Source organism: Rattus norvegicus, chromosome 20 (assembly GCF_036323735.1).
Source record: "Rattus norvegicus strain BN/NHsdMcwi chromosome 20, GRCr8, whole genome shotgun sequence".
NCBI lineage: Eukaryota > Metazoa > Chordata > Mammalia > Rodentia > Muridae > Rattus > Rattus norvegicus.
This window is the reverse complement of record NC_086038.1, coordinates 33282844-33739219: the sequence shown is the minus strand read 5'-3', so window position 1 is coordinate 33739219 and position 456376 is coordinate 33282844. Positions and strand designations below refer to the sequence as shown.

Genomic DNA, 456376 nt, shown 5'->3' with positions numbered 1-456376 from the left:
GCTCAAAGGACCAGTAAATATCTTCAACAAAATCATAGAAGAAAGCTTCCCTAACCTAAAGAAAGAGATGCCCATAAACATACAAGAAGGCTACAGAACTCCAAATAGATTGGAGCAGAAAAGAAACTCCTCCTGTCACATAATAGTCAAAACACCAAATGCACAAAATAAAAAAAGAATATTAAAAGCAGTAAGGGAAAAAGGTCAAGTAACATATAAAGGCAGACCTACCAGAATCACACCAGACTTCTCACCAGAGACTATGAAAGCCAGAAGATCCTGGACAGATGTTATACAGAGCCTAAGAGAACACAAATGCCAGCCCAGGTTACTGTATCCTGCAAAACTCTCAATTAATGTAGATGGAGAAACCAAGATATTCCATGACAAAACCAAATTTACACAATATCTTTCTACAAATCGAGCGCTACAAAGGATAATAAATGGTAAAGCCCAACACAAGGAGGCAAGCTACACCCTAGAAAAAGCAAGAAACTAATCGTCTTGGCAACAAAACAAAGAGAATGAAAGCACACAAACATAACCTCACATACAAATATGAATATAACAGGAAGCAATAATCACTATTCTTTAATATCTCTCAACATCAATGGTCTCAACTGCCCAATAAAAAGACATAGATTAACAAACTGGATACGCAATGAGGACCCTGCCTTCTGTTGCCTACAGGAAACACACCTCAGAGACAAAGACAGACACTACCTCAGAGTGAAAGGCTGGAAAACAACTTTCCAAGCAAATGGTCAGAAGAGGCAAGCTGGAGTAGCCATTCTAATATCAAATAAAATTGATTTTCAACAAAAGTCATCAAAAAAGATAAGGAAGAACACTTCATATTCATCAAAGGAAAAATCCAGGAAGATGAACTCTCAATCCTAAATACTACGCTCCAAATACAAGGGCATCTACATACATAAAAGAAACCTTACTAAAGCTCAAAGCACACATTGCACCTCACACAATAATAGTAGGAGATTTCAACACCCCATTCCCATCAATGGACAGATCATGGAAACAGAAATTAAACAGAGACATAGACAGACTAAGAGAAGTCATGAACCAAATGGACTTAACAGATATTTATAGAACATTCTATCCTAAAGCAAAAGGATATACATTCTTCTCAGCTCCTCATGGTACTTTCTCCAAAATTGACCATATAATTGGTCATAAAACAGGCCTCAACAGATACAGAAAGATAGAAATAATCCCATGCATCCTTTCAGACCACCGCGGGCTAAAGCTGGTCTTCAATAACAATAAGGGAAGAACGCTAACATATACATGGAAGTTGAACAATGCTCAATGATAACCTGGTCAAGGAAGTAATAAAGAACGAAATTAAAGACTTCTTAGAATTTAATGAAAAAGAAGGTACAACATACCCAAACTTTTGGGAAACAATGAAAGCTATGCTAAGAGGAAAACTCATAGCACTGAGTGCCTGTAGAAAGAAACAGGAAAGAGCACATGTCAGCAGCTTGACAGCACACCTAAAAGCTCTAGAACAAAAAGAAGCAAATACACCCAGGAGGAGTAGAAGGCAGGAAATAATCAAACTCAGAGCTGAAATCAACCAAGTAGAAACAAAAAGGACCATAGAAAGAATCAACAGAACCAAAAGTTGGTTCTTTGAGAAAATCAACAAGATAGATAAACCCTTAGCCGGACAAACGAGAGGACACGGAGAGTGTGTCCAAATTAACAAAGTCAGAAATGAAAATGGAGACATAACTACAGATTCAGAGGAAATTCAAAAAATCATCAGATCCTACTACAAAAGCCTATATTCAACAAAACTTGAAAATCTGCAGGAAATGGACAATTTCCTAGACAGATACCAGGTACCAAAGTTAAATCAGGAACAGATAAACCATTTAAACAACCCCATAACTCCTAACGAAATAGAAGCAGTCATTAAAGTTCTCCCAACAAAAAGAGCCCAGGTCCAGATGGGTTCAGTACAGAATTCTATCAGACCTTCGTAGAAGACCTCATACCAATATTATCCAAACTATTCCACAAAATAGAAACAGATGGAGCGCTACCGAATTCCTTCTATGAAGCCACAATTAATCTTATACAAAAATCACACAAAGAGCCAACAAAGAAAAAGAACTTCAGACCAATTTCCCTTATGAATATCTATGCAAAAATACTCAATAAAATTCTGGCAAACCGAATCCAAGAGCACATCAAAACAATCATCCATCATGATCAAGTAGGCATCATCCCAGGCATGCAGGGATGGTTTAATATACGGAAAACCAACAATGTGATCCATTATATAAACAAACTGAAAGAACAAGACCACATGATCATTTCATTAGAGGCTGGGAAAGCATTTGACAAAATTCAACACCCTTTCATGATAAAAGTCCTGGAAACAATAGGAATTCAAGGCCCATACCTAAACATAGTAAAAGCTATATACAGCAAACCAATCGCTAACATTAAACTAAATGGAGAGAAACTTGAAGCAATCCCACTAAAATCAGGGACTAGACAAGGCTGCCCACTCTCTCCCTACTTATTCAACATAGTTCTTGAAGTTCTAGCCAGAGCAATCAGACAACAAAAGGAGGTCAAGGGGATACAGATCGGAAAAGAAGAAGTCAAAATATCACTATTTGCAGATGATATGATAGTTTTTTTAAGTGATCCCAAAAGTTCCACCAGAGAACTACTAAACCTGATAAACAACTTCAGCAAAGTGGCTGGGTATAAAATTAACTCAAATAAATCCGTAGCCTTCCTCTACACAAAAGAGAAACAAGCCGAGAAAGAAATTAGGGAAACGACACCCTTCATAATAGACCCAAATAATATAAAGTACCTAGGTGTGACTTTAACCAAGCAAGTAAAAGATCTGTACAATAAGAACTTCAAGACACTGAAGAAAGAAATTGAAGAAGACCTCAGAAGATGGAAAGATCTCCCATGCTCATGGATTGGCAGGATTAATATAGTAAAAATGGCCATTTTACCAAAAGCGATCTACAGATTCAATGCAATCCCCATCAAAATACCAATCCAATTCTTCAAAGAGCTAGACAGAACAATTTGCAAATTCATCTGGAATAACAAAAAACCCAGGATAGCTAAAACTATCCTCAACAATAAAAGGACTTCCGGGGGAATCACTAGCCCTGAACTCAAGCAGTATTACAGAGCAATAGTGATAAAAAATGCATGGTATTGGTACAGAGACAGACAGATAGACCAGTGGAATAGAATTGAAGACCCAGAAATGAACCCACACACCTATGGTCACTTGATTTTTGACAAAGGAGCAAAACCATCGAATGGAAAAAAGATAGCACTTTCAGCAAATGGTGCTGGTTCAACTGGAGGGCAACATGTAGAAGAATGCAGATCGATCCATGCTTATCACCCTGTACAAAGCTTAAGTTCAAGTGGATCAAGGACCTCCACACCAAACCAGATACACTCAAACTAATAGAAGAAAATTTGGGGAAGCATCTCGAACACATGGGCACTGGAGAAAATTTCCTGAACAAAACACCAATGGCTTTTGCTCTAAGATCAAGAATCGACAAATGGGATCTCATGAAACTGCAAAGCTTCTGTAAGGCAAAGGACACTGTTGTTAGGACGAAACGGCAATCAACAGATTGGGAAAAGATCTTTACCAGTCCTACAACTGATAGAGGGGTTATATCCAAAATATACAAAGAACTCAAGAAGTTAGACCGCAGGGAGACAAATAACCCTATTAAAAATGGGGTTCAGAGCTAAACAAAGAATTCACAGCTGAGGAATGCCAAATGGCTGAGAAACACCTAAAGAAATGTTCAACATCTTTAGTCATAAGGGAAATGCAAATCAAAACAACCCTGAGATTTCACCTCACACCAGTGAGAATGGCTAAGATCAAAAACTCAGGGGACAACAGATGCTGGCGAGGATGTGGAGAAAGAGGAACACTCTTCCATTGTTGGTGGGGTTGCAGACTGGTACAACGATTCTGGAAATCAGTCTGCAGGTTCCTCAGAAAATTGGACATTGCACTACCTGAGGACCCAGCTATACCTCTCTTGGGCATATACCCAAAAGATGCCCCAACATATAAAAAAGACACGTGCTCCACTATGTTCATAGCAGCCCTATTTATAATAGCCAGAAGCTGGAAAGAACCCAGATGCCCTTCAACAGAGGAATGGATACAGAAAATGTGGTACATCTACACGATGGAATATTACTCAGCTATCAAAAATAATGTCTTCATGAAATTCGTAGGCAAATGGATGGAACTGGAAAATATCATCCTGAGTGAGGTAACCAAATCACAGAAAAACACACATAGTATGCATTCATTGATAAGTGGATATTAGCCCAAATGCTTGAATTACTCTAGATGCACAGAACACATGAAACTCAAGAAGGATGACCAAAATGCGAATGCTTCACCCCTTCTTTAAAAGGGGAACAAGAATACCCTTGGGAGGGAATAGGGAGGCAAAGTTTAGAACAGAAGCAGAAGGAACACCCATTCAGAGCCTGCCCCACATGTGGTCCATGCATATACAGCCACCCAATTAGACAAGATGGATGAAGCAAAGAAGTGCAGGCCGACAGGAACTGGATATAGATCTCTTCTGCGAGACACAGCCAGAATATAGCAAATACATAGCTGAATGCCAGCAGCAAACTACTGAACTGAGAACGGGACTCCCATTTAAGGAATCAGAGAAAGGACTCAAAGTACTTGAAGGGGCTTGAGACCCCATATGTACAACAATGCCAACCAACCAGAGCTTCCAGGGACTAAGCCACTACCTAAAGATTATACATGGACTGACCCTGGACTCTGACCTCATAGGTAGCAATGAATATCCTAGTAAGAGCACCAGTGGAAGGGGAAGCCCTGGGTCCTGCCAAGACTGAACCCCCAGTGAACATGATTGTTGGGGGGAGGGCGGCAATGGGGGGAGGATGGGGAGGGGAAGCTGATATAGAAGGGGAAGGGGAGGGGTTAGGGGGATCTTGGCCTGGAAACCAGGAAAGGGAATAACAATCGAAATGTAAATAAGAAATACTTAAGTTAATAAAGATTAAAAAAAAGTCAAGAAACTGATAATGAATGAAGCCTCTAATTGGTCACCCAATAGAACATGATCAAAACTGAAGTCATATGCACAAAAACAGGCTCATCGTGTTGTATTTATACATTTATGCACTCACATACATAAATGTAATGATAATAATCAAAGAAAAAGATGGTGCCTGTTTGATAGTGTGGGCACATGGAAGGAGGTGGAGAGAGGGGGCTCAGATGAGGGTGGAGGGAAAAAAAGGAAAGGGAGAAAGAAGATGTAATTATATTTTAATCTAAAATGTATATAAAATGAACCTATGTATTGGGGTGGCAGATAAGATTTCAAGTCAAGTGCCCTTTTATGAAGGGAAAGAAGGAGTGTATGGGGAGCGCAAAGGATGTGGGGGAGGCCTGGGAGGGAAGAGAGAGGAGAAACTGCAGTCAGTAATATACGAGAGAGGAATAAAAAAAGATTTCAAGTCAAGAAGCATAGGACACAGATGCCGAGAAGGAGAGAGGGGGAATAATGGAGCAGGAAGATTTAAATGGAGGGCAGAATTGGAGGCAGACCAAGGAGTAGAGTATGCGGAGGGATAACTGACATTGAAGACCTTTTTAGATACATAAAAACTTACTACTGCAGAAGTTTCCTGAAATATACACATATCTAAAAGGAGTCTAAATGAAGTTAGTATTTAAAGAAGGTAACGCCTTTCCTAACACAGGAGGCATCCGATGAGGGCTATCTCTTTTCAATTTGTTGGTCAGTGTCACCCCACAGACAGCCCAAGTGCTACAGGCTATTGCCAATGCTCTGGTTGCCCTCCAAAACTTGACAGTAAAATGCTGTTGCCGATAACACCATATACTTGTGTCACAGGACTTGGAGAAAGCAAACCGGTAACAACCGGGAAGCTTCATCCCTACTGGGTAGCTTTCAGAGTGCTAAAAGATTTAAGGCGCTAGATTCTATGCACCCCAAGACTTTAAGGTGGCCCAAATTGAGGGGGTCTATAAAAAGGAACTCAGGATGCTTATGTCTCTATCCCATGCCACATGGGTAAGTTGAAATTTCATTGGTGGGAAACAAACTGCAATCTATCGGGTCCCAGAGAGAGGGAAGAGGCCTAAGAGAAGGCAGTGCATGGCAAACAGTCATGGAACTTTGGGGTAACCTGAGGGAAAGGGAATGGGGACAGAATCTCAGAGAGTCTACTGTGTCGCCTTTATAAGTTCACACTGTGCACCATTCTCAGTTGTATAACGTAGTCTTGCGTGGCCCAGCTCCGTCTGTATTTAGGACTTGGTACTTAACAGCTGTCCTTCCAGGTAGCTGCTACTGTATTCATGTTTTGTTCTTCATGTAGGAGGCCCCGTGGTGATTTAAAGAGTGAGAAAATTGTCGTGAAATACAAAGAAACTCCCAATCTTTTGTCCAAAACACAAGCATAATCTTCGTCTAAACTGTCCCTACAATAGTACACGGCTCTATCAAGTATCTACTAGGGCACTGTTTCAGGCTGAAATATTGAATAAAGTTATGTTTCCCTTAACTATAAGATACCTAATTGTAAGTTGTTGTTGGAGGAAAAATTCATTAACTTACACAAAAATAGGACAGTTTTCCCCCTCTTTTTGTGTACTCCACGCATAGCAGCTGTTATGGGGAAGACCTCCAGGATTCCAAGCTGTATTAATTACCCTGTTGTAATTGAGCATGGACGCCACATCGTTGCGAGCTCTCGTCAGACACACGCTACTCCACTGGAGTCTAGCTTGCTTATTGATTGCTCAATCATTTTACCAATGACCGAGACTGCGACTAGCTGTGCCTGGTGTGGAGGACTCAAAGGACAACATCAATGACATAAATAGCCAATGTCTTCTATAAAGCGATTGCAACCTTTTTGTAATCCTCCCTGGTAATGAGACAAAGAATCCCAGCAATGATGGAAAGCCATTAATAATTACGTTGTTACATTTTTTTTCAAATAAGTTCAACTTCCTTTTCCCAAGCCAGCCTTTCTTCAGCCATTCTAACTGGTGACACAAATGAATTATTACAATTTCCCCCTAAGCCACCTTATCTTCTTGTCACCAACCTCTGGAGCAGGTGCTAATATAAATGGCTACAGAACAAAAAAGGAGGGGAAAAAAACAAGGATTTGGGAGGTATTAATCAGTCCCTACAGAAATCTGAAAGTGACTTTTGTCACTATTATAAATCAATATACAGAATTTCTTTAAACACCACATAAAAACAGTAGAGTATGTCAAAATCATGATTAAAAGGTAGATAGTCATAATGAATTTTAACAAGGTCATCAATTTCTTTGGCTGCTTGAAGAATGTGGTATAGATCACTTTCTTCTCCCTGGTCCCCTTCATACAATGATGCTCGCATTAAGAGAGGTTTCAAACTTTCCACATTGTATATTTAGGCTTTTAACCTCTCCCAGAGATCAGATAAAACCCACAAAACCAAAAAGCATTCTTGGCTCACGTACTCAGCTCATTCTTTAAAGAGGAGAAGCTTCGGCGTGTTCAGGCAAGAGCCACGATGTCTTCACCGGTTTCGTGTATTGATTAACGGTAGAGGGCATTCTGTTTGAAACGAAACTTGAATGCCTGTTAAAGTAAATGTTTTGTTCTACGTTGAAGTAAAGGGCATGAAGGGAAAGGGAACCACACCCGCCCCTCCCCCGCCCTGGAAATACAATTAGGTTATGTTTCCACCCATGAGGTGGAAGCAACACGTGGCGGGAGTGGGGAAGGGGGTTATGACAGCGATGAGCTGTGTGGGGTTTTTTCTCCTGAAATAAAATACCAAAACCAAATGCCAATTCCCACTGCCCTCAGCAAAAGTCACTAAATGGCTCCCTGGTGACTTTTTTGTAAAATACTCATGGGCCTTATAACTAAAGAGAAAGGCATTTTCGAAACCTTTGTTTCTCCTGTGATGACAAATGCATTAAGATTCCTCGATAGAAATTGGGTGCACAGCGAGAGGATTAGCAGGAAGTGGGAATCCTCTGGTGTTATTTCTTTCATTACCTTTGTAAGGTCTCACAAGAGAGCCTGAGGTTACTCAATCTCAAAAGCCAAACGAACGAACAAACAAACAAAAATGTTTTTTTAAAAAAGTACAAACAACACCTAACCCACGGGATTATCCACAGACTGCAGAGGGACAGGACTGAGAGGCTACACGGTAGAATGGGATAACAATTCAAAAGTCATCAAGCAGAAGCTGAAGGATGCAGGCAGAAGCTGTCTTGCTACGCATCGGATATAAAAGTCAAAACGTGTGTTAGATTTCTAGTGGCCAACTTCCCAGCAGGACAGCCATCATACAGAAAAGAAATGGCAGAACAAGGCTGAATCCATGAAGAAAATACAGTAAGTAGAGGGAAAAGACATGAGAGCCTCTCCCTCTCCTCTGCCCTGATATCTACCAGGACCTTCCATTGTCAATACTACCTGGAGGTCGCAACAGGGAGGCTGGAAAATGTAGTTCCTGCCTTGTGTAGCCACTCTAAGGAATGAGAGGAAACAAATACCTGGCAAAATGTACAAAGTTAGCAAGTTTTTCCATTTAGGTCTTCTACTTACCTTGAGCAAGATAAACAAGCGTCGAGCCCTCAGCGGCTGGAAACTGATAGACTGAGCAATTTTATTTCTGTGATCTATGAGTCCTTTCTGCTCTGTAAAAAAAAAAAAAAAAAAAAAAAAACACCAGATACTGTTGAGCCAGTATCTTCCGCATCTCGCCGCTCAGCTTAACAGTTAGAAGGTACATTCACGCCTCTAGGAGAGTTCAAAAAGGGATATTTAACAACTGCTTTCAAGGAATAGGCTTCAGAGAAGGAAATTTACGAGCCCATAAAGCACTTGTTCTGAAGTTAGAAGGACAGATGGACGTAAAATAAAGCCCGTAGCTAGCCTGGCCATCAAAATGACCATCTTCAATACCCATGATAAAACTTCGACCACTCCTGCTCTGAATCGCAACTGACCCTAACTCCCAATTTTCTCCTGAGTGATGGGAGTACTTTGCTAAGTCTTCCTCTGCCAGACCAGAGAGCTGAACTTTTACGTTCTACTAAATTGAGCATGAAAATGACAAACTGGAAATAATCGTGCCAGAGAGTTTATATCGCTAGGATGCTGACCTTACTAGGTTGATACTATTCAGAAATGTGCATCCCTGCATCTTTGTTTTTATCTCATTATTTTTCTAAGAGGCATTTGGAATACGGGTTCCTTATTCCTAAATGGGCTTCAATGGCAAGGCGTAACCTTTCAGTTGTTGCCTTAGAAGCTTCCTCTGCATCCCTCCCTTCCGCTCCTGTCTAAGTATTTACAAATGGATTAGTACATGATATTGCGTTACTAATTACTGGTCTCTCTCTCCCCCTACCGAAGAGAGAATGGCAACCAAAACAAGTCGTCAAAAGCGATTTAACTTTCCAAATTGGAAAACCATAGGTCAGTATCAGTGAAAAGTCACTATTGATAAGCTTATTAATGTGATTGCAGAATGGGGCCATTTAATGATACTTTTAGAGTACTGAATTTAAGTACTTTTGTCCTTTTACAAAAAAAAATATAATTGGGGCATTTTCTATTTTATTTTGTTGTTCCTTTTTTTTTAGATACAGATAAATAACAACTGAGATGCCTAACTTAGGACAATGGTTGAAACTGTTCAGGAAAGAAATTAGAACAGCTTTAAAATGGAAAAGTGAGTAGCTGGAAAATAATATGTAAGTTATGGTTTCCTTTTATAGAAAAATAATTATGCCTATTCGTCTTCAACTTTACTTAGATCAAACACAGGATATGCAAACCAGTAAGAATGTAACTTTTTGACGTTTCCTCTTATTACTCTGTATCAATAGATAGCTCCCAGTATTTTAAGCATTCTATATATGTGTCTCTATAGCCAGGGGTCTTTATCAATACCTTTAGGTTCTAGATCAGTTGTCTTCAACTTTCCTAATGCTGCAACCCTTTAATGCAGTTCCTTATGTTGTGATGACCCCAACCATAAAATTATTTTGTTGCTAGTTCATAACTATAATTTGCCACTGTTATGAATCATAGTGTAAATATCTGATATGCAATATCAGATTCAGCTCACCTTATATGTGGTTGTGAGTCACCATATGGTTGCTGGGAATTGAATTCAGAACCTCTGGAAGAGCAGTCCTCCAGCCCACACATGCCATTTTTTTTCTCCATCTTTATTAACTTGGGTATTTCTTATTTACATTTCGATTGTTATTCCCTTGCCCGATTTCTGGGCCAACATCACCCTAACCCTTCCCCCTCCCCTTCTCTATCAGCTTCCCCTCCCCATCCTCCCTCCCATTACCGCCCTCCCCACCAACAATCACGTTCACTGGGGTTTCAGTCTTGGCAGGACCAAGAGCTTCCACTTCCACTGGTGCTCTTACTAGGCTATTCATTGCTACCTATGAAGTTGGAGACCAGAGTCAGTCCATGTATAGTCTTTGGGTAGTGGCTTAGTCCCTGGAAGCTCTGGTTGGTTGGCGTTGTTGTTCATATGGGGTCTCGAGCCCCTTCAAGCTCTTCCAGTTCTTTCTCTGATTCCTTCAATGGGGTCCCATTCTCAGTTCAGTGGTTTGCTGCTGGCATTCGCCTATGTATTTGCTGTATTCTGGCTGTGTCTCTCAGGAGAGATCTACATCCAGTTCCTGTCAGCCTGCACTTCTTTGCTTCATCCATCTTATCTAGTTTGGTGGCTATATATGTATGGGCCACATGTGGGCCATTTTTCATTGTGGGGCCTCCAAGATTCCTATCTGCTTCTTCCATTTTCCTTCTATTTCCTTTCAAGCATTCTGCATGAGTCTCATGGTGGATAAACCTGATGACAATACAGTTATCACTTCATAATTATTTTCTGAGCAACTCTAAGAATTTCACTTGGACAACTTTCTTGAGTAGGTACATGCTTCCAAAGCTTTGTAACAGACATCCTTTCTAGCCCCTTCCCCCAAAGCATTAGCTGGTTATTTCCAGGATATGCTGCAGGAGATGTGAAACCTAATTTAGTATATAATGAACATTAATGGTCTGTAATCAGTTTATAATAAGAAATCAGCAAAACAAACAAGTACTTGGCTTGCTTAACATTTAATTAATAAAATTATTAATTCTGGACTGAGTGTAATTAATTCTGACAAGACCTTGGTTGCATTAATAGGAACAAGTTGCTCAGAGTCATGGGGAAGAATGTCTTCTCTCACGTGATGCAAAGGGCCTCATACAAATATAATACATATATATCAACAGTATCTTTCCTGAGAAAAGTCAATGATGTAATGCTTTGTTTGGCTGGAACAAACAGTAAGAAGGTATTTGGGGATTATCATCATATCCTCATACAATGAGTTATAGGCTGCAACACCACCCAGAGCTCAGTGTCCAATTTTTTAAGGTTTATTTTTTATTATTTTTAATGCGTGTGTATCTGTGTGTGTCTGTGTCTGTGTGTGTCTGTGTCTGTGTGTTTGTCTGTGTGTGTGCATGTGTGTGTGCGTGTGTGTGTGCGTGTGTCTGTGTGTGTGTCTGTTTATGTGTGTGTGTCTATGTGTGTGTGTATCTGTGTGTGTATGTGTGTGTCTGTGTGTGTGTATGTCTGTGTGTGTGTCTGTGTGTGTGTGTCTGTGTGTCTGTGTATGTGTGTATGTGTGTGTCTGTGTGTGTATGTGTGTATGTCTGTTTGTGTATGTGTGTGTATGTCTGTGTGTGTCTGTGTGTGCATGTGTGTGTATGTCTGTGTGTATATGTCTGTGTGTGTGTGTCTGTCTGTGTGTGTGTGTGTTTATGAGGCTAAGAACTAGCAAACATGAGTTACTCTACATTCATGGCATGAGCTGTGGGCAGCGCTTTGATGAAGAAATATGTGATGGGGAGATGGAAAAGACAGAAAACCGGAGCAGGATGTGTAGAGTGGAGAGAAGCAGAACTGGGGTATAACTGAGAGCTTTACCGCCTGTGCATAAGTTACCCCAAAACAATGACTCTGAGCCTTATATATGAATAAATTCTTAGGCTAATAGGTTTGGCGTATTCCCTGACTTGCCTATAATTTATAAGACATGCCATGTTACCTGATCCTCAGACGTCTATGACAATTCTCCTCCATGTCTGGGGCATATCTCTAATACCTATTTTCCCAGATTTTCTCTCCTCCCTCCTCCCTTGCTCCCTCCCTTCCTTCTCCTCCTCCTTCTCCTCTTCCTCCTCCTCCTTCCTCTCTCTCTCTCTCTCTCTCTCTCTCTCTCTCTCTCTCTCTCTCTCACCCTCTGTCTGCCCAATGTCCCATCTTCTATTCCTGCCTCAGTTCACTGGCCAACATGTCTTTATTGACAGGTGAATGTTTCCACACATTGCACAAAAGATTCCCTCTGCAGTAGAGACACGAGTCGGGACCAGACTGATGTGATTGGCCTGCACTGTCACCTGAAGCCATGATGATGCGTGGATACAGGCTGCCCCCAAAGGCCATGTCTGGGACTGAGGTCCTACTGCAACAGGGACTGTGTTGATGCCAGTAGCCCATTTTAGCCACCGAAGGTCATGCAGATGTCTGTGATCTACACAGCCTCTGATGTCATCTTGATATCCATGGGCTATGCCATCACAGAGGGTCTGCCCTGCCACTTGAGGCCATGATGATATCCAGGCCCCTGCTGCCCCATAATTGGAACAGTGGCCCTACCACAACTCGGGTGTATGTTGATGTCTGTGGCCTGTGTTGCCACTAAAGGTCACATGGATATCTGTGATCTGTGCAGCAGCCCAAAGCCACGCTGATTCTATAAGCCATACTGCCACTGGGGACCATACTGGTGTGAGTAGCCTGAGGCCATGGCCATGTCCATGGTCCAGGTTGCTTCAAGAGTCTTGTCTGGGTCCATGGGCCTACTGCAGCTGGGGGCCATGATCGTGGTCTGGGCTGTCACCAGAAACAAAATGGAAAGCCCACCATCCATGCTTCTGCTGACTGTAAAGTGTAAGGAAGCTGGTTTTCAGTGATACTGCAGATGCATAGTTGAGATAGCGGGACATAGAAGGCTTCTGGGACAACTCTTCTCTCCAGCCCCACCTCCCACCCCACCCCCCCCCAAAAATAGCAGCCCAAACAGAAAGCCACTGAAGAGAACTTTTTTAAAAACTGTTATGAGGATGCTGAAGTGTAGCTCTCCACAACAGTGGCTTCTGGTGAGTGTGCGGAAGGGAGTGATAACTCCGTTAGGTTCTATGCGTCAGGTCATCGAGAGTTTGACTAAGCTCCAACGAGTATATAGCTAACACAAACTGGACTGGGGGGGATTGTTACATTTTTTGAGGGGGGGAGATCACAAGGTTTGGGGGTGGACATAGAAGGACTAGGAAATGAGTGTGATCGATGTGAAACTCCCCAAAAAAAATCAATAAAAATATTATGCTCTCCTAAAAAGCGGCAAGCACTCTTAGCCACTGAGCCGTCACCTGAGCGCCTGATGTTTCACTTTTAAATGTCAGTGAAAATAACGATATCAACACTCATGCTTGACTTTTTACGACACGTCTTCACACACGTTAGTTCATTCATTTATCTCAATGGATTATATATCATGTGTGTGTGTGTGTGTGTGTGTGTGTGTGTGTGCGCGCGCGCGTGCGTGTGTGTGATGTCTGTATGTTTGGAAATAAGCACTGATTACAGTGTACAATGATTATGGTATACTTCTGAGGTACACCACAAAGAATTTAGAAGGACCACACATTGCTGCCACAGTATTACTTCCTCATTGAAGTGAAAAAAAATACCCTAATAAAGGCAGTTTGAGACAGAAAAGGTTTGTCTTGGCTTTAAGTTCTAGAGAGATACAATACACCTTGGTGGAGAAGAGAAAAAGAAGTAGACTGGAAAGACACCGTGGCAGGAGCCTGAGCCTGGCTTGTCACATTGTAACCATGCTCAGGAAACAGCATCAACAGAAAGTAGGGCCAGTCTATTAAACCTTGGGCTCATAACTAGTAACCCGCTCCTCCCCATGATCCTCCACCTCCAAGGGTTCCAAAATCTTCCTGAATGTCGCCACCAACTGGGGACCAAGAATTCAAATGAACCCAAGGGACTCATTTCAAAGTCAAAATACAACCCCAGTGTGGGATGAGGGATTATAACCGAGATCTGTGGATGGAGTCTCTGAAAGGGAGGCTGCGTAAGAATAAGGAAGCAAAACTTGAAGCAGACTCTTTAAAAGAGGAAACTGCTACCAGAAAAGGATGGAACAACATTGTTGAAAGGAAATGTTCCCTTTAAGAAGGAAATGCACTCCCCAGCAGCCCAGGGGTCCCCTGTGTGGAACCTGGCTTCACTGTTGAGATCTGCAGAATTTGGCTACCATGGCTGATTTTTCTCTCATGCTTTCAGTTCCCATTCAGGGAGCACTGCGAGCCTCCTTTTAAGAGCTTTTCCTGCAAACAGGAAGTAAGAGGTAGACTTATGAAAAAGGGAGGTGCACACCCAATGAATGCTCTGCTAATTCAGGCGAGTTTATCAATATAGGCCAGGGACTGTAAACTGGCTAATCCATATTCAAAACACACCTTAGGATTGGCTCACTCTATCAATATTTGCCTTTATAGTGTCACACACACACACACACACACACACACACACACACACACTATTCATACAGCAGGAACAACACTCTGAATTTAGGGATTTTGATCCTTTCCTGGGTAGTACTGTGTAGCATGACACTCTCACATGCCAAAGAAAGGCTGCAGAAGCTTTATCTCCCAGTCAGCCACACAATCCCTCTACTGACCTCCGTTTAGAGTGGACTAACACAGTGTGGCTAGACCATTATGTTCATCAGGTAGGGTGGTGTAAAATACATTTTCATGACATATGACGGTTTTTGGAGGCCCCGGTCCCAGCATAATTTAAAGTGCATATAAATATTTTCTTGTCCTACCCTGGTTCCCTGCACATTTTAGAGAACCAAAAAGTACAATTTACATCTGGACACATCTTAAGATCTTTCATTACAAAGCAATTCGTGGAGGGACGATGTCTATGCAAGAGATTCATCTACAATTAACTGAAATAACGCCACCCTCATTGCAAGCACTGAGACATTTAAAGACATCAACTACTTTTGGTGGGAAATGATATTGAAAGCATCTGTTATCATTAGGTCCATTTTCAGAGCACCATTTACAAGAACATATATTGGTTTCCTGTTTGTCATCAGCCCAGGCCTGATTTGTGCTTGTGTTCTGATTTTTCTCATCATAATATTCCCCCAAATACTTTGCTTTATAGTTATATGTGCCATCGATCTTCATACGGAGATTTATGTCCAAATAGATGCCACAAGCTAGGAAACGCTAAATTAATCCCATTACTCTCTTTTGTGGGAACGAAATGCTTGTGGTTGACTGAGTACCAGCCTAACTGGCTGCCCACTCACTGGGTTAATATGTTCCAGAATGCTATTCCTGGGTATTTGGACTCTTCATAACAACATTAATTCCCACACTATCCTAGAAACTAAACATGATCCAGGAAGTATGAGAATAAATTGGGTATTCTCGCCTAGCAACCAAACAATGGGTAACATTTTCATTATCAAGCTATTGAGATTACAATGAAAATTGTTCTTAATGCTAACATAAGTGAGGGCAGCTAATAACAAGCACAGAAGCAAGAAGCAAGCAGAAACCAGAACCACAAGCAAGACAAGAAAGGATAAGATGATTATAGTTCAGGAGAGGCAGGGAAACTGAACTAGAGATGAACAGCTAAGTACCGACATTATTATATGTGGTTAACCCCAGCAATTGGTCCAGTTCTCCCTTCATAGCTTTGGATTCCTTTATAACAAATCTCTTGTGTCCAACAGTCCAATCAAAACAAAGCAGGGAAACTGGGGCTAAAGAGATTTCTCAGCAGTTGCTTTGCACAGGACCCCAGTTCAGTTCTCTGCACCCGCATCACAGATGCCTCGCAACCACGTGTGACTTCCATTTTCGGGGAAATCTGACATCTATGGCCTCCAAAGTCATCTACACTCATACTTACACACACACACACACACACACACACACACACACACACACACTTTCAAAATTAAATCGTAAATAAATAGGTAACAGTAAACAACAACAACAACAAAAAAAAAACAACAGCAACAACAAAGACACTACAGTATCCAAGCCCCACATCAATGCATTTCTACTTTCCCAGGAGAAGTGCCACCCGGGGACATATGGGTTGTTTTCCCTGCTGGCCTTTCCTTTTTCTTCCTAGCTCTGTCAGCTTTGTCCCCACCAATTTATATCTAACAATCCCCAGCTATTTCCTTCCCTCATTTCCTAGAGCCCAAGTCATTGGAACTAAGTCCAGGAGCCAATTCTGCATTTGACAGTTATCTGACTTGGGAGAGTGTATATCATGAGACTGGAGCATCCTGTATGAACCTGATATCTATTTACTGATCTCAGAAAGGGCTTGCTTGGGTCACTATAGGGCTTGATGCCCTATAACTAGGAACATGTCGCCTTTTAGAGTATCACGATGTGGACAGTGAGAAGGCCCGTGGAGCAAACCAGTTGCCCAAGAAAGAACAAGCTAAAAAGTCTGATGAAGAACAACCAATGGAATGCTTCCTGTATGGCCAGGTCATGGATTCTGTGGTGAGAAGACAAGCTGTGTAGTCTAAGTCCAACTCTGCCTCTTACGAGGTCAAATAGTGATGTTTCATTCTTTGGGTTGGCTCGTCAGCTGTTATTTCAGTGCCTATCACACCCCAGCCCCTGTTCCCATGCTTGGAAAAACATGAGTGGATAAAAGAGAACAAGGCCTCTGCTCCTCAGAGCCTTACATTCTAGAAGACAACTTTAATGAGTATGTGTTGAGAGTTCGCAAGAATAAGAAGGAAAGATAATCAAGAATCCCAGGAATGTGGGCAGTGCACCAGTTAGAGGATTAAAATTGAGCGATCCAGGCAGATCCCATTGGGAATGTGAGATTGGAGGAAGGGCTTGAAGGACATGAAGAAGTAGCCACGTGGTTATTCAAAATACCCAGAAAAGAGTGTCGTAAGCAGAGGTGATGTCTAGATAGGATGAGATGGGAAATAAAGAAGCAACAAGGACAGGGCAGCAGAAGACTGAGAAAGGGCATAAAAATGAGAGTGGGGAGTGGGGATAAGAAGTCCACTATTGGGGTCAAGCATCTCCATCTTGCTCCTACCTCCTCTTAGTGTGAGAAGCTGGTGGGGTGAAGGGTTAGTGTAACACACAGTTAGGACTCCAAAAGTGTTAGTGCTTTTCCTCCACCTCTTTCCCCAGAAATTATAATCAGTTCGAGTGATCCCAAAATCCAAGCTAAATGAGAGTAGAGCAGAGTGCAAACATTATCTAATAACATGCTTAAAGACTTCTTTCAACAAATTTGAGGGGAGGAGGAGGATCTCATGTGTACATTCAGATACCAAAGATGAACCTTGAGTGTTGTTCCTCCAGAGCCATTCTCTGTTTTTTGAGACAGGACCTCCCATTGGGCCTGAGCCTCACCAATTAGCTAAGTGAGACTCATCTGCCCATCTCTGCCTCCCTCCCCAGCTTTAGTACTGCAGGTACACAATCTATCCCTTTCTGTGGGCACTCCATGTTGAACTCATGACCTCGTGGTCTGCAGTAATCACGCCACCGACAAAGCTTATTCCTTTCCTTGTTCCACACTCCTACCTCCAGCCAGAGGTCTGCATTCAAGGCAGCAGTATTTCCCTTCCATGAATAGGTAGATGGGGCAGCTCAGAGAACCAAGATCAAAGAGGGAGTCCAGATGGAGAAACAGTGGTTCAAAAGTGATTCCCCTTTCCACCTCTCCCGTTACCACTTGACCATCCAACCTCCATGGAAGCTCATTCATCCTGCAGCATAGGGTTCATTGTATGGTGCTGCATCATGAAAGGCTATTGTGTGCCAGGGAGAGCTCTACTCACTCTTTTAAGGAGGAAAGCAAGTGTGAGTCAGCACATTTTTGGAAAACAGTAACAGCATAGCCAAGCAGAAGAAGGGAACAGATAAGAAGCTTCCCCGTCAGAGTGATACGGAGGGACCTGAAGTCCTGTCACTCTCCAGGCTTCGTGGGGGAAAGGAAGCTATTGTGGCCTTCATCTCTTCTATTTCTGAAAGAGGAAGGAGCACAAGGAAGCAACACCTCACCACCTTGGGGAAAATGCACGCCATTCTTGGACAGGAGCCTACTCAAAATCAGAATTGCTAGGAGAAATACCCCTCTTCACACCACTCATATCCCAAGACAGTCCCACACAGAACACAGAGAAATGTTGTCAACTCTTTCCCAGAGGCACAGTGGGCTACGGTGTTCTTTCCAGCCTGATCTGGGGACAAAGTGAAGCCATAAATCAGGCCTCAAAGGCGAAGGAAGGCCATGGAAGGAGAGGAACCCTGTTATCTATCCGAGAGCCAGCGGTACCTGTCTGTAGATTAGTTCTTGGAATTCTCTGTCCTTCCTGTTGCCAGCCAGCTGCTGCTCTGTTTCCCTTCCTCTTGGAAGAATTAGCTGCCTTGTCTCTCTCCACTGAAAGCAGGTCGCAGCTAAGAGCCTATGTCTCCCACCTAGGCATTCCCTTCCCAGGGAAAGCTCCACCCTTTGTATGGCTTTGTTGTTGTTTACATTGTTGTTTTGTTTTTTCTTGCCCTGGCTTTATGTAATCTATATAACTACATTTTTAACCATTAGAAACCCCCATGACTCCACCATGCTGAGGAGTGCCAGAACACAGTCCTTCTACTTGACCATGTGTGGGTGCCTGTTCTCTGACTTTTCTATGTGCTCCACATGACCCTCCTGGGCCTCTGGGAACCATTCTTCATGTCTACAAAATGGAACTTTTAGCTTCCATAAATGTGGGGAGTCATCAAATATTTATGCTTCGATGCCTGGCTTATTTTCTATTAATCTGATAACCTCTAGCTCCGTGTGTGCTGCTACAAATAACAGTGATTTCTCCTTCTTTGTGAATGAGTAATATTCTGTTGTATAGATGAACCAAAGTATCTTTATTTACTCATTCCTCGATGGCCACTTTAGATGACTCCCATATCAGTGGATACTGTAAACAGTGCTATAACTAACACGAAGGTGTCAATATGTTTTTGACACCCTGCTGTTTCTTACCTGTATTTACTAAGAAAGAAATTAGGGAGAATAGGCACCATGACTTCAACCACGACTTTAAGGCTGGGGAAAACAAAGCCATCATGAAAAGCAGCGTGAACTTCAGGGAGAGGCAGGCATGTGTCTGCTTTCTACCGACCATCCTAAGGGAGGAGAACGGGGAGACCTAGAAGAATCTTTGGAAGACGAGGTCATTAGGGGCCACCAGAGGAGGGGCTGTTGAGGACAAGTGGAAAACAACTTGCATAAGCAGGGTGGGGCCAGGCTGAGCACTGTGTCAAAAGCTAGAGGAACTTGAGAATTCTCCATCTAAGAAACCAGTCATTAAGAAACTCGGGGTCACTGGAGGTTCCGTGTGCTGTGCTGATTTCGATGGTGAAATAACAGCTGTACAGCTCTCTCCACTCCACATCACACGCAGGGCCAAGGGGACCCACCCAGCTCATCACCAGGAGCAAGGGCAGCCAGGATCCCGCTGAGTGAGCTGCCACAGAGAATGGGCTTCTTGAGTGGATCAGATCTCAGGGGAGCCTTCGAAGTCAGTCAAGGAAAAGAGATGCCAACTCATTGGAAGTCATTGGGAGTTTTGCATATGAAAGTAATGTCAGAGCTGGAGGGGAGGTTGGAAGAAGATTACTATGGAAAAATCACATATGGCATGCACAAGCTGCTCTGCTTGGCACCTTATAGCCTTGTGCTTTTTTTTTTTTTTTTTTGCTTGTCCACAGTGACCTGGGAAACCTCTTTGCTGGACAGCTGGGGTGGATGGGAGGGGGGGTATCCGAAGTATCAAAAGGACAGCATCTAGAGGCCATTGCCTACCCCTCCTGTAGGCAACTACCTGACACTCAGTGCCACCCCTTTTCTTCTACATCATCTCCTCCTTTATTTTCACCCACCCCACAGAGGAAGGAAGAAATATTCTCCTTCCTATTTATTCTTTCTATTAACACCCACTCTTTATTGAGTCACCCTCTTCCTTCTCTACCAGCGTGGCATGGTTTTGTCTCAATAAGTAAGTCAAAGCAAAAGCCAAATGGAGGGAGATTAAATAAACAGTAAATGCATCTCTGTTCTGTTAGCCATTACATTATTTTATCCATGATGCATCCCTTTGGAGGGTAGATGTTAGGGTGGTGTCTTAGGGTTTATTGCTGAGAAGAGACACCATAGCAACAGTTCTCATAAACAACATTTAATTGAGGCTGGCTTACTATGTTAGAGGTTAAGTTCATTATCATCATGGTGAGGAGCACGGCAGCTTGCGGGTAGACATGGTTTTAGAGATGGAGCTGAGAGTTCTATTGTTTGTCAGGCAACAAGGAGGAGACTGTGTACCATGCTAGACATAGCTTGAGCATATATGACCGCAAAGCCCACCTCCACAGTGACACACTTCCTCCAACAAGGCTATACCTACTCCAACAAGGCTAGACTTCCTAATAGTGTCATTCCCTATAGGTCAAGCATTCAAATACATGAAACTATGGGGGCCATATATATTCAAACTACCACAGGTGGAAAGGAAGTTTACTGCTGTAGAAAAAAATACTGATCCACAAGGTAGCGTGCGAAATGTCTTTGCTTCTCTTACAATGTTCTTGGCAGTAGATGTCAGTAGTTACTTTTTAAGTAAATTGTTATCATGTTCGCATTCTATGATTACACGATTATCTTTATGACCACTGAAGTTGCTGTACCGCAGTAACTTTCAATGCCTCTACCCATCACCCTTTCACCCATCTCCCTTACCAGCGCAGAATAGCGTGTTCTATTTCAAGTCCTTGTATAAGCTGTGGAAAAAGCCATTTGGAAAGAACTCATCACCCGACAATACGAACTCTGCTCAGGGTTTGCTTTCTATTCAAGTCTCAGCCAAATTCCCAACCTTCAGCATCTCCAAATGTGAACTAAAGCACTGTTTTACTAACTATGCAATTTGGCTGAATGCCATGGAATTAAGGAGGCTACAGTCAGTAGGAAGTCTCCCTGGGAGAGGCAGGAAGCAGTGCTGGCCAGAATAGTATCCATCAGGGCAGGTAGCGGGCCTGGTATGGCCATGGATGCAGTGAGCATTTGGTGAAAGCTGGATGCAAGTGCTGTGAGGAGGTTGACGCTCTCAAGGAGATCTGCTCCAGGCCCTGGCAAACTCACTTCCTGACTGTGCTGAGCTTGCTTCTTAGGGAGAAAAAAGTCATTGGCATCGACTAAGGCAAAGGTTAGGCTGAAGAAGTTCCCAACTGTACTTCTGAAATATATTCTTCGGGTTTTAAAGACCAAGCCCTCAGGTCCTGGCTTCTCTGATTCCCAGTCAGCCTAAGTCTATTTCCACAAGATGCCAGAGGTACAGATGGGATACCTTCGGCATGAAGGAGCTGGCTTTTACTGGCATTGCAGATCTTCCCCATACATACACGAGCTGTGAGGATCGTTCCCCTGATATCTTTAGTCTTTCACAAAAACATGATGTTGTGCTATGTACCACAATATTCCACAGCAATTTGGCTCAACATCACAGAGCGTTGGCAGTATTTAACAGCCTTGTAAAAATATATTGGCAAAGATTGTTGGCTATGTGATTATTATTTTTAAAGCATAGTATTTGGGCTTCAGTTAAGTGGGTGTATCACTTATTTTAAGTTTGTGCCATTAATTAATAAATGCCTGATCTAATTCTACCTGTCATCTATTTCCAAATAATTTTTTTTATTGTCAAAGAAAAATATCTCTGAGCAGCAAAACAAACCAGTTGGCTATGAACTTGTGCACGTTAGCCATTACTGTAACGCTTCCCCTCCCTTGTCTCTGCTCATCCCGCATGTGGGGTGGAAACCTTCAGCATGTCACTGTGGTTTCCCCTGATTCTGCTGGGCCAGCCAGTCTCTCAGGGAACTCCGACATCATCCGTGGAAACATCGTCAATGGAAAGGTGAGAGCTTTGCATTCAGATTCTCTTGACTGTCTTGCAAGCTCAAGACCGTCTTGAAGTCCATCCTGTACCATGAGACGTGCCTCTATATTGCCACTCACTTCTATTCTGATGTCAACTGGGCCAATAGGAGAGGGATTTTCACAGGCGTCGGTGCATAACCCATAACCAGTTTCGAGCTTTCAATCCACGGCAATGTCTCTCTGCATAAGTTAAAAATCTAGGGCCATGTTAATTGTAGCTGGGAACGGACTATTTTCAGCCTAACAACGTTCCTCCTATTTTGGAAGTTCGAGTAACCTATTGGGCAAAGATGTGTCCATCATGTCCTCCCGTGGGCTATTTTAGATAGCAAGAGGGAGAATGAGCTACTGCCCCGCACTTTGTTTATATAATCAACTTGTCCTTGAGTCGCTTAAACTCAAGTGGAAACTCTTAGAGGAGAATATGAAGTCCTCTTGAGGGGGTTTCCAGGACATAAACCCAGGGAGTCGGTTAGGTCAATAGGTGTTTAGGGTGACTGAAAGCTCTCGTAAAAATCCACTTACCTTTTATCCTCTCCACCTAAAGAGCAGACTCCTGTTTGGAGCCCATCAATCTCAGCTTTTTCAGAGCCTCTCTGGGGGCTGTCATAGAAATGTCCAGAGCGCCGGACTTTGCAGAGGGAGAGGGCATGGGTATTTTAAACCTAGCTGAAATAAAGATGCAACTCCTCTGAAGGTGGCCTTAGGCTACAGAAGTAGAATTTGTTGGGTCATTGCATTAAAAAAGGAGCAATCCAGATATTAATAGTTAGAAACAGTGCTTAGCTTTATCCAGGGTTACTAATGGCAGGCACAAAATAGCAATCTTTCACTCAGATAAGCTGACCTTAACAGGCTGAAGGAAAAAAAAGAAGACTTTCAGAAATCTAAGTATGCAATCGGACATAAAATTTAGGTTCAAAATTCTCACCTCAATATTACTTATAATAGTAAAGTTTTTACAATCCTATCAATAAGAAATTAAAATCATACCACATTGTCAATAAGCCAGTGGTTAATAGCTGGAATATGTGATTAATATAAAATCTGAATGCCAAAAATAATCTGTTTTTTAATCCTAAAGAACAAAATATATATTTCTTGCAAATTCCACACGTGGTGAAGTATGTGAAATAAATTGGTCTCACTAATCATTAGGGAAGTGCAAACCAAAATGCAATGGCTTATCCCAGCCAGAAAGGCTATCATCAAAAAAGCAAAAAATAACAAGTGTTGCCAAGAATGCAGAGAAGAGAGAAGTCTTTCATGCTGCTGCTGGGATTGTAAATTAGTGCAGTCTTAATGAAAGTGCTAAGGAGTTTCCTCAAATAATTAAAAATAGAACCACCACATGATCCAGTAATTCTGCTGCTGGGTATATAGCCAAGGAAAATGGAACTCATAACAAGAAAAGAATTTGCACTCCCATGTTTACTGCAGCACTATTCATTAAAATAATAAATCAGTAGATTTGACCATTGATGGATGAATATGAGGGTGTGTGTGTGTGTGCACACGCGCGTGTGTGCATGTTTACATGCACGCACACGCATGCCTGTGCATGCACATAATGGAATATTATTCAATGGCATAAAAAGGTGTTGTCTTTTCCAGTAACCGGAATGGAGTCAGAGGTAATGATATTTAAGTGAAATAAAAAAGACACAGAAAGACAAATACCTTAAGTTTACACTCCTTAGTGGAAACTAGAAAATCAGTCTCAGGCAACGAGGGCAACAGTTTATTAGAACCATCTCTACTCTATTTCAAAAATGACTATTAAAAAATGGGGGACAGATCTAAACAAAGAATTCTCAACTGAAGAATATTTAATGGCGGAGAAGCACCTAAAGAAATGTTCAACATCCTTAGTCATCAGGGAAATGCAAATCAAAACAACCCTGAGATTCCACCTCACACCAATCAGAATGGCTAAGATAAAAAATTCAGATGACAACAGATGCTGGCAAGGATGTGGAGAAAGAGGAACACTCCTCCATTGTTAGTGGGATTGCAAACTGGTACAACCATTCTGGAAATCAGTCTGGAGGTTCCTCAGAAAATTGGACATGGTACTACCTGAGGACCCAACTAAACCACTCCTGGGCATATACCCAAAAGATGTTCCAAAATATGACAAGAATGCATGCTCCACTATGTTCATAGCAGCCTTATTTATAATAGCCAGAAGCTGGAAAGAACCCAAATGTCCCTCAACAGAGGAATGGATACAGAAAACGTGGTACATCTACACAATGGAGTACTATTCAGCTATTAAAAACAATGACTTCATGAAATTCTTACGCAAATGAATGGAACTGGAAAATATCATCTTGAGTAAAGTAACCCAATCTCAAAAGAACACACCTGGTATGCACTCACTGATATGTGGATATTAGCCCAAAAGCTAGGGACACCCAAGATGCAATCCATAGAACACATGAAGCTCAAGAAGGTGGAAGACCAAAGAATGGATGCTCCAGTCCTTCTTAGAAGGGAGAACAAAATATTCACAGGAGGAAATACAGAGACAAAGTATGGAGCAGAGACTGCAGGAAGGGTCATTCAGAGATGGTCCCACCCGGGGATCCATCCCATATACTGTCACCAAATCCAGACAATATTGTGGATGCCAAGAAGTGCATGCTGACTGGAGCCTGATATAGCTGTCTCCTGAGAGGCTTTGCCAGAGCATGACAAATACAGAGGCAGATGCTTGAAGCCAACCACTGAACTGAGAATGGGGTCCCCTATGGAGGAGTTAGAAAAAGGAGAAGGAGCTGAAGGGGTTTTCAACCCCATAGGAAGAACAACAATACCAACAAGCTAGACCCCCCAGAGCTCCCACCAACCAAAGAGTACACATGGAGGAACCTATGGCTCCGGCCACATGTGTAGCAGAGAATGGTTTTATTGGGCATAAATGAGAGAAGAGACCCTTGGCCCCATGAAGGCTCAATGCCCCCCTGTAGGGGAAAGCCAAGGCAGGGATTTGTGAAGGAGTGGGTGGGTGATGGGGGAACACTCTCGTAGAGGGAGGGGGAGGGGAGAAGGGAAAGGGACACTCTAGAGGAGAAATTTGGAAAGGGGATAAGATTTGAAAAATAAGTAAAAAAAACCATAAAAAAGACTAGTAAAACATGCCAACAGCACACAATAATTAATATTGAAGAAATAGACATGTTTATGGTTCTGATTTTATTGTCACATATTATACATGTTGGTAAAATTACTATAAATTACCTCCTAGTGATATATAGTTGTCGATAAATCTTTCCTAAGTCAGAGTATTGAATGGATTGGGAAGGATGTCAGAGGGTAGAGGGAGAGTAGAACACACATGATGAAAGGAGAGGAAGGAATGCTAAAGGTGGTGAGTTTGAAATGTAGGCAGAGGCAGAGGATGACAGAGAGGGAGGTTGGAGCAATGCAGAGGAAGAAGAAAGGAGAAGGAGGGAGTGTTAACCCAAACTGACAATGTTTCGAAAGTCTTATAGAAACCACTACCATGTAAGCTCATTTTTAAATGTAATTTCAAAGACAAGGAGTTTACCTGAAGGTACCTGCATGGATAGATAATACTGATACCAAAGCCATGGTTACTAAATGAAAGTTCTAGAGCAGGCATGGGGTTACCTCCCTATGAGTTATTGGTCAGGGTGATCCCAGAATTCCTCAAAACAATGTAAGTGACACTTTGGTTTCCCACCAAAACCAGATGGAAAGCTCCTTGGCTGAAGACTTTGTGCATTGTGGTTATAGAACATAGAGAAACCAAGCTGGAACTAACCCAGAAGGTTTTCACTGCTGCCAAGCTTTCGTGATGCTGGGGGATGCTCTGTAGACCACAGGAATGAAAAGCCCTCGGTCTTAAGCCAGCACTGAATCCTACGCTATCTTGACCTGCCAGGAAAGAGGTACCCACTGATGCAATGATGCATGAATGTTATAGGGATAATGAATCACTTTCTAATTGGATTCTTGGCCCACTCTGTGGGAAAGAATTTACACATGATACTGTAAATCTGGTCAAAAGGCCATGACTAGAGAAGAGATATATAAGTGTTTAGCAGGGAAAACCACTGCTGAGGTTCTGTTAAATGAACATGTTGTCAAATTGTCTTCTACCTATTTATGCTTATGCGTGTATATTGGTACTGCTGTCAAGCTTGGTCATGGAAGCTGCTTTTGGAAGTAGACAACGGTCACTTCAGAGACTCACAACCAGTCAAAGTGTTAAGAATAAGTATCTACTTAATACTAAACTCTAAATGAGATATCTACTTCAGCCCCTAGAGCAAGGCTCAGAGAACGTTGTGGAAGAGTAGACTGAAAGAATGGAAGAACTGGAGGTGGGAAGGACGCTGTCTTCAGGGCATGGCGTGGTGGTTATGTTCAGGAGCTCATAGAAGCTATGGTCGCTTCCATGAGCTCTTTATGAGACTGAGCCAATCAACATTCTAGCATGGACAAGGAGGGGCCCATGACGCCCCGGTCTTAGCTGAAGAGGAGGAGAGTCCTTTTCATTCAGGATATTGCCACTGTTAAATCGCCCACAACCCAAACTCCACATCCATGAACATAAACTAAGTTCATTAAAACAAGGGAAAAAAGAATGAATGAATGAATGAATGAATGAATGAATGAATGAAGCAAATGAGCTAGGAAGAGTAAAAGAAGGCTCCAGAGTGAGTGAGAAGTGGGTAAGAAGGATAAGTAAGGATGAAAATGGTTGAGCTTTATTTTATTTGTGTATGAAATTACTGATACATGTGCTAAATAACTCCTGGAGATTGAGCCAGAGGGACAGAAAATTCAAATAGCCGTCCTACCCTCTTGGTGCAAGAATCTATTGGGAACAGGTGATCAAAAATAAAAGGCATACACACACACACACACACACACACACACACACACACACACACACACACACATGCATTCACGTCAACCAGAAAAAGTGGCAGATGAACTAACAAAAATAAAAACAAAAAAAGGAAGGAAAAAACAAAGGAAAGAGAGAGAGGGAGAGGGGGTAAGAGAGAGAGGAAGAGGGAGAAAAAAGGGAGAAGGAGAAGGAAAAGGAGAGCGAAAGAGGGAGAGGGAGAGACCAAAGAGCCAGTGCTCAGCTTAAGGAAGTTTGGGAAATGGTCTCAGGAGAGCTACAAAACAACGAGAGAAGAGGGGGAAAGGAACTGCTGGGCAGAGGCTCACCCTGGGCCAGTGCTGGCCACCTCCTTAGAGTTTCTTTCTTTCGGCTCGTGCTGTTTCACTATTGATCCTATCCAAAAACTTTCAGCTGCTTCCAAAATAGGTAAGTTCAGAAGGACTCTGTTTCCCATTGAAAACAGAAAAGATTGAGTTTTCCCTGATGGAACTCACCCAACTCAGAGGCAGGAGAACACTGGTGAATCCTGGCTTCACATAAGCACAGGGAAAGAAAACCACAAGAAACAAACATCAAACCCCACCTGGACTCCCTGATGACATCAGTATTGTGTCTCCTCCACCTCCTTCTGCCTCCTACATGAATGCTGTGTCTTAAGTGATGCATGGGTAAAAATCCTTTGCCTAAAGGACTTAGCATAGCACAGTTTTGGCCGGAAAGAACCTGGAAAGTCTGGTGGGCCTACCAACTTGACTTTGTATTATTATGGGTCAAGGCAACTCATCCTCTACCTATATCTGCTTGCATGGATTGGCAGCTGGTGGAAAGCACTCTTGCCTGGTGACCGCCATTGCTGCGGCGGCTGGTTTTCTCTTGACTGAAAGAAATAGTGTACATGAGTTCATTTCTCATTGCTGTGCAAGACGTCTGACAGGAAGTAAATTAAGGGAGGAAGGGTTGGTTGGGTAAGTCCATCATCACAGAGAAGGCAGAGCTGCAGGCAGCTGCACGCTCACAGCCAGGCAGACCAAGTTGCAGACAGAGACGGATGCTGGTTCTCAGCCAACTTCATGCTTTGCCCTTTCTATCCAGCCGGTGAGCTCCACCCACGGGATAGCATGGCCTACGTTCCTGGTGGGTCTTCCTTCCTCGGTTTCCATTCTGCGAGCACGTTCACAGAAACACCCCACACTTTGCCTCCTTAAAGGACATTTTTCAATTCAGTCAAAGTGGCAGTCAAAATTAGCCATCATGTATGGAGACGGAGAATCTGGAGACGGAGTAGAAAATGAAGAAAAAGAGTCTAAGATTGACAAGTCATAGATCACATCCCAGATGGCTCAGCCTTTCTTTCTGATCATAACGCCGTAATTTAACTATTGACCTTTGAAATTTCACAACTCTCAGAGTCATGCTTAAAGCCGAATTATGAAGACCCTCCTCCAACCTCTGAATGTATTTTTCTGATCATTTTTTTTACTTTCTAGGCACTGTTAACAGTTATGTATAATTTCCCGATCTTTGACTTTTTTTTTTATCGTGCATGGAACCTGTGATCAATTGGTCAAAAGCCTGTTTGATGGGAAGCTGGGTATCAAGAAATACATTAAATGTTGTACTTAAAAGCTAGAGGTTGTGTGATAGGTTTCTCCTGGGAAGACAAAAAAAACACATGGATACTCACCACATGAAGGAAACCAATGACTAATCAAATTAACCATCACACCAAAGTGCAACTTGGGAAACCTATGGGTATTTATTGTAGTTACTAATAGGTCTGTGACTTAATGGTTGCCTATGGGAGCAGTGATGGGAAAAACCAAACAGCTGCATCACTGAAAAGCCCATCTAAGCACAGAGGGATTGTTCAAAAGGATACCTCAGTGATAACTCAGGAAAGTCGCCAACCTTAGAGATGACCTCTCACAGCTCTGCCAGTCCATCTCCCTTTCTCGACACTAAAAGTTGTTTCCCACTTTAATGAAGCTCCAGAGAAACCTTCTAGACTCTCAGGGTCATGCTTAAAGCTGAATTATGAAGACCCTCCTCCAACCTCTGAATGTATTTTTCTGATATAATAACAAGTTTCCTCTTACCAGATAGGAGACATTTTGTTTGACCCATGAGTTTCCCCCCTCTCACCTGGAGAGACTTTTATATCACACTAACCCATGTTGTGTCTCAAACTTTCCAGTGGTAATTTGGGTAGAGTTATGTTCTTAAGTGTTAGAAAGACAGTGGTGTTCGCCAAGACAAGACAGGTCAGGGAATCCCTGACATCCACCCACATTTAAAAAAGACCTTTCCTTTTTCCCCATACACCCATAATGCTGGATTAGTCAAACCAAATTCTTTTTCCTAAAACACTGTCTGTGCCAGGTCAAGTGATTAAATGGTGGGAAAGTTGTCAGGTGTTAGAGATGGTACAGTTTAGTTCCCTTGGGCAGGAAAAGGACACTGGTAGAGCTCAGTGTCTAGAGAAAAGGGGAAAGGAGACACTGAATGGTTCCAAATGAGAAATTAATTTTCAAATCTAATTTAAAGCAAGCTAAGGCAGCAGCTGGGAAGGGAGATGAAACTCCTCCTTGGGTTGTATCTCCTAAGGTTCCCTGTACTTTCACTTAGCCCACGCACCATCCTATTTATATCAACTAGCAAAACTGGATTAATTAAGAAATAAAGGACTCCAGACAGTTCATTCCTGGGGATTGTTTGTACACAGTGTGTGTGAGAAACAGCTACAACTTTCCTCTTCACAGAAAGACCAGCAAAGCTTCCTGTGCCAATCTTAAAGGCCTACTTTTCCTGTGAGACTACCCTAAAGATCTCTATGCCCCCGAATTAAGTAGATTAAAATACATATTTATTTTTACAGCATGTATTCTTACAACAAATAACTCATTGATCTTTGGGTGAGCGCTTTTAGGGATTCTAAAGATGTAGAGACTGTTGGGACATCAAGATACAAACCCAATTAGCCAAATCAGTTCCTCACAAAACTTCTGTGCTGTCGTCAGTGAAGCAGTTTATATGAAGACCTGAGGGAACAAAATTGCCCCCTTCGTGCTGCCACAGAACAAGTATGAGAACTGTAGCCTTGCAGCAGCCCGACTATGTACACAGTGATTTTCTTCTTGTATGTTTTTTTAGTTAAAATGTAATTATATCATTTTCCCTTCCCTTTACTCACTCCAACTTCCCTCCATTGTGCTCTTTCTCAAAATTATGGGCTCTTTTTTTTTTCTGAGTGCGTACACACACCCTGTTCAGTCTATTTGATTTCAGGGCTGACCACTTGGTATTGGATAACCTCATATCTTGATTATCAACAACATTTCTCCAATTAGTGCTCTTTTGTAAATGTTATTCCCCACTCCCTGGAGATATAAGCAGCCAGTCAGGATGCTCTGTCCATCCCAACCCTGCTGGTTTGTTTTATGGGCCAGCAACTACCAAACCTTGCGATTTAAACATAGTAGTGCCTGGTTGATCCTGCGGCTTATATATAACCACACCTCACACACCAGGCTTTCTCTTTAATGATCTCTGTTCAAGTTTCAATTTTGTAAACAACAGCATGATTGAAATTTGCTCCTGTATATTCCTCTCTGCATGTGTGTGAGCATCACAAGGAAAAGCAAGAGACGTTGGGTGGAAATATTTCTGTGGGAAGGAGTTGATGTCAGAAAAAAAAATGAACAAGATCGGCAAACTAATCATGGCCATCTGTCATTTGAGGACTTGCTGGGGAATTTCAGGGTGCTGTGCCCTCAATAACTACACCCATGAGAAATTTCTTACCCTAGTTTTGGGAGACTAGAAGTCTAATACAGGTTGTCCTGCTTTCTGGTAAGACCACTGGTGGCTTCCTGGGCAGTTTCCCAGATCCAACAGCCTCTACTCATAAGCACTCCTTTTCCACTGTCACAGTCCCCACTCCTTTGCCTGGATCAGGGTACCAGGTACAGGAATTCACTGGAGTCCAAGCAGATCAGGAAGAAGATAGGGCTTGGCTCTAGTTAAGAATTCAGAATAGAGGGGTTGGGGATTTAGCTCAGTGGTAGAGCACTTGCCTAGCAAGCACAAGGCCCTGGGTTCGGTCCCCAGCTCTGAAAAAAAGAAAAAAAAAAAAGAAAGAATTCAGAATAGAGGAAATTCATTTGTTTGTTTTATTTTTTGACATAATATAATTGTATCATTTCCCCCTCCCTAGCCTCCCTTCAAACCTTCTCATACACCCCTCCTTACTCTCTTTCAAATTCATTATCTCTTTATTAATTGTTGCTACATCCATAAATGTGTGTTAAATGCATTCCTCTCAGTCTGTATAATGTGATTTATGTGTATGTTTTTAGGGTTGACCATTTGGTGTTGCATAACCAATTGGTATGCTCTTCCCTGGGGAGGACTGTAGTTATTTGTGTAGGGCTGAGGCCTCCTGGGCTTTCCCCGTCTACTTTAGTATGTCTACTGTTACTGTCCTTGTGAAGCTCATGTTTAGGCAGCCATTTTGGTGAGACCTCATGGATGCAGCTTCTGATATGACGAGGACACAAAGCTCACAGCAGCTCCCGGATCCTCTGGCTCCCACAGTCCTTCGGCTCCCTCTTCTGCGATGTTCCCTTAGGTGCTGGAGTTGTTTTGCAGATATGTCTGTTGAGACTGGGCTCCAGAGCCCTGCATTTTGATTAGCTGTGGTGTTCTGACTATTTCAAAGAGAAGTTCCCTTGATGAGCAGTCAGGATTACACTTACCTATTAGTATAGGGACCAATATTTAGAGGGTTTAGGAAGGTGGCAGCTGTGGGTTCTCCCCCAAGATCCATGACCTTGCTAGCCATGGTAGTTGGGTAGCTTTTTAGAAGTAGACATGATTTCCTTCTTGTTCACCAAGGGTTAAGTCCAATTTGACAGCTACTGATCAAGACTATACTACTGGGCTTGGGCTCCTAAATAAGAGAGACAGTTCCTCCTGAGCTGTGAGCTGTTCTCTCCTGGGAGGGGAGTTGTTTGTTTGTTTGTTTGTTCATTTGCATGTATGTCTCTGGCCACTGTGGCTCACAAAGAAGTCCTCCTTTCTGTCCCTTCGTCTTTACAGTTCTCTTCATTCAGATGTCTTTACTGGTTCAATTTTTTTCTGTTTGGGAAGGACTCAGGCCATCATCTCAGACATTGATCTCACTGAGCACCTCAGGCAGGATCTTGACTAGAAGCTGAGACACTGAGGTTTTGAAAGCAGTGCTCCCCTTGTCAAATCAGTGGCGAAAACTGTCTCTCCAGGTTTGGGCTACAAATTCAAACTGTCTTATTTGCCACCCTGTATTTCGAAAAAGCCCGAGGACTTTCCATTGCTGAGCCATACTCTGGTCATGCACATTACTCACAGAACTAGATATCCGTCTCTAAACTCCTATTGGGCTTATTATCTCATTTAATCACCCAAACAACTCAGAAGAGCAACACATTTTATCTAGACTCACAGAAAAGCAAATCAAGGGATAAAGAAATGAAGAACCTGTTGGTCAAGGTCACAAGTATGGATTGAAACAGAATTTAAATTGCCCTCTCATATATACACCTCTACTTGACCCTGAAGATCTATTATTCCCACTGCGCTAAGCCGCCTATCATGAAGAGCCTGGGGACTTTCAGGCTATCATGAGGTTACATTAGGAAATAAAGAGTGCAGACAAATTCCCCCAGTGCTCTGTTCCTAAAAGCATACAGAAAACAAACCTCGAACCTAAAGACTTTTGCACCAGCCAAGAGATGGAAGGAATTATCAAATGCTTATATGATTACCTGGGCAACCTTGCCAGCACTCTAAGTGCACAGTGATCAGCCAGGGCGGTGGAGGGAGTTTTTTTAGATCTAGGCATTTTTCATTTGACCCTGTGATTTCCTCAGCTTGGTATGTGGAGAGGGAAATGGCTGTTGTCTACTTGGCATAACGGTGGACCAGAAAAAAATGAAACCATCTCGCTCATCCTCAAGTACGACACGTTAAACCTTCTTCAATCTAGGTGTATCTATTTCTGTGTTTGTAGCACTCGAGAGAATAGGACAGGAATTCTCATGTGCTGAGAGCAGAGTGGAGATCTGTGTTAGGCAGTAGGATGATCCCGAGGAGGTAGAGTTAATGTTTGACAAATGTCAAACACAAATGGCTATTGATTAGCAAGAGGGATCGTTGGCAAGACGAAATTAAGACTTTCAGGGGACTGCTGACTATGACCAGTTTTCACTTTTATGATATTTGAGGGGAAAGCAAAGGCAGATCTTGGTTCCCCACGGTTGGGCAGCTTGACGCCTTCTAAGGGCATCTGTAGTTTTCTAGTGCCATCATGTGGTCGCTTTGCAATTTGTTCAAAAACCCTGCCAGAGCCTGACCTGGTAGAGAAAAGCTACCTGATTCGCACAGCAGCCTGTTAAGGTGGCTTAACACTTAACAAGCTGGTGGCACATCTGATATTCAGTGACTGTGTGCATTCACTGGAGAGGAGTTATGAAAGGAATTCCTGAGGAGCTCCCGGGAAACGGAGTGGGTGGCACCGGGAGAATGCAGGCCTTAGGACTTGATCATGTAGTCAGGAAGTAGGCTGAGAAAAAAATGTATCCACTGAGATCAGGGCCCCACCGATGGGCCTGAGCTCAAGCACAGTTTTAATCCCTGAAAAGGAAGATTCGATAAAATTATGCATGAGTTACAACCATCATATCATGGAAGGAACCTGAGAGAAAATCCAGTTATGTAGCCAGGTCAGTGGCTTTTAAGAGAGCCTGTTGTCCCTTATACTCCTTCAAGAGAATACCTGAGCCATCAGAGCCCTTCCTGAATGCTCATCTAGGGAAAGGTTCCTGTTGGCATTTCCTACTGTGCCTTTTACTTCCAAAAGGGGACAGAATCCTTACACTAGAGACAATGAGGTCTGGAGTTGAATCTTCTTGGGGCCCTAACACAGATTGTGAAGGTGGATAAGCAGGTCCATGCAGACAAACAAAGCCAAAGCAAACAAGAAAAGTAAGACTGTATTTTGAGGCTGCTACACGGAAGAAGTCATCCATTGTCCCTTGTGTGTTGGCAGACATCCGGATGAAGGTTTGAGTTGCTTCGTGGTAGGAGAGATGGAAACTCCTGATGTCCTGACATGAACGTGGTGAGAGGAAGCTTCCATAGAAGAGGCTAGAAGTGGAGCACTCTACGTGATTGGTCAGGAAATGAGAGGATGTTTGCCCTCTGTGGCTGTGATATTTCCTCAGTTGGAAGTGAGGAGCAAACTCAGAGAATAGGGCTCTTCAAGCCCTCACCATGTGGGACCAATTGTAGAAGTTTTGCACACTTCCTGATTGTCAAGAGCGATAGATCCTTGGCTTCCTACAAGTCTGATTTTACAGAGGGGCTAGTCCATTTTTTATAGTCAGCTTTTAATTCCTAGAGACTACAACTCAGTAATCTGCCTAAAAGCAAGTAGTAAGTGTTGGGAGACCTCTTTTTTTTTTTTTTTTGAGTCATTGAGGAAATTGCTACAAGACTCCAATTCTCTTCGTGGCCATCGCTGCAACAAACTGCCTGACACAGAAACTTACAAAAAGGGAAATGTACTTTAGCTCACATTTTAGACAATGATCAGCTAGATTGCTTTAGGCCTGAGACGAGACACAATACCATGGCAGCAGGGTCTGCTCCCCTAAGGCAGGAAGGAAGAAGCCAGGGTAAGATCCAACCCCTTAGCACGTGCCTCTAGCCTCCTGTGAACTACATTGTCAGATGCCCTCCAAAACAGCACAGCTAACTGGAAACAAGTTTTTAACACAGGAGGCTGTGAAGACATTTAATGTTTGAACCACAGCATCATTTTATCCGATCTCTGGTCAGAATGAAGCCTCTGAGTGGACAGGACCATGATGAAGGCCACTGGTAAACATTGGTGTGAATCATGGTGCAAACCAATCGCTAAGATGAACTTCTGCTAAGCCCTTCCTGGCCACCAGTGTATGGCCAACCAGTGCGGTTATCTGCAGCCTCGGTCATGGAGAAATAAGAGATAAATATCAAGGAAGAAGAAAGTGCCACTGAGGTTGGTGAGAGCAGCATAAGAGCAGCCCATTGGGTGAACATCTGGGGAAGAGGAAAGACGGGAGATGAAGGGAAGTCACCAGTGATTTGTCAGTGTCTTTGTGCTAGCTGATCTGGGTAAGAAGCTCTTTTTGACTTTCTAGATAGGACGATAATCTGGGAAGAGCAGAGGAGCTTGAACACAAGTCCGGAGGTGCTCATTTCTGAGGGGAAATGTCTGGTTTCTTCTGCATCACTGGGGATCCAACGCCAGACCTTGCGAGTGGCATCTCTGGGAGGGAATGCCGCCAGTGCCCATATCATTTGCATACAGCTGAAAGCATCCTAGACTGTGCAGAAGCAAAGTTGTGGTGCTTTCCTCGCCTGTCAGCAATTTTTATTCCCGTTTTTATAGCGTTCTTCAACTAGAGGTAGTCCCGCACAATTCTCTTCTAACCCTGACATTTAGTTGTCAATTCTGTATAAATTGTGCAGTGGTACAGAAAACTCCAGTTGTAGCAAAATGTATTAGACCTATAAACTATCTCTGGAGATGGTCAAGATCGGGGGAGTTAACCAGAAAGGAATTAGGTCCCAGGTGGGAGTGTATTTGCTTTTAATTTTCAACAGTTTTTGAGTTGGCTCCTCGAGGGCTGATATGGAAAGATAAAACGTTTCCCCAAATCTTGTGCATAATTCAAGCTCTGTCTATTTTCAGCCTGAATAGTTCCTCAATGTTTCCCTTTAAGTTTATCTCACAGCTGTTATTAAACTGGTTTTGAGAAGGAAAGTATCGGTCCTGAAAATGGAATGTCAGTCCAGGGATAATGAATGTCTCACACCTGTAATCCCAACACTTGGGAGAATGAAGCAAGGAGATCATTGAGAGTTCCAAACCAGCCAGGGCTACACTGTACATCCAGGACAGCCTGGACTACAGAATAAGACCTTATCTCCAAAGTAAAACTAAGTGGAAATGGAAGTGCACAGTAATCACATTCTTCAGTCTAGGCAGTCCCCCCTGAAGCCTCCTTTTCTACCAGCAATACTCGGGGCACATTTACAGAATTGCCCAAGGAACAGTAAAGGCTCTGGCTCTCATGTCACAAGACCTGGCCCCAACGTTCAGCTGTAAATTATGAACAAATACATGGCCTCTATAAGCTCGAGTTTTTCATCTGTGAAGCCGAGTGTTTGCTTCACTGAGTTGTCTCAAGGATTCAGGAAGGGGCGTGCCCAAAAGACTTAGTAGCACACCTGGCACGTGTCATTCTCCTCTGGAGCCAACAGTGATGGAGCAGAGACAGCCACCCTCCATGAACAGGTTTTCCACCTCCCTGTTTCCTGAAGCGCCTCCTAGAAACCGAGGCCAGTTGTAATCTAACAGGCGAGGGAGTCAGGGGACACATCGCACTTAGAGGTCAGCAGAGTGGAACCAGAGCACCCATTCATCCAACATTATGTTTATAGATCTATGTGACACCCCTAAACCCCTTAAACTCTTAGTAGAATAATTTGTAAATGTCAAATAAATCAACCACAAGTGTGTTTGTGAGTGGGTGTGCAAACAAAATACCAGCTGCTCCTCGGTTGATGATGGGGTCATAAAACACTTCTCATTAAGTTGAAGATATTACAGGTAGAAAGCAGATTTAGAACCCCTAATTATTGGATGGTAACAGCTTGAATTACCTACTGTGATGTGCTTGGAACACTTAGCCTGCAATTGGTCATTGTGAAAGGTTATCTACCACGTATTTGCTAGCTTGGGGAAAAAAAAATCAACTGTCAAAATACAATTTGTCCCGAATGTATACCTCTTTCCCAGTAGAGTCATTTGAAATTAGGGCCATACAATGGCATATACCTACAATGTAGAATATGGAGACAGCACCCCCAACTGGCCAGAGGACACTTCACAAGAGCAACCCCCTCAACATTTAGTTCTCCTCAAGAAAACTATAGGAAAGCTTTGCCCCAGTTGCCCATGCAGCCAACAAGCAGAATAGTTCTGGAGGTAAAGGGGAAAGCCTTATGGCTCCCATCTTCACTTACAGGCGAGCATAATTAGGAAATAATGCATTTTAAATTACTTTCCTACTCACAAAGAAAACCCACAGCTTTTGTGAGAACAGAGGCCTGTCACGGGAGCAGGTGCGGAACACCTGAGCCAGCCTCCCCCCACGACAGTTTAGAGTGATGGCGGCAGATGTACATGTATGAAGGAAAAGCCATCATTTGTCCGTACCAGGAGCATCCAAAGCCCAGTGGTGTGGGGCAGACAACCCCTCCCTCATTTGAGCGCCGCCATCCAGAAGAGTTCCAAGCAGGCTGGAACAGTTCATTTGAGTGCAGAAAGCAGTTTGTCTGTCTTGCTACTCTCTTACAGCAAGGCCAAGGTGACAATCCCGTTATCAGAGCAAGCCCTGTCTATACCTCTCTCAAGCTCATTCTTCGTGGTGGTAAAATGCTCATAAAATGCACCATCTTCATCATTTTAAGTGTACAGTTGAGTCGTGTTAAGTGCGTTCTCATTGTTGTAAAACCAACCTCCAGAACTCTTTTCATCACATCAGTGTGAGAATGGACATTCTAACACTCATTAAGCAATTTCCATTTCCATCTGGCTCTGACTTCTCTATACCACTCACGGAAATGGTGTTATATGTTATCTTTGCGAGCGGTTCATCTTACTTAGCAAAGTGTTCCAGTGGGTCATTGAAGTTGTTGCAGGTGTCTCAATTTTGTTCTCTTTTAAGGATTGAACCGTATGTCATTGTATTGTCACATCTTGTTTAATCTGTTCACTACTCAGGTAGTTTCTGCTTCTTGGCTATCAGTCATGGCGTGTGACCATATATACAAATATAAAAATACAACGTCTTGCCAAAAGACTCTGCTGTCGGTTCCTTTGAGTATGCTCACAAACTGAATCGCTATTGTATGAGCCTTTTCTTCACTGCCATTCTTATGAATTCTGGAGCTTTAGATTACTTGGTTTTTCTGAGCAGGACAATGTGGGCTCCTTCTGTGTTCCATAAAATAGGGTTATAAGAAGGGAAGAGTCTGACACTTGGCATCACAGCCTCAGAGTTTCAGTTGTCATTTTAGGTCTGGGAATACATGTTAGTGGTGCGACATTTGCCTAGCATGTGCTGGATAATTCCAAGTGCAACCGAAGGAGAAGGCAGGGGGCTGGTGGTGGAGAAGAGTAAAGCAAGCCATCTTAACTCTGTAAAGGCTATGTATTCTTGGTTATGCTCGTTAATGTCCCAGAAGCCTGTGTTTCCTCCCATGAGTAGACACCTCGGTTGATAAGTCTCCTATGTGTGGCCTAGAAAGCAACAACTGTGTGTGGTGGGCCCTTGGAATGCAATGTACTTTTCCACTAATCTGGATACCAAAATCCCTAATCAAGCTGTCAGTGAGACTGGTTTTGTTGTTGTTGCTGTTGTTGTTTTTGTTGTGTTTTTCCTTGTTTGCTTGTTTTGTTTTGTTTTGTTGGAGAACTCGGAGGGGAAATATCTATGTCACACTTTGTTCTCCCTGCCTCCTGTAGCTGCCTGTGGAAGTCTTTGGTGTCCTTGGAATGCAGTTTTATGGCTCTAAATTCTGTGCTCTTCCTCTCGCGTGCCTGAGGCATTCTCTTTCTAGGGGGTGCCTAAATTCCCTCATTTTATAAGGACAGCAGTAATTGAATTGAAAGCCATACTATGATAAAAGTTCTAGAGAGAGATAAGGAATACAAGGGACATAATTCAACATAATAAAGGCAATTTACAGAAAGCCTATAGCCAACATCAACTTAAATGGAGAGAAACTCAAAACAATTCCAATAAAATCAAGACAAGATTGTCTTCTTTCTGCACAGTTATTGTTCTTGAAGTCACAATGAGAGCAATAAGACAACTGAAGGAAACCAAGGGGATATATAATCGGAAAGGGAGAAGTCAAAGTATCTTTATTTGCAGATTATATGATAATATACATAAGTGACCCTACAAATTCAACCAGAAAACTCCTACAGCTGATAAACCCTTTCAGCAAGCACCTGGATATAAAATTTACTCATAAAAAATCAATAACCATCCTATATACAACTGGCGAATGTGCTGAGAAAAAAATCAGAATAACAACACTTTTTACAATACTCCCGAATAATATAAAATATCTTGGGGTAACTCTAACCAAGCAAGTGAAAGACTTGTACAATAAAAACTTTAAGTCACTAAAGAAAGAAATTGAAGAAAATATCATAAGGTTAAAAAACTCTCCCATGAAGCCCTGGGTCCTGCTAAGACTGAACCCCCAGGGAACTAGTCTATGGGGGGAGGGCGGCAATGGGGGGAGGGTTGGGAGGGGAACACCCATAAGGAAGGGGAGGGGGGAGGGGGATGTTTGCCCGGAAACCGGGAAAGGGAATAACACTCGAAATGTATATAAGAAATACTCAAGTTAATAAAAAAATAAAAAAATAAAAAAAATAAAAAAAAAAACTCTCCCATGTTCATGGGTCAATAGCATTAGTATAATAAAAGTGACCATCCTACCAAAAAGCAATCTATAGATTCAATATAATTCCAATTAAAATTCCAACACAATTCTTCCAAGAACTTAACAGGACAGTTCTTAGTTTCATATGGAAACAAAAAATTCAGGATAACTAAAACAATTGTGAATAGTAAAAGAACTGCCAGAGGTATCACTATCCTGATTTCAAGGTATACAACAAAGCTATAGTAATAAAAACAGCATGGCATGGGCACAATAAAATAGACACATGGAATTAAAATGAAGACCAAGACATAAATTCACACACATCCGAACACATGATTTTTGATTAAGTGGTCAGAAATACAGCAGGGGGAAAAGACTTCATATTCAACAAATGATTCTAGTCAAACTAGATGGCTGTATGTAGAAGAAATAGCTTTTCATTTATCAACCCACACAAAACTGAACTTCAAATGAATCAAAGAGGTCAGCATAAATTTAAATGCATTGAACCTGGTCAAAGAGAAAGTGAACTCACTGGCACAGGAAAATACTTTCTGAACAGAAGAACAGCATTAGCACAGACACCAACATCAAAAATTAATAAATGGGACCTCAAGAAACTGAAAAGCTTTGTCACAGCGAAGGCTAAAGCAGCCTACAGAATGGGAAAAGTGTGTGTGTGTGAGTGTGTGTGTGTATGTGTGTGTGTGTGTGTGTGTGTGTGTGTGTGTGTGTGTGTGTGTATCCAGTCAAAAGACTGGTTATGAAGAAAACAAATTACCCAACTTTGAAATGAAGAATAGATCTAAACAGAGAATTCTCAAAGAGGAAACTCAAGTGGCTGAGAAACACTTAAATGTTGAACATCCTGAGTCATCAGGGAACTGCAAGTCAGAACTACTTTGTGATTTCAGCTTACACCCATCAAAAGAGCTGAGATCAAGAAAACAAGTGACAGTTCATATGTGGGTCTGGCTGGTGGGAGTACAAACTTGTACAGATACTACAGTAGTCAATTTCTCAGGGATATAGGATCCATACTCCTACTCTGGGGTATATACCCAAAGGGCACTTTATTCTATCAAAGGACATTCAACCATGTTTATTGCTGCTTTATTCATAATAGCCAGACAATGGAAACATCCTAAATGTCCCCCAGCAGAAGAAAAGACAAAGAAAATGTGGTTCAGTTACACAAGGGAGTATTACTCAGCCATTTAAAAAAGTGAAATCACAAAATTCACAGATAAATGGGTTAGACCCAAAAGAAAAAAAAAAACAACAAAAAAACATCTTGAGTGAGGTAATTCAAACCAAGAAAGATAAACATGGTATGTATTTACTTCTACATTGAAGGTTGATGTCATTATGCAGGTGAAGGCAGGTACAGGATAGAATGAGGCCTGTCATTGGAGGAAAAGGAAGAATGGGCGAGAGAAAAGGTTTAGAGAGGCAGAGCAAGAGACAGGGAGCAGAGAGAACATGGCGGCGGATGTTAAGATTCCTCTGTGCACATATTACAGGTTGTTATGACTCTTCTTAAGGGATGGGTGCATACAGGATTTTGTGCTATATGGATAGGCAAATTATATCTTATCAATTGGATCAGAGGATATTGTGTGATGTGTTCTTTCATGTGGTGACTTAATTGAGTTCCAGGTAGTGTGTGGTGACAGGACACAACAGTCCCGCCATGGAACTGGGATGTGTATGCCTGGTGTGGTGGAAACCAGCCAAGAGAGATGTGAGTGAGGGCAGGGCGGCCTGACAGGGTGCTGCGTTGGAATGATTTGCCGACAGTGGGTCAGAAAGTATTTAACTGTAGTGGGGGGGGGGGCACTGAGATAAATTCGTGCTTGTTTCAACGGCCTAGTGGAGCCTGCTGGAGCCAGAACTAGTGAGAGAACCAGACTGCCAGGGTGTGTGCAGGAACCAGTTCTGCCCATTTTTTATTTTTACCACAATACATGAGCGTTAGCCATTGAGTAATGATAGCCATTCTACAATATGCAGAATCACAGAGGTTATGTATAAAGTAAAGAACTAGAGGGAGAAATATAGATGTCTCTAGGATAGGGTAGTGAGATAGTTACAGATGCATAAGGGTAGTAGACTGGAGCATGAGGATTGACTGGAGAAGGGGCGGGAAAAGAGAGGTGAGGGAGGAAATATGTAAAGAGACAGCCAAAATTTAAGGTCATCTGAAGGACAGCGAATGCAAGCTTAATATAATATAAGCCGTCTAATATTATATATTATCATTAGCTGTATATTATACATATATGTGTGTGTGTATGTATGTATGTGTGTGTATGTATGTATATGTGTATGTGTGTATGTATTATGTATATGTAAATCACCAAATGATGGGACAAACTGAGCCCAGAACAGCTATCTTTTGTCACTAAATGAAGCTTCCAATGCTGGGATTGAGTTACATCTAATTAAGTTGTTGGCCAAATGGGTCCCATGGGAACCCCCAAAACAACCCAGGCATTGCCAAGACCATAGGTTGCTCTGCATAAACTGGCAACAGGACCCCATTGCTGAAGCCATCAAGTACACATCTCATTGACTATAAGTTGTGCCTGGTGTCTGCTTGAGCCTTCATACCTGTGGACTGGCATCTTTGGTACAGGTAGGTACTCTACATGCTATCAAGAGGGAAATGTGAACAACTCAGCCACGAACCCTTTGATAGTCTGTGGGAGTAACCAACCAATATCTGATTTGATTTAAGGCCTACTACAAGAGATGAGACTGTTACTGGATAGATACTGCTTGGGTGACCAAGGACCTCAGACTAGACGGTCCTAAAGTAAAACCAAGTATTACAGTGCAGAGAGAGAGAGAAAGAGAGAGAGAGAGAGACAGAGACAGAGACAGAGACACAGAGAGACAGAGACAGAGAGACAGAGAGAGAGACAGGAGAGAGAGAGACAGAGAGACAGAGACAGAGAGACAGAGACAGAGAGACAGAGACAGGAAAACAGAGAGGCAGAGAGATTTTTAAAGACAACAATAAAACAACACCTAATCACTTCCAACTATAATCATAAATCAATACCTTGCTCAACCATCGCCAGAAAAGCTTCCTCCTGCAGCAGATGGCAACAATATGCAGAGAGTAAGAGACCTCTGAACATTCATCCCTAAATGGGATGGTCTATCAAATCCCTTACCCCAGGACTCAGGAAACCCTGCAGAAGAGTATCAGAGCCAGAGAGGGCAGAGGACGTGACAAAACTAAGGACTCTGAGTCAACATGATCAATGCATATCTGACCTCACAGTAAACGAGGCAGCATGCACAGGGCCTGCCCAGATCCATGTCAGCTGAGGTCCTAGAGCTGAAAGGAGAAGTGGACACATGTCCCCATTCCTAACCCAGAAGCTAGCTCCAACTGATAACCACTTGCAAATGAAAATTTCATTTTCTCCAAGGGAGTCTTGCTGGAGAAACAAGCTGCTCTTAAAGATAGGCCATATGGAAAATGAACTCATTGATTCCTTTGAAGGTTCCTGGTCTCATAATGCTATGTCAAAACACTTCCTTTTTTAAAATTTTATCTTATTATTTTGATTATATTTATTTTTTCTCTATTACCCTATAGGACTTTTCACATATATTCTGGCTTCCAGTTTAGTGTGCTTACAGGGTTCCTGGATGTGTTACTGCGTTGGAATGTGATTCTTGTGCCTTCTGTTGTACTCTTCCTCCTGTTTGATACTTTTGTCCAATTCCGACATGTTAGCTTTGTTTTACCTTACTCTATTGTATTTTATATTATGTTATATTAAGAGTATTATAACTCCAGATAAGTCTGTTTGCTTTCTTTTTCCATTTTTCATTAGATATTTTCTTTATTTACATTATTTTAGATATTTTCACTTACACTTCAAATGATATCCCTTTTCCTGGTTTCCTGTCCATAAACCCCCTGTTCCCATCCTCCCTCCCCCTTCTTCTATGAGAGTGTTCTCCCATCCATACACCCACCCCCTTCCTGCCTCCCTGCCCTGACATTCCCCTACACTGGGGGTGTCCAGTGGTAGAACAAAAGCTTCTCTTCCCATTGGTGCCCAATAAGGCCATCCTCTGCTACATATGCCCCTGGAGCCATGGGTCTGTCTATGTGTTCTCTTTGGATGATGGTTTAGTCTCTAGGAGCTCTGGTTGGTTGGTATTGTTGTTCTTATGAGGTTGCAAACCCCTTCAGCTCCTTCAATCCTTTCTCTAACTCCTCCAATGGTCATGCTGCTCTCAGTTAAATGGTTGGATGCAAGCCTCCACTTCTGTATCTGTCATGCTCTGTCAGAGCCTCTCAGGAGACAGCTGTATCAGGCTCCCGTCAGCATGCACTTCTTGGCATCAGAAATATTGTCTGGTTTTAGTGTCTATATGTATATGGGCTGGATTCCCAGGTGAGACAGTCTCTGGATGGCCTTTCCTTCAGTCTCTTCTCTGAACTTTGACTCCGTATTTCCTCCTATAAATATGTATGTTCCCCTTCTAATAAACATCTGCACTTTGATCGCCCTTCTTGAGCTTCATGGGGTCTGTGGATTCTATCTTCCATAATTCAAGTTGTGGGGCTAATATCCACTTAAGTGATACATACCATAAGTCTACTTTGTGATTGGGCTACCATGATATTTTCTAGTTCCATCCATTTGCCTATGAATTTAATGAAATCATCATTTTTAATAGCTGAGTAGTACTCCATTGTGTAAATGTACATTTTTCTGCATCCTCCTCTGTTGAGGGACATCTGGGTTCTTTCCAGCTTCTAGCTATAATAAACAAGACTGCTATGAACATAGTGGAGCATGTGTCCTTCTTATATGTTGGAGCACCATTTGGGTGTATGCCTAGGAGTGGTATAGCTGGGTTCTTAGGTAGTGGAATGTCCAATTTTCTGAGGAACCTTCAGACTGATTTCCAGAGTGGTTGTACTATTTTGCAATCCCACCAACAATGGAGGAGTGTTCCTCTTTCTCTGCAATCCCACCAACAATGGAGGGGTGTTCTTCTTTCTCCACATCCTCACCAGCAGCTGCTTTCAACTGATTTTTTTTTATCTTAGCCATTCTGACTGGTGTGAGGTGGAATCTCAGGGCTGTTTTGATTTGCATTTCCCTGATGACTAAGGATGTTGAACATATCTTTAGGTGCTTCTCAGCCATTCAATATTCCCCACTTGAGAATTCTTTGTTTTGCTCTGTACCCCATTTTTAATAGGGTTATTTGATTCTCTGGAGTCTAACTTCTTGAGTTCTTTGTATATATTGGGTATTAGCCATCTATTGGATGTGGGATTGGTAAAGATCTTTTCCCAACATGTAGGTTGCCATTTTGTCCTAATGACAATGTCTTTTGCCTTACATAAGCTTTGTAATTTTATGAGGTCCCATTTGTTGATTCTTGATCTTAGAGCATAAGCCATTGGTGTTCTGTTAAGGAAATTTTCTCCAGTGCCCATGCATTCAAGACTCTGTCCCACTTTTTCTTCTATTAGGTTGAGTGTATCTGGTTTTATGTGGAGGTCCTTGATCCGCTTGGATCATTCTTCTACATGCTGACCTCCAGTTGAACCAGAACCATTTGTTGAAAATGCTGTTTTTTCCCACTGGATGGTTTTACCTTCCTTGTCAAAGATCAAGTGACCATAGGTGTGTGGGTTCATTTCTGGGTCTTCAATTCCATTCCATTGATCTATCTGCCTCTGTACCAATGCCATACAGTTTTTTGTCACTATTGCTCTATAATACAGCTTGAAGTCAGGGATGGTGATTCCCCGAGAAGTTCTTTTATTGTTGAGAATAGTTTTCACTATCCTAGGTTTTTTGTTATTCCAAATGAATTTGTAAATTGCTCTTTCTAACTCCATGAAGAATTGAGTTGGAATTTTGATGGGGATTGCACTGGATCTGTAGATTGCTTTTGGCAAAATAGCCATTTTTACACTATTAATCCTGCCAATCCATGAGCATGGGAGATTTTTCCATCTTCTGAGATCTTCTTCATTTTCCTTCTTCAGAGACTTGAAGTCTTGTCATACAGATCTTTTGCTTGCTTGGTTAGAGTAACTCCAAGATATTTTATATTATTTGTGGCTAGTGTGAAGAGTGTCACTTCCCCCATTTCTTTCTCAGCCTGTTTAACCCTTTGAGTAGTGGAAGGTTACTGATTTGTTTGAATTAATTTTATATCCAGCCATTTTGCTGAAGTTGTTTATCAGCTATAGGAGTTCTCTGGTGGAACTTTTGGGGTCACTTAAGTATAGTATCATATTATCTGCAGATAGTGATGTTTTGATGTCTTCCTTTCCAATTTGTATCCCTCTGACCTCCTTTCGTTGTCTGATTGCTCTGGCTAGGATGTTGAGTACTATATTGAATAGGTAGGGAGAGAGTGGGCAGCCTTATTTAGTCCCTGATTTTAATGGGATTGCTTCAAGTTTCTCTCCATTTAGTTTTATGATGGGTACTGGTTTGCTGTATATTGCTTTTACTATGTTTAGATATGAGCCTTGAATTCCCGATATTACCAATACTTTTAACATGAAGGGGTATTGAATTTTGTCAATGCTGTCTCAGCATCTAATGAGATGATCATGTGTTGTATTTTCTTTGAGTTTGTTTATATAGTGGATTACATTGATGGATTTCCGTATATTGAACCATCCCTGCATCCCTGAGATGAAGTCTACTTGATCATGATGGATGATCTTTTTGATATGTTCTTGGATTCAGTTTGCAAGAATTTTACTGAATATATTTGCATCAATATTCATAAGGGAAATTGATCTGAAGCTCTTTTTCTTTATTGGGTCGTTGTGTGGTTTAGATATAAGCATCACTGTGGCTTCATAGAAGGAATTGGATAGTGTTCTTTCTGTTTCTATTTTGTGGAATAGTTTGGATAGTATTGGTATTAGGTCTTCTATGAAGGTTTTATAGAATTCTGTATTAAACCCATCTGGTCCTGTTTTTTTTCCTTTGGGAGACTTTTAATAACTGCTTCTATTTCTTTAGGAGTTATAGGACTATTTACATGTTTTATCTGCTCCTGATTTAACTTTGGTACCTGGTATCTGTCTAGAAAATTGTCCATCTCATCCATATTTTCCAATTTTGTTGAGTATCGGCTTTTGTAGTAGGATCTTATATATTTTTTTAATTTCCTCAGTTTTTGTTTTCATGTCTCCCATTTCATTTCTGATTTTGTTAATTTGGAAATTGTCTCTGTGTCCTCGGTTAGTCTGGCTAAGGGTTTATCTATCTTGTTGATTTTCTCAAATCCCAGCTCCTGATTTTGTTTATTCTTTGTATAGTTCTTTTAATTTCTACTTAGTTAATTTCAGCCCTGAGTTTGACTATTTCCTGCAATCTCCTTCTTTTGGGTATATTTGCTTCTTTTTTTTCTAGAGCTTTTAGATGTGCTGTCAAGCTGCTAGTGTATGTTCTTTCCAGTTTCTTTTTGTAGGCACTCAGAGCTATGAGTTTTCCTCTTATCACTGCTTTCATTTTGTCCCATAACTTTGGGTATGTTGTGCCTTCATTTTCATTAAATTCTAAAAAATTTTACTCTCTGTCTTTGTTTCTTCCTTAACCAAGTTATCATTGAGTAGTGCATTGTTCAGCTTCTATATGTATGTGGGGTTTCTGTCGTTTTTGTTGTTATTGAAGACCATCCTTAGTCCATGTTGATCTGATAAAATGCATGGGATTATTTCAATCTTCTTGTATCTATTGAGATCTATTTTGTGACCAGTTATATGATCAATTTTGGAGAAGGTACCATGAGGTGAAGGGAAGAAGGTATATTCTATTGTTTTAGGATGAAATGTTCTACAGATATCTGTTAGATTCATTTGGTTCATAACTTCTGTTAGTTTCTCTATGTCTCTATTTAATCTCTGTTTCCAGGATCTATCCATTGCTGAGAGTAAGAGTCTCCCACTATTACTGTGTGTGGTGCAATGAGAGTTCATCTTGGTGGATTTTTCCTTTGATGAATATGAAGTGTCCTTCCTTATCTTTCTTGATAACTTTTGGTTGAAAGTCAATTTTATTTGATATTAGTATGGTTATTCCAGCTTGTTTCTTGGGATCATTTGCTTGGAAAGTTGTTTTCTAGCCTTCTACTCTGAGGTAGTGTCTGTCTTTGTCACTGAGGTGTGTTTCCTGTATGCTGCAAAATGCTGGGTCTTCTTAATGTATCCAGTCTGTTAGTCTATGTTTTTAATATTCTTTCTTTGTTTTGCGGCATTTGGTGGTTTAACTATATTGTGACAAGAAGAATTTCTTTTCTGCTCCAATCTGGAGTTCTGTAGGCTTCTTTTATGCTTATGGGCATCTTTTTCTTTAGGTTAGGGAACTTTTCTTCTATAATTTTGTTGAAGATATTTACTGGCCCTTTAAGTTGGGAATCTTTGGTCTCTTCTATACCTATTATTATTAGGTTTGATCTTCTCATTGTGTCTTTGATTTCCTAGATGTTTCGAGTTAGGAGCTTTTTCTGTTTTACATTTTCTTTGATAGTTGTGTCAGTTTTCTATGGTATCTTCTGCCCCTGAGATTCTCCCTTCTATCTCTTGTATTCTGTTGATAATACTTGTGTCTAGGACTCCTGATCTCTTTCCTGGGTTTTCTTCTCCAGGGTTTTCTCCCTTTGTGATTTCTTTGTTGTTTCTATTTCCATTTTTAGATCCTGGATAGTTTTGTTCAATTCCTTCACCTGTTTGGTTGTGTTTTCCTCTAATTTTTAAGGTATTTTTGTGTTTCCTCTTTAAGGGCTTCTACCTGCTTACCTGTGTTGTCCTGTATTTCTTTTAGGGACTTATTTATGTCCTTCTTAAAGACCTCTTAATATCATCATCAGTTGTGATTTTAAATCAAAGTTTTGCTTTTCCATTGTGTTGGGGTATCCAAGGCTTGCTATGGTGGGGAAACTGGGTTCTGATGATGCCAAGTGGCCTTGGTTTTTGTTGCTTTGGTTCTTGCCCTTGCCTCTTGCCATCTGCTTATCTCTGATGTTAGCTGATCTTGCTGTCTCTGGCAGTGGCATGACCCTCCTGTAAGCCTTTCTGTCAGCTCTCCTGGAAAATGGCTTTCTTTCGGCAGGATCTGGGTACAGAGAACTTTGTCACAGGGTCAGCTCTGGGCCCAAGGGGGAACCGGAAGGATCCTGTCCCAGACTACTCCTTGGTTCCTGTGTCCAGACAGCTATTGGTGGGTTCTTCTTGGGCCAGGAATGTGAGCAGAAGCGGTGCTCTCACCTGTGCTCTCAGGATTGTCCGCACTTCTGAGGATCCAGCTCTCTCCCCACGGTATCTAAGTACAGAGAGCTGTGGCACAGGGTCAGCTCTGAGTGCAGGTGGAAACCCAGAAGCCTTTATTTACATTTCAAATGTTGTCCCCTTTTCTGGTTTCCCCTCCAGAAATTCCTTATCCCATACCTCCTCCCGCTACCTCCATAAGCCTGCTCCCCTACCCACCTACCCACTTCCTCCTGACTCCCAGCCCTGGCATTCATTCCTCTAATGAGAAACAGAAAGGGGTGGATCCAGATGGGAGCTGACATGGCGATGAGCTTGGAGGAAGGAGGGAAAAGCATAACCAGGATACGAGGGGAGGGGGAAAATTTGTTTTCAATAAAAGGAAAAAAAGAGAATATATACAGCTTTTTAAAAATCTTCCAGTGGCTTTAATTTTCAGTGATGAAATTGAGTATTATTCACAATTATTCAGACTTATAGGTTACCCAAGAATTACTTGTGACCATTGAAATTTATAACTTATTGTCAATTTGTGTAAATATGTAATAGATTATTTAATATTAATATTTAACCAAAGTACCAAAGAAAAGAAGTCAATTTGTGTAAATATGTAATAGATTATTTAATATTAATATTTTAATCAAAGTACCAAAGAAAAGAAAGAAACAAAGAAGGAATGAGACAAAGAAAGAGAAAAGGAGCCATCCTAATCTAGTATGAGTTCATCTTAGTTTGGCTGTACCTGCAAAGACTGTATTTTGAACTAAAATCACATTCATACATACTAAGGCTAATTTTCACCATATTCATTTGGGGGTAATGACTAAAACTGCAATTCTCACCCATCCAAAATTTCTACAGGTATTTCATGACCTTCTACATGCTCTAGCATCATACTGGACGGGAGACATGGTCACAGCTCATGTGACATTTAGTTTGAGTATCTTCTGGATGCAGGAACTCCCTTCCCCTACACTGGCTGTGGAGCAGTCTGTCCATTCCTGTTGACTGAGTGCCATTTGACTCCCACTGGGACTGCGCTAACTGTGAGCTGCTGAATATTGAATGCCCTTTTCATCCCTGGGAAATGGTAAAACGTCGAGTGTGGACTTTGGGGATCAAGTGTGGCCCTTAAGCTTATAGTAGTTCATTAGTCTCTGGAGAACACACTACTCCTGCTTTGTATCCTTCACTTGTCCTGGAAGACAGACACAGTGTCCCAAAGATTGAGACCAAAGATCTGCATGGTCATTATGTCCTTCTCCTGCATGTTCAACAGTGATCACATCCAGAAAAACCACACACCAGAGGAGTACAGGCTGCCTAACTGATATATTGCCTTCAGATGTTCTCCCACATCCGGTGTAATGTTTTGCAAGCTGGGAGACACAAAACAGATTTACTAGGAATGGAAGTAAAAGTGATTAACTCCAAACATTTTAGCCATGTTGCCAATAAATGACCTCTTTGCCTGTGAGCTCTGTGTACTAGAGGATAATCATTTCCTGACACATGGCATCCAGCATTTCCAGACGAGATAGAAGTAGGCAATGATTGTGCCCACAAAGCATTTATTATTTAATTCCTTTAAGGTGACGGTATAGCCACAATAATAACAATTTAAGGTTTCATTTACAAATTTCCTGAGTTGTATCTATTGATAAAGGTGTAGCTGAACGCCACTTGGCTCGTTTTCGGAAAACGTGACCCTAGGGCTGTGAGATGAACTTCTAATAGAACTCAGCGGGGTCCTTCCACTGTTCTCCATGATTCAGCGTCTCAGCTGCCATGCAACATGGCTTCCCTGGTAATGCCAAACCTACACTGATGATGCAGGCGAGTAGAAGGGATAAGTCACAAACTCAACATCACAGACTTCTCAGAGCCTGGACAAGTTCACCTGGTGATCTGTTTACAGAGGCAGCTTTTTCAAAACATATTTTTTATATTAAAGGCAATAGGACTAGGCAGGTTTCTGAACTTTAAGGCAATGTCAGAGTACTATTGCTCTAGCTTTATGCCTGCTATCTAGTTGATTGTTATGAGCGATTGTGCCTTTGCTTTCTTGACTTTTAGAAAGAAAAAGAGCAAAGTTTATTGAAATTTCAAGCTACATCTGAAAAATCAAAATAAAAGTCCTGGAGACATACAGCAAGATAAGGTGTCAGAAAGGGGAATGTGTTCATTGTCACAGAACCTTCTTACACACGCTTCCTGGGTGCATTTTCCCGGCCTCAAAGGGATCAAAGCTATTTGGTCTTCTTGTCTACTTCATCCTTTGATTAACCCTAAAGTTCCCACAATAACTTAAAAAAGGAAAAATGAAAACAAACTTTAAAAAAAAAACAAAACTTAAAGAAAAACGTGAAGTCCAAATTGATCTTCTCTCAAGCCCATTCTATGTAGTCAGCACCAATGAATGGTGGGCTTGGCATTCAAAAGATGTATACATGTACACCTACATGGTGACGGGCCTAACCAGCTTTGGGAGTACTGTCTGGCCTCTTATCTCTCAAAGCCAAATTTTTGACTGTGCTAATTTATCAAATTGATCTAGTCTGTCCTTTAGATTAAATAAGACTCGAAATATAAGGGAAGGAGAGTGAGACCAGCCTCACCATGCAGTCACAGATGCCTTGCTGCTTCAGCGCTCCCCAATCTGTTCACTGAGGATGTGAAGTCTTCTCTTGGATGGCTTAGTTTTCTAGTAAAAGAATAGAAGAGTCATTCTATGTATGCAGACACATATGTGTGTGGGCATAATGTGTTTGTGTGTGTGTGTGTGTGTGTGTGTGTGTGCATTCTTGTGTGAGTATGAACATGGACTTGCTATCATGTGCATGTATAAGTCAGAGGTCAATCATTTACTACCTAATGAATCAATTCTGGCTTTAACAGATAATAGGTTCTTTGTAGTCTATACTGCAATGCACAAGAAAGAGGCATGTGTAAGTCCTAGCACTACCTCGATGCCAGGGTTCTGAAAGGGAAAGAGAGACTCTTGCTCACCTCTCTCTTACCCATTTTTCTTTTAGCATGTGGGAAAGGAGACTCAACACTTCTAGCAGAAATGCCCTCTCTTCTTCTCCTGGAAACCTCGAGACTTGAGCCAGCAAGGCTGAGAGGGAAAGGAGAAAGCCAAGCTGTGTGCATTGTTGACAGTGTCCAAACAGTTCGGATGAGATGATGCTGATTACAAGGACTGAAAGAAAGTGGAGAGCCAGGATCTGGGGGTGGCTGAGAAAAGGAGAAACAAATGCCTTGTGAAAGTTCCAGAAAGCAGATATTGCCTGCTGGGTATCTTACATCTGCCCTTCAAGGAGTGCCTTATCCTACCTGAGGTTAGCCTCTCACGGGGCTCACTGATGAGCAGGGAAAATGGAGAGTCTTTAGGAGGGAGGAAAATCTCATTTAGAGGAAATGACCCACTTCCTCTAAAGACACTTGGACAAACATACCCTTTCGTGTGAACACCCTCTACTTTCCTGGCAGACACAACTCAAAAGTGCAGATTTCCCATTCACCTTATCTTCTTGAACATTTTAGTCCATTTCACCTTTCTCCCAAGCCCCTTTTCCCATGAAAACATTTTTAGTCTTACATTTTAGTCTTACATTAAGTCCAGTGCTTAAGCCCTCTACCGCCCAGAGCCTTGTGCTCCAAATAGACCTGGTCAATTTATTTCAAATACAGCTGTCAGAACTAAGAAGCCAGCACCCAAATTCACAGCTACCTCTAACTGCATCTCACACAACTGAGCAGAGCATCTAAGAAGCTCATTTTTCACTTGCTGGGACTCAGCCACAGGGCTTGCATTGACCCGAGAAGCCCTTATCATCTACTTAAAGGAAAGGGGAGGGCCTAGACAACAGCCCTCTGTTTCTTTTTCATAACTGCTTCCCTACAGGAGGTAGCAGAAGAAAGTTTTAAAACTGCAGCCCCCGGTGGTGAAATGACAGTCAATTTCATTTTAAATGGGTCACTGAATATCTCCAGTGGTGGTGAGTTTTTTTCATATCTTAAATATGCTGCATTATGAAAAAGCATAATTTATAAGTGAGAGTTTAGAATCTTTTCCCCCAGAAGGCAAAAAGTCTCATATTTCCTGTTACTCAACTGAACCTTTTTTCTCTGCTATAAACTGTGTCTGAGATATTTTTTTAAAGGGCCTGTCTTGTTTTCGCACCAGTACTCTGTAGGCAGGAATCTTGCTCCTCAGAGCAGTCATGGGTAAAGACTTCCAGATGCTGGCCAAAATACTCTGAGAACTGTTGTCAGCCATAATAACCTGAAATAACTTTCTGGGGCCATCTCCCCAGCAGCACTCGGATGTCTTGAAGACTTGAGATGTGACTCCTTAATGAACAGGAAGCTTGTGGAATCCCCTTGAAGCCTCTTGAGCACAAGAACAGAGACACTGATGGGTACAGCTTTCGTCACCTGTGCTTTGGTCACTTTGCTTCTCCACTCAACACTGTGGAGAAAATTGAAAGGATAAAAGAGAAGTCTTGCTTCTCTTTCATGATCTGAACATGCTCAACATGTGTGGAGTGAGCCGAGATGATATTGTGTTTTATACCCCACCCGGCCCTCCAGGGCCTATGACTGTCATCATATCTCTCAGGATAAAGGAGCTTAAGATGGGACAGAGTACTGTGTTTTCTAGGAGGACCCAACACAATCATCACACCTGTCTATGACTCCTCACCTGTGGGAAAGGAAAGACAATGGATATCATAGTAACTTATGTGCTTTATCATGCAGACTGTGAAGAAGGAAGATGGCCTAAGCCAAAAATACAGGCAACCATTAGAAGCTGGAAAAAGTTAAGAAATTGGACTTGCGACAGGAACCTCCAGAAGTTCTAAGCCAATGCTGGGATTTTAGCTCACTGAGGGCCAGTTTAGACTTCCGACCTTCAAATTTTAAAACAACGCATTTTAATAAAATTGGATATTTCAAACATTTGAAATTAAATTTATTTTTTGAAAAATTTAACATTATTTCTTATATATTTATACTTATACCTGTCAAACAAAACAAAAATTCGTGTTTTAACGAAAACAATGAAATAAAATAAAACTGAAATAGATTAATCCAAACTAAAAATCAATTCTTGGCAAATTACTGAAATGTGTGTCATGTTATATATAGGACAGAAATATCATAACACAATAATTGAACCATAGGAATTCTGAAATATAGGCGTGATGGAATTGGTGGTTTCTGCCTTTGTGTGTTACTGGCTCCCACTTTCATGAATAAAATTCTATGTAGGTGTATGTATTTTCTGTACCAGTATAATAAAACCCTTACTCCTTGAGATCATCTTCAATTAAAAAAAAAAACAATGAATTCATGTCCTTTTAAGCTTTATTGTAGGAAGTTGTTACAGTGGCAATAGAGAACGAGTTCATAGACATGGAAAATCCTGAGCTACAGACCCCAAAGTAAGCATTCACGCTGTGGGTGCTCAGCAACCATTAGCATAAACTACACTGCTAAAAAGGAAAAACTAAACCTCTCCATGGGCAGAGCCTTCATTTTTGTCCTAGGCACCTCTGTGCCCTCAGTACCTGCAAGCATATCTGGTATATGCTGATTGGTTAATACAAGTTGCTGATTACATTGGGCAGTAAAAAGCACTCAGCTAAGACAGTTGCAATACGATATTCACATGCAGTGACCTTTGTGAAACAGAGCTAGGTCACTTAGGAATCTCTCTGCTTCCAGTCCCATCCCCAAAGTGTCTTCTCTGGGCATTTCACTGAGCTGGCCACTGAGCCTGTCTCTATGCTTCTCCTGTACTCCTCTATATTCTAGTCTGAGTGATTTTCTTAAACCACACAATAGGCATATTCCTTGTTCCTTACACAGGAGTGAAGACCGAGAACAAATTGCAAGGCCTACCAGAGGCAAGCTATTACCCTTGCCTGCTCCATCACTGTTCCCAAACTCCTCCTGCCCAAGGCCTTTGTTCATGCCTTTCCCTCTCATGAATGAGTCACCTTTCTCTACTACTACTACTACTACTACTACTACTACTACTACTACTACTACTACTATTATTACCACCACCACCAACCATTTCTCCTGGGTGACTCTTGTTCATTGTTTATTTCCCTTCCAAGTGTTACTTCCTGAGTTGGGGGTATATCTCGGTGGTATCTGAAATGCACAGATCCATAAGTTTGATATCTCCCTCTCCCTCCCCCCCCCCCTGTGTGTGTGTGTGTGTGTGTGTTTGGGGTGGTTTTGATGCTTTGATTGGGAATCAGCATATGAACGCTGAAGGTTCTGTTCCCCAATTGGTTCTTGATGCTAGCCAATGAGTTGGGTCAAACAGGATGTTCAGTGTTTCACTGTCAGGCTAGCAGACACAAGGGAGGACAAATGGATTCGCCATGCTTCAAAAGGAGAAAGAGCCAACAACCATGTGAGATCTTGGGCGGAATGGCCATCAGCTGCTTCCCCGACTGGACCTGGGGTAGCAGGCAGGAGATTAGAAATGCAACTAAGCTGAGGACAGATTTAGAATGCTGAACTAGGGGTAAAGGAGTAAAAGAAGTTGAGGGCAGATTTAAGGTACAGAGCTAGAAGTGAAAAGAAGGGCATGATGGCCAATGAAGCCTTAGAAGAGCTCGGCCATTTAGGTAAAGCATATAAAAAATGTTTGTGTGCGTGTTGTGTGTTGTGTGTGTGTGTGTGTGTGTGTGTGTGTGTGTGTGTGTGTGTGTGTGTGTGTGTGTGTGTGTGTGCTTTCAGTTTGATGGAACATTCCAGATCCTTCTCATAAAGTTTTCATTTGAATTTGATCAAGGGCTAAAAACCAATCATAAATTCATTTTAATTTGGACACATCAAACTTGAACTTAGTGCCTTGCAACCAAAGAACTCTACAGGGCACAAGGGTCTTTCACATTTCTACTGCATCTTCATACACCAATGAAGTATGCAAAGTAGAATGAATATGCATTACTGAAAGCCATTTATGGTTTGGCCAGAATTTTACAGCATAAGTAGTTTAGTGATTGACTGATAATGATGTTGTCTGTCTGTCTGTTTTCTCCCGTATGCAGAAAACAGAGGCAGGGCGACTATAAGTTCAAGGACAGCTAGACTATGTACGGATACTCAAATACAATCTCAAATACAATCACACAAAAATCGACTTTAGTAACCAGTGTCTGTATTTAGTAACGAGTGTTTGATCAAAATACATGGTGTGAAATTTTCAAAGAGGAAAAAAATGAAAGTTTTTTTTTAAAGAAAACAAAAATGTGCTTTGTTTCTGGAGATATTCTTTCTGATGATGTTCCTTGGCAATGCAAAAAAAAAATTAATGTTTTGGCCCTCGTGGTTAATGAGAGAAACGATGTTATATCTATGCTAAAACACTTGAGGGGTTAGGGATTTAGCTCAGTGGTAGAGCGCTTGCCTAGCAAGTGCAAGGCCCTGGGTTCGGTCCCCAGCTCTGAAAAAAAGAAAAAAGAAAAAAAAAAACACTTGAATAATGATTAGGAGAGTAAAGACGGTGATGTGTGTTTTAAAATTAAAACTGTGGTGCTTCAGGCAAGCAAGATAGTGGAATCCACCTAGCAAATCAATGAACAGGGACTTATTTTCCTATTCTCAGTCTTTCTTTCTTTTTTTAGCTCTTCTTCCAAAAACCCACATCAGAGGGCTAGAGCCAGTGAGTGAGAGAGAGTACTGTGGGCAAATCACCAGGACTTCCGCAGAGTTGAGAGGACTCGGCTCTGTTTTCCAGGCAGAAAGTGTTTATACTTCTCTATTTTGACAGGGGATTGGAGACTGGAAGGGTGCTTGCTTGGTGTGTAATGCATATTTAAGGACAGTCCTTTGCTTACTGGAATAGGCCTGACATTTTAAACTCTGTATTTTTTTTAATGAACAATTAATTTTTGATGTCCTCTTATTTGTAAAGCCTATTATTTTTTTTATAAAATAATGGATTATATGAATGTGGCTGAGCATATAAGGAATACTGATAAGTTCTTTGTGGTGTTTGAGAAATAGGATATGAGCAGTTCCTTGGAGCTTTGTCTCTCTCGCTCTTCAATACGTCCTGATTTCGCTCTCAAAGAAATGACTACCATGCTGGACTTTTATGTTGATCATTCACTTACCTTCCAATGGAGTTTCATGGCTCTTAAGGAGTAGATTGTATGTAATCCTTAGTATCTTTAGTCTTCTGTTCACCGCTGCTTTTTAGATTACCTATAAATTGATCCTTGTGCCTGAAGTGTATTGATTTGGGCATAATTACATAGTGTTCTTACTTTCTAAGTGCACTTTATGATTCCAGTTAGCTTTACTACAATGAAATACCTGATGCAGCTAGCTTCATAAAAAGACAATTTTAGTATTTTTAAAGATTTATTTATTTTATGTATATGAGTACTCTATCTGCATGTACACTTGCATACAAGAAGAGGGCATCAGATTACATTATAGATGGTTGGGAGCCACCATGTTGCTGCTGGAAATTGAGCTTGGGACCTCTGGAAGAGCACACAATGCTCTTAACCTCTGAGCCATCTCTCCAAACAAGACAAGTCTTATTTAGTTGACTGTTCAGCAGGTGAAAGGTCATGGTGACTGTATCAAGTCAGTCCTTGGATGGTGTTGGATACCAATGGGAGTGATGTCAATAGCACAGAAAGTGATCACATCTGACCACATTTTGAGCAGGGGCTTGCTTCTTTAAAACATTCTGCCAGAAGCCCTCAAGGGACATATGAAAAACACGTCATGCCCACTAATGATCTAATAATATCCTGTGCTGCCTCACCTCCCAAAGATTCTGCTGCTTCCCTGTAGCTCTAACTCAGAGACCAAACCTTCAGTCATAATGGGTCCCTAAGGAGCTCAAGCCATGTTTAAACTATGACATATACCGCAGTTAGTCTAATTCTGATGGATCATTCTTTAATTTTGTGCTTGGACAGCCTTCTGTGAATACATTATCTATTGCATTTATGCAACAGTTTCTTTAAAGTACATGGTGAGTAGAATTTCTGAGTCACAAGTTAAGTACAAATCCCCTAGGAAGTACAAATATTATTTTTCAATATGGCTGTGATGGTTTCTATTGCCTCAAGTAGAAGATAACGTTCTAAAAATTCCATGTTTTCAGAACAAGGACAAACATGGCCTAATGGTCCTGGTACTTTCTTTCTCTCTCCAAAATGACAAAGGGCTGGAGAATCCATAGACCACAGTGATCCTTCTGCCTGTGAGCTGCTCTTGTGATCCTATCAAGTGTAATTGTGTTCCTTCTGTGGTGTGAAAAGAGGGGTTTCTTACTTAATCAGTTTGTTAGGTGTGGGGGGGGAGAGGGAGAGAGAGAGAGAGAGAGACCAGTACAAGATGGTCCTGTGCACTCGTGTACTAAAGAAAAATACACATCCAACATGAACACCGCTGACCTGTGCAAACAGTAAGATATTAAAGAAATTATAGATAATGGTTTCTTGGAAAGGCCAAAAAAGAACATCACATGCTTGCAAGCCTTTTTCTGGGATCATTTGCCGTGGAAGAATTCAGCTGCTGAATTGTCAAGGGAGTTCCTCTACATAGGAACAGCCAGCAGCCAATGTCAACTTGCTAGCCTTGTCCACGGGCCATCTCAGAAGCAGATTTTCTAGTCCCAGACAGCTTTCAAAGGACTATAGCACCGTGAACTTGTGTGTGTGTGTGTGTGTGTGTGTGTGTGTGTGTGTGTGTAGTTATAAATAGATAAATGGATAGATAGGTGGATGGATAGATAGACAGATAGCCAGCCTTACAGACAGATAATAGTTAATAAATGAAATTATCAATTAGAAACTAACACCATTTATGAAATAAGCTGGTTCCTCCCTGTTGATCTGTGCGAATAAGTTTCTGTATATTAATGGGCTTTTCTGAGCCCCTCTGTTCTGCCTCATTTCATTCTTGTTTATTTACTCTGATATCAGCATCGTGTTCTTTAATTACACAGTCTGGTGAGTTTTCATGTCCACTACTGCAACCTTCCCACCAATATTCTTCCTTTGTGATTCCTCTGCAAAGATCTTCAAGTCAGCTTGTCAAATTCTAAGGAAGAAAATACAGTACAGGTTTTAATTTTGATGGAATCTCATCAAATGTATAGGTCAACTTCAGATAATCTTTACAAAGTCATTCCTTCCCTAAGCACTATTTGTGTATTTATTTTACGTTCCAACATAAATATGTATGTTAGTTAGGGTTTTACTGCTGTGAACAGACACCATGACCAAGACAACTCTTCAAAAGAACAACGTTTAATTGGGGCTGGCTCGCAGGTTCAGAGGTTGAGTGCATTATCATCAAGATTGGAACATTGCAGCATCCAGGCAGGAGGAGCTGAGAGGTCTACATTTTTTATCTGAAGGCTGCTAGCAGAATACTGACTTCCAGGCAGTGAGGACCAGGATCTTAATCCCATGCCCACAGTGACACACCTACTCCAGCAAGGCCTCACCTCCTAATAGTGCCACTTCCTGAGCCAAGCATGTACAAACCAACACAATATGTATGTTTATATGTATATATGCAGTTTGTTTCCAACAGTTTTTGCAAATGTTTTCATTTCCATTATTCATAAGTTATCTTCTTCATAGACAATTGCATCTCCTAAAAATCATGATATTTCACGTCTTCCTTTCAGTTCTTAATTGTTTTTCCTCTCTTGACTAGTACATTGCTGAATTGACGTGATGGGGACAGACTTTTTTGTCTAATTTACAGATTTAGGAATAATTGAGCTCCCTTCTCTCTCCCCATTTTCTGGAAATGGAATTCTCCAAGCTGCTAAGAGTGCTGCTGGCAGCCTTCTTCAGCTGAAGAGATCTGCCTTGTCCATATCTCACATGCTTCCTGGTACAATGTGCCTCAGGTAACAGGTCAGCCAGGTATGGAGGCCAAATTCCAAAGTACCAGCAGCCTATTGGGTGATTCCGTGAGGGATTGGTTGACTAAGTAGTTCCCCCGGCTGCACCACAGCCCATCCTCTCCTGTCCCCACCCAATCCTATTTACTTCTCTTCCCTCTCATAGAACACAAACATCTGCACTGTGCTCCTGGTTTTAGTTCCCATGGCAGGGTCGTCAGAGAAACCCAAGTCATGACAGTGTCTGTCATCCATTTGCCAAGAACTTTTAATCTGGATGAATGCTCGGTTTTCCCAATTGGTTTTCTCCATAATTTGTAACAATCGTAAGTTTTTCTCTTCTAATTTCTTTACGTGGGAGCAAACAGGAATCACCCAAAATTGCACTGATGATCTGAACACAATTTGGTCTTGATGGAATAGACTGTGCTAGATTACAACCCTCATTACCGGGGTCACTTTGGGGCACATCCACAAGAGTAACCAGGCTTCTCTCTTCCTGTTTTCTTTATGTTTTGAAGTTTAATTAACACATAATAATTGGACATATCTATGAATAGAGTGCGATCATTTTTGATACATACACAACATATAATGATCAAAGCAGGGTACTATGATTTGGAGGTGCCTAGAGTTTGCCTCCCCTCCCCCAAAAAATCTATTTAATATGTGAAATTTAGGAAATGCTATGAGCTGATAAGAGACTGGAAAGTTAATTTGAGTTCATCTTCGCTTTTAGAGGTGAGGTCTTTGATTGGGATAAGCAAGATCACTAGCTGGAGACTCCATGACTGGATTCTATGGATGGGAGGGCACAGAGAAAAGGAGGGAGGGAAGGAGAGGAGAGAGAGGGGAGGAGAGAGAGAGAGCTGCGTAATCTCTGAATTCTGTCAGTGAAAAAGCCATTACTAGCATCCACAACTATGAGCTAAAGTGACACCTTTGGAAAAGACCTTAGAGTAGCCTGATATATACGACAGTTAACCTTGCCTTCTCTTTATGCTTGTCTTAGGGCGACCCTCAGAGCTGGGGGCGAGTCTTCAAACACTTCCCTTCCAGTTCTTTATAAAAATACACAGAGGAAATTGCTATAGAGGGTGCCATCCTCATCCTCCCATAACAGAAGGCTTAAGAGAACACTGAGACTTCGTTATGTACATTTATTTCATCTATATCATGGCCAGCTCTGTCCAGATTGCTTAAACAAAAAAATCAGAATGGCTAATAGAATTTTGGGGAACTCGCAATTCTGGACGCAGGAAAACCCGAAGTCAAAGCCACAGCATGGGATTTGTGTTTTTGGATCACAGGTGGAACTCTCCCTGTCTTCTCAGATGGTGAGTCTGAGTCACCATCTGAGACCTTTGTGTCTTCGTCATACGGACAATAGCTCATCAAAGAGGTCTCCACCTTCATAACCTATTCACTTCCCAAAAAGCCTCATCTCCATCCCACTACGTTAGAGTCAGGATTTCCATAAATCAATTTCGGGAAGACACAAGCACTGAGAAGTGGGAGAAAGTAATGATCCCTCCAAACAACTTAATATTTTTTCATTATGGAGCAATTGCTTATTTGACTTCCAAATTATGGAGGAGGATGTAGTTAGTGGTAGAGAACTTCAGTAAAATACATGAGGTCCTGGGTTCAATCTCAAGCACTACAAAAACACAAAATTTATATATTGCTTAATATTCTTTTAGCTGTACCAATGGGATATTAATTTTTATTCATATCTTTTTCCAAAGTTTTATGAAATTATAATTATCACTTTAAAATTATATGTCTGAGTATGTGTCTCTCTGTGTGTACATATATATATATGTATATATATTATAAATGGCATACCAGGTGAAATTTTAATATATGTATACATAGAGAAATGATTATATCAAGCATATTTCCTTACATACTATGTCTGTGTTAAAAACATTTAAGATCTACTGTTCTGGGTTACTATTTTTGAGATGGGTAGGTGGCCCCCATTCCTCAGCCAGGGGCCATGCCTAACCACTGTATATGTCCTCTACAGGTTTTCTCTCCCCTTGATGGGTATTTCAGCTAATGTCATCCCTGTTGGATCCTGAGAACCTCTTGCTTCCCTGGATTCTGGGACTTTCTAGTGGCTACCCCCCCCCCAGTTACCCATCTTCACTGCTACATACATCCATTCAATTTCCTGAACTTCTCCCCTGTCTCCTCCAACACCTAACCCTGCCCACCCCCCCTTTTCCTTCTCCCTCTTCTCTCCGTCCCAGGTGCCTCCCTCCCTCAACCTCCCGTGATTATTTTCTTCTCCCTTCTAAGTAGAACTGAAGCATCCACACTTTGGTCTCCCTTCTTCTTGAGCTCCATATGGTCTGTGAGTTGTATTATGGATATTCCGAACTTTTTTCCTGATATCCACTTATCAGTGAGTACATACCATGTGTGTTCTTTTGTGACTGAGTTACCTCACTCAGGATGATATTTTCTAGTTCCCTCCATTTGCCTGTGAGTTTCATGAAGTCATTGTTTTTAATAGCTGAGTAGTACTCCATTGTGTAAATGTACCACATTTTCTGTAGCCATTCCTCTTTTGAGGGACATCTGGGTTGTTTCCAGCTACCCATCTCAAAAATATTAACCCAGAATTGCTCCTGTCTAAAGGAAATGCAAGGACAAAGAGTGGAGCAGAGACTGAAGAAAAGGCCATCCAGAGTCTGCCCCACCTAGGGATCCATCCTATCTATAGACACCAAACCAAGACATTATTAATGATACTAAGAAGCACTTGCTGACAGGAACCTGGTATGGCTGTCCCCTGAGAGGCTGTGCCAGAGCCTGACCAATACAGATGTAGACACTCAAAGCCAAACATTGGATTGAGCATAGGGACCCCAATGGAGGAGCTAGGGGAAGGATTGAAGAAGCTGAAGATGTTTGCAATGTCATAGAAAGAACGATATCAACCAACCAGACCCCCAGAGCTCCCAGAAACTAAATCATCAACCAGAGTACACATGGAGGGACCGATGACTCATCTGTTTATGTAGCAGAGGATGACATTGTCTGCCATCAATGGAAGGGAAGCCTCTTGGTCCTGTGGAGGCTCAATGCCCCAGCATAGGGAAATGCTAAGGCAGTAAGGGGGAAGTAGGAGGGTGGGTGGGGAAGAACCCTCATAGAAGCAGAGGGTGTAGGAATGGGATGGGGGTTTTCTGGGGGGAAAGCTGGGAAGGGGGTTAACATTTGAAATATAAATAAATAAAATAACCAATAAAAAATCTACTCTTAACCATTAATTCCCTGATATACATGGTTGTTAGCAGTAGTCACATGCTGTACTATAGATCTCCTCCTGATTAGTTTCATAAAATTTAAACTTTCTACTCTTTAAACAATGTGTTTCCTGATTGGGGGCTTTTATTATTACCTTTATACCATTCTAGTCCTTTTTGATAAAGGAGAAATTGCATCCCTCTTGATTCTCAGTTTCACTCATGAAAGAATTTAAGGATGGACTAAAATGGAAACCTATAGAAAATTTTACTAGATTAAAAGAAAAAAGACTTCAGGGCAAAAAGCCTGTAAATCTCAGTGATTGCCCAGAGGAGAAGAAAGGAAACAGCCAGACAGTTTAAGCTGGCACGGAGGTCAGACACATATATACTATATTATGATCACCGTTTCCCCACCACACAGCCACCATCTCTTCCTAGAGACTCGAGTAGGTGCATAACAGCATCCTCCTGCCCTCTATTACCCTCTATCCATTCGCATCCTAAGCCCAGTAAAAGCTTCAGGTGCCCCTCCCCCACCTCAACTCCTCCCACACACACACCTCCCAAACTCAAGATCTTGGTTCAGACCCAAGGTCCCCTAGCCCTTTCAAACCTGTCTCCCCAGACAATTATTTGCCTTCCTACGATCGATCGATCTACTTATAGGATTCCCCTCTTCTCATTATGCCTCCAACTCTCCAGAGACCACACCTCTAGGAATCAACAGGATATCCTCAGCTCTTTCCTAAAGCCACTCTCAGCCTTTTCTCTCAGCACACTTCTATTTCTCTCTGCCAACCACCGTCCTGCAGAAGTGCTTTCTACCAGAAAGCCCACAGCTGTCACACATTTCTAAAATACAGCGCGAGCAATAAAGACCAAGGGAAAGAACTGATAGGTTATTTCTGCACCATCATGAAATGAGCCAATTTAAACTAGATTAGATTATATGAAAGGCAGGTTTACTGGGAAACTACACTCAGACGAGTTCACTGACCCCAAGGACCAAGGCCATGGTGTAGGGGGAGGGGCAAAGGAGGGAGAGAGAAGACTGAAAGAGGCGTGGACCCAGAGGAAAAGAGTGAGAGACCAAAATGCCTGGATTACTTAGAAAGGACCCTCTGGGGCAAAGGCAGCCCAGTCACTGGACTGGAAAGTTCAGGGATGGGAGTAGGATATGCTAGGTAGGAACTGAGGGATGCTGGGAAAACCTAGAAGCTAGGTCTGCTTTGGCTATATAAATATACACCTCAGTCTCTTGTCCCACGTCTGAAACCAAACCAAGAACATGTACCCAACAACTATGAGACAGACATTAACGTCTAAAATGGCCTCAATCATCCCGACCCCAGATACCCAGACACCAGCACAGAAATATAATCACTGTTTCCTTCAATGAGAGAAAGAATCCTGGACTTGAAAAGACGGGAGGTGGAGAAGATATGGGTAGAGATAAGGAAAGGAAAAGAAAACTTTTTTTTCAAGTTTTAAAAATGTGTAGAGTTTTACACACACACACACACACACACACACACACACACACACATACACACACCAGTTCCACGGATACCATCAAGAAGAGGCTGACAAGGACATCAAGGACCACTGCACCCTGTCTGCAAAGCTAGTGGCAGGTCAGTCATCCCCCTGTAGGCCAGACTTTCCTTAGCTGCCTCCAGTCCCTGCCTAGGGCATACTGCAAGCTGCCTCTTTCCTGTCTACACTGGAGGGGCTGAGGAGATCCCAGCACTGGGAGGGCAATTCTTTCACCCCAGGTGCCAAATATCTGCCCCACCCCCTGTATGGTCTTCTTGCCTCCATCTCTGAAGGGTCTGGCCTTTCCAAACTGCCCTCTCCTCTGGGGTTTAAACAGACCAAGTCCCTCTCCAAGCACCGAGTTCAGGGAGGCAGTCACTCTTTTAAATATCATCCCTACTTCTAACTTCTGCCAACTCCTAAGTGCAAAATGTCCCCAGTGTCCGTCGCCTTAGTTCTGTGTGTAAATGGGATGTTATAGAAAGGACCCTCCCTTTCTCCTTGATCTTGGCCAATCATGAATGAAGGAATGGTAAGGATTCTTCAAATAAATAAAAAAAAAATAGTGCAATGTGGTGGTTTTCTTGGTATTAGTGTGTGGAATCCGAGTGGCTTGCTTTCCCCACCCCACACCCACCCCTTAACATTTGTGCCTAAATGAGCAGAGCTTGTTTTGCTTTTCCTGTTCCTCTTCCTCACCTATTTTTACCACACAATTTCTCCCCTTTTAATGGCAATCTTTCAATGGCTATTTCAACATATTTTAAAAACTCCACATGACCAATGTCTTACTTCCTGTCTTAAATAAGAGAGTTAAAAAACATTTAACTTTTTGAACCAAAATCAGCACAAGACACCCCACAACCAAGTTCTCTCGGCACAAAGGAGATTTATTTGCTCCAGAGGGACAAAGGGCAGGGAATGAGAGACAAAGAGAGGAGATAGGGGACAGAGAGAGGGAAAAGGGGACAAGGGAAGGGATATTTGCCCTGGAGGGACAAGGAACTGCCTCTGGATAGAGAGGAGACAGAGGTGGCCCAAAGACAAATCGATATTTATAAAGGGAAAACAGGAAACACTGTTAAGATGAGGTGTTTAATTTACTTTGGCATGATAATTAGGTGAGCCAAAGGGGACTTTTGGTTGCTGGACTTGGGCCTTGGTGGTCAGTCTTAGGAGGAGAGACCATATAAGGGAATAGGCCTTGTGGCTAGCTTTAAAAAAGTAATCCAACTGGCTTTGTCCAGAATCAAATGGAGGAGAGGACCTTGGTTCTGTGAAAGCTTGATTTCCCAGTGTAGGGGAATGCCAGGGCAGGGAGGCAGGAGTCCGGGGGAGGACCCTCATAGAAGCAGAGGGAAAGGGGACAGGGTAGGGGGGTTTCCAGAGGGGAAACTGGAAAAGGGGATAACATTTGAAATATAAATAAATAAAATGTCCAATTAAAACAACACAGAAAGCAATCTAACCATTTAACAAGGCAGTCAAATGGGGAGGAAGGCAAGGCAAGGCCTGCCAGAAGCACCTTTGTCGTGTCCAGGCCTGTGAGAGCCCTTCACTCTGCAACCCACACATGCTATATAAACCGCATGGTACTTGATTTCACCTTAATTTTCTTCCTCAAATAAGATAGTGGTGGTTTATTCAAGTAGTTGGTCTATACATGCCCCACATGTAGCAGCATTTTGCTTTCTATACTCTGTATCACGGGCCTTCTGTTTGTGATCATTTTGCCTTGCTTCATAGTAAGTAGAGACTTGAAGGTTTCTCTTCATGAAAATGATTCAAGGAAAACTCTCTCCATTTTTATTTGTTTGAAGCCATATGTACCAGGCATCCAGGGGCACCAACAACCTGGGACCCCTTTTAATGATGTTTTACACACACACACACACACACACACAAACAAACACACACACACAAACACACACACACACACACACACACACACACACACACACACACACACACACGGGGTTTGAGCCACTTCGGTAGCATGAGTTCAGAATATCACTCAAAGAACCTCCCTCAAGGTCTTCGCTCCGTACTGGGTTTCTAGGCAGGAGTCTTGCTTCTTGTCGCCCGAGACTCAGAGTCCAATCCTTTGCAGTATCGTTTGGTGGAAACACCTCAGTTGGATTTATGTTCTAGCTTCGGCTTTTAGTTAAGTTTATGGAGCTTTCTGTCTCCTCACTCTCCTGTCTGAGAAGCCCTGCACTAGAAATGTGTTAAAGTAAAATATCCATAGGAGGGGATATGGAAGCCATGTTTAGAGCAGCGACTCAAGGAATGGCCATTCAGAGCCTGCCCCACATGTGATCCATATATATCCAGCCACCAAAACTAGGTAAGATTGATGAAGCTAAAAAAAAGTACATGCTGAAAGGGACCGGATATAGATCTCTCCTGAGAGACACCTCCAGAGCATGTCCAATACAGAAGTCAATGCTAGCAGCAAATCACTGAACTGAGAATAGGACCCCATTTAGGGGAATTAGAGGAAGGATTGAAAGAGCTGAAGGGGCTTGTAACCCCCTAAGAACAACAGTGCCAACCAACCAGAGCTTCAAAGGATTAAACCACTACCGAAAGACTATACATGGACTGACCCAGGGCTCCAACTGCATATGTAGCAGAGAATAGCTTTGTTGGGGCACCAAGGGAAGGGGAAGCCCTTGGTCCTGCCAAGTTTGGACCCCCAGTGCAGGGGAATATGGGGGAGGCAGTAGAGGGATGTATGGGGGGCAATGAGGGGGATGTATGGGGGGAAGACCCATATGGGGGAGGGGAGGGAATGGGGGCTTATGGACAGGAAACCGGGAAGGGGAATAATGTTTGAAATCTAAGTAAAGAAATATATCTCATAAAAAAATTTAAAAAAGAAAAAAGAAATGTGTTAAAGTAACTCCCCAGTGCCTCAGTGATGTAAGAAGGAAGGCTGCTGGGGGTGACTTCCCTACACTGTCACAGCTTCCATTTGTGAATTAATTAAGAAGATGACAAACTAGTAAAACAACGGAGAAGAGATAAACCTTAAAACAGCGGAGAAGAGATAAACCTTAAAACAACGGAGAAGTCACACCCGCGGATCCCGGCCCGCAGCAGCTCTCTGCTCCCAAACCCCGTGGGAGAGAGACCTCACCGCCTGATCAGGTGGGCACTCCTGAGGCTGCAGAGCGGAGGAGACCACCAACACTGCCCACCCCTGCCCACATCCCTGGCCCAAGAGGCAACTGTATAAGGCCTCTGGGTTCCCGTAGGGGAGGGCCCAGGAGCGGCAGGATCCCTGCACCTGAGACACCGCCGGAACCTGAAGGAAACAGACCGGATAAACAGTTCTCTGCACCCAAATCCCGTGGGAGGGAGAGCTAAACCTTCAGAGAGGCAGACACGCCTGGGAAACCAGAAGAGACTGCACTCTGTGCACATCCAGGCGCCAGAGGAAAACACCAAACGTCATCTGGAACCCTGGTGCACGGAGGCTCCCGGAAAGAGCGGCGCAGATCTTCCCGGTTGCTGCCGCCGTGGAGAGGACTTAGGCAGTACCCCACGAGCAAACTTGAGCCTTGGAACCACAGGTAGGACCAACTTTTCCCCTGCAAGAAACCTGCCTGGTGAACTCAAGACACAGGCCCACAGGAACAGCTGAAGACCTGTAGAGAGGAAAAACTACACGCCTGAAAGCAGAACACTCTGTCCCCATAACTGGCTGAAAGAAAACAGGAAAACAGGTCTACAGCACTCCTGACACACAGGCTTATAGGACAGTCTAGCCACGGTCAGAAATAGCAGAACAAAGTAACACTAGAGATAATCTGATGGCGAGAGGCAAGCGCAGGAACCCAAGCAACAGAAACCAAGACTACATGGCATCATCGGAGCCCAATTCTCCCACCAAAGCAAACACGGAATATCCAAACACACCAGAAAAGCAAGATCTAGTTTCAAAATCATATTTGATCATGATGCTGGAGGACTTCAAGAAAGACATAAAGAACTCCCTTAGAGAACAAGTAGAAGCCTACAGAGAGGAATCGCAAAAATCCCTGAAAGAATTCCAGGAAAACACAATCAAACAGTTGAAGGAATTAAAAATGGAAATAGAAGCAATCAAGAAAGAACACATGGAAACAACCCTGGACATAGAAAATCAAAAGAAAAGACAAGGAGCTGTAGATACAAGCTTCACCAACAGAATACAAGAGATGGAAGAGAGAATCTCGGGAGCAGAAGATTCCATAGAAATCATTGACTCAACTGTCAAAGATAATGTAAAGCGGAAAAAGCTACTGGTCCAAAACATACAGGAAATCCAGGACTCAATGAGAAGATCAAACCTAAGGATAATAGGTATAGAAGAGAGTGAAGACTCCCAGCTCAAAGGACCAGTAAATATCTTCAACAAAATCATAGAAGAAAACTTCCCTAACCTAAAAAAAGAGATACCCATAGGCATACAAGAAGCCTACAGAACTCCAAATAGATTGGACCAGAAAAGAAACACCTCCCGTCACATAATTGTCAAAACACCAAACGCACAAAATAAAGAAAGAATATTAAAAGCAGTAAGGGAAAAAGGTCAAGTAACATATAAAGGCAGACCTATCAGAATCACACCAGACTTTTCGCCAGAAACTATGAAGGCCAGAAGATCCTGGACAGATGTCATACAGACCCTAAGAGAACACAAATGCCAGCCCAGGTTACTGTATCCTGCAAAACTCTCAATTAACATAGATGGAGAAACCAAGATATTCCATGACAAAACCAAATTTACACAATATCTTTCTACAAATCCAGCACTACAAAGGATAATAAAGGGTAAAGCCCAACATAAGGAGGCAAGCTATACCCTAGAAGAAGCAAGAAACTAATCGTCTTGGCAACAAAACAAAGAGAATGAAAGCACACAAACATAACCTCACATCCAAATATGAATATAACAGGAAGCAATAATCACTATTCCTTAATATCTCTCAACATCAATGGCCTCAACTCCCCAATAAAAAGACATAGATTAACAAACTGGATACGCAATGAGGACCCTGCATTCTGTTGCCTACAGGAAACACACCTCAGAGACAAAGACAGACACTACCTCAGAGTGAAAGGCTGGAAAACAACTTTCCAAGCAAATGGTCAGAAGAAGCAAGCTGGAGTAGCCATTCTAATATCAAATAAAATCAATTTTCAATTAAAAGTCATCAAAAAAGATAAGGAAGGACACTTCATATTCATCAAAGGAAAAATCCACCAAGATGAACTCTCAATCCTCATCTTTGATTGGGTTATATACAAGTGTGCAATTTCTAGGCTTGAAAGTAAAATGATGCTATCTGGTGCTGGATAGAGGAGCCTTATTTTTTATTATGGCAGCTTGCTATTTTTGTAACATGGTGATTTGGTTGAACACAATAAAGTACAGTAGTAACTGAAAAAAAAACAAACAAACAAACAACGGAGAAGAGATAAACCTTACTTGAACAGGCAACGTGGGAATTGCACATAGGAGACAGTTGGCAATTACAAATTAACAAAGACTATTTGTAAGCCAAGTGCTTCACCAAGATTGTTTCTTATAAAGACACGACACCTCCAGGGAATTTACTAACCCTTGAACCTCTAACGAGACTATTACTCATTGGCCACCCAATGTATGCACAGTTGAGTACCAATGAGCAGAATCAAGAAAGATTTACTGTGCCCCAGTCTCTCAACTCAACAAGACATCTCGGGCCAGTAACGTTTAAGGGAGAATTTTGTCTTCGCTGTGTTTGCTTTGGTTACCCATCCCCTGGTGGCTTCAACTTCACTGACTTAGAAACAAAGGCAACATTCTATGAACATGTGCATCCCAGCTCAACTCAGTCCCTAAACTCCTCCTCGTCAAGCGAAAAATCCATCAAAGTCTAAGGTTTCCACCAAAGACATAATTTAAATCGAAGGTAATAAATAGATTTTTGCCCCTAGTGCTAACTTCCAATGAACTTCCATCAAATACTTAAGTCCATCGCTTAGAAGGATTACAGGATGTTACTAGCATTTATCTCTAACCAATCAGAAGTGTTCCTCACAGGTGGGATAGGCAGAGAGAAGGCAGGAAGTGGCAAACAGTGTAAGTAAACAGGAGGTTTTACTTTTCTCTTTTAAATTGAAGGCTGGGTGGACAGGAATTATTGAAACTGGGATCTAGGCATCTGCTGCAGCACCAGATGACAACAGTAATGGTCTCATGGAGTTGGGGCCACATCCCGACCTTAAACAAAAGCTCTTCCCGTCTAGCCAAGCCAGCTTAGTAGGAGTTAACTAGGTTTGCCCACGTGGCATTTCCAAACGTATTGCATGTGTGGCCACCAGCTAATAAGGGAGAAATATACCATCATGCTGGAGAGGATGGGTGACTGGGGTTATTTTTTGTTTTTTAGGAGCTGTTTAATGATGTACACTCAATGGCATATTCTGGCAATCAATGTCACTGAAATCTATGTAGAATTTAACATTTGTTATTTCAATGCAGAAAGAAATAGCTAAAATATTGGTGAGGACCGAATGGTAACTATTTTCATATTGATGAATGAGAGATTATGCAAGAAAAAGAAGCATCTTCAGGTTAGTCAGAAGTTTACTCACTTTTGGGGGTTCACTAGAAAGATTTAAGTGTACAAATAGCTATACTACTACTCTCCTTTCTAAATGCTAGCTTAATGAATTTAAAGAAGCTCATTATCCTTGTAACTGTTTGTCCTAATTTGTGTCCTGTGATAAAATAAAAATAAAAATAAAAAACTTACTGGCTAACACCTACTAGGGGAGGAAAGGATTTATTCCACTTGCTGGTGACAGAGCATCAAGTGAACCTGGAGGCAGTAACTGAAGCAGAAACTGTAGAGGAGCCCTACTTACTCGCTTGCTTCCCATGTCTTGCTCAGTTTGCTTTCTCATACAACCCAGGACCTCCTTCCAGGGATAGCACAGCCTACAGTGGGCTAAACCCTCGATGCATCAAGCACCATCAATGAAATGTCCCCACGGAATTGTATATGTTTATATCTATGGCTACCCTGGTGGAGAAAAGTCCTCAATTTCTTCTCCTCAGATGGCTCTAGTTTGTGTCAAATTGACAAACATTTTCCAGCACACTGTTCTTGCCTTGTATTTTAACATCCTTCCATTTTATCTACTAAAATGTATCCCAGCACCAAGTGAGGTACAGAATTGTATGTTATGACCAGGCATATCTATAAAAGAGCTCTTCACACATTGCAATCAAACCTTTGAAGAAACATTCGTGAAGGAAGAGTGGTGAGTTCTCTAAGCTGGCCAGCATTCCTCAGGCAAGAGCTTGAAGACCCTCACTTAGAAGGATCTGTTGACCCCTCTGGGCCTCACAGAATTTTTTAAATTATTATTTAATTTAATTAATTCAGAGTAATCTTTTGGAGAAATTCTTTAAGTCTAACTAGATCTGAACCTTTATATCATTCTTTACTGATGTAAGAGCACTATACATTCCCTTCCACCTTTGATTTACAAAATACCCTGGCATCGAGACATACCATTCTGAGCATGAGATTGTCCCACTTGACATGGACATGGACTCTGGAGAGGGAAGAGCATTGTCTTCTTTTGTTTATTTATTGTTTAAAAACTAAGAAAAATATCTATTACCTGCCGCAAATAGAGAAGGAATGGGAGTAGTTTCTAATGTCATCCTCAGATATAGCATGGTAGTTTAATCTGGGGAACATGTAAATATTCACATAGTTACCTTCCTCCTGATCTGCTCTTCCACCAATGCCAAATTGGTAGATTGCTCTGGAGTTCTACAGAAACCAGATTCAGACTGCCTGTCTCCAAGGAGGTCTGCCTGGGACACAAGTGAGATACCCACTCAAATACCCACACCAGCTGGGACACCCAAAGAGCCTATCTAGCATGAGACTTACCTTCCACTGCCTTGCCCAAGCTCCATCTTCCTTCCAGTCTTCTCAGGCCAGATCAGTGGAACACCCCCACTCCTGCTCCTGAGGTCTGCCCTTAAAAAGTAAACAAATAAATCCCTTAAAGAAACACAGGAAAATACAATCAAACAGGCAAAGAAATTGAACAAAACAGTCTAAGAATTAAAAATGTAAATAGAAACAATAAAGAAAACACAAATGGAGGCAACCCTGGATAACTTAGGAAAGAGATCAGGAACTACAGATGCAAGCATCACCAACAGAATACAAGAGACCAAAGAGGAAATCTCAGGCCTTAGAAGATACCATAGAAGATATCGACACAACAGTCGAAGAATATACAAAATGTAATCCAAAACATCCAGGCAATTCAGGACACAATGAAAAGACCAAACCTAAAAATAATAGGAATAGAAGATGGTAAAGATTCCCAGCTTGAAGACCAGAAAACATTTTCAACAAAATCATAGAAAAAACTTCCATAACGTAAAGAAAAAGATAGCCATAAATGTATAAGAAGCCTACAGAACACCGAACAGATTGGATCATAAAAGGAAATCTTCTTGTCACATAATAATCAAAACACTAAATGCATGAAACAAAGAAAGAATATTAGAAGCTATAAGAGGAAAATGCCAAGTAACATGGAAAGGTGGACCTATCAATATTGCCAGACTTGTCAACAGAGACTCTAAAAGCCAGAAAATCCTGGGTAGATGTCATACAAACCCTAAGAGAACACAAACCAGCCCAGGCTACTATAGCCAGCAAAACTCTCTATCACCATAGATGGAGAATCCAAAATTTACCATGACAAAACCAATTTCAAACAATATTATTGTGCTAAGTGACCCCAAAAATTCCACCAGAGAACTTCAAAAGCTGATAAACAACTTCAGCAAAGTGGTGGGATATAAAATTGACTCACATTAATCAGTATCCTTCCTTTATACAAATAAGCTGGCTGAGAAAGAAATCAGGGAAACAACGTCCTTCACAATAGCCACAAATAGTACAAAATATCTTGGTATAACTCTTACCAAGTAAGTGAAAGATCTGTATGACTGGAACTTCAAGTCCCTAAAGAAAGAAAACAAAGAAGACCTCAGAAGATGGAAAGATCCCCCATGCTCAAGGATTGGTGAGATTAGCATGTGAAAATGGCCATCTTACCAAAAAGCAATCTACAGTTTCAAAGCAATCCCCATCAAAATTCAAATACAATTCTTCACTGACAGAAAGATCAATACTTCATACTTCATATAGAAAAACAAAATCCCAGGATAGTGAAAACAATTCTCAATAATGTAAGCTTCTGGGAAAATCACCATCCCTGACCTCAAGCTGAAGTACAAAGCAATAGTGGTAAAGACTGCATGGTATTAGTACAGAGATAGGTCTATCAATGGACTAGAATCAAAGACCCAGAAATGAACCCACATGCCTACGAACACTTGATCTTTGACAAAGAAGCCAAAAACATACAGTGGAAAAAAGAAAGCATCTTCAATTAATTGTGCTGCTCTGCATATAGAAGAATAAAAATAGATCCATATTTATCACCTGGCACAAAGCTCACATCCAAGTGGATCAAGGATTTCCACATAAAACCAGATACACTGAATCTAACAGAAGAGAAAGTGGGAAGGAGCCTCAAACTCATTGTCACAGGAGGCAATTTCCTGAACAGAACCCCAATGGACAGGCTCTAAAATCAACAATTGATAAATGGGACTTCATGAAACTGAAAATGTGTAAGACAAAATACACCATCAATAGGACAAATCAAGAACCTACAGATTGGGAAAAAAAATCTTCACTAATCCTATGTCTGATACAGGGCTAATATCCAAAATATATAAAGAACTCAAAAGAGGTTAACCTCCATAAAACCAAATAACCCAACTAAAAAGTGGGCCACAGACCTAGACAAAGAATTAACAACAGAGGAATCTTGAATGGCCGGGAAGCATTTAAAGAAATATTCAAAGTCCTTAATCATCAGCGAAATGCAAATCAACACAACCCTAAGATTCCAAACCCTACTGTGTGTAGAAAAAGGAACACTCTCCCATTGCTGGTGGGATTGCAAACTGGTACAAGCACTCTGAAAATCAATCTGGCAATTCCCCAGAAAACTGAACATTGTTCTACCTAATGATCCAACAATACCACTCCTGGGCATATACCCCAAAAGATGCTCCACCATACCACAAGGACACGAGCTCCACTATCTTCATAGCAGCTTTATTTGTAATAGCCAGAAGTTGGAAACAAACCAGATGTCCCGCAACTGAAAAATGGATACAGAAAATGTGGTTCAAGCAAGTAAAAGATCTGTACAATAAGAACTTCAAGACTCTGAAGAAAGAAATTGAAGAAGACCTCAGAAGATGGAAAGATCTCCCATGCTCATGGATTGGCAGGATTAATAGAGTAAAAATGGCCATTCTACCAAAAGCGATCTACAGATTCAATCCCCATCAAAAATACCAATCCAATTCTTCAAAGAGTTAGACAGAACAATTTGCAAATTCATCTGGAATAACAAAACACCCAGGATAGCTAAAACTATCCTCTACAATAAAAGGACTTCAGGGGGAATCACTATCCCTGAACTCAAGCAGTATTACAGCTCAACAGTGATAAAAACTGCATGGTATTGGTACAGAGACAGACAGATAGACCAATGGAACAGAATTGAAGACCCAGAAATGAACCCACACACCTATGGGCACTTGATTTTTGACAAAGGAGTCAAAATCATCCAGTGGAAAAAAGATAGCATCTTCAGCAAATGGTGCTGGTTCAACTGGAGGTCAACATGTAGAAGAATGCAAATCGATCCATGCTTATCACCCTGTACAAAGCTTAAGTTCAAGTGGATCAAGGACCTCCACATCAAACCAGATACACTCAAACTAATAGAAGAAAAACTAGGGCAGCATCTCGAACACATGGGCACTGGAAAAAATTTCCTGAACAAAACACCAATGGCTTATGCTCTAAGATCAAGAATCGACAAATGGGATCTCATAAAACTGCAAAGCTTCTGTAAGGCAAAGGACACTGTGGTTAGGACAAAACAGCAACCAACAGATTGGGAAAAGATCTTTTCCAATTCTACAACAGATAGAGAGGCCTTATATCCAAAATATACAAAGAGCTTAAGAAGTTAAACTGCAGGGAGACAAAAAACCCTATTAAAAATGGGGTTCAGAGCTAAACAAAGAATTCACAGCTGAGGAATGCCGAATGGCTGAGAAACACCTAAAGAAATGTTCAACATCTTTAGTCATAAGGGAGATGCAAATCAAAACAACCCTGAGATTTCACCTCACACCAGTGAGAATGGCTAAGTTCAAAAACTCGGGTGACAGCAAATGCTGGCGAGGATGTGGAGAAAGAGGAACACTCCTCCATTGTTGGTGGGATTGCAGACTGGTACAACCATTCTGGAAATCAGTCTGGAGGTTCCTCAGAAAACTGGACATTGAACTACCTGAGGATCCAGCATATACCCAAAAGATGCCCCAACATATAAAAAAGACACATGCTCCACTATGTTCATCGCAGCCTTATTTATAATAGCCAGAAGCTGGAAAGAACCCAGATGCCCTTCAACAGAGGAATGGATACAGAAAATGTGGTACATCTACACAATGGAATATTACTCAGCTATCAAAAACAATGCCTTTATGAAATTCATAGACAAATGGTTGGAACTGGAAAATATCATCCTGAGTGAGGTAACCCAATCACAGAAAAACACACATGGTATGCACTCATTGATAAGTGGCTATTAGCCCAAATGCTTGAATTACCCTAGATGCCTAGAACACATGAAACTCAAGACGGATGATCAAAATGTGAATGCTTCACTCCTTCTTTAAAAGGGGAACAAGAATACCCTTGGCAGGGAATAGAGAGGCAAAGATTAAAACAGAGACTGAAGGAACTCCCATTCAGAGCCTGCCCCACATGTGGCCCATACATATACAGCCATCCAATTAGACAAGATGGATGAAGCAAAGAAGTGCAGACCGACAGGAGCCGGATGTAGATCGCTCCTGAGAGACACAGCCAGAATACAGCAAATACAGAGGCGAATGCCAGCAGCAAACCACTGAACTGAGAATAGGACCCCCATTGAAGGAATCAGAGAAAGAACTGGGAGAGCTTGAAGGGGCTCGAGACCCCATATGTACAACAATGCCAAGCAACTAGAGCTTCCAGGGACTAAGCCACTACCTAAAGACTATACATGGACTGACCCTGGACTCTGACCTCATAGGTAGCAATGAACATCTTAGTAAGAGCACCAGTGGAAGGGGAAGCCCTGGGTCCTGCTAAGACTGAACCCCCAGTGAACTAGATTGTTGGGGGGAGGGCGGCAATGGGGGGAGGGTTGGGAGGGGAACACCCATAAAGAAGGGGAGGGGGAGGGGTTAGGGGGATGTTTGCCCAGAAACCGGGAAAGGGAATAACACTCGAAATGTAAATAAGAAATACTCAAGTTAATAAAAAAAAAAAAGTAAAGGGAGCTTCATATTTTGGGGAAAATCTAAATGCTAATAATAATAATATCAAAATAAAATGTTTTTATAATATTTAAGGATTTAAATTTGAAAAACAAAAAAAATAAATATATGTTTACATAAAAAAAGAAAATGTGGTTCATTTACACAGTGGAATACTATTCAGCTATTAAAAATTAGGACGCCATGGATTTTGTAGGCAAATGAATGAAACAAGAAAATAGCATTCTGAGTGAGGTCCAAAGGACATGCATGGTATGAACTCACTGATAAGTGGATATTAGCCAAAAAGTGCAGAATACCCAGAATACAACGCACAAACCATAAGCGGTTAGCAAACAGGACGGCCCAAGTGAAGATGCTTCAACCCCACTTAGAAGGAGTGACAAAATTGTCATAGGAGGCAGAGGGAGGGAGGGATGTGGGGGGGGGGGATAGGGGAGGAAAGGGGAGAACAGGATAGGGTATGGCAGGAAACAGGAGAAAAGCCCTAAGGAAGCCCAGAGGACCAGGAGAATGAATGGAAATAAGCAACCTCTGGGGGTGGGAGTTGGGGGTACCCTGGGAGTTTAGAGACTCTAAGGACTCATTACTGGTGACCGTAGCCAAAACGTCCAACATTGGGGAGAGAGAATCTGAAGAGTCCACCTCCAGAAGACAGGCAGAGCCAGGGTGACTAACCCACAATCAGAATTTCTGACCAAAATTGTTCCTGTCTAAAAGAACTGCAGGGACGAAAAAAATGGAAAAGAAAAGGGAAAGGCTGTCCAATGACTGGCCCAACTTGGGATCCCTCTCATGTAGGGGCACCAAGGCCTGACACTATTATTAATGTTAATGTGTGCTTGCAGACAGCAGCTGTCCTCTGAGAGCCCCTACCAGCAGCTGACTAAGATAGTGCAGATACACCCAACCATTGGACTGGAGTCAACCCCATAGGAAGACCAACAGTGTCAACTAACCTGGACCCCTGGGAGCTCTCAGAGGCTGAGTCACCAACAAGGTACCATAGACAGGCTGGTCCGAAGCCTCTGACAGATATGTAGCAGTTGACTGCCTGGTCTGGCCTCAGTGGGAGAAGATGTACTTAATCAGTATGTGCAGGGTGGGCATGGTGGGGAGCACACTCTTGAAGCCAAGGGGAAGGGGGAATGGGATAAGGAACTGTGGGAGGGGGAACTGGGGAACAATGACTGGAATGTAAATAAAATAATTTTTAAAAATAAACAAATAAATGCTAACTATTTACAAAAAAAAGCACTTTTGGGGAAAGCACATATCTGAGCATGCTCAGTTAGAAACTATGTTCTTAAGCACATTCAGTTTAAGGCCATATTTCAGGAAAGAAGTCAGTTGCATTCTAAGACATGCTGAATCCAAGTCTATAGATCACGTGTCTGGTCCAACTTTATATATATCACAAACATGAACTCATGGATAGGTCCAGATCCCATCGTAGTGAAGACTAACTGTGGTGCTTTGAGCACCTCTAGGCCTGTTTAGCTTTCTCTAAGAATTTTTAGCTGCGTAAAGGAAAAGATGCATTAGCTGAAGGAGCCTGCCCTCAAAAATACCTGCATAGTTTAGGAGCTCTCAGATCCTGTCCTTCTAGCTTCGGGCAGGAGGCAGAAGTCACTAGCACTCCACGTCGCCCCAACCTCTGTTCACACAGCAATCCATTCCTGCACCTCTTAGAAAGAGTAGCTGATATCATATAGCTTTTGGTTATCTTTGGTGTTTGTTTAAACAAATAAACAAGTTCATAATTTTCTACACTGCTGCAAGTTTTATACACAGGGACCGCCCAATGTTTCTTAAACTAGAGAGAGGGAAAGAGAGAGTTTATTATCAAATAAACTTCTGCATAAGTCAGTATCTCCATTTTTTTCCCTGCCTTTTACAGGAATTGAATGTGTTAAGCTCTCCCTCGTGACAATCCTGTAGCCTCTTTTCTTCATGTAATTCCAGTTCTTGTCTCTGGGCCAGTTTGCCAGATGTGTCTGACAGGATGGAAACATCTGTGGTCCACGGCAGCTGGATTGAGGGCATTTATTTTTGTTCTGTGCCTGTATAGAATACCACAGAACTCACTGGATCTCCTGTAAAAATTCTTGTTTCAGAACCAACGCCCTGTTTTCTGACTTCGGGGCTCCCTGAATTTCGACTTGTAGAGCTGGAAGTCTTCCTCAAAAGATAGTTTTGGATTCTTCCTCTGAGTAAATCACATGGATTCTAAATAATAATCGGGGTTGTTCAATTGGAAAAACACATGACTCATATTCTAAAGCCTGACAGTCTCCAGGTGTCCGTGGTTACGCTCGCTGAACCTCTGTGAGCGTCTGTTCTTACGTCCTGCTTTACAGAGTTAAAATGTTCAGTTGCTTTGGTCCTTCTTGGCCTTCCCATTTACCTGGCAGAGTGGGTTTTTACCAAAACAAAATCTCCACTAAGGTTCATCCAGGCTTCATCCCCGGCGCCGTGGGTCTTATGGACTAGAATGCGGACCTAAAAATCTATGGGTTTTGTCTTTTTTTAAAAACAACACCTTTTATGTTTAAATTATTTCTATAAACACAAAAATTCTCTTAAAATAGTTAACCTTTAATGAGAATAAGTTATAAAACAAAAAGTATTCTCCCAGTGTTTCTGGAGGTCAGTCCACTTTGAGAACCCTTGGGAACTTCTCTGTTACTGACAACAAATTAATCTTGTTGGCTGCAATGTCTAGTTCCTCTGGTTCCCTCTAGTGGAGAAGAATAAAATACACTAAAATACACTCGAAACCATTAAGTGTGAAATTGGATTAAAGCACAAAGACACAGTACGCATTCCAAAACCAGCAATGCGCCTTCCAGATAAATCACTCCGGACCCAGAATTTGTGGGAACGTCTTTCCCTATCTGCTTTCTAGGTAGACGCTACGAATGAAAGCCGTGCGCAGAACTGGCCCCGATGTCCTCAGTAGATCGCTATCTGCCCAGCCTGAGTCGCATCAGTAATTGTACTTTCCAAGCAGGGAGCAAACGAGGTCTTAGAACACGTTCATTTTATGTTGAATCCATATCGTCGGCTGTACTCGGCTCATCTTCTACAGAGAGGAGAAATTGAAAGGAAATTGAATCGGGTTGAATATATCCTGTGTTCAGGTCAAAAGCTGTAAAAATTCTAGAGATAGCATGGTAGAGGGCCGGGTGTACGGGAATGGCTGTCTGCTTTCTTGCCTGATTTAACTCCAGGCCTGGAATAGCTCAGCTATCTTCTGTGTGAGAGCTTTGGTCAAAATCCCCATTAAACTCGGAGATCAGTGCCAACCCTTCTGTTACAGAGGCTAGCAGTTTGGGACTGCCCGAGGAGAAAGCAGCATTAGCTGAGGACCTCTGAATGTTTTCCATGGGCTGTGGAAGGTCAGCCTCAGAATCAGCCATTGGATTTCTAGCTTAAACCCTTCATGAGCAGAGAGGGAAACAAGACACTGGAAAAACAGATGTGTTTTGTTTGAGAAGTTTATTCCCAGTGGACGACGATTCCATCCCAAAGGAGCAAGCATTCTAGTGTGATCTTTTTGACAGACCTTGAGAATGGACAGGCAGCAAATAGCACAACGGGGCAGCTGCATATTCAAGATACAGCCACAGTCGGCACTGCACTACGTGTAACGGGAGACGTGCGCATTGCTGTTGGGACACGCCTTGAGTCCAGCCTCGACATCTCGTTTAAATCTGCCTTCTCTCCATGACCACAGGGGACACTCTGTCCCTGGGAAATAGTTTCTTGGACTGTGAAAGAAGTACGCTATTAACGATGTTTCTCAAACTATAGCAAGGGTAACAGTTTTCCTGTCGATTTCTTCAAGCCACTCAACCTTCAAACTTTTCAGGATAGCTCGCTCTTCGATAAATATAAGGAAATAAACACAAAGGAAAGGGTAATGTTTATGTGTTAATAATAGTAAATAATAAAACATTAATATTGCATGTAAACTGTTCTTGCTTTAAAAACAGTAACTATTAACATACCCGTGTTGGTGACTGATTAACAAACCTGGCCCAACATAGACTGCAGCCGTTAGAAAACATTTCTGAAGACATAGCATAAGCTATTCCTACAGATGCAGCTGCTTGGTATGAATTAAAATGTCTGAATGTCTTGATCCAAGAACATTTATAAAAGTAGTGTATGGGCTCAGAAAGTAACAGTTGGTAGAGCGTTCTCATGGCATTCATGAAGCCATAAGCTTGATCCCCAGCACTTCCTAACTAAGGACGGTGCACTCCCCTGCAGTCCTAGCCAGGAGATGCAGCCGGGAAGATCAGAAGCTCAAGGTCACCTTCAACTACATGGCAAGTTCAAGGCCAGACTTGGACTCAGAAGACCCTGTAATGTAAAATATTAAATGTAAAAAGAATGATTTGTAGACCTTTTTTTCAAAGCATAGGAAAATTGGCTTAATTATAGTAAATGGTTTAAGTTTTCTGTAACTAAGAGTTCTAAAGAGACGTGTATCCCTGGAACTTGATGTAGAATTAGTTGAATTCTACATAATTTAGTAGAATTTAGCAGAACTGGTGCCTTTTCCTAGGGCCACAAGCTTCTCATTTTCATCAGATTCACAACCTCAAGAAAGCCAAATCCAATTGTTATGCTATGAAGATTCTGTAGCTGTAACCATTTGGAACATACAAATCAATAATGGTTACCCAAAGTACATTTAAGACATGAAATAAAACATTAGGAGTATAGTTCTCTTGAGCTCTTAGTTGGACAATTAGCTTGTTCATTACTTAACATCTCGTCAAGTATTATTAGACTTACCAGATGAGGAAAAAGATGTCTGCTATGAGCATAACTTCTTTCTTCCAGCTGTCGTCATTTAGATGACCCTAGTAAGCAGTGAATTCAGCATGGCTCAGTTCACTTCCACATAAAGCCATCGCCATCTTAATAGAGGATGAGAAGCCTTTTATACCCTCAGGTAAAACTTTACAAATAAATGTAGATTTTTTTAAAATTATAATTATAAATGACAAAAAGTGAAAGCCAACAGGCTAGTTACAATCATTGACTATATAAGTAATATATATAGTCAATATATATATATATTACTTATATAGTCAATGATTGCCCATTAAAAGATCAAACCCATCATTTCCAAGGCCAGTGCCATGACTGGAAAGAAGAGATTGCATGAGCAGTCTTGGATGGTGCCTATGTAGTGGAATGTATAGATGAATTTTGACGCTGCTATACATCAGATCTTGGCAACCCTCAGGTCTCTGTGTTGAAGGCCTGGTCCCTAGTGTGGCACTATGGGGAGATGCTGCAGTCTTTAGGGGGTTAGGGTATAGAGGAGGCCTTTGGGAGGTTGGAAGCGTAACCCTAAAAGGCACTGTGTGGCTGTCTCCCTTCGCCTCTCCTTTTTGATATCTTAACCAAAAGATGAGAAGATTTTCGTTCTGTCTTGTGCTCCCTGAATGTATTGCCACGTGTCCAGAGGAATGGAGCCAACCTATTTCAGACATGATCTCCAAACAGTGATCAATTTTTCACACTCTACAATAATTTTCTCAAGGATCTCCGCATTAACAGAACGCTAACGCAGACTGAGAGGTACTTTGTAAATGTTGGTTTCTAGACATTTAGCTAAACCTAGTTAAAGCTGTGACGGTGACCCCACTGCAATCGTAAGCATGCGGATAATGAAGTGGGATCAAACGCGGAGAGTTGAAGCATACCGGAAGTCAGATCGCTTATCCAGCATTCGCGAGGCCCTAGAGTCCAGCTCAGAACCTCAACCAGAAGGATGTTGATGGCGTAAACGGTGTACACTGTCTCAACATCAGAGTTTTGGAAAGTGAGTTTACTCTCACTAACCGAACAGTAGTTGAACTCCCTGCAGCCATTTTGTGGAAGCCAGGTCACCGGAGTCTTCTCTGGCTTCTCTCTAGCCAACAAGACGGCAAGTTCAGGGGCTTGGAAGATTGTATCGCTTGTGGGTCTACAAAGATGGTGAGAATACACACAAACAACGACCGGACCCCAAGGAGATGGCGTATACGTTCACACTTAGAAAAGAGTTGTGCTAAGATGGGCAAGTAGTCTACTAGAAAAGCATTGTAAACGGAAGTAGATTTGCTGAGCTTTACCACTGTGAGCAAGGCAGGTCCAGCATTTCATTGGTAGCTGAGGTCTCTATGCCTCTGTGAAAAATCTCTTTGTCTTATTCTCAACCCACTTAGCCTTCCGATGCTTTTAAGCCATAGTTAGCTTACACTTACATGCTGGAGAACCACTTCACGGAAAGCAAATAGCTCACAGGCTTGCACTGGAACGTCGGAACTCTCAAAATGTTTATAAACATAGGCGGGCTACTCCAGATCTTCCCACCTCACGGAGTGTTCTTAAATTCTGGTGCGTGTGGTTTCGAGGACTCTTTCAAATAGTTGGACATGGCCTTCGATGTGAACTCGCGTGCTAGTCACGTGGCCTTGGTTATAATCTTTCTAGTCTCCTACCGAGACAATACTCAGTCACCTCCTACCTGTTCCCACTGGGTGACACCTTGTCCAATTTCCCTAGAGTCTCTAAGAACTGCATGACACTTCTAATAAGCAAAGGTGACCATCTCCTTGAGAATTTTCCATTTTCCAAGGGGGGGGGGTCTAAATATTTAGACTGAAATCCAGAACATTTCTGACCTTATCTAACCTCAACTTACCCTCCTGGAAACCCCATCTTCAAGGTAAGCACAGCTTCAACGTAAAGAGTCATCATCTACCCTTGAAGACACAAGAAGTTCACTCTCCTATCAGCAGCCTGTTTCTGCTCTGGGCAGTGAGAGGTGTGAACCACAACCCCAACAGGAGGCTGCAAAAAGGAACTTCTGGTTGAGACTACTGAGGTGCTCAGTGAGGGCGGGGGCCACATGCCTTTCTGCTTCTATTCTCTCAACCTGCTGGATCTTCTGATACAGGGACACACACCGAAAAGAGAAAAATGACTGTATAAACCATCTCAAAATGAAACAGTTTCATAGGCATCCAGAGAATCAAAGATTTTAGGGAGTTATGACTTGATAGGTTCTGGAGTCACCTCTGGGAAGGCCCGTAAGGAATTATCTATATTAAGCTAGCCTCTAGGCATGGCTGAGAGGGATATGTTCATTGGGTTGATAGCGGTAATAAGACTCGCCTTAAGTCCATGGGCTGGAGTAAAAGGGGAATGTGAAGTAAGCACAAAGACACTGCTTCCTGCCCGGGTATGTAATGTGACCAGTTGCCTCATGTCCCTACCCTTATGCCTCCCTCCCAGTGCCCCTCCCCAGCCCCACTACCCAGTCCCACACCGCGAGCTTTCAAACTGTGGACCAAAATAAGCTCTTCCTTCCAGAAGCTGCTTTTATCGGGCATTTAATCTTTGCAGCGCGAGACAGACGATTTATACACATAAATGTTGTTCTTATGGATGTTTCGTGGAAATAAACATTAAACAGAATATATAAAGCTTTATGAGAGCTGAGGAAGAAGGGAAGCCGGCATACAAAGCCCTAAAGAAAGGATGCTCCAGGCAGAGGAGACTACGAGAACAGAGGCAACGGGGCTGCATAAAGCTTAGTCCAAGGAACTCTTAGCAGCCACCAGGCTCCAGCACAAGGCCACATAGGAGAATAACTTCCCTAGGCTAAGGTAGAAAAGGTGGAGGATCCCTCCCTCATGGTCAGGGAAGACCTACAAAGCCAAGATCCTGTGTCCTTGACCCAGGTGGCTCAACATCCACAGCCTTGCCACACCTCTCAGCTTAAGCACCTACCCCATCCCACCGTTGTTCTTCGTCCAGGTCTGTGACCCAAGAAAAGCCTATTCCCTCACATCCAGATCACGCACGGCTCTTGGTTTCCCCTCCTCTGTCCCGATTGGCTCAGCACCCTCCTCCAGTTCCCGCAACCTCGCTTCTGTGTTTCTGCGACTCAGTCCCTCCTTAGTCAAACCTCCCGACCAGTCAGTCGATCAAGTCTGGATGCCTCCTTGTCTTCTCACTGGGCTGGAATTGGACGCTCTCCGGTTCACACTGCTTTCTCTGCAACCCTTTCGAGTGGACCATTTTCTCTCACAGCCCACAGACTGAGGTGTGGAACTGGAGCAGGGATCTTACTGCTATTTCCGGGCTACTTTTCTTCTTCACCTACAGGCACCTATACTTTGAGCCTCTTTATCATTAGCTCAGACCACCCACCAACAGTCGTGATAGTTGTCATTTACCAACCTCCCGCTCATCTACCTGGTTTTCCAAAGGTTTATAGATCCTTAATTCCTTCCCCACTTCCCTGCATCAGACTTTCCCGTCTCATCCAATGATAACTCTTGGCCTTATTCTTGTAGCTCACTTCGATCCACGCGCCTCAACCAATCCACCAAGAATGGCTATTACCACCACCCTCAGATGCAGTCCCTAGAATATGACCCTCTCTCCACTCCACAGTTGCCTTCCCTCTCTCCCTAGATTACCACAGCAGCCTCAGAATACATCTTCCTGCTTGAGTATTCGCTTCCTACGGGTCTCTTTTTAAAAGCTGTTACATTATAACTATCTCAAGAGCTGACATCTTGGCGAAAGCTTTCTTTCTATTTTACTGAGTGAAAAGGCTAAAGCCCCAGGGCTGGCCTACTTAACTTGAGACTTCCTGGCCCCAGGCTATTCACAGTAACAGTCATTAGGCTCCCTCCAGTACAGAGTCCCTTCTTGATTCTTGGAAACCAGATAGGAGTCTGCCTCGAGCACCTAGGCTGCCTGGAGGCTTTCCTCTCAGATCTTCCCACAGCGAATTCTCTCCTTTAAAGCATTAATCAAGTGTGCGCTCCTCCCAAACACAGTACAAAATTGAAACATTACTTCTCTCCTCCACATTCCCTGCAGCGGTTCCTACCTTGCTCTTTGTTTGTTCCACACCCCACTTTTGATCCTGTTATTAAATTTCTCGTTCATTTACTTCTGATATATTTCAGATCTAGAAAGCTCCCCCCCAAAGACCCATGTGCTGAATGTTTGGTCCCCAGGGTGATATTACTGAAAGATTATAGAACCTTCATTGGATGGGGAGTGGAAGAAAGGTTGGCCATTGGGGCTTGCTTGCTCTTGAAGGGGATGAGGGAACCCCAGCTCCTTATTCCTTCTCTGATCCCCAATTGCTCTGAGGTGAGTGGTCTTCCTCTGTCACATAATCCCATCATGAAACATGGCGGTTCCACAGGTCCAAAACAGCAGGGCAAAGTGATCATAGGTGGAAACCTCTGTGACTCTGAGCTAAGGTAAACACTTACTCTTGTTAAAGTATTTATTTCAGGTGTTTTGTTATAGCGACAAAAAGATGACTAAGACTATTTTCTTCTGGTACCAGGCTATAAATCCTGTGATGCAAATATTATTTTCTGTTCCGTTTGTTTCTGCTAACCCTTCCCATGTAAGATCCATGTCTTTGGAGTCACAGCACATGGTGAAGCATTGAGATTTCCCCGGGAGAAATTAAAGCCAACTGAAAATTTCAAGTAGGTTCTTTTTTTTTTAATTCTTTTTTTTCAAATATTTATTTATTTTTATTATGTATAATATACACTGCAGCTGTCTTCAGACACACCAAAAGAGGGCATCAGATCCCATTACAGATGGTTTGAGCCACCATGTGGTTGCTGGGATTTGAACTCAGGACCTCTGGAAGAGCTCTTAACCACTGAGCCATCGCTCCAGCCCTTAAGTAGGTTCTTGGTGAGATCCAATTAACTCTTTAAAGGGTGGCCTTAGTTCTTTTGTGGTGCCAGTTAAAGAATAAGCTCCCAGTGGACATGGAAAATAGATTCCATGCCTGCCTTGGAGCTGTTGCTGACAGAATATTACCGAGTGAGCACTCTGAAAGAATGGAGACACCCAAGAGGCCTAATTGGTGGTTTCAGGGTGACTGTTTCCATGACTTAAAGATTCCTTTAGAAACGTGGAAACTGAAATAGTACTAAGAGATAGAGTTTTAAATTAGCTCAAAACTCAGAAACAGGATCTGACTCAGGAGGACTGGTACAGACCTCACTGACCCTCCGGATATCACCGGACGGGGGTAAATGAGTGACGGGTTCTGTAATGCCCCTGTGATGTTTGTTCAAGCCCCCATTGTGCCCTACAGATAATGTTCCAGCCATTGTGTCCTGCAGAGAGTATTCCAGGAAACCCCCGGCCAAAGCCTAACCAGATGTGTTTCAGATGCAGATGCCTCGTCAACTCTGACAAACATTTAACCTAAAGGACCGGAATCAAGATCTGTTCTCAGAAGAATGAGGTCTTGACCTTTCCCCTGATTCAAACCCTACAGTCTTAAGAACAATCCTGTGACTTTGAGAGTTTCCCCTTGTGACATTTTTGGTATTTCCTTTTGACATCCCCTCATCTCCTGGGGCTTGTGACTTCTTCCTTTAAAAAGCCCTTCTCCCAGTCACTCAGGGTCAACACCTCTGTCTTCTGTGTGGGATACGTGTTGGCCCAGAGATCTCCTTAATAAACCTCGCCTTTGTGTATTACATCCAGATGGTGGCTCGTGTGTCTGGGGTCTGTGACTTCCCAAGACTTGAGTAAGGGTCTCCCTTCGGGGATCTTTCAGTACAATGAGCTATCGCAGTCCTGTGTGCCTTACCTCCACGGCTGCTGATACCTATCCTCCTCTGACTCTCCTACCACAGTCTGCCAATGAGATGACCAATGAGCCACACTACCAAGGGTTCCGGCTCCTCCTGTCATCTAGGTGATGGGAAACAGGAGCTATGAGGGACAGGGCAGACTGTGTATCTTCCCAGTCCTCCACGGGATAACTTCTTGGCATAATCTTCCACCAGGCTTCCCAAAGAGCTCCCCTGGGCTCGACCCTGGCTTCATTGCTTTTAGAAATCTGCCTGGACCTGAGGCATAATGAGAACATGACAGGGGAAACTGTGGCTCGGGACGTAGTTTGGCTTCCTTTAAAGCAGTGCAGAGGGAAGATAGTACGCATCTAAAGAAGTGTAGGGTGGGGTCAGGGTGAGGTGGGGGTCTTTCGAGAGGGAGTGGTTGTTAGAGAACCAGCATTTCAAAACCTCCCTTAAAGCACCTGAAAGGAAAAATGCAGGGCTGGGAAGGTGGATCAGTCAGTAAGGGAAGGTGCTGGCTAGGCAAGCTTGGGGGCCTGTGTTTAGATCCCTAGCACACAAGCAAATGTCAGGCACCGTGGCAGTGATCCAAGCCCATGGATTGGGGTGGGGCACAAAGACAGAACAATGGAGTTTGTTGTCCAGACAATCTGGTCAAAAGAGCAAGTTCCGGGTGCAGTGAGAGGACCCCTTTTTTTTCATCTTTATTAACTTGGGTATTTCTTATTTACATTTCGATTGTTATTTCCTTTCCCGGTTTCTGGGCCAACACCCCCCCTAACCCCTCCCCCTCCACTTCTCTATGGGTGTTCCCCTCCCCAACCTCCCCCCATTACCGACCTCCCCACAACAATCACGTACACTGGGGGTTCAGTCTTAGCAGGACCAAGGGCTTCCCCTTCCACTGGTGATCTTACTAGGATATTCATTGCTACCTATGAGGTCAGAGTCCAGGGTCAGTCCATGTATAGTCTTTAGGTAGTGGCTTCCCTGGAAGCTCTGGTTGCTTGGCATTGTTGTTCATATGGGGTCTCGAGCCCCTTCAAGCTCTTTCAGTTCTTTCTCTGATTCCTTCAACGGGGGTCCTATTCTCAGTTCAGTGGTTTGCTGCTGGCATTCACCTATATATTTGATGTATTCTGGGTGTGTCTCTCAGGAGAGATTTACATCCGGCTCCTGTCGGTCTGCACTTCTTTGCTTCATCCATCTTATCTAGTTTGGTGGCTGTATATGTATGGGCCACACGTGGGGCAGGCTCTGAATGGCTGTTCCTTCTGAGAGAGGCCCTTTCTTAAAAACTAAGATAGGAAGTGATGGAGAAAGGCCCCTGTCTTCAACTTCTGGCCTCTGTCTATACACGTATACACATGTATCCATACTTGCACATGTAGATACAAACATATACATACATATACTCACACTCGAGGCTCGAGTTTGCACACGCACATGCGTGCGCGTGCGCGCGCACACACACACACACACACACACACACACACACACACACACACGGGGGGGGGAAGCAAAAGTCAAATAAAATAAAGCAATACTGGGCATCTTATAGGCGATACCATTGTTAGCATTTTGTCTAAACTCTGCCCCACAGTTACCTGGCAACAGCCAGGTATGCCTGACTCACTACAAAAAGGGGGCTGCTTGGCCCCCACCCACCTCTTGCTCTCTTGTCTTGCCTTCCTGCTCCTGCTCTCTCCCCATTCCCTTCTCCCCTCTCTCTCCAAGTGCTTTGGCCAGCCTCTCTCTCTCTCTCTCTCTCTCTCTCTCTCTCTCTCTCTCTCTCTCCCTCCCTCCCTTTTTCTGTCTCTCCCTCCCTCCCTCCCTCCCTCCCTCCCTTTTTCTGTCCCTCCCTCCCTCCCTCCCTTTTTCTGTCTCTCCCTTCCTCCCTCCTCCCTTTTTCTGTCTCTCCCTCCCTCCTTCCCTCTCTCCCTCCCTTTCTCTGGAATCCTCTCAACTCCCCTCCCCATGCCCTGATTAAGCTGTATTCTATACTATACCATAGTGTGACTGGTCCCTCATGGGGAAGGGACGCTTCAGCATGGGCCTGCCAAGGGCCTCCCTTCCCCGATACCTCACCACACCTCCATAGAACATATCCCCACTCTCTATATCTTTATATAAACACATCAACCATGACAACAGTGCCTCCACATCCTAGGAATGGCTGGTACCAAAATCCTTGTCACACTGTCATTGGTAAAGCAGCCTTGGCACACTGTAGGTCCAGAGAGACCACAGTTCGCAGTCAACTATGTTTCCCTTGGTATTGTGAGGCAAGAAATATCACTTCTCTCTTTCCTCTCTTGCAGGACTCCACTTGGCATCCGGTAGGAGACTCCTTGTAAGGTCAGTGCCCTTGGACGGAAGCTGACAAGTTGTGCTGCCATACTGTGCAGAAACTTGTGTCCCACAGGCAGTTCTTCCATGGACGTCTCGGAGTCCGTGTCTGCCATTTTAGTTTCTAATCTTCCCTTTTGTTCTCTCTTTCCTTTTTTTCAACCGCTATGAGAAAGGATCTTCTGAAATACTGAAATTCAGTTTCTCCTTAGAGTGGCACGTCACCTGGATCCCTCTGCACTTCAGTAACACACAGCAGCTACCAACACCCACCTAGCCTACCCCAGTACAATGCCAGAGCGAAAGCCAATTAAAGTTTAAATGGAACGTAGGAAAAGAGAAAGGACTGCTTTCCTTGAAAACCTATTAAATTCTCAATGGCCAGAAAACTAAAAATATCACCCCAGGATTGTTCCTAAGAGGATTTGAACATATCTAGATTGAAGCCATTATCCACAAGGTGTTCAACGTGAAGGCAGATCATGCGGCAGCCCTGTGTGGTGGACCATCTCCTGGATGCAGACAGAGTCGTTGACTGCTTTCTTTCCAAAATAAATAAAAGGCATAGATCATAAAGTCTTAAACAGTTAAGATAATATATCCATATAAACGACCTTGTTATTTCACTCTGTTCTAAAACTACTAAGAGACCGTGGAAATTATTTCTTAAAGAATCTCTTCAGGGCTGTTAGACAATCCAAAACCTATTTCTTGGGATGAGAATATTCAGCTCCGTCTACCAAGAAATTGCTTTTATAGAGAGAAATGTTGAGTTGCCCAAATTCCCCTTATTTGCCTCTTTCCTGCACCTTCAAGTGGCACGTGTCATTTTTGTAGCACAATAAACTCTTGTATCCCTGTTACTGCCCAAAACTTTGCCATAGCAATTTAGACATGACAGTCTGGTCACCCGAGGCAGGAACTCACACTTCTGGAAGTTGGGAGACGCCAATTTATTAGCACGTGATAATCTAAGAGTACATCCGGCTTCTGTGCTCTACAGAGCCAGCTGAGTTCCTTGAACATTCAGTATGAGCTGTGTTTCCACTGAAGTAAACATGCAGGCCACAAGATTTACCACCTGGGCCACTATGAACTGTTCAGTTCTGTGACCCTGTGTTCAGTCTTGGTGTCACCAATGTCAACCTTCTCCGGATCCTTATCATCTTCCCCAAGGGAAACTCTGTAGAATTCAATACTAATTCTCTCCTATCTCCTGATGATCACAAGTCTACCTCCTGTCCTCTGAATATGAATGTTACAGGCACCTACCTCACAGAAGAGGACTCCTATGGTACTTGTCCTTTTATGCCTGGTGTATTGCATTTAGTAAGGTGCCTTCCAATTCATCTAACTGTAGAGTATGTCAATCATTTTGTAAGGTTTAATAATACCCTATTGTATGAGTACAGTAGAAGTATAGATCCAAGTATCAATGGATACTTCAGTAGCCTCCATATTCGGATTGCAGAAAACGATGCTGCACTGGGTGGGGACTCACAATAGAGAACTCAACTTCAAGAGAGTGAAAGGGGAAGGCTAGAGAAAGGACTCGGCAGTTCAGAGAACTTGCTATGCAATCATGGGGACCACAGTGCAGATCCCAGTAACAAACTAGACCACACACACACACACACACACACACACACACACACACACCCTCGACTCTGAGGCAGGTAGGACTCCTCCTTCACACAGGAGAATAACAAACACCACCTGCCCTTTCCACAGGCCCAGGCACATGCACCCTCTCCGACATGCTTACATAGGTGCATATACTTACATAGCTGTATGCACATACACATATAAATGTATATGTATGGATAAATAAGTAAATATTCTTTATCCTGAAAGGGAACAATTGTGAACATGCAAACCATTCTTCCTCTCCCTTTCTAGGTCATTTTGCTTCTTACAGCCACTGTCCAGAGTAATATCAAGTTTAAGCTGCAGGTGGCAGCAAATGTCCAAATCTTGGGCAAAGGAATTGCTGGTTTGGGGGGCTTTTTGTTTTGCTTTTTTGCTTTTGTCTTTTAAATTGTGCTTGATTCTGCCTCCTTAGGGCTGAGTAATCATTCAATTCCATGTTCCAGCTTTCTGATGTAATGTGGTGGTTTATGCATTTCTCACAAACGTTCAGTTAATTAAATTTTATCCTCATTGTGAGGTGTTTAAAGGGGTGGAGACAGGCCAGTGACTGTGTAGAGGCAGCTGTTTGGTATAAGGTCATTGGGAGGAAGCCCTGTGACCAACTACTGAGATTATATAAGGGAGAGAAGCACTGAAGACATGTTCCAAGACTTTATCATGTGAAGAACTACACTCAATTTTGGACTCTACCAGCCTTAGAATATCACCAGATAAAGGCCATTTGGTTCAGGGTCTCCAGCCTAGGAGTCAGTTGCTGTTGTTGTTGTTGTTGCTGCTGCTGTTGTTGTTGTTAGTTCTTGTTTGTGTTAAGCCAGGATTTCACTTCCACAGTGTAGCTCAACCTAGCCTGGAGCTCAGGACTCTTGTACCTTGGTTTTCTGGGTGTAGGAGTCACAGGGACTTGCCAGCACACCTCACTCTAAAATCTTGGTGCATTAAAGCAGACCCAGTGCATGATGTGCTATTAGCGCCAGGAAGACAACTGATACTGTCTCCTGTGTTCAGTGTACGGACTGCCCACACCTGAAGCTTTTATTTGGACTGAATCATTGGGATTTTAAAGGTCTGTCCATCAGAATTGGAGTCTGAGTGCCGACAGCTGAACTCAGGCTTTCCCCAACCACATTAAAACTTCCAGGGCAGCTTCAGGATTTTTGAACTCTGAAAGTAAGTGTTAGTGATTTGAATGGCTTTGCTTCTGGTGTTTCTGTGTGGCAGACCCTACTATCTGTCTAGCCAATATTGTTCTCACCTCTTTCCCTCCTAAGAAAAAGGCCCAATTACAGAGCCACCAGGCAACCATCTAAAATTAACTGCATTCCTTCATCTGCCATGAGTGAGCCGAAACCCACCCTGTTTCTTGTATGTTTTATTTGCTCTCTACCTAAAACGTAGATGACCAAAGGGAGGGGCCTCTCTATTGAAGCAGGGGGGATGCCAGTGATGTTGAAAACCACTTATCAACCATTGCAAAGGAAATGTGGAGCAGTAGTGTCAGGATGAGGTGCACGCCTCTGTCCCTGGGCCTCACTGCTAGCTGGGATCCTTACTCCTGAGTAGAACTTTCTAGTTTCTGCTTCATGAGATAATCACACTATAGATTCAGAGGCCAACACTTGAGTGTAAAGAACATCTCTGAGATGGGTACACAAATGGAAAATGTGTTTAAAGGAAGAACCAATAAATATACTAGGATTTAAAAAAAAACTGTGAATGGCACATAAAACAATGTAAAACGATACGGTTTTAAAATCAGACATGAGTCTATAAATGTGAAGGCAGACAGCCTATGTACATTATTTAAAGTAATAAGTTAGGAGAGTTTTAGATACATGGAGAAATGACATTTAGAAGTGGGGTAAGCAGACTAGGATAGACTCTTTGTCTTACTCATTACTTATAGATTATTTAGTCCATGCATGTGTACCTGTGTGGACTTAAATGCACCATGAGAGGATGATATTTTTTAGACAATAAAAATGGACCTACAGTTCCTACAATGTCTTGTAGAAATCCCCCTGAATAAGGAAGACCTTACTCACTAACAGGTTCAATTTGTCTGGGTTTACTACAACGCTCCAATGACTCACCTCTGAAAGGACACAGGTAAGATAACCCATAGCCTATGACATTTTATAAGAATGCTTGACCTTTAAAATTCCAATGGTTGAGTCCAAATGGTTGAATCAGGCAGGACTTTAAAGTTGCAGCCCTTTAATTCCAGCACTTGACAGGCAGAGACAGGTGGATCTCTGTTGGATGTAAAACCATGCCAAGAAGTTTGGTAAGGTAGAGCAGACCCAGAGACTCGGTGAGCACACATCTGGGGCTTAGGGGACTCCCAGCCTCCTGCCAGCCTCCTGCCAGCCTCCTGCCAGCCTCCTGCCAGCCTCCTGCCAGCCTCCTGCCAGCCTCCTGCCAGCCTCCTGCCAGCCTCCTGCCAGCCTTCTGGGGGGACACATGCCATATTTCTCACATAAAAGAAATGTGTCCCATGGTCACGTAGGCTCAAAGCAGAGTTCTCCATGCTAATGAGGTACGTAGAGGCCCAGAGGTCTTGGCTAATAAGCTTCCCTTCTCAGACATATTCCTCCCTACAAAAGGTATTTAATGTCCCACCCTGAGAAGTAAGATATGGCTTTATGCATTTATTTTCAAACTATTTAGAACCATGGACTGTCTGTTTTCATCAAGATCCACCGTGGTGAGCCATAAAGAAGGCCTTCACTAGGGTTGGGGATTTAGCTCAGTGGTAGAGCGCTTGTCTAGCAAGCACAAGGCCCTGGGTTCGGTCCCCAGCTCCGAAAAAAAGAAAAAAAAAAAAAAAAAGAAGGCCTTCACCTACAGAGCCAAAGCCCAATCTCATGAAGAAGGCCTCTCTACAATCCCAACCACAACCACCAAGCCTGCCTCTGCCAAGCCAAGGACAATCCCCGTGAGACAAGTCAGAGCTCCCCACCCCACTCCACCCCTGTGCTAGACACTGTCTCCAGCCCATGCGCGCGCACACGCGCGCGCGCGCGCGCGCACGCGCACACGCACACGCGCACACACACCCTTCTCTGCTCTTCTGAGACTCCCAATGGCACGTGAATGTCCAAGAGTCTGAGAACCCCGTGGCTCAGCCTTATCACAGGCCCGGGAACCCCTGCACCCTACAGCCCAGCACCTACCCTGGTGGTGGAATAAGTACAGTCAAACTCCCTGAGTTCCACCTCCTCACGTGGCTGTGCCCTGCAACAGAGCAGACATGGGTCTACAGATCTCTGAGTTCAAGGCCAGCCTTGACTACGAAGGGAGTTCCAGGACAGCCAGGGATACAGAGAGAAACCCTGTGTCAGACAAAAAACAAAAACAAAAACAAAAACAAAACAAAACAAAAAACCAACCAAATAAACAAATAAATAAAAATACGTTTGAAGGCCTATAAACACAGCTAAAATATTCACCTAGTCATTAGACTCTAGGGAAATGAACATGTGTCCACATGTGAGAGACAGGATGAGAGGAAAGAAGGGAGAAAGAGAGAGGTTAACCGATTCGAAGAAAGAAGTGAAAGAGTTGGAGAAATTGTTCAAGGATCAGCACCTAACCAAGCTGGGCAGGGGAAACGTGAGGTGAGGAAACTGAGGCTGATATGCTAAGCCCAAGTCTGAGCCTATGGCCCCAATTTCTCTTCTATACTTAGAGCAGGTCTCTCGCCACTTGTAAAGTGAGAGATGTGGAATGTCTCATGATGCTTATAATTTAGCAGCAGAATCAAAAACCAAGACACACTGGCACAAAGAAAAGAGTGTGCTGAAGCATATAATTAATGGCTAAATTATATGGTTTGGTTTGGAGAACTGCTACAGAAATTCAGAATACAGAGATAGCTGTAAGACCAGGAATAGTTGGGAAGGCTTTCGTGGAGGAGATGGGGACAGGGAAAATTCACACAGAAAAAAAGTAGGAAGGAATGAGTCAAGATTGGCTGAAGATTATTGGCTTGTTGGTGGAACGGATAGAAACACACTTTGGAAACTACTGGGAATAGATTTAGATATGTAGTGTTAGGTGGTTGTATCAAATAAAAAAAATTTTTTTTAAAAAGGGCACCATCCCGCACTATGCCAGGCACCGGCAGGCTACATGGCACTGATGGGCTGTTCTCATCTTGGCGGGCTCTCTGGCCAGGAGCTCCCAAAAACTCTCCACATGACTTGCTAAGTTCCCATGGTGCATCGTTACGACGCCAGCCAGCCCCACACATCCAAATTCCATGGCTGTCTGGGGTGCCCTGCTTCTTTTTCTGGAACTCAGTTGAGTCTGAGTGAAGGAAAACACCACACAAACTTAGGTTAGAATCAACAGGTAACTCAATCGCTGGGCGCAACTACTTACATCCTAATTAGTAAGCCATAGTAAGTGAAATCCTCCAGTGGTGGATCCTAGCGGATCCGCCATCTAACCAGGGGCCTCTGGTTCATTTCATCTTCTACCCCAAGCTCTCTCCGGGTCCAAAAAGGTGCAAGTACCTTTTTCCTCCTCTCTTTCCCCTTCCAACTCGGAAGTCCCACCTATTCCTCGCCCAGTGATTGGCCCCCTGAAATCTTTATTCATTGGGGGAAGGGCCTTGCCACATTAGGTTGGTTGGCCCATGGATGCTCTCAAAACCTTAAAGATATCTGAAAAAATGAGAAGTAAATCCTATTTCTCAGAGAATAGATAATTTACTATGAGATTCCCAAATGCATTCAAATCCTCGGCAGTCAGAGAACCCACTTACATCCCGAGGACCCAGTTTGCACTAGGTCTTAGGTCATAGGCCAGGAGCTCCCTTCGTTGTCTAGCACACTCCATTATTAAGGCCTAAAGATACCTTTCGAAACACTGAGAGAGTTTAACCTCCGCAGGAAATGGTCACTTCTAACTCTCAGAGGGGAAGCAGGAAACTGGCTGTTTCCCTGAGATGTAAAGATTACTACCCAGTGTGAAAGGAGAGATGGTAGGTCTTTTTAAAGGACAGCAGAAAGGAAAGCTGTCTAGAGTAGGAACCTGAGATAGGGATGTGTTATAATTGGAGGAATGTTTACCAAACACGAAGGAGTCCTGGTTTCCACCTCCAGCACCGCATAAGTCAGCCATAGTAGCTCAAACCTCAGGAAGTACAAGAAGACTCATGTTTGGGTACAACGTGAGTTTCAGCCCAATCCCTAATACTCAAGATGGGGGTGGGGGGTGTAGGGGAGAGAGAAGAGGAAGAGAGAGGGCAATGGGAGGGTGAGAGGAGGAAACGGATGGGTAGAGGAAAGGAGGGGAGGGGAAAAGGAGTAGAGAAAGGGAGGGGAGGGAGAGGAGAGGAGAGGAGAGGAGAGGGGAGGGGAGGGGAGGGGGAGAGGAGGGGAGAGGAGAGGAGAGGAGGGGAGAGGAGGGGAGAGAAGAGGAGAGGAGGGGAGAGGAGAGGAGAGGAGGGGAGAGGAGAGGAGGGGAGGGGAGGGGAGGGGGGGAGAGGAGGGGAGAGGAGAGGAGAGGAGAGAAGGGGAGAGGAGAGGGGAGGGGAGGGGAGGGGAGGGGGGAGAGGAGGGGAGAGGAGAGGAGAGGAGAGGAGAGGAGAGGAGAGGGGAGGGGAGGGGAGGGGGGAGAGGAGGGGAGAAAAGGGGAGAGGAGAGGAGGGGAGAGGAGAGGAGAGGAGGGGAGAGGAGAGGAGGGGAGGGGAGGGGAGGGGAGGGGAGGGGAGAGGAGAGGAGCTTAGCACATCACCACATCACGGAACTTCAGCAGAAGTAAACATAGCCCACCAGGGTTCTCTGCTTTCCAGAGCTACTAACCTGAAGCAAACTCTAGTCCACTGGAGCTTGGCATAGCTTGGTTGGGGTGGAGTGTGTTAAACTGATTTAGAACACAGATGAGCTCTAATTCTAAGACAGACAGAACCTCCACTCTGCCCTGGGAAAACTCTCAGCATCCTTTTATTTCCATAACCTCATTTAACACATTTGTAACTGTGGGTGGGAATGTCATAAGCAATTCACTTAGCTTATATAAAGGCATCCAAAAGTCTAAATGGATGGCACACATCAATCACAAACAAGAAGGAAAGGAACTTAGTGTCAACCACTAGAGAACCCTATCTACACAGCCTCAGAATCTAATCATGAGACTGGCATAGATCATTATGAAGCAGATTCTGGCCCTCATTCCCAGACATCATGATTCTGCTCTTTAAAACAACGCGATTAACCTTTTATTCCAGCCTGAAAGGCATTCATTAAGAATGTTACTATCTAGTTGGGCATGTATATAGGTGGTCTTCTTCATTGGATTGTTCTAGGTGAAAGCACCAGCGTAAATATGGGCCATACTTCTGCTGGCAGCACACATAAAAGATCATGAAAAAAAAAAAAAAAGGAACGTTTACTTTCTGCCTGTTTTCCTTCACTTTCCTTGGCAAGTTCGTTTATCCTACGGCTGTAGCTTTCTTTCCCTGCTAGGTTCTAACCTACTTCTTCAGGATTCCAACACAGACTCAGGACGAGCAGCTCTCTAGGAATTCCTTGGGATTCCAGCTCAGCTTGGGACTGCTGAGACATCCAGCCTTTTGGGCTGAATGACTATCAGACTCTTTGTCTTTAGAGACAGAGACAGTCACTATTCCATTACCCAAACTACTGCCTGAGAGCTACTCTAATAAATTAATATATATAATAATTATATATAAAAATACAAATATATAAATTATGAATCTATGTGTGTTTGTATATGTGTATATTTGTTCATTGTGTAAGTTCTGTTCTTGTAGAGAACCCCGACTAATATGTTAATATGTTCCTTAAAGTGAAAAAAGGAGAATTTTGCTATCTAATGAATGTCTTTAGAAAGTCAATGTCTATCAAAATAGACTCAATAGATTTTGAAAATTATTTCATAATCTTTCAATATATGACAGGTATTTTTAATTTTATTATTTTTTTTAGAATTTTATACATGAGTACTATAGTTACTATAGTCATATATTCCCATCTCCCTCCACCTCCCACTCCTTCTTACGGCCTCTTCTTTAATATAAAATTGTTGTACATACACGTACATACATGCATGCATACATATATACACATGTGCATATATACATACATACATACATACATACATACATACATACACACATACAAACATACATGCATACATATTGTGATGGTTTGAATATGCTTGTCCCAGGGAGGGGCACTCCTAGGAGTTGTGACTTTGTTGGAGAAAGTGTGTCACTGTGGGGTTGGGCAAAGAAACCCTCTTCCTAATCACATGGGAGCCAGTCTTTTCCTAATGGCCTTCAGATAAAGATGTAGAACTCAGCTCCTCCTGCACCATGCCTGCCTGGATGCTGCCATGTTCCCACCATGATGATAATGGACTGAACCTCTAAGCCTGTAAGCCAGCCCCAAATAATATGGTCCTTATAAGAGTTGCCTTGGTCATGATGTCTGTCCCCAGAAATAAAACCCTAACTAAGACACACACACACACACACAGACACACAGACACAGACACACACACACACACACACACACACACACACACACGTATACACACAAAGTCCATTCAGTGTTGCTTTTATTTATCTGTGTTTAACGTTGACCAACATGGGTTGTAGAACCTATAGGGACTAATCCCTGAAGAAAACTTATACTCTTTCTCTCAGCACCCATTAGTTGCCTACAGCCACCTAGGGGTGGGACCTTGTGAAATGTCCCCTGTTCACAATGGCAGATATGACATGGTTTTTAAGAATGTTATTTAGACCAGATGTACTAGAGCACATATTTAATTTTGGAACTTAGGAGACAATGGAAGGTACATCTCTATGAATTCAATGCTAGCCTGGTATACACAGCAAATTCCAGGCCACCGAGGGATACATAGGGAAACACTGTCAAAGAAAAATATTTCATATTTATCCCTGTAAACTGCAGGGATGGAGTGGCAATTACTTTTTATTTCAGCCCAATGCATTTGAAGTGATTTCAGTAACCATAAATGCTTTCTCTCCAGAAGGTATGTCTTTGCATTTCAAAGAATCCAGGACCTTCAACAACAACAAAGATTTCTATTTCTTTTATTTTTGAAATTTTATTTTTTGTTAGATATATTTCTTTATCTACATTTCAAATGTTATTCCCTTTCCCGGTTTCCTGCCCATAAGCCTCCATCCCCTCCCCTACTCCAATAAGGGTATTCCCCCCCATCAGCCCTCCTTAGCGCCCCCCCCAACATTTCCCTGCAATGAGTGTCCAACCTTGGCAGGAGCAAGGACTTCCCCTTCCACTGGTGCCCCAACAAGGCTATTCTCTGCTACATAAGCAGCTGGAGCCCTGGGTCAGTCCATGTATAGTCTTTGGGTAGTGGTTTAGTCCCTGGAAGCTCTGGTTGGTTGGCATTGATGCTCTTATGGGGTTGCAAGCCCCTTCAGCTCTTTCAATGCTTCCTCTAATTCCCCCAAAGAGGGTCCTGTTCTCAGTTCAGTGGTTTGCTGCTAGCATTGACCTCTGTATCGGACATGCTCTGGATGTGTCTCTCAGGAGAGATCTATATCCAGTCCCTTTCAGCATGCACTTTTTAGCTTCATCAAACTTGTCTAGTTTGGTGGCTGTATATATATAGGCCACATGTGGGGCAGGCTCTGAATGGCTGTTCCTTCAGTCTCTGCTCTAAACTTTGCCTCCATATCCCCTCCTATCAATATTTTTGTTCCCCCTTTTAAGAAGGGGTAGGAGCATCCGCATTTTGGTCATCCTTCTTCTTGAGCTTCCTGTGGTCTGTGGGTTGCATCTTGGGTAATTTGAGCTTTTGGGCTAATATCCACTTATTAATGAGTGCATACCAAGTGTGTCTTTCTGTGATTGGGTTACCTCACTCAGGATGATATTTTCCAGTTCCATCCATTTGCCTATGAAGTTCATAAAGTCATTGTTTTGATAGCTGAGTAATATTCCATTGTGTAGATGTACCACATTTTCTGTATCCATTCCTCTGTTGAAGGGCATCTGGGTTCTTTCTAGCTTCTGGCTATTATAAATAAGGCTGCTATGAACATAGTGGAGCACGTGTCTTTGTTATATGTTGGAGCCTCTTTTAGGTATATGCCCAGGAGTGATATAGCTGGGTCTTCAGGTAGTACTCTGTCCAATTTTCTAAGGAACCTCCAGATGATTTCTAGAGTGATTGTACCAGCTTGCAATCCCACCAACAATGGAGGAAGAGTGTTCCTCTTTCTCCACATTCTCACCAGCATCTGCTGTCACCTGAGTTTTTTATCTTAGCCATTCTGACTGGTGTGAGATAGAATCTCAGGGTTGTTTTGATTTGTATTTCCCTGATGACTAAGGATGCTGAACATTTCTTTAACATTCAATATTCCTCAGCTGAGAATGTTTGTTTAGCTCTGTACCCCATTTTTTGATCAGGTGATTTGGCTCTCTGAACTCTAACTTGTTGAGTTCTTTGTATATTTTGGATATTAGCCCTCTATCAGATGTAGGATTGGTAAAAATCTTTTCCCAATCTGTTGGTTGCCATTTTGTCCTAATGACAGTGTCTTTTACCTTACAGAAGCTTTGCAGTTTTATGAGATCCCATTTGTCGACTATTGATCTTAGAGCAAAAGCCACTGGTGTTTTGTTCAGGAAATTTTCCCCAGTGCCCATGTGTTCGAGACTCTTCCCCACTTTTTCTTCTATTAGTTTGAGTACATTTGGCTTGATGTGGAGGTCCTTGATCCACTTGGACTTGGGCTTTGTACACGGTGATAAGAATGGATCGATTTGAGGTTGGGGATTTAGCTCAGTGGTAGAGCGCTTGCCTAGGAAGCGCAAGGCCCTGGGTTCGGTCCCCAGCTCCGAAAAAAAGAACCAAAAAAAAAAAATAATGGATCGATTTGCATTCTTCTACATGCTGACCTCTAGTTGAACCAGCATCATTTGTTGAAAATTCTCTTTTTTCCACTAGATGGTTTTAGCTCCTTTGTCAAAGATCAAGTGACCGTAGGTATGTGGGTTCATTTCTGGGTCTTCAATTCTGTTCCACTGATCTATCTGCCTGTCTCTGTGCCAATACCATACAATTTTTATGACTATTGCTCTGTAATACTGCTTGAGGTCAGGGATGGTGATTCCCCTAGAAGTTCTTTTATTGTTGAATATAGTTTTCCCTGTCCTTGGTTTTTTGTTATTCCAAATGAATTTGAAAATTGCTCTATTTATAAAGAATTGAGTAGGAAATTTGATTGGGATTGCATTGAATCTGTAGATTGCTTTTGGCAAAATGTCCATCTTCACTATATTAATCCTGCCAATCCATGAGCATGGGAGATCTTTCCATCTTCTAAGATCTTCCTCAATTTCTTTCTTCAGAGACTTGAAGTTCTTGTCATACAGATCTTTCACTTGCTTGGTTAAAGTCAAACTAAGATATTTTATAGTATTTGGGACTAATGTGAAGGGTGTAATTTCCCTAATTTCTTTCTGAGCCTGTTTATTCTTTGTGTAGAGGAAGGCTACTGATTTGTTTGCGTTAACTTTATACCCCAACACTTTGCTGAAGTTGTTTATCAGGTTAAGTAGTTCTCTGGAGGAACTTTTGGGGTCACTAAAGTACACTATCATATCATCTGCAAATAGTGATATTTTTACTTCTTCCCTTCCAATTTGTATCCTTTTGACCTCCTTTCGCTGTCTGATTGCTCTGGCTAGGACTTTGAATAAGTAGGGAGAGAGTGGGCAGCCTTGTCTAGTCCCTGATTTTAGTGGGATTGCTTCAAGTTTCTCTCCATTTAGTTTAATGTTAACTACTGGTTTGCTGTATTTGGCTTTTACTATGTTTAGATATGGGCCTTGAATTCCTGATCTTTCCAGGACTTTTATCATGAAGGGGTGTTGAATTTTGTCAAATGCTTTCTCAGCATCTAATGAAATGATCATGTGGTTCTTATCTTTGAGTTTGTTTATATAGTGAATTACATTTATGGATTTCTGTATATTAAACCATCCCTGCATCCCTGAGATGAAGCCTATTTGATCATGGTGAATGAATGTTTTGATTAATACTTGGATTCAGTTTGCAAGAATTTTATTGAGGATTTTTGCGTCAATATTCATAAGGCAAATTGAAGTTCTCTTTCTTTGTTGGGTCTTTGTGTGATTTTGGTGTAAGAGTAGTTGTGGCTTCATAGAAGGAATTTGGTAGCGCTCCGTCTGTTTCTATTTTGTGGAATAGTTTGGACAGTATTGGTATGAGGTCTTCTATGAAGGTCTGATAGAATTCTGCACTAAATCTGAGCTCTTTTTGGCTGAGAGACTTTTAATAACTGCTTCTATTTCTTTAGGAGTTATGGGGTTGTTTAGATGATTTATTTGTTCCTGATATAACTTTGGTACCTGGTATATGTCTAGAAAATTGTACATTTCATCCAGATTTTCCAGTTTTGTTGAATATAGGCTTTAGTAGTAGGATCTGATGATTTTTTAAATTTCTTCAGATTCTGTTCTTATGTCTCCCTTTTCATTCCTGATTGTGTTAATTTGGATACACTCTCTGTGACCTCTGGTTAGTCTGGCTAAGGGATTAGCTCTCTTGTTGATTTTCTCAAAGAACCAGCTCCTGGTTTTGTCAATTCATTGTGTAGTCCTTTTTGTTTCTACTTGGTTGATTTCAGCTCTGAGTTTGATTTTTTTCCTGCCTTCTACTCCTTTTAGGTTTATTTATTTCATTTCGTTCTAGAGCTTTTAGGTGTGCTGTCAAGCTGCTGTCATATGCTCTCTCCTGTTTCTTTCTGCAGGCACTCAGAACTATGAGTTTTCCTCTTAGCACCTCTTTCATTGTGTCCCATAAGTTTGGGTATGTTTTATCTTTATTTTCATTAAATTCTAAGAAGTCTTTAATTTTTTCTTTATTTCTTCCTTGACCAAGTTGTTGTTGAGTAGATCACTGTTCAACTTCCATGTATATGTGGGCTTTCTGTTGTTATCGTTGTTATTGAAGAAGAGCCTTAGTCCATGGTGATCTGATAGGACATATGGGATTATTTCTATCTTCCTGTATCTGTTGAGGCCTGTTTTGTGACCAATTATATGGTCAATTTTGGAGAAGGTACCATAACAACAAAGATTTCTGTGCCCATCTCTCAGAAGAGAGCTGCTGTCTTTCCTATGAGAAAAGCCAGATGTGAATTCTCAAGTTTCTTTTCTTAACTTGAACCTGTAAAGGATGCCAATGTCCCAATGTATGGTTAAGAAGAAGGGGGAAATGAAGAAGTTACTTGCTTGTTACTTTGCTGTTTCCAAAACTGTTCTCCCTCAGGGCAAACATTTGAAAGTTGACTGAAGATCGAAAGCTATGGATTCCATTATAGCCTGGGAAAGGAAGTATAGATGGACTTGTGTATGCATAAGGAAAGTTGCTGGTTTTGGCAGGCTGAGGCCATGTAGAAATTATATCCAAAATATAATTTATGTACTTAATGTGGACTACTTCTACATGGTATTTTCTATTAATTAACAATTGCAAAAAATCACAATAATATACGACTCCTAATTTGCTATGTCCACAAAGTCTAGTAAAGCCACTGTCAACTACAGAAATATTTCACAAAGGGATTAGTTTTAATAAATTGTGACAAAAAAATCTCATTTTCTCAATTACCAAAGTCTCTTCTTATGAAATTTTCCCCATGCACCACAACTTTCCAAAGTCTGGGAAAAGAGTTTTTTTGTGTACATGCAGACACATGCATGTATGCCTGTGTGTAGAGGCCAGAGGTTGGCAGTGGCAGTCTTCCTTATTGCTTTCACCTTATTATCTATCTATCTATCTATCTATCTATCTATCTATCTATCTATCCATCCATCATCCATCCATCATATGTATCTATTTTTACACTGATCCATTGATGCTTTCTGGCCAGAACACTGCAAAGATCTGCCTGTTTCAACTCCCTCCCACAGTACTGGGTTTATAAGTATATGGCTTTTCTCGTGGGTGTTGGGGATCAAAACTCAGGTCATCAAGTTTGTACAGCAAGGCTTTATCAACAGAACCATTCCCCAGCCTCAGAGGTCCTTGACTTTTGGGTTTTGTTGTTTCAGACAATGTTGGTATTTTCACATACTCTTGAAACACACCTTATCTCCCCCCAAACCTTGCATATCTGCTGAGGCTTAAATGTGATTGGTCATCTCTGAAACTTGTGTAAGGATTGTGTGGTGGTATGGGATGAGGCCTTTAAGAGGTGACTAAGGTTCTCCAAAGTAGTGTTTTTCAACGTTTCTAATGCTGTGACCTTTTAATACAGTTCGTCCTGCTGTGGTGACTCCAACCATAAAATTATTTCATTACTATTTCATAACTGTAATTTTACTACTATTATTATGAATCACAATGTAAGTATGCGGGATATCTGATATGAGACCCCAATAAAAGGCTCATTCGACCCCTCAAAAGGGTCCCAACCCACAGCTTGAGAACCATTACTCTAGAGGGAGCTATTGTTGATCTATATAAGATGAAACCGTTCCTCACTAAGGCTCACTCTTGTCCTTCGTCTTTCCCATCATCTTATGACACCAATTGTCATCATTGTAACTTCTATGCTGTATCAGGTTATAGCAAGTCCTATTTAAAGATGAGAAAACTGAGACACAAAAAAGATACCAAGAGTCCGTGCAGTTGATTACTTTCAACACTGAACTATGAATGAAGCAGACAGTCATACTGAGGTTACTGTTAATAATCCCTATAACCTCAACTTTTTATAAATTAAATTAATGTCCTAAGGGAACAGTCAGTACTTGGCTTATTTTTTCAAAGTCAGACGACTTGAAAGCAGGTAGAAGGCCCATAAAAGCTAAGGTCCTACTTTCAATAATAGCTCTACAAATTATCATTGCATCTGTTCTCTTTCGAGAACTATCTGTGTGACTTTGTTATTGGCACCTCAATGGTATCCAAAATTAAAGACAAGCTGGGGATTTAAGTAATGGTATAATTTGCTTAAATATAGAACTGGTTGGCAACTTACTGACATTCAGGAGTTTGTGAGTAATGTCTTTAGTTATACTTAGCTAATTAATTCATTAAAATTAGTGTTTGCCAACCAACTCATTGCTTTGCAATAGATGTGGGTGTCAGAACACAGATTATAATTTATTTCTGTAATAAGCGTATGCTTTTACATATTTTTACTACTGAGAGAGCTGAGCCAAATTCGTAACAGTTGAAATTGTTAAAATAGTAAGAGACACATGTGAACCTTTTACCTGTGTCTGTTTTTACTATCACTGTTTTTGAAATAAATTTATTTTGATGGAATTAACCTTAGTTCCATAAAAAAATTATGAAGATAGTACAGAGGGTTGTTGTGGGTCCCCACATGGCTTCCTGTGTTATTAACAAGTATGGTATGGTATTATTCACTAAAAGACCATGTTTCCATTCAGTTTTGTTCTGTTGGTTTTTACCTAAAGTTCTTGTTCTTATCCTGGATCCCATCCAGGGTGCCACACCCACTTAGTTGTTGAGTTGCCTCAGGCTCTCCCTCACTGTGTTTATTAGACTTTCTCTGACTTGATGACCTTGGTCCTTTCAAGTCCTGGCCAGTATTAAAAAGAAGGCCTCTCTAAACTTAGATTTACCTTAACTGTTTAGGATGTGTTACGGGCTCGGGCACCCATCATAGGTAGAGACAAAGTGTCGTTTTCCCTGTATCGGATCAAAGATAAAGGCTATCAACATGGCTTCTTGCTTTTGAAATCAACTTTGATCACCTGACGGAGGGAGCGTTGAACAGTCTCCGTAATGTAAAGCTGCCACCATTCCTTTTTATTTCAACAGTCATCACTGGGCACACGCCAGCATCTCAGATACCCTTAGCAGGCAATGACCCAGGCAGGCAAGAGTGCTGTGAAGGAAATGCAAATAGCAACGTGGTAGGAGAGCCAGAGGTAATGAACCAGAACAGAGACAGTGTTAGTAAATTCAGAGAGCTCCTTTGGGTCTTTTTATGAGAGACCAGGAAAATAAATAAAGAGCAAATCTGTGTAGGAAACCAGGGCCTGCACTGCTTAAAGTTTTCCCAGAAGGCCGCTGGTTTAAATGCAGGTTTACAGTGCACATTGGTCCCCTTTTTGCTTCTCCTGAATGACGGTTTCAACATCTAGGCTTTCGCTGTAGCAACAGCCCTCTGCCTTCCTAATACACAGTGAAAGCTTATTTTTGCTGCAGCTCATTTTAGTTTGTAAGCCTGATTCTAAGTAGAGATTATTTTAGGCACAGGCTTCCTCCTTCCTCGTGCTTCTTGGTGTTTGATTTATGACAATTTAAGTAATCAAGGAGGGAAATTAAGAATTACAGTAAATATTGGCCTACTGCCAATCCTAAGAGGCCAGTTTCTTACATTTATAATCAGTTTCACTTTTTTTTTTGTTAAAAATCACTTTACCAATTAGAGAAGGAAAACATTTGGCTCATCCCCATGCCTCACCCAAACCCTGGCCCATGGTAAATACTTCTAAATTTCTGGTAGTTATGTCTTTATTTGTAATGAAACATAAATATCCTTTATTCTTTTGATTTTTTATTATTTTTTCTCTCTTTAGAAAACAGGCAAAGGTGTACTCTCCCTCCAAAGCCCACAGCCCACAGGTAGGACCCTGTTTTCTCTCTACTGATTGTTCAAAGAGAGAACCACCAGAAGTGCACAGGGCTCAGAAACCTGGGCCAAGACCCTTCCAGTCTCCATCTGTGCCCAGAGCTGGGGATGGATGCTTCACAGCCATAGGACACAGAACCTGCCTGCACAGAGCTGATCTGCCAAGAACAGTTACCCTCCTAAATTCACAGCACATAGGTTGGACCACACTTTCTCCCCATTGACTGTCCAAGGATATACACTCCAGGAACACACAGGACACAGGAGCCACCGGGCAGCCATGGATCCTTCCTGTCTCCATCTGTTCCCAGAACTGAGGCTGTCCCACAGCTCTCTGACCCAAAACCTGCCCTGAGAGAGCTGGTCTGTCAGGAGTGCTCTCACTCCTAAGATTACAGGCTCACAGGTTCATGGGCCCAAAGGAGTGACAAGATCCAGTCAGAGACAGCAAAACCAACTAACATTAGAGACAACCTGATGGCAAGAGACAAACACAAGAACCTAAGCAACAGAAACCTAGACTACTTGGCATCATCAGAACCCAGTTCTCTCAACACAGCAAATACCGGATATTCTGACACACCTGAAAAACAAGATTTGGATCACCTTTAATGATCATGATAGAGGACTTTAAGAAGGACATAAATAACTCCCTTAAAATAATACAGGAGAACACAGGTAAGCAAGTAGAAGCCGTATAGAGGAAACAAAAAAATCCCGTGAAAAATTACAGGAAAACACAACTAAACATGTGAAGAGATTGAACAAAACCATTCAGGATCTAAAAATGGAAATAGAAACAAAAAAGAAATCACAAAGGAAGACAACCTTGGAGATAGAAAACCTAGGAAAGAGATCAGGAGTCATAGATGAAAGCATCACTAACAGAATACAAGAGATAGAAGAGAGAATCTGAGGAGCAGAAGATACCATAGAAATCATTGACCCAATAGTTAAAGAAAAATGCAAAAAGCAAAAAGCTTCTAACCCAAAACATCCAGGAAATCCAGGACACACTGAGAAGAGAAAACCTAAGGATAATAGGTATGGAAGAGACCGAAGATTCCCAACTCAAAGCACCAGTAAATATCTTCAACAAAATTATAGAAGAAAACTTCCGTAACCTAAAGGAAGAGGTGCCCATGAAAATACAAGAAACCTACAGACTCCAAATAGATTGGACCAGAAAAGAAATTCCTCCTGTCACATAATAGTCAAAACACCAAATACACAAAGCAAAGAAAGAATATTAAAAGTAGTAAGGGGAAAGGGTCAAGTAACATATAAAGGCAGACCTATCAGAATCACACCAGTTTTCTCAACAAAGACTATGAAAGCCAGAGATCCTGGACAGATGTCATACAGCCCCTAAGAGAACACAAATGCCAGCCCAGACTACTATATCCAGCAAAACTCTCAATTAATATACATGGAGAAACCAAGATATTCCAAGACAAAACAAAATTTGCACAATATCTTTCTACAAATCCAGCCCTTCAAAGGATAATAGATGGAAAACTCCAACACAAGGAGGGAAATTACAACCTAGAAAAAGCAAGAAAGGGGTTGGGGATTTAGCTCAGCGGTAGAGCGCTTGCCTAGCAAGCTCAAGGCCCTGGGTTCGGTCCCCAGCTCCGAAAAAAGAAAAAGAAAAAAAGAAAAAGCAAGAAAGTATTCTCCTTGCAACAAAAAAAAAAAAAAAAGGAGAAACACAAAAACCACCTCTAACAACAAAAATAGCAGGAAAATACAATCACTAATCCTTAATATCTCTTAACATTAATGGTCTCAGTTCCCCAATAAAAATACATAGAGTAACTGACTGGATATGTCAAGAGAACGCAGTATTTTGCTGCATACAGGAAATATACCTGAGACACAAAGAGAGAAACTATCTCAGAGTAAAAAGCTAGTAAACAACTTTCCAAGTAAATGGTCCAAAGAAACAGGCCGGAGCAGCCATTCTAGTATCAAATAAAATCAATTTTCAACCAAAAGTTATCAAAAAAGATAAGGAAGGACACTTCATATTCATCAAAGGAAAAATACAGCAAGATGAACATTGAATCCTAAATATGTATGCTCCAAATGCAAGGACACCTACATTCATAAGAGAAAACTTACTAAAGCTCAAAACGCAATTAGCCCTCACACAATAATAGTAGGAGATTTCAACACCACTCTCTCATCAAATATTCATACTGAGGGCTGAAATCAACCAAGTAGAAACAAAAAGGACTATACAAAGAATCAGCAAAACCAGGAGCTGGTTCTTTGAGAAAATCAACATGATAGATAAACCCTTAGCCAGACTAACCAGAAGTCACAGAGAGAGTATCCAAATTAACAAAATCAGAAATGAAAAGGGATACATAACAACAGAATCTAGGGAAATTTAAAAAATCATCAGATCCTACTACAAAAGCCTATATTCAACAAAACTGGAAAATCTGGAGGAAATAGACAATTTTCTAGATAGATACCTATCTATCTAGAAAATCAGAAGTTAAATCAGAAACAGATAAACCATTTAATCAACCCCATAACTCCTAAAGAAATAGAAGCAGTTATTAAAAGTCTCCCAACCAAAAAGAGCCCAGGACAGATGGGCTTAGTGCAGAATTCTATCAGATCTTCAGAGAAGACCTCATACCAATACTCCATTAAACTAAATGGAGAGAAACCTGAAGCAATCCCACTAAAATCCGGGACTAGACAAGGCTGCCCACTCTCTCCCTATTTATTATAGTACTTGAAGTCCTATCCAGAACAATCAGACAACAAAAGGAGGTCAAAGTAATACAAATTGGAAATGAAGAAATTAAAATATCACTATTTACAGATGATACGATAGTATACTTATGTGACCCCAAAAGTTCCACCAGAGAACTACTAAGACTTATAAAAAACTTTAGCAAAGTGACTGGGAACAAAATTAACTCAAACAAAGGACAAAACAGGCTAAGAAAGAAATTCGGGAAATGACACCGTTCACAATAGTCACAAATAACATAAAGTACCTGGGTGTGACTTTAATATTGTAAAAATGGCCCTGAAAGCAATCTACAGATTCAATGCAAATCCCCAGCAAAATTCCAAATCAATTCTTTTTTTTTTTTTTTTTTATTAACTTGAGTATTTCTTATATACATTTCGAGTGTTATTCCCTTTCCCAGTTTCCGGGCAAACATCCCCCTCCCCCCTCCCTTTTCTTATCGGTGTTCCCCTCCCCACCCTCCCCCCATTGTCCCCCTCCCCCCAACAGTCTAGTTCACTGGGGGTTCAGTCTTAGCAGGACCCAGGGCTTTCCCTTCCACTGGTGCTCTTACTAGGATATTCATTGCTACCTATGAGGTCAGAGTCCAGGGTCAGTCCATGTATAGTCTTTAGGTAGTGGCTTAGTCCCTGGAAGCTCTGGTTGCTTGGCATTGTTGTACATATGGGGTCTCGAGCCCCTTCAAGCTCTTCCAGTTCTTTCTCTGATTCCTTCAACGGGGGTCCTATTCTCAGTTCAGTGGTTTGCTGCTGGCATTCGCCTCTGTATTTGCTGTATACTGGCTGTGTCTCTTAGGAGAGATCCACATCCAGCTCCTGTCGGCCTGCACTTCTTTGCTTCATCCATCTTGTCTAATTGGATGGCTGTATATGTATGGGCCACATGTGGGGCAGACTCTGAATGGGTGTTCCTTCAGTCTCTGTTTTAATCTTTGCCTCTCTCTTCCCTGCCAAGGGTATTCTTGTTCCCCTTTTAAAGAAGGAGTGAACCATTCACATTTTGATCATCTGTCTTGAGTTTCATTTGTTCTAGGCATTTAGGGTAATTCAAGCATTTGGGCTAATAGCCACTTATCAGTGAGTGCATACCATGTATGTCTTTCTGTGTTTGGGTTAGCTCACTCAGGATGATATTTTCCAGTTCCAGCCATTTGCCTAAAAATTTCATAAAGTCGTTTTTGATAGCTGAGTAATATTCCATTGTGTAGATGTACCACATTTTCTGTATCCATTCCTCTGTTGAAGGGCATCTGGGTTCTTTCCATTTTCTGGCTATTATAAATAAGGCTGCGATGAACATAGTGGAGCACGTGTCTCTTTTATATGTTGAGGCATCTTTTGGGTATATGCCCAAGAGAGGTATAGCTGGATCCTCAGGCAGTTCAATGTCCAATTTTCTGAGGAACCTCCAGACTGATTTCCAGAATGGTTGTACCAGTTTGCAATCCCACCAACAATGGAGGAGTGTTCCTCTTTCTCCACATCCTCGCCAGCATCTGTTGTCCCCTGAGTTTTTGATCTTAGCCATTCTCACTGGTGTGAGGTGAAATCTCAGGGTTGTTTTGATTTGCATCTCCCTTATGACTAAAGATGTTGAACATTTCTTTAGGTGTTTCTCAGCCATTTGGCATTCCTCAGCTGTGAATTCTTTGTTTAGCTCTGAGCCCCATTTTTTAATAGGGTTATTTGTTTCCCTGCGGTCTAACTTCTTGAGTTCTTTGTATATTTTGGATATAAGGCCTCTATCTGTTGTAGGATTGGAAAAGATCTTTTCCCAATCTGTTGGTTGTCGTTTTGTCCTAACCACAGTGTCCTCTGCCTTACAGAAGCTTTGCAGTTTTATGAGATCCCATTTGTCAATTCTTGATCTTAGAGCATAAGCCATTGGTGTTTTGTTCAGGAAATTTTTTCCAGTGCCCATGTGTTCCAGATGCTTCCCTAGTTTTTCTTCTATTAGTTTGAGTATGTCTGCTTTGATGTGGAGGTCCTTGATCCACTTGGACTTAAGTTTTGTACAGGGTGATAAGCAAGGATCGATCTGCATTCTTCTACATGTTGACCTCCAGTTGAACCAGCACCATTTGCTGAAAATGCTATCTTTTTTCCATTGGATGGTTTTGGCTCCTTTGTCAAAAATCAGGTGACCATATGTGTGTGGGTTCATTTCTGGGTCTTCAATTCTATTCCATTGGTCTATCTGTCTGTCTCTGTACCAATACCATGCAGTTTTTATCACTATTGCTCTGTAATACTGCTTGAGTTCAGGGATAGTGATTCCCCCTGAAGTCCTTTCATTGTTGAGGATAGCTTTAGCTATCCTGGGTTTTTTGTTATTCCAGATGAATTTGCAAATTGTTCTGCCTAACTCTTTGAAGAATTGGGTTGGTATTTTGATGGGGATTGCATTGAATCTGTAGATTGCTTTTGGTAAAATGGCCCTTTTTACTATATTAATCCTGCCAATCCATGAGCATGGGAGATCTTTCCATCTTCTGAGGTCTTCTTCAATTTCCTTCTTCAGTGTCTTGAAGTTCTTATTGTACAGATCTTTTACTTGCTTTGTTAAAGTCACTCCGAGGTACTTTATATTATTTGGGTCTATTATGAAGGGTGTCGTTTCCCTAATTTCTTTCTCGGCTTGTTTCTCTTTTGTATAGAGGAAGGCAACTGATTTATTTGAGTTAATTTTATACCCAGCCACTTTGCTGAAGTTGTTTATCAGCTTTAGTAGTTCTCTGGTGGAACTTTTGGGATCACTTAAATATACTATCATCTGCAAATAGTGATATTTTGACTTCTTCTTTTCCGATCTGTATCCCCTTGACATCCTTTTGTTGTCTGATTGCTCTGGCTAGAACTTCAAGAACTATATTGAATAAGTAGGGAGAGAGTGGGCAGCCTTCTCTAGTCCCTGATTTTAGTGGGATTGCTTCAAGTTTCTCTCCATTTAGTTTAATGTTAGCAACTGGTTTGCTGTATATGGCTTTTACCATGTTCAGGTATGGGCCTTGAATTCCTATTCTTTCCAGGACTTTTATCATGAAGGGGTGTTGAATTTTGTCAAATGCTTTCTCAGCATCTAATGAAATGATCATGTGGTTTTGTTCTTTCAGTTTGTTTATATAATGGATCACGTTGATGGTTTTCCGTATATTAAACCATCCCTGCATGCCTGGGATGAAGCCTACTTGATCATGGTGGATGATTGTTTTGATGTGCTCTTGGATTCGGTTTGCCAGAATTTTGTTGAGTATTTTTGCGTCGATATTCATAAGGGAAATTGGTCTGAAGTTCTCTTTCTTTGTTGTGTCTTTGTGTGGTTTAGGTATAAGAGTAATTGTGGCTTCGTAGAAGGTATTTGGTAGTGATCCATCTGTTTCAATTTTGTGGAATAGTTTGGATAATATTGGTATGAGGTCTTCTATGAAGGTTTGATAGAATTCTGCACTAAACCCGTCTGGACCTGGGCTCTTTTTGGTTGGGAGACCTTTAATGACTGCTTCTATTTCCTTAGGAGTTATGGGGTTGTTTAACTGGTTTATCTGTTCCTGATTTAACTTCGGTACCTGGTATCTGTCTAGGAAATTGTCCATTTCAAGATTTTCAAGTTTTGTTGAATATAGGTTTTTGTAGTAAGATCTGATGATTTTTTGAATTTCCTCTGAATCTGTAGTTATGTCTCCCTTTTCATTTCTGATTTTGTTAATTTGGACGCACTCTCTGTGTCCTCTCGTTAGTCTGGCTAAGGGTTTATCTATCTTGTTGATTTTCTCAAAGAACCAACTTTTGGTTCTGTTGATTCTTTCTATGGTCCTTTTTGTTTCTACTTGGTTGATTTCAGCTCTGAGTTTGATTATATCCTGCCTTCTACTCCTCCTGGGTGTATTTGCTTCTTTTTGTTCTAGAGCTTTTAGGTGTGCTGTCAAGCTGCTGACATATGCTCTTTCCTGTTTCTTTCTGCAGGCACTCAGCGCTATGAGTTTTCCTCTTAGCACAGCTTTCATTGTGTCCCATAAGTTTGGGTATGTTGTACCTTCATTTTCATTAAATTCTAAAAAGTTTTTAATTTCTTTCTTTATTTCTTCCTTGACCAGGTTATCATTGAGTAGAGCATTGTTCAATTTCCAAGTATATGTGGACATTCTTCCTTGATTGTTATTGAAGACCAGTTTTAGGCCGTGGTGGTCCGATAGCACGCATGGGATTATTTCTATCTTTCTGTACCTGTTGAGGCCCGTTTTTTGACCAATTATATGGTCAATTTTGGAGAAAGTACCATGAGGAGCTGAGAAGAAGGTATATCCTTTTGCTTTAGGATAGAATGTTCTATAAATATCCGTTAGGTCCATTTGGCTCATGACTTCTCTTAGTCTGTCTACATCTCCGTTTTATTTCTGTTTCCATGATCTGTCCATTGATGAGAGTGGGGTGTTGAAATCTCCCACTATTATTGTGTGAGGTCCAATGTGTGTTTTGAGCTTTAGTAAGGTTTCTTTTACATATGTAGGTGCCCTTGTATTTGGGGCATAGATATTTAGGATTGAGAGTTCATCTTGGTGGATTTTTCCTTTGATGAATATGAAGTGTCCTTCCTTATCTTTTTTGATGACTTTTAGTTGGAAATTGATTTTATTTGATATTAGAATAGCTACTCCAGCTTGCTTCTTCTGACCATTTGCTTGGAAAGTTGTTTTCCAGGCTTTCACTCTGAGGTAGTGTCTGTCTTTTTCCCTGAGGTGTGTTTCCTGTAGGCAGCAGAATGCAGGGTCCTCATTGCATATCCAGTTTGTTAATCTATGTCTTTTTATTGGGGAGTTGAGGCCATTGATGTTGAGAGATATTAAGGAATAGTGGTTATTGCTTCCCGTTATATTCATATTTGGATGTGAGGTTATGTTTGTGTGCTTTTCTTCTCTTTGTTTTGTTGCCAAGACGATTAGTTTCTTGCTTCTTCTAGGGTATAGCTTGCCTCCTTGTGTTGGGCTTTACCATTTATTATCCTTTGTAGTGCTGGATTTGTAGAAAGATATTGTGTAAATTTGGTTTTGTCATGGAATATCTTGGTTTCTCCATCTATGTTAATTGAGAGTTTTGCAGGATACAGTAACCTGGGCTGGCATTTGTGTTCTCTTAGGGTCTGTATGACATCAGTCCAGGATCTTCTGGCCTTCATAGTTTCTGGCGAGAAGTCTGGTGTGATTCTGATAGGTCTGCCTTTATATGTTACTTGACCTTTTTCCCTTACTGCTTTTAATATTCTTTCTTTATTTTGTGCATTTGGTGTTTTGACTATTATGTGACGGGAGGTGTTTCTATTCTGGTCCAATCTATTTGGAGTTCTGTAGGCATCTTGTATGCCTATGGGTATCTCTTTTTTTAGGTTAGGGAAGTTTTCTTCTATGATTTTGTTGAAGATATTTACTGGTCCTTTGAGCTGGGAGTCTTCACTCTCTTCTATACCTATTATCCTTAGGTTTGATCTTCTCATTGAGTCCTGGATTTCCTGTATGTTTTGGACCAGTAGCTTTTTCCGCTTTACATTATCTTTGACAGTTGAGTCAATGATTTCTATGGAATCTTCTGCTCCTGAGATTCTCTCTTCCATCTCTTGAATTCTGTTGGTGAGGCTTGTATCTACAGCTCCTTGTCTCTTCTTTTGGTTTTCTATATCCAGGGTTGTTTCCATGTGTTCTTTCTTGATTGCTTCTATTTCCATTTTTAATTCCTTCAACTGTTTGATTGTGTTTTCCTGGAATTCTTTCAGGGATTTTTGTGATTCCTCTCTGTAGGCTTCTACTTGTTTATTAATGTTTTCCTGTGTTTCCCTAAGTGTGTTCATGTCTTTCTTGAATTCCTCCAGCATCATGATCAAATATGATTTTGAAACTAGATCTTGCTTTTCTGGTGTGTTTGGATATTCTATGTTTGTTTTGGTGGGAGAATTGGGCTCCGATGATGGCATGTAGTCTTGGTTTCTGTTGCTTGGGTTCCTGCGCTTGCCTCTCGCCATCAGATTATCTCTAGTGTTACTTTGTTCTGCTATTTCTGACAGTGGCTAGACTGTCCTATAAGCCTGTGTGTCAGGAGTGCTGTAGACCTGTTTTCCTCTCTTTCAGTCAGTTATGGGGACAGAGTATTCTGCTTTCGGGCGTGTAGTTTTTCCTCTCTACAGGTCTTCAGCTGTTCCTGTGGGCCTGTGTCTTGAGTTCACCAGGCAGCTTTCTTGCAGCAGACAAGTTGGTCTTACCTGTGGTCCCGAGGCTCAAGTTTGCTCTCGGGGTGCTGCCCAAGGGCTCTCTGCGGTGGCAGCAACCAGGAAGACCTGTGCCGCCCCTTCCGGGAGCTTCAGTGCACCAGGGTTCCAGATGGCCTTTGGTGTTTTCCTCTGGCGTCCAAGATGTATGTACAGAGAGCAGTCTCTTCTGGTTTCCCAGGCTTGTCTGCCTCTCTGAAGGTTCTGCTCTCCCTCCCACGGGATTTGGGTGCAGAGAACTGTTTATCGGGTCTGTTTCCCTCAGGTTCCGGAGGTGTCTCAGGTAGGGGTCCTGCCGCTCCTGGGCCCTCCCCCACAGGAGCCCAGAGGCCTTATACAGTTTCCTCTTGGGCCAGGGATGTGGGCAGGGGTGAGCAGTGTTGGTGGTCTCTTCCGCTCTGCAGCCTCAGGAGTGCCCACCTGGCCAGGTGGTTGGGTCTCTTTCCCACAGGGTCTGGGAGCAGAGAGCTGCTGCAGGCCCGGGATCCGCGGGCGTGGGACCTCCGGCAAACACAGGACGTGCCCGGTCCTAGATGAACTCTGCCTCTGTGTGTCCCGATCTCACCAGGCAGCTCTCTTGCAGCAGACAAGTTGGTCTTACCTGTGGTCCCGAGGCTCAAGTTTGCTGGAGGGGTGCTGCCCAAGGGCTCTCGCATCTAGAATGGCTCCAGGGCAGGAAAGCGCTGCCTTATGCTGCTTTCCTCTCACGTCCACGGTTCACTCGGTTACGCTCTGGACCAGGCTGCTCTAGACGCCCAAATCAATTCTTAATAGAATTAGAGCAATTTGCAAATTCATTTGGAAAAGCAAAAAACCCAGGATAGTGAAAACTATTCTCAACAATAAAAGAATCACCATCCTTGACCTCAAGCTGTATTACAGAGCAATCAGGATTTAAAAAAAATGCATGGTATTGGCACAGAGACAGAAAGGTAGATCAGTGGAATAGAATTGAAGACCTAGAAATGAACCCACACACCTATAGTCACTTTATCTTTGACAAAGGAGCTAAAATTGTCCAGTGGAAAAAAAGACAGCATTTTCAACAAATGGTGCTGGTTCAACTGGATGTTAGCATGTAGAAGAATGCAAATTGACCCATTCTTATCTCCTTGTTCAAAGCTCAAGTCCAAGTGGATCAAAGACCTCCACATAGAATCAGATACCCTGAAACTAATAGAAGAGAAAGTTGGGAAGATCCTCGAACGCATAGGTACAGGGGAAATTTTCCTGAACAGAACACCAATGGCTTATGCTCTAAGATCAAGAAACAAGAAATGGGACCTCATAAAATTGCAAAGCCTGTGTAAGGCAAAAGACACTGTCAATAGGACAAAAGGGTCTTTACCAATTAGCCTCCAATAATGGGCTAGTATCTCATGTATACAAAGAACTCAAGAAGTTAGATTCCAGCTAATCAAATAATCCTATTAAAAACTGGGGCACAGAGCTAAACAATGAATTCTCAACTGAGGAATACTGAATGGCTGAGAAGCACCTAAAGAAATGTTCAACTTCGTTAGTCATCAGGGAAATGCAAGTCAAACAACCTTGAGATACCACCTCATTCATACCAGTCAGAATGGTTAAGACCAAAAACTCATGTGGTAGATGCTGGCGAGGATGTGGAGAAAGAGGAACACTCCTCCATTGTTGGTGGGATTGCAAGCTGGTACAACTGCTCTGAAAATCAGTCTGGCAGTTCCGCAGAAAATTGGTACTACCTGAGGACTCAGCTATACCACTCCTGGGCATACACCTAAAACATGCTCCAACATATAACAAAGACACATGCTCCACTATGTTCATAGCAGCCTTATTTATAATAGCCAGATGCTGGAAAGAACCCAGGTGTCCTTCAACAGAGGAATGGATTCAGAAAATGTGGTACATCTACACAATGGAATATTACTCAGGTATTAAAAACAGCAACTACATGAAATTCTTAGGCAAATGGATGGAATTAGGCAATATCATCCTGAGTGTGGTAACCCTGTCACAAAAGAACACACATGGTATACAGTCACTGATAAGTGGATATTAGCCCAAAAACTTGGAATACCTAAGAAAAAATTCACAGATCATATGAAGTCCAAGAAGAAGGAAGACCAAAATATGGATGCTTCAATCCTTCTTAGAAGGGAGAACAAAACACTCACTGGAGAAAATACAGGGACAAAGAGTGGAGCAGGGACTGAAGAAAAGGTCATCCAGAGACTTCGACACCTGGGGATCCATCCCATATACAGACACCAAACCCAGTCACTATTGCTGATGCCAAGAAGTGCTTGCTGACAGGAGCCAGATATGGGTGTCTCCTGAGAGGCTCTGCCAGTGGCCTACTGATACAGATGAGAATGCTTGTAGCTAACCACTGGACTGAACAAGGGGACCCCAATGGAGGAGTTAGAGGAAAAGACTGAAGGAGCTGAAGGGTTCACTACCCCATAGGAAGAACAATATCAACCAACCAGACCCCACCAGAGCTCCCAGGGACTAAACCTCTAACCCATAAGTACACATGGAGGGACCTGTGACTCCAGCCACCCATGTAGCAGAGGACGGCACTGTCCAGAATCAGTAGGGGGAAAACTCCTTGGTCCTGTGAAGGCTGATTTCCCCAGTGTAGGGGAATGCCAGGGCGTTGAGGTTGGAGTGGGTGGGTGGGAGTGGGAGCATCCTCATAGAAGCAGGGGGAGGGGGACGGTTATCAGAGAGGGGGGAAAGGGTTTAACATGTGAAATGTAAAAACATAAAATATCCAAGAAAAATAAAATTAAAAAAGAACAGGCAAAAAATAAATGGAAAACACTCATAACACACACACACGCACACACACACACACACACACACACACACACACACACACACACACACGCACACACAACACATCCCACACACTGAACTGGAAACCAAAACATAACAATAAAAAGCCCAAATGACAGAAACTTCCTAAACAAAGCAGTAATAGACAAAAAGTCTACAAAAAACTCACTGACTCTGTCTTGTGTTGTCTAATCACTATGTGGCATGGGGCCTCCCCTAGAGACTGGTTAATACCCCATCCCATCCCCCCACTCCCTCACCCCACCTCACCCCACCCCATGAGACTCCGTTGAAGAGAAATAATTTTTTCTTTGCAAGCCGATGTCAAGTGCGGGTAACTTCTTGGTGAAGAATGGGAGGGAGTTGGTGGCACATGTCCACCATCCCACCTCAGCACTGAGACCCCATCTATCTTGTACCTGTGCACACCCTGTGCATGCTGCCACAGTCTGTGTCAATTAATATGTGCGTCGGTCCTGTGCTGTCTGGAAGGCACTGCTTCCTCGGTGTCTTCCTTCCCTCTGTCTCTTACAGTCTTTCCTTCTCTTCTGCGTAGATCCCCAAGCCCTACAGTTTGGTGAAAACATCCCGTTCAGGACTGAATCTTCCAAAATCTCTCATTCTCTGCACACGGTCTAGCTGTGAGTCTCTGGTTAGTTCCCACTGACTACAAGAGGAATTTCTTTTTTTCTTTTCTGTTTTCAATAATCTAAAGGGAGGTTCTTGTTCTCCACTCTGTGTCCTCCATGCTAGAGATATGAGCATGGGCATATCGCATTATGAATTTTACCATGATTTGTACATAATATTTAAGCAGTATCAACATATTATACCACTTGATCATACTCTAAGCATGTACGCTAGTCTAGGAAGCAAAAGCACTAAAGTACCAAGATCAGAATCAAAGACCTAAGTTTAATTATTAACTTAATTAAAGTAATTAACCTTGCTGGTTGTGATGGTTTGCATATGGTTGGCCCAGAGTGTGGCACTATTAGGAGGTGTGGCCTTTTTGGAGTAGGTGTGTCACTGTGGGCGTGGGCTTTAATAGTCTGTCCTGCCCTAGCTGCCTGGAAGGAAGTCTGCTATCAGCCTTCAGAAGAAGACGTAGAACTCTCAGCTCCTCTTGCGTCATGCCGAACTGGATGCTGCCATGCTCTCTCCTTGACAATAAGGGACTGAACCTCTGAACCTGTAAGCCAGCCCCAATTAAATGTCATCCTTTATAAGACTTGCCTTGGGCATGGTGTCTGCTCACAGCAGTAAAATACTAAGAAGTTTTATGAAGGAATGTCTGGCTTATTTTGCCTACATTTGTTTCACAGTAAAGTATTTTTCTTAGCATAGGAAAATATCAAATGAATAAGGGAAATATTTTCAGAGTCTTAGGAAAAGCAAAACACAGAAAAATAATGCAAATAGATTTTTTAAAGGAGAATAAATGGCTTTATTCAGGCAATAATGTGCAACTAGTTGATGTCAGCTCTCAGTTTACATCCCCTCACCCAACCCTGCGTGTTAACTGATTGCACTTATACATTTGCTCACCCCCAATGGCTTTCCCCTTTGCATGCCTCCCTAAGGGCTCACGGGGAGTTAATTTTTCAGGAAGCAAATCTCAACATGTAAAGGACAGATATCAATAATTAGAAATCACCTGTGCTCCCTATTGCCTCGTTGAGACAAATTAAGAGGTGTCTTACACAGCCTCTCCCAGCATGTACAGTGACCCTGAACTCCAATCGCAATGGCAGTAACTGCCATGCAGACCGACATCGTGCTTCCTGGATCACCTCCTAGGGAGACTGCTAACATTCAAATCCTTATCTCAGAATCTTCTTTTGAGCAAGTCACAATGCTCAAAATGTAAGACATTGCATTTTAAAAAATATTTTGTTCTTAAAGATTTATTTTAATTTTGTATACCTGTGCCCACATGTGTGTTTACACACATGCACATGCACATGTAAATGCAGGTGCCCATAGAGTTCAGGAAAGGGTGGGATTCCCTGGAGCTGTCGTTACAAACAGGAGTTGCCTGATGTGGATGCTGGGAACTGAATTCCAGTCCTAGGCAAGAGTGCCATACCTGCCTAACCTCTGAGCCATCTCCCAATCCCCGTTTGGGTTGTTTGTTTGCTTGCTTGTTTTTGTTTTTGTTTTTTAAACTCTGTTGAGATGATCTGTAAGATTTGCTTTTCCAGCTGTATGTTCACCTTTTGTTTCAGCCTTTGCTTCCCTTTTTCTATTTTAAAATGTTTCCATTTGTAACAGATGAGAAACTAAAGAGGACAGGAAGAAGGGGAACAAGGAAGAGCTGGAAGCTTGGCTCTTTCACATAAGCCACTTGAATAAACATTTTTTTAAAGAAGGAAGTCACACTTTGAAACTGTGAATCAAGCCAGTCATGAGGCAGAGGTGAGAAAGAGTAGTGTGATCCACAAGACAGAAAGCATGGACTGACGTCATTCTCTGACCCCAATATGGCATTAGATACGTTAGTCCCCTAAATTTGGTGTCTTCTTTCTTTGGCCAAACTTTGTAGTCCCCTAATTCTTCTTTCTTAGTCCATGTCTTATAGTTCAAGGTGATAGATTGCCTCTTCAAGTGAGAAAAGAGGTGGCTTCAAGCAGGACTGTGCAAAGCACATCATCTTCTCTCTGCCCCCTGAATTTGGATGGGCTGACCAGCTGCATCCATCAGTGGCAGAGTCAGAACCAGATCTGAGTCAGATCTGAGTGGAATGGGTAGGCGGAAGGGGTAACTGGTGTTGGGAAGTTCAGAAAACGCATGCACAAGCATCCTGGGGTCACTTCCATACTGGATACCGTTGCCCTAGAGATGGGCAAAGGTACTAGTCATGTGCCTCATCGTCTCACTATCTTTCTTCTCTTCTTTCACCACTTCTCTTGCCACAACTTCCAAACCATACAAAAGACCACACACTGCAAAATCTACCCACTCCAGATGTGAATTGCTTGGATAGGGGGCAGGGAAGAAGACGGGGGTTGGGGGATGGAGGAGTAGCGGATGGTATTCACAGGACAGAAAGCAACCTGAGGAAGCAGCTGTTGCAAACCATTGGCTCAGAATACACAGTTGGTATCCTTGCCATCTGGCACCCTGTGGCACTACCTCAAAGGGCAATTTTTCAGTCTGCATTCTAATGAACTTGTTATCAAAGAGTTACTTGGAGGAGAAGTGTGTGACAAGATTTGTGGGACAGTGTAATGTCAGAGAAGAAAGCGTGATGACAAAGAAACCTGGAAGGTAAAACCAATACTACATACAGCATTCACCCCTGGACCCCAAAGGATGGAAGAAACTATACCATTTCTCATCTAAACGTTCTATTTTATTTTCTACCATGAAATCTGGAGCAAAAGCTTTATCTCCTGGACACCAGATTTGGGACCCAAGAGCAAGGGATTGTCAAGCTAATGTGAAGAAAAGCAAAATGAAACAAGAAACTGACCAGTGTCACCAACTCCTACTCTCAGGATAGTCCCCGAGTTCAGCACCAGCTTTGTAGGTAGACTGTTTCTTCTCTCATCTATTGCTTTCTGAAGAGACAAAGGTTATTCTGGTAAGAGTGCATAGGCCTTATTTATATGTTGGCATTCTTTGCAAAGAAGAGATCAGCATGATTGATCAAGACAGTGGTTTTCAACCTGTGTGTCTTGGCCCCTTCGGCACGCCTCTACTGCCGAAAATATTTACATTGTGATTCAAAACAGAAGCAAAATCACAGCTATGAAGTAGCAATAAAAATAGTTTCATAGTTAGGTATGGTGGAATTTTCCCTTAGAAAATAAACCTTACAAGAAACCAATCACTGGGCGAGAAGGAGGCAGAACTTCTGGTTCAGAGAGGAAGAGGGAACGCAGGGGAAAGAGACTTCCTTTTGGACTACAGAGCGCATAGAGGCACAATGTAGGGAGCCAGAGGCTGTCGGTTCAAGTGGCAGATCACCGGTCAATTACTAACAGAATAGTTTATAAAAGTAGGATGCTAGGTTCCTCGCCCAGCGAAGGTGTCATCTGTGATTCTAAACTAAGATTGTGTGGTGTTGAAAAAGCCAGAGTTGGGGTCAATCTAAGGCCAGTGGGAAAGTTCCACCTCAAACCTCCAAGCACAAAGCCCCTCCCTTCCAGGGAGTAGTTAGTTCCAGAGCAACTGCAAACCAAACTGTCAAACAAAGCTACCGGTGACTCCCAACCAACCTCCCCTTGACTCCCAACTGCCCCCCCCCCCCCGGAGAGACCAGAACGCTCCAGTGACTACAAGTCAGTTTGAAGGTTGCCTCGCCCCTGTCTAGTTACCAGTTGTTTACGTTACCAATTATTTGCATTTTGTCCCAATTGTTTGCAAGGTATATAAGGTATACAGAGTCTGCTCAGGGTTGCGCTTCCCCCACCGCCCCCTCCACTCCACGGAAAGAGTCAACCCTAATGCATCAATTGTTGCCTCCATGAGTCTCACTCGAGGGGTCCTGAACAGGGGTCCATTCGGACCTCATTGTTTTCTTTCCTGTGGCGACTCACTAAGTTCCAGAGAACCGTAACGACAGCAGGTCGTAGGTGTGCAAGAGTACACCCAAGCCAGCAGTGGGGTTTTGGAATCGTGGGGCGAGCAGGCAAGACAACAGCCAGCCGTGGGAACTTTGCGAGCCGGGTGGAAAGAGCGATTTCGGAGCTCTGAGTCAGAGAGTCTGCCGGGCAGAGAACAGGCCGGCTTAACTGCCTCTGCCTAGCAGGCTATAGAGAGGATTAGTTAGTGTGGGTTGAGACATATTTCACACTACAGTTAAGGGTCAGCATTAAGAAGGTTGAGAACCACTGGATTTAGGGAAACCAGAAGACTGTATTATCAGGAAACAAAGTTTGTAGCAACTTGTCCTGCTCCACCCCAGCTGACTTCTGACCTGTGCTGCAGCTGCAGGGGTCCAGGCCAAACATCGTTTCATTGTCCCACCATGCATGCCCATGCTAACTATCAGAGTTTCTGTTCAAAGGCTTCCTCTGAAGCAATGGGGACTTATAGAGGTATGTGCAAGGCAAGACCAAAGAGTAAGTTAGGATGTCTTCAGAGGAACGGCCAATCAAAGGGCCAGGGCAGCAGCAGGGACAAAGGCTTCAGCCTCCCACTCTCTCGGTAAGACACACTGACCCCACTCCAAGTGGTTCTTCAGAGGCCCCTCCAGAAGACCTGAGTGAGCCCAGTCACATTCTGTTTATTGGCTTTCCCAGCTTCTTTTTCTGAAATACAAACGAAAAAGCTTCCTTCTTCCTTCATTTCTTCTGTCGTCTTTGAAAATAAACACCTGAACCTGAGTCCTTATCTCAGACTCTGCCTTGAGGTGAGCCAAGCAAAACTATAATACTAAATGTGCCACAAGAAAGTAGACTCCCAAGAGAGGAACCTGAAAACGGTTTATGTCCTAGAGGGGTGGACCCAGAAGTCTATTCCATGTAGAGTCAATATCTCTGGCCTAAGTCCAGGCCATCTTTGCTCAATCAGATGTGAGTGAGGGAAGCGTTGCTTATCCAGTGTCTGATATCTGAATGAAAGGGAGCAATGTCGATTCTAAAAGCATACAGTTGACTGGCTTTCATGAAAGGCCTTCCTAGTCTTGAAGGCCTTGATGAGGAAGAAAGAAAGTGCTTCGGGGATTTCTGTGAAAGTCAAACTTACTCCCTGGGTACAATTAAAGAGATTCTGGGGAGAAGAAGAAAAGTCCTGGAAATCTGTGCTAAAATATTAGACTCAGAACTTAATTACAGAGGTGGTAGGAAGTAGGAGGAGAGACTGTGAAGTTCGCCTATGTCAAAGCTCTGTGTCTAAGACACGGCTCTGGTAAGAGTAAGCAGGAGCCGTTTACTTACAATAAAGACAACGAGGCTTCATTTATGTGAACAGGAGTGTGGCTGTGGATGAGGATGTAATCATGAATGTGGATCTAGACAAGGTTATGGATAATAAAGAAAGACCTTATATTCTGGATGATCTTGAAACTCAAAAACATAGAAGCAGGTCTCTCCCTCTTGCTAATGGGCTGCAGCCTTCTGTGGACTGAAATATAAGGAAAACCTCTCCTAATTGAGTATCTTGTAGAATGTCAATGTTCCTTGGGATCCTGTCCACTGGGATCCTGTGGGATCACCCACAGATTGGTAAGGTGCTAGCATCAAAGGTGTGTGTGTGTGTGGTGGTGGTGGTGGTGGTGGGGGGCATAGAATATCTATTGGAGACTAACTGAAAGAATTACAGAACAATTCTGACAGAAACAAGAAATGAGCTATGCAAGAAATTTGAAGATGTTAAACTAAGTAGATTGATGGAGATTTAAGACGGGATGGGTCAAGTTTACTGACTTAGAAACATTTCTCCAACAACCCAAGGCTTAACCCAAGGATACCTGGGATCTGTTCCAACATAATTGTTCTAAATGAACCCTAGGACAAAATGATAGCATAAAGATTCCCAAGCTGCCTTTGGATTTTAAGGAATGTGATGAAAGGTTCCAGGAGGTAGGAAGAGGGCTTTTAAGTGATATATGTTTGACTGTGTTTCCTAGCATCATCCTTCCCCAGGGAAATAAGAAATGCATTAGCATTTTCTAAAAGGTTCAGAAGAAAGTTTGGCCAGAGAATACAACTCCAGAGAACTTATGGAAAAATTTTAAAAACACGAGTTTAGAGTTCAGGTGGCTTGGACTTAAACATCAAAGGCCAGATAGGCATAATCAATACAACAGACAAGACCGACAGAGAGTAATCAGAGCTCTGGAGTCCTAGGGGCTTTGGGGTGATGACTAATAACCTTTGTATTCCTAGGTGTAGGCAGACAAGATTTCAACATTATTATTGACTTATGTCAACAACACTAAAACAAAAACAAAAACAAGTAAATATAGGTCCTAGACAAGGATCGCAACCATAATTGGAAAGTATAATCTGGGCGAGTTTCCAAGTCACAACCAGTTACCAGACCCAGAGCACAGTGGCTCAATAAGAAGCTTTCTCCAGTACATATATGCATACTAACATACCTGCTCTTCTGCTAAAGAAATATGTTTACCCAGACTTTGTTAAAGCTCAGGATCTGAGATGACACTAATAATAGGGGACCCCAACTCTCTCTTGGTATCATTAATAAGGTGCAGGATTAAAGAAACTGAGGCGACCATGTTGGTTTCTTAAGCCTGAGTGTGCTAACAGAGACAGATGCCCTGAATCACCAACTGCACACATCTAATGCTTTGAATCACAGCAAAAACTTGGTCTCTTTTCATCTTGAAGGCCACAACTCCCTATGGAAGGTGCTGTCCCAACCCGTTTATTGAATAACTTGGAATTTCGCTGGTGCTTCTTCAGACACAATACAAAAGAATACTGTAGCAGGTTCAAACAAAGAAACAATGTTTCCGGTTACTAAGGCTGCGTGGCCCAATAGACTCAAGGGTGCCAGAGGCAACCGTAGGGAAGTAACTCAGAGTTCTTGTCAATTTACCTAACTTCTTCAGCGAACCACTCTCTGCTTTAAAAAACAGTTTCTTCTATGTCCCAGGGGCCCACTAGAGACTGAACACCTCACGGTGAACCTCAAGAACCTGCAAATGGAGAAGCCCACCCAGAGCTGTATATTATCAAATTATCTAAGTTATATGTTTCCACAACCACCATGCACATTATGAGGAAAATTACATAGATAGGATCAGGTTTAACCAACTCCACAGTGCCAAGTCAGTTTGATGGGCTGGTACTCAGATTCCCTTGCCACCAAAATATGTTGCACTGTCTCAGACTTTGTATTCCCTGTGCCCAAATGACAAAGGAAAAACAATACAATTCTGTTTGTAAAATGAAGCAACTTTAAGAATGGATATGGCAGTGCACGCCAGAAATGTCAACACTTAGAAGGGCGACACAGGAAGTTCAAGGCCACTGTCAGCTACACAGTGGGTTGAATGCCAATCTGGGCTACATGAGACCCTGTATCATATATATGAAAATATGTATTCACGTATGTTATATGCATATTATATGTTTTATGTGATATATATTTACATATGATGGATATGTATATGTGAGGTTTTTACATATGATGTATATTGCATATCATATATTTACATGTAATACATATTTATGTGATATGTTTATATATCATATATGTTTTTATATGTGACATATATTTACATACCACAATATTTATATAGGATATATATTTTATATGATATACATTTTATATATGGAAATGGCTTAATATGTCGGCTTATGAGGTCTGGAGTGTGGCACAGAACGCTGTGTTAATATACAAAAAATGATGAAAGCTGTATAAAGGCTGCATTGTATGGAACCAAATTTAGTTGACTCAGTAGGACAATGTGACAAGAAAGATTATACTGCTAAGTGTAAAAAGTCACATGGACAGAGTCAAATGTGCACATCGTAATGTCTCACACTCTTGCCCACAGGATAGCGTTCATTAGCAAGGAGGCTGGTAGGTGGCATCCTGTCTAGTTCAGTGTCAGCTCGTCTCTGTTCTAGGTGCTCCAGTGTAATGAATGCATAAGCAGAGTGGCCTTTGTGACAGTTAGAGAGGCCATGCATAGTCCCAGTCACATTGATTCATCTCATTGAGCTGGCATAGCTACTACTTCTATTCAAGTGCTGTCCTGCCAGCAGCAAACCGGATGGCTAGCATTTGATAGAGTACCAACTCTTCAAAGACACAGCAAGACACTTAGTGATAAATTGTTTCCATCAGGTCTCTCTCACATATTCCCTCCTGAGAAAGGGGGAATGAGTCACCCTTACTGGAAGTGCCTTTGATGCAGCATATGTGTTCGGCTCTCCTGTCCATGAATGTCACTTCTAGGACTGTTGTTTGATGACTCACCGTGGGATTTATTATAGACACTGCATCCTAAATGCACGGAAGGCAACATGGAATCACTGTTTCTATCATATATCCCCGTTAGTCAAAAGAAGCCCCTTGGCTAGAATGCTAGAGTATATTATCAAAGGCTCGGTTCACATAGGGAAAAGGCTCTGTTTGGTTGGGACCTGCCATTCTTGGTGTGGTATGTGCCTTGAAAAAGTGGCAGAAATATGGTCCAAAAACTAGAACTGGGTCTGGAAAGCAAGATGAAGTAGGAATGGCTGTTCACACACCGTCCACTTCATTCACTTGCAGAATCTGTGCAGTTTGATTCCATCTACGTTTACACTCTGTTAGATTAAAGGCTTGCTAACTGTTGGGAAGAGGAAGACACTCACTGTTACAGAGGGTCACAAAATAGCTCCCCAGGACTCTCTGTATGGCTACCCTGCTCACTTGGGCTCTTCAAGCCAAAGGTCTAACAGACAAAGGCACTTTTGTGATTTTCTGATTGTCATGATGCCTACCATTGTTGCTAAATGACAGAAGTAGAAACAAATATTTCTAGATCTCAAAGGATTCACGTGATGGTCTTCTGTCGCTCTTCTGTTCATTCCTCTATCCTGATGAAAGACCTGGAAAATAAATCCAATATAGAGCAGGGTGTGTTTGGTGCACGCCTTTAATCCCAGCACTCAAGAGGCAGAGGTAAGGGGATCTCTGTGACTTTGAGGTCAGCAATGGTTCTTCCTCACCAAAGGTGAGGAAGTTCTAAAATAGACGTGAACATCTGGACTTGACAAATACCAGTCGTTTGAGGTAGTTCCACAACATGGTCTGTCTTGAGTCCTTTTGAGATTTGCAAATGACTTGGCATTAAAATTTTGAGAGGGGATAGATTTTTATGGAGGGTAAAATGGAGCTGTAAGGTCTGAGGGGTAGATTGTGGAAAGTATCTTTAGCGTCCTATACCGCTTCTTTTTTCTGATGGTCTTAGTTGACTAGTGTGAAAGGGTTGTTCAATTCCCAAATGGGTTGGGCCCCACAGGTTGAGAACCACCACAGAAGAGTTTTACTCTATAAGAGAAGAGAGTCAGTAGATTAGTGTAATCCTTTCAACAGTGTGTGTGTGGGGGGGGGGGTGGATTCTGAGATGCGTTCTACAGGGTTCTTCTGAGGACAGCTCCTAGAATGGAGTTCCAATGGACATAGCCAATTCAGTTATGCATTTTTTAGTGGCTTTTCCTTCCTCTATTTCTGCTTCACGTTCCCCCAAATCACCTACTATATACACGATCTACTTCTGTTCCTACTTTCAGAAGATCCCAAAAATAGATGGATAAACTAGTCAGCTGCTGGAAAAGGCTGGCTTTGTAAATAAAATGAAAGGTAGTAATAAGGAAGAGTGTGAGGTGAGCTGAACCAAGAGCAGACATTTGTTGAGTATTTATTACGTATTAAGCATTCAGAAAGTACTCAATACATCCATCTAGATCAAACGACATGCCTAAGGAGACCGCCTTTAGATCGCCTTCATTGTGCCAAGCTTTGGGCCATCATGTTAAAAAGCAGATGTGACATTAAGAAAATTATTGATGTGTGGTATTTCTAAATAGATTCTGCCCTAAAATGTAAGATAACTCCAAAGATAATCTGTGAGAAATATAAGAACCCCTCAATGTCTTTTTGTTCCGTTTCTTCATCACAGGCATGTAAAGATTCTGGTCTTTCCATACTCCCGAGATACTTATACGAAGAGAGGAGTTGCTGTTGGACAATATCTAGCCAAAAATACTCTGTGTACTCATGTGACGCCTAACAAAATGCACTATGCTTATTGATTCTGTTGAAGTCCAGTTGTGTACAGAGTCTCTATTGAGTTTGGGTCTGTGTGGTAAAGCCTGGGACTAAGTCCCATTTAAATACAGAATGTTCCTAAGAGGCAGAACACTGTGATGTTAAAGAGAATATCCCTGGGATATCACCTTGCTGGCCCCGAAGAGTTATGGTGGATATTCAGTGCCTCTCCAGTGCTATGAAGAGACGCCATGACCACGGCAACTCTTAAAAAGGAAAACATTTCATTGGGGCTGGCTTACAGTTTCAGAGGTTTAGTCCGTTATCATCAAGGTGGGAAGCATGGCAGCCACCAGGCCAACATGGCGCTGGATAAGGAGCCGAGCATTCTACATCTTGGTCTGCTTGGAAAAAAGAAGAAGACCGTGCTACACTGGGCAGAGCTGGAACATTGGAGACCCTCACAGTGACACACTTCCTCCAACTAGGCCACGCCTACTCCAACAAGGCCACGCCTACTCCAACACGGCCACGCCTACTGCAAAATGGCCATACCTCCTAATAGTGCTACTCTGTTGGTGTTTGTCTTGTGCATTGTGTATTCAGAAGCTGAGTGAGTTCTGTGCTCCTCACCAGACTGCAACACAGTCTTGGAGTGTTGTATTAACCTAGGTACTATAAAGACTGCTCTCCAATAATTCCTGAATGGTCAATAAATGGCTGGGGCTTATGGCTGGGCATAATGGATAGGAAAGTGAGACTTAGGATTGAGTAAAGGGGTCTTGAGAGAGACCATGAAAAGGAGAGAGAAGCCAGAGAGGAGGGGGCAGTCATTAGATGGGATGGACCATCAGGAACACATGGACAAGAGAAGTTTACTCTGAGGATAGGCAGATGGAGCAGAAGCAGCTCAGGAAACATTATATTTGCAAGTGACTGGCATTTGTGTGGGTTTTAACAAGTGGAAAAAAATTAGAATAGCTCAGTCAAAGGTGGGAAACAACCCCATCCCTTATAGGTATTTACGAGTAAAAAGGAGTGCAGCAATCCCTCAGAAAAATAAAATAATTCAATACCGCTCCCTATGGGCCAAACATTCAAACACACATGTCTATGGGTGCCATCACGACACTACCACAGCCCACACTTACGTCACTCTCTATGACTCTATGACTTCTCTATGGCTCAAATGGAAAGGATTTGGAAATATTTTCTCCACCTTTCTCTTCCTTCAAACCTTGTGTCCAAAGATCCTCATTCACTAACCAGAGCCTCAGGCAGGAAATGACTTCTGGAGTGGAGACTCCAGAAGCAGTCACTTAATGCCCTTGGCCTAGTCTCTGAAACAGATTCTCACAAGTAACAGCAGGATCTTTCCCTGAGGTAATATGACGACCAATATTAGCCATTTTAAGTTCATTCTCCATTACCATTTGTCCCTGAAACCTTGCCTTTGTCCCAGCTCCTCTCAATGAATCCCACTCCAGACTTTCCCTCTGTCCATCACAGTTCTGTCAGTCTCTATGAGCGTGGCCACTCATGCTGGTGGAATCACACTCTATTTGTATCTTTTGGACTAGCTTAACTCACTTAGCCTGTGCTCAGTACCCGGGTGTTTATCGTAAGCTACGGCTAGCTTCGTTCACTTAGCGCGTCATCAGTATTCATCGCCAGAGCCGGAAGCAGCCTCTTAGACACTGGCTAAGACCCCATTGTGTCTACCACATTCTGTTTACTTACTCATCTGTGCATAAACATTTGCTATGACAAGGAAAGTGCAGCTACAATTGCACTACACTGCTTTACAGACGTCTATGAGTCCTTGCTGTCAAGTTTTTCATATGTGCATTGGGATGAGGTTTGCCATTGTATATTGTGTGTCAGGGTCTTTTTTGGGGGAGGAGGGAACCATTATAGTTTTTCAGTGTATCATCATTTTATATCCTAACTAGTAGTGCACAAGTGTCTTAATTTCCCCCACATAATACTTACTACTTTCCATTTTCTTGTCATTTGGGTCAGTTTTAATAATAGCCATCCCAGTGGGTAAGAAGTGGCAGCCCACTGTGATGTATTCTAATTTCTCTGGTGGCTGGAGGGATTGGGCGCCTATCCCTGCACTTCCTTCCTGGTAATTTCTATACATTTTGGAAAAATAACATTTCAAGTTCTTGCCTCTCTTTAAAATTGGGCTCTTCATTTCTGGATTTAAGGGATTCTTTATGTGTTCTTGATATTGACCCATATTTACTTATGTGAGCTGCAAATGTTTCCTTCCATTGAAAGGATTTCCATTTCACTCTTGAGTGTCCCTGACTCTGCCAGCATTTTTTTTTTATAACAGGGAAAACCATTCACTAGCTTTATTTTCTCCTCTTTCACCAGAGAAGCTAAAATGCTTCCTACATGTAAATGTAACTGTGAAAATTTGGGAAAACATTCTGTTGTTGTAGAGATACATTAGTATTAGAAAGGACAATAAAGGCTTGGAGGCAAGACCCAAACATTAATAAAAGTTGTAGAGACAGAACGGACAGTAATTATTGTAGAGACAGGAGAGTGATACAAGAAACTATATTAAAGATTAGAAGTAATTCTGTACCTCAAGCTAAATAGTATCTAGAAAGGCAGACCATAAAACAACATAACAGACGTTATTTTACACGCATGACAAATGTCATGTTAAGAAAAAAAATACCTATCTTCTGAAGAGTCTTTCAGTGTGAAATTCCACTGTTTGTACATTGTTTACACGTAATTGTTTTTAAGTGAGGGTGACTCTTTCAATACCATATGCCATATAAATCGATTATATTTAAAAATAACGCTTATCTCTAGGATAGAACAGCTCCAATGTCTACAACCCAATGAGCTGAAAAAGGTTACAAAAAACCAAATTTACTAAGAGTTTCTCTTTGGAATTGAAAAACTGAACTTTTACCTAATACAGAATAATGTCATGTAATTCTGATAAAAAGAATGAAAATTGGTATGATTTGGTAAGTGCTTTTCAAAGAACTAAATGTGAAAGGGACAGTAAAATTAAGTAAAAATAGATACGTTAGTATATTTTAGTGTAAAAACATTGAACTTAATGTTACCTGAAAAACATTGTTAGGATTAATGTTCAAAGGTTCTTGTTAACACAGTCCAGAAGTTTCTTTGTTGTTCGTGTTACTTTTAGTACACACATGAACAGAAATGGAAGCTTTCTGTGAAATTGTATTTTAAGGCACACAATTAAAATTTTATTGGCTGTAATTTCTTCTTCCACTCCACAAACATTCATTAATCACTTACTATTTGCATATCAGTGTAGGAGTAAAAACGAAGTCAAATTAGTAGTTGAGAGTTAAGTCACGGGTCTTATTCTCAATGTATTTTATGGGATAGTGACGAAACACTAGAGTTTGTGGAAACAGCCATGCTCCTGTAACTGAATACAGTAAGAAATTAACAGCTATTGTGTCTATCTGACCTAGTATGCCTCGCATTGGTCACAAAGTTAAGGAAGTGAAAAACTGTGTTTCCTCTAAACACACACACACACACACACACACACACACACACACACACACACACACACACACCGAGAGAGAGAGAGAGAGAGAGAGAGAGAGAGAGACAGATGGACAGATGGACAGATGGACAGACCTCTGCCAGCATTTTTAATCTTGATGGCAACCAATTTGTCAATTTTCCAACTCATAGCCTTAGTTTTCATCTAGAATCATGGTCTTCTGTCTGTCTGCCTTCTCCCCCACCCCCTCCTCTGCCCTTCTCCCTGCCTCTCTGCCTCTCTAATCTCCATTACAAATCTCTTTGTCTCTGTTGGACTGGTCCTCCCTCCCTCTTCCTCCCTCTGCCCTCCTCATCATCTCCCCTCCTAGATCTTCTTTCCCTCCCTTTGCTTTTCTTTCTTTCTCTGCCTCGGTCTCTCTGATAAGGTTTTGCCATGTTATCCCGGTTTTCCTAATCGGGATCCCTCCTAGCTCCTGGAATGCACCAGCTGCACTGACTTTGGAGCTCGCATTTCAAACCTAATCTGTTTCTTCTGATTCTTAGTCAGATCTGTTATCGACTGCATTCCTGGCTGTGATTTTGATTCTGAAGTGCTGTAGTCTGGAGTTTATCTAGGTTTTTTGGGACTGAAATAAACATAATTTTGTAAGCTTAAGAAAATATTAAAATAGTTACTTTCACAGATCTCTCGTAAGTTTCATAACCATGCCATTTGTCACTAGGACCCTTCTTGACAAGCTTCATCATTAATGAGCTGTTGCAACTATGAACACATTTCTTCACTCCCCGACCAGCAATCATTGGGGACAGAGGGAGGGCAACAGGATCTCTCTGCATAGACTCCCTATGTAGATAGACCAGGCTGGCCTCAGACTGTCAGAAATCTGCTTGCCTCTGCCTCCCAAATACTGAGATTTAAGGGGTACACACCATGCCATTTAAAAATGATTCTTCATATATGAGACCAATTTTAAATCATTCTGAATATATACATACATCATGATTGAAATGTTAGCATAAAAAAGAACTGGCCTAAGATAGCTCTGGTGAAATAATATCAGAAAAAAGATCTACCTATAAATGACTTTCAACTGCTGTTCATTGAATCAGAAAAAAACTGCCAGGTGTGGTAGCATGTGTCCATAATATTAGTACAGAGGAAGCAGATGCAGAAGGGTCACGAGTTTGAGACCAGTCTAAACTAAATAGCAAATTTCAGGCATGGTGAGATCCTATTTCAGTAATATGCAGAAATTGAGGTTTAATATTGTTATGCTTTATAATGTGGTATAATGCAGCAGAACGGAGCACCTCAGCAGGCCATATCAAGATGTCCATCTGAGGAATTACACCATATGACAGGCCTAGTATAAAGTTTATTTGGAGAAAGGGAAGGGACTTGGAAAAATGATAGAGGCAGAGAAGAAAGCAGGGGCAGAAGAGGACAGAGAGAGGAGAGAGGAAGAGAGGAAAAGGCCGGCCAGGAACACGTGGGAATGGAAAGAGAAAGAAGATGGAGAGTGAAGGCAGGGAAAAGAGGGAGGTGTGGTAATGTGTGGTCATCTTATAGCCGGCCACACCTGGCTAGTAGTACCTGGGTACCTGGTGGCAGGTGATGATATAAGTTGTTGCTAGGTCACTGTTGCTAGGTTCCTGGGAAAAGCCTAGTGGAATTGTCTGTAAGCCAACAAATATGGGATATAATTCTAGCTCTCTTATTAGTTGATTTGAAAATTTGGGCAAATCTGGATTTCTGATCTTCAGTGGGTACAAAACTAAGAGATTAGGTGTAGGCTCAAATTTTCCTTTCACCTCTAATAGCTAACAATTCTTTTTATTTAATGTTTATTCCTCTACCTGCTTTCAGTTACTTCCTCTATACCAGTCTGTACCTGTGATGGACCAAGGTTCTGCATTAGTATGAACCTTGGGTTCTTGGGTAGTATTGGCATAATCCTGATGCTTTTACCTATTGTGTGAATGGGTGTGAATTCCTCCTCAGAGAGAAATTCTAGAATGTACCAGATTTCTAGAATGCACCAGATGATGACTTATCATTGTTCACCTTCCATCACTACATAAAACACTTGAGACAGTAGGTGGAGAGCAAGAGAGGAGGGAGGGAGGGAGAGAGAGGGAGAGAGGGGGGGAGGAAATGAGAGGGAGAGGGGAAAGGGGGAGGGAGAGGAGGGGGGAGGAGGAGAGGGAGAGGGAGAGGGAGAGGGGAGAGGGGAGAGGGAGAGGGAGAGGGAGAGGGAGAGGGAGAGGGAGAGGGAGAGGGAGAGGGAGAGGGGAAAGGGGGAGGGAGAGTAATCTCTTTTCACAGACAGTTTTGGGACCTCCAGTCTTAAGATCTGCAGACCCATTCGATGGTGGCTCTGGTACGCCTGGAAGACAGTGATGAGTGCAAGCAAGTGGCAGAGCAAACTCGCTCTTGTCAGGGCCACATGTGCATCGTGCAGACTTCACCATTCCTCCACTGTATCATTCTGGAGCCAAGCCCTTAAAATATGGATATTCGGGGGATGTTCATCCGAAATATAATACCCACCTACATTGATTCCAAACAGAGGCATGGCTTCTGGTATCCTCTTGAAGGCAACTGAATTTATTCTTCTATTCTGGGTATGGTTATTGTTCCTCTTCTACATTTAACTGGACTGAAGATCTCCATGGAGATATCCTACAGGCATCTCAAAGGTTATCATGTGTTAAACATATCTGTCCCTACAGTTCCTTTTCTGAAGTGATCTCTTTGACTGCCCTGTTTTCCCCAGCCTGCATGTGCTGTTTGCCCATTCCCACCCCTTTCTTTTTCTTAAATATCACTGACATATTTAAGGTGGTAATTCCTCATATCTTACCTACTAGGGACAATGGACTCCTCACCCTTGTAGGTGTCTCTGTGGTCCACTTTGCTCAGTCACAAGGGTTTTGGACCAGAAATGCAAATCCAATTATTTCATTTTGCTTGCTTAAGGCTTTTCAGGGGCTCATCCACATCATCAAAATAAGCTCCCAAAGTGTCATCGTCAAGGTGCCTAAGTCTTCCCACCCACCAGTCATCTTGACACCTGCTCTGACACACTAGTATCCTGACACCCCATTCGAACTTTGCTCTGGCCACATCGCACCACCTGATGTTTCCTAAATAGGCTGTGCTTCTCAACCCTGTCCCTAGTTAATCCCAGGGCTCATTTTTCCTTTCTCTCTCTGAAACATGTGTCCTTCAACAGGCTGTTTAAATACCACCTTTATCAAGTTGTGATGCCCTCTCAGGCACTCCAAGCCTAGCCGAAGTGCACCCCCCAAAAGTTCCTTTACAATGCCTTAGTGGCATTGTGTATTCTTTACCAGTCTGTCCTTTCCACTACACCGTTGCCACCCTCAGGACAGACACTGGTGCACACAGCCTCAAGACCAAGAACCCAATAGCACTTCGTGACAACTTTTGAATGAATATCTTATGACAGAAGCTGGCACTGTGCGAAGATTTGTCTAACTGGCACCCCTCCTTTTCCCTTGTGTTATACATACCTTCTTTAAAAGTGAGCTTCTGTGTGATGGGATCATAAGGGTGTTACTTTACACCACTAGGATGACTTAATAATAAACATAATTCTATGTAAAGTGGCCTATTTTCATTATTTATAGGGAAAATGTTAAATTAATAGAACACTGGATATCTTCTGAGCATAAAGTTTAGGGACGGGTGGATTCTCTTGGCTTAGAGTAGTGATGGCAGACACTTGTGTGCCACAACCTAACTTGTAAGTCAGAGACGGAGATACAGGAACTGTTTTCTTTGGAAGGAATTATGGAAAAGGAGAAGCTGCAGGGACTCAGTTGATACTACATATTGGCCTCTGTATTTCCTGTCCTATGTTCTTTCTACTGTGTTAAGGGACAGAACTCCCAAACACCTCTCCTGCCTAGGAAAGTATGATGTGGATACACAAATCTAGTGAACAATTTTTTTTCTTTCTTTGTTTTTTTGTTTGTTTTTGTTTTTTAAATGAGAAGGATAAAAGAGTGCTGACTCTTTTTTTCTCTGCCCCAAATGTATTTAAATAATACAACTTTGTCTCAGCCAGCATTCCTCAGACTTGTGAAACTGGTTCCTCTCTACCAAAAGGATACATTTCTCTTACCTCTGGCAGAAGGGACCTATGGCTTCCTGTGGCACCTATCAGCATATCAGAGCTCATGCTGACCTCCAGGACCTCTCAGTGTCACACATAAGTACCTGTTGCACATTCAAAATCCATGCTAGCATCTCAGCCCTTCTCTCTCCTCCCCTACCCTGAACTCCCTCCAGCTCACAGGCTTTCCTCCCCAGCCACCAGGTCTCTGTACAACCTTACTATTCTTGCTTTGTTGTCTCTCTCTCTCTCTCTCTCTCTCTCTCTCTCTCTCTCTCTCTCTCTCTCTCTCTCCTCTCCTCTCCTCGATTCCTGCTTCTTTCACTGTGTTCTCTCTATTCCCTATCCCTTGCTGGTCTCTCCTTTCTTGAAGATAGCCCTGGCCATAATCTACTGTGTCTGCCTGCTCAGGACTCTTCAAGATATCTCTGGCCGTTCTCTAATATCTATGCTGAAAACTTCCCTTAACCATATCATGGAGCTGTTGTCTCCCCAGTTTGTACGGTTTCTGATTCTCTTTATCTTAATTAGTGCTTAAGGGAGCAGAAAACGCACACACATTTCTCATTACCTGCCCCATTCAGAATGCTAGAACTAAATTCTATTTTTGAAAGGTTTACCACTGAAGTACTGAGTACCTTGCATCTGGCAAATATATATATATTTGCACATATATTTACTGGTTTTGATTTTCTTTCTGGAATTCTAACAGATCAGGAAATGTTTTTGGATCCCAGTCAACCTGCATTTTGTTTAGTTTTGGCCACATTCAGATTTTGCTAGTTCTGCCTCCGATTCAATTTGCTAGCACATTCAATTACATGTGACGGCTACTTGCATATTAAAGAGAAATCATATGAAGCGAAGGAGCTCGGTTCTGGAAAAAACTATGGAGAATGTATTTTTTCAAAAAACAGGTACAATCCTATAAAGTTTGTATTCACATTAACCTAACAGGACCCCACTTTAACACAGGATACCCAGTTTTTTTTTTTTTTTTGGTTCTTTTTTTCGGAGCTGGGGACCGAACCCAGGGCCTTGCGCTTCCTAGGCAAGCGCTCTGCCACTGAGCTAAATCCCCAACCCCAGGATACCCAGTTTTGTTTGTTACTTTTAAGTGTTTTAGCAGGGCAGAGATACTTAAAAAAAAAAAAAAAAAAAAAAAAGATGAGCATAAAGTAATATATTTAGCAAGGTGAAAAGGTGCGTGTAATGTCAAATCTTGATAGCACACCCCCAATCTTTAAGGGGTGTTCCCTTAAGGGAATCTCATTCCCTTGTTCGGTTCTCCCTTCTATATCCCAGTCCTAGTCTAATTTCTAGTCAATTATATTTCATATTTAATTGTTCCAGGCTTCATCCCACTGAGAAGTGTGGTGCAGCTGACTGTAGAGGTGTGCTCCTCCACACACAGTCACTTGGCATTACTTCACTCTAGACTGGCACACACCAGGTCAGTGGGACCCCGAAATGCTTGAGCCTGGGTGAGTTTGAGAAGACCAATCAAGTGTAGGATTAAGGATCTCCCTCTACTTCACCTCCGTCCTGAGTACACTGTTGCTGGGCCTGCACACAAAATGCACACGCAGAGAGTCTCTGTCACGCTTTCTGCTTGTTGCTTAAGCGAAGGTCACCATCAAATTTTTATCCCCTTTGGATGAATTTTTAAAAAACTAGATTGCACACTGAGACACAGGGGTCAGTCAAGGGGTGCAGACTGCCGGGAATGGGTGGGTTGTGGGTTAAGGAGCTGGCAGCTGTGAGTCTGCGTGGTGAAAGGGGGGGACAATGCTGTGGGAACCCCTAGGGTGCAGGGTTGTAAGGCCCTGTGCGACTGTGATCTGGAGGCTTCGGTGAGGCAGGGAGGTTTATTGCGGGGCTGCAGAGCTGTGATGCTATGAGAGTGCGGAGGACAAGTGCTGGCGGCTGCAGGGCCGAAGGGTGCGGGGCTGTAGGTCGCAGGGTCGCAGATTTGCGGGTTGCAGAGACGCGTTGCTATGAGCTGGAGGGTTGAGGGTCAGAGTTTGGCTGCAGGCTGGAGAGCTGCAGGTTGGAGGGTTGCAGGGTGGAAGGCAGCGGGGCGGAGTTTGGCTGCGGGCTGCGAGGCTGCAGACCGGAGGGCTGCGGGGCGGGGAGCTGCGGGGCGGAGCTTGGCTGCGGGGAAATGACGTGGCCACCCTCGCGCGCTCGCCGAGCCCCGAGCCGCGCGTCCTGGTAACGGCGCTCGGCGGCCCCCGCGTCCCCGGCCCCGCCTCCCGCCGCAGCAGCCCGCCCGGTCTCCGCCTCCCTCCGCAGCCCCCGCGGCGGCGGAGTCTCGGGGCCAGGTGGCCGCCGCTTGCGGGACGCTAGCCGCGACGTCGCCAAGCCGAGGCAGGGGGACGCGGCCGTCGCGGGCGGGCAGGGGGGAGCTGGCTGCCGGGACTGGAGGGCACGGGCCAGAGGGTCGGCAAGCGGTCGCCCGGGCTGTCGCCTGTCCCGTGTCGTCGCTGCGCCGGCCTCGCCCGGCGCACGGGGACAGGTGTCCCGGCCGGGGTCTGCCGGGAAGATGGCGACCCCGGGCATGAGCTGGCAGCATCACTATTACGGTGGCTCCTCGTCCGGGCCAGCCAAATTCACGACCTCCCCGGCTGCCGCGCAGCTGGCCGGGCACAACATGGACTACAGCCAGGACATGCACCTGAAAATGAGCAAGAAGATCGCCCAGCTCACCAAGGTATGGGGTGCTGGGGCTCGGGGTTCAGGAGGTGGTGGCTCCTAAGAGAAGCAACAGCCAGAGTTGCCTCCCGGCCCCGCCGAACTTGAGTGGAACACTGGCTACCTAACTTGAGCTAGACCGCACACCGCACCGCGGGATTTACAGGGCTTGCACCCCATTACCGACTAGGGGTAAACCTGCACACAGCACACGAGGGCTTACTTTCTGGGTTCCACCGCAGTAATGGACTTTTCCTGTTGCTCAAGTGTCTCTGCTAAGGGCTGCAGGCAGCACAGCGCTACAGTACCTGGTGAAGTACTGTACTGGTTTACCTAATATGACCCGGAATCCTCGGAGTTAATCGGTGTCTGCTACTGGTTACACAGTTAAGGAGAGAATAAACTTCCCGAGGTTATTCCGAGGACTGTAGGAGGGTAAAGCATACCTTGCGTGCCATTTTAGGGATTTAATGAGTCATTCCTTACTTACCCTCCCAGGATGTCAAGTAAGGTTTATTAGATGAATCACACTGTGTTGCATTTAGTAAAATCTTACCAGAAGACCGTTCTCAAGGAGCCCGCAGATTAATCACCTGCACAGTTTTCCAAGCATAGTTCAGGGTGATATGTCCGTTACTGAGTCCTTTTTCGAATTTAGTAAAGACTGATCAGAAGGGTTGCTTCTGTGTAGCTCTTAACCAGCAGTCTAACACTGTGTGGAACTGATTTGGGGTTTCTGGAAGTCACTCATGGTGACCGTGTTCCCTCGGACTGTTGCAGTGTTTAAGAGAGGAAGGTGGACTTGAGGGTCCCTGATTGATAATCTCTTGAGATCTGACTCAACCCCACCATACAATTTCACCCGAGTTTAAAGAGAGGAAAGGGCGCACTGGTGAAAAGGGACGAGATGGCGGAGGGGGGGACGGTTTCAGTAAAGAGATATGATTGGGAATCCAAAGATAACCCGAATGAATGAAGGGATGTATAGAAACACAAGACGACAACAACAAAAACCACGTGATCATGACTCAACCCACGCTAAGAGACACCACCATTCGTGGAGTTCCCTTCTTTGGATTGTCTGTCTTTGTTCTAAGCACCACCCTAAGAGATGCTGTACATGCAGTCGGGACTGTTTGCTTTTGTGAAGGGTCCCCAAACTCAGAATTAAAGGTGCAGGATATAACGGTGTGGCCACATGTTATCAGAGCATTCACATGGTTGAGGCTAAAACCCCAGACTCCAGGATAGTATTTCATCTTCACAATGCTGGTAACCACAGCGAGGCTCATGGAATTTTATTTCTTCTGGGTTTTTCTTGCACCGTGTCCACCACATCTGTGCTCGCATTTTAGATCATAACTCTCGGAGACTCCCGTGAATAACAAACACTCCAGAGGTTAGAAGTAGGACTCTGGAGTAGTTAATAAAAGCTGCTTTTCTTCAGGAAACTTCCCCCTTTCTATCCACACTTTTAATTTCCTGTCCATTTTTTTCCAGTAAAAGCAATCCAGCCCCACCGGCTTAGGTGGGATATTAAGGAGATGATGGTATCTCTCTCTCAAATGTAGTGAGCCAGGTGCTGCTGGCCCAGGGCTTTTGTTACTGCCCAGGGTTGCCCACACTTTGATTTCCTGTTTGTGGTTACCGTATCTAACCCCCTGCACAGCTCGGAAGGGCTGCAGACCTTTGATTAGTCCTCTGTTGGGCTTTCTCTGCCTAACACAGTTGACATTTTAGATTGGGTAGTTTCCTATTAGGGGACTGCCCTGTGTGGTACAGAGATGCCTTATAAACTGTGGGTACAAGGTGCCCATGGCTCTGCCCTGTACTTAGAGTGACACTAGACAACTCTACAGAAATCACCAAGGGTTCCTCCCTGGGCAGGAGACTGTAGGAGTCATGTTGGTGAGGGATGGTGCCATGGCTTGTGTTGAAATACCTAAGGCTTCTCCAGCCCTACCACGGGCCTTTCTATTTCTTAAGATAAAGCCTGGCAGTGAAGCAGTCTAATAACAAGTTTATTAGTCTGCTCCCTCATTTATCACCTTTGAAATTTATGATTATATTAAATTTATTAATTATTAATAAGTTTGTAATCACGTATACTTACTGTAAATAGTGTGCCCTAAACCTTACATCATGAGTGAGCGTACAAAAGGGTTGTTAGAAGTTAGACGTCCCATCGTATCTGCTGCCTGAGATTGTCATAAGGAGTTTACTAATGAGTCCCTATCAGTAGGAGGCAAATTAAATAGAAATATGACTGGAACCTGATTTTAGTTTCTGTTTCAAAAAAACATTGCAGAGATAACCACTGGACTAGGAACTTGGGACTAAAAGAAGAGCTCCGTCGATAAAGTGCTTGCCCGTGAAAACCTGGGGACCTGTGTTCGATCCCCAGAACCCACTTTAAAAAAAATCTGGGTGCTGCAGCATACATTTCAAATCCCAGAGCTTGGGCAGCAGGAAACACACACCACCACCACCAACAACAACAACAACAACCAAAGAGTCAAATGGACTCTCACCAGCATTAAAGAAGCAGCACGATTAGGAGCTTGCATTGTTGATCTCACATACTGTCTTGAGTTAGAAAGTTGTTGACCTGGATCAAGTCATTAACCCTGAGCCTTACTCACCCAGATGTGACAATAGGGATAACAATAGGATACATAGACAGTTGTAATGGCACCTGGCATTTCTTATAGTGTCACTGAAATACTTATTATATACCAACAAAGTATTAAGAAAAAATGGTCAGATACTCTTAAATTTTTTAAAGGAGTATTTTGTTTTAACTTATTTTTTTTTTAAGGCAGAATCTCACTTTGTAACTCAGATTAGCCTCAGAGTAACAGTGGCTCCTGAGTTCCAGGCTCTATTCTTCTGCATTTGATAACCTCACTGATACTGTATTTATTTAGAGAGTTTCCTACTCAGCTCTATTAAAATATGTACAACAGACCGCCTATTGAATGACAGTTTCACAGTTTCACATCCCCATTTGTCGGGTGGTTTTGGGAGGCGCATTCTAGAGATTTGACTAGCTCTGACAGGGTGAAGAGGGATGGTCACTACATTATAATGTACTTGTGACACTTCTTCCCTTTAGTGCCTGGGATCACATCCAGAGCCTTGTGAATGCCAAGGGAGCACTCTGCCCCTGAGTCATCACCCCAGCCCTTCAGCGTATCTTTAACTAATGAAAATACTCAGTGAGTGTTATTTGCCCAGAATCTGTTTCCTAAGAACCCAGGAGAGCAGACTGTTTTGTGGTGAGAATAGCAGTTCTCAGCCCCCTTTTAAATATACATGGGGTCTTTATCAAGGCAGAGAAAGAGAGCTAGAAAGAGGGACAGAGCAGTCTCTGCCTGCAAGTCAGGAGCATTTAGGTCGTCTCTGTCAAGTGTTGCAAATGACTGCTGAAAATTGGTTGTTGACTCCCAGGTTGTGTCACCTTCCTGAAATTGTTAAGGGCTGAGTTCAAAGCAAGGGATAGACCGAATGGATTCTGTTTTGATTTGTAAGACCCCAATTCTGTATGCGCCCCTGTGTGTCTGCTTAGAGTCTTCCAGTAAAAAGCAGAGCTTTGGAGATGCAACCACGAAGCAGCCTTGTTAAACAACACTTTTCCTTTGCCCACCCCCTCCAACCTTTTGTTCCTGTAAATTTACGTCTGAGGACTGGATCGTTTTCTGCTAGGAACAGACCTGATTTTTTTTTTCTAGCTATCCTTCGACAATATAGATTATTCTCAAGTTACTAGGTAACGGACGTCTCAAATTTGTCAATACACCCGGTGCAAACCATACCGTCTCCAGGGCAGATGTGCAGGTGAAGCTTTCTGCCCTCAGCTGACCCTCAGCCCTGCCTCTGGCAAGCGGGGGAAGGTAGGCAACTGGGGAAGGATTTCCTGGGCTCTTTTGCTTCTGGCCTGATTTCTCCTCCCCTTCCTCTGTCTCAGCAGCCCTGCTTTCAGACCCCTGTGAAGTGCTATGAGGAAGGACATAGAAGGGAGAGGGGCAGCTAAGAACTTCCATGGAGTCTTAACTCCAGTGCTTTCCTAGGCTTGGCTGGCGATTCCAGCTCAGATTTCACCCGTGGGTCCCCATCTCCTGCCTCAGTTGCCTGAGATTAGCACTTCACCGTCCCTCACAATTAAAAAGGCATCTAAGTTCAGACTAGTTGCTGATTCCCTGCTCCTGGGGCTGGCGGTACGTTTATCTTCGTTTTGTTATGGTCTGTTCAAGGTTCAGATAACCACCCTTGGCTGGACCCATGGGACTCTGTCCCAGCTTGCTGTGTCTCTTGCCTGTAGGACTCACATCTAGGAGGGGAGTGTGTGTGTGTGTGTCTACGTTTATTCTCTTCACAGAGTCTGGTAATAGGTCCAGGTCAGTCATCTCTCTCGGTCTCATGTTTCTCCGCCCAGCTTCTTCTCGTCCTGCCAAACAGGATGGATCCGGTGCCAGATCCGGTGTTCTTCACAGTGCATGAGGTGAAGCATCAAGCTCACCAAGCGTTCCCCTCAACGCTGTCTTCTCAGCTGTAGTGTGGGACAGGCCATCTTTCCGGAGACCCTTGTCTGTATCTTCCCTAAGGGATTCCAGAACCATCCTGGGATCTCCGCAATGCTGCTTGTTACAGCAGCTGGTATAGGGCTATATGCCTCAGCCCCATTTAACTTTTGCTCTCTTTCCTTTGGTCACCTGCTTTGGAATGTTGCTTTATTGTGGTTGGCTCTGAGTGGAAACCTCTGTTTTACTGCCTGCTATTTTAGCTCATGCCTCTTTAGGCAACTGAGCTCTCGTACACCTCATTCCACTTGTGGTTCTAACTTGGTAGAGTACGAGCTTGAGAAAAAGCTTTCTTTTTGTCTGGTCTTTAGCATCCTGCCTGTTCCTCTCAGTACCCAGCTTGGCTTTTGCACCTGGAGCTGCCCTGACCGGTCTGGTCCTTTCCGGACTTCTTTACTCTGAACGTTTATAGGATTTGTTACATTTATTTTTTATTTGATACTTAGCGGTGCAGATTTGTCACTAGTGGCCACTATGTTTAGGACGATACCCGTTCCCCTCTTTTGATTGTCGGCTGTTCAGATTTAGGAGCCATATCTTTTATTTCTTGTAGCTTTAACATGAAAACTTTTCACATATAAAATACGTGAAATATAATATATATAATAATATACATCTAATATATATACTATAAAAGTTACTGAATATTGGTTGGGAGGTGGTAATGTGAAAGGAATTTTACCGTGAAGTAGAAACCGTCATTATTTTTGAGAATTATATCCTCTGGTTTCCTGGGTTAGTCCAGTTAAAATATTCTCAATTGTTTAGATGAGCACTGACCGTTTATTAAAGTATTTATAAGAGCTATCCGAACTTAATTTTCATATAAGAATTAGATGTAAGCTCTTTGTCTAAAATATAACATTGTCATTTCAGAACGCAATCGATGTTCTGGTTTCATAGCAAGCCTTCTTTTTAAAAGTTTCAGGATCACTATATTCCAAACAAAAATTTATTTATGCAATATGAAAACTAGTAAACATTTCAAATAATCCCATCTTCTCTTCATAGGTAAGCTGATTTTAGTATTTATTTCTCAGATTATAGCGTAATTACGTCATTTCACTTTCCTCTCTCCAGCCCCTCCCATGGCCCTCTCTTTTCTGTGGTTAGATCAGTTCGGGCCCTCTTTCCTTGAGCAGTTTTCCTCTCACTTCCCTCATCCCTTAACTGTATGCAGTTCTTTGTCGAGGGCCCAGGCTTCCTGAGCTTCTCTGTTGTGTGTCATTGAAGTCACCCTTGTTTAGGTCATACTTAGGCAGTCATTGTTGGTGAGACTTCATGGCTGTAGCTTCTCTGACATTTGTAGCAAACACGATCTTCCCACCACAAACTTCCTAATCCTCTGCGGCTTACAATGTTTCCGCCTTCGGGTTGTACAGGAATGGTTTTATAGACCTATCAGGTAAGCCTGGGACCCTCAACTCTGCATTTTGATTGATTGGTTGTGGCTTCTGCATTTTGATTGGTTGTGGCTTCTGCATTTTGATTGGTTGTGGCTTCTGCATTTTGATTGGTTGTGGCTTCTGCATTTTGATTGGTTGTGGCTTCTGCATTTTGATTGGTTGTGGCTTCCAGTCGCGCTCTCTGTCGCAATGTAAAGTTTCCTTGATGAAGGACGAAGACTACACTTATCTGTGGGCATAAGGACAAATATTTAGACTGCAGCTAGGGATTGTGCTGGTTAAATAAAGTGGTTCTCCTCCAAGATCCGGGACTGCACTCGCACTGAGTCGTTGTCTAAGTTTTCAGGGTTAGGCATGATTTCCCTCGTGTTGAGTTAGTCTAAAGTCCAATTAGAGAGGTGTTGGTCCCCATCGAGGTAAGTGTGCCATTACAGGACCTTAAGGGTTATTGTGCCATTCTGCTCATTGTTGTGGCTCAAAGGCACCATAGCTGAGCGAGACTATTGGTTATTTCCCTCTTCGGGAAGGTTGTGCGGAATATTCTAGTACCATGAAAGATAATCCTCAGGGAAAGCTTTCAGGTCAAACCCAGCTCAGGTCCTCTCGGTGCTGTGTCCAAAGTACATGGTGTCTTCAGCAGTCGGGATGTACCTTCCACCTTTGGGAGGTAACTGAGGGTAACTGCAGTAGCCTGAAATGTTTGGGGAATCTCATATGCAACCCTGCTAATAAAGAAGGTTCCTCGTGCCCGGTGTTGGGGCTTTTGTTAGATTGTTAGATTGTCTCTGGCTCTTGCGGGGAAGCATTGTCAGCCTAGATGGGGAGATTTCATTTAAACTATATATGTACATATACATACATACATATATGCATGTATGTATACATGTATGTACAGACTTATATGCGTTATAGATATTTTTAGGTAGATACACAGTAATATGATTCCTTAGAACTTTTTCAAACATCCTTTCTGTTACGTTATCCTCTGTTCCTTCTGTATTTATCTCCCCCTCTAATTAAAGCCCCACCATTTTCCCATCCCCCGCCCCCGTCAGATCACTTGTACTTGCTTTTCCTCTTTCCACTGCCCCTCACCTGCACAATGGCCCCCTTTATTATCCTGTACTTTGCAGTTCCTCGGGTTATGATCTTACGCTCTCTGTTTTTAAGAATTAGATGCTGCTGCATGGTAAAGTCTGGTTGGGTTTCCAAGCTCCCGCCGTAAGTAGCCTCATAGCTAAACCTCTGGCTGTTTTAAGTTTAGCACGGGCCAAACACAGCCCCCTTCTCTCTCCCATGTTACAGCACAGCTCTGCCATTGTCTTGTGCAACAGCGGCCATAATGTTCTAGTCATAGCTCAGTGGGTTAATTTCTGTGATTTTACTAATATGCACAAAAGCATGACATCCAGATAGGTGTAGACTGGAGCCCTGTAACCCTAGCCAAGGCAGGAGGATCGTGATGAGTTTGAGGCCATCTTTAGTTACACAGTGAGTTCCAGGCTAGTCTGGGCTCTATACCAAGTCCCTGTTTCAAAAATCAAAACAAATGAAAAACCGCAATATTCTATAAATTGTCCAACCCTTGTCCCTCTTTTTAAGGAGGAGCATAGGAAAGATGGAGCTGCCTTTTATACTTAAGGAAACTGGACAAAATTTTAGACTCTAGCTAGCTTAAACCACTCATGTACAGACACAGAGACTGAGGATCCAAAATTATGGGACACTTTATATAAGTGACTGTCAGGACTTATATCCCTAGATGGTTCTGGGTGGGCAACTGAATTTACAAGTCTTTTTTTTCCCAGAGTTTTCCCTCTTTCCAGTTTTAGTTAAGAAGTCACATTTTTTTGTGTGTTTTAAAAAATTTATTTATTCACTTTACATCCCGCTCATTGCCCATCCTCCCAGTTACCCCCCCTCCCACAATCCTTCCTCCTACCCTCCCTTCTCTGAGAGGGTGGAAGCCTCCCCCCAACCCCCGCCATCCCCCATCCTGGCATATCAAGTCTCTGTGGGGTTAGGCAAATCCTCTCCCTCTGAGGTAAAGACAAGGCAGCCCAGTTAGAAGAACTGCCTTGCTTACAGGCAATACTTTTTGGGATAACCCTTGCTCCAGTTGAATAGCTCCACTCTGGGCGTTCGGGACATACATGAAGACCAAGCTGGGTATCTGCTACGTGCACGTGTGTGTGTGTGTGTGTGTGTGTGTGTGTGTGTGTGTGTGTGTGTGTTTTGGTTAGTGGTTCTGTCTCTGAGAGCCCCAAGATTCCAGGTTAGTTGACTGTTGGTCTTCCAGTGGAGTTCCTATCTCCTTCCTGGCCCAACTCTTCCATAAGAGTCCCCAAGCTCCATCCATTGTTTGGCTGTAGGTCTCTGCATCCCCTAAGTCAGCTGCTGCGTAGAGCCTCTCAGAGGACAGCAATGCTACACTCCTGTCTGCAAGCATAGCAGAGCATCATTAACAGTGTCAGGGATTGGTGCTTGCCCATGGGATGGGTCTCAAGCTGGGCTGCTTATTGGTTGGCCATTCCCTCAGTCTCTGCTCCATGTCCCCTGCCTGCATTTCTTGTAGACAGGATAGATTTTGGGTTGAAAGTTTTGTGGGTGGGTTGGTTTCCCTATTGCTCCACTGGGGTTCCTCCCTCGCTACAGGAGGCGGCCTCTTCAAGTTCCATATCCCCAGTGCTATGAGTCATAGCTAAGCTCGCCCTCCACCGATTCTTGGGTACCTTCCTTATCCCAGATCTCTGACATGTCCTGGAGATGCCCCCCAGCCCCACCTCTAGCTGCCCATCAGCAGAATCCCATTCATTCCCATCTGAGAGATCACAGTTCTCATGTCTGTTATTGGAGCAAGATTTTGCACACCATCCAAATCAACAGGTATTTGATGCTATTGAAACCAGTCCTCCTCTCACCACCCAGGAGTAGTTTTCTAGATTTAAGGCGGTGGAGATAGTTCAGTTGGTAAAGCACTTGCTATGCAAGCGTCATGCCTAGAACCCATGTTTAAAAAAAGCCAGGAGTGGTATTATATGCTTGTAATCCCGGAACCAGTGGGGCAGAGAGAGGTGGATAGGTGGATCCCAGCGGCTCACTGGCCAGTCAGACCAGCCTACCTGGTGGGTGCTAGGCCAAAGAGAGACCCTATCTCAGAAAACAAACAAAGAAAGAAACAAACAAAAAGATAAAAAGAAAAGAGAAAGGGCTGATGCCCAAGGAACAACCTGAAAACTCCTCCCTCACTCCCTTCCTCTATGTTAGGTAAACCCCATATTATTTTTGTGTTTTTATTGACAACGACTAGATTGCAAACGTATAACGTTAATTAAATTGGCTGAGAGATTATCTCGCTCTGTGTGGATATCACTACTGTAGTCATTTGAATGTTTTGGGGTTTTTTGTCTGGTTTTTGGATGCTCACTTAACTGTGTCGTTACTTAGACACAATTCCTTGAAAGCTATGCACCAGAAAACTTCTTGTTTTTAATGTGTTATTCCTTTGTTCTGTTTGCTTACAAAACCTTGCATCCGCCTCTTCCTACCAACACCTTGAGAAATGGGGTGAAGATCAAGATTCAGTTGTTTCATGTACATGTATGTGCATATGTTTCCTGCATTATAGTAATCACATGTATGTAATCACATGTATGCGTATGGTTCCTGCATTATCATAATCACATGTATGTGCATATGTTTCCTGCAGTATAGTAATCACATGTATGCAATCACATGTATGTGCATATGTTTCCTGCAGTATAGTAATCACATGTATGCAATCACATGTATGTGCATATGTTTCCTGCATTATAATAATCACATGTATGTAATCACATGTGTGTGCATATGTTTCATGCATTGTAGTAATCGGTTGAATTGAATTGAATAATGTCAGCTACTGGACCCTAAATTCTAAGATGATGAGCGTCTCTAGAAAGCGTGAATCTCTTCCCTGTGGCATGGGCATAAAGAACCTAGGTCTCCGATCCCTAGTTAGATGCTGGGTGGTGAAGGGGACCAACTGGTGAGACTCTGTCCCTTTCTTCTGCCAGCTGATCTTGTGAGATTTCAACAACAAAACAGGAAGCCCTCTTCTCAGGAGCATCCAGATGGTGTCAGTTTGATGCTGAGACTGATGCAAATTTCAAGAATTTACCCGCACCACTGGATTTTCACCATAGAAAATTCCTAGTCTACAGATCCTTTGTGACCATGAAGGACATTAAGTAACTGTCACAGTTGGTGCACATTAGGCCTTTTTGGAGCTAGACACCTGCAGGGAACATTTGCTGACTGAATTTAGCATTAAAAAATGGAAAACAATGTTATAAACAATAGCTTGGTAGAGGTGGAGTAGGCTACCACTTGGTTTATTCTCTGTTTTAAGCCTGTTTGAGCCACAGTGACTCTTAGATTACCTGGTAACCAAGTGGTTCTTTGAAATATTACACATCGAGGTTTTTATTTGGATGTGTTTGTGTATGTTTTACTGGCTGAACATTCCTAACTCAGGAAATGTAGGGCGCTCCAAACTTCAAAATGTTTGAGCTGCATTAAGAGTTGGGCACAAGGGGTTGGGGATTTTAGCTCAGTGGTAGAGCGCTAGGCCCTGGGTTCGGTCCTTAGCTCCGGGGAAAAAAAAAAGAGTAGGTCACAGCATTTGCCTGTCTGCTAAACTATGAGAGAAGGCTTAGCTAGAGGAGTGCTTGAGCTCATGAGTTCAGGAACAGCTTGGATAAGATTGAGACCTCTGTATGGGGAAGAATAAAAAAAGAAAAAAAAACTGCTGAGATCTGGGTATATTTCAGAATTCACTGTTCAGAAGATAAAGATTTTCATCTTGTCCTGGAAAATCCACAGCCAATCACTTCTTGTCTGACAGTGAATTTTGGAATTGCCAACCTTTGCCCGTGGGAGATTGCCAGCTGCAATCAGCGTTTTGGTATAATTAAAACATCTGAGATCAAAGCCAGTATTGTAAAAATATTTTCTCGGCTATTGCGAAACGGCATCAACAGACAGCTGTCATCCGTAGACCTTGAGCTGATGCCACTAAGGTTTTCATGCCTCCCACCAAAACTGGAACGAAAACAAATGAGAAGCCAAGTTAGATGCGTATGCGTGTGTCCTGCTCCTCCTGCTTCTCACACTGTGATGGATACCCGGAGTCTCAAAGCTCTGTAGTGCCCCGAGAAGATGGAGAAGCAAAGACCAGTGGCCAACCATGGCATGTAAGGTGGGGACTTCAGATTTAGATGTTTTGGAAAATTTAATGTCTCCATAAACACCAAGCTAAGCACTTTTAATTGCTTATTTCTGTTAATTTACTACCATATTTAGGATATATATATATATTAAATTTTTTATTTGATAGGGAAAATGAAATACTAATAACATATATCATAATATTTATGAATAAATTATGAGAATTCTACATATTCTACTATGGTACTATAGACGACTTTCTCTATTTGAGGTAAAAAGTTATATAAATGCTCTGGTCAGGCAAAGAAATTCTGTTTCTTAAATACTTTTTAATAAGGTTTTGGTGCCCTGACTTGTACATACCATTTGGTGGTTACAAATCTCCTTGGTGGATTTAGACAGGGAGTAGAAAGAAGGAATGGAGGGAGAGTTCAGGAAACCTGGGAGTTAGTGTATCTGTGTGGGGGCCAGAGAGGCTCCCCAGGAGAGCGGCAGCAGTGTTCACCAACCAATCAGAGGCCCCCGGGAGCTACAGTAATACAGCTCCAGCCAATCAGAGCCATGGCTTCCTTAGCTCCACATGAATATGACGTACAGCTTCCTCATGTGCTATCTTTCAGTAAATGTTTTCACCTCTCTGGAGCTCATGGTAAATTGACATTAACGGAGCCTACTGCGCGAAGTTATTGCAAAGGTCAGATGAGATCATTTATGGAGGCACGAGGTGGTCAATAAATGTCAAATCCTATGCGCTCCAGTGCCCTACCCCACCCCGGGCTTAGCCTCTGCCAACACTGTCTCCAACTCCAAGTGGTTTTTGTTTTGCCCGTGGTCTCTTGGATGAAGGATGCCTCCCATCGTTGGAAACCACAGCTAGAAGGAAAGACTGAGGAATAATGAAAATCCAGTCAGCTCTCATTATTCAAAGCAGGTCACATTCCCTGCTCAGAGTTCTCGGGCAAATTAGAACTCGGTTGGTGACAACCCCTGGTCTCTCATCTCCTCCGCAGGTCCGCACATAGACCCTTTAAGCACGTTTGCCTGGAACACGTTGCGTGTCGTTGCTTCATTAACACTGAGTTTGCTGTGTAATCCATGTCCAAGTGGGGCTTATCTAACACACTATGAGTTTTAGGTTTAGAGTTGGGTACACATTTTAACAGGTGGGTAAATTTCATAAATAGGTGTGAAAGACAGGCTGTATCTAAAACAGGCAGGCGTGTGCATCTCCTTAGCCCTGGCTCTGGCTTTCAGCTGTTGTGGGTCCGTGTAACTGTACTGCTTTCTTCTTACCATTCTGAACGCCCTCCTATTATCATGATTATGGTTCTTGTCGTTTCCCCCAAACACTTGGTGGTGAGAAGAGTAGACGGCTCCAGGAGGCAATAATATTCATGTTTTGTGTGAATTGCCAGTCACCTGCCCTGTGCTACAGTCAGAAATACGCTGCAAAATTCCATTCAGATTTGCTGCTTGCATGTTAATTGTATCTTGACTCTGTCACGTCGTCCTACTACAGAGAAAGGGACACGACATATAATTTATTTCCAAGCACAGAGTGAGGGTCAGAAAGATGGCTCAGAGGGCAGGAGCGCTTGCTGTCAAGGCTGACAACTGGAGTTTGATTCTAGACGCCACGTGGTTGAAGAAGAAAACCAAGTCGGTCCTGTGGGCTGGCCTCCGATCTGCACATGCGCACTGCGGCATGCGTCCTCACTACAGTGGCACACATGGATAAATAACTGTTGACATGAAAGACACACAGACCAGAAGCCTTACCACAGCTGTGTGGCCTTAGGAACTGTGTTGGGAAGGGAAGCTGTGGTGGTCTGAGTGAGAATGTCCCCCAGAGGCTCTGAGGCTTGAATACTTGGCCCCCAGTTGGTGGCACTGTTTTTTGAGTACGTTTCGGAGGTGTGGTTTGGTTGGAGACGTATGCCACTGGGGGCGGGCTCTGAGGATTCAAAGCCACATGCCATTCCTGGTTATCTTTCTCCGCTCGTGTTTCACGGGAGCTCTCAGCTGTTCCTGCCAGCATGTCTGCCACTTGCTGCCACTATTCTCAGTCATAATTGGACTCAACCCTCTGGAACCATAAAGCCAAATAAAGTCTTTCCTCTAGAATTTGCTTTGGCCATGGGATCTCATTATAGCAACTGCACAGTAACTAATTCAGAGGCTAACATTAAGCTAATAAAGTGTGTGTGTGTGTGTGTGTGTGTGTGTGTGTGTGTGTCTGTCTGTCTGTCTGTCTGTCTGTCCCTGTCTGTCTGTTGAAGGAACCATTGTGTTGCATGACAATAACCCCTGGAAAGTACTGGGATGAGGCACATTGAGTGATAAAGCGGTGTTAAATTGGACCCCATATTTACTTTGCCCTATGGGGTTGCTACTGGATTCCATGAGGAAGCTGGATATTAGAGCATTTCCATGACTTGCTCTGGGCCAGGCTTTGAATGGAGCCAGGCTCTGAGCCCATATTTGTCTCACTGCCATGTTGGCCTTGGAGAGGGCAGAAAGGTGAATGCCCACATAAGTCACTTGCAGATCCATGATGAGTAGGTGCAAGAGAGAACAACAGCTTGTGGTGAAGAGAGCCTGGGAGTTTGGCTGGAAGATGACCTCCAGTAAGGAGTGCTGCAGAAAGGGATTCTGAGTTTGTGCTTATTCAGTTTACTTTGTTCAAATGCTGCCTTGAATTCTAAAGAATAGAATAAGGTCAGGCTAGGATGACAGTCATGGGGATGGACACTGGAACTTACCTTATTCAACACATCGCACAATCATTTAGCTACATGCAGGAGAATGTATGGTCATGATTGCAAAGTCTTCGATAGTCAGGGTTTTTAAAAACAATGTTCCTTTACTGTTTTAATTATATATGTGCTGGGTGTCTGCTTTGCCTTGTAACCTTTCCTGCTAGACAAAAATTCCCGAAAAGGGGCCAATCTTCTTTTTAGAGACTTGTCTAATGGTGTGAACTGCGGTAGCCCTCAGAGATCAGAATCATTGGCTCTTCTGGAGCTGGGGTTGAGACAGTTGGAAACTACTTGGAAAGGCTCAGGTCCCTTCCAAATACTGTTTGTTCTGAGCAGCCATATATGCTCAGAATTCTCTGTTGGAGAACAGCTCAAAAATGATAGGTATTGAACAAATGCCAACAAAGCGAACTAAAGCTTTAAAGGAAGAGCATGGTGGATTTAACTGTTGGGTTCAGCACTGGGAAGCATAGCTGTGGTTAGCATTGGGAAGGCTGAAGAGGACTGCACTTTTGAGGCCAGCCCCTGGGCTGTATCATGAACATGGACAATCTTTTTATTTTCTGTTCCCCTCTTCCACGTCTTTCTTTGGTGTTTAAAGTTTTCGTCCTAGTGTTCTCTTATCTTTTTGTTTAAGTTTGTCCCTAGCCTTTTTAGAAGTATTGTAAATGAACTCGCTTTCTCGATTTCTTTCTCATTCTTCATGCACAAAAATGGCTACTGATTTTTGTGTGTTGATCTATATCTCCTCTCTCTTTAAAGTCTATTTATAAAAAGCTAATGGTCTTTTGCTGGCAGCCTTTAGAGCTTCGTAAGTAGGTTTATGTCACCTGCAAATGACTTCTCCCTGTGAGGGCTATCTTTATTGTCAACTTGAGCGTGATTTAGAATCATCCTGGCAACACCTCTCTGGGTGTGTCTACGAGGGCGTTTCCATCTCCGTTGAACAGGGCAGGAAAGATGCGGAGTGTGGGAGGCACTGTCTCATGGGTTGGGGTCCCAGATTGAATCAAAAGGAGAACACCAGTGGGCAGCAGCATTAATCTATCTCTCTCCCTCCTGAACATAGTGACTCTGTGACCATCTGTCTCATGCTCCTGCCGCCTGCCATGTCCCCCGTAATGTCATGAATTATACCCTCAAACCGTGCCAAAATGAACCCTTTGTTAAGATGTAAGTGGACATCTCACTGGAACTTATTTAGATGAAATAGTCATTTTCCAGTCAGTCCGAGGTTGCCCTTTGCTATGTTATGATCCACCAGGTCCTTGTTTCTTAAGGGAATTTGTTTCCTGAGGAATGGTGGGTTTCTGTGGAAGACCGTTTGCTCATCTACTGCTGTGATTATGTGATTTGTCCTTCCTTGCTTCTGTTTATGCCCAGGATTAGACTTATTGACTTGATTAGGTTGAGCCGGCTCTGCAGGCTAGCATCTCTCTAAGGCCGTTTAACCATTTTGTGTGGTCTCTTTCAATCTGTCGTGAATTTAGTTTGCAAGTGCTTCACTGGCGGATTTTGCATCTGTGTTCATCGGTGATACCTGTCTTTGGTTCTCCTTTTTTTTACTGAGTCCTCATGAGGTTTTGATGTGAGGCTAATGAATCATAGAATGAACCTGGAACATTGTTTCTGTTCTGTGATCTGGAGGACTGGAGGCGTATCAGTGCTTCACGCCTCATTGACCTGGTAAAGGTTAGCAGCGTACATCTGGCCCTGTGCTGTTGTTTTACTGGGAGATGTTTTATTATGCTGTCATTTTGCTTATTATAGATTCATCTAGGTTGTTCATCATATCTTGGTTTACCATACATGTTTTAAATCTCCATTTCTTCTATCTTCTCTATAGCCCCAGAGTATACATTCTCAAGGCAATACCTAATGATCCCCCCCCCCATCTCAGTGGTCTCTGCTGAAATGTCTTCATTCTTGTCTCTAATGTTATTAATCTGCGTTTCTCTCTGGTTTGTTTAGTAATAGTAATCTTGTTTATATCTTCAAAGAACTCAATTGTTTCAACAGTCTTTTGTACTAGTCTTTTACTCTTGGTTCATTAAATGGAGTTCTATCATTTAGTATTTCTTGTCTTCTATATTGATTTTGCGTTTTCTTTGTTCTTGCTTTTCTATGACTTTACAAACCATCATTAGGGTGTTTGTTTGAGACCTCCTGGTTTTTTTTAAATGAAGGAACTTACAGTTTGCATTACCCTCTTTCCTTTAGAACTGTCTTCACTGCATTCCACAGGGGTATGCTTTCATTTTTATTTCACTCTAGAAATTTAAAAATTTCCTCTTAGATACTTTAGTATCGCCTATTGAGCACTGAAAAGAAAATTACTCTTCTCTATCTGTACTCTTCTTTCCTTTTCATTTCACTGCGATACAGTGAATTTGTGAATTCTTTCTTTCACATTTGTTAAGACCTGCTTTATTGTCTAATACGTTTTATTCTGGAGAAGATTACATGAACCTGTGAGAAAAATGGTTCTCTTTTCATTTGTTGGACTCTGTAGAAGTCGTTTGGGCACATGTGACTCAGAGTATTGTTTAACACTGATGGCTCCTTGTTGATTTCCTGCCTTGGTCTGTCTGTTGGTGGAACATGCTTTATCAGGGCCTACGTGTCCCCATATGTCCAATGTTGTTCATTTTGTAGACTAAGACACACCTACATTCAGTGCATTATGCATAGAATCATCTCTTCTGAGTCGATTGGTCCCCTAATTACTATGTAGTGGCTTTAGTTGTCTCTTGTTAGTACTGTCAGGAGGTTTGCTTTGCTGTTTGCGGTTATATTTTATCCTTCTTGCTCTCAGAGCCTGTGCTTTGATATCATTTTCCTTCTTTCTGTTTTAGTTCATGCGTCACGGGTGAGGTGAATTCTTGTAGATATCAAGTAGTTGGCTTTCTCTTTTAATCCGTTCAGTCTGTTCATCTGTTGACCTCACAAGTAGTCTGCCCCACTTATGAGCTTCGTGCTCCTACAGGCCAGAAGAGGACATCCCACGCCCTAGAACTGGAGTTTCAGATGGTTGCAAGCAGGCATGTGGGTGCTGGGAATTCAAGCTGGGTCTCTCTGGACAAGCAGCCAGTGCTCTTAGCAACAGAGCCACCTCTCCAGGCCACCTGCTCTTTTTAATTGGAGAATTAAGAGCATTTACATTCAGCGTTAGTATTAACAGGAATTCTTAACTTTCGTCAATTTGTAGCTTTGAATACTTTGTCCTCCTCCTCCTCCTCTTCCTCTTCCTCCTCTTCCTCCTCCTCTTCCTCCTCTTCTTCCTCTTCTTCTCTCTCTCTCTCTCTCTCTCTCTCATTCATCTTAAAGTTGTGCTGGTTTAGTACATTAATCTTTACTTCTTTTCTAATGCTCATTTGCTTATCTCTTCTATGGAATTTATTGGCTTTTTTTGGGGGGGGGAGCTGAGATTTGAACCTCTCTCTCTTCATACATTCTACAGTGCTGACCTAGTGGCCCTGAATTCCTTTAGTTTATAGTTTATTCTTATCTTAGAATATCTTTATTACTTTACTGCTTCTGATGGATACCTCTTTTGTCCATCAGAACATGCACCAACATGTAAATATATAGAAAACATAGAAAAATGCTTACATACGGCGCTTGAAATCCAACATTCCACACCCTCTGGCCTTCAAGGTTTCTGTTGCGATCGGAACGGTTATTCTGGTGTGTTTGCCTTTCGGCTTGACATATACCTTCTTTGCGTGCAGTGCGGTCTGCCCGGTCTTGATCTTTCCTTCGTTGGAAGAATCTACTTCTGCGTTACAGACTCCACAGCTCTCTTTGGAGCAGTGCAGGTTGTTTATATCATCCTGGTTTCACTTGGGTAGATCATGAGTGTCCACTTCCGGATTCCCGAGGGCGCTGAGGAATGTTATGAAGTACTGAACTTCTGGATTCCAGTGGTGTGTGGTGCTCCTGGCACTTTTCCGTCTTCCATCGCATTGCTTCCCAGCCTCCCAACCCCTCTTGCTGCTTAGTGCTCCCCTCTCTCTTCTCCTCCTCAGAACACAGTTTGCCCTCTCTCCCACCCCCCCCAGCCCCAGAGCTGCATGAGGAGACATCTGAAATCTGGAGCCTTGTCCTGACTCAATTTCATCTTCTCGTTATAGCTTCTTAAAGCAGATATTTCTCTCCACCGGGCAGGAAAATCCCGAGATACAGAGATGCTTAAAATAACTCTCGACACTGTACACTTGTAAGTACAAGGCTGTGGTGCTGCCTCTCTGTTGCATTCAAATCCTGTGTAAATGCCACAGTTTTGTGTGCTCACCAAGGAGGACCGCGCTGTCTCTTGAAGGCGTCTAGTCTGCTCATTTCTGTTTCCTTCTGCCCTGGTCGGCCTAAGCTTCAGAGGCAAGGAGATGACTCCATACCTAGGCTCAGGCAGCTATGTCTTGTTCTAGCGGGACATTTACCATGTTTCCTTCAGTATCCATATGTAAGCATTTTTCTATATGTTTGTACTAACATTTATATTTTTGTCCATACAGTCGTTATAGATACCGGCCAGCCATTATTGAGGGAACTTACACACTTGCCACTCCTGCCCAGTATATAAGAATCCTATCAGGACTGGGTAATCCCTTCCTATGACTCTGATTTTGTGTCAGCAAATGTCTCTGCAGACACATCTGTTGGCTGACCACGCTTTAATTTGAAAGCACCCCTGACTTTCTCTCAGGGTACCATGTTCTCCTTGCACCAGCTACTGCTCGTCATACTTTTCTTCAGACGTTTGTGTCTTGTAGTAAAAACTCGTAACCTATAAACCTAACGTCCTTCACCATTTGTCAATACAATTCCTGGGCTTGAGTCCCGGGGTTGCCTTTACCCACACTCTGCTACACTGTCCCACACTACGGACTCTGAGAATTCCATCTTCCCTCATTTTCCTCTGCTTCTCAGACTACATTCACCACACCCAAGGGGTCGTGTGGGCCTTTGCTGACAGTGCAGGTGAGTTTTGTGCTGTTACTTTCCAGTTCCTTGTACTTGAAGTTCTGTGCTTTATGTAGCTCCCTCCGACTTTCTGTCGGAGCAGCCTTACTCCTCACCTCCTTTCTTCACCTCGTTCTTTTAATCTCTCCCCCTCTCATTCTAACTGTGAGGCAAGCAACAGTTGACGAAGTCCCTGCTGCAAAAGCGAATGAAACTCAGATTCCACCCTCCGCAGGCCAGCAGCCGTGGGTGTTTCAACTAAAGCATCATTGCCGTGGAGAAGGTTTGGGTTGGTGTAGAAATATAGACATTGGAATAGCTATATCAGTCAGATTTTCTGAGCTCAGTGACAAAATACAAGACAGGAAGGACTTATTTTGCCTCACAGATTTAGGGAGTTCAGCTGGAGTCCAGCATTATGGGATCTTACAGGAGTGAGGCCATGTGACAGATGCTGCTTATCTCACAGTCACAGAATAGTTTGCTTCACCTCTAGGCTGTTGACATTGTCACTTCATCCCTTGTCTTGCTGTTGACTCTCTCTTGCCTCTGACGTTGTTCTAGCACATAGCATGGAGAAAACACAGCAGAGCACTTTAAGATTCCAATGAAGAAGCCCTAATGATGAACTTTCTAGATGAACTTGCCTGATTTTAACTGACTGTCTTCTGACAGGTCTAAGCTGTACTCTAGTTGGCAACAGATTTAAGGGTCCCCCCACACCCACACCCACAGACCAAGTACTAACCAGATCTGACCTGCACAGTTTTTGAGACTCAGAGATATTGGGCACATTCAAGGAGGTATATGTTTTTAATGTTTATGGTTATGTGTGTGCTCGAGTTTATGTGTGTGCACTACATGTGTGCAGGAGCCCACAGAGATCAAAAGAAGGCATCAGATCCTTTGGGATCGGAATAACAGAGGGTTGTGAGCAGCCATGGGTGCTAGGAATTGAACCAGGGCCCCTCGGCAAGAGCAGGCCTAACCGCTGAGCCATCTCTCCAGTCTCCAAGCCTCATTCCTTACCTTATGATCTGTGAGTGAACAGCTTAGACAGGAGCAAGCGCAGTGTAGACTCCATTTATGTGTAGTGAGTTCACATTAAATTATATCTCAAATAACAGGACTTTGGAAGTATTACAATTGCTTTTCTGATAAAATGGCAAAAGGAGAGATGTGTGGATGAGAACGAGCAGTGAATATAGGAAATTCAGGGGAGTCAGCTCACACTACAACAGGAAGCATTAAAGTAATAAAGCGCTGAATAGCTCCTTTGCCCAGCACTGCCACCACTCGAGTTAGTCATGGTTGGGTGCATAGGATCTTTCTTAGGGTGTTCATGCCTTTAGCTGTTACCTAATTCAAACATAGATTGGATCAGAAGGGTGAAAAGACTAAAATAATTCTGGTAAGTACATAGGATGTAGAGAGTAAATCCCTTTTTTAACACAAATAAACTGAAATTTAAACTCTAGGAACTCAAAGGTAGGGAAACTCAGGGTGGATTTTTATTAATGGCAAAAATAATGAGGAATGAAAGTTCGTGTAAATTGAAATATGTGGATTATAGTTACTGGCAGCTTGCATCTTAGAGGGTAAGCTACACTATCCTCCGCATGAACTCTGCTCCCATAGGGCTTCAGTTACTGCCCAAGGAAAGCCACGGGCAAGATGTCCCCCCCCTCCCGTCCTCAGAACCGCAGCTCTGTGGGCTCAAACACGTTATATAAACAGCCCTCATTTGGTGGTAAGAGTTTCTGCCCCCTGTGGACATCAGAAGGCAGTGATGACAACTGCTCTCTCTGTTTTTCTTTGCCTTTCTGTCCCTGCTTTGAACCTTGAGATACCTTGGAATAAAAGATTCAGAGAAAGAGCTCCAGGCAACAGAACCTGGAGTCCCCTGGTTCTAGTGATTCTCCAGGTCTGCCTCAATTCTTCAGCACTGCTCACTGACAGTTACTAAGCCAAGGGACAGCCATTTATCTAACACATATTCAGTCAACTGTCATTGCTCTGTTTTTTTGTTTTGTTTTGTTTTTCTTGCTGTCTCTTACAGCACCTATATCTCTACCATTTTATTATCCCCACAAGTTCTTGGACCAGAAATTCAAAACAAGACAGTCATGTGGCTGTCTGTAATTTGACAAGTGGAGTTGAAACAGAATCCCTCTCTAGAGGGCTTGTTTCCACATCTGCCACTTAGACCATGATGAATTAAAGGCTGGGCTCAGCTGGAACAATTGACTAGAGGCCTACACTGTCCTGTATCTACACAGCCTCTTGTAGAATTTTCTCATTTTATCAACTGACTTCATTATATCACTGTATAAATGTAGGGCAGAGGTGAATGCCACGCTCTCATGTAATAAAGCTAATTTAAGCTCATCCCCCAATTAGCTTATAATCAAATGAGACTCTGACTATGGTTATTTTATTTGGCTTTGACCTTCACTGGGGGTCGGGGGTAATTGCTGGCTTGGCTACCTCCCCAGCAGTGTACCCCAGATACTTGCTGTCTCTCCTGGCCTTGTGCTCACGGTCCATCTCTCCTCACGGTAGCTCCCCTCTCTCTCTCTTTTTCTTCTTCCACTTCATCTTCTCTATCCCCCGCCAGTTCACTCCAAACCCACCTATCTTTAATCCCTCCAGTAATTGGCTACAGTCATTTTTATTTAACCAAATTATTTTAAATCAAGGGACAAGGTTTGCACAACAAAAGCTTCTACACAGGGGAAGTGACTCATAGGCCTAAACCTTCCGGTATAGAATTTAGCATTAAAATATAGAGCAACAGAGCAAACCTCCACACTCTGGTAGCCCTTCGGGAAGGAAGATCCTAGCAAAAGTTCCTAGTATATTATTGACCAGTGTTCCCTCTACCCCTTATTTCTTTTTAATGATGGAAACAAAAATAATTGACCTAAACCCTAAGCATCTGGAGCATCCTCTTGTTCTTGTACGTCTTGTCTGGCCTTAAACTTGATAGTTGCCCATCTGGCCTTTCATTTCTGAGCTGGATCTTTAAGGGCATCCTTGCAGATGACAATTTTGTTCAAGGGGATACCCACAGAGGACTTTGTGGGTATGAGGTTATTGAACTTATCCACCTTCTTGAAGCCTTGGTATTTGACTTGATGGCAGCTGTCACTCTTGGGGGAAAGCAACCAATGGCCAATAGTAAGACTATAGGGACTTTCATTTTTTTTTCATGATGATCATTTTGTGCCTGGGGTAGCATCCAGCTAGGACCAGACAGGACCAGAACTACTTTGTCAGGTTTCATGAACTTACCCATTTTCATATCAACCAGCAGGGACACAGCACAAAGGAAGGAAGGACACTCTAACTAGTGTTTGTCTATTTGATTGTAGTTGGCGTGGTAAGAACCATGAGTTAGCAGTCAGTTGATCTGGCGCCCAGTGCCAAGCGCTCGCTGCCCTTGGATTAAAGCAAGATCTCTCTTCTGGTGACTGTGAAATTTTGCTATTTGGTAGAACCACTAATTACCTTGGGGAAACTTCTTTCCATTTCATCCTTTAAGACTGTCATCTGCACTTGGGTGTCTGCCATGACCTCGGTTTCCCATCATATGTCTAAAACTGAATTAATCATCTCTGTCAGACACCACGCATAACAAAGCTAAAGACATGGGAGCTTCAATGCCTGGTCTTTCACGACTCCAGCATTTTCTGTCTAGCCCTGCTTTTAAATTTAGTCTTTAAGAGTAAAACTTTGGAATTAATTCTACCTCTTCTTTTCTGTCTTAGGTATTCTTTTTTCCTTCTAAATATCTTTTACATTTGGTCTCATTTTTATTTAGTTCTTTGATCCTATTCGTGCCCTCCTTCTACTCTTCCCAGACCTTTTGTCCCCTCCTTACTCATTCAACTCTGTGATCTCTTTTAAAAGAATAACATCAAGTGCAGTCTATGCTGCTGTATGTTCTTGGTTATGTGGAGCATGGCCAACCTACCAGAGCTTCCAAACTTAGTGGGAATAGACTTTCCCTCTCAGTCACTAACAGGTACGACCAGTAGCTCCTCAGCTGGAGGTGGGACTTACTGGCCTCTCCATGCTGGAGTGTTGTCTGCCTGAGCTTAGGTCTTGTGAATGCTGTCTCACCTGCTGTGAATTTGCATACACAGTTGCCTTGCTGTGGTCAGAAGTCTTTCTTGTACTCGTTTGCCATCTCTGGCTCTTAGTCTTCTCACGCTCTGTTCAGCAGTGATCGCCTGAGCCTTCTGGGGAGAGACTATGATTTAGATATTCCATTTAGGGCTGAGCATCCCACAGTCCTTATCCTCTGCACCTCGATCAGTTGTGGCTCTCTGTGTTAACCTTGTCTTTGTACAAAAGAGCTTCTCCAATGGGGGTTGACAGATGTGCTAATCTACAATTTTAGTGATAATTAGAAGTTGATTTAACACTATGGCCATTTAACAAAGAAATCATAGTAGGCTTTCCCCCAGAGCCTGTGACTTGTGCCAGGTAAGCGTTTCTTTCAATTTATGGAGTGGGCTGTAAATCCAACCAGAAGGTGTAGCTAGTGAGTGATTCCTATGACGTGTGTGTTACTTTTTTTTGCAGGAGTGCACATGTCTTGTCAGACTGGTCACTGTTGTAGTTCAAAGGTTCACAGCCAGGTAACAGTGGTCGTTACTTTTCTCCTCCAGTGGTGTGAACAGAACCACTTGACTTATGAAAGCTGGCCAATAAGGATGGAGCCTCTAGGTCCATACTCGTTTCTTTTCTCCATGCTCTATGACTCAAGTATATACTGTCTTCAGCTGTAGGCTTTCAGTTCTGGAGAATAGCCCAGAACATTGGCAGAAATTGTTTTATTTGATTCTTTTCTATTTCTTCCAATTATCCTGAGGAGGAATCCATGTTAGCCTTTGTCTTGAAACATATCTTGACTTTAATGTTCTTCTATTTTTGTTATCTTGCATAGTGCTGTGACTAGACCATCAATAATACAATATCTGACACAGTTCATTCCTTCCTTGTTTACTATTTCAAATATGAGCTTCTCTGAAGTATATATACATTATATATATGTAAATATATTTATGACCCAAATATATACATGGGATGGTTGAACGTGGGAGGTATACAGGGTGTCACTAAATTAAATGAGTCTTATTTTCCCTAAAGACTTTGAATGTTTACAACTTTAAGGTTCTTTTCTAGAACTTCATTATGCTTCTTCAAATTCTTTCATGATGCTATAGAGATTATCCCAGTAGGGAGAGCATCATAATATTCGTTTCATTAAACTATATGTAATTCCCGCTGAGAAGTAGATTGAGACCTAAAATGCTTATCACCTAGCAAACAACAGCAAGATGTATTTCAAGACACAGTGGCTTTCCTTGCTTGTTATGTTTCCCTCGTATTTCAAACTTTTTTGTTTTGTAAAAATTTGTTTCTTCTTTTTAAGAATTGAGTTTTCTTGCCCTTATCTTTGTGTTTTTAAAGCCGTGCGTGGCTCTTCACCTTTTTCCAGTTTCTTGCTGTGTGGTGGGTGTGACTGGCCGTCAGGATTGAGGTGGCGGGATAAATGTGTAATTTCTCAACAGGGTGACTTGATCCTTAAACTATGTCGTCCCTGCACCAGATCGAGTTCATCCTCCTTGACAATCAAAAGTTGCTAATGTGTGTGGATTATCTCCTTGGTTATTGGATTGAAACATTGGTAAAGCACACAGTTAGCCTTGGGCTCTCATGTAAAGACCTGCTTTGGAAGTGCCTATAGTTCTGGGAAGATAAACTGGAAGTCGGAAGTGGCAGAGTTATAGTCCAACTTGCTTTGTCTGAGGCAGGAGGTTACTGTCTGGAGAACAAGTGAGAAATCTCATCCTAAGTCCTCTGTAAAACAGAAGGAGTTTTAGTCCATTTTTATATTGCTGTAACAAAGTATTTGAGGTTGGGTATAGTCTAAGTTAAGAGATGTATTTTGCTAATGATTCTGATGTTGAGAAAGTCTAAACATGTGGCTAGTGTCATGGTGAGGCTCTATAGCATGGCGGTGAATAAGGAAAAATGCCCACAAACCAAAAATACCAAGCACATGGTATAGTTTCCTTTATAACAGCCAACTCTGTAAACAACTGCCAAATCCCTTTGAGACCTCCTCAGTGGAGCGTTCATGTATCTGTTTGAGGCTAGCTTTCCAACTCTGTAGACTAAGCTTGTTTGGCCCATGAACTTTGGTGGTCGAACAGCACTACAAACATAGACATCCTCAACTTGGTTAGCAGACGGAACATCTGGGACAGAAACATGTCTAGACTTTGGTTGACCTCGAATACTCTTCAGTTGAGACTCATACCTTTATCTCTCCCACCTCGCCTGCCTACACAGCCTGGACAGTGCTGACTTAGCCTAGTTAGAGCGGCTTCCCAGCCTGTTTCTGGTGAGCACTTTTCTTGGATCGTTTGACTCATTTGGTACAAGTGGCTTCAAGTTTAGGTGGAATTCAAGGGAGATTTCTAGGTCCTTCAAGACGAAAGCAGTAACCAGGGCTACTGGCTTTTGTTGTTCTGTACATGTTGACGGGAAGCTGTTGACAGGGTTGGGAGCAACAGGGCTGCATGGTTTCTGTTTCTGGGGCCACTTTGGTTTCTGAGTGAGGAGTAGCTCGTATCACAGCAGGGCAAGCACAGGGAGAAGTTAGGCACACGGTTCTTGCCTTAACCTTGATGCTGTGACTTGCACTGGTCTCACTGCAGTGAAAATGGAGGCAATAGCTGAGACTGACAGTGCATTTTGGAGGCCGAGCAGACAGAACCTAATAATGGTTTCCATGGGGAGGGGGAAGGGAGGGAAGATCCCCTAGGTAAAATCTTTATTGTTATTATTATTGGGTTTTTGTTTGTTTGTTTAATTCTTTCATGGCACTTTTGGGTGGGAATGTGGAAAATGGAAAAAAATTAGAAAATAAGTTTTTATACTCAAAGACAATAAAAAAAATTATATTCAGTCCCAGAACCATGCTGTGTTAATGATTAGACAGCTAATGTTAATGATTAGAAATAAAAAATACATGACTTGACAATATCATGCAGCAGCTGGTATAGTGGAAACTGCTGTCAACGAATGTGCTCAGCGGCTTCAGAGTAACCCAGAAAAAAGTCCCGAAGCTCTTAGTACAAGCCAGGAAGTCTGTATTTCACCTCAGGACTAGAATATCTGGCTAGATACTGCAACATGGGGACCTGGACCTCAGATGGATGTGGGTTTCAAAACTGTGGCTTTTGAGGATGGTGTCCAACCACATTCTGTAGTATTAATTTTACTGTCATTAATTTTATTCAGAAACCTGTGAATTTGAGTTTTATGATTAGACAAGGCCCTGTGGTTAAACACAACGCACATTATAACCTTCCCTCTCAGACCCATGCAGATGTTCTTACAGTGGTCTTCAGTCTGAGGATACTGTGAGGCACTGCATGAGGCATGTTGTGGCAGTTCTTCTTCAGGTCTGTCCTTGGGTCCTAGTCACTCAGAATCAAGGTATGTTAGAGTGGGGCGGGACCCGGCCTAACCTGTAGGGAAATGCCTGTCATGGTGGCTGTACTCAGCTGATGCATTTTGACAGTTGATTCCTCATGAGCATCCTTCATTCCACCTCCAGATTTGACCATGTAGACAGTCTCCTGTCTCCTTGACATAGAACTTCTTTTTTTTTTTTTTTTTCCGGAGCTGAGAACCGAACCCAGGGCCTTGCGCTTGCTAGGCAAGCGCTCTACCACTGAGCTAAATCCCCAACCCTGACATAGAACTTCTAAGGAGTTTCACAGTGTTGGGTGATGTTTCACTAAAATTGCCCAATATACATTTATTTATAAGTTGTCATATTTAGTTTATTATTGAAAGGAACCAAAATGCTCCAAATACAGAAAAAGACTAGCTGTGTATGAGACTAGAATGTGTTATGTTAAATAAAAACTGTGGAAGACATATTGTTGGTCCTGGAATGGCCTTGGTGGGGACACAGGGACATGGCTTCTGCCCCTGGGACAGGGCCCAATTCTGAGCCTCCATGAGTGTCAATGGCTGCTGTGGGTATAAGGCTTGTATAATAATGTGCATATTTTCTGGAACCAGTACTAGCAGTGGAGGACTCTTTCCTTGCGGGGAATGTCCTCCCTGTTAATGTTAGTGACTCCATGGTAATTAGAAACAGCATGAATCCGGGAGTCAAGGGTCTGTGGCTATGTCTCAGCAAAATGGTAAACACTGGGGCCTTCAGGACAGCTCTGAGGCTATGGAAAAGGACTCTAAAACCATGAGTTTAAAAATATATAATTTCTCAATTACGCAAAAATATAAAGATGCAATATGAGTCATATGAAGGGCTTTATGGATCTAAAGGAACAAAGGCAAATACAATATCAGCCAGCTTGTCAGAAATACAGGAAACCAGGCAGATTCCTGAGTTCAAGGTCATCCTGGGACACAGCAAATCGAGGCCCAGGTATTGTAGAAATGGTAATTTCAGTACGGAGTCCTACCCTGCTAGTTTATCATCCGTGCTTACAGAGGTAAAGAGATTTCTGAATTCTTTTGCAATGTTAAAAGGAAAATGTATGTTTGCTGTTTTCTAAGACTCAAAGAGCTGGGGTCATGGGATGCTGATTCATAGGGTTATCAAAAGGAAACTTGAAGTAAATGACTGAATTGATATGTAAATAAAAATGGGGTATTTATTCTGTATTAGATGAACTAGCAGACAGGGCTAGCAGTTTTGTTGTTGTTGTTGTTTTTGTTTTTTAGAATTTCTCTAGTGAGAGATGAGCTGTCTGGAGATGTTTGGAGAGCAGAAACAGCTCTTCAAGCAGGATTTCTGACTTGGTCGGAAGATCTAATAATTTTTTTATAATAGCTTTTCTGACTTCTACCCATAAGCTATCCAGATAGCTTTTACAATTTTTACTAACAGAGACAACTGTCTCAACCAGAGAGTTTTTAGAATAGCAAGGAAAAGCTGTCAAGAGCAGAGCAGAACACACACACACACACACACACACACACACACACACACACACACACACACACACACAGAGAGAGAGAGAGAGAGAGAGAGAGAGAGAGAGAGAGAGAGAGAGAGAGAGAAGTTTGGAAAGCCATCTCAGCAGAAACTAGGCTGCCAGCTTGGACCAACGATTTGACTTCAAGTCATTTCTTTTTGCAGCTCCCAAACACCCCTTTACCCCTTCTCTCAGGAACCCTCTCCAAGGCATGGTTGGTCCTTGGCAAGATATATTGAATGAAAATATTACAGGAACCCAAGAATTGTAGCTCTCCCTGGAGTTCAAACACTGTTCTGGAACAGACATGATGCTACAGTTGGTATTCAAATATTTCTACATGATTTTGCAGATGCAATTTTGACAATATTGTTCTGTATCATTATGTATTATGTCTCTCTCTGAATTTCCTTTGCAAAGAAAATAGAAATTGAGAATAGTGATGGTATTGACCAGAAATTAGATGGACATATGAAGAACTAAGTATATTTTGGGTCCATTTTACTTGGTCAGCATCCAGTCCCTGTATAATTGAGATGACATTAGCTTTCCAAAGTAAACGTTTCCCATCATGAAACTTAATTGTCCTTTCCTTTTCTCGGATTGTAAGGATTGTGATTTTCTTCATTCTTTCTAGTATGCTCCCATGATGTCTTATCTCTTAAATTCTTACAAATAAAAATGCAACCTTCTCTCCACTCCTCCCTTGCTTTCTAAACTTTCTACAACAGACAGATTAGAAATCAGGAAATATATAACATAGATAATTCCCCCAAGTATAGAGAGATTTCAGTAATTGGATAGGAGAAAAAGTAAGTGTTCCAGGGGAGCTGTAGTACTGGTAAAGACATAGAAAGAATAAAACATTGTCGATTTCAGAATATTTATAACTTCTCTATTCAATATTTTATGTATTTTTTTAAAAAAAATTAGCCTTACGGCATTTCAGAAGAACCAGGATGTGTCCATTACACAGTTTGCTGTCACACTAAGTTCATGGTAGCACACTGTGCTGCTTGTCCGAGGACAGATAGCAGGTAGCCTTTCCCTTCTTCACAGCCTAGTCTACAACCCCTTTCCACTACTGTTGTGCCTTTTCCAGTTCCAGCAGGAAGTTAGCATGATCTCCTGTTAAGGGGCCACACTGTTGTTTCCCTCTTTCTTTTTTTTTATTGAATATTTTTATTTTATGTATTTATATTTCAAATGTTGATTTCCCCTCTGGAACTGCACTATCTCATCCCCCCTCCTCCTGCTTCTATGAGGGTGCTCCTCCCAGCTACAGACTCCAACCTCATCACCCTGACACTACACTACACTGGGGAATTGAGCCTTCACAGGACCAAGGGCCTCTCCTCCCATTGATGCCAGACAATGCCATCCTCTGCTACATATGTGACTGGAGCCATAGGTCAGTCCTTGGGTACCCTTTGGTTGGTGGTTTAGTCCCTGGGAGCTCGGGAGGGGGGTGTCTGGTTGGTTGATATTGTTGTTCTTCCTGTGGGGTTGCAGTCCCCTTCAGCTCCTTCAGTCCTTTCTCTAACTCCTCCAATGGGGTCACCATGCTCGGTCGAATGGATGGCAGTGAGCATCTGTCTCTGTATGTGTCAGGGTCTGGCAGAGCCTCTCAGGAGACAGTTATGAAAGGCTCCGGTCAACAAGCACTTCTTCACATCTGCATTAGTGTCTGGGTTTGGTGTCTGCATGTGGGATGGATCCCCAGGTGGAGCAGTCTCTGGATGGCCTTTCCTTCAGTCTCTGCTCCACACTTTGTCTCCATATTTCCTTTAGGCAGGAGCCATTCTGGGTTAAGAATTTGGAGATGAGTGGGTGGCCCCATTCCTCAACCAGGGGACTTACCTAACCTCTAGATATGGTCTCTACAGGTCCCCCCCCCTTTGTTGGACATTTCAGCTAAACTCATCCCTGTTGGGTCCTGGGAGCCTCTTGCTTTCCTGGCATCTGGGACTGACTGGTGGCTACCCTAAGTTCCCCATCCCCCATTGCTGTACAACTCTGTTCAATTTCCTGATCCTCTGTTCATCTTCCTGTCTCCTCCGATACCTGATCCTACACCCCCTTTCCTCCCTTTCACTCTCCTCTTCCTCCTAAGTCCCACACACCCTCTATCCTGTGAATATTTTGTTCCCCCTTCTAAGGAGGACTGGAGCATCCACACTTTGGTCTTCCTTCTTCTTGAGCCTCATATGGCCTATGAACTGTATCTTGGGTGTTCTGAGCTTTTGGGTTAATATCCGCTATCAGTGAGTGCACACCATGTCTGCTATCAGTGAGTGCTTACTGTGTATGTTCTTTGGTGACTAGGTTACCTCACTCAGGATGATGTTTTCTAGTTCATTCCATTTGCCTATGAATTTCATAAAGTCATTGTTTTTAATAGCTGAGTAGTACTCCATCATGTAAATGTACCACATTTTCTGTATACATCCCACCATTGAAGGACATCTGGGTTCTTTCCAGCTTCTGGCTATTATAAATAAGGCTACAGTGATCATAGTGGAGCATGTGTCTTTGTTGTACGTTGGAGCATCTTTTGGATATATGCCCAGGAGAGGTATAGCTGGGTCCTCAGGTAGTGGAATGTCCAATTTTCTGATGAACCTCCAGACTGATTTCCAGAGTGGTTGTGCCAACTTGCAATCCTACCAACAATGGAGGAGTGTTCCTCTTTCTCCACATCCTCGCCAGCATCTGCTGTCACCTGAGTTTTTGATCTTAGCCATTCTGACTGGTGTGAGGTGGTGGTGTTTTGATTTGCATTTCCTTTATGACTAAGGATGATGAACATTTCTTGAGGTACTTCTCAGCCATTCAATATTCCCCACTTGAGAATTCTTTGTTTTGCTCTCTACCCCATTTTTAATAGGGTTATTTGATTCTCTGGAGTCTAACTTCTTGAGTCCTTTGTATATATTGGATATTAGCTCTCTATTGGATGTAGGATTGGTAAAGATCTTCTGCCAATCTGTTGGTTGCCATTTTGTCCTAATGACAGTGTCCTTTGCCTTACAGAAGCTTTGAAGTTTTATGAGGTCCCATTTGTCGATTCTTGATCTTAGAGCATAAGCCATTGGTGTTCTGTTCAGGATATTCCCCCTGGTACCCGTGTGTTCGAGACTCTTCCCCAATTTCTCTTCTATTAGTTTCAGTGTATCTGGTTTTATATGGAAGTCTTTGATCCACTTGGACTTGAACTTTATACAAGGAGATAAGAATGGGTCAATTTGCATTCTACATGCTGACCTCCAGTTGAATGAGTACCATTTGTTGAAAATGCTGTCTTTTTTTTTCACTGGATAGTTTTAGCTCCTTTGTCAAAGATCAAGTGACCATAGGTACTTAAGTTCATTTCTGGGTCTTCATTTCTATTCCACTGATCTACCTGCCTGTCTCTATACCAATACCATACAGTTTTTATCACTATTTCTCAATAATACTGCTTGAGATCAGGTATGGTGATTCCCCCTGTAGTTCTTTTATTGTTGAGACTAGTTTTTGCTATCCTGGGTGTTTTGTTATTCCAAATTAATCTGCAAATTGCTCTTTCTAATTCTATGAAGAATTGAGTTGGAATTTTGATGGGGATTGCATTGATTCTGTAGATTGCTTTCTGCAAGATGACCGTTTTTACTATATTAATCCTGCCAATCCATGGAAGATTTTTTCCGTTTTCTGAGATCTTCAATTTCTTTCTTCAGGAAATTGAAGTTCTTATCGTACAGATCTATCACTTGCTTGGTTATAGTCACACCAAGGTATTTTATATTATTTGTTACTACTGTGAATGGTGTTTCCCTAATTTCTTCCTCACCAGTTTATCCTTTGAGTAGAGAAGGCTACTGATTTGTTTGTCTATATCCAGCCACTTTTCTGAAGTTGTTTATCAACTGTAGAAGTTCTCTGGTGGAATTTTTGGGGTCACCTAAGTATACTGTCATATCATCTGCAAATAGTCATATTTTGATTTCTTCCTTTCCAATTTGTATCCCTTTCATGTCTTTGTTGTCTAATTGCCCTGGCTAGAACTCCAAGTACTATACTGAATAAGTAGGGAGAGAGTGGGTAGCCTTGTCTAGTTCCTGATTTTAGTGGGATTGTTTCAAGTTTCTCTCCATTTAATTTGATGTTGGCTACTGGTTTGCTGTATATTGCTTTTACTGTGTTTAGGTATGGGCCTTGAATTCCTGATCTTTCCAAGACTTTTATCATGAAGGAGTGTTGAGTTTTGTCAAATGCTTTCTCAGCATCTAAAGAGATGATCATGTGCTTTTGTTCTTCGAGTTTGTTTATATGGTGGATTATGTTGATGGATTTCCATAGATTGAACCATCCGTGCATCCCTAGGATGAAACCTACTTGATCATGATGGATGATGATTTTGATGTGTTCTTGGGTTCAGTTTTCAAAATTTTTATTATTTTTGCATCAATATTCATAAGTGAAATTGGTCTGAAGTTCTCTTTCTTTGTTCAGTCTTTGTGTGGTTTAGGTATGAATGTAATTGTGGCTCCAAAGAATGAACTGGGTAATATTCTTTCTGTCTCTATTTTGTTCAGTAATTTAAAGAGTATTAGTATTAGGTCTTTTTTTTTTTTTTGAAGGTCTGATAGAATTCTGCACTAAACCCATCTGGTCTTGGGCTTTTTTTGGGGGTGGGGGAGTGGGGGAGACTTTTAATGACTGCTTCTATTTCTTTAGGAGTTATGGGACTATTTAGATGATTTTTTTTCCGATCCTCATTTAACTTTGGCACCAGGTATGTGTCTAGAAAATTGTCCATTTCATCCAGATTTTCCAGTTTTGTAGTAGGATTTTATATATTTTTTAATTTCCTGAGCTTTTGTTTTTATGTCTCCCATTTCATTTCTAATTTTGTTAATTTGGAAACTGTCTCTGTGCCCTTTGGTAGTCTGGCTAAGGGTTTATCTATCTTGTTGATTTTCTCAAAGAACCAGCAACTAGATTTTTTTGTTTATCTGTATAGTTCTTTTTTTTCCTACTTTGTTGGTTTCAGCCCCAAGTTTGGGTTTGATTATTTCCTGCCATCTACTCCTCTTCAGTGTATTTGTTCCTTTCTGTTCTACTACTTTCAGATGTGCTGTCAAGCTACTAGTGTATGCTCTCTCCTCTTTCTTTTTGGAGGCACTCAGAGCTATGAGTTTTCCTCTTAGCATTTCTTTCATTGTGTCTCATAAGTTTGGGTATGTTGTGCCTTCATTTTCATTAAATTCTAAAAAGTCTTTAATTTCTTTATTTCTTCCTTGACCAAGTTGCATTGAGTAGAGCTTCCATGTGTATGTGGGGTTTCTGTTGTTTTTGTTGTTATTGAAGACCAGCTTTAGTGGTCAAGTAGGATGTATGGGATTATTTTCATCTTGTTGTATCTGTTGAGCCTGTTTTGAGACTGATTTTGTGGTCAGTTTTGGAGACAGTACCATGAAGTGTGGAGAAGAAGGTATATTCTTTTGTTTTAGGATCAAATGTCCTATAGATATCTGTTAAATGTATTTGGTTCATAACTTTTGTTAGTTTCTCTGTGTTCTGTTTAGTTTCTGTTTCCATGATCTGTCCATTGATGAAGAGTGGTGTGTTGAGTCTTCTGTTATTATTATTCTGTCATGCAATGTACAATTTAAGCTTTAGTGACATTTCTTTTATGAATGTGGGTACCCTTGCATTTGGAGCATAGATATTAAGGATTGAGAGTTCATTCTTGGCGGATTTTTCCTTTGATGAATATGAAGTGTCTTTCCTTATCTTTTTTGATAAGTTTTGGTTGAAAGTCAATTTCATTCGATATTGGAATGGGTACTCCAGCTTTTTCTTTGGGACTATTGGTTTGGAAAATTGTTTTCCAGCCTTTACTCTGTGGTAGTGTCTGTCTTTGTCACTGAGGTGTGTTTCCTGTATGCAGCAAAATGCTGGGTCCTGTTTATGTATCCAGTCTGTCTGTCTGTGTCTTTTTATTGGGGGAATTGAGTCAATTGATGTTATGAGATATTAAGGAATGGTGATTGTTTCCTGTTACTTTTGTTGTTGGAGGTGGAATTATGTTTGTGTGGCTCTCTTCTTTTGGGTTTCTTGAAAGATTACTTTCTTGCTTTTTCTGGGGTGCAGTTTTCCCTCTTTGTGTTGGAGTTTCCACTGTATTTTCCTTTGTAGGACTGGATTGGTAGAACTATATTCTGTAAATTTGGTTTTGTCATGGAATATCTGGGTTTCTCCATTTATGTTAATTGAGAGTTTGCTGGCTATAGTAGCCTGGGTGGGCATTTGTGCTCTCTTAGGATCAGAATGACATCTGCCCAGGATCTTCTGGCTTTAATAGCCTCTGTTGAGAAATCTGGTGTAATTTTGATAGGTCTGCCTTCATATGTTACTTGACCTTTTTTCCGTTACTGCTTTTAATATTCTTTCTTTGCTTTGCGTATTTGGTGTTTTGACTATTATGTGATGGGAGGAATTTCTTTACTGATCCAATCTGTTTGTTATTCTGGATGCTTCTTGTATGTTTATGGGCATCTCTTTCTTTAGGTTAGGGAAGTTTTCTTCTACAATTTTGTTGAAGATATTTACTGGCCCTTTAAGTTGGGAGTCTTCAATCTCTTCTATACCTATTATCCTTAGGTTTGATCTTCTCATTGTGTCCTGGATTTCCTGGATGTTTTGTTTTTGGAGCTTTTTGCATTTTGCATTATCTTTGATGACTGTGTCTGTTTTCTATGGTATCTTCTGCATTTCAGATTCTCTCTTTTATATCTTGTAATGTGTTGGTGATGTCTCCTGATCTCTTTCCTAGGTTTTCTATCTCCAGAGTTGTCTGCCTTTGTGATTTCTTTATTATTTATCTTTCCATTTTTAGATCCTGGATGGTTTTGTTCAATTCCTTCACCTGTTTGGTTGTGTTTTCCTATAATTCTTTAAGGGATTTTTGTGTTTCCTCTTTAAGGGCTTCTACTTTTTTACCTGTTATCCTATATTTCTTTTTTTTTTCTTTTCTTCGGAGCTGGGGACCGAACCCAGGACCTTGCACTTGCTAGGCAAGCGCTGTACCACTGAGCTAAATCCCCAACCCCTATCCTGTATTTCTTTAAGGGAGTTATTTATGTCCTTCTTAAAGTCTTCTATCATCATCCTGAGATGAGATTTTAAATATAAATCTTGTGTTTCCACTGTGCTGGGCTATCCAGTATTTGCTTTGCTGGGATAACTGGGTTTTGATGATGCCATGTAGCCTTGGTTTCTGTTGCTTATGTTCTTGCACTGACCTCTTGCCATCTGGTTATCTATGGTTGTAGTTGGTCTTGTTGTCTCTTACTGAAGCTTGTCCCTCCTCTGAGCCTGTGAGCCTGTGCTCCTAGGTATGCCAGCACTCCTGGGAGACTAGCTCTCTCAGGGTAGTATTTGGTTGTGGAGAGCTGTGTCATGGAGTTAACCCCAGGGTGCTGATGCAAACTGGAAGGACCCTGTCCCTAGCTGTTTTGTGGTTCCTGTGCTCTGTGGGCTCCTGGTGTGTTCTACTTTGGCCAGTTATTGGAGCAAAAGTTGTGGTCTCACCTATGAACTATGAACTGAGTAGTGACAGCACTCCTGGGAACCCAGCTGTCTCTGGGTGTGATTCCGAACTGTCGTTTCTTAGGCTACTCCTGTACTTGACTGTTAAGTGACCTTGAGAGGTGCTGCTGGTGGAAATAGGAGTGACCTGAGAGGCTTTCTGAAAGCCTTGCAGGTAAGCCAAGCCTCAACCAGGCTTAGGTGGCACTCCACCAAGCTGTTAGACATCCTTGAGAGAGGACTACAGGCAGTCTTTGCTTCAAAGAAAAGATGAGCTTCTTGTAGGGTCTCACTCCCTGTCACAATTAAGGAATACCCACGAGCCATCCAGTTGCAGCATTTTATTTTTGTCAGGTGGAAAAGAGAAGTGTGACCTTCCTTTCCTCTCATGGTTGCCTGAATTCTTTGTAATTAAGAACTAACTTTGTTTTGTTTAGATCTCTGATATCATCATAGACATGAGGTCCAGGAGGAGGGAAAGGCAGCATCTATGGGTTTGTTTTTCATCACCTGGAATGCCAGCACCCTTTGCATGAGTCAGTGCTTGTGGGAGAACCCACTAGCAAGGCCTTACGAATGGCCTGAAGTGTGTGATATGGCTGTCTTAAAGAAGAAACCACCTAGCTTATAGTTCTCTTTGATGTGTGATTTACTTTATTCATTTGATATTTTTAGTCTTTTTTCAAGATAGTTGATAACAGCCAGTAATGTAAGTAGTTACAGCGTCACAGTAGGGCCGAAACCCTTTTTGACAACAGCTGTTTAAACTACATCTAAAAATCTTGAAATTAATTTTACGTTCATTTACATTCATGACTTTGCTGCCCTTGGCCTAAATGGCATCGGATTTTTCTCTTCTCCAGGTCTCCACAGGTAACATTGGTTCCTGGGACTAGAGAAGAGAAACAACCACTGCCCTTACCTGGTTTGGGCTTTTAGTGCTCAAATAAGAGTCTAGATAGTTTTGTGGTTTCCCTCCAGTTGCAGCCATGTCCCTCCTAGTGTAAGGGTCTGAAAATGGCTGAAGGAAGACCCAAACTCAGACAGTCTGCAAAGACAAAGAGCATTTATTCTGCAGAAACAGCGAGCATGTAGGGGTCAACCATTCTCTACAAGGCCACCCCAGACAAGGTCATGAAAGGTTCAACCATGTGATGAATAGGGCTGCCCAGCACAAATGGCCTATCCTGTGATAAGATATCTCCCCATGTCTGTGGTTATCTCCAGGCTGTTCTTTGGGGCAGTTCTGGGTTGTTTTGGTTGTTGTTGTTTTGGTTTTTTTATTTGTTTGTTTTCTTTTATTGAATATTTTCTTTATTTACATTTCAAATGTTATCCGATCTCCTGGTTTCCCCTCTGGAAAGCCCCCATTCCATACCCCCACTCCTGCCTGCATGAGGGTGCTCCCCCACCCATCCACTCCTGCCTCCCCGCCCTGGCATTCCCTGGGGCATCCAGCCTTCACAGGACCAAGGGCCTCTCTCCTAGGGGGTTTTATGATCTTGTTCTGGGTTTTATGGTCTGTCCCTGGAGCTGGTGTCTTATGTCTTAATTTCTAGGACTTTTTTGAAATCAGGCCTGGCCCTTAAATGGAGACAAATGGGGTTTATGTTGCCCTCTCAGGCTTTCTCTGTACTCTTGCTCCATCAGCAGTCTTTCTTGTCGTCTGCTGAGGTTATAGCCGATGCATATGAGAGTTGGCCCTGACCGTACCTATTACTTCAGGACACTTCAGATACTGACAGGGGCCCAGGCTTGGCTTTCAGGAACTCCTTACTGAAATTTCACTTAATTTCTCTTAACTGCCTGCATGATAATCTGTTTTCTTCCTCTGCTTTGCTACACATACCGTAATGCTTGTTCCCTGTATGGTCTAGGAGGCTTTTCTGATCCTTAGAGGCAGTTGGCTGCGCTGTGGTTTGCACCATCTGACAGGTTCAAGATTATGACTTTGGATGCTGACATTCGTTAGGCACAGTCCTGTTTTCAGGACTCCACATCGTAGGTGGGCGTGGTGGTTTGTATGTGCTCAGCCCAGGGAGTGGGATGTGATGGTCTGTGTGTGCTCAGCCCAGGGAGTGGGATGTGATGGTCTGTGTGTGCTCAGTCCAGGGAGTGGCACTATTTGGAGGTGTGGCCTTGTTGGAGTAGGTGTGTCACTGTGGGCGTGGGCTTTAGTATCCTTGTCCTAGCTGCCTGGAAGCCAGTCTTTTACTAGCAGCCTTCAGATGAAGATGTAGACCTCTCAGCTCCTCCTGTGCCATGCCTACCTAGATGCTGCCACCTTCCTTGATGATAATGGGCTGAACCTCTGAACCTGTAAGCCAGCCCCAATTAAATGTTGTCCTTTATAAGAGTTGCATTGGTCATGGTGTCTGTTCACAGCAGTAAAACCCTAAGAGAGTGGAATGAAAAGCAATTAGATAATTTTCTTTTTTTTTTTAATTGAACACACCCAAATACCAGAATGAATAGACCTTTTCTTTAAGTGGCTCATTTTCTTCAATAAATTCTTTGATCTGGTGAGGGACCGATGGAACTTCATGTACTACCAGCATCCAGAGGCTGCACACGGGAGGGGAACTACCTGGGAATTGTGTTTCATGTGTGTCTTTTGAAGTACACCTTATTTATATTTATATTTATATTTGCAGCAGAACTGAACAGAAGTTATAGGTGTTTTGCAAACGTTCCCTTCAACACACAGGTTTTTGTACCTTAGAAGAGCCTCCTGCGGCAGGGAGACACACTTAGTAGAATAGAGGAACCCACAATGATACTTTGTTGCCACCATAGTTTACATTAGGGCTTCCCTCTTGGACCAACACATACCCTGTTCCTAGACCCAACTCCATGAGCACACTGCTTAAAAGCCAAAAGTTAATATTGGGGAAATACAGAGCAGATGGGAAGGAAATCAGCTTTATTCAAGGGCTAGCACCTAAGGTGATAGAAGGGCTTCATTGCTCCAAATGATTCTACTAGGAAACCACAAATGCAAATTAAACAAACAAACAAACAAACAAACCTTGAATAGTTATGATGAGGAGGTGCAGGAAAATGGATAGGACGACCACACTGTGCTGGGTAGGGCCCTGTTCACATAGAACACAGAGATCTCTTCTTTCCCTCTCCCCTCCTGTTTCCCTCCTCATCTCTTTTCCTCTCCTCTCCTCTCCTCTCCTGGCAGGAACATGACTGTTGGCCTTGAAACATCACAACAATTTATATTCCCTGCTTTATGTTAGTTGGTTAAAATTAAAGAGAGGGCCACATTCTGATGTTATCTGAAGGAAACAATATGTTCTGCACTCTGTAAATCAAAGGATTATGTTTATCAGTTAACACCTTAATCATCTGGGTGCAGCAGGTCATTTAGATTTAGGGCAGGATGCAGCTGTTTTGTAGCACCTTAGCACTGAGGCAGAGGGAGGGGTGACATGCTCTGCACACGGGAACTGAGGGAGCTGTCACTACAGCATCCCAGCGTGCCACCCCGCAAGTTAAACTTCTTATTCCCTACCTGCCTCTCGAGTGCCACCGACAACCACTGATCTTTTCCTCTCTCCAGGCTTTTCCAGAACATCACAGAGCAAAACTGTATACAATGTAACTTTTTCAGACCCACTTTTAGAGCAGAACGTATGTTTTGGATTTGCAGCAGAACTGAACAGAAATTACAGAAATAACTCGCATACAAACAAGTTCTTGTTTATTATAGAAGCTTCCTGAGCCAGGGAGACATGTTTATTAGAACCGATGAACCCATATCATTACCACCATAGTGCATGTTAAGGGCTTCACTCTTGGACCAGTGTAAATGACATATAACTCTGTTACTAGACCCAATTAATCAATCGACCAATCAATCAATAATTAATCAAAAAATCTTGTTAAAAATTGGATGATAGACCTGCTGAAGGACATCTGGATGACTGCCAAGTTTCAACAATTTTTGAATAAAGGCCTACACATCTACCTGTGGGATTTTGTATGACTATGTTTTCGCTCAGTCAAGTGCCCTGGATTGGCATGTTGAGGCTCTGTGGTAAGAATATCTTCAGTCTTGTAAACCTCTGCTATGCTGTCTTTGCCCTTCCTTCTAGCAATCAAAGAGAGTTACCGTTCATCTCTATCAGCTTGGGTTTCTCTGTTGAGGATTCTAAATGGTGTGTTACGATACCCAATTGTTTGAAAATCCCCAAAGACACATGATTCTAAGTATCCTTCATTCATTTACTATCACATCTTTGACATTCTGTATTTCAAGCTTTCTTGTTTGTTGTTTAATAGGACTTAAGTCTTAAGTCTGAGGAGTCATCCGCTTTGGATACCCATCCTGTATCTTTCCTCATGTTTCATCATCCCGAGGCTCCCTAAGGATATTTCACTGAATTCTGCTTCTCTTCCACATTTTACTCCTACTTTGCTGTGTCCCCAGTCCCAAACTTGCAGCCGTGATAGCCCACCTTCTCTGTTTTTCTTTTTCCTGTCCTTCTTTTACAAAACAACCATTGTGAGGGTGGATTATCTGTGCTTGAAGCAGGCCATGACCTGGATGATCAACTACTCTTTATACACATGAAAGCAGCTGCTGGTGTATCTGCCCGGCACTTTCCTGAGTTCCCCTTGGGATAGGCCAACTTTTTGTCGATGGTATTTTTTTCCTTTTTCTTTCTATTGGACATTTTATGAATTTACATTTCAAAATTACATTTACATGATCCTCTTTCTGGGTTTCCCCTCCAGAACCCCCCTCTTCCATCCCCCCTCTCCTTGCTTCTATGAGGGTGCTCCCCCTCCCACTTACCCACTCCCACCTCACGGTCCTGGCATTCCCCTACATTGGGGAAATTGAGCCTTCACAGGACCAAGGGCTTCTCCTATTGATGCCAGATAATGCCATCTGATACTACATATGCAGCTGGAGAGCCATGGGTCCCTCCCTGTGTACTCTTTGGTTGGTGGTTTAGTCCCTGGGAGCCTTGAGGGGTCTGGTTGGTGGATATTGTTGTTCTTCCTATGTGGTTGTGTATTTTTCATAACACTTAAATTTTAGCTTCTTTCTCTCTTAGTAATCATTTACGATTTATGTATTTGAGGTCTAGGTAAATTGCTATGTTGATTGCTTTTATCAGAATAGAGTTTATCTTGTTTTCTTCACCCTGAAGCACTTTTAAAGAAGAAGAAATAGTTTGGTTGTCATGGCCTTGTTAGTTGATTTTGCAAATGCATTTTTGGTGTTCTAAGTTTGATATCAATTCATTCTGCATTATTCAGCACAAACGAAATTTGCTAAATGTTTTGGTACACTTAATATCAAGCAATATGTATTGACATAATTAACCAATCTTCTGGATATTTTGTTCTGAAACTTACTCTTTGAGCAGTAGGATTTTTGATTCAAAAGAACAAAACGAAGTTTTGGTCTCTACTTTTCGTTGAATAGTGCAGGCGTTTCTGCTGTTACGTCGAGAGAACATCAACAATTTCACTACAGTCAAACCTGTGGGAATGTCTGCTGGCTGTTTGTCCTGCTGGCTTGTAGGAGAGGTGACTTTATGTGTTCAGTAAATCGAAACATCTTGTTAGTGAAGTTTAGACCCGTCTAGTAAAGAAAGCAGGATGGACCACGCTAAAGCAGAGAGATGCTCTAAGATACACTTCATTATCACGTCCCTGTGACTTGGTGAACACTTATGGGCCAGTCTGGAGACAGACAGTTTCTCTGCTGTCACTGACAGTTGATTTCATTTACAGAGACAAGATGTACGTACGTCACACCATAGACTGATGTGATTGCAAGTGACACATTTGGGTTCCAGGCAGGACTCATAGAAGAGAAGCTTTAGGGAGCTGGTGACGAATTGTGTATGTTTGGACCGAAGACAGAGAGACTTCAAAGGGGAAGTGGGCCTTGGGATGCCTCTCAAAGATGAATCATATAGAGTAGGGAGGGCACAGGGATGACAGGTCACCTGACGGGGTGGAAAGCCATGGCCTTGCAAGAGAGCCAGTGTGAGCAGAGCAGAGCATACACATCAGCCCTAAAGTACACAGCCAGTTAGTGGATAGAACAGGATGGATGCACAGGACGGACAGACAGGAACTAACTACTCCTCTCTGCGGCCTGTAATGGCAAGTGCAGCAGCAGGCCCTTTGATTGTCTTGCTTCAGGCAATCCTTTTAAGAATTTCGTTATTTAACCTGATATTCTCATAGGCAGAGGCATATGCAGAGTCTGCATACGTTTTCCAGGTGGCATAAGCGTCAGCAACACCACAGATTCTAAGCCGGGGCTTGTTTTGCTGCAAGGTCTGAACGCTTTTGCTGTCATCCTATGTGGGTCATTTGTCCACAGACTATAGGATCTGCTCTCGCTACCTGGTGGCGTAATGATTCTGCTTTAAGATGACTAGAGTAGGGACAGTGGACAGAGAGAGGGGAGCAGAGGTAACTGAGATCAGGAGAGATGGCGAAGGTCTTCCCAGGAATGATAAGCAATGGCTATCTAGAGAATGCAGGAGAACTGCAAACACTGGCTATTGAGACATGAGTAGATCGCAAGGTCAGAGGATGGAGACCATGGTGTTGGCAAAAAGAAAAGAATCCTGAGGTTGCTTGTTTGTATAAAGGGACCATTTGATTTGTGTGTGTGTGTGTGTGTGTGTGTGTGTGTGTGTGTGTGTGTGTGTCTATGCTTGTCTGTGTGTCTATGTATGTATGTCTTGCATCTATGTGTCTATGTGTCTTTATGTACAAGCATATTGGCATGTACATAGTGTATATGCAGGTTTTCTGTGTGTGGGTATGGGGGTGGGCCTGTGGTTAATGTCAGGTCTTTCTTTTTTTTTAATTTTTTATTAGATATATTTACTTACATTTCAAAGGTTATTCCCCTTCCCGGTTTCCTGTTCATAAGCCCCCATTCCCTCCCCTCTCCCACACGAGTATTCCCCCTATATATCCTCCTTATTGCCCCCCCCATATTCCCCTGCACTGGAGGTCCAAACTTGGCAAGACCAAGGGTTTTCCCTTCCACTGGTGCCCCAACAAGGCTATTCTCTGCTACATATGCAGTTGGAGCCCTGGGTCAGTCCATGTATAGTCTTTCGGTAGTGGTTTAGTCCCTGGAAGCTCTGGTTATTGGCGTTGTTGTTGTTATGGGGTTGCAAGCTCCTCAACTCTTTCAATCCTTCCTCTAATTCCCCCCAAGGGGGTTCTATTCTCAGTTCAGTGGTTTGCTGCTAGGATTGACCTCTGTATTGGACATGCTCTGGATGTGTCTCTCAGGAGAGATCTATATCCTTTTAGCTTGCATTTTCTAGCTTCATCAATCTTATCTAGTTTTTGGGTCACATGTGGGGCAGGCTCTATATGGCCATTCCTTGAGTTGCCGCTCTAAACTTTGCTTCCATATCCCCTCCTATGGATATTTTTCCCCCTTTTAAGAAGGAGAGGGAACATCCACATTTTGGTCATCCTTCTTCTTGAGCTTCCTGTGCTCTGTGGATTGCATCTTGGGTAATTTGAACTTTTTGGTTAATTTCCACTTATCGATGAGTTCATACCAAGTGTGTTTTTCTGTGATTGGGTTACCTCACTCAGGATGATATTTTCTAGTTCATTCCATTTGCCTATGAATTTCATAAAGTCATTGTTTTTGATAGCTGAATAGTACTCATTGTGTAGATGTACCACATTTTCTGTATCCATTCCTCTGTTGAAGGGCATCTGGGTTCTTTCCAGCTTCTGGCTATTATAAATAAGGCTGCTATGAACATGGTGGAGCATGTGTCTTTGTCGTATGTTGGAGCATCTTTTGGGTATATGCCCAGGAGAGGTATAGCTGGGTCCTCAGGTAGTGGAATGTCCAATTTTCTGAGGAACCTCCAGACTGATTTCCAGAGTGGTTGTAACAGTTTGCAACCCCACCAACAATGGAGGAGTGTTCCTCTTTCTCCACATCCTCGCCAGCATCTGCTGTCACCTGAGTTTTTGATCTTAGCCATTCTGATTGGTGTGAGGTGGAATCTCAGGGTTGTTTTGATTTGCATTTCCCTTATGACTAAAGATGTTGAACATTTCTTTAGGTGCTTTTCACACATTCAATATTCCTCAGGTGAGAATGTTTTGTTTAGCTCTGTACCCCATTTTTAATAGGGTGATTTGGCTCTCTGGAGTCTAACTTGTTGAGTTCTTTGTATATTTTGATATTAGCCCTCTATCAGATGTAGGATTGGTAAAGATCTTTTCCAAATCTGTTGGTTGCTGTTTTGTCCTAATGACAGTGTCCTTCACTTTACAAAAGCTTTGCAGTTTTATGAGATCCCATTTGTCAATTCTTGATCTTAGAGCATAAGCCATTGGTGTTTTATTCAGGAAATTTTCCCCAGGACCCATGTGTTCGAGACTCTTCCCCACTTTTTCTTCTATTAGTTTGAGTGTATCTGGTTTTATGTGGAGGTCCTTGATCCACTTAGACTTAAGCTTGATCCACTTAGACTTAGACATGGTGATAAGAATGGATCGATTTACATTCTTCTACATGCTAACCTCCAGTTGAACCAGCACCATTTGTTGAAAATGTTAATAACTTTCTTCCATTGGATGGTTTTAGCTCCTTTGTCAAAGATCAAGTGGCTACAGGTGTGTGGGTTCATTTTTGTGTCTTCAATTCTGTTCCACTGATCTATCTGCCTGTCTCCGTACCAATACCAGACCGTTCTTATGCCTATTGCTCTGTAATACTGCTTGAAGTCAGAGATGGTGATTCCCCCAGAAGTTCTTTTATTGTTGAGTATAGGTTTTGCTATCCTGGGTTTTTTGTTACTCCAAATGAATTTGCAAATTGCTCTTTCTATATCTATAAAGAATTGAGTAGGAATTTTAATGGGGATTGCACTAAATCTGTAGATTGCTTTTGGCAAAATGACCATCTTTACTATATTAATCCTGCCAGTCCATGAGCATGGAAGGTCTTTCCATCTTCTGAGATCTTCCTCAGTTTCTTTCTTCAGCGATTTGAAGTTCTTGTCATATAGATTTTTCACTTGCTTGGTTAAAGTCACACCAAAATATTTTATGTTATTTGGGACTATTGTGAAGGGTGTCATTTCCTTAATTTCTTTCTCAGCCTGTTTATCCTTTGAGTAGAGGAAGGCTACTGATTTGTTTGAGTGAATTTTATACCCAGCCACTTTACTGAAGTTGTTTATCAGGTTAAGTAGTTCTCTGGTGGAACTTTTGGGGTCGCTTAAGTACACTATCATATCATCTGCAAATAGTGATATTTTGATTTCTTCCCTTTCAATTTGTATCCCTTTGACCTCCTTTCGCTGTCTGATTGCTCTCCTAGTACTTCGAGTACTATATTGAATAAGTAGGGAGAGAGTGGGCAGCCTTGTCTAGTCCCTGATTTTAGTGGGATTGCTTCAAGTTTCTCTCCATTTAATTTGACGTTAGCTAGTGGTTTGCTGTATATTGCTTTTACTTTGCTTAGATATGGGCCTTGAATTCCTGTTCTTTCCAGGATTTTTATCATGAAGCGGTGTTGAATTTTGTCAAATGCTTTCTCAGCATCTAATGAAATGACCATGTGGTTCTTATCTTTGACTTTGTTTATATAGTGGATTACATTGATGGATTTTCATATATTAAACCATCCCTGCATCCTTGAGATGAAGCCTACTTGATCATGATGGATGATCATTTTGATGTGTTCTTGGATTCAGTTTGCAAGAATTTTATTGAGTATTTTTGTGTCATTATTCATAAGGGAAATTGGTCTGAAGTTCTTTTTCTTTGTTGGGTCTTTATGTGGTTTTGGTATAAGAGTAATTGTGGCTTCATAGAAGGAATTTGATAGTGCTCCCTCTGTTTCTATTTTGTGGAGTAGTTTGGACAGTATTAGTATGAAGCCTTCTATGAAGGTCTGAGAGAATTCTACACTGAACCCATCTGGACTGGGCTCTTTTTGGTTGGGAGAATTTTTTTTTCTTTTTTTCGGAGCTGGGGACCGAACCCAGGGCCTTGCGCTTCCTAGGCAAGCACTCTACCACTGAGCTAAATCCCCAACCCCGGTTGGGAGAATTTTAATAACTGCTTCTATTTTTTTAGGAGTTATGGGGTTGTTTAGATGGTTTATTTGTTCCTGATTTAACTTTGGTACCTGGTATCTATCTAGAAAATTGTTCCTTTCCTTCAGATTTTCAAGTTTTGTTGAATATAGGCTTTTGTAGTAGGATCTGATGATTTTTTAAATTTCCTCAGATTCTGTTGTTATGTCTCCCTTTTCATTTCTGATATTGTTAATTTGGATACACTCTCTGTAGCCTCTGGTTATTCTGACTAAGGGTTCATCTATCTTGTTGATTTTCTCAAAGAACCAGCTCTGGGTTGTTTTTATTCTTTGTATAGTCCTTTTTGTTTCTACTTGGTTGATTTCAGCTCTGAGTTTGATTATTTCCTGCCTTCTACTCCTCTTAGGTTTTTTTTTTTTTTTTTTTTGTTCTAGAGCTTTTCGGTGTGCTGTCAAGCTGCTGACATATGCTCTCTCCTGTTTGTTTCTGCAGGCACTCAGAGCTATGAGTTTTCCTCTTACCACAGCTTTCATTGTGTCCTGTAAGTTTAGAAATGTATCTTCATTTTCATTAAATTCTAAGAAGTCTTTAATTTTTTTCTTTATTTCTTCCTTGACCAGGTTATCACCGAGTAGAGCATTGTTCAACTTCAGTGTATATGTGGGCATTCTGTTATTATTGTTGTTATTGGAGGCCAGTCTTAGTGCATGGTGATCTGATAGGATGCATGGGATTATTTCTATCTTCCTGTTATCTGTTGAGGCCTGTTTTGTGACCGATTGTCTGGTCAATTTTGGAGAAAGTTCCACGAGGTGCTGAGAAGAAGGTATATCCTTTTGTTTTAGGATGGAATGTTCTATAAATATCTGTTAAATCCATTTGGTTCATAACTTCCATTAGTTTCTCTACATCTCTGTTTAATTTCTGTTTCCAAGATCTGTCTAGTGATGAGACTGGGGTGTTGAAATATCCTACTATTGTTGTGTGAGGTGCAGTGTGTTCTTTGAGCTTTAGTAATGTTTCTTTTTTGAATGTAGGTGCCCTTGTATTTGGAGCATAGATATTCAGAATTGAGAGTTCATCTTGGTGGACTTTTCCTTTGATGAATATGAAGTGTCCTTCCTTATCTTTTTTAATGACTTTTGGTTGAAAGTCAATTTCATTTGATATTAGAATAGCAACTCCAGCTTGTTTCTTTGGGCCATCTGCTTGGAAAATTGTTTTCTAGCCTTTACTCTGAGGTAGTGTCTGTCTTTGTGTCTGAGGTGTGTTTCCTGAATGCAGCAAAATGCTGGGTCCTCTTTATGTATCCAGTCTGTTAGTCTATATCTTTTTATTGATGAATTGAGTCCATTGATGTTGAGAGATATTAAGGAATAGTGATTGTCACTTCCTGTTATTTTCATTGTTAGAGATGGAATTATGTTTGTTTGTCTCTCTTGGTTTCATTGCAAGGAAATTATATTCTTGCTTTCTTTACTGCTAGTGTCTCTCTTTGTTTCGGAGTTTTCCATCCATTATCCTTTGTAGCTCTGGATTTGTAGAAAGATATTGCGTAAATTTGGTTTTGTCATGGAATATCTTGGTTTCTCCATCTATGTCAATTGAAAGTTTTGCTGGATACAGTAACGTGGCTGGCATTTGTGTCCTTTTAGGGTCTGTATGACATCTGTCCAGAATCTTCTGGCTTTCATAGTCTCTGGTGAGAAGTCTGGTGTAATTCTTATAGGTCTGCCTTTATATGTCACTTGGCCTTTTTCCCTTACTGCTTTTAATATTCTTTCTTTGTTTTGTGCATTTGGTGTTTTAACTATTATGTGACAACAGGAATTTCTCTTCTGGTCAAATCTATTTGGAGTTCTGTATGCCTCTTGTACGTTTATGGGCATCTCTTTCTTTAGGTTAGGGAAGTTTTCTTCTATGATTTTGTTGAATATATTTATTGGCCCCTTAAGTTGGGAGTCTTTATTGTATACCTATTATCCTTAGGTTCGATCTTCTCATTGTGTCCTGGATGTTTTGGGCTACGAGCTTTTTGCATTTTACATTATCTTTGACAGTTGTGTCGATGTTTTCTATGGTATCTTCTGCCCTTGAGATTCTCTTTTCTGTCTCTTGTATTCTGTTGGTGATGCTTGTATCTATGGCTCCTTGTCTCTTCCTTTGGTTTTCTATATCCAGGGTTGTCCCCCTTTGTGCTTTCTTTATTGTTTCTATTTCCATTTTCAATTCCTTCACTTGTTTGGTTGTGTTTCCATGTAATTCTTTCAGGGATTTTTATGTTTCCTCTCTAAAGTCTTCTACCCGTTTACTCGTGTTTTCTTGCATTTCTCTAAGGGAGTTCTTTATGTCTTTCTTAAAGTCCTCCATCATTATCAAAATATGTGATTTCAAATCTAGATCTTGCTTTTCTGGTGTGTTTGGATATTCAGTATTTTCTTCGGTGGGAGAACTGGACTCTGATGATGCCAAGTAGTCTTGGTTCCTGTTGCTTAGGTTCCTGTGCTTGCCTCTAGTCATTGGGTTGTCTCTGGTGTTTGCTTGTCTTGCTGTTTCTGGGAGTGACTTGACCCTGCTGTAGGCCTCTGTGTCAGCTCCTGTAGAACTGTTTTCATGTTTTCTTCCAGCCTTTCCTGAGAACAGGTGCTCTGATTTCAGCTGTGGCGGCGCTCCTGGAGTCTTCCATACCGAGGCTTGGGCAGGAATCAAAGGGTCCTGCCCCTGATTGCTCGTGTAGGTCCTTGCACCCCTCGGGCACAGCTGGCACTATGCGATTCCCACTTGGGTCTGGGCTGTGGGCAGAGGGCATTCTCCTCTGACTTCTCAGGATTATCCACACATCTGAGGTTCCAGCTCTCTCCCCCATGGGATTTGGGTGCAGGTTGCTGTTTGGCCAGTTCAGATCGGTCCTGGACACAGACCAGCACCATGGGTACTGGTGGCTGCCTGTTCCTATATCCCTCTGTCCAGAGGCACTGTGAAGTTTCCCCTTGGATCAGGGATGTGGGCCGAGGTGTGCAGAGGTGGCAGTCTGTCCTGCAGCCTTGGGATGTCTGAACTCCTGGATGGTCCGCTCTCTTCCAATGTCAGGTCTTTCTTTTTTTTCTCTTCTTTTTTTTTCGGAGCTGGGGACCGAACCCAGGGCCTTGCACTTGCTAGGCAAGCGCTCTACCGCTGAGCTAAATCCCCAACCCCAATGTCAGGTCTTTCTTGATCACTTGCTGTACACTTTATTTACCTAGGCTTGGTCTCTCACTTGAAGCTGGAATTTGCTAATTTGGCCCATCCAGCTGGTTCTCTTCATAGTTCTGCCGTGTCCTTTCAGGCCTTCCAAAATTTACTAATTTAAGAAACTGTTTTATGCATGTGCATGTATGTATGCGTATCGTGTGTGTGTGTGTGTGTGTGTGTGTGTGTGTGTGTGTGCGTGTGTGTGTGTGTGTGTGTGTGTGTGTGTAGTGCCTGTGGTAGCCAGAAGAGGACATCACATCCCTGAAATAGAACTGAAGAGCTGCAGATGATAAGAACTGGATCTGGATCCTCACTGCTGAGCCATCTCACCAGCCCCACCCTTTCGGGGCTTTTCTGATAACCTTCAGTCTACTGAGGGCTTCACACTGTGTCCTGTATTCTGCACCCTACAGCTTGATACTTGACACACATGCATATTATCTAAAATTGTTGGTATTTTGTGTATGTTTTATCTTGAAAAGTTCTATTCAGGAGTAGGAGTGCATATACTTTTCTTTGCTGGAATTCTTTAAAAAAAAGTTCAGAGCACTCAGTAGACCTTCACAAAAAGTTGTTGGTTGTTTTTAAAGTTTGGTACCAAAGATCTTATTGAATGACAGACAGCTGGATTTGTGAGATGTTATGACTTCTGTGTTCAAAAAGACATGTTTCAAAATTCAGGTTTAATCTTCTGAGAAAATAGATGCATTCTACATCATGCAGAGAAACAAAGCATCGTTATACTTTATAAATATTTTCTGGAATATGTTTTCAACAATATTAGAAACAAACAGAACAAATGTTTCTTTAAAAGTAATTATTTCCGAAAGCAATTAGGTTTTCAAATTATTTTAAAATCAAGGTTTTAAAGTGCCCTTGGCTTACATAAATCCGAATGAGCTTTTTTTGTTAATTGCCTCCTAAACGTTTCATTTGGGCGCAAGTCTGTTGCTGGAATTAATTTGATTACATAATGTATGAAAAGCAGCTTTTGTTTTTCTGTTTAATTTAATACAAAAGAAAGTAGATCGGGAGGTGGAAAATGGAGGCAGTTAACTTCTGGCCAGGGCAGAACTCGTGTGTATGTTGTGTGCTGCTCCCCTTGGACATCTATCTGTGAGCAGCTCTCAAGTACATCCTGTTGTACAGTTAGCAGTGAGAAGTTTACCGTGTGCCTGAATAGTGTGCAAGAACGTGGATTAGAAGGGCTTTCCTCTTACAGTTTTGAGAACCGCCAGCTTCTCTTTACAGGGCTACTTTGTTAGTTCTTGTTTTTCTACAGTTCTCACAGCTCCTTAGAATTCCGTCTGTGGGTGTGAACATGGCTTTTGCTTGATAATCCCCACCCAGGAAAAGAAAGGACAGGATCCCACAGAGCTGGGTGGCAAGCCCAGGCCCGTAACTTGGTGCACATGGGTAGGATGCTTAGTCTTAGGATCTACCGTTGTTTTTATTGTTGTTGTTGTGAATGATGAGGTTTTATTTTTTTAACTTTTTATTGATTCTTTGTGAATTTCACATCATGCGCCCCAATCCCACTCATCTCCCCGCCCCTCCATATCCACCCTTCATCCTTGCAACCCCCCCAAAAGAATAACAATTAAAAATTAAAAAATAGAAAATTAAGAAAGAAATCTCACCATGCATGCTGTGGTGTGTCACAGTGTGTTCCACAATACACGCTTTTGTCCACACAGCTTTACTTGCAAATGTTCATTGCAGTGAGTCACTGGTGTGGTTGGAGGTCTCTGGCTTGTGCTGCACCATCAATACTGGATCCTCACTGGGACTCTTCTCAGATATCCTTTTATTGCCCTATGTGGTAGAGTTTCTACAGCTTTGGATCTGCAAGACCAGCTCCTTCACACACTCCAGCATTTCACAGATGTTAGGGTGGGCCCACTCAAAACCCTGCATCTGGGCAGTCATACACTGTGGCTCAGGGGCTGAAATGTGGTGATCCTCCTGCCTCAGCCTAGAGCATTACAAGGGAAGGATACTACTTGAGAAGAATGTTGATAAATGAATAATAGGTTTCATAGATTTACCACAGTTCATTAATATGATATCAATATATGTGATATTAGTTAATTTTAGATACTCAGAACACAGTTGGGCTGAAAAGATAGAACAAAAAAATTTCCTTAAGTCATGTGATATTAAAAAACAAAATGAAAGCATAAAAACTACAGAATTCATAACCAATATCTAGGTTCTTTAAAAACAAATGTCATGGTTGGGGATTTAGCTCAGTGGTAGAGCGCTTGCCTAGCAAGCGCAAGGCCCTGGGTTCGGTCCCCAGCTCCGAAAAATACAAAAAACCAAACCAAAACAAACAAACAAAAAAAAACCAAAAATAAAAACAAATGTCATAAAATTTAAAAAACATAATAGCTTTTCTTGCTCATTCTCTCTCTCTCTCTCTCTCTCTCTCTGCATATGTGCATGAGTGAGTGCATGTGTGTGTGCATGTGCATGTGTTTCCGGTTAAAGAAACTAAAGTGAATGACAGTTTACTACAATGTGGAATTCTAGGTAGATCTACCTTGATAAAGAAAATTTACTGTAAATTTTACTACTGGATAATTTGATTATGTTTATTATGCTCTAGGATTAAAGAGTATTCTATCAGTCTAAATTTGGGAGTGCGATAATACATCGATATTAGAAAATAATGTTTGAATGTATTTAGGCACTGGTAGATAAAATGTATTTTAAATTGGTTCAGAAAGGAAAAAATTGTGCATCTACCCCCCCGTATATGTTTGTGTGTGTGTGTGTGTGTGTGTGTGTGTGTGTGTGTGTGTGTGTATGAGAGAGAGAGAAAGAGAGAGAGACAGAGAGACAGAGAGACAGAGGGACGGAGACAGAGAGACATGCACTACATGTGTTTAGCACCACCATAGCCTAGGATTTTCTCTGACCTTCCTTTGGTATTGATGGTACTCGGTACCATCCTTGTGGCTCCTGCCTCATCGATGCTCTTTTGAGCTCATTTGTGATCTCCTCAGTGTTTGCTTTGCTTCTCTCCACCTCATCTTGAGCTACTTGTGATAAATCTTGTTTTATACACAGGTTTTGCTTTTTTTCCTTCTCGTGCAATGATTAAAACTGTCACTGAAGTAATGTAGATTCATGATACCTCTCATCCTTTGTGGAACCGTCAAGAAAATCAGCAAGGAAATTTGTACAATTTCATGACATACAGAGGGAAGGAGCTTTAATTATTTGAATAGTCTGCCTTTTCTGAGACATGGGGTTAATATTCGTGCTCCAAACTATAAACTACATTACAGACAAATAATATTCCCTAAGTAAGCTGTTGAGAGCTCGTTGGAAACATTTAAGAATTAGAGAATTATCCTGGATAATTTGTGAACATTTCACATTTGAAGCTATTTCCAGAGTATCACCAAATATGAATCCAGGCAGCATGTTACCATTCTAGAACAAATAGAACAAGCCCTAGTAGCAAAAGTAAAAGTTTTCTTAAGAAATTTGAGTTTTGACAGTATCATTAAAGTCCCATGTTGTATGGCCCACAGATTCAGAGTGTTAGTCCATTATTATGTCAGGGAGCATGGCGGCACACAGGCAGACATGGTGCTGGAGGAGCTGAGAGTTCTACATCTGGATCTGCAAGCAGCAGGAAGAGAAACAGTTGGCCTGGCTTGAGCTTTTAAAACACCAAAGCTGCTCACCCCTCAGTGACACTCCTCCTCCATCAAGGCCAGGCCTCCTCACCCCTGCTAAGTGCTGCCATCCCCTGATGACTAAACATTTAAATCTATGAGCCTATGGGACCATTCTTAATCACAAAAATAACAGAAAAAAATGTTTGACTTCACTACCCATAAGGGAAACGCAAACTAAAGTGACATTGAGATTCACTTTTGCTCCAATTAGAGTGATAGCCACAAAGAAACAACATACTGGAGGATGTGGACGATGTCTGCTCCCTTGCATCCAAAGTATGCTTTAATTCTGTGTGCTTGATAATAGCCATTCTGGCTGGTGTCGATGAAATTCCCATGTCTTTAAAATTACTTCTTATCTTTTTTACGTGTATGGTTATTTTGTCTGTGCAACATGAGTATGCATGTCTGTATACTGTAAATATGTCTGGTGCGTGTGGAGGCCTGAAAAAGGTGTTGGATCCCCTGGAAACAGAGTTACAGATGGTTATGAGTGACCACGTGGGTGTTAGGACTCTTACCCTGGTTCTCTGGAAGAGTAGCCGATGCAGTTAAGTCTTTGATAAGGAAGCTACAGTCCATATAACCACAGAAGTTAGGTATAGAATAAGGGCTTAGGGGAGGTGATAGATCACCCTGTGGGAAATAGAATGGAATAGATAGTTATGGATGGAACCTCAAGTGGGGTTAGTAGAACAGGAAGATGAAATAGGGAAGGGAAGGGAAAAATGCATCAGGGAGGGGCAGCTAAAACTGAGGTCATATGGAAACTTACTTGAGGGAAGGTGATCTAAATGGAATCACCAAATAACAGGGGAGATAGAGCCTCCCCTGGACATCTCTTGTCACCAAATGAAGCTTCCACTTCTGGAACTGGGTTACAACTAATTGAGTTGTCAGCAAAGAGGATCCATTGAAACCCCCAAACCACTCAAGCTATTCCCAAGGCTATTGATCACTGGCCACAATCCAAAGGTAAGCCTCTATTGCTGAAGATAACACCCACGTGTCTCACTGAGTATGAAGAAGTCCAGATGGCACCTAACTAGAGCCTTCACCTCAAGTGACTAGTGTTCACAATACTGGAAGGCACTCCACATGCTCTCAGAGGAAGAAGGTGAACCTCAACCCAGCTACAAGCCAGTCTACAAGGTGACATGCTTACCTGACAGGCCAGTGCAGTAGTGATGCAAATGTTAGAGTAGCTAACACCAACATTTCTCTCATGTAGTACAGTTATTGGTCATTTGAACCTTAAGAATCTATTCAGATCCTTGACCATTTATTAAATGGATTACTTAGCATTTTGCTGTTGAATAATTTGAGTTCTTTATGTATTCTGAATCTTAATCCCTCCTGGAAGTATAGCTGGCAAATATTTTTCTCTCATTATGTATGTTGTTTTACTCATTTGTTTCTTTAACTGTTCAAAGGCTCTTTAATTTAATTCAATCCTTGTTGATGCTTGTTATTTCTTGAGTTATTGGAGATCTAAATTTAAAATGCCTTAATTTGTACATCCTAGCATCCTTTGAATGGAAGCTGACTTTAATTAATAAGTTAATATAATACATTTTGTTTCGATGGATGGCTTTTATTATAAATGTGCTTTTTTGGACAATGAATATATTTTATTTCTGGTTAGATTTTCAGAAGGAATATATTGATATATTACCAGTGTATTAATGCAATCAGACTGTTATGGTAAAACACCATAAACCCACATCTCAAGCATCAAGAATTAATTTTCTGTGTGTGACAGACCTTTCTTGGGGAGACACAACACACGCACATATACATATATATACATATATATATATACATATATATACATATATATACATATATATATACATATATATATATACATATATATATATATACTCATTCTGGAAAGGAACCCACGATGGAGTAAAGTGTGTGTCATTTTTACTTAGATTTATAATGATGTGCGTATGTGTTTATGTGTACTTATTAATGTAGATGTGTGCACCTCTGTGTGCAGGTGCTCTTACACAAGTGAGACAATGACCCTGGTCGTTCGTCCTAATGGCTGCTTGGGATGGGTTCTCACATTCAGTGTGGTTTGCTATGGGCGCCTCCATTCACCACAATAGATGTGGATTTCTTCCATGTCTGTAATTCAGCTCAATTCTAACATTGTCCACTTGAAGGTGACATTAGATCTCAAAGACTAAGAAGAGTTCAGTTCCACTTGATCATGTCTACTTCAGATGGCTGTGGGAGATCGAAAGTGTAGGGATGATCTGGGGAAAGCGGACTGACCCTTGAGCCCTGTGGTTCTGGAGCTCCCTGGGACTGGAGAGCTACTGCTCCAGTGGAAACACAGAGGTGCAGCCCCGGTCAGGTTTAAATCGCTTAAGTGAGTTTTCAAAGTAGAAGAGAAATTTAGATTGACTTGCTAGTTTAGAACACAGCAGATTTTGTTCATCGTCAATAAAATAGTTCTAATCTCTTAACAAAAGCAAACTATAAGGGTTGTAGAAAGGGGAATTTCTAACATTTGTATATTTAAGTAGGTCCTTTAACACATAAAGTGTGCTCTGGGGAAGCCTAGTCTCTAGAGCTCCATGTACATGAATGTGAGATGAGAACATGCTACACAGTGGCTTCTTACCTGAGACTTTCCTCCTCGTCGTCTTCTGTAGCCACCACTATGCTGGCCTAGGTTGTACAGAGAGCTCTCTTCTCTGTCCAGATGACCTCTGATATTCCTTTCTTCCTTTCAATGATAGTATATTATTCTTAAATTTGACTGTTTTTTTTTTAAGAAAGCAGGGTGTGTGTGTGTGGGGGGGGGATAGGCAGGCAGACTGACACACACAGACAGAGACAGAAGTAGACTGACGCCTTTCCATGAAGTCCAAGATGGCCTGGAACTCACTGTGTATGTAGTGACTTTTTATCCTTCTGCCTTAACCTCCTGAAGTGCTGGGATTGTACGTGTGCATTTTTGCAAATGAGTCACCTTGAAATGTTTTGAAATAACAGCTTAAATCTATGCAAGGATAGAATCTGCAAAGAGAATCAATCTGTGGGTGCAAAAATAATTGCCTGATATTTCAGTATTTAATAGTTACCAGAAATCATATGTGTGTAGAAAAAAAATCAATCCAGATGAAAGAATCAACTTCAAGATGTAAAAACGTGTGCTGAGTTCCTCTCCCTTCTTCTGCCACGTAGGTAATATATGCTTTAAATACTAAGAATGACGAGCACGATTCTGCCATTCAGGCCCTCAAAGATGCCCACGAAGAAGAAATCCAACAAATCCTTGCGGAAACACGAGAGAAGATACTGCTATACAAGAGCAGGGTGACGGAAGAGTTAGACCTTAAGAGAAAGATTCAAGTTTTGGAAGCGTCTTTAGAAGATCACGTGAAGATGAAGCAGGAGGCTTTGAAAGAGTTTGAAGCCTATAAGCGCAGAGTTGAGGACATGCAGCTTTGTGCAGAGGCCCAGCATGTTCAGCGCATAGTAACCATGTCCCGGGAGGTCGAAGAGATCAGGAAGAAATTCGAAGAAAGGTTGCGGAGCTTCGGGCAGCTCCAGGTTCAGTTTGAAAACGACAAGCAGTCGGCCCTGGAAGAGTTGAGAACCACTCACAGACTCGAAGTCCAAGAGCTGTTGAGGTCCCAGGAGGACCACAGCGCCTCCATGAACCTGGGGCAGGAGAAAGCCGAGGAACTGCACAGGAGGGAGGTGGAGGCCTTGAACAACACCCTGGAGGAGCTGAGACTCGAAAAGAAAGAGCTCATCGAGGAGTACGAAGGCAAGCTGAGCAAAGCCCAATTATTTTATGAGCGTGAGCTTGATAATTTGAAAAGGTCACAGCTCTTCACGGCCGAAAGCCTGCAGGCCAGCAGGGACAAGGAGGCCGATCTTCGCAAAGAGTTCCAGGGGCAAGAAGCCATTTTACGAAAAACCATAGGAAAATTAAAAACGGAACTGCAGATGGTGCAGGACGAAGCCAGCAGCCTTCTCGACAAATGCCAAAAGCTGCAGATGGCTCTGGCCACAGCAGAGAACAATGTACAGGTGAGAGGGCGTGGGCCGCTTAGGGTTTTTGTTCTTGCTTTACCTGTGCGTGGTGTGTGAGCATGCGCGTTGGTGCGAATGTGGCGCGCGCCCACCTATGTACGTGGAAACTGAGGTTGGCACTGGGGGTTTTCTAGGATTGCTCTCTATCTTGCATGTTGAGGTCTTTTGCTGAAACCAGAGGTCTTTGTTTGCCATTTCAGTGGTTCAGGCTAGCCAGTGTGCTCCAGGGTTCCCCAACTTCTGCCTACCTAGCTCTGCTCCCCTGGGGTTCAGGAGAGTTTTGTTGTTGTTGTTGTTGTTTTGTTTGTTTTCTTTTTGTTTTGTTTCTTTTTCTTTCTTTTTTTTTTTTTGAGAGTAGACGCTTAATGGCTTTAAGCAGTTTATTCTGGATTTTATTTTATTTTATGAGTATGGGTATTTTATGAAACTACATGCATACCGGTGGTTGTAAGCTACCGTGTGGGTGCTTGGGAACTAAACCTGAGTTCTCTGCAAGACAGCAAGTACCCTTACCTGCTAAGCCATCGCTTAGCCTCATCTACTTTTCTTTTATGTATTAACTTTGTGTTAACTTGTTCACTTGAAGGGCAGCCTGCTAGCTTTAGCATTGGGCGTTTGTGTTCACACCACTTTAAGCCCCTTTCCCAATTTTTTTCTTTGCCTTTGTGAGAAAAACAGTGGAAGGGGTAATTTTTATTACTTTTACCTATTCAGTTAGAAGTCCCGATATCAAGCACCCAGAATGATAACGTTTAAGACAGTGTTAATACTATAAATGATTTCCTATAAAAAGCTTACTAGTGTTTCCACCAGTGACTTGGGAGAGTGGAAATACTGAGCTTGGGGATTAATTGTGCTTTCCTTTTTCTCTTTATTAAGGATGGTCTGCCTCACTATTTGATGTTTAGACATTGAACAAAGAAATTATTGCTCTTAAAAGTGAAATTTGTAAGAGCCAGCTCACTTGTAGAAAGGACGTCGAAAGCCTCCACAAGTGTTATGTGGCACTAGCGCAGAAGGCTTCCTGGCCGGCTGTGTTAGCATCTGCAGAGCATTAGAATGCAGTAGACAGGGTAGAAATAGGCCTCCCTCACTGGATCATGTGACTTAAAATGCCAGGTTATGTTATCTCATCTTACAGACTTAAAACTAAGGAGCCCTAGTTACAGAGAACTTTCTGGGGAGAGAAAGGCGATGCTTACTTACAATTTTAATATTTTTTTCAGCTTAGCACCATGCTTGCGTTTGATTATGGCTATATGATCTTCCTTAGGTTCTTCAAAAACAGCTTGACGATGCCAAGGAGGGGGAAATGGCCTTGTTAAGCAAGCACAAGGAAGTGGAAAGCGAGCTAGCAGCTGCCCGGGAGCGATTGCAAGAGCAAGCTTCAGATCTTGTCCGCAAAGCTAGTATGTCTACCCGTAGCTTGGCGCTGTGCTCAGTTAAAAACAGAGGCCCCGCTGTTCATTGAAAACAATATCTGAATATTTTGACAGTTCTTCTAATTTAATATTTACCATTCCTCCTGGTATTTTGAAATAATTTAGACTGTGGTGTTTCTTTTTAATTTTAGAAGTCTCTAATATGTTCCTGAGTGATTACAACATTGAGGTGATGGGATTGTCAACAGCTGTGGAGCACAGCTCCCTCCCCACTCGCAGTCCGTCCTCTGTGGGGTTCCTAAGGAAGCCCTGCCAAGGTTAAGCTAGGTCTATGACTTCACTGTAGACAGGTTTCTCAGGATGAGCCAGTTTAAAGCAGAATTGCTTGCCTGAAGGAACTTGTTTTAAAATATTGATTTAAACCCAGGTTCAACAGAAAAGGGGTGGTGACTGAATAAGACACACACATGGCCCCAGGCTTCTCAAGGGAGACCTGGATTTTCCAGTCTTTACAATAGCCATGTGTGCAGTGCTGGTGGGTTTTCAGTTGTCATCTCTACAGCTGTCGTGGAATTTGAGGTTGAAAGGGAGTTCCTGGGGGTATTCCAAACCAGGATTTTGTCCACGGTAACATCCCAAATCACAGGAAGCATTTACTGCCAACCAAAGTTTGTGAGATCCCCAGAAAGTGTGAGGGAAGGCAGAAGACTGAATTCTAAGTTAAGGATGCTCAGGCCTTAAGCACGTATGTTGCTGCTTTTACATTATTTTTATTTGTGAATATCCTCATGTAAAAGGGGGATTGTCGATATGTAAACAGTTTTTACAATGCATGCTAAGTGCACGGGGATGCTTGACTCTCAGTTGGTGAGAGACCTCACCTAAGCCTGGGACCAGGTGGCTTCTCCCCTTCCCACGTCCCCATCTTGTCCCCTGTCTTTCTATCCTGCCTCAGGATGCCTCATATTTTTTGGCCTTAGGAGTATATTTTTATAGAACACACTCCCGATGCATGAAAATACACCATTTATCCTTCTCCTCCTTCCCTCCCTCCCTCTGTCTGTCCGTCCATCCGTCTGTCTGACTGTAGAAGAATTTGCATGTAGGGAACGAAGGTGAGTTCACACAGGACAATCTAGTCACCCATGTGATGAGGCAATAATCTTCACTTCATGACCCTTAGACGCTGAGTCAGGTCAAGTCTGAAGCTGCTCTTTGTCCAAGAGGATGGAGTATTCTATCCAGTAAAGCTGTTTCAGGAACACCTTTCATTCTGATTGGTTCACTGGTGAATTTTCTTGCCCATAAACCAGTCAATTAAAATGATGTCGGGCATGCCTCAGAATCATTCAGGCAGTTTGTGAGCCCACAGATGCCGGGCCTGCCCACAGGCTCTCCCACTCGCTGAGCTGCAGTAGGTGTGCTGACTAGAGTTCCCAGCGAGCCTGGTGCTGCTTGTCCAGGATTCTTTGAAAATCTCTGCCTTAAATGGTTCTTTCCATGCTCACCTCCTTCCACATTCGGGCTTCCCCCCTCACCTGGACCTTCTCCTTACCCACTTTAAATAACTCTTCTGTTTAGTCTTTCCCAGTTTCAAACATGTAAACAGTGTGCTGTGATCATATCCACAACTACTCTTTCCGCACCCCTCACCCAGTTTAATTGTCCTTCAGTTTGTTTTCAGTCTTGCTCTCCTCAGCCTTCCAATCTCATCTTTATCTAAAACAAATTCAGTTGAACCAGCTGCTACCTTTGTTCCCTGCACACACATTCTTCCAGGGGGTAGGGCGGAAGAAGAGAAGAGAATAAATGTCCCATCTTTATTTCATAGAACTAGCCAGTGCATCCTCTTTCCATAGTTGCTCCCCGGGAACTTTCCCACAAGCTACTGAAGAGTTGTTCCTATGTTAACTTGTTTACCTTGCAGCTTCTCCTTTTTAAAAAATCGTCGAGATGGTACCAGGGACCATCCGTGGTGTAAAAGTGGACTTGGTATTCTAAAGGAGTATAACTGGGTGAGACGTTCCCGTGGGGATTATTTCCGCATGGGTGCAGCACGGAAGCCAAGGCGACAGCTGGGACCACTCAGGCTGAAGCGTAGTTGTGTCATTAGAGACACGCTTCATAGTGACACGCTGGAAACTGAGGGGCTTTTCTTTGTGGGGGGCGCTTTCCAGGTCATATTGGAATGCTTCAGGCAACTCAGATGACCCAGGAAGTTACAATTAAAGATTTAGAATCAGAAAAATCCAGAGCCCATGAGAGATTATGTCAGCTGGAAAAGGAGCGAGCGTTTCTGCAGAGCAGAACGCAGAGCCTGGACGAAGAACAGAAGCAGCAGGAGTTGGAGATGGAGAAGGTACCGTGGGCAGGGGAGGAGCAGAAGGAAGTGCAGGTCCCCGTCCTGCTGCATGGGGACATACATTCTTAGTCTAGTCTTGGTTTGTTTTTTTGGAAATAAGGTTCAAAGGGACCATGCAATGTTACGTATGTGTTCCAAATATTTGCATAGCAATCTATACTATAAAAAAAATCTAAGAATTTCTATTCATTTCAAGCCAGAAAATGAGTAGGATTTGTATTTTATTATACATTGTATTGAATACATTTTTAAATAAATGAAATGTGCTATTGCATATACTCCTGGGAATCTTTTTCTTTTCTTTCTCTCCCTTCCCTTCCTCTATTTCCTTCCTCTCCCCTACTTCCTATCTTTCTGGTCTGGGTTTTTGTTTTGTTTTACCACCGTGCCATCGAAGCTGGGTTTGCCTCAGTTCCCCAGTCTGTAGTTGTCAGATTTGCTGCATCGGACATCATACTGTTTGTACCCCTCAACCCCCAGTAGTAGAGATTTTCCTAGCAATCCACACGATTATTGTTTGAGAATCCCACACATGAATGTGGTATGATGTGCTTTGATCAAATCTTTCCCCTCTCACCTTCTCCCGTACGTCTACTTTCTTTTCCTCCCAAATTCATGAGTTCTACTTAAACACACTGAGTACTGATGCTCCCGGTACGTGTATGGCTGTTGGGTAGTCCACTGGAAGGTGGGCAGCCTAGTAAATCCAAGGAGAACTGCCTCTTTCTCCCTTAGCACCCATCAGTTGCCGGGATTCCTCAGCTAGAAGTGGGATTTCTGTGAGCTCCTTCCCGCATCATGCTGGGCCTTGGGCTGGCTTGGTCTTGTGCAGACATTGTGCATCTGCCACGGCCTGCTGTGAGTTCATGTTTGCAGTGGTCCCAGAATGGCCATAAAACCCTTGTTTCAAAGCAGTCCTCCACCCTTGGCTCTTGCTGTCTCTCTGGCTTTTCTTCTGAGTCGATTCCTGTGCCTTGTGGGTAGGGAGTGTGGTACAGATGTCCCGTTTAGGTTGAGTGGTCCATAGCCTTGTATTCTCTGCTCTGACCAGATGTGAGTCTCTGTAGTAATCCTGTCTACTACAGAAAAGAAGCTTCGCTGCTGAGAACTGAAAGCTGCAGAAACTTAACACATATGAGCACATGGGTGACAGTTTAATATGTTGTTAACTAAACAGAATAATAGTAGGTTTTCCCCTAGGTCCTATTATTCACCCAGCCACAGGTTTTGAGCCCAGATGACACTACCAGACATTCTGCCAGAACATTAACAGTTCTGTCTTATGAAAAGGTAGCAACTAGCTACTGTGGTAGTTAATTTTTCATTGCTGTGAAGAGACACCATGACCACAGAGACTCTGCTAATGGCTAACATTTAGTTGGCTCATGTTTCAGGGATTTAGCCCATTTTCCTCATGGTAGGGAGCACGGCAGCACACAGGCCTACATGGTGCTGGAGATAGAACCGAGTTCTGCAGGCAGCAGGGGAAAGACTGTGCTACACCGGGCCTAGATTGATATAGGAGACATCAAAACCCCCACCCCCACCCCAACAATGACATGTTACTTGGCAATAAAGCCACCCCTACTCCAACAAGGCTACACCTCCTAATGTGCCGCTCCCTATGGGCCAAGCATTCAAACACATGAGTCTGTGGAGGCCAAACCTATTCAAACCACCTCAGTTACTCCCAAAACATTCCTGCCGGCATCACTTCGTTGCGTTCCAGAAGTTGATGGTAAGTTAGACCCTGCTGCTCAAGACATCACAAGCTTGAGTCACTGGGCGATGAGAAATCAAGCTGGTACTCGCTAGGAAGTTTCACCCCAGCTTTCATGGTGCCAAGACGTGCTGTGTTTGCCACCAGGGGAACAACATAACCAATACCACAGGGTACCCAGCTGTGAATCCTGCAAGCTACAGTAATGACCCTCCTGGCAAGATGAGCCCAGGGTTCTCTCTTATTCCACTCACTTGTCTACTCCAGTAACAACTGGTGCCATTTGTTCCCTGATAGCTGCAGAGTCCTTCCCCCTGAGCCTTATATACTGAACTTTCCACTCAATGTCTCTATTTATGGTTTTGATAAACACGTCATTGCAGTATGCACAGAAATCCCCTCTCCTTATCGCTGTTTAGTGTGTTCCTTACTTGACCTAGTCAGGGGAGGCATCTTCTCTAATCTCCTTATCTCTCACTACGTCTTGTTGGTTCCACTCCCCTCATAGGCTTCTATCCATCCTCTTCTCTTCATACCTACTCACAGATCGTGAGTTGAAGTAGGTGTCTTTGCTGTTCTGATGGTAGTGGTGACAGCCTCCTAGATTTTCTCCTTAACCTATTACAAAGATGAATTATATATATATATATATATATTTATGAATGATGACTTCTCACATGTGAGTATATGTGTAATTTCTCATTCCCTCCAGAACAAAAATCCAAGCTTTTAGTATGAAGAGCCCATTTCATGATTTGACTCACACCTGTTCCTGAAGTCCATCACTGTTCATTCAGTGTTCCCAGGATTACGTGGCCTGTGGTAACTTGTGTGATTAGACCGCACTAGGCCTTCCGTCTCCCTGCGTCTTTGTCCCCTGGTTAACTACTTTTTTTCGTCATTCAAAATGCTGAAAGGCAATGGAAATGGTGGTGAATCCATGGAAATTGATGACTCCAGACAGGATCCAAAGAGGAGGTGTAGTTTTCCTCTCTAGGTTTTATGGAGAGTTCTTTTACCCTTTTGTGTTAGCCTCTTAAAGTACCATGACAACCGTAAAAGGGCACGAATCCATGCCTTTGACATGAGACATCTTTGGATGCCTTCTTAGCTTGTGAAAGTTGGGCGTGAGAGCGTGTCCTTGCCAGCTCTGTGTTTTCTCTTCCCTAATTGAATTGATTCGTTGTCTGTCTGTCTGTCCTTCTGTCTCTCTCTCTTTCTCTCTCTCTCTCTCTCTCTCTCTGTGTGTGTGTGTGTGAGAGAGAGAGAGAGAGAGAGAGAGAGAGACTCTGCCTACCGAGATTATACCCCTTTCTGTACACTTTAGCAACATGCAATAGACACCTTTCATACAAGTCATAACACTGTACCGCCACTGTCTTTTTACTTCTTCTCATCGCTAGCTTGTGATTGGTAAAAAGACACAGAGATGACACCCCAGTTGTACTGAATGATATTATATGAGCAGTTGATGGCTAAGCCTTTTTGTGTACTGCTCACAACCCTTAATCCTTTAATGTTACTATTGTACCAACACACATTCTCTTCTAATACAGCAACATTTCATTTTATTTCTTAATTTAAACTATTTTGTTTTTGCCTCATCCACCTTGTTACTCTCTGAGAAAACCAATCGTAAGGTTTCAAAGTCTAGGTCCTGACGCATTGCGTTCATTCCAGTTTATACATGTCTAAGGTACCCAGACACTGACAGCACTGATGGAGAAGCAGACTCCAGTTCTTGATCTTGGTTTTTCATTCCAGAAAGTAAACGAAGTCAAGAGAACGCAGCAAGAGTATTACGAGATGGAGCTTAAGAACCTGCAAACTCGATTGGAAGGGGAGGTGGCCCAGTTAAATGAGACCCACGGGAAGACTCTGGAAGAACTAGCTTGGAAACACCACATGGCTATCGAGGCAGTCCATAGCAATGCAAGCCGAGATAAGATCAAGCTGCAGACGGTGAGTGCAGACTTGTTCGCCACTGCAGCTTAAACTGGCGGGAGTCTGGCTGTGCTCCGTCACGACTTGTATTCCGGAACAACAGTTGCTGGGGTTTCCCAGCTCCCGTCTTATCATCACGCTTTAAACCATGATTCCAGTAGTGACACACCCGGCTTATGTTAAGTCCTGATGTGGGGCTGCTTTATTAAGGCAGGCTAATTTACATAAACAGTAACTGAGACACTCTTTCCTCTAGGACTTCTTCATCAAGAGGTAACTGTCCGTTTCAGGAAGCCTTAACTTACCCACACACATTTCTAGTAGATGGCTTCCTTCCCAGGAACATTATTCATGCACGCGTGTGTTTTTAGTTTCTTCCCTTCCTTAAAGATTCACCTTATGAATGGCACTGTATGACAACCAGTATTACACAGCAGAGAAGGGAAATCGACTACCATACCTGACACCTTTCCATAGCCCTTTGCTTGTTGGCTGTGGTGGCTCTCAGCCCAAGCTGCTGTCTCTGACACCTTCTCTGCCAGAAGAGGATGTCACATGTCCTACAGTACGGAGCAAGTGTCGAGTTCTCAGGCATGTCCTGGCTGTGGTAATCAGTAACGTCACTAGTGCTTGCTGTCATGTGCGCGTGCGTGCTGGGGTTACGCGTGATACATCGTTTTTCTATGTGTCTTGACTGGTTGTTGCCCCCCATTTACTTATAAGGGAGCGTACTCAGTCCCATGCGATCTGAGACTCACGTAGACCTGGGTCTCGGGTCTGTAAAACCGTAAGGCATCTCATTACCCTCGTGCGGACATTTGCTAAAGGGCTCTAATGGTTCATATAGTTGTACTTTTCAGTTTACGAGTGATTTTTTTTTTCTGTGATAATGTCCCTTGATACTCACGACTCGAGATTAGTGTCACCAACCTTACTAAGTGGAATAGATAGAATGTAAATTTGGATTCTCTGCCATAATACTTCTTCATCTTGTGACATAAGGACTGGCATACTTTAGGATGTGAAAATTAAAATTTCTTCGTCGAATGTTACTTCTGCCTGAACTATTATGTGTTCCTCCAGGCAGAGACAACAATTAGTGACATACTCTCATGAGACCGATTGCCATTTTTTTCCATGCCAGCTCACGTGTCCCCTCCTGGTATAGTCCTGTGCCTGCTTAATGAGGCGGCTGTGCTCTGCTCAGAGGTACACACTAATGCATACACTGCACACTGCTACTTGCTGGCTATTGTTCATCACCTTTATTTACACGTCCAGTTTTAATTGATGATGTCCTGCCTTTAGATGCTATTTAATGCAAGGGTCTGTACCTCATCCCCCCCACCCCCAGTCATCTCTTACCCATACAATTTGAAGTTTTGAGCTACCTTTAAACCTGCCTTAGCCCACTTAGAGTCCTTTGAAAAATAATTTAGATGTGTTTATTTTTATTTTATGAGCGAGTGTTTTTGCCCCACATGTGTACCAGTACCACAGAAGCCAAAGGAGGACATTGGATCCCTTGGAACTGGAGGTACAGAATGTCGTGAGCCACCATGTAGGTGCTGGGAATCCAATCTGGGTCCCTCTGAAGAGCAGTCAGTGCTCTTAACTCCTGGGCTGTCTTTCCAGCCCTCCACTTACAGCAAACATGTTTGTCATCAGAAAGATGGCGTGGCCTTTCCTATATGCGAACACATTCAAAAGCTCTCTGTGTTGTGTTGGAAGTTCCCTTGGGGAAGAAATATACACACCCGCCCACCCCAGAAAGAGGCTGTAACAGACCAAAGTAATAATTACACCAGTGTGCAACTTGGGGAAGCGATGAGTGTTTATTGGGAGCACAGATGAGTGGTTACTTACAAGGAGCAGGAATGACTCAAAAGCAGCTGCATCTACAAAAAGCCCACCCCAGCACGGGTGACAGCTCACGGGTGACAGCTCACGGGTGACAGCTCACAGGCGCTGCAGCATGGTCACAGGCAGCTAGCTGCACAGGTCTGAGAAACTTAGGCTCACAGCTGGGCTGGCCAGAGCCCCTCCCCCAGCCATCGCCTCCTGCTTTTCAGAAGCTGGGACCAGCTTTATAGAACTCAGCGAGTTTTCCCTTCACCACACCTGTAACAGTTTGCTTCCTTCCTGGGGCGCATGAGCTCCTGAGGAAAAAGTTCCTGTTTGGAGGGATTTGCCACAGAGCCCTCTGGGCTGCCTTCTGGGTATCACTTGCCAACAGTTTGCTTCTTGCCTACTGCCGCCCCCTTCCCCTGTTGCCGCCCAGGGAAAATGCTAAGTAAGCAAGCTAAAACTAGCTTTCTTCCAGAACCCCCTTCCTCTAGTGTCAAAGTAGTTTTTAAAGAGGATTTCAGGGAAACAGTCCCTGTACAGACGCTTCCCCCCGCGGCACACGGGATGGAATAACAGCTCGACGTTGTGCAAACCGAGAGATCTTGGAACCCTCAGCCTTAAATGGGATGTCTCCATCAACTCCTTCCCACAGGGCTTAGAGAACCATCCAGAAGAGTAAGCAGAAAGAGTGTAGAGCCAGACGGGTGGAGGACACTGGAGGAACCAGGCCCTCTGAATGATCAATGCACACAAAGGACTTATGCAGACCGGGGCAGCATGCACAGGGCCTGCGGTCTGCACTACGTAGTGCACATAAACATGGCTTCCGGTTTCCTGTTTTGAGTGTGCCAGTAGTGAGTCTCTGCTTCTTGTGCCTTCTCCTGGGCTCCTTTACCTCTGCTTGTTCGTTTTGTCCTACTCTGACCTGTTAGTTTTTATTCTATCTTATTATATCTTTTTATTATCCCCCAGAAGTCTGTTTTTCTTTCCAGTGAGAGACAGAAAAGGAGCAGGTCTAAATGAGAGGAGCTGTGAGGAAAAAATAAATGGGAGGAGAAGAGGGAGAGGAAACCATAATCAGGAGGGAAAAAAATCTATTTTCAGTAAAAGGGAAAAAAAGATAAGAATTATCCTAAGGAACTTGGTGACTAATAAATGTTTATGACAGTGAAAAAAATAAAACAAAGTTCAGCTAATATGACCTCTCTTCTCCTTATTTATTACAAAAGGATTAAATCTCCTACTATAACTGAAGGGATTCACCGTGTGAACTGTATAGGGACAAACTGTGCAGAAACAATAACGTAGCACCCAAGATGGCTCTCCTCAGATAGGTTAGCCTTGGACCCCGAGGAACCAGGGTTTCAGAAGGGAGCCATCTTCCCCCAATATGAAAAGCTCACCTGCTTAAACTGTATGTCCCAATAGTGTCATAATGCAGACCACCTGCCCTCCTACTGGGACTGTGGGAGACTATGCCCGTGCAAACGAGGCCCTCGTGAGAAACACTGCATCCCTACAGAGTTTACTTCATACCGCTGTCACAGCCTGCAAGAAGACGCTAGCCAGAAGGAAACAGACCGGATAAACAGTTCTCTGCACCCAAATCCCGTGGGAGGGAGAGCTAAACCTACAGAGAGGCAGACACGCCTGGGAAACCAGAAGAGACTGCACTCTGCGCACATCCAGACGCCAGAGGAAAACACCAAACGCCATCTGGAACCCTGGTGCACGGAGGCTCCCGGAAAGAGCGGCACAGATCTTCTCGGTTGCTGCCGCTGCGGAGAGGACTTAGGCAGTACCCCACGAGCACACCTGAGCCTCGGAACCTCAGGTAGGACCAACTTTTCCCCTGCAAGAAACCTGCCTGGTGAACTCAAGACACAGGCCCACAGGAACAGCTGAAGACCTGTAGAGAGGAAAAACTACACGCCCGAAAGCAGAACACTCTGTCCCCATAACTGGCTGAAAGAAAACAGGAAAACAGGTCTACAGCACTCCTGACGCACAGGCTTATAGGACATTCTAGCCACTGTCAGAAATAGCAGAACAAAGCAACACTAGAGATAATCTGATGGCAAGAGGCAAGCGCAGGAACCCAAGCAACAGAAACCAAGACTACATGGCATCATCGGAGCCCAATTCTCCCACCAAAAAAACCATGGAATATCCAAACACACCAGAAAAGCAAGATCTAGTTTCAAAATCATATTTGATCATGATGCTGGAGGACTTCAAGAAAGACGTGAAGAACTCCCTTAGAGAACAAGTAGAAGCCTACAGAGAGGAATCGCAAAAATGCCTGAAAGAATTCCAGGAAAACATAAATAAACAAGTAAAAACCCATAGAGAGGAGACACAAAAATCCCTGAAAGAATTCTAGGAAAACACAATCAAACAGTTGAAGGAATTAAAAATGGAAATAAAAGCAATCAAGAAAGAACACATGGAAACAACCCTGGATATAGAAAATCAAAAGAAGAGACAAGGTGCTGTAGATACAAGCTTCACCAACAGAATACAAGAGATGGAAGAGAGAATCTCGGGAGCAGAAGATTCCCTAGAAATCATTGACTCAACTGTCAAAGATAATGTAAAGCAGAAAAAGCTACTGGTCCAAAACATACAGGAAATCCAGGACTCAATGAGAAGATCAAACCTAAGGATAATAGGTATAGAAGAGAGTGAAGACTCCCAGCTCAAAGGCAAGCTATACCCTAGAAGAAGCAAGAAACTAATTGTCTTGGCAACAAAACAAAGAGAAGAAAAGCACACAAACAACCTCACATCCAAATATGAATATAACAGGAAGCAATAATCACTATTCCTTAATATCTGTCAACATCAATGGCCTCAACTCCCCAATAAAAAGACATAGATTAACAAACTGGATACGCAATGAGGACCCTGCATTCTGCTGCCTACAGGAAACACACCTCAGAGACAAAGACAGACACTACCTCAGAGTGAAAGGCTGGAAAACAACTTTCCAAGCAAATGGTCAGAAGAAGCAAGCTGGAGTAGCCATTCTAATATCAAATAAAATCAATTTTCAATTAAAAGTCATCATAAAAGATAAGGAAGGACACTTCATATTCATCAAAGGAAAAATCCACCAAGATGAACTCTCAATCCTAAATATCTATGCCCCAAATACAAGGGCACCTACATACGTAAAAGAAACCTTACTAAAGCTCAAAACACACATTGCACCTCACACAATAATAGTGGGAGATTTCAACACCCCACTCTCATCAATGGACAGATCATGGAAACAGAAATTACACAGAGACGTAGACAGACTAAGAGAAGTCATGAGCCAAATGGACTTAACAGATATTTATAGAACATTCTATCCTAAAGCAAAAGGATATACCTTCTTCTCAGCTCCTCATGGTACTTTCTCCAAAATTGACCATATAGTTGGACAAAAAACGGGCCTCAACAGGTACAGAAAGATAGAAATAATCCCATGCGTGCTATCAGACCACCATGGCCTAAAACTGGTCTTCAATAACAATAAGGGAAGAATGCCCACATATACGTGGAAATTGAACAATGCTCTACTCAATGATAACCTAGTCAAGGAAGAAATAAAGAAAGAAATTAAAGACTTTTTAGAATTTAATGAAAATGAAGGTACAACATACCCAAACTTATGGGACACAATGAAAGCTGTGCTAAGAGGAAAACTCATACCGCTGTGTGCCTGCAGAAAGAAACAGGAAAGAGCATATGTCAGCAGCTTGACAGCACACCTAAAAGCTCTAGAGCAAAAAGAAGCAAATACACCCAGGAGGAGTAGAAGGCAGGAAATAATCAAACTCAGAGCTGAAATCAACCAAGTAGAAACAAAAAGGACCACAGAAAGAATCAACAGAACCAAAAGTTGGTTCTTTGAGAAAATCAACAAGATAGATAAACCCTTAGCCAGACTAAAGAGAGGACCCACAGAGTGTGTCCAAATTTACAAAATCAGAAATGAAAAGGGAGACATAACTACAGATTCAGAAAAAATTCAAAAAATCATCAGATCTTACTATAAAAGCCTATATTCAACAAAACTTGAAAATCTACAGGAAATGGACAATTTCCTAGACAAATATCAGGTACCGAAGTTAAATCAGGAACAGATAAACCAGTTAAACAACCCCATAACTCCTAAGGAAATAGAAGCAGTCATTAAAGGTCTCCCAACCAAAAAGAGCCCAGGTCCAGATGGGTTTAGTGCTGAATTCTATCAAACCTTCATAGAAGACCTCATACCAATATTATCCAAACTATTCCACAAAATTGAAACAGATGGAGCACTCCCGAATTCCTTCTATGAAGCCACAATTACTCTTATACCTAAACCACACAAAGACACAACAAAGAAAGAGAACTTCAGACCAATTTCCCTTATGAGTATCGACGTAAAAATACTCAATAAAATTCTGGCAAACCGAATCCAAGAGCACATCAAAACAATCATCCACCATGATCAAGTAGGCTTCATCCCAGGCATGCAGGGATGGTTTAATATACGGAAAACCATCAACGTGATCCATTATATAAACAAACTGAAAGAACAAAACCACATGATCACTTCATTAGACGCTGAGAAAGCATTTGACAAAATTCAACACCCCTTCATGATAAAAGTCCTGGAAAGAATAGGAATTCAAGGCCCATACCTAAACATAGTAAAAGCCATATACAGCAAACCAGTTGCTAACATTAAACTAAATGGAGAGAAACTTGAAGCAATCCCACTAAAATCAGGGACTAGACAAGGCTGCCCACTCTCTCCCTACTTATTCAATATAGTTCTTGAAGTCCTAGCCAGAGCAATCAGACAAGAAAAGGAGGTCAAGGGGATACAGATCGGAAAAGAAGAAGTCAAAATATCACTATTTGCAGATGATATGATAATTTATTTAAGTGATCCCAAAAGTTCCACCAGAGAACTACTAAACCTGATAAACAACTTCAGCAAAGTGGCTGGGTATAAAATTAACTCAAATAAATCAGTAGCCTTCCTCTACACAAAAGAGAAACAAGCCGAGAAAGAAATTAGGGAAACGACACCCTTCATAATAGACCCAAATAATATAAAGTACCTCGGTGTGACTTTAACCAAGCAAGTAAAAGATCTGTACAATAAGAACTTCAAGACACTGAAGAAAGAAATTGAAGAAGACCTCAGAAGATGGAAAGATCTCCCATGCTCATGGATTGGCAGGATTAATATAGTAAAAATGGCCATTTTACCAAAAGCGATCTACAGATTCAATGCAATCCCCATCAAAATACCAATCCAATTCTTCAAAGAGTTAGACAGAACAATTTGCAAATTCATCTGGAATAACAAAAAACCCAGGATAGCTAAAACTATCCTCAACAATAAAAGGACTTCAGGGGGAATCACTATCCCTGAACTCAAGCAGTATTACAGAGCAATAGTGATAAAAACTGTATGGTATTGGTACAGAGACAGACAGATAGACCAATGGAATAGAATTGAAGACCCAGAAATGAACCCACACACATATGGTCACCTGATTTTTGACAAAGGAGCCAAAACCATCCAATGGAAAAAAGATAGCATTTTCAGCAAATGGTGCTGGTTCAACTGGAGGGCAACATGTAGAAGAATGCAGATCGATCCATGCTTATCACCGGCAGCATGCCTAGGGAACCGCTAAGTTCTTAAAAGGTACCGGTTTCCCTGAGTTTACTCCCTAATCCCTTCACTGTGCTCTTGTCCCTTCCTTCTCACCTACACTCCAGGTTTCAACAGTGAATTCCAGAAATGATAGAATGGAGGATTCGTGAGAATCATAACAGTCGCTTTATCATGCCAAATGACATTTATGACCATGCTTTCCTGGTTTTCTACAGGAGCTTAGCCAGTCACCCACTCTTATGACTAAAAGCATTACCTAATGGCTATACCAGAATGGCTCGATCTGCCACATTGAGTATTAATTAAATGGTACCACAGTTAACTCTGACCTTATTTACAGGGAGAGCTGATGTGAAAAGTACAGTATTGACAGGACTGTATTTATTGGAATCTTCGGGAACACAGTACTACACTTTTACTAATTTAAAATTTTTTTCTTCTCTTTCTAAGGAATTGGAAGAACAACATAAAAAGGAGAAACTGAGTCTGGAAGAGGATAAAAATCAGCTCCAACTAGAGCTAGAAAATCTAAAGCAAGCGCTGGGAGACAAGCTGACTTCAGCCAATCAGGAGGCAAGAGCTCTTTTGGCCTTTCTCCTACATTATACATACACCTTACAGTCACTCAGTCTGGTGCCAGTGTATAGGTAGGTGAGAAAATTGGCCAAAGATCTAGACTCAGTGCTGGATTTTCCTAACGCTGTGTTTATATCCTATGAGGTAAACATTCACAGTCAAAATCATTAGCCAGCAGTGTTTCTGAGGAGGAAGGCAAAGCAATGGAGCCACCCCTTAGCAGGTGAAAGTGGAGCAGCTGATGTGCAAAATGGCAGCTTAGTCTTCACTGTGCCTCATTTTAGAGAGAGAAACCTTGTAGGGTCTAGAAACTGACTTCTAAAACAAACTGTTGGATCATAGGAAAGCAGAGGCTAAGGTTATAATATAAGAAGAATGCTAGAAGTAAAAATAAATAAAAGGAAGTAAAAAATATAGATAGATAGATGAAGACATTTATAAATCATGACATCAGTTCCTCCTCTGTCTCTGTTGTGGCAATTGCTAAATGCCTCCCCAATACTTACCTTCCTTCTTTCTGGTTTATCCGCCTATGGCTTCTTGGTGAGCTCCCTCTAACTCTCTGAGTTCTTGTCTTTACCCTTTGCGTCTTGCCAGCTTCTCCTTCCCTGACCTCGTCTCTCCCAACAGCCCTCTCTTGCCGCTTTGTTCTTACTCTGAATCTGCCCTCGGAAACCACAGCGAAGGGCACAAGTGCCCCTGAGTGGGCTGTAGACTGCGCTCAGTGTCCTCGGGTTGTCTTTAAATGTTTAGCCAGAGAAAGCACAGAATCCTACCTTAGAGAGGGATAGAAGCTAATGGCCGACACTGACGGCGGCCCAGCCCGTCTTCTGTTGTCCTAGCTAATCCACGCCGACTTCACAAATGCACTCTCATCAAAATCCACCCAAGTTACCATGGCCTGCTCTCACCAGAAGGCACTTCCGTGGCCATCTGTTTCTTATGTGGGCTTCTCGGGTTTACTATCTCAGTTCTAAATGGTTTATCTCCGTTTGTTTTTCCCCAGCCTACGTACTGAAACTTCTGAGTAGAGTTGCAGTGAATATGTAACTCTCTTCTCTCCTGGCTACGTTCTCAATTAGGTTTCAGTGTCCCGGTGATGCTCTGGTGCCACATGGTTACGGCTCCCCCAGAATCTGTCTGGCTCGTTGCTCAGGACACTCTGCTTTGCTTCCAGACTGGGCAGCCTTTCTGACCGATCTGAGCCTGCCGACTCAGATCTCCAGGGATAGGATTCCTCTTCTGCTTCCTGAACTTAAAATGAAGGACAGCCACATTTCCAAGTTAACTAAAACTTTATAAAACCCCTTCACAAATCACTAGTGAGAACAGGTTATAACTTTATTATTATGCATGCAGCTTTAGTAATTAGAAAAGTAAAACACTGCAGATCCTATGATAGTCTAATATAAATATGTGTTTAAAATCATAAGGAGTACATTTTTAAGAATTGTAGCACCTATCATCAGTGACTCTGAATGGCATGCGTTCCAGAGGTTAAGAACCCAGTCTCAACTCTCTAAGTCATGGTAACACATGCCTTGTATGTCTCCTGTGCCCTGAGTGTTAGTACATGTTTATAGGAGCCACCGCAGGACTTGTGTGGTCTTTCAGTGAAAGCCAAACCTTCTGGCTGGAGTAGAAAACATTCTGTAAGGGTCTGGAAATGGATGAAGGAAGACCTCAGACTCAGTAGGCAAAGACAAAGAGACTTTACTCTGCAGAAACAACCAGCATAGGAGGTCAGCTGTTCTTTGGAATGGTAACCCCAGACAAAGGCACACAGACCTTCTTATAGGGAACTGGGGGACTCTGTAGAAGCATTAGGTAATCTAAAAGTTCATTTGTGGGTGCTAGGGAGTCCCAGGTGGTCAGTGGTGGGTGGTCTGCACTCTTGCATCATGAACGTTCAGTCATGTGATAAGATCGGGCTGCCAAGCGGAGATGACCCCAACTGAGATGAGATATTTCCCCAAATTTCTGGTTATGTCTAGGCTGTTCTTTGGGAGAGGATTTTATGATCTTGTTCTGGATTTTATAGTCTGTCCCCAGAGCTGGTGTCTTATGACTTAGTTTCTGGGACTTCTGGTCTATTCCTGAAGCTGGTGCCTTGTGGCCTTTTTGGAAATAAGGTCTGGTCCTTAAATGGAGACAAATGGAGTTTATATTGTCTTTTCATTTCCAGACACAAAAGAGAGAGAAAGAGGAAGTGGGTGTAAGTGGTTGCACACTGCCTTGAGAGTGTTTACAGGGTTGGGGATTTGGCTCAGTGGTAGAGCGTTTGCCTAGGAAGCGCAAGGTCCTGGGTTCGGTCCCCACCCCCCCCCCAAAAAAAAGAGTGTTTACAAGACAGTAAGGAGAACCGGCACCGCAGTTTTGTTTTTATAAACTAAAGAGAAACAAGAATGGTAATTTCAATCTCACAAAATTTAACAGGTAGGAACGAGCAGCAAGGCATTCCATGGCCGTGAAATTGGCTGTGATTAACGTTGCGGCTGTGCCGTGCTGCTGACTGTGTAGAGAGATAACCATGCAGAAGCAGCCCAGGGCAATGTGGACCCATGTACTTTTCCTGGAAAGGGACTTAGCAGGCTCTGTGGGAGCCTTGGACGGACATGCCCTGCAACCGCAGCTTCAGTCTTACGTTTGTCACCGTAAGCAAATAATGAAGGATTCTTGAGCAAATGTCAGCAATGTTTGTGGGACAAATTCAGAAGCAGCTTTAGCCTCCACAGAACCCGTTTCCCCAAACAGAAAGGAAGTCTTTTTCTACTTCATGTACAAGCTTCTGTCCTCTTTGTCTCTCTGTGCTCTGGAACTGGTTGCACACCTGTGGGCATTACCTGTGTCTGCGTGGAGGCACCACGTGATCCGCTAGTGGCCTGGTCATAGTACAAGGGACATGGCAGAGGGACTGGGGTTCCTTTTGCAGATCAGATGTTTAGGTACTGAGATGTAAAAGATTGTATCCCTCAAATAGTGAGTATATATGGTGTGTTTTAGTAATTGGCCTACTCGTTTCTTTAGTGAACATTGTAATGGTTGGTTAGGTACAGAGAGCTCTGCGGTGCTGTCATTGCAGGTAGCTAACACAGTCCCTGCTAGGATGGAGTCTCACAGAGTGAGGTATTTACACATCCAGATGTCTTCTGTGAAAGAAAGATACATGATTGACAGGCTGGACAGGATGATAAACTGAGGAAATACTATACAAAGGCCCAATGCATGGGGCCTTTATAGAGACTATTGGAGTATCAGTATAGATATGGGGGGGGGGGGGCATCAGCAACTGTAGGAATACTTAGTGTCTATGGTGCTTCTGATCTCCCAAGCATTGATTTGTACCCTTCTCTCCTCTATCCGGAAAACAAGCCAGGGTAGGAGATTCTAGTCGCTAAGTCACTTCAGAAAGAGAGAACTTGTCCGTGCCACATACTGAGCGGGTAAAAACGAAAATTTTAGTCCGAGTGGTATTATTTCAAGCTCTGTTTCATCATCATGCCCACAGTGCTTTAGCTTTGCAGAAAATACGAAGACCAATGAGGAGAGATTGCTGGGCGAGTTAGAGTTTAGGCGGCTCTCATAGAACAGAGGCCACAGGAACTGTTTTGAATAATTGTGTAGTGTAAGGCTGATGCTATGAACAAGCATGAGTGTGCTTACTTTAGGGTCAAGGCTCACGCTCATGTCCATACCAGTCCCTGTGCCTCCACAGAGAAGGGGTTGAAGAACAGCATGCATGAACAGATGCAGAGTCAAGGGAGGTGAAGCCTGTCTTCCGTATGCTCGCAGAAGTCATGATAACAAGAAGGATCTAGGTTGTTCTCCCTCTGATTCAAAGAGCAGAAGTTTGAACGCAAACCAGCAGACAAAGGATTTATCCCAACCCAAGTGATTAAAATGTCCCTGGGTAATGTGAGCTTCTAGCAGATTCAGAACTGAAATTGGTGACCCTGGAACTGGGTGTCCTTGTCCTCTTGGATTTGCCTTACTGATGTTGACTTTATACTTCAGTCATGCGTTCCTTTGACCCTGGCTGACAGAGAATGTCACTAGGTGACCCATTTTCTTCCAAAATGTGTAAGATCTCTATGAATGATGTTTTTATCCCCATGACTGTTCTGGAAACATTCCCACTGGCTACAGAATGGGGCAGCCGTATTGGGGTCTACTCTGACCAACTGTTAGCTGGAGTTAGGCTGAATTCCTGCTGAGACCACAGGACACCGATGGGGAAGGAGAGTTGATCTCCCATGTGCCCAGAAGGGATTTGACAGAGGCAGACAATAGATGTTTTCAAACAATCCATTTGTATTAGACTCATAGAAAACAGCCATTTTCACCGCTCACTTGATTTTTGTATTTCATTACACTTAACTATGTATGAGTTAAAGCGTTTTGCTTTTTAGCCAAAAAAGAGGAAATATTTATTTCCCTCTCAATTAGATTCTTTATTTCTTTAATACAACTTTCCTTTATTCTTTACGTGGTACTTAGAATACGCTTCTTCATTATTTTTTAAATATATTATATTCACATAATACTTATTCAGCTGAAAACTTTCTACGCTGGGCAAGGATATTTCCATGTTATTAAATGTGGTGGCTATTTTTCCTTTAAATTATTTTAAAAATATTTTACGCATATGGGTGTTCTGCCTACATCTATGACTCTGCATGCACCACATGTATGCCTGATACTGTGGAATCCAGAAGAAGGCGCCTGATCCCCCTGGAACCAGAGTGACAGACAGTTGGGGGCTGCCTTGTGGATGTTGGTCATTGAAACCGGATCCTCAAGGATCAAGTGCTCCTAAATGCCAAGCCATCTCTCCAGGGCTTCCTCGTCAGTATCTTACCACAGTGTCCAAGCCAGGCTGAGCTCACTCTGTCTTCTGGGCTGGCCTCGAACCTCCCAAGTGTTATAATTGTAGGCTCTGTTGTCGGCCAATACCAGGCTCTGTCCTTTCCACATGGAGTGTCCTTTATATATTTTCTAGTTAATATCTTTCCCATATCCTTTAATATGATTCTTTACAGTAACCCCACAGGATGGGGATTGGTATTCCTGTTTTATATGGGCCGAGCCTGGACCTAAGTCTAGACTTTCTGCTAGGTTCAATAATCTTCTAGTTGTTGCCAAGGCCTTCCTTTCTGTGACTCACTTACCATTCGCAATTATTCATAAGCCAGATCAGCACAAGAGTTAAGATATGAGTGAGCAATATGGAATATAGAATTGGGATTTCTATCACTATAAACTAGTTACGTTTTCAGACACCGTAAGTGGCTGTTATATATGACCATGTCAGTATCCTTTGACAATCAGGAATGACAATTTGTATTTTTTAAATGACTCAGAGAACTTAAAGCAAGTGACCAGACCAGTCATAACTATGAAAGAAAATAGCCCTCCCATGTGTCTAGATAGATATTATGTTCAGAGAATCAAACGGATGAAGTTTTACCAAATTTTCAGAGTCTTTTGCTTTGAATATATGTTAGAGCACAGAAAGGGGGATCTTTAAATCATTGTATGAAGTTTATGGGCATTTAAAGACATTGACAAGGTCACACTCTCCCGCCTCCAGACTCATTTAGCACGCACACCCAAAGATACCTGCATTGGAAGTTTCTAGAACTTCCTTTGTGGCATCAATATTTGTAAAAACAAAAAAATATATATAATTTCAAGGAAAACATTCGTGTGTTTTAAAAGAAGGCTTGCCCGTTTCTTTTCAAGTGAGTTTTGACTTCATAGCATTTTCTTAGATTTTTAAAGATCTTTTAAATTCATGGATTTTTGGCTCCGATAATTAGAGGGTCTCTGTCAACCCAGTCAACAAATTGTCCATTCGTTCCTAGTTCCAGCTCAAAGGGTTTCCCCCACCTGAGGCAACTTTTACTTGGAAATACAAATAATATCTTGAGTCTTGAAGACATGTGTTAGAGATTGCCAACCTTGACCTAAATGCATTGCCTTTCTAAATAGCACAAGGACTTGATTCATGGTATATAAATGGTTCAATTTTTAAAAAGCTTTAAAACAGTGTATTTTTTATCTTTAATATAATCTTCACCTCAATTCAGTTCCTTTTCATATGTATTTTATTACCTGATATAACTAATGATTTTCTTTAAGCCAAGAGCCCGAGGGAAGGGATACCCATGTCCTTGCATTATGGTCCCGGAAAGTGGAAACTGTAGCCATGGAAGTCTAAAAGAAACCACGGATGGTAAAGAGTGTCGTGGCTAAGTGCTCCTTCCAGAATCATGGAGAAAGGATCCATTGAGTAAAGTAAAAAACGAGGAAACCGTCTCAGAAACCGTGGGAATGGCTCTGCTCTGCCTTTGTCCAGCCTATTAAAAAACACTCTGTTCACTCATAGATTGACCGCCTCCAAGATCTAGTAAGGAAGAGTGAACAGGGTCTTGGCTCTGCCGAAGGACTCATTGCAAGTCTTCAGGATTCCCAGGAGAGGCTTCAGAGTGAGCTGGACCTGACCAAAGGCAGGCTAAAGGAGACCAAGGATGCCCTCTTAAATGTTGAGGTAATTGCATGATGCTACTGTAATCTAAGTGTCTAAATATAAAAATACAATTGGGCCACTTAAAGCCTCTGTGGGCGCCGCTATATAATTACTGTATTAGTTCCTTGGACTCCCATTAAAGAGTGATCCAAATGCCGTGATTTGAGCTCAACTGAAAGGGCTCTCTGGGCTAGATGTCTAAGACGAAGCTGCTGACAAGGATACTCTCTCTCCTATGTCTCTAAGAGAAACTGTTTTTCTGCAGCCTTTTGTAGCCCCAGAGATGGTTTTGCCTTTTACAGCATTTCTGTCTCCGCCTGTCTCCATATTATCAGCTCTTAAGTGTGCTGGTCATACTGGATTGGGGAGTCTGTTGCTCCCACACAGCCTCGTGTCAATTAAACTGCATAAACTCGTGAGCAGTGAAACCGTGGGAGCACTGTTTCCAAAGAAGGTTACATCCTGAGACACTCTGGGTCTACGGGCTGAGATCTCAGGAGCGCCTTTTACAGACACAGTTCAGCCCAGGATAGTTAGCATGTGCAAGTTCTTTTCCTGGCCGCAGCTGCAGCTTTCACATCTAACAAACAGAGCTTTGCTGTGAAGTACAGGTCTCAGGAGGCTCCCCCTCCCCTCCCCCACTCTTAGGAAGCAGAGCAAAGTTTCAGAGTCTCTAAAACTAGGAACACGGTAGACAATAGATGAGGGCTCTCCATGTCCTCCCTCAGGGGTGATCCGGAATGTGGGCTTCAGTCAGGCGGGACTGGTCTTGTGGGAATTCTGCATCCACCACTCACTACGTCACTTGGACAGAGCTGCATTTTTCTCCTTGACCCTTTAATAAGGCAGAGAGCAGGATAATAATACTTTTCATATCACAGTTATAAAAGTTAAAAGGGGCGAGCCGAGTACATTATAGTGTTCAGCAACGTGTAATCACTCAGCTGGGGTCGCTTTTAGTAATAGTATTGATTTTTAGCTTAGAATTGGTGATGCTGCATTTCCAATACTGTGTATTCATGGTTTACCTAGGGAATGATTGAGTGTATTTTAAATACCAATTAGATTTTATTTTTGAAGTCTGTGACAAAATAGATGGCTTCTGTTTACCTTTCAGTAGTGGCTATATGATACAACAGTGCTAATATGACAATAAGATTGCATGCAATATATAGTACACTATAATAATATGCATTATAGTTAATATATGTGATGCCATACACTGTCTACAACCTCAGTGGTAGCAGTTCTCCACATATCACTGAATGGAATGACTAAATCAGATTGAAAGGTGTTTTTTTTATACATTAGCAAAAGTGAAAGGAGAGAGGAAGGTATTTTAAATTGGTAAACCTCACCTTGGTATGCACCCTATTCCTAGCTTTACTATATTTCATCCTGTAATTTTAGCCTCAGGGACATCTAATACATCTGTCCTCTGAGGCCAGCTGCATTCATGTGCACATGCTAACACAGAGATGTGCACACATACACATAATTAAAAATAAATCTCGATGCGGAATTCCCTTCAATAAGAACTACTTCAAGTATATTTAAGTTGTTTAGTGTTACCTGTTATAGAAAGATGGTTCCTAGGGGCTGAGTGTTGGGCGAGAGCAGGTGCCTGAGTTCAGTAATAGTTAGCCAGGTCTGCATTGTCCTGTGGGAGTTTTAATACTGGATATAACTTTAAAACTGCTTTACCCTGTGCTGTCGGCCAGAGTGATCCCAAAAGATTCATCATAGTGACCAAAGGCTAGCCCAGTGTCTGTTCCTGTTTTGCCAGGTGCTCCTAGGCACAACCCTCAGAGTGGTCCAAAGTTGGCGCTTTCGTCCAGATAGTCACATCCAGCCACTGGATCCAGGAAATCACTTGATTTATGTCAGTCTGCAAAGATTTCTCAGGGGCCATGTCATTATCGTAACACTAAGCGCATGGGCGTGTGGCTTCAAGTGACATAGAAAATCATCCAGACAAATTCGTCATAATCCCTTTCACCATGTCGGTGGTACACAGATGCTTTGGACAAGTAGCCTGATTTTAAACTAGAATATGAATTAATTGCAAGAACGTGGCAGTATGATGTATGTTTATGATTTTAAAAGTTTTAATAAATTAAATCCAAACTGTTTAGATAGCATAAGCTGTGATTTAAAGAAAATATTAAGGAGAGAACATTTTCAAATACAGAACGTGTTCCTTGTATCTTGTTGAAATATCTCACTAATTCTCATAGCTAGCCTTTCAGCGGCTGCCATGCTGTTCTTCTGTCTACATTCATGGAGACCGTCTTCACTTGTCCTTCTGCTCCTCAGGCTGAGCTACAACAAGAACGGCATGAGCACGAACAGACACTAGCCACCATGAAGGAAGAAGAGAAGCTGAGGGTGGACAGAATGGCCCATGACCTGGAGATCAAGTGGACTGAAAATCTTAGGTACACAGTGCAGTCTCAGTGTGGGGAGCGTTCTTGTGGGAGCCTCCTAAAACGATGGGCTAGCAGTGTTGTAAGTTAATTTTTCTCATGATTAAATGCAGAGAATTTAGAGTTCTTTTTTCCCCTGGCTTGAATTCAGATTCACTTTTTAAACTTAATTTTTTCTTTAATACAAAAAAGCAGAGAAGTAGCGCGAGATTAGAAGACTGGTTCGTTCTCATGCCTAAGTCTGCCCGTGGTAAAGTAGGGAATGCTCTTGGTCAAGCGACCAGTTTCCTGTCAGGTAGCCCAGTGGCACTCAGACTCACAGACCTGAGGATTAAATGGGCTTTTAGGAACCCCATGAACCCCATAAAGGACCTCCCCTGAGGGAAACAACTCTCTTTACCAAGCAGATGCCTGTGATTTGTTATAGACAAGAGTGCTCCAAACTTCGCCAGGAGTTGAAGCTTCAACATGAAGAAGATAAGAAGTGTGCGATGTCTCAACTGTTGCAGCTGAAAGAGAGAGAGAAGACTGCAGCCCGGGATTCGTGGCAGAAGAAGGTGGAAGACCTCCTAAACCAGGTAGACAAGTCAGCTCCCGCAGTCGGCCATTCCTGTCCTTGGCCACTCTCCAGCGGGAGAAACACAAGCCCTGCATGGTACCTCATTGTGTTTCCTTTTCCACAGGACACACTTAAAACATTCTAAATGTCTTAAGACCAGAAACATAGTCATACCAAACAGTGTGCTAAATAAATCAGTTGTGTATTCGATCCCAAATTCTGAGAAGGATTTGTAACTTTTTCCTTTGATTCTTGAGCACAGCACATAGGCTTTGAATGGGAAAGTCAGCTGGTTTTTGAAAATGTAAAATTATCTGGTTTCTAACCCTTAGATGCCCTCTGGGCAGCAGAAGATGTTCAGTAGCAGTGTCCTGATTTTAAAAACCGTTTGCCCAAGGGAGCAATGGGTATCTGTTTCTCTTGTGGGTTTATGCCTTAAGTACTGAGACAGTACGGCATAAACAAAATGTGGTAGTGTGTCTAGATCTGCATTATTTCCAGGACACTTACAACTGCCATTAAAATAATTTACACATTTCACTTACTTATTCAAACTTCATGGGCTTTCTGCACTCTCCTGGTTAAACCAGTAATTAACTAGATCCAACCATAGGTAGCACCAAGCAAGGTGATCCTGGTAGACTAGTGATTAGATAGACTAACTGTGTGCATCAGCAAGCGAGGGAAGATCCTGGCTACCCTGTAATTAAGCAGACTGTATGCCTCATCAAGCAAGGACAGAACTAAGGCATGGAGCAATTCCTAGGTTAGGGCTGAAAAACCTTAGTCTTTTCTTCCTGTTTATGATTGTGAAGAATTCCAAAATAGAATTAAAAAGTAGACTTCCTTTAAGCTAATTTTTACATATGTAGAAACATGTATTGCCATTTCAGGAATGCTTGAGGCCTGCCTGTTTGTTTCTGGTTTACATAATATATAATGGGACTCTGAAAAAGAACAATGTATGCATGTGTGCATGTTCACGCACGTATGTGTGCATGTGTGCATGCATGTGTGTGTGTGTGTGTGTGTGTGCAATCATTTGAAGCCTTTGGAACAAGAACAAGTAAACAACCTTGCCAGAGGTTGGCTTCACATTAGCACAGCTTACTAGTGGCCTTCTGTAGACCGATTTCAGATTCTTATTTGGGGACCCAAAGTGGTATTTTCCTTCTTTCACATTCTGTACCTAGCACAGGATAGTCCATTCAATTATGTATTAATATAGAAACTATCCCTAAAATCTCTGTGGTATTTTTTCAGCCAGGAAGTGTTGAACACAGACGTTTTAGGGACTGAGTTTGCACTGTAAAGAAATGTCAGCACTTTCCCCATTGTTTTTCCCTAAGTTTATTCTCTTCTCTTTTTATTGTTCATGTGTGCACTCCCATGTACACTGTGCAAGTGTGGAGTTCAGAGGGCAGCTCATCAGGACTCAGCTCTCTCCTTCCACCATGTGGATTCCAGGGATTGAACCCATGCCATCAAACTTGGTGGCTGACATCATCTTTCCGGTTCTGTTCTTGTTTTTCTTGTCATCTCTCTTGCATTAAGTTGTCAGAGGTCATCCTGGCTCTATTTTTTTCTCTTCCCTCCTTCCTTTCTTTTCTTCCTTACTTGTCTTCTTTGTTTCTCTTTAGTGTTTTGTCTTATTTTAATATTTCACTTATCCTACTTTATATTCCATGAACATCTCTTATTTTAGTCCTTGTTGTTGTTGATGATGGTGGTGGTGGTGGTGGTGATGCTACAGCGTCCCAGTATGTTGCCCAGGTTGATCTTGAACTCTGAGCTCAAGCTCTCTTTCTCCCTCAGACTCCCAAGTATTCAGACCTATGGTTGTGTGGCCAGTTTAAAGTGTTGGCCAGCACAGACTGTACTTTCTGGAATAGTGTACACATCACAATTTACAAATAAAGCAACTAGGTTCTAATTCAGCTGTAATATCCAGAAAGTTATAAAGAAAACAGTTGACAATGTTTTTAACGCTAAAATTCTATCACACACACACACACACACACACACACACACACACATATATTTCTATCTTAAGGTGGATTTTATTGTGGTTCATTTATTTATCTCCACTCAGAATATTAGCTGGGAAGTTAATAAAACTGATCCAACATAATTATAAGATGATAGGTTTATTGACTCACAGTGTTAAGGATTCCAACCCATACTTGTGCAGCCTCTGGTGTGGTACCAGGATGTCAGTGGCTGAAAGCATGGTCCCACAGAGGACTTCAGGTCCAGGAAGCAGGAAGGAAATGGGGAGGAGTTGGGGTCCCACAGTCTCCCCTTCAAGCACTTGTCCCCAGGGATGTAAAGCTATGTATCAGGCACATCTGTCAGAAGCTTTGCCACCTCCCAGTAGCAGCCCCCTAAGAGCCAAGTCTATCACATGGGTTTTCAGAAGACATTTACCATCTAAACCATTGCACGAGGTAAGTTTTATGTATCCCACATGCAAGGACGGGAAAAGAAGAAAACAGACATTCCGTTTCCGGATGTGAGAAACAGGCAAGAAAGGAGACACAGTGAGATCTGAAGGCTTGCAAAGCACCTCCTTATTCCTCTGCCCTTCACGGGCAGCTGTAGCTGAGTCCCAACTTCCAGAGACAACGAGACGCTGAGTTGCCCCTAAAACTTAGGAACTTCACCACCCCCACCCCCAGCTTTAGATGGAGTTGTTCTGGCTTGCTAGCAGTGAGGCACAGGGCCACTGTACCACGAAGACAGATGATTCACTTTCAGGGACATTCTTCCCCCTCCTCCTCCTCCCCCTCCTCCTCCTCCTCCTCCTCTCCCTTTTCCTCCTCCTCCTCCTCCTCCCCCTCCCCCTCCTCCTCTCCCTTTTCCTCCTCCTCCTCCTCTCCCTCTTCCTCCTCCTCCTCCTCCCCCTCTCCCTCCTCCTCCTCCCCCTCTCCCTCCTCCTCCTCCTCCTCCTCTCCCTTTTCCTCCTCCTCTCCCTCCTCCTTTTCCTCTTCCTTTTCCTCTTCCTTTTCCTCCTCCTCCTCCTCCTCTCCCTTTTCCTCCTCCTCTCCCTTTTCCTCCTCTTCCTCCTCCTCCTCCTCCTCTCCCTCTTCCTCCTCCTCCTCCTCCTCTCCCTTTTCCTCCTCCTCCTCCTTTTCCCCTCCCTTTTCCTCCTCCTCCTCCTCCTTTTCCTCCTCCTCCTCCTCCTCCTCCTCCTCCTTTTCCTCTCCCTTTTCCTCCTCCTCCTCCTCCTCCTCCTCCTCCTCCTTTTCCTCTCCCTTTTCCTCCTCCTCCTCTCCCTTTTCCTCCTCCTCCTCTCCCTTTTCCTCCTCCTCCTCCTCCTCCTCTCCCTTTTCCTCCTCCTCCTCCTCCTCTCCCTTTTCCTCCTCCTCCTCCTCCTCCTCTCCCTTTTCCTCCTCCTCCTCCTCTCCCTTTTCCTCCTCCTCCTCCTCCTCCTCTCCCTTTTCCTCCTCCTCCTCTCCCTTTTCATCCTCCTCCTCCTCCTCCTTTTCCTCCTTCTCCTCCTCCTTTTCCTCTCCCTTTTCCTCCTCCTCCTCACTTTCCTCCTTCCTCCTCCTCTTCTCCTCTTCTTTCTCCTCCCTCCTCTTCTTCCTCCTCGTCCTCCTTCTCCCTCCCCCTCTTCTTTTTGTTTTGTTTTATTTTCTTTGAGACAGAGTCACTATATAACTCTGGCTGCCCCAGAACTCTCTGTGTAGACCAGGCTAGCCTCAAACCCACAGAGATAGATATGCCTATCTGTGCTAGAATTAAATGCATGCCACCATGCCCAGAGCCTTCCCTCTTCCTAAACAATGGTGCCTAGCTACTGCTGTAAAGATTCCTCAGCCCATGTTTGATGGTCAAGCTGATGTATTAAGCGGTCCTCAGGTATATTTTGGTATTGTCTTACAAACCTGCTTTCTTATGTTTATACTATGGCTAGATTTGGGATTTTAAAAATCTTTATATTCTAATTAGTTCTTATTTAGCAATTGTATCTTTTAAGTTGTTTGTCTCTTTAAAACATTTTTTCTTTTTAGATTTTTAAAATATGTATGTTTCGCTCAAATGTATGTCTGTGCAGCACATACATGCCTGGTGCTAGTAGAAGTAATAAGAGAGTGTCAGATCCTCCTTAGAATGGAATTATGGGTAGATATGAGCGGCCAGCCATGTGGATGCTGGGAATCAAACCCAGGTCACCTATAAGAAAACCAAGTGTTCTTAACCACCGAGCCATCTATACACCTCCGTTTCGCTCCTTCCATTTTACTGTGAGAGCCAACTCAGACCTTCAAAAATACTTGGGAGCCACTTAGCTCAATATCTAATTCCTTTCCTAAAATTCTATTTTCCGTAAGACTCAAGTACAGATAAAACTGTCAGCAAAGGTCATGGCTTCTTTGTGGAAGGAGTGGCTGTCATTCCAGCTTTCAGTGCTGGGACCTTTTCTACCTGAGACTTGCTCTGGGTGGCCTTACTGTCCATATTTCTATCAACCTTTTATTTCCCCAGCATTCCCTTAGTGTTTCCTAAAGTGACTGATGGCTCTCTGCACCTGTCCACTTTTCTTTCTGAAAAGGCCCGTCTATAGTAACCCAGGCTTGTCCAGTGCACAGCTCCATTCCAGCCTTGTCCTGAACCACTTCCGGGATTCTGAATTCGAGCAGCTCCCTCACTCCTTGGGACCAGTAGTCCTGTCACAGATGACCATAAACGTTTCCCATGGCTCTGCTCTCTCACATAGTAGAAGGCGTTGAAGAAGCTCTGCACGGGGATTTTTATAAGGACAGTACCCAGTAATGAAAGTGTTGTCCCCACAACCTAACCCCTGCCCGAGGACTCACTTTCTAATGTCATCCCACTGAGTGGTGGGATGTCAACAGAGGACTTGGTGAGCTGGGCTCCCAAACATCCAGTCCATAGCTTTTGAGGATCCCAGCATGCCTTGCGATGTTCTGTATATAAGTGACCTGCAATGTCAAATCCACATGCGTGACATTTTCCACCATCCAGCTGTAGTAAACCATGTCCTAAAATATCCTAGTCACCCACCTTTTAAAAGTGTGTTAATTGTTTTATGTGTATGAATATTTTGCTTTGCATGTATGTGTGTATACCCCATACGTGTGCTTGTGGGTGGGCATCAGATCCTCTGAAGCTGGAATTGCAGATGGTTGTGAACTACCATGTGAGTTCTGGGACCTGAACCTGGGTCCTCTGCAAAAGTAGCAAGTGCTTTTAACTTCTGAGCTAGCTCCCTAGCCCCCTATCCAACCTCGTGACATTGGAAAACAACATTGGGGTCTCTAGAGTTCGTGCTAGAAAAGAGAATTTAAAAGATATAAAATCACGTTATTTTTTTTTCTCTGTAGTCCTGATTTCCAAGTGGTAGTATAAAAAGGTCAAGGCAGTTTTGTGATTCTCACCTTCTCTTTGGGGAAACCCGTGCCCTACAGCCATTCATACGCAACCACAGCAGTGAGGTTGCGGCTGTCTGAAGGACTTCAGAACAGCAATAGCCCGTCTGTGCCTCTTGGTAACCGTCATATTTTACACTGGACTCAGGTCACATGGTCTAACCTGACGTATCCTGCACAGGTAAGGTAAGTCAACAGGCCCACAGACCCATCAGATGATTTTAGGATCGTCCAATCCTATTAATATCCTAATTAAGACATAAGATCATTTATACAGTGTCTTGAATTTCTCCTCAGAACTGTTGTTGTGCGCATGTGATAATTAGTGTTCTGTGTTTCCCACTCCATTTTACTCCTCCTCTCTCTGGCTCGGTCAGTCTCTGAATGTCCCCTTTCTTCTGTGATCTTTCCTCATAGCGGCACTCTCTGGGTGAAGCTTTGCATAAGTCCATCAACAATGTAAGTGAGCGCACTTACAGTTTGTGCACAAGGCATGTTGCCCTTCTCGTTTTGCCTAACAACACTGCTTTGAAGCCTTAACTTACACAAAGCTAGACGCTGGCACACCGTGTAAGATTTCTTCTGCACACGGGTACTAAAAATATCTAACCTTCAACCGTTTGTTTGTGTGTGTGTGCACATCTACCATACTGTCTTGTTACGTGTATTCCATGATGAAGCTAAGCTACATTTTTCGTCTTAAATTTAAAATTCATCATTTTGCCATTAACCTTGAAAGCATAGTAATGTCCCTGACAAATACTAACTAGTTGATTACCAGAAAATGGGAATAAATGGAAAATGTGTTTTCTTCAGTTAAAAATTTATTTTAAAAAAACATATAACTAGACTTTACTTAAAAGGAATGAGTATTTGGGAAAGTTCATGGAATTTAAATAGAAATAAAATATATTTTATATTTTAATGTCATAAGTTTTAATACATCTCTTTCCTATTAATTATGGCAAAAGAATTATGTTGGGCTTTAATGTAGATACACGTGCAGTAATTTAGCTTTAAAATTATCATTCATATGTTTTTCTTTATCTTTGAAGAAAAATAGATTTATCTGCATATCAAGTTCCATTAATACCTTGTTCCTCTTCGTGAAATTGCAGAGCTGAATGTCTCTGAATGTGTTCCTTGGCTCCTGGGTACCTCAGGGCAGAAGTCAGTCCGTTTCTTCTAGAAAGGGCCTCTGGCGATGCGAGCCTTTCTCAGGGAGTAGAGGATATTAAAGGTGGCCGCTGCCTTGGCTGCTGTCCTGTGAAACCTTCACTCAGTGGAGTGTCAGGCAGCGGGACAGCTATGTGCCTGTGTAACTACTTATAAGCAGAATGTAGCCTGCCCACACTTTCCCAGTCAGGTCAAAGTTTGAGTCTAGATATGTCCTGTGAAACCTTAATGTTTTCATTTCCTACTACCTGAGAAAAGTCAACTCTCCTATCAAATAAGTAAATTAAAAAATCAATATGATTAGCTTAATTTTCTTAATACATTTTAAAATAGATGGCAGGTATATTTATCTTAATTTTGATGAACAAGAAACGCCACATTTAAACGTTCTTGTTAACATTAAAATCGAATAGCTTAGAGAAATAATTTTGACTTGATCATTTCAGTTTCCAGCTCATACCGAAAAATCTCTGATGTATTTGTTGACTGGGATAAGAACCCAAAATGAATGTGATTGTTGCCAAAATGAATTACATTGTGTCTCAGAACATTTTGATGACATAACCTTTCCCCTTAGCGGTTAAAGGTATACTAGTTAAGTAAAAACTAGATCATCGACTTGCTAAAAGTACATTATTCAAATGCCTATTTTTATTGTATTTGGATACATTCCCTAGGGAAAAAATAGCATTAAATATTATTAAACGATCCTAATTTATTTAACCCCTCATGTGACGTCATAGTTGTCCTTGGTCACCTTCCACCCTCACCTTGCATAACCTACATGAATTGTTCCCGTGCAGCTGGGAAGGCAGGTATTCCTCAGCCACCGTACCTGACCCAGCATCCCACGTGAAAGTTCACACTTAGCCAGAGGTGGCTTCTCATAGGCCACCCTTAAAAACATCACGCGATCACTAAAACACCCCTCTTGCAGATGCTTCCCAGTCTGTTTTGGTTAAGGTTGAGAAGATAGCAGGAAACATAACTTATGCTCCTCTGGGGAATGAAGAAGTATCCCTGTGGCTCATCGTCGCTGATTTTAGTGTAGAATCTTCCAAGAAGGCCTTTCCTGGAATTGCCAAACAGAGTTTTCAGAGTGGCCATAATATTATGATCTGAAATATATTCTTCTTTTTAACATTATGTTTTTAACTGAAATAAGATTTTATCGCTTTCCTTCTCCCTGGAGTCTTTAATAATAACAAATTAATATTCTTTAAAACAAAGCATTAAATGTGTCAGCACCAGTAATCTATAATTGTTCATGAAAATGTATGTAAGCCACTGACATCCTGATAAATTCTTCTTGTTGTTCTCGTTTAAGCCTAATTCAGCAACTTCATCCTCTTTACAATTAAGCTGGTGTGACTTCCAATAGTCCTGGTTACGGGCTGGTGTTAAAAGAGAGGCCCCTGTTTTAATCCCAGCAGAATCTGAACTGTTCTGACATTGAAGAAATGGAGAAAAGCAAGAAGCAGGGACTGCCGTGGGAAGCTCCATTGCAAGCTCTAGGGAAGTCCTCTGCGCCTGTAATCAGAGCACTTAGGAGCAGAGGCGGAAGGATCAGGGGTGTGGGCCAGCACCCTAGGATACAGGGAAACAACAATTTTAAAAATAAAAAAAAAAAAAAAACAGAAAATTCAGTATATGGTGGCCTATACCTACAAGTCCAAGACCAGCCTAGGTAATATGGTGAGACCCTGGCTCATAAACTACAGGCAAACAAAGCAAGAAAAAAAATGAGTCATATATCTAAATACAGTGTATTTCTTATAAATGCCATTTTGGAGGGGAGGGAAAAAATAAAGGCATAGACTTACTGTTTATGAGGGAGAAAAATCACTTAACATCATCAAGTAAAGCCCAGGGTGCCTTCATCTGAGGAGACCACCCAAAGCAGGCTCTGAGTTCTCCTTCATCAACGCCTCAGGTCAGTCAGCGCACCTTCATGATCTCATACCACAGTGGTGTTTCCATTTCCCCCGACACACTTGGGATATGCGACTTCAGGCATTAAAGACTGAGGATTTTTAAAAATGTGCCCAGAGTCCTAGGACATAAATCACTATTTTATTAGATACATTATCTGTATTTGGTGAAAACTATCAGTTTATACTTGGTATACTTTTTTATAAATCAAGCAAAACGAAATATGTTATTCTATCACGACATACCGAACTATGTCTCCGGCCTGAGTCTCTCTACCTGATGCACTCCAGAGTGTGTGCTGTATACAATACACACTTACTTCGGTAATTAGAGACAAACCTGTTCATCAGCCTGGACCCAGTTCTAATGTGCAGAACCAGAATCTCAGAGGGTCAGGATACAGCTAGATTCAAGGGTCATTTTCTATCCCTTCGGGATAGATTGTATACTTGTGTGCACTTTAACTGTGGAAATAAGGCTAAAGAAGGAGGAGATTTAAAAAAAAAAAAAAAAAAAACCTCAACATCACATTAAAAAGGTTTGTCGTGCCTGGTATCCTGTCACATCCACCACACATCAGCCACCTTAGATTTGAACTACTGGATTTACGTTTAGAGTTAATAATGCAATCTAAATATATGAGATACTAATAAGCGCCTAAACAACTAGATTCGTTCTAGTATTTGTGTTGAACAGCGTCCACGTGTACATGGTAAAGACCCAGGGCACGTGTGAAGGGCTCCACAGAGAGGCAAAGCTTCCTCCTGTGAAATAAATCCCATATTTTAATGCATTTTCTCTCTGACATTTCTACAAAATTCTGTCTTTAACACCATATTTTCTAAAAGAGAGTCAAATTTTCCTTTTCAAACTCGATTGTCCAGTGGTAGAGTCCAGAGAACGGCAATAGCTGTCACCACCGTTTAATTTTTTAAATTGTTTACAAAATATAGAGCACATCACTTAACTACACCTACATCACCTGGTAAGAATTTTTAACATAAAGATTAAGCTTTCTGAGATAGAAATTCTCGTGTCTCTTTAAAATAGGGCTGGCAAGATGGCTTAGCAGCTAAGATTACTGGCTGGTTTTTCCAGAGGACCTGCGCTCGATTCCCAGCACCCACAAGGCAGTTCACAACCCCCTGTAACCCTAGTTATAGGGGACGCTTCTGACCTCTTCATCCCTGCATGCATATGGTGTGCGTAGCCCTCACAAGTAGGCAAAGGCCCCATACACATAGAAATAAATAAACGTCTTTACAAAGTCAATGGACAAACTGTTCAAAATCGATAACACACAAAGACGCAAATACCATGTGGGACTTACTTTGAGTATGACATACCAACCAAAGCAACTGCCACTTCCCGTCCACTGTTCAACAAGTAGCTTTGTAATGTGCTCACCTCTCTAACAATGTCATCGGTCAAGGTTATCCAAACACTTAATGCAGACCCCATCCTCGTTATATTTTATTTTGAATTAAAGCTGCTCAATATTATTACGCAGTTTATATCCACATCAGGATGTCTAAATAATTTCTGTAAAACGTTAGCTCATTTCACACTGCCTTAAAACATCGGTTTCTAGCACCCCGCTTGGCGCACTACCTGTCCTGTCTAATGGTATGCAAGTGTCCCACAGAATAAAGGCCGGTTTCCTGACCGCCGCCTTGCCAATACGTTTTTGCAGTGCTGCATTGCATGATAAGGCTTTCTGCATACCATTCATGTCGCTGCATTGAACATGAATCCTTCAGTGTTTGTGCTTCCAATATTAAGGATACTGGATAAGTATATTTGACTACTAACTTGCATGTGTCTGTCTTGCACTTAACGCCTATTCCTTTCTAGACTGTGTTTATTCAGATATTAACCATACATTCTAGGTTGGAAAATAACTTTTTGGAGTTCTTTTAAGGTAAAGTATATTAGAGTGCACAGTGCTTAAGCCGGAGAAAGTTTAAACCGCTTATATTTAAATGTATGATAGACGTGGTAATTCTTTTTATATTAAAGTTATTTCCTTCCTCGTAAGTTTCACCTTTAAATAGTGCCAGTCTAAGCCAGTCTGTAATCAGATTAATAGAATTTGTAGCAGTGTGGTCCAGCTAACACAATGGGAGATGTATGGAGGCAGTGAACGTTTAAAGCACGTATCACAAAGATATAAAATACGTGTAAGGCAGTGGTTGGCTTTTTACTAGCCTAAGCCTTTAGAGCTGTGCTTCTCAACCTGTGGCTAGTGACCCATTTGGGGGTCACGTATCACATTATGACCCATAACAGTGGCAAAACTACAGTTATAAAGTATGAACAACAATAATCTTATATTTAGGGGGTTCACCATAACATGAAGAACTGTATTAAAGGGTCACAGCAGTAGGAAGGTTGAGAACGACAGTTAAGAGGATCAGATCTGGGGCTCCTGGCAGCCCAAACAGTTACCAAAGTGAAACCCCATGCCTATTCTCTCTGGATGAATACAGGCCGTGCCAGGGCCTGGAGAGGAAAAGGCTAATTCAGTTTTAGTTCCAACTAAAGGAACTTACAGTGCCAAGGAAGAGCTTCGAGAATGTCAGTTAAGGTCGCACATGTGACACACGCTGTCCCTGGCTTTCCCATTCTAGCAGGTTAACACCATGGAAACACATGGCCGTCACCATGAGGTCCATCATGACACTGAGACTCTACCTGTACGAGGCCTTTTCTCTTGCAAGCCCCACTGGTTGGACAGAGGAGGACTCTGTTCATGTTCGCTGGAATTACGCTTCACACCTCACCCTGTCTTTCTGGGCTTTCCTTAGTAGCCATTTCATCCTGGCAAGCCTTTCATAAAATTCCGAGTATGTAAACTGTAATCCTAGTCCACCACATGGCCTTACCTATTGCTATGGTTTTTTTTTTCATGAAGTTAGCTATGTGTGGTGGCTCACACCCATAATCTCTGAACTCAGATGGATTGCTATAAATCCCAGGCTAGCCCCGGCTGAGCTGCAGAGCGAGACCCTGTCTCCTCAGACTTTTAAGGAGTTGAATTACCTGGAGTCAAAGACCTGTGGTTCCTCCTTTAGCCCCCAAGTCTGTAAAAACCTCTGAAACATGCCATTGTATACAAATTAATAATTCATAAAATTTCAACAGTCAAAACGGCTTCTTTGGAAATAGATAATGAGAGATGAACATCTATGCCAGTTGTGTCCTTTCTCACCAGAGCTTGGCTCTTTCCATGACGGCATGTGCTGACTCTCTTATTAACTTTGTGCCCAACCCTTCCTGTAGCTAATATTTCAGCCAAGCTCACACCACAGACTTATCCCTGATGTTTTTAGCTTTCTTTGTTTGCTAGGGAGTAGCTCGTCCCTCTTGCCGTCCTTTGAATCCCTGGTGAGGCCTGGGTCTTGCTTTCTCAGGAGCTTTCTTTGTAAAACATGCTGCGTAGCCCGTTCCTGCCACCAATCCATCAAAGAAAAGTCATTGCCAATAAACTGAAAGGGCTCCTGCTCACTGTAGAGCACCCTTTCCTGTCAGCTTTGGAGGCCACAGACACGTTTTACTTTGGTAGGAGTGGATGGTGTCTGAGGTTGTTTCCAAGGCATATTTCATTTTTTATCTGGACTTTTAAGTTCCTCTTCTCTTCAGACCTCTAGAGTAAGACTGACTTGCACCATTTCAGGTTAGACTAATCTGTGGATGTGAGCAGAAATAGATAAAATTGAACGGTATTTATAAGTACATAATACACACACCACTTATGCTCACATGCTTTTTGTTCTTTGAAAAGACTTCATTTCAGTTAAAACAGCCAGAGGTGATGCCTGACATACTAAGGCTGATAGTTTGGGCTCTCACTTCCCAGTTTGTCCCCTTCTTCCAGAGGCCCTAGGTTTGGCACTCAGCATTCATGCCTGGTAGCTTTAGCTGCCTAGAATCTCAGCTCCAGGCAATTGGATATGATGGCCTCTTCTGGCTTCTGTGGGCACAATCACAAATGTGTCTATACATGCACACACAAACACACTCACACATCAAATAGATAGTAACAACCTGACAAATCTCTCAAGAGAACAGGCCTTCCGTCCTTACATAATCGTGACTAACAGTTATTGTGTGGTTTCTTGCATGCCAGAAGCTGCCCTGAGTGCAGGCCTATGGTATGGAATGCCCCAGCCACACACAGTGGTGAGGTACAGACACTAGTAGAGGAGACAGCCTTCAGCCGGAATTCACAGTCCTAATAATCGCACTTACGGCCTCACAGAGAAGCCATTTAAGCTTTAGTTAATCTCCTCAGAGCAGTTTACCTTACAGTGGTGTTAGTTGCCTCCTGTTTGTGTTCCTGTTATAAACAGTATATGTATTGCATATCATTGCAGCATAATATATATGTGCATAATTGTACAAGCATGATAATTGGAACATTTTCAAGATAATTTCTGAAGACAGACTTAAACTGGTGATAACTCGAGATCAGACTTTTGGGTTGCTGAAGACGGCTCAACTTATAAAGTGCTTCAGTCAAGCCTGACGACCTGAGTTCAGTTCCTGTAGCACACATAAAGGGAGAGGGAGAGGGCTGACTCTGTGCTGCTTCCCTTTGACTTCCACACACACACACCACACACACACACCGCACACCACACACCACATACCACATGCACACACACACAAACACACCACACACCACACACACACACCAAACACACCACACAACACACAACACACAACACACACCACACACCACACGCACACACCAAACACACACACCACACACCACACACACACCACACATCACACGCACACACCAAACACACACACCACACACACACACCACACACCACATACCACATGCACACACACACAAACACACCACACACCACACACACACACCAAACACACACACCACACACCACACACACACCACACACCACACACCACACGCACACACCAAACACACACACCACACACCACACACACACCACACACCACACGCACACACCACACGCACACACCACATATACACACCACACACCACACATACACACCACATGTACACAGCACACACACCACACCACACACCACATGCACACACCACACGCACACATCACACCACACACCACATGTACACACCACATGTACACAGCACACACACACACCACACACACACACCACACACACCACACACCACACGCACACACACACAAACACACCACACAACACACAACACACACCACACGCACACACCACATGTACACACCACACACCACACATACACACCACATGTACACAGCACACACACACCACACCACACACCACATGCACATACCACACGCACCACCACACCACACACCACATGTACACACCATATGTACACAGCACACACACACACCACACCACACACCACACCACACACCACATGTACACACCATATGTACACAGCACACACACACACCACACCACACACCACACACACACACCACACACCACACACACACCACACACCACACGCACACACCACACACCACACGCACACACACACAAACACACCACACAACACACAACACACACCACGCACACACCACACACCACACACACACCACACACCACACACCACACGCACACACCACACACCACACGCACACACACACACAAACACACCACACACCACACAACACACACCACACACACACCACACACACACACCACACACCACGCACACACCACACACACACCACACACACACCACACACCACATACACACACCACACGCACACACCACACGCACACACCACACACACACACCACACACCACACACACACCACACACCACACGCACACACACACACCACACACCACACACACACACCACACACCACACGCACACACACACAAACACACCACACACCACACACCACACACACACACACACAAACACACCACACAACACACAACACACACCACACGCACGCCACACGCACACACCACACACCATGCACACACCACACACAAACACACACACCACACACCACACGCACACACGCACACCCAGTAGCAGACGCATCTTCGAGTTGGGTTTTTTCTTGTAGAACATTTTGACCCGTTGCCCTGCTCTTCCCCTTGGGCCAGCGGTGCGTGAAGCACGCCTTGCGTTTAGTCTCTGTTGTATGTGTCTCTGGTGTAGATCTCCCTGCTCAAGCAGAACCTGGAGCTGCAGCTTTGCCAGTCGCAGACGTCTCTGCAGCAGCTGCAAGCGCAGTTCACACAAGAGCGCCAGCGGCTCACACAGGAGCTGGAGGAGCTGGAGGAGCAGCATCAGCAGAGGCACAAGTCCCTCAAAGAAGCACACGTCCTCGCGTTCCAGACCATGGAGGAAGAGAAGGAGAAGGAGCAGAGGGTAAGGTTCCTGGGAAATGTGTTCGAAGACCGTCCAGATTGATGATAGTTAGCCTTAGATTCCGTTTTTAACAGTCTGTGTTCCACATGCAGCACAATGGGAGCCTAACATTTGAAAATGAAATAGGAGTCACCAGCCAACACCCCCCCATCGTCTCTGTCTCTGTCTCTGTCTCTGTCTTTCTTTAAAACATTATACATTTTTCTATTAAGCTGTTCTCCAGGGTGTGGCCTCCTGTAGGGCGTCACAGTGCTTAAACACACACACTAATTGCACATAGCAGCAGATAACATTAAAATAGAGCTAACATTCTGTGTGTCTGTCAAAATGCCAAGCTGAGCACATCTTTGGCTCCTTAGCAGGTAACAGCTGTCACTGTCCTATTCATAGTTTATTATTGTTGTTATAATTTCATCCAAAATTTTCAAGACAGAGACTCGTGTACCCAGGCTAGCCATGAACTCACTCTGTAGTCCAGGTTCCATTTGAACCCCTGATCCTCCTGCCTCAGCTTCCTCAGTGTTGGGATTACAGATGTGTGTCACCACACTCAGATTTTTATCAAATTCTAAATTTGTTTTTACTCTGAGCCCACAAAAAAGAAGGAGGAGGAGGAGAAGAAATGGGCCCCAGGATGGTTGTTTTACTCTTGTATTTTTCCCTTAAATTCTTTTTTCTCTACATACAAGGAATATTCATGATGTAATAAATTGAATATATTTTGAAATATAATTTCCTTATACTATGATCCCAAAGCTAATATGAAAAATTATAACTGTGATACCTTAAAAGGGATTTAAACCAAGTGAATATCTTACTGTATCATTATCATATTCTTCAGTTTTTACTTTGTGTGTGTGTGTGTGTGTGTGTGTGTGAGAGAGAGAGAGAGAGAGAGAGAGAGAGAGAGAGAGAGAGAGAGCGAGCACATATGTACTTGCATGTGTGTATGTAAAGACCAGATGTTAATACCAGGTTTCTTCCTCTCCTGCTCCCTTGCTTTGCTTGGTTTTGTTTTAATGAGATATGCAGTGGCCCTCACTGAGCCCGAAGCTCACTGACGACTGATCTGATCTGTGAGTTCCAAGACTCTTCCTGCCCCCTCCTCCCAGTGCTGTGATCACAGGTCTGCCTGCCTATCACAGGGATGCTGATGATCTAAGTGCAGGCCCTGGGCTAAAGAGATGGCTCAGTGGGTAAAACGTTTGCCACTCCACTCTAAGGACCAGAGTTCACATCCTTGGAACCCATGTACAGCCATGCACAAGAGTTTGCATCTTTAATCCCAGTGTCCTTATGGTGGGATAGAAGGTGGGGACAGGAGGTATCCCAGAAGTTCATGGGCTAGCTAGTCTGCTGTGGCAAAACAAGGAACTGCGAAGACCGACATCGTACACTAAGTACCCGCCCCCAATACACATGGAGAACACACCATGTACATCCGCAGTATACACATGCTTATATATGAGCACATACTCACAAATAAATAAATCAACAAGTCCCGGTCCTTGGGCTTGCACAGCAGGACTTACACTCACTGAACCGTTTCCCACATCCCATTTTATTATAGTCTATGCTAGAATCTCCATATCTCCAGATAGCGATTGCCTTGCTTAATTTTTCTCCAGAGTGGGGTATTCGCATTTCACAGGAAATGCTATGGAAGATTTGACTGCAGTGATGTTTCAGAAGCCCTCACTGTGCTCAGGCAAATCTAACTAAGGAGTAGGCTCTGTGCTCTTTTCTTAGTTACACCCTCCTCTCCTGTCTGTGTGCACAGGAGTTTTTTTCCCTTAGTTTTCAGTAACTTGTATTCTTAACAACTTTAGAAAATGATTTCACTCGAAAACAACCTGAAGCTAAAAGTCTGTATTGTCTGTATTTCCGATTTCAACAAAATGTGTTGAGCCAAATGGATTTCATAATTAATTGTTTTCTATGGAATTGGCGCGCTGAATTCGCTCTCCGTCACGTCGCTTTATATCTTGATTTTTGTGAGAATGAACTGACTATGGCAGCTAACACTTCTGACCTCCAGCCTCGGGAACTGTCTTGTACTCCGTTTGCTGTATTCACGCCTAGTAATGTAACTGGCTCTCCCTGTAGGCCCTGGAGACTCACCTGCAGCAGAAACACTCCGCCGAGCTGCAGTCACTGAAAGACGCACACCGAGAGTCCATGGAGGGCTTCCGCGTGGAGATGGAGCAGGAACTTCAGACGCTCCGGTTCGAATTAGAAGATGAAGGAAAAGCTATGCTTGGTATTGTGGACAGGATCAGACTCCTGCCATACGTATTTGTATGTTCCTCCATTGTGAATGTCAAAGTGTCACGTTGTCTATTTAAAATTTAGAACATCAAGATGATGGTCTAAGCGAGCCACGGGCTTTACTCGATGCTACTGTGTGAGGGGGCAGGCAGAGTTCACTAGAGTGTGTCAGCATCCTCTGCACTCTGAGGATGCTCGTAAATGCTTGTCTGTCTTCATGGAACTAAATGGAGGCAGCACACTTAGGGAGCCCAGAAATTAGCCATGGGCCAGCAGCCCCCCAAACACCCACCCATGCACCCAGTTCATACACCTATGCGTGCACCTCACAGTGCAGCCCCATCTCTTCCCTCACACATGCGCCCACACCCATGCACCCATGCCGTCACACACATATCCACGCACACACTCACAAGGGCGCCCCGAGTTGCCGTTTTGCAGTCTACAACCATTGTACAAATGACTCATTTCCCTCGCATCCCAGGATTGGACATTGTGACCGTACGTCAGGTGTATTGATAGGAGTGTCATAACATGTCATCGCAGTTCTACCCTACATTTCCTCAGTGGATAGGGACGTTGGTATTTTCCTGTTCTCATCAGCCTCACATCTTCCTTTTGGGTTGGATTCTTCATTGGTGATGCTGAGTTCCAGACACCAGTCTTGTGTCAGCATCCGTTGGGTCTGGTTACCCTATCGCTCCCATCTCATTTTCTCTGTGTGCTCATCTGGCCGCTTGGCCTTTTGGGTCTTCCTGCTCTTGGGCTCCATGTTACTGTGTATTCTCACTGTAAAGATGTTTTTTATCTGTACCCTTTACGTCCCTGGGCCAGAACTGGTTCGTGTGTATCCATTGCACACTTTTTTTCTTGTAGTTCAGTTTTTCTTTCTCCTTTTCCCTTTTATCTAACTTCACAGCTGTAGTTGTCACCTTTTGCTGGGGACTTTGAATGCGTGTTTCTGGATCAAGCTTCTTGGGTTCTCGTGCATTAAATTAGTGTTTGTTGCTACACGTTGAGACATTGATTTTTAACTAAATCTTAAAATACAATCTTATCATCTCCCCATTGTCCAAAGTCCATGCCTATCCCCACACTTCCTCTCTGATTAGCAGTGTCAACTTACTGAGTTGTCAAAACTGGGGAAACGAGAGCAACAGTTTTCTTTTGTACCACATTCTGCCTGTCAGTTCTTCAATCCTTTTTGCGCCTGTTTCCTCTGGTTCAGTCCTTCCGTCATACTTACATCAAGGCCATATGATTTCTTTGTTTTTTACTTTGATTCCATATGATTTCGTTTTCTGTTTATATTTGTTTTATGTGCATGAGTGTTTTGCTCTTATATGTCTGTGCAGTACATGCATGTTTGGTGTCCTCGGAGGTCATAATAGGATGTCGAATCCCCTAGAATTGGAGTTCCAGACTTGTGATCTGCTGCCACGTGAGTGCTGGGAATCACGCCCTGGCTCTCTGCAGGAACACGTGCTCTTAACCACTGAGCCATCTCTCTGGGCATGCATATATATATATATATATATATATATATATATATATATATATATATATTATAAGATTGTGATCATAACCTTCCTCCTGACTTGCCTTCTCACCGCCGTCAGAGGAAACTTTGAAATGTTCATACCTTGCACGAGACTTCCTTTTCTAAGTCCATCCATGGTTCCTCATGAGAGTATCTGGCAAGTTTCTCTACTAAAGAAGCCCTTAACACCGTGATGGTCTCTGTGACCCACCCCAGTCACCGACCCCCAGAAGCTTGGATATTTTCGCCACTGAGTTTCATTATCCTTTATATTAACACCTGATATTCAACTTAGCTTCTTGGCCTAGTGTCTTCCCTCCTGGCTTGTGAAGTTACAAAGACACTGTCAAATTTTATTCTTTCCTACGATACTGTGGTCTTAACCACTATAAATGTTTACACAGTATGTGAAATGACTAGGTCCAGGGCCAGGGATAATTCATGCCCATATCCCTGGTATGGAGGAGAGTTCAGATTTCAAGGCCCCAGTTGCATGGTTTACATGGTCAAACCAGCCTAGGCCACATGAGATCCCACCTTAAAAAACTGAAAACTCACCTCCAAACTCTCCTGCATGGAATGACTGACTTCATTCATCAGGAGTGTTTATCAGCCAGTACTTGGCATGGTCTAAGGACATTGTGAAGAAATTCCTATTGGGAGAAAAGTTAAACATTTGTCAGTGTACAATTCTAAATTCCTCGTTATTTTAATGATATCAAACAGTAAAGCATTTAATCTCCACTTTGTCTTCAAACCAAATTCACAAAAAAAAAAAAAAAAACAACCCACCATTTTCATTTAAGCTGTTGCCGTCCTCCACATCGTCAGCAGAGCGACGCGGATTCCTAGTACGCAATAGTGTTTGACAGTCTACATTACGCACATTCGCCGTGTCCTAATTTTAAAAGTTATTTTCGGGATCTCCTCTAACCCCTTTTCTTTGCGTTCCAGCTTCGTTACGTTCTGAACTAAACCATCAACACGCAACGTCGATTGACCTATTACGGCACAGTCACCATCAGGAACTGGCAGCAGCTAAAATGGAGCTAGAGAGAAGTATAGACATCAGCCGGAGGCAGGTATGGGCCATCACTCTGCGCTGGTGCCTTAGATTTGGTCCCCAACCCTCATGCTGGGAACAGTATTCTGTAGTAGCTGTTAACTGCACATGAAATTTCAGAGGCAATGAGCAACCCACTTTTGCACACCAGTTATAAAATTACATTTTATTTTATGACCTTTTGGATTGAATATTTTGGACTTGTTTGCATCTGAGAAAAATAAACAATGAGCCACGACAACTATCAAGGGTACGGGCAGCACTATTCAGCAGGGCTAGCCATGTCAACACGCCATCCTGTGTCCGAGAGGGCTGTTGTGGTAGTTGGTAACCACATAGCCCGGGTTTGTCTAATACATTTTCAATTTGATGTAGTTTAACTTAACCAAACAGAACAGTCGCATTGGATGACACAACCATACAGAAGGAGTAGGTCCTCTGTAGGAAAACGGAGAACACATATTCCCAACATATTAATTAGCCACTACTGCGTACACTTCTAAAATGTTGCCTCTTGGCCCAGCAGTCTTTCTCCTACTGTGATAATCTGTGGTTGTGGAGATGTGTTCATGGAAGGATGCAGCAGTGGGCACTGCGCAGAGGAAGCGCTTGTTATGCTCGCAGGGTTTACACTTAACAGGGTTCTCCCACGTTAAGTGGTCAGCCTGCAGTCGCTCGTCAGTGCTCGGAGTTTTAAATGAGCCACCTTGTAACCATAGAGGGAAGTTACTTATTCCAGCTGTTCCTGCAATGAAGTGAATGTCTACTTTACTGAACTTGTAGACAACATTGACTTGTAGCAAATCCTTTCTAGATAGATAACTGTGTGGACAGCCCAAAGGCAACCAAAGTGTGCCTTTCCAAAGAGTGTGTGTGTGTTGGCGGCCCCCTTAGATGAAAATCTTTTTACGATTAAAGGACAATGATACCAGCAGTTTACTACAAGATAGGCAACTTGCTAAGAGACCCATGTTCTATTCTTGGAAATATGTATGTGTGTGTGTGTGTATGTGTGTATGTTCTATTCTTGGATATGTGTGTGTATGTGTGCGTGTGTGTGAGTGTGTGTGTGAGTGTGTATGTGTGTATATATATGTGTATGTGTGTGTGAGTGTGTGTAGGTGTATGTTCTATTCTTGGATATGTGTGTGTATGTGTGCGTGTGTGTGAGTGTGTGTGTGAGTGTGTATGTGTGTATATATATGTGTATGTGTGTGTGAGTGTGTGTATGTGTGTATGTGTATGTGTGTGTATGTGTGTGTATGTGTGTATGTGTGAGTGAGTGTGTGTTTGTGTGAGTGTGTGTTTGTGTGTGTGAGTGTGTGTGTGAGTGTGTGTGAGTGTGTATGTGTGTGTATGTGTGTGAGTGTGTGTGTATGTGTATGTGTATGTGTGTATGTGTGTGTGTGAGTATTTGTGTATGTGTGTGTATGTGTGTGTATGTGTGTATGTGTGAGTGAGTGTGTGTGTTTGTGTGTGTGAGTGTGTGTGAGTGTATGTGTGTGAGTGTGTGTGTGAGTGTGTATGTGTATGTGTATGTGTGTATGTGTATGAGTGTGTGTGAGTATGTGTGTATATGTTTGTGTATGTGTGTATATGTGTGTATGTGTGTATGTGTGTGTATGTGTGTATGTGTGTATATGTGTATGTGTGTGTATGTGTGTGTCTATTTGTGTGTATGTATGTGTGTATATGTGTGTGTATGTATGTGTGTGTATATGTGTGTGTATGTGTGTATGTGTATGTGTGTGTCTATATGTGTGTATGTGTGTGTATGTGTGTATCTGTGTGTATGTATGTATGTGTGTGTATATGTGTGTGTATGTGTGCGTGAGTGTGTGTGTATGTGTGTATGTGTGTGTATGTGTGTATGTGTATATATGTGTGTGTATGTGTGTGTGTATATGTGTGTATGTGTGTGTATGTGTGTATATGTGTGTGTATGTGTGTGTGTCTATATGTGTGTATGTGTGTGAGTGTGTGTGTATGTGTATGTGTGTATGTGTGTGTATGTGTATGAGTGTGTGAGTATGTGTGTATATGTGTGTGTATGTGTGTATGTGTGTATGTGTGTATATGTGTATGTGTGTGTGTCTATTTGTGTGTATGTATGTGTGTATATGTGTGTATGTATGTGTGTGTATGTGTGTATCTATGTGTATGTATGTATGTGTGTGTATATGTGTGTGTATGTGTGCGTGAGTGTGTGTGTATGTGTGTATGTGTGTGTATGTGTGTATGTATGTGTATGTGTATGTGTGTGTATGTGTATATATGTGTATGTGTGTATGTGTGTGTGTATATATGTGTGTATGTGTGTATATATGTGTGTGTATGTGTGTGTATGTGTATGTGTATATGTGTATGTGTGTATGTGTATGTGTGTATGTGTGTGTGTGTATGTGTGTGTGTATGTGTATGTGTGTATGTGTGTGTGTGTATGTGTGTGTATGTGTGTGTGTCTATGTGTGTGTGTATGTGTATGTGTGTGTGTCTATGTGTATGTGTGTATGTGTGTGTGTGTCTATGTGTGTGTATGTGTGTGTATGTGTGTGTATGTGTGTATGTGTGTGTGTATATATGTGTGTATGTGTGTATATATGTGTGTGTATGTGTGTGTATGTGTATGTGTATATGTGTATGTGTGTATGTGTATGTGTGTATGTGTGTGTGTGTATGTGTGTGTGTATGTGTATGTGTGTATGTGTGTGTGTGTATGTGTGTGTGTATGTGTGTGTGTCTATATGTGTGTGTCTATGTGTGTGTGTATGTGTATGTGTGTGTGTCTATGTGTATGTGTGTATGTGTGTGTGTCTATGTGTGTGTATGTGTGTGTATGTGTGTGTATGTGTGTATGTGTGTGTGTGTATGTGTATATGCATAATCAATCTGACATTGATTATAAACTATCTTTGAAAGATCAGCTCATAAGTAGTGGTTTCCTCGTTGTAAGGTGAGTGACTATGCTCTCAGGATCTTTCGAGTCCCTTACAGCCATGACATTATAACTACATTCATATCAGTACTTCTTAGCTACGTGGAAGACAGAGCGCCTTACGGTTTTCTCATTTTGAGCACTTCAGTTTGGTTCTGAAGCCTTGTCAGAATGATCACACTTCGCATTCATAGTGTCGTTTTCGGTCTGTCCTATTAATGCAGGAAGGAAATGTATAGAAACCGTTGAGCATTCCGTGTCTTCTTGCAGAGTAAGGAGCACATGTGTCGAATCAGCGACCTGCAGGATGAGCTGCGGCACCGGGAGCACCACATCACAGACTTGGATAAGGAGGTGCAGCACCTCCATGAAAGTATAAGTACGCTTACGAAAGAACTGGAACTGAAGGGGAAAGAAATTCTCAGAATACGGAGTGAGTCCAACCAGCAGATGAGGTATGCAGCACTCACTCAGAAGATGCACTGTTGTCTAAACGACTGTTGCAGAATGCTTAGCGATATGTCCCTATCTTTGTGACGAGTGCCTTCCCAGTAATCATATACTGAAGTTCACTCTTTACTATGTGTGTGGGTATGATGTCATCCGGAAAATAAAATGTCTATATTTTGATAATGGATTTATTATTCATTAACTTTGGAAAATGACCACCATTAACGATTTTTAAAGTTGTATGAGAAAAAGCATTAAAGGAGACAAATTTTAACACTAACCAGAAGCCCATAGCAAACTCCGGAGCATATCTTAAGCTGTTTCCATTAATTTCCCATATATTATTACAAAATGGGGGCATTTCAAAGCTGGTAGAACATAGACATTTTGAAACCTTGACTTCAGAATAACATTTTCTTAACTAAAAATAAATTAAACAGGTTGCATGAACAAGATTTAAACAAGAGACTTGAGAAAGAGCTGGATGTCATGACAGCAGACCACCTCAGAGAGAAAAATATCATGCGGGCAGATTTTAATAAGACTAATGAGCTACTCAAGGAAATAAATGCAGCTTTACAAGTGTCGTAAGTCATTGCGTTCAAGAAAATTCCTGTGTGGGTAATAAACTGAGGAGCACTGTGTCTACGCGCAGCCTAACTGTTGGGATCCATTAAAGATGGTGCCTAGTGAGGCAGGCAGAAGTACATATGTAGATATAATTGCAGTGTGATGTGTTTGTCCTTCGATTAGGATAAGGCCACTGAGTGAATTGTTTGATTTGCTGCCACAGCTGCAGGTCTGCTAAAATAATACACACGCCCCCTCCCGTTGGCACATGGCTTCTGCGATAACATCTCAAAGTGTGCTCATTATGTAATGTGAAGTTGTTAGCATATTGTGAACAATAGAAATGTTATAAGCCTATGCATGAGCCAACGATACATATATTACAACACCCAAAACATCCTTCAGAGCAAACATACATTGTAACAATGTGTGTCCACTTAGCAAGTGCCTGGTAGATAGGAGAGATGGTAAAGAGCAAAGACTTCATTTCCTAGACTTGGGTACTGCTTGAATTCCCACAGTTAGCATTTAAATGCTATTTTTTTTAACTTTAAGAACCTATAAAGTAAGATCATTACAAAAAAGTTATCTCTCCAACTTAGTAACCCCATTATTCAAGTAAAGATTTGCACGTGTTTCTTAGTGATCATTAAGAAGATTAATAGCCCTGTCTGTCCAGGATCTTTAGGACCCGCTGGAGATGACTCTGAATTCAGTCTGTTGCTCTGACCTAACTCCTGGTCTGGTTCAGGTCACCGTAGGCGTCTTCTGCTCTAAGCTGTTGTTAGGCGTGTTCCCTTGTCCAGTTATCCAGACACCTCAGTCAAGTAACAGTTAAGTCACCGCCACCCTGAGGGTCAGACCGTTGCCTTTGTTGGGCTGTCCTCCGCTTTCGTGCTGTTTTACCTGTTTACCTCCCTTAGATATAGATGTCGTCTTCTAGTCTTCTGTCTGCATGACCGCTCTGTCTCAGCCACTTGTCCATGCAAACACATGCAGACACACTCAGCACCAGCTCGTCCCCTCGTCCTCTGGGATAAGGCACTCTTTTCTGACAGACACATTTGCCCTCTTCACATAAATGGGCATACACTGACGAGTCAAGCATAAGTTTCGTGAGGGTTCCCACTTAGTGGTTACCATAAAATGTAGGAAAAATCATGATGTCCCCAACTTAGTGACTTGTTGTTTGCTTTGATCGCACTTAACTTTTAGACTTTTGTTTTTAGCTACCGTGGACTCATGTGCAATCCGGTAGAACACACACACAGGATACTTGGTGAGCAGCAGATAAAGTCAGCCTTGGAGCCACTGCCCTCATATTCCCTGGCCGTCACGTGTAGCAGGCAGATGCTATTACCATGACATCTCTCTTCACACCCTGAAAGCGCTCACTCACACGAAGAGTAGCCAGTGTTGTCTGTGTGTCCTAATGTCTCTTTAGGAATATTAATTTACAAAAAGGAAAGGCCACGTGTTTATTTGCACATTTATCATTTGGTCCGTTATGGAAACTTAACAGAAAGCAAATGTTAACTTAATGTTTCTACGCTTTGATCTTTTGATAATTGAAGAATTGTCTTACTAATAAGTAAAATATTTTGCCTTCTTGTTTAGAGCTGGCATTCATTTCATTCTTTGCCCTGGCTTCGCAGTAACCAGTCACATTTCTCTTTTTACCTGCTACCATTGTATAATTATTCTTCAGCTTCACCTAGTCACTTGTTTAATTAAAGTCAGATTCTACATACTTATTTTTTTATCATTTTTTTTAATTTATTTAATACTTAATAATAATTCTTTGGTTTCCGGGCAAACATCCCCCTCCCCCTCCTCTTTCTTATGGGTGTTCCCCTCCCAACCCTCCCCCCATTGCCGCCCTCCCCCCATAGTCTAGTTCACTGGGGGTTCAGTCTTAGCAGGACCCAGGGCTTCCCCTTCCACTGGTGCTCTTACTAGGATATTCATTGCTACCTATGAGGTCAGAGTCCAGGGTCCGTCCATGTATAGTCTTTAGGTAGTGGTTTAGTCCCTGGAAGCTCTGGTTGCTTGGCATTGTTGTACATATGGGGTCTCGAGCCCCTTCAAGCTCTTCCAGTCCTTTCTCTGATTCCTTCAACGGGGGACCTATTCTCAGTTCAGTGGTTTGCTGCAGGCATTCGCCTCTGTATTTGCTGTATTCTGGCTGTGTCTCTCAGGAGCGATCTACATCCGGCTCCTGTCGGTCTGCACTTCTTTGCTTCATCCATCTTGTCTAATTGGATGGCTGTATATGTATGGGCCACATGTGGGGCAGGCTCTGAATGGGTGTTCCTTCTGTGTCTGTTTTAATCTTTGCCTCTCTCTTCCCTGCCAAGGGTATTCTTGTTCCCCTTTTAGAGAAAGAGTGAAGCATTCACATTTTGATCATCCGTCTTGAGTTTCATTTGTTCTAGGCATCTAGGGTAATTCAAGCATTTGGGCTAATAGCCACTTATCAGTGAGTGCATACCATATATGTCTTTCTGTGATTGGGTTAGCTCACTCAGGATGATATTTTCCAGTTCCAACCATTTGCCTACGAATTTCATAAAGCCGTTGTTTTTGATAGCTGAGTAATATTCCATTGTGTAGATGTACCACATTTTCTGTATCCATTCCTCTGTTAAAGGGCATCTGGGTTCTTTCCAGCTTCTGGCTATTATAAATAAGGCTGCTATGAACATAGTGGAGCACGTGTCTTTTTTATATGTTGGGGCATCTTTTGGGTATATGCCCAAGAGAGGTATAGCTGGATCCTCAGGCAGTTCAATGTCCAATTTTCTGAGGAACCTCCAGACTGATTTCCAGAATGGTTGTACCAGTCTGCAATCCTACCAACAATAGAGGAGTGTTCCTTTTTCTCCGCATCCTCGCCAGCATCTGCTGTCACCTGAGTTTTTGATCTTAGCCATTCTCACTGGTGTGAGGTGAAATCTCAGGGTTGTTTTGATTTGCATTTCCCTTATGACTAAAGATGTTGAACATTTCTTTAGGTGTTTCTCAGCCATTCAGCATTCCTCAGTGTGAATTCTTTGTTTAGCTCTGAACCCCATTTTTTAATAGGGTTATTTGTCTCCCTGCGGTCTAACTTCTTGAGTTCTTTGTATATTTTGGATATAAGGCCTCTATCTGTTGTAGGATTGGTAAAGATCTTTTCCCAATCTGTTGGTTGCCGATTTGTCCTAACCACAGTGTCCTTTGCCTTACAGAAGCTTTGCAGTTTTATGAGATCCCATTTGTCGATTCTTGATCTTAGAGCATAAGCCATTGGTGTTTTGTTCAGGAAATTTTTTCCAGTGCCCATGTGTTCCAGATGCTTCCCTAGTTTTTCTTCTATTAGTTTGAGTGTATCTGGTTTGATGTGGAGGTCCTTGATCCACTTGGACTTAAGCTTTGTACAGGGTGATAAGCATGGATCAATCTGCATTCTTCTACATGTTGACCTCCAGTTGAACCAGCACCATTTGCTGAAAATGCTATCTTTTTTCCATTGGATGGTTTTGGCTCCTTTGTCAAAAATCAAGTGACCATAGGTATGTGGGTTCATTTCTGGGTCTTAAATTCTATTCCATTGGTCTATCTGCCTGTCTCTGTACCAATACCATGCAGTTTTTATCACTATTGCTCTGTAATACTGCTTGAGTTCAGGGATAGTGATTCCCCCTGAAGTCCTTTTATTGTTGAGGATAGTTTTAGCTATCCTGGGTTTTTTGTTATTCCAGATGAATTTGCAAATTGTTCTAACTCTTTGAAGAATTTGATTGGTATTTTGATGGGGATTGCATTGAATCTGTAGATTGCTTTTGGTAAAATGGCCCTTTTTACTATATTAATCCTGCCAATCCATGAGCATGGGAGATCTTTCCATCTTCTGAGGTCTTCTTCAATTTCTTTCTTCAGTGTCTTGAAGTTCTTGTTGTACAGATCTTTTACTTGCTTGGTTAAAGTCACACCGAGGTACTTTATATTATTTGGGTCTATTATGAAGGGTGTCGTTTCCCTAATTTCTTTCTCGGCTTGTTTCTCTTTTGTGTAGAGGAAGGCTACTGATTTATTTGAGTTAATTTTATACCCAGCCACTTTGCTGAAGTTGTTTATCAGCTTTAGTAGTTCTCTGGTGGAACTTTTGTGATCACTTGAATAAACTATCATATCATCTGCAAATAGTGATATTTTGACTTCTTCTTTTCCGATCTGTATCCCCTTGACCTCCTTTTGTTGTCTGATTGCTCTGGCTAGAACTTCAAGAACTATATTGAATAAGTAGGGAGAGAGTGGGCAGCCTTGTCTAGTCCCTGATTTTAGTGGGATTGCTTCAAGTTTCTCTCCATTTAGTTTAATGTTAGCAACTGGTTTGCTGTATATGGCTTTTACTATGTTTAGGTATGGGCCTTGAATTCCTATTCTTTCCAGGACTTTTATCATGAAGGGGTCTACATACTTATTTTGACGGGTATTGCCCCACAGGCTTTTACACAATAACAAAATCGTTGTATATTGGCTCCTCCAACTCTGGTAGCTATGAGCAGTTATGGGTCTGCTTGAAGTGTAGGCAGTGTGACTGAGAACTTAAGCTCTCATTCACCTCAGTTAATGGAAATTAGTAAGAACAGCCTGGAGCTGCCCCACTGTGGTATCAGTTACCCACACCTCAGCTTGCTGTTTCAGATTCAGAAAGCCCCAGTGAATTACTAGAGAGCCAAGAAAGGACTGTAGAGGTCCATGAGTCAGCTTGTGGACCAGAGCCTTGTGCTGAGGAAACCCTGGAGTAGCCGGAAGCTTCTCTTCTCCCTTCTGCTCCAACTCCTGTTGAACTCCTGGGGAGAATGGGGAACAGGTTTAAAGCCATGTAGAAATAGTGCCAGAGCCTTGGTGTCTTTGAAATGACTCTTAGAAATTGTACTCGCTAGTGCTGATATTCAGATCCTCCTAGTGCTTCGTGGAAATTTGATTGTCTTACTATTGTCTTCTTTTGCCCAAAAGAACCTTACATTAGCCAGGTCTAGTGGTGCATGCCTTTGATCCCAGAGCTGGGGAGGCAGAGGCAGGTGGATCTCTATGAATTCGAGGCCAGCCTGGTCTACAAGATAAGTTTCAGGCCAGCTATGGATGTTACACAGAGAAACCCAGTCTCAAAACACCACCAACACAAACAAAAACAAACAAAAACCTTGCATCTAATTTTTAAATGTCTTGAATTTCATTTGTTTTAAAAACAAGCAAGGCCTAGAACATGTCAGTGTTAAGTGCTTCCGTGGCAAGCACACGACACTGGTCTGACTGCTAAGACCCCGAAAGGGGGGAAAAACCCGACATGATAATCAATGAGAGAACAGGCTACTCAAGTTTGCCTAACTGACATTTTCTATAGGTAAAGAAAATTTAAGTGAAATAAAAACTGTCCCAGTAGCTTGGGGTCCAGAGATATTTATTGTATAAGAAGCAATTAGTGTTTTTTGTGGGTTTGTTATTTGTTGTTTTTGAAACAGGGCCTCCAGTGGTCCATGATGCCTTGAATCCTTGCTTTCCCCACCCGTCCCTACATCCCAAGTGTTGAGATTACAGATGTGCATTACTCCGCCTGCCCAGAGAGGTTTTTTTTTTTTTTTTAATTTCTTAGGTTTACTTTAAACTAGTACCTCAGGAACAAAAAATCATTTGTTTATGAGAGAAATGTCAGTTCTGCACATGGACATTAGGTAGACCAGCAATTCCTAACTAAACAGATGTACTCTGCCATGCTAGAATTGCTGTTTTGAATTCTTAACCTCTAAAACTCCGATGATTTAGTAGTTGTTTGTTCTTTTGGTTTTTTGTTTGTGTTTTGTTTTCTTTTGTTTAACTTACCATTCAGGCTATTTTCAGAAGCATTGAGGACATCTAGAAGTAGTAGTGGTCTTGTTAACACAAATCAAAGTCTGCTTGAAAGTTATAGGAGAAGTCCAACAGTAAAATGTTTCAGTTCTCTATTTTACTTCTATGTAACAGAATTCATAAAATGTCATTTCCGGGCCACGTGTGTCCTGGTGATGCTGCTGTTCAGGTCTGCAGTCTCTAGTCATTGACTGTCTTGTCAGATGGGTCTCATAAGGCATCATGAGGTAGGCGATAACGTAGGAAATCTCTCTGCATAGTTTAATATAGGACTGCGTTGTTTAGGAGCTGTGGACAATTGACCTCTGCACACTACACACACACACACACACACACACACACACACACACACACACATATAACACACACACACATAACACACACACAACACACACACATAACACACACACAACACACACACACAACACACACACATAACACACACACATAACACACACACAACACACACACAACACACACACACATAACACACACACAACACACACACATAACACACACACATAACACACACACAACACACACACAACACAACACACACACACAACACACACACACAACACACACACATAACACACACACACAACACAACACACACACACAACACACACACATAACACACACACAACACAACACACACAACACAACACACACACACACACACACACACACACACACACGGGGTAGGGGGGAAGAGTGCTTGGCGAGAGTCCAACAGTAACCCCGATTGGCACTTCCAGATGTTCTGCTTCTCCTTTCTGTTCAACCTCTGTATTGTTTTAATGATAATCTGAAAAGTCAGTGGAAATAAAACCGGATTCCTGCTATCATATTAATGCTCACAGACCTGACTATTATGAATTCGGGTCAAAAGCATATTTCATAAAGGTCATTTGAGAAATATAGAACCAGCCTGGGGGGAGTGATGTACACCTTTATAATCCCAGCATTTAGGAGGCAGATGTAGGACTCCTGAACTCGGTTGAGTTTGAGGCCAGCCTGGTCTACAGAACTATTTCTAGGACAGCCAAGGCTATACAAAGAAACCCTGTCTTGCACACATACACACACACACACACACACACACATACACACACACCTGAGCACTCCTCCCCTCAGTCTCTTAGTCTTTGCCCTAAGCCTTTTAGAAGCACAGCTGGTGCTGGTGTAGTGAGCGGCCCAGACAGCTGTGGAAAACCATTGACTAAAGTTGTCTTGAAGTGGATGTGGGAATGGCACCAAGTCCTTCCTACTAGAAGTCTGAATGAGATCCCTGGATATTTCTAAGTTCCACCTGGTTCATAACGGCCTCTTGTCTCTCCTTTAATGCTTTCCTATCTGTACTTAGATCGCTTCTTGTCAACACTGGGTCTTTATTATTATCTAGTTTTTATTAACATTGTTGCTGATGGAAAGGTTTTGTGGTGAGAATTAGCTTCTGATGAAGGAGGTAAAAAATGTTTCAGCCAGCTCAGTGCAGCAGTGAACCCTTTGATCCCGGTACTTGGAAGGCAGAGGCAGTAAAGCTCTGAGGGAAGACCAGCGAGCAGGAGAGAGCTTTCCAGTACAACAAAAGGAGATTCCCAAACTAGAGATGATTACTTTAGGTTCAGTTTACTCTGTTTGATTGACTTGTTCATTGTCCTGCAATGAAAACAAATAAGGCTTTCCATCCCGGGTGGGTTTGGCTACAAGTTCTGTCAGCTGTTCTTACAGTCAGTCCTAAGTAGTAGCTCCCGGTCCATGTGTCTTCTAACCACAAAGGCAGCTCTCTAGTGACATCTTGTGGCTACCTCAGCACATTGCCCTTAAACTTTTTTTGTTTCTTTCTCCCTTAGTATATTCTTCCCAGTGTGTGCATAACTACACTGCACTGTATATAAATACCACTGGATAAGTTGGCCTACAGGAAAACGTGATTATTTTCTTCCCTGATGAGCCTTGAACAATGTGTCCTTATGGATTGAGAATGTAGGATTTAAAAGTGTGTTCCCTACAAACTAAGATGAGGGGTGTCCTTCATGTGTGTCTTCTGCTCCCCCTTCCTTGGTATCTTTCTCTTGTTCCTTATATATGTTATGTGGGTCACCACACAGCTCTGTGTTTCCGGGAATCACCCCAATAGTACCCGACCTGAGTTTGTGGAGTTTGTGTCATCTGGCTTCTCAGCTCCTTAGAAGCTCACCTCCCCTCCTTCACACACGACCTAACGTAGATAAGTCCTCCCAGACATGACCCATGGAGCACTTAATGGCTCTCCAGGCAATCCCATGATCATACTCGCAAGTCTGATGGTAAATCTGTGCGTGTTTAACTGGACTGATTGAAGGATGTAGGTATTTCTTACAGCAGGATGTTGTCTGGGTTGTATTGGTGAGATAAAGTTTTCTTGTTTGTAGACTAGAAGATATGGAGGAGAAGTATCTAATGAGAGAATCGAGGCCAGAAGACCTACAGATGATTGCAGAGCTAAAATCCCTGCTTACAGAACGAGACCAGGTCATAAAGAAACTCATTGTAAGATATTCTGTTTTCAGTTCAACCGTATTAGCAATCAATAGACAATGGGAAAGTATTTTTGAATAATGCTAAATGAAAATGGAAAGTAAAATCTGTGTTTTGTGGTTGTGTTTATTAAACTATAATTTCAAATTTAAATTTCGCATTAGAATAAGGGAATTTTACCGTTTTCAGTGTTTTTATTGAAATAATTAGTTTTAACTCATATTAAATTTTTAAAGCCAAGTCTTCACCACTTAATAGTCAACATCCTTTTGGTGCATACAAGGATGTGGGATTGTACGTACAGTATGAGAACTAAGAACAATCTGTTAACGTGGCCATGCATTAGACTGCACTGTCAACTTACAGATTAGTTCCCCCTTTCTGCTTGTTGGTTGCTTTTTTGTTTGTTTTCTGTTTTGTTTTGCTTTTTGAGATAGTTATGCCATGGAGCCCTTAAAACTCACAGCAACTCTCCTGCCCCAGTCTCTGAAGGGCTAGGATTACAGGCAGGTGTCACCATACTTGGCTCAAATGAATCATGTTAATCACCGACCACTGATCCTGAGAGATACTGAGCCATCCGAGTGCCAGGGAGGCTGGGGTGGCTTGACTTTGAGGCCAGCCTGAGCATCATGTCAAATTCCAGAGCATCTTGCGATACATAGCAAGAACCTGTGTCAAGGTCGAAAGCAAACAAGCAGAGAGCAGGGTTTTGTGGTCTCGCCTAGGAAGAGCTGTGCTCTATCAAGGGAGTCAGGGGGCTCAGCTCAGAAGTCCACTGGTGAAAAGAGACAGCAAACACTCTGTCTTCATTAGAACCATTGTTACTTGAGAATAAAAAACTATACAAATGTTTGAAAATTTATAAAAATGTCTCAGAATTTTCTAAAATGCTGTACCCTGGTCAGTAACTCGGGTGCTGCTGTTCACTGTCACTAATTAGTGAAAGTCTCTGGTAGTGAAAGGGAAAACATCTACATGTCCCTCAATTGCTTTAATTACAATCTTTGGATATTAGCATGTAACAGTATAAGACAAATATTCCGACATCCTCTAAAACTTATTTTTACGATTTAGAAAATCCCATCTGTTTTCAAGACTGGGAAGTTCTTTTTGAAACTTAGGAAGTTCCTTTTGAAACCTCCAGGGTGGCTTGGGCTTCTTAGAGGGAGCACAGGAGGAGGCTGTACCATTTCCTGTGGCTTGCAGTCTGCTAAGCTCCCCGTTTTCCAAGGCTGGGACATAGGAGCACAGCCCTACCCAACAGCAGCAGACTCATGGAAGACTGCAGTTTCATTTATAAACTGGGCAAGCATAGCAAGTGTATTCACGTGTGGCCGACAATAGCTATTTATTCTTCCCGGTACTACCGGGAATGTTACAGATACAATTGCATTTATCCTCGTCAGCGGGCAGATCCAATATTGTAGCCAGGGGCAGTTCCACACTCTTTCTACAACAGCGTGGTTCCCTGACCCTCAAGAGGCATGCGGGGCAAGACCTGTAACTTAAATGAGAGGCGGTGGGAGTGAAGAGAGTTAGGGTCCTCTCTCCTAAGTTACACTAGAATCAAGGCCAGTCTGAGCACAGCCATCAGACTCACCCACACTGCTTTATCTGCTGTGGCCTTCCCAGTCTGTCTGTTAAATTAATTAACACATCTTACTTATTTCTCAAAAAAGAAAAGTTTTATCTCTGTAAGGATCATTTGCTATCACTATCTCAAAGAAAACACCAGAAGAGATCAAATCCATTTTCAGGAACTGGAGGAGAATAATACACAGTAGTGTCATATTTATACATGGAAAGCAGCCAAACATGTAGGTTACAAAAACTCTCAGGTCAGCGTCTGGCTCGGGCAGTCCTAACACAGTGCGCTTGGTTACCCACTGCCAACAAGCCAATTAAACAAGTAATATCGAAAAGTAGACAAAGGAAATGTGTCACATGAGTCCACAGTGAGAAGAAGTAGAAATGAGTCCCCTGACCCTCTCCCTTGAAGCCCGGTGCCCATCTTTGGGGTCCTGAGATGAGGTGGATGTTTAAATGCCAGACAAGAGATAGGCATAACTCAGTGTAATAGTCCTGGCCAAGATGTGGTCTTGCCCATCCTCATTGTCTTGGCTCTAGCCTCTCCTTCAAGGCAATGTGACAACCTGTCAGGACTGTCTGGCACCTCTGCTTTTCCCTTCTCTGAGCCATGACATGTGGGGAAATTCCAATTGGTTGGGAACCGTTGTTAGTTACAATATTCTGGTAGTCAGTAAAAGAGGCATGTGTCTCTTCAGTATTGCCTTCATTCCTGTCAGTACAGGTGCGTGTACACAGCACCTCGAGCACAAGTTAGACCCACTCAGATGCTACAGTAGGCACCACAAAGAGACAAGACATTAGTAGATCCTATAGACGGGAATGAAAGGGTAATAAAGGGTATGGTTCGGTGCCTAAGCCCAGGGTTTAAAAGGTACTAAAGCGTGACCTACTAGCTACATTTGAAACACTGGGACTCAAGCCTAGAGATGTTTAAACAAACTATATAAACCTTTATACTTCATTAGATTTTTAATGAAATGGCACTCACACATTTTAAGTTTGTAAATCTGTAATAGAAGATGTTGAAAGGATGTTTATAATTCTTTTGCATAGGAGGATAATAAATTTTACCAGCTGGAATTAGTCAATCGAGAAACTAACTTCAACAAAATATTTAACACAAGTCCTACTGTTGGTGTTATTAACCCATTGGCTAAGGTATGTGCTGTAGACAGTGTGACGTAGGGCTGTACTTAAAACCCGGAGGGAAATGGGCTCACGTGGGACAAAGCAGCATAAGGTTAAAGCTGCCCAAAATGTCTTCTGAAATATAATAACCTCCTGCTCAAGTTTATTACTTCTTCCTTTGTTCAATTCAGAATGAGCTACTCATTTATTGATAATTTAGATCCTTAAAATATTGTATTTGTATTGAAACACTTTGGCTCTACCGTTATGTTTTTCATATTCCTAAAGGAAAGGAAAGCCCTGATGCAAATTAAGTTACTGTCACTTCCTTGTTGAGCACAGTCCTCTGTGCAGTTCAGAAAGACTTCAGCCCTAGATGCCAAGCAGTTCTCTCCCACTCCAGCCTTCCGGCATAACAAAAAGTGATCCTGCAAATTTGTGAAAGTTCTTAACAATTTAGGCATGGCCCTTTCTGATTCTCTATTATTCTCTTAGAACAACTATGGGAAAGCCTTGAACTAAATCCGACTAACATTCATATATCATTGTTCCCCGCCCACCCAGCCCTAGTGTTTAGGCAGAGTGCACACACAATAAATGTGTTAAATTGTAAAACCTTATCATACTTTTTTAAGTCAAAATAAGCTATTCTGTAATTAAATCAAGTAATGAATACATAAGCGCATAAGCTGTTTTCACATGGATCATGAATTTCTTAGGAGAAATTAACAGTATAACAAAGTGTATGTTAAAGCTATTTTTAAATCCATATTTTATTATTTCACATTGTGCTGATTTCTGCCAGGCCCTTACCCAGAAATTTCATTTTCAAAGTTTATAGTTTCTCTGTTTAGAATTCCAAATTCACTCTTTCTTCATCAGTGCTCTGTACTTTGAACTTAATGTTTTGCAAATTAAAGAACTATGGCCCTGTCTTTAGAATTTCATAAAGAAAGCTTTCCATAAGTAATTGAATGGGTGGACAGAATTAATTTAATGCTGGGGTTTTGTTTTGGTATGATTTTTGAAACAGTCTCAGGTAGCCCAGGCTGTCCTTAAACTCACCCTGTAGCCAAGGCTGGCCTTGAACTGACTTTATAGCTAAGGCTGGCCTTGAACTCACCCTATAGCCCAGGCTGGCCTTGAACTACTGATGCTTCTGCCTCTACCTCCTAATTGCTTGGAGTTAGCTGTATGGTACCCACCTGGCTTTAGTTTTATTTTTGAAACTGATAATTAAGAATAGCATAGCTTTTAACTGGAAAACATTTTAAGACATATATAAAACATACATACTAGCTGTACTAATGGTGTATTAGACATACACACATGTCTTAGGAAACAAAGCATAACTAGAATTTTATGCGTTTATTTTATCAGAAATAGCTTTTTCAGCTTTAAAACAACTACTTCAGAATTTTACCATAAGTATGGTTTTGTTTGTTTGTTTGTTTGTTTTATCTTGGTTTTGTTTTTTGGGGGGTTTTTTTAGAGATGGTCACTCTATGCAGCCCTGGCTGCTCTCACTGTGTAAACCAGATTAGCCTTGAACTCAGAGAGCACTGGTATTAAAGGTGTGGACCACCACACCTGGCCATCCACTGATTTCTTCAAAACAAAACAAAGGAACTAAACCCCCGAGCCCGGTTTAAACCCTAAGCCATCTCCAGAGTAGAATAAGAAAAGGCAAAAGACACCGTGTGGAGAGAGCCTCACAGCCACTGTTGATCCCTGATAGCTCTCCGTGCTCACACACTGTCTGATGCTCGATCACACTGATCCCTGATAGCTCTCCGTGCTCACACACTGTCTGATGCTCGATCACACCGTATCAGACTGTGCCAGTCACAGGGCATGGCAGGAAGAGACGTCTACTAGGACGTTTCTTTTAATCAAAGAAAATGTTCTAGCGCGTGTATTATTTCCGTCTTTAAAAACTAAAATTATTTTGCAAGGAAAAATATCAACATGCATCCAACTGGAAAACCTGAGACTATTCTGAGTCTTTTACAACATACTAATTTTTATTTTCCGTAAGGGTTGACACTCATCAACCCTTGAACTAGGATTCCTTGAGACTAAAGGTGATGTTTTGCAGGCTGACCGATTTCCAGGCTGCGTTTGCCTTCCTCATTTTTTTTTTCTTTTTTTTCGGAGCTGGGGACCGAACCCAGGGCCTTGCGCTTGCTAGGCAAGCACTCTACCACTGAGCTAAATCCCCAACCCCTGCCTTCCTCATTTTTGCTGACTTGAAATACTGACTGGATGCAAAAACTTTGCTACTCTTGTCTTTTAGCCTTTATATTATGAGCCAGTTCACGATGTCGCCAGTTAATTAAAAAATGTAGGTTTAATGATGCATACATAATTATCTCTCTTAGGCAGATGTCACAGAGAACTTAAAATGAGATTATTTAAGTTAGCTTTAAACCTTCAGTAGAAATGTGAGATTTGTTCAAACTACAGTGCCAGGCAGTTTTGTCTTCCTTTTTTTTTTTTTTTTTTTTCCAGGCAACAACAGCCTCTCTTTGACAGACGGACAGAGTTCACGGACCTCTCCTTTAACATTATACTTAACCTCACGCCTCCTAAGTTTAGCCTAAGCCCATTTATTTACCTGGGGGTATCTGAGGGACTTCCCACCTCACTTGTTCCCTGCCCTCTGACCTAGTCTTGCCCTAGGAGTAGAGACAAACCCTTCCTAAATGTCCCTTACCCCGGCCTTCTGTCCCGGTAGCATGTCTGTGCTTGAGGATTCCGTGTAGATGAGCACATTCGAGGATCCCCAGTCCGCACTTGGGGTGATCCTGGTTAATTTTAACCTCTCAATCGGACACATTTCCCAAAACTTTCCAAGCCAAATTGACATTTCCTCCTCTTCCTGTTTTCTTTGTTGGCTCCTGTGTGGGGAATGAGTATTCTCACGTGTGTTATTTTTGACGCAGCAAAAGAAGAAGAATGATAAGTCGCCAGCAAACAGGTTTGTGAGTGTTCCCAATCTAAGTGCTCTGGAATCCGGTGGAATGGGCAATGGACATCCTACCCGCCTGGAACCCATTCCCAATTCTCCAGCCCATGATGTTGAGTTCAACAGCAACAAGCCTCTTCCACAGCCATTGCCACCCAAAGAGCCCAAGACGTTTTTGAGGTGAGCCGTGTCTCACCAGTAGTTCTTTTTCCCTTTTTCTCCTCATTTTTAACTTAAGAAATTTATTTCCCTTTTTACATTACAGAAATCCACTACTCAAAAAAAAAAAAACCTAAAAAATGACATGAAATAGTTTGAAAATGTTTTTTGACTTATCTAGAAAATTCTGTCTTGACATTGTCCAAAGATGTCTTTCTTAATTTATCGGTAGTGAACCTTCTAAATGCTAACAGAGGCGTTTATATAATTCACGTGCTAAGAGTTTTAATATTTATAGCTTACCAAGGTTTTAACAGTACGAGCTTTAGTTTTCAGAACTTTAAAGTTATTTTTATTTATTAAAACTTTCCTTTCTATTGCTTTATATATATATTTCCTTTTATCAGGCTTATTAACATACATATGCATATTGCCAAATTAAAGGAAAATTAAGCTCTTAATGCTGTAGTTGAATACAAACAAATTTCGAAACAAATTAGTTTTAAACTAATTGTAGTTTGAAGTTGCCTCCGAGTTGATTAAATATTACGTAAACTTTGAAGGAAATGAAATTATTAAGTCATTACATTGTTAAAAAGCACTGCTTTCCGCTCACTTTACTAGAGCCGATTTTGTTGTTGTTGTTGATTCAAGTTAATTTTTCTTTCATTTTTGTTAAATCTCAATAACCCCACCAGGAAGTCTTACAAGTGGGGTTTGTCTTTCTGCTTCTAAGCTAATCTCTAATGTAGTTAATGACTAATTATTCTAAAGAGTAAAAAAAGACAATGACAATAGTCGGCGCTGTCTCTGAATGTCTCCGCTAAATCCTCTGTGTTGCTTGTTTCCCCGTGCATGGGTGCGTTCAGGTATCAGTAGGATGCATGTACATGAGCTCAAGGACCTTGACTGCTGGACTTTCCATAACACATTGTTGCGTGCCTTGTTATTCCCCCAAAGACGGTAGGGATCCTTTTGTTTTCTTAAATAGCCCAAGAACCTTAGCTGGTTAGCTTTAAGTCGCTAGAGCTTCCAAAGTAGGAAGGAAACTCCGTTGTAATGCACTTGTTGAAGTACCTGATAGAATGGTGGACACTAATGTAAATACGCAAGTAGGAAAAAGAACCATACCTTGATTACTTTAGCTCTAGTGAAGGGGACGTACATGAGAATTATCCCCTTGTGTCGGGTTCTGAGAATGAAAGGGGACAGTTGACAAAAGAGGGGACGCTATTTGTATGCTCTCCTCTCCAGCAAACACGGTCTTTCAGACCTCAAAGATGAGACTGTCGGTTTGCCGGTTGCTTAATTTTGGGCTCCTCTGTCACAGAGTTCATGCGAGCGGCCCCTGATCTCCTGTTCTCAGAGGAAGCACTCCAGTGCAGGGTAGCCAGGCCTTCCATTAGTTCTGCCGTGGGGTGCCCGGTGTGGGCGTCGACACTTGTATTTAATTGCTTTCCCATTGCTTTGCAGACCATTTAACCCCGGGTTGCATGTCTCTCTCTTTATGAATTCAGCCCTCCTCAGAGTGAAGCCTCCCCGGTGGCTTCTCCGGATCCCCAGCGCCAGGAGTGGTTTGCCCGGTACTTCACGTTCTGAATGACGGTGCTGGCACGGCTCTGTGTGGACTGTCCATGGCATGGCTGCATAGGAACCGTTATGTGGACTGGCCTGTCTATGGAAAGCACTGTGAATGAGGAAGTATTTGTCTCTCCAATCTGAAATGCACTGTATTTCCTGCGATACTTACTGGAGTCACTCTCTGAGGTACTATATTATGTGTGTAATTATAACAATTATTTTTATCCGAGACGGAAGTCTTAATCTTTGTAATTACTGCATAATAAATTTTGTTAGAACAAATGTTTTTTGTTGTTGTTTTCTATCAAGTGTGCTTAAAACACTTTTTAATACCAGATATAAGACTTGTCAATAAGCTGTACTGCACATAATAAATCATAAGTTGTTATTTCAATAGTCTTAATATCAATATAGGGCAATTTATTAATATCTTCCATTGTCATGTATAATTTTAACTAAATTGTTAACATTTATAAATCCAGAATAAAAAAATTTATGTAAATCGTGTACTTCCAAGCATATGAATTCTTGTTGGTTTATAGTTTTTTTCTTTTTTGATTCTGATAGATGAGATATAAACCTTCAATAAAGTTATTATCTATAATTAATATTATTTAGGGCCAAAGTTGGCATATAAAAAAGGTCGACTAAAGTTGGGTTGGGGATTTAGCTCAGTGGTAGAGCACTTGCCTAGCAAGCACAAGGCCCTGGGTTCGGTCCTCAGCTCCAAAAAAAAAAAAAAAAAAAGGTCGACTATAATTTGTCTTAAAAGGAAGGTGTCTTAGCCAGGGTTTCTATTCCTGCACAAACATCATGACTAAGAAACAAGTTGGGGAGAAAAGGGTTTATTCAGCTTACACTTACACATTGCTGTTCCTCACCAAAGGAAGTCAGGACTGGAACTCAAGCAGGTCAGGAAGCAGGAGCTGATGCAGAGGCCATGGAGGGATGTTACTTACTGGCTTGATTCCCCTGACTTGCTCAGTTTGCTTTCTTATAGAACCCAAGACTACCAGCCAGCTGGAGAGATGGCTCAGCGGTTAAGAGCACTGGCTGCTCTTCCAGAGGTCCTGAGTTCAATTCCCAGCAACCACACGGTGGCTCACAACCATCTGTAATGAGATCTGATGCCCTCCTCTGTTGTTTCTGAAGACAGCTACAGTGTACTTACATATAAAAAATAAGTAAATCTTAAAAAAAAAAAAAGGAAAGACTACCAGCCTGGGGATGTTACTACCCACAATGGGGCCACCAACCCTTGATCACCAATTGAGAAAATGCCTTACAACTGAATCTCATAGAGGCAGTTCCTCAAGGGAGACTCCTTTCTCTGTGATAACTCTAGCTTGTGTCAAGTTGACACACAAAACCAGCCAGGTGTAGTGGTACATACCTTTAATCTCAACACTTCAGATCGCTGTGCACTGGAGACCAGCATGTTCTATTAGGCCAGCCAGGGCTATATAGAGAGACTGCTTTTAAAACAAAACAAAAACGAACTCCTACTTGCCACTTTTCATAGCATGGTTTGTGTTGACATATAAATACCAACTAGACGGCGTCATATTTGGGGTCGTTTATCCACTTTTTATGAGTGTGTGTGTATATGTGCATGTATTTCTGATTGCGTGTATATGCACATACATGTGGAGGCCTAAAGTTGATGTCAGGAATCATGGATCCTCCTTTTACAGATTTTTTTAGTCAAACCTAGAGTTCACCCGAGGTGGTAAGTCTTATCAGCTGATCTCCTTCCTCCACCTTCCAGGACAGAAATTGCAGGTAGACAACCATGCCAGCCTAGCAAGTATGTAAGTTCTTGAGCCCCCCACCTCTTCCAGACCTTCCTCACATTTGTACAGCAAGTGCTTTAGCCTAAACCAACTCTCCTGCCCCACATTTAACTTAAGCTTTAGTCCACCTTACCAAAATACTTTGTTGTGACTCCAAGATTAGCAGACTTCTCCCAAAAAGTTAGGTAAGTCACCTTTGCCTGCTAATAAGTAGTTTCTTCTTATTTTTCTCTGTCAGCCAATAGGGGGACTTGGCCCTCCTGATGGCTGCAGCAGCTATACATGAAGTTCATCCACAAAGAACAGTGTAGCAATCAAAATGGGCTTGGGACTCTCTGGAGAGACCGAAATGAAATGTCTGTTCACTGCGAAAGGGAAGGAACCAATAGACCAAAGATTCTCCCAGTCTAGATTCCCAAATGAGTTCAGTTGGAGTTGATCATGTGAGATGATTAACACAGCAGGAGCTTGCACCACAGAGCGTCTCATTCAACAGCCATGGGGTGTGGCTCAGTGTCTAGAGTACTTGGTGGACCTGAGTTCAAATCCACGACTCTTCACAGGTTGCTCTCTGACCCTCCTAAGTTTGAGCCCCAGGACCCACCACAGTAAATAAAGTAATTCTAAACTTTTTAAAAAGTACCACTTCAAGTCATTTTTAAAAAAATCTCTTATCTACTTTTCCTGCAGATGGATAGGAGGGAGTGGTGATTGGAATGAGAAGCAAAGGTCTTCTGTGGATCTTAAGACCTCTCCTCTCTCCAAGACGGAATGTTGACAACTCGATTGGTATTACCACAGGCCTAGCTATCAGTTGTATTGCCCAGATCATCTCATCTTGTTATTATCATGGGTCATGGTCTTCTGCAGGCTAATAGCTCTGCTTTGGGAGCATGATCTCTCTCTCTCTCTCTCTCTCTCTCTCTCTCTCTCTCTCTCTCTCTCTCTCTCTGTGTGTGTGTGTGTGTGTGTGTGTGTGTGTGCATATATTAGCCATTTATGGTTGCTGACACCTGTAATACTAGCACTTGGGAAACAGGAGGACTGCAGATTGGAGGCTCTCGTGAGCTACCTAGCAAGACTGTGTCTCAAAAAAAAAAAAAAAATAATACTTTTAGTCATTGTAGAGTCAAAACTACAACCTCAAAGGAGAGAACTGTTCATTCTGAAACAAAATATGAGTGTCCATGCCCCAGTTCCTCCCCTTCCATGGTCCAATGAGATAACAGTTTCGTGAAGTTTTTATAGGAACATAAAATCATTAAGATGCTGCTTAATTTCACGTGTCAACTCGCCTTAACCTAGAGCGATCTCAGAATAAAGGTTTTTGTTTGTTTGTTTTGTTTTTGTTTGTTTTGTTCCTTTGAAATATATCCCTGGTTGTCCTGGAACTGGACTTGTAGACCATGCTGGCCTTGAACTCACAGAGATGAACCTGCTGGGATTAAAGGCCTTCACCACCACACCCAGCTGATAGGGGAGTCTGAACTGAGGAACTGTCTGTATCAGATCGACCCGTAGGAACATCTGTGAGAGGCTATATCCTTAACAGATGTGTAAAAAGAGGGCCCGGCCCCAGGAGGTACAGTCCTTAGACAAATGGTCCTGAATTCTATAAGAAAGCCAGCTGACCACCCAGCAAGCAGCACCTCCCACGGCTCCTGCCACACTTCTTTGGCTGTGAAGTTAATTCCTAGATCAGAGTTAATTCTAGAGGGAATAGCAGGTGTGTGTGTTACTGCAGTGACTCTACTCGGTGAAGGACGAGGACCGGGAATTGTAAGTTAGATAAACCCTTTCTCCCTCAAAATTGCTTTTGGTCCAGGTATTTTTCACAGCAGCAGAAAGGAAACTAGAAGAGGAGGTGACAACAAGGCTTGGATCTCTCTGCAAAGGGCCTCGGACGCTGTGGGATGACGTTCCTAACTTTCGAGTTGGGTGAAGCTGGTGGTCTGAAATGTTAATACATTCCAAATGGACTTAAGAGACGGCTCAGCTGTTAAGAGCACACACAGCCCTTCTAGAGAACACAAGTTTGATTCTCAGTACCTACAGCAGGGAACTTGATGTGTCTGTTTCTCCAGCTCCAGGCCAATACCCTCTTTTGGCCCCTCTAGGAACCTGCAGTCATATGCACACACCACACAGGAGAGACACACACGTACCCCTAACTAAAAATAATAAACACACTCAAAAAAGTTTCACCAGCTAGCCAGACAAAAAGGTTGGCCAGAAATACATTTTAAGAAGTTTATAGATGGCTTAAGGTTTTGGACTTGTCATATTCCAATCTTTACAATCAAATTCTAAACAGTTAATCAGACTTCAATGTAATAGCTTCAATGTAAAGTGTGCTGTCCGTGTACTTTCAGTTCTTTGTCTAAAACCAGTTCTATGTACTATAGCTGGTCTAGAGTGAACTGTGTAGACCTGTCTGGCCCACATCTCCCAAAAATCCCTCCGTGCCTGCCTCTGTCTGTCCCGGGATGGAAGACCAAGCCTGACCGCAGGTACTTTTGATACGGGTTCTTCAAGTGCACTGGAGCCTGTCTTGGTTTCGTTTTCTTGGCTCTATGTTGAGGGCTATGCAGGAGGAGCAACTAACAGTGTTAGAACTCATGGAATGCAGCCCACCGGTTAGTGCCATGGTGGGTGTCCACAGGCAGGCAGAGCTCCGAGGACCACACGTCCTGAGGACGTCATGCTTTTGTGGAGTTCTGCTCTGCTTGTTGCCCTCGCATCCCTCCTAATCTAAGAATTATATGGAAACTCTAAGGGGCCTTCGAGCCCCTCACTAGGCGATATCAGCGACACTCGCAATAACAGCGCTTGATCTCTTCCAGGCATTGCTCCTGGGGCAGATTAATGATTCAGTCCCCACCTTAGGAAAGAACTTGGAAACGTAGATTGTCAACAACGACCACCACCCTTAGAAAGAATAAAATTGGTAGTGAAGCTAGGGTAAGATGTTTTTGCTAGTGGCTCCGATGTAGAAAGTCTTAGGGAACAACTCGAAGTTCAGAAAAACACACTCTTATTAGTGGAGCAAGGGACTTTGAGATCAGGGAACAAGAACAATGACAACACTGGCTGACGAGACTCTTTTGCTGAAGCTGAGTGGGGGGGTGAAGAATTTCTTATACCCATTTTTGCCCTCAGGCTCCTGATATGATTTAATAAAAATGCTGATAGGTAGATAGCTGTGCAGTCTCAGGATTTAAAGTAGAAATGACTTTACAAAACCATAACATCACATAAAATTTAGCTCAAAATGGATCAGAGAACTAAACGAAAAATGAGGCAGATTCCTTAAGTGCATCCCCAACCAACCAAGACAAAATAAAAAAACAAAACACAACAAAACCACACAAGTGTTATAAAACACCTGATGACACTAACCAAAGCCGAGGTCCCAGATCGCCCACGCCCCGCCCTAATACGTCACCAGGGTTCTCCCGGTCCCTCCGCCTTAGTCTCCACCCCGCCCCGCCCTAAGCCCGCCCTCGAACCCCTTGTCCCGCTCAAACCCCGCCCTAGCTCCCCCGGAGTCCCGCCCCTCTCTCTGCGCCCGCCTCCCGTTCGCGGACTCCAGCGCCGGTAGTGGCGCGCGCCCGCCTGCGTCCGCACCCGGAAGAGCCGCAGCGGCCGGAAAGTTGAGGTAGTGCGCGGCTCGGGGTCCGCGGGAAGCACAGGTCCTTCAGAGGCCAGACGAAAGCAGCTAGAAGAGGCCTGCGCGCCCTCGCGCAAGGCGGCCCCTCGAGCGGCCGCGCGCACGCCCCGCCTCCTCCGACGCCGCGCGGGCCGGGCCGGGTTGACTACGGGAGCAACGCGGCCCCGGCGACTAAGACAGTGCGTGTTGAGCCCGTAAGTGACCACCGCAGCCTCGGGTCCCAGGGATCGTTTCCCTCCCGTGGTTAGCGTCAGGTCTCGCCCGCATCCTTTGGTTTCTAAACTACCCGCGGGGCTGGGAGGCCACAGCCAACCACCTGTGGATTAGAAGCGGATTTGGAAAGCATCCCTCCGCCGGGCTCCCGCTTGCCAGGCGGCCTGGAGGCGCGCAATGAGCGCGCACCCGCGAATGGCGCGCAACGCGGGGCTGAGACGCGCGCCCCGACGGGGCGTGGCTACAGCTCCCGAGGGGCGGGGGCTACGTGAACCTGGGTACCCGGCCAGGCTCTATCCCCAAACTGCTCTTTTTGGCGCCACCTTGCCGCGGACCTTATGAGATAAAGCCGTTTTATTTATTTGGATGCCAGATCCTCAACAAGGCCAAAGGAGAGGGAATTTGATAGTTGTACAACCATCATTCCCCCCCACCCCGTCAGTAAATAGCTTAAGACTGATCGGGGTGCCTGCGTTTATGGTTGGCAAACGTGTCTGATTGCACGGATATTGGAAACAACAACAACAGCAAAAGGCTGTGTTTAAAAAATACCGGCCCATTTAACACTGTGATTTGCCAGTTTCACTAGGCAAAAATTTCACCTGCTCCTATTACGAACTTAAAATGATTCGTCCGCCCTCTTTCTGCCCTGTTGCAGTTGGGTATGTTATGTTGTTTCTGATTTTTGTGTTTCCTGCTCTGTATTCATTTTGTATTTGTAAAGTCTTAAAGATTTTCCTCTAGTCACTCTTGAGGGTAGTTAGTGCTGTCATTGTTTTTTCCAGCAAAGATCCACATCATGGAATACAATGAGCCCTTTTCCAAATGCTCTGTTTTCCTCTTGGCTGATTGATTATGCTATTACCTAACCAACGCCAAGTTGCTTAGTATTTTAGGGTTGGCTTACTTTCACTGATCCTCTGAAAAGTGACTTCTCGTAATCTCATACTAGCCTCCCGGAATTGTTAGCATTCCTGGCTTAACTGTGAGGTGACTTTATACCTTCCTACCGCCCAGCTTAGCAGGTGTTCAGAAGGAGATGTCAAAGTGAACTTTAACTGAATTATATATAGTCTTCTTCGGTCATAGTATTTGTAGAGGATGATAGACGTTATATAAATAAAGTAAGTCCAATAAAAAGCACACCTTTGGGGTTGGGGATTTAGCTCAGCGGTAGAGCGCTTGCCTAGGAAGCGCAAGGCCCTGGGTTCGGTCCCCAGCTCCGAAAAAAAGAAAAAAGAAAAAAAAAAAAAAAAAAAAGCACACCTTTGCTAAGGTGCTTGCAACTGGTGTGGAACCCTCAGGGCAGTAGTTCATGGTTTCTTCTCTGGTACTTGTCAGCTCATTTAAATTGAATCTCTTTGTCCTCTCTCTCTCTCTCTCTCTCTCTCTCTCTCTCTATATATATATATATATATATATATATATATATATATATATATACATATATATGTGTGTGTGTGTGCACGCGCGCGCGTGTGAGTATGAGCGTGGGTGTGTGTGTGTGCGCGCGCACGTGCATGCTCATTTGTGCCTGAATGTTACATGAAGCACATGGGTGTTGCCATCAGAGGCCAGAAAAAGGCATCAGATCCCCCAGAACTAGAGTCCCAGGCAATTGCCAGTCCTTCCTACACAGTGATAGGATCCAAATCCAGGCCCTGTAAGGGAGCAGCAAGTGCTCTCAGCCTCTGAGGCATCTGTCCAGAACCTTCCTCTCTCTCTCAGATCACCTTTTTAGTCCTTCTAGAGCGGTTTGGTTTGCCTCCTTCACTTGGGTCTCCGAGTGCCTGGCACCTTTTTTTCTTTTTTTTAAAGATTTATTTATTTATTATATATATAAGTACACCGTAGCTGTTTTCAGACACACCAGAAGAGGGCATCAGATCTCATTACACATGGTTGTGAGCCCCCCCTTTTTTTAAAGATTTATTTATTGCATGTATGTGAGTACACTGTCACCGTCTCCAGACAGCACTATATCCCAATTCATATGGTTGTGAGCCACCACATGGTTGCTGGAATTTGAACTCAGGACCTCTGGAAGAGCAGTCAGTGCTCTTAACCTCTGAGCTATCTCTCCAGCCTCGGCCTGGCGCCTTTTAGTATGCTTTTCCTTTCATTTGTGAGGATACTGGCGTGTGCACGATGTGTTAGGAAATGGGTGTAGCATTGGGTTTAGGGTTTGTGATATGACAGCACATGTGAACGGGAGATAGACTCCCTGTGTTTGTAAACACACATGTGAGAAAGAAAGGCTTGCTCAGAGTCAAGTAAGTGAAGTAAAGTATAGACAGTATTTCTTTGCAGTCTTATTGTCCAAAACTTAATGCTCCTTTCCTTTGTCAGTTTGTTCAGCTTTTCTGCACTTTAATAACTGCATTTACTGAAGCCCTAATTTCCCTATGCTAATAAGAGAAAGCAGGAAACAAATTTACTGCAGGGTACAATCCTAAAGCAAGTCACTAGTCATGGTGAAACTATCAATCTGATTAATAGTGTACTCTGTTTATGAAGCTCTGTGGGGGCGGGGGGGAGGAAGAATACACAACTGTAGTCCCAGCACTTGTAAAACTGAGGCAGGAGAATTGGTGGAAATTTGAATCCAGCCTGAGCTACATAGTAAGTCCTAGGACAGCCTGCCCAGCATAGTGAGACGGCCTCAAAAGACCACTGAAGGAGGGGAGGCCTAGAGCTTCCTCTGTTAATAAAGGACTAATGAGGAGAAAGACTCGGGGAGAACATGAGAAATACTTTGTGCTGTTTCATACTTTTCAGTATCGTCCAATTCCATGAATTAAAATTAGCTTCACTACTTTCCGTATGTTTTTAAGAAAACAGTTTTATAGTCAAGGTCCGTAATTTCCTCGTGTACATGAAGCTGTGAGTTCCCAGGGAACAGGGCGGCCAGCACAGACTCCTTCCTATGATGTCACCCAGCATGCCTCTCTGGTTGCGGTGGCTTGGTGCTCACACTGAACCCGGGTACCCTCTCATCGTCCCCCAGTGCCATTGTTTTTTCAGGAATCCGTCCTGGCTCTTAGAGCGCGCAGGATGCCCAGAATGCACACTGATCCTGGAAAGAACCTTACCTTCAGTGCGTGTGTTTACAACAATGCCATCCACACGCTGGCACTGTGGTTTCTCCCAGTTTTGCCGAGGTGGTGTTTATGGTACATTCTTTTGATATCTACAACCTGTTTTGTAGATTTGCATGTATGTGGCCAACAGAACACCTCTATGGTTTTTTTTTTTCTTTTTTTTAGAGCTGGGGCCTTTCTACCACTGAGCTAAATCCCCAACCCCACCTCTATGTTTTTTAAAGGGCTTAGAGAGTATGGAGAGGAGCCTCTCCTTAAAATGTATCATTTTTCTGGAATTTCTGGAAGATGGCTCCTGCATCAGGAAGAACCTCATGATTTTTTCTTTTTGTTTGATTTGTGCACACACGAGTGCGCACACGCACGCACACACACGCACGCACACACACGTGTGCAAAGGGAGGGAAGGAAGGAAGGAAGGAAGGAAGGAAGGAAGGAAGGAAGGAAGGAAGGGACGAACTAAGGAAGGGAGGGAGGGAGGGGATTGGGGGTGTGTACTATACCATCTATGTGGAGGTCAGAAGAAGCTTTGGGGCATTGGTTCTTGCCTGCCACCTTGAGACATGAGCTCTCTTGTTTCTGTAGCTGCACCACATAGTCTAGGATAGTTGACACCCTGAGCTAACTACTGAGCAGTATCTCTACCCCACCTCACAGTAGTAACAGTCCGGAGTTGCATGTGTGATGTGAGCTACTGCCCAGCTGTTTAAGTAGGTTCCAGGCATCCAGACTTGGGCACTTAGGCCGGTTGCTGCCAACACTTTCCCCCACTGAGCCTCCCCTGTGATTCTGATTTTTCAAGACAGGGTTTCTTTGCATAGCCCCAGCTGTCCTAGAACTGTCCTTATAGAAACAAGCTAGCCTCACCTCACAGAGCTCCAACCTGCCTCTGCTTCCTCTTAGCTAAGTGCTGGGATTACAGGTGCGCATCACCTCGGCCTGGCAACGTCACCGATTTTTAAAGCGTGTATTTGACACAACTACAATAGATAAATTCATCTATGGTAAGATTGAGTTCAGATAATTCTTTGTGAGTACCATGTGACCCAAAGCTGGGTGGCGTGTAAGTAAAGCATCTTTTTGGTAAATTGTGTGCAAAGCCCGAATAGCAATGGTATCCTTCCTTTTTCTTCAGGAACCTCGACTCGAGATGAACAGTGAGCAGGTCACGCTGGTGGGTCAAGTGTTTGAGTCCTACGTTTCAGAGTACCACAAGAACGATATTCTTCTGATCTTGAAAGAAAGGGACGAAGATGCTCACTACCCACTTGTGGTCAATGCTATGACCCTTTTCGAGACGAACATGGAAATTGGAGACTATTTCACTGTGTTCCCCAATGAAGTACTGACAGTCTTTGACAGCGCGCTTCGAAGGTCAGCCTTGGCCGTTCTGCAGTCCCTTCCTGAGCCCGAGGGCTTGTCTATGAAGCAGAATCTCCATGCCAGGATATCAGGTAAGGCATAAGAGCATGTTGTTGGCTGGTGATATTCTGGGAAGACTTAGATAAACTAGCACATACGGGACTCGGAGCACTAAGAAGTTACTGTTGTTCTGAGGCTTGGCGACCTTGGCAGTGCGCTGCTGCCAGCCAAGGTTGACAGCCTGAGTTCAATCCCCGGAGTGCATGGGATAGAAAGAGAGAACTGAGCCCCAAAGTTGTCTGTCCTCTCACCTCCATATGCACACTGTCACAAGTGTCCATGCACACACACATGCACACATACACGTGCGCACACACACACACGCACTCACACTCATGGATATTCAATAAATAAGTCTAAAAGAATTGTAAGAAATGATGTTTAGATTTAAAATTTAAAGTACACATCTTCTATGTGGCAAATAAGAGTGCTTGTTTTCTGGGCATGGGATATTTGCCATGGCAACCTCAGGGAGGGAGTGAAAATGGACACAGTTTTGTATAAGATTGTAATCTAAAACAGCTTTACATGACTACAAACAATGAGATATTGGTACTGTATGCAGTAGAGAAGCTCCTGCCCCGTGATCTTCAGAACTGTTTTACAAGGTTGGTTTTATACATTCCATGAGGATAATGCTGTTATCAGATACCAGGAACTTGGCATGTGCTTGTTGAGTGCATGGTCGTGTGTGTGTGTGTGTGTGTGTGTGTGTGTGTGTGTGTGTGTGTGTGTGCATGTGCATGTGTGTGCATGTGTGTGTGTGCGTATGTACAATATACAATATAGTTTGAATTACTACTAATAAACAATACAGTCATTCAAAAGTAGGCACGTCAGCCTCGGAAACATGGAAAAAAGAGGAAGGCGAATGTTGGCAGTGTCCACTTTGTCTATATAGTATATGGTGAGAAATGACTGTCTGTACAGTATATGGAGAGTGTTAGCCAGCTAGCAGAATGACGTCAAATCCACCTGTAGACCTGTTCCCCGTTACGCTGGGTTCAATGTGGCCCCATGTGTCAAATGTCTTAATTTGTATAACTGATTTGCTTATGTTTTTTCCACATTAGGTAAGACCGTGTCATGAAGCCCAGGCATGCCTGTAACTTGAAACCCTACTGCCTTGGCTTCCTGAGATTTCAGACACACACACAACCTGATTTGATTTTTCCTGTCCACAATTCCTAAGCTACCTTGTGATTATCGGTGCTGTTGCTAGGCTTTATGAGCACATCAAAAGAGTGCTGACCCAAGGGGCTGGGGATTTAGCTCAGTGGTAGAGCGCTTACCTAGGAAGCACAAGGCCCTGGGTTCGGTCCTCAGCTCCGAAAAAAAAGAACCCCCCCCCAAAAAAAAAAAAAAAAAAGAGTGCTGACCCAAGAAACGGAAGCCACTATGATACTTACTATGTCTGTTTCAAACCAGGTCACAGATCCAAAAGATCGGTCTTTACGGTTACCAACCAGATTTCTACTTGACCTTAGCCTACAGGCTGAGAAACAATACTTAGCACATTTTTCTGCCACTACATTTTGGAATGAATTTTGCAGCGTCAACCAGAAGAGTCGATAAACTCACTACTGATAAACCCATTAAATTAACCCTGAGTAGCGGGACTGGTGTCTGCACCCCAGTGGTGAGGCTTAGCGGGGCTCATGGTTTCTGCGTAATATTTTTTCTTTGGTGTATCCAAACCTTTCAGTTGCCTCTTTTTCTAATATTGAAAAGCACATTTTTAAAAAAGATTTATTTATTATACACTGTAGCTGTCTTCAGACACACCAGAAGAGGGTATCAGATCTCATTACAGATGACTGTGAGCCACCATGTGGTTGCTGGGATTTGAACTCAGGACCTCTGGAAGAGCAGTCAGTGCTCTTAACCGCTGAGCCATCTCTCCAGTCCCCAAAAAGCACATATTTTTGAAAGGATAAAGTGATAGAGTAGGTAAAGTTCTGTACAGCTCAAAACTTGGAGACAGTCGTGTTTAAACTCTGAATGTGAGGAAAACGGACCTGTCGCTCACCGTGCTACCCACCATCTCCTTGCTACTCTTTCAGTTTACTGGGTGATGACTAAATCCGTTGGTCCTCTGTGTGACATGTGGCAGGATTTTGTCTGTGCTCCCAAGACTGTCTTCATGAGAGCCGATCATTCTTGACCCTGATTGTGGTTTCTAGAGATGCACTTTCAAAAGAGTCTATTACTTGCCGTTGTCTGAAATCTGTAGGTATTTTCTTAATTGGGTTGATGATCGGTGTTTTGTTTTGTTTTGAAGTAACTTACAAGCATGTGCGTGTGCTTGCTCTGCAGCCACAGAGTCCTAAGGTTGGATCCTTAGCATGTAGGTAAAATGCTGGGTCTGGGAGCGAGCCCCTGTGCTGGCCGCACTCTGGAGGCAAACAGAAGAGTCCTCTGAGGCTTGCTGGCCACCCAGTTTCATGGAGTTGGTGAGCTCCAGGTTCAGTGGGAGACTTGGTCACAAAATACGATGTGGATAAATAATTTAGGAAGGTCGTGAGTATCTGGTCTCTGCACGTGTGTACCTACCCCCACACATGCAGTAAAGTAAAAATTCCAACAGAAACATTTCTCCTCTGAAATTATATTGTTAAATTATATTTCTGGGAAGGAAATAACATCCTGTGGAGTGAGCGATCCAAGTGTAAGTTGCTGATGCTATTTTTTCATTAGGTTTGCCTGTTTGTCCAGAACTGGTCAGGGAACACATTCCTAAAACCAAGGACGTGGGACACTTCTTATCTGTCACTGGGACAGTGATCCGAACGAGTCTGGTGAAGGTCCTGGAGTTCGAGCGGGATTACATGTGTAACAAATGCAAGTATGTGTTCACGGTGAAGGCTGACTTTGAGCAGTATTACACCTTCAGTCGGCCATCTTCATGTCCAAGCTCAGACACCTGTGACTCCTCCAAGTTCACCTGCCTCTCAGACTTGTCTGCATCTCCAGCCAGATGTCGGGATTACCAGGAAATCAAAATTCAGGAGCAGGTAATGATCAAGGCAGTGAGAAAAAAATAACAGATTTGGACACGTTTTCTACTACAGTCCAATGGTTGGGATTGGAGAATCTAAAATGGAAACGAATGGCCTTGTACCTTCCTTTACTTCGTGGAAGATCACAGGCAAAGCTGTCAAATGTAGTAGAGTGTAGGTTTTAGAAACCATGCAATCACGGTTTTGGAGCACTGATGAGATTTTAGACCCATTGAATTGAGTTAAAATTTAAAAGCAAGCATCGGAGCTAGAGCGATGGCTCTGTGAATTAGAGCACTGTGGCTGCTCTTGCAGAGGACCTCTGTCCCGGGCACCCACACTGTGCTCTCTGCAACTCCACTTCCGGAGGACCTAGCGCCCTCCTCTGGACTCTGCTGGCATTGCATGTGCACAGTGCACAGACATCCACTCAGGCAAAGCGCCCTTAACAGAAAGTCAAAATAAGTGAACAAAATTTTACATTAAATATTCTAAACTAGCTGTGCTTAGGAATATGATAAAATTTAGTCAGTTTGACTGGTAGGCAAGCATTGGCCAGCACAGAGATTGGAGTTTAGTTTTTAACAGATTAGAACTTTATTTCCTTACCTTAAATCAAAGGCGCGTTCTCACATGAATAAGGAGATAGGCAGCTCAAGGCCAGCATATCGGCTCCTCAGTGTAGATCTGTTACACTTCACCTTTCTCATCCCTTCATTGTTTTATTTAATTAGGTCTCACTCCACCCACGCTGACCTGAAACTCCTATGGCTCTCACAGTTCCAACCTTTGCCCGTCGTGTGCCCATTCTGCGCCCATTCTGCGCCCATTCTGCCTTTACACTGTATATTCAGTCCGTTTACAATGAACTGACTTTCAAAACAGTGAGGTCAATGTTACTCTGCTCTGGCCTCTGGTAGACCTGCTCCCTACCTCTCCATCGTGACTCAGTTCATGCCTGACTCAGAACAGTGTGCGTAACAGTGGCGACAAGACCTAGTGAGGTGCTTAAAGCAGTGCCTCCCTCCACAGCGAATGCTGAAAGCGACATTGGGCATAGATTGGTAATCTCTGCCTGTAGCTTTACGTGCGGTTCTGAGACAACTGGGCCAGAGGAACAGTCTCCTTTCTTGTGAGACTCCTGGTAAACAGTAAGACAGGAGTGTGTCGTTCCTCTTACTGTTCTGTGTTTTCTGTGCTGTTCAGTTAACAGAGAGGGCAGCCTTTGTTCAGGAGTAGACATCTGAATGCTTGAGAACAAACCAGGCCCACTCTTGGGTATAGGATAGCAAAGGTCAGGTTTTTTCTTTCACGTAATGCTATTCTGTGCCACGACACACATCCCACGCTGGCCCCAGACTCAGGGTAATCCTGCCACACGTGCTGAGATGAAGGTTGTAGAAATGTGGCACTGTACTGGGCTCTTCTCGCCATTCTTGATTACATGCCCGCTGTCCCTGTGGTGATGTGTGGTCTAGGATGGTGACTTCAGTCTTGTGACACATGCATTCTAGTCAGAAGGGTGAAGAAGGAATGGCGGTCAGAGGAGCCTACCGTCTGGTCAAGTCTTGTCACTGCTATTACATGACTGCTTACATGCCACTGGCCAGGACTTAGTCTTCTGACCACACCTAGCTTCAAGGGAACTTGGGAAACTCATTTATAAGGTCATGGCTACGAGGAGTAAAGCTCTGTTACTAAGGAGTCAGCCCAGGGACTGGCCGGTTTTCCAGGTCTTCAGTCTAAAGATCATGAAAGAAATGTCTCTTCATTGCTAAATAAGTAGCTTTGTCACCATTAGGTTGTTAGAATATGTGTGGTTTTAGCCATTTACAATGTTGATTATGGTTGCAGATAGTCCCCATATTGGGCTTTGTTCTACCTTAGGGTACTTTTGTGTATGTGCATGTGCATGCGCATGGGTCTTCGTGTCCATGGGTCACCGAGGCCAGAGGGTGGCAGGTGATATGGAGCTGGAGTAACAGGTGGTAGTGACACTGTCATCTGGAAACACAGGAAGAGCTTGCAACCACTACGACATCTTTCTAGTGCCTAGGGTTAGTGAGTTCTCCCCCAACCCCTGAGACAGGGTCTCAGTACCCAGCCCCAGCTGTCCTGGGAGTACGTAGACCAGACTGGCCTTGAACTCACAGAGATGCCTTGGCCCCTGTCTTCCCTGTGCGGGGGTTTAAGAAGCACACCACCACCTCCAGCTAGTGTTAGTGGATTCTGAAACTGATATCAGTCATAATTTTTAGTAAAAATTCCTTGAGCCTTACCATAATCAAACTGTATTATAACAGCAGAGAAGTGGAAGCAGTTTTAAGTGCTGTCATGTTTTGGGATCTTTAGGATCTGAGAAGCACGCTCATGTTCTTCTTGTTTGCTAGGTGCAAAGGCTGTCTGTGGGAAGTATCCCACGGTCTATGAAGGTCATTCTGGAAGACGACCTAGTAGACAGCTGCAAGTCTGGTAAGCAATTTCCTTTTAGTTTCTGAGATGACAGTTCTGCGTTCTCTGGTTAGTTTTGAACTCTGGTGCCTGTGTGGTCCTCAGCCCCTCCCCCTCCCACATCTACCTCCACCCTAGTAGTTGGGACTAGAGGTGGGTGCTCCTAGATGTAGCCAACAAGAGTAGACTTTTGGTAGTTTGTGCAGGAGGATCCGAACCATCATGTACTTTTATCTCCCACAACGTTACTTACAGGGACCGAGGGCATTAAGTGGTCACCCTGGGAAGAGCTAGGCTTAGAGAGAGGAAGGAGGAAGAGCCGAGCTGGGGCTGAGCGGTATCATGCTGCTCATATGCTCCTTTCTGACAAGGAACTAGACTCACCCTAAAGAACTAAGCAGCGAGACTGGAGCCGAGATCAGATCGCTGACTTCTGCTCCAGGGCTCTCAGTGTGGCATGCTTAACAGTGTCCTTTGGAAACAGTTCTGGTGGATTTGGCAGTCACAGGACTCGGGATGTGACTGAGTGTGATTGAAAATCTTACTGATACCTAAGCAAAAGGAGTAAATGTTCCTCTCTGCTATGTGCTGATGACACCACAGGGGAGTGACACAGATTTTGAAAAAGAATATTCTTCAGTAGAGAACAGTGTTTCCATGTAGTGCATTGAACTTGAGTTGTGTCTACACTGAAATCTTAAGCCATATTTCTTTCACATGTCCTTCATAATAAAGGGCAGGTGAAAGCATGCTAACAACTGTTTGCCTCATTACCTATAGCTTTAAACCTAAGAGCAAAGGACAGAAAGGTGGAACCCTTGCCCTTCAGGGATTCGCTCTCCTCAGGGCAGTGAAGTGAATTGCTGTGCTGCCTGCGGTTGTGTTAAAGACCAAAGGGATGGCTCTGACGGGGGTGTCTGCAGGACTACAGATGCTGGGGAGGGACAGGAACATAAAGAGATTAAGAGATTGCAGTGTTCAAGTAGAACTGTAGCTTCACAAATAGTTTGCACATTAACTATAGGAAAATACAAAACTTGTAAGTGAATGTTCTATTTCTGTGAACTTGACAGTTACAATGATCACGTAAATCTGCCATTCAAAAATACTTGCACACATGAAACTGATGTGTTTATGTATTTAAGTACTTTTTAAAGTTCTACAAAGGCAAGACAATTTTAATATAATAGGTAACACTAAGTTGAGTTTCCATTAATTTTATGTGTATGTGTGTGTGTGTATGTATACGTGTGTATATATATGTATATATAATAATATATATGTCTAATTTTCATTGTAGTATCATGACTAAGTCAGATAATTTGTCCAAGAACAGTGGCAATAAGATTTACATTCAGTCCTAATGAGGTTGTTATTCTTGACCACTCTTACTTTGTTTTCTATATAATCACTGTTTATAGAAATTTATTTTTACTAGTGGGTACCTGATTGAAAGTTAAGGTCCTCATTTAATGAATGTGGAAAGAACCTCAGTATAATCCATTAGAGTGAAGATAATAAGGGGATGTTTCAAATAAGTGTGTACTGAAACTTATTCCAGTTCTTTTTATCTAAAACTTTTAAGAGGGAATACAATAAAATGCCGTTATTCGAGATTGACCTTGAAAGGTGATGAAGCCTTTTGGAAACACACATGTAAAACACAGTTGCTGTGGTTGTCTATGTTTGGCATGAAGTTGCATTTAGCTAGAAATGTGCCTGCTAGTGTGTGTGCTGGCACCCCCATTTTTATGTGGTAGTCCCTACTGAGTCCTTCTCCAAGAAACCAAACACTGGAGCTTACACAGTAGAGAGTGGAAGGCATTTTGTAGCACAAAAACATATAACCGGCAGGCTTGGGCATGCAGAATTGCCTGCTGCAAGATGGTATTTCTTGTATAAAATAAAAAATATCAAGTTTGAACTTGAGATATATTTAAAATGACTGAAATTTAGGGAAATGAAATTTATGACATTTTTGTTTTGTTTTTGGTCCCCTGTTTTATAGTCCTAAAGTACTGGGTGTTACAAATTCTTAAATACTCGTTAGGTGGCATGCTGTATTGACTGTGGTATGGTATGATCACAGACATCAGGGATTGGTAAATGTGCCTAGAAGCTGCCTAAGGTCTCTTAGAGAGCACAGAAGTATGATCATTTGCCTGTGAAGAATAGGTTTTCCTCGAGTAGGAAGAAATAACTAAGGAGCAAGTTGGTTGTTATTGGTAGATAAGAATAAGGCAAACATTTTTAAGGCAGTGATCTTTAACCCTTTTAATGTTGTAACCCCCTAAAGTAATATTAAAATAAACCATCTTTCAAAGACCGAATACATAAGAACAATATTGCAAACTGTTTGCCAAGACAGTACAGAAATCATGTAAAAATCTTATTTCAATTCAAAAGTATGATTTGGAGACCTGCTTCCCTGGTCTGATCACGTCACATGTTGCTGCCCTTAAGCAAGATGGTTGGTGAAGCCACATCCCAAAGTCAGGATGATGACCAGTCACGTGCGCAGTGAACAATTTAACATGAGCGGGCTGGTCGTTCACTATCACTGTTGCAATCACAGTTGGCAGCTGATTCTGGAACCAGGGCCACACAAGGACAGGAGGGAGGTGAGGGGGGTGGGGCTACACCGTGCCTGGAGCCCTGTGCTCAGTAGGAAGGGGATGTTTCCAAAAAACTGAAGATAGAGATTCAGACCAGTTTGAATAAAGCTTTGTTTAGGTCCTGTGGCACCCGTCTTCCCAGCATTTGCTGAAGATGCCGACACTGGAACTGGCGTCCCAGTTGACTCTGTGATCTAATGGTTCATGGGGCGAGAGGTGTAGTAAGATGTCTCTGTAGCAAAGGCCCTCCCCCTCAAACAAAGACCTGGTCTTTGATTGGGTAGAGCTAACACTGGCACATCCACAAATCAGCAGAGAGCTCGGAGTGTCCTGGATCCTAACATGCTATCTAGGGATGGATACTCCCTAGAGTCCAAAGAAATTATATATCTGGCAGAAAGATGGGAAGAGAAAAGGACTCCATGTGGCCAGGAAATACCTAGGCCATTGGGCTGGGGACCCAACTCTTCTCGCATCAGCACCATCTGACAAGTTATTTTTCCAACTCAAGTTTTTATATTAAAGGGTGGTTGGTTTTTTGTTTTGTTTTGTTTTTTAAACATTTATTTATTTCATGTATGTGAGTACACTGTCACTGTCTTCAGACACACCAGAAGAGGGCATCAGATCCATTACAGACGGTTGTGAGCCACTGTGTGGTTTCTGGGAATGGAACTCAGGACCTCTGGAAGAGCAGTCAGTGCTCTTAACCACTGAGTCATCTCTCTAGTCCCTAACGGCAGGTCTATTGGGAAGCTGCTCTGCAGCAAGTTCACTGGCCCCAAGGATTGAGGGGATGGGGTGTACAGAAAGGGTGGATGCGGGGTTGGGGATTTAGCTCAGTGGTAGAGCGCTTGCCTAGGAAGCACAAGGCCCTGGGTTCGGTCCCCAGCTCCGAAAAAAAGAACCAAAAAAAAAAAAAAAAAAAAAAAAGAAAGGGTGGATGCATAGAGAGGAGGAGGAGAAAAGAGACCAAAATGTCTGGATCATATAGAAAGAGCCTCTGGAGATAGTTCAGTGTTGAGGGCTGGGTATGTCAGGTAGGGGCTGAGGGATGCTAGGTCTGCTTTGATATGTAAAATGTGCACCTCAGTCCCTTGTCCTGGGGTCTGAAACCGAACAGTTATTTTATGCTTTAAAATAGAATCAATATCCAAACAACATCAATTATTGGTCATTCCTTCATTGAAAAGAGGAGATTGAGTAAAATATTAATAAAGTAAAAAGGAACACATTAAGAAAGTAAAGTACATGCCAGACAGCACTAGCCTGTCTGCTTTCCTGATTTCCAGGCTAATGTGGCTTCACTTAGAGAAAATGAACATATGTCCAACGTCACAGTGATAAGTTATCTAGTGCACTATTCCCAGCAAAAGGTACTAATTGTGTGATTATTATGTAGCATACTTTTTAAAAAATGCTGACTTACATATTCAGAAACAATTTATTGTTTTAGGGACTGAGAATGTGGGGTGTGTCTTAGCCTAAAATTGGTCATTGCTTTCTGAATGAACAGATATACTTGGAAACAAAAAGTGTGTTGGTAGCTTATTTCTAATTTCTGGTCCTTTGTCAAGTGCTTCAATGCCAACCCATTGTGCATGATATCCCTGCTGGACTCACTTGGTGCTTTCCTTAGGAGATGACCTCACCATCTATGGGGTTGTAATGCAACGGTGGAAACCCTTTCAGCGAGATATGCGCTGTGAAGTGGAGATTGTCTTGAAAGCCAACTATGTCCAAGTGAATAATGAACAGTCCTCAGGGATGGTCATGGATGAGGATGCTCGAAAAGAATTTGAAGACTTCTGGGAACACTATAAGAGTGACCCCTTTGCAGGTTTGTGATTAAGGGCAAGGCGCATAAACCACTACATTCAGCTCAGTAGTTAAATGGGATATAACTTGCAAACAGACAGCTTATGTGACGAGTAAGACAGCTGTGGCTTTCCTGACTGGGTTTTGTTTACTCAGTATCTTCAATGGCAGTATTTCATTTGTGTGTGTGTGTGTGTGTGTGAAAGCCAGAGGTCAATCTTGTGTTATTTTTCAAGAGCCATCACCTGTTTGCTTTCTCCCACTTTCAAGCTGTCTGACTTTGACAGAAGGCTAGACTCTGCTCAGTGAGGCCCTGTGATCACTTGTCTCTGTCTCCCTGCATTGGGCTCACAAGATGTGTGACCATGCCCAGCTTCTCATCCCGTTAGGTGCTGGGGACTAGACACAGGTCAGTCCTCGTGCTTCTCTGCATCCAGTACCTGGTTTCCTAGCATATCTCCAAATAAAGACCATGTTAGCTGAAGACTTCCGATCAGGGAAAGACTGAGGGAGTGAAGAGAAAGCATTTGTCGTCGTAGCCTAACGTTGTGAGCTTTTGATGTATTATATAAAATAACACACCACAGCCTTGGGTTTAGAATTTTTTATTGAAAAAAAAAACAAAAAACAAATTTATAAAACATGAATTAAATCTTGTTTCCATTCTTCTTTGGAGGTTTCTCAAGAAAAATAAACTCTATCTCCATTCTAATGTATATCATTTTATTCTCAAGTCACAAGCCAAACTAGACACTTATTTTACAAAGGAAGGCTTCCATTTGTCTATATATGGACAGTTTGCTTTTCTTTTGTGGGATTTTTTTAAATCTTCCACATATAATATATACGTAGCTTTCTTTGATCTTCATTGTATGTAATCAGTATAAGAAGGAGCCCAAAGTTCTCTAAGCCGTGACTTTATGTAGTCAGTGTAGTTTTTGACTGTACTGTTGTTAAGTTCATGACCTGAGAAGTGCTTCTCTGGGTGTTCATTTCTTGTCTGGTCCAGTGCCACAGGTCATCTGCCTTCATTACGCTGCACTCTCCCCTGGATACTCCCAAGTTCCTGTGCTGATGACTGAAGAGCTGTCTTGTAATTTAGGAATTTGTGGCTACACAACTCATTTGTCAGATAAAGAATGAGTTAAGTATAATAACCTTGTAAGTTAGGAAGACACCATGAAAATCAGGAAATATTTCTTAGTATGAATGGACTCCCCCTCCTATGGTCCTAGATTCTGGTCTATTTGACCATTTTGAAATTGCATGTGCATCTTGCTGGAGTGGAGAAGAGAAGCTGTATCCAAAGCAGCGCAACACAGGGTTTGACTTGTCCCTGAAACTGGGGACTGATGGGACCCAAGCATAGTACTTGGGTCTGCTGGATCATTTGAACTCATACTGTGCGGATTCGATTATCTTATACCGGAAAGGTTTTCTGTAATGTTTAAAGAGGAAACTTGGCCACAGACACTGAAACAACATGGTCTGAAACTGATTTCATCATGTTACGTTACAAAGCCATGGAAAAAGGAGACAGTTAAGGAGAAAAGTAAAGGCTCTTCTCAGATAAGCACTGGGCCATGTCTAGGCTAGACACTGACCCTGTGCCCTTCCCACTGGAGTGCGGCTTCTGCCAGCATGTGATGGTTCTGGCTCAGCTTCCCTCTCTTAAACTTGGTTCTTAGGTCCATTCTGTCTTTATGTGTAACCCTTGGATTTTAGTCAGAATCTCAAGTCTCCTTGGCTTAGAGCCCTGACGGGTTTTCTCTAGACTCTGTCTAGGAATGGAGACCTCGAGTAGTAGTGCACTCCCTCTAGTGTCCACATCACCCTCTGGTTTCCTTTTACTCAAGGGTGCTCTCTTTGCTATTCCTGCTGTTCCAGGGCTCATCGCCATCGAGTACGTGCTACTGAGTCAATGCTGAGCCATTACAGGAAGAGGGAGTAAGCTCAGTGGTTGGTTCTATTCCTCACACTAAAAGGTTGCCTCATTACAGTCTTTGTACATGAGTTATCAAGCACGGACAGGCTCAGGGAAAACTCATTGGAATCTTGTCTACTGATCAGACCAGTGACTGGATGAAATGGTTTTATTTATGAATACACTAAAATGATTCCCAGATTTGTTGCTTTTATTTAAAGCACACACACAGTTGGACTTCAAGACCTTCACCTGGAGTTCTATTCTGCAATGATCTTAATATACTAATACCACAGTAACTTATTCCAAATAAAACAGTTGCTCAAACAATCAAGAACAATGCCAACTCAACTTGCAAGGCGAATGAACTTCTTTCAGAAGCTCCTCAAGCCCCAGCTTTCCTCTGTAAAAGATCCTAGTTATTATAGGGCCTCATTTTCCTCCGCCTAAGTAGTAGGGTGATTTTAGTAACGTTACCAGAGAACATGACTGCATTATGTAAAGGGATAGTGCTTGGTAGCCACAAGCTGAAAGAGAAAAGGAAGCTCCTTTTTTTATTCAGTGTGACAAATTTATAGAAACTTGAGTAGGTAGTACTCAGGAAAGAAACCACTTTTCTTTTCATGGTATTAAATTTAAAACCTAAACAAGTCAGTGCGGTATGGTGGCATAGACCAGTAGTCCCCACCCTTGGGAGACTGGAGCAAGATGACATATTTGAAACCACCTTTGGCTACTTTGCAGAACCATCTAAAAAACCAAATAGAAAAAGAAAAAGCAGAATCTAAGCTAGGCTCTTGATTCCCTCTTCTTATTTGACTTGGCCTTTATCATTTTAGATTGGCAGTGTGTTACATGAAAATGGCTACAGGATAGGGAGATTTCAGGTAGAAGTTCTGGAAAATGATAACTTCTGATCTTTCTCACTTCCAAGGGAGGAATGAAATATTGGCCAGCTTGTGTCCTCAAGTGTTTGGGATGTATCTAGTGAAGCTTGCTGTGGCCATGGTCCTGGCTGGTGGAATTCAAAGAACTGATGCTGCAGGAACAAGGGTTAGAGGTCAGTACCTACTGATACATGTAGAGGGCAAGGGAGGCCCTTTCTTTCTTCAACAAAAGTTGCTTGTTGGGGGTTGAGTTATAATAACACACACTTGAAAATGCCTAAATAAAACCCATTACTTAGTATACTTCAGGAAATTAATTTTAAAAGCTGTCTCTAGAGCTATTTTCTAATGTAGTTTCTAAATGGATTTTTCAGTTTTAGTCTATATCCAGATTTACCAGAGATAAGTTCTTCCGTGGTTATGTACTGTAAAGGTGCCACAATGAGCTCCCTTGGAGGGAGGGGATGAGAGTGTGTGTCTTAATGTCTCCAAGCTGGTTTCCATCTGTGACTGTCAAGTGCTACTCAGAGCCCTGTGCCTGCTGATTCTCCCGCTGGTAGACAGCAGATACGCCATCTGCCAGGATTGCTGCTGTAGGTCATACTTGAAGCAAAGACTGCTCCAAGTGTGCAACATGTCTGGGTGGCAGCAGACTCCAGTGCAGCGAGCGAGCGAGCGAGAGAGAGAGAGAGAGACCGAGACAGAGACCGAGAGAGAGACCGAGACAGAGACCGAGAGAGAGACCGAGACAGAGAGTGAGACAGAGAGAGACCGAGAGAGAGGCAGAGAGAGACAGAGAGAGAGAGAGACCGAGAGAGAAAGCAAGAGAGAGAGCTGTTAACCAGTTACCCCACAGACTAAAATGATACTCTAAGCCAGGCTATTAGTCCAACACTAAGACCACATAGGACAGAAGCATTTTATAAACTGTATTGTGATCATCTGCTATATGCAAGGCACTTGGCTAAATGTTGATCTTAAATAATGGTTTATTAATGTACTCAGGAAATACTTATTACTAAAGAAATTTTTTGTCCAGTGAAAATATCTGTCATAGGACGAGCATGTGTCCATTTCTATTAAGTGTGAAATGAGTCATTTTAAGGTAGATATCCCACTAAGCTAATGAAACGTACATAAATGAAAATGTTTTTATTCAGTTAATATAATCAAAATGGTTTGATATGTATAAACCACTTATAAAACCCCCAAAATTTAGAAGTACTTTAAAAATAGAATAAAACCTTATATGACTTGTATGGATAGCTTTAATCACTGTAGCTTAGATTTAAAAATAGATACACCAGAAAGTTTTTGTAAGTCAAGGATTTTTAAAATGTTACGCATGGGTCTAAGCATCTGGAAATAGCATATACTCTATTAAAAGGTTTTAAATTTTAAATATCCACTCAGTAATCAAAATTGCTATATTTGTGACAGATAACTTTTCTAAAGAGTCTCTATTTAACTCCTTCCTTGAAGAACCTTGCATAAAATATATCAAAAAATAACACATAAAATGTATTGGCCATTTCATATGGGATACTTTATTAGTTGTATGTTATTCATAGGTCCTTTTAAAATTTTTGAACTTTTACATTTACTTTTCCTAGGCGAATCTCACCTTTTATTGGTTGGGGATCCTGGCACAGGGAAATCGCAATTCCTTAAATATGCAGCAAAGATTACACCGAGGTCTGTTTTGACCACAGGAATTGGATCTACTAGTGCAGGTACTGTATGACAATTTTTACATAATTTAAAATTAATATAGAAATGAACACAATTATTTCCTTATGAAATGTAGCCTTCATAGGATACATTTCAAGTAAGTTTAGGTTTTTCAAAGTTACTGCCAAAAATGGAAGGAAATGTAACATCCTTTTTGTACAATTAAAAAGATATTTCAAAAAGGTTTATGTCCTCGGTATGGAACTTAGTTTTATATAGGAAAATGTAAAGATGTCGTTTTATAAAGATCTACCAAACAAACATCAAAACAGGGAGATTTCATTTACAAAGTAGGTAGACAGCATATAGTTTAAGGCATTTTCATGGACAACAGTGACTCCTAATGATACCTCTTAGGGACATTTGTGCATTTAGAAAGCATATTTTCACGTATGTACTAAGAAATTTTCTTCATACATTTTAATAATTCTACAGCAAGTACATTTAAAAGCTCTTACACACAAGACTGTCCTGGTTATAAAGTGATATGAAATTTAGGGAAAATTGTTTTTTTAAAATGTGTCTTGATGTTTTCTACTTTTAGTTTTATTTCTCCTGTTCTACAATAGGAGTTTGGTTTCCCATAGTTTACCAGTGTTATTACATGTTAAGATAACCTTGCTTCTGTAGTCTCCTCTCCAAGTTCTTATCTAATATACTCTGAAACCCATCACAAAAGAAAAATATCCCAGCAGTCCTATCTGGGGACTGTAAATGCTGTATTAATAAGTGTTGGTCAGATGGGCTCTGTGAGTTGACAACACCAAAAGAGAAGGCCAATAAAGAGCCACCCCTATATACTTTGAAATCCTTGTGGCTGAGTGACATTGTATGATTCCATGAAATGACTGCCAACCAATCATGTGGAATGCCAAGCACTAGCCTATGCCATCTAACAGGCCACTATTAATAAAGAAGTTCTCAAGTGTTAGTGATAATATAAATAGAAAGTGAATTAGCACTCTCCTCCCTCATTTCATATGTCAAGATCATAATCCAAAGGTGAGAAAAAAGGTTGGTAAAGGTTTTGTAATTGTAGGAACTTAATTGCTACTTTTTACCCACTCAAAGATGTCAGTGGGCTTTGGCACTCCTGTAATCCATCAAGAGTCAGGCTGCACACAGTAGGGGCAGCGAAGGGCTACTTTCTTGAAAAACCTAATATAAATGTATACTTGCATTGCATGGTCATATGGCATTTTATACTATGGACTGCGATAGGAAACATGTCATAGTCTTAAAATTTTGCATTACCCTTAATTTACTTAGTTTGTGTGAGCATATATGGAAGTTAGGTGACAACCTGTGGGAGAATGTTTCTATCATGTGAATCCTGGGTACTGAACTGAAGTAGCCAGGCTTGGCAGCAAGCACCTTACCGACTGGGCCACGTTGACAGCCCCCATGGACTGAACAGAAATGAAGGGTCAGAAAGGGTTGTGAATGAGCAAATGCATGTGTGCCTCCTCAGACTTCTGAAATGTTTCAACTCCATACCATCATAACCTACTCCCCTAGCTCTTCAGCGGTGTGGACTGTGTGTGTGCATATGTGTGTGTTGTATGTGTACGTATTCACCAGACATTTATTTATACTGATAGAAACAAGGAAGTGGTGCAGGGTGTGGAGTCGAATGCCTTTAATCCCAGCTCTCAGGAGGCAGAAGCAGGTGGATGTCTGTGAGCTGAAGGCTACACTGGTCTAAGGAAAGTTCAGGACAGCCAGGGCTATGTTGAGAGACCATATCTCAAAAGAAGTGGGGTGGAGCGGAGTCTATAAGCCTTTTAACTGTAATTCAGACATAATGTCTTTTTAAATGAGGCTAATCAGGAGGAAAATCCCTGCATGCTAGTTTCTTAGTTCTTAATGTGTAAATGTTTCTATTCTTCTTTCACTTTTAAATTTAAATGCTATTGCATTTAAATAATAAAAGGCAGTATTTTATTTCTCCGACTTTTGTGACTATGGGCCATATATTTAAAGTTTGGTATAAAGACCTAAGCATGTCATCACAAAGTGGTTCTATAATCTAAGACTGCACTGAGTTGCTTTACTTGGTGATTTAATTATCTTTATTTCTGACAAACTTATTCTTACTGTACTGATCACTGAACTGTCTTAAACATTTTCTCCTAATTGTAGTTAGACAAAATGAGATTTTTTTTTCAAATCATTTTAGTAGCCAGAAATATTTATTTTTAAAATCTATGAACTGGGTAATATGGAGTCTTAAATTTCAAAGTTTAACATTTAACAAGACTTTGTTTCACAAATTTATCTTTTAAAAAAAGCAAGAAATATATTACAACTTATAGAGTCTGTATTTAAATAAATACCCCTTCCTTTTCCTCAAAATGCTTTTGAAAGTGCAGTATAAAAGCTTAGATGTGAAGGCACTGCATAACTTGAACCTATGGCTATCCTGGGCATCATCACTGATAACAACTGAGAATATTGTACTGTCAATTTAATGGATCAAAACTTTGAGGATTTACTTCTCATTAAAGAAAATAAGCTTTTGGCCCATTTATTTGGTGAATTCCTTTCTAAAACTATTCTTCTGAGAAAAAAAAAAGTGGTTAAGCTGTTATGTTAACTACAGATAATGCCCTGATCTTACACATTATGAGAACCAAAGGATATGGGGTAGTGTGGCTGCAAAAGGTAAGACATACTCTCTAGAGTCGCTAGCCAGGATGAAGCTGACTAGACCTTCCTAAATCACCCTTCAATAGTAATGGTGCCAGCAACGCACGTTCAGCATTCCTGTAAGCAGAAAGAGTGAGCAGATCTGAGCCATCATAATGGAGTCTTACACTTCAGAGACCTTATGTTTGCTCTTATGTGTTGGACTCTCTAGACAGTGATGGCTTAGGATCATAGTTTCTCAGTTTTAGATGTAGGAAAGCATACACGATAGTCAGAAGGACTTCAAAGGCAGCCGCATTTGTTATATAAAAACTAGAAGTCCAGTTTAATGTGAACTGTAGTAAGATGCACTGGGATGGCCTAGAAAAACCCTGGTGGCATGTGATTGATTTCAAATCCCATTTTAAATCTATCTTTTTTACTACAGAATGGAAATTTTCTTGTCAAATTATAAGGATACTATCTTCACAGGAAAAATCATTTTAGTTGAAGTAAACTTTGTCCTTTTAAAAGCTGATAAATCTTATTGTCCAAGAGGCTAAAACACCTTTACAACCCAGTCTAAGAATTGATAACTTTTCTTTTTATAAGTGCTTTAATTACATATAAAAGAGAAGAAAATAATATATATGCTTTAATCAGATTAGTTTCATGAACAAATAAAATAACACATTAGAGAAAAAAAGTCCTTAAAAATAGTTGTATTTATATTCCACAATTTGCTCAAATACTGGTTTTCTTATAAACTTTCTACAGGATGTTTTTAAACAAATTCTTCACATTTCACGTTGACTATGTACTTACGGAACTTCAGGGAGATAGTTCTGTTTTAATAGCTTAATCTGTACTAATGGCATGGCACGTGTCACATGCAGTCCATGTGGGATTCTAACATGACACTGAGTGAGTTTTCTGACGTCGCCCATCCCTTTGATGCTGAAGGCAGTGCATCTGTGGAAAGAAGGGACTGCAGATTGGGGTCACTGCTCTCTGCGTCTTCCAGTTTCTCTGTGTTATCTTCCCAGTTAATGTGGAACCTTGTGACTCTGGGATTAGAAGCCAAAATATTCCTTTGAAGCTAGAAAGAGAAACATTTAAATGGTGAGTACTAAGAAAGTTAGATTACCATGTGCAAGCTGGGTGTTTCTTTTCATCTTTTTGGAGGACTAAATTCATATCCAAAGGGATCAGCAATGAAGCACTTAAGCATAATAAGCAATGACCATAATAGCAGACAGCAAAAGAACTATCAGCCTTTGCAAACCAGGTAAAAGGGAAGTAAGGGGAGGAAATAATCAAACTCAGGGCTGAAAACAACCAAGTAGAAACAAAGAGAACTATACCAAAACAAACAAATAACAAAACCAGGAGCTGATTCTTTATGAAAATCAACAAGATAGATAAACCCTTAGCCAGAGTAACAGAGGGCACAGAGAGATAGTATCCAAATTAACAAAATCAGAAATGAAAAGGGAATCATAAAAACAGAAACTAAGGAAATTCAAAAAATGATCAGATCCTACTACAAAAACCTATACTCAACAAAACTAACTGGAAAATCTGGATGAAATAGACAATTTTCTAGATAGATACCAGGTACCAAAGTTAAATCAGGATCAAGTAAACCATCTAAACAGTCCTATAACTCCTAAAGAAGTAGAAGCAGTCATTAAAAGTTTCTCAACCAAAAAAAGCCCAGGACTAGATGGAGGTAGTGCAGAATTCTATCAGACCTTCAGAAGATCCAATACTAATACTCTTCAAACTATTCCACAAAATAGAAACAGAAGGAACACTACCCAATTCATTCTTTGAAGCCACAATTACACTTATACCTAAACCACACAAAAACCCAACAAGGAAAGAGGACTTCTGTATTGGCTGGTCTTGTGTGTCAACTTGACACAAGCCGGAGTTATCATAGAGAAAAGAGCCTCAGTTGTGGAAATGCCTTCATGAGACCCAGCTGTAAGGCATTTTCTCAACTAGTGATCAATGTGGGAGGACCCAGCCCATTGTGGGTGGTGCCGTCCCTGGGCTGGGTGGTCTCAGGTTCTATAGGAAAGCAAGCTGAGCAAGCCGGGGGAAGCAAGCCAGTAAGTAACATCCCTCCATGGCCTCTGCATCAGCTCCTGCTTCCTGACCTGCTTGAGTTCCAGTCCTGACTCCCTTTGGTGATGGACAGCAATGTGGAAGTGTAAGCTGAATAAACCCTTTCCTCCCCAACTTGCTTCTTGGTCATGTTTGTGCAGGAATAGAAACCCCGACTAAGACACCTTCAGACCAATTTCCCTCATGAATATTGATTCAAAAATACTCAATAAAATTCTCGAAAACCAAATCCAAGAACATATCAAAACAATCATTCACCATGATCAAGTAGGCTTCATTTTAGGGATGTAAGGATGGCTCAATATATGGAAATCCATCAGCGTGTAATCCACTATATAAACAAATGCAAAACCACATGATCATCTCATACTGAGAAAGCATTTGTCAAAATTCAACATCCCTTCATGATAAACGTCTTGGAATTCAAGGCGTAAACATAGTAAAAGCAAACCAGTACAGCAAACTAGTAGCCAACATCAAACTAAATGGAGAGAAACTTGAAGCAATCCCACCTATTCAATATAGTACTTGAAGTCCTAGCCAGAGCAATTAGGACAACAAAAAGAGGTCAAAGGGATACAAATTGAAAAGGAAGAAGTCAAATTATCACTATTTGCAGATGATATGAGAGTATACTTCAGTGACCCCAAAAATTCCCACAATTGATAAACAACTTCAGCAAAGTGGCTGGATAGAGAATTAACTCAAACAAATCAATAGCCTTCCTCTACTCAAAGGATAAACAGGCTGAGAAAGAAATTAGAGGGGCTGGGGATTTAGCTCAGTGGTAGGGCGCTTACCTAGGAAGCGCAAGGCCCTGGGTTCGGTCCCCAGCTCCGAAAAAAAGAACCAAAAAAAAAAAAAAAAAAAAAAAAAAAAAAAAAGAAATTAGAGAAATGACACCCCTCACAATACCCACAAATAATATAAAATACCTTGGTGTGAATCTCACCAAGCAAGTGAAAGATCTGTATGGCAAGAACTTCAAGCCTCTGAAGAAAGAAATCACCTAAAGAAGCACCTAAAGAAATGTTCAACATCCTTAGTCATCAGGGAAATGCAAATCAAACTCCTCTCACACCAGTCAGAAGGGCTCAGATCAAAAACTCGGGTGACAGCAGATGCTGACAAAGATGCCATTGCAGACTGGGACAACCCCTCTGGAAATCAGTCTGGCAGTTCCTCAGAAAATTGGACATAGTATTACCTAAGGACCCAGCTATACCACCCCTGGGCATAGACCCAAAAGATGCTCTACTGTGTTCACAGCAGCCTTGTTTTATAATAGCCAGAAGCTAGAAGGAACCCAGATACAGAAAATGTGGTACATTTACACAATGGAGTACTACTCAGCTATTAAAAACAATGACTTCATGAAATTTTTAGGCAAATGGATGGAACTAGAAAATATGATCCTGAGTGAAGTAACCCAGTCACAAAAGAACACACATGGTAAGCACTCACTGGTAAGTGGATATGAGCCCAAAAGCTCAGAATACCCAAGAAACAATTCATAGATCACATAAAGCTCAAGAAGAAGGAAGATCAAAATGTGGATGCTTCAGTCCTTCTTAAACGGGAAAACAAAATACTCATGGGAGGAAATACAGGAACAAAGAGTGCAGCAGGGACTGAAGAAAAGATCATCCAGAGACTGCCACAACCCGGGGATGCATCCCAGATACAGCCACCAAATAAGAAGTGCTTGCTGACAGGAGCCAGATATGAATGTCTCCTGAGAGGCTGTTAGAGCCTTACTGATACAGAAGAGGATGCTTGCAGATAACCATTGTACTGATCAGGGAGACCCCAATGGAGCAGTTAGAGAAAGGACTGAAGGAGCTGAAGGGCTTTGCAGCCCCATAGGAAAAACAACAATATCAAGGAACTAGACCCCACCAGAGCTCCCAGGGACTGAACCGCCAACCAATGAGTACACAGGGGGGGGGGGGACCCATGACCCCAGGCGCATATTTAGCAGAGGATGGCACTGTCTAGCATCAATAGGAGGAAAAGCCCTAAGTCTTGTGAAGGCTGGATCCCCCAATGTAGGGGAATGCCAGGGCCAACATTGAGGTGGGAGGGGGTAGGAGCATCCTCATAGAAGAAGGGGGTGGGGGGATAACATTTGAAATGTAAATACATAAAATATCCCAGAAAAAGAAGAAAAGAAACTTACCTTAGAAAAGTCTGGTTTTACTGGTGGGTTTTCCCTTAATTCTGTTTCAGTATATTCATTATTTACATAGTAGCCAACTCTAATAAATTCTTGACCTCGGTAGGTGCAGGTAATCAGTACAACTGTTACCCCCACTGCGTCTGCGTCTGGGATGAGCCCCGCGTTTGGCGCATCAGCCTAGAGTAATTCAGAAAGAAACACAAAGGCCGTGAACGGCAGGACTAGCGGGTGAGCAACAGCTACCCTAGCACTGCTTGAGACCGTCAGTGCGATGTCTTTTCGATTTATTCTTGGCCTTTAGAGACCTTAGTTGGCCTTAGAGTCACTCTCTTCTGCCTCCTGAGTGCTAGAGATACAGGTGGACACCACCACACCCACCTAGCCAATGTTCTTTGGTGGGATTCACTTATACCTAGAAAATAAGGGTAAGTTTCTCTGTGGTAGTACTGTGTGCACTCAGTACTTGCAGGCATAATTATAGCTAAAGAAAAATAATTTCTGGTCTTTACTGTATGGTGATTAATTATATAATATTCATTATAAAATTCATTATTTATAACCACATCAATCATTGTAGTGATCCTAACCTTTTACAGTCCTATTTTTCAGTCCCAAATTACTATGTACCAACTTGAGTTTCGTAGAGTCCATTCTAGTAAGTGTTTGTTCTATCAGTTCCCTCCTCTATCTATCCAAGACCCTCAGGTTCTTCAGTAGTAAACCATGTAAAACTGACAGCAGACAGAGGTCACGGTGTGGTTCAGTTCAAGCCCAGCACCACTAACTAAGAAGTATACACACAAACAGTGAGTACAAAGGGCAATGGATCTGAAAAACTATAGCAAAGTTTGAGAAAATGAAAATTATATTGTGTTTGAGCCACAAACACTGTGGAAATTAAATGCAGTCAAAGACTATTTAGGTAGAGGACACCAAAGATCATGTTTTGAATCATAATGAACCTAAAGGAATTAAGAAAGTGAAACAACAAAACTAGAAGACATTAAAAATGCCAGGAAAGGCTAGGGTTGTGTCCACAGTCCTCATTAGCAAGACTTCTGAGACAGACAGACAGACAGACAGTGATGTGTGAGCGATCCAAGTACAACCTAAAGCACCATTCTGCATAGTAAACAAAGGAAACACTAGCATCATATCCTGTGCATATGAACACTTGAGTAATGCTTTTAGCTTGGAAATTTTTAAGACTATGTTTACTGTATATGTAACACAGAGCTGACCTAGAAGCCATACAAATCCAGAGACTAAAACTTTCAGTCACCTTCAGTTTCTCTCTTCGCTTCCCTTGTCACTCTCATCGTCTCATTTCTAAAGGCTGGGCATTCCTTCATCTGTTACGCAGAATGCTCCCAACTCCCATTTCTTACTCATCTCCTCAGTTCCTGTCTGCTGTTCACATTGCTGCCACTTACACACGCAGCTATCCACTCCTGTACCCCTGGCAGGCTTTAAACCTTAGACACATTAGTTCTTTAGGGTCTTTACAGCTTTATAATGTGCGTGTGTGCGCGCGCGTGCGTGTGTGTGCGTGTGTAAAACTTAAGTTCTCTAAGATGAGCTGGAAATCTTTCATTCCTCTGTGCCACAAACAGCCCCTTGGCTTTAAATTCTTTCCCCCAATGTTCACCCAAATTTATCTCTTGACATCTTTATTAAACCTACTTTCCAAAGTCCTTTTTGATTCACAAGGTAGCAGCTTCCTTTTTTATGTGCTTGTTATTTGACACAAATTTCCTATATATGTCTTAATCTAAATGCAGCTATAAGAATTTATTATTTTAGAATTTTCTCATTACTCAGTCCCTGTCCTGATGGGGCGTATGGTCCCTGTGGACAGACACTAAGGGTGGGGATATAGACACTCCTGTAGCATATACAGTCTGTCCTACAAACCTTACTCAACCTCGCAGTGTTACTTTCAGGGATTCTCAGATACCTAGAAATGGGTGAAGATGGTACAGTTCCTACCACCCAGCAAATTAGTAGTAATTGCACTAATGTTTAAAAATGTTGTTTGCCAAAGGATTTAACTTGAGCAATTTTGGGTCAAGAAATGTGTATACCTTTCAGGTCATTGAGAATGGAAAAGTGACAGGGATCCCTTTTGTTGACCCAGTCCAATACTGGGCAGATGTCTGGACATCTCCTTGCTAGTCTTAGACCCATTCCTCAGACAGTCATGTTTAACTCTACTAAGCAAAATGGCAAAACAGAAAAATAGGACAGAACTAAAACTGCCTTAGTTTAATTTTGGTAATAACTGTCAGATTTTGAAAACTGCATAGGCTAACACATGACCTAAATCACAGTGCTCTCTGTTCTTGTGGCAACATTTACACTGTAGCAACAAAAAGCTACATATTTCTATGAGATTTTCCTCACAGCACTACAAGCCAAAAGCTTAGAGGTCTCTTACCTTAAATAAACACAAGACTCCCAACGGCTCACTTTAAAACCAAATACAAGTTTTTACAGCAATACAAAGTGTGTGTGTGTGTCTACAAATTAAGCTGACCTTCTTTTACTACACCATGAATCAGTACAGTGTGTAGTCCCCAGGCTTGTGGGTCCAAGGAAATTATGCCTCTTTATATAATGGGAATAAAAAAAGTTTTAATTATAGATAGAGCTAGTTATGTCAGTAATTTGCTAATTGCCTTATTCCTCATAATTTTATGTGTAAGTCATTAGTAGGGTTACGTATCGTAGTGAGCAGAGGCACCAGGCCTGCCTAAGACTGCAGGGCTTCCTTAGGCAGCTGTGTTGTGTTGCTATGGCTCTCACAAGGCTATGCACACTCACAACTCAGTTTCATGACACTTTTAATTAAAGTATCACAGCCTTTAAATTACTGATGCTGAGCCTTTCTTAGCCATTTATTTATATACAATAAGTTATTTGGGGTTTCCTAATAGAAAACATTCAGGCCAGATTCAGTTCTGTATTTAAGAGGCGGCATCTCTAACACTTAAGCAACTCCTTGCCCATTACTAAGGGAATTGTTTCTTTTTTTTTTTTTTTTTTTTTTTTTTCGGAGCTGGGGACCGAACTCAGGGCCTTGCGCATGCTAGGCAAGCGCTCTACCACTGAGCTAAATCCCCAACCCCCGGAATTATTTCAAAGAGAGGATTCATTGAAATTGTCCTCTCTGTGAAGGGAGAAACAGAGGCCAGGTGCAGGAAGAAGTAGACTTTTCTCTTGGATTATGCCTGCAGTAAGATTTGGTTAGGCAGAAATACTTCGAACAAAAATTAAAAGCTAGCTTATTACTCCTTGCAGTATTACAAATATCTCCCTCTAAGAAGCATGGATAATTGAAAACATGACTAGTTTTATGTAGCAACTTAATAAAGCAGGAGAAATAACACTCTTTCACAAAAGATACTGTCTAAAGCTTGGGCAAAGTCCTGAACACTGTCCGAGGCATCTGAGAACAGGATTTACACTAAGAGTGTTTCTCCTCACAAGCTCTAACGGGGGATGGATTTGTCCCAGTGCTCCTCTATCAAACCTAGACTAAAGCTTTAGTGAAGTGTTAGACTGTCATTCCAATGGCTCAAGTCATACGTCTCTATCTGCTAACACATTTCTTCGCCTTGCAGTTGCTGACTCTACCAAAATAAGGTTGTTCTATCCCACCCGCAGATGCATGCATGGTGCTGACCAGAGCACCATTTGAATGTGTTTGGGGATACTTTCATCCTGAAAGACAGTCCCACAGGACAAACTCAACCTTGTACACACAGCATACTTGTAGTCTGTCTAGTTCCCAAAAGTAATCTCAATGACACCCCTGAATATACTCCAATATGAATCCTCTGTATTCATATATGGAAATCAGTCTTACCTGAAACACAAACATATGCCTGCCTGCAGGAACAGGACCCACTAACACAGAGTCTAAAACTTGATCGTATTCTTCACTTTCAGCAGAGCCCACGTAGATAATTTTCCACTCCAAGTCTAGGGTAAAATAACCAAAACCATTATTTCATGGCAGCAATTATATATTCCCATGATAAAGTCCCTTCTGTTGACCACTGAAGGGCTAAATGGTTTTTTGACCAAGGAGATAAGGAAATGTTACTTAGGTATTTCTCTCTCACCATAATTCATATTTCATTCCATTAACTTCTCCAAATTAATTCTCTTTCATAAAGCACTGGTCCCTGGAGGGTGTTCCTCACAAGTAAAACGTGAAAAAAGTTGGGGAAACCCTAAACGTTTGCCACAGGTACTCATAAAGCAAAATGGCACAGTAAGCTCTGGAGACCTCCTTTAGTAAAGAACAAGGGGAATCCCATTGTCCAAGCTCATGTACTCTGCAATTCCCCCAGCCTCTTTTTGTGCTCCATTTTTAACTTCACTGCTGTAGAAAAGCCGCCTTATGAAACAGAAATCATCACAAAATCTAAAATGGAAAAATCATTAGCAAACCTTCCTTGTGGTTCAGAAGTTTCAGCTCATCTCCTGACATGAATTCGTCAATCTGTTACCTCATCACTCTTACTAGCTAACAGAATAACTGTGTTACTAACTTGTACTTACATTGTATTACCAACTATGCCAATCAGATACCAACCAGACAGTGGGGCTGCTTACTCCTGATACTCTTTTCTACCATACATTCTTAAAACCACAAAACTCTTCATAGAGCAGAGTATTTATATAGCATACAGGCAGAGACACGATACACTCAAGCAAACCTAACCTAAGATTTGCCTTGTAATTTAACCTAGATTTCATTAAGCACCCTTGTAGAAAATTCTCTATAAGAATTGAGAGGATTAAAACCATTGCTCTTTGAAGGAATCTGAGAATCTGCTCTTTAAACCTAGGAGGAAGGTGACAATCTCCTGTAATGTGGTCTGTGCTTGGCTTCATTACAGAGAGACTATACTAAGCACTCCCAAGGGGTTGAATCTCTGGTTCACTCTGGAAGGCATCAACAAATCCATTCTTGTGTGTGCCCATGTGGGTATCTCCTAAATTTGGAAGAGTATTGGGAACTTCTTTGAATCATACTATACTTGCAAACTGAAACTTTTTCAATTGCAACTTCCTTGTTATTTGTAATGTTTTAAAAGCCAGCAGTTACTATTAGGTCCTGGCTGGGCCACAGACTAAGGCTGTTTGTATTTTCAGCTTTCAGTACATTTCCAGATTCAGGGTTCTGCATTTGGCGTCTTATCACAGCACTTACTTGTTGGATCTAGGAAGAGACAATAATATTTTCTGACCAGAAAGAACAGTAGAACAGCCACAAATGTAAAAAACCAATTTGATGTGTTCAAGGATTAGCCAAGAGGCTGGGATTTTTGGAACAGAGAAGTTACCAAATCCTGAGTTTATGATAGAGAGCAACACAGCCACATCATACAAGGCCTAATGCCCACCATTAAGGATTTTGGCCTAACACTTCTAGCACCATTTTGCTGTGCTGGGCATCAAACCCAGAACTTTCACACGTTCTAGGCACCCACTTTATCACTGAGCTACAGCCCCAGCCCTGCAGCTGCAGTTTTTCAACCTTGCTAATACTGTGACCCTGTAATAACAGTTTGTCAAGGTTTGGTGACTATCCGACCATAAAATTATTTTGTTGCTTCTTCATAACTGCAATTTTGCTACTGTTATGTAGCAAGTGAATTGTAATATAAACATCGGTGTTTTCCAGTAGTCTTCTGGGAGTTATGCTCACAAGTCAGAACCACTGCCCTGAAGGTTTTAAACAAAGTGACAGAACCCTCCTTTTATCTTAAAGGATCATTTTACTTGCTGTGTTTTGTGTAAGCTGTGGGGGGACAGGGGAACAAGAGATTGGTTCAGTGGTTCACTACAGAAACAGTACAGTGCATGGGTGAGTTGTGGTGGCCATGGGACTGGTGTAAAGCATTCACATCCCAGATAAAGTTTGAAAATGGAAGCAACAGTAGCCACTTGGGGGCGGGGGGGGGGGGGTGTCAGTGTAAAGAAGAAAATCAGGAGTTAAGTTTTATACATGTCTAAGATGCCTATTAGTTGTTTAAGTATAAACACACAAAAATCAAATTTTTAAGAATTGAAATTTGGCAATAATGCATAATAACAAGGACAAGGATGGGATTCCTAGGAGTAAAATGAGTCTTAGTCAACACCAGTGTTGACAGGTCAGGAAGAGAATGAATCAGTAGTTTAGAAAGCCAGGCCCAATGAAGGAAGTAATTAATGCAAAGCCAGGTGGATATCCTGCTAAGGAGAAGGGCATATGAGAGCTACTGACTGACCTGAGGTAAACGCTTCATCATACAGATAGAATTACTCAAGCACATATATACTCTCTGTCCATGTGCATGCGTGCTCACACTAATACAAGCAAAGCTGAAAGGTGGAGAAGCTAAGTGATCTAAAATTCACAAGCTTACAAATCAGAACCATAATTAAAGCTGGGTTGCTGCTACTCAAAAGCTTGGGCTTTTAAGCCTTGGCCTTCCAGCTTTCAAGTAATGAGTTTAAAAAAGATAGGAGAGAGTGGGTAAAGACAGGTAACGGAGAGTGAGGTAATCTAACCTTAAGAAGAACAAACTGAGGCTCAGGAACAGGCACACATTGGGTCTGAATGTGATGGAATGCTTATTTATCAAGCAGTTTCACTACTAGAGTTATGAGCTGAAAATTATTTATTTATTTTGAAAATTAGCTTTTCCATTTAACCGTGGTAATCCCAGGCAGAAAGTATCTCCACGTGTGGCCGGAGGGATGCTACCGAGGAAACTGTCAGTTAACTAATTATTGGGAAACTCTGTGGCCTAGTAGAAAATACACAGCCTTTGCAATCAAAGCAGGCCTGATCTTTCAAAGGATAAAGCCACAGGCTCAATTTTGATGCACTGCCAGTATTAAACCCTAGAAATTGCAGGAAGGCCAATTAAACTTGTATAGGCTTGGTGATCAAGTATAATAAAGCCCCTACTTAAAATCACTTTTAAAAAATGTTAAGTATGGTGTGTGTGTGTGTAGGCACTATGTGGAGGTCAGAGGACAACTGGTTGGAGTCAGTTCTCTCCATGACGCAGGGGATTGCCAGGTAGTTGGTATGGGTAGTAGCTTTACTGGGCGAGCCATCTCACTAGCCTTTAAGTCCCACTTTTTAATGTGCTCTACTCCTAGACATAAGTCCTATAAAAGAAATAACTGTATTTAGCGCGAACACAACTTACGTCTTCTTCTGAAGCAAAACTACAAGGCAGCTTTTAAAAGCAAAGTTAAAATATTTCAAGACTACTGACAAATAATAAATGGTGGCTAATTGGTACACTGGAGGTAGACACAAATCGTAAACTCAAAATTCCCTATAGAGTATTTCGTACTTGGATCAGTAACTTTAAAAGTCACAGTACAACAAAAGTATGGACCCTAGAAAAGAGCTTCTGCAAGATAAATCAACTCCCATTTTCTTACTCCACAGAGCCTCTAGATGGAGTATACAGGAATGGCAGCTTTTTCAAGGATTCCTTTGCAGCTTTGGAATGACTCAGCTTAAAATACCTTAAAATAATGGTGCCCTGGTTTGAAGTGTGCTAGAGGAAGGCATATTCTTGACTTGAGTAATACCACTGTTGTGAAAGGATCCCAGTCTAAAATGGAACCTTGTTTGGTTTCTGCGGATGGCTGGTTTCGAACTATCCAGTGTGGTGACTGTAACAATATCCTAGACCTTTCTTGTACAACGTGGACCTAAAATGGAGGCCACCATTAGTGAAACACCTGTGGTGTAAAGAACTTCTGATGCTTGGAACACTGCACTGAGTAGAGGATGGACTCAGCCATGATCCTACTCTGTTTATTTGCTCATTTGTATGTAAATTGGCAGTTCAAAAAAGGAAAAGGAAAATCAGTGTTGGAAATGGGTCTGATGTGGAAATGCTATTACATTTCAAATGGAGAAATGAGCAAAACACCCTTACACTCCATTAATCATCACAGTCCATTTAGAGACTATTATATCTTAATCTTTAGTCAGTCTTCAGGATATGTCCCACTCACTAGATGTATGTGCATTATACTTTATATACTTATTAAAAACAGGGTACATTTTAAGTGATGGTGATGGTTAGCCAAAGGAGTTGAGGGAAAGGGCTGTGACTTCCTTTTTACAATTTTTAAAGGTTTGTTGTAATGGCTTTTATAATTAAAGTTAACATCCTACGTGAAGAGATTATAGCTTTTAAATTAAAAGAGAAATTCTTTTCGTCGTAATTCGGATAATAATCTTAAAGGCGTTTTGTCGAAATACTTCCAAGTCCCAAGATGTCCTCCCAGTTAACTAAAATTTAACGCCAATGAAGTTAAACTTTTTGTCTCAAATGTTGAAAATGAAGCACTGATTTTAATAAAATCTAAGAAAAGGAATAAGAAGCTCACATTTTAGCTTTCTAAATTCTGTATTACCTCACTATTTCGCATTTTGTAAACCGTAAAATGTACTTCAGAAAGGACTGCCTTCTATTTTCCTATTTCTCTATCTGCCTGGACGTGGAGTTATTTTAATTGCATCTTCTTCACACGTTCTGGAGAGTCTTTCAGACTTTCTAGAAGCCAGAGATGAAGTGCCTGGAATTGGTTAAGCGCCCTGCTTTTGCTCTCGGGTGGGATGGAACTTCCTAACCCTTCACCGTTTCTCTCCGAGAGGTCTCCGTTCCCCGGGAGAGGCGTCCGCGCCGGTCCGGAGGCGGCGCGCAGCATCCCGGGCGCCCGCGGAGAGCACGGCGGCCCCCGGGAGCCAGGCGCCGAGGGGCCGAGCCCAGCGCCCGCCTTCCGCGCTGGTTGGTGGAGGAAGCCGGAGAGCGGCGCGAGGACAGCCTCGGCGGGGCTCGGGCGGGAAGGCGCGGGCCCGTTCGCCCCTGGCGGCCCGGAGCAGGCGTCGTGCCGCCGGGTAAGATGGCTCCGCTCCCCGCCGGGCCGCGGGGCCCTGGGGCCGCTGAGGCCGCACGACCCCCGCCAGTGCCGCGCGAGCCGGGTCCGCCAAGCGCCGCCCGCTGCAGACAAAGCTGACAACATGGCTCCCTCCGCCCGGCAAGTTGCTCGCAAGTTGCGGCGCGGCCGGCGTCCCTCAACTTCAAGTTTCCCTCGCATGGCCGCCCTCCCGCCGGCCGCGGCCCACCCCGCGCGAGGCCGGGCTGGGAAACTTTAACGTCCGCCACCGCAACTGACAGCCTGGCGCCACTCGCTCACCTTCAGACAGGTCCTCGATGCACTCGAAGGTGATCTCGAACTGGAACGGGTTGTAGAAAGGCGACGGGTTATCCAGCACCACTACATTGTTCACCTGAACCTTTGCCATATTTTGAAGAAAACACAAACAATGGGGCCGGGGCTGGCGGCACCACAGAGTCCCGCGCGCGGCCGCTCCGAGAGCGCAGACCCCCGCCCCGGCGCGGCGCGGCCCGACGTCGTGCAGCTGCGACTTGAGAAACTTTTTTTTCCTTTTTATTTACACGGCAGCACTCCACAGTGTTTTGCAGCTTTCCTATTTCACTAAACTACAGCCCATTCTGCTCTGATAACTAGCAGCGTTGCCCGCGATTGGCTGCCCCCGAGCTCTGACCCTCCTCCTCCAGCGAGGGCCGCGGCGGCGAGCAAGATGGGCTCCCGCTCGCGGAACGGACGGGAAACTTTCACTGCGGCTCCACCTGCTGGTGCGGACCAGGACAAAGGCGCAGAACAAAGTGAGTGGAATAGGGGCTGGGAGGCCCGCGCGGAGGCCGCCGCCGGCGGGGGGAGGAGGCGGCGCAGGCCCCGCCCCCTCCCGCCGGGCCCGCGCCGCACGTCGGGCGTGGCCGCGGCGGGACGGAGGGGCGGAGCCCGCGAGGGGGCGGGGCCTGCGGCCGTGGCGGGAGGGCGCGATCTGGCCCCGCGTGTTCGCAGCGTGGGCCTTGGGGTTCTCCGGGTTTCTCCCCGCCTTGAACACTTCCCCATAGGTGCGGGCAGTTTAGCGGGCTCTGCTGGATTTAGCGGATAAGATGCTCTTTGCCGCACTCCTCAGGCCCAGCTGTCTGCTTTTCGTTATGGTAGAGAACAGGGAGAAGGGCTGGTTGCAGTGGGAATAAATTGGATTTTATAGCCCATGTCAGCTCGAAAGGAGCAGGCCATTTTGGAATTCAAGTTCTTGGGCACGATAGTGCGGTGAAATAGATACAAAACGAGGGCGGGTGATTTTCACACACACACACACACACACACACACACACACACACACACACACACGGAGGCAGACCGGAAAAAAATAAATATGCGATCTTCGGCTGTACGTTAGATTTGTTCCCATTTCAGATCTGAATAGATGTAGAACTAAAATGGGGAAAACGTGATCGGTTACAGCGAGGTTTCCGTCGTTTTCGGGATGGGGTGGGGGAGGGGCAGAGAAAGAAGTTAAAAGTCGAAAAAATGGAAGTGTCAGAAGACCTAAGGACAACAAATGTATTAGTGGAATATAAGGAGAAAACCCAGATAATATGACATTTGCTCTTCAAGAGATTTATAACAAACACCCATAAATTAAAAATTGCAGCACCACAAATTCTGAGGAGCCCTTCCATGCCTTTGATGCCTGTGATGCCTGTGAAACCATTTCAGGGCTGACGTGAGGAAATGTTGCTTGTTTATGGTACTTAGCCACTCTGGGCAGGGGAGGAAATGGAAACTTAACACCTTTGTGAATGTGAACTGATTCTTCTTACTGTGGAAGTGTTACTCATAAACTATTGGGTTCTTTTCTTTTTCCTTATAAATGAAACACCTACACTATTAAATAAAATTATTTCTTAATATTAATCTGCAAGTGAAGTTTTCTGCTAGTTTGTAGAATTTTGCTTAGTCATTCTTTGGACAAGTTCAGACTCCGGTGGATTGCTATTGATATGTTCTTGTCCAAAGGTCTTTTAAAGTTATTATGGAACATGCTTATCCATGTTTTAAGGAAAGTAAAGTGGGGAGAGAACCATTTTTATTGTCAGTAGACAATCAGTGTCTACCAGTTCAGGCACCATTGTTTCTGTGCATCAGAGCCAAAGTCACACTGTGGTGGTAGACAAGATGACCATGGCTGGTAAATAGTACACACAACTCTTACTAATCCTAGTTTAACGTGATATTAGCCAAGATTAAAAAAAAAAACCTACTATGTGCTGTAAGACACGCTGAATATGTAAGACAAAGTGTCCATTTGAAGATTTAAAAAAAGCATGGATCCAGTGAGGTTGTAATATGCAGGCGCTCTTGAGATTACAGTTGACGAATGAAAATGCTCTTACGTGCGCCTTACATGCATCTTGCTGCTTAACCAGAGCTGTGTTATGAGTTATTTAAGACTCATTTCTGGTGGATGTACATGCCCACACACACACACACACACACACACACACACACACACACACATGTATGTATGTATGTATGTATGTATGTATGTATCAGGGAGTAAGAATACTAGGTTATCACTAATTTAGTTCATTTTCTTTCAAGTTTGTTCTTTTGTTGTTACTGTTTTTGTTTATTTTTTTTTAATCTTTTGTTGTTTGTTTAAAGTGTCATATAGAACAGCGTTTCGAGGAGAGATCTTCCTTTTCTTCCAATAACTATTTCCAGGACTCTCATCTTGCCCCTCTGTTTTATTACTGCTCATCAGAAATTTTTAAGAGAAAACCGTCTCCAATAGTTGCTTCACCCTGAACAGTATTTTTAGAACCCTGTCCCTCCTCCCCCAAATCCCTTAGAATCACTGTACCGTGTTTCGAATGTCTAGATGACACCCCAACAGAAAACCGTATTCTAACTGATGAGGACTAGAGACCCCAGATCACTACTTTCTACTTTTGGGGCTGCCTGAAAGATTTGTTAGCTTTTAAAAATGAAAATCATGAACGAACCGCCTACGGCTGCTGTTACAGGCTAATTTGTGTTTCCCTCACATTCATATACGGAAGCTATCGTCTGGTATCTCAGAATGCTACAGATACTAATACTAACATCTAACACTAATGTCTCAGAATATGACGCTGGTCATAAATAGGTCTCGTCAATAGAGGACTGAGTTACAGGAGGCTGTTGAGGGTAGCAATCAGGACACACCCTACTTCAGTCTGGTATCTTTATTTAAACAAAAAAACTACATGAGGAAACAGCACAGGATACATGCGTAAAGGCATCTCGAGGAAAGGACAAGAAAGCCATTCACAAGCCAAGGGACTGGCCGCTGAAGAAACAAAACAGAACTAGCTATCTTGCAGGGTCTAGCGTCCAGTGTGGTGAGGAAATAAATTTCTTTTCTTTAAACTTGTCTATGAAAGCCCTGAAAAACAGACAAACTACAATACAGATTTTTCTCATAGCAAATTAAGGTTGTTTGAGTATTTAAGCATGTTTTATCCTAATACTCCTGAGTTATCACGTGTCTTATGAGCCATGAGTACAATGTGGAGGATGCTCTGAAGATGCGGATGCTGTACATAACCGTTCTCCAGTGGAAGAATCTATTGACCATCATGTAAGTTAGTGATATTTGAATAGGCGAGCAGTGTGTTCCCATGGATCCAAAGATCCTCTGCAGAAGGCTTCAGAAGGAAGCATTCACTCAAATTGAGGATACACAGAGATCAATGAAAGCAAGTTCAGTTCAGTAGGACTTAAATGTGCTGGATGGAATTTTCTTGGAGCTGGGAGTGAAATGGCGTCTCAGTCTTGCTGAGACAAACGGTGAAGTAGAAATGGTGGAGTAGCTTTTAAATAGTGCGTTGTCAGGATGAGGGAGCCCAGGCATGGAGGTCAGAGGATGGCCTTGTATATAGTGGGCACTCTCCATCCTGTGTGTGTGTTCTGGGGGTGGAGCCCAAGCTGGCTGGTAGATGGAGAGCCTTTTCCTGCCAAGCCGTCCCCAGAACCCCAACCTTGGCTCTCCTTTTAATTTACACAGTTACTGTGCTGTCTTGGAAGGTCATTTGTGTTATTACTCCCATCTTCAAAACAAAACTCAGCATAAGTGTCTCTTTTTGGTTGCTGGCTTGTTCTTGTTGTTTTACAGTGCTAGGAATTGAACCCAGGTTCTCACACATGGTAAGCAAGTTACATCCCAAACCAGGCACACTGAACTGTGCTCTTTATTAGCATAAAGTCCCACACTTGGAGACATGTTTTAAACATTATTTTCCATGTAAAACTGTCAAATGTACAGATCTGCTGGAGTGATTTTCCAGATAATTCTAACTGAAATTTCGTTGATTTTAATTTATTGCATATATACAGAAAGCATTTATTATGTTAGATTTCTGTGCTGGGTGTTAACATAAAGGTAAAATAGATAAAGTATATAGACAGCTTATGGTCCAGTAACCAAGGTAGCTTATGTGATCAAAAGTACAGCTAAAAGACTACTTTTAACCAGTGACATTAAAATGAGCAAAAGAATTTTTTTCTTTTTTTTTGCTCTTTGTAAAGAACGTTTAAATAGCAGGCATTTTGAGCAACCCAGTACACTAGAATGGTAGGGAGTATAAGGCATCACCATCCAGGATAGTTACTGAGGGCTGGTACTTAGGAACTGGCTACATTCACTGTTGTCATAGTTACAACTCTGTCTTCAACATAGCAGGTAGAATATAAAATATTCCTTATATATAGAAAAATAGAAACAGATTTCCTTGGGGAGGTAAACATAGGCTGGCTAGCACTGTGTTAATGACTTCGTTAATGAATCCCTGAAGAGCAAAATTGTGAATGTGGATGGCCAGGGCAGGTGCTAGAGATGGGACTTCATCCAGCCAGGGCCAAACCAGCATCTCCCCATGGAGATCTGTCCGACAGACAGCCCTGAAAGTGGGGAGGATAAAAGCACAAATCCTACTCTGAATCCTTATGTATTTTAGAATCAATGCCAAATTAAGAAGCCCATTCCATTTTTTCATGGGATTCACTTAAAGGTAATTACAATTTTTAAGTGTGTATGTGTGTAAATAAAATACGGCATGTGTATGGTAGGTAAGAGAACGACCAGAAAGGGCTCTCCCTGTTCAGCCGGGATCTGGGGCTCACTTTTAGGTGATCAGACTTGCATGGCCAGCCTTTGCCCAGTGAGCGAGCTGGCCAGGCCTTTACATTTCATAAGGTGTCTGAGTGTGAAATACAGAGTGCCTTTTCCCCATTGTGAGCTCCGTAGCACTAATCAGTGTTTTACAGTTTTGATGTGCACTGCTATCTGCCAGTCCATTACAGATCTGTTAAAGATGCCTGCTATGTATGATACCTTTGTGTAGCTGAACCACTGCGGAATGCCCATTAGACAGCAACAAATGAAACATTCTGCTTGTGAACCTGGCATCATTATGTGAAGGTTGAAATGTGTCTTATTGTTATTAAAGTGTTTTAACCAGTACAGTAATGCAAATGTGTAAAAGTTATTGTTTCCTATTTCTAATTTCTTAACATTCCTCCTCCATCCTCTTTTAAAGCAGGTCCTTCTGCCCTCCTGAGCGCCGTCTTCCTTGCAGCAATGTCTTCTTTTGCTTTTGTATTTCTTTGCCTCTCCCATTCATCAGAGGTTTTCCTCTTTACCAGATCCGAGGAGGTGGGTTGGGGGGGGGGGTGATGAATAGAGGACTCAGATCTTTAAAATATCTCTAGGCTAGACCACTGCCTGTACAAAGTCATTGCTAAACAAAGCAGCTTTTTCTAGTTGGTTGCTATAGAGACAAATGACACTAAATGGAGTCAGATTGGGCAGAGTCTAAGCAAGTAGGCTTTGTAAGGCTGGGGCCTTTTAGAGACAGAAACTAGGAAGGATATGGAGGGGACCAGTTTCATAAATGAACTGACAGGTAATTAATTGGTAGATGTTGTCCAGGCATCCTTACGTACAGTTAAATACAGCTTAACTCAGCGCATTCTCTCATTTAAGGTGTCTAACCTAATAGCTTTCTAAGGCTATTGAGGCTCATGCAATCATCACCGCAGCTTCAGAGTATTTCCATCCTCTCACGAAGGTACTTTCAGACCTGCCATGGCGGTTACACCTGTAATCCCTCACCAGAAGACTGAGGCAGGAAGGAATGTAGTACGAGCCTGATCTACACCAGAGGATCCAGGCTGACCAGAGCTACGTGTAAACTCTGCCTTGTAAAGAAATGTGTATTTACACATGTGTACACTACATGTGTGTGTTTATGTGTGTGTGTATACATAAATATATTTCCTAGTCTTTCCCTACCTCTCCCAGTTTTGCATTTGTAGAATTGTCTTTTCTGACCAGCATCTTCCAAACATGTCTTTGATCTTTTCATCCATGGTATACCATTTATTCACATTTAATTAGTTTTTGTTACCCAGTAACTTTGTACTTTATGGGCTACCTCATTTTCCTTCCCGTCAGCTGATGACATTTGCGTGCTTCCCACTCTCGTCCATCACGTACACTATTGCTAGGAACATTGGCGTGCGGAGTTTTTGCATGTGGCTGCTTTCATTTCTCTGCCTCTGTGCTTCGGGATGAACCTGGTTACAAATGGTAGGTGGCTCCTCAAAGGGATTGCACCAGATTGCACCGTTTACCATTTCTGTTAGGCACAAGTGTCCCAGGTTGTCATTACATCTACACTTGCTGTAGCGTGTTCTTGAGGGGTCTGGAAGCAGGGCTCAGCAGTTGAGTTCTAGCTGCTCCTCCTGAGGACCTAAGTTCAGTTCCCAGCCCTCTAGAATCCCAGTGCCAGGTAGTCCAACAAGAACCTCCCCAGGCCTCCATGGACATCAGGCTCATCTGTGTTGTGCAGGCGTATGCGCATGTGGAACACTAATAAAACAATCGGAAGTTTAAAATATGGTTTTGATTGTAGCCATGGTGATCTATAGAGTGTATTTCATTGGAATTTTGCTTTGCATTTCCTCAGTAGCTGAAACTGTTGTTATGTTTCATTTATAGGTTGGACATTTCTATACCTTCTGAGGAGGCTATTTTCAGATCTTTTCCCATTTTCAGTTAGGAGGTGTGCTCTTAACATAATTGAAGTCAAGCCTTTTCAATACATGGATTTAAATATTTTCAGTGGGTTGGTATTTTTGGTGGTGTCTTTTCCAGAATAAACTCTGTGTGTGTGTGTGTGTGTGTGTGTGTGTGTGTGTGTGTGCGTGCGTGCGTGCGCGCGCGCGCGTGCGTGCGTGCATATGCACTGTTTTATCTATTTTGGTTCTTTTTGGCATGTGCTTGTAATTTCTCAAAACCATTACCATTCCAAGGTCAAAGATTTACAGTGGTTTTCTTTTTTTTTCCCTATTTGTTGTTAGAAAGTGTTGACTGACTTAGGACACCCTAAGACCAAGTTCTCAGCACAAGAATTTATTTGCCCCAGAGGTACAAAGGGTAGGGAGATAAGATAAAATGGCAGGACAGAGAGGACAAAGCAGAAAAGGAACAGGGGAGAGGCAGGAAGGTATATATGCCCTGAGGGACTTCCTCTGGATAGAGAAATGATGGAAATGGTGATTTATGATGGGGAAATCAATCCCCTGTTAAGATGCGGTGTTTATTTTTAATTAGGCAGGTTAATTGGATGAACCAAAGGGGCTTTTGATTGCTGGACTTCAATATTTTAATAGCTGGGCCTTGGTAGTCTGTCTTAGGAATAGGAATTGGCCAAATAAGGTCAGATAGGCCTTGGTGGCCAGCTTTAGGAATGTAACAGTTTTTAGCAAGGCAGAGGGAATGGGGAGAAGGGCAAGGCTGTTGGGGTCATGTTTGCCAAGCTCAGGCTGGCCAGAGCCCCTTCACATGTCATACAGTTTTAGCACTGTACAATTTTGTCTTTGATTTCACTTTGAATTATTTTTGTATACTGTGTGAAACATGAAATCCAAAATCAATTTTTGCAAGAGGGTATCCAATATTCAGGAATGTCTGTTAAAAACATTTCCCTAGTCAATTGGCTGAGCTATTTTTTCTTTTGTATTTTCCTTTTTGTCTATGTGAGTATGTGCTATGTGTGTGCACGTGGAGGGCAGAAGAGGATTCCAGATCCTCTGCACCTGGAATTACAGGCGGTTGTCAGACACTTGATGTTGGTGATGGGAACCAAACTCAGATCGTCTGGAAAACATAGAAGTCTCTCTCTAGCCTCATTAGTTTAGAATTTTTATAAAAAAACAAATTTGCTGTAAATGTTTGGGTTTCTTTCTGGACAGTTCTACCACTGACCTGTTCTCACCCAAGCAAATGTTGATCTTCCAATTTGTTCTCTATTTTTCAAGATTAACTATTTGGGATCCTTAAGTTTCCCTGTGGATTTTTTAGAATATTTTATCAGAAGCCACTTTAGATATAGATAAAGATGGAATTGAACATACTTTTTAGTACTTTAAAATTTTTTAAATTATGCCTGCTTATCTACGTGTTTTTTATGCGTGTGGGAAGAGACAACCACAGAGGCCAGAGGTGTCAGCTAGAGCTGAACTTAGAGGCCGTTGTAAGCTGCCTGATGAGGTTGCTAGGAGGTAAACTTGTTTTGTTTTTTTTATTTATTTATTTATTTATTTATTTATTTATTTATTTATTTATTTATTTATTGGAGCTGGGGACCAAACCCAGGGCCTTGGGCTTGCTAGGCAAGCGCTCTACCACTGAGCTAAATCCCCAACCCCTAAACTTGTTTTAAAAAGTTCTCTTAACAGCCCCACTTTTGAGGAGTATTACATTGTCACAATGCTGTCTTCTAGTCAGCAAACCAGGGACTTGATTTATCCTGTCACTTCTAATTTTTTTCAACAGTACTTTGTAGCTGCTTTTAACTTTATGGACTGACTTAAGTTCTACCCTGTCCTGTTGGATTCATTCCTGCTTTGGAGGCTGTAGTAAATGGAAGCATTTCCTTAATTTGAATGATATAAGAATATCTAGTCTTTATCTTTTTTAATTAATTTAAAATGTTTTATATAACATATTTAGATCATATTTTTTCATCTCTCCCAACTCCTTCTAGAGCTCTGGGGCAAGTGGAAACGTGTTACCAGTCAGAAAAGGTCGAGCAGATTAAGAAACCCCAGCAGTTCTCATATTGAGAACGGTTGGCGCTTGAATCTGCCACAGACCTGGTTCCTGTCCTGGAGCACATGACCACAGCACCTCACTGCTGGTCACTTAGCAGGTAGCCCAGAGTTCTACATACTAATGAGGTATCAAAATGGCACCTGAGGGCGTGGCCATTAAGCTTCCCTTCCCAGACATTCCTTCCTGCAAATATTTAATCTCTGGTCCTGAATAAGTTTTATGCATCCATTTTTCACAATGAATTAGCAGTTTGGACAAGCAAAGACAGTCTCTCTCATCAAGAACTACCATGGGGGTGTAGAGGTGGGGCTTTGTTACCCATCCGTGATGCCTAAGTCTCCTGCTGAAGGCCTCCAGGCTCTCACCCTGAGCTAAGCCAGACACCGCCTTCCCCTTTGCCTGCCCTGGGCTCTTCACCAGCCCATGACCCCCTTCCAAGGCGTTGGCCTTGCAGTTCCAATGGTATCTGGGTGTCAGGGAGTTTGGGAACCACAGCCTAATCCCAGCCTGTGCCGTTTCTCACAGGTTGGGGCCCCCACTAAGGCTGTGTTCCGTCTCCCCTGAACTGTGTTCAGCGAGCCAGACAACCCAATGGCCGCCAGGATGGGATGCAGCCTGGTGCCCCTGCTTTCCTCTGCCCAAGCAGTGTTCACACATGCAGGCTACATAGATCCTCACCACCTCCCTACCCACACAACCTCATTGCCTCTCTCCATCAAAATCAAAACAAACAAACCCAATGAAACAAAGCAAAAAGACCAAAATGAAACAAAGAATGTACTGAAAACATGGACTACAGTTTGTGTTGGTGATCTACTCCTGGGCACAGGGTCTGCCCTGGAGTGTGGCAGATACACCCAGTGACACTCCATGAGAGAAAGCTGACAAATAGCTTTCTAGGTCAGGAATTAGACTTTGAATCCACTTCCCCTTCTCAAGGCTAGCATTTTGTCTGGTTTAAACCTTGTATGTGCTGTCACAGTCACTGTGGCTTTATATATGTCTCCCTCTTTTTGCTTTGTTCATTCATTCAAGGACTGTTTTCCCTGAAGACGTCCACCACCTCTGTCTCCTTCATGCTGTCTGCTCATTTCCACAGTTAGGCTGCTGCTTTGCTTTAATGATGGTGTCCTTTGCTGTACAGATGCATTTTAGTTTTACAAGGCCACACACAGCAGTGCCTGTGCTATTGGTGACCTGTTTTCCTACCAGTGAGTTTAAACCTATTCCCCATTTTCTCTTCCGTCAGATTCAAGTGGCTGGTCTTATGCTGAGGTCCTTGGTCCATTTGTACTTGGATTTTGAGCATGTGATAGATACAGACCTGTGTACATTCTTCTACATGCAAGCTGTTCAGTTTGACCAGCACTGATGATGAAAATACTGTCTTTTCTGCAGTGTATATTTTTGGCTCCTTTGTAAGAATCAGGTGTGAAATAATGTCTGGATTTTCAATTGATCAACGTGTTTATTTTAATGCCAATACCATGCTGTGTTTAATACCATCACTGTGTACAACTGGAAATCTTGTCGAGGGACACCTCCAGCAGTCTTTTTCTTATTCAGGATTCTTTTAGCTATCTTGTTTTTGTGTGTGATTTCCATATGAAGTTGAATATTATGTTCCAATTTCTCTGAAGAGTTGTGTTGGAGTTTTGATGAGGATTGGACTGAGTCTGTAAATTGCTTTTGGTAGAATGGCTGTTTTCACTATTACTCTTACTGATCTATGAGATGGGAGATCTTTCTATCTTCTGATATCTTCTTCAATTTCTTTCTCCAAAGACTTGAAACTTTTACTCATCCAATCCTTTCACTTGCTTGGTTAGAGTTGCTTGAACATATTTTATATTATTTGAGGCGATTTTGAAAGGTGCTATTCCCTTGATTTCTTGCTCAGTTTTGCTTTTCATTTTTATACTAACTGGTTACTGATTTGTGCGTGTCAATTTCGTATCAGCTACTTTGATGAAAGTGTGTATCAGCTGCAGGATTTTCCCAGTGGTGATTTGTTGGGGGGCGGGGTGTCTCATTGAATTCTTCGTTTCCAGTTTGTATCCCCTTGATTTCCTTCAGTTGTCTTATTACTCTAGCTAAAACTTCAAATGCTATATTGAGTAGGTATGGAGAGAGTAGGCAACTGTGTATTGTCCCTGACTTAGTGGGATCCCTTTGAGTTCCTCTCTACTTACTTCGATGTTGGCTATGGGCTTGCTGCAGGTTTCCCTTGTTGTGTTGGGAATGTCCCTTGTATCTCTAGTCTCTCTAGGACTTCTGTCATGATGGGGTGTTGGGTTTCATCACAGGCCTTTTCTGCATCTAATGAGATGATCATGCAGGTTTTTTCTTTCAGTTTGTTGGTATCTTTTTGTTCTAGACCTTTCAGATGTGCTGTTGTGCGTATGAAATGTCACAGGTTTTGTGTTGCTTTGTTTTTAATGTAGGTCCTTAGCGCTATGTTTTAATGTAGGTCCTTAGCGCTATGAACTCCCTTCGTAGCACAGCCTTCATCATGTCCTATAAATCTGGGTATGTCGCGTAACTATTTTCATTCAATCTTAGAAAGTCTTTCATTTCTCTATTTCTGTCTTAACCCATTTTTCGTTCAGGAGAGAGTTGCTCAGTTTCCACGAGTTCATAGGCTTACTGTTGTTCCTGTCTGATAGGATGCAAAGGGTTTTTTCCATTTTCTTTTATCTTTTGAGACTTGCTTCGTGTCCGAGGATGTGGTCAGTTTTGAAGCCAGTTCCATGAGGTGCAGAGAGGAAGGTATATTCTTTTATGTTTAAGTGAAATGTTCTGTAAATAGGCTAGGTCCATTTGGTTTGTAACATCTATTGGCTCCAGCATGTCTCTGGTCACTTTCTGTCTAGATGTCGTGTTCATTGGTGAGAGAGGGGTGGTGACATTTCCCACTCTCAGTGTGTAAAGGTCAGTATGTGATTTAAGCTGTAGTCATGTTTTGTTTACAAATTTGGGTGCCATTGTGTTTGGGGCATAGATGTTAAGAATTGAAATGTCGGGGTTGGGGATTTAGCTCAGTGGTAGAGTGCTTGCTAGGCAAGCGCAAGGCCCTGGGTTCGGTCTGTGACTTTTTTGGGGGGATTGAGACCATTGATATTGAGAGATATTATTGACCAGTAATTGTTGGCCAGTGCTCCTAACCACTGAGCCATCTCTCCATCCCACTATCTTAATGTTAATGAAAATCAACTTACCATTTTTCTTTCCATGTCATATTTATGAAAGCTTTACAGTCACATATTTCTCTTTTATTTTTAGAGGGGTATTAGGAATTCAACAGGATTGAAGGAAAAATGCAGTACCAGTCTATTTCCGGGCACCTACCTATGCACGTATATTCTTCCCGTCAGCCCCCCTGTTCTAACCCACATGCACACCTTTATCGTCTAAACCCATACTTGTTGCTGCAGTTCACTCTTGTTTATGTCGTGAGGTTTTAACAATCGCGTAGGTTTCTTCCACAGAACAGCTTTTCTCCCCACCTCCTCTGTCCTCTGCCTATTTATCCCTCCCACACACTCTCTAACATTTAACCGCTGTTCCTTTCCCTCTCTCCAGAGTTCTTGAGAGTTTGGTAGTCATACAGTTTGTAGTCTTTCTCGGCTTCTTTACCTAGCAGGATGCAGTTAAAGTCCCTCTGTGTCTTTTCATTGCTTGACCCTCAAGCGGCGATGCTATTCTATTTTCTGATACATTATAGTTTACCATCCACCTTCTGAAAAACATTGATTTTTCCAAGTTCCAGCAATTCTAAGTATGTCTTCCATAAGCCACTGTGAGCAGGTTCTCATGAGTGTAGGTTTTCACATCCTTAAGGTAAACACCGGCACCTGACATTGCTGGTGTGCGTGGTAAGAGTGTCTAAGCTGTCACCGCATCGTCTTCCAGTGTCATTGCACCAATTTTCTCCAGTTCCAGTCGCAATGAGTTGCTGCTGTTTTGGCATAACTTGGAGTTGTCACTGCTTTGAATTTCAGTCACTCCAACGGATTATAATGCTATCTCACTGTTAATTGACATTTGGCTAATTATTGCTGAATATCTTATTGTCAGTCTGTCTTTATAGTGAGATAAATATTCAGGTCTGTTACCTGGTTCTTCTCGTTGTGTTATTTTGTGCATATTTCACTGTACAGCCCTGGCTACTCAGGAACTTTTTATGTAGACCACGGGCCTTCAACTCAGAGATCTGCTTGCCTCTGCCTCCCAGGAGCTGAGATTTAAGGTGTGCACCACCACACCAGCCCTATAATTTTAAATCTCAAGAGTCACACATTACTGTTTTCTAGTTTCCTAGTTTCATGTTTCATATTTAAGTCTATACATTTTGAGTTAATCTTTGTAAAAGCTGTAAGATCTATACCCAGATACTTAGATTTCTTGTTTTACATGCAGCTGTTCAGTTGTTCCAACCACTTATTGAAAAGACTAGTCTTAGTTTCATTCTATTAACTTTGATACCAAAGAGTAATAAATTATTTATATGGGCTTTCTGTTCTCTTCCTCTGGCCTATACTGAGTTTTCATTGAGTTTCTCTCCTTTCTTTCTATCTCTCTCTCTCTCTCTCTCTCTCTCTCTCTCTCTCTCTCTCTCTCTCCTCTCTCTCCCTCCCTCCCTCCCTCCCTTGCTTGTTTGTTTTCTTAAGACAGGGTCTCTCTTTGTAGGCCTTCTGTCCTGGAACTCTGTATGTCAATGTTCTTAACTTTCCCAACGCTGTGGCCCTTTAATACATTCCTCATATTATCCAACCGTAGATTTATTTCGTTGCTACTTCATAACTGTTATTTTGCTACTGTTAAGAATCATAATATAAATATCTGATAAGCAGGATATCTGACGTGTGACCCCCAAAAGGGGCCGTAGAGCACAGGTTGAGAACCACTGCTCTAAGTAGGCCAACCAGACTGGCTTCTAACTCAAAGAAATCTACCTGTGTCTGCCTCCCCCAACGGGATTAAAGGCTCACACGGTATGTCCTGTTGGTTTGCATTCTTCGCTGGTCTTCACTCTTTCCTTTTCCTGTCTCATGACAATAGCTAGAACTTCCTGTATAGTGTTAAAAGGCAATGGTGGTAAGGGACAGTGTGGGCTTGTTCCTGGTCTTGTCAACCAAAGCTGCAAGCCTCTCACCACTGTCTCGGTGTCATTTGTAGAGCTTTGTTTCTTAAGATGATCTTTATCAAGCTAAGGGATTTCTTCCTATTTCAAGTTTCCTAGGAGTTGTTTTTGTTGTTGTTTGAATGGCTGTTGGATTGAAATTGCTGTTGCTTTATCTATTGATAAAAATCACATAAGCATGTGATTTTTATTTCTTCAGTAAACTGTTGATGTGATTATACATCAACTGATTTTTGAATGTTGAATCATCCTTGCCTATGCGAGATAAATGTCTCTTTGTGATGATATAAAATTATGTTTATTTTGTTTGTTTACATTGACTTTGTGTGCCAGTATTTTGTTGAAAATGTTGGCATCTTTATAGAGATGATGGCCTGTACTTTTCCTGTATGGCTTTGTCTGATTTTTATAGGCAATATGTCTGGCCTTCGCATTAGCTATACAGCACTCTTTCTGCCTTCGTCTTTTGGGAAAGATTGTAGAGGATTCACACAGTTGCTTCTTTAAGTGTTTAGTCAGATGCACCACTTGATCCTAGAGGTTCCTGTTTGGGAATGTTGTTAATTTGTAATAAAATTGTTAGTAGGTATTGATCATGCAGACTGACTCTATTCTTTAACATTATGGTGGATTGAATCGTTAAAGGAATTGGTTCATTTCATTCAAGTTATCAAATCTGTGGGTACAGAATTGCCCATAATCCCTCCACATTGTTCTTTCATGTCCATATGATCCTTCCCCCTCTTCCTTTCCTTCTTATTCTGCTTAGAGGTTTAACAATTTCATTGATTTTTTTTTCTCCCTAAGATTCAGCTTCTGGTTTTGATTTTTTTCTTTTGATTTTATGTTCCCAATTTCACTAATTTTTATCCTGGTTTATATTTATGCTTACGTTGGATATGGTGTAGCTCACCGTTTGGCTTTCTAACGTGGACGCTTAGATTATTTTTTCTCCTAACCATGTCAGTCAACTCTTAGTATTGCTTGTGCTATCCTGTAGGTGTTTATAAGTTGTGCTGTCATTTCCACTTAGTTTGAATGTTTTTTAATTTCTCTGGAGATTCTTGTCATTGAACCATGCAGTTTAGAATATGCTTGCTTTTACAGTAGCTCAGTATTCCTTAATGGACACTGCTTATGGTTACGTTCTCTGTTTCTTAGATTGTGTTTCTCTGCTTCTCTCTTTGTTTAGTGGTGTTAAGGCCCTTGTGTATTAGTCATGCAATTGTTCCAACTCCCGCTGGATAATCTCAATGGCTCTGCCAAATAGGACTCTGAGCCTGATGATTGTTGAGTCCCTTCAGATCGTGGTTCTGTGGTTCTGTCCCTTCCAATTGTGGTTCTGCCTGGTGTCATGCCTTAGAGTTTTTTTTATAAATGTTAACGCAAAAAAGGAAAGGCCCTTTGTCCTGTGGAGGTGAGCCATGGCGTAGCTGGAACATTCTGGCCATTTCCTGAGCAGTGTCTCTTGCCTCTGTCTTTTTCAAATGCTCAGTTTGGGGTCTTACTTTTCTTTTCCTATTTTCACACTCTTGGGTGCTATGGGATTAGGGAGGGAGGCTGGAATCACATATTTTCCCTCCCAGGTAGGTTGTTAGGGTAAAATAGTTTTTCCTGAGCATAGGCCTTGTTAAGAACAATCTTGTATATTTTAAATGGTCCTCTTTTCTCTGCCTGCTGGCAGCAGAACGTCTTCACTGTGAGGTTATATCATCTAGAGGTAAAGCTTTACTGAGGTGTGGCGGTCCCCTGTGACTTGTGCCCCAGCTTGTCACTTCATGACTCCAGCAAACACCAACCACTTTTCTATTGCTTTGCTGGCTTTCATTTCCTTTGTCTAGGTATCTTCATTCCCTTTGTCTAGGTATCTGTATCTTTTTTTTTTAAACAAAGATTCAGCCAAGTAAGTTGTGATTCTCAGCATCCACTTGATGGCTTCCAGCTTTAGCCAGTGTTTGTCCCATTTCTTTGATTGATTAAAAATTTTTTTAATTCACTCATTCTTATACTCATTGGATGAAATAGTGACTTCTCCTTATATGGCATTGGAAAACAAAAGAACTTCCCGGTTCTTGTGATTTTACCTATTATTTTTATAGCTTTATATTTTATTTTTGTCTCTAACAGTTTTGAATTTTTATACCTCATGAGGCATATGAGTTAAGGTAAACGTTGCATAATGACACTAATACATATACTATAAATTGCTTATAATATTTCTTTTTCTTAGTTCATTTAAGGTATGTATAGTTATGTCTTCTTCATTCTTGATACTTGCAATTTATGACTTTATTTTTTCCCCACCTTGGTGAAACTGGCCAAAAATGCATTCGTTTTATTAGTAATAGCCATTGTGAGTACTTACCATGTGTCATGTTCCTTTTAAAGACCTCTCTTTTTTTCATTTATGAATTTAAACTCACTATTTTCTATTGTTACTCCATTTTATAGATAAATAAATGGAGGTAGATGTATATATTAGCAGACGTGCCTACAGTTTAGTAGTCAGAGTGACAGACAGAGGACTCAGATCAAGTTTAGATGACTCAGAGCACTTCTCAGTTCCTCTAGCACCTAAACCCCGGTGCTTGTGCACTGCCCAGTCGTGGGCTCTGATGCTGTCCCCGTCTCTAGTTGACCTGCAGCAGTCTCACCTCTGGCTCACTGATCACTTGACACCCATCCCATGCACCCGTGACACTTAGGTAAGGGTGTGAACGTTTCTGTGAGTTCAGGAAGTGACCACTGAACACCCAGTACTCCTCTGGGAAGTGACCACTGAACGCCCAGTACTCCTCTGGGAAGTGACCACTGAATGCCCAGTACTCCTCTGGGAAGTGACCACTGAATGCCCAGTACTCCTCTGGGAAGTGACCACTGAACGCCCAGTACTCCTCTAGGAAGTGACCACTGAATACCCAGTACTCCTCTGGGAAGTGACCACTGAACACCCAGTACTCCTCTGGGAAGTGACCACTGAATGCCCAGTACTCCTCTGGGAAGTGACCACTGAATACCCAGTACTCCTCTGGGAAGTGACCACTGAACACCCAGTACTCCTCTGGGAAGTGACCACTGAATGCCCAGTACTCCTCTGGGAAGTGACCACTAAATACCCAGTACTCCTCTGGGAAGTGACCACTGAATGCCCAGTACTCCTCTGGGAAGTGACCACTGAATACCCAGTACTCCTCTGGGAAGTGACCACTGAACACCCAGTACTCCTCTGGGAAGTGACCACTGAATGCCCAGTACTCCTCTGGGAAGTGACCACTGAATACCCAGTACTCCTCTGGGAAGTGACCACTAAATGCCCAGTACTCCTCTGGGAAGTGACCACTGAATGCCCAGTACTCCTCTGGGAAGTGACCACTGAATGCCCAGTACTCCTCTAGGAAGTGACCACTGAATGCCCAGTACTCCTCTGGGAAGTGACCACTGAACACCCAGTACTCCTCTGGGAAGTGACCACTGAACACCCAGTACTCCTCTGGGAAGTGACCACTAAATACCCAGTACTCCTCTGGGAAGTGACCACTGAATGCCCAGTACTCCTCTGGGAAGTGACCACTGAATACCCAGTACTCCTCTGGGAAGTGACCACTGAACACCCAGTACTCCTCTGGGAAGTGACCACTGAATGCCCAGTACTCCTCTGGGAAGTGACCACTAAATACCCAGTACTCCTCTGGGAAGTGACCACTGAATGCCCAGTACTCCTCTGGGAAGTGACCACTGAATACCCAGTACTCCTCTGGGAAGTGACCACTGAACACCCAGTACTCCTCTGGGAAGTGACCACTGAATGCCCAGTACTCCTCTGGGAAGTGACCACTGAATACCCAGTACTCCTCTGGGAAGTGACCACTAAATGCCCAGTACTCCTCTGGGAAGTGACCACTGAACACCCAGTACTCCTCTGGGAAGTGACCACTGAATGCCCAGTACTCCTCTGGTACTCGCTGAGGTAGAGATAGCCCCAGCCACAGTCTTTAAGGCAATGGCTGGCTCTCTTCATCTGACCCCATTCTCCCATTCTGCAGACTTCTTAGACCCTCCTGGGCCATGGTGCTATTTTCTCACCTTCCCTTCCAGTTGCCTATCTCACAGCACCTCTTGTGACTCCATTCCCAAATCATACCTGTGGATGAGACCCACTACAAGAGCTCAGTTCTTGTTCTCACCTTCTGGCTTCTGAGAAAATCCTGGTCCCAGGCACCCAGACTCTTCAGCTTAGCCGGCTAAGCTGACCCCCATTGAGTTGCAGTGACAGTCCACTGAGCAGCTTGGTCCTGGTTCTGTCCTCTCTGAGTCTGAGGCTGCCCTTGACTACAGGCTGCAGTGACATTACACTTCCCCTCTCTCATCCATGGAAAGGATGCCTCTTAGAAAACCGCCAACCTATATAACCAAAACCCAACCTGAAGGGCCCTAAATTGCCTGTCCAATCAAACTGGGCCTTAATATCCTTAGATAATCAATACAAATGACTGCCTAACAGCATCCTTGATCATAATATTAATTGGGATCTTTACAAATATTGCCAGTGATCTGGGAAATGAAAAGAGATTCCACAGTTCCTGTTTCTCTTTTCTCCAGACCCTGTTTGTCTCTCCCCAACCATCATTCAATATAAATGCCCTGTCTTCTAAGTTACCATAGATGGCTCTGTGAGTTTGTTGTAAAATGGGAGCCAGAAAGCCAGCCTAGCAGGAGGGTGAGAAAGCAAGGAGTAGGCCAGCTGCAGCACTCCTCACTGACTGGGAATTCTCAGCTCCCTCCTAGTGTCCTCGGTCTGTAGTCAGGCAGACTTCACAATTTCCTGTCTCCAAGCCTTCTTTGTTCTCATCTTACTGGATTCAGTTTCATAAGATTTCAGCTGTCTTTCAGGTATAAGTGGCATTAGACTGTTTATGCTGTCCCACTTTAGTTAAAAGCTGGCTCTGGAGTTAGTTAAAAGCTCCTCTAGACCCAAGCATGCTTGTTTAAAGGTTCCGCCCAAATCTCTGTACCATACCAGACAAGCCACCTGACTATGTGACAGAGAAAAGAGAAAAGCAAAACAAAGGGACAGACTATTCCCAACAGGGACTATTGCTACGCATCTCTAGTTTTGAGGCTTTGGTTTAATTTTCCAGGCTTGCTAGGGTATATGATTAAAGCCATGTAAAATCTTTAACAAAGGTGTTAACACATAGAAAATCTTGAAATATGCACTTGTTGCCGTGTTAGCCATTGGACCCCTAACAGGATGGAGGCAGCCACATGGCTGACAGCCATCTTTTCTAGGGTTTGCCATGTGACCTCACTCTAATCCTGATTAAAAACCACATGGCATAAGCCAATCAAGGAAAAAACAGCTCCTCCTAGCTGTGAGGCCCAAACCAGATAATTCTTCCACTATTTTTAATCACACTAACAAACCACAACCCAGAGTACCTTCCCTTCCTCTTCAGCCTTTCTGGTTTTTCTTTCTCCCACCTCAGAGACAGGCTGCAGTAGTCCCCTTTACCCCTTAGTATATCTAGGCAGTATACGTTCCTCCCCATGATTTCCTCAGAGACCATTTCTCTGTCCTAGACCTCAAGGATGCCTTTTCTACTCCTCTGGGCATCCAGTCACAAAACAGCTTTGCCTTTACCTGGGCTGACAGGACATACCCATTTCTACCCAACTCACTTGGACTGCCCTACCCCAGGGTTCTGGGAAAGCCCATATTTATTTCCTTAGGTTCTTACCTCTGACCTACTCCTTGTCACTTCCTAAATCTAATATGTAGATGACCTCCTCCATCCCAGCACATTAGCCAGGCAGACACCTCTGTCCAGTCAGGGGTATAGGGTCTCACCCTCTAAGCTCCACTTGTGTACCCCTCAGGTTACTTATCTGGGACTAGCTATAACTCTCACAAGGCCATTACCCTAGATAGATAGAAAACATCTAATCCAGTCACCCACATTCCTCACCACCAAGGATGAAATTCTATCATTCCTAGGGATGGTGTCTTATACTGTTGGATTTCCTCTTACTCTCTTCTCATTTGTCCCTTATGTCAGGCGGCCCATGGCCCCTCCTCATGAACTACTCCGAGCCATTTCATAGACTTCAGCAGACTCTTCCTCCATGTTCCAGCTCCACACCACCCAGACCTAACCTGCCCCTTCTCTCTCCGTGTCTTCTCTCTCCGTGTCCTCTCTCTCCGTGTCTCCTCTCTCCGTGTCTCCTCTCTCCGTGTCTCCTCTCTCCGTGTCTCCTCTCTCCGTGTCTTCTCTCTCCGTGTCTCCTCTCTCCGTGTCTTCTCTCTCCGTGTCTTCTCTCTCCGTGTCTCCTCGCTCCCTGTTTCCTCTCTCCGTGTTTCCTCTCTCCGTGTCTCCTCTCTCTGTGTCTCCTCTCTCCGTGTCTCCTCTCTCCGTGTCTCCTCTCTCCGTGTTTCCTCTCTCCGTGTCTTCTCTCTCCGTGTCTCCTCTCTCCCTGTTTCCTCTCTCCGTGTCTCCTCTCTCCGTGTCTTCTCTCTCCGTGTCTCCTCTCTCCCTGTTTCCTCTCTCCGTGTCTTCTCTCTCCGTGTCTCCTCTCTCCCTGTTTCCTCTCTCCGTGTCTTCTCTCTCCGTGTCTCCTCTCTCCCTGTTTCCTCTCTCCGTGTTTCCTCTCTCTGTGTCTCCTCTCTCCATGTATTCTCTCAGAAATTAGACCACACTATACAAGGATGGACATCTTGCCTGCGAGCTCTGGGTTAAACTTTGAGTCACTTGCTACTGTCTTCTCTTTTCATCACCTATACTGTCTCCTGATATACAAGGGTCTCCTACACTACCCCTTCCAGAGTTCTCTCCCTTCAAGTAGAATTAGTAAAGGATGCTATACTTCCAGCCATGTCCTTGTCTCAACATCTCAAACTGTCTCAACTTACTGTCTTGACTCCCTTAAGTATACACAGATCATTTGTTTATGGCTTCTGGCAACTGTCATATTTGGTTCCAAATCATAAGTCTGCCTTTCTAGCAGCTTCTTCCCCAACATGTTCTAACCATTTGTTTCTCCTTGCCCACTCAGTAAGGAGTCTTTCTCTGGCTCCTGGAGCCTACTTTGATCTTTAGATCTTCACCATGTGAGCAACTCTCTAGTTACTAAAACACTTCCTCCTCTCTGTCTATTGAGACCCCTAGGAGCTGTCTGAGAAGCCCCACAGCTTCCTTGTGCCATCTGGGTGAGCCTCTGTGACCGTGTGTCTCATGTCACTTAGCTCTGCTCTGGAAGTCTCACAGCTGCCCCATGCTCTCCTGGACTTCTTTGTCTCTCAGCTCTCACTTGGAGCTTCTAGAAGCTACCTTCAGCAGATCTTGTTTTGTAACCCTTTCTCTTCCTCTGCAGACTCAGATTTTGTTAAAGTTTCACTGTTACCACAAGCAGCTTGGCCACAGTACAGTCCAAGTGGCTGAAATTGGCATGTTTCTATTACTGCACAAACAAATGATCAAAAAAATCTTTTATATTCTGATTGAGGACCCATGTCACCCCAGATCGCAACTGGGGTCATTGGTAAAGTTGACTATAGCACTTAACCACAGCCACCTATCAGGCACAGTCAAAGTACAGAGGGGACTTATTCCACTCTCTCAACCCCATGGTGAAAGAAGTGGTCCAAGGTTCCTCAGAAGTGCGCACGACCCTGATATCACCCGTTGATGACACTGACCCCTCTTCCCTCGCACACCATCCTTCGAGACCTTAGCCTCTGCATGTCAGCTGGTCTACGCACAGCAAGAAGGAGTGGTCTTTGTCTGTTCCTTGGAAGGAATGCCACTTTTATGTTAAGCAATGGGGTATAATAAAAGATAAAATTCAACATTCCAGACAGACAGATCTCCAAAAACATAAGGAAAAACTCCCTGTCTCTGGCCAGTGATCATTGGCAGACCAGTATGAAGTTAGATGCTGTCCTTTTTAATCCCCTTCTCCTTTTTCTTTTTTTTTTTTAAGATTTTGTTTATTTTGTGTATATGAGTGCACTGTAGCTGTCTTCAGACACACCATAAATGGCATCAGATCCCATTACATATGGTTGTTAGCCACCATGTGGTTGCTGGGAATTGAACTCAGGACCTCTGGAAGAGCAGTCAGTGCTCTTAGCCACTGAGCCATCTCTCCAGCCCTTTCCTCATTTTCTTAATCCTGCTAATTATACTCTGCCTTATTAACTTCTTACCTAAACTTCTCTAAAAACAAATTAAAAGATTTCTAATCAGACCTTTAACCACTTGTAATTACAGGATTACTGACCCCTAGTTACAGAGCCAAAGGCTTACAACACCCAATTATATCCTGAGAGAATCAAACTTTCCCCAAGGATTAGCAGGAAGCAGTCTGAGAATAATGCTGTCCCTTTCAAAACCATCCTTCCTTTCTAATCAATGCTAGATAATAAACAAAGGGGGAAAGAAGGAAGTCCCTAAGTGGCATGCCACAAAACCCATCAAAGTGTTGTGGTGTCCAGCCCCTCCTTCCCACCCCAGCCTGTGACCTCAGTAAGATGCTCCTACCCAAGGTGTCAAAAAACGGTAGCTCCTGTCAAAATGGCAGCACCAGGACATCCCTCAGCCTGCAGCCATCACAGGAGCCATCCACCCCACACACCCCAGCAGCCCCACAGAGATGGCACCTCAGCAAAGCCGGCTGCAGCTGGATGTACTTCCCACTCTAACCCATGGGCCCAATGCAAGGAAAAGGGGTAAAAAAACCAAGATGCCAGTCCCTAAGCAGGGAACCCCCCAATCCCTGAACTCCCCAAGCTCAGGACTCGAAATCCCACCAATCCTCAATCTAAAAATCTCTGCCCTTAAAAAGTTCCACCACCTAAGAAATCCTATATAAGCAATACTCTTTGGCAATTCCCTGCTGCCCACTCCCCCAAGCAGAGTACAGCCGTCCCTGGATTTGTCCCTACATACCCTGGACCCTCCAATAAGTCTCTTTCATGAGATTCCCTGCCTGGTGTGACTCTCTTGTCAGAAGAAGCCAAGAAGAAAAGAAGCAATGAAGAGAAGACAAGAGAAGGAGTTTCCTCTCGGAGCTGTGTGGTTCCTGAGCTCCCATGTCTCAGGATGCCCTTTCACTGGGACAGTGTCCCACCTCAGAGCTGTTCTGGGCCCCATGTCTCAGGATGCCCTTTTACTGGGATACCTTTTCCCTTGAGAGCTGTTTGGTTTCTGGGTTTCTGAGTCCCGGGATCCCTTCCATTTGAGCGGGAACACGTACAGATTATTTATACAACAGGAGTACTTCTGAGGTCTTTTGACTTAGTGTCCTGACACGGTCCATTTTGAGTACAAATGGGAAACTTGACTATGTATTTTCCTTTGGAAACTAAGATTTAACGTAACTTACTTGTCTCCTCAGGTCTGACAGTGACGGCTGTGAAAGACTCAGGAGAATGGAATCTAGAGGCTGGGGCCCTCGTGCTTGCAGATGCTGGTCTCTGCTGTATTGATGAATTTAACAGCCTCAAAGAACATGACAGGACCAGCATCCATGAAGCAATGGAGCAGCAAACCATAAGTGTGGCTAAGGCTGGGTAAGCCTTCTCTGTAAAGCCCGTGGAAGTGGAGAGGTTACTCCGTATAAACCCACAGAAAATGAGAACCTTGCTGGTATACCCAGGGATTGTCAGCCATCTTCAAGTTCAAAGGTTTATCTATTAGAATACAGATATGCATAAGGAAATGAAAGTGGATTGTTTTTAAAAAGAAAGGTTAAAAGTAAAGTATAAATGTAGACTGCCTTAATTTCTTTTGTATTTCTGTAAGGAAACACCAGCGTTTAACTGGGACTTGCTTACAGCTGCAGAGCCTTAGTCTGGGGGCATGGTGCCAGGCAGACATGGAGTTGGAGAAGTAGCCAGGATCCTCGGTAACACACCTCCTCCCTTAAGGCCACACCCCCTAATCCTTCCTAAACAGTCCACCGACTGGCATATGGGGTCATCCTCATTCAGATCACCAAGGAGGCTGACTTAGCTCTCTCAGGGCAGTTTATGCTACTCTTCCAACACTGCACTCTACTCAATTCTCCTATAAAAGCTGTATGTGTCCTCGGGGCACCTCAAGTATGGGGATTTCGAAAGATTAATCAAGTACAATAGAGATAAATTTAGTAGAATTTCTTGTAAGATTATACCCGGAAACCGTAAAGCATCAGAAGACCAAGGAGACAGGCTTCCTTTACTGGTCAGTAGGAAAGATTATTAGGACGTAGAATCTTCTGAAAGCAGTCTATAGACTCCACGCTGTTCCAGGCAGAATTCTAACCACTTGATGACTGATTAAACTTTACAAAGAAAGGCACAGAAGCTAGACTCACCAAAACAAGTTTGAAAAAGGACAAATATGAAGAGCCCTATGACCCAGCCATACCTTTCTTGGGTATATACTTAAAGGATTCCTGTACAGTGAAGACAGTTACACACCATATTTATCGCTGTACTACTCAGCCTTTGGAAATGGAAGTCCATCAATAGATGAATGAATGCAGAGAGCTACCTATACACAGTGGAATTTTATTTAGCCACAGTGAAAAATGAATTATGATATTTACAGGAAAATGAATAGAACTGAAAATCATTATGTTAAGCAAATAAGCCAGACTCCAGGATAAATACTACATGTTTTTACTCATGAGGGAAGGGAAGAAGAAATGTTGCCAGAGTAGAAAGGAAGAGGAGAATGGGAGGCTTGTGACATGAAAGCTGAGGGGACCTAGGCCACCAGGAGGGCGCAGCACGAGGGACATGGCAGGGCAGGGAGGGAGGAGACAGTTAGGTCAAAGTGTAATTGTCGCATGTATTTGAAAATAATGAAACCCACCATGACTCGGTATGCTAACTTAAAACTAATTTCATAAGAAATGTATATAAATGAAATAAATATGCTCGAGTACTTTGCTATATATATGCAAAAAAAGGCCCTGTACAAACATGGTTTTTAGCAGCTTTATTTCTCATCCCTCTGAACTGCAAACAGCTCGTTACCAGATAGTGGATAAACTATGTGGAATGAAATACTACTAGCCACATACAGGTACAGACGAACAGACCGTAGGCGCATGAACCAACATGAATAAAAGCCTTATTCAAAGTGAAAGAAGCCAAGACATGATTCTGTCCACATATGTGAAATGCTTGACAAGGTACAACTAAGGGGCGAGCAGGTCAGTGGGTACAGTAATTCTTACATAAAAACACGGGAGCTCAAATCTGTGCCCCCAGATCACTCGGATTGCTGTAAGGTTTCCGAACACTTGCTCTTCCTGACTGTTGACCATGTGGGAAAGTAGCTCACAGCTTGTCTTTGGGTTTTGTTAGTAAACCCACCTAGAAAAATGATATGTAAGAGGAGACCAAAAGAAGGCATGGTGCCTAGAAGCTGGGAGATCCCCGCAGTCACCTTGTTACAACAGAAACAATGTCTCCAAAAGGAACTAGTTGAAAGGATAATTTTCACATTGGGTTTCTTGTCTGTGTAGAAGAAAGGGAGTCGTCTTAGATGATTAGAATCTTTTGTTGCTAGTTGTGGGCAGTTTTTAAATTGTTTCTTCTGTAATCTACCTACCAGATATATAATATTACACAGTCTGCCTAAGAAGCAGCTTGAACATTGTAATTTAATGAGTAGTCACCTGTGACTGTGGTAATAGTCACTATATAGGACATGTGTATTAGGGTTTAAAGATGAAGTCTTTCTGCTTTGTCTTGACTTCCATCCAGTGTTGATACTTCCTTAAGAGAAGGTACTGTCCGCAGCTAGTATTTCAGTATCTGGCCTTTTTACATTTATTTAAGAATTTTACTTTGCAAAGTAATTTAGCATATTTATTTTCTTTAAGATTCCATAGGGATTGAGTGGGTGGCTAAGTGGTTAAGAGCATTGCTACTCTTCAGAGTACCCATGTGACTTAGAACTGCCTGCAGCTCAGTCCCAGGGGATCTCAAGCTCTTTGCTGACTTCCAAGGCATCAGGTACTCAGTACACAGACAAACATGCAGGCAAAACATCCATATACTTAAAGTAATCATTAAACATCAAAACATTATCTCCTGCATTCAAAGGATTGGATCAGTATTCTCTCACGAGTACAGTTAAACTGACTCTTAGTCACGTGCTGTCGTGTGTTAATATTGCTGGTATTCTGTCCCCCCGGCCCCCATAACCATTGCTGGATAATTTTAAAAGACTCAATTCCTAACATTGCATAGTGTACAATTACATATCTTTTGTGTATTTGAGTTCTCTACATTGAAAAGGATTCTTCTTCTTTATGAACTTAGTGGAAATGTTTATAATCCCATGGTAACAGCTGGAATTGCTGTGCTCTATAAACTCCGTAAAGTGTTGCAGTCTGTTTCTCCATTGGATGATCCATGTGTTGACAAGCATTCAAGACGTAACTGGTTTTGATTCAGAACATTGTGTTTATAGTGAGTGCATGCTGACCTGAAATTTTTAATTGGGCTTAACATTTCTCATACTTTAAAATTTTAAAACAGAACAGCTATACAGTATGGGCTTAATCTCGTCAACCTTGACCTATTAGATTTCACATTTTCTATACAGAAAAATGACTTGAATTAAAAACTTCCAAGAATAGCAGATGCTTCCAAGAGGCCAAATGCTTTTCTTCCCAAGGTATTTTTCCTTTAAGTTTTTTAGAAAATCACTGCTCCTCTCATCCGCTCAGAAGCAACCAATATTCAACATGGACAGCAGTAGTGAACAACCCTTACTTAAAGCACATTTAAATTGTAGATATATTCTAGGAAACTCAAAATTGTTATTGTAGATAGGAAAAGTTCACTCAAAGACAGTGAGTGTCACTGGCAGCCTAATCTACTGTGTTTTTGACTTTGTGGAAGAGGATTGATTTTTTTTGGGGGGGGGAGTCTCTGTAATTCTCCATGAAATGAATGTCAAGGCCTTTTTTTTATTGTTTAGTAATTGTTTTGTGACTATAGTATGATTATGTCATTTCCCTCTTCCCTGCATCCATTTATCTGTACACACACACACACACACACACACACACACACACACACACACACAATCTGCTTAATCTTTGTATTTCTTGTACATGTATGTTCTTCGGGCTGAGCATGTTCTATTGGATAACTAGCTGGTGTGTTCCTGCTCTCAGCGTGTCTTAGTTGCCTATAGCTCCTTCTCACGGGTTGGGGTCTTGGGAGTGTTTCCCCTTCCATATGGCATGTCTACTGGTGTCTGTCACGCGTGGGCAGGTCATGTTGAGGCAGCCATGTTGGCGTAGCTGGTTCTGACACCATGATTGTACTAACTTGAAGTAGGCATATGTCAACTTCTAACTCAGTGCCTGCCTTACACCCATAGACAGAAGCTATAGCTACTGAAGTATGATATTTTACTGTTAAACATGACCACATACATATAACATAAACTTCCCATCTCAACCAACTTTAAGTGTACAGCTTAGATGTGCTAAGCCTTGACATTGTTGTGCGTGTCTCTGACATATCGCCAGTATGCTCTTGGCCTAGATGGGATAATACTTAATGACTCCCACAATTATTTTAAGTGTGCATATGAAGGTATTTATAGTATTCTGCCCTCAGTTGAGTCCCTAAATTAGCTTCATAATAATTGTATCAGCATCATTTTCTTAATAAAGAAAAATAATATTTAGCCTTTCTTTCAAGTTCTTTTGTGCTTAAAGTCAATTCTGCAAAGTTTATATCCTGCTGGAGTTGGAGGCCGGTCGGAGTTGCTCAGACGATCCGTGTACGGATCCACTTCATTCAGAGGCATCAGACTCCTCCATCCAGCTGGCTGCGGCTCCACTGTTTCTGCCCTGTGCTGGGCAGAACAGCCTGGCAAAAGGCATGGCAGAACAGAGCTGTAACCTCCTGGCCCTGAGGAGGCAGAGGGGCCATGGAAGGGGCTCGGGGAAAGTCATTACCCATAGGACTTGTCCCTAGGAACCCACTGCTTCCAACTAGGTCTGTTTCTTGTATCTTGTTTTCTAATAGTGTGTGAGCCTTTCATTTAGTCATTCCTGAGGGTTCTACTCCAGAATGGGCTATAGAATTGTTCCCTCTGAACTGCTTTCCAACAAGTCCTAGTGTCACATCTTTTTCATTTTTTATGAGCTACTGAATTTAATGAGGGTTGCATGTATGGGTGTGGGATCAGAAAAGTCTGATAGCATTTCTATGTTTGAGCATTTCAAAGTAACTATACAATTATTTCTAAATATTTTTCTAACCATAGTTCAGAAAAGGCATGGATGATATGTTTAAATAGGTAACAAAAGTTAATTACATAGCACAAACAATAAATTACAAACAATAAAGTGTCGATTTCCATGTTCCTAAGGAATAATAGCTTTTTGTATTGAGTGAAGCCTCAACATTATTCTCCAAACACATTATAGATAATCAGGAAATTAAATCCATGAAACAAACCCCATAAAACTAGAACTAAGACTAAGAAAAAGCAAATACTGTGAGCGTGAATGCACATGCAGATAGAAAACAGACACTGGAAACAAGCTCACTCTATTAGCTGTAGTGTTGTGAAAGTCTCCACGTTTAGGGAAGAAAAATGTATGCATGAATTCAAGTAACTAATGAGGTTTCTTAGAAGATAGCCTTTAATGTGCCACCTAGGAGGCATAGTAAATTATGGACTAACGTACAAATTGAACTATATCTTATTCAGCTGTTGGCTGGTTTCCTGTAGAATATGTACAGAAAATGTGGTTTTACATTGTATAGTGAGATGTATAACAAGATGTATTCTAGATAGAGCAAGTTCAGAAGCCAACATCAAAAGTCCCTGTTTTTTGTGATTGCAAGAGTAGCTTGATGGACTTTTTTTGGTGTCTCTATTACCTTACTGGGGTTCCTGCCTAGCTACCAGAGGTAGCTTTTCCAAGTTACATATCCCCGATGTTGTGTTAAGGGCACCTCCATTGATTCTTGGGCGCCTCCATTATCCCAGGTCTCTCATCCTGGAGATGCCCCTCCTCACCCCTGTCAGTTGCAGATTTCCATTCATTTTCATGGCCGTCTATCCATTTCTCTTGTCCTTCTTCACCCCTGATTCTGAACCCTCCCATTCCCCTCCCCAAAACTGCTCCCTTCCAGCTCCCACCCTCCATCTGCCTCTTATGACTATTTTATTTCCCCTTCTAAGTGAGATTCAAGCTTCCTTGCTTGGGCCTTCCTTCTCAGTTAACTTCTGAACCTTTCTTTCTTACAGTAAGTGTAGGTAGCGTCCCCCAGGATGGTGCACTTGGGGTTAGGAGGAGCCATTGTTGGGGAAATAATAAGACGGGATTTCAGGCTTCAACATCTGCCCGTTTGGCACATAAATCATAAAATGTGGACCGTCAGTTGTTGTGTCTTCCAAGTTTTAAAGGGGGCTGGGAGTTTGGTAAAAGTGACTTGTCTATCTTTGTTTAATTCAGTGAGTGGCTTTTTGAGCCATTTGCCACAAGTAAAATTTTTTCAAACGTTTGCAGCCTCAGGGAATGAGGTAATTGCTAGAGACACCTGGAACTAGAATGGAAATGAACAAAGGCAGCACAGGTTGGCTGATGTCACAGGGCTGTGACTTCTGAGAGCAGGTAGATATCCCGCTCTAAAAATGGGCCTCAGCACAGAGCTCACATTCACAGATAAAAATGTCACACTTCTGCTATTAGGAAATGTGGCACACTTTTTAGGATTAATTAGCTTTAAACTGACATCTAAATTAAGCCACCATCTGCCAGGGGCTAGCTCCAACGAATCTTCCTTCTTGGTTCTTCTTGAGGCAGCAGAGGGGGAAGAGCATTGGTGGGGGCAAGACTTATTCTTCTGAGATATTTAGGAGTGATGTGTAATAATAAAACGTTTACTGTCTTAAGTCTAAATCACTTAGTAGCTTCAGTAGCTAGCCTGCCTGTCTTAAGTCTAAGTCACTACTCTGAAGTAGCTGACCTGCCTGTCTGAGGTCCTCTGAGGTGAGGAACTGTTTAGCACCTCACCATGAAACAGCAGGGGATAAGGGAAAAGAGGACTGGAGAGATGGCTCAGTGGTCAAGAACCACTGGCTGCCCTTCAAAGGTCCTGAGTTCACTTCCCAGCAACCACATGGTGGCTCACAACCATCTGTAATGGGATCTGATGCCCTCTTCTGGTGTGTCTGAAGACAGCAACAGTGTACTCATGTACATAAAATAAATAAGTAAATCTTAAAAAAAAAATAAAAAGAAAAGATTTATTGCCAGTGCTCCTTTCTCTGAATCAGCCAGAAACCTCTCTGGGTAAACTGGTTAACTGTGTGAACCAGAGAGGCAAATATGCACAGACACATACACATTCAAACATTCATACACCACACACTGGCTGGGCCTGACCTCTGTGACAGTCAGCTCCACAAGTATTCATGCATGCACGCTCATATACATACATACCTACACACAAACATATAGACAAACAGACATACACATTTGGATGGAATGGATGAATTATGATTAAATGTATGGATAGGTGAGTAAGTGGATGGATGGATAGGTTGTGGGTGGGCAGGTAGATGAATGAATGGATGGGTGGGTAGGTGGATGGATGGATGGGTGGATGGATGGATGGATGGATGGATGGATGGATAGGTGGATGGATGGATAGATGGATGGATAGGTGGATGAATAGATGGATGAATGGGGCAAAGTTCCCCAAGTCAAACCATTCAACCAACAACCCTATTTTTTTCCTCTGGTCTTTTTATACCTACTTAGACAAAAAGTTCTTCGGAAAATTACGTCAGAGATAAAATGTTGCATAAAATGAGAGTTAAGGCAGGGTTCAAAGCCCTGTCTTATCATAATATACTCGTTAAAAGTTCAAAGCAACAGTTTTTACATGGCCTTGCCTTATCATAATGCACACATGTGACTTTATCCTTGAACCTAAATGTTTTTCCTTGAATACAAAAAGTCTATTTTTCTTCTTGGTGTGATTATGAAAGCTCATTGTATTTCTTATTTTGTGGCCTTTACTTACTATTCTAAGGAGTGTGCACATTCTATTCTTGATTCTAATTTTGTTATCCTTCTAGCAACTAAGACCATCTCTAAAAACTTTCTTCCTAAAATTATTTGAATCAAATCAGGAATTCTAAATAATTATTACCTATTTGTCTATATAGCATTACTACAAGATAGAACATCTTCATTATTCTACAGAGATCTGTTCAAAAGGGTGGTCTAATACCTAGTGATAGTTATATATTTAATCATAACAGGAAAAGCATATTAGTAGCAGGAATCTTTCCTAAACTGAATTTCTCCTGGGCCTTGCCTATAGGAGCAAGTTCGTTGTGAAGTTTAATCCAAGGCGGACTCCTCTCAGGACGATCATCTGCTGGTCATTAACTTCTCCTGTGATGGCTCCCGACAATAGTCCATTCGTGTCCCTCCACTGCCTTGCTTAGGACTTTGTGTCCTTTTACCAGACTACTCATTATGCTAGCCTCCCACCCTTCTCTGAGTGTCCCTTTCCTGTTCAGTCGCTACCAAGTCGTTTCTTTATAATTACTCCTCAGAGCTCCAGGTTAAACTTATCCTAGACTTCTTGAGTTCATTTTCCTTCTTCACTCTTTTTCTTTCATATATAAAATAATCAAAACAAAGCCAGGTAAGGTGGTTTTATTTATTCTGGGCCATACCTTCTGGTGGCAGCCTATATAAAAGACAGAGATGAAGGAAATTCTTTATTCTTTGCCTGCTTGTTCTCACTCTGTTTGGCAAGTCTATTTCTTCACTGGCACTAGAGCCTACTTACTTAGTATTCTGGTGTGTACTAAAGAGCAGTTGAGACATCCAGCCTTGTGGACTGAACAGCTACTGGATTCTTGGACTTTCCTTTGGCAGATGGCCATTGTTGGACTAAATGGACCAAAGCCTGTAAGCCACTCTAATAAAACACACACACACACACACACACACACACACACACACACACACACACACGTGTGTGTGTGTGTGTGTGTGTGTGTGTGTGATTGATATATATATAGAGAGATATGTATGTATGTATAGGTGTGTGTGTGTGTGTGTGTTTGTGTCCTATCAGTTCTAGTCCTCTAGAGAACCATGATTAATACAGATTTATAGTTAGATGGATGAATGACAGGTAATAGGTAGGTAGATAGACATATAGATAGATAGACAGACAGACAGAGTAGACAGATGAAATAAATAAATCAGAAGTTCCTGTTCAACCATTTCTCAGTATCACCCTCTCCTCTCTCCTGTCCTTAACGGTACATATACCTATCCAGTTAGTAATATCCAGATGGATTGAAGGGTCTAGTTCAAAAGCTGCTTCATCTCATTTCTCTGATTACCTGTTTCATCTAGATAAGCAAATACATGCTGCCTTATTCCCACTGTTGCTTTAACCATAGGGAATTTCTTGAATGCTGCCTTGAATTAGATTATAGCCTGTCAAGTACAAACCTCTTAAGTATAGTATCCACGTTTGCCTCTTAGGACTTAGCATAGAGGGTCCTGGTCACCGCAGCTACAGCAGCATAGAAGGTGTCTGTGGAACGATTCTCTTCAAGATACTCGTTCCATTTCATTTTGTTTAACGTGGTGTTTGTGGTACTCTCCTATCCCCATATTCTTTCACAGAAGTTCCTCTAGATTTTCAAGGGACAATTACAACCCCATTGTATTAACAAATGTTATCCTGTTTCCTGTTTGAATCTCAGTCAATGAATTTTTATTTTGGTAGCCTTGTTTGTAAGCTGAACACAAGGACCACCATTCTGGCAGCAACTAACCCCAAAGGCCAGTATGACCCCCAGGAATCTGTGTCTGTGAACATTGCCCTCGGCAGCCCACTCTTGAGTCGGTTCGACCTCATCCTGGTTTTGCTCGACACGAGGAATGAAGACTGGGATCGCATCATTTCTTCCTTTATTTTAGAAAATAAAGGTAGGTGAAGTCAAGTGAGTCACTCACTGTGACGAGGAAAGATTAGACCTGACAAAAGGACATGTCCCTTGAGTTGAATACTCGAGCTGTCTGTGTTGAGGTAATAGCTGCTTAGACAGAAGGCAGCTGAGAAGCCAGGTAGTGGGCTACAGAGTAATAGCATAAGAAAAAGTGACTTTCTCCACCTCTCTGTGCGGATATAGTTGACATATATGTGCACATATGTGTACCTATACATGTATATACGTACACATGTATGTGTACATAACGTATACATCCATATCCTTTTTGATAGGGGACATCCTTGTGGTGTTACTACTCTTGCACACAGAGAAAACTAGAGTGAATTATGAAGTGGAAATCCATAAAGGCTATTTTTTAAAGTTAGGCCGACATAATTATTTGGAATTATTCTGAATAATTTTCAATCTGGGTGTGGGAAGCTTCTTTTTATTTATATTGTGAGACAGCTTATTCTGAAACTTCATGCTACAAGGAGAAGAGGTCTAGATTTCAGTGGGCATAAACCTGAAGCTTCTCTTTAACAATGGGCGTAGGGGCTGGTGTGGTGGCACACACCTTTACATAGTGAGTTTCAGGACATCTAGGGATATTTATGTAGAAAGACTCTGTCTACCATAGATAGATAGATAGATAGATAGATAGATAGATAGATAGATAGATAGATAGATAGATAGATACATATGTACACAGATAGATAGATAAATAGATGTTAAATCTTATATAGGAATGTTCTACAATTCCACAATCATGTTATTTTCCCACTCCTTTTAGTTTACTGACCCCATGTCTGCTGTACACAGGTTATCCAAGTAAATCGGAGAACCTGTGGAGCATGGAGAAGATGAAAACCTACTTCTGCCTCATCCGGAATCTCCACCCCACGCTGTCTGATGTGAGCAATCAAGTACTCCTCCGATACTACCAAATGCAAAGGCAGAGCGATTCCCGGAACGCAGCCCGGACAACCATCCGCCTGTTAGAAAGCCTGATCCGATTAGCAGAAGGTTCATTTCATTTTACAAATGGCATCTTTACTGAGCACCTTGTTTATGCAAGGCATGCACCTTGTGTTCTTCAAAGGTGATAAGAGTTACTCATTCTGAGGCAGTCACAGTCACTGGAAAGTCAAGGCTTAGCATTATCAGGACATGGGCTGGCTAGCTTAGCTGATAAAGGCTGGTCCCCAGCCTAGTGACCTGCGCTTGATCCCTTGGTCTCACACTTGTCAAAGTAACTCCAGCTCCTGGAGATCTGATGCCCTCCTGGCCTCTGTAGGCACCTGCATACTTGTATGCATGGACATGGGAACACACGTGCACATTTTTAAAATAGTAAACATTTTAAAAACTTTATAAATTAAGAGTAAGAGCTCCTTAGCCCTCAGACTACCATGCTTCTGAGGATAAATGATGATTATGGAAGTGGCCTTTGTCCCACATATAAGCTGTTATTCATTTAGAAGCCTTCGTTGTGGTGCTGGTTCTCAGGAGCAGCAGGATTTACTGCTGGGCATGGGGTCAGCCTTCACCATGCTTTATATCCAGTGAGACTCCACTGGAGCAAAAACTTTTTTCTTCTTTTAATGGTTATCCATTAGAGATAGCTTTTGTGTTAGGGATGGAAGCTTGTGTTTACTTCATCTCTGACAGTTGGGACTCCATCTGGCTTGGACCTGTATAGGCCCTGCATATGCTATCACAGTCTCTATGAGGTCATATGTGCGTCAGTCCTGTCGTGTGTAGGAGACGCCACTTCCTTGGTGTCTTCCGTCCCCACCCGCTCTTTATAATCTTATGCCTTCTCTTCCCCATAGTTCTATGAGCCCTGAAGGGAGGAGTTGGGTGAACACATCCCGTTTAGGACTGGGTGTTCCAGGGTCTCTCATTCTCTACAATATGGTCTAGTTGTCGTCTCTGTATTATTCCCATCTGCTTCAGTGGAAGCTTTGATAACAGCTATGCAAGTTGGTGATCCATTAGTCCGTGATCTATGATCTGGGGGCAGAATGTCCTTAGGAGTTCTTATATTTTAAATATAAGTTCTTATATATTAAATCTTGCTATATTTAATAGCAGAAAAATAGCATCCAGTTTTTCCCTAAGTCCATGGCCTATCTAGTCACCCAAGCAATGTCAGGTATGGGTTCTGTCTTATGGAGTGGGCCTTAAATCCATCAGATACTGGTTAGTTGTTCCCACAACTATTGCCCCTGAATGGTATATGATCAGGTTACTACTGTAGACTGAAGGGTTTGTAGATGTGTTCATCTTCCTCTGCAAGGAAGTATGCAGAGGACTTCTCTTACATCAGCACTCGGCAGCGGGGTGAAGGCTCAGACTAGGCACCAGTTGGACCTCTTCCTGTTCAGTGAGTGTCTGGGTGTTGTCTTCAGCAGCACAGCCCTAAAATGAGCGTGTGGGCGGGAACCAACAGCCCTGATGATAGCCTGGCTTGCTTGGGGGTCCATAGGGTGCCTTTGGCCAGCAACTCCAACTCAATTCAGTGCCTGTCTCTGGCCCTGAAGATTTCACTTGACTTAAGAAAAGTCTAATTAGGGCTTTGTCTCCCTCTTATTTGGTGACTCCACTTAGATTTCTTTCATATACATATATACTTAAGAAGCTTCTATTGTAACAAGTTTCCATATGACCACTCAAATGGCCCTTAGTTGTAGCTGTCCCTCCCTGTATTCCGTATTCTCTCCCTTATGCCCTCTTCTATCCCTTTCTTCATTTAGTCCTCCCTATCCAATCCCATGCCCTGTCCATCCATTACTATATATTCTATTTCCTGTTCTTTGGGAGATCCTTCCCTTACTCTATAGCTAAACTCTTTGGTATTACAAGTATGCATTTTAAATACTTAAAGGCCAGCATCTACATATAAGAGAATATACCATATGTGTCTTTATGGGTCTGGGTTTACTTACTCAGGATGATTGCTTTTTTGTTAGATCCATCTGTTTAGTATGAGTTTCATGGTTGCTTTTCTTAACAGAGGAGTAATATTACATTATATAAATATTCCACATTTTCATTTCCATTCATCTGTTGATGGGCATCTAGGCTGCTTCCAACTTCTGGCTATCACGATAGCCTTCAATGAGGAGCAGCCATGGACATGGGAGGGAGCAAGTGTCCCTCAGCCTTGGTGTTTCATCTTTTGACTACTCTCTGTACCCATTTTTTTATAATTTTCTTAATTTTATGTTCATTGGTATAAGGATGTCAGATCCCCTGGAACTGTAATTAACAGTAGTAACTACCATGTGGGTGCTGAGAATTGAACCTGGGTCCTCTGGAAAGACAGCCAGTGCTCTTAACCACTGAGCAATCTCTCCAGTCCCTCCACCCTTTTTAAATTTTTTTTTTGTTTTTTAGTATGTTATTTGTTGGTTGGCTGGTTGGTTTTTTGAGACAGGGTTTCTCTGGGGAGCCCTGGCTGTCCTGGAACTCACTCAGTTGACCAGGCTGGCCTCAAACTCAGAGATCCACCTGCCTCTGCCTCCTGCGTGCTGAGATTAAAGGCATTAGCTACCAAAGCTGGCTTCTGTACCCCATTTTTTACTTGATTAATTTCTTCATGTCTAGTTTTTTATATATTTCTTTTTATTTTAGATAGTATCCGTCTATTGGATGTGTAATTAGTAAGGATCACTTCCCTTTCTGTGGCCTGCCACTGTTCTTGCCATGTTCTTTGCCATGCAGAAGCTTTGGTTCCATGAGGTCCCAATTTGTTGACTGTTAGGTCTTAGGGTCTGTGCTGTTGAAGTCACCCACTATCACTGTACCAGGTTCAATATGTGATTTTGGCTGTAGTCTTATTTCTTTTATAAACTTGGGTGCCCTTATCTTTGCTACATGAATATTTAGATTTCCAATATTCTCTCGGTGGATTTTTTTTCTTTGATGAGTGTGTAGTATCCTTTTCTCTCTATTCTGATTATTTTGGGTTTGAAGTCTGTTTTGTCAGGTAATAAACTGACTATACCAGTTTGCTTCTTGGATTCATTTGCTTGGGATGTCTCTATGCATCCTTTTAACTGAGGTGTTATCTGTTCTTGACGGTAAGGTGTGCATCTTGGATGTGGCAGAAAGATGGATCCTGTTTTCTAAACCCAGTCTGTTAGCCTGTGTCTTTTTGTTGGGAAATTGAGACCATTAATGTTGAGATGTCAGTGAGTAGCATTTATTGATTTCCGTTATTTTGTTGTGGTGACGTGAGTTTTTCCTCCTCTTTTGATTTGCTGGACTGCAGTTACTTATTCTTTGTGTTTTCTTGAGTGTGAATAACCTCTTTAAACTGAACTTTCCTTCCTGCACCTTCTATTCCCATTGTTTCTAGATTTGGTCTTTTCATAGTGTTCCAGATTTCCTGGAGGTTTTGTACCTGGATTTTTATTTATTATTATTATTATTATTATTATTATTATTATTATTATTATTATTATTTAAGATTTCCTTTGGCTGAGGTATCTGTTCTTCCTATCCTGTCCTTAAACCCTGACATGCTCCACTATGTTCATAGCAGCCTTATTTATAATAGCCAGAAGCTGGAAAGAACCCAGATGCCCTTCAACAGAGGAATGGATACAGAATATGTGGTCCATCTACACAATGGAATATTACTCTGCTATCAAAAACAATAACTTCATGAAATTCATAGGCAAATGGATGGAAATAGAAAATATCATCCTGAGTGAGGTAACCCAATCACAGAAAAACACACATGGTATGCACTCATTGATAAGTGGCTATTAGCCCAAATGCTCGAATTACCCAAAATGCACAGACCACTTGAAACTCAAGAAGGATGACCAAAATGTGGATGCTTCACTCCTTCTTTAGAAGGGGAACAAGAATACACTTGGGAGGGAATAGGGAGGCAAAGTTTAGAACAGAGACTGAAGGAACGCCATTCAGAGCCTGCCCCACATGTGGCCCGTACATATACAGCCACCAAACTAGACAAAATGGATGAAGCAAAGAAGTGCAGGTCGACAGGAGCCAGATGTAGATCTCTCCTCAGAGACACAGCCAGAATATGGCAAATACATATTCGAATTCTAGCAGCAAACCACTGAACTGAGAATGGGACCCCCGTTGAAGGAATCAGAGAAGGGACTGGAAGAGCTTGAAGGGGCTCGAGACCCCATATGAACAACAATGCCAACCAACCAGAGCTTCCAGGGACTAAGCCACTACCCAAAGACTATCCATGGACTGACCCTGGGCTCCAACCTCATAGGTAGCAATGAATAGCCTAGTAAGAGCACCAGTGGAAGGGGAAGCCCTTAGTCCTGCCAAGACTGAACCCCCAGTGAATGTGATTGTTGGGGGGAGGGCAGTAATGGGGGGAGGATTGGGGAGGGGAACACCCATAGAGAAGGGGAGGGAGAGAGGTTAGGGGGATGTTGGCCTGGAAACCAGGAAAGGGAATAACATTTAAAATATAAATAAGAAATTCCCAATTTAATAAAGATAAAAAGAAAAGAGAAAAACCCAAGAGTCTTCCATGTCTTGTACTCTGTTGATGAGGCTTTTTGTTTGACTTCCTAAATCTTTTATTTCCAGTTTTATCTGAGTTTGAGGGGTTTGTTGTTTGTTTGTTTGTTTGTTTGTTTGTTGTTTTTAGCAAGTCTGTGTCTTTGTTAAATTCTACTTTTATGTCATGAATTTTTTCATTATATCATTTCACTGTGTTTTCAGACTTCATTTAGGGATCTGTTCATATCCTCTTTAAGGTCCCTTGAACATATAATAGCTATTTTGAAGTCCTTGTCTTGTGCTTCAACTATATTACTTGTCTTATGACCTTCTGTCACAACATTACTAGGTTCTGGTGGAAGCATATTGCCTTGGTTGTTACTGTGTTTTTGTGCTGGTGTCTAGGCATCTGGAGTTGGGATGATTGTGATACTAGGTGTTAGTATCTGGTCTTACCTTTGTAGGGTGAGTTATCCTAGTTTTCTGTTGGCCTCCTCAGCTTAAGTTGTGTTGCTGTGGGTTGACTGGTAGGGGGTGTTTCTGTAGGTCACTGGGTAGCAGAGAGAAATAGGGATGGGTTAGGAGAAAAGGTTACAAGTGACGTCAGGAGAACCTTAAGGGAAACCTGTTCATTCTTAGAATTGGGGGCCATGGGGAGTTGGAGATGTGGTAAAAAGAGGGGATCACACAAGTATGTTGCAGGGAGATAAAGAACTATCTGGGAAGAGAGAGATGAAAAGGCTCCGAGGCTCCCAGGGTCTGAACCTGCAGCTACAGTGTCCGTGAGGGCAGCTGAGGTGGAATGAGGTGCGTCTGTGAGCAGGTTGTTACTGCCTGAGGGTTAGAATGGATGGATGGTAATGGAGGGCAGGAAGGATAGTGTGATTCACCTATGTGAGTTCCAGTTGGTGTGGCCACTGGGATCCAGGCTAGAAAGTGTATCTAAGGGGGCTGAAGGAAAAAAATGGGTATAGGCTAGGAGGATGGGGTCTGAGACAGTCTCCAGGGAGGAAGAAAGCTGGGTCCTCTCCAGGGTTTGCTGGAGTCCCCAGGATTGGAGGTGGGGTGGAAAGACGGGTCTCTGCAAGCAGTCTACTGGGAGTGAGACTGGAGAAACTGTAATGGAGGAAAGAGTGAAAATTGCCTACCTGAATCCCAGCCGGGTTTGGCCGCCGGACTCTCAGGTAGAGAGTGTTGCTAGCTATAATAGGTAGCTGACACCAAGGGACAGAGTGAGGGAGGAAAGCCGAGTCCACAGCAGGGTCAATGGAGTCCAGGAACTACAGTGGGAGGGAGGTCAAGCTCTCCAGGCCATCTCCAGGCTATAGGTCTGGGGATGAGACTAGAAAACGTGTAATGTCAGACAGAAAGGAGAGTGAAACACACCCTCCTGATTCCCGGTGTCTCATGCTTGTTCTTATAACCAGTGGGATACAGTGTATCCCATCCTGTCCCAAAGGCTTCAGGCTTACATGTTCACCTGTAACTAATGACCATCTCTTACAGCACTTGTATTTTACCCATGTTCAAATTAACAATATTCACATGAATTGAATGTAACATATCATGAAATCATGTAAACTTAATAAAAATTACATAAAACAAATGAACCTCATTTATAGCTAATATTCTGGCAAAAAGTATCTTAATTTCTTGCTTGCAAGATTGGTACTTTAGAAAGCTCATAAATCATAGATAAAAGAGGTGCCAGAGGTGAGAAATGAGTTTTAATTTTGTGTATTTATATGAGAGTAAAAAATGGAGAATAAAAGTTTCTGAATATTAAGTGGATGTTTTTACAGTGCTAGAGTCTAGAATGTTCTCAAAACATTCTACACAAATTTACCTGGGCTGTGAAGGCTTAGGCCTCTTACCGGAGAAACTACTGAAGACAGTTGCCTGTTCTAGTACAATTAGCTGATGATTGATTTAGCTCCTCCATAAAATGCACGTTTAGAGGGCAGAGAACTCAGCGGGTCCCAGTCTCTCATCCTGGGTAATCCTAACAGTGTCCTGCTCTTGTCCTAGCCCACGCTCGCCTGATGTTCCGCAGTACCGTGACTTTGGAAGATGCTATCACAGTGGTGTCCGTGATGGAATCCTCAATGCAGGTGAGGATGCTGTGTTCGCCCTAGTTACAAGCCCATTTTAAAACGCTTCATCAACATACTGAGAGTTGGGAAAGTGATCAAATTAGCTTCCTGGGAAGACTCAAAAGCAGTTGTTTGAAAGAAAAGCTGTTGGGGACAGAGACCTTTACTCTGCCACTGCTGTTGCCTGTAAACTGGGAGGAAGTGGATCTCAATATTCCTTTCTCAGCAAGCCTAAGGGAGTTCATGCCCTCAGGAGTGACCGGTGGCTTCCTGGCACAGTGGTCACCCACAGCCCTGTAGGGGAAGGGAGGGCTGTAGAAATGTGGAAGGGCTCTGTGATAGTGACCCAGGATGAGAGCTGAGAGCTGGGACAGCGTGTGGTCTCACTCTTGTGCAAGTCAATCTGTGACTGTCCCTGGTGTTTCCTTGCCCCTCAGGGAGGTGCACTGCTAGGAGGTGTGAACGCTCTTCACACTTCCTTCCCTGAAAGCCCACGGGCACAGTACCGGAGGCAGTGTGAGCTCATTCTGGAAAAGCTGGAACTCCAGAGTCTCTTGCAGGAAGAACTTAGAAGACTTGAAAGGTAAGGAGGAGGAAGGCACATGGAGGAAGACAAAGCATGAAGTTAGAAGGAAGCTGCCAGGCATCCTGTCATCCACTGACATACATCACTGGGGTTGTTGACTGCACTGAGACAGACCCTGAGAGGACTCTGCTTGGCATCTCTCCACTCCGTTGATGGGCAGTGGAGCAGGGCTGGCTCTACTCACGAGTCACCAGGGTCAGGCTGCACTGAACTGGCACTGTGAGAAATGAATCACCCTCTCCTTTGGCTCCATCTCCGTATGGCTAGATGTAGGTGATCCTTTCACATTTCAGACTCTCAGGGAGAGTCTGCTCAGGCTACCACAATTGATAAATGCTGGATTCAAGAAAAGAGGAACACAAGATTCAGATTTAGTCATCTCACAGTAAAAAGTGGATCTCGTAGACTGAATGGAATGGGGAGAAGTATATACGTGACTGTCCAAAGAGCAAACCTGAATTCTGCCTTAGTCTTTCCTGGTCTTACGTTTTATCATGGAACCGTGTTATAGTGTTCATCCTCAAAGCAGCATAACCAAGGGCCTCACATTAAGGGTGAATTACCTTCAAGCTCCAACTGAATGCCAATCTCATTGAGTCATAAGAACCCACCTAGTTTATATGGTTTTGCATTTTAGGAAAGAGTTCCCTAATAGATCTCTTGGTAAAACCACTCGTATTTTCCCCATACTTCCTTCCAGAAAATACTTTGCTGGTAACTACCTCGAATCAGAGAGCAGAGCCAGCACTCGGTTTCAGGGTACAGCTGCAGAGATTTGTCTAAGAATTTCACTCCTGAGCAAGAACTGACTAAAAGAACAGGATCAAACCAGTCTACTCCTGAACTTCTTCAGCTGAGGCATGCTCACATAGCTCTAACCAGTGAGAGCATCCGATGTCTATCTGATACTGAAGCTTCTACTTCAGCATCTACTGATACATCTTCAGCATACATGAAGCATCTACTTCATGCCAGGGATTTGAAAAGCCACTTGCTTTTCTGTGTGGTTGCAACCAAATTTAGAGACGAGGAACATGAGCTTATTACTCTGCTGATATTTCTAAACCAGTGGTGATACATTTATAGTCCACTCTTATAACTTGTAATTAATTTTATGAATGCAATAGACATTCTTTGTGCATTTTGAAAACTAGAAGTAATGAATTAATAAGAAAACAAAAATAAAATATAATCTTCCTTCCCAGCGCTATATATTAACTTCTTAATATAGTTAAATTTATATGTTTAATTCTTTTTCCTGTTGCTGCACATGAATTTTAGAATAATTCCCTCACCTGCTTTTATGCAATTTCCTTTCCAATTTAGCACATGGAAGCAGGGCCATATTTCTCACTACATTGGGCCTACACATCTAAGTTAAAGACCTTCTGAAGGACCTCCTTTGGGAACTATAGTTCCAGTGAGAATGTGGTCCTTGTGGTACGTGCTGAGCTTTTCCGATGCCCAGTACGGAGAGCAGGTTTCAGGAGTCGGCCCTTCATTCACAGCTGGTAAGCAGGTGCCAATTCTGCACCAGACGCTGAGGAGCTCCTCGGAGACTCTGAGGAGACAGGATGGGGCTTTGCAAGAACAGTGCCCAGAGGGTCTGCTTCGGTGATGAAGGTGGGCAGGCACTGGCAGCAGCAGTGTCAGGCAGCATAGACTCTCCACTCCTATGGAAAGCAAGTTGCGTGCACACTAAAGTTCAGTGGCTGCTTTGGTAAAACTGTAGAATCCTTTCACTCTAATTCTGATGTACAAACCACCTAGTGAGCCCTCCAAGCAGTCACTAGGAGCCATCTGTGCAGGCTGTCACATATGTCCTGTATTTGAGCATGGCACAGGAAAGGTTATGGGTGAGCATTTTACACTGATCTTCAAAAAGTCAAGTGAAGTGAGTGGCTGAAGATGTAGACCTTCTGGTTCATTTTCTTTGTTTTACTGCAGTTTCGGGTTGAAAAAAAGAGGCACACCAAAGCACTAAGTTCAAAGTAATCTCTTGTGTTTCAGAAGACTACTCTTCTATTTACTTGAAATTGTGTTTTCTTTAGCCTTCTCAGCAGTGTCTTAGAGACTAAAGAAGAGAAAGACTGGTGTAGACTTCCTTCCTCTCAGTGTTTTCTTTCTCTCCCTCTGCCCAGGTTACAGAATGAGAGTGACCAGTGCCAGCCACATTCACCGGAGGTGGAGGCGGCTCCAGGCTCCTGCAGAAATGATCCAAGGGACAGACCAGGCCTCAGGACGCCAACACAGCAGGAACAGAGCTGTAGCTGGAGTCCCGCAGAGAGCTCTGGTGGAGACTCCCCGACAGGTCCAGGGCTTAGTAGACCAACAAGCTGTAACCACAAGGCTGAGGACGGAGGTGGCAGAGGTGACTGTTTAGCCTGGGCCGACCCCACGGCAAGTCCTGAGATTGCACAGGAAAGCACTATTGTGTCTCCCGGTCTGAAAACGATGGAGGAAAAGGAGGATTTGAAAATCTCTAACAATGGAGCTCAGGGCAAGGGGAAGCATGGGCTCCAGAAAAGAAGCCAATTACTAAAACCTGGGCGTCTTCCAGCATCAGGAGCCACAGACACTTCCTTACGGTCTCGCGGCTCTGAGAGTACGAGGGCAAGGCAGGCAGCAGTTGTCTCTGAAGCAGGACGGGATGATGACCAAGAGTCTGGACTGACTCATGGGCCCCGAAGACTCCCCAGGCTGCTGAAGGAGGGGTCCCAGAGTGTGTGCACAACCAGAGTGCGAACACTGCCACCCACGGTCCCCTTTCCCCTGTCCATCTCTCCACCTGGGCCAGGAAAAAAAACAGGAACACCAAAAAGAAAGAGACAGAAATCTGCGCAGGTGGAAGCTCCTGGACCTGAAGGTACTGAGACTATGAGTGCTCCAGTAGTGAAGCTGGCCAAATTCACGTTTAAACAGAAGAGCAAACTGACCCACTCCCCTGAAGGCCAAGGCCCCATGCCTCCCAGCGCTAGTAAAGTAGCAGTCGACAGTTCTAAAATTCCCCGACAAAGAACAAGAAGAGAAGCAGGTGTGCCTGCGGCAGGGCCAGGACAGTCAACATCCACCTCAGGAGACAGATGCTCTGAGCAGCTGCAGGGACAGACAAAGGCGCTCTCAAGGCAGCCACCAGAGAGCCATCGACCGAGAGAGGAGAAGGAGCAGGGCCCCGAAAGAAGGGTTATTCAGTCTGAACTGGAGCTTGGGAGCCAGGCTGGGCATTCACATCCAGCTTGTAAGAAAGACCGAAAGGAAGGGGCTTCCTGCAGTAATAAAAGCAAGGTTCACGCTGGCACGATGGCCAGACTGGCAAACTTCTCCTTCACTTCCCCACCAGAATCCAAATCAGAATCCCTCCCTCCTGAAAGGAAGGAGAGCAGGGACAGGAGCCACAACCCTCCTGCGACCACGGCTCCGGTGCTTGGCCAGCAAAGGCAGTCTTTCCAGCTGCAGCAGCCCCCTGAGAGAGTGAATCTTTCCACCCTCTCCCTCTTCACTCTGTCAGAACTGGATGACGAGGCGTTAGATTTTGACTGGGATGAAGAGATGAGAAAAAAGCCATGATTATGAAAAGCTTTCTGGTCCGAATTGTCTCCTCCAGCCCAACCAAGCTCCTTCAAAGAATACAAGTGGTTACAGGTGTGCACATGGTGTGTACTATGTGGCCGTGCAGAAACCAGCTCCCTTGTCATGTGTATCGTCATGACTTAAAATGCCAAATAATTAATTGTGGTCATGTGATATCAGCACCTGGGATGAATGAGTTAATGCTTCACTTCACAAAAGATGACTTGGCATCCAGGGCATGAACCGCTTTGCACTTGGGTTTTGTTTTCGTGTTTTGGTTGATTGGTTGATCAGTTAGTTGGTTCATTTTTGTTGTATTGGTTTTTGTTTTGGGTTGGGTTTGGTTTTTACTAGAGGAGTTCTCGTCTGAGTTTCCAGACCAAATGGCAGGGTTGTGGCACTCGCAGATCTAACAAGGCAGCCGAGTGCTTTCTGTCTTGCTTTGCTGAAATCCTGTGGTTTTCTCATACCCCTTGTTAATTCTCACGCGTCAGATTAAAGAGGACTAGTGGTTTTCTGTCTTCAAGATGCATGCTTTTCGCGATGCATGCCTTCACTGCACGGCGTCCCCTTGAGCCAGCATGGCCTTTCTTTGATTCCTTTTTCCTCTTGGAGCCGACCTTCAATACAACTTAAATCATGTGGTTAGCAGAGAAGTGAGGACCAGAAGGCCAGCAGTAGCCCTGTCACATTCACAATGGCATCAGTATGCACGTGCGATCCCTGATAGGTTCTCCACTATTTGTCTTGTTATAAAACCAAGAAAATTTGGGTTGGGTATGGTTCAGAATAGAATGTATATGTAGCATGTATGAAGCCCCTGGGTTAAATCCCATACACTGCAAATATTAAATACATAAGTAAAAGTAAAATAAAACCAAAGAAGTTTTCATGTCTGGTGGGAATAGGCGACTAAACTCTGTTTTTCTGTGTGCCTCTAAAATCCTGTCATTTGGATTCCAGCAGGGGGTAGGGGGGTAGAGTTCTGTCCTTCCAGACGTACTTCAGAGTATGCATTTGTAATAGTAACTGATTCTTTTATTGACCAGAGGACTTTGGGACATGAAGAGTACTCAAGAAATATATGTGCTTAGTTAATGTTTACTTTGTGAAATTCATCCAGGGGGAAACACTCCACAAAAGTTTATAAAACTCAATTTTCTTGAGCATTTAAAAATGAATTCCCAAATTGACGGCTTTCTGAACCACTGTAAACTGTTAGAACGTAGTTACCACTCGGTAGTTTTCATACCTACTCAAAAAACGTTAACACTATAGTTACTTAGTGTATTTCTGCAATTGCTTAAGACCTTTCAAGCATAGAATGATCCTGAAAACATTCCTGATGTCCTAGCGTTATTTCTTTCCAGGTAGAGTCCCTAGAATTAAGATGAAAAAGAGTTGTTTTCCTTACCCCTTGGGGAGTAAGTGTGCATGAGTGCCCTTGAATACACTCACCATTCTTGAGCACGTGCAGGCAGAGGCTGCTGCCTGTGTCCAGCTTAGATTGTTCGACATTATTTCTTCAGACGCAGTCTCTCCCTGAACCCAAAGCCTGTCCTTTCAGCTGCTGACTCTCCTGAGAGCTCCTGGACCTACCTGTCCCCCTGCACCCCTTCACCCCCCAAGGCTGGCATTACAGACATCCACCTTGCTCAGCTTTTATATGGGTGCTGGGATACACACTCCAGTCCTTACGTATGCACAGTGCACACTTGGCCCACTGTGCCATTTTTCCAGCCCCATATAAGTGTGCACACCATGCTCTGCTCTTTTGGGGAGGCGAGGCATGTTGAGACAGGATCTCATTGTTTAGTCCTGGCGGACCTGGAACTCACTGATATGACCATCTCGCTTTGTGTCCTGGTTAGGGTTACTATTTCTATGATGAAGCACCATGACCAAAAGCAAGTTGGGGAAGAAAAGGCTTTGTTCGGCTTATACTTCTGCATCACAGTCTCTCACAAACAAGCACAGCAGCCTAGGCCTCTGGAAGAGATTCTGGCCAGCCTCCTACATCCCCATCTCCTTGTAGGCTTAAGGTCCTAGATACCGTAAATGCCCAACTCTGTTACACAGGGACCGTTGGAGACCACAGACTTCTGAATGCACCTGAAGCGTCTTTGCTGTTTGTACTGCCCGATGACAGCAGGCCAATTGCAAACACACGAGCTGTGCATACACAGCATTGATGTACATACAGAGAAGGCCACGGAACGCAGAGGGAATTGACTACTGTGCTGCAGGCTTCCCGGCTCCGTTCACTCGTGTATGTGCTGATCTTCGTAGCTGTCAGAAACACTTAGGTAAGAGCCAAATGTGTGGGAATGCAAGGACGCTGTTAAAGTATATTTTACAGTTTTCCAGGATTTGGTTTTTAAACTAACGGTACAGTTGCCAACAAAGTAAGGACTAGATCCACTCTGAAGAGACAAAATATGCTCACATAAATTTCAGACCTGCTTTAATCCTTTGAATGATACAGACGTAGTAGTCCATAATAATTTTAAACTGAAATTACAAAGTTGGTTTCTAATGTTATGTTTTATCATTGTCAGAAATTACTTTTTTAATTATTTATTTTATGTACACTGTCACTGTCTTCACACACACCAGAAGAGGACATTGGATTCCATTACAGATGGTTGTGAGCCACCAAGTGGTTGCTGGGAATTGAACTCAGGACCTCTGGAAGAGCAGTCAGTGCTCTTAACCACTGAGCCACCTCTCCAGCCCCAGAAATTATTTTTTAAGGTGGGGAATCTAGCCAAGTGTTGTGGCCATGTCGCTGTAATCCTAGCATTCAGGACATGGAGGCAGGAGAATGGCAAGCTTTAGGCCAGCCTAAGATGTAGAATGAATTGAAAGAACCCTGGGCTATGAACAGACATCTGTCTCAAACAAACACAAACACACAAACACCACATGTAATGCTCAAGCTCGAAAATAGCTGAGGGACCTTGTGGCAATCCTGGAATTTTGGTTTCTTTAAAAAACACAAAAATAATATAAAGAATATGTTTTGTTTCAGTCCCAGGCGTAAGGATATGACGTTGCTTTGACTCTCTGAAGCAGCGGACTGTAGCTGTCGTGTGCTCCAGCAGAAGTCAGATGAGCTTGTGCGCCAGTCTAAATTCTGGGAAGTTTCAGAGAGTATAAATGCCAGGGACCCGGGCTGGAGGGATGGCTCAGCGGCTAAGGGCACCGACTGCTCCTCCAGAGGTCCTGAGTTCAAATCCCAGCAACCACATGGTGGCTCACAACCATCTGTAATGGGATCTGATGCCCTCTTCTGGTGTGTCTGAAGACAGCTACAGTGTACTTACATATAATAAATGAATAAATCTAAAGAACATTGTTCTTGGTCTTATATAGTGTCAAGGGGACCAACCGCATGAAGTTCTCTGCCTGCATAGTCCTGGGTCTGACGGTTATCATGAGTGAGTGATGTCACTGGGTTCTGGTTATCAGGTACAGCCTTGGGTGTAGTGGGGGTTCTTGTCTAAAAAAGGCGAGTTTTACTATGTTCACCACACTGGACGACATGGAAGTAACCGCCACAAATAAAAATAAAAATAAATTAAAAAAAAAAAAAGAAAAAAATGCTAGGGACCCGGGAGGACGGCTCGGAGGTGGTTGGTAGAAGTTTATTAGTAGTCATGCTCAGTGAAAAAAACAAAAGGAAAGAAATTAGGTTCAGGAATTTTCCTAATTCCTCTCTCCCCTCTTTTCGTCTTTCTCTCTTCTCTAACATAAAGCGGTAAAGCCAGGGGAGGATAAAGGGTAACAAAAAGAAGAACCCACAAAGTAGCAAAGACCAGCTGCAGGACCTGACATATCGGGGACATGCTTCGCCACCTTCAAAGGAGCTCTGTAAATAGGGTGTGACACAGCAGGCCCTTGGAGAGGCCACTGCCTCTTGGATAGCAGCATCCGTGAGTAGAGCACTGTCTGTGACCCAGCACCTTCTACCCCAACATCATTACTTCCTTAGGAAGGCCACAGGAGCCATAAACTTGTGTTCGTCGCAGTGCAAAAGGACTCCAAAAGGATCATTTACTGACAAAACGAAACGGAAACTTTGAGCCATGATTAAATTCAAGTGAAATGTTTCTAGCTCTATATTAAATGCCAATTTTCTCAAGTGACTTCTTATATCTGTACTGGTTCCAATACTGCCAATGCATACGTTTTCAAGGCATATGTATTACATGACTTCATTTTGCCTTCACAATAACAAGGACTTCTCATATTTCAGATAACATCCTATTTTATAAATGAGAAAAATGCTCCAATATTTAAGTGAGTTTTTGTTTTGCTTTTACAAAATAAGCATACTTTATTTGCATGAGGATTAAATTCTGTAACATCCACTTTCTGACTCCTTCCCGGGCTCACTTCTGAATTCTTCATTAAAAATAATGGCTGTAGATGAACAGTGAAAACTATCTGTTGGTAGTTTACTCTATGCTAATTATTTTCAGCATTTTGAAAGTGTTAACTCATGTAATGATTTTGACAGCATGTAACTTAGCATCTCTTCACTTCAGGGACTTTTAATGATTGCCTATCTTCAGACTCTTCTTTCCCGGCCCGTTGTCTTGGTACTTGTATCTCGGGATTCTCAGGACCATCCATCTTGTACCCAGTGGTCCCTTATTTGGGCACCTCTTACCTGCCTTTTCATCAGCATCTCTTTGAGTGTCAAAGGGAAATTGCAGCCTCAGCATATTTCACAGTCTGAATTACAGGATTAACTGTTTCCCTGAACTTAATCCTTTTCTATACTTAGCTACCTCAGAAAATTATAGGGAGACAGCATCTTTCCAGTTGTTTACACCCAAGTCTTCAGTGATCCTTGAAATTTTACTTCCTTTTGCACCTCACTTCCAGTCTCTTAGCAAAGTCTATGGACTGTCTAGTTGGTATTCATCCAGAATCTGAGCATGTCCTACCTTTGCAGTTAGCATGCCAGTCTAAGCCACTATTGACTCTGGCCTTGCTGCCCCCTTCAAGCTGTTGTCACAACAAAGGGCCAAATAACCCCGTCCCCAGGTGAAGTCAGATCTTGTTACTTCTTACCTCTGCCCTTACCAGCTCACCTGATGCTCATTAAAAGACAAAGTTTTCATAACAATGATCTCTAAGGTACGCATCTCTAAGGAGTTGACCTTTCTTACCGTATCTCCTTTCTGGTCTCTTCATGTCTGAACCTAGTCCAGCCACTGAACCTTTTATTTGCTCTTTTATCCATGTGTCCCCATCCCCTGCCTTTTCCCTGTATCACCAGGGAATCATCCGTCGAGACTCACTCTACACATTTACACACACACACACACACGTGCGCAAGCACTACAAAAAATAAAACACCAAAACTCTCCCAGTGAAGCCTACACTAACCCATTTAAAATTATAAAATATACCTCGACTTCCCCGGTTTTCCAATCCAGTGCGTTTTCAAGATCACCTACCATACTATAAATTACTGACTTCTTTTATTTCCTGTGCCAACAGTTCAGGGAGAGGAAAGTCTAAAGCAGACTGTAGAGGACCAATGACTCTCCTAGATCAACTGCTGTGGTAGAGCTTAGCCTCCTAGCAAATCCGACAATCTGTCTCCCATGGGCACTGAATTACAGTGTGGGGCAGGATCTACCCAGGTCTTGTAGGATGCACTAATAAAGCTGACAGTGATAATGCATGCCTTTAATACCAGCAATCCCCAGAGGCATAGGCAGGCAAATCTGAGTTCAAGGCCATTCTGGTCTACAGTAAGTTCCAGGATGGCCAGAGCTATGCAAAGAAACCCTTTCTCAAAAACAACAACTGATGAAGATTGGACAGGGACTACTCTTTGCTTCCTTTAGTTCTGTAAGCACGGAAGTAAATTCTGTCATTTACTTCAAGATGTGATTGACAGCCGTGCCTCTGAGGTGTCTTGGGGCAGCTTGAGGATCGTTCTCTCCTATAACCTTGCCTACAGGTAAAGGAAGTATCTCGTGTAGCTGTTCCACCATCTTCCAAGTACAATCCATTTTAGGTGTGTGTGTGTGTGTGTGTGTGTGTGTGTGTGTGTGTGTGTGTGTGTGTGTGTGTTGTGTGCGTGTATGTGTAATCATGACCTCCAGCCCATGGTCAGGTAGGCCTACACCACCAGGATTCTAATTGTTACCTGACTTACACACCTTCCCTCTGCCTGAGGACCATGATTTGTGACAAACTAGGTTTCATTGTCTATGCAGACCTTTTAGCCAACAGTTCTTAAAACATTGTTCTAATTCAATGGTCCACATGAGTTGAGTGGTCTAATTCAGAGGTCTTGACCCCCTTGGGTGTTGAACACCCCCTTTAAAGGGGTTGCATATCAGATACCCTACATATCACATATTTATATTATGATTCATAACTAACAAAATTACAGTTATGAAGTAGCAACAAAAATAATTTTTATGGTTGGGGGCCACCACATGTATTAAAGGGTTGTAGCATTAGAGAGCTTACATCAATTCCTTTCCAGGGTGTTATTGCTTGCGTCTGAACCCAGGCGCCCCATTAGCCCATGTGTTGAATACTTTTGCCCCAGCCAGTGGCATTATTTTGGGAGGCTATAGAACCTTTAAGAGGTGGAGCCTAGTTGGTGGTAGTTATCTCTGGGAAGCTAGCCTTTGAAAGCCATATTTATTCCTGTAACACATTCTTTTTGTCCCAGTCCCCATGATGAGAACCTTTACCAGGCTCCTGGTAATGACTGAGGAAAACCCTCTGAAGCCATGAACTGGAATAGATCTTTGATCAAAAATGTGGCCTCTGTCAAGCATTTTGTCACAGCAACACAACAGCACCTGACAGTTACCCAAGTGGGAAAGTTACCCTTGGGGAAGGACTGTGATAACTGCTAGGGTGTTGAAGAGTTGCTGTTAAAGTGACTCAGGCCTTTGTCTTGAACCTAAGTGTTTGGTTTTGGACCCCAGGACAGAGGACTGAAGTATATATTTTACATATCAACGCAGGCCAGGCCTCCAGGTTCTCAAAGCATTCCTCAGTCCCTACCTACTATACCCTGCCCCAAATCTGGAACTTTCCAGCCCCTGCTCCAGAGGTTCCTCCCTATCTAATCCAGACATTCTGCGCACCTCTCTCTCTCTCTCCCCCTCCCTCTCCCTCTCTCTCTCTCCTTCTCTCTCTCTCCTTCTCTGTGTGTGAGCCCTTTCTCTTTCTCTTCCCTCCTCCCCCGTCTCTCCCCATGACAACTTCCCTGGCCTCAATCCTCGGGATCAGTGAACCCACCTGAGTGTAGCTTCCCAACAGACCTGCCTTTAATGTAATACTGGATCAAGTCCAGGAGCTAAGCACAGAATTGTGACTTTACTGGGCCAGTTTCTCTGAGCCTCCTCACAGTCGATCACAGTCACCTGAAACCTTGTTAAAATCCCTACTCCCAAATTTTCTATTTAAGTCTGAGCAGGACTCTTTAGAATTGGCTGGTCTGGGGTTGGGGATTTAGCTCAGTGTTCGATCCTCAGCTCCGAGAAAAAAAAAAAAAAGACAAAATAATAGAATTGGCTGGTCTTCCTCATGGTCTCCCAGGTGACACTGGGGCTACTGGTGGGAGATCACAGTTTGGAGAGTCAATGGTATAGACTGAGCAATATATACAGCCTGCCACTTCTTGCCTCTAGGAACTCTAGTCATTTCCATGGTTCTCAGAGTCAGTTTCAAGGCCAAGCCGCTCTCACTTGACTGCTTGGTGACTCTCGTTTTGCACTTGACACCCTGATAGCTGATTACTCTAGGATCTCACACTCCACTCTGCTTAGGGATTGGCTGTCAGCTCAACCCGAGGAAGGTGTTCAACTCTGGGCTGGAGCTCTGCAGCTGAGGCCCCAAGTGGTGCGGAGCTCGGCCGTGTGCTCTTAGGTGCTTACACTGGCGACTGCAGAAAACAGGTGCATCCGTCAGAGTGCAAGCGAGGCAGCGGTTTCCGCACCCGCCATTCATCTGCCACCATGTGTCTGGGGCCAAAACACAAGGTTCGAGATAATATCAAAATTGAGTGATCAGGATAAACATTTGTAAAACTCAAAGTATTGTTAAATGGCGAGCAGAATATCAAATTTTTAAATAACAATACTTATTTCTCCTTTGCCACCAGCTCAAATACAGCTTGACACACTCACTGACGTTTGAACTTGTGGGGACGTCTGCTTTTCTCACAGATGTACCCCAGGAGTTAGAAGACTGTCGCCCATAATACGTATTCAACGAATATTTATTGGATGAAATATTTAAGACCTTTGAAAGAGTTATTACCATTTTCAGCACTTGTTGTTTTCCTTGTCTCTTTCCTGGCTGCTTCTATAGTGTTTACCATATGTCATAGGCTGTCTCCATAGGACAGGAAACCTAGAGGAAACAGCAGGTGATGAACAAAACACCTGATCAAACAGGGCGCAATGCATTACATGGGGTAAATCTGAGGTGTGCATATGAGCCCCTTTTTATTTTTGGATATTTTAAAATTTACATTTCAAATGTTATTCCCTTTCCTGGTTTCCCATCCATAAGCCTCCCATCCCATCTCCCCATCCCCCTTCTTCTATGAGGGTGTTCCCCTCCCAAACCATCCACCCCACCTCCCCGCCCTGACATTCCCCTATACGGGGGGGGGGGGGGGCGTCCAGCCTTGGCAGGACTAAGGGCTTCTCCTCCCATTGGTGCCCAACAAGGCCATCCTCTGCTACATATGCAGCTGGAGCCATAGGGCTGTTCATGTGTACTCTTTGGATGGTGGTTCAGTCCCTGGGAGCTCTGGTTGTTTGGCATTGTTGTTCTTAGGGGATTGTAAGCCCCTTCAGCTCTTTCAGTCCTTTCTCTAACTCCTCCAATGGGACCCCGATCTCAGTCCAATGCTGGGAGCATTCACCTCTGTATTTCCCATGCTCTGGCAGAGCCTCTCAGGAGACAGCTACAGCAGACTCCGGTCAGCATTTACTTCTTGGCATCAGCAATATTGTCTAGGTTTGGTGGCTGTATGTATATGGGCTGATCCCCAGGTGTGGCAGGCTCTGATTGGCCATTCCTTCAGTCTCTGCTCCCAACTTTGTCTCCATATCTCCTTCTATGAATATTTTTGTTCCCCATTTTAAGAAGGACTGAAGCATCTACACTTTGGTCGTCCTTCTTCTTGATTTTTTTTTTTTATCAGCAGACCTTGCCTTAACACAGATGTCAGCTTCCAGAAATGTCCGTTCATTCTTAAAAAAAAAAAAAAAAAAGAGCCTAAACGGGAAACATTGGTACAGAGCAGAAGTGAAAGTGAATACTGAGCTCTGGGCCTGGGGGCTGGGGGGTCGGGGGGAGGGTGATCTTTGGGGGTCTGAGAGGGTGAAGAGAATGCCTCCTGGGCTGGACTACAGTCATTTGGCCTGCGATCCAGGTTGAGGCATTGCCAGGGCTGCCGGCTCTGTCCCATAAGCTCCTTCCTATATTCATAGGCATCTATAACCAACCCTTTTAAGCCAATGAAGAGAAGCTAGGATTCAGAGAAGAACCAGAGAATCTTAGGTTTTCTGTAGTCATCATCCACTACAGAAAAATGAGACTGTGTCCCACCAAGGCACAGAAGTATCAGCTCATCCATGCCTTTTAAAAACAAAGGAAGATCCTGCCTAGCAAGACCTGAGAAATTTACAGAGCAGCTGAACTGTGGGTTCGAGGTCCGCCCCACCACCAGGGTGCTAGGGATGGGCTCTGGAGAGGTGAGACGCTGGAGCTTGGCTGTGCTTCTCCCACCGTTTGGATGCTGGGCTTTAGGGAAGCACTGAGCACACACCCCCCCAGAGGGTGGGTGGGGAAACGCAGTTTAAAATGTGGGAAGCAGAAGCTGGTACTCCCCGACTCTCTGGCGTCTAGTCGCCGCTAGAAAACCACGGAGAAATTGGGAATGGGTACATGGGTACTGGCGTCTCAGACCTGCTCTACCTTACCAAGTTTTTCACATGCCTTTGTCACACAGCTCCTTTTATAAAGGAGAGGTGTCATTGGACGGGCTGTCTCCAGTGTTATTTGTAGTGAACTGGGTCTGGTTATTAGCCCCTCTCTAAGGCAAGGGCAGTACATGAAATTGGGATTCGGGGAGTCTTATTCTGTGACATCTGTAGTGGGTGAGGGCCCTAGAGTGCAGATCTCATAGAATGAATAAGTATATGCTCGAAGAATTTAATTAGCTGACTTTGAAATAGTAAAGCTGGGTCCCACACAACCCAGAGAACACCAGCAGCTGGGGTCCTCAGTCGTTGGAGTAATCCCACCGTGACTGTTCTCTAACCACGGAGAGGCTGAACACCCAGGCCGAGCAGCTGGCTGCCTCAGCTGTCCAAATCTGGTACTGAAAACCTGGGGAAGGGAGGGGAGGCTGTTCCGGAGTGCTGCTGGTCCATAATCAATAATGGAAAATTGGAAACATGGTCAGGAATCAGCCAAGGAATCAGCTGCAGTGGGAAAAATGAACTCAGCGGCAAAAGAGAAAGCCAAGCATCCAAACGGTGAGAAACCTTCCTCTTACTGCCCCTAGAAGTGTCTGCTCGCATATAAGATAGTTTATCCCACATCGATTAAGGCAATTAAAAAATATATATATCTTACACAGAATTAAGCTAGAAAGGTATCATGAGGTGACCACAAACCCCAAGAGGATGATAATGTTTCAAGGTCACAGGCCAGCAAATGGATCGTGTTGGAGCTATAATTAAGATTCCAAAGTCAAGGTCCCAGTGTAAATGTAAACTACACTAATACACCTTCCCAAGAAATAACTCTTGGAGCATGATCGAATGGCCAAAGCCATAAGGATTATTAACCCCTCTCGTGTTCAGTCAGCATTCACTTTCAGAAAAAAGAGTACGGGGTAGCAGTCTCCTGGTGTCCAGGGTAGGTGCCAGGTTGAGGGTGTTTCTCTTGCCTGTTGCTGCAGACCTTGACAGCTATTCACACAGTCCAAAGCAGAGAAGTAATTTTTTGCCTAGATTTGGGCCCCACATCTAAGAAACAGTGCAGCAAGACTACAGAGCCACTCTGGCTGGTGCAGCCTTCAAACACACCTGAGTTTCTTCACAAGACAGACGTTTTCCTAGCATTTCAGAGCTCTACTTTGGGCCACTGTCCTGAAAGGTATCTTGTTTCCTGTCCTTGCCTGCTTTAAACACTGCCTATCCACCACTAGGGGGCATGAAGTCCCCAGTAGAGGGACCTGGCGATTGTAAACTGGAAGGGGAAAATTCCTGGCATTCAGTTCTCATCCTGGAACATATTTCTTCCAAAAGCAGCCTCATCTGGATGCCTGCAGGAGAGGTGTGTCAATTTGTGTCATATGATGAATCTGGGAAAATTGCTTCACCTGGAGGTTTGGTGGTGGTGGTGGCAGGGAGCCTAGCCCAGCAGAGATGGCTGCAGCAGAGTTCTAAATTCCCTGAGCCTATGCAATGTCAGACCCGTTCTGTAGACCCAACATTCAATAATGTGACTCTTCAGGAGGTGATGGGCAGGAAGTCACACTCCACAGTCACCAGTTTCTCAGAGAGAGTCACAGTTTCACCATCCGTACTGAACACAAAACAAGGCAAACCCCAGAATCTCAATAAGCAATGTACACTTCAGTACCCACACAGATCAGAGCGTGGGTGGGACTGGCCAGAAAATGGAGCCGTTGCCCTCTAGCTCTATGGCCGCCTGAACTTGAGCTTCTGAACATCAACAAACCACACGGACTATGGGCTACACACTGTGTCCTAGGCAGTGGGGAAATAGCATGTCTCTAGCTGCTGAACATTATATTCTATTAAAGATGCTATACACATGGAAGAGATGTGAGCCTCCTGCGTAGTATAGGACATTGGGTTCTTTTCAACTATATTTACCACCTTAAAACTGAAGCACTCACGAGCCAGGTTAAGATCACCTTTTGGGGGGTTGGGGATTTAGCTCAGTGGTAGAGCTCTTGCCTAGCAAGCGGAAGGCCCTGGGTTTTCAGCTCCGAAAAAAAGGAAAAAAAATCACCTTTTGGTTTATCTGATCCTGACTTAACTTTGGTACCTGGTATCTGTCTAGAAAATTGTCCATTTCCTCCAGATTTTCCAGTTTTGTTGAGTACATTCTTTTGTAGTAGGATCGGATGATTTTTTTTAATTTACTCAGATTCTGTAGTTATGTCTCCCATCCCATTTCTGGTTTTGTTAATTTGGATACACTCTCTGGGCCCTCTGCTTAGTCTGGCTAAGGGTTTGTCTATCTTGTTGCTTTTTCTCAAAGAACTATCTCCTGGTTTTGTTGATTCTTTGTATAGTTCTTTTTGTTTCTACTTGGTTGATTTCAGCCCTGAGTTTGATTATTTCCTGCTGTTCAATCTATTCCTCTTGGGTGAATTTGCTTCTTTCTGTTCTAGAGCTTTTAGGTGTGCCATCAAGCTGCTGATATATGCTCTCTCCCATTTCTTTTTGGAGGCATTCAGAGCTATGAGTTTTCCTCTTAGCACTGCTTTCATTGTGTCCCATAAGTTTGGGTATGTTGTCCCTCATTTTGATTAAATTCTAAGAAGTCTTTAATTTCTTAATTTCTTCCTTGACCAGGTTATCATTGAGTAGAGCATTGTTCAGCCTCCATGTATATGTGGGCTTTCTGTTGTTATTGTTATTGAAGACAAGCATTAGTCCATGATGATCTGATAGGATGCATGGAATCATTTCAATCTTCTTGTATTTGTTGAGATCTGTTTTGTGACCAATTATATGGTCAGTTTTTCAGAAGGTACCATGAGGTCCTAAAAAGAAGGTATATTCTTTTGTTTTAGGATGAAATGTTCTATAACTATCTGTTAAATCTATTTGATTCCTAACTTCTGTTAGTTTCTCTGTGTCTCTGTTTAGTTTCTGTTTCCATGATCTGTCCATTGGTGAGAAAGGGTTGTTAAAGTCTCCCACTATTATGGTGTGATGTGCAATGTGTTCTTTGAGGTTTAGTAAGGTTGCTTTTATGAATGTACGTGCCCTTGCATTTGTAGCATAGATGTTGAGGATTGAGCGTTCATCTTGGTGGATTGAATGGTTTGGTGGCTGAATGTATATGGGCTGGATAACCAGGTGGGGCAGGTTCTGAATGGCCATTCCTTCAGTCTCTGTTCCAAACTTTGTCTCCATATCTCCTCCTATGAATATTTTTGTTCCCCCTTCTAAGAAGCATCTACACTTTAGCTGTCCTTCTTCTTGAGGTCCATGTGGTCTGTGGATTGTATCTTGGGTTATCCGACCTTTTGGGCTAATATCCACTTATCAGTGAGTGCATACCATGTGTGTTTTTGTGATTGTGTTACCTCACTCAGGATGATATTTTCTAGTTCCATCCATTTACCTATGAATTTAATGAAATCATTGTTTTTAATAGCTGAGTAGTACGCCATTGTGTAATTTGTACCATATTTTGTGTATCCATTCCTCTGTTGAAGGGCATCTGGGTTCTTTCCAGCTTCTGGCTATAATAAATAAGGCTGCTATGAACATAGTGGAGCATGTGTCCTTGTTATATGTTGGAACAACTTTTAGGTATATGCCCAGGAGTGATATAACTGGGTCCTCAGGTAGTACTGTGCTGAATTTTCTGAGGAACCTCCAGACTGATTTCCAGAGTAGTTGTACCAGCTCCCAATCCCACCAGCAAAACCCTAAGGTTTTTATCTTAGCCATTCTCACTGGTGTGAGGTAGAATCTCAGGGTTGTTTTGATTTGCATTTCCCTGATGACTAAGGATGTTGAACATTTCTTTAGGTACTTTTTGGTCCATTCAATAATCCTCAGCTGAGAATGTTTTGTTTAGCTCTGTACCCTATTTTTTAATAGGGTGATTTGGCTCTCTGGAGTCTAACTTCTTGAGTTCTTTGTATATTTTAGATATTAGTCCTTTATCAGATGTAGGATTGGTAAAGATATTTTCCCAACCTGTTGGTTGCCATTTTGTCCTAATTACAGTGTCCTTTGCCTTACAAAAGCTTTGCAGTTTTATGAAATCCCATTTGTCGATTCTTGATCTTAGAGCATAAGCCATTGGTGTTTTGTTCAGGAAAATTTTCCCCAGTGCTCATGTGTTCAAGACTCTTCCCCACTTTTTCTTCTATTAGTTTGAGTGTTTCTGGTTTGATGTGGGGGTCCTTGATCCACTTGGACTTAAGCTTTGTACATGGTGATAAGAATGGATCGATTTGCATTCTACTGTATGCTGACCTCCAATTGAACCAGCACCATTTGTTGAAAATGCTATCTTTTTTTCCATTGGATGGATATTCCTTTGTGGAATATCAAGTGACCATAGGTGTATGGGTTCATTTCTGGGTCTTCAATTCTATTCCACTGATTTACCTGCCTGTCTCTGTACCAATACCATACTGTCTTTATCACTATTGCTCTCTAATACTGCTTGAGGTCAGGGATGGTAATTCCTGTGGCATGATGTCACGGGTGAGGCAGGTACAAGATAGAAGGAGGCCTGTCATTGGATGAGAAGGAAGGACGGGTGGGAGAAAAGTTTGAAGGAAGAGGAGGAGACTGGAATGGAAAGGAGGAAGAGACAGGAGGGACAGGGAGAGAAGCCATGGCAGGACAGTATGGCAGGTGACGTTAAGATTCTGCTCTACGTATTTACAGGTTGTTATTAATGTTCTTAAGGGATGGATTGTCCCGCGCTGTCTTGCCAGCAAGAAAACACGCGGGGACATACGAATCCTTGCTGCAGCCAAAACTTTTATTTGAATCTTAAGGAGTGCGCCGCGCGCCCGCATGGCGCGGCTTATATACACCCTAGCGCAGCGCATCCACACCTGATTGGTCGCTTACCCATGATCTCATTAGGCACGCCCCGGAGTGGGCAAAGACCTGGCACGAAGGCACTCTTGCACATGCGCACACAGTTAACTTCCTGAAAGAAAATCGGCTGGCGTGGCGGAGGCCAGCGCCATCTTGTAATGGCGGAAGCTATCCTGGCCTTCCACGTGGGGCGCAGTGGAAGCCAGCACCATCTTGTGGTGGCGAATGTTATAGCGGCCCTCTACATCTCCCCCTTATTATTTTTTTTTTATAACAAATCATGATCACCCTATCGCGTGCAATGAGGAAACCTCAGCGATGTGGAAGGGCTGATCAAAGGAATCATTGAGTCTCTCTCATCCCAGTGCAATGGATCCACAGATCCACAGGGTGCAAGAGCAGAGAACTCAGATACCGAGAGAGAGTCTCTCTCATCCCAGTGCAATGGATCCACAGATCCACAGGGTGCAAGAGCAGAGAACTCAGATACCGACTAATTTTAGAAGACAGATAACCAAATTTCAGGGGAGGCCCCTTGTTCAAATGGCCACAAGTGCTTGAGTGACAACGACCTTGTCACGTTTCTGTTGAGATCTGAGTTTGCAAACCAACCATAGCATGAACACTAATCCACAGCATAGGGCTGCACCAAACAGAGCCACTCCCAATAAGTAGTGGGCACCTCATTTGGTCCTCCTCAGCTGTTACCACCAAGGGCCGTAGTCAAGCCACTCCTATAATAAAATTTTGAACTCCCAATTGTTAGCAACTACTCCAGAAAGTTCACCCACTGTGTTTGTCTAACAATAGATTGGGGGAGGATAACTCCAGACACTGTAGACACAATGTCTGCAGCAGTAATGGCTGCTACAATAGCAGCGAAAGTGTCAAGGTCTTTTCCAGGACAGTTCAGGATCAGTCATTTTTCTCTGGAACAACCAGCAGGCAACGGAACCATGTCTGAGATCTGTATAACCAGGACAGAGTTCCCCAGTCCACAGCAGCTTCACACAGGTGGCATTCCTGTGAAGCTACAGTCTGTAAAATGACCAGTTAAGGCAGCAAGAGTCACCAGGGAAATGAGGGAGGCAGCAACGGCTGGAGTCCAGTCTTCTCCAGCAAGCAACTGTGCACAGAGCGTCAGAGAGCGGGCCATAGTGGGACGGGATACACGCAGCGGTAACACTGACTGTAGCAACGGCAAAATCTCTGCGATGACAAAGGATGAAGGGGAATCTTTCATCTTCCTCTCAGGGCAGAGGAATGACTCCAGGGACCCGAACCAGGAGAGCTGAATCTTTTTTTTTTTTAATTAACTTGAGAGAGCTGAATCTTTATGCAACCAGGATCAGCAAGTCTCAGCAACCACCTCTGGCAGCTGGCACACTCTTGTAGCATCCTGTAGAAAAAACACAAACATTCCTTCTTCCCCATATAAAATATCTGGACAGGATCATGTCAATATGTGGATCTCTCTATTTCACCTAGGCAGAAGTATGCCTAGTTGTAGGGTGTCATAAACTTTGGCATCCAAATTTTAAAATTGAAATAAAAGGAGCATTATTTAGCATACAGGGATAACTCCCCCTTTTTATTTATTAAGATATAGTAAAGATATTATTTATTAAGGTAAGTCCTCGAGGATTAAATTGAGGACACTGAGCACTTGTATTTATAAAGAATGAGATTTTTTGACTAATTGTTCCTATGTAAGGCCTACAATCTGTCTGGTATCATTGTCCTCCCTTGTTAAGGAGCCCAGGCAATCCAGTTTGAGTTCTTAAATGGCCTATAAAGGAACAGTATTTAGTGCTCTTAACCACTAAGCCATCTCTCTAGCACCTCACAAACTTTATTTACCTAAACATAAGCATTAATTAGAAATGTCAAATCCTGTAAATATTGTCCAATTTCAGTCTTACTAGAAATCTCTGAGCTGGCAGGGCGAGGCTGATAATTTAAAGTAAGCAAATGGAGTCTTCTTTTTTTCATATCAACTCTATTACCATTTTCAAAGTTAGGTATGAGTCTAAGGTTTAATTTAGTTGTCTGAGCCAGAGCACTGAAAGGACAGTGAGTTGTCAGACATTCACACTGAAATCACTTATTGATTTTAAGTGGAAAACCTGTCTCTAATAAAGCATTAAGTAATTGAAATCAATTGTAAACCACAAGCCACACATTGGCTATCAGTATGTGAATTGAAAGCTTGATTTTTTAAACATTTTAAAAACAGTGGCTACAGCACGTAATTTAATAGTCTGTGTTGAAGCAGGGGAAACTCAGGAGAATAAACAAGTGATCCAATCATATATGTAGTCTTTTCATTAGATGAACCACTTATAAATACACTAAGCGCATTTCCTATGGGTTGTATGCACAAATATATAGGAAGTACAAAAGCATGTAAAGAGTAAAATTATCAATTTTGTCTGAAAAATTTGTATATGTAATAGGCCAAATATCAGTATTTTGTAATAACCAATTAACTGTTGTTTGGAATAAGATATGTTTTACCAGGTTTTCTTTTTAAAATACTTCCATGACTCTAGTCTACAATTTTGTATTAACACAACTGAAGCTTTACTTCTAATGTGGATAACAAAGGCTTAAGTCCTCTGGTAAGGTGAGGTACTTAGCCAATTAACATATCTTTAGAAGCTTAAAATTAGTTTCAGATATTCTTTTCTGGAGTAGTGTCACAGCTACTCCCCAAATATTAAAGCTCATTTTGAGAGCAAAGGTTTGTAGTAAAAATTTCCATATACACTGAAAGATTTAAAGTTCTAACTCCTTACATTGAAGAAGCAACAAAATTACATAATATAAGGCTGTTAGCCATTCCTAATGATATAACTTTATGGGCTCTCTAAAATTATAAGCAAGCTCACAAAATGAAAACTCAAAATCAATCCTCTAAATCTATCTTGAAATGGCAGTTGGAGTAAACAGACTGGCTGTAATGTTCTCACAAGTTCCAAAACCTCATCAATCCTTCGTAAATCCTGTAACAATCTCTACCTGTTTGATTTTTCCTCAATTATAAATAAGTTTGAGTTAGTCAATGTAACACTGGCAATCCTTAATCAAATCCTTAAGTTCTCCTTGTAACACCAGAGCACAACCACAACTTTGGGAAGTCACCTGAGTTCTGAGTATGTGACTAGGCAGCTGTTCTTGGGGCAGTGGAATTAGCATCAAAATATAGATAGCTTCAGGGCAAACCACAACTTTGGAAAGCAAAACTCGACCTCCAACAATCTAGTACAAAGTTTGACTGCCAATTCCTATATATGAACGCACGATGGTGTAGTCTCCAATACCTCAACAAAGAGACATTGTCCTAAGTTCTTTTAGAAGCCTGGTTTCTAGAATAAGAATTCCATAAAAATATTATCTCAATTTAGATCTGTTTCCCTAGGTTGGTTCATGCCACATGTTGTCTAGAATGACTCTATCTAAATTACCAGCTTTATGTCAACTTTTCGTTGCCAATATTATACCTTTTTAACCATATCCAATAACTTGAAAGCCAATAGTCCATAACCAAGGCAAGTAGAGCATATTTATACATTTAAAACCAATCAGAAACAAATTGAAGTGACTACACATATCTTTAATATTTAGACCAAACACCATTTTTTACCTTTTTAGCTATGATTTTAAGAGAAGCACCTTGTCACCTGTTGAGTCCAATAATCACAGTCAAAGATTTTTCTAAGATTAACAGCCATCAGTCTTATTACCATAGAAGCTGTGAAGCTCCTGGTGCCTTTAGGATCGGCTAGTATAAACATTTAGCCAGCCCCCGGGGGAGCTTGCCCAGTGGACTTAGGCTTCTAGCTACAGATGTAGGGTCCAAAAGCCAATTGAAACTGCTTTTTATTCATTGTTCCCTTCTTGAAACGAATTAAGACCATATCAAGATGTGAACGACCAGCAGATAAAGTTTTTATCATTTTTTTCTTTGAACATGAAACACAAAATATTTAAGCGACAAGAAACAAAAACCACAGACATAAACTGACATACAAGGACATCCTGGTGCACCAAGGACAGACAATACACATAGAGGGAAAAACTAGATGGTGTCAGCAGAAAGGTAGGATTTTCTCTTTCCCACCACTTTCACGGTGACTATCCAACTCGAGTGGAGTTGATATGGATGATGGATTGTCTCAATTGCTGGACTAGTCCATCAACGTGTTGAAACCCAATTCCTGTAAGATACTGAGATATATTATCTGAGCAGCACGACTGACATTCACAAATGGTATGGAAGTGAAACACAGTCCTGAATATTTTTACTCACAACCCAATTACATTAACTCCATCAAGCTATGCATGGGCATTGAGATGTCCTTTTGTTTGATTCTCCTGAATAAATTTTCAGGCGGTCTACCTCTATCAAGTCTGATCAGTATGACTCTGTGAAACTTCCAGGGCCTAATCACACCTTTTACAAGCACAAAGACAAAATTTTTCTCCCAAAATACTGTGTTCCTTTTATCTCCTCCCTTTTTCTCTCCTGGGGCGTTTTTTCCACACTCTCTCACCTCCGCAGAGGGGACTGTCTGCTTGTCTTTCCTTGAGCTCTTTAATTTTTTACCGAACTCTGTTTCTGACACGCCACCTTGCCCCTCCTCCCGCGCTCTTTGCTTTGCTGTTACAGCTGGGCGGCTCCCATGCGACCTCTGACGCTGCCTGGTGGTAGCTAGAAACTCAAAGGCCAATAGAAAAAACCCGAGGGCTGCCAAAACAATAATAGAGGCTTCCGCCACATCTAGCAAGGGAGTGAGGTGGAACAGATCAAGGCTAAACATTGTCTCTCAGGGCCTACCCGCGTCCTGTAGCTTCTGGATTCTCTCCACGTACGGAGGGACCTCTCGGCACCTGGCGATGGTGTGGCTTTCCAGGTTTCAGCACCAAATATCCCACGCTGTCTCACCAGCAAGAAAACACGCGGGGACATACGAATCCTTGCTGCAGCCAAAACTTTTATTTGAATCTTAAGGAGAGCGCCGCGCACCCGCATGGTGCGGCTTATATACACCCTAGCGCAGCGCATCCACACCTGATTGGTCACTTACCCATGATCTCATTAGGCACGTCCCGGAGTGGGCAAAGACCTGGCACGAAGGCACTCTTGCACATGCGCACACAGTTAACTTCCTGAAAGAAAATCGGCTGGCGTGGCGGAGGCCAGTGCCATCTTGTAATGGCGGAAGCTATCCTGGCCTTCCACGTGGGGTGCAGTGGAAGCCAGCGCCATCTTATGGTGGCGAATGTTACAACAGCCCTCTACAATGGATGTGTACTGGGCTTTGTGTATTTAGGTGGGCAATTATATCTTATCAATTGGGTCAAAGGTTATTGTGTTGTGTGTTCTTTTATGTGAGGGTTTGAGTGTAGGAAAGTGTGTGACTGTTAGAGACACTGGGCCACCACAGAATTGGGATGTGTGTTTCTGTCATGGAAACCTGCCTTGGGAACTAGATAGGTAGAGGGGTTGCTGCCAGGCTCAGAGAGAGGCCTTCGGCAGTGTGATAGGGGATGGAGCAAAGCGGGTGAGAGGCTTTGCTGACTGAGATTAAGGTATCTAGCAGATATCTTGGGGCACTGAGGTGCCAGACCTAGTGGGGGATAAAAGACTGTTTTATTTTTTATTTTTTTACAGCAACAGATTCCCCCAGAAGTTCTTTTATTGTTGTGAATAGTTTTTACTATGCTGGGTTTTTGGTTTTTCCAAATGAATTTGCAAATTGCTCTTTCTAACTCTATGAAGAATTGAGTTGGAATTTTGATTGGGGATTGCATTAAATCTGTAGATTGATTTTGCCAAGATGGCCAATTTTACAATATTAATTCTGCCAATCCATGAGCATGGGAGATCTTTTCATCTTCTGAGATCTTCAATTTCTTTCTTCAGAGACTTGACGTTCTTGTCATACAGATCTTTCACTTGCTTGGTTAGCGTCATACCGAGGTATTTTATGTTATTTGTGACTATTGTGATGGGTGTCATTTCTCTAATTTCTTTCTTAGCCTGTTTATTCTTTGAGTAGAGGAAGGCTACTGATTTGTTTGAGTTAATTTTATATCAAGTTATTTTACTGAAGTTGTTTATTAAGCCTACTAGTTCTCTACTGGAACTTTTGCGGTCACCTAAGTATACTATCATACCATCTGCAAATAGTGATATTTTGACCTCTTCCTTTCCAATTTGTATTACTTTGACCTCCTTTTCTTGTCTGATTGTTCTGGCTAGGACTTCAAGTACTATATAGAATAGGTAGGGAGAGAGTGGGTATCCTTGTCTAGTTCCTGATTTTAGTGGGGTTGCTTCAAGTTTCTCTCCCTTTAGTTTGATATTGGCTCCTGGTTTGCTGTATATTGCTTTTACTATGTTTAGATATGGGCCTTGAATTCCTGATTTTTTCAAGAGTTTTATCATGAAGAGTTGTTGGATTTTGTCAAATGCTTTTTCAACATCTAATGAAATGATTATGTGGTTATTATCCTTGAATTTGTTTATATAGTGGATTACACTGATGAATTTACATATATTGAACCATCCCTGCATCCCTGGGATGAAGCCTACTTGATCATGATAGATGATCATTTTGATGTGTCCTTGGATTCGGTTTATGAGAATTTTATTGAGTATTTGTGTGTTGATACTCATAAGGGAAATGGGTCTGACGTTCTCTTTCTTTGTTGGGTCTTTGTGTGGTTTAGGTTTAAGTGTAATTGTGGCTTCATAGAAGGAATTGGGTAGTGTTCCTTCTGTTTCTATTTTGTGGAATAGTTTGGAGAGTATCGCTATTACGTCTTCTATAAAAGTCTGATAGAATTCTGCACTAAACCCATCTGGTCCTAGGCTTTTTTTGATTGGGAGACTTTTAATAACTGCGTCTATTTTTTAGGAGTTATGTGACTGTTTAGCTGTTTATCTGATCTTGATTTAATATACATACAGTCACCAAAGCCAAACAATATTGCTGGTGCCAAAAAGTGCATGCTGACAGGAGCCTAGATAGCTGTCTCCTGAGGCTCAGTCAGAGCCTGAGAAATACAGAGGGCAATGCTAGCAGCAAACCAGTGAACTGAGAATGCGGTCCCCAATGGAGGAGTTAGAGAAAGAACTGAAGGAGCTGAAGGGGTTTGCAACCCCATAAGAACAGCAATACTAACCAACCAGGGCTCCCAGTGACTAAACCACCATTCAAAGAGTACACATGGACAGCCCCATGGCTCCTGCTGTGTATGGAGCACAGGATGACCCCATTGGGCACCAATGGGAGGAGAAGCCCTTGGTCTTGCCAAAGCTCAACCTCCCGGTGTAGGAGAATGTCTGGGCAGAGAGGTGGGAAGGGGGTAAGTGGATGGGTGCGAAACACCCTCATAGAAGAAGGGGGAGAGGAGATGGGATAGGGAGCTTATGGACGGGAAACTGGGAAAGAGGATAACATGTAAATTTTAAAAATCTTGGTTTTTTTTTTTTTTTTTTTTTTTTTAAAGATAGCTTTTTGGAAAGTTGGTTTTTGGAAGCCCAAGGGAAATTCATTCATACTTTATTCTTCGTGATTTGAGGTTTTCCTAGTGTTTTGTAGTTTTGAGGATTGAACCTAGGGCCTTTTGCATACTAGGCAAGTGCTCCACCACTGAGTGGACATCCTCACTTTTCTGGGTTTTTTTTTTCTTTTTTTCTTTTCTTTTCTTTTTTTTTTTTTTCAGAGCTGGGGACCGAACCCAGGGCCTATGTGCTTGCTAGGCAAGCGCTCTACCACTGAGCTAAATCCCCAACCCCCACTCTTCCATTTTTAATCTGTCTTCTGTGCTATTGGGCCTGGTAGACGCAACAGAACTACAGTGACTTTCCTAAGGGCCATTATCTCAGCTAGTACCATTTTTTGAAGAATTTGTCCAGTCTCCCTGACTAAATTGCAAAGATTATATCCTCACTAAGTGAAGAACCATATGAACTCACATAGGCTCTTCAAGGCTTAGCCAATCAGAGGCACACACAGTTGTCTGACTAATCCACAGAGGATGGGCAATCTACCCAGTGGGAACATTATGAAAGAAAACAGGCCTCCCACTTTCTCGGAAACAGTGCCTATGGGGCAAACAGTGACCTGCTGAATTTGGTGCCCCCTTGTCGTACTTTCTGTTCACCCCACTGATTTGGTGAGCTTGCCTATTACGTTCAGCAAGATTATTTTGTATTATATCCACAAGGATGTGTTTTGTTCCTTGTAGCTATAAAACTAATATACACAGAATGAAAAACGATTAAGCTGTTGCCCACATCCAGCACCCAAATGGAAGATAAAAGTGGGCTAGTTTCAGGGCATCGATTGTGTTGGCGTCTTCTGTACTGGACAGATTCAGCAGTTAACAAGCAGTGTGACTGGGTATAACAAACTTGCTCTTCTCGAAGGATGAATACCTCAATAAATAATGACTTGTTTTCGTAAAATAACATTAGATTTTGTGGTGGCTAGCTTTATGTCAACTTGCCACAAGCTAGCATCATCAGGAGAGAACCTGAATTGAGAACATGCTTTTAGAAGACTAGGCTCTAGTCAAGCCTGCAGAGTATGTCCTTAATTCATGATTAACGTGGAGGGCCCACCTCTTTGTGAGTGGCACCAACCTCGTCTGGTAGTCCTGGGCTGAGTAGACCACGAGGATCAAGCCAGTAAACAGCACTCCCATGTAGGCTTAGACCTTTTAAAACCTACTTTTAATAAGGATTCACAAGTGCATTGACCTCCCTTTTAGCCTACCATTCAAAGGTAATGGAGAAAAGATAGTAAATAATACAAGGGGATGCAGACCTGTTTAGAAGCAGTTCTTTTAGGCAATTCCAATCTCCGTTGATCAGGACACCAACAGTTCAGTTCAGTAGTGTCAGGATAGCAAACAGGAGTCAGCAGTGGTAGCGTGAGCCAGCAGAGCCGGCCAGGCCTCTGCTGAATTGGCACAAGTCAGCGGGAGTGACCAGGATCATCTGGGACACCAGGAGTTCTTTGCTGTGTCTTGATCAGCGAAAACTCACAAGACCAACGAAGCATTGCAAAGCTATCTATGCAAGCATACCAGCACTGTCTGTTGAGTCCTGTGTATACTCTCTCCAAACATCATGTGTCCCGCCACAGGTCTTGCAGTTTCAAGAGAAAAGATGCATCAGGGGGTATAATGGAGTTAAGTTCAGTGATCAAGGAGATAAAAAGTTCAAAAATAAATGCGTAAATAAATAAAAGCTTAATGCTAAATAAAATAAAGGGAGTGGTGACCTTAGGGAAAAACCCCACCCAGTTAAGCTTCCAACTTGTGGAAAGGAATTAAAGAAATGCGTTAAGTAGGAAAGAAAAATATGGAAAAACAAAAAGTTGATTGGTCCAAATGTAACTGAAGGAGAGGGTCAAGTCCTAGCCCCATCAAGCAGCAGACCTTGGCAGCTCTGGCCCTGTTGTTCTGGTTTTAGGAGTCAAAGACAAAAAAATAAAATAAAAGGCTGTGGAATCTCCCTCTGGGGCTAAGGAAAGGTGAGGCCAAGCCTGTGTCGAGGGCAAGGATGTTTCTGCTTGGAGGCCCAGAGAGGCACTTGTGGGAAACTATGAAGGTGAAGCCTGTATAGTATTGGAGAATCTAAAATGTCACAGAGTTGCGGCATACCTGCCAAGAAAAGCTGCTACAGGGTGTAGAACCAGCCCCAAAGAGAAAAGTGTGGCTGTCAACAGAACAGAAATGGATTGGAGATCTGAGGGGTCTTCACTGTAAGCAATTAAATGCTTTCTTACAAAACTTTGCTTGGTTACAGCGTCTCTTCCCAGCAATACAACAGTGACCAGGACAGACTGAGGTGGGGGCAGGAAGAGGCGCCCAGCCCCACCCGAGTGTGGTGGGAGTGCTGTGTAGTCTGCCCTTGTTGCTATAACAAAATACTTCAGAGCGTGTAAGTCATTCCTCACAGGTCTGCTGCTAGAAAGGCCAAGATCAAGGCACTAGCAAATTTGTCTTGCGGTAGAAGATGTCTATTTCTAAGGTTACATCATCTTCTTATGACTTCACACGGCAGAGGAGCAGCTGAGACTGGCCTGGAAGCATTCTGAGAGCTCTCTTATACAACAACCATTTATCCCACTCACGAGATCAGAGCCCTCAAGCATAATCACTTCCCCTAAAACCCTAAATTTTGTTACCGCCACACTGCAGATTAAGCTTCCGTGTGAATTTTAGCAGGATATTGAAGATAATGATGATTTTTTTTTCTTTTTCTTTTTTTTCGGAGCTGGGGACCGAACCCAGGGCCTTGCGTTTGCTAGGCAAGCGCTCTACCACTGAGCTAAATCCCCAGCCCCGAGAATGATGATATTTGAGCCAAATCTTAAATGCAAACTAAGTCAATGGCAGAGACCTTGAGAAAAGAGAAAGCATTTTGTATGTCAAAGGTCACAAGATAGATTCACTGTGGTATATGATTAAGCAGCTTGCTGTTTCTAGAGCCTCTGTGTTCCCAGTGAAGAATGATGGTCCTGACAGGGCAGACACAAAATAAAGAGGATGCAGTTAGGGAAGGAATAGACGTGACACTTTATACAACTTACGTGAAGCAGTAGGAGCTGGAATATCTGCTGAAGAGAGTGGGGGGTAATGTGGACTAGGGATAAGGAGAATGGTTAGGTAGAACAGATGGTCCAGGAGAATTGGGCATATTGTATTTTTCATTGCTGTGACAGAGAAGCCAAGAGAAACAATTTAATGGATGGGAAGTGTATGCCGACTCATGGTTTAAGGGATACCGTCTTTTATGGCAGGGAAAGTATAGTGGCTGGGACTGGCTTGGTCCACGGCACCGGAAGCTTATAGTATGGCTTCTTCATGACTCTACAATCAAGAAATCAGAGGGCTTGACCTGGCACTATAGAACGGGGCTATAAATCCAACAATGGTCACTACCACAGTGGCCTATTCCTAGAAGGTTCCACAAATGTTCCAAACACTACCACAAGATGGGAACTGTTAGGTACATGACCCTGTGGAGGACACTGAGCATTTGACAACACCTAGAGACCGTGGCTGTCCAGTGGAGCTATTCACATGACTAGCACATTTTCTCCAGAACACGTGTACTACTGTATAGTAAAGAAGGACGTTGGCGTCGGATGAAGGTTTGCTTGAATGTATGAAGTACCTGCATTTGGAAGCATGATTGTTCAGACAGCAAAAGCTGTCTTTGGTTCAAACGGGGGAGAAAACATTAGGATGGGATATAAATGTGGCAAGATACAGGCTGAACTAGAATCTGCCACATGCGAATCACAAGCCGCTCTGTGCCCCAAAGCAAAAGTCCTTTTAATTTCTGAGAATAAAAGAAACTTGCGAATTACAGAAAGTTAAGAAATCATCACTTCGGCTCACCTCACTGTGAGTGCCGAGATGTTTTCCCCATTTTTGTAGTACATTGTCAGACCTTCTTCCAGAAGGAAAAGTTGAATTTATTCATTTTGAAAGGAAAGCATGGCATCACAGCCAATGTGGAGAGTTTTCTGTGTGAGAAGTCGTAGCTTCTCCTGTGCCAGGAGTTATTATGAACCACTCACATACGGGAGAACTTGAAGTCAATATGGACAGCCACTGTTAAAGCTAAGGTCCAGATCCTTCAGATGTGAGGTCCTGACTATGAATTCTGCTGGCTCCTTGGAAACCACCCTTCCTATCTCCTAAATTCATGTGTTGCAGTCATTATTCTCCATATTTCCAAAGCTTTTCCAAAGCCTTGGAGAGAAGGCCTTTGAAAATGAACGAGGCCATTGTGGTAGGGCATGCTCTAGTAAGACTAGTGTCCACTTACGAAGAGATTTGAATGCTGGTGTGTCCAACAAGAAGACCCCACATGACGATACCACAAAATGACAATCATTTGTGGGTCAAAGAATTAGAACTCCTTCACTCGAGGAATCAACCTGCTGACGTGTTGACTTGCTGACCTCAAACTTCCAGCCCAGCCCTTTGAGAAAAAGAATTTCTGGCCTCGATGCTTCCACCTCAGATACTTTGTCCCAACAGCCCTGGGAAACTAATATGGGCTTTCAGTTGAAAGAGAACAAGGGGAAGAGGGAAATCGGGGTGGGTGTGGTGACATCACTATTGTTCATGAAGTCTATTCATTTTTAAATTGAAAAAATTCGTGAAAATACATCAGTGCATTAGATACATAAAGTTTAATTAGTCCGTATTTTAAAACAAATCGTTGTAATCCATTTCTGTAACGGGAGTAATAGCAGAAAATATCTCCATGTGTACTGAGGTGGGACCTGTAAAACTCTTCCATAGGAAAGGGCAGCTTCATTAAAACCACAATGTGCTTGCTAATAGCTTCTTCCTCTCTGGTGAGCCCAGCAGGAGTGGCCATAAGCAGCAGGGAACTTGGATGCATTAATGGGTAGATGGAGTGAGTTGAGCACTAAGCCCACTGTGTTTCCTTGGATGGCAACAGCACATTCATTAATAATGAATCCTGCCTTTCCTCGTGTCTTCTGAGTTTCCCAATACTACAATTATTGGTTTGAAACAGGAGAATTCCAGTAACCATGGGCAATTAAGAAATTCTTAGAAAGTGTGATACTGCATTCTAGGGGAAAATAATTTCTGGCATGTATTTCCTAAGGAAATTCATAGTTAGTACTGGCACGCAGGTGGCCTGTGTTGGCGCGGAAGGTTTCTTCAGGCTGAGGAGTCTAGAAGTTAGATGAGCCTAAGGCCCTAGGAATATTTTGACTATTGAAGACAAGAAGTAAACTCAGAAAAACCCAGCCACGGGTCTGAACAGCATTTGCAGTCTTTGTAGATTTGCGGGAAGTTCATAACCTTGGCCAACTAACAAATCTTTTCAGCTCTATTCTACGCTTTAAGAGCCACGTGTGTGGTGAGGAAAAGATCTTAGTTGGCACAGTGATTGTGTTGCCAACACAATCACCAAGGTCGACATTAAAGAAAAGAATGGGTGAGCCAAGTGTGGCGGGACATGCGTTTATTCTGTGTGGAACTGAGATGTGTACACAGGTGGATTTCTGGAACTTACTGCCAACAAGCCTAGCATACTTGGCAAGTTCCAGCCTAGTGTACACACGTACACATAAACACACACACACACACACACAGAGAGAGAGAGAGAGAGAGAATGAGAGAGAGAATGAGAGAGAATGAAGAGAGAGGATGAGAGAGAGAATGAGAGAGAGAGAATGTGAGAGAGAATGTGAGAGAGAGAGAATGAGAGAGAGAGAGAGAGAGAGAGAGAGAGAGAGAGAGAGAGAGAGAGAGAGAGAGAGCGTTTCATTTTGACTGGTTACTATCTCATTTCTCTTTAGGCCAGGAACCAGCTGTTCCACAGGGTCCTTCTTCCCACACCAGAAGGGGATGGAGTTCTGTTTTTGCTGATATGTAACGTAGGCATAATAGATGTCCTTAGAAAAACCCATCTCAGTCTGGGTGGGGGCTACCCATATGAAAAGGCTACTTCATTCAGCTTTGGGGTAGACGGTGAAGTTCATAACTCATAGAGACAACATACAGTGGTTGGCACTCAATCCAACCTTGAATCAATGACTGACAAAGTTGGGGGCTGGGTGGGAAAAAGCCAAAGCCCAGGGTAGGACATTTAAAGAAAGTGTAGGGCTCTGGTGCCTGGGGCTCTCCGCGGCAAGCTCTTGCCTGGCTAGGAGCTCAGGTTCAGGCGAGGTGGAGAGAACTTGGGCAGGGAGGGGGGACAGCTTTCGCCACCCCCAGATGCAGGTCCTTCTTTCCACCGCTGCCGCTTGGATTGCCCGGGGTTGGGCTGAGCCAGCAGAGACTGACTAGCTGACGGGTGCAGGGAGCTTCTGGCAGCGATGATTTCGGGACAGCAGATCTCTTCTCCAAGCGGCAGTGTTACAGCTCTTCCGACAGAAACTCTCTGACGAAGGAATAGTTCCTGCGCACCTTTAATTTTGAACACGACTCTTAAATACAGTTTTTTCGATTGGTCAGTGTCTGACAGCTGATATATTGGTTTGGTCTGAGAGCTTGGGAAAACCTCATCTACATATTCAGGGGCGTGGTCCTGTTTCTATGACTGATCTGTCCTGAGCCAACCACGTCCTCACCTGTGGAGGAGGAGTTTGGGGCGTTGTTCTCTGTGACTGAAGCGTCCTGAGCCTCAGTAACTGATGTGTCCTGAGCCTATGTAGCCTGTGGTCACGTCCTCACCTGTGGCAGAGGGGCTTGGGGCATTGCTCTACGTGACTGGTCTATATCAAACCTCTCTACAGGGGTTTGTGGGGAGCTGCAGCTAGTGAGGCCCTGATCTAGGAGTCTGGGAATGGGCCTGCTGTCCCTTTTAGGGTCTCCCGGGGATTCGACCTGTCTCAACCAGGAATCAGGGTACCTTTCACTGCCCCACCAGAAAACATTTTTTCTTATTTTTTTATTTTATAAGTGTTTTGACTGCGTGTGTGTCTGCGTATCACTTGTGTGCCTGACGCCTAAAGATTCCAGGAGAAAGTGTCAAGTCCCCCGAAACTTAAGTTGAAGACAGTTGCGAGCCGCCGTGTGAGTGCTGGGAACGGAACCAGAGCAGCAGCCAGAGCTCTTAACTGATGAACTATCTTTAAAATGATGCACAGGGAACGAAGATGAAAGATATGCTCAGATGCAGAGGCAGATGGGCAGAGAGAACCCACGTTAGAAAGAAATGCCCAGAGACAGAGGGTGTCACGCCCTCAATTCATGATATCTTGTACTCCATGTTTAGGTCTGAGGATACCGCAGCCTTAGTACCATGCTGTCTGTCAAAAGCAAAACAAAACCCACTAAATCACCTCAGCTGGCAAATAAATTTCATCTACACACCACCGGGGCACATGAACTTTGTGTTTTTGGAATAGGGAGGGAATCTACTGCCCAGTCAGTAAAGCCACACTGCATCTTCTGAAAGACGAGCAGTGGAGAGCCTCTCCATGACCGTGGATCACATCAGTCACAGCATGGCAGACATGCGAGCAGTGGCTGGATCCAACTGTAACTCATGGCCCTGCTGTCTTAAAAACTCCCTTAGGGCTTTAGGCAAGACCACCATTTTTCTACAGTCATTCAACTCTTTAGGGCACGCCTGGGAGGCGGGGCCATGACCTAACCGGAAAGGGACAGTTGAAGAAGAATGAATAGATAGTAAAGGAAGATTTTCAGACTTCCTGCCACTCACTGGTTTTTCTTTGTTAGCTGCAGAGACTCGGATCCACAGTTTAAATGAATATTAAGAACTCTGGTGCACTTTGCAGTGTGCTTATTCTCAACATTATGCCGCAAGCAATGAAGTAACAGTTGGCTTAGAGGGTACCGAAATTTTTTTTTTTGTCTCTGCTGGGAAAAATACAGAATTATTTCATGTAACCATGAAGGTGAATCGGTAAACACAGTCTTGTTTTTCAAAGCTTCCATGCTCCAAGGCCTTCCCAGCTGAGGAGCCTGGTGACCCGTGGGACCGTGGAGGAGCTTGGAAACGGGAAACTTAGCTGTTCGCTTAACGCCCGCGAGCTTCACAGGCTGCAAGGGTAGCAGCAACCTCCACACAAGTGAACTGAAAGCAGTTAGGATTTTCAACTTTCATTCGACTTTTCCTCAAAGCCTTTTTTCTTTTTTTTTTTTTTCTTTCAGGATTCACCATTCGACTTTTCCTCAAAGCCTTTTTTCTTTTTTTCTTTCAGGATTCACCGAGTGTTTTCTTCTAGACGGTTACAGTACAAGACGTTGAGGCTTCATTTCCTGGAACCACAGTCTGGATGACAGCCAACTTAAATGCGCCCCCGTGGCGAGGGCTTGGAGATGTGAGCTCCAAACTCAGGTTTCCGGTGGACGAATATTCAACCCACAGACTGGAAGCTGAGGTCACAGATTACTTAATTATCATTTCTACCAATGTCAGGTCGCTTTCTGCTCCCTGTCAAAATTATCTTACATCGAGCATAACGAATGGCTCTCATCCCATTTCCTCTCTCAGACAGACTTCTAATCAGTTATGAAAAACTGCTCTTAATATGTCTGCATTTAGATGTTGCTAGCAAGGAAACTGCTGAGCGTGCCTGTGTAGTCACCGTCAAGGGGTCAATAGAGAAGCAGCTCCCGGGACCAGAGTCCGGAGTCATTAATTGGGAAGAGAAAGTCTAGCAAACGTGATACTCGCTTCCGGGAGTTTGTGACCAGCCTGGGAGTAGAACGTTACCTCATTGAGAAATTCCTTAATATGAAGGAAATAAATCAACAGCGTTGTTCCTTTCCGGCTTACCTGTGGGTTTTGAAAATGGGTTTGGAAACGGAATTCCTTGGGAGGCTAGGGTGAGCAGAAGGGAACCTGAGATTCATCTCAGTCTTCTGCGCATCAGCAGGGTGGGTCAAAGGTTTCCATTCCAGAAAGAGATGGCCCCTGTACGATCTCACCTTCGATCTTGTCAGCCCTGGGAGGTGAGCTAACCACTCTAGAGGTTTCTGCTCCTCCGGCACCCCCATTCCTAGAAAAGAAGAATAGCCTTCTGTACTGCACCTGGGGTCTGGCGGCTGAGCTGGGGAGAGAACAGACAATGGGGCCCTCTGTGCAGAACGAGAGACGAGAGCACTGACATTCAAATCACCACGTCTCGGATCTGCTGTGGCCTGGGGGTGGCCCTGTGCTCACTCGAGATTTTCACTAATAAAAGGCTACAGGATATCTACTCGAATTGGAAAGTGAACTCTAGCCTCTTTTCTCCTCCTTAGATGGCAGTTCATGTATTTGTGTGTGTCATTCCTGTGTGTGTGTGTGTGTGTGTGTGTGTGTGTGTGAGATTCCTGTGTGTGTGTGTGCCATTTCGAATTTTTTGCGAAGGTTGAGAGATACAAAATTAGTTGCAGGCCTCCCTCTCTCTGTTCCACGGAGATAACCATATACTAGGCTAATTATTCTAAATCCCCTTTCTCCTTCCAGATGTACCCTGCATCTTTATTGAACAGATGCATTTACTGTGGTTAGATATTTTACTCAAAGTTCTTGGTGCATGGCTTCACACAGGATTTACTGAATGAATGATTGGGCTTGTGGCCCTTTAGCCTCTGGAATTTGGCTAATAAACACAAACACAGACAACTCACTTAATAAACACTTCTTAAATCTCTATTTGCAAAGCAGGACTCTTCTATTGCACGCATTTCTTTCACACCCGGTCTAGCAAGGATCTTAATTGTCAGCAGGTAGGACCTGCCGCCTATGGCCCTAAGGCTGAGTTAGACAAATGTCTCTGCCCCACACTCACAACAGTCGGTTTCCTTACCAGCTGTGAAGAGCTGCTTTTTTTTTTTTAAAATAACTAAAGCAAATTTATGTTTGCCAAATTACAAGAATGGAGTACACTTCTGTAACTCAGTAGTCTTGTTGGTAATCAACCCAATGTCCTAAACATTCGCAACTCGATAAACTGGCTGTAGGTTTCTAGATCATTTAAATAAATAAATGACGCTCCCGAAAGCTGAGAAATAGCCCTGAGCTATGTCTGCAGCCTGTGCATCAAGAGACTGGGGCCTAACTACATGGGCTAGTCTGTCAGTCTGTCAGTCACCTGAAGACACACTCAAAAAGTCCAGGCCGACCACAAGCACCACAGCTCATGTGTGGCCAGCCCTGTGGTTTGCTCTCCGTTTGATGAGTCGGTGTGGGTCTCAGGCCAGCTTCATTTGGCTAGAGATTCTCTCTTTTTTTTTCTTTTTCTTCTAAAAAAGAAAAAAAGTAGAATTAATTTTTTCTTATTATATAACAAGGCAGAGTACAGCCCTTAATCCCAGCAGAAATAGGTGGATCACTGTGAGTTCAAGGTCAGTCTGGTCTGCATGGAAAGTTCCAGGCCACCCAGATTACAGAGTAAGACCATGTCTCAAGTACTACTACTACCACCACCAGTAATAATAATGCTATAATAACATTGTAATTATAATTGTTATTGTTTTACATACGCATGTTTGAGAAAATACTAGAAAAAGAAGGCTCTAAATGCAGACGGCATTTCTTTGAACCATTTCTACCAACTAGCCGTCTTCAGAGCATAGTTTTCAGACCGAACCAAATGCAAGGGCTACTCTCATACCGTGTTCAAGTTAGCAATACCTTTTATACTTTCCAAAGGTTGTTTTAAAAAATGAAAGGGGGGTTGGGGATTTAGCTCAGTGGAGGAGCGCTTGCCTAGCAAGCGCAAGGCCCTGGGTTCGGTCCTCAGCTCCGAAAAAAAGAAAAAGAAAAAAAAAAAATGAAAGGAAGCCATAACCATTCTGTGTGACAGTTTACCGAGATATTGACAGTGTGGTACTATAGAGCCTGAAATGGTCACTCTCTGCCCTTCTGAATAAAAAGTGTGCCACCTTCCTGCAACAAACTCCTATTTGGGCTCTGTGGAGAAAGGAGAAAGGAGACAGAGAAGGTCAGTGCTAACCTAGGGCCGGCAGAGAGGGAAAGCAGCTGAGGACAGCAAGCACTCAGCTCTCCTGGCTTCTCTCTGTGGACAAGACAAGAGCAGCTCCCTGCTGCTCGAGCCCCAGAACACTCCCTGCCACAGTGCACGGTGACATTTACAAGTGTAAGGACCATAGGCCCTTCCCTCCTTCAATCATTTTTTTTTTTTTTGTTGCAAGAACAAGTTGTTTACTGGCAGCCATGAGATTGGTATCTAACACAGGCTACACCTGAGGGTCAGAAGAAGCTGCATCTTAGAAACATCCTGAAACATCTTAGAAGTGACTCAAAACTAGTTTGTGAGTTGGGAAGAGCCGAATTCCTTCACAAAGAAGTAGGCCCCATGCCAAAGGAAAACTCCAGGCTTTCCTGTGGGGTCACTTTCAGAGAGGACCGACCAGAATTCAGAAGCAAATCAGTTCTAGTATTCTTTTGTGTCTCTTAGGTAAGACTCAAAGACAATATGATATATGGTGTATAATCTTCAGCCCTTTCTTGTCAGATTCCCTCAGTTACTCACATTCTTCCTCAGGCTCCCCTCTCTCTCCCTTTCTAAGTCCTCCACACCATCCTACATGTGCGCCTCACACTGAGTAGCCTGAGGACAGACAGCAGTGAGCTCTGGTCAGGAGAGCGAGGCAGTCAGCAGAAAGCAGGTAACCACAGTGTATCAATAACTGGTCATGCTTTGGGATGAAGTCAAGTCTGGCTTTCTATATGGGAATCTGAACGTAGTTCTCAGGGCTGCGCGGCAAACGCTCTGTTACCACTGAGCCGTCGCCCTAGCTCTACACAGATATTCAAGACTACTCAGTGGAATGCCTCCTATGTGCTAACAGTTCAGAAAGAACAGGGGAGGGCTAATTACATAAGCAGAATAAACAAAACACAGAATAGTAAGTTGTAGTGGCTTGAATAAGAACAGCCATCGCAGGCTCCTATACTTTAATGTTTGGTTCCTAAAGATTGACTCTTTAAAAAGGATTTGAGGCAGGAGAATGTGGTCTTGCTGGAGCGAGTGTGTCACTGCAGGTGAGCTTTGAGATTGCAAAAGCCAACTTCAGGCCCAGCCTAGTTCTCTTTCTGCTTCCCATCTGTGGATCAGGGTGTAGGCTCTCAGCCGTTGCTCCAGAACCATGACTGCCGCCGCCCTCCTGCACCACGCTGGCCATGGACTAGCCCTACGGAACTGTAAGCAGGCCCCTGATTAAATGCTTTCTTTCATAAGCCGCCTTGGTCATGGCGTCTCTTCCCAGAAAGAGAAGCAGCTTAGATGTAAGTGTGACGTGAAAGTGATCTTTCTCTTTGCATTTTCCCCATTCCAAAAGTCAGTGATTTGAATAAGGAAGAGGTTGTGTCTTGCATATATAACCCATCAGGTGCAAGCTGTCAAGTCAGGGATGAGGGTGACTCATGCAGGAGGTGGGCGTCCAAGCTTCCTCAGTCTGGTTGCCCCTCTTGACCGTTGTACTGGTAATGCATATTTCAGATCTTGAGGGTCACATTTCAGGCTGTGGGAAAGAGGAGACATTTATTCACCAGTGGGATAACCTGAAACTTTATTGTTTCCAACCCCCCTGAAATGACTCATTTTTTCACTTCTATGGGCAAGGCATTGTGGGAGTACAATCTTGTTCTGTACAGCCATGTGCCAACAAGAGCTGACTTGTGTGTTTACTAATGAAGAGGGAAGGATAGATTTCAGAACATACTTTTTCGTCTTCTTTACAAGCTACAACTAATTCACTCTGTTCTCAGTCACAATGGCTTTTTAGCCCCACAGTTTCCTTATACCTCCAGAATGTCACCATAACATGCAGGCCACGGAAAACCAGAAACCATCTTCATCAATAGCTCAAGGCTGAGGTAAAGAGCCTGAGGATGCCACCTGGCTGTAAGACAGCTTGTAAGGATTGTCCAACAGGAAAAGAGGGAAGAAAACAGAATGGGGCAGAGACGGAAAACGGACTGTCAGAAGTGGGGAACAGCCTTGACTGTATCCGTGGGAAGTCTGTAATAGAAGGAACCTGTCCATCCAGCTCCATGCTCGCTGAAATCACAGGTGTCTCTCACAGCTTCTGAGAGGAGAGACACACAGCCATGCCCTGCTTTTATCTGGGGATCAGACTCAGGCCCTTAAACTTGTATAGCAAGCTCTTTACCAACCAAGTCATCTCCAAAGCCCCCCACCACCCCACACCACACCATTTTTACATCCCACCGGATTCTCAAAACCCACTGACTTCCTTTTACAGGGGATAATGATGTTGAAAATGTGGCTTTACGAGCTTGCTCGAAGGGGAAACTTAATGGGAAGAAGTGTTTTCCTGAAGCAGACACAGACGTGAAAGGCTAAGGCAGACCCGTGAAGGAACTTTTTGACGAAGCAGATATAGGAGAAAGGATGTTCTGTTACGGATTCTCCCCTAACACTGCATAGCTGAGCTCCATTTGTCGGGACTCCATAGAGGGAAAGGCACCAAAAGACCTCTGGTGGCATGCTGGAGTTTCTTGCCGATGGGCAGAGTGATGTCAGCTGAGACAGATGCCCGTGCTAAGGCAAGACACACGCTGAGGTAAGACCTGTGGAGGACACATGATGTTTGGAAGGAGTATAAGCAGAACTCAAGGGGCAGTGATGGAGGTGGAGCTAGGCTTGCTTATAAAGCTAGCAGTGCAACACCTTCACCTTGCTGGGAGACGCACAGCCAAGAACTGGTGTTCCTGCTGGTTCCTCCTGCTGACTTGTACCCAGGCTGAGGCCTGGCTGTCTCTGCTAGGCAGTGCCTCCAGTGCAGATTTGTGTTTGCCAACTGACTCTACTGAATTGGGCCGCTGATGTGTCCGTGCAGTGTTTGCCAGTGGATCAAGCTGCCGCTGCTAATCTAGGAACCAAACTACCAGTTTCCACACACTCATGGAAGTTACTCCAAGGAACCATTTCTAAACAGGTCCACTTCCCCCATATCCTTTCTTTCCCGATACCTCTGGCGGGTGATGAGCTAGAAGGAAGGTTAAAGCTTTAAGGAATTAGCATTAAAAAGAAGGTTTGAAAGCATTAGAGTTACACTTGTTCCATCAGAAAAGACCCCCAGGTCTACAGCACTTCTTATGGGAAAGAATAAGGGAGTTAAGTGTCATGGTGAGGTGGGTGCTGCTGGTTTTTCCAGCCTTGGATAAGCCTAAGGAACCACCAGGACAATGTAAAGTAACAGAGTCGAGCTCTGAGCAACACCAGTTACAACATTCCTTTCTTCTCAACCTGTGCCCTAAGCCACAGTCCCTTCCCCTCCTACCCACAAAGCCCAGGCTCCCTGGCTATGGACCTACATAGATCTCTGGGGTTTAGTTCTTTGTGGTCCTGTGTGTGTGTGTGTGTGTGTGTGTGTGTGTGTGTGTGTGTGTGTGTGTGTGTGTGTGTGTGATGTGTATATGGACACAAGTATGTCACAATGTATGTGTGTTTGTGTGTGTGTGTATTTGTGTGTTTTGTGTGTGTGTATGTGTTTGTGTGTGTATGTGTGTGTGTATGTGTTTGTTTGTGTGTGTGTGTGTATTTGTGTGTTTTGTGTGTGTGTATGTGTTTGTGTGTGTATGTGTTTGTGTGTGTATGTGTTTGTGTGTGTATGTGTGTGTTTGTGTGTTTGTGTGTGTGTGTTTGTGTGTGTGTGTATTTGTGTGTTTTGTGTGTGTGTGTATGTGTTTGTGTGTGTATGTGTTTGTTTGTGTGTGTGTGTTTGTGTGTGTATGTGTGTGTTTGTGTGTTTGTGTGTGTGTATGTGTTTGTGTGTGTATGTGTGTGTGTATGTGTTTGTTTGTGTGTGTGTATTTGTGTGTTTTGTGTGTGTGTATGTGTTTGTGTGTGTGTATGTGTTTGTTTGTGTGTGTATGTATTTGTGTGTGTGTATGTGTGTGTTTGTGTGTTTGTGTGTGTGTGTTTGTGTGTGTGTGTATTTGTGTGTTTTGTGTGTGTGTGTATGTGTTTGTGTGTGTATGTGTTTGTTTGTGTGTGTGTTTGTGTGTGTGTATGTTTGTGTGTGTGCGCACATGCGTATGTATATGTGTGTGTATGTGTTTGTGTGTGTGTATGTGTTTGTGTGTGTGTGTTTGTGTGTGTGTGTTTGTGTGTGTGTGTATTTGTGTGTTTTGTGTGTGTGTATGTGTTTGTGTGTGTGTATGTGTTTGTTTGTGTGTGTGTGTGTGTGTGTGTGTATGAGGGTCAGAGGACAACTGTGTGGAGTCAGTTCTCTCCTTCCACTTTTACGTGGGCTCTGGGGATCCAACCTAAGTTGCTAGGCTCACATGGCCGGTGCTTTTGCCACTGAGCCGTCTCACCGGCCCCTGGTGACATTTTTTAAATGATTTCATTGATGTTGAATTAATGTGCCACAGAATTCACTCATTTCAATGTCCAATGTGATAATTTTTAGAAAATTGCAATCTGGTTTGGGAACTCTTTCACTGCACTTCCTCTCCATTCCCTTCCCGATCCCAGGCACCGACCGATGTACGTGCTGTGCCTCCAGGGTTGTCCTTTCTGGACATAGCACTTAGACGGCCCACAATTTTCATAGCACCCCTTATCCCCAGGGAGTGAATCCCCCACCCAGCTTCCACAGCTCACTGAAAACTGACGCACCAGACAAGCCCAGAAGCTGGCAAAGGGCTGAGCTCCAACTCAGGTCCAAGTGTCATGCTTCTAAGTTCCTCTCACGCCTCCCACGTTCCTGGCACAGGCACATCTTCAATGCTGCATGAAAATTTTAGCGACGGCCATTTAGAAGAAAGCCACCAAGATCCTTTCTAGTGACTTCAGGTTTCTGGTGTTTGGTTTTTGTTTTGCTTTCACCATCCACCAGAGGGCGTTGCCACAGTCCGTCTCTGAATCACTTGTAGTGGAGCAGCCCAAGAAGGAGATGAAGCCATTTAACTGCACCCTGGGAGTTTCCACAGTGCTTGGACAATAGCAAAAGGCGATGGACACTGCAAGTCTATCTCAGGCTTCTCGGGCAGAGCATTCTCCTTCCCTCCATTCCTCCCTCCCTTCTTCTTCCCTCCCTCTCTTCCTTCCTTCTTTTCTTTTCTTTTCTTAATATAGTAAAAGGAGAACTTATTTAAGAAGCCAGAGTTCTTCAGTTATGACAACTTGATATAACAGAAAGTAATCAAAATATTAAGGTGATTTGGATAATTTGTACATTTTAACATAGGAAAGTGGAAATAGAAACATGCTTCCCATACCTGTGCATACTGTATGTTTGTGTATGTATGTATGTATGCACGTGTGTGCATGTCTGTATGTATATGTATATTATGTATGTATGTGTATATATGTCTGTGTATGTGTGTGTGTGTGTGTGTGTGTGTGTGCGTGTTCATGTGTGAGTCAGACATGCACGTGCCACAGAACCAGTACAGAGCTCAGAGGACAACCTCAGTGTGTGTCTTTGCCTTACACCTTGTTCAGGATACAGCTTTTTTCATTCGCTTCTGGGAATGCTTCTGTCTCTCATCTTGCACTGTAACTCCTGGATTACAGACTCCTGTACCAGGTTTTATGCAGATTCTGAGACTCCAAACTCGGGTTCTCAAGCTTGCACAGCCAGCACCTCATGTCCTCAGCCCTTGTTTTCAAGTTCTTAACCAAATTCGGTATTTGCTTAGCTGTGGTCACCCACAATTCAGTGTGCAGTTGATCTGGAATGCTCTCAAAGGTTCATGTGTCAAAGGTCTGGCCCCTATCCTGGCACCACTGAGAGGTGGTGGAGACTGTCAGTGCTAGTCCCTTCCTCTCTCTTTTATTTCCTAGTGAAATAGGGCCCCGGACCTCAGCGCAATTGACTCCATGATGGATGCACCATTCAGGCTGTACAACTCAGCTCGTAGACAATGTCATCTGCCAAAACTAAAACAAAGGCCTAATCAATCAATATCCATAGTTCCAATATCCATAGTATGGATGTTGCTCTTTGGCCTAGGTAGTTCTGTTTCTGGTTCACAGTTCTTGTAACTGAATTATGTCAACCCAGAACACGGTTTTTGTGCTTAAAACCGTACCCTGAGAAAGGTTTAGTTACCGGCTGGCTAATAAAGGCTTTCTATTGGTTTAAGCCCATACGCAAGCTGTATTCTCTGGTGAACACCCTGTAACACTACTTTCCATGGACAGCTTTTAGCTTCACTTTCCGCTTGTCACAAGCGCCCGAATAGTAGGACCAATCAAATACCCAAAGCCCCAAGCTGTGAGGCAGACAAACCTGTCCTCTTTTTCACTTGATTAATCTTGGATTCTTATTACAGTTACAGGAAAGTAATGCATGCAGTACTGACAACTGAGAGTATCTTTTAAGAAATAATTTCGGGCTTAGGGGTTATGAGCAGTGACTGCTCTTCTAGAGATCCTGAGTTCAAATCCCAGCAACCACATGGTGGCTCACAACCATCTGTAATGAGATCTGATGCCCTCTTCTGGTGTCTGAGGACAGTGACAGTGTAGCACTTCACTATAAATAAATAAATCTTAGAGAAAGGAAGGAAGGAAGGAAGGAAGGAAGGAAGGAAGGAAGGAAGGAAGGAAGAGTTTCATTGTGATATACTTCCAGTGACCCGGATTAAACATGACTAGTTTAGTTGTCACTTTTGACTCTAAGAGGGGTTTACCTTCATGGTCTCCTGGGTCTGGAGGGCAGACATATTGCTTGGTTTCTTCCAACTGAATGCTTTCTTCACCAACCTCCATTAAGGATGTATCAGATAAAAGGATGGCTAGATAGATACATGGGGCTTGCTTAATAACTATGATAGCAGCTCATGGGAGAGATTTAGGGGAATTTAATGATAAATTGTATAGACAATACACCCTGGGACCATATATACGTCCGGGGGTGCTGTATCTAGTCATGAGCTACATGGTTCCCAGAATGCTGGCTGTTGCATTAGAACCAACACTTACTTAGCCTGAGTCACAAGAGGAGCTTCAGGACGCTCTCTCTGCACCTGCTAGCTGTTATGGAGCATGCAGCTTCCTGTTTCTTTTAATCCAGACAGTGGTACCTGTTAGCTTTCTAAGCTCCACCCCACAGTTACCTGGCAACAGCCAGGTATGCCTGACACTATAAAAGGGGGTTGCTGGCCCCCTCCTCACTCTCTTGCTCCCTCGCTCTTGTTCTTGCCTTCCCTTACCCCTCTCTCCCCATTCCCTTCCCCCTTCTCTCTCCACAGCCTCTATTTCTCTACTTCGCATTGAAGCACTGAAAGATAAAGGGGGAAAGAGGCGAAGACCCAAGACAGGGCAGTGGAGCGGAGGAAGTGAACCAGAGGAGGAGAGTCTCTGTTGCATTGGTGTGGCCTTGGGGTCTTCCCTGCCTTTGATCGAAGGTGTGCAAGGCGGGTTCACCCATGACTAGTCTAGCCACCTCCAGGTTTCTTTTCCCGAGACAGTGACTTCTTGGGTTGTCTGGCAATTTGGAATGGCTGCTGAAGGGCAGGGACAAGGGCAGGACCATGCTACCAACCATATTCTTCATGATAATCAAAAATCTAAATTACAAACATTAGAACCATAATGACCATTGCTAGTGGTCTGAGTGGATTCTCCCCCACACAACCATCAGAGAATTTTTATATTGGGACCTTAACTCCTCAGTGTGGCAGTGTTGGATGTAGGGGCACAGTGAGGTGTTTGGGTCATAAATGGGCCAGAGCTCTCCTGGATGCGATGATTAAGGTCTTGGATACTGTGCTACGGCAGCTGGGAATGAACAGCAAGAAGAGTTGAAACTCCATAGCTCATTGGCTCTTTGTAGGCATAAAGTCTGTAGCCTGATGATTGAGGAAGTGTGATTACACAGGGAGCTTGCGTGTCCTTGGAAGGCATAAACTAGACTTTATGGGCCTGGAGTTCTCTGGTTTCAATAGCCTCTGGCAAGTCTTATAGCCTGGGACAATGAAGGAGGACCTACGATCTTATGTAAATCTATGTAAATATCAGGAAAGTCTGACAGGACTTGATAATGCTGCATTTGCATAAACAGCGGGTGCGAGAACCTTCCTAGGAAGTTCATTCCTCTCTTTGATCTTTCCATTTAATTTTTTAACACAATGAAGAAACTCAGTTTTCTTTTTAAACAAAGCCTCTCCTTTTCTTTTGAACTCCTTTTAAGCGAACTTTTGTTGCTGAAACAAGAAATAGGCCAATACACTGCCACGAAAGGGACATTATTCCACAACTGGAAACATCTGAACAATTTCCCTTTGGATAAAACTTAGTCTTTGACAAGATCGTAATTGGCTGCATCTATGGGCAAACACTCTAATGAAGGTGCTAATGGTCAGTAATGGCCTGGCTTTCATCTGGACTCACACAATGGATTTGCAGTCCTAGGTGCTTCTTCTAACTGGCCCCTTTCCAGGATCTGGGGTTTCCCCCCCTGAAAGCAGATGTTTGGGTTGCAAAGGAAATAGCACACTTAAAGGCTTTCTGCCCCACCCCCCATGCAGTTTACAAATGTCTACCAGAATAAACCTAGGAGGACAAAGAGAGAGAGAGAGAGAGAGAGAGAGAGAGAGAGAGAGAGAGAGAGAGGGAGAGAGAGAAATAAAGAAGGTTTTGTAAAGGGAAGAATTTGCCTCTGGTCATGTCTAGCATGAGTGTCCCATATTATTCTGCAATGTGACTAAGAGGACAGGAAATACTGCGTGACATGTTTTCAGTCGTAGTATCAAGCTACTACCTCACTTCAGCCAAGTGCTATGTCATATTCTTTCTATGAATAAAGGCATTTGTTCACCAGGACTACCCAGTAAAAGAAGAATTACACTTACTACTACAGGAAGGACTCTGAGGCTTACAAGCATCAAGCAGTTTGCCAGATGATCCAGCAAGTAAGGCTGTGAGGCAGAATTTGAGTCCAGGTCAGTATGACAGGACGGGAGTCTCTCTGGCTTAGACTATTCTTATTTAATTCGTGTAAAACTTCGATGTGCTTCATATGTTTTGCGGCTTTCTAAGCTGGTTCCAACTAGTTAATTGACCCAACGTTGCAGTTGTGACTTAATGCAGTTGAGAATCAGACCTGGTGTCGTTGGGCCCTCAAGCCTTGTTCTTCCCATTAAACACGTGACGTATTAGTTTTCCCCCTCCCTGAGGCCACCGTCACAACAGAAGGGGCATGGCATCCACGCTCAGCAGGAGCAGTTTAATGGCGGTCGACGGCCCCTGCCAGCCTTTCATTCTTGGAAGGCTCCGGGGTCTGGGTTCTCTGCCCCTCCCCCGCAAGTCTCTGGGACGGTACTGGACACAAACGACGCAATCAAGATTTATTTCCTGAGAGGGATAAAAATATGCAACGTACACACCGTGAGGTTTTGGGGATAGCCAGTCAACATCAGCGCAGGGTCGGGGTAGAAGAATAAGGATGGTGAGATGGGGTCGGGGTAGAAGAATAAGGATGGTGAGATCCTAAATTTGCAAATGTTTTCTGGGCTGCTTGAGAACAGTAATCCTAAGAGGTTGTTTTTTTCTCTCATTCCTATCATCTTGGATGGGCACTGTATCCAAACTTGATGAAATTCTTGCAAGGACAGAGTTACAGGTGTGTGTGTGTGTGTGTGTGTGTGTGTGTGTGTGTGTGTGTGTATGTCCAAGTATGTATGTATGTATGTATGTATGTATGTATGTATGTATGTATAGTATGGTTACAATGGGCTAAGGAACTAACACGTTCAGGCCTAGGGGCCATGGAGCTCCTGCCAAGGGAGTCCCGAGGATGGCGTGACCTGCTAAAGTAAGAAGAAGGTCGTGTAAGGCCAGCACACCAGCCTCCGTTGGAAATCACAGCCCAGAGCCTGCAGGAGAACAACACAGCCTACGTTCTCTTTTCTGCTCTATAAACTCCCCCCACCCGAACGTGCACAGACTCCGCTCCCCAGGAGAGGTTGATGTCCCTCATTGTTCTGATTAAAGGACACTCTGTTTCTATTCAGGTCAATTTATTCCTTCTTTTATTTCCAATCTCTTCTCTCCACACTAACAGTATATATTCAACGTCCTCTTAGGATGCGTAGCCATGTGACTATTAGAAGAAAACACTGGTGATAATTCTCTCAAAACTGATATTCTCAGTCAGGGAGTCGTTCAACTAAGAAAAACCTGTATTCTGCATTTAAGATATTGTGTAATACTTTGTTCATTTGTTATTTATTTATCTATTTTTCAAATTTATTTAGACGATCTCTTGCCTCAGCCTCCCTAGTATTGGGATTAACGGTATGCACCACTATGCCTGGCACTGATATTATACAAGTCGGTACTTGGTCAATATGAACAGTTCGTGCTAATTTATTTGTAGTTTGGGGAACCTTCCTAAATGAAGGCTAAGATTAAGATACTTTAGATGCAGATGAAAATTTTTCAAAACATATTTAGGGCAGAAAAAAAAAACCTAGCAGTCAGTGTTTATTTCAAACAAATTTAAATTAAGCCAAGAAGAGGAAGAGCGCAAGCTCAGTCCAGCCTGGAAAAACGCCTAGGATCTGGGCCCCTGAGCCCGACAGAGAGGCTCTGCTTCCTTCTCCCTTTTTCTGTTTTACAAGGGAAATAAAAGACAGATGCCAAGCTTTCAGCCCAGGAGGGCTGCGGGAGCTTTGAAAGCATGTTATCGGGAGCTGTTGTGAGGAAATACCTTCTCGATCTCTTGTCACCTATGCTGGCCGCCCGCTGGTTCCACTTACGTTCTCCTGAAAACAGTCAGCGGTGTTGTTCAGGGAGCAGGTCCTGGTGAGGTAAAAGGGGACAGCTGGATTTGGGTCAGAACACTGAGGCTGCCCTCAAACTGGCTGTTGTGGCAAGGCTTAGGTTCCCTACTTTGTTTTGTGTTCCTGTTCAGGCTCTGAAGTCTGGACCCAGGAAACGGCTCCCCAAACATCTCTCCTGGCAGTCTGTTTCTTGTCCTCGGAGATCTTTCTGCCCCGTGTGATCGCACTGCCCACAGTGCTGGGAGGACTCCAAGCATCTGCCCAGAAACTCTCCCCAATGGGGAAGAAAGACAAATGCTGACCGATGGGGAGAAAACTCAAACAAACAATGGGGCCTAAAAAGGCTCGCTTCTGGAATTGAGACGCTGGGAAGACCGAATCAAAAGTTGGCAGCAGGGGAGAAACAGGCCCACTAGGGAGCACACTGAGCTGCCTCAGTTCCCTAAGCAAAGGAGCCAGAAAGAGCGGGCGCCTTGCACGACGCACAGCAGCTATGCCCTGGAGCCGGGCTGAGCGGAGGTGCAGGGAGCCCCTCAACCGCAGCTCATAGGGCCAAGGGCTTTGAAGTGAGAGGTCAACGTTCCGGATGTAGCCTCATTTTAAGGGTTACTGGGGCCTGCCGAGCCGGATACATCTGCCCGTTATGACTCCCCGGAATGAACATTTTGCAGCTCTTTTTACATGGTGGTGCAATAATTACCATCTCGTCCCACCTTTTAATCACTGTTCTTATCCTCCATGATTACTCCTCCCCATCCTAACTTTCTCTAACCTTTCTGTTCTTGGAGAGTTTCTGTTTTTCTTACTCAGTATGTCCCAATGCCGCTGTCAGGCAGCTGCGTTCTAATTCTCGGATTTGAACAGGCTCAGAACCACTGTCACTCTTTACCAGGCCTGCCATGGACAGTCACTCTCACAGCAGACAGAGCTTGTAACTACTGTGGCAGCCCAGGAAGCCTTCAGTGTGAGGTTCTTAGTTAATTATGTGCTGTTGACATGGGCCCAGCTGTACCTAGGACCTTAGCTCCAGACCCAGAGGACATCTGAAAGCCTTCCTCCTGTTCTGAGTGTGGATTTTAACACCGTGTGCAGATAATGCTCACCATAACTTTCTGCCCTGAACCGACAAAGATTTACCCTCTGAAGACTACTCCCCTACAGAGAGCGATCCTACTGAGATTAACTACCTCTGGCTCCTTAATCCGGCTGTGTACCGTAGACCCTGTATCCTCGTTTATCTGGATGTAACGGCCACACCCTCTTATTCGGCTGTATGTAATAAGCCCCCTCCTCTGTGTATTTCTGTATAGCAAGCAGACTGGTGCTTTGGGGAGGAGGCTGTGCTTTCTCCAGTTAGGGATCAGATCACCCAAACACGGCTTCCTGTCAGGTCCATTATTGAACTGTGTACCAAGAGCCAGCTGATGTGAGGTTCCCCCATGCTCTTGCCATTGTCCTGATTCAAGGGAAGGAGTTTTTTGGCTCAGACTCTGAAAGTCTGTGACCGTTTAAACTCAGAACACAGGAGTCAGCACTTCTCAAAAGGATACCTGCCAAGGAGTCACGGGACACTCGGGATGAGGATCACTTGTCCTGAGGAAGGGAGAGGAAAGACACTAAGTTATGAACTGTGGGCATTCCTGGTCTAGGCCGTGTACCTCACAGCTCCTACCCTCTCCTTTGGAAGGAGAACCTAACTGCTTTATTTCTCTTTCTTAACCTCACAGTTGAAGGAGTTTAAAGATTGACCAGGTCCTTTATTCCTAACCACAGACACTTTTCTTGTTTGCCTAGCCCAGGACACTGGCTTCTTTGTCTAGTCCCTGTCTGTATTCATCTTATCTAACATGGGGTCACAGAGGAATTCCATCTATTTTGCCCCAAATCTCTGCTTTAAAGCATGGTAGACTTCATTTTCGAGTATTTTGCCAGCAAGGCACACACATGCTGGACATTGGGGCAGTAAATGCTTTCTAGAGAATTTTTAAAAATCCAATTAACAGCATACCCGCTTTAAGGTGTTTCTAGTCATTTAGGAGGAACACAGACCCATTTGAGTCCACCTTGTATCACTCTCTGAGCAAGTGCGATGTCCTATGGTCAGTTCCATCAAATGCCACAAAACTTCCCTCTAGTTTCCAATCCCACCCATGTTATCACTCCACTAGCTCTTCGGTTGGGTCCAATAGCAACCATTGTGCATGGTAGATGTTATTCTAAACACTGAGGCCATACAGAGAGTGAGTAGAATAGGACATTTCTACTTACTTCCAAGCATAAATATGTTATGTAGGCAAAGTTTTAGCTCCCTAAAGACACCTATATCCTGACTTCTGGAAACGAAGACTAGGTTGCTTTGCACAGCAAAAGAGACGTGATGGATTCGTTAGGGAGTTTCAGGTTGTGGGATTATCCTGTACACCCTGGGTGGGATCAATTTAATTTATAAGAAGCCCTTACAAGGTCTGAGTCAGAGGATAGCGACCCCAGAATCATGTGAGGCTGATCAGGACATAAACAGGAGCACAGCCCACCTCTGGAAAAGATGCAGAAATGGCTTGTCTTGAAGTGTCTAGAAGGAACTCAAATGCTGCCCCATTTTGGACTTCTGGCCTCCAGGACTGTAAGAATAAACTTCTGTTATAAGTTACTGAGTACGTGGCAATTGGTTACAGTGATGACAGGGAGCAAATAGTGCAGACCAAGCTGGGAAAGGAAAATCCGATACAACAGAGGCCAATCAGAGCTCTCTGGATTACAAAACAAACACAACTACAGGAGCACAAACAAGTGCGATCCCTCATGCCTGGGATACTGGGAACTTCTGAATGTAAAGGAAGTCCCAGATTTCTCTCTGTGTGTTCCAGCCTGGTCATCTGCTAGCCTGCAGGAGGCTGTAAGGATATCTCAGACTCCTCAGCCATTTTCAGAACCCGGGACGATTGTTGTTGTTGATGTTGTTGTTGTTGTTGATGTTGTTGTTGTTGTTGATGTTGTTGTTGTTGCTGTTATTACATCCCAATCCGCTCTTTCTTCTGTCTTCCCACAGGAAGTGACATCACCACGAATCCTCTACAGGAGCTGGAAGCTGTAATCTTCCATGGACAGGCTGCCAGAGTTTTCCACACCGGTGGATGTGTGATGATCAGAACAGATTTATTATCGCTGTGATTTCTTTCAACTTAGTGTTTCCATTTACTTTCAACTAAAATCTTTAACAGAAACGCCTCAGACGGTTTTCAGAAGTCTTTCCAGGTCTAGGTTTTTTTGGAATTGCAGAATCAAAGTGTCTAAGGAGAGGAGTTTACACATTATGCCCTAAAACAAAGGGGGAGAGGGGTGTTGACAGATGTAAAGTTCACTCCAAGGCACGATTGAGACCCTTAGTGTTGGGGTTTAAATCTCGGCTCGTGTCCAGACAGAACACACCAGGCCGACATGGTTCCACATGGAGGGGTTTAAGGAGAGAAGAAGAGTAGAAGAGGGGAGAAGTAAAGGCCGGCCGTGAGCACGTGGAGGGAAGAGGGGAGGAGGGATGGGGAGAGAAGGGACAAAGAGGAAGAGGCAAGAGCAAGGGAACAAGGAACAAGAGAAAGTGGAGGAGAGAGAAGGAGAGAGGGAGAGAGGGAGAAGGAGAGGGACAGGGGGAGGGGGAGGGGAGGGAGGGGAGAGAGAGAGACAGAGAGAGAGAGAGACAGAGAGAGAGAGAGAGAGAGAGAGAGGAGAGAGGGAGAGAGGGAGAAGGAGAGGGACAGGGGGAGGGGGAGGGGAGGATAGGTAGGGGGAGAAGGGGAGGGGGAGAGGGAGAGGGAGGAAGGGAGGGGGAGAGAGAGAGAGAGAGAGAGAGAGAGAGAGAGAGAGAGAGAGAGAGAGAGAGAAGGAAGCAGTCCCTTATATAGTGTCAGGCACAGCTGGCTGTTGCTAACTGTTACCTAACTGTGGGGCGGAGCATACCCGGCTGTTGCCAGGTAGCTGTGGGGGTGGAGCTTAGATAGAATGCCAGCATTTATTTTTCGCTATCCAGAAGAAAAGGTCCAATAAGGGAATACAAATCTATGCTTTATCAAGAAGACATTATATTATTTTTTTACTCCCGATTCCTGCTCTGGAATATGCAAAACTATCTTTTATAATACTATTTCACTTTGATTCGATTTCATTATGCCGATCACCGATTAAATTCAGCCTTCAGAGATTCAAAGAAGGCAGGATGTGGATGACGCCTTACATAGCCCATGCTGCCTCAAACTTCCTCTGTATCACAGGCTAGCCTTAAAGCCCTATTTTCCTCTCTCTCTCTCTCTCTCTCTCTCTGATAGGATTTCAGGCATACCATGCGTACTGGTTAGTTTTGTGTGTCAACTTGATACAGCTGGAGTTATCGCAGAGGAAGGAGCCTTGGATGAGAAAAGGCCACCATGAGATCCAGCTATAGGACATTTTCTCAATTAGTGATCAAGGGGGGAGGGCCCAGTCCATTGTGGGTGGTGCCATCCCTGGGCTGGTGGTCTTGGGTTCTACAAAAAAACAAGCCTAGCAAGCCAGGGGACATAATCCTGTAAGCAGCATGCTCCATGGCCTCTGTACCAGCCCCTGCCTTCAGGTTCCTGCCCTGTGTGAGTTCCTGTCCTGACTTCCAGCAATGTGGAAGTGTAAGCTGAATAAACCCTTTCCTCCACAACTTGCTTCTTGGACATGATGTTTTGTGCAGGAATAGAAACCCTGACTAAGACACCATGGCTGGCTGTATTGTTTGGAAATGTCTTTATTGCAGCTTAATGTGGCCTGAATGTAGCTCCTTGTAAGAGTGTTCCCACAATTAGTGTCCCGTTGGCAGAGGCCTGGGCTTGTCACTTGTCTTACATTGCTTCTTTACTTTTTATTTGTCACAAGTCATTTCTGTTAGTATTCCGTCTAAGCTCCACCCCCACAGTTACCTGGCAACATCCAGGTATGCCTGACTATAAAAGGGGCTGCTTGCCCCTCTTCTCTCTCTTCTCTTCTCTGCTCTCTTGCCCTCTTCCCCTTTGTCCCTTCTCTCCCCATTCCCCTCCTTTTTCCCTCCATGTGCTCATAGCCGGCCTTTACTCCTCTCCTCTTCTTCTCTCATTAAACCTTTCCACGTGGAACCATGGTGGTTGGTATGGTCTGTCTGAACACGAGCCAACAATTGTTAAACCCCAACAATTTCCCTGAGGAAAAATCATGAACCATGTTAATTAAGACTCAAATGAGATCCTCTTGTAAAAAACAAACAAAAGAAAAGAGAACAACAGCAAAACCAGTTTTTTCAATATATATTTTTAGTGTGGAGACCTGAGGGAATTTCCCATTTTCACTATGAAGTCTGGATCAGACTTTCACAGAAAAAGTGGAATATTACATCTAGCTGATATTTCTATGGCCTACAATGCAGAGGATAGGCAGTCAGGGCTACTCAAATCAGGCAGCCCCTACCAGCACTTTCGTCCCCTCAGCAAGCTTGAATTCCCTTGGAGCTTCATTTTGGTCTTGATTTCTGAACTGGGGGAAGTTTGTCATTTTGAAACAAGGTCCTTTCTGATATTAAAGCTCTACAAAGTGTCTTTGAAAATAGTGGGAAATGAGAGGAAGTGAACTGCCAGGAGACATGGTGCTGGGAGCCTTGAACCCCAGATTGGATGGATTAGTGAGAGCTAAGGTGATAACCATCACTGAATAGAGCCTTAATGTGATGCCTTAAGGAATTTCCTTTGGTGTCTCAAATGCCTTGGGCCTGCTCTATTACTTTTCACTACATACAGGCATCAGAAGTTTGTAGTTCAAATGCTCTGTCTCCATGCAGGATGACTGGACCAAGTCAAGGAGGTCTTGGTACTTTCAAACAGGGCCATACCATAGCATCTGTGCCCTCGGGAGGTCTCGACGTTCCCAACCTGAGCAAGGATACCGTTTTGCTTTATAAGTGACAGACAACATTTCTTTTCATGTTTTTGAATTTCATATAAATGTAAATCCTTCTTCAACTCCCATAGTTTTAGCCCAGATTCTTCTAGGGATTTTTATTTATTTATTTATTTATTTATTTATTTATTTATTTATTTGGTCTACTGGTTCTTATAGCTCATTCATTTATCTAAATTTCTTTGTAGTATTTTTTAGTACACCAATAGCAAATTATTTACTCATCTTTCTTTTTTTTTTTAAAGATTTATTCATTTATTCTATATGAGTACACTGTAGCTGTCTTCAGACACACCAGGAGAGGGCATCAGATCCCATTACAGATGGTTGTGAGCCACCATGTGGTGCTGGGATTTGAACTCAGGACCTCTGGAGGAGCAGCCGGTGCTCTAACCACTGCGCCACCCCTCCAGCCCTGTACTCATCTTTCTAATTGAGTGTGTTGGTACTTCCCCCTTATAGTGTTGTCATGGACACTCCTGAGGATGCTTTCCCGTACGTATTTGTGATGTTTGTTTAGATGCTGGAGTTTTTCCTTTGCATTCACAGATAATTCTATTAGGAAAGCTATGGCTTACACATTAGCCAACCAGCAGTTACTTAAGCAATAGAACGTAGTCACCTCACATGGCCAACGCAGCCTTAGGACATCATCCTTCCACCCTGCGACTTCACATGTAGGTTTTGTCACCTCAAGATCACAAGATGGAGTCCACGGCCCCAGCAATCAGACTCATGCAGTGTCCTGAACGAGAGAAAGGGGTGTGAAGGAAGGCATTCCTTTTGATTTTTATTATTCTGAGAGAGAACAATTTGTTTCTATAGACAGAATTAGTAGGAAGACACTATGAAGACAACAGTTGTGAACCAGATGTGAGTCCTAGCTGCACATAAATACACTGCTATTCTAACACTGGGGGGTGTAAACAAGGGAGAATGTCTAACTATTGGGCAGCCATGCCCCAGACTCCCTTTCCTAAAGATATTGTTCCAACTTAACACTCCTAAGCAGGACATAGACATACCATCCTGTCAACCCTTGGTATATGAGGCCTGGTTTGTTTGGGATGAAATGATAGGTCTCTAATAACTGTTTTCTGGTAAGTTGGAATTGAGAGATTCTGTCCTTTGGGCCCTTAATTAAATTGGAGTTTATTTCTGTCTGTAGCATTCAGAGGAGATTCAACTGACCCCTCCTCTTTCTCTCACACAGTAACCAGTTGTCCCAGCACCATTTATTGATTAAAACCTTTCTTAACTATCATGATGTAGGTAGGGAATGGGAGAGGGGGCAGTGGGGGCCACACGTGTATATGAAGAGGCCACAGTAAGACCCAGCACTTTGTATGCTTTGTGATGCCATCCCTGTCTCTAGTCACATGTCAAGTTTTGATAGGAAGGAAGGAAGAGAAGGGGAGGGGAGAGAAGGGGAAGGAAGAGTGGAGAGGGGGAAGGGAAGGGAAGGGAAAGGAAGGAAAGGGAAGGGGAGGGAAGGGGAGGGGAGGGGAGGGAAGGGGAGGGGAGAGGGGAAGGGAGGGGAGGGGAGGGGAGGGGAGAGGGGAGGGGAGGGAAGGGGAGGGGAGAGAAGGGGAAGGAAGAGTGGAGAAGGGGAAGGGAAGGGAAGGGAAAGGAAGGAAAGGGAAGGGAGAGGAAGGGAGGGGAGGGAAGGGGAGGGGAGGGGAGAGGGGAGGGGAGGGAAGGGGAGGGGAGAGGGGAGGGGAGGGAAGGGGAGGGGAGAGGGGAGGGGAGGGAAGGGGAGGGGAGGGGAGAGGGGAGGGGAGGGAAGGGGAGGGGAGAGAAGGGGAAGGAAGAGTGGAGAAGGGGAAGGGAAGGGAAGGGAAAGGAAGGAAAGGGAAGGGAGAGGAAGGGAGGGGAGGGAAGGGGAGGGGAGGGGAGAGGGGAGGGGAGGGAAGGGGAGGGGAGAGGGATACTGTTTTTGGATACTTCCTGTTGTTTATTTGTATGTGTGGTCACACAGCTGGGTGTGAATTTACAGTGACTTTTTTTTTTTTTTTTATGTTTCCACATGGACATGGAAGAGATTTATTGAGGACAATGGAGACAAGAAGGGGTAGGAGAGAGAAAAGAGAGAAAAAAGAGGAAGGGGGGCAGAAAGAGTCTGCTTTTTATTTAAACTGTGACGTAACTGCTCTCAGGCGAAGGTGGGACCCGAACCAAATACATGCTAGGAATGTATGGCCGTTGCCGTGGCAACAGATGTGCAGGTCCCTGTTGCTTGCAGGTGACCAGGTGACATCACTGCTGGAGGAGAAAGTGGTTCCTGATACCAACATACCTCCCTTTTTCTTATCATAAAGCAAAGAAGAAAGAAAGGGGGAGGGGGAAACTGACGGTGAAAGGGGAATAGGGGTGCCGTGTCTCTTAGGGCTGCTTCCTGCTGTCTTGGAGCATTGTCAATTTCAGGGTACAGCTGACTTTCATCACCGGGGCCCACTTGGTGAACATTTGCATCAGGGTCCTGCAGCGTGTTACAGCTGTGGACAGCAGCTGAAACAGGACAGTTCCTATAACAGGAACTGGTTAATAGTTTAGTTAGAAATTTTTTGTGTCTGTCACTGAAGGAATGTAGAAACAAGATTAACGAGTCAGGGAGCGAATAGTAACGTCAGAAAGATGACTAGGAAAAGTGTCATGAAAGGGAGTGTCCTGCTCTCCGCTCCTCCCTGCTCCAGAGACAGCCGCATCTTCTCAGGCAGTACCAGCCCCATCTCGTAGACAAGATGGTGACAGTTGGTATGAATGGATTTGGCCGTATTGGGTGCCTGGTTACCAGAGCTTCCTTCTGCTCTGCATCTGGCAAAGTGGAGATTGTTGCCATCAATGACCCCTTCATTGACCTCAACTACATGGTCTACATGTTCCAGTATGACTCTACCCACGGCAAGTTCAACGGCACAGTCAAGACTGAGAATGGATAACTTGTCGTCAACGGGAAGCCCATCACCATCTTCCAGGAGCGATGTTACCCCCCTAACATCAAGTGGGGTAATGCTGGTGCTGAGTATGTCGTGGAGTCTACTGGCGTCTTCGCCACCATGGAGAAGGCTGGGGCTCACTTGAAGGGTGGGGCCAAAAGGGTCATCATCTCTGCCCCTTCAGCTGATGACCCCATGTTTGTGATGGGTGTGAACCACGAGAAATATGACAATTCCCTCAAGATTGTCAATAATGCATCCTGCACCACCAACTGCTTAGCGCCCCTGGCCAAGGTCATCCATGACAACTTTGGCATCGTGGAAGGGCTCATGACCACAGTTCATGCCATCACTGCCACTCAGAAGACTGTGGATGGCCCCTCTGGAAAGCTGTGGCGTGATGGCCATGGGGCAGCCCAGAACATCATCCCTGCATCCACTGGTGCTGCCAAGGCTGTGGGCAAGGTCATCCCAGAGCTGAATGGGAAGCTCATTGGCATGGCCTTCCGTGTGCTACCCACAATGTATCCGTTGTGGATCTGACATGCTGCCTGAAGAAACCTGCTAAGTATGATGACATCAAGAAGGTGGTAAAGCAGGCATCCGAGGGCCCACTAAAGGGCATCCTGGGCTACACTGAGGACCAGGTTGTCTCCTGAGACTTCAACAGCAACTCCCACTCCTCTACCTTTGATGCTGGGGCTGGCATTGCTCTCAATGACAACTTCGTAAAGCTCATTTCCTGGTATGACAATGAATGAATTCCCCTTCCTGGAATGACAGCTAGAGCAACAGGGTTGTGGACCTCATGGCCTACATGGCCTCCAAGGAGTAAGAAACCCTAGACCACCCAGCCCAGCAAGGACACTGAGAGCAAGAGACCCTCAGTTGCTGAGGAGTCCCCATCCCAACTCAGCCCCCAACACTGAGCGTCTCCCTCACAATTCCATCCCAGACCCCATAACAACAGGAGGGGCCTAGGGAGCCCTCCCTACTCTCTTTTTAAAGTTCACTGCAAACCCCCTCCAAAAAAGAAAGGGAGTGTCCACTTCCATACAGGGGTTTGAAAATCCAGGAATTGGAGGCTTAGCATTCCTTAGAATTCTGTATACTTGACTGTAGCTCCTGGATTTTATTTCTCACTATTCCGAATTGGTTGACATAGAAACAGCGTTTTTCTTGGAGGAACAGGCAAAGACCACCTTCTTTAGCTGTCAGGATATCCAGCCCCCGTCAATTCTGAAGCACCACAGGTGCGGTTCTAAGAATCGATCTGTTTCTGGATGGTGAGCATGGTTTGAGACATACTTTGAAAACCATTGTTAATCTCATAAGTGAACTTATTATGTTGGGTCATGAAAGTAATCAGCCCTGCAATCCCAGTGCCAGTGCCTATGGCTATTCTCACAGCAACCAAGAGTGGTATGACCTGAACTGCCCTCTTAGGTTAGTAGCTATTACTAGGATTACCCCTCGTTCAGGGTAAAGGAATATCCATGTGCAAACTTTTTACCAGCTGGCAGGTAGGCGATGATATACCTGAGCGCCACAGAGGATTGACGTGTTTTGGACTGCAGGGCATTGTGGCAGAGATGAGGTATCAAGGGTTGTGGTTCTGTTGCAGTCTAGGGAGCCTAGCATACCTACAGAATGTGTCCCACATGTCTTAAAACAGTTTGCCAAATCAAAAAGAGGGATAGACAAAAGGTATGGATTCATGGTGATATTAGAGTCAGGGCAGCTGACAAAAGGTAAAGTAAGGTTACTTGGTGGTATCACTGGACAGGCTGTAAGTGGCAGTGGTGAGCCAGTTCCGTGGGATATGCATAGCCAGCAATCTTTAAAACGACCAGGTCGGGTGACATTAAGAAGTTAGTACACTGAGGTCAAGGTCTGAAGCAAAAGATGAAATGACAAGTTAGTGCCATTCATGAGGGGGGATGTCAAAGAGGTAAGGACCTTGGAGGAATGTTTGACCACTTCTCCTACTTTTCCGATATCTAGAGGTTGGGCAATTGAGACATATTTTCTCTGGAGGTGGATAGTACTCACTGGGGACCTGGCTTGATTTTTATGGTAGAGCTCACCAACAACTTCTGTCTCCCACCTGGGATTCCATGGGCCTTGTATATAGAAGAAAAGTGTATTTCATTGTTGATAGAAGAAGTGAATGGTCCTAGATCCTAGCATATGTATCTGACAAGACCAATATGGGTAGCCCCCACATTTGTCTGGCCAATTTTTCAATCATCTTTTGTCTGGGCAAAGAGAAAGGAAGTAAAGAGAACATAATGTTTAGATGGGATAACTGATACAGGGATAACAGCAATTTGGATCAGTTCCTGGCATCCGGCCATGGAGCAATTTCCTGACCCTATTTGGAAAGACTGTTTATTATCAGTGGGGGTTACAAGAGGAGAACAGAGAGGGATTGGAGCAAAGATAGGTAAATGCTTGGGCATAGAGGACCTCTTTCCATTTACCAGACCGCTGGCAGTATGTATGAAGATCCCATAAGGTTATCAGATCTAGTGTGCCATTTAGTGACCATTTGGAGCCATTGTCTAATGGGTACTGAATCCAGGCCTCATTACAGAAGTGTATTAGTTTCGATGCCCTCAAGTCAGACATTAACTTCAGAGATTTGAACGTTTCCAGGAGGCATCCCATTGTGGAACCTGGAGGTATGTTCTAGACAATAATTCCCATGTGGAGGAGGGTTATTGAATTATTTGTGCCGGGTTCCGAGAATAATTTCAGCAACAAAACTTCTGCCAGGCTAGATGTCACTTAGACTCTCTAGAGGCCATGTACGGTGAGTTCCAGACTCACCAGAGAGCATCTCTACCCAGGCCTGGAAGTTTCTAAATGGCTGCAAGAACCTGGAAGGGGGATGGGACTGAGAGCTGCTTTCAAGGGAATATTCGCCCAAGGGTTGAAGTCTTATCTTGTATGTCAGCTAGAACACTGACCATAAGGACTGTGGCTATGAAGCTTCAACCTCTTATCCCGTAAAGGCTGGCCAGGCCCTACTTGGAAAAACAGGGGTCCTCCTTGCCAACTGGAGGAAAAAAACACCTACTAATCTGCCAGTGTTTATGTGAGGATTTTAGTGGTCTGGTAGCAGGAAACGTGAAACCATATGGTTGGTGTAGGCTTGGCAAGAACTAGCACCACGTGGTGGGCCATGTCGGGCAACAGTTCATGTAGTAGATGTCTGTATGTCCCATGCGTGGGGTTGTAGCAGCAACTCACGTGGTGGAAGTCTGTGAGTCCCACATCGACCAGCAGGTGGTTCTGTGGTTGAGCAACTGGTAGGAGTGACGCTGGGCTGGGCCTGCAGGGTCGGGAAGACACAGCATCGGCAGTGGCTGTGACAGGGCGGGTGAGGTGGTGGCAGAAGTGCAGTCGCTTGGGAAGACACGGAGGCCACACAGCCACAAGGAGATCCTGCGTTTCAGCAACGATGTTGTGATAGAATCTCGGCTCCAGTCCGGACAGACCACACCAGGCCAATACAGTCCCACAAGGAAGAAGTTTATTGAGGACAGATAAGAGGGGGGAAGAGAGAAAGAAGAGAGGAAAAAAGAGTTACAGTGATGTCTGATATATGAGAGGGTGAGACTCCTTATTCTTGTTTTCAGAACTCACTGCCTCTCTTGGTTTCCTATTTTCCTGTGGGGATTTCAATGGGTTTGTCAAAAGTTCTCTGGGGAATTTTACCAAAATTATCAAACATCTGGATCACTTGGGAAGAATTTCCAGCTTTATAAGACAGGACCTTTCAGTCACTAAACATCATACATCCCCTGACACAGCTCTTCTCTAGGGTCTTAATTACAGCTTCAGATACTTTCCATCACGGTCTAGTCACTTTTTAAAATTTGTTGATGTTATAAATGGTGTTTTACAATGTATTTTATGTGGCTGATAGTGTGTAAGGAATGCCATTGAGTTTCACAGGTTGTTTTGTGCTGACTTTGTCAAACTCATCAATCTGTCCTGTTAATTCATATGCCCTCCTCTCTACAGACAATAGAAACTTTTTTGTCCTTACCAACCCCTGAAGATATTCCTATTGTTAAATGCTATAGTGTGAACACAGTTAATTAAATAAAAAAAAACCCCTTACTTTCTTTGTTAACACTAGAACACGTGTTAAGTTCCCCTAGAAGTTCAGTAGAGATTGTTGGAGCCGGGGCTCAGCCTAGGAGAGAGACCCCTGGTGCTTTTTTCCTGAGCCCTTAAGGAGGACTTGTCTGCACTGAAGCTCTTTCCTATTCTTTTAAAATCTGGTTCTGTTGACTGTGTTCTCAGCTTTTTGCAAGATTTATCCCAAAATAACTTCAACCCAATAGATGTGGCAGTATATATTCTCAACTCTTCAGTTCAAATTCCCTTCTAAACGACTCTTAACAACAGTGTCATACTACACAACTTCTCAGTTGTATCTGACACCAGGTCTTCAAAGAACTCCTCAGTCTAGAACAGCGGTTCTCAACTTTCTGAATGCTGTAACCCTTTGATACAGTTATTCATGTTGTGGGGACTCCCTACCATAAAATTATTTTCATAATTGTAACTTTGCTACTACTATGAATCATAATGAAAATATCTGTGCTTTCTGATAGTTCTCCTAGGTAATACTTGTGACCTGGTAGATTAACTGCAATGGGGTCTTGACCCACAGGTTGAGAACCACTGATTAAAACCCAGGCTCCTGCTCTATATTATGTAGGAGACATGAGGACATCATATAGTAAACAAGGCATTAATGTGTGCCCACGTGTGTCTTGTTTTCATGCTTTCTTATTCTTAGTGCCTCAGACTGTGACAGGGATTTAAAAAGGTGATGAAAGTTAACTGAGTCACTAAAGTGAACCTAATCCAATCTGACGAGTGTTCTCCAATGAAGATAATAGGACACAGAATACACAAAGGGAAAGCCATACAAGACCATGGAGAAAAAGGTAACCAATTCCCAACCAAAAAGGCAGGCAGGCAGGAAAAACCAACTTAGCAGGCCACAAGCTTGGATGGCTAGCTTCCAGAGCCATGCTCAGGTGACTTGGTGTGTGGCACTTTTTATAACAGCTCTAGCATACTCATGCAAGCAATAAGGGGCAAAGCCCACACAGAAATTCTTAAAATGCAGTGATCAATGTGTCTAGCTGTCAATTCAGATAGGGCACAGGAGGAGGAGTGTCTCCAGATTGATAGTGAAGCAATATTCCCAATAAGTAGAACTTTTTTTTTTTTTAGGAGGAGGGGTGCACTAAAGAGAAACATGAAAAGCCCAGAAGAAACGTTTGTCTGCAGAAAACAAAGTCATGTAAGGTATTCCGTCTGGCTTTAGTGACAGCCCCAGAAAGAATCAAAGGGCCGAACAAATACTTATTTGTGCAATGAGAATTTCTAGCCTACTTTCATAGGACTTTCAAGGAAAATGGCAAAAACAAATTTTGTAATAGTTGGCACTCATACCCAATTGTAGGACACACACACACACACACACACACACACACACACACACACACACACACACACCCCAAGTGGCTTACTCACTTGCTCACTCTGTCTCTGTGTGTGCACATATGTATATGTGCATGTATGTGCACATGCTGTGTGTGTGTCTGTTCATGTATTTTAAGGGCATCTTTCAGACATCTGTATTATGTGGGGACAAAAAGCAGCTACAGGAAGACTGGCTGGAATACCCAGAAGGCAAATGTATGAGTGGATAGTTAGAGTGGGGATGGACTTGTTGGCACAGCACGTGCTTGAGAACCTTTTCCATGGCCAGATATAACCACAAAGAGTGAACTAGCCTTCCCAGGAGCTTTGCCAAGAGTGACTGGTACTTTACTCACAAAAATGAGCTGGGCTTTAAGACTTTTCTTGAGCAGAGGACTTTTGTTTTCCGTGCATGAGCAGACATGTTTTGTGACTTGCCCAAATCTTCACTGAGGATAAGAAGGGACTGAGAACAAGGTTGGAGGGTCTGTGAATGGGAAGAAAAATTCTTCCAACTGTGCCCCTGCGTTGTACCCACTTAGCATGATTATAAAGTAGGCTAAATACGAAGAGAGCGCTGAAAGCTATGTGGTAACTGGAAGTTAGCTGATACGACCCTACAGAACTGAACTTCGGGCTACCCCAAACAGGCTACAACCACAAGAGCCAACCTATACGACTTTTGAATGCTCACTGCTACATTATAATGACACATTGGCCTGGAATCCATCAATGCCATCTCACAGCCAAGAACTCCATGTAAGGACAGGAATGGGAAGGGGACGAGCCCAAGAGATGGCTCAGTGGGTAAAATGCTGACCATCCTGGCAGCCCGAGATTGATCGCCGGACCTGCATGGCGGGAGGAGAGAGCCAACATCTGTTCTGTTGTCCTCTGGCCTCCTCGCCAGCACCATGGCTGCATGCCCCTCCCCAGCCACTGACTAAATAAATAAATAGAATCTCAGCTCATCATCAAAATAGTGATGGAAAAAAATTCCACCAGTTCCTCTCACACTTGACAAAGACTCAGCCCCGAGTCTACACTTATCGTAAGCTCCTTCTCAATCCCTTCCTTTGTCCTGTTTTCTCATTCTTTCTTGGGTGGACATGAGAACGCAGAAACACTTGGGAGAGGTCTCAGTCCGCTCTCTCTCTCTCAAAGCTTCCTCAGGCTTCGTCCGCCAGAGCAGTTGCAGTAGCTTACCTTGCTGTGGGACATAAGGGAGCAGGAATCAGAGGTGAGTCACGCCTGTAACTACGTGCACGTTATTCGGAATTTGGGCTGAGGGCATGGGAAGAAGTAAAGATGGGCAATATGGTGAGATGCTCACGACTTCTGCAGCCTTGGCGATGAGGCAGGGGAACTCGGCCAAGGAAGCGCACAGCAGCCCAGCAGCCCCCACCACTTTCCTGACCGAGGTTCCAACCTCAAGACTCTAGACCACATGCACAGCATTCTGAGCTTATGTGCTGAGGCCGTCATCTAAGGATGTGCTTGGGTTGTGTTCTCCCAGTAATGACAATAATCTTTTCTCTCCACTGAGCTATGTTCAGGCTTTACTCAAAGCCCTAAGGCGAGACTTCGGTTCAGTCAAAAGTAAGTGCGACGACGTAACGAAATACTGCGTTGTTTGAAACACAGGTCTATTTATACTTTTGTAGATGGATAGGCCTTGAGGAAAACAAAAGCAAAAGAATGATTAGTTCAAACTCCACGCAGGTGCTACCTCTTGGAGGAGTTAGCACAGGTTTGGGGGTGTTTTTGCCGAGGGGAGGGGTATAGCTAAAGTTGGGGTGATCCTAAGTGAGGTGGGTGGTATCCTAAGAGTTTCTATTCCTTCCGACAAAATGCCACAGCCAAAAAGCAGGTGAGGAGGAAAAGGTTTATTCAGCATACGCGTCTACATTGCTGTTCATCACAAAAGGAAGTCAGGACAGGAACTCAACCAGGGCAGAATCTTGGAGGCAGGAGCTGAGGCAGAGGCTGCGAAGGGGTGCTGCTTCCTGCCTTGCTCCCCATGGCTTGCTCAGGCTGTTTTTTCTAGAACCCAGGACCACCTGCCCAGGGACAGCCCTACCCACAGTGGGCTGGGCCTCTGCCCTGGATCACTAATTGAGAGACGGCCTTATAGCTAGGTCTTATGGAGGCATTGCCTCAACTGAGGCTCCTTCCTCTCTGATGACCCTAGCTTATGTCAAGTTGACACACAAAACCAGCCAGTACAGGTGGTTAGAAGTTAATTTAAATGGAGCAGGTCACGAATTAAGGTCCAAGTAGAAGTTACTTGGAGGTAAACCGGCACAGATACTTTACTACACAGGAACAGTGACAGGATTATGTATTTAAAACTTTCAAGGAAAAGGAAGAAAATAGAGGAACCGCATGAATCACTTCAGCGCTGAAGTTGCCCTGTTTGCTTGGAGTCCAAAATGTGGGGGATGGGGGGGCGTTGTCTCAGGGTCTGGAATATGATTATTGTGTGATAAATTTGTGTTGAAGGAATGGTGAATGGGGTGGAGGGGGTGGTTGGAATAAACACTCTTGACCGTTTGCTGGAATGGCAACATGAAAGATTATCTGAATACACGGGGGTTCAGATGACAGCATGAAAGCAACCGGCAGCCTACGTATTCTAGCGGAGGGTAAAACTGGTGAACTTGGGAAAGAAGAAAGGACAAGAGGGAGTCATCCCAGGAGGTTTGTGAGAGAATAAGTGATAGCCTGGCACGGGCCTGGGCAGCTGGAAGTGAATAATGCCAGGAAGGGAAGGGACGACCCTGGGAGCAAACACGTGGACCAAGACAACCTTGCTGCTGGTTGTCTTAGGCAAGAAAGCAACACTCTACTCATACTTTAGTTCCAGCCACGGCCTCATTTCTCTGCTGACTTTTGCAGTGGAGGCCTTTAAGAGTTACCACTTAACACTGGCTCCTCCCACGTTCTCCCAAAGTGTCCACAGAGAGGCGTCCCCACTACAGCACCCCTGAAACTACTCTGATCCGGGATCCCAGTGGCTTTCAGATGGCCCCACACAACACTCAGGTCCGTTCTCATGCCAGCAGATCTGTCCTCAGACATAGTTAATGACTCCCTCATACAAAATAGAGGCTTCCCTTTGAATTCCAGGGCTCCCTAGCCTGTTTCCTCACCTTCGTAGGCTGCCCATTCTCCCTCTTCCTTGGATCTGTTAACCCTGGAGTGTCCTAAGGCAGAATCTGTGTTCACTTTCTGCACTATGTGACACACTTCGGTCCCATGCTATCTGTCGCTCACCAGAGATCTCTCTTGTGATTCGAACCGACAGATGGATGGCCTACTCGATCTGGTTGGCCTTTCCAAATGAACTCTGGGTGATCCCACTTACGCTGCATTTACATCGGCCTCACCCCTGCACTGTTCCACTTCTTGGTTGGTGGCAAATCTCAGCTTCTGTGTGTTCAAGCTAAGCACGTTAGTGAAGACCCTGACGGCCTCCATGGGTACTCCAAATTCGAATATCAGGTGCTACCTGAGGTTGGCTCCCAAAAAAAACGTATCGGAACCCAACAGATCCTCACTGCACCTGCTGCCTTCACGCTGAGTCAGCCTGTTCTGTCAAGATGGGGCAGGACAGTCAGATTAGCTTTAGACCCCCCCCTTCCTCTCACTTCCAGCAACACCCCCATCAACAACCCCACCCCCACCCCCGTGTATCTCAATAAAGTATTCAAGGTGATCCTTTCCAAGGAAATCACACCCGACCTTGTCGCTCATCTATCCCTAAACATCTCAGGAAAGGCCGATGTTCCCTCATGTCCCGTGACCCCGGCTTCTCCACTGTTCCCTGTGCTTCTTTCTGTTCTGAGGGCACGCCAGGTTTGATGCTGATTCGGAGCCTCTGCAATTGCTTTGTGGCTGCAAATCCTCTTTGCCTCAAAGGCTTAATATTCCGTCCCATCTTTGCTCAAAAGGCAAACGATCAACTCTAAAGCACACTGATACTGTGCTGCTAAATGATTTTTCAGCTGCATATCCAATGGCGGCGGGGGGAGGGGGGAGCCATGTTTTCTATATGCCAATTCCCATGATTTGAATATTCAGGAGTTTCGAAGCTACCAAGGACATGTACCAAACCAATGTTGTTGGACGTGTGGTTGGGAAACGATGGTACCAAGAGCCCTCAGTAGCTGTTGCAAACCAGCTACCTCGCAGCAGCCCAGCCTGGCGTCCACATCTTTCGTGACATACCCTATTTCTTTCCAGAGCCTCTACCACACTCACGCATCAGGTGGTTTGTTGTTTCTTCTGTTGCTTATTTACCTTCTTCCTCTACACTCTCCTAGGGACCTTTGTGTGGCTTGTTACATTCACCGATATGTTACGAAGACAATTCCTATCACAGAGCAGGCACTCCATAGGTAGACATTAAGTTGACCAATGGGTTTTCCGGTGAGACTGATACCATAGAGACATGGCGCCGGTGAACAAGTGGGAGAATTACCTGGGAGAGATCTGCAGTCAGGTTTGAGGGTCTTAGTGGGCAGGACAGGTGTGGACTGACTTAAGAAGGACCGGGCTGGAATGGAATTGGTTCTGAAAACACCTCAGCTGAGGAACTCTGAACAGCTACCTATCAAGGAGCTTCAGAAGCATCTTCTATCTCAGCAGTAGGGTTGAGACTCTGGGCAAAGCCTCAGGGCTTTCTAAGACCTCATACTAGTCCCTTGTTTTGAAGCTCTACCTTTAATCTCAAGGACACCACCTTAGAATATATCATAATTATGGGCTTAAAGGAAAAATGAATGCTCATTTAAAGTGATCAGAGAAAACAAATAGGGGGACATTCAAAATAAGCAGAATTTTTAAGGTTTTAGGAAATCTTTTGCAGTTATTTCTTTGATAATCTGGATAAGTATCCACTAGATACTTAGTTTTATTAAGTGAGTGTGTCAATGTGACTTTCTTCTCATCTTTACCTGGGGCCTTGAAGATTTGAATATTTCCTCTAACAACTTAGTGATTCTGTTCCCACTGAAATTTCTTTTTTTTTTTTATTAACTTGAGTATTTCTTATATACATTTCAAGTGTTATTCCCTTTCCCGGTTTCTGGGCAAACATCCCCCTCCCCCCTCACTTTCCTTATGGGTGTTCCCCTCCCAACCCTCCCCCTATTGCCGCCCTCCCCCCATAGTCTAGTTCACTGGGGGTTCAGTCTTAGCAGCACCCAGGGCTTCCCCTTCCACTGGTGCTCTTACTAGGATATTCATTGCTACCTATGGGGTCAGAGTCCAGGGTCAGTCCATGTATAGTCTTTAGGTAGTGGCTTAGTCCCTGGAAGCTCTGGTTGCTTGACATTGTTGTACTTTTGGGGTCTCGAGCCCCTTCAAGCTCTTCCAGTTCTTTCTCTGATTCCTTCAACGGGGGCCTATTCTCAGTTCAGTGGTTTGCTGCTGGCATTCGCCTCTGTATTTGCTGTATTCTGGCTGTGTCTCTCAGGAGTGATCTACATCCGGTTCCTGTAGGCCTGCACTTCTTTGCTTCGTCCATCTTCTCTAATTGGGTGGCTGTATATGTATGGGTCATGTGTGGGGCAGGCTCTGAATGGGTGTTCCTTCAGTCTCTGTTTTAATCTTTGCCTCTCCCTTCCCTGCCTAGGGTATTCTTTTTCCTCATTTAAAGAAGGAGTGAAGCATTCACATTTGATCATCCGTCTTGAGTTTCGTTTGTTCTAGGGATCTAGGGTAATTCAAGCATTTGGGCTAATAGCCACTTATCAATGAGTGCATACCATGTATGTCTTTCTGTGAATGGGTTAGCTCACTCAGGATGATATTTTCAGTTCCAACCATTTGCCTACGAATTTCATAAACTCGTTGTTTTTGATAGCTGAGTAATATTCCATTGTGTAGATGTACCACATTTTCTGAATCCATTCCTCTGTTGAAGGGCATCTGGGTTCTTTCCAGTTTCTGGCTATTATAAATAAGGCTGCGATGAACATAGTGGAGCACGTGTCTCTTTTGTATGTTGTATCTTTTGGGTATATGCCCAAGAGAGGTATAGCTGGATCCTCAGGCAGTTCAATGTCCAATTTTCTGAGGATCCTCCAGACTGATTTCCAGAATGGTTTTACCAGTCTGCAATCCCACCAACAATGGAGGAGTGTTCCTCTTTCTCCACATCCTCGCCAGCATCTGCTGTCACCTGAGTTTTTGATCTTAGCCATTCTCACTGGTGTGAGGTGAAATCTCAGGGTTGTTTTGATTTGCATTTCCCTTATGACTAAAGATGTTGAACATTTCTTTAGGTGTTTCTCAGCCATTCGGCATTCCTCAGCTGTGAATTCTTTGTTTAGCTCTGAACCCCATTTTTTAATAGGGTTATTTGTTTCCCTGCGGTCTAACTTCTTGAGTTCTTTGTATATTTTGGATATAAGGCCTCTATCTGTTGTAGGATTGGTAAAGATCTTTTCCCAATCTGTTGGTTGCCGTTTTGTCCTAACCACAGTGTCCTCTGCCTTACAGAAGCTTTGCAGTTTTATGAGATCCCATTTGTCAATTCTTGATCTTAGAGCGTAAGCCATTGGTGTTTTGTTCAGGAAATTTTTTCCAGTGCCCATGTGTTCCAGATGCTTCCCTAGTTTTTCTTCTATTAGTTTGAGTGTGTCTGCTTTGATGTGGAGGTCCTTGATCCACTTGGACTTAAGCTTTGTACAGGGTGATAAGCATGGATCGATCTGCATTCTTCTACATGTTGCCCTCCAGTTGAACCAGCACCATTTGCTGAAAATGCTATCTTTTTTCCATTGGATGGTTTTGGCTCCTTTGTCAAAAATCAAGTGACCATATGTGTGTGGGTTCATTTCTGGGTCTTCAAGTCTATTCCATTGGTCTATCTGTCTGTCTCTGTACCAATACCATGCAGTTTTTATCACTATTGCTCTGTAATACTGCTTGAGTTCAGGGATAGTGATTCCCCCTGACGTCCTTTTATTGTTGAGGATAGCTTTAGCTATCCTGGGTTTTTTGTTATTCCAGATGAATTTGCAAATTGTTCTGTCTAACTCTTTGAAGAATTGGATTGGTATTTTGATGGGGATTGCATTGAATCTGTAGATTGCTTTTGGTAAAATGGCCATTTTTACTATATTAATCCTGCCAATCCATGAGCATGGGAGATCTTTCCATCTTCTGAGGTCTTCTTCAATTTCCTTCTTCAGTGTCTTGAAGTTCTTATTGTACAGATCTTTTACTTGCTTTGTTAAAGTCACTCCGAGGTACTTTATATTATTTGGGTCTATTATGAAGGGTGTCGTTTCCCTAATTTCTTTCTCGGCTTGTTTCTCTTTTGTATAGAGGAAGGCAACTGATTTATTTGAGTTAATTTTATACCCAGCCACTTTGCTGAAGTTGTTTATCAGCTTTAGTAGTTCTCTGGTGGAACTTTTGGGATCACTTAAATATACTATCATATCATCTGCAAATAGTGATATTTTGACTTCTTCTTTTCCTATCTGTATCCCCTTGACATCCTTTTGTTGTCTGATTGCTCTGGCTAGAACTTCAAGAACTATATTGAATAAGTAGGGAGAGAGTGGGCAGCCTTGTCTAGTCCCGGATTTTAGTGGGATTGCTTCAAGTTTCTCTCCATTTAGTTTAATGTTAGCAACTGGTTTGCTGTATATGGCTTTTACCATGTTCAGGTATAGGCCTTGAATTCCTATTCTTTCCAGGACTTTTATCATGAAGGGGTGTTGAATTTTGTCAAATGCTTTCTCAGCATCTAATGAAATGATCATGTGGTTTTGTTCTTTCAGTTTGTTTATATAATGGATCACGTTAATGGTTTTCCGTATATTAAACCATCCCTGCATGCCTGGGATGAAGCCTACTTGATCATGGTGGATGATTGTTTTGATGTGCTCTTGGATTCGGTTTGCCAGAAGTTTGTTGAATATTTTTGGGTCGATATTCATAAGGGAAATTGGTCTGAAGTTCTCTTTCTTTGTTGTGTCTTTGTGTGGTTTAGGTATAAGAGTAATTGTGGCTTCGTAGAAGGTATTTGGTAGTGATCCATCTGTTTCAATTTTGTGGAATAGTTTGGATAATATTGGTATGAGGTCTTCTATGAAGGTTTGATAGAATTCTGCACTAAACCCGTCTGGACCTGGGCTCTTTTTGGTTGGGAGACCTTTAATGACTGCTTCTATTTCCTTAGGAGTTATGGGGTTGTTTAACTGGTTTATCTGTTCCTGATTTAACGTGGGTACCTGGTATCTGTCTAGGAAATTGTCCATTTCCTGAAGATTTTCAAGTTTTGTTGAATATAGATTTTTGTAGTAAGATCTGATGATTTTTTGAATTTCCTCTGAATCTGTTGTTATGTCTCCCTTTTCATTTCTGATTTTGTTAATTTGGACGCACTCTCTGTGTCCTCTCGTTAGTCTGGCTAAGGGTTTATCTATCTTGTTGATTTTCTCAAAGAACCAACTTTTGGTTCTGTTGATTCTTTCTATGGTCCTTTTTGTTTCTACTTGGTTGATTTCAGCTCTGAGTTTGATTATTTCCTGCCTTCTACTCCTCCTTGGTGTATTTGCTTCTTTTTGTTCTAGAGCTTTTAGGTGTGCTGCCAAGCTGCTGACATATGCTCTTTCCTGTTTCTTTCTGCAGGCACTCAGCGCTATGAGTTTTCCTCTTAGCACAGCTTTCATTGTGTCCCATAAGTTTGGGTATGTTGTACCTTCATTTTCATTAAATTCTATAAAGTTTTTAATTTCTTTCTTTATTTCTTCCTTGACCAGGTTATCTTTGAGTAGAGCATTGTTCAATTTCCACGTATATGTGGACATTCTTCCTTGATTGTTATTGAAGACCAGTTTTAGGCCGTGGTGGTCCGATAGCACGCATGGGATTATTTCTATCTTTCTGTACCTGTTGAGGCCCGTTTTTTGACCAATTATATCTTCAATTTTGGAGAAAGTGCCATGAGGAGCTGAGAAGAAGGTATATCCTTTTGCTTTAGGATAGAATGTTCTATAAATATCCGTTAGGTCCATTTGGCTCATGACTTCTCTTAGTCTGTCTACATCTCTGTTTAATTTTTGTTTCCATGATCTGTCCATTGATGAGAGTGGGGTGTTGAAATCTCCCACTATTATTGTGTGAGGTCCAATGTGTGTTTTGAGCTTTAGTAAGGTTTCTTTTACGTATGTAGGTGCCCTTGTATTTGGGGCATAGATATTTAGGATTGAGAGTTCATCTTGGTGGATTTTTCCTTTGATGAATATGTAGTGTCCTTCCTTATCTTTTTTGATGACTTTTAGTTGAAAATTGATTTTATTTGATATTAGAATGGCTACTCCAGCTTGCTTCTTCTGACCATTTGCTTGGAAAGTTGTTTTCCAGCCTTTCACTCTGAGGTAGTGTCTGTCTTTGTCTCTGAGGTGTGTTTCCTGTAGGCAGCAGAATGCAGGGTCCTCGTTGCGTATCCAGTTTGTTAATCTATTTCTTTTTATTGGGGAGTTGAGGCCATTGATGTTGAGAGATATTAAGGAATAGTGGTTATTGCTTCCCGTTATATTCATATTTGGATGTGAGGTTATGTTTGTGTGCTTTCATTCTCTTTGTTTTGTTGCCAAGACGATTAGTTTCTTGCTTCTTCTAGGGTATAGCTTGCCTCCTTATGTTGGGCTTTACCATTTATTATCCTTTGTAGTGCTGGATTTGTAGAAAGATATTGTGTAAATTTGGTTTTGTCATGGAATATCTTGGTTTCTCCATCAATGTTAATTGAGAGTTTTGCAGGATACAGTAACCTGGGCTGGCATTTGTGTTCTCTTAGGGTCTGTATGACATCAGTCCAGGATCTTCTGGCCTTCATAGTTTCTGGCGAGAAGTCTGGTGTGATTCTGATAGGTCTGCCTTTATATGTTACTTGACCTTTTTCCCTTACTGCTTTTAATATTCTTTCTTTATTTTGTGCATTTGGTGTTTTGACTATTATGTGACGGGAGGTGTTTCTTTTCTGGTCCAATCTATTTGGAGTTCTGTAGGCATCTTGTATGCCTATGGGTATCTCTTTTTTTAGGTTAGGGAAGTTTTCTTCTATGATTTTGTTGAAGATATTTACTGGTCCTTTGAGCTGGGAGTCTTCACTCTCTTCTATACCTATTATCCTTAGGTTTGATCTTCTCATTGAGTCCTGGATTTCCTGTATGTTTTGGACCAGTAGCTTTTTCCGCTTCACATTATCTTTGACAGTTGAGTCAATGATTTCTATGGAATCTTCTGCTCCTGAGATTCTCTCTTCCATCTCTTGAATTCTGTTGGTGAGGCTTGTATCTACAGCTCCTTGTCTCTTCTTTTGGTTTTCTATATCCAGGGTTGTTTCCATGTGTTCTTTCTTGATTGCTTCTATTTCCATTTTTAATTCCTTCAACTGTTTGATTGTGTTTTCCTGGAATTCTTTCAGGGATTTTTGCGATTCCTCTCTGTAGGCTTCTACTTGTTTATTAATGTTTTCCTGTGTTTCCCTAAGTGTGTTCATGTCTTTCTTGAAGTCCTCCAGCATCATGATCAAATATGATTTTGAAACTAGATCTTGCTTTTCTGGTGTGTTTGGATATTCCATGTTTGTTTTGGTGGGAGAATTGGGCTCCGATGATGGCATGTAGTCTTGGTTTCTGTTGCTTGGGTTCCTGTGCTTGCCTCTCGCCATCAGATTATCTCTAGTGTTACTTTGTTCTGCTATTTCTGACAGTGGCTAGACTGTCCTATAAGCCTGTGTGTCAGGAGTGCTGTAGACCTGTTTTCCTCTCTTTCAGTCAGTTATGGGGACAGAGTGTTCTGCTTTCGGGCGTGTAGTTTTTCCTCTCTACAGGTCTTCAGCTGTTCCTGTGGGCCTGTGTCTTGAGTTCACCAGGCAGCTCTCTTGCAGCAGAGAAGTTGGTCTTACCTGTGGTCCCGAGGCTCAAGTTTGCTCACGGGGTGCTGCCCAAGGGCTCTCTGCGGTGGCAGCAACCAGGAAGACCTGTGCCGCCCCTTCCGGGAGCTTCAGTGCACCAGGGTTCCAGATGGCCTTGGTGTTTTCCTCTGGCGTCCAAGATGTATGTACAGAGAGCAGTCTCTTCTGGTTTCCCAGGTTTGTCTGCCTCTCTGAAGGTTCAGCTCTCCCTCCCACGGGATTTGGGTGCAGAGAACTGTTTATCCGGTCTGTTTCCCTCAGGTTCCGGCGGTGTCTCCGTATTTGCTTCTTTTTGTTCTAGAGCTTTTAGGTGTGCTGTCAAGCTGCTGACATATGCTCTTTCCTGTTTCTTTCTGCAGGCACTCAGCGCTATGAGTTTTCCTCTTAGCACAGCTTTCATTGTGTCCCATAAGTTTGGGTATGTTGTACCTTCATTTTCATTAAATTCTAAAAAGTTTTTAATTTCTTTCTTTATTTCTTCCTTGACCAGGTTATCATTGAGTAGAGCATTGTTCAATTTCCACGTATATGTGGACATTCTTCCTTGATTGTTATTGAAGACCAGTTTTAGGCCGTGGTGGTCCGATAGCACGCATGGGATTATTTCTATCTTTCTGTACCTGTTGAGGCCCGTTTTTTGACCAATTATATGGTCAATTTTGGAGAAAGTGCCATGAGGAGCTGAGAAGAAGGTATATCCTTTTGCTTTAGGATAGAATGTTCTATAAATATCTGTTAAGTCCATTTGGCTCATGACTTCTCTTAGTCTGTCGACATCACTGTTTAATTTCTGTTTCCATGATCTGTCCATTGATGAGAGTGGGGTGTTGAAATCTCCCACTATTATTGTGTGAGGTCCAATGTGTGTTTTGAGCTTTAGTAAGGTTTCTTTTACGTATGTAGGTGCCCTTGTATTTGGGGCATAGATATTTAGGATTGAGAGTTCATCTTGGTGGATTTTTCCTTTGATGAATATGTAGTGTCCTTCCTTATCTTTTTTGATGACTTTTAGTTGAAAATTGATTTTATTTGATATTAGAATGGCTACTCCAGCTTGCTTCTTCTGACCATTTGCTTGGAAAGTTGTTTTCCAGCCTTTCACTCTGAGGTAGTGTCTGTCTTTGTCTCTGAGGTGTGTTTCCTGTAGGCAGCAGAATGCAGGGTCCTCGTTGCGTATCCAGTTTGTTAATCTATTTCTTTTTATTGGGGAGTTGAGGCCATTGATGTTGAGAGATATTAAGGAATAGTGGTTATTGCTTCCCGTTATATTCATATTTGGATGTGAGGTTATGTTTGTGTGCTTTCATTCTCTTTGTTTTGTTGCCAAGACGATTAGTTTCTTGCTTCTTCTAGGGTATAGCTTGCCTCCTTATGTTGGGCTTTACCATTTATTATCCTTTGTAGTGCTGGATTTGTAGAAAGATATTGTGTAAATTTGGTTTTGTCATGGAATATCTTGGTTTCTCCATCAATGTTAATTGAGAGTTTTGCAGGATACAGTAACCTGGGCTGGCATTTGTGTTCTCTTAGGGTCTGTATGACATCAGTCCAGGATCTTCTGGCCTTCATAGTTTCTGGCGAGAAGTCTGGTGTGATTCTGATAGGTCTGCCTTTATATGTTACTTGACCTTTTTCCCTTACTGCTTTTAATATTCTTTCTTTATTTTGTGCATTTGGTGTTTTGACTATTATGTGACGGGAGGTGTTTCTTTTCTGGTCCAATCTATTTGGAGTTCTGTAGGCATCTTGTATGCCTATGGGTATCTCTTTTTTTAGGTTAGGGAAGTTTTCTTCTATGATTTTGTTGAAGATATTTACTGGTCCTTTGAGCTGGGAGTCTTCACTCTCTTCTATACCTATTATCCTTAGGTTTGATCTTCTCATTGAGTCCTGGATTTCCTGTATGTTTTGGACCAGTAGCTTTTTCCGCTTCACATTATCTTTGACAGTTGAGTCAATGATTTCTATGGAATCTTCTGCTCCTGAGATTCTCTCTTCCATCTCTTGAATTCTGTTGGTGAGGCTTGTATCTACAGCTCCTTGTCTCTTCTTTTGGTTTTCTATATCCAGGGTTGTTTCCATGTGTTCTTTCTTGATTGCTTCTATTTCCATTTTTAATTCCTTCAACTGTTTGATTGTGTTTTCCTGGAATTCTTTCAGGGATTTTTGCGATTCCTCTCTGTAGGCTTCTACTTGTTTATTAATGTTTTCCTGTGTTTCCCTAAGTGTGTTCATGTCTTTCTTGAAGTCCTCCAGCATCATGATCAAATATGATTTTGAAACTAGATCTTGCTTTTCTGGTGTGTTTGGATATTCCATGTTTGTTTTGGTGGGAGAATTGGGCTCCGATGATGGCATGTAGTCTTGGTTTCTGTTGCTTGGGTTCCTGTGCTTGCCTCTCGCCATCAGATTATCTCTAGTGTTACTTTGTTCTGCTATTTCTGACAGTGGCTAGACTGTCCTATAAGCCTGTGTGTCAGGAGTGCTGTAGACCTGTTTTCCTCTCTTTCAGTCAGTTATGGGGACAGAGTGTTCTGCTTTCGGGCGTGTAGTTTTTCCTCTCTACAGGTCTTCAGCTGTTCCTGTGGGCCTGTGTCTTGAGTTCACCAGGCAGCTTTCTTGCAGCAGAAAATTTGGTCTTACCTGTGGTCCTGAGGCTCAAGTTCGCTCGTGGGGTGCTGCCCACGGGCTCTCTGCAGCAGCAGCAACCAGGAAGACCTGTGCCGCCCCTTCCGGGAGCTTCAGTGCACCAGGGTTTCAGATGGTCTTTGGCTTTTTCCTCTGGCGTCCGAGATGTGTGTGCAGGGAGCAGTCTCTTCTGGTTTCCCAGGCTTCTCTGCCTCTCTGAAGGTTTAGCTCTCCCTCCCACGGGATTTGGGTGCAGAGAACTGTTTATCCGGTCTGTTTCCTTCAGGTTCCGGCGGTGTCTCAGGCAGGGGTCCTGCCGCTCCTGGGCCCTCCCCCACGGGAGCCCAGAGGCCTTATACAGTTTCCTCTTTGGCCAGGGATGTGGGCAGGGGTGGGCAGTGTTGGTGGTCTCTTCCGCTCTGCAGCCTCAGGAGTGCCCACCTGACCAGGCGGTTGGGTCTCTGTCTCACCGGGTCTGGGAGCAGAGAGCTGCTGCGGGCCGGGATCCGCGGGTGTGGGACTTCCGGTAAACACAGAACGTGCCCGGTCCTAGAGGAATTCTGCTTCTGTGTGTCCCAAGCTCACCAGGCAGCTTTCTTGCAGCAGAAAAGTTGGTCTTACCTGTGGTCCAGTGGCTCAGTTTCGCTCCTGAAATTTCAATAAAAGGTCTTCTCCTAAAAATTTTTCTTCTCCATATATCATTGCTGTCAAACCATGTCACTGAGCATATTCTTCTGATATATTTGAGTATTTGAAGCCTGGCTATTAGTTGCTCCATCCACCCAAAACTCAGCATCATGCTGGCCTCCCACGTGGATATATTCAGCTTCTCTGTAATGACCTTGATTCAAAAGCCTTTATAAATAACTTTCTGGTAGAAATTATTCCATTTATCCTACTTCTGTAAATAACATCTTTCATGTATAACTTCCTTTCAACATACTGAGTCTACTGTTTGAGTCCAGGGAAGAGAGAAAAATGTTGGGAAATATTGAAGTCGTGAGTATTTAATTTCCTGGAGAAGTCTGTTTTGTCCAGTTCTGGGGGCACGTGCATACAATCCCAGCACTAGGATTATAGAGTCAAAGATCACTGTGGTTCTGAATCCAGCCAGGACTTTTCTCAACAGAAGAAACCAAATGTATAGTGGCAACCACAAAACAAAATTTATGCCCAATGTGAATTTCTAAATTGGAAACACAAAGACGACCAAATACAGGAAAGTATAAGTGCCAGTTTCTGGATTTACAGTAGGCACAAGCCTCTGCTCTATCAGAAGCACACTGGGCTCTAGATGGCCTGGAAAGTCATGCTCCCCAATGTTTGCTTTGGCTTTGAGAGTTTCATATGTACTGAATATGAACCATGTCAGGATGGCTATTGTCAGAACTGTGGCTTCTGAGAATTCCCTCCCTGACTAGAGTTGCAACAATGAAACACCAAGACCAAAAAAGAACTAGGAGAGGAAAGGGTTTATTTGGCTTACATTTCCACATCACTATTCATCATCAAAGAAAGTCAAGGCAGGAATTCAAACAGGGTAGGAACCTGGAGGCAGGAGCTGGTGCAGAGGCCATGGTGGAATGCTGCTTCCTGTCTTGCTCCCCATAGCTTGCTCAGCTTGCTTTCTTACAGAAGTAAGAACTATCATTCTAGGGGTTGCCCCACTCACACTGGGCTGGGCCCTCTCACATCAATCACTAATTAAAAAAAATACCCCACAGGCTTGTATACAGTCCAATATTATAGAGGTATTTTCTCAATTGACACTTCCTCTTGTCTGATGACTCTAGTTTGTGTCAAACTGACATAAAACTAATCTGCACACTTATTCATACATGAGTGAGGTCTTAACCCTATGAAGACTATACTCCACCTTCAGTTTGATGGGCATCTATTGCTAAATGTTTTTGTTCTGGATACTGATGAGCGTTCTGTCTCCATTGGAGACCATTTTGGTCTGACCCACAGTGCTAAGGCTTTGCACTAACTTCAGTTTTATCTGATAACTCCTTGCTTTCCTTGCTAGCCACCATCCCAGAACTTCACCACATCATGGACCAAGCAGCAGTCATTGCTGGATCAATTCAGCCCAATTCCTTCTTTCTCCTTCCTGGAAAAAGTCTGCAAACTCAGTAGCTTGAATGATTTGTTCATTCTGCAATATTCATTTGTTTGCCCCATTCTGTCAGATGCTCAAAGAAGCTAACTTTTCAGTCAGGAAGTTAACTGTAAGCAATTGATAAAGGCAAGTTGTAACAGAGGCTGGATACCACAAATGAAGTGTGGCAAGAGAGAATGTGATGGTGGTATCTCTCTCAGGGAACAAGAGGATGAGGAGTGGGTGTCCAGTTAGTTTCCCTGTGCTTAAGTACCACATATATTCTGCAGCAATTCCTAGTATGAGAAAACCCTACTATATACATTTCAGGTTTTCTTGCACAGATACAGGGAAATGAAAAGAGGAATAATCTTAAGAGTGAAGTATGGTATATATTAAATTTACACTTGAAACGGAGAAAAATAAAGTTAGAAGAACCGGTTTCAGGTTAGGCATTCTGATGACACTGTCTCACCTTTGTTTTCTGTGGCCAAAGCATATCAAAGTATAGCTGCACCACTTGCCTTTGTGGCAAAAACGTGAGTGTGGCATCTTCCCTGCCTGGGTAGCTTGTTGGCTTATGACATCATGATTTCTATCTCATGGTTTATTTCCATGAAGGGATATGATCACACCTGACCCTAGGATGACCAGTCTAGAGGCTGGCTGGCAATCAGTGTGCTCACCCAAGGACATAAGCCCTGACCAATGAGGATCAGGATGAGACAAGTTTATCAGCTGAATTCTCTCTTTTCTGAGATTAGAAACAGAAACCATAGAAGTGAGTCTGGAGAAGGAGGAGAAGCTAGAAAGTTGTCAAGATGGTGCCTGATCCACACCAGTGACGTGCACTGGCAGAGGCTGCAAGAGGAAGGCAGCAGGTTCCACATCTGCATCTGCTTTGTGTTCACTGCCTGTCATTCCCCAAGCCTTTCAGTGATGGTGTCTGTTTCTGACCCCAAGCCTTTCAGTGATGGTGTCTGTTTCTGACCCCAGAGGTTTATTTCCAGAACTCACAATAAGATGGAGATTCTGAGGGTGTATTAATGTCTCCATTGAATGGTTTCCAAGCATCAAAACAAAATACCATCTCAGTGCCATTGCTCTTTTGAGGGCGGTCTGGGTTTTCTTTTTATACCACCACATTTCCCTATGAGATTAAGCTTTATTTATATGTTGAGAGAGTGCCTCAATCACAAGGCCTTTATTAGTGGCCAACTGCTCTGTTCCTTCTCTGGCCCAGTTAAGGAAATTCCTGAGGTACAAGTAAACTACTTACTTGCATTGAAATTTTAATTTATTTTTATTTACATTCTTATTCTACAACCCAGGCTAGACTGACATGTGATAGCGTTGTCCTTGTACCTACTGAAAGCTGGATTACAGGTGCACAACATACCTAGCTTGAATTCTTATCTCCTGCTTCCTCCAAGAGACCAGATGGACTTGGGTCTTGAACATATTGTACCTGGGTAGGTATGAATATAGTCTTCTTTTTTATCCCCAATCTCAAGGCAGGAAGCAGGTGTTTGGAGAAGGAAGCAACTGGCTGATTCTTAGAGATAGAACCAAATCCTCCTTTGGAAAGAGTTTTGGTAAACATGTGTTTCATGTTAGGACACTCTGTTAAAGCAAAGTCGTATTTCTAGTCAAAATATTTAAGACAAGCTTCAAGACTTCCTGTCTTGTAGTGTCCTGTGATTGACATCCATGGCAACATTGGCGGGCATTAAAAATAAGAGCTGCAGTTTGAATCCTTTGTGGGAGTAGCACCTGGTTGTAAAATTCTTTCCTCTGACACAAGCTTTTAAAGATGGGAGAACCAGGTGTTTACATTCCATTTTTTCTAAAGGGAAAATGCTTCTCCAAAACTTAAGTCTTTGCAACTCAAACCTCTACATGAGTATAGAGAATGGTTATGATATATTCATAAAATAAAATGTATTTAGAATATCAATAAAAGACACAAAAGACTTTATACTAGGCAAAGCTACTCATCTGGGCCATGGAAGCATGACCTTTCTGACAGTGTCTTTGACACTCTGAGTTGCAGAAAACAAAGAATAACACACAAGATTATTAGTAATGGAAATGCAAATTAGCCATGTCCAGTCTAATGCAATTGTTCACTGCTCTTTTGTCCTCAACCTGTTTGAAGCAGTTGTGCAAACTGGCTGAGAGCCAGGCAGGCCAGAGAGTTACAGAAGAAGCAGTGAGCTTAGGTGGGGTTGGGTAAGAGTGGAAAAGAGAAGTTCCCAGTTAGTAGGTGAGCATCTGGAAAGCTTTGGAGGAAGCAGGAAGTAGCAGGAAGGGTGCTGGAGTTGCTAACAGAGATTGAAAGGTCTTTAAGAGGCAGACAGAGACGAGCACGGATGAGCCCTCCTGAAATCACAGTTGTCCCAGAGGCTGAAGGGGGGAGCCAAACTCAAAGTCTAGGCAGAGAAGCCACACAGAGTAGAAAACGGAATGAATTATGAGGTTTTTTTGGTTTTTTTTTGTTTTTGTTTTTTTTTTTTTGCAAATCCTGAATGTTTTCTTAGGAGGCTAAGTGATAGTGGACTTGACAGCAGATCCTGTGTTACTAAATGCAGAAGTGCATGGTATCTTGTCAGGAGACTTGTCCCTGGTCATCACTAGTGTGGTTCACCAAAGCCGAGTCTTCATTCATAAAGCAGCAGTGTTGGAATATGATTCACTAAGGTCCCTCTGCTGAGTGACCACACACACACACACACACACACACACACACACACACACACACAAACACACACACACAGATACACACACACGATACAAACACACACATCTGCACACTCACATACATACACAGATAACAAACACACACATCTGCGCGCATGCACACACACACACACACACACACACACACACTCAGCCTCTGCACATTTCAGCAAGGACAGCCAAGAAGCACATTCTATCTGCCAAGCATAGCAGCAGCTGGAGCAACAGCTGACCTCTGAAGCCAGAGCTGGACTTGTGGGGCTCGGTGTGTCATCTGCCTGGGTTATAAGGAAGTACATCTATGGGGCAGAGGAAAATCTGAACACACAGGCAGGGGACAGACTTCTGGGCAAAATGGCATAGTAGTCCCCAAGGCAGGACCATTATTTCCCTGCCAGGAATGTGTTGTTTGCTCGTTTCAATCAAATATCTACCAATCTGACTCCTTTTTCATTTTTCCCCTCTGATTTACCGCAGAGTGAAAATCTAACATATGGCAATTCATAACCCCAACAGGCTGTCTGTCAGTCTACACACGCATGCGAATAGGCACACATACTTTTTCCACTAAGGCACATCTGTTTTCAAGTTCTTCTCTCTGTAGACGGATCAAGGCAGCAAACTCTAACTGGTCAGGTGGCGGTCTAACCTAGCTTCTCATGACTTAAGCTGCTCTATTCCACACATGCACTACCTCTGCTAGACTTATTCCCCAGGCTAGCTCTTCCTCAGTTACGATGAGTAGGAATATGGCTGTAAAAGCCTCCAATCTATAGAGATATCCTGGGCTTTTCAGCCCGCACAGATAGTCTTGTTTTGGGTCACATATTTGGCTACCACTGCAGTTAACCTTTCAGCTGCTGGCTGCATCCCTATGGGGCCGGCAAGAGTGCCTGGATCCCAGATCACCATAAGGAAGAGAGGGACAGAGAGCACAGATCAGACCATCTCAGCCTATGTGCCACCCTTGCTTGGGGTCAGTTGTGTTTCTTCTCCTCCTAGAGTTTCAACTAGAAAGTTTGGCATGAACTCCTACCCCTCCAGCTTCCCTTCAGCTGCCCACATGGTTCTGTATGTTCATTCCTTTTTGTCCACTGTCTGTCTGGTCAGCCTTCTCTGCCTGCTTGGGCAACACTATGCTGCCCACTCCTTCCTATGTGCGTGTGCCTGTGCGCTCTTGTGCTCCTGCTTGTGTGTGGGTGTGCATGTGCGAGCGTCTTCTTATTCTTCATGCTAGAACTGCTCCTACTGGATTCAAATGAGTCTTTTCACATCTGCCTTCTTGACTGGGCTACAGAGTCCCCGAGACCAGAACAAGATCCTTGTCTGATTTGGGTTCCCAATGTTAGCCATTTCCCAAGAAAAAAGAAAACCCTTATTTTTGTGTCATTTGTTCTGATGTGAAGTAAGGATATATTCACTGTTTGCTGCCTCAACTTTCTACCTTTTTCTTCTTTCTTTGACTACATAGGTAGTGGCTGGAGCTTCTATTTCCATTAGTGTCTGGTTTCCATGTGTATCCTGCTCCTCTTATCTAGAACATCAAGTCCTGCCATCCTATCTTCTAACTTTGGAAGGAACTCCTCCCTTGCATCGAGCCTGTCTTAACTGTTAACAGGACAGCCTGAGGCTGGAGCAGCTTTAGAACCAAAGCGCAGTCATTAACAGCTCACGGTGCGTTTCCAGGGTCATCCATTTAACCCTTGGTCCCTGAAGGGAATCACTGGGGTGACCATCTGAGACACAAGAAGGAAGACTCAGTTCCTGCTCTCAGTGGGTGTCACAGCCTTGCTAAGGAGGCCACTCTAGAAAGGAATCATCGTAAGACAATGGCTGAGCTGGCCTGAAGGTTACGGAGGTGTTGTTCTCACACAGGATGGGGAGAAAACTGCCAAGGGGGCAGAGAGTTAGCCCAGAAGAGCCAAAGGGAATGTAGCAGGCAGATAAAGCGCATTCCCATAGCTACAGTGAGCTGACCTGGGAAGGAAGTGGTGCTTAAAGAACAGAGTCAAGGGATGGTGGGGTAGATGATACAGTAAGGGGATCTACAGTAGTTGATGCGTCAGACACCCAAGGACTTGCGATCAATCACGTGGGTTGCAGGGACTGTATTGGGGTTGCATGCTCACACGTGCTCTGCGACCCAGATCTTCACCTCCCTGGGAAGGCTATTTGGAAAACACTTGATTCTGAGCCTGTCTAGGAGACAGCTGCTTCGCATGGCATTCGCATTCCTCATAGGGCTGCCTGCTGCACTGCCATTTGTCACTGCCTCGCACTCCTGGACCACTGAGCTACTCAACAGGACACTGGCATCTAAGCATCAAAACCAACGGAGCGGTGAGAGCGAGCCTACCCACATCTTATTTCTCTGGCACACTGTTACATAGGCCATAAAGACAAGTCCAGCTGTGGATGACTTGAGATGATGGAAAAGGCTCAATCTATAGAGAGAGAGATGTACCTAGATCTAAATAGGGGTTCAAATCCCCACGGCTACAGTTCTTTTGTTTTCTTTACCCTTCCTTTCTGGATTTTTGAGAAAAACTCTTATTCTCTATCCCTGCCTGGCTTGTTACTTAGCCTGCTGCCAGTGCTGGCCTAGAACTCATAGCAATCTTCCTACCTCATTCTCCCCCGGGAGTGCTGAATTTACAGGACTGTACCACATGCCTGGCTGATACTGGTTAAAAGATTTGCACCCTCCTACCCATGCAATGGTCTGATATGTCCCTGTGGGGTTTTGGGTTCTGTAACAGTCTCAAGCTTTAGGAGAACGTCAGAACCGAGGTTACTGCAATCTGCAAACCCCTCCTTTGAATCAGGAGTATGGATGGGAGTAAACAGCCTGGCTTGGCAACGAGACTGTGTATGAAGTCACCACTGTGGTAACCACAAAAACAGTTTTCTAGAAACAATGGACTCGAGTGCTCCCTGCCAAGATAAGTTAAAGGGCAAATGTGTTTCCCAGCCCCCGCCCCGCTAGCCCCTGCCTGGCCTTTCGGCTCAGAACTTTCTCGGGACTCACTAGTTTCTCATGCTGCAGTACACTCCAGTTACAAAAGCAATGGTTCTTCCTCTGTAGCAGCACTTCACAGGGAAGGTGGAAGCCAAAAAATTAGTTTACGGCACAAAGGTGTGGGTCTTGAACGACAGATTCCCACGTCTAAATTTTAATAAATAGAATTAAAACCTTTCATACAAAACCTGCAGATGTAGCTGAGTCTTGCCGTTTGCAGTAATGTTCTGTGAGATTCTGAATCAGCAAATACTGAGTCCTCTCTGTTGTGTGAGGCCGCCGTTTGCATCTGACCACAGTTTCCACCGAGCCTAGAGTGATGCATCACCCTGTGCTTCTGCTCAAGATACCTTGTCTTGTGTACACTGTAGATTCATGAACACTGAATCCATTACGCATGTATTCTCACCATAAGGCACATCACAGCCTTCCTGAATGGAAACACACACGGTACTGGGTCAATCACGGTTTGTTCATTATGGCTCTGTGATTCTAATTCTGGGAATCCACACGAAGAAATTAACCTGTAATGTGGAAAAAGTATACTAATGGGCTTACTTCAGCAGTGTTTATAGTAGAAGGATATTTGGAAATAGCGTATGTACTTAACAAAGGGTTATGGTTAATGAAGTGATTTATTTGTTACATCCATGAATACACATATATCAGCAACTCATGGTACAGCCATTTAGCATGATTAATAAGAATTCTATACGGTTACATAAGAAATCTGTCAGACTCACAGAGTGGAAAAAGGAGAATAATAGTAGGAATCTATGCAAATATAAAACTAATGTGAAAAAACCAAAATGCTCAATGAGATTGTGTATAATGTCAAGACAGTGGATATTTCCCAGTTTTAAACAAAGCTGTTAAAGTTGAATTTGATAGCACAATTATGATTTAGTTAAAAGAGAAAAGTGTTTATAAATCTGAGGTGGTAACTGGTAGCTAGCAGAAGGGAAAAAAAAGCAGAGTAACCTAGTACAGCCCTTCTCTTCGCTTTAAAAGCTTTCCCCCCAGTGTTGATGGTCCTCGTACGCTAAGCACTCGCTCTTCATGGAGCTGTGATCCATTCTCTTACAGAACTCTGAATGCCTCACTTCCGAGCGCCGTCTCTCTGTTCTCAGGTGGGAACATGGCTGTGTAATTGACCACAGTTGGGGCTTAGACACAGCAGGAACACAGAGACTTTCTTTTTGTGTCCAGTGTCCAGATTTTCAAATAATTTGACCAAATGTTGTTCAGCATTTTTCCTATGGACCAGAGGTATACTTCCCTTTCATGGAAACTGATCACACAAACTATGCCATGATTTCATTCCCACATACTCAGTACTCCCCCACACAATCAGTAAAAAGTGTCCTTCCACTTAAAACACACACATTCCTACTTTTAAAAAGAGTACACATTCATAATAAATGTATTCGTAATCGTGCTAGCCCTGATCACTCAAAGGTCACTTGAAGTGAGCTCTATGGGTCTTTTTATTTGAAGAGAAGTTGAAGGGAGGAAGGAAGGAAGGAAAGAAGGAAGCTTTACCAATCTTGCTTTCTCCAAAAGGGAGACAGAGAAAAAGAAAGAAAGAAAGAAAGAAAGAAAGGAAGGAAGGAAGAAAGAAAGAAAGAAAGAGGGAGGGAGGGAAGGAAGGAAAGGGAGGGAGGGAGAAAAGAAGGAAGGAAGGAAGGAAGGAAGGAAGAAAGAGAGAAAGAGAGAGGGAGGGAAGGAAGGAAAGGGAGGGAGGGAGAAAAGAAGGAAGGAAGGAAGAAAGAAAGAAAGAAAGAAAGAAAGAAAGAGAGAGAAAGAGAGAGGGAGGGAGGGAAGGAAGGAAAGGGAGGGAGGGAAGAAGGAAGGAAGGAAGAAAGAAAGAAAGGAAGGAAGGAAAAGCAACCCTACCTGTCAGGGAAGATGAGAGACTAGAGTTGGCACAGCTTAGCCACACTGGAAATACAAATACATATTTAAGGCTTGACTTGACATTAGCCAGCCCTGCTTCTGTCTGCCTACAGCTGATGTTAGGTCAAGAGGCTGCCACATCCGGTTGCTGAAGGACAGTAATCCTGCTTCCTGAGAGGAACTCCATGTTTTGTTTGGGTTTTTGTTTTTTCCCCTAGCCTCTGCATGTGCCTGTTCACTCCAGGGATGACACAGATTTGCTTCCAGATTGCTTTCCATCTGGTCGATCTATAATCATAAACAAGCTGCATTACAAGCGTTTTTTTAAAAAAAGGCATCAGTTCTCGTTTTCTATTCTGTTTTCTGTAGGTGAGCCTTTGAATGAAGTTACTTCGAGACGATTTCTGAATGAGATTGTCATTGGTGTGGATTTCCTGCTGCAGTATCTTCTGTATCTACAGCTGTATCTTCACGTCTGTGGATGTGTCAGTACGTCATGGGTCTGCATGTATGTACCGTGCATGCATCTCTAGTTTTTCTCCTTGCTTGGCTCTTCTGAGACCTGTGGTTATCTCCATACTTCTTTGTTTGGTTGAGAGAGGGTTTCACTGCATCGCTCTGGCCATCCTGAATCTCTATGTCTAGACCAGGCTGGCCTTGAACTCAGAGATCTGTCTGCTCCTGCTTCCAGAGTGCTGGGATTGCAGGCCTGTGCCATCATGTCCAGCCCAGACATTCTTTTATGCTATCCGGGTTTTAGAGCTTGGACCATAACAATTGGAATGTGGAAAGAGGATGACGTCATAGGAAGCTGGGGTTTGTTTTGAGGACAATCAGGAAGAAAACAGTTGCGTAAATGTGTCCTGGAAAACTTGACAAGCACGTGTCATTGAACTTGTGTGGGTGAACGAACCAGGGTGTTGGTCTTACGGAAGCCGAGAAGGGAAGTACCCTTCCCAATTTCTCTGCCCTCAAAGTGGTGAGCTGACAGGAGAGGGCGTGTGCAGAGACTTGGGAAATGAACCAGCCACCCAAAATGCCTCTTTTTTTTGTGACTGGCCATTGGTCCCTAATCAATTCTTTAAGGCTAGTTCTGTCTTTATTAAAGTATTTGTGAAATAAACGAAGGGGAATGGGCAGAGAAGCTGGAGGGGAGCATCAGTCTACAGCCTTCTTTACGTAGTTCTCATTGTTCTAGAGGCTAGGAACTGTCCTGTGCGTCAAAGGGAGGCAACGTACACAAACATGTCTGCCCGTCAGTACTGATAGGATGCTGCCTGCTCTCCGAACCCCCAGCTACTCATTAGGCGTCCCAGGACTAGCTGCTCCCAGAGTCTCAGACATGTCTGCTGCCTGGGACCTTCTGCACACCAAGCCTCCTGTATATAGTCGAACCAGGGGGAAAGCTCTGTAAGCGGCCGTCTAAAGCTAGAGAGGCCATTGCGGGTGCTGCCTTAGCTACTAAGATACTATGGAGGGAGGAGTAGGTGGAAAGGACAAAGGAGTTGGAGGAGGAAGGGAAAAAAAAAAAAAGACTTTTCCTATTCCCTTACAGAATACCCCGAGAGAATACATGACCACCCTCGGGCTTGTTTTGACCTCAGATGCTATTTTTGTAGTAACTATCATTAGAAAATACTTATTTTTAAAAGGTTGCTTCTGAATAGCAACAAGCTGTTCTTTCGGTTTGGGCCCCCAGACTCATGCTCCTTTTTCGTGCTTCAGAACCTGGCTCCACAGTATTCTAATGGTGAGCGTATTCGTACACGCGAGAATGCTTGCGAGGCTCTGAGGCAGAGGGCAGCAAGCATGGACCTCAGTCTGTGCTTCGTCTCTTCACCGCACAAGAGCTCCTTTGATAGTTTGTGCCCACTCCACCTCCCTTACCTCACATTGGCTCAGCTTTTGTGATCTCTCCCCCGAGCTTTTGGATGCCGGAATTGCTCCCCGTTTTCACCAAAGCTGTTTGCAATCAGTGCCCCCTAATAGTGCTGCCTCTCTGGACCTCTTTGCCTGGTAGCCCCGGAAGATCAGTCATCTCATGGCAAGCACTGGTGTTTCTTTTGTTCCTTGCTGTTTCCACAGCATCTGGATGAAAGCCTGGCATGGGACAGATACTCCGTAGGTCTGGAAGGTTCTTTCCAAGGCTCACTAACAGGTCCACTCCGGGGCAGAGACTTGGCTTTCGGGCTGCCTTATTGCATGGAAGGAGGTGCCTATCTTTTTTTGACTGGATTCTAACATCTTTCTACCCACACAGTCAGCTTTGCAGCTCCCTATTGGGAACCAGAATTCCCCTGCATGTACTTTCTTAGCGTTGGTTCTGGCCTCATTGTCCAGCCTGCAATCTTGTCTCCTCCTCAAACTTAAGAACAGGCATCCAGGATCTGTGAGAATGCTCGGTGGGTAAGGGTGCTTATCACTTGCCATCAGGCCTGGTGACCTGAGTTGGGTCCCTGGGAACCAGATAATAATAGAGAACTGACCTCAGTTGTCCTCAGACCTCCCATCCTGTGGCATGCAGGTGCCACCCCCTCAAAGTAAATAATAAAACAATGTTTAAATATTAAGGAAAAACTTGTCTTTTGAATACAAATCTCACCTTGCCACTACCCTTCCACAGTTCCCTGAAGAAGAAAGGGCAGACCTCTCAGGGTAGCTCTTAGTTCTGTGATTTCTGAGGATTTGCCGTGAGCCAGTCACAACAAATGGTAAAATGGGCAGTGGGGTTGTGAACAGATCATATAATTCTTTTATATGCAAATTAGATATTGAAAGGGAAAGTATTTAGACTTCTGGTGTTTCATAAAACATCCTCAGAAAATTAATTTTTCTGTTTTTTTGCTGTTTTTTTGTTTGTTTGATTAGTTTAGTATTTTTCTTGCTTTCAAGAAATGTAGCTATTGCAAAATTTGAAATATGTACGTGGCTCACTGTCTCTCTGGGGCAGCTCTGTTCTGCACTATTTTCACGGTATAGAGGAGTCGCACTAATGCAGCAGTTTTCAACGTGAGCCAGGACTCCCTTGTGGGTCACATACTAGGAATCCTGCATATCTGATATGTATACTAAGATTCATAACAGTAGCAAAATAATAGTTATGAAGTAACAATGAAATAATTTTATGGTTAGAGGTTACAACATCATGAGGAACTGTATAAAAGAGTTGTAGAATTAGAAAGGTTGAGAAATCCTGCTCTAATGCATTCCATGGTTATATCTACCAGATTCTGTGTTTCATTTTGAATGCTGTAAACAGCAAAGTGCTCGCACCCGTGTGCCCCCCACACACACGGTGGTTCTGTTCCCTGAGCTAATTCCAAAGGTCTGTAAATACCAAACCCCAACCACTAGGAGTCAGGCTTTTCCCCAACAGGAAGTAGAAAAGAATACAGAGAAAAGTCCAGGACATCCCCAACCCCTCCCAGGTGCAGGATTAGAGGGTAAACACACCGGACCTCGGTATAACACTTGCTTCCCAACTAAGGGATTTTTCTAAGTATTCCCTTCGATCGTTCTTGGAGGTTGTCAGTCCTGTTGAATCGGCCCTTCTCCTTAAGGAGGACATAGAAACCAGACATCCGCTTCCTTTCTTTCCTCATAAAGAGGCTTCAGGCTCAAGTGCGTGGTCTACTCAGCCTACGTCACGGCAGTGGCCTCTGCTGCTGGTCCAACAGCCTTGCCAACCTCTCCCGTCACAGCAGTGCTCACTTGAGAGTTTGTAGTGGATGGTGTGAAGATGACAGATGTGGTTTCAGGTTTGCGGTCTCTCTCTTGGTTCTGCTGACGGAGGGCACGAGTGATGCTTGCCTTTGTATCTTGGCTCTGTCTTTCTTTTTCTTTCTTCTTATAAAGCAAGTCCGCTCTCCTATCTCCCCATCCCCTAACCTCATTGACTCTTAAAAGTTTTCAGGGGCTCTTCTCAGAGTTTGTTCCTGAAACTAGGACTGCTTTGCACAGAGCACCAATGTTAAAGTTGTCTTTACTAATGTGTGTCTGTGTTCCTGTCCCTCACGGGCTTATGAGCAACTTCCTAGCAGCAACCCATATTTGCAACACCCATGACTTTAAAGTCTGGATATATGAGTGGGTCGGTGGGTAGTAAATGCCTTTCTAGGATTCCCTATCGTCCTAATACAATGCCTTAAACTATTTTAGGATCAATTATATTGTTTGATTGACCGAAAGATCGGATTCCAAGCTATGCTCATTAGACTAAGCTGCAGACCCAAAATAAGAACCAGATTGTTGAACTTGCTGCCAGTATTTTTATAACAATACCCCCATATTTGAATTAAATCTGGGTCCAGCTTAGAGGTAGACCCAGACAAACAAGCCAGATTGGGAACATGGTCAACTTCCAGAGCTCCAGCAGGGCAAACATCCTATCAGCCAAGAGTCTCCTCCTCACAGATGACAATTAAACATTTATTCATTAAAACCAAATCCATTATTAGTAGCTTGCATTTACTATTGGTATACCGATAAAGCATAATGCATTGAGACCTAGGGATTCCTTATCACTGTAAATCTGGTGGATTTTTTTTGGGGGGAGGGGCTGGTTTGTTTTCACCGAGTGATAAAGTTCCCTGAAAGCATTTATTCATTTGAAAAGGAACCCCCTGCTACTCTGCTGGGCAATGCTAAGAACCAGATGAAGTATGTCCTGAGTTTGTAAACCAGAAATCATCGTAAAATTGCAGGTTCTATAATTATAATTCACACTGCTTCTTAGTGCCTCCTGTGATTTAGAAGGAATCTGTGGAACAGATTATATAACTGTACGGAAACATTGGCAAATTCAATTAGGTTTTATCTTCCTTGGTATTTGTTCACGTAATTGTTAGCCTGTATCCACCTCAAAAAATGATCTTTACGCAGGGAAACTTCAGAACACGTGAGTAGGAAACAACCTCTCCCTCCATGCAAGTTCAAATATTTCTTTTGTTATTTTGCTGGTCTTGACCTGGTCCCTTGAATAAGCCTGGAATTTTTGTGGTTAATTTTTTTCCTTTGGACAGGATCTCACTACGTAGCCAGTCAAACTAACCTCAAACCTGTCCTTCCTGGGAGCTTCCCCTTCGCCTTCCGGAGTGTTGAGATTCTAGGCACGATACTATGCCTTGTTTCTTTATGAATAGAATATTGACCTGAAGAGAAGTTGAACCTGTATATGCCTACATATGTGTGCATGCTTATGGGAGGTAGAGATTGACATTCAGGATCTTCCTTAATTAATACCCCCCACCTCTATTTTTTTTTTGAGAAGGCTCTCTCTCTCGTTGAATCTGAAGTTCATCAGCTAGACTGGGTGGCCAGTGAGCTCCAAGCATCCTCTTCCCTCTCGCATCACCAGTGCCAGAGTTCTAATAGTGCACTGCTGAGCCTGGCACTTTACATGGGTGTTGGAGATCCGAACTCAGGTCCTCATGCTTGCATAGTGGTACTTTGCTCAGTAAACCCTCTCCCAAGGCCTGTGATAGGAAATCCTTCTCCTGTTACCGTCTAGTGTGTACTTGGGCATAGACCTATCCGTGCGTGTATATGTGTTGGGCTGATCACCACATCACTGGGAGCTGCGCTTCTGCATTTCCAAGTCAACACTGTCTCCTCTCATGCCTGTTGTGTTTATTTCTAGATAATACCTTGAAGTAGTGTCTTAGTGTTGTGGTAGTTATTAAATAAAGGTTTCTTTTAACCTGAGCTAGTGCCGACACTTTTGGGCCACATGGCATCTGCGGGCTATTTTTATCTTAGTGGCAGCGGGTTCTAGTGTGGTATTATGCCACATTACCTCTAGCTATCCTCTAGCCGGGACAGTCTCTCTGCCGCCATTGCTAGCCGCCCTCTCCGGCTAGCCAGGAACTCTGGTCCCAGTGACCTGGTAAAATCAGGACTCTACAAGTCCCAACAGTGGCTAGTCCCCCACAGCCCTGTGGCCCTGTGACCCAGCGGTGGCTGACCGTCTTGCAGCTCTCTGTGTTTACATCCCAAGCATCTGCCCCTAATGCTTACGCTATAAACTCTCAGCAAGGAGTCTTATAAATCAAGACTCAATAAGCTGTAATTTAGCAATCAGATTTATATGTTAAATTCTCAATCCACAATGTGTCCACACATACACAACCAATTGGGAAAGATATAAACCGCCCACCTAGACAAGATAAATTGACCTATAGAAATCTATCCCTTAAGAAATATTCACAACTACTTATGGCCATTTAAGACCACATGGATCTGGGTCATCCTTCTTTGCCTCCATCTCAGTTCTTCTCCTTTTTTTTTTTCTCTTTTTCCCACCTTACGAAAACTTGTCCCTGCCTTACTTTTATTGTCCAATCATGGGCCTTGACCTAACTTGGGTCAGCCTTCACCTGCATATAGACATCACCTACATCTTAGTTAGGGTTTTATTGCTGTGAAGAGACACCGTGACCAAAGCAACTCTTTTTTTTTTTTGGAGCTGAGGACCAAACCCAGGGCCTTGCACTTGCTAAGTAAGCGCTCTACCACTGAGCTAAATACCCAACCCCAAAGCAACTCTTATAAAGGAAACATTTAATTGGGACTGGCTTACAGTTTCAGAGGTTTAGTCCATTATCATCATGGCGGGAAGCATGGCAGCATCCAGGCAGACATGGTGCTGGACAAGGGCTGAGAGTTCTACATCTTGATCCACGAGCAGCAAAAGACAACTGAATACCACACTGGGTATAGCTTGAGCATAGAAGTCCTTAAAACCCTCTCCCCGCAAGCAATACACTTTCTTTAACAAGGCCACACTCACTCCATCAAGGCCATACTTTCTAGTAATGTCACTACCTATGGGTCAAGCATTCAACATATGAGTCCATGGGGGCCATTCCTATTCAAACCATCACAAGTAGAATGAATAATGGCCCCAAAAGATACAAATATCTACTTTTTAGACTTTATTGTTTTACATAGAAAACCCTTTTCCTAGTTGGATTCTGATTGTCCCAAAGGAAGGGAGGTATCGGTGGAGCCCCAGAATTTTGGAGCTCTTGGAATCCTCCAGACCAATGAGCCTCTGGCCCCATGAGAGCAGGCCATAGCGGGGATGCACCGACCCCACCTCCAGCATAGACAATAACAGATACTATAGCTAAAAGGCGATTCGTGTGCCATATCATGTGTCAGAACAAGGGCTATTAAGGGAAAGCTCCCACATGGAGGGGCAGGGTTACCCACACACGCATTTGGAATCGAGGCACACGGCTAGCTTTAAAAGACAACAGGAATCTTCAACACCGTCACATCCCATCCCAGGTCTTCTAGTGCCCTTGTTTAACTTGGCGGGGGCACGCTCATCGAGTGCTCAGCTAGTTAGCTTTTGTTGGAACGGAGAGCATTGAGCAGCTCCAATGACAAGTCATCAGCTCAATGATTAGTTTACGTTCTCTCCAACACAGCACACTCATTTCCCTTTCATAGTCACAGCAAATAGTGGCTCTAACGATTGCTTCCAAAGAAAGGAAATGCGTTGTAGGAAGCTTCCATGAGCTTTTTCCAGCTCTCAGATATTCCATTCCTGCTACAGACACATGTATTTGCTACATCCCAAATAAAATTTCACATGCATTTATTCATTTAACAGGTTGTCTTTTGCTGGGAAAGGGGTGGGTTGAACCAGGGCCTGGCATATGCCAAGTAATTGCTCTCTCACTGAGCTGTACTCCCAGTTTTTCATGATGCTGTCTCACTGTGTATCCCAGGTTGACCCAAATGTATGGTTGCATACAATGACATCTGCAGTAATTCTAACCATTCAAGAAATATTTTGCAATGCCTACTGTGTGCCAAGGACTATACTCAGTACTAAAGATGGGGCAGTGGGCTAAGAAAGTATCACTTTCTCTTGTGAGTTGCAAATCCCTTGTGTTTGCTGTCTGTATTCTGAAGAGAAGCCACACATGGGCAACTAGCACCATGACAGCTGATAAGATTTGCTAAAAATGATTTAGAAACAAAGGGAGAGGAAAACGAGTTTCAGAAAGTGGGAAAACAAGACTTTCTAATGAAGAATGTACTTAAGCAAATCTCAATGCCAGGGAGGGTTCTCTCAGAGACTGGTAACTTGCCTTCAGTACCAGGGATCTTTTTACCACATTTGTAGATGGAGCCTTCCCAGTTTTCTGCAGACAGCCGTTGGGATATGATAATTTGCAGACTAAGCTGGTTGATGTCTAGATTAGCAGGGTGAAGAGTGGCTGCACAGGCTTGAAGTAGGAAATTACTTAGAAAGTTCAAAGAGTAGCATGGAGTTCAGAGTGGTTGGTGTGGAGCAGCACACAAGGTCAGTAGAGCATGGAGACCTTAGAGTCTTTCTTAGAGCGTTGGGCTTTATCCCCATAAAATATGAAAGAACCAACCGCCTGGGCAAAGGAGTTACGTGATTTCTCTGGTCAAAAGAAAAGGCTGCTGTGATAGAAACCAAACAAAGAGGCGGAAGTGGTAAAACAAGACCAATAGTTTGGAACCTGGCAAAGTAGACCAGACAAGATATTCTGGCTATTTCGATAAAGGTAGGGATAATGGAGTATTTCTCCAAAGTATATTTTTAAAGTAGAAATGCTCAGCCGGCTTAATATTTTAGAAAGCAAAAGATAAGAGTACAAAAGGAAAAGAGATTGACCGAATTCATTCTACAAAGTCACATTTATACTTATAGCTAAATGACACAAAGACTGAACAAAGAAAGAGAACTTCAGACTAATCTTCCTTATGAATATTGATGCCAAAATACTCAATAAAATCTTGCAAACCGAATCCAAGAACACATCAAAACAATCATCCATCATGATCAAGTAGGCTTCATCCCAAGGATGCAGGGATGGTTTAATATATGGAAAACCATCAACATAATCCACTATATAAACAAACTCAAAGATAAAAACCACATGATCATTTCATTAGATGCTGAGAAAGCATTTGACAAAATTCAACACCTCTTCTTGGTAAAAGTCTTGGAAAGATCAGGAATTCAAGGCGATAGATACCTAAACATAGTAAAAGCCATATACAGCAAACCAGTAGCCAACATCAAACTAAATGGAGAGAAACTCGAAGCAATCCCACTAAAATCAAGGACTAGACAAGGCTGCCCACTCTCTCCCTACCTAGTCAACATCCTAGCCAGAACAATCAGACATCAAAAAAACAGGTCAAAGCGACACAAATTGGAAAAGAAGTCAAATATCACTATTTGTAGATGATACGATAGTATATATATATAAGTGACCCTAAAAATTCCACCAGAGATTTCCTACAGCTGATAAACAACTTCATCAAAGTTATTGGATATAAAATTAACTCAAATCAGTAGCCTTCCTCTACTCAAAAAAATAAACAGGCTGAGAAAGAAATTAGGGAAATGACAACCTTCACAATAGTCTCGAATAACATAAAATACCTCGGGGTTACTCTAACTAAGCAAGTGAAAGATCTGTATGACAAGAACTTCAAGTCTCTGAAGAAAGAAATTGAAGAAGATCTCAGAAGATGGAAAGACCGCCCATGCTCATGGATTGACAGGATTAATATAGGATTAATATAGGATTAATATTGGCCATTTGCCAAAAGCAATCTACAAATTCAAGCAATCCCCATCAAAATCCCAAGTCAATTCTTCACAGAGTTAGAAAGAACAATTTGCAAAACCATTTGGAATAACAAAAAACCCAGAATAGAGAAAACTATTCTCAAAAATAACTACTGGGGGAATTACCATCCCTAACTTCCAGCTGTATCACAGAGCAGTAGTGATAAAAAACTGTATGGTATTGGTACAGGGACAGGCAGGTAGATCAATGGAATAGAATTGAAGACCCAGAAATGAACCCACTATGGTCACTTGATCTTTGACAAAGGAGCTAAAACCATCCAACGGATAAAAGACAGCATTTTCAATAAATGGTGCTGGTTCAACTGATACTCAGCAGTTGAATGCAAATCCATCCATTCTTTTTTTTTTTTCTTTTTTTTCCGGAGCTGGGGACTGAACCCAGGGCCTTGTGCTTGCTAGGCAAGCGCTCTACCACTGAGCTAAATCCCCAACCCCAAATCCATCCATTCTTATTGTTTTATACAAAGCTCAAGTCCAAGTGGATTAAGGACCTCCATTTAAAACCAGATACACTGAAACAATTAGAAGAGAAAGTGGGTAAGGGCCTTGAATACATGGTCACAGGGGAAATTTTCCAGAACAGAACACCAATGGCTTATGCTCTAAGATCAAAAGTCAACAAATGGGACCTCATAAAATTGCAAAGTTTCTGTAAGGCAAAGGACACTGTCAATAGGACAAAGTGGCAACCAACAGATTGGGAAAAAGCTTTACCAATCTTACATCTGATAGAGGGCTAATTTCCAATATACACAAAGAACTCAAGAGGTTAGACTCCAGAGAATCAAATAGCCCTATTAAAAAATAGGCTACAGAACTCCACAAAGTATTCTCAGCTGAGGAATATTGAGTGGCCGAGAAGTACCTAAAGAAATGTTCAATATCCCTAGTCATCAGGCAAATGCAAATTGAAACAACCCTGAGATTCTACCTCACACCAGTCAGAATGGCTAAGATCAAAAATTCAGGTCACAGCAGATGCTGGCAAGGATATGGGAAAAAAAGGAACACTCCTCCATTGTTGGTGGGATTGCAAGCTGGTTCAACCACTCTGGAAATCAGTCTGGCAGTTCCTCAGAATATTGGACATAGTACTACCTGAGGTCCTAGCTATTCCACTCCTGGGCATATACCCAAAAGATGCTCCAACATATAACAAGGACACGCTCCACTATGTTCATAGCAGCCTTATTTATAATAGCCAGAAGCTGGGAAGAACCCAGATACCCTTCAACAGAGGAATGGATACAGAAAATGTGGTACATCTACACAATGGAGTACTACTCAGCTATCAAAAACAATGACTTCATGAAATTCATAGGCAAATGGAATGAACTAGAAAATATCATCCTGAGTGAGGTAACCTAATCACAAAAGAACATATATGGTATGCACTTGCTATTAGCCCAAAAGCTCAGGAATACCCAAGATGCAATTCAGAGACCACATGAAACTCAAGAAGGATGACCAAAGTGTGGATGCTTCAGTCCTTCTTAGAAGGGGGAACAAAAATACTCACAGGAGGAAATTCGGAGACAAAATGTGAAGCAGAGACTGCAGAAAATGTCATCCAGAGATGACCCCACCCGGGGATCCATCCCACATACTGTCGTCAAACCCATATAATATTGTGGATGTCAAGAAGTGCATTCTCAGAGGAGCCTGATATAGCTGTCTCCTGAGATGCTCTGTCAGAGCCTGACAAATACAGGGGTGGATGCTCACAGCCAACCATTGAACTGAGAACAGGATCCCCCACGGGGGAGTTAGAAAAGGACTGAAGTAGCTGAGTGGGGTTGCAAACCTATAAGAACAACAACAATATGAACCATCCAGAGCTCCCAGAGCTCCGAGGGACTAAACCACCATCCCAAGAATACACAGGAATAGACCTATGGCTCCAGGCGCATATGTAGCAGAAGATGGCCTTGTGGGGCATCAATAGGAGGAGAGGCTCTTGGTCCTATGAAGGATTGATGCCCTACTCTAGGGGACTGTCAGGGTAGGGAGGTGACAGTGAGTGGGTGGGTGGGTGAGGAAGGACCCTCATAGAAGCAGGGGGAACGTCGATGGGGTAGTGGGATTTTGGAGGGGAAATCAGGAAAGGGATAACATTTAAATGCAAATTAAAAATATCCAATAAATGAAAAAAATTTAAAAAATCTTTAAAAGAGAAAGAGCAATTGCCATGATAACTAGAATCATACATGGAATTTTGAAGACTGGATATATAAAGAAGGTCTTACATTTTCTTTGTCCTAAGCTACATATGACTTATGAGAATACTTAATTTTATCTCATCTGTTATTAAACAAACTGCAGAATGAATTCAGCCCTGCATCTTCTCCATTTGACCCAGCACTAAAGTCCCGTCTTTATTTTGACCACCACTCTGCCCGTTGGTCATCTGGGACCAGGCTCATTGACAACTGTTGATAATGATCTCCCAGTGATGGGTTTCAGTGAGCTCTTAAAAGCACCCAGGGAAAGAGAATGAGAAGAGGGACACGGAATCGATGTTGGAGATCTGAATTGTAATTGGAGACGGGATGGCAGCAGGAAAAATCGGATACCTATGCCTGACCTCAAGAGCGAAAGCAGGGCTGCAAGGAGAAGCAGTGGAGGGAAGGCATGGCAGTGAGGGCGAGCGGAGAGAATGACCTTGTGTGCTGAGCAAAGGCAAATGGAGAGACTGACCTTGAGTCTCCTATTTCCTTACATAATGTGTTCATTTTGTGTTCGGTGACTTGCCAGGGTGAAACAGACCTCGGCAGGCATCATCAACAGAACTGTCAGAGCTTTAAAGACAAATTTAAAATAAATTAAATAAAATTAAATTTGCTGTGGTTATTATCCAGTTGTTCTTATACAGAAGTGTCCTAGTTGAGGTTCTGTTGCTGTGATAAAGAACACCTGGAAGGAAAGGTTCCTTTGTTCTGTATCCCCGTGTCACAATGTATCACTAAGGGGAGCTATTGTAGGCGCTCCAGGGAAGAACCTGGAAGCAGGAGCTGCAGCAGAGGCTGTGGAGGACTGCTGCTTACTGACTTGATATCCATGGTGTGCTCAGCCTGTTTTCTTAGACGGCCAGAATCACTTATGTGGTGCTGGTAATGCCCGCAATGGACAGGGCCCTCTCCCATCCATCATTAACCAGGAAAATTCTCCCCAGACTTGCCTACAGGCCAATCTTACAAAGGCATTTTCTCAATTGAGGTTCCTTCTCAAATAATTCTAGCTTGTCAAGTTGACAGACTCTCGCCAGCCCAGAAAGTACAATGGACATTGCTACAGTCCCTGCTCAAGTCCATGCAGATGACTTGCATGGGAAACCCTTCTTTTAATTTGTAGAGGGAAAACAATAAATTAACCATGACAGTCTCAAGCCATCTAGGGTCACCCAAAGCCAGACTTCAGGGATATCCAGGAGGTTTTGTTTGCTAAAGGACTGCTTTGTCAGTGGGAGTGACTGAAATTAGGGCAGGGATGGTTTTGAAGTCACCTCAGAGATTGCAAAAATGATGTAACGCTACACTAGACAGGGTAAAGACAGGCAGAGAAGAAATTCGTTTTGAATCAGGTGGGCATTTCTCATGTATGTTTAATCAAGTACTGCATTCTTATTTATTACTTGACATTCAACATGAATGCCAAGATGGTAGTGTAAGAGATTGGCATTAGCTCAGGACCCTCAAGACCCCAAGAACAAGTACTCAGCACAGAGGAGATTTGTTTCCCCCAGAGGGAAAGGGGGCCTGGATAGAGGAGGAGGAAGGGGAAGGGAATAGGGAGAGGAGGAAGGAGTATTTGTCCTGGTGGGGACAAAGAACTGCTTTTAGATAGAGAGAAAATAGACACGGCATATAAGAAAATTCTGGTTTGTAAAGGAAAGGGAGGCAGGTGAATTAGGATAATTTTAATCAGGTGAGCCAAAGGGGGCTTATGATTGCAGAACTTCAACCTTGGTAGTCAGCCTCAGGAGGAGGAAGTGACCTTGGTGGCTATCTTCAGGAATGTTTTTTGTTTGTTTGTTTTAGCAAGGCAGAGGTAATGGGGGAGAAGGGCAAGGCCGCCAGTGCCAGGTTTGCCATGATTGAGTCCCTTCAACCAGCATCTTGGAAACCTTTACATATAGACTTCTTTGTGTATGTGAGAGAGTGTGTTTGTGTGTGTCATGGTGTGCCTGTGGACACTTGGATTGAGACACGGTTGCTCTCTTTCCAGGCTGCATGCACCAGACTTGCTGGCCCATGAACTATCTGAATCTCCTCTCCCTTCCTCCATTTCCTTGTAGGGTACGCGGCATCACAGACACCTGCATTTCTGCATCTGCCTTTTTATTGTGTGTTCCTGGCCTCCAAACCCAGGATCACACACAAACCAGGCTTGTGTAGCAAGAGCTTTAGACCCACCGAGCCATCCCTCCAGTCTTGCACACCAATTCTGTCTGACAGACTTCTGCATGTACAGACAGTATGTGATAATTTTCATGAATTTAGAAATCACAAGTTTTCCTGCTTATGTCATTTATGTCATGTCTGGGTTTTTTGTTTTTTTTGTTTATTTGTTTTTTGTTTTTGTTTTGTTTTGTTTTTTTTGAGATGGAGTCTCACTGTGGCTAGCCTGTGCTTGGATTTGAACTTACAGCAATCCTCCTGTTCTGCTTCTGGAGTTCTGGGACCACATATGCACCTTAACCCTAGGATTTATCAATTTTTGCAATCAAGACAACTAAAACCAAAATGTTTTTTTTAAAACCTGAGCATGTCTAATCAAGACTCCATGTATCTAGCATTCTTATAGATCATGTGGGGTGTCGAAATAAGTCAGTTAGATAGGTCTCACCTCCATTTTAAAGTACTGGGTAATGGGGCTCAAAGCTGAGGAATTCATGGATCCCAGGCAAGAGCTCTATCACTGAGTTGACTACATGTTTCCAGTACTTTTAAAAAACTGTGTCTTGGGTTGGGGATTTAGCTCAGTGGTAGAGCGCTTGCCTAGCAAGCGCAAGGCCCTGGGTCAGTACCCATCTCCAGAAAAAACAAAACAAAACAAAACAAAAATCAAACAAACAAAAAAACCCTGTGTCTTTACTGTACAAAGTGCATTACCAGTAGAATAATTTCAGTTATAATGATTGGGAAAATTATGTTTTCTCTCACATTTCTAAAACTTTCTTATTCCACATCATCTTTTAAAATCTTACTTTTTTTTTTTGTACCCTAATGAAATACATTACCATCACACTTGAACACAAGTTTTCTGGAATTCTGAAGGAAATGACCAAATGACCAAAAAAGTTGTAAACTATTTTCAATTAAGTACTGTGTTCAGAACTGGTTACATAGTCGGACAGATAGCTTAGTATGCAGGAGGCCCCGTGTTTGGTCTTCTGCACGCAAATAAAAACATTTGCAAAATAAACAAGCTCAATGCTTCTATTAATACAAAAGCCCCCCCCCCATACCTACTACCTGTTGGTAAGGCTTTCACTATTCGATAGATGGAGGAGAATTTGTTGTCACAAATACCTCAAAGATGTGGAATCGGTGAAGTTGAAAGATATTCCATGTGGAGAATAAGATCTCATATGTGCTGTTGGTAGGAATGCAAAACGTTGCCATTGCTTTGAAAATTAGCATGATATTATCTCAAAAAAAATTAAAAAACTCAAATGGGGCCATTAATATCCCTTCTGGGTATAAGCCGAAAGGAAAGCAAACATTAAATAGATATTTGTTCACCTACTGTATTAGTCAGGACTTTCTAGAATAATAGAACTTATAGAATGAACCTCTCTACATATAGAAAAGTGATTTATTAGAATAACATAGGCTGTGGTCCAGCTAATCCAACAATGGCTACCTCTGAATGGAAGGTCTAAGAATCCAGTAGTTGTTCAGTCCACAAGGCTGGCTGTCTCAGCTGGTCTTCAGTCTATGAAAGAATCCAGTAATGGCGGTAAAGGAATTCACATGCTAGTGAAGCGAATGCAGACAGGTAAAGAGCAACTACGTCCTTCTTTCACGTCTCTATGTAGGCTCTCAGTAGAAGGTATGGTCCAGATTAAAGGCAAGTCTTCCCAATTTAAAATATCTGAATTAAATGTATGTCTTCCCACCTCAAATATCCAGATTAGAAGTAGATCTTCCCACTTCAAATTAGGGAGACAATCTCTCATAAGTATGCCCCATGTTTGGGTTGCAATTAATTCCAGGTGTAGTCAAGTTGACCTCAAGAATAGCCATCGCACCTGAATTTGTGTCAGGTCATTAGCTTCTATCACAGTATCTAAGAGGCCACCTGAGTGTCTGTTGACAGAGGAACAGACAGATACAGAAACTGGTTTGGACTGGATGGAATGCTATGTATACTCAAAATATAAGGATTTACTACAACATGGATAAACCTTCAAGACAAGAGGGAGGTTTAATAAAATAAAGCAGTCGCCCAAGGGCAGTGTGTTAGTATGTTCACGTGACACAGTCGTGTCCATAGTGATAGAAAGTAGGATAACGGGTACCAGGGAATGAAGCAAGAGAAGGAGCCAAGCTAAGAAATCAATAGATTTTGAGTTTCAGTTGTACAAGATGAAAATGGTTCTAAAGATCATTGGTGGTTCACAGTGATGTGACAGTGTCTTATCCCACTGAACCTTTATACTTCAAGATGGTTAGCCTGGTAAACTCCATGTTATTTGTATCTTATCACAGTTAAAATGAAAAGCAAAAAAGAAGCTGTAAATCTTCTAGGTAATTTAAAACCAGCAGCTATTGTTTTCTCTTCAGATCGAAGCGTCTAATTCTATATTTTGCTCGCAGAGTAATTCCTTAATATAATGCTTACACATCCCCTTCTGTCCAAACATGACATCTCTGCTGTCTGCCGCATTCCGCAAATTCCTATTCTAATTAACGTCTTCACTCTAATAAGATGCTCTGACTTCTGAAGCGTTGCTCCTTCGGTTGTTGACATGGCCAGATCTAACCCAGATAACTACGGTGGGATAGGCAGCCTGGAGGGCCTGGTGGAAAACAGGCCCAGGGGAGAGCTTCCAAGGGAACGTAGTCGGCAGATCCAGGGTGGCCGGGAGCACAGGGATGGGTCGTGGCAGGCAGCAGGGGTCTTAACACGGAATCTGGACAGGTGGAAACGTTGCGTGACGTGAAGCCCTTCTTACAATCTCTGCCAAGGAAAACCTGCTGTCTGGACTTTTTATTTTTAATTGAAAAGAAAAATATTTATTGAAAGTTTCGTTTTCATCTTAAATCATTTGATTCTCCTTGACTTCTTGGCTTTTTAAAAAATTATTTACATCGCAATGTCGGCCTCCATCTTCTCGAAGTAACCCCGCACACAGATCCTCCCCACGTACCCCACTCCCCTTCACTTGCAACATGTGGATGGGACTATAGATAATTTTATTCAGTGAGGTAAGCCAGGCATAGAGAGCTCAGTGTCACATGATCTTACTAATATACAACACTGTGGTTTACATGATTATCCAATAGAAGCCCTTAGACTATAGTCTTGGACTCTAACCTACAGCACTGAGGAGCTTTTAAAATGTTTAAAAGCAGGGGTGTGGTTGCAAGTCTTTGGTAATATAAGGCCATGCTCACTAAGAACATTGGGAACCCTAACCCTCTTCTTCCCATTGCTCCCTGGGGCCATGAAGTGAGTAGGAACTTTTGCTTCGTGCCTCTACCCTGATGTGTGCCTTGCCGAACCTTCCAAATCCACAAGCCTAAATCCCTTCCTTTAGTTAATTAACTAATTATCTTTTCTTTATTAGGTTTTTAAAATTTGCTTCATTTCTTGCTACACTGAGTACGGAACCCAGACCTTTGCACATACTAAACTACATTTCTCAGCAGAGCAGGACACTGCTTCCTCTTTTCCAATAGATCATAGCACTCAAAACGGTGTTCTGTTACACTGTTACATTAATGACAAGCTGACTAACCCATGTGGAAACAAAACGTGTGATTCTTACAGAGTTGAGAGGTAACGGTGGTTGGTTGGAGACTTGAACACTGGTGGGAAGAAGGGATTGAGAAAAATTGACCTTTGAACAGTAAACTACAATTGATAAATGAGTAGCAAGTTACAGTTCTAAGGCTGTATGTTGTAGTTTTATGTGAAAACGTGCTCCTGCCTAGGGTGGCACTTCCGTGGGGTGTGCCTTCCTTTTCCTGGACACTTCCGCCTGCAGTGCAGATATAGTTACCTTGAGAGGTTGGTTCCCTTGGCAGAGGAGCCAGCCCTAATTAACACTAAGGAAGGTAAAGTTGCTTGTGTGTTAAGAGGTTTTCCAAAAGACTGAACTGAGAAGGAAGACAGGGTGAGAGCAGTGGAGAAAGGAGACCAGGGGGAGTTCAAGGGGAAAAGAGGAAGTGAAAGGACCTTAATCATGGGCTGGAGAGATGGCTGTCAGCAAAGTGTTTGGCTTGTAGGTATTGTGACAGGTAGTGTGACTTGGTCACTGCTCTATTCCTGGGAAGAGACACTGTGACCAAGGCAACCCTTATGAAAGAAAGCATTTGACTGAGGCTTGCTCACAGTTTCAGAGTGTTAGTCCATTATCATCATGGAGGGAGTGTGGCAACATGCATGGTACTGGAGCTGTAACTGAGAGCTGCACTTAATTGTGGACTTTTGAAGCCTCAAAGCCCACCCCCCCTAGTGACACATGACACACTTCCTCTAACAAAGCAACACCTATTCCAACAAAGCCACACCTCCTAATTCTTCTGATCCTTCTCTAATAGTTCCACACGCTAATGACTAAGCATTTATTTATTTATTTTTTTTTTGGTTCTTTTTTTCGGAGCTGGGGACCGAACCCAGGGCCTTGTGCTTCCTAGGTAAGCGCTCTACCACTGAGCTAAATCCCCAGCCCCATGACTAAGCATTTAAACATGAGACTGTGGAGGTCTTATTCAACCCCCACAGCTGGGTACCTCAAGTTTATTAGCTAGCTTAGCCTACTTGATGAGGACAATAAGACACCCTGTGTTAAAAAAAGGGGGGGGGGAATTGAGGACTATAGAGATGGCTCGGTGATTAAGAGCACTGACTGCTCATTGGCTGGATATCAGAGGCTTTCAGGTATTGAGTAAGGCATGGTAGCCCCCAGCTGCCAGGTACTGTGTAAATCGAACAGGAAGAAGTAAACATGTTAGGATCTGGTTCAGTGATGGGTGGGAGACAGGTTGACAGTATGCAGCTCCATGGGCGTTTGTTTTCAAATGTCCCCTTGTTCTTGGTGCAGACTGGCACCCAGCAGGAAACTAGGTGTAACTAATACTGAGCAGGTTACAGACAGGAGGAGACGGGCTCAAGTAAGTGGCATCTCTGTGACTCCAGCCACCTTCTGGCCTCAATACAGAGCTCTTTCTCCACAGTGTGCATTTTTGCCCTTCCAGAAAAATACCTTTATAAGAATACTGGTCCATGAGATTCCCCAAGAAATTGTTCTAGTCAGTTATATATCCATGACCCACATCACGTCCTACCTGTGTTCTAAGGCTGGATGAAAACAGGAAGTGTATCTCAGAGCAGTCCAGAGAAGCTTGGTCCAAAGACTACAAATCTATGAACATAAGTTAGGTATAAAGCTTTGGCTAGGATTTTGTCAAGTCACACTTAATTCCAACATTTTTTTTTTCATCAATTTTCCTTCAGAAGGAGAACAGTAATTAAGAGATCCTGTTTCTAAACAACATATTTCACAAACTTTGACCAGTTTAACGTGAAGACTTTAAAGGGTCTTTAGCAAGGTGACCTAGTCTGCAGCAGGATGACTGGTCAGAGCACTGGTTTTTGTGTTTAATGAACAAATGGACTGACACTAATTGTATTAGTCAGGGTTCTCTAGAGTCACAGAACTCATTGAATGTTTCTATATATTAGGGGAATTTTAGAATGACTTACAGGCTGTAGTCCTACTAACCCAACAGTGGGCAGCCGTGAATGGGAAGTCCAAGAATCTAGTAGTTGTTTAGTCCCATGAGGCTGGGTGGTTCAGTGGGCTTTCTGTGTGAGCTGGAATTCTGAATAAGTAGGTTCCAACAGATATGCTGGCAAGTTAGTGCAAGTAGATGAAGAAGAGAGAGCCTTCCTTCTTCCATTGCCTTTATGCAGGCCTCCAGCAGAAGGTATGATCCAGATTAAAGGTGTGTACCACCAGGACCCAATTTGGAACTTGCTCTGTCCCAGGCTAGCCTTGAACTCAGAGATCAGCTCACTTCAGTCTCTTGGAAATAAAGGCATGCACCACCTTACCTGGCCCAAGCTTTTCATGGCTGCTGTGCCTCAAAATCTGGATCAAAAGCATGTGTCATCCCATGTCAAGACTCAAGTCAGAAACCTGTTCTTCTAGCTTCAAGATCTGGGTCACAGATCCCAGGTGTGCCCTCCGTTTCTGGATTGTAGTTCATTCCAGATGTAGTCAGGTTGACAACCAGGAATAGCCATCACAGTCATCTAATGCAGGAGATGAAGAGGGAGGTTGCCTGTCTCACCCCTACCCTGCCCCCCAACCTCCCAACCCCAGCACTGGCTTCAGAGGATTTAGTGTCTCTTCTCTGGTTAATCCTACACATGCAGTGGCCGTGACTTCATAGAGGGTGAACGGGGAAACAGAACCTTCTAAAGAGAAAGTCAGTGACTCCTATAATCAAATATCTGGAGTGTAGCAGACCCAAGAGGCAGAGCATTCTGTGCAAAACAGCTCCCATGACAGCTTCTTTCATTTTTCTGGCTTGTAAAATATGTCTCATTTCTTTTTTCCCCCACATTAGAAATAGTTTTAATGGGATACCAAATTCAGGATATTCCTCATTTCTGATTCAGGTCACACAAGTCGTTGTCTGACAGTCGTCTAAAATGAACTTGGCCTGCATCTTTATGTAAACACTGTTAGCACAACTCCACCTGCCTTAATGATTCTCTCTGGCATGGTAACTCCGCCACTGATCATTGAGGGCTACGCTTATACTCTCACATTAAAGGATAGCACGTTCATCTAGATTTCTGGATAAAATCTGATTCAACGCCAATATTAAAATCTGAGCTCAACTTTAGATATCCGGCCTTAAGCTAGGACACAAATGATTAGATGGAATATGTAGATTTCCTAAACTGTTAGGAGGCTGTTACTAAACACTGAAAAAGGTTATTTAGAGAAGTTGTGGAGGACAGCAAGATGGACCAGCAGGTAAAGACACTTACTGTGAAAACAAATCAACCTGAATCTGGTCTCTGGGGCCCATGAGAAGGTAAAAGGAGAGAACCAGCTCTACAAAGTTGTCTGCTCACCCCACAAGAACACCCTAACAAGTGCACATGTGCATGTGCACACACACATAAGCCAACAGCAGCAATGCATTCTTTTTTTGTTGTTTTTTTTTTTGTTTTTTTTTTTTGTTTTTTTGTTTTTCGGAGCTGGGGATCAAACCCAGGGCCTTGCGCTTGCTAGGCAAGCACTCTACCGCTGAGCTAAATCCCCAACCCTGCATTCTTTTTTTTTAATAGAAAAGCTATTGGCTCTGTTTCCCCGGAGGCTCTTAAAATAAGATAGTAACTAAATATCTCACAATTATAACATTTATCCAAGTTCCTGGATCCTGACACAGTGAGGTATTTTCATTTGCTATCAAGGTTTCCTAACTGAAGTACCAGCTTGTGCGCTTTGTACCCATATAGCTTCTTGATTCTCGTAGCGCCTTACCTACTTCTAGCATTTATGTTAGGAATTCCATTTGCCAGGTATGAACTGGTTGTTTACTGTGTAACCTACAAAGCAAGGCATTTACTCTTACTGTTAGGGGCCACATGTGAAGTCATTTTGCTTCAAAGAAAGTTTGGGGGAAGATAATGAAACAGTTGAGAGGCTGACCTAGCTCTTGTGGCTCTATTTTCTGAAGAGCTGCAAACTTCAGTAGATGAGACCTCACCAGAGGAAATTGGTCCCTGGGTGTGGAGTTTCCTTGAGTTGTCTTGTCCTATTCTTTATCGATTCTTCCTGTCTGCTACAAAGTGAATAGTCTCTTTCATGGACTCCTGCCACCACTGTTATATTTTGCCCAAGTACAGGAGGGAAACAACTGTATGAATGCTTAGAAACTGGAACTGAGAACGAACCTGTTCTGTCAGTGGGTTCCATCGGGGTTTCTACCACAGCGAAGAGAAAGGCCACTAATTTAACTATGTATCCTTTTGATCCCTCATTACTGTCAGACTGTTGATGACTAACCTTGACTATGAATTTGACTAAGGGGAAATGCTCTGTTAAATTGGTGCCTTGTCTCCTTGCCATGATAAAATACTCTGACCAGGGCCAGCAAAATGGTTCATTGGGTAATGGTACTTGTTCAAGTCTGGTGACCTGAGTCCAGTTCCCAAGACCTATGTGGTAGAAAGAGAGAACAAGTTGTCCTCTGAACTTCACATGCAGGCCATTACACATGTATCCCCTGCCCTCCACTAAACAGATGCAATTAATATTTAAAACATACCCTAATAAAAGCAAACTTAACGAAGGAAGCATTTATTTAAACTTAACGAAGGCTCACAATTCTCGAGTAGGGTCCACCGTGATGGAGACATCTGGAAATTGGAAACTTGAAGCAGCTGATCACATTTCGTCTATTGTCAGGAAGCAGAGGGAGATGAATGGTCTTTCCTTTCATTTTACTCATAGATGCTAGCCTATGGAATGGAACCACCTACAGTGGGCAGGTCTTCCCACCTCGATTACCTAATCAGTCCCTCCCTGGGATGCTCAGATGTTAAGAAGAGGTGTATCCAGCAAATCTGTTCCTAGGTGATTCTAGATTCTGTCAACTTGATAATCAGGATGAACCACCACAAATACCTCCCCGATTTGTCAAGTATATTTTTAGGTATGTCTGTGAGCGTTTTCTAAGAGACAATTAGCTAAGGGTAAGGAGACATGCCCTAAACGAGGGCCTGTCCTGGTAAGGATGTGTGTTTGTTTGTCAACTTAACACAAGCCAGAGTGAGAAGAGAGAACCTTAACGGAGCAAACACTCCTACCAGATTGGTCTATGGTGCAAGACTGGGGCATTTTTGTGATTAATGATTTATGTGGGAGGACCCAACGCACTGTGTGTCAACCCTAGACCAATGATCTGGAGTTGTTCAAGAAAGCAATGAGCACCGAGCCAGCTAGTAAGAAACACTCCTCTATGGCTTCTGTTTCAGTTCTAGCCTACAGAGCTCTGCCCTGTGTGAACTCCCGCCCTGACTTCCATCAGCGGTGGATTGTTACCTGAAAGTGTGAGGTGAAATAAACTCTTTCCTCCCCCAAGTGGCTTTTGGTCATGGTGTTTTATGACAGCAAGAGAACCCTTAGGATAGACCAGTGCTGTCCAATGGGCTAGGATTCCGGGTGGAACATATCCGAATGGAGAAGAAAGAGGAAGGCTGCCAATGTAGGCTCTCTCTTTCTCTGCTTTCTAGTCTCCACCAGATGGGTGTCTTTGTTCCACATACCTTTCTTTTTTTTTTTTTTTAATTAATAGGAGATTTATTGATGCAAGAACAGAGGCATCCTTGCCGAGCTTAGTAGGAGGTGCTAAATTTTCTGTCCAGTTTTCCTTCCTGGATAAGTTTTTCCTTTCTGTCCCTGTCTGTTTTGATAACATACTACCAGAAGATGAGAGGTCCTAAACCTGCCACCGCTCCTAAAAGTGAGTTCTTGGGAGTGGGTCTGAAATTAGGATAAACATTTGCTGAGCTTGCATAGATCCAACGAATCAAGGCAGGATCCTCGATGTGCGTTGGGCGTTTGCGGTCGTTGTACTGAAGCAGAGACTCCCGTTTAAGCCGGGCCCTTCTGCTCATGCGCTCGACCTGCGCCTTTCGGGTCTCCGGAGACACGTCATACTCGGCAGGGTCGAGGGTACTGGGGAGAGGGGCCAGAGGCACAGGCTTATACTTGGAAAATGACATCTTGGCTCCCCTCCACATACCTTTCTACCACCAGTTCCTGATCAAGCCAAAATAAACCGTCCCTCACTCAAGATGTTTTGTTAATTAGATATTTGTCATAGCATAAAAAAATGACACGGTACCATGCTAGCTTCTAAAACACATCGTCCAGTGTTCCTCTCTTTCCACTTTTTGCCTTAATGCTATTCCGTCTACTTCAGCTCTCAGATGCTTAAACAGTCTTGGGGAGTCTGAGCAACCATCAGGAGGCTGTTTTAGCAGAAATCACACCCAGTTCTGTCTAACTCTAAAGCCTGTGGTTCCAGCTACCCCAAATGAGCCTACTACCAAATAAAAGTGTGCTTATACACAGTCTTATCAGGAAACTCCGCCCTTCTCTTAGCATCTAAAAGGTACTGGGATTTCCTTCCCCATCCAAAGATAGTTTAGAGGTTCATGAGGAGTGATGTATTTTCCACTAATTCCTGAAACGTTTTATGGCAGGAAAAAGATTCTCATGACTCTCATCTGCTCAGTGTGCACGGTGTGGCTATGACTAAGAAAGTACAGATTCTGGTTCAAAAAGGATAGAAATGGAAGATGTAATACATTCTTTTGAAAACTCCCCAACACTTTTGGAAAAAAAAATTTCAAGGACACATTTGCCTAGGGCGTATGGGATGGGGAGCACAAGGATGTTCAAAGTTGATCCTGGTGGGTTGAATCATTAATCCGATGATCAAAATGCAAGGCGGGGACAATAAGATAATGATGCTGCTCTCTTAGGTAGCACTCTGACCTACACACTATCTCTGTGCAGCCTACATTCACATCACAACCACTGTTGTTCCCATCTGTGACATAGGCCACTCAACAACCCAGTGACTTCTCGCCCTTTTAATGACCAATGTCCAAGGAAAAGACCTGAAATGATGGCTCAACGTCAGCTTATTACTTCGGCAGCTGGTGCACTTTGGGAAGAGACAGATGGTGTAGCTGACAGTGCAGTACGAAATGTTTCCCTGTGTTAGCAAGACTGTCAGAGACAGGCCTTCCCCATCGAGGTGGGAGAGGGAGGGAAGCCTTCAGTAGCTGTCTGTGCACGTGCTTTCCCCACAGAAGGTGCAGGCTGGGGCCCTAGGAATGGCTTTCATAAGTAGACTGTGAGTTCTTTAACACATGGGGAAAACTTAGTTCCATGATGAAAAAATAGCACAAAAGCCTTTCCCATGAAGATCCAATTTATTGTATCTAAATCCTGTGTTCTACCAGTTGACTGCCACCTACAGTTGCATGTACCGGAAATTATATTTATTTCCTGCCCTTGTCTTGTGTATAACTGCTGAGCAGAGCCCGCTATTACCAGCGTCACATTTGGCCGTCCTCCTATGTTCAAGCCTTTTATCCGAAGGGTCACAAGTCCCACGATTCCTAGCTCTGTGGCACTGCTCAAAGCCATGTTCTGTTTCCGTTCACATGAGTTCTTGAAATTGGACTTTGTATCCAGACAATGGGAATGGTTTTTGTCTCCCGCTTTTAGATGCTTCCTCGTTTCTGGCCAGCGTCCTGGGTTCCAGAATTCTTTGGATTGCTTCCACAAAAGTTATGTCAGGGTCACCGAACAAATATTACAGCAGCTTTTATTATTCTTCTCACTGCCACACACCCTGACTGTAATCCCTAAAATGTGTCTTGTGCTTTCTTCGATGGCGCTCCTGTCTGTCCACTTTCTGTCACACAGTGCCACTCTGTTCAAGATCGTTTTTTGTCATAAGGTTTCCTAAGAGTTAGCAAAGTCCTTCAGCATCCTTTTGTCTCCTGGGTTCTGACTTACCACCAGAGGTATATGAAACTGAGATTAAATTTTTACATTCAATTTTGTTCATATTTCTAGTCTTCTAATAAGCTATTCAAATTTCTTCTGCACAAGGAGGGCATCTCTGTTTGCACACTGTACCCAGGCTTTCGGTCCTCACAGGCAGGTTACGTTCTGCCAGCCACCTTTTGAAAGCTCTGTCAGAAAGCGCCCTACCACACGGAGCACCCAAAGCGTCTCTTGCTATTTCCCCAACCCTCTCAACTGGCTCTGGGTTCTATTCCTGACCCACCTTGTCAGCCCAATTATGGAGCCTTAATATCGCAGCATTTTGTAAAGTTAACTTCTCCCTCATTATACTATCCCTGTTAGCTTTTTCTGACATTATACATTTGAATCACCTTATCTAGTTCAAAACGCTCTGATAGGAAACACTGCTTTAAATTAGATTTACAAGTCAAATGAAGGCAGTTGGCTTGGTAATACTTTGTGTCCTTCTTAGGTTTTTTCCATCCGCAGCAATTTACCCTCCATAAAGCCTGGGGCACTCAATAATACTTTAATGGAGAGGTGGGTCGGTAATTGTATTCACTACATTCATTGCTGATCTTTTAAAAAAAAAAAAAGCAAAACAAAAACTAGAGTGAGTTTAACAAACTGCGAGAAAACAAACCAAAGGTCTTTCCCAGGAATTTTAATGGTATTGGTGTCCGAACAGAGAACGCAGGAAGTTTTCAGCAGGATTTCAGAAATACTTGTGCTCCTTTGGTCTTAACTATATCACAAAGTTAGATCGTTTTTTATATCACTTTTTGAATAATCTCCATCGCGTCGGATGTGGGGCAGGTGGGACTGTGTCACCAGACAAAAAGTGGGGAGGTTGAGCGGATTCAGAAAGCAAGATACTTCCTGTATCCGAGGATGACAGGCGCTTAATCTACTCCCAACCCACTTCCTGTCCTGGAACACGTGACCACGACGCCCCACGTGACGTTCGTGACCACTAGGCAAGTAGCACAGAGTTCTCCATGTCAAAGAGGTATTTAGATGGGCTGGCCCAAGGGTTTAGCCCAATAAGCTTTCCTTCCCAGACATTTCTTCCTGCAAGAGGGGTTTAATCTCTGGTCCCGTTTTGTCTGCCTGAATGCCCTTCACACATGTCAGCGGCAAGAACCACTAGCAGAGCGTCTCTCTCTCTTTCAATGTTCTCTTTTTCCCATCCAACTCCCCCTTTTTACACAGCACACACATCAGGGCACACACACTGATTTCTTCGTTCAGAATCGCTGAGTGAATGTTAAGGTCCAGACCCTTCAGCGGCAGATGCTCTTTGTGGTGGTTTGAATCGAAATGGTTGGGGCTGGGATTTAGCTCAGTGGTAGAGCGCTTACCTCGGAAGCGCAAGGTCCTGGGTTCCGTCCCCAGCTCCGGAAAAAAAGAACCAAAAAAAAAAAAAAAAAAAAAAAAAAAAGAAATGGTTCCCATAGCCTCATGCGTTTGAAGGCTTGGCCCAGAGGAAGTGGCACTATTAGGAGCTGTAGCCTTGGAGTAGGTGTGGCCTTGTTGGGGGAATTGCGTCACTGTGGGAGAGAGCTTTGAGATCTCTGTACTCAGGCTATGCTCTGCGTGATAGACAATCTCCTTCTCTAGCACCATGTCTGCCTGCGTGCCTGCGTGCTTCTAGACATGATGGTAATGGACTGAACCTCTGAAACTGTAAGCCAGCCCTAATTAAATGTTTGCCTTTATAAGAGTTGCCTTGGTCATGGTGTCTCTTCACAGCCATAAAAAAAAAAAACCAAACAATAAACAAATAAAACAAACAAACAAACAACAACAAACTCTCCTAAGACACTCTGCCTCCATAGACAAACACGAGAGAATGAAACATTCAGGAAGTCTTAAGCTACATGACAAAGCAGATTTTATTTTTGAGACAGGACCTCAGGTAGCT

The 456376-nt window shown here is 43.0% G+C and overlaps 4 protein-coding genes, 1 long non-coding RNA gene, 1 other non-coding gene and 1 pseudogene across 30 annotated transcripts; 4 read left to right on the top strand and 3 right to left on the bottom strand.

Annotated features, from left to right (window-relative positions):
• The first annotated feature begins 129453 nt into the window (after positions 1-129453).
• On the top strand, positions 129454-137229 carry LOC120098964 (uncharacterized). 4 transcript variants are annotated; one of them, XR_010061139.1, is made up of 3 exons: positions 135269-135694; positions 135945-136299; positions 136836-137229. It is a non-coding gene; the product is annotated as an uncharacterized LOC120098964 (long non-coding RNA). The 4 variants fall into 4 exon arrangements; XR_005497787.2 differs by having other exon boundaries at positions 135271-135694; positions 135926-136299; XR_010061138.1 differs by having other exon boundaries at positions 129454-135694; positions 135945-137229.
• A 2694-nt stretch (positions 137230-139923) lies between these two features.
• Positions 139924-262131, top strand: Fam184a (family with sequence similarity 184, member A). Of its 18 annotated transcripts, none has more exons than XR_005497785.2 (20): positions 139924-140454; positions 196173-197027; positions 198304-198439; positions 200590-200771; positions 204259-204456; positions 212405-212527; positions 218919-219080; positions 221376-221497; positions 221913-222063; positions 227858-227899; positions 236730-236942; positions 239049-239202; positions 241705-241832; positions 245019-245203; positions 245639-245785; positions 254081-254198; positions 256833-256937; positions 259853-260055; positions 260904-260997; positions 261552-261606. XR_005497785.2 is itself a non-coding variant. In XM_008773015.3 (19 exons), the coding sequence occupies exons 1-19, from the start codon at positions 140287-140289 to the stop codon at positions 261631-261633; spliced, it is 3474 nt and encodes a 1157-aa protein (XP_008771237.2). In that variant the 5' UTR covers positions 139924-140286; the 3' UTR covers positions 261634-262117. The 18 variants fall into 18 exon arrangements, 16 of the variants coding, with proteins under 16 accessions (XP_008771237.2, XP_038955242.1, XP_038955241.1 ...); XR_005497786.2 differs by lacking the exon at positions 261552-261606 and adding an exon at positions 261508-261526; XM_008773015.3 differs by lacking the exon at positions 260904-260997 and having other exon boundaries at positions 261552-262117.
• LOC120099028 (small nucleolar RNA SNORA26) lies at positions 203441-203561 on the bottom strand. Its single transcript, XR_005497855.1, has one exon. It is a non-coding gene; the product is annotated as a small nucleolar RNA SNORA26 (small nucleolar RNA).
• A 4845-nt stretch (positions 262132-266976) lies between the features above and the next one.
• Mcm9 (minichromosome maintenance 9 homologous recombination repair factor) lies at positions 266977-369895 on the top strand. 5 transcript variants are annotated; one of them, XR_005497729.2, is made up of 14 exons: positions 266984-267272; positions 271528-271846; positions 274512-274828; positions 277204-277285; positions 281519-281719; positions 284556-284681; positions 286122-286241; positions 325795-325969; positions 335201-335403; positions 336228-336431; positions 342942-343024; positions 343444-343589; positions 345734-347234; positions 349242-369895. XR_005497729.2 is itself a non-coding variant. In NM_001416381.1 (13 exons), the coding sequence occupies exons 2-13, from the start codon at positions 271543-271545 to the stop codon at positions 347157-347159; spliced, it is 3387 nt and encodes a 1128-aa protein (NP_001403310.1). In that variant the 5' UTR covers positions 266977-267272; positions 271528-271542; the 3' UTR covers positions 347160-351609. The 5 variants fall into 5 exon arrangements, 3 of the variants coding, with proteins under 3 accessions (NP_001403310.1, XP_008771231.1, XP_063135540.1); NM_001416381.1 differs by having other exon boundaries at positions 266977-267272; positions 345734-351609; XR_005497732.2 differs by lacking the exons at positions 345734-347234; positions 349242-369895 and having other exon boundaries at positions 266983-267272; positions 336228-336319; positions 343444-343580.
• Asf1a (anti-silencing function 1A histone chaperone) lies at positions 287742-302588 on the bottom strand. Its single transcript, NM_001106389.1, has 4 exons — positions 302414-302588; positions 297048-297163; positions 293180-293356; positions 287742-289966 (listed from the first exon to the last, which is right to left on the bottom strand). The coding sequence occupies exons 1-4, from the start codon at positions 302520-302522 to the stop codon at positions 289754-289756; spliced, it is 615 nt and encodes a 204-aa protein (NP_001099859.1). The 5' UTR covers positions 302523-302588; the 3' UTR covers positions 287742-289753.
• Mcm9l (minichromosome maintenance 9 homologous recombination repair factor like) lies at positions 301833-302372 on the top strand. The gene has a single exon (XM_039099284.2). It carries the CDS (start codon positions 301833-301835, stop codon positions 302370-302372), a length of 540 nt encoding a protein of 179 aa, XP_038955212.1.
• Positions 452190-452651, bottom strand: Ndufb4-ps9 (NADH:ubiquinone oxidoreductase subunit B4, pseudogene 9; annotated as a pseudogene).

Coding starts and splice junctions, on each gene's coding strand:
- Fam184a (XM_008773015.3), top strand. CDS start 140,287: ATGGCGACCCCGGGCATGAGCTGGCAGCATCACTATTACGGTGGCTCC. Junction 212,528..218,918: donor TGACTTCAGCCAATCAGGAG/GCAAGAGCTCTT, acceptor GTTCACTCATAG/ATTGACCGCCTCCAAGATCT. Junction 245,204..245,638: donor GAGTCCAACCAGCAGATGAG/GTATGCAGCACT, acceptor TAAATTAAACAG/GTTGCATGAACAAGATTTAA.
- Mcm9 (NM_001416381.1), top strand. CDS start 271,543: ATGAACAGTGAGCAGGTCACGCTGGTGGGTCAAGTGTTTGAGTCCTAC. Junction 281,720..284,555: donor TAAGAGTGACCCCTTTGCAG/GTTTGTGATTAA, acceptor CTCACTTCCAAG/GGAGGAATGAAATATTGGCC. Junction 325,970..335,200: donor ATAAGTGTGGCTAAGGCTGG/GTAAGCCTTCTC, acceptor TTATTTTGGTAG/CCTTGTTTGTAAGCTGAACA.
- Mcm9l (XM_039099284.2), top strand. CDS start 301,833: ATGGAACTTCCTAACCCTTCACCGTTTCTCTCCGAGAGGTCTCCGTTC.
- Asf1a (NM_001106389.1), bottom strand. CDS start 302,522: ATGGCAAAGGTTCAGGTGAACAATGTAGTGGTGCTGGATAACCCGTCG. Junction 297,164..302,413: donor CATCGAGGACCTGTCTGAAG/GTGAGCGAGTGG, acceptor ATTTTACCCTAG/ACTTGGAGTGGAAAATTATC. Junction 289,967..293,179: donor TAAAACCAGACTTTTCTAAG/GTAAGTTTCTTT, acceptor TTCTCTTTCTAG/CTTCAAAGGAATATTTTGGC.